The sequence below is a fragment of the Topomyia yanbarensis genome, chromosome 1 (assembly GCF_030247195.1).
Source record: "Topomyia yanbarensis strain Yona2022 chromosome 1, ASM3024719v1, whole genome shotgun sequence".
Lineage (NCBI taxonomy): Eukaryota > Metazoa > Arthropoda > Insecta > Diptera > Culicidae > Topomyia > Topomyia yanbarensis.
Genome location: NC_080670.1, coordinates 57,997,731 through 58,574,446, shown reverse-complemented (window position 1 = coordinate 58,574,446; position 576,716 = coordinate 57,997,731). Strand labels below are relative to the sequence as shown.

Here is a 576,716-nt window from a genome sequence, read left to right as displayed (position 1 = left end):
CACTTTGACGCGAAGGTGTTAGACCACTTGAATCCTGGATATCCATTCGAACCGTAATAACCCCGAATGTCTGCGATGCTTCCTGATAAGCGATCCTTCGAGGCGATTCACCCAGAGGTACTGTACGAATGTGTAGTTTCTGAATTTCGTCAATCGTTCCCAGAATCACCGAGTTCTTCGTTGCAAGGGCCAAACTGTCCTGGTAAGCTTCGGCGTTCAGCGAACACATGTGGTTCACTTCCTTTAAGTTAACATTGGAGAACACCAGCTTATGGTTCGAGCTGTAGATAACGGTTGGGCGATCCGAACAGGCAAACACGTTCGTTGTGGACAGTGACCGGAACGTTTTCAGAATCGTAGGCTGTGTACCGAGTGTGACTTTCTTCTGGTCGGTCAAGCGGTTGGTGTGTTTGTCCAGCACGAAGTAAAACATGGAACCATCACCTAGAGCGCAGAGTAAGTAGACAATACCTTCGAAGCATGCCATCAAAATCGAACGAGGGATGATTTCTACAGAAAAGGCACTGTTTAGTAATTTGATTGTTTTGAATTGTTTTTGCAACTTACCCCCTCCCAGTTTCTCCGTGTGCACGAATTCTAGCTTGGGTAATCGAAGAATGCAGGCGGAAATGTCTGTCCACAAACCGACCGCGACCAGCTCTGATCGGGACGCATTTTCATCCAACGGAGAGATGTCCAGACAAGCTACTTCGTAATCTAAGGTGACGGTGCTGAAATTGAGGGTCATTGCTAAATTAGTGCCGCTACAATGATTGACGTTTCTCTTCTAGTTGTACCTTTTATGAATCAATTTTCCTGCCTCAATTTCAATGTAATAAATGTTGCGAGCAGTTGCACACACCAGTTGGCAGGAGTTGCACGCAACCACTCCGATACGCTTATCATCCGGTGGTTTCCACTCGCAGATCATCGATTTGTTGTCACACTGAATCAATCGAGCCGTTAACGGAGTGACTTGAATAATCTGCCCAAAGTCCACATTGGCGCAGTAGAACGTCTGTTGATCGCTCATGAATCCAGGGATCTCCGTCTCCTCCACTTCTTCCCCGGACAAGGTTAGAATGCGCGTATGTCCAACGAACGACAGGACGAGCGTATTATCATAGGGACTGTCGTCGATGCCCACCCTAAGAGCCCACATTCCTTTAATGCCTGGCAAATCTATACAGGCATGCTCCTGGATGCCAATGCCATTACGAATGATACGTAGCGAACCTTCCTTGTAGCTTCCTGAGCATGTAATCATTTGACCCTGTCCCTGCCTCTCGAGATCGACAATACACATGTCAATGATCGGAGCCAGATTAGTGAAAGTCTCCATCACGGTTACGTATGCTCCGTTGTCACCAGCCGTTGTGTTCAATTTTACCAACTGAGAATCCCCGTGTCGTGATCCAATGAATAGCACACCATTATCCAAGTAGGTGATACATTCTGGGATCGTAATCTCACCCAGTAATTCTACTTTGATGTCCTTCACACTTAGCTGACCTTTGCTATTTTCTTCCGTTTCCAAAAACATCATGAAAAGATTTCCAATCATGTTACCTGCCAGAACAAATGGAAAATTAGTTAAAATCGTTTGATATCACATTTAGCTCTAACGTACCCAAGAGGTACCGAAAACCCTTGCTGTCCACTCTAGCGTAGCAGTTGATTGTACTCTGTTTGATAATTGCTGGAGCCACGGCTACATAACTGTCACCATCGTGATAAACAACTGATTCCTGTCCGATTACTATTGCTCCCCCTAGTGGAGTCGGTACCGGAATCAACATAGTCGCCTCCGTTTCAACATTGTCCTGCTTCCAAGCAATCTTCGTAAAGTCCTTATCCTTAAGATTGATTTCGTGCGTTTTAATGTGTCGCCCGTTCAAATCCTGATGGATAACAATCAGTGTCGGATGTTGCGTACCGTAGAGGAATTCCACATCTTGCACGTGCATTTCCTCCATCCGCAAGCTGGTAGCTTTCAACTCGTGGGTGTCCCTATCCAGTGGAATAATCTTAAACAGACCTTCGTACAACCGCATACCAATGACGCGTGCTTTCGGATCGATAACGGCGAGGATTCCTGTCTCTGCCGGTTTGCCAACACGATCAGCTACATTTCCGTGGGCTTTCGTTATAATATCGATATCGTCGCCTTGGACTGAGCACTCCAGGATCATCGCGTTGTAGCGATGAGTAAGGATGAAGATAAGATCTTTCTGGGCTTCCTATAATGAACAAGCAGAATGAAGTGTTGTTATGCGATAAAAGCATCATTGAATAGAATGAGAATCTGAGGTTAACAAATCTTCTAAATTAATCTTTCCAGTAAACAAGCTTATAACAGTACAGTTGCATTGGGATACCCGATACGCTTAGTAAGTCACGCCGGTTTCAGCAAAAAATATTACAGATTATAGTTTATAATTTATTAATAGTACGGTAACCTGCATCATGCTTAAGCTTTGTTTACGAAGGCCCCTTGAGAGTGGTGGCGAGAAACTGAGCTGGAGCTGCTACTGACGTTGGGATGCAAGATACCTGCTTATAGCAAACTGATGGGATGATGTCAGAGTGAAAGCCTCAGCTTCCCACCGCCACTCTATGAACGACCTAACGGTACTGACTGTCGATAACTTACCGCTGGGCGGAACAATTTCATAACCGCTATCTTTCCATTGATGCCAATTTCCTTGATCGGTCGCAATCCTTCCGGCGTTACGAGATAAATTTCCAGCCTAGAACTTTTGGCCACAATCAAATTGAGATCCGATGAAGTCGTGAAATTTCCTGCAATAAAACCGCGAAAGGCAACATTAATATTAATAGTAAACAATGGGGTAAGTACTTTATTTTCGTCGTAGCTCGGACAAAAATATCGCTCTAACCTCGAAAAAACATCAGGCGAAAAATAATAGAATGACAAAAACACAGCGGAAAACGCCACAGCAGAGGCACCATCTTTTTCCCAGTCAGTCGCACCTGATAACTTGGAAGAAAAATATCAAAACTGCCGATCGGCACTTACCGGTTACGCAAGCCGTCACCGCCGTGGGCTTCTGAGCGGTCACAATATAGTTGTGAGCCATCGCGAGACCGCGTTCCGGGCCGATTGACAACAATATCCCAAATTTTCTTCTGCAGAATCGTTCACGTTTTTAACGCACTCGAGAACACGAAGGCCGCACAAAAAACTCGCGATGTAAAGTTAAAATCTCTCTGCGCGGCCAGCAACTCATCGAATTGACGAAATTTTCTGACAGATGTGCTGCGGGCAAAACGAAATAAATCGATGGCGGGAAAGCGTTTGCACCAAGATATATAGTAAGGTGAAAACATTTGACGTTTTCGAATGTGTTGATTTCTTGTTAGCGAAATTATTGTGCTTTTCGCCGAAGATTAGCATCCCGAACATCAGAAAGTAATATCGAAATTGATCGTAGAAACGTTGAATTTACAACAGTTTTATTTGTTAACAACAACTTTTGTTGTAACATCAATATACTTATGATGCAGTCCTTCATGCCTCCAAAATCTACAACGAAAAAACAATGTAAATCGATGTTTTTGATTTCAGAATGTATGGGAAAGATCAATTTTTTCATTGTTACATCCCTTAACGACCGCCCTTTTTCCATGTAAAAATCGAGTTTACAATGAAATTGGATGTAGAAACAACAAATGTGATTATATTTCCATTGTAAATTTTCCAGAATAACATTGTTTTGACGTAGGACTACGTCTTTGTTTTCGATATAGGGGTGCACGTTGCAAATTCTACAAAAATGGTATGTAACGAAAAGTGGTCCAATTTTAAACGCATATAATTCAGCCATCTCACGATAAATTTTCAAATTTTTTGCACAAATCGCCCCGAAATACTTCTAAGAATAGATTCCAATAGATAAACCCAAAGATTTTTGATATCATAGCATTAAAAAATTAAATAATATACAACCTTGTCAAAATATCGCGCATTTACACACAGAAGATAGCGCTTCCCAAGCCCTGTACGACAGATTGGTGTACCTAGCGCGCTACGCTTCTATGAATGACGTCATCATCGACTATTTAAAGAACGGACTTGGCCAGACACGCTCAGTTCCCTGTTGAACGGCTGGCGAAGCAGATCACTGCGCTGTGTTTTTTGCAGCCAGTGTAGCTGAGCTAGAAGTCCGTTACACTGGCTGTGGAGGGACGCTACCCTATGTCGTCCAACAGGCGACCGCTCCAACTGCTTCCTAAATGCCGCTGTAATGTTGCCAGTAAATTTTTGGTTTAACTAGCACATGTATTTGCTATTTGCGCTTGAAATTAAGTAATGTAGTGGTAGTAATAAGCTTCCCATTTTGGTTTAAACGCAAGGATAGTTTTTAAAACAGGATTTGATTAATTAGTTTAGCTCATCTAAGCAATTTTATCAATTCTGTAATTTAAAAGGAATTTTACGGAACTTGGTGAATTTGGCCCCACTTGCAACTGGTTTAATCAACCTGCACAAAGTGTTGCATAACGCAGGGCTGTTTTTGGAACAAAATGTGTTATCATTCAGCCCTTCGCTATGCAAAATCACGATATTATGGCAGATGGGCTAAGCGCGGCCGTTCCTTTCAATCGGGAAAGGCCGCGTGGAATTTTGGTGAAATGCGCTAATAGTGTCGTGGTGGTACTAGTTGTCTCATTCGCTCTACCCATCATCATCAGCGTTGACTCATTTTGCATTGTACGCTTGGGATCAATGTTTGGGGCGAATGTGTTGGTAGGTAGGGGAACTGGCGGTAAAATGAACACGTTAAGCAAAGTTATTATTTTCTAACTAATAAGTGAATGAGATATTACAATCACCTTATGTTTCTTGTTAGACATGTTTTGTACATATCTGGTAAAAATACTTCGTCATAAACACATTTTTTCAAACATGATTCTTGATTTCTAAACATGTCCAAAAATGAGACACGCTATAAACATGGGTAAAATGAACATGTGGCGGTGGTAAAATGAACAGCTCCTGGTGACCTGCAAAATGTCCTGTATGTATGCAATGCGCAGCGTTGGAAAGCATTTTCCGATCAATGCTAATATCCCAACAAATCATGAGCTTTGCATACACACAGGGCATTTTGCAGGCAAAAAATTGTCACGGAAGAATTGAATTTTCATGACATAATATTAACCATTTTACAATCCTGTGGCATCGAAACACATCTACAAACTTGGGGTTATCCATGGGTGTTTTAACTTTTAGTATCTGTCTGAGAGCAACTAGAAAGCTTGTTCTATACATGAGATGTGATTATATTGTCTAAAATTTGATTTTTCTTCACCGGTCCGGGTGTTTTTTTTCCCACACACTAAATACTAAGAAAATAAATATTTTACATTACGTAGTATAGTCCTACGTCTACAGTTCGTGCAACCCCATAGGGCTGCCCCTTGTAGTTTTTCGTTGTAATGTAACAATAAAAGTGGCTATAATACTGTTGTGCATTTCTATTCGGGATGCGACGGAATCAATTCTAAATAGCGAAAGAATTGAAAATATACCCTGTTAGCTCCATCCGCCTAGTTTAGAACAAACATCTAGCAATATATAGGCCCTGTTGGTCAGGTATCGGAGGTCATGAATTGACAGTTCATGGATTTATTCACCGCTTCACTACCTGTTCAGCGAAAATCGGAAAGCATTTGTTACTATTTTTTGGCACCCATTTAATGAATTGTTTAGTGTGCCTTTTTGATTCCTAACTCGATTCCTTTGCATCCTCCTAAGTTTTTGCTTGGTTCATGACCAATAGTCGCTCGAACACTTCATATAAAAATCAATTCAAATTACATTTTTGTAGCCTTGCGGAATTGAAAAGGTTAAATCACAGACTAACAAACATAACACTATGAGGGAATTCCCACAAAAAAACATCGATCCGGCAATTTTCCCAAAACACTAGCTCCACCTTTTATTCACAGACCCAAACACTCATTTGCTGATGGGTTACCCCTCAGGTTTGGGAACAATTTTTCACTAGTTGTCTATCCCCCATATGCTTGTTCATATGTCAGTGGCGCCATAATTTTAAATGTGGCCACAGTCCCAACTACAAACATATTTAAAATGACCGTTAAAGCGGGCGAAGTATCGTTTTCGAATGTTATGTCTGTTAGTCTGTGGTTAAATCTTAAAAATCGCAATCTTGTCGCAATCTTGTTTTTTTCGCTATTTTTGCTAGTTTCCAATGATAACCACAATAACCATGAACCCGCGAAGTATCGTGTATCCCTAGATAAACTAGTGTTTCGTCGATTTGTTGCTATATGTGGACACATATGAGTGTAACCGAAAAAAAATCATCGTCAAATCGTTTTTTCGTTTGCACTACACTGAGCCAAAAAATCATATAAATTTCAAGTGAAAAAGCACGTAAATATGATAAATAATCAATCACATTAGATTCATGTGCAGCATTTATTATTCATACCAATATTAATGAATTTCAAATACGCTACTAATGATTTTCAAGTTTACCAAACATATATTCTATGTGATTGTCACATACTTAAGTGTTATGTGTAAAGAACATGAATATTACGTGAATATACGATGTGAAAAATGTTTAGTTTCAATATGGTTTCACGTACTAGGCAAATGATTTACGACCGGCGATACTCGAACTCTTTTCTGTAGGTATGTAAAAGTAAATTTAATCGATTATGTACATAAGGAGCAATACCAATAAAATGAATTTATATTTCAGAATGCGGAAATGAAAACAAACTGTAAGCGTTATAGGAACCAACGGAAACAGCGACGAAGTTTGCTGATTTTCTCAGCACAAAGGATTATCATGCATCCGGCTCTAATTGGAGATAGTTATGCTATAAATTATAAGCAAATAACGTAAATATAAGATGCCTTACAATAAAATTCAATGCCTATGTCTTTATTCGCCGTTTTCCACTCTTTTTAAATACACAAGAAAAGCATTGGAATGCTATTTCAAATGCAGCTACTAATCACATGAAAATCGCATAACACATATATGGATTTATTCTGGAAAGTATGTGAAATTCCCATGGAAGGGAAATAAGCTTCACTTGAAATATACATGCAGTCGACACTGATTTTAATTAGATTGACAACAAAGTTTTCTATGTGTGAAACATGTAATATTTACGTGAAAAGTATTATGGAAAATATTTATATGTTTTTGCATGTGATTAATAAGTGATAATTTTTTTGAGTGTAATACAAAGTGAACATGCGCGTAATTCGGCGCAACGAGAATAACGAGACGAATGAATATTGTTTATTGTCACGCTAATAAAAACAAACAAACCACAGAGAACAGACGTCCATCTTCAGCATTCAACTTGTGTAAAATCTCTAACGGTTTCAAAGGTAGTTGGGATATTCAAACCAGGTGCGCTACTGTCGTCATGTTTTTTCGTGGCTGAGCTCGACAGAATTGACAGCGGTTATTCCTCTACCCAGTCAAACTAGTCCGGAACCGGTTCGGACTTCCAGCATAAATTCCAGCTCAAATGCATCAACCGATAGACTCGGAATCGGTTTTTTCTTTGAGCAAGATTCCATACTGAATCCATTCAGGACCGGTTCCGGAATGGATTTGACAGACAGTTGGGATAGGTTGGTGTGGCGGCGCTAGTGTTTATCGTATATTAATTCAAATATTTACACACGTTTTTTAGAAATTTTTGTTCGATCATGGATGTCCGTTCTCTGTGAACAAACTGTGATAGAATCAAAAAATTTCCAAGTTCTTGTAAACATTCAATCCTTTCTTGACGGGATATTTTATATAGACTCTCCCCAACTTCAAAGAAAAGCTGACAGTTCCCTTGACAGATCCGAAACTTTAGTGACCTACGAAATCGACCGTTTAATTAGTCGGTTAATTGGGTCATTAAGCCATATGTAAGGACCGCTTAATAACGAATCAGATCCACATTTTCCTTACAGAACGCAGAAAAATGAAGCCTATTTGAAACAATAAAACGTTTATTTGAATTTCAAACTTGAAGAATGTTTATTTCAAAGTGAAATATAATTGCTTTGAAAACATTTAATCAGTAGATCTAAATAAATTGTTCTGTTTGTTGTTAATTGGTTGTCTATGTTTACATAAGATTTATTTAAAAAAAAATCGTTTTTACTTATTACAACGATTTTTTTCGAAATAATGTTATTTTATATATACTTGACCTAAAATTTATCAATGAAGCGAAAGCTATATATATATATATATATATATATATATATATATATATATATATATATATATATATATATATATATATATATATATATATATATATATATATATATATATATATATATATATATATATATATATATATATATATATATATATATATATATATATATATATATATATATATATATATATATATATATATATATATATATATATATATATATATATATATATATATATATATATATATATATATATATATATATATATATATATATATATATATATATATATATATATAGCTTAATGACCCAATTTCGAACGAACGGTTTGGTTGATTCTATTCCTTTGTTTATTGAAACAACTGACTTTTTCGTTTGAAATAATTGCAAAATTCTATTTCAAACACAAAATTGGACTGCTTTTAAGAATTTTAATTTAACGGTTCAATATTGCTTATTTCAAACTAAAATTGTCTTGTTAAAAAAAGATTGGTTGGCATTAACACATATTTCAGTTTGTTTTTACATAGAATCATGGTTGGAACAAAGCATAATGTGTTCAAATCAATCTGATCTCTTAATATAAAAATTATAGAATCTTCATTTGATTTAACAAACAGAAATGCCATTGTGATTTCTATTGATTTTTTTTCTTTTTCTTTAAACTTAGCCACCGGATTTGTTGAATAAATAAGTAGAGAAAATGGCGTACGGTTTACTCCACAGGATTCAAAATTTAATACGATGAAGCGAAGATTTTCACCGATAGTGTGTATAAGGTGACTTAATTTTAATAAGCCGCTATTGCATACTAACATAAATTTGTTCAACTTAAGTTGTTTTGTTTGGTTAACTTTACCTTGATTTTGGTCAACGAGAATGACAGCAACGAACAACCACTATTTTAGTTCTTTCAAACAAAATATTTGTCGAAAATGCCGTATTATGAAGAAACAAACAAATCAACGCTTTTTTTGTGAAAAGGGCGATACTCACAAATGTAAACATAGGGAATTTTTAATAATGCGAATTAGAGGTTTGCAACGCAACCAATTAATGTAATAATTATTTTGATTCTACGATATTGCTTTCTTAAACTACAGCAAAAATACAACGGGCGAAACTATATTTTTGTTTATTTATTTAAAGTTTCGCCCTCCACCCTCCGTGCAAACCACCAGGGCGATACTTTTTTGTTACCAGTTTAGAGGCGATGCTGATTTTTTCACATTTTTACGATTATCAAGCTGATACCAGTCGTAAATAGTAACAATGATCGCTATTGAAAAAATTCGGACGAAATCGGTGGTGTAAAACGGTAGTTATTGTAAAACAAACGCGTAAGGACGATACCACTGAGAACTGACATACAAGTAAAGTTTTCAACTTGTGTAAGAAATTAAACTGTCGCTTTGAAATGACAACAGCAAGTAGCAACTTGCCACTGGTCGGCGCTTCGATCGACCAGCAATCGCTATACGGGACTTGTATGCAAACTTGGATACAACGGTGACTCACACATGCGAACCTGTATGCGATGGTAATTTGCAATTTATTTATCAGCAGAACGAAAACTTGTCAGTTACATAAACTTTGTACCAAGTGAAAAGGAAAAATGGACATTTTAGTTATTATTTTTCAAAAAAGAGGGTGGTGGTGATTTTCAACGTATTTTTATTTAAATGTTCACACAAGTTTTTCGGGAAAGTTTGTTCTAGCTTATATGGCTGTTCTCTGTGACGATACTACAATGGTGATAGGTGGGACCGAAAAAGTAAACAATCGCCAAAGGGGGGATACTTTCATTTTGTCGATTTAAATAGCAAAAACAAATTTTATTTTAATAATTTCGAATACTTTATGAAGTTTTGAGTTTCGATCACTGAATCATGCAAACACGCAGAAAAAATTAGCATATTTAAACCAAAAATATGTGTTATTGAATCCAATCATTTATTGTTTATCACTTTAACAAACAAACTTATTGGTTTGAAAATATTTTTTTATTAGAACAACAACAAATTTTTGCTTTCAATAAATACATTTTTAGTATCAATAATTTTCTTTTAATTTCAATAAAATAATTATTGAAAAACGGAACGATAATTTTGTTTTATTGAAACAACAAATAAATTTTATTGAATTCAATAAATAATTTTATTGTCTCCCGACCAATAATTTAATTTATTGGATTTAATGCATAATTTTATTGAACCTACAAATCTTCTTTCTGCGTGAAGGATGTAATAGACACTACAGTTTTTAAACAGAAATTAAAACCAAGTCTGGAAATATTCACCGTTGATTTTCTTTGAATGGTGTCACTGCTAATATCGCCCTTTTCAAGAAAATGCGTTGAAATAGTTTTATTAGTAATTTTAAACAACTGTATTGATTGAATTAAATCTAAATCTCATTTGTCACCATATCAAACAGAAAAATTGTTGAATAAAACTAAATTTTGTTTATTTTAACTGATATTTTTTCTGCGTGTGGGATGTTTCGAATGAAGCAAAACAAAATGTTACATGAAGCAGTCAAAGAGAATAGGGAAAGAGACGAAGAGTGAAAATCAGTCAAAACGGCAACACTCCCTTTATGATGATTTCAACACTAGAATTTTGGCAACCGCTTCCACAGGCAGCACTTTAAATGACTCCTATTATATTTTGAAAACAAACCGTATGTCGATCGTTGGATTTGTTTATCAAACGATGCGCATTTCGAAACAAAGAGATGAAATAATTCTAAAGCTTGTTTTTACTCATACATATACTCTAGAATGCACCTTACAATCACGATTGAACCAAATTCTGACGAAAATTGAAATTTCTTTTTTAATTGACTAATCTATGTGGAGTTGTGTTAGTGCGAGATTGAGGTTAAATCGGGTAGTTTTTTGCCAAATGAGGTTAAATCAGATGACGAATTGAAAACATAGCGTTATATGTATGTTGTCTATACACATTGCAACTGTGTTGGTGTCCTAGACGTCAAATAAGTCAATAGATGTACAATACTTATCTCCTCCAACTCAGGCATGAGTAATGTTTATTTACATTGCACGATTGGTCTGCTTAATAAGGTATTTTTGGCTTCACACTATTCGTCTCTTTCCCTATTCTCTTTGGAAGCAGTACACGCAGCATTACGTAGCGGTACTTTCCGAGCCCCTGCACGACCAGGAATGACATTTGCTGTAGGCTTTGTTTACTTCACTGATCAGCTGTTCATCAGGTTTTCTAAAAAACAGCTGATCAGTAACAGTGAACAAAGCAGCAAATATGTCATTTCGGTCGAGTTTTGGCTCGGAAAGTATGTAACACAGCGTATTTTGCTTCATGCTCCGCAGAATCCGAATCTGGTTTGGTCAGGGTCGGAACAGTTTGAAATAGGTATACACGTTGTGTTTACAGATACTGTAAGTGTCTGTAGTTGTGTTCATTGCTTAATTTGTTTCGTGAAAATTCTGTAGCGCCGTAATTTGCAATTTTATTAAACACGATAACTCGCTAGTACAAACGTTGAATCAGGTCAAGGAAGCACAATGGAGGACAATCCTTATAATGACGGAAAACGTTTTCTTGAGGGACTGATTCATCGTGCAGAGACCCTTCTTATGAAGATGGTTTTAAAGGTAACTTAGCGACTAGTAAATACCTTTATTATGTATTAAAAGTAACGCTCTTTTCAAGTTGGAGCAATCCTGTATACCCTTAAAGGAAGTAATAACAATGATTAATTCGGTACACGAGTTTGTTAATACGTGGGAAGATGCTTTCGAGGCAGTTCCAGATTTATTGGAGTTTGAGCAGCAATCGTTCGGTAGTCCTACTCAGAATCGTCGGACGCTCGATGTAATTACTGACCAGATACCATTTACAAACCAAGGAAGCACAGATATGTCAATTCAATCATCTCCGGTTTCTTTTCGTCAAGAGGCATATCCGGATAAGCTGATATTTGATTTCCCTGATGCTTCAATGGATCATTGTAAGTACAACCTGCTCGTTTGTAATAGACAAATTTGACCCAAAAAGTTTCTTAAGTGTGATCATTGTAATGTATTCAATATTCAACAACTTGAATGAATTTACGATGTGTTTGTCTGTTTCTAAGGTTAGCTTTGACCTTCACTGCCTATAATCGCAAGTCAGTCCCGTGTAAATAGGAAATCGCATAGAACAAAGACTAGCGATTATGGGCATCGCAGAAATCACATATGTATATAATATTGCGTTCTTTTTTACACTTTAGTATTGCATTTTTTTTATTCCAGACAAACCAGGACAAACCGGCTTGTGCAGCATAACTATGCTCTGTAGCCATTCAGATGAATTCTATATGATTGATTTAACTCCTCATGAAATCAGTGTGATCTACATATTGAAAACGTTGCAAAATCTTACATCCACACTGCACGCTCTTCCCCAATCGTCGGCCCAAGCTTTTGGGGTACTGTTGGATGGAGCAATTTTGAGAGCTGTCCGGAACAAATGCACAAAACAATGCTTTATCAAACTCATTGATATTGGTGAGGTGCTACCTTTCAATCAATCTATGACTTTATATGAGTTACCACCATTTTACGCAAACCTGCCAGCATTTGCACTGAAATGCAAATTGTTGAACATTGAAGACGAAACTTATTCCGGTTCGCGACTGGACTATCTGGAGGAAAGTCTTGGAATTATACGATCATTCAAGATTGTGTCAGTTGAACAATCATGTTTGACAGTGACACTCAGTGGTAAACCATCAGTGGAGATTCAACCACAAACGGAAAAGCCGATACAAGATTGTACGTATGGAATTTCTGTAGACACACTAACAAAAGATCAACTGGAGGATCTGTACGAAGAACCGATGAACACGACAAACGTAATGAAGGCGGTTCTAGGTTACGATCCGCAAGATGACAGGAGGATATGTCCGTTTTACGACCCTGCCCTAGAGGGCTGTTTCAAAGGATCTCGCTGCCGTCTGGAACATGCAGCGAAATTAACCGATGGCTGGACTCGGGATAAGGCGCTACACAAAACAAAGATTCGAGCAGAGCTCGAACTTCCCAAGGTAGGAAGTGACCTTATGCTGATTCCAACATATATTGCAAACGTGGACGAGTTTTACGCCCATATTCCACTCCTGGAACTGAGCGAAGCTTTGATTGGTATGCAAAACAATCTTAACGATCCTAAGTATGTACGGGAGTTCAAAGAGCTGAACCACGAACCACGTAATGATTGTTATATAGAAAATGTTGCGAATTTTCGTGTAGCTTATGTCGCTTCTCTTTTGTAGATTTTCATGAATTAGTTTTTGCCCGATATTCAGCAGACGGTCTTTGGTATCGAGCAGAAGTGTTGGAGTTTTACCACAGCGATCAGATTTCGGTGTTCTATGTAGACTATGGCAATATTGATGTAGTAGATATATCCCAGTTACGCTACTGGGACGACCGTTTTGATTATTTACCTTTCCAAGCAGTGCACTGTCGTGTCGCTAATATCAGACCGATTCGATCAAATCACATAGAAGCGATCGAACAGCTGCGCAACGCCATACTGGACAAGGGTGTTAGAGTTCGTATACTGTATGAGATGTGATTTATAGACTAACTTATATTGGAAAACACTAACCGGGTTTTTGATTTATTCTGCTTTCAGGGACAACATGTCACCATGGGAGGTTCTGCTTTATGACAGTGATGGTAATGACATCGGAGAATTTCTAGTTATCACCAAATTGGCAAAACCGCGCGAACCCCTGGTGATGGCGCAAACTCATCGCAATGTTGTTCCGGTGTGAACCTACATGCTTACTTTATTCCGTTATAATTATCATTCGAAAGTTAATAAAATAAGTTAATAAAATATGTCGATACTTTGAACCAGGATATGCTCCTTAAACATACACGGCAAAAAATTGTCACGTGAAATCCAAGAAGTATTGCACTTGAATCAGTCTGTCATGCCTTACTATCAATTGAAGTGGTTTAGCATTGATATTGAATACTTTACGCTGACGTCACAAATGAACTCAGTGTTCATTTTTGACAGTTCGCTTGTACTGTTTACATGGACTTAGAAAAAATCTTTACGATTTTCTTCGAGCGAATCTAGTCGTCCACAAATTTTTCTAAGTCCATGTAAACAGTACAAGCGAACTGTCAAGAAAAGTGAGGTTAACTGTGCCAGTAAAGAACCTAATTCTAACGATTTACAAATGGCACCAAAGAGATCCGACACTCTGTAGTGTCAACGTAGTATAACTCAGTTTCGGACCTAACTGCTGTTAAACCGTTTGCTTGAAGCCAGTTTTGAACCTAGATGCTCCACTGAACTGAAAACCGAGTTTGATTCCAACCCCAGTTCCATTAAAAATTTTTGCTTGCAGCAACTAACCTGGGTTAGTGTCAAAAGATTCTCAACCGAAAACGACAAGAAAAATCTCGAAAGTGCTCGAGAAATAGAACTGCATCTCAGCAATGCGATCGATCTGTTTTAGACGGTGATGTAAAATAGAACAGCCCATATAGAATACATCCGCGTTGCGAACAGCCTATAGGCACATTTTGGATCAGATTTTGTTACGCAACCTGCGAACGCACCTCCGTCACTAATTTCTGCTCAACGCGACCAGCCGCCCAGGACGCAAGCGGGACAGCAGGAAGGTGTCATACAAGCAGTGAATAGGAAAATAAACACAGAAGGAAGAGGTCAATTGGGTCATTTAACTATATATAGTTTTCCGTTCCATTCGATAAATTTTAGGTCCAATATACATAATATAACATAATTCCAAAAAAAAAATTCGTTGTGATGCGTAAAAACGATTTTTTTTGTTTTTTTTTAAATAAATCTTATGTAAACTTGGCAACCATACATAGGAAAACTGCGGTTGTTTACATCTGGCCTGTCAAGACAACACCCAAAACGAAAAAAAACTATATGCATTGAAATGTCAAATAAAAATAACCCTGCGGGAAAACCGGGAAACCATGCGTTAATTTTTTCTAACAGGGCATCACTTGTCGTGAAATTCGATATATCAAATCTCGATAAACATATGTACCCTTATTCTTGTTTACGACGAATGCGATATTCGTTCGAAAGCGATTCGAACGAATAGTAAACCCATTTGATTTTGCTGTCGTAAACGGGAATACAAACCACTTTCGAACGAATCTCGTATTCGTCGTAAACAAGAATAAGGGTGATGATTACGGCTTAAAAGCCAACTGTCAAAATTCTCTTTGAAAGAAAATTCCAGACAAACCGTTACTCGCCAAACACAGATACTGGTAGTAAAAAAAGAGAAAAGTTTTCTCTTTCATTAACTGCTATGAACTGTGTTTAGCCAGCAACGGTTTGTCTGGAATTTTCTTTCAAAGAGAATTTTGACAGTTGGTTTTTAAGCCGTAATCATATCACAGACTAACAGACATAACACTCAAAAACGAAGCTTCGCCCGCTTTAACGGTCATTTTACATATATTTGTAGTTGGGACTGTGGCCACATTTCAAATTATGGCGCCACTGACATATGAACAAGCATATGGGGGATAGACCAGTAGTGAAAAATTGTTCCCAAACCTGAGGGGTAAACCACCAGTAAATGAGTGTTTGGGACTGTGAATAAAAGGTGGTGCTAGTGTTCTGGGAAAATTGTCGGATCGATGTTTTTTAGGGAATTCCCTCATAGTGTTATGTCTGTTTGTCTGTGATCATATGTTTGGCGAGAAATGCTTCTGATAGTGTCATATCCAGGCTATCAACATATTTCTTTATTTTAAATTTTAATATTATTTTCACGTTTCCTGAGTTGGAAAAAAAACATTGTTGTAATCACGAAAATCAGCTTTATCGATGTATGTAATAAAAAAGATTTTTTTCTCATTTAATGACCCAATTGAAAATAGATTAGTTCGCAGTAGGTTTGAGCAGTTTAACAGTAATTTAATTAATAGCTTACAGTGAAAAACACGGTATTGTAAATCCTTATAATTAGAAGTACGGTTGTAAAATTATAACTAGTAGTACGGCGGAGTGAAATTAAAGCTAAAGGTAAAATGTGCGATAAAAACTAGAAAAACTCTAAGAACTGCGGAGACTCCATTTTGGATCGATTGGATTCGCGTTTAGCTGTCAAAAAACGAATCCAATCGAACATTGCCTATCCTTATAACATTGGACGTGTTGCCATACAATGCCGGGGCATACGTTTCCAAAAATGCTGTTTTTCTCTCCGCAGTTCTCTTACTAGTTTTTCTAATAAAAACAACAGGAATGAATTTAACCTAAAATTTATCACGGGGTTATCACAGCTAGTTCATGTTATCGTAGCAGCGCCAGTAATTGAGTTAAAAACGACGAGGTAAAGAATACTTTTATAAAACTTAAACCTAAATAAAATCTTCAAATATGTATATACAAAAGCTAGCCCTATATTCAACACAACGTCGAACAAAGTGGATCAGCGTAGGACGATTGTTAAACAAACTTTTGTGCGAGGGAGTGCAAAGTTGATGAAAAAATGGAAATTAAATGCATTTCTATACCGTTTATTCAAAACGTAATATCTAACAAATGTAAACAAACTGATTTTATTATGCCAAATAAAAGCTAAGCATTGACTCTTTATCGTCCACAAATAATAGAGAAAAATGATAACTCTATATGTTAATTTAATCTTAAGTCAAAATGTCACATATAGTATACCAAAGCTTTGCTAATATTTTGTAGATGTGATGTTTTGCGTTGTGATGCTTCTCCAAGTCGACTGTAGTTAGTATGTTTTTCCAATGCCAACCCTTATATCTACACTCTCGGTTGCAATACAGCACATGAAATATATCACAACTACAAGCCCGTCTCTCTAAATGTCACAGTAAAATGTATCATCTACAAACGGAGTTTCCAAGATTACATATGTAAAAGAACATAATAGCAAAAGTGATCGGCAAAGTGTAATAAAATAATAGTTATCAATTATCTCTCTATTATCTTCGCGAAAAAACATGTAATATGCTTATGCGATCCTGCAATGAGTAAATGCAGAGGTGATAGTAGATTTAATAACCTTCTGTGTGCTTTAATTGTTAAATAAATTTGAAAGTTACAAGTAAATTTTTGCACGCGATTTTCTCCGTTTGACGTTTCTGTTAGATATGATGTAATGAAAAAACGCTCTAGATTTTTTCTAATTTGATGCAAATTTGTTATACATTCCTAGAGTGATCTGCTCCTAGGAACACACCAATTGTTCAAAAAACCATTTTAAGCTTAGCCAAACATGAACCGCCATGTTTGAAAAACGCAAAAAAACAACCAAGTCCATAGACTTTTCTACGGCTCATGTACGTACACGTCACATGACACAAACACTACATCACCAGCTGGTGGAAAATATTAAACAAAGACGGCAAAATCAAATGGGATTGTTTTCAACCAGGAAGCTGCAGAAGTGTTCGTGAGACCGAGCGACAAGAACTTAATTTCAGCCGCCAGAAAATTTGTCTAAGTATTGAAATTGCCTTTAAATCGCATTCGCAAATTGCATTTGTTCCTAGGGGCAATTAACACAGGCGAGTTGAGTCAAACGTCAAACTTTTTAAATCGCCTGACCATGTTCGTCCGCATTTTTTGACAGGGAAAAGTATCAAACCCTGTTCACTTTGACAAAATTCAGCCTTCACTTCAGTAACGCCATCGAACGAGTTCACATAGAACTAATCATATGCCCATTTCACACACACACTACTACAGAGTATCGTAATGCGCGCGCATATGCGACTGCTGACATTTTTTCTGTTCTTCGCTTCAATGCACACGGCGCGTTTGGGAATATCGTTCTGCTCGCACCAACATGAGAGCGAAGAGAAGTGCAGATATAAAGAAATCATCAAAGAGAAAGGAGCACATCCTTCTGAAGCGGCAAAGAATGGCGGGTAGCAACTGGAAAAAGTATACTGAAAGTGTCTGTTTGAAAAGTACTTTTCGGTTCTCGTTTTCATCCTGCGGCTGCCAATACCGATTGGAGAGGTTGATAGAAAAAAGTCAGTCGGCCGGTGTGCGCATTATTTTTTTTACATAATTAAGTGACCGGTCAGTTCCTTAAAGATCCACACGCCGATATCTTTCCATTATTATATTCTACCTCCAAAATTTGTAGCACTTTAATAGCCTTGGCCTATTTTGGATTTAATTTACTTTATTAAAGATATGCTCAAAAATTTTATGAATTATAGAAACAGTTCTCCAAACAAAAATCATAGTTTGCGTCTAGGTTTGCTTCATTAGTACTATATATTTCCTAAAAAAAGTAGTAGTCTTTGGAAATCATAATTTCTGCACTCAACATTACATGAATATAATATTCGAGATATCGTTTATTGGAATACGATTCTCACAAACGCAAGCCTCATATGTACTACCCGAATTTAGCCGCGATCAAGTGTAAATGTATCGATCGTTTCATTCCATTTGCCATTCTTCTCACTTTCATCACGGTGAGAAAAGAACCACACTTCCGAATGCATCTAACATGCTCGCGCAATTGCACGCTGAAAGAAACTAGTGCGTTCTGCTGGTTGAATGAGTACTCGAAACTAGGGGCAGATCACCCTAAGAATGTATAACAAATTTGCATCAAATTAGAAAAAAATGCATTTAATTTCCATTTTTGCATCAGCTTTGCACTCCCTCGCAGAAAAGTTTGTTTAACAAACGTCTTATGCTGATCCACTTTGTTCGACGTTTTTTTAAATGTAGGGCTAGTTTTTCTGTAGGGTTTTGACGTCTTACACGCAACGCAAACAACATTGCACGCAACGCAAAAACATTGCACGCAACGCAAAATACATTATGAATTTCTATTTTGATGGAAATAAATGCATTTAATTTCGCTGATTTTTAAAAATGCATCACAGGTGATCTGCCCCTAGACTCGAAGGAAGGTGTTGGAATCACCAAAATGATGTCGAAGGTTTGTTCTTGGAATTTGACAGTGGGATATCTTGTTCTTTATCATCTTTGAAAGTATGCTAACTATGCATATTTTTGTTTCTCAGTGTATATCATCTTGGTGCGACAGTTATAAACTGAGAACGGACTCCACGAATGAGTTTCACCTTATGCAAACAGTAACACCTTGGTACTGATCGTTTGTCCATCAGAACTCACATTTTTTCGCAACCGCCATTATCGATCAGCGCAGCGCTCAGATTCACTGTCGGGATTTTTCACTTACTTCAGGATGGGTAAACTTTTCGTCTGCATTTTGTGCGAGATTTTTCCTTTGAAAAATAGTGTCGCGGTGCTTAAAATTAGTGCATAAGGATTGTTCCCGTGTTGTAGAACCGGAAAGTGATTTAGTTTAATGCGATAAAGTATTAGCAGCCGTAAAAATCCTCTCGGAAGTGTGCGCCGTGGATGGATGGGTTTGTTCATTCGTTCGGGTACCAGTGCTGCGCTCATGTGCCAATCGATCCAATGCGTTTTTTTCTCGCTATACTCCCCTCGTCTGCTCATGGATGAGGTGCACACCAAGTAGTAGCGAAAATCTAGCTCGCTCACCTTTATTGCCAGCCGTGGTCGCTTTGTCGCGAACCCTCCGCTCCAACCCAAAAGTTCACTGCCGTCCCTTGCGTTTTTCGCATGCTAAAAATCTCGGCTTTATGTCCGCAGTGGAGCCAGTTTCTTTAAGAAGCAGTTTTAGCCGGAAGTGTGATTTTCCTGCTACTTTTGCACCTTATTTTTTGTTGAGACTGTTACGTAAGATGCTGTTAGCAACATCCATCAAGTACCTCTAAATTTGTAATTTTTAGTTTTATTGCGTACGAAAAACAGTTAGTTTACACTGTATATCAGGTCAAGGAAAATAAATAAAAATGTGATTTAATAAATGAATGGGAGCCTAATTGAATACGGTTTTGTAAAATATTACATAAAATAATTGTAAAATTATGAACATTCTCAGACTACTAATTCGACACTTAACATGTTTCGCAATTGGATAGATCTGTGACGATTGCATGTAAATTGACCAGCACCAAAACTTGCGTTAGAGTTCTTTAAGATTAGAAACCTTGACCTGAATAAGTGTATACTATACTCTAATAAGTATAGGAAAGACTTCATTATTCGGTCAGAATTATACTGAAGGTGTTACGTACCTTGTAAATTGGGTAATTCCATATCATTAGCCTAAATAGAGAACAATTAGATATTGATTAATTTTTTGGGGAACTCAAATCATTCATTCATTACCCGTGCTTTGGTAGAGGTACGAGATGCAGTATGGGCCAAATAGCTATTTTAGAAATATATTTCAATGAACTGCAAATCATCGGATGAAGTATCTAGTACTTTTGATTTCAAATATGAAAATCGCTTTTGGGTGGTTTTTGAGTAAAATACCTCCTAACACAGTATCAGTCAGGGTTACATACCTAGTTGGGGTATTGGAAACAATAATGCCGAAGGCATAAACTATGTGTCCAGTAATACCTAATACATCTGCAGTAACAAATAGTAGGGTTCCAAACTGATACGGTAATAGTATCGGACTTACTATAGATATAAACAAAATATAGATAAACCTGGATTCATAAATCTAATCTTTACTTCATTGCCTCATAAATTAGGAAAATCTTTGCAAACACTTGCATTTGGTACCTAGTATTTGGAAGCCACGACTAAATTGATGTTACAGTGCCGCTTTAAACTAACCATCATAAGCAGGATGCGTTTCTTTTCCAATGTTCGCGAATATCACGCCACCGAAACCGCAGTGTCCTGCACTGCCCTGCTGCTATGGTTTAGATGGAGTGCTAACCCTTCGCACGATGTTGCTACTGCGTGGTTCTCGGTTTGCCAAAAAAAAAAATCCGATACCAAACGTGGAAAAGAGACGTAAAACAACCAGTAACCCCTCATTTTGGCACCAACACAGATCTAATGTTGGCACTAGCTACGACGGTATGATGCGGATTCCGCGTTCTATGAGCGTTATTTATTTTTGCAAGTAAAGGGTAATTTTCTCGCTGCTGTGCGCTTTCTTGATTTACATGTATGTGTTTTCTGTGTGCACATGGCAAGCATCATCTCGTTGAGAACAGTGAATACCTTGCAGCGTAGAAGTGCTGCTCATGTAGATTTCCGATGCGAGTTTTATGCACTTTTTATCTCGCGAAAGGTGTAGAAAGATTCTAGAGTCCATCCGGCGTACAATACAGTCTACAGTACAAAAGGTGTCTAGTGCAGTAAAACGTGTAGAAAAAGTGCCGAGAGCCTCTTGCTAGTCAAGAATTATTCTCGTAATGATTACGCAAATACAGGGCGTGTGGGATATGTAAGTAGCAGAGAGAAATGGTGCAAATTTTTCCTCTATTTTTTTCGCTATTCACTTTTCAAGGACAATTGTCTGCATTGCACAACCAGTCTGTTTTTTATCGTTTTAAATCTCGTTCGTACGTTCGATGTGATATATGCAACTTTTCGCACTCCTGTCGTAATGGTGACCAGTGTAGTAACTAGTAAGACGTCGATTGTGTTCTATTCGTGTCACACCTCATTCAAGTTTTTCACGGTGAGGTGAAATGTACAAGGTGTTGTCCGTGTTTGACTTGAGCGTAAGATCGTGTTATTTCTCGTTTTTTTTTAAAGAATGAACACCGACAGCTGGCGTTCAGAGATTTTTTTGGTTTTGTGGTTATACCGAGCACAGCATTCTCAGATAACAGTTCGTGCGTGAATTGCGTGTGTTCGTTTCATACGTCGTTATGTGGGCAGCAGGAAGGACAAAAGTTATGTAATTACAAACGTGCTATCTTTGGTTTGCATCAAGGTCTTAATAGACCTGGAACCGTTTTGCAGAACGAGAAGAAATTTAAAGTGATTATAGAAGAAAAATTCTGTGGTGTTCTGACAATATGCACTAAATACTTCCAATAACTACACGAATAGTACCTGTTTATGCTTAGGCGACCATTGCTAGTGGAGATTATAGAAACTGTTTATCATTGCACAATTGAATCGATTTTAAAATTTACTCATCCTTTTGTATCACGGATTGCTTTGAAATCACCCTGAGTTATACAATCCATTTTTTTTTTTGAAATTTTCAGCAGTATAACAGATCAGAATACAAACAAATTAAGGTTGGACAGAGAATGCGCAAAAATCGAAAACGAAAAAAGCAGTTTTTTTTCCACACCGTGTGTTAGATCTTCATAAAAATCAATCAGCAGTACTGTATCAACATCCTACATAAGCTGATTGATTTTTATGAAGATCTAACATACGGTGTTGAAAAAACTGCTTTTTCGTTTTCGATTTTTGAACATTCTCTGTCCAACCTTAAACTGGAAACTTTTTGCGAAAAAAATCGAGCCAGGGGTAGAATTTCATTATCGTAATAGTATGTATTTTGTTAATTCACAAAACCCTGTTGGGTACATTTGTATGCCTTATGTGAGGCCATGGGAACATTCGAACTAGTGTATATCACGTGCCTGGCCTAGCGGTTCATAGGATAAAACGCAGGTTTCATAAGCCACTCATCGCGTGTTCAAGTCTCAGCCAGGAAAGAGCATTCTTGTTTTTGCATGGTGCTTATTACACCCAAGTGCACCGTTTAGCAACGAATGCACCGGTGCAGCGCTATTAAAAGAACGAAAATGACATCAGTGGTTGCTAGAATTGTTGCATCCGACAACACAATCGTTGTTTTATAAACGTTTTATTCCTATGATATAGCTTATAAATTGCCGAAAACACGCGAGGATTAGTAAGTGGGTTATGTGCGTATGTATGAATTAATGATCGTCAGCAATGAGGTTAGTAAACGCACGACCCTGTTTGATTTTATAATAAACCGATTGTGAACGAAACGATCTGGCAACTCTGCTCGTGATGCAGCCGCTATTTCCTGCCCTCGCGAAAATTTTTGATAGTAATATATATTTCGACATAGATCTTTCATTAGGGCTTAAATCGCAAATGTAAACAAGCTGCGTTTTCGCTTTTACGACATTATGCGACAAAAATACTACAAGATTGAGGTGAAAATTAGTTAAAATGGTTTTCAGTTCATTTATAATTAAAGAAAACAAAACGGCGAAACATGCATTTTCTTCGGGATTTCGACTTAGGCCCTTCTTCTAATATGGAATATAAAAGCTGAACTTACATTTTTTGACAGAACCGGGCATACGGTTATTATTCACAAAATTATTCTTTAAACGGTGGTTCTATTATATAAATGATATTATATAAATAGATAAGCATAGTAGATCATGTCTACTCGATAGTTGTTGCACATAAAGATTCGAATATTTCGATATTTTCATGTAATTCGAAGAAAAGATGCACGCGCCCTTCCATTTACATTGGGTTTCTATGCGCCCATTTGTTGAGCCCTATTAAAAAGTATACTGTCAAGCTCGCCCTACCCAGCAAGACAGAGCCAGTTTAGCCCTTTTACCGCGCCCTTCTGAAAATTATGTACACAGTTTAGCCCTTCCACAAATGGTGGTTGCTGAAGGGCGAAATCACGACTGGGATGCAAATTGGGCGTAAGCATTTTTTTAGTTTCTACCCACTAAAAGCACATAGGAATTAAATTCTTTGTTATATTGTCATAAGGTTTAACCAAAGATGCTTCCGGAAAAACATGGTCATAAAGTAATTTATACCTACAATAAAAACTACATTTAGAAAAGCATCGCTGAATATTGAAACTGATTTTTCTCCATTTGAGTACATTGCGACTTAGGCCCTAATGAAAGATCTGTGTCGATTTCTCGTTTTTTGTATGCTGGATCGTCAATTACACGGTATCAATTGTCTGTAACGGTATGAACCAAAGTTTAAAACAAAACGAATTCCGTCGGAAATCGTTTTCCCAACTCCCGACTTCCAAAAAGACCTATACTGCATGTGGGAGTATCACTGTATGGCGAAGGATATTTGTGCGACCTGTGGACAGGAAGAACCAGCAAATAGAGCAAAATCTCTTGGCATAGAACTGCCAAGAGATTATCGAATAATCTTAAAAGGGAAAGAATCCACAACAAATCAAAGTAGACCTCCGACGATGCTCACATCGACACCGACCGCCTGAATCAGCTTTTTGCTAAGGGTCATGCGCAGCCGATAATTTTGTTGCCAGCCGCATCCGCGGAGCGCAACAATCAACACCTGCACAGGCCTGATGTCGCACTTTTTTGATTTGGAGACATGCAGCAATATCACAGACTAACAGACATAACACTATGAGGGAATTCCCTCAAAAAACATCGATCCGACAATTTTCCCAGAACACTAGCTCCACCTTTTATTCACAGTCCCAAACACTCATTTACTGGTGGGTTACCCCTCAGGTTTGCGAACAATTTTTCACTATTGGTCTATCCCCCATATGCTAGTTCATATGTCAGTGGCGCCATAATTTCAAATGTGGCCACAGTCCCAACTACAAATATATTTAAAATGACCGTTAAAGCGGGCGAAGCATTGTTTTCGAGTGTTATGTCTGTTAGTCTTTGGCAATATTGCAATGAAAATCTCTGATATCAGTACAAACGCAGCTGGATCGAATAACATTCCCATCATAACAGTTTTTGCAACCGACCGAGACGGTTGTGCCTCCAGGTGGAAGGTTTTGTTCTCGAGAGAGTGACGGAGTGCGAGACGCTGTATGCGTTATTGTGGGAGAGAGAGTGAGAGACGAGTTTGTTAAGTGTGAGTCGACAGTTGATACGTCGGAGGCGTGGTCAACGGCATCCTCGACAAGTGGTATTTTGACAGCAAACCGCGGGTAGACGAATTTGCCTACCGCGGTGGCAGAAATCGACAGTGATCGTGCCTGTACACACAGAAAAAAATATAGTGTATTGGTGTCGTCGGGCAATTCTAATCGACGAGAGGGAAGCGTCACAGGTAGACCCATTTTCTCTATTTGTCTACCGCAGAAGTGGTACGACGAATAAGGAAAACAAGTGGCACCGAAAAGTGCCGCATCGACAGTGGGATTTTCGCAGCAAGCCACAGGTAGACACATTTGTCTGCCGAGGTGGTGGAAACGGAGAAAGCGCGCTTGTGGTGGTGATACCGACGAGCAGCTTAATCGGAGAGAGTTTTGAAGTGTTGCAGGTAGGACTATTTCTCTACTGAAGAAGCAACGCGACGAAGAAGGACAGCAAGTGTCACATTGTCAAACAACGGGCACCGAGTTTACAACGTAACACATGAGGTGTGTTCTACCGGTGTCTTCGTCACCTAATAGATAGCAGATAACAGGTATATTTTTCATTCCTTTTTGTGATAGTTTTTCTTACTAGGTAAAATGGATGAAGAGATGGGAGAACGAGTAACAGACCCTCCCCCTAAGCCTTATGCTGAAAATGTAAATCCGACTAGAATTAAAATTTACCCAGAGTCGTCAACGGGACCATGGATTGTATTTATTAGGCGTAAAGCAAAGGCGCTAAATATCATTCAAATTTCTAAAGATTTGACTTCGCGATTCTCGGATGTAAAAGAGATCGTCAAAGTTAATAAAGATAAAATACGCATTGTCGTTGGTTGTCTCAAACAAGCCAATGCAATTGCTTCTTGCGAGCTTTTTACGCGTGAATATAGAGCGTATATTCCTTCAAAGGAAATTGAAATTGATGGGGTCATCACAGAATCGAGTTTGACTGTTGATGACTTAGTTAAGCATGGGGTTGGTCGTTTCAAAGACACCATACTTAAAGACGTAAAAATACTTGAATGCAAGCAATTGCATTCAGTATCACACGAAGGAGATAAAAAAGTTTATCGACTGTCTGACTCATTTCGAGTGACTTTCGCTGGGTCTGCGCTGCCCAACTATGTCATTATCGATAAGATTCGTCTCCCTGTTCGCCTTTTTATCCCTCGTGTAATGAATTGCCTTAATTGCAAACAGCTTGGCCACACAGCCACTTACTGTTCCAATAAGGCACGGTGTGGCAAATGTGGGGGTTCTCATCAAGAGGATACATGTAATGAAAATTCAGAAAAATGTTTAATGTGCGGAGAAAACTCACATGAGGTCCCTGCATGCCCCATTTATAAATTGCGTGAGGATAAAATTAAACGATCCTTGAAGGAGAGGTCTAAGCGCTCCTATGCAGAAATGTTGAAAAATGCTACCCCTAAACCCATCTTCTTAGAAAACACTTACACATCTCTATTTTCGGAACAGTCTGACTCTGACGGAGCGTGCGAAGGTACATCATTTGTTTTACCCGGAAATTCCAGAAAAAGAAAACAGTCTTCTTTTCCCAAGCTGCCAAGCAAGGGCCTTAAAATTTCTCCACCAATAGATAAACTGCGCCCAAACCCGAAAAATTCCGATTCAAAACCGAAATCAATTCCGCCCGGTTTTGGGAACGCACAATCCAAACAGAACACCATTACTGGAAATAATAAAATTTCGACTTCCTCTGAGCCTCAGCCGGGGGTAGGATTATTGAAATTTTCTGAAATTGTTGATTGGATTTTTAAAGCATTCAATATTTCTGAACCACTAAAGAGTATACTTTCAGCTTTCCTCCCAACAATTAGAACATTTTTAGAGCAGCTGATTGCTCAATGGCCCATCCTTGCAGCGATTGTATCTTTCAATGGGTAATTCACCTCCTCCAATGAAAGATTCCATCACTGTTTTACAGTGGAATTGCAGAAGTATCATACCTAAAATTGATTCCTTAAAAATTTTACTGCATAATTTAAAATGCGATGCTTTTGCTCTATGCGAAACATGGCTTACCTCAAACATTAATTTCAACTTAAATGATTTCAACATTATTCGCCTAGACCGAGACACCCCGTATGGAGGAGTGCTTCTAGGAATTAAAAAGTGCTATTCTTTCTATAGAATTACCATCCCCATGATTGCTGGCATTGAGGCTGTAGCAGTCCAAACGAATATTAAAGGCAAAGACATGTCTATCGCTTCTATATATATACCTCCCAAAGTTCAAATTGGACAACGTCAAATTTTTGAGGTAGTGGAATCGATGGCTGCTCCGCGTCTGATACTGGGAGACTTCAACTCGCACGGAGTATTGTGGGGTTCCCTCTACAATGATAATCGATCCTCTTTGATATACAATGTTTGTGACGAATTTAATATGACAGTTTTAAATACTGGCGAAACAACACGCATCCCCAGACCTCCTGCACGTCCAAGTGCATTAGATCTATCTCTGTGCTCGACATCACTTCGGTTAGATTGCACGTGGAAGGTTGTACCTGATCCTCACGGTAGCGATCATTTGCCAATCGTTGTTTCAATTAACAGTGAATTAGGCCTTACGAATTCAATCAATGTTCCTTATGACTTAACACGAAATATTGATTGGAAAACATACGAAACATTAATTTCCACTTCTCTTGCTTCGACAGAAGAGCTACCCCCTACCGAAGAATATGAATTCTTGGCGGGTTTAATTATTGAAGCAGCAGAACAAGCCCAAACGAAATGCAATCCTGGAATGACAATAAATAGACGGCCCCCTAATCCTTGGTGGGACAAAGAGTGCTCTGATGCATATGAAGCTAAACAAGTTGCCTACAAAGAAATTATGAAACAGAAAGGGGGTATACGTGAGAACTTTGAAAATTATTTCATTTTGCAAAACAAATTTGACAGTATACGTCGTGCCAAAAAATCTAGTTATTGGAGACACTTCGTTAATGGCTTGTCAAGAGAAACATCAATGAGTACTCTTTGGAACACAGCCAGAAGAATGAGGAATCGAAACGTGACTAATGAAAGCGAAGATTTTTCGAATCGTTGGATATTTAATTTTGCCAAGAAAATTTGTCCCGATTCTGCTCCTGCGCAGAAAATCACTCGCGATGCTCCCACAATAACATTCCCATTGCTTTTGCTAGGATGCTATCTCCGTTCATCCTGCCGCTCTTAGTTAATCCGTTTCACGCAATAATCGATGCTTCTCCCGCCCTTTGGAATACGGATATCGTCACACCGCTGTTACTGGAAAAAATTCTGCTTGCCCAAATTACCGGCTTCTTGCAAGCAAATCCGCGTTTTCTAGCCAAACACCAGTCTGGCTGCTGGGCACATCACAGTACCACCACAGCAATGGCGAAGGTTGTACATCATGTCTACAACATCTTTGACAACCGATTCTGCACAGTTACGTTGTTGGTGGATTTTAGTTTGGCTTTTAACTGTGTAAGACATGCCAAGCTACAACAAAAACTGCGTTGAGAATGCTGTTTTGACAACACCGCCGTTCAGTTAATCGAATCCTTTTTGGGTAATCGAAGACAAGTGATGGGACACGAAATGAGTTTTACTCGGAAAATGCCTCTCTGACGCCACCCCCAGGAATCGTGCCTCAGTTCATCGTTGTTTAGCATGTACATTAAAACGCTATCAATGACGATCTGGCTTCAATCGCAACCTGGGCAACGGCAAACGGACTGGTTGCTAACCCAAAGAAAGCCCAAGCGATAATATTCTGCAAGCAGGGCAAGGTTCCGGTCTGGCCACTCCCATTCTGTGGAGAGAAAAATATTCTTTCACTGCCTTGTGTAGATAGTCTCAAGTTTCGCGATCGCAGGCGCAAATGTCGAGCATATGATGATTAACACTGTTCTCAGGTTTTCCGCTAGTTGCCGAAGTGGGTGGACCAGAAGTTGTCGCTTCCGATTCGATCATTTTGGTACCGTGCTTGAGCTGGCTTTCGTGTTGCTACATTGCACAGATAAGATATTATCGGCTTGCCCAAGTTTCCGGATCGTTTGATGCAGTTTATCCGTTACTTGCATCAAAGAGCCTACTTTACCGAGCGGAAGAGAATTAGTACTGTGGCCAACTCCACAGAATGGGCAACTCCAGCTTGTTTCTGCTGCTGCTTCGGTCACCTTCGCGCAGGAAAAATGGTACCAGATGTCACAGGTGTCGCACTGGACCATTTTGTTTTTGTCCGGTTCGTCACATAGCGAGCAGTGATAGACGTTCCATTTCGATATTCTGCCGGCGTCTGTTAGACTTACTGACAGTGCGATATCATGGACCAGAAAAGTTGCTCGAAGTTTTTCTGCGACGATAGTTTGTAGAGGTCAGTTCTCCTTCGTTAGATGCTGGAATGACGTCAAAACCGCCTTCTGTATGTGGCTCGGTATCTCGTTCCCATTTAGTAGGACTGGCGGCCACGTTATCCAACGACCCTGAATTAACATTGTTCTGTGAATTAGGAATGGTGTCAATAATCTCAGTGGGACAAATAATCTCATGATGCTCCTGAGGACCATCCGTCGGCGATTTCCGTCAATGTACGGAATCAAGAGGAAATGAAAGCTGGTAGAAAACGTAAACACATCACCTACTAGGTTCCATATTATCCCTAGAGTTCGTTCCCAATCTTTGTAGTTGGTTAGCGGAAGTAGTTTTGCTTTATCAACTTCTCCAAGTCTCAAGTGTTGTATGGTCCGTTGGTGCTTGGATAGCTCTTCCGCTGCTTCTGTTGCGGTGTCGGTGCATTATTGTAATAATCATCTACGAAAGGTTTAGATTTTATAACATCTGTGGCTTCAGGAAACATGTGTACACATTCATCAGAATTCTTATTGGACAACCAGTGTTCGGCACCATTCGAATCACCATTGGTTACATTCGCCGCCTTCTCAGAGCATAGTTGATTATTAATGTTTAGACAAACACCTATCACTATTCAATGCACGTTTCGATGTTACCGCTATATCTCCGACGGTAATCTGAGCTCACTAAAGCGATTTGCAGTTGCTGATTAGCACCACTTTCGTTTTGTGGTGAATCAACTGGGACATGACACCACTCATCCAGTTTTCGTGATATCGTGAAGTCGATGATGGACTCCCGTTCGTCTTGGCAAAGTGTGTTGTGTTACACAGCGTTTCATCCAGCCTTGCTAGAACTTTCAGTCGGCCTTGCGTTAGTTAGTGTGCTCCCCCAATGCACTGCTCAGACATTGGAAGTCTCCTCCGATGACAACTGGCTTTCGTTCAATCTTCTTATCGATTAGCATGTTATAGCATCACGTTATACTGCTCCACTGTCCATCTTGGTGGCCTTCGAGTGAGCACTCGATAACTTCTTAGATGGGTAATCTTTCCATAACATGTATCGCAGCCATATCTGCTCTATCGGCAGACAATGGTGAGCACCATTTTACGTTACTTTGAGCTTCCAAAAACCCATTGGTTGAACAAAGTATGGTACCGCACAAAGTTAATTATAAATAAATTAGTTGATTAATTCGGTTGTCCTCTACGGCTGGGTTATGCTGGCAGAGGACCAACGCTCTCTTCGCGTTTTCGAGCGGAAAATGTTGCAAACGATCTACGGTAACGTGCAAATTGACGACACAATATGGAGACGTCGTATGAGCCACGAAATCCAACAGTAGCTTGGATAAAAACTCATCGTTCGTCCAACGGCTGCGGTAGGTTGGGCATCTCGACAACCGGGTGAAAATGGTTCTCGAAACTAATTCGACAGTTACAAGAAGGACCGCTGAACTGCGAGTGAAGAGGATGGACCAACAATGATTTAGATTCTCTTATGTTATTTTCATTGAAATCCTCTTCTTATATACCTCGCAATTGAAGTATCCTGTCATATGGCTGTTTCGATAGTCTGCACTACAGAGCAGACATCTCGGTTGATTCGTGTAATCCGGGCGTTTCTTCAACAGCGGGAAAACATGTTGGCTGAACTCATGCAATCCGGCCGTAACCTGAACCATATCGTAGTGGGCAGAGCACCTGATGAAGAGCATTGGCACAATCTACAATCTTTGCAACGTCTACAGCAGTTCTGATTCAGTGGGAATCAAATCAAGTATCTATAGAGTATGACCGAGCCCAGGTTTGAGTTTGAGGTAATTCAGCTCATGCCGGCAATGATTGACGTATCCAAAGTGGGATTCTTTAAATTATAAGAAGTTTGTGTAGAATATGCGAATATCCATTGGATGAACCGCTAAAGACGAATCCCAAGTTCGATTAGTCGTCCGCGTTGAGCCGTGCTTTTAATTGGCTCAAGGCTCCTCTGATCTACTCCTGGACGCAATGCAATCCTTTTCTGGAGATCATCGTCGCCACCTATTGGTCTCGAGGCGATCATCAGACATCGCGTCCCAAACGGATTAGTGAAGGTCGTGTAACCAGCAACTGCTACTACCTCCAGATCGCCCGAAAAGAACTTGCTATCATATTTCTTCGTTGTTGTGCTATCTTATGACAAACGCCATTTTGGGGTAAACTGAGTTAGATATGCCACATACCCTGTCTAAAAAATATCTACAAAGTGGCGTTTTCAGAATTTTGATATTCTGCTTGGTTACTGAGATATAGCGAGAAACGCGCTGAGAAATTTTTAATTTTTTGCTTAAGATGACTGTGTCTGAGGATTGGCTCAAGTTATCTTGATGCATAAGATGTTTTTATGTGTAAAACTATCTGAGAAACACAATGGCATAATCATTTTCAAAACAAAAATACACGAATTGTGAGAAAAAAATCAGTTTTAGTTTTAAACTGGAAATATAGCATATTTGGCAACACTGTAACCAAAAATAACTTTTTTTTTAGATTCCCTGACTCATTTCCTTCAAAATGCATCTCACCGATTGTTTATAGACCAAATGAAGCCAAAGATATGAATAAAAGTTAATAATTGATGATTTTTTTTCTATGGAAAATTTTCCATGCACGATTATGACATGCCATCAAGCATGCCATACAAATTTTGTCAACAATGCACACCTATGACACGTGTGAGTGCGAATTTTATTTACATTTATAGTAAAAACTCGCAACATGGTAAACCGTTCTACGTAATATTTGAGAGATTAATACAGAATAGATAGACGCATCAATTGTCTTCTTTGTATTGTTTATACCATTTATAAATTTCAAGATATTCAATCTTAAACTTTAAAAATCGTTTTTCTCGAAATGCGCCAAATGGTGCTTATCATAAGAGAGCACAACAGCGACGATTTGTAATAATCAAGGTCCACCGAATGATATGCGGTTGAAAATTTCAATTGCCAACGAACTATGCACCGGACCTCCTTGGAACTTCCATGTTCTACGCCGAATAATGCACCAGCAACTTTTCAGCAGCAACGTTTAACTATCCAAATGATTTTGAATTAGTGAAAGAACAGTTTTCAATAATATGTCAAAAAATGTTTTTTTACGCATCCAGCATCTAATCTATCAACAAGAGTGTGCACATCGCCAGCCGCTGGTTTGCCAGCAGCTGGCTCCAGCATCCAATTTACCACCCATAATGTAAACGCTACATAATGCTTTGGCAGCAACCTGCGAAAACTTTGCTTGACCAAACGGTCATTTTTGATTCAAAATTCCAAAATTGGGAAACGTTCATGCGTACACTTTTGCATGATGAATTTGCAAAGAAAACTGCGGTAATTAAAAATTAATTAGGATAGTACGTCAACTCAGTTGTCAGTAGCTTCCACTTGACAAAAAATGTTAAAAACACCCTTTATATCAGGATCAATTGGTCGGTGTTAAGTCAGACCGGACTATGTCGCAAAACATCAAAAAATGAGATAATGATAGCACTGGATAAAGAAAATAGCTACTGTTGCCAGCCAGGTTTGAAATATGTAACAATAAAAAAGAATTATGGCAAAAATTAATTTCCAATCATAATGTAAAGGATGCTGCGATTCAAACATTAAACTCGTTTTTCTCGAAATCAATATTTTGTCACTTAGTCCGGTCTGACTTAACACCGACCAATTGTGATCCATTGCCGGGTCCCTGTGTATCATCAACGCAAACTGTTGGACCCGCTGGCACATGAGCACCACACTCAATTCCCATGAGTGAATAAATCGAACTAATCACAGCAAGCCTTGCTATCTGAAAAATATGTTCATTTTCCGTTTCTACCACGTGGTCACCTAATACGTTTCCTTTCTAAATTCTAGACAAATATAATCACTAACGTATTTTTTTCGTTCTACGTTTTACTCTCTCCCACTTTTCTACGCACCCGTAGACATTAGGCAGGATTGTTTAAAGTAAGAACAAAAACAGTGGCCTAATAGAAACTTACTTTTACACCAAAAATCAACAATTACAATTGGAGTCACTTACCCCAGCCGAATCGGAGAACCAAGCGATCAATCAACCCAGGAAGAATCGAACGCAAATTCGGGTTTCGGATCCGGAGCAAGTGTGATTACGTGCAGAAGCGAGTACTGTTCATCACTCGAAGAACGCGGAAAACGTTCCACTTTCACCAAAGAAGCAAACGAGACAGCTCGAGGAAGACAAAGTTCCAGTTGTACTGGTGTCAAAATATTCCCTACCTGTTCGTAAGCGCCGTGTGCAAACGTTTGGAGCTGGTCTCTAGTATCGTCCCACGTGGTGCCAAGTGTTAGAAGCAGTCTAGCAAATCTCGTCAGTATTCCGTATAAGGTACAGAAGGTATCAAAAGTCGCCCCTACTCATCGTCGATTCTTTTGTTCATGTCTATGGCATCGGTTGGCGTGTTTACTTTTCCGAGTGCTATCACCGGTGGTAGCGGTAATAGCACCAACAATCCCATCCCGCCGGCTGGCATCGTAAAACCTATGGCAACTCCTGTTCCAAATTGTGCCCCACCACCTTCGGTTTGCGGTTCAGGATCAGATACTCCACCAGCGCTTGCGGTGAACACGGTGCCTATCGTACCAACCCCAACAAGTGCACCGTCGGGAGCAGTGGTTAGCAACGGCATGGTTGGCATCGATGCCCCCTTGATTTCAATGTCGCCAACTCCGGAAAACGTCCCTACGGGAAAACCGGCGCCAACAAGCATTCCGTCATCGACGGCTGGTGGACCATTATTTCCTGATGTGTTCACGCTAGTCGATAGTGTTCCTTTTGACGATTTAGAATCCGAAGGTAACGGTGTACGCAGCACTGGAAGCGTTGGTGCACCGGAATCCGTCAATGGCTACCCGTTGGAAAATGGATCGCTCTCTGAGTGTATGGATCAGGACTGTGAGCTTTGTCAGTGAGTTGACCAATCAAATACTTACTGCTTCGCTTTTATCGGTGACTACTAATATTTCTTTTATTTGCAGGAACAAGTACGCTTCTCCAAGGGTATTGTCTTGTCTGCACGTTTTTTGCGAAACATGTCTGGACAAGCTTCTGGACGATGACGAAGCCAAGAAATTAGAAGGTTTGATTGAGTGTCCTACGTGCAAGCAGTCGACTAAGGTTGGACCGAAAGGAGTTGGAACCCTGCACCAGGATTACATTTTAACAAACGTGTTGGATTTATCCACCATAGAGCCGTCAATGTTGGCTTGTACCTCGTGCAAGAGCAAGGAAATGGCCATCTCGCGCTGCAATGATTGCGCAAACTTTCTGTGTGCCAGTTGCGACAACGCTCATCGTTATATGCGCTGCTTCGAAGATCATAAGGTTGTGCAATTGGAAGATTTACGCAAATCTTCCGAAAAAGTTGCCATTCATAAGCCGCTATATTGTTCCGTTCATCCACCAGAGAATCTGAAATATTTCTGTTTTAATTGTCAAATCCCGGTGTGCAATGAGTGTTTGATTGGCGAGCACAAGGGTAAAGAACATAACTACCAGATTATCAGCGAAGCAGAGAAACCGATGCGGTTGGAATTGGAAAACCTGATGAAGGATGCTAAGGCAAAAATTGATTGCTGCAACCAAGCCACAACCAATCTAGATGCTGCCTTGCACGATCTGCAGAACCAATTCGAAACAGCTCGTGATCTGATCAACGAGTCATTCCAAAGCTTCAAGGCGGTTTTGGAAAAGTGTCGCGATAACGCGCTAAAGAATCTCGAAAAGTTGCATTCTGAACGCGAATTGAAGATAATGGATTTGTTCCACAATGTGGAAAAATCAACGGAGAAAATTGAAAATACTGCCAAGTTCACGAAAAAAGTGCTAGAACAGGCAAACGGTCCGGAACTATTGAGCTTGAAGAAAATGATTTCCACTCAGTTTAGTAGCTTGATCGGATCAACTCCCAAGGTGGATGTGAACTTTTCGTTCGAATTTCAAACAAGCTTCGAAAAGTTTGACCAAATCGCTCCCGAATTGTTCGGATCGTTCCATACGGAAACCACCCCACCAAGTCCAAAGGAAACTACACCGCCACCGTCGTTACCAGGAATGGCCATATTGATCAATAAACCTCCTGCCAACAACAGTGGCAGTTGTGGATTGTCTCAAGGTCCGTTGACGGGATCGGTCACTGCTAGCAGCCCTATATCGCTACCAACATCGATGCAGTCGTCATTCGATGGAGACATCTCCAATCTAGGAGCTAGCTATATGATGCCACACGTTCTAACTCCTGAACCTACAGCTTCGACTCCCATTGCTAACAATCATATGGCAGCTGCACCGGCAACCGTTGGGGGATCCGCTACGCTACCGGGTTTGACTAGCATTGCCGAGTACAACTTGCATCGATTGGCCAATCTGGCTGAAACGTCGAACGACATGACTGATGCTATTGTACCAGTCAATAGCAATCCTACTACCAACTTCACGCTAGCTGATTTGATTTCAGGCGATCAAAACGCTTTTCAAGCCCTCGCAAAATATGGGCTGAACAATCCAGATCTTCAGGCAGGACCAATGATGCCACCCCATCCGAACATCGACAACCTTTCGCTGTTGAATGACTTCTCTGGTCTTCCGGGACCAGCATCAGCAATGCTTCCCACATCGCCGATGTCAATGGATTCATCTCTGGGAAACGATATGGCTGCCATGAGTCGGTTCCAGGTTAATGGACGCACTAAAGCAACACCAATGCAGATTCGTTGCAAGTTTGGCTCGCTCGGGCAAACTAAGGGCCAATTCAACTCGCCTCATGGATTCTGTCTCGGAGTGGATGAAGAAATTGTGGTGGCCGATACCAACAATCATCGTATCGAGATATTCGAAAAAACCGGAACGTTCAAGTTTTCCTTCGGTGTTCCTGGGAAAGAGGAAGGACAGCTGTTCTACCCACGCAAGGTGGCTGTGATGCGTTCGAGCGCTAAGTTTGTTGTGTGTGATCGAGGCAACGAGCGCTCCCGAATGCAAATTTTCTCCAAAAATGGCCATTTCATCAAAAAGATAGCGATTCGGTATGTATCCGCTGTTCTCGGCAACTATTGTGATTGATGAGCGGAGGTTGGTGTTAACAGTTCTCTTGTTTCTTCCAGCTATATTGATATAGTCGCCGGTTTGGCTGTGACAAATAAGGGTTTAATCGTGGCGGTTGACAGCGTTTCGCCTACAGTTTTTATTATTTCGGAAGATGGAAACCTCATCCATTGGTTCGACTGTAGCGATTTCATGAGGGAACCTTCTGATATCGCAATAAATGGTGAGTGAACGAAATTATATTTCTAAAAGATATGATCTTTTGATTTTTGTGTAGTATTAGTAAGGACCTATGGCAGGGATCGCATTATATTGACTCAAATGGCACGTTCCCCGTATGATGTCGGGGATTTGTTGCCTATGTGAATAAAGCTTGAGGAACAACTTCTGGCAATATTTTCTGAATTTGCAGCTTGCAAGACCGTTAAAAGTGCATACGTTTTCTGGGGCTCTCTCGGGATTCTAGGTTGGCCATAGTACGGGAGTTCTCGCTCTATAGACGGTGTCTGTCGTCACAATGGTTTGTGTCATGTAAAAGTATGAGGAATGACGGATGCTGAAACAAGCACCATACATTGCCTAATAACGACCAAAAGCAGCACCCATCAGTTACAGGAATGGCATCCAAAACCACGACCTCAACATCTCCATCCAGAAAACATCATTCCCAGAATCGAATTCAACGATGGCGCACGGTTGCAACGCACACTACAAAATCCAGCGACACCCTGTTCCGCTACCTATCCGTATTAGTACATGAAGAGCATAGATCTGTGCGAACTTATGCGTTTCTCAATGATCGATCCGCTCTTACACTGATGAAGAACTTGGCGACGCGATCTCGAGCTGAAAGGAGAGATTAGGCCGCTGTGTCTGCACTGGACCGGTGGGATACAGCGATAAGAAACGAATTCACGTATCGTTGGACTAGAAATAGCTGGTATTCACGGTGGAACTAAGAGCTATACCATCAACGACGCCCGAACAGTGAACGAACTAATGCTCCCGTTACATACGATGGACATTAAAGAACTCTCGCAGGTCAACCGTTATCTGCAAGGACTACCGATTTCATCATACCAGGGCGTACGACCACAATTTTAATCGTAAAGGATTATTTCTCACTAGATAGTCTGAGTATCACGAAGACGCGTAGGGCACTCCTCTCCGTCGAGGACCAAGAAGCCCTATCTCTTACACAATCCGACCAGATTCACGTAACAACACTACGAAACAGTCCTACTATGGCACTCATTTAATCCGCGTCAGCCGGACAATGCCCGGGTAAACGGATGCTCAAGGACAAAGCGCTCGCCGAAACTCTGGCTCAAAAAATAGCTGATCACCTGAGCAATTCGTAAGCTGACGGAGGATGAGCTGCAGCAATCGTTCCAGCATACGTGGTATCTTCCAATGTTTCCGGTCACGAACCCGAACAAACCTGGGAAGGTAAGAATGGTATGGGACGCAGCAGCCAAGCCCCTCAATTCGGCACTGTTCAAAGGCCCCTACATACTGCCCTCCCTCTGTACACCGTGCTGATTCGCCTTCGTGAGAGCCCCATTGCTTTGACTGGTGACATCAGGGAGTTGTTTCACAAGGTGATGATTCGGGGACCGAACCAGCAGTGCCAACGATATTATTGGACAAATGAGAACGGATAACTTCTGTCTACGCGATAATAGTTATGACCTTTGGCGATTGAGGTTCCTCGAGCTGTGCTCAGTATGTGTTGAACATGAATGCCGATCGCTTCGCACAGATATATCCACCCGTCACAGAAGTTATCAAGAAACAGCGCTACGTAGACGACATGTTAGTGAGTGTCGACACTGAAGAAAAAGCGATCAGGTTTGCACAGGACGTAGCATTCGTGCACTCGCAAGACGCATTCGAAATTCGCAATTGAACTAGAAATTCTGAAGGCTTCTTGAAGTCTTTGCAGGAGACCATTACCACCGACAAGAACTTGGACCTTTCACCAGAAATTGCCACGGAAAAGGTAATTGGCATGTGGTGGTGTACCGAAGCAAATGTTTTAACCTTCAAAATTGGCTGGGATCGTTATGACCGTGACCTATTAAAAGGCCATCACCGACCAACGAAGCGAGAAGTACTACGAGTTCTGATGGGCACTTTTGGGCTCATTGCGTTTCTCGCTCATTTAAAGACTGTGTTGCAAAAAGCCCGGCATTCAGCAGGATGATAAGATTGACGACAACATCTGGCTTAGAGTCGAAAAAGTCCATATTCCAAGACGCTTCCGCTCAAATTTCACTCGTGGTTACGAGCATGTTTAGTTACACACATTCGTGGATGCGAGTGAGAACGCCATGGCCGCTGCCTGCAACTTACGCTTCGTCTAAAACGGAGTCATCCGATGCTCCTTCATCGTCGCCAACACTAGAGTCGCGCCACCGAGATACCAAATAATCCCGGGACTAGAGTGTGAATCTGCAGTAATCAGCGTAAGACTCGCGCGGTCAGTCGTCAATTCATTGTCCTTTTCGGTAGACAAACTCTTCTATCGCACGGATTCCAGGTACAAGATTTGTTGGTTGAACTTCGATCATAGTCGATATTCACCCTCCATCGTATCTCTGGTCAGCGAGATTTTGGAAGCCACATAGCTGCACCAATGGCGTTGGGTGGCGACAAAACTTAATGTTGTAGATGATGCTACAAAGTAGTAGAAGTTTCCAGATATGAGTTCGAGCTGGTACATTGGCCCGTACTTCTTCTAGTAGGTGGAAAAAAACATGACCACACCAATTAGAGAAGGGAAGCAAAACCGATATTGAATTCCGTCCGCGCCTGCTCGTGCACTTCATCAATCCGGATGCTGCAATTAATGTCTCTCTGTTGAAAGCGAATGATCAACGTCGCTATTGCTATTAATCGTTTCCCCGCAAACTGTCGTCTGATGAACCAGAATAAGCCCATCATGAGTGGACCTCCTACTTTGGAGGAATCTCTGATGACCGAACGTTACGTGATACGTCAAGCTCAACAAGAAGTCTATTTTGATGAAGTAGTAATCCTCCTGAAATCGAAGCCGCCTGTTCTAAGTGTACTGTGAGCTGGATCTGTCCCACTGGTTGGACGTCCATGGTCTTATATGATTGCGAGGAAGAATAAGTCCCCGTGTGTTAGCTACTGAAGATGCCAAGAATCCAATCATCCTACCCGGTAACCATCACACTACTAAACTCATAAGTGCACATTACCATAACAAATATCATTACCGAAACCACGAGACCGTTCCGAAGCATTGCAAAAAAGATCTATCCAACGGCCACCTATAGTAGCAGACCTCCCGTCAGAAAGACTCGATGTTTTAGCTCGCCCGTTCACGCATGCAGGCGTTGATCACTTCGGACCATTGGAGGAAGTTGGCCGTATGTCGTCGAGTGGAGAAACGTTGGAGAATATTAACCACAAGCCTGACCACACGGGAGATCCATATCGATGTGATACAAATCCTCAACATCGATTCGTGCATCATGGATGCTAGAAATTTTCTAGCACGCCGAAGAACTCCAAGTACGATCTACAGCGACCGGAGCACCTGTTTCATAGGAACGAATCGAGAATTAAAGGAAGCAACAGCGGAAGTGAACCTAGAGAAAGTAATAAAAGAGTTCAGCAGGGACCAGATGGAAGTAACCCTGTACATGAGCGGCAGTTGGGAGCCACTAATCACAATAGTGAAGCGGAACCTGATGGTGATTCTGAGGAAGCCCAGCGATGAAGTCCTCTGTAACTTACTAACCAAGATTGTGAACTCGCGATCCTTGACTCATGTTTCGATAGACGATGAAACCGCATCTGCCCTACTTCAAATCGCTTTCTTCTAGGATCATTCGATGGCTCACAACCACTCTGTATACCCTCAACGATAGTGGTGTTGTGCGGTGAATATTACAATCAGCGTATTTTCAACAATGTGGCGACGGTGTTTGACTTCCATGTGACGAAGAATTTGATGAAATCAGGGTGTCGATTCCTGGAAAAAAACCTGGAAAATCAGGGATTTTCAGGGAATTCTATTTGACCTGGAAAAACCTGGAATTTTCAGGGAATTTGCATTAAAATCAGGGAAAAAATTCGGCCCATTATTTTAAAATGCGACAGGAGAATAATTACTCAACTTTTCAGTTGAACACGCGTGCTCCTCTCAACATATTTTATACTAGGGAGAATAACAACATTCGATCTATCTGATAATTACAACTTCCCACAACAATGTTAATTTATATTTTATAATATGGATGCCAAATTGAATTATCGGCGGCCTTGTAGTGGTTCACCTGACTCTGTAAGGCAAATATGATTACGCTTGGTATGACCAGGCCGTTTACTTTTACACGGGTCAATGTATTAGCTTGGCCGAGCCGTGGGCATGTTTATATTTACAAAATGTTGAAGATGGGTCCATAATGTTATACACGGAGTGGTGGAGCCAATCAAACATATTGTTGATAATCTAGTTGCATTGCCAAAATCTTAAACCTGGGCTATGCATTGAAAAATAAGAAGCATATTACTTTAAAAGCCAAAAAAATACAATAAATGTTTTGAAAAATTTGTTGATTCTAGAAATAAATCCTTATGACCGTATAACAGTATATTGCATTGTAGCTTATCTCTTGCTTCGCGGCAGCTTATATAACCAACTTTGGGGATTGTAATCAATTACTTCTCAACGGGGCAAACTTGTTTTATTCAAATTTTCTCATGTACCAGCTATCGAGTTAACTTTAAGCTCAACTCAGTGCCACACGTGTTCAGTGCTCGTTCATAGCGACATTAGGTAACGCATACTACTTATCACGAATTTGCTTCGGCGAATTTTCGAAACTTTGCCTGCATCTGATCTTCGTCTGCAGATGAAGTCATTTGTCTGTTCTGCTCACTGGCTAAGTATAAAACAGACAAAATCATTAAGAAACCTAATAAAGTTGTGGATCTCTTACGCAAACCTGTTCCGCGAAGACCGTTCCGGAGTCAAATTATCAGATAGTCTAATACGACTATGAGGCAATCCCAAGAATTTTGACATCCATATTGCTAGGATTATTTGAAATTTACAAATAGTATTCTACTGATGGGACACACCTCCGGGAATGCGGTTTTCCGGAAATAAGACAATCTCATACGATTCCCTATAGCAGGTTTAAAAAAATAGATAACTTCCTTATTCCAAAACATCTACAAATATTTGGCTCAATTACAAAATACCATAGTAATGTCAGTCTGTTATGGGGTAGAAACAACCAAGATGTTTCCCTCAGGCCCATTACCCAATTTTATCTCCCTAAAATTTAAGCCTGATGATGTTCTGAGATGTCACCAAATTTCAGGTTCTAGCTAACGAAAATACATTGTAATTTTTTTAATTGAAATCTGGAAAGATACTCGCGTACCATGTAGTTACCTAACATTTAAGCACTCAAATCCGCTTAACAATTGAACGTTATCAATATTGGATTTGAAATTGTATGAATATGACTTCCATAAGCTCCAGTTTCAATTCACCTTCCACTACAGATGGACGAATACGACAGTACTTAAAATCAACAGATAGTGTATTTAATCGAAGTTTGCTTCCCTTTTGCAGCGAAGCTTCACTCATCTCACAACAAACAGACAATCATCGCAAAAATAAAATCAATAGTGTATTAACACTCACGTCAGATCGTGGCGACTATTATTTGTCGAATGCTATTTGCAGATTGCATTTATATTCACTTTATTTGTAGGAAAGGCCGAGGATAGTTGGTGGTGTTTTTAGTTTTCAATTTTAACCGATTTGATTTAGGTAGTTCTTGCAAAATAGAACACGTTACATGAAAGGGCAGACTGTTGGCAACGTCCCTGAATTTTATTAAAATTTTTCTGCATTGACTCTATTTTTAGAGACAAAAATATGTGACCCGGAAAAGCCGTCAACTTACCCAAGTCCCGGGGTAAGTTGGCGGTATGTATGGGGTAAAATTGCGGAATGCCAGAAAATAAGCAATCAAATAAAAATTGCTTCAGATGTCCTTATGAAATGTGCTGGAAGGTTTGACGTGTACTCCATATTGAAAAGAAAATTTTCGAAATTCTTCGACGATTGACTGAAGTAAATGTTCCCTACATCGACAAGATGCACAATCAGATCCAAAGTAAGACTTTGGAGTGAATTCCAGAAATAAAAATATTTTATGACCATTTTTGCACTGTAAATAGTAACGCCAACTTGACCCGTGTGCGTCACTGCCAACTTACCTCAAACGAATACTTTATAAGAAAAGATTCCAAAACATTGTTTGTGGGTATGTGTAATCTCTGTACGGATTCTGAAATCTCTCTTTACGCACTATCGTAAAATATATCGATTCCTTGAATCGATTGAAAATCATCTTAAATTACGCAAAATGTTTAAAATTATGAAAATTTACTTGGTATTCTCGAAAACAATATCGCCCACAACTTCTACAAAACAAAATGTTTTACAACAAAAACACATTGGATAATGTGTTGCACATTACTGAGAGGCTGCGCGATATGTCTAATAAAAACGGAGAAAAGAGTATTTCGCAACTTACCCCAACCGCCAACTAATCCCGGGTTCCCCTATTTATTATATTCCAAGTGACCTTTTTAGAGGGTACATAATCTCTGATAAGACGAATTAGTGGGAGATTAGCAGGCAAATGGGAAGCTAAAAAACTGTTTCAAATCATAAGCAATTTTATCAAAAACCGATTTCTATAATTTGTTAGCAGGCTAATCTATTTTTTCTCATGGTTATCCGACTTTTATTCATTTTTTCGAATTATGACCCTATTTCAGAGTTGTGAAAAAATCGATGGATGATTTTGTATTAACAAAATAACTTTGCAGTAATTTTTCCAGAATGAGAATATTTATTTAATTAGAAGGACGTAGCTCTGGACAGTTCGGTGAAGTTGGCTCTTACAAATCTGTGGACAGTCCCGTTTCAAAATACCGGTCTGAAAGGTGGCTTTAAATTATATTAATTATCTTCTAGATAAATCGTTGAGCTTACACCTTTGTGAAGAAATGAAGTGGGGCCTTCATCATAATTATTCTAGAAGTTAAACATTTCCATCTCCCATTGTACTGAACGGAATGTTTAAATTCCTGCACTATTTGGTCGAAATAAAATTTTACCGATATTGTACTAAATCTCAAATATTCACATCTAGCGTAAGAGACGTATACGTTAGTTTTGATTTTTTTTAGTAGCGACATTCTGACTTGTTTCCATTATTTCCTGGGTGGTGCATAATAAGACGTTGGCCTTTTTGGGTCGATTGGATTCGCGTTTAGCTGTCAAAAAACGAATCCAATCGAACATTTCATATCCTTTTAACATTGGACGTGTTGCCATACAATGCCGGGGCAGTTTACCCTTAAATCTTTATCTATAAAATAACGAACATTGATTTAGTAGCTAACAATTTTAAAATTGGTGGACTGCGAATGGAGCGATTTGATATTTTTAGTGATCGGAAAAGTCAGAAAAACTCCATAGTTTACAGAAAAGTAAGCAACCTGGCTATGCATAAGAGAATATCAGGCAAACCGCATAAAGGTCGAAATAAATTTACAGCAAAGCGATAATGCCGAAAGAAAATGCGAGCAACCTGCTTGGATTCACTGCCATTCTCGCTTTGATTTACTGTTGATAATAAATTTTCTTACATTTACTATCTGTTGATGTCGACGAAAGTCCCACCGCTTAACAGTTACTGATTTCAAGGTGACGTAGATCTCGAAATAAAATAAAGTGCCGTATACATAAAATAACTTGTGCTGAAATGAGACATTCCATTTCGAAGCATGTTAAAACAATAAACACGTTTTTTTAATCAGAACAAATCAAGTATTCAATTTATCTCTGAAGTGCTTCTCGAATGGTTTGAAAAAAATATTCGGGTACCAGTACTACCGGTACTGAGGACTTCAGACCCATAAACAGAAGACAAAAGTTACGGTATTAAGCCTGTTCTGATGACCATGCCACTTCTAGTTTTCCGATCTGTATACTGCATATCCTTGCTTTCACTTGAGTACTATGGCTCTAAAATTTCAAAACTTTCCCTTCCTAGTAATCTCTAGCTAATTGAATGTCGTTAAAATGTAAAAAAAGAAAAATTTTTAACATATAGTCGAAATAAAAAAGGAAAAAAATCAAACAATAAATATTGAAAAATGTGAATTTAATTGGTTTGTTTGAGCACTCTGGAAAATATATGAAAAGGTCTGGAAAAACCTGGAAAATCAGGGAATTTCATTTTCAGAAATGAGTCGACACCCTGTGAAAACAAAAATATTGTTCATCCTTAAATGTAATTAGTTTAAGCAGCACCATTAGGGCCAAGGGCTTTGTTGGTGACGATATAACAAATAAATAACCAAATGGTTTTCTGGAATAAATGAATTTTGAGCGCGGTAATTTTTTTCTATTAATGATACTTCGTACAACTGCTAACCCTACCAGCCCGTTGTAACAATTCGTCACAAAATGTACATACTTTCCCCATCCCAAAAATGCTACGTCATCTGTGCATGGCCCATATGATCACTAACATCGTTTGCAAGGAGGAACTATGCTTCCGCCTGTGCAAACCACATCACCGGATCTTTTTGCTCTTATTTACGCCTTAAAAAACATTTTCTCTAGGACTGTTGTTAAATAAAACGAATCGCGTTCTAACGACGAATTGTTTTCTGTTGTTTATAATCGAACATGTATTATTCGAATCATCATACAGCTGATTGTGGCTTTTCTCCCACATCCCTCAGGTTCTGACTTCTACGTGTGCGATTTTAAAGGACACTGTGTGGCAGTTTTCTCCGAGGAGGGTACGTTCAAGTATCGTATCGGTAGCGAGAAAGTTACCTGCTTCCCGAATGGTATCGATATATCCGACGCTGGTGATGTCCTGATTGGCGATTCTCACGGCAACCGCTTCCACGTGGCTTGCTACTCCAAGGACGGACAGTTGCAGTCGGAATATGAGTGTCCCTATGTTAAGGTTCGTACAATTGCATATCAATTTAACTGTCAGAAATTGAATACTTTCCATTCCGCCCCACAACATTCAGGTTTCACGTTGCTGTGGTCTCAAAATAACATCCGAAGGGTACGTCGTGACATTGGCCAAAAACAACCATCACGTTCTAGTACTCAACACACTGTACATTCAGTGATTGACCGCCGGAGCAAGAATTCTGAAGCCGAATCGTTAGGTAGCAACAAGGTAAGTGCGTTGCTCGGATTCGGCCCTGAAATACGTGAGTACCAAACAAAACCCTCCTTCACATCATTGCTGTGTAACGGGAAAAAACCAATGCATAGCTTAAAGCTATGGCAGTAAATATTCGTACGCTTTACAAAAACACAAAAAAAAACAAATTGGTCAAGTCATCGTGGCACACCGGCTCGAGTCATCGTAAACGTCTACCGGTTTGATAGAATAGCGCATACACTCAGATCGTAGCGAACGTATGATGGAAGCTAAGCTGTGGTTGGTGTGCTTAGCTGGATTCGTGTGAAAAAACATCCCTTCGAAAACTTCTTTTTAAAAGAAAGGAAAAACGAAAGATATTATGTTGTTTTACCAATATTATTACTATTTTAATTTTTCCTTTTATTAACACTATTTACAATTTTATTCGTAATATTATACTATTTTAAACAATATTTATTATCCAAAACTGAGAAAAATGAATGATCTCCAATTTTATTTTACAACAATAATCGCGAGATAATGTTTTATTTTATTGTACACGCGAAGCGGCGAAAAAAGTCCAGGAACTAAAAAAAAAAGGAAAAGCGAGATTGGTCAAGCAAATAACGATGCACTTTTATTGCATAAGATTTTTTTCATATAGGAAGCAAACGAGTGTGAGTGTGGTAGGGCAACCCCGTAGGGCGAGTTTTATTTTACTCTGTTAGAAAGGCGCGAATATTTATAGCAAATAAGCTGAAATGAAGTAAATGGGAAGAGCGAACACAAAGAGAAGTCTACAACAACAACAAAACGAAAATCAAACCTTTCGAATATGTAAATATTTTTATTGATTATTATACACAAACAAAAAAAAGGGTTAATCTTTAATCGTAGGCGTAATTTCTTCAAAGAAAAGCAGATATAAACGAAGTAGAGACAAAAACAAACAAATTTACACAAGAAAAAAACATATTTTACATAGAAGTTGTATACATTCATACACTTGTAGAATCGCCATATTTTTGCAATCTAACTTCCACGTTTATATTTTTTATTGCATTCTGAAAAAAAACAAACAAAAAGAAAACGTTATGTTATAGTTCTGTAAGTATATTTTAGGTTCGCCCAAGCTTGTGTTTTTCATATTTTACGATGTAATCATTTTGTTAACCCTCGGGAACTGCTCCGCTAGGTTTATTTTAGCTAGTTATTTAGGAAGAGAAAACAGAAGCCACGTTTCGACCTGTTGATGTTCAGCTATGTTATTTTTTGTTTTACTTCGAGGCATAAAACCTGTTATTTTAGTTACTACAATATTATACCCAAAACATCAAAACTGCTAAAGTCTTATTGATCGATCCACAGTATTTGTGATTCCCAGAATGTTTTTTTTTTGTCTTCTAGGAAACAATAATTACCGTTGTTTTTGATCCGTTATTGGGTTTTATTCCCTCGATTTACAAAACGTTTTCAATGGTCCCTGATTTATAAATATTGAATCAAATATAGCATCTCTACAAAAATGCTCAACTCAGCTCTGTTTCTTTACGCCTTATTCAGTACAATGTTTATTTCTACAATTATAATATTATTTAGATTGAACTGCTTATTGAAGTTCACCGAGGATCCAATTTGACTAAGTATAGATATCCGGGACCTCTGTTGGCTACTCGTAACGTGTGGTAAAGATATTTAGCTTTGGCATTATATGTCACTTGCTACCCTTTCCATTCCTACCTGCATTGTTTGATTGGGAAAATTTGTAATCAAACGTTCGTTCTAAATGTAGAGCTTATGTTGGGTTACAGCTAGAGAGGCACATGTTGGGGTAGATGCGAATTAGTAGAGCTTGGGAAATGGAGCAACGAATACGATCGTGGGAGCTTCACACTCTTTGGTTGTAACGCTCGCATGCATGCCTCGTGCATAAACCGAAGCGAATTACCTCTTCATTTATTTAATGTAATGAATGTATATAATATAGATATAGATATAGATCCAGAATAAATAATGTTGTGTATGTCAATCAAACGTTCCATGATAATGTATATCTTTTTTAAAAATCTCACTTATTTGACGGGGTTCTAACATAGCAATTTTCTAAATGTTGTCAAAGCTGTCATATGTGACAAAAAACATTTCGCTGCATGTCTAGCATAGTGTTACGGGTTTTCTAAATTTTTCACGATATTAAACCTCGTAAACTGACGTTATGTCATTGCTTCACAACTCGTAGTATGGCATGAACTAAAACCTGACATTATCATGCAGATAGACTCGTGCATTGTATCGTTCACAGCAGGGTGAGATCGTATTGCCTGTTCATAAGATGTTTCACAAACCAAGCCCTGCAGAGGAGTCTTGAATACTACACACGTATAGTTTTTCGTGACAAGAAACGTGCGTTCTTGTGATCATATTGACGGCGTCAAGGCTTTCTAACTAACCGCTGCAGTCCGATTTTGTCAAAAGGTTGCTTTGAAAAAAGGCATGGGCCAACGCTAACTTCGACCCATTTAGAGTCACTGAAATATAAACGAAAAAATCTTCCAGAGGACAAATCTTACACTACAGTTTATAAAAATGAAGCGCTTCGTTTATTCTGCCAAGACCTTACAATTCCCGATCAACGTTACGAGTAGTTGTAATGCAACAGAGTTACCCAGTTATACTGCAACAGCATCCGAAAAACTAGGGAATTATGTCGTATCTTGGGGAAACGATTTGCAGCGATGCAGTCCGTCTATTATCAATCATAATACACAGAACTACCACTATGGATTTGAGCCACATTCTATTCGGTCCATTTTTTACAGTCTAAAATATTACAGGCTTTTAAAATAGTCATTTACTACATGGTAATAATATTTTCCTACATACATTCAATGGACATGCATTACTGCAAAATCAATTTCCGCGAAACGACTTTTCAGGGATTTTCCGAGACTATTGCTTACAATTAGAGTTAACATAGCTTGTGTGATGAATTTTGTTATTTTAGTAGAAGCAAAAAAATGAGATAATTTTTCTACAATCTTTATTTGTTTACTAGTAAACACTAAAAAAGTGTACTCTAGAAGAGACGACTCTAGTTATTAAAAATTCCGGTTATCTAATCATTAGTTTAGTTCAATATTTCTTTCTACGTTAAGTCGCCCTAAGTGATACATTAGAATAAGTCATCTTTTTCCAGTAGACACACCCAGGCAGAACAGGTATAGTGGGATAGAGAAACTTACGAACACGATTTGTGAGGCAAAATTTGAATCTCTGCCGATGTGTAAACGTTTAGCCAACAGAAACAACTAATATTCTGTCGTGTGAAACAGTATGTTGTTTACAGTGCAAGTTACTAATGCAATATAAAGATGCCATATTTAAACGATAGTCCTACTAGATTTAAATTCATGTTGTACTTTTCTCTATCCCGATCGTAAGCAGCATCAATGTTCGAAAACGAACATTTTCTTTATTTCATTTTCATTCCTTTTTATATATGTTTTTTTGCCAAAACTGACTCGGTCGGTTCTGACATCAGTCACTTATAGTGATTAATTGTTCATTTTTGCTTGTTCATATAATGTAAATATTTTCCTTCGGAGAAACGAACGGCGAAATTTTTTATCCCGTTTAACAAACTAGTTTAAGAATTGGTACTTCTTCCGCCATTGTTTACTTGTCACACATCCTAGAATAACATTGTTCACAGAACACGCTCAATTTTATTTTGTTTTGGTTTGTTATATTTATACAAGCCCTAAGTTCCAAACGAGACAGGAATCTGTTGTTCGCTGTGTTTCTTGTACTAGCCACACATCCTATAGATATCCGCTTTGTTGTTCGGTGAAGTGAAACATGTAAATATTACCAACGAGCAGCAGGTTCCTTTCTTGAATATGTCGGCTTCCACTGACCATATCGACCATATTGCGAATTGTGGAAAAATACGTTTGTTTTCTGCTATTAGGTTGCACGCTTATAAAACTTTTACTGCATTTAGAGTTCTAATAAAGGTAAACAAAATGAACGAATCTAACACACAACATCCGCAAGAAAAGACAAACACACTAAACAAGTGACAAAACTAATCGAGAATGAATAGTTGAAAACAACCCAAAGTTAATATTGCGTATTTAGGAAGATATTTTTTGCCTTATATTTTACATTTTACATCATTAGCAGTAATACTTTATACATTGTAAATAGTAGCAAGAACGAACAATGGTAGTCGTTTAATGTCTTTCTTTTATATTAATGGAATTTGCAGATGATCAGAAAATCTAGGTATTGTTGGTCGGGCGATTTTACCAAAAAGAAAGAAAAAATTGAATCATTGGTCAATATATATTTTTGTACAAATAATGATAATCGCAACAGAAGTAAAAATCACAAGACCAATACACAAAAACAGTCGCAAAACGTGTTCAAACAATACTATGTCCACCACTTTGAATACAAACAGCCAAAGTCGCGTTACGCAGCGGAAGCAGTTATTTCAGCCAAATCGACACAAGTAGTAACGACTTGTTACCCAGCTAAGCGTAGTTTTTTTTCCTGACATTGACTCTTCAAAACGTACAGAACGATAACAACATTGAAAACGATTTCTCTCGATATACAACATCCTTCATTCATACTTATTTCGCATTAAACACCCAACTCTAGGTGAAAAATCTGCTAAAATAATCGGATTCTTTCGATCATTTTCACTTTAGTTTTTAATATAATATCTTGCTTCAAAACATATCGAATCCTGAATTGTCAATTCTACGCAACTTGACAGACACAATGACGAGACCTATTACGCAAGGAAGTAATTTTCTTTGTATGGGGGAAGCCCATCACACAAGGTCGTTTAGCATACTAATTCCTTCAATTCCCTTTAATGTCCAGTAATGGTTGTGGTATTCGCACGCCAATCTCCGCGTTCATCCGACTTACTCGACGCTAGGACCTATTTCTTAAAACACTCCTAGCCCCAAGCCTCAAAATTTGTCGTAACGCTACTTTAAGTTTCTATATCTCCACTGTTCTCCAACAGATCCAAAATTTTCGACGCATATGAATAGCCCTAAGGGTGTACATTTGTTTAGATGCCATAAAAGTAAATTCAATCGATTGATATTACGACATGAAAAAAACAATTTTCCTGTGACAAATTGTCTTAACACACAAAATGTACTGTATGTATGCAATGCTCATTAGGGTGGCACAAATTTTAGAATTCAGTAGAACAGATCTAAAACTACTCGTGATATGACCTCATTTAACCATGCAAAATGTTGATTTGATAGGTTGCACTACATTTTAGCACAAATGGTTTAAAGTTTGTATGTGATTTAACATGGATAAATGATCCACATTATTTAATATTTCGTAGACACGTCCCTATGTATTCTAAATATATGCTATGCGTATTTCGATAGATATGAATACCGTGTACAACTTCCCCGAAGAGTGTAATAGGCTGCGACATCTGGTTCAAAAGCTATTCTTAATACAATGCTTAAGTGTCTACATCGTTCGTGAAAATTGAATTTATCTGGCTCAAGGTGTTTAGAGTTCTAAGGTGGTTCGTCTTTGGCAGTAACTAGGTGAGGAGTGAGGTAAGCGTGCAGCAGACTGCGGGGAAGAAAAATGACAGCCAACAACTTTGTTTACCCACTGAAATCCAAGCAAGCAAATGGAGAGATCTAGTAAACAATGTTGTTAGCTGTCGTTTCTAAAACCAACATGGCTGATCGGCGTTTTTGAGGATCGTATCACTTGAGAATAAAAACTCCTTGCTCTGGCTAATACTTCAATCAAGTTAACCGTGATATGGTAGCCATAAACCGAATTGGGCAGCTCGTCGCTGTTGTGCTATCTTATGACAAGCGCCATTTAGCACATTTCGAGAAAAACGATTTTTAAAGTTTGAGATTGAATATCTTGAAACTTATAAATGGTAAAAACAATTCAAAGAAGACAATTAATGCTTCAATCTATTCTGTATTAAACTCTCAAATATCATGAAGTTCGCTTGACTATGTTGCGAGTTTTCACTATAAATGTAAACAAAAGTCGCACTCACACGTGTCGTAGGTGTGTATTGATGGCAAAATTTTTATGGCGTGTCATAATTGTGCATGGAAAATTTTCCATAGAAAAAAAGCATCAATTATTAACTATTATTAATATCTTCGGCTTTATTCGGCCTAGAAACAATCGATGAGATGCATTTTGAAGGAATTTGAGCAAGCAATCTAGAAAAAATAGTAATTTTTAATTACAGTGTTGCCAAACATGAAATATTGCCAATTTAAAAGTAAAACTGCATATTTCTCGCAATACACGTATTTTTATTTTAAAAATTATTATGCCATTGTGTTCCTCAGACATTTTTACATATAAAAACATCTAAAACTTCTACATTACTTAAGCGAATCCCAAGATACAGGGATTTAAAGCAAAAAACTGACAATTTCTCATCACTTTTTTCGCTATAACTCAGTAACCAAGAAAAATTTCAAAATTCTGAAAACGCCATTTTGTAGAGAATTTTCAGATTAGTAATGTTGCATATCTAACTCAGTTTACCCCAAAATGGCGTTTGTCATAAGATAGCACAACAGCGACGAGCTATCAATATAGGCGGTTTTATAGTTCAGATGCGAGCGTCATAAATAGACAATCTGAAGGACATGAGTTCGGTTCTTAATTTTCTAATATTTAATTTTTTTGGCTTGCTTGTACAGCGGGAACGTTATTATGTACAATTGTTAGTTTCAAATAAAGTAATAAGGGAGATCATAACCGTTATTTCTGACGTGTTATTTTATTTTAGCAAAGTTATGTTCTAACGTTATATTCACGATGTTACTCCAATCTTAATTCCTGGATGATTCGATCAAAAGTGTTGGTTAAAATCAAATCGCTCTTCATGGCCAGAGACACTTGCTGGCGTATAGTGACAGATATTGCCCGGCTTACTCAACTTACCTACCTTCAGTTTACGGGGCACTCTATGGCAGTTCTAGTTCCAGTTCCACAGGGATGTGGTGAACGTCACTTGAGCTTCAAAATAACGGGAATCTTTCCCGTTTCTGCCTCATTTCAATTTTAATTTGCTCAACGTATATTATTGTACACAAAAAAATGCATAAAAAAATTCTGTTACATTTCGATCCTAAGTCCTTTAGATCACATGTATCGGATGATACTATCTGGACTATATTTCTGCTTTACACCAACGGTATAACTGGTGACCACAGCAAATACGTCAAGGTTCACTTGATTGAAGGTTCAGCTCGCCGGGTAGCCAGAGACAACACCATTTTCATAACTTTCAGGGCAACGGAAGTTTAATTTTGCAATAACTCATGAACCAGTTGTCATAGCTATGAATTGTCTGTAGAAGAAGTTGTTTTACTTGACTGAATCTATAGAATGTAGCATAAAATATATTTTTCAGTGGCACCAGGCGGCATATTTATGAATTTAATGTAAATGTATTATTTCCTCATAGTAAACTCCATACAAACTTGGAATCATTTGTGCTAAAACATGCTCCAACAGATTTGATCCAGGTTTAGTGTAAGAGTTCGTTGAAGAATTACGAATTTTTCTAACTTGGTTCTGTGGTATTCAATTTTTTATACATACTCGCGCCACCCTAATGCTCATACTTCGCTGTGACTTCAGCAATGCTGGAAAAATGCGTTGTGCATTGCATACATGCAGTACATTTAAATGGTAAACAAAAAAAAATTTATTTCCCTTCGAAATATGTATAGATTTTGAACCTTGTGGCATCTAAACACATTTACAAACTTGACGTTATCCGTGAATGTTACAATTTTTAGGATTTGTTCGAGAGAAGTGAAGTTATAGCAGTTCAAATATTGTTACTACTAATTTTTAGGCTTGGTGCTCCACGTACTTTTTCGGCTTGGGGTTAGGATTGTTAAAGCCAACACAGAACGATGTATCCCTGAAGCAGCGTTAGAGTTCAATTGAAAAGTTAGAAAAATGATTAATCTAATAGGCGTCAATGATTTTCTAGCCAAGATCTAAAACGTCGTGTTAAGGTCGACCCACAATCGACAGAATCATACGACACGATTTTGCGATGTTCGAATTTGTTTTATTATTTATGGTTCATGGTGTAAAGTGTACGTCATTCATCAACATGTCGAAGATAACACCTTTCTTCAATTCATTGTCCAATATATTAGCTTGATGTTAAACATCTGAAAATCAGTCATGCCGTACCGTTTCCATCTAGTGCGGATCGAGCTTGCAGCAAAACGAGTAGCACAATCTAAACTGTCAGTGGGGCCTATAATTCACTTGCCGGCAGAGATGATAGCCCATGTCAGTTCAATACAAAACGAATAGGGGTGCCATATACGTGGACTAGACACTATCCTTGAAACGGGAGATCATTTGGCATAATGTTCATTTGGCATAACAGCAGGTGACGCATGCTTTCGTTTTGCATAATGTTCATTTGGCATAATGGTCATTTGACATAATGGTCGTTTGGCATAATTTGAACTATACATTGAAATCTCTGTTATATTAGGCGTTGACGCAAAATGTGGCTACACCCCATCGCTCAAAGAATGGCGCTATCAACATCGCTCTGCTCCGTCGGACTTAAACTAGTTGATAGTCCCTATGTTTGAGTAATTCGTGCAAGCGAGCAGATCATAGGTTTGCTTGTGACGGCGGGTCGGCGGCCACCTCACCCGGCGGATCCTCCGCGACTTTGCACTGCTTCGGATTTTTGGTCTCGGTTAAACGATAAAAAAGGCATATTTGGTATAAAGATCCAAAAGAACTACTCATATTTGAAAGGAGGAATCAACCCCTAAGCTTGTGTAAACCGGGCAAACTAGTGGAGCACTAGTTTACTTGCGAGGGTTATTTGGTATACAAATTCATAGGATTGCTCATGTCTGAAAAAAGGAATCAACTCTTATGTATTTGAAAAAATATTTGAATATATTTGCCAGAATCATAAGGGTTGATTCCTTCTTTCAGACATGAGCTATTAATTAAATTTGTATACCAAATGGCCCTCGCAAGTAGACTGGTGATCCACTCGTTTGTCCGGTTCACCAAAACTTAGGGGAAGAAGGATTCAATCCCTATGTTCGAGTAAATCGGGGTGTTGATGATCCACAGAGATAATCCTATCGCATCAAAACGCTCGATCAGAGGGTTCCTCTACTTCCCCCGGCTCTCAGTATAAAGATTGGACAAAAAGTAATAGATGTGTACGCAATTTTTTTCGGAATCTTCCAACACTTCATTATTCTCGTTCTGATTGCTGATAATAGTGGTTCTCTTTCGCCAAGATGAAATGTAGAAAGCGGCTCCCCTGTTCTCTCAAAGCTTCGGAACACAAATCATTACTGCGTTAGATTTATGAACCGGTACTCCGTCTTGTTTAAAGATGGAATGACGACCAGCAGCAACCTGCATACACGGTACCCTGTAGAGCCTTCAAGTATACATTGACCGATACCCTTAGTCCTCGATCGAAGAAATGCAGGGGTATTATATTCTCTCAGAAAAATCTCATGAGTCGTAAGTAAACCATCTGTAATGCCTTCGATTCACCTTTCGATCCGAGCTAAAATTTTATTGAAGGACGTGGATGCTTCAACCGACTCAAGGCGAGGATTTTTTTTAGCTTTCTCTGCGTAGCGCATGCGACCTATATCCAATTTTCGGATTAAGAAGACCTAATATTCGTTTTCTCAAACCGTTGACCTCATTGACATTAATGTACTCTTTTGAATCATTTTTTCTACTTTTTTGACCCGGTTTCGTTCTGTCGTACTATAACGGCACGTATATTTCTTCCGGATAGTTGTGTACGATAGTTTATCGCTTTCCCAAACCATTTTATATAAACACTGTCCTTTCCGACACATTCACTGACCGAAATATATCCAAAACAAAAACGCAAAAACGTGACCAAGATTGCTTTGAACACTAACAAACGATTTTTGAGCTATAGTTCTTCAGCCGAGTTTGTTTATAAAATACTAGCTAATACCTGCCGCGCGTTGCAAAATAGAAGTAAAACACAATTTGCTCCAACGCGCCATCTGGCGGGCAGAAAATCCCCAACCAATAGCACACGTACACGATCCACAAAAAAAAATGTCTACTACTTATAAATTTTTACGGCAATCAGTTAAGCCGTTAAATATAGATAGATTAATTTGGTGATTAATCCCTCTAAAGCTGAGAAGCAAATTTTTGTTTGAACATTTATGTATTTAAAAAACTATTGTAGCAACATTGGAAGAGCGTTGCACACTTTGCCGGCAACCATCGTCATGAGCATTTTGTATTTCACTAACAAGGAGTAACCAATGTACTGCATTTTTGCAAGTTGTAGCTCTGATATTTCTTTTTTTCCAATTTAGCTTTTTCTGCAATAATAAGAGGAGTGGTCTCTTTAAAACAAATTGCAAGTTCAATAGCCTGCAAAATTTCGTTGAGGAGAGTAGTAGATTTTCAAAAAAAAATCCGTCTACCACAATCTTAATTGGGACAAAAGATGTCGCAAAAATTCGACTATCAGATGCTGTACCGTCATCATTTGCAAATGTTCGCTTATATACAGCGTGATCTCCATTGTGGCATCACACCAATGTCGTAATTTACTGATTCTCTTTGGGAAACTAAATTGAGGTAAAACCCCGAACTTTTACAATAGGTTCACATAAAAATCAAGCCGGATGTTTTGTGTTTTGGACTCTCCCATAGCCACAAAAGTCTTTTGATCGTTGACCTTTTGATTTTCTCTTCTTCGGATCTACTATTTCGTAGTAAATCGTTGTGAAAAAACTGCCTTTCATCTCTGACTGTATCTACACGATCGCTCAATTAGGCGAACGGTTCAACATATGACGACTACCTACCACAGACAGCTTTCCCCATACCAATGCGACTTTTTACATTGTGGACAGCCAAAAGATCTATTGTTGTACAACAGCGGAATGAAACGGAACTACAGTGCCATGATTTGAACAGATAAATGTAACACATATACTTTTATTTCTACAAATATTCTTGACCATATATTTTATCGAACAATTTTTTACAAACGAAAACATATATGAGTAAACTAGAAATTCACGAAAGGACGCGACTGTAATTTACTGCGGAATCAAGTCAGAACTATAGATTCGCAATAGTATTGTTACTTCATTTATTGAGTTGAAGTTTTTTTATATATACAAAATACAAATTTTTATCATCTCTCGATAAGCAATCATGTTTGGCTGTAGTGTTCCTTAATTGATATAGTCTCATTATTTAAGAGTTTTTTCGAAGAAACGTAGAGTAGTAAGTTCCAAAACTAGTATTTACATTTACAAAATGTGCGCGGATGTGTAGAGTGGTGTGTTAGTATGTACGTAGCATATAGATGGTTAGCAATGGGCAAGTGTTGTTTGTCTTAGATAGGTTTCATTGTTCGCATTTTAGTTTCCAAAAAAAAAAGAAAGGAAATGATGTGTATGTATAATATTCATTACATAAGCAGAGTGGGAAACGTGGATTGTATAAAATCGACAACTATGTGTCCGAATGGTTTTAAGAGTGTCTTCTCGGAATGTTGGATGAATTTTCATGCTGATTTAGGCATGAAACCTACTAAAAAATAATAAAAAGCTTGTACATGTGAAACACTATCAAAAATCTTACCGCGAAAGTAAGTATTTGATGTGCTGTGAAAAATGAAAAAAGTATCATATATTTATTTGTGTCCTTATTTTAGCTATTTCATAAGTCAATTATCGATAGAGCATGTTTGTTTGGATACACATCGAGATGGTAAAATGTTCATTTGTTAAAAATCACAATATCAAGGTTGACTCAGTGACATTAGCTCGATTCTCATCTATGTTCCAATTCCTTAGAGCCATTCCTGCGAATAAATAAAATGAAAACGAAAAATAAAATCCAGTTGATACAAATCAATCGTTCTGAACTATTGTCAAAACCAGTGACCTTCTACGGCCAATAGTCGCACTTTTCTTGATAATAGCTGATAATGAGAATTGAGGTAATGTCACCGGGAACAAAACACCGTATACTGACATTACCGAGTACGCGTTGGAAAAATGATTAGTTCCGAAGTTAAACCCCAATATTTTCTGTAGAAATATCGATGTAAGAAAAACATAAGGAAAATGAATGCTCACCTATACACCTTTTTATACAAAGCAACTGAAAGTTGATGATAAAAATGCAAACATATACCTAAAACTCACAGTACTGTTTATAAAATTGACCTCATCGGGATAATTGTTCAGTTCAATCAATCGAATTAAAAGTGTGAAGAATTTCCTTCTGTTATTGTTTACGGATATCCTTGTTTAAGATTGGTTTGAAATGCATTTATCAAGATCACTTTTTTGAAACAGTCGAATCCAAGGAATTTAAACACAGTTTTCAATAATGTAATGTGATACAATTGTTTCGCTGGTTTTCCTTTCCGAGTAATTTACACAAAACAGTCATGCTTGATTACTGTTCCTCTACATGCAACACACTGTAGAACAGACATGTACAAAGTTATATTTATATAACAAAGGTAGACAAAATATTTAAACAGAAATAATAAAAAAACAGTTTATATCCCAGTCGTCACTTATATTTTACTACAACATGAATTGAATCATACAGATTGCAATAAAAATACCTTTTTCTCATACGACGAATAAACTATTGATAAACACAAGACACAACTATTTACATATGATTATGACTTGCTCTTAGATATCTACCGGTGACAATTATGCAAAATAATTCGTGAAAGATATTTTTCGCGGCACCAACATCAATAGTTGGCGCGTCAAACAACAAACGTCATAAAAATAACTTATATATTTACAAATGGGCTAAACAAAACAATAGGAAGTATTGAAAACACACTCCATTTTAGATCTGGAGGCCAACCAATATCAACACAACTTGTTCTCGAAACACATTTGCACGTTTTGTCTACCTATTGCGAACGTCATACCCGCGAGTCTGTCAGTTTTACGGGATGATCAAAATTTTCAATAAGTCGTTTATTCAAATTCGCCAGCCGATACGAACAGCAAATATATGCGCCTTGTAGCGAATTATGGAAACATACTTTTTTTAGCTAACAACATTAGTTTTGGAACACAAACACACATAAAACAGAATCATTTGGCGCATACCAAAAAGTCACGGTTGGAGATCACTGTACTCTGAAAGCAATGATATTTACTACTACCTACCTTTACCTATAATGTTTGTTATTTCTCATTCCATCCATAAATTAAAGTGAATCCGCGAAAAACAGGAATTAGAGAAACCGCAGAAGCAAACCAAACCATAGAGAGGAAAAAATAAAGGGAGTAAAATGTAGACCACAAAGAGCAGTACATAGTATGGAAGGAACGATGCAAGTAGATCAGCAGAAGAAATATTTTAGCTTGACCATACATAGGATGAGAAAGATATCTGTAGAAAAAATGTTCCCGCCTTATTTTTTATAAACAACAGTGATGATATATTTACTACTTTTACACTTTTGTCAACGAGTAACATTTTATAGTGGTTTAATGCGTTTTTATTAGAAGTTTAACTTTTTTCATAGTACTGGAGTGCCTATTGCACAATTTTAAATAATTGTTTTTTTGCTTTTTTTACTTTTTAAATTATACACACGTATATACATAGTGAACGAAAATAGAAGTATACAATCATTTCGAGCAAATAAAGTTTACATTTTATTTACTTTCATCGTTTTCTTTTGGTTTTATTGACTTTTCTTTTCCTTGTAGCCCTTTTCGTTGAAACTTTATTAAAGCCAGTATGCCTAAAATGTTTCCCATTCGCACCTGATTCTAGTTTCAAGTTACATGCATCCCCTACATCTACACCTTATACATCGAAAAAGAATAATATCACAGTAAGACGAATTTGTTAATTTCTGACTTATTTTCAATTTCCCTCGAACCAATTTGGCTGTTCAATCAAATCATCGTGCACTGATCAATCCTGGTCTGGATAAATAATGCATTACGATATTTTCTCTAGTTTGGGGGTAGAACCTTTTAAGCAATAGTGGGAGCCGATTCAACTCGGACCCTTTTAGTAGAAACCATTCTCACCAGCACTATAGAAATAGGGCAGGAGATCTCTTAACCCTTAAAGGCGCAAATCAATTTTTTTCAAATTCTGTGAAAATTATTTCTTAGCTTCCATTTGTTACTGTGATAACTTTGAGATGATTTTCGCAATGTTGTTTTAAAACTACATTGCGCATTTAAGGGTTAACTATCTCACTGACAAATTCAAAATGGCCGACATAGTTATGCCTCTAGTTGGGATGGACTGGTATGGCAGCGCGAGTGTTTTTTTCGAGGGTCTGCCCCAAAGGGAAAAAGAGCGTGTCCGGATAAGAATAAGAAGAGTGGCAGATTTGACAAACGCAAAACAGATTCAAGATAATCTGCATAAGGTTTATGCATTTGTGTACAATAATATTTTTGGTGGCAAACGCTTTGAGAGGCTGAAAGCACTAGTTTCTATATTCAAAACATTGTTTTAATTAATTTCGTTTTTATTAACCTCTTTTTGGGAAGTGAATCAGTATTTACCCACTGTCGATCTTGCCAATCGTAAAACCAAAACTCGCTTTATATATGCCTATACCTTATCTGGTACCATCTTGGGCTTTCATGTCATTTGCAGTTTGACAAGACCAAAATTTGACAAGACCATAGTTTGATGTTGGAACGGTCTATTCCTTAGAATGATCATAGGAAGGGCAATCCCTCGTTTTTTTTACGATTATTCGTTCAAATGTTTGCACAAGTATTACAGTAATGTTTCGACTATATCACGCCTAGTTATATATAGGGATGGATGTATACATGTGTTACGACGAGCAGTAGTTAAATCAGATTGGGAGCGGCTAAACTTCTTTCAGCAGCTATTTTCACACGGTATTGTGTAGGTCAGCTAAAGCTGGAAACATTTATTTATTTCATATCGTTTCTGTTGATTTTACATGTATTTACTTACAACTTTTTAGTGCTCGATATAATTCTGATTCCTAACTCCGTAACTTCATTTGTCATCGGCAAAACCGGATCGTATATAGGATTGTAGCAATTATAATAATTTTCAAAATAAACTTTAGGAATAGTCTGTAGCGGTTGATTTCAACATGTGTTCCGTACCTAGTCTTCTATCCTTCTCCCGTTTATTGTTCTTGAATCAGTCAAATAGCAATCTATACCCATTATAGCCCCTACCAAGCATAGACGGGCTAATTCTGTCGCAACATTCTCCCCCCCCCCCCCCCCCCCCCCCCCCGTAACACGAGCTATTCGGCTGAAGTGTTTCCCTTATATACTTGCGATAGAACTAGCTAAGTTTGGTTTTTATTTGGTCAATTATTGCAAACCATCTGGCCGAAGATGCTCCAACCAAGCTTACATTTCGAGGCGATCGGTGCATCAAAGTTTCCCATTCGTATTTCACTAGGTGTTATTAAATGCGAATGGCGCAGTCCAATTAGTATACGAGGTTTAGCATGATCATAACTTTCGACATCAATATCTTGCAAGTGGATATGCTTCAAACGTAGTTTGGCAACATTAACGCTTTGTGCTGGGATTTCCAATTGTCTAATTGTTCGAAATTCAGATAATGAAAACCTCTTCCTTTTGTCTGCTCCAGATATTTGCAGGTTTATAATCTTTGAACCAATTTCCTTCGATCTTGTACCAATGATCCAACGAAGTTCGCAGCTCTTGTTTGCTCCTGCGATATCCAATTCTTTAGCTAAATTACTTTCTATTAACGTACAGTCCGATCCTTCGTCGATGAATGCCAGAGTTTTCAAGCTTTTAGATGCTCCGTATAATGTGACAGGAACATACTTGAGGGTGGCGGAAGCATTGGAAAAACATCCTCCAGACATTGAAGGGTAGTTTGTTTGTATTGAATGCAACATTGGATGGTGCTTGAGGCGACATCCATTAACGTTGCAATATTGTGCTGTCTTACACGGCCACGGAAGGTGCCGGTTCAAACAAGATGAGCAAAGTTGGAGACCGTTTACTATTTCCCAGCGTTGAGCCACTGTTGCGGAATTGAACTCCGCACAGTTGTGGGCACGATGGTTTTGTCCCTCGCATATGTTACAAATGTTGCGTTTCTCCTTGCGACTCATGGTGGATGGAGCCTGACACTCGTCCGTTTTGTACCTTCTACAATTATCATCATTGCTTTGCTCCGAATCGGACTTTCCAATTACCACAATCGAACTCACTTCACATGCAGCTTCTACTATCTCTGACATGAAATCGCTAAATGTGGATAAAGTGATGTATCGAATTCGTCGTTTGTGGACGGCCCATTGCAGCTTGAAGTGAGCTGGTAATTTATCCACGATTTCTTGCAGTAGGCACGGGTTATTTAAATGATCCTGCTGTTCCGCTGCGATCATATGGTCAGTGAGATTTTTCACAGCAAGTCCAAAAACAATTAATGAGTTCAGGTCTTCTTCTTTTGGCGGGCATAACTGTCGTACTTTAGTTAGAAGTGTAGCTATCAACAGTTCTGGCCTGCCATATAGCATGCGCAATGTGTCAATCACCTGCGGGACACACTCTGGAAGCAAAAGTCTGCTGCTCACAGCTTCTCGTGCAGCGCCTCGCAGACATCGCTGCAATCTAATTAGGTTTTCAACATTATTGTATCCACATGCCTCGGACGAATTATTGAAGCTACTTATAAATATTGGCCAGTCTTCTGGCTTTCCAGTAAACACAGGGAGATCTGCTGGGATCGACTGACGAGCAAACATTTTCCGAATGTCCATATCAGCCAATTGCTCACGGCTGCTATCTGGCAGCAGAGATTGTCCAGTCGGAACTTTAGCAACGGGAATCTTTTTACCTAGACTTTGTTTTGATCTGCCTTCCAAACTGTTCATATCTTCTTTCAACGCATTTAAATGTTCTTGCAAGACACGATACTTTTTGTTTATTATTTTCCTCTCCATTTCAAATTCTTCCTCAAGCCGCTGTAGATCCAAAATGATCTGTGCAGTTCGTTGTTGTAGTTGGTCCATCTGCTTGTCTTCGTCAATGGAAGTTGATTGTGCGAAACAAGTATCACACTGCCAAGCTTGATTAGGTATCGAACTCGTTGCACCTATACATGATATATGGTATCGTATTTTGCATTTTGCACAAACCAATCTATCATCATTTCCCACTGGGAATAAGCACTTTCCACAGTTTTCTTCCATTATTTGATTATTGATCACACACAATCCTTAGAGATAGTGATCGAGATTTAGTTAAAAAGTTCTTTAGAATGTTACGACGAGCAGTAGTTGAATCAGATTGGGAGCGGCTAAACTTCTTTCAGCAGCTATTTTCACACGGTATTGTGTAGGTCAGCTAAAGCTGGAAACATTTATTTATTTCATATCGTTTCTGTTGATTTTACATGTATTTACTTACAACTTTTTAGTGCTCGATATAATTCTGATTCCTAACTCGGTAACTTCATTTGTCATCGGCAAAACCGGATCGTATATAGGATTGTAGCAATTATAATAATTTTCAAAATAAACTTTAGGAATAGTCTGTAGCGGTTGATTTCAACATGTGTTCCGTACCTAGTCTTCTATCCTTCTCCCGTTTATTGTTCTTGAATCAGTCAAATAGCAATCTATACCCATTATAGCCCCTACCAAGCATAGACGGGCTAATTCTGTCGCAACAACATGTATTAAACAACATGTAAGTACATGCATATATATTCATTTAAATATATACATACTGACTTACATATGCATACTAAGAAACGTACATACACATATGTATATACACAGATACATGCATACATGCATGGATATATAAGCGTGATATAATCGAAACATTACTGTATAAACTTATTTATTCGAACATGAATGTCTGTGTGGTAAGACACAGTTTAATGTTTTGAAATAAGCTCTGTCAAATGTACACTGCGACTATGTTTTCAAAATCCCATTCCATCGATTCAACTTTAGCCATTTTTCGAGAACAAGATGAGAAATGTTGTGAATAACGCATTCAATGTTGGTCTCTAGTTCATCAATTGATTGCGGTATGTTGTTGTAGGCGAGAGACTCAAATCGCAAGAACGAGACAGCCAACCAACATTGTCCATTGCCCTTACGATAGAATGGAATACTATTAATTACTAAATTTCACGAGAAAATCGGAACAAAATGTTTTTGCTGATTTTTATATGGAAAAAGCGAAAGTGCAAAAGGGAGCTTTCTATATTCATAGGTTTCTAGAGTGCCCCGGGTCATCATACCCTTATTAAGCTTAATCCACATTGAAAAAGAGCCTGCACGTGCATTTTGGTGTGCAACTTTCTTTCTTGTGTGTAGTTGAAATTGGCGTAAAAAGTAAAAATGATCAATAACTTTGAAATTAATGAGCATATTCACATACAGTATTCAACAATTGTGGTTTGACTACCTCCGTATTTGTCTTGAACATTGTTTGCACGAAAAGTTAGAATGAAAAAAGTTTAAAAAAAAACTAAATTTAAGGACATTATACATGCGAGCCAAAACATAGCTCCTACGCCGCACACACCTCTCTCCCCTGCCTAACCATGAATCTGACATGAGCAAATATAAAAATACGTTTTTCAATACACTAACCTTGCCGGTGTACCACGAAACTGCTACTTGAGCAAGCTAGAACATTTCCCTATATAATCAACCCGAGTTTTTGACGGAATTCCATCTGTAGCTCTTATTTTGTGCGAAAATATCACCCTCTTCACTTGGGGTTTCTTTTTGAAACACTCTTATTTTTCTTATTCTCATTATTAGTGCACTTTTTCAAATGCACTTTAATCACACACCACTGCAAAAACACCCGCGAAACTTTAATCGTTTACTAACAAAACTTCAAATTTTCTGCCAATGTGCAGATGACCGAAGGAAAATTTTCGAAAACTTTCATTTGTGCGTTTGAATTTTCACTTCGAATTCCATTTTTTTCTCAATGTAAACAAGCGCGTCGGTGCCTAGCAACAAGCGTGCGTTGCTGGCTTCCACATATCTTCACCTTAAGAGAGCTGCCTTCCAATAAAATCAAGATCTTCAGAACAACTCTTTATATCGAGTATTCCTAAAACTTCGCCGTAGATACCAGCTTTCTATCTCTTCAATATGAAAAGCTACTTTTTTTAGTTCGATCATGGTAAGCCATGCCTACTTTTAATTTATATCAGATTATGGGGAATTACCATACGAACATTTCCTCAAAACACACCCTGCGAATATATTTGATGGTTTGGCCTCTAGTGAATTAGGTGCAGATTCTTGGCGTTTACGACTACTTACCCCAGTAAGGTTAGCTGGAATTCTAGTTGGCTCGAATTAGTATTTCGACTCCAGTAACACAACGGAATCTTAATTAGAATCGATTGTTACAGTGGAGCCGGAATATTAGCTACACACCAAAAAATAATGAAATTTAAACGACATGTAAATCAATACGAATGTAAACATACAACGATTGAAGATATTTTTCGCGGCACCAACATCAATAGTTGGCGCGTCAAACAACAAACGTCATAAAAATAACTTATATATTTACAAATGGGCTAAACAAAACAATAGGAAGTATTGAAAACACACTCCATTTTAGATCTGGAGGCCAACCAATATCAACACAACTTGTTCTCGAAACACATTTGCACGTTTTGTCTACCTATTGCGAACGTCATACCCGCGAGTCTGTCAGTTTTACGGGATGATCAAAATTTTCAATAAGTCGTTTATTCAAATTCGCCAGCCGATACGAACAGCAAATATATGCGCCTTGTAGCGAATTATGGAAACATACTTTTTTTAGCTAACAACATTAGTTTTGGAACACAAACACACATAAAACAGAATCATTTGGCGCATACCAAAAAGTCACGGTTGGAGATCACTGTACTCTGAAAGCAATGATATTTACTACTACCTACCTTTACCTATAATGTTTGTTATTTCTCATTCCATCCATAAATTAAAGTGAATCCGCGAAAAACAGGAATTAGAGAAACCGCAGAAGCAAACCAAACCATAGAGAGGAAAAAATAAAGGGAGTAAAATGTAGACCACAAAGAGCAGTACATAGTATGGAAGGAACGATGCAAGTAGATCAGCAGAAGAAATATTTTAGCTTGACCATACATAGGATGAGAAAGATATCTGTAGAAAAAATGTTCCCGCCTTATTTTTTATAAACAACAGTGATGACAGTGATACCTGAAAATGCAATGCATCTACTTTTGAATTAATTGGCATTGAATAAATTCTCCTTATATAAATCATAAATTGTTGTCATAGCCAAATTATTTTTAATGAACACATTCTGTATTGTTGATATGTAAGCAAAACAGAAAAGGAAATACAAAGGCTTTAGGCAATTTCTTTTATGTCGCTATGCGATAAAATTTAAAACTTTGGTTAGTAAATTTAAAATTACATGCTTAAAAAAAATAATATTTTCCAATTTTTGCTCAAATATACTTAAAAGTATGTTCTTTTCTATGGTTCAATCCGAACTTACTTTTATTTGCCCCAATCAGAGATAATGACATTTGAAAAAGGGCTATTTATGAGCGAAAAGTTTCCATAACTTTTGAAAGTATAAAGTTAGACTTTCAGAGTTATGAAAAAACGTGGTTTGAAGTTTTCTAAAAGCTGTTCAAAGGTTGTTTTAACAAAATATAAAATTTCTTTCGAACATTAACAAGTCTCAATTTTACATTTGGATTACTACTTGTAATGAACTTAAGCAGTTCATCTGTCTTTTTACCAGCAATAAGCAAATTCGCCAACTCTCTTCGACTAATATCCATATTTACTAGTTTTATTTAAAACGAATAAAATCAGAAACCTTTTTTGACAGTCGTTTCACTTATGCAAAGCTTGCTGCGATGAGAGAATGATATTTGAAAGTGGCTTTTTTTCATAATACAACGATATGTGTGTAAATGCTTTAATGCGTTGAACCTGCAAAACTACAAACTTTAAATCTAAATTGCAAATTTTAAAAAAATATCGTATTCGCCAATTTTTGCTCAAATATACTAATAAGTATGGTCTTTCATGTGGTGGAAACAGAATTCAATTTTAGGTGCCCGCATCAGCGATATTGAGCCTTGAAATAGGCTATTTTTTTAACGAAAAGTGTCCATAACTTTTTAAAGAAAAAAGTTAGACCTTCGGTGTCTTGGAGAAAAATACTCGGCTTGAAGTTTTCAATAAGCTGTTCAAAGGTTGTGTTAACAAAAAGTAAAAGATACGAAAGTTATACTAAAAAAACGTTTTTTTCAGGAACACCCTAATCTTTTTTTTTAAATTTCTTGTATAACAAAAACTAAAAGAGATAGAGCTTTAATATGTTCAACAAATTTATTCAAAATAAGTTACTTTACAACTTTGTGGAAGACTGTGGAGCTCTATCTTTCATCAGTAAAAAGTTTATTTTCGTATTTTAGATAAATTAGAACCACCCTAATAACTATTCCAATAAAAAGAAGCATCTTCTAAAGTACACAAATTCATCCTAAGACATGGTACGGCTAAATTATACAGGTTTGTCAGAAAGTAAAAATTCCTCCTAAATTAGCGATCTGGACCACTGTGCAATGGTAGTACGGATTCCAAACAGCCGAACAATATTCTAACGCACAGTAAAGCGATTTAAGACAATATACGTCCCTGAAGTTTTTAGCTATTCGGAAGATGAACCCAAGCTGTCGTGATGCCTTATCCACGATGTATGAAGTATGTGGTTTGAATGTTAGTGCCGAATCCATGATGACTCCGAGATCTTTGATGTGAGAGTGTCTTGGAATACTCGAGCCGAAGAAATGGTAGTTAAACTGAGTCGGATGGCGTTTCCGCGTCAACGTAACGATTCAGCATTTGCTGGGGTTTAAAACTATTCTGTTTAGATCACACCACGTACTAAAACTGACCAGTTCCCTCTGAAGAAGCTCGGCATCGGTTTTATCCCGTATTTGTTGAAAATTTTTCATGTCGTCGGCGAAAGAAAGGTGGGGTCCTTGTAATGTGAAATTGACGTCATTAAAGTAGAGGAGGAATATTACTGGACCGAGATGGCTTCCTTGTGGTATGCCGGATGTAGCGAAGAATGGTGCAGATAGACAGTCCTTAATGCTGATTTGGAGTTGCCTTCCATCGAGGTAGGAACGAAACCAGCGCAGAAGTTGTCCATGAATGCCGAGTTTGTCCAGCTTCGCTATTGCGATATCGTGGTTGATTTTGTCGAAGGCCGCAGATAGATCCATGTAAATAGCATCGGTTTGCAATCCGTCGGCGAATCCATCCATTACATATGTTGTGAACGAGAGCAGGTTTGTTGTTGTCGATCGTTTAGGCATGAAACCGTGTTAGTCATCTGCAATGTAGTGATTGCAGTGAAAGAATATAGGATCTAACACAACCAGCTCGAACAGTTTTGATACGGCACTCAAACACGAGATTCCCCGATAATTGTCAATGTTCGATTTGTTTCCTTTTTTATGAACTGGAAACATGTGCGCTGCTTTCCAGCAGGAAGGGAATGTACCAGTAGTGAGTGATAGCTCGAAGACTCGCCGAAGTGGTTCAAGAAGCCCGCTATTACATGTCATTCATTTTACAGCAGTTTTCGAGTAAAAATACATTGAAGTGCATTGGTTTTCCGTTTAAAGAAACTGTAATTTTGAATCCACGTGTAACTAATAAAATTCGTTGAAGAAAGCACGACAAGTCGTGTGTATTTGTGGTGGAACTTAATTTTAAATTTATATTCATGCTCCAAATATGTGCATGAAAATAAACTTAAAATTATAAAATATTTTTTTCTGTGTAGGACCAGACAAAATTCCGTGTCATTTTCCGGCTGGTGAGCGACATGTAGGAGCCCTTAATGCGTTGAGCGCAGCCTGACTATCTGAGAAAATGTAGATATTTGCATACCAGTCTTTTCCTTTCAGACATACTTAAGTGCATTCTAGAAAGCCAAATATTTCAGCTTGAAACACTGTCGGCCAGTGCTATTTATTCCTGAAAAGTTCTATTTTGCGTTGGGCAAAAAAATGCGCTTTCACTACAGCTTTGCTGCCAAAGTTCAGAAAAACAAGATACAAGGTTGTTTTTCACAACAAATGCATTATATATTGTGTTATTCTACCACAACAAGGTTAATATCACACAAAATTCTTTAAAGGCTACAAATATTTACATTGCTTAGAGTTCAAGAGATATCAAGTACTGGCATTTTTTACAGCTATTAAAAAACTATTACTTCTCGAGCAAAATTGTTACAAGGAATATTTATGACAAACGGAAAAATCCACCACGCATGCGGGAGATCACGTTCCACTGTACGGAAGGCTCTGCGATCGTGTGATGCTTATCAAAGCTGCACTCTCAAATCAAAGCAATGAAAACCAGCGACAAATTCGATTCGTTTTTGTGAGAACTTTCGTGATTTTTTTTTTGCTTGAAGTGGTACTTTTCTTCTCTGATGTGCGTTTCACAAACTTGGTAACGTTGATCAATTGTTGACCTATCCATGATATGTTGCCAAAGGATATTAAACGAAACTGTTAAAGTGACTTTGACAGTTCGATGCTTGTGACGCAAGTTATCCCTGTGGGAAAGTAACACCCAAATACACTCTGTCAGGACCGTCTTAAGATCACTCGAGCCTCCGGGCACTATTGAACAAAGGGGCTACTTTGACTTTTCCAAATTTGAGCCAAGAATCTTGCTATCCTTTAAATCAATCAATATAATGTTCATCGCGAGACCTAAAAAAGTAGGGTTGGGAGGAGTTTGTTTTTGTGGATGAGAGCCTGTATCCATTGACCACAACCACAGAACGCTTGCCAAACACAGATTTGTTGGCCATCGTGTTTTGTTTATCGCTACGGTTCGATCCCTTCCAACCTTATATACTTGTAGTCCAAACCCTATCATTGTTTTTGCTCAAATTAAAGTGAAATTTGGATTGAAATGCTTGAATTGGTTCAATGCCCCCGCGAGCTTGCTGTGTCGCGTTTCCTGCCGCTAGAATCATTTCACGCTTTATGAACATTTGATCACAACAGATACGAAACAATATACGATTCAGAGCTGCTCTGCTACCAATTCATCGATAGGAGGCATTGGAATATTGATGGAACAATATCTATATAACCTTTTAACTGTATTCGACATTCAATTCAACTTTCTGTCATTTTTAGCAACACACTACAGAGTTACAAACAAGCGACTGCACCTGTTTCGAATCCAGGCGTTAGTGTGGATTTACATGAGGGAAGCCAAAATCCCGGGGCCCCTGGATCAGTGTGCCCATGCGTAAAAACGATCTACTGCATCCTGTATTATCTTCAAATATCCTAATTTTCTATTTTTTAGATTTTAATATTTCACCTTTTTGGTTGACAATCAGACTGATGTAGATTTTTCTAGTAGCTCCGAGGGACCTTCGTGTGACCAGATTTGAGGAGTTTGACAAAGCATGTTCTAACAATACAATACTGAAACGTCAGCCATAAGACATTCTTCAGTTATTGGCCGGTTCATTACAATTTTCTCGGATTTGTTTTATTCATCAATGTTATCAATAAGGACTACAAATACGAAATAAACAAATTAACAAAGATTTACTATAACATGTAATCAAGAAAGCATTGTGTACAATCGCTTTGCTGTTGGAACACATTCTGGTTGAATAGGGGGCCTGTGTCTCTCCCTGGAGCCACCAGTTCTTTTCTATCTAGGGGCAGATCACACTAGGAATGTATAATAAATGTGCTCCAAATTTTTAAAAAATGCATTTCATTTCCATTATTGCATCAACTCTGCACTAGAGGTGTGCGCCGATGAAAAATAACATTATCGGCGGTGTTGGTGCGATTTTGACCGGCGGTGGCGTATCAGTGTGACGCCGTTCGCCAAAATTGGTGGCGGCGTAATACGGTGAGGGATATTTTTTGATTATGACGGGAAGTAGAGACGACTTCTTGTTCAAACCTTGCCATGTTGGCTGTTGTACCCGCGTGTTTCTAAACTAAACCAAGGACTGATGACGTAGCGTTATCATCAGCTTTCAAGGTAACACAGTGATTTTCGACAGGGGATTAATTATATTGGAGTAAATTTAAATGAATCTTGTTTAATATGACGAAGTTTTCGTGACTAACGGAAGTCGCTTTTCTGCAGTACCATCAATGCGCAATGTAGTACTGATATAATTTAACACTTTAAGCCAAGCAGAAAGATTCGTTTGCAGAACAATCTAAAACACGTGGTGTTGAAAGTGACAGCGTGGGAGTTTAGGTTCCTGTGTACACGAGAAATGACAATATATGTGTAGAAGTAAGGTTACGTGACCTATCACCGCGTACCCCTCCTAAGCTAATTGCAAAATGCATGTAGCAATAAAAAGAAGTAGAATCCGTTACACCTGATACTTGAAGAAGACTCTTTGCTTCCTACTTGACTAAACAACTCAGAACTCACGGAATTATTATTAAAGAAACCACGCTATGCACCAATGAATTGGAACTGACATACGCCGTTATTAAAGCAACAACAGCACTGTGGGCGTGCAGTAAATACTTCGGGAAAACCTGGGGTCTCAAACCGAGATTGGTTTACTGGTCCTACACGACCATCGCCAGACCACGATTATTCCTCCATTGCGTGGTGGTCCAAAGTTAAACAAAAGACTGCCTAAACTAAACTAACTAACGTTCAGAGGCTAGCCTGCCTTTCTGTCATAGGCGCTATGAAATCAACACCCACTACAGCTATGGCAGCCATGCTTCATTTACCTTCATTGCACAAACATGTTATAGGAGAGGCGAGACTTAGTTCTCTGAGAGTGCTAAAGGGTAAACCACTATTTGATGGAGATTTAAATGGTCACCTGAGTATAATAAAGAAACTCAAACTATACCCTGTATTGACTACAGTTCAAGATAAAATGGGGGCTAAACCGGATCTCGATATCTCATATGAGGTCCACATGTATCAATATCATTCTATATGGATGGTTCTAAAATGGGTGAGCTGACTGACTCGGGACTCTACGGACTAAGAATTGAAGAAGCGATATCAATGGGAAAGTGGCCTACAATTTTCCAGACAGAGGTATATGTAATATACACCTACTTGGAAGTCTGTAGGAAACGAAACTACAGGCATGTAAAAATAACTACTTTCTCGGACCACTAAGCAGCACTGTTGACCTTAGGGTCGTCGAAATGTGAGTCCAAACTGGTTTGGGAGTGAATCACATCTTAACAACAACTGACAGCTCGTAATAAAGTATCGATATGCTGGGTATAAGACAACCAAGGAATAGGTGGTAACGAAGTGGCCGACGAATTAGCTAGGTGTGGTTCATCAAACATGTTTGTTGGACCAGAAGCATTTCTAGACATATCTACCTGTGCCATCAAACTAGAACTTTCGATTTAAGTAAGAGACCAACTACTAAACGATTGGTGTAACGTATTAGGCGCTTGACAAGCTAAGAAATTCATACATCCAGTTCCAGATACAATGAAAACCCAAAAAGTTATGTATCTAGAACGAAAAGATTTACGTATACTCACAGGTTTATTTCCGGGGCATTGTCCTGCTAAGTATCATCTGAAAAAAAATACAAAAATCAAGATGACATTTGTAGATTCTGTAACTACGAGCCTAAGAGCTCGGAACATATTCTCTGCCATTGTGCAGTACTATTTTTTCGAAGGAAGCGATACTTCGGAAGACATCTTGTGACACCTCGCAGGTTATGGCATACCTGTCCCAAATGGATCCTCAGCTGGGTAATACATTGATAATGTATTACCCATTTGGGACGACACATGTGGACAAACAAACTACTGCTTCCAACTACATTGTAATTGTAGAGTAAACAGAGCAGCCACAAAAAATAACCTGAATGGTGATCGCAGTGGCAAAGTTTCCTCTAACAAAAAATGCACCCATGAGAATCAAACTTCTACGTGCAAGTACTGTATTCAGAGACCACACCATGGACAACCTATGGCCTTGTTATGTTACCGCTTTGAACGGTAATATGACGGGGTAAAACGAAGGTAGAAAAACGATCTGGATTTGAGTCTGTACGTTTTCAGGGCTACTCTGATCGTATGATACAGAGAACTCAATATTTGGCCACGTATTCCGTAAGCAAAAGATTTTAGTATGAAAAAATTACGAAATGGCGCGATTTTCTAATATGGTTCTTGAAAATATTAGGTCAATATATTACTATATTTTAACTGCGGCAAAGTTCTACTGTATCGATTTTGTTGGCTTTTTCGTCAAATTGAGGGCAAAGATGGAAATGGCAATGGAAATGAATATTGAAAGGTAGATAGGTATTCTAGAGTGAATCAGTTATAAACTTAGAATAGCAAATTTTCCATAACTTAGTTTTCAGTTTCGTTTCGGCGTCAGACTTCACAGCCGAGTCTTAACAATGAAAAGGACAATGTCATGACTAGTGCAAGGATCCTACTGACTACTAGTATCCTCCTGAATTGTCAGATCAAGGTTAATAGTTAAATACCATGAGCCTCGTTTGGTGACGTCAAGATAGTGGCTCGACCAAATGAAAGTGTCCGTTACAAACATGAATCGATCATTGTATGCATGTGCATGAGATTCTGTTTTGGGTGTTCAACAACAGTCTAAATCGGCATGATGTAACGTGAGTTGACTTCTAAGTACTAGCTCATAATCACACTACGAGTTGTCTTGTGTTGTCTTAGCATAGAACTACTAAAATCGGATTTCTTGTGAAACACGAGAAACGATCCGAAAAACTAAGATATTCTACGAACATATTGCTCTGCCTCTTAACACATACTGTTTGCCAACCTATTCAGCTGAGTTTCGCTTGTTCGGACTCGGAACGGAAATGCTTTGTTTCCACATCTTCCGAAGACTGGGAATGAAAAGTATCACACAAAATTGTTATATTCAATAAGCTGATCGTTTCACAAAGAACATACCTAAGTTCTTACATTCAGTACACATTTAGGTCGAATATAGAATGAGCGCTCGTTTAAATATGATCGACGGCGCAGCTCAAAAAGGAGCGCGCTGACCATTTTTTTTTAAATCGGCAGCGTGTATAAATCATCGGCGGCAGCGGCGCACACCTCTACTCTGCACTACAGTGCAGAACAGTCTGTTCAACAAACATCATGCTGCACTTCGTTTGATGTTTAGTTGGATGTAGAGCTAGTTCTTTTAGAGGTTTGACGTCTTACACGCAAAATACAATACACAAAATTTGGTTGATTTTACATATGCATCACAACACACTGAGAAGCCCAAAAAATTGTTTCAAGATCGCTCAATATAGGTTCAACGATGGACGCCTATTGAACGGTTATTTGGACGTCGTCCTACGTTGGTCCCACGAATGACCTTCATTGGACGACTTTGAAACCAACCGTTCTTAGGGGGAAGTGATCTTCCCCTAGCTCTCTATACTTCTACAAGTTCCAGATGCTATTTTTCCATGGGCGGTTTAGTGCACATTGATAATGAATTGTTTTTTAGCCAAGTGGTACAGCTTAGTTTATGTTTTATTTGCATTATCGGTTGATGTACTGTATTGGGTTGAATAACCACTACTATCTGCTATTTAGAATGGTGTTTAGCAAAAAATAAGCACTCACGGATACACTAAATGTCTTCCCGAACCCATAATTTAAATCGTATAGTATACAAACTAAACAGCATATGCTTTACTAAAATCGCGAGATAATTACATAGGTATTGCGAACACACCAACCAAGGAAAAGCTGATTTGTGAACCGCAAAAAAAATACAATTCGACGTGCAAGGAGTCACTTCGATTTCGACACACGTTTCGTATAAATATTCTTTGAAATTTTCTGGAAAATAAATGGTTCCGTTCTAACACTTTTTATTGTTAAATTTAGTCGCACTGTAAAAGAATATTTAGAAAGAACTGATTTTTCGGAAAGTGACACATTTGAAATTAAATAAAACTTTAGATAAGACAATATATTATGATAAACCAAGGAAGAACAAATTGAGCAAATTTCATTCGTTTTGCTGGCATTATACAAAGTAACAATGAACGATATTTATATTTATATATATGAAAATATTACAGTCATTAGGCGTTTACTAACCCTGTTCCCGCATGTTGCAAGACTTTTACGAGCCTAGGGATTATACAACTTAAATTTTAGGTCACACTTGTGATCGTCCCAAGAGCCATATTGAATGCCATTCTCAAAAGGTTTTATTTAAATTTCTATTTATTTTTACTTGATTTCGATCTAGAACATAAACTACTCAGTATTGTATAATCAATAATAGCGAGCAAGCCCTTTTCTATTTGTTACTTTTTTACAAATGAAGAGGCAAATTTATCGTTTTAATGGAAACTTACACTTACACGAAGCTTCGAACCGAACCGGACATACAACTAATGAAAGGACAAACGTTTGTTTTAGGTGAAAGTCGCTTCTTTTCCCTCAAATAACATAATCCAAACCAACGCTGTAATTGTAGCTGGTTCAAAGAAACGTGAAACAAATGAAGAAAAAAAATCTAGTGTAGCGACGTCATATGGCAACTTTTATAGGAAGCACTTTATATATATTATAGTCATATACACACCAAGGATATGTACATTTTACAATTACAGTTGAAGTGATGAAGCAGCCGCTTTATAATGTAATTGTATCTTGTTTTATAATTCCATTTTATAGAACAATCTTTCAATTATGTTTCAGATATTATTATGCCTTGTCTTTTATATACACGTATTTATTATACACAAAAAAACAAGAAAATGTACGAAAAAAAGGATAAAAATATTTTGACAAAAATGAAGCAAAAAAATAATTTTGTAGTATGTTTTTAGGTGATAGATTTTCCCAAAATAAAAATCAATTATTAAAAGCAAGCACGACAGATAGTGCACTGAAAAACAAGTACTGTAGGAGTCTCTCCCCTATTAAACATTGGCTATAAACCTTGTATACAGTGGATTTTTGCCCGAAACGAAAACGAAAGTTTAAACCGTGAACTAAACATATACACTTAACAATATTGATGCAACCCTAAGTGGTAAATAGAACAACGTGGTGAAATTCAAAGCATACAAAAACACCCAAACTACACAAACACGACAAAGATCAGCTACTATGCTTCACCACTTAAAACACATACAAACACACAAAACAAGAACGTAAGCCAAATAGAAGTATATATATTTTTCATGCTTTAGAGATTACGATTGTAGATCTTGGACATTGAATTAACCTGTGTTATCAAATGCCGGATTGCAGGGCTATGGCCAACGGAAAATTATTCAATGTTTTGAAACTAGAAACGCAGATCGATCAATCATCCATCACATGTCGCCTAGTTTTGGAATAAGTTTCCATCAAGTTGGATAGTTTTCCGAAAGAGCAACTACTATCCCGCGTGCCACTGAAATGGGAAACAAGTCCAGTAATAAGCGTATTTTCGAAAAAAAAAAAAAAGGTTATAATCAAAGTTTTACAACATATTATATACAGTTACGTAGCAGTTTTAAAGTGGTCGAACTGAGAAAATTAACCAAACTCCAAGGCAAGTAGATCCTGTTTGACAAAAATGTAGTTGGTGAAATTGTATGAAACACACACATACACATTGTCCGGCGGATGATTTTAACAATTAGACGGAAAGTAAACAAAACAAACTTATCAAACGAGTATAAATTTAAAGTAATGTTCGAACGTGTTGATGTAGTATAAAAATCACAAATATTGAGCCACTTTAAAAGTACATTTATAGAATCTACAAATTCAACCTTGATGCAAATAATATGATCAGACTACCTAAATTGGAATAAAAACCAGGAAAGCAATATTTTATTGATAAAATTTACTACAAATTATTTTATCTCGAAAGAAACAGTTGACTAACATTTACTTACTCGACATTCACAGCCATAGTAATAGCGTTGCTTTAATCCAACGACGGTAGGTCGAGAAGTAATAACACACTCAATAAAAAGCACCAGCAAAAACCAGTGTTGGCAGCATGCGATTATTTTTTACTGCTCCTATATTTACATACAGCGCAGACCGTCTCCATTCGAACAATTGCGCGGAAAATTGAACACATTTTTCACGAATGGTTTCCTCAAAGATTTGTAACCTAAAACAAAAATGATATACCCTGTATAATTCTTCTAAATGTTTACCAATTTGGAGTTTGATAGGAAGAAAGTAAATTAAATTATATATTTAAAAGAAAACAACAATCCTAAACATTGAATACAACGTTTGTGGCAACTGCTATCGATATATAGAACGAACTGATTATTCCTGCTGTAAGTAAATGTTCTAAACCGTACAATAATTCTGCGCATAGATTTGGACAACTCAATGAGAATCAAGCTGACGGGTTAGAGTGACCAACCAACATTCCCCCTATACTCAAACCAACAAAAAAAATAAAAGAAAAATCAACACATTAAGACCATACACGGTTGTGAAATATTTTATATCATTATTATTCCTCTTGATTTCATATAATTTCTGGCATCACTTCAAAAGCCAGTTTGGTCAAATTATACACACGTTAATCATTTACATTACGTGACGGTCAAAACGTTTCGCAATTTTGAAAGAATAACTACTTATATAGTGAAAATCAAAGAGAGCTTACAAGAAAAAACTAAATTTAGACACAAAAAAATCATGTTATGTATAATATATTTCGCGCATTTTTGCTGCTAGCCTAAGTTGAAGCGTTCAAAACGTCCACTAATTCTATTTTTCGCTTCAGTAAACGAAATTTTAGCCGCAATAGGCGAAATTGCTTGATGCAATCAAACCGAAATTCCCACATAAAACATACATAATATTGCAATGTTCCGCAACCGTTCGTTTCGGAGTCCATTTCTGGTAGTTTAGTACAAAGTATCATATTTAATCTCGCTACCGATTCAAATCACCATTATATAAGCGACCAGTCGAATCCAGTGGAAAACTTAAAAATAGCCAGTGGGAGAAAATGTCAGACAATATTTATACTATATTTTGAATTTTGGCCAAAACAGATTTCGTTTCATATTAATATAATTTTAGAACATTTTTATATAACAACAAAAAACAAGAAAAATAAAATAAAATACCAAAATTCAAGCCTTATGAGAATCGTTTTTCGAGTAAATATTACCTACTTCCAATCTGTACTAATACATGTTATTGAATGTATTTTCTAGCACATGTTCAAATGTGTGTGTGGAACGACTTCACTACCGTTTATTGATCTCTCTAAGTAAGAAAAATACGCATATACATACAACACACACACATAGACACGTACATACTGACAACATGAACCAGCACTTTTCTCTGTCATCTCCGTTCGAATAATATAATAGAGTTGAAGCGATGTACAGTTAATCAAATCGTATTTGTCAAACTAGCAGAATGAGATGAAATCGGTGGCTACCCAGTACCCTCATCGATCGATAAAAAAAGTATTAATGAGGCAAAATATTAAAGTAAAGTTACATATCACAGAAAGAGCAAAGTTACGGTAAACATCCGAAAGAATTCCTATACATAGTACTTTTATCCACTCTAACACATTGGTGAAGGCAACAGAACAAAAAAAAACAAAATCACCGGAGAATGGCAAACCAACATGATAATAATTTTTGGCGTTGTACACATATATAATAAACACAAAACACAAAAAAAAGATATTTAATATTTATCCAGCAACAAAAATCCTATCCATTCAAAATCATCTCAATATTGAGAATAAATACAAAAAAAACTACTACTAGTGTTAATTTTTTGCACAATATTTACAAACCAAAATGTAAACATTACAATTTTTAGAAGGAATTACGACAAATATTAAAACAAGAACTATTTTTTGAAACAATTATAAACAAAAGAAGAAAAAAAGTAACGAGCAAGAGTTTTAAATTTACAGTATGATACATAGATCAATTATTATTATGATTACAATTTATTACATTGCGTTGAAGGGGTTCCAGTTTCCAACACTGACAATGAGCAAACGGAAAGACGAATATATGCAGAATAGTTTACTACAACTACTAATATGTATTTTAAACAGTTTACCACGAACATACAATTAAACAAACAATAACAAATCGATAGAAAGAAAAAAACAATTTCCGAACTGTAGTTTACCTAGCAGACTGTAGTGTACTTTAGAGTAACTTAGAGAGTGAGTGTGGGAAAAATTCAAATGAACCTACTTTGTGTTACCAAGTTTACTAGATATTTTTTTAGCAATTGACAGTTGGTCGGTTGGGAATTGTACCAATTGTGTGGACAAATAGAATAGACAACAATGTTGATAGTCGATATGTGAAACTATTGCCGTTCTTGATTGCTTCCGAAACTTGTACTGTTTGGTATGGTACTGAAACTAAATTAGGTTCTAACCCTCAGCTGCTGTCAGATCATATATTTTGACAGCAGTTGGGGTTAGAACCTGACTCAGTTTCGTTTCTGACAAATTTATTAAATCTAGCTGTTTCTAGGAAAAGCCACATATATAATGACTTTTATCTGGTCTGAAAATTGTGTTTCGCACAACTTTCTTAATCAAATTGTTCGGTCATTATTCTTGAACTTGATCATTATTAAGGCAATGCAAAGGTATAAACAATAAATTCAGAAACAAATCATAATTAAATGTATATTTGCTAAAGGTATAGTAATAACAACTGAATGGATGGCGTCCAAAAGGGGGTAACCCATATTTTTTTCGGAATCGATATTTTTGCTTATTTTAATAGTTCAAAGTAATCCACGTGGACTGCCATTTAAGATATCTGAAAATAATTTTGGGATTTTTTGGTATTAGCAGTCAAATTTGACCATGGAGGTAACCCCAGTACTAGCTGGTGCCCAAAAGGGAGTATTTCCACGTTGTTTTATGGATATTCGAGTTTTCTCGTTCGTTTTCCGAGGTTTTAAGAAAAGAGGTAGTCTATCGATTCGCCATCAGTGAATGTTATGTTGTAGCTTGCATATCGGTGAACTCGATATAATACTGTTTTTAGTTGGATTGCACTGTACTTTGACGTTTCGGCCCTAACAGTCGTTCCTGAAGATGGGTGCCGCTCACATACTTGCTATGTATGGCTATTTTCTATCTAATATTTATTTCTTGCACAAATGTATATTGTTGAGCGCATTTTTTTTGAAAATTCCAATGAAAGCGTCATGTCTCTATATTGAAAGTTGACCGAGCAATTAGGGATCAAGAGAAAAATGGTACATTGTGGTCGGAAAATTAAACAAACGTGGAATTAATTATTATTTTTCGTTATAGCGTTTTGGTGTATTCGGAAAAATCGCTGTATGGAACCTAGCGCTTTATTTGGTTCAATAATACTATTTCGTAATTCAGCCGCCAGGGCGGCGCTTTGATCCACTTTTAAATAAATCTAGAAATGTTGTGTACTCGAGAAAGTTGTAGGTCCTTCATTTTAAATGTATCTCCTGAAGATAAAACTTTCTAGGTCCTGTATATTTCAAGATAGGGCATTTTTAGTTAAAAATTTAACATACAGATTATGTTTTCAAAAATGCATCATATTTCAAAACTTGCAGGACCTACAAAGTTAGTATCTTTACAAGATACAGTCGTGATTCGTTGGTTGGGCCACAGCTTATGTCCAACTAACGAATTTAATTTGCTAGTTGGACCGACTGACAAATGTCAAAAACTCTCCAAAGAAGACATTAAAAGTGTAAAAGATTGTCAAAGTCAATTTGAGATGAGTTACAGTCGTGATTCGTTGGTTGGGCCACAGCTAACCAATTTAATTCGCTAGTTGGACCGACTGACAAATGTCAGAAACTCTCTGAAGAAGACATTAGTAGTACAAAAGATTGTTTGAAAGATTGAAGATTGTCAAAGTCAATTTGACATGAGATTTTGACATTTAGATGCTTTTTAGTTGGACAATGGTCGAACTAGCGGAGGTCCAACGCCGCCCAGTTGAAAAGTGTCCAATTCAGAGTTAAAAATATTCAAATTCATTGAATGAAAATTGATCATATTCAGCCGCATTCATTTTCAATATTCAGTGACGCAGCTGAAAACGTCAAACGAAAAAACCACCCATTCATCCATGCAGGTTTTCATTCGGCTCCGATTATTACACGAAGCGACCGTGCAGCAACGAATCAAACGCATCAAAGTAGGCCCTGGTACAATGTTAGCGATGATGATTGTTGTTTCATTTGCTTTATCGGCATTTGAAAACATTTTCCTAGATAATTAGTGTAATGAATATATTGTACGATATGAATAAGATGGATAGTTGAATGAATTTTTTTTTTTCTATTCACCGCGAGTCGCAACAGGTTCATTTTCAGCCGTCAAAAAAGAGCTTCGATTATTTTTAATTCTGATCCAACCAGCGAATCAACTGTATATATAAAATAACCTCATACAACTTTGTCGTATACATTATCTTTCTATCTCGTTCCATTAAAAACACAACAACAGAACTGATAACAACGCCGCCCCAGCGACTACATTTCGAACTAATATGAAATGATCAAATAAAGCGCAAAATGAGTTTTACAATAAAAGCCACGTTAATTTGAAAATTCGGAAGTTTTTTCCATTACCTGTAAAAAATGGAAAATATTGGGATAGCCATCCATTCAACTAGGATTGGGCGATATCGATGCGATTTTTTCTTCTCGAAAATCGATATTTTGTATGCGATCTTTTCGGTTCGATGGTTGGCAACATCGATTTTATTGATTCAATAAAATCGATTTTTCTTCCAACATTCCCGTTGGAAAAGACGCGATTTTTGTCAGTTCTTTTTTAGCATCCCTCTCAGATTTCTAGATGATTTCTGTCGGGTCAGCTAAACTAAGGCAAAATGGCTTTCCCTCGCACTTCCTTGCAATATTCGGATAGGAATTGAGCAAAACGCTGAATTTTGAAAGAAACCGTACAAAGACCGTTCGTGGCAGAATCATAGCATAAATCGAGCATGAAATCTGCCAAAGTTCTGGCAGAAATCGCAGTACCCGTTAATATTACCGCTTCTGTCAGAATGTTTTTGTAGATGAGCTAATTTTCTGCTAGACTTCTGGTTAACGCGTACAGAATGCCAGTCGGACGTTACCAGATCCAATTGCGCTTTACTCAAAGGCGAAGTCGCACCAATCTAGAACTGTCCAAATTAAAACTTGTTATCGGCAGTAATCATGCTTTTAGACAGCTTTAATTAGCTGTCATTTCCAGCAATGATTTTGCAAAGTTTTTTAATTCTTATTCCTTTTCAGTTTGACGAACAAAAATGAAGGAAAACTGAAACACCGTGTAGAAAAAATGGCACTCTACTAATGATATAAGATGAATATTTCAATTTTAATGGAATTCGGTTTTCGCATATCAATAATTTTTTCATGAAAATTACCTCCCTGTCTTGAACACCGTTACTTTACCTTGCTAGTAACGTGCACAACTTTTGTTGTTTAGGATATATTGTACAGACTCAAAGGCAATGAAATATGTCGAATATAATAATCAAGAGGACACGCAAAACGAATAAAATTAGCAGTATACTAGCTTTATATTTGCTCTATGATAGTGCCAAATGCATATGTAATGTTTTCATTCTTTTAAAATCCTTAGGGCTTATATGCGCTATATCAGCTTTATATACGGATACAGAGCTGACATTAATGCTACATTTTGCCTGTGCTTTTAGGCATTTATAATGCGAGGGTAGCACTCCATTGCATTGCAAATGCCGATAGAGGATTTTCATGCAATATTAGTGCTAATTTATAACCAATATGGCGCAATGGATTGGATTCTTACCTGGGTAGACTTAACGACATAAAAATTTCTTAGTTCTTAGCATATTTTTTTTTCTTAAGAGGGTTTTCCAGTGAAAAAACTTAAAATAAATCGTTTATTTAATTTTTGCATAAATCGTTTATTTAATTTTTGCATATTTTGCACTAAATGCTCAAGAAAGGTTGGCTTGATTCGTCGACTAGAGGCCATCAAACTTTCTGCCTCTGTATAATTTCTAGTAAGTTGCAAGTAGTATCGGTTATACAACCTTAAAAGCATATCTAAATGATAAGTCCTATTGTCATGTGAGTTATGTAGATTTCCTTAATCATGTGATCTGTAGTTTCTTTTTTGTTTTACCACGAACTTTGATAAAAATCCTTAATAATTCTTCTTTTTTAAACTTTTGTAGTTTATAGATGATAATCTAAAAGAACCACCGGAATCCAAGTAACAGGATTTAATCTCATCAATTTTAACAAATCTATAGCATTTACTGCTCCATAAACATTAATTAGTTAAACTGACCGAATACGAGGATGAAAACAATCGAGTTCATCGGGTTTTATCAACCGGCTGAACAACATTCGAGTTCTTCAATTGTTATCGTTGGCTGCTTCTGGTAGTGAGGGGTGTGAACTTTGCGCCTTTGTCGGACCCCTCCCTGAAATTCCGGAAGACACAGCAGAATGTTCCATGCGATACCGTTGTTGTGCTCACTTCACTCTCCTGGACTGTTAACTAAGAAGAGCAATGTCCCTTCTGATTATCCTCCACAACGCATCGAGAGTGGCATAGTGCATACTTTGCAGCTATCTGGGAAAGCAAAATTCTACATCTAAATAAACTGACAAAAACATTCATAAGCAATATTTACTGCTAAATGTGAACGGCTGTGTGTAATTTTCCACCCAATGCTAAATTGTTAGACGTGTTACAAAAGGAATGAAATAGGTCATAATTGTCTCTTCTTAACGCTTTAGGTAATACAAAACGATGGAAGTTTTTTAAAAAATAATCGAACAATTACTTTGATTCAAAATTCTCGCCCATATGCTGCGCGGCATGTGTCGTGAGACGGCAAATCTCATCTCACTTCCCACGACTTTTCGCACTCCATTCTGAAGAGTCACTTCGGGTGACGTTAGACGCCCGTCCATTCAATGACATTCGGCAATCTTATCCCAAATCGACTCTCAGAATGGGGTGAGAAAAGTCATGTCGAGTGAAGTGAAACTTGTCATCTCACGTCACACGGTGCGTAGAATAAGAGCGTCTGTCTAGTTTCAACACATACTCATGTCTGCCTTGAAATGTACCCTCAGGTCAGTAAAAATCTCCAGGTCAAAGTTTTACGAGTGGTGGTTACTCTAGTTGAACTCGAAATAGGGAAACGACGCTTATGATTATCATCCCAAATTTCAGCAGTATATCATTCGCTTTTCATCAGTTTACAAGTGTTTGAACAGAATCAATAGTTAATTATTGATGCGTTGCCACACACTATTCATAAAAGTCTACTAGTAGGCTGACTGTGTATTAATTAACCCATTCATGCCCATGTTGTTTGTGGACAACAACGTTTTTAAACAGCTATAACTTTTGATTGATCCAAGATTTTCTCATAAAAACAAGTAAGGCTAATAAATGTGACTATTGCCTTTCATTTGAGTATTTACAGTTACAAGGATCAGCTGTAGAAGTGAAGTTATTGCAATTATTCGGATTGGATTGCGGTGGAGTAGTGCTGCCAGGGACAGTACGTTTACGACGGAAAATAAATTTTTCATATATCTTCGTTGTGTTGCAATATTATTGAAAACTGATAAAACTTATCAATTTAGGCTGTCTTTGGCTACATTTTCCATGCAATTGGACTATTGCAAATATTCTAGGAGAATTGTATTGAGCATTGAAAGGTAAAAATTGAGCAGCTTCTACAACTGCGGAGGAAGCACCTATCTTTATGAAAAAGGGCTTTTCATGTTTCTTGACTCCACCGTTTTCAAGGAAAAATTGTTTTGAAACCCTACATGCTCTAGAAAAAAGTTGGGCATGAAAGGGTTAAAGCGACAGAAAGCTGTGCACATTTTGCTTTCGTCAAGACAACCCATGTTTCTATCCATACACATACTTTACCAAAGTGTCATTCACCTTAAACCCAACGAAGTACTTCCATCATTTATTGTTTCATGGTTACAACAGAACATTCTTGCAAATGTATTTTAACAATGTTCATAACAATCCGTCTATGATACGCAAAAGCCACACAATAGTGGGATTATCCAGTACTATCTGTGGCATTTTTGACTTTTCAAAAATACTCGCAACATATATTTCTAACTAACAACATTTCGTCTCAACCAGTTCGTACACAACCCTTGCCCAACCAACCAACGCAAATTTTATGGTTTGTCAATTGCTAGAAGAAAAGGAAAAACCCGAACAAAGGCCTCGTCTACGCAAATGTCTGTTAGAGTGTTCGAAAATCCCCTGTGTAGTGCGCAAGCCAATTATATATTAATTGAAATATTGAGGAAACAATTTCAGCTATAATAGGTAAATAAAAAAATAACACAACAATATATTGAAACCAATATGAGCGGTAGTCCTTTACTTATATCATCAGGGTATTTCTTAGTTGACACTATTCGAAAGCGAGTAAAATTTCTGCAGGATTTTGTATTAGAGACATACTCAAATATATTGAAATGCATTAAACAAAGATATGCTATTATATACAACACATATTATATATACAACGTACATATATACATTTTTGCCGCTTAATAGTCATATTTTCCAAGTCGACAGAAGAAAAAAAAATTAAACGACAAAATACCGTGAAACAAAAATTTTAAACGAACAACAAAATACTTCGACCGATAATCCCGAATCAGATCCGACTAAGATTGCAGAAAGATAAAAAATGAAACAAAAAAATAACACTATTCGTGATATACATGAATGCATATATATTTCACTGTTTTTATTTATTTGTAAAGGATTTGTGGTTCTTTTTCCTTCAACATAAATAAAGTATTCGACTTTAGACAATTTACAAGCTTTGTTATTTCTGACCGAAATCGCCCTGTGTTTATTTTGTTTCATCAAATTCAATAAACCGTTGAGATCGAGTACATGTCCACATGGATCTATCTAATGCGTTTCTCCAACTTATGAAAGTAGCATAACCAGTTAGTCCTCTTATCAGATGTCCACCTTTTTTCATGATCCTAACCGTAGCTGGAACCGCAGAAACCGTAACATTTGATGAACCGTGTGTATTTTTTGGTGTTGTCATCGTTTCTCGTTTTCTGAATGTTTTGCCTTTCTCCTATAGAAAGGCTATGCAATCACTCTGACGATCGACTTTTTAACCGAGGCCAGGAGGGCAGAGTCTCTTATACCATTCATCTTAGTTCGTCGAGCTCGGTAAATGTCTGTGTGCGTGTTTTTTTGTTTTATCAAGGAGGAATCTTCAAAAGAGACCACAACCGACTGTACTGGTACTGTTGGATTCTTACTGAAGCTCTTTCTCCAGCAAGCCCACCGATTAAAACTCAACCTCCTGTATCTCCGTATCCTCTTCCTTTCGGGACCACCGTTGGGTATTATTTCGGGGAGGGATTATGCTCTTGCACCACTTCTTTCCTATAGCTCCTTGACTCCTCAACTGGGCCTGTTCGCCGTCTGGGTGCTTTATTTATTTATTTCTTTTTTAATCTTTTTTTTTATTTTTTCTACCCACTTACAGCTTGCAACGTTACCGGTCCACCTCTGATAAAGCGACAACGTCGGGACCCGTCGAGACGTGAACCGATACCGAAAATCTAACTCGCATCCTTTCACAACCACTATTGCTCGTTTCTCCGCTGCACTTGAGAACCGACATAATTAGTGTTGATGTCTTTAGCTCCCAGCTGTTCTTGGGCCCGCAGGCCCCTCAGCATACGCGGAGTTCTGTTGATCCCCTGTGTATGTGGAGTCAACACGCTATCCAACCCTCGCTGCGTAACCGGCCGACGCCAGGGCAGTAACCAATGTCGGAATTCGTCGAGATGTGAACCGCTCTGGAGCTTCTGAAACTTCACTCGCATCTCTTCATAGGAACTCTCATACGATTTTTAACCAACGTGAAACTACTTGTTGATGTTACTAACTTAGAGCTCGTTTCTCGCTGCGCATGCCGGTCCACATAGGACTGTCACCGCGCTGGAAACCATCGGGACGTGAACCAATCTGTAGGAGCCATAACACATGGCTCGCGTCCCTTCACGGCCACACTTGCGAGGTTTATAGCCTTGAACCACTTGAACTTGAACCACTCGCCCATATCTTACTAATTGGTGTTGCCAGCTTGCTGTTCTATTCGCCACTTTCTCTGAAGTTCCGACAGTATTACTGTCACAACTCTGGGAGTCCACCTTTCTTTTTCCTACGAGTCCCAATCATGCCGCCATTTAATCATCGAGTCAGCTCTAATAGTTTTCGGTATTCCACTTGTTCGTTTCCGCTTGTAGCATTTCTTATCTTCCAATAGGATGACACCGATCGCCTCAGCACGCCGTTATACCGTAAACCGGGGTGACATTGATCACTTTTCGAAGTAATCATTACATATTTTTAGACGCAACACATTTTTTTCGAGTTTAATATTTTTAAACCATGTACTGATGTATGGAGAACAAGATTGGATGGTTTTACCTAAAATTGTCCGTTTACAGCTATTTATTCAAAAATGATTTCAAGTTGAAGTCCGTTTTCGTGTTCAGGGGTAACTTTGATAACCTGCATGTTCACCCACATTAAGTTGTTGATGTCAATGATTTTCATTGAAATGCTTGTTTAAACTGATTCTGGAAAGATATTCATTGTTAAATAGATGTTAATTGGTATTATACAAAGTATTTCAATGTACTGTAAAATTCGAGTAACCAAAATTCCTATAATTCGTGTCCAACTAGAATAAAAGATTCTGAAAACCTTTAAAACTGCTAAAATTGTTTTATTTTAGTGCTTTATCAATGCACACAAAGTTTCATACATTTTACCACGTTGGGCTATTGAACAATAAAAAATATTGCGAATTTTAGCTTGAAATAATTGCCAACTAGTTTCACAAAAAATTGAATTCAAAATAAGCAAACTCTTAAAAATAAATTTGGCACATCCCACTTTAAAGGAAAATAAAAACTTGCTTGTAATTTATTACTCTTGCTCAAATCTGAGATTTATTTGTTTTATAAAAAATAGACACTTTACGAAGCTTCGTAAAAATCAGGTAAAGTCAAATTTCGGTTTTTTGTAGTTTTTGTACCCAAAAACCAAACAATATACTCAAAAAGTATAACAAATCAGTATTTTATAAGTTTAGAGTAAAAATCAATTCAAACTAAAATGATTCGGTAGACTATTCTGGTTTAATAAGCGATCTATGAAAAAACTTTCGAGTGATCAGTCACCCCGATGATCAAAGTCACCCCGGTTTACGGTACATCCCGTTCCAAAGCGTTGGACCCAGGATAGAGGCTTGCGAAACACCTGCCGTAATTCTAATCGATTTTTGTTCTCCGTTTTGCGAATAGATCAGGACCAGGTTCTGGAAATAACTCCTTAGAATCCTACACATGCAGCTAGGGACCCACATTTTGTGCAGTGATTCCGCAATGGCTTTCCAGCTTACTCTGTTGAACGCGTTTTTGACGTCTATCGTTATCACGGCACAGTATCGATTTCCTCTTCTTTCTTGTTTGCGCACCAAATCGGCTCTCTTGATCACGGTCTGAATAGCATCCACCGTAGACTTGCTCTTTCGAAATTCGAACTTGTTTTTCGACAACACGTTATGGCTTTCCATAAATATTGCCAGCCTGTTAAGGACAATCTTCTCCAAGAGTTTCCCGAGCGTATTCAGCAGGCATATTGATCTAAACGACGATGGATCCTTGGGGGACTTACCTGGTTTAGGCAGTAGCACTAATTACTGTATCGTCCATTTGTCAGGGAAGTGGCCCTCGTCTAGAAGCTTTTGAAACACTTTTCTGAAAATATCCAGGAGTGTCTGGATTACCGCTCTCAATGCGATGTCGGGGATCTGGTCCGGGCGATATCTTTACTTTGAAGCGCTTTGCCAATACGATAAGTTCCTCATTGGAGACTTGTATCACCTTGGTATTGCCCGCTCTACCTGACCATATGGTATAATCGGTCATTTCATTGGATCGTGCTCCGGAAAGAGCCCTTCTTCTTTCTCTTCATGGGCTCTCTAATCTTCGCCATCGTCACACGGTATGCGTCGCCCCAGTGGTTGGCACCCTGGCACAACTCTTTAAAGCTAATCGGTTTTCTTCGCTTTATCTCATGCTTCAATGCTGCCGTTGCGGCGCGGAACACTATATTACGCTCCGCTCTGTCCTTCGGTGCTAGCTCTCTGGACGTGTCTTCTGGCTCTAAGGCAGCTTGTACGGAGGGCTCCGAGCTGCTCGTTCTACCAGTACGCTGGGCACCGTCTGTTTCTTGGTTTGGCTTTCTTGGCATTGTGGTGACGTCTGCTTTTGCTAGCTACCGCGTTCATTTCAGAGTCGCTCTCTGACTGAAGTGCTTTCACAAAGAGATAGTTGGTAAATGACTTTCGTTTCCGCTCGTGAGCTCTCGCCGTCTGTATTGATGATTGGTACCCTTAACCAAAACTGTGCCTGATTGCCAGGTGGTCACTATTCGTGTAGTCTTCGCAACCTCTCCAGTTCATGTTTGCCACTCATGCCGGACTAGTAACGTAACGTCGATGATGGATTCCCGTCCATTTCTGTAGAAAGTTGTACTGGTGCCCTCATTACATGGCATAACATCCAGTTTCGCTGAGCTTCCAACAGGCTATACCCTCTTGTGTTGGTATGTCTGCTTCCCTACTCCACTGCTCAAACATTGAAATCTCCTCCGATGACTACCGGTCTTCGTCCGGCCAGCTCTCCAGTAAGCTCATCCAGCATCCGATGGAACTGTTCTACCGTCCATCTAAGAGGTGCGTAGCAGCTACATATAAAGATCCCTATAATTTTGGCAATCAGGAAGCCTTCGTTTGATTTTAAGACCACTTTCTGTATAGGGTATTTGCCTATCACATAAATTGCAGCCATTCCTGTTCTATTCGCCTCCCAGTTACCGTTGCCTATAGGGATTCGATACGGCTCTGCAATAATTGCAGCATTGCATTTCGTTTCTCTTGTAGACTGCCATAACAGTTGCTGTGTAGTGTCGCAATGATTGAGGTTTAACTGGGTCGACTCCATCGCCTTTTTATACGCTGGGCATATTAAGCCTCCCGTCATGAGGCCTTTCCTACCATGCTTTGTGTAGAGCTTCCACATCTCGCAAAGTGTTCCTTCTTCCCACATTTCCTGCACATATCAGATCTGTCCGGGCCTTTGCACTTTCTAGCCTGGTGACTAGAGCCCATGCATTTGAAGCATCCCTTCATTTATTTGGAGACTCTAGGGACACACCAAGTTCCTACAATCAATCACTGTCTCGGGGGTAGGGCCCTTGCTGTTGTCTCCTCGCCTAACGATCTTTCAATGAGTGTCTTGAAGGCGAAAGTGTCGTTGAAGAACACCGCACGGCTAGCTCACGGGAGGACTCACTGTACTTACCACTCATAATCTCTAGTCAAATCGAAGCAATGCACAGTGGCTCAAAACAGTGTTTAGAGGTACTTAATTCATTGGAGTCAAAACTGTTCATATTAGCGATTTTACATATTCTACAATGTTTGTGTGTGTAAAAAGCGCCATCTTTTGGCAACATTGTTGTTTTAAACAATTGATCATAGTAGGCTATAAAAAATTTAACTTTTGAACCAGAAGAGATAGCGCTTAGTCGTCTTCAACAAAGTTGTAGAGGAGAGTATTTTCATAAATTTTGCAGAAGACATGTTGTCTCTGTCACTCACCGTTATTGAGTTATAAGACATTTTCTATGATGACGTCCTACAATTCTTATTTTTATTTATAACTTTTTTATTTCTGATTTTTCGCGTTAACAATGTTCGAAGGTATTTTTTATCATTACAAACAACTTTTTTGAAGAAACAAAATAGCTGTGAATGCTGTGTAAAGACTTATGGCTGATTTTGATTTTATTTTAACCTGTTTTCGAACCCGTGTAGCTTTCCTATCGGCAAAAACTGTATTTATACTATCAATTATTCTAATAGGACCTACAAAACGAAGGCAAAACCGTTTGTCCATAATCACTCGTTCAAAAGTTATACCCTGTTGAAAGCTGTATGTCTGGACCTCTTGAAGTCGCGCGTATGGCTCACTGAACGAGTAGGCGCTGGTATTCAAAGACGCTTTCGCTTGTTTTTCTGAGTGGCGCGCACTCTGTGTACTAGCGCGTCTGCTGGAAGGTTAACATCGATATTGCTTGATATTCTAACGTACAATTCCATTTCCGTCCGGGTTACCGTATGAATGTTAGCTTTAGGGTAAAGAAGATGCACAAAATTGCTGCATTCACCACGGTATGAAATATTTGAAAATATTTAGCCGGTTAATGCAGCGATTATATGGAAAAAGTGTATCTTTTACCTCTTCTTCAATATCCAGAAACTAAAATTCATTCGATTAACTGGAAAAGTACATCAACCGTTAGAAAATCATTCAATATCGGTGTTAAGCTTCCGGCACACATTCACATTCTTAGTCTTAGTCTTAATCATATCTTAAATCACAGGTGAATTTCCCATACAAACCTGTTTGCCTTTCTCCTATAGAAAGGTTATGCATTTACTCTGAAAATCGACTTTTTAACGGAGGACCGAGACTCTTATACCATTCGACTCGCTTCGTTAAGTTAAGTAAATGTGTGTGTATGTATATGTGTATGTGACCAACAGTTACACTCGGAGACGACCGAACCGGTTTTTTTTTCAAACATAGTCTCAAATGAAAGGTATATGTTTCTATTGAATTCTGATCCGACATCCAATTCCGGAGTTACAGGTTGAGAAGTGCGGTCATAAAGTAAATCCCTATATGAACTGGCATTACTATGATCTGCTTCGTAGAAATGCAAAACTTATTAAAATGGGTGTTAAATTACTTAGATTTACAGGCCCGTAGTCGCTTTAATCACATATAAACTGGCCACCACCAATGTTCAGAGCTAATTTCATATATCTCAGAAGATCCTTGATTAATTTCTTCTCAGATTTCTGATCAATTCAAACCATCTTCCGAATTTGAAATGATTGATGCAATGCTTTAATTGGCTGCTATTGAAATTCATCCCGATCTGACATTCGGTTCCGAGTTACAGGTGGGCTAGTCCGATCACAAAGAAATTTCTCTAACACCTGTACTATCATAATATCTACTTTTTGCCTCTCATATAGAAATGTTTTGCCATTGTTCTGTAAATCATCAACCTAATCCAAGCCATTTTTTTACTTAAATAAGTATACTGGATTTTAACAAGGGTATGTGGCTCGCTCAACTCTCCACTCAACCCATCAAATCACTCTCCACCACACACCCCCTCAGACTATCACTTCATTTCATCTCATACAGACCCACAACTCTCTCATTCCCATCGCCTTGACCCACCTCGCATACACAATAAGTTAACAAGAAGACATCATCGACCTAGTGCTGATTAAGTCCCGAAAAATCAAGATTTTGAGAGTATATAAAACATTTTTCATACATTATTATGTGTTGCGTTTTTTAACGAGATCTACAACCTATACTAGGTCACTTGAAAAGTACAAAATCACTGTAGCACCGTGTATTTTAAACTCATTAATGTAAAAAAAAAGATTCTTGGGTAATGTCTAGGACATAACCGGAGTGTCGTGACTACTCGTTTGACTTGTAATTCAAATCGAATGATACTAAATGAAATATGTGGGAATGTTTCAAGTTATTCTTTATAATAATTATGGTATTCTTAAAATTCTGCTTGTATCTTTTTCAAATGGCTAAATTTTACGCATTAAGTTCGATTCACCGGGCTCAGCGAAATTTTCCTGGGGATCCCGTTCGTTAATCTATTCAGTAAAACAATTTTATTACCGAGTTCTCCGCATTGAATACAGGTCAATAATTTCATATGATTTCAACAAGCAGACAATGTACTTGAATGACAGGTGGGAGTGTTTTGAAGTGGTTTTAGTGGAGGTAACAACATAAAATCGTGTATTGGACATTTTACAATGATTCTCCTTAACCCCGCAAAACCACGGGGTTGGTAGCAGTGGGTTAAGTTGTTTGTAAGAGATGACAGTTATTATATGATAACTAAAAATATAAAATTGTTCTATAAATTGCAAAGTTATTGCCGTGTTAACCTGAAAATTTGTCATTTCATTCATATAGGAACAATCATTGAAATTATGTCAATTTATGCTTTGCAAGATTTGAAATAACTTCGAAGTGTGTTCACGACGCCCCTGTTATGTCATATACATTACCAACCCATCTTTTCCATTATGCATTCGTCCTAATAAGGACGGTTTGTAGACGAGAATCTTTTGAAATGATTCAAACCTTGTCGACGATTTGTTTCTACTGCGTACATACATATGAACATTCCCCTTTCGCAGCTCACACCGAATGAGTACGCTTTGCATCAAGGCGTTCCTATTTATTAACTTTTCGGTGCAGATGGAAGGCCATCCTTTTGTGTGATAAATGAAAATATTTTCATCATTCGTTTTGGTGTAGCTATCGCTTAGTGGCAGAGTTGCCACATTCACTGATTTCCTTGGAAGGATTTGCAAAAACCTTCGGGTTTGTAGATTAATTTAATTTAGTAGAAGGACAGTTATTAAGGTTCAAAGTGTACGTAACGCTTTCGCTAATATGCACTACTATCGCTTTTTCGCTCGTTCTCGTGAGCCTTTCCTTTCCGTCCGCCTCTAATGCCATAACCAAAACTAATATGCCGGCTTTCCACCACCAACTGCTCTCGTCAAGCAACCCAATACGAATAATCATAGGAACAAACATGTAGTGGATCTATATTTAAAACTTTTCATTATTTTATTGTTCGGTTGGTGCACCATATTGAGGACTCTGTGTGGGATGGGCTGAAAATTTTCACTTTTCCGAGTCGTTTTCGAAAGATTTTTCAAAACACTATTTTTCCGTTGATAATGAATGTCCTACATATTCCAAAATTTAATACAACATTGGTACAAATATTTTCGACAAAATGCCGAAGAAATTGATTAAATCCATTCAGTACAACAAAATATATAAGCGTTCAAAATCTTACATCACTTTTCTTCCGAAATTTTGAAAAGAGGCCCCTATATCGAAAGCTAAGTCGTTAGTCACGACAAAAGCGTGCCAAATTAACTTAAAATCATGTAATTTGAACCATTATGACAATGTTTTGCCTACAGTCGGCCTATTGTTTCCAGAGTTAAAAATATTCAAGTTCATTGAATGAAAATTGATCATATTCAGCCGCATTCATTTTCAATATTCAATGACGCAGCTGAAAACGTCGAACGAACAAACCGCCCATTCATCCATGCAGGTTTTCATTCGGCTCCGATTATTACACGAAGCGACCGTGCAGCAACGACTCAAACGCATCAAAGTAGACCCTGGCACAATGTAAGCGATGATGATTGTTGTTTCATATGCTTTATCGGCATTTGAAAACATTTTCCTAGATAATTAGTGTAATGAATATATTGTACGATAATCAACTGAATGAATAAGATGGATAGTTGAATGAATATTTTTTTCTATTCACCGCGAGTCGCAACAGGTTCATTTTCAGCCATCAAAAAAGAGCTTCGATTATTTTTAACTCTGATTGTTTCAAACCGCAGCTGTCTCGTGCCACCAGTGTTTACAACTATATTAACGTTTTAACTGGACGCCCTGAGGGTAATGCTGATTTCGTTTTAAGATCAGAGTCGATCTAGGTTTGCTCTCAACTGTCATATTTATATGGATTTTAAACACATTAGAGCAAACCTAGAACGACTCGAAGGTAAAACCGAAATTAAAATAAGACTAACCTGTCCTTACATATTTTATTATATATATATATATATATATATATATATATATATATATATATATATATATATATATATATATATATATATATATATATATATATATATATATATATATATATATATATATATATATATATATATATATATATATATATATATATATATATGTATGTATGTGTGTGTGTGTTTTCCTCCTACTTCGTTGAAAGTCGCAGCAACGCGCGATGGGTATTAGCAAGTTTTCGATATTATTGACAATTTTTTTGAAAAATGTCACACCCTAATGTACATTACATTCACCACCTAACTACTTAGATCTGCTTATCGGTATCATTCCGATTTTTATCAGCACATGAAGCAGTTCTGCTCGGTACTCGCGCACAACCAAGCGTCAGCTTGTTCACACCAGTTTACAAATTTTATTTCATTAATTATTATACTTTATTCTAATTATCATGAAACGGTTCTCAGCTCAACATTCGACCTGTCCATAAACAGATTGTTACTGTACAGTGATTCGAGGAATGAGGAAGAAATTGATCAGTGATTCTCGAATATCGTAAGTATCAGCCGGTCTGATTGCTCTACATTTCATCAGTAATTATGAATGTGAAACAGATGTATTAGCTATCTTATCACCCACGATGCTCCGATCGCGCAACAATCGCCTACTAACACAATGCAGCTTGGCTCAGACGAACGAACGCCTGTAACGTGTAAACCTGTGCCAATATAGGGAACGGTAGCAGTGCAAATGGGACCCGAACGGACATTCCGATTGGTTAATGATTACCATAGCTCAACTGTTATCAGTTCTCCGCTGCCGCCACCGCATTGGTTCGATTCAGTTTGAAATTGGTATTGATTTGAATTCCGCAGTCTGTATTAGACCCACCAAACGTTCGGATCGTGATTCATGGTTGTGAAGCCCTATGATTCAAGTGCGATAAATGATGTCATAGGTGATAGTGGCAAACGAGTGCGATAACTATGGATGTGATGAATAGGAGTGAAGCCTATATGTTTCAAAGGTGCAGTGAATGTTGGATGATTCTAGAATTGATTACTTATATATGATTGTTTTGTATTGTATAAAAACCACGGGGTTGAGCGTTAACTAATGTTGATAAAGCGTGCAAAAAAAAATCTACGCCTATTAATGAATCATGTCACTATAAAATAGAGCTTGAGTAGCGCATTGGGACATTCGTATTGATAAAATATCTTCATCTCGTATCATAAATTATTATTGGCGATGGGAAATTATATTGACAAGTTGGCAAGGACGTAGTCGTGCCGAGAAAATAATACTATTCTAACGTTGCAGCCTCACGTCGACTGACAATGAATCGGGCAGCGGAAGGATGAAAACAGAGTCAGTCTGTAGCGAATCAGAAGCCGAAACGACGATTAATGATCCCAAGAAAGTGAGTGAGTATCTAGTTCTTTTTCTTTATTTTGAAAAGTTCTATTTCGTCTAAATTTAATGTTTCAATTGTTATCGCAGCACATTTTTATTTGAGCTGATCGTTTAACGTGGTTCTGAGCTACAATGAAGTGTCATCTTCAACTTTATCAAAGTACAAAAGTCATCTGCCTCGTCCTTGGAGATTTGTAGTATTTGTTTTTGTAATGCATAGGAGTTATCTGATGGCAGTGTTTTGTACTTGATTGTCTGGCAGTTCAGAGTGGAGGCTCTGGTATAGGTCACTGGTGCATTATTCGAACCCTAGCCAGCAATGATCCTTAGTGGTCAATAGGATCTATGTACCGCTAGTCCTGCAGTTGTCCTGCACACCAAGTAGATGCAAAGTCTGTCAAAACAGAAGGTCAAGTTCCGCAACGGAATATTGTATCAACACATTGATGTTGCTTTTGTTTTGTAATGACACTTACTGACTTACGCAGAGATCTAGGAATACTTTACCCAGTGGTGTAGCAGCGTAAATATTTTATTGAAATATGAAAAGTATGGATATGTTCAACAAAAATGTGCCTAAAACATCAAATGGAATTCCCGTAAGTTTCATTTGTTAAAGATATATTTGAGAATATTTACTTGTAGTGAAAATTGGCGGCAGTCCTCAGCACCTACCGGTCAGCACGGTATGGAGGCTAGGTCTACCGCAGAGGACTCACCATGACCTATTCGACATCGAGTAGATCATGGTGAAGCGGGGAGCTAAATGGCTCCTGGTATCGTGACAAAACTGGGATCTAATTGGTTCACGAAACGGACATCGGTACCGAGAGAAAAACCGCCACATTCTGTAGTCCTTCACTGACGGCGAACATGGACTGTAGAGTATGCGAGAAGCATCCCCATAGCGACCACTAGGCGATTCGCTACCGCATCGGCCAACGGAACCCTGCGCACGGAGAAGGGCGACCGGCAAGCTAAAGTGGAAGACGAAATCCTTCAACAAAGACCTCTTTCTTGAGGCATTTCGGTCAGACTTCAGAATCGAGAACGTTGATGCTAACAAGAAGGATTCTGACGTTACAATGCCGCGAAAACTAGAGCCACGCAGTAGACGGCGTTCAGCTTACTGGTTAAATGACTTGCTCAGTACGCTAAATGCTGCATGTCTCAGAGCCAGAAGGCGGGCTCAGAAAACAAGATGGGAGAGTGAGAGAAAAGCGCAAAACGACGTTTCGGGAAACTAAGGCCGCTTTAAAACGGGAGATCAAGCATAGCAGGCCAGTTTGCCGTAAGGAGCTGTGCTGCGAAGTATACGCCAATCCCTAGGGGACGCGTACCGAGTCGTGATGCTGAAAATGAGGGCCCGTCGATCCCAGCTGAAATGTACTCTGGTAAGCTAAGGATAATCGATGAGGGTCTCTTCCCGAACCACGATCCAACTACCTGGTCACCGATTGCGTACGGCAAGGAAGGAGCAAATACAGACAAATAGCAAGTGACTAACGACGAGCTCAAAGAAACGTCGATGTGATTAAAATCTTAAAAAAAACCCGGTCCGGATGGAATACCAAACGTGGTGCTGAAAGCTGCGATCCTGACATATCCGGACATATTCAGGGTGGTGTTGCAGAAGTGTCTAAATGAAGGCAATTTCCCCGAAATGTGGAATGTACAGAAACTGGTGTTGCTGCCAAAGCCTCCCTGTTCACTGGGTGATCTAGTCTCATATAGGCCTATATGTCTGCTGGACACACTCGGAGAATTCCGGTAAAGAATTCTCCTTAACAGGCTGACGAAACGCAGGGAAGGTAAGCGCGGACTATCCTAGATGAAACTCGGATTCTACAAAGAAATATCGACATTGGAGGTAATTCTGGCAATGCTCGGGAGTGCTGAGAAGGCATCTAAACAGAAGCTAAGAAGAGATCGATACTGCACAGTAGTTACGATAGATGTCAAGAATCCGTTCAACAGCCATCGCCGCAACGCTGAACAGAATGACCATGCCAGATTCTGAAGAATCACTTGCAGAGTAGAATGCTGCTGTACGATATGAACGAAGGGCAGAAGTCAATGCGAGTCAGCGTGCTCCATTATCGGTCTAACCCTTTGGAACGGGATGTAGAATGGGGTCTTGTCACTTAGGCTGCCCAGAAAGTTGAAAATCGTGGATTTCGTGGACGAAGTGTTACTAATGGTGACAGGTAAGACACTAGATGAAGTGAAGGCGTCGGTGACGGAGACAATAAACGCGATCGAGAACTGTATGAACGGGATAAAGCTGCAGATAGCTCAACACAAGACGGAGGTGTTGTTGGTCAGCAATTGCAAAGTAGTTCAGTGGTTGCACATCGACGTCGGAGGGCACGATTGCATTGAAGCGTGCACTGAAGCAATTGGGAGTGATAATCGAAACCGGTTGAGTTTCAACAACCAGGTCGACTACGCCTGCGAAAAGTCGGCGAAGGCAACGAACGCAATAGCGAGGATCATGCCAGACAACGGCGGCCCAAAAAGCGGCACGAGACGTCTGCTATCCAGCGTTTCGTCATCGATACTGCGGTGTGGGGTTCCTGCCTGAGATGCCACACTCGCGAAAAGCTGAATAGGACGTTCCGGCTGATGGCCGTACGAGTTGCGAGCGCCTACAGAACAATATCGTCGGAGGCAGTATGCGTTATCGGCTGGATGATTGCCATCTGCATCACCCTGACGGAGGACATCGAGTGTTACAATCGTAGGAACACCTGAAACATGAGAAAGATGGTGAGAATTGATTCGATGGCGACGTGACAGCAGGAATGGGACAATACGGAGAAAGGAAGGTGGACCTACCAGCTAATCCCAAACCTGTCGACGTGGGTCAATAGAAAGCACGGACTCCACTTGACGCCGCTCCTGTCGGGCCGCGGCTGGAAGAATCTTCATTGGATCGGACACGCAACTTCACCATTGTTCCCGGAGTGTGAGAACATCTAGGAGACACCGGCACATGTGGTCTTCGAATGTCCGAGGTTCAAAGCGACGTTCAGGGAGCTACATGAAACGGGAGGACCGGACATCAACCCGGATAATGTCGCCTACAGAATGACAAGCGACGTAAACACGTGGATCGCGATTAACAGCGTCGTTATGCAGATCATGATAGCCTTACAGCGGAAATGGCGAAATGAACGGCGAGCAACGTTCACCGCCGAGAAACTCTCCGCAGGAGTAGGTTACATTCACTGCCGAAGATTAGTCGAGTAGACTGCATCAGACCACCGAGTATGGGTCGTCGAGACGCCAGGGGCTATACCGAGTAGTTCGCGTCATAATCAGGAGCTCAACAAGGATGTGGTACTAAAACGACGGCTTGCAGAAATCAAATTGTGTCTCTAGCGATTCGGCAGTTGCTCACGGCGTCAACATAGGCCACCCGTGGCGGATCTTCAGTGTTGCTTTGATTGATCATTATGCAATTGTGCGCTCAGTCCAATGCTTCCAAAATTGTTGCCTGTCTTAAGCGTATCCGATGTCACTGTCCAGATTGTTCTATGGCCGGAAAATATGCCATCGGAACGCAATTGTTATCCGTATTCGTCACTTTAACGATTTGCTGGCCTAAAATCGTCAAACAAATTATTCGCGTATTCCCCTCTGAAGCAGCGTAAACAGCGCTTGACGTGTCGTTTGTCTGCCGACACAAGCCGGCTCGTTTCTCTTGTTTAAGGTAGCGCTGGAACTCTACATTGTGGTATTCTTCACTAGTAACCGCAACTTTTTATAAGAATCGGACATGATCGCTTTGGATGACAGCAAACTCCAAGTCATATCTTTACACATACATTTTGATACCTACCTTACCTTACCATTTTGATACCACGTGATAGAAATTGCATAGTGTTGGTAGTACCTTGGCGTTGGCGTCAAAGACTTCGCTTACTTCTTCGACGACCTTGTCAATATAGTTTTGAATCAGATCCACAAAATGACTTTAAATTGCGACTAGTTGGGTGGAAACGGAGTGTTCGCTGTTCTTTTTCTATTATTTTCCTTGGCTGAGCTTAGTCAAGGTGCTTCTTGTAACTCATATAAAACAGTGACGTCCTACAAAAAATCAAATATATCCAAGCAATTGTACCTCATACATCTCTCACCTATTATGTTCTTTCAGAACGGAGAGTGCGTAACAATGTTCGCAGTACACGCGTCAACTCTGCGTACACACCTCATAATCGTCTGTCCAGGTACAAAACCGCATTGAGCAGCATAATTCCGTTCCGTGCGAGCAATACCGGGTAAGTAGGTCCAGTAGTGTCACCTTCAAAATCACTTAAATGTACCCAACACTTCTCCGCTCCTAGGGAAACCGACCTACCGGTGGACAATGTGGGCTGTTTGTCCAACAGTTCGTTCACCTGGATACGTAAATTCATCATCTCTCCAGCGCAACAGCGAGCCTACCAGAGTATACCGACGAACGCTCGCAACACCAAACAGGATGATGTTTTCCTCCTGCCGAAGCGCCCTTACAGCGATAGTTGCGAAGTGAACTGTCGACGACTGCTCGGCATCTACAAATACGAGGAAGCGATGAATGGCCGTAAGAAGGTCTCGATGTTTAAAGTTATCTGGAGATTCACGAGAACTCGCGTACTGATAGCTTCACTGTTTCACTGTTTGGCAATCTTCCTGTTATTTCTGGGTGTAGTTCTGTTCTCTAACATGACCATCGAATCGATGCAATCGATCGTGTCCAGCAGCTGCCAAAATTGTACTGCCATATCGAACTGCTCCAACGTACCTCCGATGATTCTTGGAATTCAGTTTGAAAGTAATCAACAAGTATGTACCAGTCCAGCTAAACTAGTACCGAAGGAAGGGATAAGCTATCGAATATTACTATCTCTGGGAGTGTTTCTCTGCTTTTTTGGGGCAATGATCTTTAACAGCGTGAAGAACTGGCTTAATCTACGAACGGCAGTACGCTTGCGAACCGCTGTCCTGTCATCCATCTACAAACGTGCCATGAAAAGCAACATCGTCAATCACGTTTCCGCCCACCAAATTATGACAATGGCCAACGAAGAAAGTGATATTCTCTTTCAAATCGTCGAATCCGGTGTTCAATTGATCGGCATTTTTGTAGGCTTAATTCTCACATTCATAGCCGGATTTATACTGCTGCCTTTATCCGGTATACTGCCTTTGCTTGGAGTGTTGCCACTACTACTGCTGCTGATAATCACAGGGAGCATATCGAAGACCTATTATAGGAAGTTTCTTGCTTTCGGAGCTCGGAAATGTTCCGTCGTTGAGGAGATCTGTTTGAATTTCAAAAACATCAAATCCCTTCAGCTGGATCATATTTTTGAGGACCGCTTCGTCGAGTGCCTAAACAGTCAGTATCGAGCGTTGCAGTGGTGTAGTGTATACTCGACGAAATTTTCCGGGGGCGTAACTTCCGCCATTCTCGTTGGTGGACTTTATCTAATATGGTGCGATACCAATATTAAAACGGAGAGTACCGAGGTCTTGATTCTATTGTTGATATTCGCCTTCCACGTGCAAAATCTTATGCTGGATTTGTGCAATTGCATTTACTACGTTTTGCAAGGGAAGGCAGCACTCGACAAATTGAAGCAGTCTTATCAGCTGTCCAGCCCTGATAATGTGCGACTCAAACCAAACCGGGAGAATCTTGTCATCCAGGTGAACGACGTCGAAGTTGAGTGGCCGTCGGGGAAGAGCGACGGCATCCAACGATTCAAGCTGAGCCTGGATAGTTTCGAAATTGTGTCCGGTCAGATCATCGGAGTGACGGGAGATTCTGGAGGTGGAAAATCGACTCTACTGCACACGATTCTGCGAAACACAGAAGTTCGGAGGGGAAAAGTGCTCCAAAGAGGCAAGCTGGCATATTTTCCTTCCGAGCCTGTTCTCATGAACACCAGTTTAAAGGAAAATGTGCTGTTCGGCGAGCCAATGGATCCTCAGCGGTAAGTGATAAGGAGTTTTTTTGTAGATAAGTAACCGCCGACAAACCGAGGTGGTAGGTAGAGGAAAATTTAAAAATTGAATTTGTATTTTCGGTGCCAAATGTCTTTAAATTGCATGAAACGTCGACTTGACTTTTAAGATTTAGTTGATTTATTATATTTTTGACTTTTTTGTAGGAAACGAACAACTGCGACCACTATTTAGATCTATTGTTGTATTTTTGCCTTTCTCGTATAGAAAGGCCAACATTTTGAAAATTGTCAAACTATTATTTAGGCTAGAAAAGGTTTTCTGGATTTTAACAGTCGCGTAGCTAGGGGTGTGCAGCGAGGTGCTACCTCATTTCCCCACATATCGAATCAACCAACCTCAATTGGTAAACAAAGTCTTATAGAAAAGCAAATACAGCTTGATATCTGAATCGATTCCACTTTAACCCTCCGCATTCGCGCGAATGGCTCTCCGAATGAGCAGCCGCTGGTGCTGGAAGAAGATTTCGCTAGAGTTTCGGAAGGTGTTGCACAAAATACAGCGGCACGAGTGCCGGGTGTTAAACACCACAATCGATAACAGTCGTTACATTCGAAATGTATTTCGATAAGAAATCAGTCTGAATTCAAATCGAACTGCTGGTGACCTATGCGGGGTTCGTTGCATAAGGTTGGCTTAAAATTTCATATGGGACCGTAGTATTCAGATCGAATTGTCACAACCATAGGTCTGATTCATACGAACTTTACCAGCAGTCTTTGAAGATATTAAATCTTCCATTTGAAACTACCGTCAGCACTTATCGCATGGGAGGGGCGGGAATCCCTCATCGATGGCACTTTCTGAAACCCTGGACCGATAGGAAAAATGAACTGGAGAATGTGTGAGTACATAACCACTGCGACCAATAATCGCTCCGGAACAGTATTGGGAACTGGGCACAGTTTGAATCACATGGAAAACAGATAAACGAGCGGAGTGTGTGCGAGTTGACAGCATCACTAACAAGGGCGTGCTATGCAACCATGTCGAGGAATGGAAAACCGAGAAATGGTCACCGTCCAGCAAATTGGTAGGAGACGACGATTTTAGATCTACATGTAAGTTGCCTCCGAGCCTGGATAAGAAGCCAGAGGGCTCGCCTTGACACAGAAAAAGAGGAGCGAAAGTTGATTGGCAGAGCTACAAGAGCTGTTCTCATCAAACCAATCAAGTTAAGCAAGAAAGTGTGGAGCTTTGCCACAAATCCAACATGGATCCTTGGGGAGACGCATACAGAGTTGCCATGGCGAAGATAAAAGACCCAGCTGAAGCACAAAGCCTGGTACTGAAATCAGCGATACAGGAGAACCCATATATGGACTACGCTGCAGAAATGCATCGATGAAGTTAGCGTCCCCGATAACTGGAAGCGACAGAAGCTGGTGTCGCTTCCAGCGGTAAGATCTATAGATTTTATAGGCCATATAGGCCAATATGTGTGTTGGATTTGGTCGAAAAACTGTTAGAGGGAATAACCCTGGATAGGTTTCCCAGATACACCGAAAGTGTGGACTGCCTGTCCAATATGAAGTTCGGCTGCCGGAAAGGCAACTCTACAGTGAATACCATCACAATGGTTATGAAAATTGCAGAGTAAGCACAGAAAAAACAGAGAAAGTGATATCGCAATTGTGCAGTGGCCATATTAGACGAGCTTGAAAGCAAACGCCCATTCGCTGCACAGCATGAGGGTACTTGAGTACCTCTGCAGGATTTTGCAGAGCTACATTCAGAACCGAACACTGATCAATGAGGCAGATAAGGGAGAGAGAAGAATGACAATTACGGTGGGCGTTCCACAGTGTTCTTTCCTCGGCCCGACCCTATTGAAGCTGTACACTCTCAGGGTCGTGAAGATTGTCGGTTTCGCGGATGATGTGATGATCGAAGCAATCGGGGAATCACTAGAAGAGGTGGAGGTATTTGCCACGGAGGCAATAGATTCAGTGGAAGACTGGATGAGGAAGAAAATCTAGCGATAGCCCATCATAAAACAGAAGTGATGTTGATTAGCAACTGAATCGAAGTGTGACGTGAAGCTATTGGGCGCAATAATCGAGTTCCGACTGAATGTTAATAATAACGTTGATTATGCTTGTGAAAGAGGACAAGAGTGACCACAGCTTTGGTCAGAATCATGCCGACCAATTCAGCAATAAGCAGTAGCAAGCAGAGACTCCTGGCGAGCGTATCAAAGTCAATTCTCCGGTACGGTAGGTTGGGCTGGTTTCCAGCAATAAAGACGAGATGAAACATGTCGTGGTGGAACAGCACGTTCCGGGTGTTAAGCATAGGCGTGCAAGCCCCTACCTGACCATGTAGTTGGAAGGTGTCTATGTGATTATCAGAATGATTCCCATTGTATTGCTGAGGATCAGGAGTGCTATAGGAACCGAGGCACCAGAGGAGCACAACCAAGAACAATTAATTGACAATATGAGGAAGTGGCGAAAGGAATGGAAGAGGGACGCACCTATAATTGATCTCAAACGTGTCCACGTGGAAGAACAGGACGCACGGAGAAGGTAACTTCCATCTTACGCAATTCCTACCAGGCCATTACCAATGCAGATTCGAATGTGCGGAGTCCTCTATCCAGAGTGCACAGGCACCGGAGCAGTCGGTTTTTGACTGACCACAGTTCGGCTCAATGCAAAGTGCATTGTTTGTAATAACCGGGGCAGACACCAACCCAGATAACATTTTCCTACATTCGCGATGAAAATACGCGGAACGCAATTAGCGAAACTATTGTATTCCTAATGAATTTGGCAAAAATCATTTGTGCATACGGGCACAAAACCTACTTTTAAGTTGTTTTGACGGTTCGCGTTCCGCTCTTCTGCACATTACAGCCGTCGTGACCATGTAAACGTTAAGTCTAAAAAAGCAAACAATACTTATGATCGTATAAAACGACTGCAAACGGTTGTCGTCCCGTCAGAGCAGAAATTCTGATTCTGAGAGCTTATAATGGAATCGAAACTTCGATTGAACTTAGCAAGCCAATGCAAGTGTAGTTTTCCCTAATGAATTTGGTAACTATTGTTCAAATTATGTCGGCTCCGCAGCGAAAATGGTAGGAAGTTCAAGCTAGCGGATGAATGGAACAATGCGTTATCATCCAATGGAGTAAGTTAAATCCACCGTCAGCGACTAGCTCGAGTAATCGCGTCGATGCACCGGAAGCGGGTCGTCAAGGCGCCAGTATACCGAACGCCACAATCTACTCAGAATCGCAGGATCTACATCGTCAACTTACCGAGAAGAACGTGAACAAGATAATTTACCCCCCGAGGACTAGAACGAGTAGATCGCATGAAGTACCCGGGGCCTCATATACACCCTCAGCTTATTTTGGTATGCCTAGTGTGTGAAGGCGATGGAAATGAGAGAGTTATGGGTTTGTAGGAGGTGGGATAGGCTGGTAGTCTGAAAGGGGTGTGATGAAGAAGGATCTGAAGGGGGTTTGGTGTTATCCAACCGGGAAAGCCGATCGTGCATTGGGCCGGAGTCTCGAAGGTTGCTGGTTCGAATCTCGCCTCTGGGGGTATTTTTTCATATAATTGCTTCGCTTTACTCACCATTTCGATTGATTTTCTCCGTTCGAAACCACCCAAAAAGTCTTAAATATGGTATTGGCACTTACGTCAAAAATAAATGAAACATTAGTCGAAAAGATTACTTGAGAAGATCCATACCATAATATAAACCAGGCATTACATTATTTATTCATAACACCCCCAATTTCAATACTTTCTCTTGCTACGTGATGAAACTCCAGAAAGCATGCATTTGCATCACACATACTCATACACATAATTACACTTTATCACATATACACAGTACATTTTTAAAGAAAAAAAATTGGACAAAAAAAGTTACAAAGGGTGTCGCTCTTACCGCTTTGGGGTGTCGGTTTTACCCGCAGCTTTTTTAAAATGTCATTTTTCTCCATTTTATGGCAATCACTAATTTTTAATGAATCCAACTTTTTAAAACGCTGAAAAAATTATATCTTGTTTAGAACCATCTAAACAAGATTTATACATAGAATATACAATTTTAGAAGCTTAAGGTGTCGGACTTGCCCCCGGTTCCCTAACTCGAACAAATGATTTTAGATCATTCTGAAATTTCCACAGTATATTTAAAATTACCTTCTGCAGCGATGTACGTAGTATTCTATTTAAGGATTGCATAATTTTTAAAAAGCAATTTTTATGACACGTTCAGCGTTTTTCTATCAAAAAAATGCTACGTTCGTCACTTGCTGTCATTCTAAGGAATCGAGAAAATTTTAGTTTTTGGCTCTATGTAAAAAATGACGGGAGATAGATTTCCGGTTGTAGACCCCTCCAAAAAAGCTCGCCGGTGGGAAATGCTGCACAGCCGTCATTTTATGATAAAATTACTTGAAAACATTATTTTTTTACATCACTATTAGTATTATAAATATCAATTTACAGAATTACTTCACTGCGTCAAGGATCCGACCATTGGTAGCACCATTATAACCAAAATTAAGTGCCCCATTTCTATCCTGTTTTGCCAATTTGTAAATTCTAAGTTTTTATAACTGCAAGCATTCCAACACCTGGATTTGTGCTTATTATATCTACTAGCTACGGTCGTGTCATTTGTATTTGGCCACAATAGAGGTCATAAACCCGTTTTCTATGAAAACTCAAATTTACTATATTCCAGCTATTACTTGGCCACCCACGCCATGAAGCTGAACGAAGACATCCTGCAGGCTGCTGGGGCAGATGATATTCCCATTAGCTATCTCGAGCTGACCGTTCAACAGTTGGAACGAATCGTACTGGCTCGTGCCGTGTACTGCCATCGCCATATAATGCTACTGGATGAGCCGTTCAATCGCTTCACAAACCGCCAAGAAGCGAAAGAACTTTTCGGTAACATGTTGAATATATTTCGACAGGAAAACAAGACTGCTATCATTGTGACGCAGTTTAACGAGGTTAATTACCGTTTATAATTTAATAAAAATGTATTATAACTATTCCATTCCTAATCTACAACAGCTTCTGCAAAACTGTGATCGTGTGTTCCGCATCGAGGATGGTGCTATCTATCGCGAGGGAAGCTATGCTGAAATCCTGAACATGCCATCGCACGTTGAAATGACCCGAAGAAATAACATTACCGTATTATGCCAAGGCGAGGGACGGCGATTGGGTTCTGGAAGTGACCCAGCGGCACTGCACATTGCTAAAAATACTTTTCGTAAGAGTAACCGTCTATCCGCGGTGCCCAGCGGTGGATCGCTGGAAACTGATTCCATTCAGTTCGATCAATCCAGACACAAATCCGTGATCGTACACGTTCGCAACTACACTGTTTGTGATTACATTTCACTAACCATACTGCACCTGATCAACAATCTGCTCTACTTCGGTCCGATCTTCACCCTCATAGTGATTGTTGAGCAAGGTGATATCAACCCATGGCTTAGCACGATCTGTCTGGGAGTGATCGTGTGCACTTTTGTCATCGACAACATATCGAAGATTTATGTAGCACAGGTCACAGCAAACCGGAACAAGTCCTATCAACAATCGCTGATCAAAGAGTTACTGGGATGCTCCTTGGCTTATTTGCAATCCATAAGCATTTCGGATGTAATCGATTTATTCGCCGATACTATATCGAACGGGTTCATGCATATCGATAGTAGCATTCATCAGGTGCTCGTGGTCGCACTCTCCGCCACGTTACTGCTAATCGCCAATTTTTGGACTGTCTTCATCGCTTCAGTTTTGGTACCAATCACCATTGCTTTAATCTACTATCTGAAATACAGTCTACAGCATCTCTACAACCACGAGCATTTATCCAGGCGAAGAATGTTCTCGATTCTGACCAACCACTTGGTAGGGCGAGCTGTCACGCAGTCGTTCGATTACGTGTCGAATTTTGTACAGGAGTAAGTATACACTGTCACCGAGACATACCCACATTTCAGTCATTCAGTTCCGTTTTAACCGAAATTCCATTCGTTACAGATTCTACGATAACGTAGAAGAAAACAGCACGGCAATCTTCATGTACAAATCCATACAATTTTTCGTCGAATTTTGGGTGAACTTCAGTGCCTTCTTCGTAGGGATGCTGACCTTGTTGCTAATTCTACTGCTCACGCCCCAGTCGGAAATGTCGATTCACCGCTACACACTGGCCATGTTTGCCTACCTCTCTCTGGTACATGGTCTACAGAAATTCGTAGAAAGTATCCTTTCGTCTATAATCGCCGGAAAGAAGATCGACGTTCTCAGAAACAACATCATGGTAAGTAGGCGGTAGTTCCCTCACGTTAAATCTATAAACCATTTCGTTTGTTCGTAGGACCTAAAAAGTGTGGAAGAAGCACAGTACCCATCGGCACTTACTAACTCTGATATCGGAGTATCCGTAGTCTTCCGGGATGTCATTTATCGGGTGGCCAACCGGAAGCTGCTGAAAATTCCCAAACTACGCGTGCAAGCTGCCGAAACGGTCGCCTTGACCGGTAACGGGAGCCAACTGATAGTTCCCCTATTGTGCCGGATTATTTCACCCAACCAAGGCACGGTTAGCTTAAATCAAATCGATATAGCACGACTGAATATCGACCAGTTGCGACAGCAGATCGGCATAATTCCCGCTGATCCAATAGCGAGTGATGTCTCGGTTGGAACGTTTCTGAGCCCAGATGGTAAGCTGCGATCGGAACTGGTGAACGATGTCCTGAAGGAAGTTAAACTGTTCGAAGCCGTTTCGAAGTTGCCGAATAAGATGGACGATAGTTTCTGCAAACTTTCCCTAAAAGATCGACAGCTGCTCTGTCTAGCACGATGCTACTTAAAAAGACCATCGGTAAGGTTCTGGAATTTACGCTTGATGATGGTTACTCTGTTTTTAATGTAATAATGATGTATAATTTATTGTAGCTTTTGGTGGTGGAGCAAATTCATCCGGAAATAAGTGAAATAGTCAACATGGCCATTCGGACAAAGTTTGCCGAACAAACGGTTATCATCATTTGCACCCACGAGATTCAGTACGAGAGCGTGTGCGAACGATTGATTAATTTGGATAGCTTATAAAACTTGGATGTTCCTATTACACTAGTTCACAAAAATAAATAAAAAATATTAACTTCAATGTTTGACCTCGTGTGCTGAATCCGAAAATGAAGTCTAAAAATTATATGACAACAATTTACGAGTTATAGTAATAAAATAAATTGAACATTTAAACCAAAACAATAAAAAACACATTTAGTAAAATACAAAAATATTCGATTATAGCGCTAACTAAGCTAGCGCCGAGACATTACGCTTGACTAGGTGTTTGCTCCGGACCGCAAATGGTGACTACGCTTTTGGAGCTAGCGTTAACTTAGTCCCGACACAAAGTTTGTGTCGGATTCTGATGAGACAAGGTCGAAACGCAAATTCCATCGCTAATTTAAAATCCCACTCGTTTACACTACATTCAAATCTCATGCGAAAATGGTCGACGGCAAGTTTGCAAAATGACGAGGAAACACCAATAAAAACCTAACCGTTTGTTCCATAACAATGTACTTCGGAGCAAACAAGTAAAAGAGTGTTCCTGTATTCGTTACTTCTCTTTTTCATCCGCTCGCAATTCCCCGGCAGCCGTTTCATTAAGCCTTTTACTGCCTATAATCACAAGCCAGTCCCATGTAGATAGGGAATCCCATAGAACATGGGACTGATTTGCGATTATGGGCATTTTAGCTCCCAGACGGTGAGTTCACCGGCGACGGAATTCCTCTCGGTACCGATGTCCGTTACGTGAACCAATTAGCTCCCAGCTTTGTCACGATACAAATGAACCTTTTAACTCTCTGTTTTGTCGCGATCTACTTGGTGCGGTCCTCGGCGGTAGACCTAGCCTCCACAACGGGCAAACCGGTAGGTGCCGAGGTCTGTCGCAAAGTTTCACTACAAGGAAATATTCTCAAAAGATAACTTTTGCCAAAGAATTTATTTTTCATTAACAGATTTCTCCGCTTGTTTTGCCTAACCATTTCTCGAAACCATGTAGACTGTGTAAAAATGGTAAAAACTATTTTTTCTCCATTAACGAGAAAATAGTTTGAAACCTTTTTTGCGCACCAAACCTATAACTAAAAAAGATACGGAATTTGCGTTTCGACTTCGTCTCATCAGAATCCGACACTAACGTAGTGACAAGACTAAGCTAGCGCCGGATTAACCCTAGCTCAAAAAAAACGAAAGCACTATTTGTGTTTTTTGAGCAAACCACTAGTCATGCATCACGCATGGGTTTGCTCAGAAACACAAATAGTGTTTTCGTTTTTTGGAGCTAGCGTCAATCGGACGCTAGTTTAGTCCTGTCACTAAGTTAGTGTCGGATTCTGATGAGACGAAGTCGAAACGCAAATTTTATAACTAATTTGTTTTCGTCAGTAGCTTTGATTGGTCAAAAACTAAAACGTTAACTAGTATCGTGACTCCTGTCAGCACTTGAAAATTAACAGCGATTTTGTTTGTCTGTGCGTTAGTGTGTCATCAAGCACACCTATTTCGCAAAGTGAGCATGCTTTATAGGCTCAGACCGCAGTATGATTCATCTTGTCTCAATGTATTATGGTCTTTCGATGACAAAAACATAACATAACATAACAAATAACAAAGAATTGCTAGTCTTAAACAGATCAATAGACAAATCGTCTGTCGCCCCTTTGGTTGTCATCCTGTTTCGATTTCCACAAATAAAATTTTAAGAGTAGATTTTCAACTGTCTCTTTTATTGTTACGGTATTTCTGAAATAGTTATTCATAGAGTTATAATCACATATGAAGCTACTAAATTTATTTGTTTATCGTTTTTAGCCTTTAATTCAATTCTTAGTTTTTTTGTTTATTTCAAATTGTTTTGCTTTTGCTTAACTTCAGGTTTGAATGTTTTGCTCACAGTGTTAAATAAACTCAGTAATGCCAGTTTGCCTCTGCTCCTGTTACTGTTGGTTTTGTCTGCTGAATTGTTTTTTTGTTTAAACATTGTTTGTTTGTTGATCTGTTGTTTGCCTTTTTTACCTACCAAGTTTTTGTTTATTAAAAAGTAGCGACTAAAACGAATAACTACATTCAACGATAGCCCAGTTGCTTTTTTGTTTGTTGTATGCTTTCCACGTTGATTTACTTGCAATTGAACACCTATTTTGGAGGGGAACTAAAAATAACCTATAGCGTAAGTTGTAAAATGAAGAACTTGACAAGGACGAACCCAACTCTTATGGTTTTAGAGGTGCTCTTACGATTTTTGTTTGTTTGTTGCAACTAAACGAAATTTTTGTTTTTAAAACTAACTTTTTACAAAAAGTGTTGTAAAGAAACAGAGAAAAGAGTAAAAACCTCACAAGAAAATATACCAACGTGAACAATTTCTTAATCGAATTTTCATCTGTGCTAAAACAGTTAATTTTTTTTCCAGATAGTTTTTTTTTGCATTTGCTCAGTAGGATAGTAGATATTTTTTGCCATAGCATAGGAAAAAGGAAAGGGATGGACTCACTTTGATGCTTCCTCCGTCGGATGTCCTCGTGTTTGCGTTTTGTTCTCCCACATTTGTTTCTTCTCGTTCATTTTTTTTGCTTCATTATTTATATTACATTAGCTAACATATATAGACAAAAAATATCACATTGTATAAATTAATTTAATTTATTTGAATTAAAATGTTTTCACTTCCCTCATTGAGCTAAGTGCCCTGCTCCTATAGTGTGCCCTGCGGGAATGAAAGAGGCTCTTTGTGTCTATCTTGTCCCTTTCTGACTTGCTCAAGTGAGAAAAGTGTTTCGATTTGAGAAGAAAACTTGGGAGAAAACCTGCTACTTTTTCGTCGGCTGTTTGTTCTTTTTTTTCCTCTGCCAACGGGGGTGGGTGACAAACGCTATTCTCCCATGCTCGAAAAAATAAACGAAACAAAACAATTTGAACTCCAACATCGTGTCCCAGCTGCAGATATGTCCTGCGGCTTGACCGGTTATTCATTTTTCCTTCTTTTGCAGTTTACTCACGTGTTTTTTGTTTGTTTTATTACCGATACATATGCACTACTACTAAGAGAATCCTACTAACGAGAGACTATCTTGAAACTAGATTTTCTAAGCAAAGAACTGCTTTTTCTGTTTTCTTCTGTGGTTCCAGAGTTTATGTGTGTGTTTGTTTTTTTTCCTCTTTGTTGCTGCTTACAACCCACCCAAAGCCTACTGGAGACAAATATCGCTTCGGATCGAAACGGATGCCGCCGACCTCGACGAAGACGCCAATGTTGGTAAACAGTTTCGAATGCTGCTGTCGATTCCATGTGCAGAAGCAGCCCCACTGCCAGCAGAACTGACTACCCGGCGCTGTTGATACTGTTGGGAATGATGATTGTTGCTGACGCTGTTTGTGCCGCCGCCGTTGAGAAACTGCTTTAACTGACTACCAACCGACTCGGATGACGGAGGTTCCGATGCATTGCTACTGCTGCTCTGTGCACTGTTACGACTGCTGGCTGAACCGGTTGCTTGTTGCATCTCGAGCTGCTGGCGCAGCTGGGAATAGTTGTTTAGATTTAGGTTTAAATTTCGGCCGATGGTTGCAACGGTTACGGCGTCCGCCACTGCTGCAGCAACGGCACTAGCCAACCCGGCCGCGATGTCATTCACATTAACGATGGATGATGCGTGAGAGAGGGACGTGTTGACTTTTTTGCCGCCGGTACCCTTGGTCAACGCAGATGGCATTTTGGAGTCGTAGCAAACGAGCTGTTGCTTAAGCAAACCATCGCCGGAGTTGCTAGTGAGATGATTGATCAGCAAGGACGACGATGACGACGGCGATGAGGAAGCAGTCGTCGTGATGGTTTTGGGATTCAGTGCTTGATCAAGCTGCTTCCGAGGGGTGATTGATGCCGCTCCTCCTGTTGAACCGGTCAGCGAGGATGGGGTCAGTTGGTACAGTGCAGCCGTGGATGAGTTGTGTTGGCTGACAGCGGCGTTGGCGGTTGTGGTCGATAAGGATGACAACAAACAAGATGAGGATGCTGATGAGGTCGATGATGATGATAATGACGACGACGGTGAAGTTGTGGTATTGGTTGTAGTAGTAGTGATGATAGCTGTTGGTGACGGCGACGTTGACATCACGGACTGCACGGATGTCAACATCTTATTTCAGCTCATCTTGACCCGCTTCCGGGGTGGTCCGATGGGTGGTATCTGCTGCGTCGCTAGGGCGCGAAATGCTTCGTTTATCAGATGCGGGTGCGTCGTGACCATGTTCTTCCAGCCGACGGTGTCCATCACGTCGGTCGCATGGCTGCTGGGTTGGGATTGCGCGACAAGACCGCGGCGATTGGTGGGGATGGTGGAATGAGAGAAAAGAAAAAAAGTGCACAAATTAAAACGATTGCGGTATTTTGAACGAAGACCCAAACACTCGAAGATGTTGCTATCGAAAAGATGTACTTAATTGCTTGTTTTGAAATTGAATCAAGCAGATTCATGAAAGCCATAAATAGTAACACAAGGGAAACCCAAACTAAATCCAAATGCAACTTACGTGTTGATGAAGTCTATCGTTTGCGCCTTCAGCTGATCGGCGCTGTGCAGGTCGGCGAGGATCAGCGTTTCGGCGGCCGTCTCCACCGACAGATTAACACAGAGCGCTTCTTCACACATCACTTTCAGCTTCTCGAGGGCGTACTTGTCGGCCGCTGCCAGCAGATCGTCCGCCATTTTGTCCAAATTGGGTGCCTTGCCGGTGTAGATAAACCGGAGCATCTCCTTTAATACTTCGTGGTCGACGTCGGTGATTGCCACGCGGTTCTGCTTACGTTCCTCCATTTCGTGCTCGAACATTGCCGCAAATACGGGACTACGTGCTATGGGTTGGAAGAGAATGGGATAAAATTCATAAGCCTGTGACGATCGAGTTAACAGCAACAATCTTTCTTGCCTGCTAGGATTGCTTTGTGTGCTTGGAATTCCCGTCCGCCGACCGCCAGCGTTACGTCGCTGAACTTTTCATTGTCGAATAGGATCCCTAGATCCTCTGATAGTTTACATTCTGGCACTTTGAATTGTATTATATTACTCTGACCGGAAATGTTGACGCTGTCCGCGACTACACTGACCTACAATTAAAGAAAAAAAAACATATCAGATCGCAATCTCACCCAATCCTTGCCACTGATAACTAACCTCGCAGAATATGGTGAGTTTATCTTCGGGCAGCAAACCGTTCGCTTCGTCCAGCAGAAAGTCCCGCCGGATGAACTTCTTGAAGCCCCAGTCCTTGCCCTGGACGAATCGGTACGCCCGCTGGGATTCCATCGCTTTCGTTTCCTCCCGTTTCGCGTTCAGTATCGAGAATTTGAACTTTGCGCGAACTTCGGATTTGTTGCAGGATACGAGCAGCAGGTAGAGGGACAGGTAGTCTTTACTCTCCTCGTCCAGGCCCTTTGGATTGACGCGCAAACACCTGGAAAGATGGAGGCACGAATAGAAGGAAAAATTAACCTTGGGCAATCTTGGTCGGAGGTTGTTTGTCAAGACTCAGTGATATTGGTTGATGAACCACATTTTTTTTAATTTGGCTAATAAGGCCATTACAAATATTTTTTAAAAATTATGTCACCCCCCCCCCTTCAAAATCACTGAAAAAAATCAGGGGGCAAATAATTTTTTTTAAAATAACCAAAATTCAAAAAAATGTCACGTTTTATAGAACAACAATAGCTTCCATAGAGTTTTGCTTTTCGTAACTGAAAACTATTATGGTAGTTTTAGAAATTACCATCCCATGATAATTTTTATTTTGACCATTCTCGGGTAAATGTGAAGTTTAAATGAGATCATCGATCCAGTCCAACATCAAATGAAACGTTTGCTGGTCGCGGAAGGAAGGACCCATCTGTGTATTATCAAACAAACATCTCATGGAAAGGGTAATACAGACCGACTTCTGAATCGATTCCATTTTAAACGCAACAGTCGATAGAGACATAATCGATCGTTGCATTCGAAAATAATTTCGATAAGGAAACAATCTGAATTCAAATCTGACTCCTGGAGATTTATATGTGATTCAATATTTAATATACATGAGCTTTACCGAAAGGTTTTTGACATTTAAAGATTTCATATGGGATCGTAGTATTCATACCGTATTTCCGCAGCCATATGTGCGATTCTTATGAACTTGATCAGATCAAAATCTGCTACCAAACCTTCCATTTAAGGCTAAGCTTGTGAAAATTGAATAAGCCGTTTTCCAAGAAGCCGAAGAGACATTAATTCTGAAATATTCCAAGAACCAGAAACATGCGAAATTTTCGAGATAGACGCTGGAATCAAAAGAACTTTGTCTGGCCATCAGCGATCAAGAATGTTCTAGCAAAGCTAAATATAGATCTTACAAATAATGGTATCATCGGCACTTACCGCAGGTAGAACCGGGAATCCATTATCGATGTCAATTTTTGTAGCCTTGGAGTAACCGGAAAGATGGACTGAAAAGTGTGCGAGGATATATCCACAGCGACCACCAAGCGATTTGGTACAGCATTGATAACAGGACTATGAACTACACATGAATATGAATATGTAGGAGATATATAAACGAGTGAAGATGGAAAACAGCGATTTTTCACAGGAACGTGTCCGTCGAAGGACTTGAATTTGAGGGTATCCTCTTCAACCTAAATGCGAACGAGTTCACGGCACTACTAACAAAGGCGTGTAATGCGACCATACCAAGGGATGGGAAACTGAGAAACGGTCGCCGGGTGCAATACGACGATTATCGATCTACGTATAAGTTGCCTCCGAGCTTGGAGAAGAAGTCGGAGATCACTTCGGTTTCTCATCTCGCTCAGTTCAGAAGCTAGAAATCGCTCCGCTGCAATAGCAGGGCAAGTAATCAAATTTACCAGCGCGACGCTTGGCAAAAATTGATTCCTTCTGCCTAGTGTGTGATACGTGAACAAACAATGCGTGACAATGCCAAGCAAAAGTATATCACGATGCGGGCAAACTATGTTGCTGTTGACTACACGAAATATCCGGTAATACCATCAATTCATGAAGGGGAGCAAATGTTGAAGGTGAACTTGAAGTTCAACGTAGCTTGCGGTACTTTATGCGGTGCAATTCTACCATTTACGTCATGCGGTACTGAATATGTTAAAAAATATTAGTCAAGCAGAATCATTCGCTTCCCAGAACAACATGAAACACGTCATCGAATGTAATGACATTTTATACAGTATCCCAACGTATATAAATGTTGACATGACCTGGCACCACGTACTAGTTCCTTCGCTATCAAACAAATCCTGTCAAAATACGGAGAGGTGAATAGTGTTAAGGAAGATAGTTGGAGGAACTTCTTCCCAAGACTCCGCAACGGAGTTCGTGTGGTGAGAATGCGTCCGACAAAACCTATTCCCTCTTACTTGACTTTCACATGCAAATCACCTCATGGTGTTGAATATTCTCAACGAACACTAGTCACGCACCCAGGACAGATTCCTACCTGTCAATATCGTGATCATCCGCTACACCACGGGAAACCTTGCGCAGAGAATGCTAAAGAAATTCCACCTAATACGACCAAAGCCGGTATACAATCATCGTATGTTAAACCAACGACTGCAGACCGGGCATTCACAAGCACCAGCTCAACAACGATCGGCCCCAGTACCACTAAACCTGCCATTACCAACATCGAAGTAACAACGATTACAGCAAATGTTTCCAAACCAACAACCAACACCACCAATAAGGAATCTAATACCAATGAAGAAGGATTTACAATAGCGACCCGTAAGCACAAACAACAAATAAGAACATCCGACTATGAGCAAGATGAATGCAGTACCGGTGATGACATGGACGTTAACGAAAACGCGAGAGAAGACGGACCAAATGACCCCCAAGGTGCGCTCCACGGCTCAGTTGTGCTAACGCATTGAGCCGTGTCAAATATATTTAAAATTAAAAAGAAGTCAGAAAGCTCGAGGGAAGCGAGCTGCAAGAACCGCTCTTAACAAAGCAGTCAAGCTGCACAAGAAAGCCTTGCCACAAAGCCAACGCGAATTTCCTTAGGAGAGACCTACAAAGTTGGCATAACAAAGATAAAAGGCTCAGCTGCACCACCTGAAAGGTGCCCGGAAAAGATGGAGGTCACCATTGAAAGGTTTACCCACAACATGAATCTATTTTCGTCGTACAGTGAGGAGGATGATCACAAAGATGAAGATCGATTTACCAACAGACAGCTTATCGAGATGGCGAAAGCCATAAAAGTGAAGCGATACATGAGAGCCCGGATATGTTCAAAACGATCCGATAATTGGAAGCGACAAAAGCTGATGTTGCTTCCGATGCCGGGACAACATGGAAATCTTCCAGCGTAGTCAATATATCCCTTGGTAATGTTAGAGAGAAGGAGTAATCCTGAACAAGCTAACGAAGTACGCGGACCGTGAGAACGGCATCTCGTGTAATTCGGCTTCCTTATAGGCAGGTCTACAGTGAAATTCATCCAAACGGTTGTGGGAGCTGTGGAGACAGCAGAGATAAGGATATCGTTTTTGCGTGGTGGTTCCCTTGAGCGTGAAGAATGCATCAATAGTACTAGCTGGGAAGCAATCGCCCATTCGCTGTACAGCATGAGTAACTCTGCAGGATATTATAGAGCTACTTTCAATACCGAACACTACGAGACAGACAAGGGGGAATCACAACTACAACTGACGTTCCTCGACTCGACGCTGTGGAACGCAGTGTACGATGGAGTATTGAAGCTGAACCTTCCCAGAGATATAACGATTTTCGGCTTCACGGATGATGTGGTGTTCCAAGTAATCGGACAATCGCTAGAAGAGGAGACACTCGACACGGAGACGATTGCCCATCATAAAACAGAGTTGGTGATGACTAGCAGCCGAAAGACAGCGCGGTCGGAAAATATATCATTGACTTGAACTTTTAAAGTCACGACGATTATGTTAAGGGGAAGGCTGTGAAAGCAACCACAGCTTTGCTTGAGGCGCCAGTGTACTGGGCACCACGAACCAGCGGAAATCGCTGGACCGAGCATGTGAGCAGACTAGTTTCACCGTCAGGGACAAGATCGAGTAGGTCGAGTGAAGCACCAGCGGTGGGTCGTCGAGTTTTCAACAAACCGGAAGCAGCGAACCATCCGGTATCGCTGAACCGTCCTCGCCAAGTACTGGTTGGCCCTTTGAGTAGGATTTATTGACTATGCGAGTAGATTGCGACAAAACTGGAAGCTAAATGACTCGCGCAACAGGCATCGGTATCGGGAGAACTTCCGACGAGGAATTGAGATGGCTCGCGAAAACAGGAACTAAATGGTTTACAGAAACGGGAGCCAAATGGCTAACGGAAGTTCATCACTGCGATTAGCCGGATATGTGTTCGGAGCTAAACCGCTCTAATGTATCATTTTGTCTTGAGACTGAATCAGCCTCCCCACGATATAACGCTTCGATGCAGTCTCGTGGAACAAAAGGAAGGATGAAAAGTGAGGACTGTTAGTAGTGGTTAGGCACAAAAGTGAGTCCCTTCTAGGGCCAATGCAGTTTTGAAGCTATTTAACCATACTATAAAACATACAGACATTTTCAGATATCGACGAACTGAACCTAGTGGTATATGACACTCGACACTCCGGGTGTAGCTTAAAAAGTCGAATTTCAGAGTGATTGCGCAGTCTTCCTTATATGAAAAAGGCAAAAAATGAACTGATGATTACTATACATTTCATAAATCCGTACGACTATTACATGAATTTATCTGATGTGGCGACCTACTGCGCAACAAGATGGAGAAAAATGCAAAGATTTCGAAGATGTACACGGAACCGAGCCGAATTACTATCATGTACCAAACAAACAAATCTACAAGTCTTCAAGCACAAGCGATAAACCAAAGCTGATGTTTCCACTAGAGTTCGAAAAAATATAGTATGCACAGGATGTACGTTCGCCAGGCTACTGTATACGAAATACCCAATAGAAAAAAATATCAGAGAAAACCATATCTGATATGAATAATTCCATTGACGCACTTTTTACCTTTGGATTCATTCCAGAATGTTTTCCAAAAGTCCATAAGTGAAATGTTGCAATCCTGTTTCTGTACATTGTTATCAAGCAGGTTCACCTTTGACCGATTTTCATGCCTTGTGTGTACAGTTGGTCCATGTGCCGCCACAACGGAATGAAAACTATTCAAGCAACCAAAAGTTAATACCTTAATGTACTCTTAAATGTTTACATTAAGTTCTAGAGAACTTTCAAGCTTTTATTGGGAATTTAGAAATTGCACTGTTCGGAAAATTATTTAAAACGAAAACTTTAGCATCTCTTTCCTATGTGAACTTTTGATTGATTCAGTAATGTTTGCTTGAATTTTTATAGTAAAACAAATAGCTCAACCCTGCTATACGAAATCACCCTGCGGAAACGTCCACGATTGTTCAATCGAAAGAAAATGTAAAAAGAAAAAAAATCGTCTTTATTAAAATAAATATTTATTTTTTGTTTGCCCCCCCCCCCCCCCCCTTCAGAAAAAATTTGTACTTGGACATAATTTTTAAAAAAGATTTGTAATGGCCTAATGTATATTCTCGGCATAGTTGCGGTCTACGAGATGCAAATATATTTGTCTTTAAACCATTGACTATAAAGACCATCACATGATCCTGATTCATTCATGAAAGCACTCTAATTTACACGATTTTCAAGAATTTCATTTTGCAGCGTTTGGTGGGGCAATGAGAGCGCAAGTCAGTCCAAGGACGATGATCGGAGGGGTAATGGCAGAATAGTCTATGCGGACCACCAAAACGCCATGGGAGAGGGTGTGGGTTGGGGTAGGGTTAATGGATTGATGTATACTTGACGAATAATTGCGCTGCAGAATGTGGTGAAAAGGTGCATTGAACAGTACTACTGTTGGCTGTTCAGAAATAAATACATAGCTGGTCAGAAATAAATTTGATAGCTAATGTATGTATTTTGTGATTATGTGATGCCAATTTATAAGTGTTAAAAAGTTCATTTTATCCCGCGGTTTTATCAAGTTTGTGAGACCGCAACCGTAGATGTGCGTGGAAGATCGCGAAAAGCTCAAGCGCTTGTATGTTCACGTGTTTGTCGCGTATGCCAGAACGTATGTGATTTCGCGTGCATACATTCGATTTTGTAACTGTGTGGCCATATGCATATTCACGTGTGTTCTTGAATGATCGCGCGGACCGTGAGTTTGTTGCTTAGTTTTTAGTGTACGGTTCAGGTACTAGAAGATAATTCCCCCATAACACTAGAGTTCCCTGTCACGTTTTAACGGAATGTGTTGTCTAATGAATATGAGCCTCATTTTTATTGATCCAACTGAAGACATGAATCTAGGCTGTTAAGAACAAGAGCAGGGACATCCTAACGTGACCGACTCAGGATCGCGCTAGCGGTGGGTTGTTGGCGAGATCGCGAGTATGTGTGGATGATTACAATTGCATGATCGCGTTTGTGACCCGGTTTGTGTTATCGCGAAGGCTAGCGGCGTTTGTATATTTTGAATGAGATATTATGAGTGTATATGAGAGAATATGCAATTGATTGTGTTAGTGAGTGTTATAATGAATTTAAATTAAGAAAAAGAACATGCCGAATTAAAAGAAAAAAAATGAAGACATTAAGCAGAAGCGTATAAATTGACTGATTTTTTTGGTTTACATGAGTAGTGGAAAAGCAAACTAATAGAAGAAAAATAAAAACAGACAAATGAAGTAGAAGAAAAGAACGGGAGGGACGTATTCTAAGTATATTTGGGAACATAGCCACTTTATTTGACGGTTTGGTTCGCGTGGATGATGGTTCTTCAAAATTACTAGGCACATTTTGAACATTTGACATGATATGATCCCAATAATTTGGATAGTTCACTTAAATTTTAAATTCAATACATTGTGCAATTGAATGATGTTTACTTTAGATTTGGGTTTAAATTGGTATGATCCGAGTACTTTGGCTAATTGCCTTAAGTTTTAATGCATTGTGCAAATTGAATGATATTTAATCAACCATCAACTCTAGGATACTGCATCGGTCTGGATCTAGTTGAATAGTTAGCAAAAATAATTCAACGTTCCAGTCGTCAGGGTATCCATTTGCTTCTATCCACCAACTGAATCACGCACCGTGTTGCTATTAGATTTTAGGGACCAACAGAATCCAAAGTCACCAAGCTACGAATCCCTAAGCATAAAAATTTGCAGTCTGGAGTCCACCGCCAAGCCCACGGAGAAGAGTTAGTATTGTTATTGAGTATTAACCCTCCGGAAGTCGCGCTTATGGCACACTGAACGAGCAGCCGCTGGTGCCCTAAGACGATTTCGCTAGATTTTCACAGCAGCGTGCACTCAGTGCAATACCGCGACTGCCGGAAGGTTAATTGAACAACACACATGTAACATGCAATAAAACTACTTGGAATCGTTCAAATGCCAGAAAATGATATATATTTACCATTAACAACAATTGCATTCCGTTAGAAGTTTCTCATGCTATGCTGACCGGGAATGGATGATTGACGTGCGTCGGTAAATTAATCGTACCTTCATATATCCAATCCGAATGAATCGAATCGAATGCACGAATGGAACACCGGTAAAAAGTGATCCCAAGAAGGATTACCCACTATTCTATCATATAAGTCAGTTCTGCATCCATTCCCTGACCCATATGTCACAAGTACTCAGACGAACACATACACAGATAGACATACGACTAGCACATAACAATTTTACACTAGTAAACTACAATTATTACAACACAACACAACTAATAGGGTTCAACTGTTATTTTTTCAATGCGCCTGTGCACGTTGACGAGGTCGACCGATAAATCGACACACAATGACTCCCACTGCGAGCCGTGCTCAATGACAATGACTCCCACTGCAGCCGTTAAGCTGTTGAACAATGTCTGCAAACAGAGCCCACAGAAAAATTCAATCCACGGCGACCCACCAATAGGCCACGCCAGTGTGCACAGGCTCTTAGCTGACTGTTAATTTGGGCTGGCGCGGAGTATAAAATAACACAAAACATAAAAAAGGCCCATAAGCCCTCTCGGTCTCCTCGATGCACCACTATCGAGGCGTAATGCAATAACCATCTTAAAGCAGTTGTCTGCTCAAATATGCCTGAAGATGTTTGCAGTACCGTCAAACCCGTCAACCTAGGAGAGGGAATTTACACGATTTACAAGAATTGATCAAAAATATTGCGTGTCCTGTCCATCCACTTTCGGATTTGAGGAGACTTTCGAGTCGTTCCGAGAACATCACTGAAGATGTCAAAGTAGTTCTTATGCCACTTATACAGACTAACATTTGAACGCTAATGATGTGATATCAAGAACACGTCAGTAAACCTTGGTTGACAGTTTTCGACATCTGTTTGGCCGTACCTAACCATAACGCTGGTGGTGTAATGAAAACTGTCGAATAGATGACAACAGCTTAAAACTTCAAATAAGGATGTCATTAATTTACATGCTTGAAAACATATTTTTGGAAAAAAAATATAAAGAGTGCAAATCTGCCCTTGCAGTACTGATTTTCGATAATAACGAGAGTTCAATAAAAAATGAGAACGATTTCAATTCGTTTCTGCAATTAAAGAGCGCATTTTTTTTTTCTCTCCAAGAGAATTGCTTTCTGGACTCCCTAGAAATGGGTGGCATGTTTCTTTTCGCCCGGGTACTGTTAATTCAATCGAAGATGGCGTCGAAACAGCAAGCACTCCGCGAGCGGGTTGTACGGTTTTACGAAACGCATGGTCATCGTGGAAAATAGTTTACGGTAGATCACTTTCGAGACTAAAATGTGCCCGTGAGTTCAGTTTACCGGATCCATGCATTCTTGAGCGTGGAGCGGAAGGCCGGTAGCGGCTGTCCGACGAAGATAATGACGGAAGAAGAAAGCGTTGAGAAAGCTGTTCGACAACAAGGACGGAACGAGTTTGCGTGACGCCGGCTCCCCATACCTTGATTCACCGAACCCTGAAGATGGAGGACATCATATGTCGGAAGAAGACTCAGTCGCCCGAGTACACGGACGAGCAGATAGCGATCGTGATCTTATCCATTTTGTCGTCGAGCGAGCAAGTCCTGATTGGCAGAAGTAGTCGCCAAAGAAGTTGCGAAGTTGTGCGCGGTGTTACGGTGTAAAAGTCGGTACACTAGAAGCGGCGGAAAGGGCAGAAAGGCTTACGGAACAGCCATTTGTCCAAACCGCGGAGAAGATTGATTGTGCGTCGTTTGCGAGACGGAGGACAGTGCATTTGGTAAGTCTTTTTACTTCTGCTGTTTTTTTTGAGATCATCTCTGAGCTGTGCCTATTGGAAACGGTATTGCGAATTCCGGCGAGTATTTCCACTGCGGATCCGCCGCGTTTCTTTTAAAGTTGCTGCACCGACACCATTTTGTGCGAGTCTCCATTGAACCTCCCCTGGGAAGCGAGTCCGGGCATAAAACGCTATCGGCACATCCACTGCAATACAGTGGATGGCGCAAAAGTGTCGATAGTTTAAAGTCTGCATTTTGCAGCATAATTGATCAGCTTCCGGAGGCTCAAATGTTGATTGATTGCGGCAATAACTATTTTCCGTTCTAGCATTCATAACGCTGGGTATCCGTGAGAGACGCAAAAACGGTACATTTGGGTACATATACATCCGTACAGGGTGTCTACGGATGTTCACAAGGTTCCATAGAGGTGTGACAACACACCACCTTGTGAACATCAAGGTTCCATAGAGGTGTGACAACACACCACCTTGTGAACATCCGTAGACACCCTGTTTCCTTATCACTACTTGTCTTAACGATGAGCACATATGTCGGTTGCTAAGCATTGCGTGTATCAAGTTCGTGATACATGACCTCGTGCTGCTTCCAAATTGTATTCCAAAGACGTTTGTCAAAAGTAGCTTCAATATCAAGAAAAACTCCCAAGCTTTATTGCTTTTGCGAAAAAACTTTTCCAATGTTGTAGACAACATTGTGGAACAGAATGGCAGTAGACTTTCCCCGCTGATATGCATGTTGCATAGCATGCAGCGGGTGCTCGCCCAAGCTAACATCCCGAATGTAGTGATCGATTGAACTTTCCACTGATTTGAAAAGGAAGGAGGCAAGACTGGTCGGTCTAAAGCTCTAGCTTAGTTAACGCGACCCGGGGGGAATGAATTTTATAATTATTGCCCGCCACGCTAATGGAATGTATCTTGTTGAAAGACTACAAGTAAGAGTTTTTTTCTAAATAGGATTCAAGTGTTCAAATCCTTTTTGTAGCAAAACTGGAATGAATCCATCGTTTCCCGGAGACTTATATAGAGCAAAATTTTTAATCGCCCACTTGATCGATTCGGTTGTCACAATTCTACAGGCAAATGCCCAAGAATCAGAACTTCCTGAAAATATCTCAGAAGCAGTCGTCGATCATGGCTCCGTACAGCTTGATAAGTGTGTATCAAAAAGACAGTTGAGTACTACATCTTCGTCAGACGAGTATTCACCATTAGCAGTTCTAATTCAACTGACATAAAAGTCTTTCGAGTTCGAAAGTAACTTATTTAATCTACTAGTTTCGTTGAGACTGGAGACATTTGTGCAGAGGCTTTTTCAACCACTTCACAAAGAGGATCGAAGGTAATTTCTGTATGCTTTGCGAGTCAACTTAAGGGCCTCGTACCTGCGTCTTCGATTCCAAGCTCTTCTACATAACTTTTTGAGTCGAACAAGTTCGGTATTCCACCAGCACACATAACTAGAAGCGGGCAAGCCTCTTGGTATGCTACTAGTATGAGTGAGTTTGTTTTATCCCTCCCTGACCTCAACCAAATCATTTGGAGATTCAATCGAAACCTAGTCGCCAAGCCCTTTTCGGAGAGGTCCCAGTTCGTAGATTTTCGATTACGATATGTGGCGATATCTAGCGAGACGGTTAAATGATCAAAGACGATGTACTTATGATCAGAATACGACGGTTTGAGCTCGTTTGGTACGAGCCAGTTTGCCAACTCATGCATTATCCAGTCAGAGCAGAGAAATGCATCTAACACCTCTTCTCTGCCAGTGTGTGTAAATGTTGGGCGATTTCCTACATTAAGTATTTGCAGATTTGTGCTACTACAGAGTTTTATGAATTCGGTGCCTCTCAAATTAGTATCGGAACTGCCCGAAATTATATGGTGGGCATTTATATCCTCGCCGATTATGAGTGGAAACCCATTTCTATCCCAGTATGAAACCTCTTGATATTATAAGAAGCTGATGGTTCATTCTGCGGAAAATATGCCGAACAATAGACCTGTTATATTACATATTATCAACATATTGACAGCGACAGCATAAATATCGCAAGTTGTGAGATCGGATATAAGACATACGTTAACAGCACTATTTGCAAGTATACACGCACGAGGCATTTCACGTGGATTTTCAATGTAATTTTGGTTGAAAGCCGGAGTTAAGTAGTTTTTTAACATAACCGTTTCCTTCGTGGAAATACGGTTCTTGAATCAAAGCTATGGAAGCTTTTCCTCCCCGCACAAGATGGGATGGGTCCATAGTTGCTATACGTTTATGCTGAACGAATCTAAGCATACTCAATTACAGCACTACACACTTCATCATCAGCATTTATTGTACAGCAACTAGAAGGTACCAAACACGTTGGTTTATAATCGCCTACACACTTAGTTGTGCTCGGCGATTTTCCGCACAGCCGACCCAAGTAACAATTAAAGTTTTATAGCACGGTACAAGTGCAATCTAAGTTTTATGAGTGGTTATAAAACTATTATAAAACCAAAATTGTTAACAAGGGAATAATCAGTAAAGGTTTATCTCGGAAAAATGTTATTTGTTTGCTGATTTTCAGCGAAATATTTCCCGAGTCTCAGCAAACAATTGTAGTTTTACTGATATCTCAGCGAAACTTTCCGAGTGCTCGGTGGTTCAAATCTCGGAAAAGTTGCTGAAAATGCTGTGATTCGGAAGAAGAAATTAAGTGTGTATAACGAAGAAACAAACGTCTACTGTGTCAGAGATTCGTCTAACGCAGAAATGGTAAGACCCACGACACTCAGTGCGCGACTGGCATATGTTAATCCTGCCAGCCATTAGGTGCTCGGCACGGAGAAACACCTTGACTTGAAGACTGCTGTTTTCAGTCGCCTTTTACGACATAGGCGCAGGACCCAGTTCTTGACTGAGATACTTCAATGGGTCTGACGCCACAACGGACGGCCTTTAGGCTGGTTTTGTCCGGAGAAAAATAATAGACTGTTATCAACCTTCTACAGGATCACAACCACATCTGTTGTTAGTCGCCTCTTATGACATGAAAGTTGAAACTCAGTCGGCCATTTCTTTGCTGAAATACTTCGAGAGATTTTGGCCCGCCGGATACCACACGGCAACTCATTCGATGTTTATCCGAATGTGAAGCTCCACGCAAATGTTCACGCATTGTGCGTAATGCCAACGTTTCAACGTTTTTTCCGAACGTGAAAGGCTCTTTCAGATTGGTCGTACAGGAGAATGCCTAGTTACAGTGAATGGATTAAACTGCCGTTCTAGGCATTATTGTCCCATGTATATAGGGAATCCCATAGAACATGGGACAAATAAGCTTATAACGGCAGTAAACACCTTCTTCAATATCTTACGGAGAAATAGACAAATCCAAGACTATTAAGGGTTTTTTTGTCATTTGAAATAAAAATTATTTTTCACAAAAAAATTCCGCCATTTTACGAGGAACAAATCCCCTTATTTGAAATATTATCTAAGACTCGACGTAGGGGTTAGATATTTTTTACATAGAATGTGTATGCAAAGTTTGAAGTAAATCGGTTAAGTAGTATTTGCATGGCAGATAACACCGAAAATCGTGTTTTTTTTTCAGATATTTTCTACAAAAAGTTTCGCTGAAACCCTAACCCCACCCTCTAAAAAAAGTTTCCTCAAGGTCAAAGTTCGGACGAATTGATAGATTTACTTGGCTTAACTCCCTCGCAAGTTATTCTTATGGAGAGAAAGGCTAACGCACCACTACCCTGATTAATTCGAAAGTGTTAGAAAAGGCACGTTTTATGTGCATAAGTCAGAACATAAACGACATGGGGGCTGTACTCCAAATCTGACCCAGTGCTATGGATGTACACGAAACTAATAATCGATAGACTTCAAATGTATATAATTTGTGGTGATAAGCCGCACTCAAAGCACGTTTGACCCTTGAAAGAAACCACAGAATGTTTTAAATGCGCTAAATGTCGCGGAAACTATAAAACAAACTCCTGGGCATGTTGGGCTATTCGAGAAAAAAAAATAAATTCTTGTTCTCCGTAGCAAAACAGCAAAGATAAAATATACCTCTTTCTTCAGGTACCTTCCAATAAAACATGTTTAAGTATGTTCAATCGATTAAAATAGAGATACAACTTCTCTACCTATACAAGAATCTGCTATCTCTGTCACACCATCAGAGTTAAAAATAATCGAAGCTCTTTTTTGACGGCTGAAAATAAACCTGTTACGACTCGCGGTGCATAGAAAAAATATTCATTCAACTATCCATCTGATTCATTCAGTTGAATATCGTACAATATATTCATTACACCACTTATCTAGGAAAATGTTTTTAAATGCCGATAAAGCAAATGAAACAACAATCATCATCGCTTACATTGTGCCAAGGCCTACTTTGATGCGTTTGATTCGTTGCTGCACGGTCGCTTCGTGTAATAATCGGAGCCGAATGAAAATCTGCATGGATGAATGGGCGGTTTGTTCGTTTGACGTTTTCAGCTGCGTCACTGAATATTGAAAATGAATGCGGCTGAATATGATCAATTTTCATTCAATGAATTTGAATATTTTTAACTCTCCACACCATCCTACATTGGTGCATTATCATACGCTTCAGTGCCAGGTAGCTTGGCAAAACAACCTATTACTACCATGACTTCAATTTCATATCCAAACAATACTTCCTTGGCTCTCATCGATCTGGATAGCATTACAAAAGAGGAGCTAACATTTTTGCAGCAATCAATGTATCAATTTACGACTGCAATGCTAAATTCTACCTCCTTATTTAAGGGGTTACACCACTGTAGAATTTTTAAGAATCGATTTTTTTATTCATCTAAAATGTACTTTAGACTTGAAAACGATATACTATAACGCCGAAGGCGACATTAATTGTTAAATTTTCAAATTTTCCATTCTGCCGCAACGCCTCTTATGTATACTGCAGGTGTGCTGAAAACTTTAACCGCGTTTTTCGCGAAACCACATTTTTTTTTGGCTGGTCGTAAACATATCTCTAACTAATGATTTTTGATCGTTTTGAAATTTTCACAGCATAAACTGATCTGATTTCTCCAACGACGTACGTAAGATTTTATTTTTAATTGATTCTTTTTAATCAACAATTTTGTGTCGATTTGTATGACATTTCAGAAATTTTTCACTAAAACGAGCGAAAAATCAAAATAATGCAACAATCCTACGTACGTACCATAATTCCCCTAAGCTTAAAACTTTAGTTTTAAGCTTAGGGGAATTATGGTTAAAACCGACACCTTAAGCTTAACACTTTTTCTAAGTTGCCACAAAACCAATAAAATTATAATTTTTATGCAAAATTCTTCTTCAGAAAATTCTTAACAAGACTTAATTTTTTCAGCGCTTCAAAAAATTAATTTCATTAAAAAATATTGGTTGTAAAACTTGGAAAGTGACAAAGTGACTTTTTGTAAGCACTGCGGGTAAAACCGACACCCCATAGGGGTAAGATCGACACCCCCTTTAATTTATTTTCTCTCCACTTTATTAAAATCTTTATCGTTATGCGTGATTAATAAAGTGTGAGTATGTATGATGCAAATATGTGCTTTTTATTGCTTCATCATGTAGTGAGAAGATGAAAGTTCGAAAGCGTAGTACTATAAATAAGAGTATTTTATGCTATAGGATTATTTATTGATATGAGTATTTCCAAATAATCCTTGCGCACATCATTGCAACCTCCAGTGTCATTTTATTTCATAAGAGAAGATTTTCAAGCGTTCTACGTTCTGCTAATTGGATTCATTCACTTATAAGTGACACACACACTTCTTAGTAAAACTATCTTCAGATTTGCTTTTTCGGACTCTGATCATCAACGATCTATTGGGGTATACATAATATCATTGTCTCATTGTGATAAAATTCGTCTATGACATACCAAGAGAACACTAGAAATTCGGTTTGATGACCTTTTTGCAGAAATAGCAAAAGCTTCGTTAGAATCAGATAAGCAAAAATTCCAATTTTGATTTTTAAAGAGACTTACAATAAATAAACACAATAAAAGTATTTCTGTGTATTTCTGCTAATACTATAGTGTTCTAATAGGCAAATTGAAGTGTCCCAAAGATCCCCAGTATTTTGAAATGAATCGCAACTATACACAACCATCTTAACAGGGTGTCGGTTTTACCCTAACCATAGGGTGTCGGTTTTACCCCAACAGCGCACATTTTTTTATAAAAGCAATTAAAATATTGAATTTTTCAAACTCGTCTTCAATGCACCTAGTTGATCATAGGACAGGCCGATAATAATAGGTACTGAAAAATGGGGTGATTTGAAAAGCTTTCGTTCGGTTAAAACCTTAAAATCTACCAACGAAATTTTTCATCCAGACGAGTATGAACGCTGCTGTCGAATGTTTTGTTAATTTTTATGACATTCGGCGCACTAACGTAATTCCAATTTTTCTTCAAATGCTCTAAATAAACGTACTAATATTAATATTGTATCATTATGAAATGTATAAAAATTTGATTTCTAGGAAAAGTTGTGGGGTGTCGGTTTTACCCACAGTGTCGGTTTTTCCCACAATTCCCCTAAATATTGCGGGAGATAGATTTCCAGTCATGGACCCTTTCCAAAAAACGTCTGCGGGAACACGCAGCACAACCGCCGTTTTGTGACAAAATTGCTATTTTTTTGTGCTTCACAACTAGTATTATAAATCCCATTTTACTAGACCTCGAATCACCTATTCATTGCGGCAAGAATAAATCCCGAAATATGCCTATCTTTTCGAGCTCTACAGTGGTGTAACTCCTTAAAACATTTTAAACTGGGTGAGGATTTGTAAACAAAGTTGTAATGAGCTCAAAGTTCAATAATGACTTTGAATATTAATTTAAATTTATTGAACTGGAATGCTCGTTCATTAGAAACGTGTGAAGGCGAATTTTTTAACATTTCGAGGGGATGTAATGCGTATATTGCCGTTTAAACCGGAACTTGAATGATTACTAAATATTAAATTTAAGAGTAACCTTAATTTTGTTATTGGAAATTGAAGTCAAAACCGATCTTGGTATCAAAGGCAGCAACCTTTTCAATCCACTGGTGAGCAAACTAATTTCTTGAAAGGAGGTCCTGGATAAGGAAAGGGTGGGGATTAGACCGGCAACAATTTTGACTTTTTTTTGGAACACTGCTAATTCAAATGGTAATTGGATGCACAAATCATATGCAAAATATGAACTCTTAACGATAGTTCTAGTTCACTCACAAGAGGTGGGGATACTTGAACCACTCCATGGGGATAGTTGAACCATTATCCAGACCATCATAAAACACGTAGAACCATACGAAAAAAGTTCGTCCATTCTGTATATTGCGCAAAAAAATAATTTCATGTGCATGTTTATAGTATAAAAACCATATAATAAATTATTTGTTTTTGTTTTTGATATTTTTGTGTTCTTTCCTTTCTCCCATCGTGTTTTTCGTTGATCAATTTCATTTATGGTGAGTCGGTAGTGATGCTACTTCTTCCTCGTCCATTCCTAATTTCTAGACTTACGTTGTTGAGCTTTTGGGAATCTGCGCGTTTCTGGAAATTAACCTGGTAGAAACCTATACTTTCTGCCAGGCGATGGAACATTCTAGGTATATTCAGTGAGATCTCAGACTGATTTGATTCGTAGCCGCTAAAAGAAGTTTCTACACTGCTCAATCCGAATCATTGTGTATTTTACCTGCTCGACGTACTCTATGCCCCTTCTTAAGATTGTAAATTAGCGCAGACTTCATAGTTACACTCATAGTCAAGCCTGTTTGCGTTTAGCGTTTATAGTTGCACATTATTTTGACAACCCTTAACAAAAAAATATAAAAATCCGAACATAAAAGTGGTTCATGCCATGAGCAAATTTGAATTAATATTAACCCATTCATGCCCATGTTGTTTGTGGACAACAACGTTTTTAAACAGCAATAACTTTTGCTTGAGGCAAGATTTGTTCATAAAAACAAGTAAGGCTAGTAAATGTGACTATTGCCTTTTATTTGAGTACTAACAGCTACAAGGATCGGCTATAGAACCGTAGCTATTGCAGTTAGTCTGATTGGATTCCAATGGAGCAGTGCTGCCATAGATAGTTTACGTTGACGACGAAAAATGAATTTTTCATATATCTTCGTTATGTTGCAATATTATTGAAAACTGATAAAACTTATCAATTTTGAGTGTCTTTGGCTGCGTTTTCCACGCAATTGGACTATTGTAAATATTCTAGGAGAATTGTATTGAGCGTTGAAAGGTAAAAATTGAGCAGCTTCTAGCACTGCGAGGGAAGCACCTATCTTTATGAAAAATGGCTTTTCGTGTTTCTTGACCCCACCGTTTTCAAGGAAAAATAGTTTTGAAATCCTACATGCACTAGAAAAAAGTTGGGCATGAAAGGGTTAAGCTGGCAGGAAATATTTACCTTTGCAAATTTCTATTTTCTATCTATTTCATATTTTGCACCTACTTACAATAACGAAAACCTTTATGATGTTTAATCTCACAGAAGGGACACCACAAATTTTTTTCAAAAAAATCGTGAGGTCTGAATTGAGGCAACTTTTAATCTACAATAACTTTGATTATCTATAAAAGTGACAACAAACACTTCACGCTATCGCAAATGCGTGTGAGGGTAGCTTACCGCCAGAGCCACCAAAACGCATAAGGTTTGCACTAAAATTCGTAGAATGTGACGTAATATCCTTAGTGGTTCACCTATCCCCGTGGTTCAAATATCCTCACTCTCCCCTAATGCTCAAAGTAATTCCAAAGGAAAACTATATTTTAACTATTTTAGGCCCAACTTTTTCTAAGGCATACAGGGCTTCAAAACTATTTTTCCTTAGAACACTTTGAGGTCAAGAAACACGAAAAACTAATTTCGATCAATATAAGTGTTGTTCTCGCAGTGCTAGAAGCAGCTCAATTTTTAACTTCAATGCTCAATACAATTCTTCTAGAATTCTTACAATAGTCCAATTGCATGGAAAAGGTAATCAAAAATACGGATTGACAGATTTTATCAGTTCTCAATAATATTTAAAGATAACGAAAATATATTAAAATTTATTTTTTCACCGTTTACTTAAACTGTCCCTGGCAGCACTGTTTCAAGGGAATCCAATTATACTAATTGCAATAACTTCAGTTCTACGGATAATACTTACAACTGTTGAAACTCAAATGAAAGGTAGTGATCACAGATATTAGTCTTACTTATTATTGTGAGAAAATCTTACCTAAATCAAAAGTTATAGATGTTTAAAAACGTTGTTGTTTATAGCAAACATGGGCATGAAATGTTAAATGATTGCTCTGCGGGTTATTATTCAGTTTTAATTCTAAATGAATCTACATGCTGTTCGTCTGTAAGGAATCCATCAACAATTGATGTGGTTTTGAAAGATTAAACTCACATTTTTCTCCACTAAGGAGAAAATAGCTTTAAACCACTTTGCGCGTTAAGGACACGAAACCTACAACTAAACTAGTTATTGGAGGTGCTTCAAGTTCCTCTCATCAGAATCCGACACTAACTTAGTAAACGGTAGTTTAAACTGATAAGAATTAATGAATCCAAACATGCAAAGCCAAACCAAGTTTCGGTTCATTATTTCTCATTAGCTTAAACAGAATTTCTTTTCTCACGGGACATCACGTAGGACTAGACTGCCCATGATCGCATATTCGTCCCATTTTCTATGGGATTGTCTATCGTTATGGGACTGATTTGCGTTCATAGGCAGTAGAGGTTTGCTCAGAAACACAAATCGTGTTTTCGTTTTTTTTTGGACCTAGCGTCAATCCGGCAATTTTTCTGAAGAAAAAGGCGTAATCCTAATTAGAACATACCTATTTCTAGGTAGTTCAAATTTCATATGACATTCAACATACTTATTACTCGTTAGAGCTACTAACATGATAAAGCAAAATACCTCAGAAAGCCATTACGCTGGATTTGCTTTTCCAGGCATTGAAAATGCATTCGACAGTGTTTGGCACATTAATTGCCGAATGTGGGATTTCAATTTTACAATTTACGTAATAAAAATAATTCAAAATTATCTAATTGGACGTAACTTACAGGTAAATTATCAAAATTGTAAATCTGATATGCTACCCATTAGAACAAGCATTACATAATCATACTTTGTCCTCTGATCTTCCAAAGCGATCCGTAGGCTGCAAAAAGTCCTTTTCTGTGATAATACTAGCGCCTCTGCTACGGGTAGAAGTCTAAGATTGCAATAGTTTGAATATTTTCAATCACTACCTAAAAAACATGGAAAATTTTCACTGACGCAGAAAAACACCATTGATAGTTTTCCCGCATAAGCCAAGAGTTTCTTCTCCTAAATGAAACAATAATCATATTGTTAAATTCAATTGTTTAAAGTTACCATGGTCAAATAAATCTAACTTTTCAAGACTACATTGAAGGAATCCAAGCAAAATGCAGCAAATATTAAATATATCTTATAAACAAGAATTCTAAATTCTACCTATAGAATAAACTAGTATTTTAAACAAATATTGACACCGGCAATGCTATAAATGCAGAGCCAATTTGGGCAAGTTGCTACCAGAAAAAACGTTTAAACAAAGTTCTGAAAATGATTTTAAGGTGTCCTTCCTGGTTTAGCACAAACGGGTTATAGAGACTTGCAAACATACAGGATGCGTCATCTGGATGTATCCTATTTCAACGTTGAACAACTCCGCCATTTTCCAGCCGATTTTGACAGATAAATTGAAACGTCATTTAGTGCCATTTTAGCTATGAATCGATTTACACCAAAGAACGCGCTGAAATCGTAGCGCTTTACATTGAAAACGATCGTTCAATAGTGAAAACAGTGCGTGCATATCGTAAACAATATGGCAGGCATTCGGCACCTACACACAATACAATCCGTAATTTGGTGAAAAGTTTCTTTGAGTACGAGTCTGTAGCAACTCCCCAGATTCCTATTCGACACATTTGCACACCTATTTGCCACACCGCAGCCGCTACAATCAAGTTCATGCAGAGCAAATTCCCAGGACGCGGTGGTGATTTGGAATGGCGTCGTCGTTCTCCGGATTTAACGGTACCAGACTTTTTTCTGTGGTGTTACTTGAAAAGTAAAGTTTATTCTAGCAAACCTGAGAACCTTGACGAACTCAAAGCTAATATACGAGCTGAAATTGCTGCGATTAAGCCCGAAATGCTGTCCAATGTCATGCAAAATGCTCGCAAAAGAGCTGCTTTTTGTTTATCAAATTGGGGTGGTCATTAAATCGACGTTGTATTCTAAACCTGGTTTATAGTAAATGGCATAAAATATCCTAAAAAACGGGTTAACTTGTGAAAATAAGCTGAAAATGGCGAAGTTGTTCAATGTTGAAAAAGGATACATTTAGCTGGCGCACCCTGTGCAAACATTAGAAATTACGACGAATAATAGGAGAAAAATATCTTCAGAAAATAGGGGAACATGGGGAGACTTGACCAAGCGCAGAATTCTATTATAGGCTATAACGTGTTCTATTAGGTTCTTAATTTTTTTTCAAAAATATTTTTATACTAGTTTCGGTTCGTTTAATTTTAAAAGTTTGAAATGAAAAATACTTTCCTTACAGAAAAGATTCCATATTTAAAAAAAATTGCGTTAAATGATGTAATTTTGTGTGGACATATCTACTCGTCTAATAATTACTTCTAAAGTACTCATACATTATTTTATACTTTATGAACTAGTGAAATGATTTTACATAAATCGGAACATTGAAAAAGCTATTACTAAAATTTGCACGGGATTGAACGCAATAACTAATGTTGGGGAGACTTGGCCAAGATTTTATGGGGAGACATGACCAATAAGCCGAAGAAAAATAAAAGTTTTCTGATATCTACTATGCTGTCGTACCTACTGTTAGTGTTAATCACGTCACAAAAAAATCCCACATCAAGCACCAGGCTATATCTTTTTGTACTAGTAAACAAAGTTAGTAGTAATATGGCTGATTTCGTGACGTGTTAATATGCAATGTAAGCAGTACAGTTAATTCTTAAAAGGAAATGCATTAAAAACAGGCGAAATTTATGAAATGTAACCCTTTTATATTTTTTACTGCTACCTGATGACCTCGAGAATAGAGCTTCCATTTCCCGACGGTTTTCAGCTTCCCAGGATTCGGGAAATTAATATTAACTTTCCCGGGAAATCCCGGGATCCCGGGAATACAGAAGAAAAATAAAAAGGTGAATTATATTCTTGAAAATAAAAGAATAAATTAAAAAGTTTTCAAACCCGTTTGATTGCATGTACATATGTCAAATTTGAAAACATCGATTTACCACAATTCCATTTGCATAAACGAACGTGATTTAATGTGAATGTAATGCAAGCGTGTGCATTGCGAAAAGGGAAAAATCCTTACTAATGGACACCTCACCCTATGCTTTCTACCCACTCGGGCGTAAAGTGTTTCGCCGCCCCTGAAGCCTACCATCGATTTCCTGTTACGGGCAAGTATCTGGATTAGACCATCTAGAAACATTCGTTATTTTAAATAGCGTTTGCATTGAGCATGATATCACTACAAACCATATTTCCTACAGAATTTCATTTGCAGAACCTAAGTCTTTTGGAATAAATTAAAAAAAAAATTTCCCGGGATTCCCGAATCCCGGGAATAAGAAAACACAATTTCCCGGGAATCTGGAATCCCGGGAAATCCAAAAATCCCTGGATTCCCGGGAAATAAATTTCCGGGATGGAAGCTCTACTCGAGAATATGGAACAAAAAGATTACAGTATTATTTGTCATTATTTTTAAAAATTCCAAAAAACGATCTCAGACAAACTTTTATAACTTTTGAAAAAGTAAATTAAAAATTCCGCGAAAAATTATGAACACGAACAATACCCTTTTACATTATATCTCAATGACTTTGGAAGGATTGAAAACTGTTTTTTGAGATTTATGCAAGTTTAACTGAAAACCTGATCAAGTCTCGCCATGTTCCCCTACCTATTAATATTGGACACAGTTTATTCGTCCCATGCCGTCACGAGAACCCGCCACAGACTCATTTCATTTCGGCTTGTAATATAGACACATTCTTTCGTGACGTTACAACGATTTGACGAATCTTCATTAGACAAATGTGTTATAACTTTATCATATGAACGCCTACATCAAAACTTATTACAGATTCAGAAAGTAGACAAGATTTCACGAAAAATTAACTGAATATACTGGAAAAAGATTGTTTCATAACCGATAATGTAACGTGACGTTACAACGCGTCACAAATTAGGATTTTCAACGTATTTCAATAAAAGTCAAATCATCAAATACTAGTATATTCAGTTTATGTTGATTGAATATTTCGTGAAATTTTGTCTACTTTCCAAATCTGTAATAAGTTTTAATGTAGGCATTCATTTGATAAAGTTATAACATATTTGTCGCATGAAGATTCGTCAAATCGTTGTAAACGTCACGAAAGAATGTGTCTATAGCGTTTATAATTAAGTCAACAATTAATTAAATTCTTGAATGAAGGAAACTATTGTCTTCCCACGCTAAATTCCTAAATCCCTCGCTCGTATTTCATCCAATCAATGTTTATTTTGATGTCATACAAAACATTGATCGGATTAGCCCGGTTCGTATCGTACATCGCTTGAAACAAAGATTTGCAAACGCAACTGTCACATGAAAATTCTGCTGTCAGGAAAAAAATAAACACACTTACCATTTGAGTTTGTCGTTAGCACCTGCGGAGAATGTGGAGGATTTCAGCACTTCGCCCATCTCTTCCCGACAGAAGCTGAAATTGTTGATAGTCCACATGTAACTGAATTTAACGACTTTGACCTGTAGAAAAAAAAAACAAGAGAGAAAAAAGTCAGCGTTGAAGGGACAAAAAACACCGTTAATCTATTCAGTAGAACATTAATCGATGCCAGTTCATATTTCCACTCGGGAGGAAGGTGCCGCACTCGTGTTAAAGTTAAATATTAAGTATCGTGAAACGAAATGAAACGGTGGAAGTGAAATACAGAAAGAAAACCAAAAAAAACAGTTGAAGGCACGTTTTCTTTTCTTTCACCTTCGCCTGGCTTTGGTTTTCTCCCAGGCTCTTAAGTAACAATAAAGCTTGATCGATGGCTGGGAACGCGGGGGACTGGGGGGTGGACGTGCGACGATTCATCCACGAGGCGCAACGCGAAGTCGCAGACACAACAGACAGAAAGCGCGCGCGCCATGGAGCAACCGTAGCGCGCACATGGGTTATGTAAAAGAAGCGAAAAAAAAGAGAAAATCGCCTTTCCTTTCGATAGCTGGTCGTAACCAGATAGATATTATAGTAATTCAGTTTCATTTTGAAGATATATTTTCTCTCCTCGAGGTCATCGTCGGTAGCGGTTGGGGTCGTTGATGTGGCCAGTTCCGAATCACTTCCGCCCGAGCAACTGCAGAAACATCCGCCAGGATCGTTCTCGGAGGTCTCGGAGGCAGTAGCCACCAGGACAGGATCGCTCGGCGTTGTAGGGATGGTTGTCGTCGACCGTATGGTGGCGGGTGTTATTGGGCACCTGGACGGAACTGCGGCCACCGGAGTGGTCGTCGATGCTGTCTGTAGGCACTTTTCATCCATCGTCGTGCAACACTCGGTAGGTAGGTGGTTTCACTTTGGCAAAACAGCTTGCCACACTTATGTAATCGCACTGTTTCACACTACGGTTGCCGTGGTTTGGTAACTTGCACTCGGGAATGGGACTTCTTTTTACGGGCTGATATCACATATGATTAGCTTATTGGCTTACAGCCTAGAACAAACAAACAAACGACACTCGCGTTGATATAATGGTTCGCATCGGTGAAACTATGGACTCGACGGACAAAGTAAAACTCGGATGCACGCGTACGCGCGGTACAACACTGACTTCTCCAAAAAGCGCAACGCAACACACAAGCCCGAAAGATCGACGCGCGGATACAACACGCCTGTTCGAGCCTCTGTGCGCGGAGAAAGAAAATTGGAGAGTGAGAGGCTTCGGCAGCCCAGTCGTCCGGGCAGCCCCATACACCGTTGTCAGCGGCAGCGGAAGGTAAAGTGGGTGCGAGCAGCAAGTGATAGGCTGAGCGGGTGGGTGAAAGAGTAAGAGAAAGAGAGCGAGGGAGAGACAGTAAAAGTACAGCGAAAAAGAAAGGCGTTCACCACGAAAGAAACTGTGTGTATGAAGAAAGACCCATAGGCGCTGCAATCTCCGCGATATGCCAACGTCTCCTCGGCCTGAAAGTGGTATTATGTAAGCGGAGAAATGGAGAAGGTTACCACCGCCGCCGGACGGACGTGCCGTTTGTTGTTGTTTTTATTAATGCCAGCCAAGGTGGGGAAGGGGACACTGGTAGTAAGTGGTAAGCGAGAGTGTGCCGAAGAGAAAGGTATTTTCGGTATAATTGGCTCGCATGGCGGAGGACACCTTGCCAGGTCCGGGAGTTTTTCGGGAAGGTGGAACTTTTGACAGTTTTCGGCAAAGCATAAGCGTGTAACCCTTTAGTATCCGTTTGAACATAGGAAGCGATAGGAATTGTACCCAAAGCAGTTATCCTTCAATCGGTTCCGCTACTCTTGATGCCCTCGTTCGGTACCAGAGACAATCTCTTCTGCGAGCAGAAGGTTAAGACGACAACCGTATACTGCTACTCGGAGGGCAGAAGCGGCAAGCTGGAACTGATTCATAATGCGCTCACTTCACTTTCGATTTCGAAAACCAACAAACAAAGCAACGAAAAAATGGAACGTACCGACCGCATAAATATGTGCATCGAATGCCCAATGGTCATACCGTGCGGTGGTAGGCCAGCAGCTGATTTGAAAGGATCGAGTTTTGACTGGGCCTCGCGACATCGTCATCGCTGTGGTTCCATTTTTCGGTTCAGGTCGGGTTCACTGGCAGAGGAATGGGCCGTTGAAAAAGTAAAAGAATAATTTGAACTACTTTCTAAAACCTTGAGATGTATATTGCGCTCAATGGATGAGGGGCTTTCTGTGTGTAATGTTCAGAAAAACCAGAGGCCATCCTATCACGAAAAATCGCTCGAAACTAATATATCTTAGTACATCAACGAATAATTTCCCGGTAATTCAAAATTATTCTTTAACAAAAATTTCGAAATGTTAGTAAGGGCAGGCTAATAAAATATATGAGTAAAAATTATTGATTTTTCAAAACGGGCATACTTCAAAAGCTATGACAAAATTGAGCTCCAATAGACAAGATTTTTTTTTTTAAATTTCGATTATAGAGGTTTTAATCCTCTGTGGGGAAAAATTTCTAACCCTATATGCGGGGTCGGGACTCGAACCCAGGTGCGCTGAGTACAAGGCAATCGATTTACCAACTCCGCTACGCCCACCCCCCACACAAGATAAAGGGAATATCTGATTCGCACGTTTGGTAATAATCTGATGTAGACAATGCCATATAGCGGTAGAAATGCGAGAAAGTTTGTTCGCCCCTGGTAAGACTAGGAAACGATTCAGAGTTGAACTGGCGGTGGCCATTATTTTCTGGAAATTTGTTACAAAGAAATTTAGAAATTACTAATCTGCCAAAAACCAATAAAACGATAATTGTTTTTGGAGAGAACGACTTTCAGAAAACGTCAGTGATGTACGAATCTCAGATTTAAGAGTCTACAAAACTGAGTGATCCACATACAATAGCTGTGCACCAACATCTTTACTACTAAAGATGTTGGATAGAAATTAATTATGGACCTTACTCATAAATCAAATTTTAGCTATTTATGTTAGATTGGGTAATTTTACTACTTTTTGGGAATGCTGAATAAGCACATGCTAGATGGAATGCGAGAGCTGAACACGGTAAGGAATTCTGGCCGAATTTATTAAAGTCGGGAGTGACCGACTGCACTAAGCAATCCACTGTGTGATCAATATGAACTGTGTGGAAGAGGAAATTTCTTCGGATTTGTCCTAATATGCCCTACGTACAAGAAGGGCCATAAACTCGCCTAATGATCGAAACATAACATCTCCTATCCGTTGTATAAATTCCGAGAATTCATCTTGGCGTGTCATCAACTGTTTGTGGATTTCAAGGAAGTGTACGATACAGTTTGAGGTACCGAATTGTGGCAAATAATGCTTGAACAAGTTGCTCCGGCAAAATTAGTTAAGTGTAAAAATACACATCCGACTCGTTTTTGACGTTAGATGAAATGAAACAGGACGATGTACTCTCTAATTTGAGTATGAACATGGGCATAATAACCTACAATTCGTAGTTGCTGCTCCGTGATTGACCAGAACAAACGAAATAGCACAGAAAATCAACGAATGGGGCCTGTGAGTAGCGATCTATCCTCAATGTGCACGTTTCGAGAATTCCATACTTTGAAATGCCAATAACAGCGCTGGCAACGCACTTGCAGTCATCGGGGAAACAATGTTGGTGTAACCAACGTTGTCATGGACTTCTGCATCTCCTCGTTTGCCACGGGAAGGGTTTTTTGTTAATAGGATGGGGTAAAGAGTTACACAAATCTGGATTCACCTTGATAACTGGTGCGATCTATGCAACTCTCAGAAGAGTTATCGTGTGTTTATAGCTCTGGGCAACCGGCTGCCGAGAATTTGATTGATTTATCGTTTGTTGAATTAATGTTGACATGCTCGGTTCCTAAAAAGCTACTTCAGCAGCGGGCAGTCGACAGTCATATATATAGTGCATATACTACTCCAAAGCATATGAAAGTACTCAATACAATGAGAACAATTTATATAATTGATTGATTATTTAACGGCTAAAAGTAAGCCAATAAATATGACAGATTTGTGCTAATATGACTGTCGCAAATTGGTAACTGGATTTCGAATCTTCTTGAGAACTCTCATGCATAATTCAAAAGTCATCATTCATACAGACTAGACCATGTGTATTCCCCACGCACATTAAATGTCCAGTGGATTAGTTTCCTAATTGCTTAAATAAACAAACAAAGAAATTAGTTGGCTCAATGCAGAAGAAGTGTCAGCTCGATTCAAAGAACATTTAAAATTACCTACGAAAATAGATGTGCAATTCTGAATATAACGAAATGAAGACTGCTTAATTATTTGCATTAAAATAAGATTGGAGAAAATTGTTGTTGTTTTTTTATTTTTACAAAAATGTATTTGCGTTTTGCGATTCAAAATACTTACTATATTGACAATTTGATTACTGCTTTGTTTTTTGACATGTGTTGTGGCTAATTTTGGTTGATTGTGAAAAATTTCTAACCCCATGTGCAAGGGTTGGGAATCGAACCCATGTGAGCTGCATATAAGGCAATCAACTTACTAACTAAGCTATGACCATTCCCTGACATTTTTTCTATTTCTTCATTATTTGCCATATTCACCAAAATTTGTCCTATTTTTGCTACTGTTTGGTAATTTTGCTATTTCTGCAGTTAAACTGTTTTCCGTATCTTCTATATTTTCATGGCTGCTTTTCTGCTATTTCAATTATATTTACTACTTTTGCTATTTTAACTATTTCTGTTTGCTATACTGCCGTAATACGCATATTTATCCCATGTTCTATGGGATTCCCTATATACATGGGACAATTATGCGTATAACGGCAGTATAGTTTCCAGTCTTTCATGCACTATATTTTCACTACTGCCTTTAGTTATTTTGCTTTTTCGATACCGTAAACCGGGGTGACTTTGAACATCGGGGTGACTTTGATCACTCACTTTTTTCGTAGATCGCTCATTAAACCAGAATAGTCTACCGAATCATTTTAATTTGAAATGATTTTTTCTCTAAACTTATAAAATACTGATTTGTTATACATTTTGAGTATATTGTTCGGTTTTTGAGAACAAAAACCACAAAAAACCGAAATTTGACTTTACCTTATTTTTACGAAGCTTCGTAGAGTGTCTATTTTTTAAAACAAATAAATCTCAGATTTGAGAAAGAGTAAGAAATTACAAGCGAGTTTTTATTTGATGTGCCAAATTTGGATTTAAGAGTTTGTTTATTTTAAATGCATTTTTTGTGAAACTAGTTGGCAATTATTTCAAATTATTTTAAGTTAAAATTCGCAACATTTTTTATTGTTCAATATTCCAACGTGATAAAATAGATGAAACTTTTTGTACATTGATAATGCAATGAAATAAACTAATTTTAGCAATTTTAAAGGTTTTCAGAATCTTTTATTCTAGTTGGACACAAATTATACGAATTTTGGTTACTCGAATTTTACAGTACATTGCAATACTTTGTATAATACCAATTAACATCTATTTAACAATGAGTATCTTTCCAGAATTAGTTTAAACAAACATTTGAATGAATAACATTGACATCAAAAACTTATCAACATGCAGGTTATCAAAGTCACCCCGGAATACGAAAACGGACTTCAACTTGAAAACATGTTTGGAAAAAAGCAATTTTAGGTAAAATCATCCAATCTTGTTCTCCAGACATCAGTACATAGTTTAAAAATATTAAACTTGAAAAAAATGTGTTGCAACTAAAAATATGTAATGATTACTTTGAAAAGTGATCAATGTCACGGTATACGGTATTTGTGTTATTTTGGCTACTTTTTATATTTTTATTATTTTTTGCTATACTTTCAATTTTGTCATTATTGCTATTTTTTGACATTTTGTCCATTTTTTAATTTTCGCCATGTCGCTATTCTTGTTGTTTTAGCCTTTTGTTTTTTATTTTTCATTTTGATATTTCTGCTATTTTTGCTATTTATACTGTTATTGTTATTATTGCTATTTTTGCTACTGTAGCTTAATTTATTATGATTGCTTAACTTTCTATTTACTCATTATTGCTATTTTTACGATTTGCTTCCATTTTTCTTTACTGATATTTTTGTTATTTCATAATGTTTGCTATCGTTGCCAATTTTGCTATTTTACTGTGATTCTTGCTATTTCTGTATTTTTTTCTATATTTCATATTAAGTACTATTTTTGCTATTTTACAGTTCTTGCTATTTTGCCATTTTTCTATTTGTTTCATTTTGTATTTCTGTTATTTTTGATATATATTATATTTTTGCTATTTTCGTTATTTTTTTTGCTGTTTTTGCTATTTGGGCTATTGTTGCACATTTTGCTATTCTGAATGTTCCCTCTATTTATGCTATTTTTTCATTACCTCTTCTTTTGCCAAATTTCTTATTTTAAGCTATGTTTGCTGAACTTTCTACTTTTTCATTATTGTTATCTTTTCATAATATTCTTCTATTTTGTAATATTGCTGATATATCTATTTCGCAATAATAAAAAATGAAAGAATACTTCCTTTTTACTTTTTTTGGTGTTCATGCAATTTTTATAATTTTTTCATTTTAATATTTATGATATTTTTACTATTTATATTATTTTGATATTGTTACTAATTTTACTATTGTTACTAATTTCGCCATTTTGTTCTATTTCTTACAAATCTTACCTTTGTTATTTTAGCTTTTGTTGTTTTAGCTTTTTTGAAAGAATTGATATTTTTACCATTTTTTATATATCTCTTATCCTTTGATGTTCATTTGTATTTTTGCCTTTCTCATATAAAGAAAGGTTATGCAATTGAATCTCAGTCCAGTGTGCCATATGCCATTCGACTCAGTTCGTCGAGATCGTAAAGTGTTCGTGAGCGTATATATTTGTGTGTGTGTGTCAAATAATGTCACTCAACTCAGGGATGACTGAAGCTCTCCCATGAGCTGCAGTTGAATTTTTAGTTGATCAGACTTCCGGTTCTGGAGTTACGGGTTCAAAAGTACGGCCACACGGAAAATTCTCATATAAACTGGTACATTCATGATACCAAGACAATGGAAAACTTATTAAAATGGGTGCAAAATTACTTGAATTGGAAGTTGTGGATCACTAATGACTAACAAAAGTCGCCGAAGCAAAAACTGCAAAAATGTTCAGAGGGAAGAGAAAAGGAAATATCAGTTATCGTATTTTTGATGTCAATTGTCCTTAGAATGCATGACACGTCGAGATTTGATGTCACCTAAAATTTGTTTTGACCGATTTCGCCTATTTGGAAGCTATCCCACCCATGGATACCAACTTAGCTTGAAGACAACATTGAACTAATGCTGATTAAGCTAATTAAATATTATATTTTTAGGTATCAATAGTATCATTGTCGACACGTAGCTCAACAGGTTCGTGGCAGTCTAACGCTTTTATATATGTGCCAAGTGTATTAGACTCTTTCACAATAATATTGAATATATCCAGCAATAGAATAAAATTTTGGATAAATGAGAAAGGCGCAATTGCACCACTAGGTTGATTAAAACAGGTTTTCTATTGTCATATTCCTTATCTATCAAAGGTATTATTTTTGCTGTTTGCTATTCCTTCTATGCTGAAAATTTTCATCATTATTAGATATTTTTCTTCTTTTTTGGCATTCTGAAATGTTTTTAATTGGTTCAATGTGTTAGCTTCACTGCGCTGTGAGTCTTTTATGTTTCTAGAAAGGGTTTAAGAAAAACCAATAAAGCGATTAAATGAAATCCATGTCTGTTAGATCCTAATCAACACGCAGTTTGGTGCTACGAGTTGAGCATCTTTTTTCTTGGCGGCACACATTGGTCCTAAGCCTAAAAACCTATTTTAACCAACCTGACGGGAACTTAATTATCCAAACTGTAACTTACAAAGCTGGCGAAATACGTGTCGATGCAGAAACTTTTAAAATAAAAAAAAATATAATAATGAATTGTAATTGTTTATTACAAGCCGTCTCTAAAGATTCACTGTCACTCGCTCAATTTTAAGTATTTTGCAATGAAAATTTGAGAAATTATTGATCAATTGAGGCATTATTATAAGGAAGTTGTATGAATGCAGAGTTTACATCCAAAACAATTTTTTTAAAGGTGTCTTTTACTGAATAACGTTTATCTTATCCTTATAGCCAAAAATTAGATCCTCGCTAAAAAAAATCGGTTAAGGATGAAAAAATAATAAATAATCTTATCCTTATAGCCAAAAATTAGATCCTCGCTAAAAAAATCGGTTTAGTATGAAAAAATAATAATAAACAAATAAAAAGTACCAGAGCTTTTGAGTTATGAAATACACCGCATTTTTAGAAGAGGTGCATCGAGAGAATCATTATCATTTACCCAATTTACAATATTATGCAACGAAAAGTAAAGAAAATATGGTTCAAATGTTGCATTAGTATATGGAAATAGACTGAATAGACTAACATTCTCTGTACCGCCAAAAATATTCTATGAATCAATGGAAATAAAAAAAATTATAGAACAATATTCCTGAAAACGTCAAAATACATGGAATGTTCAAATGCCTCTTCAAATCAGTGAACTGACCCCATCAGCCATTTTGGTGGCGCTGATATGATTCTTAAAACCGATCAAGATCAACTTCCGCACGCAAAGTGTGCAGCGTTTGTCAGACCAGAACCAATCGCTTCCGCAACCGTCAGCAGCCGACCGAGGACAACGCAGTTTGTGACGGCAGCGGCGGCGCCTTGTGGAGGCCATGGCGCTCGCGCAGAAGCAGCAGCTGAACCTCCGATACAGCCTCGAGCAACATTTACTAAGGTCGGTTTTCTCTTCCGTGATTGTTGTTGCTGGCTCTTGTTGATGTTGTTGTGGTGTCTGCTTTCAAACCCCCGAACCGAAGGCGCACTCAATGGATGACCACCAATTTCGAAGGTTGTTCCGTCGCGCCGTCATCGTTCCGATCACGCGCGGGTGCCCCCACTCGCTCGCGTCAGAGAGCAGGAAAGAGATCACCGCCGCTCACTTTGATGGATCGGTTACGGCTGCATCAGCAGCAGCAGCAGCAGCTTGGCTGGTTGAAAGTTTAGGTGTTATACCCGGACGACAACGGCGATGTTTTTCAGAGTTCCCCCTCACCGTCACGTCGCGGCAAGCGCACAAAACTGAGAGTGAAAGTGAAAGTTGATGCAGCAGCAATCGTTTCCTCATTTTCCCAAATGGCGTGTGCGTTCGGTTACATTCATTTCTCGCGCCCAACGTTGACGTCCTGCACTACGTAGTCAACGCGGTGCAATCCCCCGCGCATCAAGCCCCCCGGAACCACCAAGCGTTTGTTGTGGATTTTTTTCCATTCACTCTGAAATTCACGGTGGCTGAAGGCCTTGATGGACCCAGACGGTAGCGCCCTCACACAACATCGATTCGACCGTGTAGTGGGAGACGTAAAGCGAAGAGAGCGTGTGCATACATTTTTTCATTGTTATTGTATTTATTTAAATGTGAAATAATCAAAAAAGCTAAATTAAAGACCCTGCGATTTTTTTTCCCGAAGAGTTTGGAAAACGAAGCAACTCTTACTTTCATTTCACTTTCATCTGAAGCAAACGTGCGCGCGATATCACCCTTCCCCTGGTACACCTCCCGCGTGTAACAAACCGTCCCTTGCTTGCATATATGGTGCGGAACGATCAGCGATGGGAGTGAGATTACCTCCTTCTCCCCTACGCGCCGATCACCGTCGTTCGAATAGAAAGATGAATTATGCAAGGCGCCATTTTTGGAGGATCGTTTCACACGTGTTGCACCACCGCCATCGACAGAATCGCCTTGCGCGAAAGTTTTCGGCCAAATGGAATACCAGACGTAATTCAATCTCTGTTTGGTGGTGGGTGAGGTGAATCTTCTATCCGGGATCGTGGAAATAGCTTAAACAGTGCAAGGGGATTTATCTGTTTGACGTCACTGATTATTTCAGTGAAGAGAGCTGACTGGTTGAAGACTACTATTAAATTAGTTATAGATTTTAAAAATGAACTTTTTATGCGGGACATCACACTTGACTAGGGGTTTGCTCAGGAACACAATATAATCTCTCACTACGAGAGCTTTTTACAAAAAATATTATTATTATTTTTACAATAACAGTTTAGTATATTAAGACAAACTATTCTGCTTCAAAATATCTGAAAGTATTTCTAGTCATCTTAAAAAAATTAAAACTGCAAAAGTTATATAAATAAAACCATTTTAAAAAAATATGAAATTAATGCAAATTTATTTTTTTAGTATTTTTTTTTGTAAAATGAAAAGTACAAAATATAGAACTCCAGTGTCTTCGACAAAGTTTTTTAAAATTGGATTTTCTTTATTTTCAATTTTCTGAACGACTGCGAAACTCTATCTCGAACCATTAAAAAGATAATATTCTGATATTAATAAATTTACAATAACCCTACCCAGCATTATAAATAATAGAAAAGTCTTGTAAGGTGCAAAATTTTATGACGAAAATAAAGCAATATCTTTTATATTGTCCACCGTGAATGTAATTTAGACATACTACCAAGGACAATTCATGAAAAACTATTTTTTTATTAAAACTTTTGCAGTTTTCAATTTTTTTCTAACGTACCCTTTAGGTGTTTTTAGAGTTTTTGAGGACGAACATGCTTATAATACATCAACACTCTAGCTTCAATTGTTCAAAAGATATAGGTTTCCATTGCAATTTTTTGGAATCAATTTTGCGAAATTAAAAAAAAATATCGTGCTCGCCATTTTTGCTTGTACCTTATATGTAATGAAAAAAAATTCTTTTGGTGGCCCCATCTTTGGCGAAAAAGCGCTCATAACTTTTCAATAGTAATAGTTAGATATGTGGTCTCATGGAACAAATTATTCGCCTCAAACCAATCTTTAAGTTGTCTGAAGTACAGTTCACTTTTTAATAAATACCACAAGTTATTTGAATAAAACAGTTTTTCTAAGAAACACCCTTTCCCTTGATTTCAATTTTTTTGTAAAATGAAAAGTGTGGCAGATAGAGCTTACACGTCTGCAGCAAGCTTTTCTAAAACTTGTCGTTTCTACAACTTCACTGAAGGTTGTATGGCTCTATCTAGAATTATTGAAAAGTTGAACTTTTGATCTTGGTAAAATTAAAACCACCCCAACTGTTGTTTTAACAGAAAAAAGGGGCTCACAAACTACGAAAACTTCCAAAGGCCTAATAAGGCTAAATGGTTTAGTTTTAGTAAGATCTCAAAATTCCTGCTAAATTTACATTCTGAACCACTGTACACTAGCTAAGACCAATTACAGCGGGTCGTGATTCTGATTGTGATAGTGTTTGTACGGCTCAGACGTGGGGACGTGGAGATTTCATGATCGCGTGGAAACGAGAGTTTATATATTCACGCTTAAAACCACGATTGTAAATTTACAAGTGCTAGAACGTTCACTCCATTAACGGGGCCTTTTAATGTTGGCGATATTTCGATCGCAAATGTACGTGGATGATCGCGAAAGGTTCGAGCGTATGTATATTAACGTATTTGATCGTGTGGGCGTTTGTATATCAGCTGTGCTAGTGTGTTAATTCGGTTCTATAACCGTGTTATCATTTGCAGATTTGCGTGGGTTCTTGAGTGTTTACGAGGACCACGAGTCTGATGCTAAATTTTGAGTATACAGTTCAAATGCTAGAAGCAAGGTGTACATTCTCTTGTATAACGGTGAAACCGCTTGTATATTCTTGTGAGCTTTTGAATGTTCGCGCGAACCGCGGCTTTGAATGTTTGGCACAGATATGAAAGGGAGTGAGCATATCACTAAAATACCCCGCCTATTTTCACCGTACTAAGCAGGGTGCCTCACAAATTTATAAATTTCTTGGCCTACAATCAATGGAATGCGTGAAAATTGTTATTAACATCTCTGCTTAGTTATTAAGAACCAATATAATAACACAAATGCGCAGAAAACAGTGTAATTCTCGTGTTTGAGCGCAACGAAAACTCGAATCGAGTGCCCCTATTGTTGCGCTACCATTTGACTCAATGCGTTGAACAAAGATGGCAGACACTGCTCTAACCAACGGCTTCAAATGGGTAGGGTCATAATCGAAACATAGCGAAAATGGGCTCATCACCCTATATGAGTTTGTTTTTAGGCGGAGATTGAAGGCTGCTAGGATTAAAGGTAGGAGCTTTCGCATGTGACCGATTCATATCAGTAAGGGAGCGGGCACAAGTGCTCACATATTGACTTGATCACCGGAGTGCTTGAATGCATGTGCGATCGCAGACGCGCGCATTCGTCACCAGATTTTTATTATGGGCAAGGGCAAAAGAGTTTCTATGTCAACGTGTTTGATCGTGTGGCCGTATTTATGTCGCGTATGCCACTTCGCATGTTTGCATTCGTTTATATAACCGAGAAGCCGTTTGTATATTTGCATGGATTTTTAATTATTCGCACGGGTTGTCCTTCTGATGTTTAAATTTGAGTGTACGGTTCAGATGACGAAAGAATATCAGATCCTATGTTTCACTGGAGTCTTCAACTATGGCGCCCTGAGACTTGTTGTCTCGTGTATATAAATTCCGGATTTTAGAGTGGGAGCTTCCGAGCGAGTATGATTCATCATTGCGCGAGAGCGGGCGTTTGTAAGTGGGCTCATGAGACCGCGTTTATAAATTCGTAAGGCAGCTATCACGTGACTGAATCGCCGGGACGTTTATATGACTGCGAGATCGTGGTATGTGTGAAAAACCGAAAAAATGTCTAACAAAGCTCTTGCTATACTTAATTGTACGAATACTGAACTAGTTAGTAATCTCTAATTACGCAGTTGGTTGCAAACTAAATGTCGTACAAGCTAATTTTAGGTAAATATGTCGCCAACCTGTTTGGATGACTCATTACAAAAGAAATTCTGCTCATAGACATGCAAATTTCGTAACTATTTTCAATATTTTGAAGGATTGTCGTGATGGCAAGCAAACAGCCGGGAAATAAAAAATGCGATCGCCCACCAAATGTAAGTGCTAAAACAAAAGAATGCTGTCAAGTGCCGACAACAAAGCTGGACAATCGACACACAAATTGGCGCAAAAATAATAATTCTAGTTCAACTATCCACAGTATTTTGTTATGTGTTATAACAACTATGGTAGACTGTTGTGCTTTGCAAATGGACGTCGATAGGATCATCGATTGGCGTGCCAGACACGAAATGAGTGTGAATATTCAAAATTGCAGCACAATCAGCTTTACACGAGTACATTCTCCAGTTGTGTTCGAATACGCTATATGTTCAACTCCCGTGTCCCGTAGAACGAGTCGTATCCGTCAAGGATCTTGGTGTCATTATCGACCGGAAACTACGCTTTACCGCCCATTACTCTTTCGTTATAGCTAACACCTACGCTGTACTTGGACTCATCAAACGCAACACTCGTGATTTCAATGATGTGTATTGTCCGAAAACACTATACATTACACTAGTACGCAGCGTTCTAGAATATGGAGTTACTATTTGGGCTCTGTATCACACAATACACATTAATCGTACCAAACGGGTACAGAAGAACTTTATTAGGTTTGTACTTTGTCTGTTACCCTGGCAAAATCGTTTCCAACTTCCTTCATATGAAGATTACTGTGTCCTCATCAATCTCCATACGCGGCGAAACAGACGAATCTTTCTGCAATGACTTTTTATGTTCGACCTGCTGACAGACAAACGTAGACTCTCCTGCGCTTCTAGCAAAACTTGACCTCAACGTTCCAGGAAGATCTTTCAATACATTGTACGCAGTACGGCCAGAATAATCCTTTGGTTGTTTCCTGTCAACTCCTCAACAGTATCTATCATATATTTGATTGAGTTTTTAATTCGAAGATAATACAATACAATATAAAAATATACAGTGAAACAAATTCGAAAAAAATACTAATTTGCTGCCGTACACTTCACCGTAAACACTTTGTGAATGAAAAATCCATCATGTTGGATGATGAACCGCACTTTATAATGGCTTTTACACTGACATCGTTGAAACTATGCCAGACGATATAGAGTATGCCGGCAAACCGAAATTCGAGCCGAAGGTGTTAGTGTGGGTAGCCTTTTCTAAGGTGCTTTCTGATCCGTCCAAACAGAGCAAAAACGTTCGATTCAGTTTTTTTATATTAGTTAATGCTTGCCAAATTAAGGAAATTAATCGAATAATAGCACGCTCGTAAAGAAAACATGCACTGGTTAGATCTTTCAAGCTTTAAGCGGTAATATGAGAAAAATTAATGGATTATACAGACAAAAATACCATTTATACCGAAAAAGAACAACCCCCAAACCACGGTGTTTTAAAACGTTGTTTTCGTGCTCAAAATTAATAGCGTCTAAACCGTTAACATTAAGAGCATAGTCTGTTCGGAGAAGTTCTTGTTTTTATAATTGCGAATCTACAGGAACATATTGTTCAGTTATTAATTCACCTATAAGAGATATACCAATTTTTTTCGTGAACTTATTAAGAGAAACTTTATGTCTTCGGCAAACTTGTAGAAAATATTACTGCAAAGGAAATTGCTGAAGATACCATATACCTAGCTTTAACAGTTTTCGAGTTATAGAGCATGTTATATGGAAGAGCCCTTAAAATTAGGTTTTTCATCATAACTTCTTTAGTCATTCTCCTACACACAGAAAAAAATATTGGTAAAAGTAAGAGTGTTCCGCTCTTAGCAAAAAACAACCAACGCCAACTATTAAGTTGAAAGTAAAACTTTTAAATTAATCAAGAATAATAATCAAAATAAAAGTTTTCCTTTTAAGCTAATGAAGAATAATAATCAAAATATAAGTTTTATTTTTCACCTAAGAGTATGCGTTGGTTGTTTTTTGCTAAGAGTGAAAAACTTTTATTTTTACCAACATTTTTTTCTGTGTGTATGTTCTTGGAATCTTTAACAAAGTTGTTCGCGGTGTCGATTTACATATTTTAGCTGAACAAAGTAATTTCCTATGTATTGTATTTAAAAAGATATTCCAAATTTTGCGATATTTTAGTGTAACTTCCACCTTAAATAACCCGTTAAGGAGCAAAAAGTAGCAAACAACATCATAAAATGCTGAAAGTACTAGCTTTTTACTTTCATATAGTGACTAACTTGTTTGTCGACTCGATTCTCGCCGAGTATTATTTTGAATACGAAATGCCATCGTAGGGGTATGAAATGAAACATTCGAGAGCCCTGCGACAAGTAAATCCATCTTTTCATCCAACATATAGAAAGTTACATTGGTAAGCAAAAATATGTGATTCGACACCGCAAACAACTTTTTCTAAGAACGTAGAAGAATTACTAAAAAAGTTTTCATGAAAAAACTAATTTTAAGGGGTCTTCCATATAACAAGTTCCATAACTCGAAAACTTAGATATATTGTATCTTTAGCAATTTCTTTTGTGGTAATATTTTTTGCCGAAGACATAAAGCTTCTATCTTACTTAGTTCTGGAAATAAATTTTGTATATCACATATAGGCGAATTAATCACTGAACAATATTTTCCTGTAAATGCGCAATCATAAAGGCAAGAGCTGCTTCGAACAAACTGTACTCCTGAAGTAAACGGTTTAGATGCTATTAATTTTGAGCACGAAACCGACGTGTGCAAACATGCATACAAGCACGAAAATTTATGGGTTGGCACAGTGCGGTTAAATTGAAGAATGAAGTGAAGTGAATAAAATGTGATACCGTTAAGAGGAATTTTCAAATCGATCATTTGTTTTCAAATGGCATAGACTGGAATTTAATCTAAAACTGTCCGAATACATGGTATGAGGAGCAAAAGCCATTGAAATACAAGGAAAAAAGTGAAGGCCCGTGATTACTTCCACGAGAGACATCCGAGTAATTGGGTTCAGAAGAAAGGTGTTCCCTAAGTCAAGAAAAAAGCTCATCTTTTCTTGCGGGACATCACGCTTGACTAGAGGTTTGCTCAAGAAAACAAATAGTGTCTCCGTAGTCCATTTTTTTGGAGTCAATTTGGCGCTAGCTTAGTTCCTTCACTAAGTTAGTGTTGGATTCTGATGAGACGAAGTCGAAACGCAAATTCCATAACTAATTTAATCAAAAATCACAGCTTGGGTAAACTTTTCGCGAAATTTTAACCTTATGTTTTGAAAGACTTCGTAACCGATTGCAATAGGACAAAAAAATTCACTGATACTCGTCAGAGAGACACCTTCCTGACCGGGGTTAGAACATACGATGACTGGTTTATAGGTGACGCCTTACTTCCTTAACCGTCAGATTGAAGTATCCATTATTGATTATTAAATGATTAGAATAAATAAGTCCGGAATAATAGTCCAAAATATGGTCAGGATGAAATGCTGCAATTTTGTGATTTTTCAAAACCATTCAAATGCTGCTCGCGTTGTACATTGAACTCAAATCCATCAGGGCTGAGTTTTACCTCTCATAAAATTCCCACGTTACCAGATTTATGATTTAACCGTTCACTCATAATACAACCCCTGAACCCAGCATTCGTTTGGACAAATTTTGACTTTCTTCTACAGGGCGAAACAGCTATGAAGACCCACAGAGCGTAGAATCCTTAAAAGTGTCCACCACAGCAAGCAACCTTTGTTGGTGATGGTGACGGTAGCGGTGTTGTTGATGATTGGGTTGTAGTGAAACCCCTCGAGAGGTCACACCGAAGCGCTACTCGATTTTGTAATCGGCATGTAAAAGTTTTGAAATTACTTCATTTCGCTTTTTTTGTTGTCTTTCTCTCCAGTCGCCGATTTCTCCTTTGCCGCTTCCGTTTTCACTAGCCTGCTCGCGCACCTTTTATTATGGTCATATATAAATTAGCTGCCAGACAGCAACGGACACCACACGCTACAGACGACAGGCAGCAAACCGAGGGGCAATGAAAGTCACCGAAAATTCAGCGCGCCGACATAGATTTCGCCAAGGTCTTTCGTAATAGCGTGGACTTTTTTGGGGTCGCATGCAAAGCAGCTTTCAAACTATAGGTATAATACAGAGTGGTCCGTAAATGGTATATGTACAATAGAGAGAGGGAGGGAGAGCGACGAGAAAGAGAGAGAGTTCAATCGCGCAAACTATGAGACTAAGTTACCTACTGCCATCACTTACATCCTCACAAGTCAAGTTCCCGAGGGGCTGTGCACTTAGAGGCAGAGTTCGCGCAGGGTGCCAATCTAAATTATCCAAGTCGCCTTGGATTTGTACCGACTTGACCTCTGAATGCGGCTGTTATTTTTGCTTTTCACGTGCATCGTCTACATTCGCAGTAGTGGCCAAGAATAGCATACCGGAACGACCAGTATGCTCTGTTCTCTCTCTCTATCTCTATATATGCACAACGATCACTAATCTCATCGCAAGTGCATTTTAAGGTTGATTCGGACTGTTTGCCACCGGGATAATCCGACACACTTGAGCATCTTTTCACTACCGTAATACAACTTCGATAAGAAGTGCACTAAAAAAAACTATTCCCATGTCACACACGACCGAGAAAATGACAGTTCACGGAACTAATCTCAATGACACGCTCGAATCGAAGCAACCCACCGATAGAGGAATGACTTGGAATGACCTAAGCAACGCACACACACGCGACACAATGGCTTGCATAATCTTCTGGTTTGAATTCATTCTAGTCGTTCGCCTACGTTAATTAGAAGGGTAGGAGCTTCGGCGCTTTCGTACCCGTACCCCGGGATAGGTTAGGTTATTGGCTTCCATGAAGGATGATGCATAACTGTTTGCTCAGTTTGCTAGTTGGTGGAGTCTTCCGGGTCGTATTGTCCCCGTCAAAGTCGATCGGCACTTCGCGTGGCAACATGCTGTAAACCAGTCCATCCCCGCGAACCAGACCGGGAATGTTTATTTAAATCTGTAACGTTGTAATCTACTTCTATTGATCGATGACGACCGGGGCAGGGGTCATCGTGTAAGGGAACACATTTTCTCCGAAAACATCCACGAACTCATCAATCTCGCTGCCGTGAAGGTACCATAGAGGTGTGAGACGTCGACGAACAGAGCGCGCCACAGCACCGCTAGCTGATCGCGCTTGCGCGTCACTTTCTAAGTTCCGGCGCTGAGGAGATATTCGGAAATTTCACTTCGATTCGATTGTTTTTTGTTTTGGTTTTGTGTGCGCCGCGTGCGGTTGTGCGGGGCCAAGCGAGGGAGTTTGATGTGAACTTCGCCTTTGTTTCTGCTGCTGATTTCGTTTTATTGTAGGGGCCTAAGTTCATACCAGCACCCGGTATCAAAAGAGAGAACGGGTGAAAGCTCCGTGATCGAAAAGGGCTCCACAGCCACAGTCCAAGTACCTTGCAATACCGCTGGGAAGAAGGAAGGGGACATGAGTGGGGTGGGGGGGGGGGGGTGGGTTAGTTATGTGGAGAGTGATGATCGTGACTCAGATCGGAATCTGAATAGGAAAAGCAGATGATTAGCTTTTGAGATGTCTTGAACGGGCGAGAAAGATCCACGATCCGAAGTTGAAGAAATTTGAACTCGATACAATGGGGCGACACGATTGATTTACGTCTGCCAGCCACTTGCCGGGAAATTATGGCTGCTGCTTTTAGGACTTTCTCTTAGCCGGCCGTCAGCTTCATTAGAATACTGTTAATCGGTGGCCTGTACATTTCAGCTAGGAAAGCCAGGTTACCGACTTGGAACGTTAAGATTTTACTATCATTCTAGGTCCGAAACTGTGGATGTGTTTACTGCGTTGGTTGCTTCGGCTTGTTTTTTTTTTCTTTCGGATTTATCTTCCAACGGTATCCGGCATATCCAGTCTATAAGAGCGAGCAATGACTTTTCTTGGTTCGGTTTTGAACACGTTTTCGCTCTGATGGGCTGTCGGATTAATAACCTCGCTACGGGCAGATTCCAAACTTGAGAATTGTCTGTTAGAAGCTGGTGATGTGGCCTAGCAGTACTTCTCACGTAAAAATGAATCTCATTTTCTGATATATTTTTTTGGAAATTATTCAAAAATAATTTTAAATATAAAGCCTCGTTTTCACAGGTTATTCGTACCTCAGAGTACTATGTACATTTTAATCTAGCAATGACCAGGGAAATAATCTCCGACTTTTACCCGATACAAGCATAGTGAATGAACCGAGATATATCCGCCCAATAATGACACAATGTATCAATGAATGTTTTATATGGATTAAGAACTATCTGAATGACACTTGTAAATATTTGCTAACCCAAATTTGCTACGATTTGAAATTCGTTATAATTCCAGATCACATACTTTACATCCTCTTTTGAACGAAAGATTTGTTGCAAATTAGGAATAACTAGTAAAAAATGTTCTTTAAAAAAATTGAATGGCAAGCAATTTGTAGCTACGGATTGGAAGACAATGGTTTCGATAGTGAAAGAACCCTCATTAAATCTATTTATTATAGTAGTCCATGCGTTTCGGACGATAGTGAACATTCTGCTGTTAATATTTTGAAAATTTAGAGATTTTTCATTAAATTTCGAAATCTATATTCTACTTCGTGGTCCTCAATCAGAAATCAAGCATTCCGTAGCTCTTTTAGCCGACTTTTAATGTTGAACTTAACATTTCCCTGCATTACGAATAATTTGTTTTCAATTAGCCCGCAGCAAGGATTTTATTTCGGGAGGGGCTAAATAAATTATGTTTAATTTTGTATTAATTCTGATGACTTGAGATAGTCACTAGAAACTCAAAAAAATTTTAAACAATGGATTCGATAGTGAAGGAACCCTCATTAAATCTATTTATTATAGTAGTCCATGCGTTTCGGACGATAGTGAACATTCTGCTGTTAATATTTTGAAAATTTAGAGATTTTTCATTAAATTTCGGAATCTATATTCTACTTCGTGGTCCTCAATCAGAAATCAAGCATTCCGTAGCTCTTTTACCCGACTTTTAATGTTGAACTTAACATTTCCCTGCATTACGAATAATTTGTTTTCAATTAGCCCGCAGCAAGGATTTTATTTCGGGAGGGGCTAAATAAATTATGTTTAATTTTGTATTAATTCTGATGACTTGAGATAGTCACTAGAAACTCAAAAAAAATTTAAACAATGGATTCGATAGTGAAGGAACCCTCATTAAATCTATTTATTATAGTAGTCCATGCGTTTCGGACGATAGTGAACATTCTGCTGTTAATATTTTGAAAATTTAGAGATTTTTCATTAAATTTCGGAATCTATATTCTACTTCGTGGTCCTCAATCAGAAATCAAGCATTCCGTAGCTCTTTTACCCGACTTTTAATGTCGAACTTAACATTTCCCTGCATTACGAATAATTTGTTTTCAATTAGCCCGCAGCAAGGATTTTATTTCGGGTGGGGCTAAATAAATTATGTTTAATTTTGTATTAATTCTGATGACTTGAGATAGTCACTAGAAACTAAAAAAAATTAAACAAAATTAAGTCAATTTAACTCGTTCATGCCAAACGTATTTCTAGTGCAAGTAGGGAGGGGTCAAGACACACGAAAAACCTTTTTTCATAAAGATAGATGCTTCCCTCGCAGTGCTAGAAGTTGCTCAATTTTTATCTTCCAATGCTCGATATAATTCTCCTAGAATATTTAGAATAGTCCAAATGCGTGTAAAATGTAGTCGAAGACAGTCTAAATTGATAGGTTTTATTATTTTCAATAATATTGCGAAATACCGAAAATATATGACAATTTCATTTATCGTCATTAACATAAACTGTCCCTGGCAGCACTGTTTCATCAGAATCCAATCAGACTAATTCTAATAACTTCAGTTCCAAAGCTCCTACTTGCAACTGTTAGTGCTCAAATTAAAGGTAATGGTCATGTTTAGTAGCTTTACTTGTTTTTGTGAGCAAATCCCGCCTAAATTGAAAGTTATAAATCTTTAAAAAACTTTATTGTTTATAAACAACATGGGCATAATAGGGGTTAAGAATAGAAAAAATCCCAAAAATATGCTCTTAATTACAAGAAAAGCTACTACAGTATCACTGAATTAATAATTTTCATTATAATATTCATTTACAAGTTACTATTTGCTCTAGTTACATTCAATATTCTAGAGTTTTAATTATTTAACGAATAACCGAGAATTGCAATCTTAAAAGGCAATGCAGTGTGTTCTAGACTATATAAGGTGTAGAAGACCCCAAGTAGGAATGAGACCCCCTATGACAGCGCAAAATTTAAAAAAATGAAATTTCTATTTTTGCATATTTCGGATCTCTAAGATAAAAAAATATGTTCACGAAAGGATTTACTCGAATTCAACTTAATTCGTCTGCTAGAGCCCATAAAACTACCAACTATCAATTTTCATACAATGCTGATCAAATCGGAGGTAGACAAAATTGGGGCTGATAAAATTGGGTCTTCACTGTATTATCAGACAAGTGAGAGTAAATGAAGCTTCTAATGAATTAGTCCCTGCATGTGTCCTTCGTAAAAGATTGTATTTCTCTCAAACATGACATGATTTTTTTTAATGGCAACTGTGCGAGAAATTCGACCAGATCTTGTAGTCGAATCTCGATTTTTTCATCGTTCATACATATGGGGATCTTGGTTATAGAGTTGTCACACACAACTACGTGTTTTAAATGAATCTTTTCGCCTGGATCAACATGTTGAACTTTATCAGCACTGAAGGCCTGACATGGTACAACACGAAAAGGCGGCTTTCGTTAGCCTCTTATGCGACAAGACCAGAAGTCGACTACCACCGTATTTGGCCGGAGCACAACTTTTGAATGGTGAATCGAGATCCTGTAAAACGGGATTTATAGCCCAAGTTGCGATGGTCAAAAAACCATGTTTTAAAGTAATTTCAACACAAGATGTGACTGTGCAACATTTTCCAGCCGGCGAGTTTTGCCACGGCCGGACATCTATCTTCCGCTTTTTATTTTGACCTAGAGCCAAAAACGAGAGTCTGTTCGACTCCTTGGACCGATAGTAAGCGACGTTCGCAGGAATTTGTTGATTTTTCATTTCGTTTATAGCGGTTATAGTTATAGCGGTTATCAGTACACTCAAAAACTCTGAGCATTTATGAATTATTATCGCCATCCACATTTTAACATATCATTTTTAAAATTGTAAAACACAATTTATGCCAATAAAAGAAATTTTATTTTTTGAAAAGTCCACAGTGGTGTAACCTCTTAAGTAAGTTCAATACGATGTCCATAAAGAAATCAAAACTGTGCTGTGCGCGAAAAATATGTTACGAAGTAACTGTTTTTGTCATTCGCTTCGCGCTGGCTTGTGCATAAGCAGAAAGCACACTGAGTATCCGGGTAAAATTTGATATAAAATGAAAACTAATCTTGATGTTGTGATGCTACAGGTAATGATCTCTCAGGTTATCGTTTTGATCGTTTTAACGGTTAAAAGACTAAACTGGAAATAGCAATCTTCTTCCACATTTGCTCAAACCAAACAAGATTCAGGTTTTTTCTTTATTTTATTTTTCAAAACTTTCGGGGGTTGCGGTTTGAGTCCTTTATTCCCCTCCCCCTCTCCTCTAGCAAATTGCCGGCTTAACGGAGAATATTTCAAACTATTCTTAAGCCGAAAAACGTCAAAGTTTCTAATCCTCTTTTACATTTTAATGAAATTGTGGGTGTTCTCTACTCTCGAGGCTCGAAATTGAGCTATTTTTTGAGGAACAAATCTACTGAACAAATTTTGAATTTTTTGTTAATTTGTTTACATATTTTGTCTTTTAAATGTTAATTTTAAAGACCAGAAAAATATTATCGACCTCGAATTGTCATTGATGATAAAGCTGCTAGCGAGTAACGCTTTTCATACAAATATTGGTCCGATTTCAACAATTTTATAAATTGTTCAGTAAACATATTGCGTTTTCTTCCCGTGAGTTTTTTGTATTTAGCAAATTGTAACGATTTGCCACATTTTTAAATTTTTATTAGACATATTAGAGGCTATATAAATGGAACAAAAGTTTACTGAATAATAAAATAATAAAAAATAATAATAATAAATAATAATAAAAAAAAACTATTGAAATCGGACCAATACTTTTACAAAAAGTTTTCCTCGGTAGCAGTTTCAGCATCAATGTAACCAGTGACGTTTCGAGGTTGCCACCAATGTTTTTTTCTGATTTTCAAAATTTAAATTTAAAAGTCAAAACATGTAGCTTCAAAATAAAAAAAATGAAAATTCAAGATCTATTCAGTAGATTTTTGGCAATTTATTCCCCAATAAACAGCTCAAGTTCGGGTTTCCAAATTAGCGGATCTATTCTTGATGTTTCACGAGGTATATCTAATTTGACCTTCCTTTAAAATTTCTCCCACTAATCACAAAAATCATTTAAAAAACTATTTTGATTGAAGCATTTTTCAACTCTGGGTTTTCAAAAATATGTTTTGATTGGTCTTCTAAGAAAAAAAAGCTCTCTCTGAAAATGAATTTCAATCAAATCCTAAACTTTACCAGTTTATGTAAATTCCTGTCTTCTTAACGACTAGTTTAATCTACGAAGAATGTATCTTCAACTAGAAAATTCTACAATCTCCAATTCGGAGCGACGGTGGAAAATAATTTACACAAAGGTATTTTTTGTCCACTAAGGAGAAAATTACTTACAATCGCGCGTGAGGAGCACAACACCTATAACTAAATTACGCGGTTTTGCTTAAATTTTCCTCCCCTAAGGAGAAATATTTCATTTATTCTCATCAGTTTAATCAGAACTCCTTTCCTTTTGTCACCAAGTTAGTGTCGGATTCTGATCAGACGAAGTCAAACGCATATTTATTGGAAAAAACGATAGTTCTTTTCGTAAACAAATGTAATTTGTAATCAAATAGTCACAACATAATATCCGTCGGATTTTTGGTGCACATCTACTGTATACTGAACTTAACCGTTGTGTGCCCGACGCGGTACCCGGGTACCTTTTTAAGTTTCAATTAATTAAATTCCTATGTTTTGTCCATAGCTGGAAATTGAAATTTTGTGACATCTCAGAACTTCACTAAGTCAAGCTTTTGGGTTAATAATATTGTTGATATAGTAAGGGTGGGAGTGAGGAGGGGCTCCTGAATTTTTTACAACGTAACAGGCCGACGTGGGTACCCGGGTACCCACAAAACTAAAATGCCCATAACTAAAGTAATATCCAACCGATTTCGATACTTTTGGCTGTTTTGGATTCAGGAACTCATCCACTTTTGGACTTTGTGAAAATGAATCGGGTTACTTCATTCGGTTCTCGGGAATCCGGGTTTCCGGAAGCAGGTTCCAGTGCTGGGGTACTATTTGCGAACTTCAATGGAATACTAGCAATATGAGTATCAAAATTCTTGGAATTGCATCAGTAGGCTGTATCACGTGGTTTTGGAACCATTTGGTGATTTGACCCCGGAACGGACATTCCGGAGCAGGTTCCCGTGGAGCCGTGAGTGGCCATTCCATTCCAAATCCATTTTCCAACTTGCCATAGGGTCCCGTAACAATAAAAAACAGACTTCCGAGACAATTTGAAGAGTTTTTATACTCATATTGCTAGGACATTATTAAAATTTACAAATCATATCCTAGTACTAGATCATTACTCCGGAAAATCCGGATTACCAAAAACCAGATCCATTATTTCGGTTCTAATGTACAGAATCAAAAAGTAGACGAGTTCCTGAATCCAAAACATCTAAAAGTGTCCAAATCAGTTAAAGGAAGCCATAGTTATGAGCATTTCAATTTGTGGGTACCCGGGTACCCTCGTTGGCCTGTTAAAGGTGTTTTTTTTTGTTGGACACATAACTGTTAAAACAAGATGGCTGGAAATATTAGCGTAATAACGCGGTACGCGTTATTAAGCGTGTTTTTAAATATTACCAAAGCCGATCTTGTCAAAAAACTGTCGTTTGATCAGTGACCGGCGGGAGATTAAATCAAGCTGGCTAACAATCCCAGCATTGCGTCCGCGCGTACCCTTTCTTCTCCGAGCATCGCCGATCCAATCCGAATGCGAACTTCCTGTTGCTCAATTACCACACTTTCCTCGGCAGCGTTTAATATCGCGCTCAATTAAATTACCCTTGTGTCGTAATAAACGTTAATGGCAAACAAAATCGAACATGTGAAGCGAGAAAACGTAATAAAGGGAGTGGAGTCGAGAACATAAGCAAAACCATAGAGTTCATGGCCACTTGGAGCGCTGTGCACACATACGCTGTGCCCCTCACATACACACCCACTGCTTGACTCGCAATAAAATGAGCAAGTATTTACCGAATGTTGTTCCTTTCCTCGCCGTTCCGTTCTGTTTCTCCGCCAGGTTTCGCGAAATTCCCTCCACCCAACCTACCGGATTATTTCTGTTCCTCTCTCTGTCTTGCGTGTCCATTTGGACTTTTTCCTCCAGTTTACTCACCCAATCTCGACCGTAATCAAAACGAAACACTTTGGAATAAATTACAACGCAATAATAAAGAAACCTGCAGCCGATACTGGTTCTTCCAAAGGGGATTATACCGACCCCAAAACCGTATCTTCTATCGCGGGCCGAGGGGTTATTGACTCCAGCTTATATGTCGCTCGTTTTTGTCTTGTATTTGTTTACTACTAGTACTGTTCGATCAATGATCTGAATTACAACGTTATTTTAAGAATCTAAATGAGTATAATTGATGCAATTTCATCGCATAAAATAGCTTCAATTTTGATCGATTACACATCACACCTTTTTAAAAGACTACCCAGGTTTTTCAATTAACGAGAATATAACTCAAAACCAAACTGATTCTAAGCAAAATTCCAATTGTGTTCCGCCATATTGTTGACACTGTCAATGATGATGATACCGGACAGTTCATCTTCTACCCAATTTTGACAGCGTTTCGAACAAATTAGCACTGTCACCGACACCGCGACAAAAGAACTTTGACGCCGCCGTTAAACATGCGAATTACGAAGACTCGATAGCACGTTAATCCACACCGCCGGTCGTAAAGTTAAACACTTTAAGGTGACACTTTTCGACTGTCTCGAGGATTTTGCATTTTTTTTTCGGGGGGACTGGGAGGATTTTTTTGTCACACATGGCGGAAGCAGGGGAGAGAGGGGTCGAGAACGGTGCGAACCAATCGACCGATGACCGGTTTTATTTGGCCGGAAATTTATGAAGGTTGAACACGTTGCTTAAACTTTTGCGCTCAAGACCACCCCGGACTGAATAGAGGGTGTTGAAGATAGCGGTCGAAAATTATTATTTATTTTCGTGGAACGATCGGCCATGTGGAACGATTATTATGGGGCTGGACGGGTCAAATTGGGACCGTGCCGGCGATGGCCGTTGGAGGCTGTTATTTATATGAGGTCGAGTAGGTAAATGTGGTAAAAACTAACGACAATACTGAGTTGAGTATATGTCCAAATAAGTTACCGAAATACATTAATATGCTTAAAGATGTCTCGCAGAATCTACAATCCACAACCACATAAACAGTTGGATTAAAAGGGTCTAATGAACAATATAGCAATTGCTTGACGGTCTACAGTCAAGGTCTACTAATATGAAAATCAACAAAACGTTTATCTTCTTTTGATTATATCTCCGCTATTAATAAGTCAAGAAACAAGCCACGAGAAACTTTTGAAGGAATCTAGAAACAAAACTAATTTCAAGCGACAGTGCTGCCAAATATAATTTATTTTCCAGTTTGAAGTTAAAAGTGTGCTTTTCTCGTAATTCATTTAGTTACTTTAGCTTAGTTTACATCGTCTTCGTAAGCCATTTTAACATTAAAAATCCTTAAAATCGCAATATAATTTGATCTGATTCCGAGATAGTGTTTTGAAGCAAACAACTCCCAACTCATGAGCTGATGGGTGGATCAATATTTTTTGATTATTACTTATTGGCCCAAGAAGAATAAGTCAATTGAAATTGGTTCACGATAGTGAAGGTCGATTGCAGGTGCCTCGGTACAAATTTCTATTACGATATTATATTTCGATATAGCTTGCAATCGATTCTTAGCGTAAAAGACAAATACGGAAATCTAGACTCTGCTGACACCAAGAATACTTCCAGTTTGAAGCACAGATAGCTATATGATGATAGGCTTTTGGAACACGGGTATACATTTGATTCAAACTTTTCTACTGTACAGGTCTAAGGTTTAGCAAAGTCTTTTCTAAAAATCTTTTATTTGGCAAGCGATTTGTTGTTGCGAATTGAAGAGCGTAATTCTTCTCTAATCTGGTCCCACGAATAGAATATTTCACATTTCTGATATTTGATGGCGAGAAAGAAACTGTAAGCCGTTAAATTACTCCAATAGGACGAAATCGGGCTTCATTTATATACAATAATCATCGTTTTAATCATGATATGTTATGACGAACTGAAATGAAAATAGAGCATAAACTAATGTCTCTATTTTATTATCTATTTTTCGTATTTAGGATCTTTGGATCTCCAAAGCCTTCAAAAATCACAATTTTCAATCGTTGAATCTTGGATTTTAAAAATTACTATTTGAACGCCAGAATACTTTCTTTATTTTTTATACTGGTCGAAAGATTCAACTCAAGAATTTAAACCCCGCAATGCTCTAACGAAATGTCAAGAATGCTTCCTTATAACGAGTGTATACAAAAAATGAGAATAATTCCAATACCTTTCTATAATTAAAGTTTTTTTTTCTCTCCAAGAGAATTGCTCTCTGGACTCCCTAGAAATGGGTGGCATGTTTTTTTCAGCTGTCAGTTCAATCGAAGATGGCGTCAATACAGTAAGCACTCCGCGAGCGTGTTGTACGGTTTTAAGAAACGCATGGTAATCGTGAAAAAGTTTACGGTAGACCACTTTTCAGACGAAAACGTGCCCGTGAGTTAACCGGATCCTGACATCACAGAGCGTGGAGCAGAAGGCCAGTAGCGGCCGTCCAGTGAAGATAATGACGAAGAAGAAGGAAGCGTTGAAAAAACTGTTCGACAACAAGGTCGGAACGAGTTTGCGTGACGCCAGCCGAAAATATCACAGCTCCCTTGATTCACCGAAACATCAAGATGGAGGACATCATCTGTCGGAAGAAGACTCGGTCCCCCAAGTACACGGACGAGCAGATAGCGATTGTGAAATCACAGTTCCGGTGGATGACGAAGAACTACTGCGGGACGTCGTTCGTGCTGGACGACAAAAGTTACTTTCTACTGTCGAAGACCCACATTCCAAGAAATGACAGCTAAATAGTAGCGACAAGTCGGTCACATCCCCTGAAGTAAAATATAAGCTCAAGCATAAATTTGGAAAGAAGTTAGTCTATACATCGCCATACTGCACAAAGGGATCTCAAAGCCGTGGTTGAAGCCGAGCGGTCTGGCCATCAATCAACAAGTGTACCAGTGTATTGGGAACATTCTTCTGTCGTTCTTAAAGGAGCATCATGCGGATGGGAAGTACATCTTCTGGCCGGGTAAGGCGTTTTCCCATTACACAAAGAAGACGCTGGAATCTCTTGGGCAGAAAAAGGTACGTGCCGAGAGAAAGAAACCCGACCAACTCGCCTCAGTGCCGTCCCATTGACGATTTTTCCGGCTCCTTCAATGCCCTAGTGTACAAAAATAATTGGCGTGCCAAGGATACGAAGCAGTTGGCCACCAGGATCCGGAATTGTATCCGGAAGATGGACGTCAGTGCCGTCCAGCGCTCTTGTGAGAGCATCGCGACTAAGTTGCGTCATACGGCTGACCAGGGCTCCTTCTCCAATATTCATTGACGTTATTTTAAGAATAAACGTTTTCAATAAAAAATACTGAATTCGATGAATTTTGTTTTTTAACTACATGACTGAAAAAATTCTCATTTTTTATTGAACACCCGTTAGACGACGAATCAGGGCTCATAAAGATACTCCCCCAAAAAGTTAAAAAGTACGCTGATAAATTAACAAGAAAGCTTCTGATCTGGTAAGGAATTTGCACCTTCAAACGAACAATCTTTCTTGCAAGGTTGCAAAAAACTATGAGTTCGAATACATCGAAACAAGTTTATCTGAGAACACTTTCTTTAATTTATTAGATCACACAAGGGCCTGTACAGAAGTGACCATATTTGCTACTACATCCGGAATGTTTATACGTGCACTAAGTTACTCTGAAGTCCGCCCACTTGAGAACAATTTAGCAATTGTTAACGGAAAAACTAGAAGAGTAGTAAGAAAACTCTGACTAAATGAAGAAATTGTCAAAACTATGACGAGGAATTCAAACCAGAAGTTCGCGATGCTAAAAAAGCCGCATTGAAATAACTTGTCCCCATCTTTTTATTTCTGAAAAAGTACAACAAATAATTTTAATTTCGTTTTTTCAGCACTCTACGTCAAATGATTCGTTGCCTACGGGCTCTAATTCAATTGAATTAGCATTTAATAAATTGAGCCAAAGCATAATCCGAACAAATTATTTTTTCATCTTAAGGGGAGAAAAAAAATCTTTCATAACCTGTACTAAATGGTATATCTTTATACATACTATATTTGACTTATATGCCTAAAAACCGACAGAACTGAAATATGTACATTCTGACATGTTTTCAATTCATGTAACTCAAACAACTTCGAGCTATTCATCAAATAAAAAATTTTCGATACCAGCGAATTACGAACGTGCTAATTTGCATCCTAATTCATGCTCGTTTCCAATGCAAATCTTCTTTGGTATTGGCATTGACGGTAATTTTTTCTGAACATATCGCAATCGTGATATGTTTATACTTCATGTAGTTCGAGTTATAGTCTAATGTGCGCAAGAAAAAAACCACCATACCTACACCAATTCCGGTACCCTATCACGCAGTTTCTTCTACGAAAAATCTACTTTTTCCTACCTTCCCATTTCTTCCGCGGGCGGCAATGACTGCTCTACGCATCATTTCAAGCACACCAAGCACTCTTTCTAATGCCTATACCTGTTTCATTTACATATATCCACAATTTCGCTCCACACCCTCTTTTTCACTATCTCTACACACATTTTCAAGGCCCAGCCAATGAACTTAGGCTGCCGCCGTCTGTGCGGCCAGCCAACCAGACCAAGAAAGCCAAGCGGTTCTTGCCATTTCCCCCCGGGTCTGTTTTGTTCACCCTGTTGGTTCGCGTTTCGCATATTTTGTTTTCGGTTGTTCCTTCTTTCTATTAATTCTTACTATCCTGCGCGCATTGGATATGAGCCGATTCCGTTCTACGAACGCGCACGGACGGGCTCGGCTCCGGGTTCTTTCACCTTACACTGACTGTTGCTGCTGCTTCTGCCACGCTGCCGCAGTCCGAGGAAAAAAACTGTGTGTGCCCACTGCTAGCCTTCGGACTTATCTACGACCCCCATCCAGTTCCAGCTCAATCCAGTGAGAAACAGTAAAACCAACAACAAGGTCACCGGGTGTTTGAACCTGCCCTGAAAGAACCCACCTCGCGTGGTTGTTTAGTGTAATATTTGGTCAGATTTTTGGACTACGCGGTGGCATAGCCTCATGGTCAAACATTGCTGACGGAAATGGAAATTACCTTTCATGCGATTATTGGATCATCCTGAAAAAGGATTACCGACTTTTATTGAACGTATGTTTAGACATCTTTTAATTCGAAATTAGATAACTTATACTCAGTGAACATGCTAACTTAAAAAACCTGGCGTCAAATCAAAACCGAAAAAAAGCAAATGTCGCTCGTCACCCAACCGACTAATTCTGAAAAATTGAATTATATACTAGGAATTACGAAACGGCACTCCTTTTCCGCCGAAAAATAAACACAAAAACCAACACGCCACGGCGGGTCGATGTCGCAATGTGATGTAAAAATAACTTTCCCGTTCCGATCCCGGTTGCGCTGTTGCTGACATGCCATGAGATGGTGGTGTGCCACTGCATCGAGAGTGTGGTGTTGGTGGTACATATGGTCTCGTAACATTTCAAGGTCGACGCTATCTTATCGCACAATAGCTGTTGCGATGGAGGGTGGGTTCATATTGCTCACATGTCGCTCCCGAAAATGTGATCGTGTACCCCATAGGAGAACAGGTACGCCACTGCTGTCTCGCTCGCACTCACAAGATAAATGAGTAATAGAAGAAGGAGGGGGTTTTCGGGGGATTTATTGCAGAACATATTGTACGACGATGATGGGAAATGGTTTGTCCTAAAATTTAGTACCCATCAACTCACATGTGGCACATAAAAACAAAGTGTAGACGTAAAATTCTTATTTTGAATACAGGTGCCATTCCGTAGTTCACACCCACAATCATTTATGGGGAGACTGTTACATCAACCAAAGCGATGGGCGATGTAAAAAATTTAAAAATTTAAAATTTATTCGTTGCTTTTTTCCCTATAGATACACAATAATCTACTGGAAACTAGGTTTACTTCATGAAATAATACAGAAATCCTTTAAAATTTACTATCTATTTGGGTAAGATGTTGGTGAACAGAAATAGTGGAATAATGTGTTTCAGTGACAAAAGCTTGATTTTCCTAGCATTGTGAAACTCGAAAGGATGTTCTAAATGACATTTGCATAAAAGGGTAATGGTGGTAAACAATACATTGTAAGGCTAACTTTTCGTTATCAGGACGATAATTATACACGGCATTGTGAAATAAAAGAGTTCTGAACAACTAAGTTTGTTAGCAAAAAAATCTTGTTTGGTAAACTATTTGTGTTGTGGATTGAAATGCAAAGTTTTTGTCATATTTGAAACCATAGATCAAGCTATTTACCAAAATGAGCGGTTTATGAAAAAACTAACCGATTCATAATGGATTCAGATTTCTCAGATCTGACCTGGAAGTCACTGCTAAACATCAACAAATTCTAGCTGTCTGTTACAAGACTTTAGGAGTAGATATATCTCCGTGTAAATTGTGGTAAACTAGAAAGGAAACTCGTTTCATGGACACTGAGCCAATCTTTATTGCTAAAATTTGGATTCTCTTCAATAATCAAACTTATTCAATGATAGTTGCGCCATGTTTATTCCAAAAAAAAGGAAAAATGGATCAAACCAGTTTATGCTAAAGGGTACAACAACTAACTTAGATAAAAATATATTTTTGTGCTTCGAATTCATCTCATCTATAACTAGCATTAACTTGAGTTAGAGGATAAATCCAAACTAACACCAAACTGGTACCAGTTATACACTAAATCCAAATACAACTGGTGTGAATCAGGGGTGTAGCCCAGTAGGCAGAAATACGTTAGGCATACAGGCGTTTGGCATACGTATGTTACGCATAATGGACGTTAGGCATACAGACGTTAGGTATAATGGACGTTAGGCATAACATACGTTAGGCATAACAGACGTTAGGCATAATGGATGTTGGACATAAGGTATCACGTTTAAGTATCACTAAATGGAACTTAGGCGGTGATGACCTCGGGTGGTAAGAACAAGGTGAATGTTTGAACTGAGCAAATTCGATCAACATTTTATTCTCCTGTATATACTTGAGGAAATTCTTGTTCAAATAAAAGAAGCAAATTGGATGCTTGGCATGCGGAATCTCAGCTTGCGTTAATTTCTCGGCGCACAATCGATCACCTGCATATGACCTAAATAGGTTCAACGCTCTTGTTTAAAATTAATTCAATATGTATTAATGTATTAATAATGCACATTTACTTTGATTAGTTCTTACCTACATGCAAGGTGCAGTTATACAAGAAGGAAATGTATGCCTTGAAGAACAGCTCATGAAAGAAAGAATGTTGCACTTGATACTTATATATTGATTATCTTCCATATTATTCAGCTTAATGATTGTAGTCTTCAAAGATAGAATCACGGGAATTGTTTGATAAGAATTAGAGTTTTTTCGTGTATTGTGACAAGTCGCCACGGTAAAAGTAGAAAAGCAGACGATCCTGGCTTGCACAGCTTCTATCCTGTTAATCTAGACATCAGTGTATGGGTACCATATGATATAATTGATTTCCAACACGGAACGGACAAGCGAAAAATACAATGCTCGCAAGCAATACGGATCAGTACACTCCTTGGCGAGTATAATGAAATCGAGATTTCTGTTTGCCGTGTAATATGACGTGCGAATAGTGATCTCTGAAAGACAATTGAAAATCCAGTTGAACACCAAGGTCTCTGACAACCAACACTCTTTCGAGCGATTCTCCATTTATCGTGTAATCCCATAAAATTGAGTTTTTCTTACGTGTGAAAGAAATCACAGAGCATTTCGAAACACGGACAGTTAACTAGTTACGACTGCACCAATTACAGAAGGCATCTAGTTGTTCCTTTAGCTATATACAGTCGGCCATGGATCGTATAATCAGAAACAGCTTCAGGTCGTCAACATAGCGAAGTTTACAACCCGCCGGGATAACAAAGCAGACTTCATTAAAAAAATAGAATGAACGTATGACGTATGACTTGGCTTCGCTAGGAAGGACATATCCTACCAGGATATCAATTAATTTGGAACCTGTGCAGAGCGACGTTATGCCTCTGTAGTTTGCTACATTTTGATTATCGCATTTCTTAAAAACTGGGAACATAACTGATAATTTGAAGGGGGAGCACAATGTACTTGCACATCTTTTTATAATAATAGCAGGAACTCCGTCTGGACCCGCTGATGCCGAGGACTTCAACTTTCGTATGCCTGCAAGAGCGTCGTTCTCAGAAAAACTGATGTTTCGCAGGTTCATGACATCACAGGGAACATTACGAAAGCCGCATTCCACCTGGTTGGAGTTGGCTGAAACAGTTTTGAATACACTTGAGAAGTGATTCGCGAATAAGTTGCAGATGCCGCTTGGTGTGTTTGATGATTCCTTCGAAAAGAACATGGTAGAAGGAATCCCATTTTCCTTACGCTTCCCATTCACGAAAGACCAGAAACGTTTTGGGTTCCGCTTAAGATCAATTTGTGTCCGTAGCACATGCCTGGAGTAGAGGTAGCAGATATACGACGTGTATTCTTTGCTAACGATTTTGAATTTCCGCTTCAGCATGAGATCCCGTCGATTGGTATAATGTCGGAGTGAAGCAGCTCTTAAACGCTTCAGTTCACGTAATCGTCGATTGGATGGTGGATTTGATCGAGGCGGGGGAACATACACACCAAAAAACTCCTTTGAAACAGAAGAAAATCTTTCTACAACGTCAAAATCAGCTGCATGATTCAGAAGATACACCCAATCGATTGTCTGTAATGCTGTGAAAAGTCCAGTACAGTCGGCTTTCGAAAAATCGAACTCTCAGTCGTCGGTATACTCGTCAAATGCTCTTCGTTGTGGGCAGGAATAAGCAACTAGAGGAGGGTGGTGGGAATCAATTTAATCTATTTCAACTAACGGTTCGTATGCTTCCGAGACATTGCAGTTCATTTAAGCTTCTTCATTCACGAACACAAGATCTAGAGTACGATTTTGATGGTTTGTTACCGCAGACATCTGCAGCATATTCAGCAAAGACATCTTGTCAAGTAAGGCAAAAAACAAGATCTCGAGAAGACTGATTCGCAAGGGTCGGGAATAGTAATTGAATAACATTTCATGGTAAACTACCAAAAATTGAAAGAATCACTGGAAGGCGCCTCACCAAAAACTTGTTTTGCAGTGTACATCATAACTCAAAATCTATTGGACCAATCGTTTTCAAACTTTGCACCCAAACTTTACCCATTACTTTCTAGGTATTGATGAGAGCTTTTTTTCTAATAATATTTGAAAAATGCACCCGTAGTTACCTGGGCAATGACGTTAAGAAAAATGTGCGAAAATTCAAAACGATTGGTCAAGTAGATTTTGAGTTTGGTGCACGCCGAATTTTTTCACGTGATTTTCAATATTTGAGGTGAAAATTTAGGAAAATATTGAAAAAATATTACATTAATGAATGGAAATTTGCTGAATAGGCTAATACTCTTTGCATTGGAATGTGGAACACCCGTGTACCTTATTCGAAAAGTTTTCGAATCACCATGAGAGAAGTTCATGTGTTTTTTTTTAAAACAAATTGCAAAATCGGTTGTTGAAAAATGGCGAAAGATAATGTTCATAAAGTTTATCCGAGAGAACATCAATTGATACAGAATCGAGAGTCCTCTAATCTCCAAGAATACAAGTGCCATCTGCGAGTGTATGCCAGTTGAGCTCGTCTCAATCCAATTATCGAGGTATCATAAGATTATTTACTCCGTCCATTTCCGGAAACAGGAAAGCAATGAAATCGGCCAATACGAATTTTGGCCGAAGGTTTGCTTTTCCTGTGTAGGAATAAAAATCACTCTTATTTGTCTCTGGACACACGGAACAATGCTCTGTACAAGAAACCTATTGAACAAATCCAACAAACGGCAGATTTGTTAATAAGTAGTCATATGCATTATATTATTCATTACCATGCAAACCATATTTCATCATGAGTTTCTGAAAAAAGGTGACAAAACCAGAAGTCTCCTCACTATTTCTTGCATCTTCTGCATTTTGTGGTTTTAGCATATAGTTGTTTTAAATTAGTAAATTAGTTTCGAGTAATTAGCATAAAAACACACGAACGTGTCATCAGTGGCTGATATCCACTAGGAAGGAAATTGTGTCCTCTAGGAGGTTGACATCACTATTATCTTGCTCCGAACATACCCAGCCAACAGGCGAGTGGTCATGAGTCACATAAAAATGAAATAGCGTGTTGAACATACTAGAACTAATTTGAATATTGGCAATGACTATAATTTTGGCCCTATTAGGAAGGGTGTCACACTATTTTGTAAATTACTCGGTCTTTATTCTATGGAATAACTATAAATTCGTATCAGTATCTTTGCTTCGGTCCGAAGAACCAAGGTAATCACATAAATAGCATGAAAGTTGTGAAATACTCGTAATTGAGCGCAATGAAAACTCATATCGAGTGCCCCAATTTTTCCTCTACCATTAGAGATAATGCATTGAACAAAGATGGCAGACACTGTTCTACTAAAAAAGGCTTCAAATGAGTAGGGTTATAATAAGCTGGAAATAGGCTCATTATCCAATATAACTAAAAATATGCTTGAAACGTACTTCAAACAGATATTTCTTGGATCTTCTCGATGGTGTCACTGAATCGATCAAAAGAGTCGATTCTTTATCGTGACTGAATACGATTCGCTCTCAAAACTGAGTCAGATCACCAGTCAATTTAATCGTCAATGTTTGGATTACTGGCCTTGTGGTTCAGAGAAAAAACGCTAGGCCACTTGTCGTATGTTCGGACTCCAGCCACGAAGAACTCTTAGTTAGGCCTGAAATTTTCCTGTACACCAGGAATCGGTTGATATCTGTCAAATTAGAACGTCAAGATCCGTAACGGAATGTAATAGTACTAAAGCTTTGTTTTGATCAGATGCACACGTCATTCAACTCTGCTCTTCATATTACTATTTCCATATTATTCATTCAAAAATGCACAAATCTGCGAATATTTTCATAATCCAAAAAGGACAATTATCAAGTTTGAATTATAGCTAGTTTTATGATCCAAACATAGAAAACAGTCCATATTATTTGAGTAAATTTATACAATTAAAGTTAATAAATGCTTCTTGAACTCTAGCTAGCCGAGACAACAACCAAACATTTGATTGCTACACGTGCGCTGCCATTTGTCCTTGAATCGATTTTTCGTTGATGAAAACGTGATTTTCGGTAGACTGGCAATACTAGCAGAACAGTGGCCAAACTAGAGGTCTTATACGTCAATGTTAAAAAGGAAAATAAAAACAGGTTTCGATGAATACAATCTAGAAATACCATATTCTAGATTTCAAGGCATGGCGAACTTAATAGTCAGTTATCAAACATAAAATGCAATCCAATTAACCCTATTTGTTCGGCGAATGTTTGTTGAGGCGAAGTTTTTAACCTCATTGCCGTCTAGCTCATCTCTTCGAAACACTTCGCACTTATTTATCCGACTAACATCAGTCATAAACGCAAGTTTATGTCAACCCCGTGCCGAAGCTCGACCCCTCGTCACGCTCAAAACCATCCATTCCCTTTGCTGTGAAACGTATTCCTCATTATCTCCCACTTTTCGCTGCTGTCGGACCATCATCGTTGCTAGATACAAATACATTGTGCACTGCCTGCTCCGACACTCCGACTCACTCCCGCATTCCGTGTAGTCCCGTAGCGATCGGAGAACATAAATAAATAATAATAATAATATTACCTCGAACTACAAAACGGACGGGGAGATAGGGTTGGCGAGAGGAGTAACAGCGGGACCTAACCGAGTCGTTGTACACTAAACGTCACCATCATACGCGTGAGAGTCACGCGAAGCGCACAGAGTACAGATCATAAAGAGTCGAAACATAATGGCAGAAGGGTCGAATCGAATCGGGGTAGATGGAAGGGACCGACACGGCTCCTCTTTGGTTTTGGGGGAGACTGACTAACCCTCCGTGAATACAAATGTGTCGTGATGTACGCAGGAAAATATGCAAAGGGTACAGTGCCGCACAGTTGACAGTGTCGTTTCAACTGCTTGCTTGCTTGAAAGCGGAGTGCCCCCTATACGGCTCTCACTGCCGGTATCGGTACAGTGCGATGACTTGTGTTCCTTCGTATAGTCCGACGGACGGGCAGGACTGGGCTCCCAGAAGCAGAAGGAATCGGTGGGTCGGTTGCAAAACTGGAAGCGCTGAATGCGGGAGGGGAGTAGGGTAACAGAACCACGAGTCCGCGTGTGGAAATTGTGTGAGCAGAAGAGGAGAATCAACGAAGCAACCAGTCAGCCGTTCCAACGAACCGAGGTCAACGTACGTAATGATGTGTGCGAGAGTGCGGAACTTGCCACTAGTTCTTTCATTTTTTGTGAGTTGTATTCCATTATTATTTGTACGGCGTTGAAGTCTCCCGTGCCTGACTACTTAAGGGGCGACCAACAGACTTATGACTTTCGGTTTGAACATGTATTGGAATCCATACATGATGCTGGCTGGCACGTCCCAGTGTTGTGCAGTTCTTCCTTGATGATATTATGAATGGCGCGGTAGAGGCAATCGACGGTGTGGTAGTGCAACTCGTCGAAGCAAACGAGGGAGATCAACGACTGCGGGTGCGTAAGCGACCTTTTTATTTTTATTCACCCGAGGAATCAGCGGAAGGCTCCATTCGGTGAATGGTTAACTGAACACCAGCTAGACACACAAGGCTGCGGCGACTAGTGGAATAGAACGTTGACACCTTCCTTCCGTTGTTTTTTTTTGCGTGTGACAAACTTACCTGAGTGTAACACCAGTTTTCCGCAACCGGTGTGTTGACCTCTGGCAGCGGGGGTGACGGCACTCTACTAACTGCCATTGTGCTACTGGAAGAGTGCAGGTTGGAGGTGACTCTAGCCGTCTGTCCTGCCGGACAGTCACTCACTACCGGCAATCTGTGGATGAAAAGAAGAAAAAACGGGAGTCAAATTTATGCTTGCGATAGATGGCAGCACTGGCAGTGCTGATGATTTTTTCGTTAGGAGAAAAAGAAATTTGAACAGAACGGTCCCATCCTCCCTCGTTTCGAGACACCGACAGAGCATTCCGTTTTCTTTCCCAACCCCGTGTTAAATCGCTTATAGGTGAATGTTTTAAAATATTTGAGCGTAAGAAAGGGGACAGCTGCTATGTGTGCAAGGGCAAGCAAAGGAAGGTTGAAAACAGGAAGGGACACTATTCAAAAATGTTAGTCCGAATAGGTTTTCTCGTTTGCTTTATGCTTCACACCCAAAAGCTGCCCGGAACAAATCATAAACCTGATCGATTTCAACAGTTGAAGGTCTGTTGCATTGGAAACGAGCCTGAACCCACCCGGTATCAAGGTCAACCAAAAATAACTGCCGTGGCAATGTTCCAAAGCGCCAGCTCCGAACAAATCAGTTATATGATGAAGCTTTGGAAAGGTTGCTTTCGAATTGGATTAATAACCTCATTTCAGACACCCCCTTCCGCTAGTAAACCCTACCTCACCTCACAGTGTAATAGCTGAGCCAACTAGAATCGTCAGCGGACGTCATCTAGACTGTTGCGGCGACACGTGTGATCCACTGTGACACTGGGACGACATGTGAAAAGTCGTGAATACCAGAGTGAGTAACCGGTCTTTCTGCCCTCCTGTTTGACACACTCGATAAGTACTAACACGATACACGATCCCACTGTTTCCAATTAACGACCGTCACTCGCGGTGCCTAGTGGTGCAACCCTATCAAGTGACACACAGGCTCTAGTTAGGAAAGGGTATACGATTTCCTCTTCGGTCGAGCAAACACGGAACACACTGCACTATCAAGCAAGAAAGCACTTCTACCGCTGATGAACTTTTTCCCGAACGACTCTCGCCTCGGCCTGCGATCCGGTTCACACACTTTTGATCTCGCGAAACCGATACTTTCGAACCGCAAGTTTTTGATAAAGAAAATAATCTCCAAAAGTTAACGAGGAAGTCAACTCCCAGAAAACGAAAAAAAAGCGACCGACCGACAGGACCGCAACTAGTAGCGTTGTATGTCGAAGCGCGCACACCAACACCTCAAGACTGCCTCTACCCAGTCTCGGGCAGGTTTGCGTTGCCTGACTGTGCGAGGTTTCCCGAGTTCTCTTGCGCTCTGTTCTTACTCTCGCACTCTCACACAAAATCGTACCGTTCTCGCTCTTCGGTTGTTTTTCTCTCTTCTAATCTGCTGTGGCTCTCCCACCGTCGCGGGTAGGTACTTCATCATCAGCGTTTCTCTTCTAGTGCCGGCGCGAAAAATACGCCTCTTATCACGGTGAATTTATTTGCTCTTCTCCACATCGGGGAAAATTATCGGTTCTTGCTAGCACTAATGTCTACACCTCATCCCACTTTGGAAAGTTTATCTCACCGCATTCTATGACCCTCCATTACACAGCACATGGGGCGATGATTGATCTGTTAGGTGATTTGATCAGACTGTGCGAGCAAAAAAAAAATCAATCTCGTTTCGCACTTCTGCACTTTTTCGCCAACCGCCACTTTGCGTGTTGCTTGTTTATCTTCAAATTATTGCCTTTTTGCGCGTCCCACTACTTCTCTCGCTCTTTATCACATTTCTTCCTTAGTATTTATCGCTCGCCATATATGCATGCGCAGTTACTTCGCATTCCTCTATTAGTTCAATCTATTTTCAATCATTTATCGTTGAGTTTCCTTACAGAGCAACGTGTTGCCAGCAAAACGTCAAAGGGTCACCGGATGGGACCTTTACCCTTTATCGATTTGTATCGCTGCGGAAAATTAGCAAGGTCGAAGTTTTGCTGAGGGCACTAATATCTAACGACATGCCGCTGGCCGGTTGTTTGTTATACGCTTGCTGGCGCGATACGAATTCCAAGCCCCGTTTGTTGGCTGTTCCCGGTTGGGTTATACACGGTATTGTAGTGCAGCTTTCGGACATAATTCAAAGAGCCGTGTGAAAACCACACGTGGAACTCACCAGGAGCAGTAATCGAGCAATGGCCGATGTTACCGCGATAAACGACGTTTGGCGATGAGTCGTCTCTCTATCCCCGCAGAACGGTGGTGTGCACCCAGGAAAAGTCACTGAACGGAAGACCTTGAAGCCTCGCGCTCGATGCTCGCACTGGGTCTGGTTTGACATTGATGACGGCGGCTAGAGTGTGGTTGCTTTGCTACTGTTTACAGCACTCGGCGATTCGTGATAAGCTCTCGGGACAGCGACTACGGCGGCGGCTGTGGCAATTCGCTCTCTTGCGGACGAACGATGATTGTTCAACTGGCATTCTGCTGGTGTGCGAGAGAATTCGAGCACGGTACACGCTTGTCAAATTATTATGTTATTTTTTATTACACAGCCCACAGTAATGATTTGTTTAATTTGGAACGTATGGCGAAGGTCATCGCGCGAAAATAGATTCGTCATTCAGGCGAGATTGTGCCTGGTCAACGTGACACAATAAAGCGATACAGGTGCTGGCTGCTGCCGACTCTTCTCCGGTCGAACGGGAGCTTGTTTGTGCGGCTTAGTGCAAAAAGTAACGCATCTCACGATTATGATTAGCTCACCCATTAGGTTGAAGGTTACCGAAGCACCGATAGAAACGACACTCAAAATATCAAATTGGGTTGACCTCGCTCGAGCAATTAGGGTCGACTCAGTTCATGGTCTTACCATTGATGATCTCTATTCGAATAATGGTAATGTCAAACCCATGAAATATTGTTGTTTGTTGTTGTTCAACATATTCTTTGACTACATTCCGGGAACTTGTTCTCCTGTGCCGAATTTTGGCTTCTCTTCGAGTCGCAAAAAATTTAAACTCAAGGACTTCACAAACTCGTTGTATTGCGAATAGCTCTTAATAAACCAATTAAAAAACTCACATCAAGAAAAAATCATGTAAATTTGGGTCTTCTGAACCAGATATATTACAAAATGACGGAGTTTTACGGCATTCAATTCTTCTACTTCAATTTCACAATTGCGATTTTTTGAGAATTGATAGGGGGACCAATAATGCTTCATGAGCGATAGACCTGAAAAGTGTTTACGAATTTGCAGCTAACTATTTTTTCTTAAAGCTTGAACAACTTTTTTCTGATACGGCTTTTTCGACCTAAGATATTGTACATATATGCATTTGAATTTTCCGTCAGCCTTTGTTCGTACTCGTACTGACTGCCTACCATCGACGTCAGAGAGGTTGACTCAACACATGGATCGAGACCAACGGCTTTACTTTCCTTCCAAAGGAGGACGTGGCGACAGATTTTTCACCCCAGAAAATCTCCACGACCTTGACTGCTATTAAACCCAGACTAGAAATTATAATTATCAAAATTATTAATATTAAAAAAACAAATTCAAAAAATACCGAAATTGTAAAAATTACATCAAAGAAAAATTATAAAATTTATGAACAATACAAAATATCAAACAACAATTATACAAATTATAGAAATTATTAAAATTTTACAAATCGTGAAAATCACAAAAAATATTCAAAATTATGAAAGGTATAAAAACTACATTTTAAAAAAATACTTAAATTCATGTTTATAAAACATTTAAAATTAACTCTTCATAAGAATCACAAAATTATTAAAATTAGAAAAACATTCAAAAAATTAAGGCAGAAATATTAAAAATCAAATGAATACAAATAGTAATAATGACAAAATTGTAAAGAAAATTTATAAAATTGGGATAGAAATAAAATGCTAAAAAAATAAACATTGTAAAATTCATAAAATTTAATACAAAATATATCCAAATTTTAAAAATTATTAGCACAAATAATAAAAATTAAAAAAATAAAAATTAAAAAAACTGACGAAATTTAAAAAAAATGGAATAAATTATAAATTAATTAACTGGTAAATATGGGAGATGATAAACATGATAAAAATTACAATCATAAAAATTATAAAATGTATAAAATACATAAACAAAAAAAATTAACAGAAATTACAGGCGAATGGTTAAAACCTCTATAATTGTAAAAAAAAATAAAAAGATTAAAACATTAATAAAATCTATGACATTTGTATTCGAAAAAATTAGAACATTGCGGAAATAATAAAAACTATATAAAGCTCATAAAAATTATTAAAATGACGAAAATTTTGAAAATGTGCTCCACACGGTAATAAAAAAAATAATAAAAATATAAAGAATTAAAAATATTATAAAAGGATTATGAAAATGTGTAACGAATACAAATTATATAAACTATGATAATAACAAAAATTACATGAGTTAAAAAAATAAAAAAAAATAAAAATAATATGAAAAAATTAAAAAAAAATAGAAAAAATATTGCAATATTAACTTTCATTAAAAAATCAGGAATTACAAAACTTACAAAAAAATACAGAAATGACAAAAATTTCAAAAATAGCAAAAATAACAAAAATCACGAATTTTGTAAAATTCAAATAAAATTAAGAAAATTACAAAAAATATAAAATTGCAAAAAACAAGTACAAGTAAAGTGATAAAAATAACAAAATCTACCAAAATTCCAAAGACTACACTACAAGAAATACTAAAATACCAAAAAATAACAAAATGAATAAAAATTTCAAATTTTACAGGAAATACAAAATGCAAAATTTACAAAACAAACTAAATTTAATGATTAAAAATCTTGCAAAATTACAAAAATTGCAAAGACTACGAAAACTAATAAAAAATTATAACAAGAAAATAAAAAATCGCAAATAAAACAAAAACCATAAAAATTAAAAAATGGCAAAAATTGTGAAAATTACAAAAATTAGCAATAATTACAAACATTATGAAAATAACTAAATTTTCAAATTTTGCTAAATATATAAAATTTCCAAAGGACCCGAATGACGAAGTAGTTAAAAAGTCCTTAATAAAAAAATCCAGTATGTACAAAGTTTAAATACAATAGTTACAAAATTTACAATAGGGGAACATGGGGAGACTTGACCAAGCGCAAATTTCTATTTTCGGCTATGGCGTCTTCTATTCGATTCTTAATTTTTTTTCAAAAATATTTTTATACTTGTTCGATCCCTTAAGGTAATTTTGAAAGTTTGGAGTAAAAAATCCTTTCCTTGCAGAAAATATTACGTGATTAATAAATTTGCATTAAATGATGTAATTTTTTATCAAACTTTGTATGGACATATCTACTCGACTACTAATTACTATTAAAGGACTAATATACCATCTTAATCCTTGTGAAGCAGTGAAATGAGTTTACATAAACTGAAACATTGGAATAGTTATTACTAGAATTCGCATGAAATTGAACGCAATAACTAATGTTGGGGAGACTTGACCAAGATTTTATGGGGAGACATGACCAAGTGGCGATCAGCTGAAGAAAGATACAAAATTCCTTATATTTATTATGCTTTGGTATCTACTGTTAATGTTAATCACGCCATAAAAAAAATCCCACCCCAACCACAAGTCTTCACATTTTAAAATTTGTAAGCAAAGTTAGCAATAGTAGGACTGATTACGTGACGTGTGAACATGCAATGCAAGCAGTACAGTTAATCCTTAAAAAGAAATGCATTTAAAAAAATCAAAATTTATCAAATGCAACTCTTTTATATTTTTTACTGCTACCTAAGGATCTCGACAATAGGGAAAAAATAATTACAGTATGTTTTATGTCATTATTTTTTGTTATGATTTTTCAAAATTCTCTTGGTCAAGTCTCCCCGCAATGGGGAGACTTGACCAGAAAAAAACGATCACAGAAAAACTTTTGTAACTTTTCAAAAATTAAATCAAAAATTTTGCAAAAAATCATGAAGACACGCAATAACTTTGCGCATTATATCTGAATGATTTTTGGGGAATTGAAGGCTTTTTTAGAGATTTATGCAGTTTTAGCTGAAAACCTGGTCAAGTCTCCCCATGTTCCTATTTTCAAAATTCGCAAAATTCACAAGAGTTACAAAATTTACAAAAATTACAAATTTGACAAAATTTGCAAAAAATATGATGTTTACAAGAATTAATGATTACTTATTTACGAAAATTACAAAAATGACAATAATAGTCGAAATGCAAATATCACAGAAAATCTTCGAAATACGAAGTTTACATATATTGCAACTACAAAAATTACAAAAATTGCAAACATAAAAATAAAAAAACACAAATAACAAAAATGGCGAGAATTTATTAAACCTACAAATTACAAAAAATAAGTACACTTCACTTGTAAAAATAACAAAAAATTCAGAATATACAAAACTTACGGAAATTGTACAAAATACAAAAATTGAAAGAATTACAAAAATTACAAAAAATACTAAAATTCACTAAAATATAAAATTTACAACATTTTTGAAGATTACAAAAATTGCCAGAACTTTTACGCAGGTTTACAACATTTACAATATTTACAAAGTTTGCTTAATTCACAAAAGTAACATAATTCACAAAAATTGCAAATTTGACAAAATTAAAAAAAAAAGATTTATAAAAAGTACGAAAATCCTAAAAATTACGATAATGGCAAAAATGCCATTATTACAAAAAAAATATCTGAAATACGAAAATTACAAAAAATGTAAAACCTATAGAAATTACAAAGAATATTCAAAAATTTCAGGCGTCACAAAAAAAGGAACAGAAATTACAAAAAAATACAAAAATCTTAACAAATTTATTAAACAACGAAAATTACAAAAAAGTAATATAAAAATTATGCAAATCACAAAAACTACAAAACTTACGGAAGTAACGAACATTATAGAAATATAAGCAAATTACAAAATTATGCAAAATATACAAAAATACAACAAATATAAATTTTTTGAAAATTGTGGAAATCCACAGTGATTTCAACTTACAGAAATGATAAAAATTGCTAAAAATTTTATGTAAATTAGAAATTTTTGCAAATTTTCTACTAAATTTGCGAAATTGACAAATTTGATAAAATTTATAACAATCATTAAAATTACTAATATTGGCAAAAATTGTAAAAAAAATAACGTCAGATGCAAAAATTACATAAATAACAAATATCACGAAGGTTCCAATGGCAAAAAAGCAAAATTAAAAAAAAAAACAAATAAACATCAATTTGAATGTTCTATTAACAAAATAATTAAAGATGATTAAAGAATGTTTCAAAAATACAAACCTTGCGAAAATTTTATATCAACCAAAATTGGTCGGTGTTAAGTCAGACTGGACTAAGTCGCAAAACATCGAAAAATAAGATAACGATAGCACTGGATAAAGAATTTCGTCAGCTACATTCGACGTTTGTCAGATTTGAAATATGTAACAATAAACAAGAATTATGGCAAAAATTAATTTCCAATAATAATGTAAAGGATGCTGCGATTCAAACTTTAAACTCGTTTTTCTCGAAATCAATATTTTGTCACTCAGTCCGGTCTGACTTAACACCGACCAATTGCAAGAATTGTTAAATTAACACATTTGACAATTTTTGTGATAGGGGGGCTGTTTTCCCCACAATAAAGGGAATAATGGTAAAAAAAATTAAAATAATTCATCAAAATCACATAAATAGTGAACACCCGTTAACAAATTTAGAAGTCTTGCTAAATTTGCATATTTTTGCAAATTTTACAAATATTACAGTTTCTACAAATTTTATATTGCTAGTAATATTTAGAAAATATAATGTAAACAGACTTTTGTATATTTCAGGGAATAGTTAAATTTGTAGCAATTTGAAAACTGAAAAATTTTACAATTTAAAAACAAAAAGGTAAATTGACGCAATTTTGTAATTTTTTTTTGTTAAAATAGGTAATGATGGCAAAACTTTAAATCCAAGAAGAGTTGCAAAAATTTGCCACTTTTACATGTTTTTGAAACCTATGTCGCTTTTCATAACAGTCCCCAAGTTGGCCAACTAAGTTTTTAATAAATATTTATCGAGTACTTTTTCAAATAGACCTCTCTAACAATCGTTTACTCTCGTTTCTGTTAACTTTCCAGTCCTTTTTGTGGCTTTAGCATGATGTGCTAGCCAAACAATCGTCCTTCGATCATTACTAGAACACAAGTGGAAATTTTTTTGGTGCCGTAATAATTAAAGGAAAAAAAATGACAAAGCCTTTCATGATAAAGCCTATTTCAAAATTTACTCGGGACTTCTGACCCAACCTAGGTCTCATTTTAGTGCCGCCGGACAGTCCGAACTGTTGTCTACCACAATAGATCTAAATATTGATCGCAGTGGTCCGTCTCCAACAAAAAAAAATCCAACAAATTACTTCTCCTATCCTGTCAATAGGTGCATTACTCCTTTCCCCCCCCCCCCCCCCCCCCCCCCCGCAAACATCCCGCCGGGAACCAACCATCAGGCACTCAGTTAATGATGGTATCCCGAGTGATTGCTTCATCCTCCCGCAGTCTGTTAGTGTGATAGCCGATGGAATTTTAAATATAGCTCCTCACACAACAACCGTTCACACATCCTATACATAAACACTTCAATCCGTTTAGTTGCTTGTTGGTCAGCACACATGACGTTCAACGTTCTGCTGGAAGGCGCATCTGAGAGCAGCTGCTTTTAGGGTGGTTGGTCGATTAGTTGTTTTCATTATTTGATAGATAGTGCTGATCAGTTGTATGTATGTCGTTGGAACTGCGCATTTGTAAACAAGTTGTGAGTTTCGATTATGGTTAATGTTTGCGGAAATCGTAGTAGCAATTGATAGCACTATGTGTGCGTGCGTTCCCTGTACAACTGAAGGTCATTGAATGTTTACAGCTACCTGATACATTAACTGATGAGGTGTTGATCGTAGATAGTAGAGATTGTTGATCGCTCTCCGATTTTTATTTATATAAGTACCATGTGGTCTATTGATATTTTCTTGGAAGAGATCCGTAATCCATGGATACACTTTCATATTGTCTTCAAACAATGCATTCGGATGAAGATTAACAATTACATTTCTATGTCCTTCAAACTCATTTCCCATCCAATTCCCTTGGTGACAAAAATGCTAGTCAAAACTACGCTAGCTCTTATCTTCGAATCTTAAAATAAAAATTTAGGTCCTAATAGAGCTCATCGTGGAGGGTGCCACACAATTTCAATAATTATGCAGCCTACAATCGATGGAATGCGTAGAGGAATTCCACGAAGATCCGTCCGAAAATCTTTAAAATCGTGACCGACCATCTTAGATTCCAATGAAACTTTACACGTTTCACGGTCATGCAAGACTAAATATTTTCCACAGGTAATAAGATTATTTTAACTCAAGAGCAACTTTTCAAAAGGGCGTAAACCTTTCTACGTGTATGAATTTCAAAATTTTTTCGTGCAACTTTCTCTTTGACATCAAGGCGATATTGTAAACCATTTGAAAGTTACATGAAAGCAACCAAAATATATTTCAACCATAGGGTCTGTTGATTAAACTATATAGCTGAATCATATGTTGGTTGTTTTCATGTAACTTTAAAATGTTTCACAATATCGCCTTGATGTCAAAGAGAAAGTTGCAGGAAAGTTTACGGGCCTTTTGAAAAACCTATTATTGTTGATGGAGAAACGCGACTAACTTATGAAAAGGTCGTAATAAAACAAAATAATTGTGTCGTTAAAACAAAAGTTAAAATATCTCGAGAACTACTACATTTTAGAAATTTTTTGTTAAGAGCATTTCGATTTAAAATGGCGTTTAGAATCATATTCAAAAAGAAAATTGTATTTTTGACTGCAAATAGTAAGAATTATAAAAAAATGTCAAAAGTTGTTGTTAGGAAAACTTTTTTATTGAAAGCTTCTCCAGGATCCAAATACACTAAAAAAGTTGCTTTTACGTATTTAAAACGATAAACATTAAATTTTTGACATTTTTTGATGGGGTAACGCGAATAACTTTTAAAAAGAGCATAATTACACGAATTAATTAAACAAAATATAAAAAATTTAAAAAAATGGGTTTTTCGCAATTTAAATTTTTATCATAAATTTTTGTTTTTTTGAAAAATGACACATTTTTTTCAGTGTATATTTTTTTCGGACAGAAGTATTCATTCCCTGTAACTTGTTCTCAGATAGTTTTGCTGTATAAAATACAGTAATCGAACAAAAAAAATTTAAAATTCATACACGTAGACACGTTTACGCCCTTTTGAAAAATTACTCTTGTATCAAAATATTCCAATTGCCAGAGAATATCATGGAGATTCATACAGCGAACACACCTGCAAAGTTTCGTTCGAATCGACGATGGTCATATTTTGCGGTCGGCCGGTTTCTCATGGAATCCCTTCGTACAAACGAAAACTCCAATCGAAGATCCTAACTATCACAACACTATTTCAGTCAATGCATCGAACAAATATAGCAGACACTGCTTTAACCAACGGCTTCAAAAGGGTAGGATGATAATAGAAACAGGGCGAGGACAGGCTTATTGACCCATCAATACATTTCATGTTTTTTTTCATTTTGTAATCTATATACACCACACGAGATCTTCAACAGGGGTCGAAATAGGTGACGATAATGTGTGGAGAATCGTTTAGGTGTTTGAATTTCACATTTGCTAAAAAAATCAACAAATTGATCCAACCTACAAAAATGGGCAAACAGCCAATTATTTATTTTAAAGTAGTATACTTCTAACGTTTCCATACAGAGGAGAACTGTTTCGAAAATTTCTGCTTTCGTTGTACTGAACCAAATCACTGAATTTTTACACTATCTGATCGGAAATATGTGCAACCATTTTGCATTTTTTATTACGATTATAGAGGTTTTAACCTTAGGGTAATTCGCTTCTTTCTTTGGGTTAGATGAATCTCTTTGGAAAAATCTCTAACCCTATCTGCAGAGGCTGAGAATGGAACCCAGCTGAGCTGCGTACAAGACAATCGAGTTACCAACTAGGCTATGCCCGCCCCTTCCTTTTTTATACAATTTCAGTATGTATAACTCCTATAAATAAAACTAAAAAAACTAATTTACAGAAAATCTGACTTTGACATTACCCATAAAATATTCGAAGCAAAAATGCGTCGATATGATAAATTTGCATGACAGTTTCAATTACTAATTTCAAAAATAGTTTTCAGCTTTTGATTGTCCCAGCTGACACATAAAATAATAATACAAAAAATACTGCATGGGTTCAAAGCCCCTTCCACTGGTACTGAACTAACATATTTTCTTAAAATAACAACCGCAGTTTCTTGCAACAGGTGCCAGCGGAGGTCGCGTGGAGTCAGGCAGGAGGTTGCTCTGGTACGCGCAAACAATCGTTCTGTTTGTTTCTCTCGATCCATATGGAATCTTTGTGCATGATAATGCCGGCCTCAGTTAGTTCACACCAGCGGCACGTGTGTTCCTCCAAACGACCCGCTCATCTATCTGTACGAGATGCATCTTGCATAGTGACCTTGTTGTTCGAATGAGCATAACGTTCGACCTTGGCGTGATTGACGGGCATCCATGCTCGCTGCTGGTCTTCCAGTGAATTCATATGTGTTCAATTTGCGGAGCATTACCAGTGACATGTATTTCTCGGGTTGTATTCTGCTCTTCCAAACGTGGTAAATGATTAGCATAAGGGGTTCTTACATGAGCTATTTCTAATGTCATTACTGAGCAGTAGTGTCACTTATAATGATGCTGTGATGCCAGTGATGTCGGGATTTAAATAGATCGGTAGGATGTACACCTGGGCTCTTCGTTTGGCGTTCGTACTATCGGAGAGAATTAATTGGGATACCCCTGTATTTTATATATCTCCCTCGAACTTCGTAGAATCCCTCTGAAGTACACAAAAAAAGATTACAAACGCTCGCATAAATTTCTTCAAATTTGTAGGACACCCCACGAGCGTAGAAATTTTTTTTAAGGTTGTTAGATTTCGACGAAATTTCAAAAACTTCCCTAAGGGTATAAATTTTTTTCGAAGTTCAGACAACTTCTCTGAAGTTCTGAAAAATTCACTGAAGTTCCCAAACATTTGTATAGCTTTCTTGTACGGGGTGCTTGGCTGAAGTACACTAAACTACACTATCGTTTATAGAACAACTCAGTGGCGTAGTAGCGGAGGGGGGGGGGGGGAGAGGGTTGGGGACGAAACCCCCCCCCCCCCCCGAAATATTTTGGAGAAATCAGAAAAAATTGAATATGTTAAACAAAAATATGCCTAATGTTTTAATGGGATTTCTCAAAGTTTCATTTGCAAAAATTATCTTGTGAGAATATTTCCTTGTAGTGAAAGTTGGCAGCAGACCTCGACACCTACGTGTCGGCTCGTTGTGGAGGCTAGCTCAACCGCCGAGGACTATAACGCGTAGATCGCGGCGAAGCGAGGAGCTGGGAGCTTATTAGTTCACGAAACGGATATCGGTACCGAGAGACATTTCGCCACATTATGTAGTCCTTGACTGAGGGCGAACATGGACTGGAGAGTGTGCGAGAAGTATCCCCATAGCGCCCACCAGGCGATTCGCTACCGCATCGGCCAATGGAATCCTGCTGCAGCATGGAGAAGGACGGGCGGCAAGCTAAAGTGGAAGACGAAAGCCTTTAACGAAAACCTCTTTGTTGAGTTACTTCGGAGAACAACGGAATCAAGTACGTTGATGCGGCTGATCTAACAAGAAGGATTGTGGCTGCTTGTGACGTTATAATGTCACGAAAACTAGGGCCAAGCAGTAGACGGCGTGCAGCTTACTGGTTAAATGAGTAACTCAGTACGCTACACGCTGTTTGTCTTAGAGCCAGAAGGCGGGCTCAGAGCGCAAGATCGGAGAGTGAGAGAGGAGCGCAAGCGACGTTTCGAGAAGGTAGAGACTCTTTAAAACGGGAGATCAAGCTTAGCAAGACAATTGCCATGAGTAGCTGTGCTGAGAAATAAACGCCAATCTCTGGGGGACGCGTACTGAGTCGTCATGACGAAGACGAGGGTCCGTCGACACCAGCTGAAATATGCCCGAGTAGTCTAAAGATAATCGTTGAGGGTCTCTTCCCGAATCACGATTCAACTACCTGGACACCGACACCTACGGCGTAGAAGAAGGAGGTAACACAGCCGAGTGGCAAGCGACTAACGACGAGCTCAAAGAAGCGTCGATGTAACTAAAATCAAAGAAAACCCCCGGTCCGGATGGAATACCAACCGTGGTGCTGAAAGCTGCGATCCTGACATATCCGGACATGTTCAGGATGCTACTGCTGAAGTCTTTAGACGATGGTAATCCCCGAAGTAACTCTTCAGGATCTGGCTCATTCTTTTATGCCACGCTGCGGCATTGGTCTATACGAGGCTGGATGGCCCGGTGATTTCCCTGACTTTGGCAGCAACATCAGTTTATGCACCTTCCTTATGTGCATAAACTGATGTTGCTGCCAAAGTCAGGGAAATCACCGGGCCATCCAGCCTCGTATAGACCAATACCGCAGCGTGGCATAAAAGAATGAGCCAGATCCTGAAGAGCTACTTCCAGAGTAGTGCACAGCTGTACCAGACGAACAAAAGGGCAGAAGGCAATGCGAGTCGCAGCGGGCGTTCCTCAGGGCTCCATTCTTTGTCCAACTCTTTGGAATGGGATGCACGATGGGGTCTTAACACTGCGGTTGCCCAGGAAAGTGAAAATCGTTGGTTTTGTGGACGACGTGTCACTAACCGTGAGACAAGAATTAGAAGTGTATGTGACGGAGACAATAGATGCGAGCGAGAGCTGGATCAACGGGTCAATCTACAAATAGCTCACCACAAAACGGATTTGTTGTTGGACAGCAGCTGCAAAGCAGTTCAGCGGATACAGATCACCGTCGAAGGGCACGTGATTGCGTCGAAGTGTGCACTGAAGCAATTGGGAGTGATAATCGACGACTGATTGAGCTTTAACAACCACGTTGATTACACATGCGAAATATCGGTCCATTATCTAGTGTTTCGTGATCGATACTGCGATATGGGGCTCCTGCTTGGGGCGCGGTGCTGAAAACCGCGAAAAGCTGAACAGGACGCTTCGACTGCTGGTCGTACGAGTTGCGATTGCGTACCGGAGGCAGTATGCCTTATCTGCCGAGATGATCCACATCTGCACCACCCTCACGGAGGATATCAAGTGCTACAATCAATGAAACGTCCGGAACGGTAGAAAGATGATGAGAATTGATTCGATGGTGACGTGGCAGCAGGAATGGGACAATACGAAGAAAGGTAAGTGGACCTACCGGCTCATCCAAAGTTGTCGACGTGGGTCAATAGAAAGCACGGAGAGATGACCTTCCACCTGAAACAGCTCCTACCGAGCCACGGCTGCTTAAGGAGTATCTTTATCGGTGTGGGTACGCAAAGTCAACACTGTGCCCGGAGTGTGAGAATGTCGAGGAGACGCCGGAGCGTCTTTGAATGTCCGAGGTTTGAAGTCTGAATGTCCGAGGAGAGTCTTTGAATGTCCGAGGTTTGAAGCGACGTGCAGGGAGCTACTTAAAACGGGAGGACCGGACATTAACGGATAATATAGCCTACAGAATAACAAGCGACGTAAAGACGTGGAACGCAATAAACAGAGGTATGATGTAGATCATGACCATCTTACAGCGGAATGAACATCGAACAACGGTTTCGGGAGAACAATTACCGGCAGGGAATTCTCCGCAGGAATAAGCTAGATCCACTTTTGAGGACTAGTCGAGTAGACTGCAACAGAGCAGCGAGTATGAGTCGTCGAAACGCCAGCGAACCGGATGTCATGGATTCGCCAGACCGACCATGGCAGCCCACCGGTTGTTCCGATAGAAAAATAGTGAAAACCAAAGAAGAATCGATATTGAGAGAACTTTTTTCGCCAGGGAACTCTTCGTCAGCGTAAGCTAGGTTCACCACTGGGTGAATCTAGACTAGACTGAGTAGACAGTGACGAGACACCACTAGTCGCGGGTCATCGGCGCACCAGTACTTTACCAGAATGGCGAAACTGACCTCGGCACCTAGCTGATTAGCTCGATCTCGGAAGAACTTCTCTCGCCGGTGAATTATCTGTCGGAGTAGGTCAGGTCCATAGTCGGGGACTAGACCGAGTTGTTCGCGAACAAGTCGAGGAGCTGAATGGATCATCAAGGAAGTAGTGCTAATGGCCAAAGAAGAGAACTAAAGGGCTTAAAGGAGTTGAGGTGCTAAACGGCACCGGTCACGGAGCCAAAGGGCTCAAAAAGTTGAGGTACTGAAACCAAAAAAGAATCGGAATCGGGAGAACTTCTTTCGTCTGGGACCTCTTCGTCAGCGTACAGTCAGATTCTCCGCCGGGAACTAGACTGCGTAGACCACGACGACACACCACCAGTCGCGCCGGGGCTCCAGCAAATCGGATGTCTTACTCTACCGGAATCGCCGAACTGACCTCAGCACCTGGCTGGTTTGCTCGCTTTCGAACTTCTCACGCCGGGGAACTTTTCGTCGGAGTAGGCTAGATCTATCGTCGGGGACTATACCAAGTAGTTCGCGAACCAGTCGTAAGCTCGACGAGGAAGTAGTACTGAATGGCACAGGGGAACTGAAGGGCTCAGTAAATTAGACAGTCTGAAGTTTGCCGCCCAGATTGTCCTCGTAGGGAAAGAGCATTAATTCTAGACCCACAGCTAGCTTTCCTACCTTGACTACTCAAACCCGTTCCCTGAGTTGTAGGTTTTTGAACATTTTTTCCTGCTCAAAATATTTTTGAACATTTTTTCATATATATACCAGAAATCTTCATATCGGTATGTTTGAAAGAAGCATTCTGCTTTCAATACTCAACGGTAAAATGGAGAATGACGCAGTCGCATGAACCAGGAGCTGCACTAAGTGTACAAGTATGTTAAAGCTATACGCACACGAGGTGACAGAACACACGCCACAAAAATAACAAATAAATCTTCTTGAGACGTATGTCCTGTCGCCTCGTGTGCAAAGGATGATAAAGCGGGATAAACTACAGTGGGTCATATACGTCTCCCAACCTTTGAACGGAACGGATCGTTATATTTCACAGTGGTGCTCGGTGTGTAAATTTTAGTGAGTCAAGGTCATCCTTTGTTCGTTCGTTAGCAGCCGTTCTGCTGGTGCCGACAGTAAATCCAGTACATTGTTTTCGCTGGTGCGGAACAATCGACGTTGTTTGCAGATAAGTTTTGCTTTATTTTTTTTCCTCGTTTGCTTTCTTTCCTTTTCCCTACTTTTACTCTACCTTGTAATCAAATAATAAGACACATTCCCGTTTATATAACGCTCTGCCCTCGTGCTTAAATGGCCGAGGGCGAAATACCATCTGATGCAATCATGGAAGTCCCTGATCCCCCTAATACTCGCATTGCTCCCCGTATAAAGCAGTACCCAGAAGGTTCCTCTGGGCCATGGGTGGTATATTTTCGGACCGGAGAGAAACCGGTTAATATATTAAAACTTTCTCGAGATCTGACTGCTAATTACCCGGCCGTAACTCAGATAACACGTGTTCGGGCAAACAAGATACGTGTTCTAGTGAGTGATCTCGGCCAGGCAAACGCGATTGCTTGCTGTGAGCGCTTTACGCGGGAATTTAAAGCGTACGTGCCTTGTGTGGCCTGTGAAATCGATGGGGTAGTGTCCGAACCGGGCCTGAAATGCGAAGAACTGTTGGAGCACGGGGTTGGCTGCTTTAAGGACCCCTCTCTTGAACAGATTAAGATCTTAGAATGCAAACAATTGTATACCGCAAACACCGAGGGAGGTAAGACTACCTACTCTCTATCAGGCTCGCTTCGGGTGACATTCGCCGGGTCCTCTCTTCCCAACTACATCCTCCTTGACAGGGTTCGCCTACCAGTTCGCCTGTTTGTACCGCGGGTCATGAGCTGCAGCAATTGCAAGCAGTTGGGCCACACAGCCACATATTGTGGAAATAAGAAACGATGCGGCAAATGCGAAGGAGAGCATGAGGATGACTCTTGCGACAAAGAAACTGAAAAGTGTATTTGCTGCGGGGGCCCTTCACATGCTCTTAAATCATGCCCTGCGTACAAGCAGCGCGGGGATAAAATTAAGCGCTCCCTTAAGGAACGCTCAAGGCGTTCTTATGCAGAAATGCTAAAGAATGCTTCGCCATCTGTCCTGTCCGAAAATCCCTATGCTGGTTTGGCTAACGTTGAGCAAGAATCTGACGACCCACGAGAGGGAACATCTTTGGTTAACCCAGGGGAATCCAGGAAGAGGAGAAATCCAGCCTCCCCTACATTGCCTCGTAAAGGTGCCAAGGTGTCGTCCACTCAGAGTGCGCCATCTACAACCAATAAATCCAACGGAAGTGATGCACAAAAGCCGAAGCAATTTGCTCCAGGACTTGGAAATATTAATTCTAACAAGGAGTACCCACCACTTCCAGGGACATCCAAAACCCCAAGTGTCCCCTTTTTTCAAACAGATACTCAGTCCAGTAGCGGACTAATGAAATTTTCTGACATAGTGGACTTAATTTTCACAGCTTTCAATGTTACTGATCCTCTTAAAAGCCTTCTGATACGTTTTCTCCCTATAGTGCAAACATTTTTGAAGCAGTTGACTACTAAATGGCCCCTCCTTGCAGCGATCGTATCCTTCGATGGCTAAGTCATCGAACGAGGTCACCGATTCGATCACTGTTCTACAGTGGAACAGCAGAAGTATCCTCCCGAAAATCGATTCCTTTAAATTTTTACTAAATAGTTTAAAATGTGATGCTTTCGCATTATGTGAAACTTGGTTAACTTCCGATATTAATCTCAACTTCCACGACTTTAATATAATTCGTCTGGATCGAGAAAACCCCTATGGAGGAGTACTTTTGGGGATCAAAAAGTGCTATTCTTTCAACCGAATTAACCTCCCTTCGACACCAGGCATTGAAATTGTCGCTTGTCAAGTTTTAATCAAAGGTAAAGACCTTTGCATTGCTTCCATCTACATTCCTCCTAGAGCCTCGGTAGGGGACCGAACGCTTTGTAATATCACGGAATCCTTACCGGCACCGCGGCTAGTTCTGGGAGACTTTAACTCGCACGGTACGGTATGGGGCTGTCTTCATGATGATAATAGATCAACATTAATCCAAGATCTTTGCGATAATTTCAACATGACCATCTTAAACACGGGAGAAATGACGCGGATTCCTACACCACCAGCACGCGCAAGCGCGTTGGATTTATCGCTTTGCTCGACATCGCTACAGTTAGATTGCATGTGGAAGGTGATCCCTGATCCCCACGGTAGCGATCATTTGCCTATCGTGATTTCAATTGCTAACGGTTCAAGACCATCGGAAACAATCAATGTATCGTATGACCTCACACGGAACATTGATTGGAAGAGTTACGCGACCGCGATATCCGTTAAAATCGAATCCACTCAAGAACTTCCTCCGGAGGAAGAGTACAGGTTTTTGGCTGGCTTGATTCTCGACAGTGCGAATCAAGCTCAGACTAAACCAGTACCCAGCGCGAATACCCATAGACGGTCTCCCACCCTGTGGTGGGATAAAGAGTGCTCAGAGCTGTACGCGGAAAAGTCCACTGCATATAAGGCCTTCCGGGAAGACGGGTTACCCGCTAGCTATCAACAGTACGCGTCGTTAGAAAGGCGAATGAAGAGTCTAATGAAAGCCAAAAAACGCAGTTATTGGCGCCGGTTCGTCGACGGGTTAACGAGAGAAACAGCGATGAGCACTCTTTGGGGTACGGCTCGACGTATGCGTAATCATAATAGTACCAACGAGAACGTGGAATATTCAAACCGTTGGATATTCGCTTTCGCCAAGAAGATCTGTCCGGACTCTGTCCCGGTACAGAAAACGTACCGCGCCGCGTCTCCTCACGATACCGCGAACGAAACACCGTTTTCGATGGTGGAGTTCTCACTTGCTCTCTTATCGTGCAACAATAACGCCCCAGGGTTAGACAGAATCAAATTCAACTTGCTGAAGAATCTGCCTGACACTGCAAAAAGGCGCCTGTTGAATTTATTTAACAAGTTTCTTGAGGGTAACATTGTCCCTTATGAATGGAGGCAAGTGAAGGTCATCGCCATCCAAAAACCAGGAAAACCAGCCTCCGACCACAACTCGTATCGGCCGATTGCAATGCTGTCCTGTATTCGGAAGTTGTTCGAGAAAATGATCATGTTTCGCCTCGACAATTGGGTTGAAGCAAATGGCTTACTGTCAGATACACAATTTGGCTTCCGCAAAGGCAAAGGGACGAACGATTGCCTTGCGTTGCTTTCTACAGAAATCCAAATGGCCTATGCTAACAAAGAGCAGATGGCATCAGTCTTCTTGGATATTAAGGGGGCTTTTGACTCAGTTTCTATCAACACTCTGTCAGAGAAGCTGCACCAGCATGGTCTTTCGCCAATTTTAAATAACTTTTTGCTAAACCTGTTGTCTGAAAAGCACATGCACTTTTCGCATGGCGATTTAACAACATCGCGATTTAGCTACATGGGTCTTCCCCAGGGCTCATGTCTAAGTCCCCTGCTCTACAATTTCTACGTGAATGACATTGACGATTGTCTTGCCAATTCATGCACGCTAAGGCAACTTGCAGACGACGGGGTGGTCTCTGTTACAGGGCCCAAAGCTGCCGACTTGCAAGGACCATTACAAAATACCTTGGACAATTTGTCTGCTTGGGCTCTTCAGCTGGGTATTGAGTTCTCCACGGAGAAAACTGAGTTGGTTGTTTTTTCTAGGAAACGTGAGCCGGCGCAACTCCAGCTTTTAATAATGGGTGCAACGATCAACCAGGTTTTCACATTTAAATATCTCGGGGTCTGGTTCGACTCTAAAGGTACCTGGGGATGTCACATTAGGTATCTGAAACAGAAATGCCAACAAAGGATCAATTTTCTCCGAACAATAACTGGAACATGGTGGGGTGCTCACCCAGGAGACCTGATCAGGTTGTACCAAACAACGATATTGTCGGTGATGGAGTACGGGTGTTTCTGTTTCCGCTCCGCTGCGAACATACACTTCATCAAACTAGAGAGAATCCAGTATCGTTGCTTGCGCATTGCCTTGGGTTGCATGCACTCGACCCATACGATGAGTCTCGAAGTGCTGGCGGGCGTTCTTCCGCTAAAAAATCGATTTTGGGAACTCTCATATCGATTGCTCATCCGATGCGACATTCTGAACCCGTTGGTAATTGAAAACTTCGAGAGGCTCGTCGAGCTTAATTCTCAAACCCGATTTATGGCCTTGTACTTCGACTACATGGCACAGAGCATTAATCCTTCTGCATATACTCCCAACCGTGTTCGTTTGCTAGATACTTCTGATTCTACTGTATTCTTCGACACATCCATGAAGGAAGAGATTCGTGGAATCCCGGACCATATACGCCCGCAGGTGATCCCCAATATATTTTATAATAAATTCCGAGAAGTCGACTGCGACAAAATGTTTTACACTGACGGATCAAATCTCGATGGGTCCACTGGCTTCGGTATCTTCAACAATACTATCACCGCTTCATTCAAGCTCAATGATCCCGCTTCAGTTTACGTCGCAGAGTTAGCTGCAATTCAGTACACCCTTGGGATCATCGACACTCTGCCCACAGATCACTACTTCATCGTTTCGGACAGCCTCAGCTCTATCGAGGCTCTTCGTGCGGTGAAGCCTAAAAAGCAATTACCGTATTTTCTGGGGAAGATACAGGAGTCCTTGTGTACGTTATCTGAAAAATCTTATAAGATTACCTTTGTTTGGGTCCCCTCTCATTGTTCTATCCCGGGCAATGAAAAGGCCGACTCATTAGCAAAGGTGGGCGCATTAAATGGTGACATATACGAAAGACCAATCTGCTTCAATGAATTTTTTAGTATTTGTCGTCAGAGGACGCTCAACAGTTGGCAAACCTCGTGGAGCAATGGGGAACTTGGACGATGGCTACATTCGATTATCCCAAAGGTATCAACGAAGCCTTGGTTCGGGGGGATGGATGTGGGTCGGGATTTTATTCGTGTAATGTCCCGACTTATGTCCAATCACTACACCATGGATGCGCATTTGCGGCGTATTGGGCTTGCGGAGAGTAGTCTGTGCGCTTGTGACGAGGGCTATCACGACATCGAACACGTTGTCTGGGTGTGCGCCGGGTATTGTGACGCCAGGTCTCAGTTAAAGGAATCCCTTCGGGCCCGAGGTAGACCACCCAATGTACCAGTCCGAGATATGCTGGCAACTCGTGATTTCCCCTATATGTCCCTTATTTATACCTTCATAAAAACGATAAATATCCCAATTTAGCCCCTCTCTTTTATTTCTCGTTTTTAGAGTTTCCTCCTGCCTTGTGGAACCGATCAGCTCCAGAGTGCCACTATGTAACCGCCGTCGCCCTTACCACTACGCCTGCATAGAAGGAAACTGAAGCGAGAGCGACTCGAGGTCCGATGACTTTTGAAGGATTCCCCGCGGGTCCGAAGAATACCATCCGCCAATCCGGTACTCGACGACTTACTAGACTGAGGCGCAAATTTGATACGCTGATCTCCCTCCCCCCCCCCCCGCCGTTCGAGCGAAAGTTGCAAGTTTTGCTCTTCTTTCCCTGTCTCTCCCCTGTCTTTGATACAACTGCTGCTACACTGATGCGGAAATAAGCCACCCTTTGAATATCTTGACCAAGCATAAGTTTTAGTTAAAAAATTCAAATTAGTATTCTGTATTCCTAGTTTTAAGATAGCTATAATTTTTACTCTTTATTGAAACTCTTGTCCTCCATCTTGTAAATAGAATTGAATCCCTAGTTTTAAGATTTCTGTGAAATTTCTCATAAATATTTGTTCCCCCTTTTGTGTACTAAACTATATTGTTAGTTTTAAGATAACCGTAAAATATTTCGTAAAATACTATTACTCCCCCTCTTGTATATCAAAGTGAATCCCTTGTTTTAAATTTTTTTCATAAAAAAATCTTTTGGCCCTCTTTTGTATATTGAATCTTATTTCTAGTCTTAAGATAGCTGTAAACTTTCTTTTCCTTTGTAAAAAAAAATATTTCAACATTGTAATTGTAGTTTTAAGATATCCAAAATGTAAAAACAAAAGCATTTGGCACCGCCAAGCTAACGCATTTGTGCCTATCAAATAAACGAAATGAATAAAAAAAAAAAAAAAAAAAAAAAAAAACTACAGTGGGTGAGTAGGCTAGTTTCACCGCCGGGGACTAGATCAAGTAGATCGGGACGAAGCAGGGAACTAAATGACTCACGGAAACGAACATCGGTATCGCGAGAAATCTACTATCAGGGAATTCACAGTAGGGTAGATTCACCGCCGTGGACTATCCGACTATACTGTGACAAAAATGGAAGCTAATTGGTTCACGAAACCAATATCGGTACCGAAAGAAATTCCGCTGCCAGAAAACTCTCAGTCGGAGTAGCTCACCAGTTAGAATTAATGTAGAAACCTATTTATCCATCGGATAGTTTCGAAAAAGACCCAAAAATGATAATACCGCTTGGGGTGTTCTGAACGCACACGCGTTTTTTTTTTTTTCAAAACACACTTTTTTTAACTGACCACCTTGATTCCGTAAAATTAAAAGATAAATGATTTTATAAAATCCGTGTAAAAATGCCTAAAAAAATCTAAAAACCACAGGTTGAGATTGTTAACCATCAAAATTTTTTCTTCGGACGAAACCAGCATAGAGGTCGTGTAATATCCGACGGATTGACGTATCTCAGCAAAGAATTACTCCCTTGAAGTTCTGCTCCAATGTCATAGAAGGCGACAAAAACAGGAGTTCCAAAGGCTGGATGTAGTTCCTTTCCGTCAATTAAACTGATGACTGTAGAGACTAAAACATGTCAATCGCAAACGGAATATTACGAGCCTTACCGTTGGTTTATTAAGCCAACTTCTGACACAGTGGACATTTGTTTTCTCCCAAATCGTGGAACTTAGACCATGAACGTGTATCTAATAACCAATCCCAATCTCATGATTTGCTATAGGCTATTATAAATCAACGGATAGGCAGTAGTTGTTCAATAAATGCTGGTGATGAAATGTTCAGTGCTTCTATCAAAAATTGTTAGAAAGCCGCATATTAAGCTTCAGCATAAACGTCCAGCGACTATGAATTTATACCGCTTTCTTTGAGAAAGAAACGTTACCGTTTCTTTAGTCCGTATTCGAATTTGCGTAAAGCAAACATCTATGTTGATAAGTTACTTAACTCAGTTTTCGATACTTGCAACACAACCGGCATGTCAAATTCACGTGAAATGCTTTGTGAGTGCATATGTGTGAATATTGCCGCTTGCTTCAAATGGCTATCACTTCTTTTAGGGAAACTCAGATATTAATTGGAGAAACTCTGAACTAACTGAATACTTAAGCAGCACGAATCGTCGTGCTGCTTAAGTATTCAGTTAGTTCAGAGTTTCTCCAATTAATATCTGAGTTTCCCTAAAAGTTTTCAGTTTTACATGTGGTCATAACAGTTTTACCTCTGATTTTGGTGAACAGCGACGTACTCCATGCGAGGGACAATCGGAAGCCCAAGCGTTATCCTTCCGTGACGATTGTTGTAAACGGCCGAAGAAGTTGATATATCCATACTTTAATGCGGTCACGATTACGATGACGACAACGACGACGACGATGTTATCATGCCTATCAATTGAACTTATCGAACCAACACACTATTGCAAATAAATAAACGAAAAACGTTTTGATTTGCACACGTAGAACTTGAGCCCGAAATAAATCACTAAACTAAGTACGATCACACCGAACCGAGCCAGTAAACTGTCCCACATTTTACGACCGACGACATCCTTAGCATGGGGTCAAAAGTACCTAGGCCTGACGAATACTGACTGACGATTCGAGAGGACAACGACAAAACCGAGGCTGAACTGAACTCTAGAGAGGAAATATCATATTGCTGTACAGTATGTGTATGCATCAGCACATAGCATCCTGGAAGAAGATAAAGATGGTTCAACTATCACACGGCAGTTCAGCAGCATTGTTTTTCAAGCGTAATGTGAAACACAATTTGTTACCTTCTCGGGAATCCATTCAGTTGCTCACCTTTTTTTCTGTGTCTACCACCTCATCCTTCCTTGGAGGAACCCGGTATCGACACTGGATGTAGGTAGACGAGGAGGTAGTTGTGTTGGGCCCTATGTGGGAGGCCGAAAAAGAAAACGAAACAGTGTTGGAAGATACGTTCACTGAAGGATGATTTAGACGTAGCTGATGGCGTTAATACAATTCAGGATAAATGTTTTTTTGCAAACAGATATGCTTTTTTATCGCCTTCTTTAATTTCTAATAACAATATCGCAACAGTGGAATGCTCTAGATCTTTCCATGATTTTTAGAGATTTTGCTATAATACTATTTGACTATGACGTAGCTAATTGCTGACGAGCAGAAAGCAGTTTGCCTTTTGATTCCAAATACTTTTCAAATGACAAATGATTTAAAAACTGGTAAATACAATCTTCCGGAAATTTTCAAATAACTTGGAGAGCATAAGACAAAATAGGTGAGAGATCTGGCATCTGACGGACAATATTTTCGCTAGCTGTATACGAATTGAATCGTTCTGGTTGCACTGTTTGCAGCATTTGAGTGTCCTCCGAAGGAGAAAACAGAAATCGAAAAACCACAATCCGGCGAACGCAGGAGAACAGAAAAACGCACTTAAAACCGGATAAATCATTATCCGTTTGGTAATCCTTGTTTCCTTCTCCTCCACCGTATCCATGTAGTGCCTCTGCGCGATGACGAAAACCTGTCACAATACGCCTTCAACGCTCTGAAATAGTTAATTTATCGGATCGTTTTGTGGCTCACAAATATTGTTGGGAATCATTCTTGTCTTGAAATGATTTGTATTTTTTGAGCCGCTTCAAATCGACACGAAGTTTCCTATTGAAACTAATTCTGAAACAATTGGAAGAGTGCACTTTTCATGGACGAAATGAGCTGGAAGTTATAGACGACCCTGAAGAAGACCAAGACACGAATGCTATAGTATTCCAAGACTTCGAATTTTATTTGGATGAACCTACTATTGTGATCGTTTTTCATATCCATCAATGAAACTATTTTATTCATTGTAAAAAACTACCCTTTCAATCCCATCTATCGTTGAACTACACTTCGTGTTTGGGTTTAACAAAATATTTACTCCAACCAACAACGAGGAAAAAGCTGTTTGCTCGTTACACCCACAATAAGTTACGATTACATGGCACGTGAAATGTAAGTATGTACAGAGCATTCAATATACGGTGAGATATTGGCGAAAACGCCATCTACCACCACCACCAATCAACCCTCGTTAGGGCAGAGCAAGTAGAAAAAAAGAAAGTGCTCTCCACATCGTATCGCCCACACTTTGAAAGTCAACCGGCGGCTGCCAGCAGAAAGTCCCATTTTCAATCACGAGCTTCGTCTTCGGCGGAGGGTCGTGACTGAACTTTAACTCAGTCTTGGCGAGCGCTTTCGCGGGACGATTTTCCGCAGGGGAACGCTACGAAAGAGGGGGGAAATTGCATTTCGAATTGGTTGTACGTTCACTAATCACGATATCGTTTTGACGTTGTTGGGGAAAATTCAAGCTTTTGTCAGAGTTTTCTCGGATGTTTTGCTCATTTTATTATGAAACAGGTTGCAGTAGTAATTGCATGTCAAAGCAGTTGGTGTTACGAAGTGTTAACAGTACAATACTACTAAAATTTGTCAGTTTCTGACAAAGTCGATTGGGGCAAATCAAGGCAGTATTATAAGGCAAATATCGTGAGATAATTTTTATGGATACGCGTCGAAGTCGATCGAAATTATCAAAAACCGAACTACAATCAGCTTAGTATCGAATAATACAACATTCCAGCCATCGAATTAGCGTCATTGGGTTCGTTATGTTATTCCACACCTCTGGGTGAATTTTGAAGAAAATTGTTGGATGCATTTTTGATACAGGCCCTTTTTAAAATCTTATTATTTAGGCGAACAAAATATCCTATCAAAGTCAACCCAGCATTAACAATATATTCCAACAGAATTATTGTTCAAGGTTTTACACCGCCAAGTTAAACAATAGCGTTAGACATAATTCCTGAGTTGCGCCCGTTTTCTCTGTAAAAAAAGAAACGTATTAAAATCATCCAAACATCATATTTTAATATCTTAACTCTTTCGCAATGTGCTTTTTGCAATGCGTTCGGAGGTCATGAGGGGGTCTTCCGAACTCCCTTCTCAGGCGAGTATGCTGCTTTAAATGATAATCCGCTCCCTGAAAACCGCTTAGTTCATAGCCCACCGTCGCATACAGCACTTGATTTCTTGTCCGTCTACTGCTAGAACGTTCGCTGAATGAGAACTAAAATGCAGGCATTCTTGCTTGCCCCCGCTTCCTGCGACTACGATATTATCGTTCTCATCGAAACCTGGCTACCTGATGATATATTAAACGCTGAGCTACCGACGAACTACGCAATCTACTGATGCGATCGCAACTCTTCTACCAGTCATCTAAGCCGCGGAAGTGGTGTTCTTATAGCGATAAAAAAATTAACTGGCCGATCTTTATATGTTTGCTGCATTTATCTGAGACCGAACAGCGATTTTGACATAATATTCTTGAGATGTCCAACCGACAAGATAATGTGCTTGTTGTAGGCTATTATAATCTCCCTCATCTTCGGTGGATTTTCGATGACGATCTCAAGTGCTACATTCCTGAAAATGCAACATCGGAACAAGAGATGGCCATCGCAGAAACGCTGGTCGCTGGTAGTTTGTATCACATCTGCTCTCGTGAATGAATGGACTGACCCTTGATTTAGTCTTCGTTGACGTCACAGACGTGTTTGAACTGGTTGATCCTCTGACATCTATACTGAAAACATAAACCCTTCGTTTTAAGATTGGATGCGCGTTCTGATGGTAGTTGACGCTTTTGACACAATCAACGAGGATCTCAACGTTGGCTTTACTCGATGCAACCTCGATGAAGTCGATGAGTGGCCGTTGGTGCAGTCAATTGGCGTGATATGCTGGATGGAAACGATTTAGATCAGGCAGTTGGGGCGTTCAATGAGGCAATATATGAAGCTCTCACCGCAATCTGCAGAAAAGCAGATTATAATATTCCGTGCTTGGTCGCCTACGCAACGTGCTCCGGAACCAACGAAAGCGATACTTACATCGTAGGACCGACGACAACAAAACTATTCTTCATCAAATGGAACTGAATTATGAAACAGCCGGTAACAGTGCATTCGGTGCTATTCTGAACCAAGTCCAACACAGCCTTCGAAATAATTCCTCGATATTATGGACATTCATAAATACCAGAAAACGTTCCGGGGGTATATCAGAAAATGTCTATCTTGGAGACAAAAAATCGCAGTCGACGGATCTTTTTGCAGAATAGTTCCGCGATATATTTACCAGTCGTCCTCTCTATCCATCGCAACAGTATCTTGAAACATTGCCAACATTATCAACTTTCCTCGTCCTAACGTTAATGATGCCGATGTATTTAGCGCTCTGTCCAGCGTTGATCCATTGAAAGGGCCTGGTCCGGATTGCTTTCCTCCTGCGTTTATAAAACATTGTGCCCGAGCTCTCTCTCTCTCTCTCTCTCTTTCTCTCTCTCTCTCTCTGTACCAGTAAGCATAATTTTTCAACTCTCAATCTCGGATACAAGTGTATGGAAAGAAGCTTCTATAGTTCCCAACCATAAGGCTGGAAACATTCACAATATAAAAAATTACAGAGGCTCCTCGTTATTAAACTGTCTATCTAAAGTTTTGGAAAAGTTTATCTAAAATGCGATGTGCGCTTCATCTTTCAACATAATTGACGAATGTTAGCACGGTTTTGTAAAAAAAAATTCCGCAAATTCAAACTTGCCCTATAAAAGCAATGTTGTGGGCACCTTGCGAAAGCTTTTCACAAGGTGCCCACAACATTGCTGTTTTGAAACAGGAGCGATTAGGTTTTCCTCAGGCAGGTTCGGCGCAGCGACTGGCAACCGCGTAAGGGGTAAACCCAGCCACCCCGAAGCAAGGCAGAAGAGCGAGTGTATAGGCGTATATGTGGATTGCCTCATGCCAAGATGGGAGGGTCGTAGCGAAGTATGTTGGGACTTAGCTATCGATGCCTCGTGGCGTGGCAGAAGAGCGAAAGGGTGAGCATCCAAGTCAGTCTCACACGGTATGTTAAGGGTGAGCACAAAAGTCAGCCTCACATAGTATGTTAGACGTGAGCACAAAAGTCAGCCTCACAAAGTATGAAAACGGTGAGCACCCAAGTAAGCCTCACATGGTATATCAGAAGTGTCGCCTTAGAAAAATGTCCCACATGGGATGCCAGAGGGAGCGACACGGGTGTAATAGAGTGGTACGATTGAGAGTGAACCAGGTGATTGGGTGAGCATCCAAGTCAGCCTCACATGGTATGTTAGAGGCTAGCACAAAAGTAAGCTTAGCAAGGAATGAAAAAGGTGAGCATACAAGTCAGCCTCGCAAGGAACGAAAAAGGTGAGCACAAAAGTAAGCCTCATGTGGAGTGTTAGAGAGTGAATCAAGGTGTGACAGAGAGAGCACCCAAGTAAGCCTCATACAGGACGTATGAACGCGTGAGCGAGAGTGAATGAGTACATCAAGTACAGCCATCCCCCCCAGAAGTAATACCGAGAGGTAGTCCCTGGGGGGAACAATGGCGGAGCCCAATGGAGTTTAGTCGGCATTAATGGCTGCGTCACCATTAGTGCCCGACACACCCTCAGTACATGGATGGAAAAGGCAGAAATTGGTGCTGTTGCCGAAGCCCGGGAAGCCGCCAGGCGACCCATCGGTGTACAGACCAATCTGTCTGATCGACACGACTGGCAAACTGCTTGAGAGGATTATCCTCAACAGGCTAACCCCGTACGCAGAAGGTACGGACGGCCTGTCAAGCAACCAGTTTGGCTTTCGGAAGGGTAAATCCACAGTAGACGCTCTCAACTCAGTGATAAAGACTGCCGAGATAGCGATCCAACAAAAAAGGCGAGGCATTCGATACTGTGCGTTAGTGACACGTGAAGAACGCATTTAACAGCGCAAGCTGGGATGCCATCGCGCTCTCGTTACACCGGCTTAGCCTACCGGTGGGTCTGTACCGGATCCTGGAAAGTTACTTCCAGAACCGCGTACTGCTATACGAGACCGATGCCGGTCAGAAAAGGGTTCCGATTACCGACGGAGTCCCGCAGGGCTCGATCCTAGGCCCGGTGCTATGGAACCTCATGTATGACGGGGTTCTGAGACTGAAGTTCCCTCCTGGGGTCAAGATCATCGGCTTTGCCGACGACGTAACCTTGGAGGTCTATGGGGAGTCAATTCCTGAGGTAGAACTAACCGCAGAACACGCGATCAACACGGTGGAGGAATGGATGAGCGCGAGAGGCCTGGAGCTCGCTCATCATAAGACGGAGGTAGTTATCGTCAACAACCACAAGTCGGAACAACATGCAGTTATCCATGAGGGAGAAGTCGCGATCACTTTACAGCGGAGTCTGAAGTCTCTCGGAGTCATTATAGACGACAAGCTGACCTTCGGCAGCCACGTCGACTATACATGCAAGAGAGCGTCGACTGCTGTTGCGGCTCTATCTAGGATGATGTCCAACAGCTCAAAGATGTGCGCCAGTAGACGTAGGTTATTGGCAGGCGTTGCCGTATCTATCCTCAGGTACGGCGGCCCGTCATGGTCAAGAGCACTGAGGGTAACCAGCTACCTACAGAAACTGGAGAGCACCTACCGCGTGATGTGCCTCAGAGTGATATCTGCCTACCGCACGGTATCACACGATGCATCCTGCGTGATAGCGAGCATGATGCCACTCGGGATGGTCATTCGGGAAGATGAGGAGTGTTTCGAGCTACGTGGAAATAGAGGAGCCCGCGAGCGCACCAGGGTGACCTCGGTCGCCAAATGGCAGCGTGAGAGGGATAACTCCTCCAAAGGTAGGTGGACCCACCGGCTGATACCTAACATATCGAGCTGGATGGGAAGACCCCATGGGGAAGTTCACTTCCACCTGACACAATTCCTATCAGGCCATGGCTGTTTCCGACAGTACCTCCACAGGTTCGGGCACGCGGAGGTCCCAGCCTGCCCGGACTGCCCAGGTGTAGACGAAACTGCCGAACACATACTGTTCGTATGTCATCAACCGAAAATTCCTCTTCAACATCACGAATTGTCCTACCGCAGTGCAAATATAGATTTGGACCACTGCCTGGTAGCGGTCTGAGTGCGCTCAAAACTGCGTACAACACTCGTCAAGCACGGACGTGCAGCACTCGCCGAGCACGGACGCAAAAGCTTAACATCAAGACCGAGGAATACGTGCAGCATCTAGAGATAGCACGGCCAACGCAAGAACAGCTATGCGCGGCTACTCTTGAGGATGACTGGAGGAACATACGAATCGCCATAGGTAGCACTGCCACGGTCGTATTAGGTACGAGAGACCCGAACCGAGGAAATGATTAGTTTGACGGCGAGTTCCAGCTGTGGAGAAACTTGCAGCAAGAGCGAAGGCACTGCAGTACCCTACGAGAGCGAACGAGTAACGGCACAATAAAATGCGGAATAAACAAAACGCGGCATTATTCCTGCTTCGGGACTTTTTGGTAGTATCAAAATCGAAATGGTGAGTGAAGCGAAAACAGTTATGTGAAAAAAATCCCCTAGAGGTAGGATTCGAACCCGCAACCTTTGAGACTCCAACCCAATGCACTAATCCTTATGCTATCTCTGGGATATGATGACGTCCCAGAAAGAACATATAATCATCGCACTGGCGACAGTGATCGTACCCTACCTGCAAAGCGAGATCAAATACAATCGCTGCTGCCACCCAACACATTTTATCCTTTTCATTTGCCCGCTAGATATCAAGGCCCAGGTTTTTATTATCGTCTGGTGTCTAATTTTTAGTTCATTACCCTTCATACTTCGGCGGGTGACAGAGCTAATGAAGACTGTCGATTTCTGGTCCCTTTCACGGTTAACAGAGGTATGACGGGAGAAAACTCGCCGTTTGAGGTAAACAAATAATTCATTTATTTGTTTTATTGACATAAGTGCCAATACCTTATTTAAGATTTTTCTGTGGTATCCAACGTAAAAACAGATCGAACGGTGAGTGAAGCGAAAGCAATTTTGAGAAAAAAAAATCCTTGAGAGGAAGGATTCGAACCCGCAACCTTTGAGACTCCAGCCCAATGTACTAACCCTTATGCTATCCCTGGAATATGATGACGTCCCAGAAAGAACATATGATCATCGCACTGGCGACATTGAACGTGCCCTGTCTGAGATGATTCCAACGATGACACACAACGCGGCTGCCACTCAACACATTTGATCCATTTAATTTCCCCGCTAGATACCATGGCCCGGGTTTCCTGTTCCGGCAACTGCTTGAAATCCGTTTTGATGTTGGTTTCATCATCAATGACGCTACCCCGATATTCCGTTAGTCGCGTCATACAGTTTCCTGATGTGCGATTGGTTTTGGCGTCTCCATTTGAAAAGTTCGTCGTGTACTTTTTCAAACCGGATCGTTTCTTGGTCCTCTGGAGGAAAACTTTGTGAAACGGTTTTGGCCAAATCCCGCGAAAGTTTTTGGCCAAATACCGCGTCGAAATGTTCGGAATCCATTGGAAACGAGCAATCAACACTCTCGGGGTTTGCGCCTTGTTTCCCGTTTTCAGCTCCAGGCTTGTGGCTCGCTGTCATGTGTTCCAGGAACCTTGGGAGGATCTTTGAGACGGTCGTATGATGTACATTCATCAGTTTTCCCAAGACGCAATGCGACAACCCAGGATTTTATAGGCGTTAAAGTTCCTTCGCGAACGGATATCTGATTTTCTTCCATCTCGACCGGAATCTTACTGACAACTGCACAACTGTGCGGAAGTAAACAATACACTCTAAACAGAAACTGCACATAATTTGGTTAGTCACCATCACCCAGGATGATTATCGTTCAAAGTTTGTCGAGGAAATCCCAAGAGGAATTCGCAACCTCTCATGGCTTCAAGTTGGGAGGATACAAATACGATGCAAGGACGGATCCAATTGAAATTTTAATAATTTCTTAAATATTATAGCTATAATATTAATAAGATCTGGGAAGTTGTTTGTTTTGCCAAGATACAAAACATCGATCTGTCTCCCGTGGTTTCAAAGCTATCGGATCATTTTTGACAAAAGATCATCGATCTATATTATGTTGTTTACAATGCTATTAGGTTAAACGCAAGTTTCAATTGTCAGTTAGATCGATTTTATCTTGATTAAATTTGAAATTTCGCCTTTAATTCTCAAAAAGGTAAGGGGTCTCAGAGACCCAGGTATTTATTGTTCTCTAGATTCAATGAACTTGTAATAAAAAATACAAATGATCGGGCGTTTTCGGGCTTTCGATTATCTCACTGATAAAACGACAAAAAATAGGCTTTTGATTTCATTGGGTCTTAGGAGCGATGCTTCTTGAAGTCACAATTTTAGCTTGCCTTTTTGAGGGTTAAAAGACTGTAACTAAAAAAACTGATGATTTGGCAGAGCAAACTGCATCTGTAACTCAAAAATTTACCCCGTATTTTTTTTTAATCTAATCGAGAGGCATACAATAGCAGGATGAACCAAATTGACGCGCTTAGTTTTAATACTATATTTTTGTTAGTAATTGAAAGTATAGTCGCGTCTTTCAGTTTTTACCGTCTCCCATAAAGATACAAATTAAAATTTGAAGAGGGTTGGCGTCTGCTCAAACTATCCACTAGTTCAACGACAGTAACGCAATATAATCTAATCTTATCCCGCAACCACTGGAACAAGCCTCTCAACAATTGCGTGTAACATTTCCGCATCCCTCTGCACCCTTCGAATCGTCTCTGAACCTAACGCTCCGTGAGAACGTGTGTGCGTCATCAATCCATAACACTATACACTGGCGATATGTGTTGCAAGTGCGCACGAACGCGGATTTGTTTTGCAGCTAATGATAGTTTATCTTCCGGTTTCGTCTGACGGACGTTTTGAGGTTACACAAATATCAAAATGAAGTTCGGTCGATTCGAATGGTCGAGCTGTGACGAGGTAAACGAAAACAAAAAAAAACAACCTATTCGGCAAGGTAATGTTACCTCCATAATTGATTGATATGAGCGCGTATCCATGGTCGGTGGTTATGATGATGGATCGATCGCAAAGTGAATGGAAGGTTCAGCAGTGGAATTAGATTAAAGAATTGATATAACAGGTGTCAAGAGTCCCCGTAATGGGCTATGGAACGGGAAGGTCAATTTATAGGTTCAGCTTCCACATAGCCAACCGTACCGTACCATACCGGCCGTAGCCTCGTGACGAACTGACCTTGCGTTGGTGCAACAACTATTTGTAGCTAGTCGCTATGGCAAATGGGAAGTCACAGTGCACGCGGCTTTTACATTATTGTTTACATATAGTTATATAGTTACAGCCGTTACAGCGCAAAGCGGTTTGTTTCTAGCAGCTCTATCGCGCCATAAATTGCATTCTCGCCCCCAACGTAGACCTGTTCACTAGAGGGCACTAACCACCGCTGTTGAGCTGCTCTGTTCTGTATTGTTTGTTTCATTCTCGATTCCCGTGGTGAGTACGATTGAACGAACTAATTAAACATACGTGAAGGAATTAACCACACTAGATTTAAGGGTGATGAATGTGCCTTTGAACCGGTCTATGGCCGTCGTGAACTTGAGCAATTTGTTGCTGCCTGTTTCTACCGCTACACGAAACGAAACGGTACCGAACAGATGATGGCGATGACGATGACGATGGTGTGCTTGTATATACATGAGTGTGTGTGCGTGTCTCGTGGTACACTGCTAAAAAGCGAATTCCACGGCAGACCACCTCTGCCGGGTAGTGCTGACTGACTGCTTGCTGGTAGGTACATAAGAACACGCGAATAAATATTTGAACTTGAATTCTGCCACAAGGTTAGCTGCAACCCTTGCTAGGCCTTGGCTGTGACTCGTCAGTAGCCGGTTGCGTGTGAGGTATCCATAAGCTACCCCTATCTGAGCCGGCTAATCAATATTTGACAGATTGTGTTGACCATTTAACCAGCGAAAGCTGCTGCTGGCTGGACTGGATTAACCAAATCTAGCACATGGGAAGGAATCATCACGACGAAATTGTTTCTAATCTTCATCCTCATTACCGTAGTCCGTCACGCTCTGTCAGCTTTTGGCTTAATTTAATAAGTTGGGCTCCGCTTTTCTCGCGTGTATCTAGCACAACCGTTTCTGAGTTTATATTTGCACCTTCTCTAGCCGGAATTTATCTGGTTTACTTCGTAGTCATGGTTGGTGGTTGCTGACTTATAAATATTCGACGCTTGACCGAAGCGAAAAAGACATCGACTGCACCAAGGTGGAGTTGTCTTGAGTCAAGATACGAACATCGAAGACGTTTACGATCTGATTTTTTTACTTAACTGAAAAAAGATATAACTAGGACTAGAAACAGCGTCTTCCAGTCTCTAGTCGGGTTCTTTAAACCCGACCTTCACTGTTGAGAGAATGTTATGATGTCATCACATTTCCAACGTTGCGACAACTTGTACTGATTCGCAACCGACTTGAAGAGGTAACAGATTTTTTTTTGCCAAAACTGACACGGCGAGGAAACAAATATGTGGGTCTTCCATAAGATACAGAAAGATGTAAACAATAAATAGTTCTTGCACAACACCCGGTCAATGACGACCTCTGGCAAATATATGCCATAATCTGCGCATCAATTGCGCTCGTTTGTTTCTCGACCCGCTTGGTAATGATCGGTAAATCGATAATATCGATCCATCTGGAGTAATCCTATGTGTTCGCATACATGCATACTTTTATACTGTTTGCAGTAACGACGCACAAGGGGTTGGACTTATAGTTCACAATTTCTTTTGCTGCTTAATGAGGCACTGTCATCAACTTAACCGGCGATGATTGGCGACTCGGGAAGGATTGTTTTAGTTTTGTATGCAGTCCATGATGCTTACCTGCAATTAAAAGAAAGAAGAATATTGTATTAGAAAACAATTACAACGTTGGTAAATTGATTTCAGTTTTTTTTTGTAATTTATCTCATCTTTCAGAACATTCAATCATTACTTTCATTATTGTACTTTTCTATTCCAAAAAGTGGTGTTCTTCATTAAAGAGTGATTCATTTATTCAATCGTAAATTTCTGTTTTGATTTTGGCTGTTTGTGTGGCTTCTTGAGTTTTGACTATTTGCGACTCCTCCCGATTAATTCCTTCCCGTTCTCGCTCTATCTATTTGATAACACCACGTTATCGCGCCACTTACTCATTCATGGAAAGAGAGAGAGAGAGAGAGAGAGAGAGAGAAAGAGAGAGATTACATGCTCAGTTACCTACTACGCGACAGGAAGATCGAACGAACCGAGCCTGACCTTGTAAGTTGGCGATCTGAGTTAGTATAAATCGGAAAATACTGATTCGTCAGAATTCGTATGGGGTGGGGATGATGGGTTAAGATGGGTGTTGTGGAAGGATGGAAAAGAGTATTTACAGTTATGTTAATTTATATATGTATGTTATATTATGAATTTTTACATTTACTTATGTGAATACAAATATTTACATTCAACACAAATTTGTAAATGTGTTATCGACCCATGATTCTTGCCGCAGGCCTGTGAATAACGGTTCTTTGTTATTGGTACTGTACGTTCTGTTTATTCAATGCATCTTCCGCAGAGGTTGAAAGCGAACTATTTCAAACTTATAATTAATGTAATTGTTAAACTTAATTACATTAACTAACAATGAAACACACAGAATATTTTTTCCAGGATATACTAAAGAGATTTTTTGATTATTCTTATTTTTACGGTACTTGGAGCACTCCATTAAACCAACCGTCTTATCGAACATTTCCATTGCATTTAGATAAAATTTAATCATAAGAATTCTCACATTGCAAACACTGTTATAACCGTCAGTATTTAGCTTGACATAAAAAAGGTTACGTGTTACTGACGTGAAAAAGGTTACGCCTGATTGGCATCTCACAGCACTGTGACGCTTCCGCATAAAAACTCCGTACCGTATGTTTACTCAACTAACGATTCTGGGAAATCTCATCACTTGGCAGCTGCTCTAGCAACCGCAAGCCCACTCTATCTACGCGCCGGTTCCACTTGCAGCCAATATCGATCAACAGTTCATAACGTGCGGTTTTCGCCCCGCTCCTCGAGAATCATACGGTGAAATGCGTCACCACCAATACCGTTTTCGCACGTATATGTACGTACACACGTAAAGGCAGCATGCTAATAGACGTCAACCAAAAGTCCTTGACAATAGTCATGAAAATTCCCGGCACCGCACCACACCCCCCACCTTCTTCGCCAACTCTTCGACGATCCAGCGTCGGAAAGGCGCTGTCGCAGCAAACCCGAAAAACGAAACTATTTATTTGGCTGACTGTCTGACTGCGCTAAAACGGGAAAAACATACGGGCTTGTACTCTGTTTGCTCAAATTGTGCTGGGCAAAATGGGTTTGTGTACATTAGCAGACCGGGTCAAGCTGGGTCCGTTCCAAGCTAGAACACCCCTCTCCTATGCCTTCAAACGGCACTGTAATATTTAGCTAGCGTCGAACTACTGTACACATCCCTGAATATAGCAAGTACATAGATGCAGGAATTTTTAAATAACTGTTAAATATGAACATAGTGGGTGGTGCATAGTTTAAAAGGTAATACAAATAAATTACTCGGTTTCAAAATTTGAAATTTGAAATAAATATGGTCTTTCCGTTTTTTTATAATTTCTAGCTCTGGTCGGGCGTGTCAGAAGGTAAGATGCTGATCTTATAAGCCAATCGTCGTTTGTTCGAATCCTAGCCTGGAAGGAATGGTCAGTAGAGCTGTAGCACTAGCCCTGTGCAGTGTACACTATGAAATGGACTGCAGAGTTGGTCGAAAAGAAGGTGCTATTTTACTCAAGAGTTGACTATCGAATTTTTCTGTCAGACTGGCTTGCTGTTCATGATATTAGGATATTGGTCGCGAATTTCGTAATTCATATTCACGTTCTCGTCATATTTTAGTTATGAGTAGAGTGATTCATGCTAATAATCTCAGTATCATTGTCGCGATTTTTGGCAAAATAATCACGAGTAGTGTTTATATTTATATTTATGATTTCAAGAACTTTGTCATTATTTTCCTAATTTCTATTCACGTCGTCGTGATATTTTAGTCACGTTTATCTATGTTCTTGATTTCAGGATCTTAGTCACGATTTTTGACATTTTTGTCACAAGTTGTGCGACTTATGTTCTTGACTTCAGGATTTTAGTTACGATTTTCGTAATTCCTGTTCACGTTATCGTGATATTTTATTCTAGAGCTTTCTTTTGAATTTGACACAGGTTCATGATATCAGCAGTTTTATTTTGTTAACTATATCACGAAAACGATTTGTGGAGCTCAACGCAGTTTTTGTTTTCTGTCGAGACATCACATTGAACCTTATATCTACTGCTCGTACCTATTACTGATTGCTAGCAGCTGAACATTCCACGAAAAATATTCTAAATTTTGTGAAAGAGTTTACTTGAAAATGTCATTACCATGTTGTATCAAATTGAAAATTATTAGGAATATGTTCTAAATATCACAAGTACAAAAAATGGATCGTAAATCATGGACTAGGAATCATGAACTAGTTTACGATTTTGTGAAGTATTTGACGAGCACGAATGGTCAGACGTGACTATAGTACTAGGAATCATGAACCAGTTCACGAATATATGAATATTTTATGATTTCGAGCTTGAGCCTGTGCGACCACCCCTGGCTGCTACTCCGTTATCGAGCTGGACAAGCTGAAGTTGCACAGGGAATAATTATGCTTGGGAATAGCGAAACATCTTTCAATTTGCAACTTCTGGTAATGCTAAACTGTTTTATTTGATCAGCGCTGGCCAGGCCTGAATGTAGATCACGGAAAGAAAGGGAAGGAATGTTAGTCCGATACTTGCTTTTGCTAGAGGCCATATATACTACTGCGCACTCCACAAGTATCTTGGGAGGATGAGATATTTGTTAGTAAGTACAGAGGCTGGATTTTACATCTTCTTTACCGACGCCAGAGAGGTGACTCCACTATCTGGACTAGATATCGATCCATCAACCCCAACGACCTCGGTGGGGATTAAGCCCAGACCAACTGGAATGAGTGGCGGTTGCGCTTAGCACTCAATTACCGGTGCCATCCCAGCTCACGAATACATGAATATTTTATGATTTCGGGAACTATTTCGCGATCACGAATGGTAAGTCGTGACTATTATACTAGGTATCATGAACCAGTTCACGAATACATGAAAAATATTTCATGATTTTGTGAACTATTTCGCGAACACGGATCGTGAATAATATAGTAGGAATCATGAACCAGTTCATCCCAAGTAACAATTAAGGTTTCATGGCAGTTTTATAGCCGCTCATAAAACTTAGATTGCACTTGTAGCGTGCTATAAAACTTCAATACATGAATAATATCCGATGATTTTGTGACTTATTTCACGGGCATGCATAGTCAGTAAATGAATATTTTATGACTTTGTGAACTATTTCACAAGCACGGATATTGTATCGTGACTATTGAGAGTCATGAAATAGTTCACGAGTCTAGAATGGATTGAGGAATAAAATTCCGAGCTTCATTAAATAGGTCACGAAAAAATATCCAGAATGTTTTGATTTTGTGAAATAATGTTCCCAAATCTATGATAACATCATGAGGTTTTATGAATAATGTTTATAAAGTTGTGAACTGGTTAACGTGCTGAAAATCGTGTTAGTAAAGACATGGCGAAAACCGTGACTGAAGTTTGCAAAACAATAACAAATATTTCCACTTACCAAAGCGTTATGCGGATGTTAATGAAGAAAAATTGAACATAATTAAAAAACATATGACTTTTGTTCATAGTCCTGTTTTCGTTACGTAAAAACGTAATTGTTCCAGAAATCATGGTACTTTATCCACGAAAAGTTGGAGCAAATGCTGCAAAAAATGGAAACTGCAAATATGTGTGGAGAACTTCAAATCTAGCGCGATAACCCATGCATATTATTATATTAAATTCTTTGTATTGATGTGTACAACCAATTTCTAGCAGAGTGTTGATAATTTCGTATGAAAGGAACCACAATATTTTCACAAAATTTAATACAATATAAAAAAAATTCTATTTTCGCATATATTTCGAATTTCATAGCAATACATACGCATACATTATTCTATCAAAATGCTCGTATGTATGTGAAAAAAAGGTTTCTTTTATTCGAGAGTTGTCCCACTGTACAGCTAGGTTGTCGGAAGGCCTCCCCATCAGAACCACTCAGCACAATTGCAGGCGAGACGGGAAATGTCACCCACTAAAACACTGCTTAAGGCTAATCGCAGCGGGCCGTGATTCTAAATGTGATATTTATTGTATGGTTCAGATATGTACGGGCGTAGGGACTCCGCGTTCGCATGTACATATCATCGCGAAAGGTTCGAGCGTTTGTACGTTAACGTATTCGATCGCGTGTGCATTTGTATGTCGCGTGTGCTAACGTGAATATAGCTTCTCGTGTGGAAATTCTTTCTTATAACCGTGTGTCCATTCGCATGTTTGCGTGTGTTCTTGGATGATCGCGTGCGGACCGTACATCTGCTAATTAATTTTCGGTGTACGGCTCAGGAGAGAGTGAGTTCATCCATATCACTACAGCTCTCGGTCATGTCGTCATGACCTGTTGTCTAGTTGATATGAGCGTCATTTTTATGGGTCCAACTGAAAGCATGGACCTAGGCTGTCAGGACCGGGTAGAGACTCCGACACGTAACCAATTCATGATCGCGCGAACACTGGCATTTGTACTCACTCTTGACACCTTGTTTGTAAATTTATAAGTGGTTTAAGATCGCGGGCGTAGGTATGCGTGGATGATCGCGAAGGGTTCGAGCATTTGTATGTTAATGTGCTTGTTGCTCGCGGGAGCATGTATGCAACTTCGCGCGCATAGATTCCATTTCAAAACCGTGTGACCATTCGCATTTTCGCGTGTTTTCTTGAATGATTGCGCACGGACCGTGAATCTGATGCTTGATTTTCACAGATGGTACAGATGGTAGTATGGTACAGATGCTAAAAGAAAGTCAGTTTCCCCATAAAACTGGAGTTCCCGGTGATGTCACCATGCAGGGCCGGCGAATTACGTGGGTAGTATGGGTAGTAGTACCCACTGAAAAATAACTGAGGCTTTTTATAAGGAAGGCAAAAGACATATACAATAGAGCCTGATTCCATCATCAGAGTAGCAGAGACCGTAACACGAAAAATGAAGAGAAGGACGGGCAACAACGCCAGGGAAAAGAAGATATTAAACTTGCAGCTATTTGCAAACGGAAGATCACTGTCAGGACATCACGACTGGTCTCCTTGGCTCCGCTGGTAACTCTTTAGGGATCAGATTTCTAGATAGCTGTTAGAATATCAAGCAAAATAGAAGAAATAACTAAATTTGGATATATCCAAATATATTTATCGTGTTTAAAAATATGTATATGAGGGACATATAAGGAAGATCGAGGATAGCCAGCATATCTCGGACTGAGACGAGGTCGAGAATATTCGTTTATCGGATATCTGGTGCTAGAACGCAAAGTGCACGACCAGACAACATGTTTAATGTCGCGATAACCGTTACCGCAAGCACAGAGACCGCTCTCCACGACCCCAATACGCCGGAGATAACCATTCAAAGTATAATGATTGAACATGACCCGAGATAGCCTCCTCATCCATCCCCGTTTCAGGAAATTTGCCAGGAATTCGAGCGTCCTCTGATAGGATATACTGAAAAACTCGTGGAACCTACGCGATCTTTCATGAATATCACCTTCTAATGCTCAAGGTTTCCAACTTCCATTTTAATCTAAGTGTCCATCTTCTCATTACCCGGAATGAAGCAATGCGAAAAAACTCAAATTGAAGAAATCTGGTATGGTTTTTCAGATAAAGCACACACTGCAATGTTTAGCGCGGGCATCTTTGCTGTCAGATAAATTTGTGTGTTTAAAGAACAATCATTACGTTTATATACAACATTATCATTTCATAGGGAAACGTCTATTGTAAGAATTTGAATTTACTTACAAACCTATTGTCGCCGAGATAGGATGCTTGTTTCCGTGTATTTCGATCAAAGGAATCAAATACACAAAGCAGGCCTTAGCCACCAGAACCAGAAGCCACCAGTTTTGAACTTTGTTTCTCTCGTTAATCCGTCGACGAACCGGCGCCAATAACCGCGTTTTTCAGTTTTCGTCAAGTTTTTCATTTGCGTTTCGCCGCGTATGTTCGGAAAAAATCGGGCGAACTGACGTTCAAAAAGTCCTTATAGAACCTTTTCGCCTACAATACTGAGCAATCTCTGCCTACCATGGAGTGCCGGGTACTAGTTTCGTCTGACGTTTAATCGTAGTGTCAAGAATCAAGCCAGCTAAAACCTTGTGCGCCTCCACCGGACCAATTCCTTGATTTGATTCGAATGTTTTGGATATTGTGGACGTGTAGCTCTTTCGACCAATAGGCACGCTAACTGTAGCGAGGTGGAGTACGATGATAAATCTAACGCGCTTGGTCGTACTGATGGAGTAGGATTTCGTGTCGTTTCTACCGTATTCAAGATGGTCACGTTGAAATTGTCGCAAATTGTGAGAAGAGTTATCGACTGTGATGTAGATGTTCCGGGTTTATATTTCGGCTTTTTTCTTTGTCTAGTTTAGAACCGCCATCACCAAATAGGACCAAATCACAATACCAATGTACCAACTACCGTCCCTTTGCAAAACGACGATTAGCTTTAGAAAGCCACTAAACGTGGAACGAAACAAATCCCCTGAAGATGATACTAACCCGCATCGAAACGTCGGACAAAAAAAAGTTTTTCGTTCTAAAAACCCTCCGTGAACTGCTAAGCCGAAATATAAATTCGTAACATTGTCGCAAATATCACGCAGTAAGATAGATCGGTTATCATGTCATACCGTCTTGTAGAACCAGCTGTGGTGCGATGTATATGGAAACAATGCCAATAAGTCTTTGCCATTGATTCGGACTAGACAAACGACAACTTCAGTGTCTGGTACCGAACAAAGGTTAATCTGATTGAAAGAACAGCACATTTTGATCCCAAAAACAAAAACGCTCCTCCATAGTGTTTAATGTGTGGAAGTTCTACGTCGGAAGTTAACCAGGTTTTACACAATGCGAATGTATAGTGTTTAAACTGTGGAACATGTAGGGACTGAAATGTGGGGACACTTGGGTTTTTTAATGTCCCATGTGGGATTTTCTGCTAGTTTCTAAGATTTCCGAAACCAGGAACCATTTACTTCGGTTTTGTAAGAGCACCCTTCAAGTGACACTCTTAGGCCTTTACGAGGAAGGAAATGATTTTCCTCTTTCGAAAACTTATAGGCACATTAGAAGATGTGTTCACAATGGGATGGTTAGACTCTTGCTCTTTAGTGAAGCGTAGAACTTAGTCTTGGCTTGTGACGTAGCCCTCTTTCGCATTTCTTCTAGGAACGTTTCTTGAAAGAGTGATTCAAGTTTTCCTCACTTTATTCATATTCGTGGATATGTCGAGAGATCATGCAAAGTCTGTTTACAGTAAGAAGATTTTTCATGATTCTCTACGCATTTTCACACCGTGCTTTTTTTCTACAACACGTAGCAGTAGGTCTAATTGATTGCAACAACGGCAGCTCATGCTCTGCGGCACAAAAAGGCGATCAGACAAGCCCTGTTCAAAAGAACAAAGTTTGGAAGAGCAAGAGACTCGGAATTAGACTGATGGAAAATAAGTTCTTATACTCCTCGATTTTTTCTGAAGGCAATTGCTTGCAAGCCAGAATTTTCACTGAAGCAAAGGGCTCTTGAAGGACGTACTTCGCTACTATGGCCCCTGTAGAAGACTACACCATCAATCTCTACTTCCCGGGCCGGTACGTAGACAAGATACTTCTCCATATACGGCCGGGTGTTGTTTAGTTAGATCACGCATATATCGCTTATGTTAAACAGCTTATCTTTGATCAGAAAGTAGACCATTCAGGGGTATAGAATTATTGGTTGTATTAGAAGCATATAATTTGTATCGAAAAGGAGACTTTTCGGCATCATTTTTGCCATCAACACTGTCACTGTCGGACTGTAGTACCCACGAAAAGGAGGTTTTATCGGAGGGATGCGACGAAATTCAAAATAATGGAGTAGTTGGTACTTAGCTGTGGAACATTTGTAGAATCAGTAATCAACAAACACATTTTCGCAACCCGTTAACAAAAAGGGTGTTTCCAAATAGCCACCAGATATCCTGGAATTTTCACTTTCACTTACACACGTCATGTCTAAACTTTTGTCACTATGGGTGCAAATCTCTCCGAATCTTACTACTCACTCGGGCAAAAAGTGTTCCGCCGACCCTGTCGCCATGGAACGTTGTCTAGTGAATAAGAGCGTCAACTGATGGCATGGACCTAGGCTGGTAAGACCAAAGGAAGAGATTTCTCGACGTGACTGATGCATTATCGCGTGAACATGGGCGTTTGTAGGTCCCCGCTTGATACAGCGTTTATAAGTTAATTAGTGTTAAAACATTCATTCAATCACCGGGCTGTTTTCATGTTTGCGAGACCGCGGGTTTTGGTTTGCGTGGGTGATCGCGAATGTCTTTAGCGTTTGTATGTTAACGTGCTGGATACTAGAAGAGAGTGAAATTTCCCATATCATTAAAGTTCTCGGTCATGTCGCCGTGGAACGTGTTGTTTAGTGGATATGAGCGTCATTTTTTTGATTGGGTCAACTGAAGGCATGGGCCTATGTCACTAGAGCCAAGGGTAAGGAACATTCGGATGAGACTGATTTATGATCGCGCAAACACGTGTGTTTTATAGGTCAGCGCTTGAGACCGCGTTTATAGGCTTTGAAGGCTATAAGTGTTAAAATGATCATTCAATCACCAGGGTGTATTCTTGTAGCTGAGCTCGCGGGCGTAGTGGTGCGTGGACGAAGCTCAAGCGTTTGAATGTTAACCCTCTGGCAGTCGCGTTAGTGCACTGAGTGCACGCTGCTCTGAAAATCTAGCTAAATTGTCTTTGGACACCAACGGGTGTTCGTTCAGTAAGCCATTTGCGCGACTTCCGGAGGGTTAACGTGTTTGTAATATAGGTGAAAGATGAACGCCAAAATTAGACTAATATTCTGCAAAACTTCCTGGAAAATCAAGTGAAAATTGTTTTGTCGCACAATTTTTTGAGTGACGATATGACTGAATTCACTGATAATCTTTGCTACTTTTATATAAAGTACTCCTCCCTAGCAATAAAATGAAGGTTGATTTTCATTCGCCGAGAAGAAATAACTTTAATTCCATTCACCAGGAGAGTTTATAAGAAAGTAGCTTAATTTTGACATTCGAGCACTTTGAATAAAATAGTAGTGGTTATATTATGAGGAGTTTTTCGGCTAATCAGTCATAAAATAGACGGCGAAAACAACAATATTGCTTTTACAACGTTTCAATGGATTTATTCCACCTTTATCAAGGATTAAAAACTTTGTGTTTTCTTGTAAAGTGTAATGTTGTGGTAAAACATGAACTGTCCTAATGTATACGCGTCATCTAATAGTGCTATTGTTCGCATATTCATGCACCTACTGTATTTTTTGAAACGATTCTGTTTCGCGGGTAGAGAACAACCGTCAAGTTCAGTACAGTTACCAGATCGAATATAGCGCTTTTTCCCTCGTTTATGACTGATTACCGAAAAACTCCGCATAATAGAAGCTCGACAGTCAAGAAGACATTCATAATAGTAGTGGTTATTTAAAAAAAAATAAGCAATGTGGGATATAATCCGTCAAATCTCCGTTCACAGAGGCGTGCAGGGAATTTCATGCGATTCGCCTGGGAAGTTAATTTTGGCGTTCGTCTTCCGCACGAAGTAAATTTATCAGTTATTTATTTCATAAAAACAGGAGAAATGATGAATAAAATCATCGCTCATAGATGCGTCCGGTCGATGAAACAGCTTCTAATCGATTCTCCAGAGCACGAAACACGAAAGACGAGAAAATAAAGAGTAAAATCGTTCGTGATATATTCTGAATTATACTTTCGGAAATGTACTTAGAAACCTTTGCAAAATTTTATTCGAATATCAATGTTGTTTTTCTTCCGGACGAACTTTCGCCAAAAAAACCCTAAAAAGTAAAGCACAACATAAACCAATACTTCTCGCTATTGCAACCAGAATTTTACGAAACTTCATTTCCAATTCATATCAGTTCCTGGTCGTCATCACGCACGATTTCTAAGCACAACTGTTTATCGCAATCAATAGACGCTTGGATTTTGCCAACATTTTATTACCCATCCCGGTTCTGATCCATCAGCAAGGATCCGATGTTACTTACTTTCGCCACACAGCAGAAGAAGAAGGCGAAGCCTTTTCACTCCCAGCCAGAGAGTATGGTAGACGAGAATTTTTTTTCTTCTCGTGCTGCAATCCAGTCCTAGCGAGATGTATTTGGTTTCCAATTTTTTTTCGTCTTCCGCCAGCCAGCCAGCCACTCTACGGCTGTCGTATTTCCAAGCTCCGTCACAGTTCCTCATACCAACCAACACACCCGAGCTCGAGTTTTCCCTGCGCACGTGTATCCTGACCAAGCGAGGGTTTCTCTGCCGGAACGAACGTCGTCTGTGCGATGGTAGGTAGGTACTCGGTTACGAAGTTCAGTTCGAGCAGCCAGCAGGAGCGCAGTGGAGTCGTGCCCCAAGGGTCCTTCGAAAAGTTCGAATGACGACGGATGGCGTAGGATTGCCGTTTTGCGGAGGTTGGTGGTTTCGGATGGAACATCACCGTAGTCTGTTCAACGTTGCTGTTGTTGTTGTTGGTGGTGGTGGTGCGTCCTAGCACCAGAAGCAAAGCAGTCGTTTTTATCTTCAAACAAACGTGCTGTGGAATCAGACTGGGGAAAGCTTATGTATTTTGAGGGTAGGAAAAAAGTGGGTTACATGCTATCACAGAGCTACAGAAGCGCGGGTGCTCTTTACCCAAGGCAGCAGCAGCAGTAAACGAACTACGGGTTCTTTCGGTGATACACGAGAGTCCTTTGCGCCCGTCAAGGAGTGTGAGGTCGGGCTGGAAATACTTTGTAACATGAACATCTGACGTCTAATTTATCCTTGAACTAGCGTTGTTGCCTTTGTTGGATGAACCTAGCTCGGTGTGTGTGTATGTACGTATTACAGAGAACGAGGCGGGCATTCGTACGGATGGGTACTGACTGAATAATGGAAATAACACGGTAGAGCTGAAACGCTTGGAGAATGATAACCGAAACACGGGGAAAAGTTGCGGAAGAGGTGGTGAAAGCTTATGGTAGGAAAAATCTTTGGAAATGACAGTGGCAGCTAGACGTCGTACCAACTTCGAGGAGGGAATGTTTTTTTACACGGTGTGGGAGCTACGAAAAACGAACAAAACGGATAAAAGGTAATACCTGCGTTGCTCGGGTCGTTCGAAGCATCCGATCGTACTGAAAATTTTCTATTGCACCAATAGTGACGAGGGGAAAAAGTTTTTCGTTCCTGCTTTGATTTACTCGAATGGTAATGTGCCCCGTACTAGGATAGGAAGTGCTAGACAGTTAAAGGTTTACGAAATTCACATTCTCGCTTGGTCTTGAAACTCGGTACCCCAGCACAAATGTCTCTGTTTGCCATAGCCAATATCTATTGACTTCCAGCGTTACAGATTACTCGCTGTCAGGGAGCGTTGAACGTGCCCGATAAGGACGCCCCGTTTTGCATAACCCAAAAACACTTATCGCAACGCGTCCGAAAAAAATAACACCTTTCGCAACTGCCCCGAACTCTTATCGTCGTGTGGGTATTTGCACATGAATTATGGAGTTCTCGCGATTTCCACGACCAGTAGTCAGCAATTATTTATAGTTCCATCAGACACAGTCACATACGTACATACGTGTAGCAGATCGATTGAAACGTGCAAAATTGCAATTCGGTTCGATCTTGAGAAGGACCCGGCTGGGGGGACAGCGGGACGGACGGAGCATGCTAGATTGTGTTCCGTTTTCAGTAGATAGATTCGAAGTGTGTACTTTGGAAGACTTGAGGAAAGTTTGATCGTGATTGTTTGGTATAAATAAATTAGAAACGAATCAAGGATATTGATACCAATTTTAAGGGTGAGTCAATACTTATTGCTACCCTTTATATTGATTGGCACATCGATTATCGTTACCGAAATGAACTAACGTTTTACAGTAGTTCAGTATATGTATTTATTTTAGCTTTCATCCTCCGGTGAAACTTTAGCATGAGTTTGAGTAAATTCGAAATTCAATTGAAGCCCTCCATAAGAGCCTCTATAGTCGTTTACGGAAGGTTTTCTCAGTTTCCTGGTCATCGGAAGTATTTACATTTCATGATGGCCTAATAGGTTTCAATCGGAGGTCAGGACAGTTTGGTGGGTTCATGTCTTTCGGTGCAAAATTCCACAGAGTTAACCACATACCACTCCTCCTTCGGAGTAGTGGCATGAATCCAAATCGGGCCATAACACCGGTGTTTTGTAAATCTCACCGTTTGCCACAGGTGCCTATTTAGCTTGCCAAATCAGGTACTTCGAAACGAATAACGATAGCTTCTTTCATTTGAAACGGTCATCCACAACAAACTTGTCCTTATCCGTGAAATATTTATGTCCCAATAACTGCTTTGATGAAGATCTTATCATCAATGACGCAGAACCGGTTTTTCGTTAGCGGCGTTGTGTAGAGTTTCCAGGCGGTTTTTCAAAATACGATTGGGCAGTTCTGTACAATGTACTTTTTCAATCCGCATTGATACTTGTCCTTCTGGGCGAAACTCCGCGAAAGACTAAGTTTTTCTTTGGAAAATACCGCGTCGACATATTCGGATTCCGTTTGAAATGAGCTATCAGCACTTTTTGCGCATTGTTTCCGTTGATGTAAACAATACATGCTAAAAAGTAGCTGGGCAAAATTCGGTTAATTTTGGTTGAGTTCGAAAATGTCGCAAATATTATCGACTCACCCTTTATACGCATTCCTACGAGTGCAGAGCTAAAATAGGCATATAACCCTATCTAAATCATCTAAATTTTTAAAAAATTTCGCGCAGTAAATTTGTCGAAATCAACAACATTTTTACAATATCTCAAATTTTAAGTGTTTTAATGTGCCAAATGTTCAAATTGCTCAATATAAAAAATTGTTAAAATAAAATATTTTCCAATTTATTTAAAAAAATATTTAGGAGTTCAGAAAACTTGAAAAATTTGCATAATTTGAATATTCGAATTTATGCAATTTACAATTTTGACCATTGGAAAATTCAAAAACCTGTTTTAATCCACCTAGCGGTGCGATTGTGCCTTTCTCAAACAAGAACACGAGAATTTTTGTGTTGTTTATATTCATTATAAGCTTCCAAATGTATATATTACATTTTTATTACACACGACATGACAACTATATACAAGAATAGAAATCATTATTCGAGTTCTAAAACTTTGTAAAAGAAAAAACAGCCACATTAATATTAAATTGAAAAAAAAGGTGCGATATCGGCAAAGTCCCAAAAAATCGATTTTTATGAAAAATTTTCGTGATAACATAAAATCTCGACGTTTCATGCATTCTAAAGATCTTTGGCATCAAAAATACGAATTCGATTTCTGAAATTTCATGGGGTCCCCCCCTTGAAAAAATTTTTGAGCTTATATGGGAATTTCATATGTGACCAGACGGTTTAGTCTATATTTCCAGAACCATATAAGCGATCCGTACGAAATTTTATAGACATCCGTCGGGATATTATAGCTATCATTTGGGACTAAGTTTGTGAAAATCGGCCCAACCATTTTCGGGAAACTGATGTGAGTTCGTAAATTTTGAAAGATGGCCGCTTTTCCCGGGCACTTCCGGAACCGTCTATGGTGGTCAATGTAGTCAACGAAAGTTTGGTTGGTCGTCGGTGACCTAGAACAGCAAATTTAAGTTGTTTGAGAGACATTTTAGCGAAATTTTTACCTTTTTTGCTTTCATCGGAGTATCGGTTTGAATCACAATTTGCTATGTGATCGCACGCCACAACCTGTAACTCCGGAACCGGAAGTCGGATCGGGATGAAATTAAATAGCCATTTACGGGGACGCAATACCTTTCGTTTGAGGTCAAGTTTAGTCGAATCGGTCTAGCCATCTCCGAGAAACCGATGTGACTGTTATTCTGAATTTAGATACTTCCGCCGGGGCTTCCGGAACCGATGATGGTGGCCAATGGGGCCAAATAGACTTTGAATGGATGTTAGTGACCTAATACTACAAATCGAAGCAGTTGTGGTCATATTTTGGAAAAATTTTCACCTTTATACATTCATTGCAGAATTTATTAAAATCGACATTTTCTGCGTGTTCGTACTCATCACCCTGTAATTCCGGAACCGGAAGTCGGATCCATTAGAAATTCAATAGCAGCCTATGGGAACGTTGCACGTTCATTTGAGACTAAGGTTGTCAAAATCGGTTCAGCCATCTCTGAGAAAAATGAGTGACATTTTTGGTCACATACACACACATACGCAGATACACACACATACATACATACACACATACATACATACACACAGACATTTGCCCGGTGCTATGGAACCTCATGTATGACGGGGTTCTGAGACTGAAGTTCCCTCCTGGGGTCAAGATCGTCGGCTTTGCCGCAGAACACGCGATTAGCACGGTGGAGGAATGGATGAGCGCGAGAGGCCTGGAGCTCGCTCATCATAAGACGGAGGTAGTTATCGTCAACAACCGCAAGTCGGCACAACATGCAGTTATCCATGTGGGAGAAGTCGCGATCACTTCACAGCGAAGTCTGAAGTCTCTCGGAGTCATTATAGACGACAAGCTGACCTTCGGCAGCCACGTCGACTATACATGCAAGAGAGCGTCGACTGCTGTTGCGGCACTATCGAGAATGATGTCCAACAGTTCAAAGGTGTGCGCCAGTAGACGTAGGTTACTGGCAGGCGTTGCCGTATCTATCCTCAGGTACGGCGGCCCGTCATGGTCAAGAGCACTGAGGGTAACCAGTTACCTACAGAAACTGGAGAGCACCTACCGCGTGATGTGCCTCAGAGTGATATCTGCCTACCGCACGGTATCACACGATGCATCCTGCGTGATAGCGAGCATGATGCCAGTCGGGCTGGTCATTCGGGAAGATGAGGAGTGCTTTGAGCTACGTGGAAATAGGGGAGCCCGCGAGCGCACCAGGGCGACCTCGGTCGCCAGATGGCAGCGTGAGTGGGACAACTCCTCGAAAGGTAGGTGGACTCACCGGCTGATACCTAGCATATCGAGCTGGGTGGGAAGACCCCATGGGGAAGTTCACTTCCACCTGACACAATTCCTGTCAGGCCATGGCTGTTTCCGTCAGTACCTCCACAGGTTCGGGCACGCGGAGGTCCCAGTCTGCCCGGACTGCCCAGGTGTAGATGAAACTGCCGAACACATACTGTTCGTATGTCATCGGTTCGACGTCGAAAGAAGAGCAATGCTTGACGTCTGTGGCTGGGACACAACCCCTGATACCCTTATTCAGAGGATGTGTCAATCGGTGGAGAAGTGGAACGCAGTCTCGGCTGCTACCATCCAGATTGCCAGTAGGCTACAGGTAATCTGGCGAACCGAGCAACAGACGACGGGCACAGCTAACTAGTGATTGGTTAGCTGGAGCGAAAAGGCCAAGCGCAAAATAAGAGAGTGAATGGTCTGTTTATGCCGAGGCAGGTTGGCGCAGCGAATGGCAACCGCGTAAGGGGTAAACCCAGCCACCCCGAAGCAAGACAGAAGAGTGAGTGTATAGGCGTATAAGTGGACTGCCTCATGCCAAGACGGGACGGTCGTAGCGTAGTATGTTGGAACTAAGCTATCGATGCCTCATGGCGTGGCAGAGGAGTGAAAGGGTGAGCATCCAAGTCAGTCTCACACTGCATGTTAAGGGTGAGCATAAAAGTCAGCCTCACAGGTTGGTAGAGGCTAGCACAAAGGTCAGCCTAGCAAGGAATGAAAAAGGTGAGCACAAAAGTCAGCCTCGCATGGTATGTCAGAAGTGGGGCCTAAGAAAAATGTCCCGCATGGGATGCCAGAGGGAGTGACAAAGGTACAATAGAGTGGCACGATTGAGAGTGAATCAGGTGATAGGGTGAGCACCCAAGTCAGCCTCACATGGTATGGGTAGGGCGAGCACAAAAGTAAGCCTAGCAAGGAATGAGTAAGGTGAGCACACAAGTCAGCCTCGCATGGAACGTAAAAGGTGAGCACAAAAGTCAGCCTCATGTGGGAGTGTTTGAGAGTGAATCAAAGTGCGATTTAGAGAGCACCCAAGTAAGCCTCATACAGGATGTATGAACGCGTGAGTGAGAGTGAATGAGTACATTTAGTACAGCCATCCCCCCAGAAGTAATACCGAGAGGTAGTTCCTGGGAGGAATGATGGCGGAGCCCAATGGAGTTTAGTCGGTATTAATGGCTGGTCACCATTTGAGTCCGACACGCCCCCAGTGCACCCCGTGCGGTAGATTGGACCCTACCAATAGCACGTGTACTGGGCTAGGACATAAAGGTCTTCTCCATTGTAAAAAAAAAAGACATTTGCCGAACTCGACGAACTGAATCGAATGGTATATGTTACTCGGCCCTCCGGGCCTCCGTTAAAAAGTCGGTTTTCAGAGCAATTGCAATACCTTTCTATTATTGAGAAAGGCAAAAAGGTGCGAAATCGGCAAAGTCCCAAAAAATCGATTTTTATAAAAAAAAATTTTCGAGATAACATAAAATCTCGACGTTTCATGCATTTTAAAGATCTTTGGCATCAAAAATACGAAATCGATTTCTGAAATTTCATGAGGTCCCCCCCCTTGAAAAAAAAAATTGAGTTTCGGCTTATATGGGAATTTCATATGTGACCGGACGATTTAGTCTATATTTCCGGACCCATATAAGCGATCCGTACGAAATTTTATTGACATCTATGAGGATATTACAGCTATCGTTTGGGACTAAGTTTGTGAAAATCGGCCCAACCATTTTCGGGAAACTGATGTGAGTTCGTAAATTTTGAAAGATGGCCGCTTTTCCCGGGCAATTCCGGAACCGTCTATGGTGGTCTATGTAGTCAACGAAAGTTTGGTTGGCCGTCGGTGACCTAGAACAGCAAATTTAAGTTGTTTGAGAGACATTTTAGCGAAATTTACCTTTTTTGCTTTCATCGGAGTAACGGTTTGAATCACAATTTGCTATGTGATCGCACGCCACAACCTGTAACTCCGGAACCGAAAGTCGGATCGGGATGAAATTAAATAGCCATTTACGGGGACGTAATACCTTTCATTTGAGGCTAAGTTTAGTCGAATCGGTCTAGCCATCTCCGAGAAACCGATGTGACTGTTATTCTGAATTTAGATACTTCCGCCGGGGCTTCCGGAACCGATGATAGTGGCCAATGTGGCCAAATAGACTTTGAATGGATGTTAGTGACCTAATACTACAAATCGAAGCAGTTGTGGTCATATTTTGGAAAAATTTTCACCTTTATACATTCATTGCAGAATTTATTAAATTCGACATTTTCTGCGTGTTCGTACTCATCACCCTGTAATTCCGGAACCGGAAGTCGGATCCATTAGAAATTCAATAGCAGCCTATGGGAACGTTGCACCTTTCATTTGAAACTAAGTTTGTCAAAATCAGTTCAGCCATCTCTGAGAAAAATGAGTGACATTTTTGGTCACATACACACACACGTGCGCACATACACACACATACATACATACACACATACACAGACATTTGCCGAACTCGACGAACTGAATCGAATGGTATATGTCACTCGGCCCTCCGGGCCTCCGTTAAAAAGTCGGTTTTCAGAGCCATTGCAATACCTTTCTATTGAGAAAGGCAAAAAAGTAGGAATCAACCCACACAAGATCGGTTGTGGATTAGCAGTTTCTGTTACATAATTCGTTGCAAATAGGTGTATCGGAATGAACTATAAACCAAAAAAGCACACGTATAAAATGTTATGCTTACGCAACTAATTGTAGTCGTGGCTTGTTGCAAGTGCTACTTCGGAAGAAATTTAAAAAAATGAACTTCCTTCGAAAAATTTTAAATTTTTAGTAGTTTAGATGAGCCTATTCTTGTCCTAAACAAGTCGGAATACATAAAAATTGGTATCAATATCTTTGATTCGTTTAAAACATACTTTCAAGTTGTATAAAAACAAAGAATTGCCTCAACATGGTTAAATACTTGTTGTTCAGCACTATGAAGACACGAATCGAGTGCCCCAATTTCCATTCTATTACTCGTGTGATAATTTTTTTTTAATTTTATTTTTTTTTATTTTTAGAATGTTTGAAATATTTGAAATTTTCCAAATTATCAAATATTTCTAAACATTCTAAATTTATATATTTTCTATACTTCCAAAATTTTTGAAATTCCCAAAACTAAGTTTTTAAATTTCCTGAGTTTCATAAAAATTTAGAAATTATATATACAAAGCATACTTTCAAAAATTTTCTAGACCTTCAAAAAATTTCAAACCTTTTAATTTATTAAAACATTTCAAATTTACTAGTTTTGTAAATTTTAAAAAAATTTAAATTTTCGAAATCTTTCAAATTTCATTTTTTTAAATATTTTATCCAAATTCCTTAACATTTCCAAGTGCTCAAAATTTTTAAATTATTTAATTCTTGTAAATTTTCTGAAATTTCCAAATTAGACAAGATAGTGAATTTATAAAATTTTTCAACGTTTTCAAAATTTTCAGTTATCTTTTTTTTAAATTGCTTAGAATTTTTTCAACAATTTATATTTTTTTATTTTCTAATCTTTTTAACTGGTTTGTTTGAAAAAAATTCAACATTCCATTCTCAAAATTTCAGACATTCTTGAAAACCTTTAAAATTTTCAACATTTTCCAAATATTTTATGTTTTCTGATTATAGCATAGTGCATTTCATCTATTGTATGAACTTTCCTTAGATTTTTTTTATTATCCAATTTTTTTTAAATTTTAATATTTCCTAAATTTTCTGATTTTTTAAAATTTTGTCACTTAACTAAATATTCTAAATTTTTTAAGAAGTGAACATTTTTTTGGAATTTCAAAATACAAAAAAAAATCACAAATCCTTGCTAAATTAATAAAATATTTTTAACATTCCATTCTATAAAATTTCCACTTCTTTAAACACCTTCAAAATTTTCAACATTATCTAAATCATGTATTTTTTTAAATTTATTTTCTTAAGATTTTTTAAAATTGTGTAATTTTTTAGATTCGCAAAATGGCCTAATTTCTTCAAGCATGCTATTTTTTATAAATTAAAATCTTTTTTGAAATCCTCAAAATTATCAAAATATTCCCAACATTCCCTTCTCTAAATTTTTCACATTTTTAAAAACCTATAAAAATGTTTTTTTCTAAATTTTTGAAATTCTTGAAACTTTCCAAATCTTTTAAATTTTCTACGCATTTTTTATGTTCAGAATTTATTTTTTCAAATTACTAATCATCATTTTTATAAAATGTCTAACATTCAAAAATTTTAATTTTCTAGGCATTTCAAATGTTCTAGCATTTAAAATTTTCTTTTTTAACTTTTTCATATTTTCTGAATTTTTAATATTTTTAAATAATGTAACTTTAAATTATCCAATTTTCTAAAATTACATAAAACTATCTAAATTCTCCAATTTTGTAACATTTTGATTAATTTCTAAATTGTTACAATTTCCCTTTTAACATTTTTATCGACTATGAGTGTGTTAACCCTTTCATGCCCAACTTTTTTCTAGTGCATGTTCAACTTTTTTCTAGCGCATTTCAAAACTATTTTTCCTTGAAAACGGTGAGATCAAGATACACGAAAGGGCTTTTTTCATAAAGATAGGTGCTTCCCTTGCAGTGCTAGAAGCTACTTAATTTTTACCTTCCTATGCATAATACAATTCTCCAAGAATATTTACAATAGTTCAATTGCATGGAAAACGTAGCCAAAGACAGTCTAAATTGACAAATTAGATCAATTTTCAAAAATATTGCACCATAACGAAGATATATGAAAAATTCATTTTCCGTTGTCAACGTAAACTGTTCCTGGCAGCACTGCTCGATCGGAATCCAATCAGACTAATTGCAATAACTTCAGTTTTAAGGCTGATCCTTGTAACTGTTACTGCTCAAATGAAAGGCAATAGTCACATTTATTAGCCTTGCTTGTTTTTGCGAGCAAATCTTGCCTCAATCAAAAGTTATAGCTGTTTAAAAACGTTGTTGTCCACAAGCAATATGGGCATTAGGGTAACAATAAAACGACCATTTTTGAAATCACTAACCTACACCCCCTAGCGTCGTTCCAAATCATGAAAAAATGACACTGTCCAAATTTGAGCGAAATCGGTTAACCTTAACCCCTCCCCCAAAGAGCTTAAAGTTTGTATGGGATTTTTGGCCAAAATGCATGGGGAAACACTCGCAGTTCACAAAATCGCCGCTAGCGGTCGCTGTAAACTTCCGATCACTGACCTAGGAAGGAGTTAAGCTTTTGAAGATATGCTGAACAAGTTTGTCGAAGACTGCAAGACAATTCAACCAACCGTTAAAGAGTTATTAACGTTTAAAGTTGGATACTGTTGCCTAATATTCGCAAAGGGCGTACTCCGCTTATCTAATGTATGTGAACCACGAGTGAAGGTGGGACAAAGTTAGGAAAAACTCATATATCTCTGAAATGATAAGAGATAGAAAGCTATGATGTTCCACAAAGTTGTAGAGGATTAAATGTACTTTTTGTTTTCACTAGAAAGTTTCAGGATTTCTACGCAAAGTGGCGGTAGTGAGCCAAACAATTTAAAGGGAATACTCCTATCTGTACAACGGTGAGAGATGGAGCATTTGGATGTTCTACAAAGTTGTAGAGCAGCAAAAAATATTTTTTCTTATTTGAAAAATGCAGAATTCTACCACATGGTGGCGCCAGTGATCAAAATAATTCAAGGTAATACTCCTATCCATACAATGGTAAGAGCTAGTGCAATCTGATGTTCTGCGAAGTTATACAGTATTTCAAAGGCTTTCAAAGGGGAGCAAAGGAGTGTCTCGTTATTAAAATTGGAATAAGGACGCATATATACTGTGTGTATGAAGCTTAAGAGGTTACATACCTTTTTTTTTATTTTTCAAAAAATCGAATTTTTTATTACTTTATCTGAAAGTACAACTCCTTGAGAATATTTTTCCAAATTTTATAGAGATCCGAGAAATAGATCGAAAGTTACAGCGCTTCCAAGCGTGCTTCGTCTACCAAGCGCAGTGGTAATTTTAAACTCGATTATCTCGAAATACCGATTTTAAAGAAAATGGTTTTCCCGTGATCACGATTCCTGAAATACCACTCAACCGATTGTCTTTATTTTATTTTAAATTGATCGTAATTAATTTTTCTCATACCTTAACAATTCATTTTTTATGTTTGTTTTGTAGATGAGGAATTTTTAATACAATTTTAAAAGCCTAAAACAGCGATTTATTAGGAAAAACGTTCACGAATGCAGGAAAAATGTTGAAATGTAGTCTCCGGTTATTCAACTAGGTCGACTAATAGAAACCGACTAAAATTACAATTATTTTGTTCAAAATGCGTGGTTTGGCGCACGAAATTAGCGGTAATTAATCACGAGTTGTGTGTTGTAAAATCCGTTTTTTTCGGCTCAGTGCATGAAGTTAGCAGTAAAGAATCACGAACTGGTTACGGGCGGGTGTTTAAAATACGGTTTTTCGTCGTGCATGCTACTCTCTAACTATCAGAAATGAAAATAATTTCCTCTGCTAGTAGTAGGTAACGACACAAATTGATTCATCCACCAGCCGTGTACAGTTCACAAATATTTTTTTCTCGGTATTGTACAGCACTTGGAGAACCCTGTATGCTCTAAACAGCTCTACACAAAAAATTGAAATAAAACGGTAGCGGACCTACATTTAAAATTTCTCATCATTTCAGTGTCCGGTTGGTGCATCATATTGAAGGCTCTGACCGAGATGAGCTGAAACTTTTCCCCATTTCCAAGTAGTTTTTTTCGAAAGATTTTTCAAAACAGGTTTTCGTTATTAATGCATATCATACATACCTCAAAATTTTATACAACATTGTTCAACTTATTTTAGAAAAATTCCGAAAATTGATTAATTCCATGTAGTATGATATGAAAAGATATGAGCGTTCCTAACCTTACACGACTTTTATCCCAAAATTTTGAAAAGGTCCCGTATATTGAATGATAAGTCGTTAGCCACGACAAAAACGGAATAGCACTTCATAGTATAATGGGTTCCGCCGCGGCACAATTTTCGAAAAAGTGCACTTTTATTGGCTTACTTTGGGGTCCTAAAAATAATGTCACTGTTGAGTTACTTAGTACTTTGGAATCGACAGGGCTCCAGAATGTAAATTTAGCAGGAATTATCTTTTTGCTAAAATTAAATGATTTAGCCTTACAGTATGTTTGGCGAAGTTGTTGTACTTTAAAAGCCCTTTATTTTGCTTTAAACAGAAGCTAGGGTGGTTCTAACTTTAGCAATATTTAAAATGAAACTTTTGAACGGTTCGAGATAGAGCTTGACTATTATCGATGAAGTTGTAGAACAACACATTTTAGCCAAATTTGCTGAAGACACGCAAGCTCTAGCTTTTATACTTTCCATTGCCCGACAAATCCAAATGTAAGCTGTAAGGTGTTCCTTAAAAACGGTTTTATTTCTATAAAAAGTTTTCATTTTACACTAAAGTACCCTATGGACAGGGGTACAAGATTATTTTAAGGTGCATAATTTTCTTTAAAACTCCAACTGCCAAACATTTTTCGTTTGAAAGGTATGAGAACTTTTTTATAAAAAAAATAACTTTTTCATATAGCATTATCTTCGATTAGGACACTTAACATTAAATACCGTTGTTGTCATATGATATAGCATGCTTTGTAGTATAGATCGCAAAAAATGGCAAATACAATATTTTTTACGTCTTGCAATATTTACTCATAAAAGAGTTTATTTTTAGTAAAAAGTATATATAACTTTCTAACGAGAGATGCTAGAGGTACGGTACATTGAGACAAAATGCTCTCCTTCAAAATATCTGAAAGTTTTTCTTACGTGATCCTTATGAAAAATTAAAACTGCAAAAGATATATAAAGAAAACCATTTGTTAAGAAACATCCTATTTTTTGGTAAATTTCTTGTAAAATGGAAAATACACGACATAGAGTTCCAGTGTCTTCGACCAAGTGTTTTAAAATTTTATTTTCTACGAAGCTCTATCTCGAACCATTTAAAAGTTAATTTTAAGATTTTAAAAAATTAGAACCACCCACATTAAAACGCTAGGTTCTATTATTCAAAAGATATAAGAACTTATAATATCAAAAATAGAATTTTTGTAATCAACTTTATGAACTTTTAGAAAATAACGTATTCGTTATTTGTTGCTCAATTATAACTCTAGTAATGACCTTAGTTATACTTGAAAAAGAATTATTATTTGTATGCCCCAATGAGTGATATTGTTATTGTTGGCGAAAAAGTGCTCATAACTCATCAGCAAAAATAGTTAGATATAATAGTTACCATGAAACAGATATAAATAGTTACCATGAAACAAGTTATTTTCCTTAAAACAATCTTAAATTTGTCTGTAGACTACTTCACTTTTAAATCAATACCGCAAAAGTTATTTGACTAAAACAGTTTTTCTGATAAACACTAAGAAACACCCTAACCTTCAATTTTAAAATAAAAGTATAAGTTGTAAAATGAAAAGTATGATAGGTAGAGTTCACATGTCTTCAGCAAACTTTTCCAAGATTTGACGTTCTACAACTTCGTTGAAGGTTATTTGGCTCTAGCTGGAATAATTAAAGTTATTTTTTTGATCTTTTGTACAATTACCGTATCTGTTTTTTTAACAAAAAGAAGAAACCCACAAACTACGAAAACTTCTCCAAAGACTTATTAAGGCCAAGTTGTTTAGATTTAGAAAAATCTCCTGCTAAATTTACATTCTGGACCACTGTGGAATGGTAATCCTTATTTCTATGACCTCACATGGACTACAATTCCAAAGTATTGATTTGAATTGTTCAGTTTGGAAGTTTTGTGTGGTATCAGATACGACGAAAAATTGATCATCGGGTCTTCAAATACTACCAAAATATCAGTCCTGTACTCGTATAACCAATATCATTTGAATTGTGTTCGCAACACATGACACGCCTTGAGGCGACCAACGAGCACCGACGACAACAACATACACTATATTCCTCCGGCGATAGCGAGCAACATGCGCGATGAACCGCATGAAATACCCAGCTGTCGAGACGATCCACCCACTCTAGAAGATCTACAAAAGCAAAATTCAAATATCTGGTGATGTGGTGATCTGGTGGGCAGGTAGCGCAATTGGCATGCACGCTTTGCTTATTTGCAAAAAAGGGGGATGCTGAATATAATAGAAGCACAGCGCGAATTGGATTGTAGCCTACTTAGGTATTTATCCCAGGCTGGAAATATTCTAGCACAATATAGTACTAAAACCCTGTAGTCCGCGTAAGAAAACAGTATATATTTCGAGCAGCCTATTTCTAAGTTATAAGTGAGGCTAGATTTGACGAAAAAGTCACTAATTGGCATTCGAATGACCCTAGTAGTTCTCACCTATCACCAAATTATCAGCCCTGTAATCGTACAACCAATGCCAGTCTAACTGGATTCACAGCGCATTGTGTACGCTTCTTCTGCGAGAGGTAATAAACGAGCACTGACGCGCGGCACTATACACGACATCTCTGAGACAAGAGCGCTCTTAAAGTTAGTCAACAGTTAGTTAAAAAAATTAAAAATGCTAGATAAATGAATGCAACCGGAGAAATAAAAATGGGGTTACGAAGAAATTTAAGAATATAGGTTTTATCATAGCATGATAGTCTTAAGAAAACTTTGTAACATGTTATGTATAATAAAAGAATCTCTGCTCAAGAAATAGGAGTAAAAATTAGAAAAAAATTAGAAAACATTCAAAGGGCGGCCTAAATTCTATTTTTACAACGAGACACGAAAGCCTTTGAAATACTATATAGCTTCGCATAACATCAGATTTCACTATCTCTCGCCATTGTATGGATAGGAGTATTACCTTGAATTAATTTTGATCACTGGCGCCACCATGTGATAGAATTCTGTATTATTCAAATGAGAAATGAAAATATTTTTTGCTGCTCTACAACTTTGTAGAACATCCAAATGCTCCATCTCTTACCGTTGTACAGTTAGGAGTATTCCCTTTAAATTGCTTGGCTCACTACCGCCACCTTGCGTAGAAATCCTGAAACTTTCTAGTGAAACCAAAAAGTCCTTTTATTCCTCAACAACTTTGTGGAACATCATAACTTTCTATCTCTTATCATTTCAGAGATATATGAGTTTTTCTTAACTTTGTCCCACCTTCACTCGTGGTTCACATACATGAGATAAGCGGAGTACGCCCTTTGCGAATATTAGGCAGCAGTATCCAACTTTAAAAGTTAATAACTCTTTAACGGTTGGTTGGATTGTCTTGCAGTCTTCGACAAACTTGTTCAGCATATCTTCAAAAGCTTAACTCCTTCCTAGGTCAGTGATCGGAAGTTTACAGCGACCTCTAGCGGCGATTTTGTGAACTGCGAGTGTTTCCCCATACATTTTGGCCAAAAATCCCATACAAACTTTAAGCTCTTTAGGGGAGGGGTTAGGGTTAACCGATTTCGCTCAAATTTGGACAGTGTCATTTTTTCATGATTTGGAACGACGCTAGGGGGTGTAGATTGCGAAAAAAATTCATATAAATCATTGTCACCCTAATGGGCATGCAAGGGTTAATTAAAGATCTCAATATTCCATTCTCTACATTTTCCGAATTTTTAAAATCCATCAAAATTTTCAACATAATCTAAATATTCTATTTTTTAATTGTTTTTACTTTCTTATGAACTTTTTTCTATCTCATTTTCAAATTTTTAAATTTTTTAGGCATTTCAAATTGTATTTAAAGTTTTCTTTTCTTTTTAAATTATCTAAATTTTTTTTGCATCGAGCTATTCAAATTATTTCAATTTCTAATATTACTTAAAACTATCTGGATTTTCTATTTTTCCAATTTGGAACATTTTGATTAACTAATTTTCTATATGCTTTAACGAAGTTCAGTTTTCGTAATTATATTTATAAATGCTTCAAATTTTACAATGTTCTAAATCTTCTATTTTCTTAAATCATCTAGAATCTCAAAATATATTTTTTTCCGAATTATTACATTTTCCACTGTTTTCTAGTTTTACCTAATATTCAAATTCTTTGAAATTTTGAAAAAATGCTTTCTAAATATTTAAAATTTCAATGTTCAATTTTTTTTTCTTTCTTTTATTAGTCTTAAATTCTTTACCTTTCCTAATTTTCAATATTCCAATATTTTCAAAAATTTTCATAAATTTTAGTAAATCCACATTGTCAAAATTCTCTAAAATTTCTAAATTAGCCAACTTTGTGAATTTTTTAATTATCCCATTTTACTAATTTTCTAAATTTTCTTAATCGTATTAGCGGTTACATTTCTTAAATTTTCTCATTTTCCAAATTTATCATAACTTCTAGTTTTTCTAAATTTTTAAAATAGGCCCAACATTCTACTCTCGACATTCTCCATATTTTCAAAACCCACGAATGTTGCAACATTTTCAAGATGTTCTATTTTTTTATCTTCCCATTTTTTAAAATTTTCTGAGTGTTTTAAATTTTGAATTTTAATAAATTTAAAACATTTCTTCAGTTTTTGACATTTCAGAATATCAAAATTTTGCAAATTTTTAAGTTCTTATTTCTTTTAAATTTTTAATTCTTTAAGAATTTTTGGAATTTCGAAACTTTTCAACATACATATTTAAAAGTCTTAATTTTCCTTTAAAACTATCTAAATTTTTCATCATCAAAATTTTTGGATTTTCCTGATTTTTTTAAAAACAAAATTGAATTTGATTTAGTATTTTGTTAAAGTTTATAAATAATCTAATTTTCATAGTTTCAAATTTAGAAGATTTTCGAAGCGTTCAAAATTTTCTAAGCATTTCAGTTTTCTAAACATTTAAGTTTAACAATTTTCTAAATCTTCTATTTTTTTAATCTTCCAAACCTTAAAAAAATTTCTAATCTATTTAAAAATTTGCAACATGATCTAAGTTATCTTATTTTTTAAATTTTTCTACTTTCTTTAGTTGTATTAAATTTCAAAATTTTCTACCTTTCTAAATTTTGGAACGTTACCAATTTTTTTACATTTCTTAGGTATCCTATATTTCATTAATTTTTGAGATTTTAAATTTTAACATATTTAATTTTTTGACGAATTTCTGGAATTTTTGAACTTTTTATTATATTTATATAAGTTTTATTTTCCTTTTTTTAAATTTTCAAAATTTTTCAAATCTTTTGGAATATTTAATATTAGAGTTTTTTGAAATTCCAAAATATATTTTTCAAAAAAAAATAATTTACTGATTTACAAAAGTTTATAAATATTCTGATGTTCCAAATATCAAATTTTCAAAATTTTCGAAGAACTTGAACTTTTTTAAATATTGCAGTTTTCAAAATGTCTCAAATTTAACAATTTTAAAAATCTTCTATTTTTTAAACCTTCTAGATTCTCAAAATATAAAAAAATTATCTAATATTACCAGATTTTTGAATTTCAATCTTTAAAATTTTTAATTTTTCAAGAATATTTTAAATTTTTCCTAAAGTTTCCAATTTTTTAATTTTGAATTCATTATAAATTTTAAAATCACTTAAATTATTAATTTAAGTAATTTTAAAATCGTGTCCGAACAATCCGGGTGTTCCGAACCATGATCAAATATATTTTAGACTTTCAGTCTTCATTTTCTCCTATCACCCGTACATATTACTCGATTACAAACAGCCAGCAAGTGCGGTTTTCGCTCCAAAGTCGACGACCTCTTTCAGCTGAACAGAACTTTAGCACATGTCACTAGTGTTCCAAGATGTATGAACTCGTCTATTTTCATTTCCACCTTGGATACAATACAGTTCGGACTGCTTTGTTATCTGCCCGCTTATAGTCAGTCCGATGCTGACAGCCTCCCTTTCAAAGACACAAACGCCTCTTCCACTGCTCTGCGATCGACTGCAACGATATGTCGATGTTTTCCGTTTTTCGGCACATCAGATCCTCTAATCGCACCTTCGGGCGCTATGTTGAACGACAAGTTAGATAGTGCATCGTCCTGCTTCAATCCAACTAATGCCATAAAGGTCTTTTCGGCTATTCTGACGCATGATTTTGACCTTTCCAAGGAAATATGAATCAATTTTCATAAAGCAGTATTTAAGCACAATCTGCCACAGTTCCCATTGTTCCACTGAATCGTACACTGCCTTCAAATCCACTAATTTATGGTAAGTGCGCAAGTTGTATTCCTGGAATTAATCCTAAATTTAACGCAGGGTTAACATCTGGTCCGTCGTCGATCGACCTTAAAGACGGCATTGAGGATCGTTATACCTCGAGTTATTACACTGAAATTTACGGCCCTTCTTTTGGATAGAACATATGAGCAGTGCTGCGCAATCTCACGATGGTCTTTCAATTGTGACGGTAAATATGAAGTAACCGTATCACCACAAAAATGACCGTTATTTCATTTCCATTTTCCTCGAATAGTGTTTCAGTGAATTAGAAGCCGTGCGAGAGAGAGAGAGCGCATTGAAATGATAGACAGATTGAGTACCATTTAGTTTGTATTGGTATGGTTAACGAAATATTATCAGTGTATTGTATTTAGGAAGCATGCAGTGCTTTGTTCATTTTTTTTCACCACCATTCTGTTTCTTTTATGCAAAGCTATTTGCGTGAAACCGCCCGTTTGTTAATACTTGCTCATTATTTATAATAAGATGACCGTCACAACCGTGTTAATATTGCAAATAAAATGATTGTTAGTTTCAATTCCTTTCCATAATGATTCCAATGAGTGAGAGATTCAGAAAAGAACCGTTTTACTGTTGTCAATTCATTGGAGTGAGAACCGTAACTCAATAAGCACCGCTTACTGTTTTGACTGCTAAACGTTTCATTCTCTTTTGTCTAACAGGTTTACCATCAGAACTGCAATACGGCGCAGCACTGCATATGACGACACTTTTTAGGAATCAGTGATCCAGAGAAACATTGAAATTTCCTACAAACCATGTTCACAGTATTCTTGTAAAATAATTCAGAGAAGACTACGGCTACGAAGTTGCCTTATCCAATCCTTCGGCCTTCTCTATGCAATTATAAACTCACCAAAAGGGCTTCGAATATGCAGTGTAAGTGCGTATTGTTATGTCTGAGTAGGTTACTGACTTTTTACCAATTCTATAGTAATACTTAAATTCCGATTCAGCACTGATCTTAAACAATTTGTTGCTAAAAACTCTCCAGTTTAATTATAGATGCATAATATATAATCTAACCCATAGTATCTATCCCTACCAGAAAAATTAACACATATATATTGTTGCAATATTGATACTGTACTGTAGTGAATTCTGATTGTAAGGTTGTAAGTTTTGAAGCTAGCAGCTTGATGAGAAATCCAATGTAGCAAATGTAAAATCTTATGCCATAACTTCGACTTCGTTGCAGGTACAAATCCAATATCGATCTTCACAATGTTTCAACCACGCTGGGATCAAACAAGCTATAACAACATAGAAGCAACTGAACGACTTCTATAATGGACCATTCAGTTTCGTACAGCGAAAACACCGAAGCCGATGCCGAGCGACCTCTTATTGTAAAGAAAACTCGGTGTGGGAAACAGCACGAAAGGCAGAAGCTGTAGAGAAATTACATTTTCCTTTTACGGAGCGTGCACTGCATATGCCAGTCGAAGCCCCGGGGCAACGAAAGGCAACTTTAGCCACTCTTGCAACCGGCACACCCCTTAATATAAAATGTCATTTCGAACGAACGATGAGGACTCTCTCTACCGACGGTGGAAGCGGCAACTTAGAAGGGCAAGATATCGTCTGCTTGCAGCCAACGGGTAGAGTAAAAATATCCACACACAAGCAGGGGAGGTCCTTTAGACCGGTAGCAGGAGCAGTAGACATAATCGAAGCTGCTCCAAGCGGGAGGAACTCACATCGATTGTCATTGGTTTCGACACGAAATTATGGCAGGGGATCTGCTGGCTGGTTGTGACAGTGAACCCGTACGTACGTACGTAACAAGTTAGGAGCCGGGACATGTTTGTGCATATCTGGAAAGACGTTGCACACTGGAATGTAACGATTTGTAAAACATAATAGGTTAGGCGTAGGGACGGGATTGCCACAGATGCAGTGGTTTCAGAAATTTTAAAATAATCATTCCCGTTGGCGCAGTTTGCAACAATCTAGGCCTATCGTTATTATTATATTATTCTTTTTGTTAGTTTGAAAAGTTGTAGCCATTGTATCTGATTTAATAATGAATTGGTTACCGTATACCTAGTCTTGTCAAATCAGATGCAAAAACGCAAATGTCGAAATATGGTTTTAGAAACTCTATCACTGGTGCAGCGAACTTCAACTAACTATTGTTCCAACGAGCCTCATTACCGAAAACAATCTACCCATCAACATCGTGAATAGTTAGCATATGAAAGCAAGGAACGCAACGAAGAAATCCACTCATTCGCTAGTTACCACAGCCTTTAGCCTACAAACCACTCAACTACTATTCCAACTAACAGTTGGAAAACACCATTCACTCGCGAAAGTAAACCCCTTCTCCGCTGTAGATTCGTTTCTTATTCTTTCTTATTTTCAACTAGGCCTCAACCCTTTTCCAACTTCCCCGCTCTGCCTGGCACAGAGGGAAAACTAGATTACATAAAAAAACACGCGCGAAAGCGGATTAGTTTCGATTAAATAACCTGCCTTTAAACGATGTCATTTTCACCAGTCCCAGTTTCATCTTCGTTGGCCGCTTTTCTCTCCCTCCTGAAGCTGTTTGCTCTAACCACCCAAAGTAACCACCAGTTAGTAGTGCCAGAAGCAGGCTCGTTCCGACATCGTATTGCAATGCATTCACAGTGACGGCGGCACGAGCGGTTGTGAAAATAGAAAATAATAAAAAGGCGTCTAACCTCAATTCAAATCATCGCACCAACGAACGCAACGCAATGGCAACCGGCGATACAAACAGTTGCTCCTATCGGCTCGGAGGCTAGTAGATCTAACCAATTTTCTACTTTAGAGTTTTCCCATTCACCCACCCCACCCGCGGTTCCTCCATCACTACCACCGGACTAGTTCAAGCCACTTTGACAGTGGTTTCCTCCGCCGAGCTGCGATGTCCGCCGCTGCGCGCACACTTTCGAAGGGAAATCGCCGTACACGTCAAAAAGCAAACCGATGACGTTTTTTTCGAAACGGTGTCGATGAGGTGGAGAAAACAAAGCGATACGCACACGGTCGCGACTTTTTGCTTTGCGGTCCTCCGGTCACAAATGTAGTGACGAGATAAAGTGGAATGATTTCACCTTCAATCACCCGGTGGTCGTCACTAACCAAACACAGCACCACCAACACCGCCCGCTGCCAATTGAACGGACCGCCCAACGGCTTCGGACCGGACGCGACCAGAAGAGTTCCATTTTTTTGTTTCTGTCCTGCTTAACACAGTTACCAGTTCAGGCTGTTCACCACAGCACGGTCCTTGTTGATGCTTACCTGTTGGAAAAAATCGGAGAGAAAGAGGAAATATCGTTAGTGAAATTGTGTTTGGAATGGTCAGATAAATCCCGGGTAACAATTTAAGCTTTGAGGAGCATTGCTAGGTTTAGAGAGTAGTAGTTCAAAAATTTTAATTGTTACTAGGGTTTGAATAATAATAATTGAACAGTTCAATTTGAAAGTTCCCGAAAGGTCGCTTCCATTTGCAGCAGAATGAAAATAAAATTTGTTAAAACAAGTAATTAACTCTCTATGTTATATTTCTCCTTAGTGGAGAACAATTTCGGTAAAAACTATTTTTTCTCCATTAAGGAGAAAATTGTTTAAAACCACCTTTGCGCGTGAAGAGCACAAAACTTATATTTGTTATGAAATTTGCGTATCGACTTTGTCTTCTCAGAATCCGACACTAACTTAGTGGCAGAACTAAGTTAGCGCTTACCCCGGCTTACCTCTGCTTTATCGAAAAAACTAGGGGTATATAAGGTCCAGAACATAACCGGGGTGTTGACGTAGGACAATTATTTTGTGTGAAGGTTTTCTGTGTAACATTAAAAAATCCTGACTAAAACATACTACTTTTACTAGTAATCCGGCAAATTCAAATGTCGAATAACCGAACTAGTCAGCATTCGTTAACTTATATCGGCAGAAATTTATCGGAAACAATAAACTCTTATTGACAGATTCTATATACCTGTATCTTATGCGGAGAGCTCGACAATAAAATTGTTTTTCTGAACTGATCACCGAACGGGATACTATTCAAATCCTCAGGAAAATTTCACTGAGCCCTGTGAATCAAACTTAATGTGTAAATTTAGCCATTGGAAAGAGATACACGCAGAATTTTAATAATATGATACGTCAACGAATAGTTCTACGTCAACACCGCGGTTATGTTATGGATCTTATATACCCCTAGTTTTTTCGTTCAATTGATCAGAAGTAGGAATCTTCCTATAAGAATTTGTATGTATGTATGTAAGTATGTAGGTAGCCACCATCCCAGCTGGAGTCTCGCTCTGCATGCGGTTCCACTTAACAGTACGCTCAAATTTCATTACCATTCTGCGTTCAGCATACCGCTGTATAAAGGGTCAAAAGGGGGGTGACGGACCCGTAGACAAATGCACCTACTCAGTATCCTCGGGCATAAAAGAGTCTCCTTCCAACAATAAGATCCAGTAGATTGAATAACGAATTTTGTAATACTTGTTAAGCTTTCCGTGAGATGGTTTGTTGTAGAAAAGCGCGTCAAATTGTTTCCAACTGTTGGAGAAAAATTTAATTTTTCCTCCTTGACTCCGATTGGCCTTCCACTTCATTGTCCAGTTGTAACTTCAATGATGCCCTGATGCACCCTCCTCACCCCGTACTTCATATGCATATAATGTCAATATATAATGTAATATAACATAATATAATATAATATAATATAATATAATATAATATAATATAATATAATATAATATAATATAATATAATATAATATAATATAATATAATATAATATAATATAATATAATATAATATAATATAATATAATATAATATAATATAATATAATATAATATAATATAATATAATATAATATAATATAATATAATATAATATAATATAATATAATATAATATAATATAATATAATATAATATAATATAATATAATATAATATAATATAATATAATATAATATAATATAATATAATATAATATAATATAATATAATATAATATAATATAAGAATCTTCCTATAAGAATTTGGATCAGAAAAGTGACCCGTGTGGAAAAATGCTTCTAACGTTCCTAAATGTTTGACAGTTGCTTTTCAACGTCAATTTTTCCGCTGTACCGAATGGAATATATTTTTGCATAATCTGTTAGGAAATATTCTCACAATTGCGTAACGAATTCCGCAGAGGATATGACAACCATTTTTTTGTTTTTTTCGAGAATTGTACTACAGGGTTAGGATAGAGCTAGGTTCTCGGAAAGGCTCCCCGTCAGAATCACACACTACAATTACAGACGCGACGGGAAATGTCACCCTCTAAAACACTGCTTAAGGCCAATTGCGGTCGTGATTCTGAATTGTACGGTTTAGATATGTGTGGGCGTATGGACTTCTCGACCATGTGTATCATCGCGAAAGACTCGAGCGTTTGTACTTTAACATGTTCAATCGCGTGTGTGTTAGTATGTCGCGTGTTGAACACTTTTACCGTTGTCTTTTGTTTTAATTCCACTATGATGTGGAATAATAGTCATATCATCATCATCATAGTGGAATTAAAACGGAAGACAACGGTAAAGTGTTTAATATAACATTCCACTAAGTCGCTCAAAAACAGTGCTTTCGTTAAAATGTCGCGTGTGCTATGTAACTTCTTCTTTCGCATATTCGCGTGTATTCTTGGATGATCGCGCGCGGACCCTGAATCTGATACTTAATTTTCGGTGTACGTTTCAGATGCTAAAAGAAAGTGAGTTCTTCCATATCATCCGAGTTCCCAGTCATGTAACCATGTAACGTGTTGTTTAGTGCATATGAGCGCTATTTTTTGATCGGTACAACTAAATGCATGAGTCTAGGCTGATAGTACCGAGGGTAGAGACTTCCGGACGTGACCGATTCATGATCGTGCGAACGCACGGTGGCGTAACTAATACCAATACCTGGCCAAAATAGCAAAAAAAGATTTTTTGTGTTTTTGCCCATTTCTGTCAACAAAGTTGTTTTTCAAACCATACTCTAATAAATGGCATCAGAAAAAAAAGCTTTTTGAATTGATAATTTTTGTATGTAGGTTTGAAAATGGTGAATTTTCGCGGATTTTTTAACTTTGAATAACATTATTCCATAATTTTTCATATTGCCCGAAAATTATATATATATATATATATATATATATATATATATATATATATATATATATATATATATATATATATATATATATATATATATATATATATATATATATATATATATATATATATATATATATATATATATATATATATATATATATATATATATATATATATATATATATATATATATATATATATATATATATATATATATATATATATATATATATATATATATATATATATATATAAAGTCAATATCTGGTACAAAATCGTGATTTCCATTTAATTTCCATTTCCATTTAACAATTACAGCTTAGATCAAAGGAAACCTTTATTTGTTAAGTTTTTTTCCTTTTTTGAGTTGGGGCCAAAAAGCGTCACTTTTTTCAATATTTTTAAAAAATCGGTAGTGAAAAAAGTTCCATTTCTTTTTTTTTAATTTTTATTTCGATTATATAGGTTTTAACTTTTAAGGTCACTTGCCTTTTCAGGGTTAGAAAAATCTCTTATCAAAAATTTCTAACCCTATGTGCGGGGTCGGGACACGCACCCAGGTGCGCTCGTACAAGGCAATCGATTTACCAACTACGCTACACCCACCCCATCAGTTCCATTTAAAGTACACGGTTATAAATTTTTTTTTTTTGATGCTCAAAGGCACCTCTCTCATATTATGGCAAATGTCAAAGTAAGCTCTGATGCTGAATTTCACATCATTTGGACAATTCTAGACCAACGCCCACTTCGATTGAAATTTTTGAATTTGGTACTATGGGAAAATATGGAGGAAAAATATATTAAATGCTATAACTTTTGAAGTAGCACTCATAAATTTACGATTCATACCTCTTTTTAAAGGAAATAACCTTAGTATTTGAATAAAGATATTTTTGTTTTTCGAAAAATACGGGAATGTGGGGCACTGGGTCATTTTGTCTCCAAAATCTGCTATTTTTAAAAAAATGTCTGCTCCGTGATACAAATCATACATATTTTGCGGTTTTTTTTGATGTGAAAAAATCTCATAAAACGAACGAAACCTTTGTCCGAATACGAGAAGTTGGGGTTATTAGACTTTAGATATTTCTCTTCTCTCCTAATCGACAACGAGGTTATTTTCTAGATACCGATAGAAGCATCAAAAGGCAGACAAGAGGATATCGTTTTCAAAATCTGGAACAATTTCCTTCTGTTTATTTAAGATAAGTTTGGCAATTCAGAAAATGAGCTAGCGAAAGAACTTGCACTAAACAAAAACTAGCATAATTCCATCGAAAATTAAGCAATTTTAAAACGAAACAAAGCTTTAAGTGCGAAGTCTTCTAACTGACACCCGTCATCCCCAATAACATAGTTAGTTTTGAGGAAATCAAAATTAAAGTGGGTTTTTTTTGGCTATGAGGATTAATACGATAATTATTTATTCATATATTGTACAAAACTGCATGGAATAACTTTTTACTACTCTTTGACATATAAAATAATTTTGGTAAGGAAGTTGGTCTAGTTGCGGCACGGTGGAACGGTGGGTTAGTGCTTGAGACCGCGTTTGTAAATTTATAAGTGCTAAAACGTTCACTTAATTGCGAGGTGTTTTGATGTTGGCGAAATCGCGGGTGTAAGTATATGTGGATGATTGCAATTGCATGTTCACGATTGTGATGAAGTGTTGTGTTATCGCGAGGGCCACGCATTTGGAATGAGAGAAATTGTGAGTGTATATGAGAGAATATGCAATTGATTGTGTTAGTGAGTGTTCGTAAGAATCTAATTAAAGATATAGTAATAAAAGAAAAAAATAACATGAAGAATAAAGAAAAACGATGTAGAAAGAAGAAGCTATACGCTTCTTAACCGATATTATTTTTGGTATACATGAGTAAAAACAAACTAATAGAAGCTGTACATAAACAGACTAATGGAATAGAAGAAAACACATGTAACATGCAATCAAACTAGTTTAACTCGTCTAAAATTAGACCAAAATTAATCGTGCCTTAATTTATTCAATCCGGTATTCCCGAATGAATGGAAGCGAATGCACGAATTGGACACTGGAAGAAGTGAACAACGAATCATAGAAAGGATTACCTACTATTCTATCGTATACGCCAGTTCTGCATTTATTCCCTGACCCAGCTGTCACAAATACTGATACACGACTAGCACATAACACTTCTACATTCGTACTAAAACTATAATTATTACACACTAGCACTAATAGGATTCTACTTTTACATTTCCTTAATTAGCCTGTGCACGATGACGAATTCATCGACACACACAATGACCCCCACAGCGAGCCGTGTCCACCAACACTATCATCAAGCTGTGGAACAATGTCGGCAAACACGGCCCACAGCAAAAGTAATTCCATATCGACTCATCAGTTGGCCACGCCAGCGTGCACACGCTAATGGTTGCTCGTTAATTTGGGCTGGTGCAGAGTATGAAAAAACACAAAACTTAACAAAGGCCCACAAGCCCTCTCGGTCTCCTCGATGCACCACTATCGATGCGTAAAGCAATTTTCTGACAGAGGTGCTCTAAAACTGAACCACAAATATGCTGGATGATGTTTGCAATACCGTCAAGCCCCTCAAGCTAGGGAAGGGCTATGAGAATTCTGCAATTACTGTAGTTTTTAACTACAGTGAAGACTCGATTTGGTCAGCTTTCTGGTCCGATGCGAATCAAGACAAATTCGAATAATTCCTTTCATGCACCTATTTCGCTTATCCTAGAGATAGAAAACATGCAAAAATAAAAATATCATCTTTGTATAAATTTTGCGCTAGAGGACCCCTTATGGACAATTTATACTAAATAATCAGAAAGCGCTATGAGGTATGTAATGTCTAAAAACTGAAAAAGAATATTTTAACAGCTTCGGTTTATTAAAAAGTTATTTTGTCAGCCAAAAAAGGGTTGAGAGCAATAGTTCTCTGCTGCAAAACAGATGGCAGAAAGTGTCACATATGATAAATTGACCGTGACCCATCATTGACGACACTATCAAACATAATTCCGTACAATCATCAATCAATACCACCACCAATGTAAATTGAACTCAAAAAATAGTATTAAGAACATATTGTAACAAAGCTGAAAAGTGCAAACCATGTCACATATAAATTTAAATACCATATACAACAACTAAAAGAGAAAAATAAAAGCAATTTTTATTACTACATTGAAGACACTCCTCTAATTAGCGTATTTTAACGACATTCACAAGTTTCGAAATTCTTGATTAACGGGGCATTTTTTGAAAATTTCGCTCGTTCTTGTATAACGAAAGCATCCTTTTTGCAAACAATTTATGGTTCGTTTGGTGTAGAAAATTGATAACCTCAAACCACACCAACAAATTGCCTGCCACACAAGAACTTTTTGTCCAAATTTCTCCACCTTAATCGACTTCTCGAGGTTAGTAACATCCTCCTCAATGACCGTCGTATAAAATTGTGGTGCTGGAAGCGTCATGGAAACCTCTATCACAAATGTTTTATCATCCATCAAAATACACGCAGACGGTAGTTGTTGCAACATAACAAACACATATGAAGAATTCATTTTCCGCCTTCAACGTAAACTGTCCCTGGCAGCACTGCTCCATCGGAATCAAATCAGATTAATTACAATTACTTCAGTTCTAGAGCTGATCCTTGTTATTGTAAATATTCCAATGAAAGGCAACGCTCACATTTATTTGCCTTACTTGTTTTTGTGAGCATATCTTGCCTTAATCAAAAGTTATAGCTGTTCAAAAACGTCGTTGTCCACAAACAACATGGACATGAAGAGGTTAAAGATCGTTTTATTATGTTTATTGTTTACATAACGGAAATATACAAAAAACTTACGGCTCCGTTTGTTATTTTAATAAGTTATTCAATAGTACACAAGTTGAATTTCTATATTAAGTGCACACTGTTCAATCTGTACTCTTAGTATAAACAGGCATCATATTCAAGCGTACTACGCAAAAAATATTTCACACTCGTGTATTACTAAATTTGTTAATATGAAGTAACGTACACAGTAGCAAATTTGCGTTTAAGTTTCGCTTTTAGGCTAAGTAGGTTGCAATCAGTTGCAGCATTTTAGTCGTTTTCTATGGTTTCCAATTAATTCCATGTAATTTTGAAAACGACGTGTTAATACAGCGGACAGACATCAATAGCCAATCATAAAGAGTAATAAAAATGTTGTGACAGATTGAATCTATAAGTCAATAAGTTGTGATCAACGTTTCAATTTCATATCTTCAGTATGTGACAGTGCTTTCGGAATTGCGCTCTTGTCTTCTCATTTCGATTTGAATAAAACGGCATATTCGAAAAACACCTTTCGTCTTCGTTATTCGTACAACTTTGATGCGTTAGGCGCAACAGCTTTAATAGAAACTGTTTCAGAAATCTTATCGGTTCAATTTGGCGAACAATCGGCTCTTCAATATAGTACTTTTGTTCTGACATTCAGGTTGACCGAAAAGCGCTTAGTTCGACAGATTCGAGAACGTAATTAGAAAATCATCGTATGTTGAATTCAAATCGAAGAATTTGAAAGCATTTGAAATTCTATCTACCGTATATCTGTGCCCTGTTATTCTCGTTCTTCTTGAAATGAATTGGCTAGAGCAGGCACAAACTGGGTTCATCGGTATAAAATCCGTTTTAACACTGTCGAATAGTTACATAAAGCACAAGATTCGCTCATAAACTGCATCAGAACATGCCAACCACTGGCGCAACTTGCAAAGTTGCGTTCAAATAAAAAGCTGAATGTGAGCCCGAAAATGTCAAAGAATTGAAATGTTGAAAACGTCCCAGAACAAAATAGTTACTTTGAAGAACTGCTCATGAAATAAATAAGGAAAATTGTTATTTTCATTCAGCGAATATATCAATCATCCTGCTTCTCCATATTATTTGGTACAGTTATTGTAGTTTTGTTTCGCTTTGACATAATGTTGATTATTAGCGTTTTGTCTATCTGTTAATAGAATTCGACATGTTTTGGCATGTAAAATATTGTGTCTCTTTTAATGTAAAACTCGTTTGAACAAGCTGGGAAATTATTATCGATACATATTTTTACATGTTCTTGTATGCGAATTAGTGCGTGTTGTATCGCTCCTTTTATGTGCAGGCGTAAGTTTTTTTACGAATATGTTATCGGGTTTAGGGTGGGTGCTTCTATAGTTGAGGTGTGCCAAGAGTTGCAGTAGTGGGTTATACGCCTAAGGTACCAACCATCAACAAATATATTTATATAGATTCATCGCACTAAAATTATGCGACAATAAAACTGTTATCCTTGAAATTTGATCAAATAACTATTGAAAAAATGATTTTCTTTGAATTTTGAGCTCCCTTGCACCTATAGTTGATCTAATGTATCTATAGTTGCAAGTCCCATAAGAAATCAATGTATTAACATTGCCCATAGGTCTTAGAGGATTTTTTAGCAAAAGTTGTCCTTAAGTATGCGACTATTGGTACATCAACCCTGAATGTGTTTAAATCAATTAAATCAAGAAAGCATACAGTTCTTCCATTGTAATAAAATGGCATAAATTGAAAAAAGCAAATCCTACGCATTAAAATGTTATTGTTATCATTCTTATCGTGGGCGAAAAAATCGGGCATTTTGAATCATAACCAAATGTATTTTATATTTCCAGATTACTCGATTTTGGGCCGCCATCGCACGCCTCGAAGTCGACGACCTCTTCCAACATTAACTGGTCTCTCGTATAGCATTCGCGCTACATGCTCAGCCCGCTGTAGTCTGATGTGTTTTAAGAGCCTTCCGCAGTAGGCATGTTTGTGTATTTGGTGCCTGTTTTCTAATATGCCGCCGAGTATTAAACGCAGAAATCTTTTCTCAAACAAACCGAGCACTCGATAGTTCGCTTTTTTCAACGTCACATGGCCTTTGGAAGTTAAAATGTCTACAATACAATCTTAACCCAACCGATCGTTATCAAATCATACACCGTTATTTAAGAGCCTTAAATAAAATAAGCAAAGGAGAAACTGGGATCGAACTTGAAATAAGTTCCGTAATGTAAATTTTAATCAGTGTAATAGTCATCTAATTACGTATATTTAAAAATTCACTGAAAGCATAATAATTGTTTTAATCCATCACATAATGTCTGGTTTCCGGATGATAATATCTATATGACCGCAGCAACGCAAAACCGCAAACATCGCAAACCTGTGTACATTGAAAACATTAGCCTATCTAAACAGAAACACTCTATAGAAAACCCCTGACAAAGCCCATGTTTGTTGCCAACCTTTCTCTCACGAGTCACTTTCCGTCTAACTAATTGCCCTTGAATCTCAATGCCGTTCTACCTACTCTACCTGTTGTTTGTTATTTATTACTTATTCCACGTGCGCGCTTAGTTACAAGCCTCCCCCGAGAAGTTGCCCGCCCGCCCAAGAGTGTTGACTGGGCTCACGTACCGAGCTAATTACCCTACCGACCTTCAGCTAGCACTTTCCCATATTTTCATTGGTATGCACCTGCATTAACACAAATGGGGATGGAGAGTAGTTCCCGTCTCTTAAAACGGTGACTGACTGACTTACGATTATGAGCTGTGATTATGAAAAGCTTGGTTAGAGTGCTGCGTTAAACTTGCTCGAATGATCCCGGTTTTATGACGATTTCATTTCAACGAACTATAAATGCATTGTTCTAACATCGTTTCCAACTGTACTTCTGGGAGTAGTATTTTATTGGTGTACTGTGGATTGAGAGAATTCAAAGCAGGCATAGCCTGTTCCAAACGAGTTATATCTTCAATATAACGTACGCTTGATATAGCATAACACTTTCAATTAATCATAACATTTTTATCACAAGCATATCAATTTATTCCAGGTGAGAGATTCTATAACAATATTTCATGTTGCCACTGATAATGAGGTCATTTTGACTCAACAGCAGTTTTTCGAGTGCCGTCATTAGTATAGCAAAACTATCCAATAATGAGTTAATCCAATCTTTGCGGGTAAAAACACAAAAAAATCAAACTTAAAAAACCCCAAATTTCAGGTAAAAATTAAGTTATGAAAATGATTCTAAATGTAATTTAAAATCAAAATACTTTTAACAAAAAATTTCAAAATGTGGTCGTTTTCGAGATATTTTTAGTTTTTTTTAAGGGAGCTATTGATTCGTGAAATTACGACCTTATTGTGTTATTCGCGATAACAAGAACGATAGAATTTTTGAAATGACCATGAAATTTTCTGTAAGGTGCCTTTTGATACCAAGGCGAAAATGTAAACTGCTCAAAAACTACAAGAAAATAATTATTATTTGGGAACGGACATAGCATAGTTGGTAAATCGTTTGCCTTGTACGCAGTTCACCCAGGTTCAATTCCAAACGTCGCACACAAGGTTAGAATTTTTTCTAACCGGAAAAAGAGATGAATGCCCCAAGGCTAAAACTTCCACCATCAAAGAGCTGAAGGGAACGTTTCAGTTTCACTTGGTACTGTTTGTACGCGGAACGTGTCGAGTGTCACGTCGATGTTTCGCACAATAGAGACACTTTTCAGCATTCCTTCTACAAGAACCATGCCAAGGATTCCCTTCGCACTTACCGTATCGGTCTTTATTGTTGTAATAGGGTACTGTTTGGGCCTATTGCTTGCAATTAGTGCCGTTTATGACCCGCGGTATAAAAAGACAAACCTAGTCGAAGAGGATGCAGTCTAGCAAATTAGACCTCGCTGAAGTCATCAGATACAACTTTGAATGGACATAGGATTTAGTCCCATCCTCTGCGATTGACACCAAATCCAGCATCTTCACTGTTTGAAGCAAGGGACCCTTAATACAAACCTCCTGCTATAGCAGGTTTCGTGAAATTTAAACTTCCATCGGTAACCGCACCGTAGATGTTGATTTTGCGAGACGACACATAGATGCGGCTATTCTGTCTAAAAATCAAAATAAAGTGTGATTTGTCTCAATGTACAAAAATGAGTCAACGTTAGTGCGAAATAAATCAACGCTAGTCATGAGTGAGAGATACGGAAAACGGGTATCACGAACCTGTCTGTTTAAAAACCGAGTTCGTTTGTGCAAGCGAATGTGAACGGGTGTCTTATAATGAGGATTTAATATTAGCACAGAGCTAGAGAGAACATGGTGTACAATGTTCATTTCGAAAGATTGCTCATGATATTCACAGCGAAACAACTTTTCAGACGTCCAATTCATTTATTTTAACCTTTAATATTAGCTTAACGGATCTGTGTGTCTGAGATATTTACAACAAATAAATAGTAAAAATCCGTTTAAAGTGTGTCCTATCGAAATCTTTGAACGCAATTTACCAGTGCGTGCCTGAGACTTTTTTGAGGTAGAGGAGTATTTTTAGAGTCGCCAGATAATGCCTGAGGGTCACTCGATTCATTTCCTTAGATATCGCTTTCGACCATAAATTCGGTAAAAAATTTACAAAATATAATGGCGATACAGCGAGTGTTAGTATATTCATTCAATTTCCATGCAATAATGCCACATTAGAACAATATTTTCCTTAAAATTCATGGCGAAATACTGAAAATTGAGCGAATGACAGTAAATCTCCGGAGGCCCCTTTTCGAAAACTTGTTTTGTGGTGTACATCATACCTCAAAATTTACTAGACCAAACCTTTTGAAATTTTGCACAGTTCTTCTTCACATTAATAACAAAAATTACTTTCTCAAAAGCACTGTGTTGTTCAAAAACTTCATAGAAAATACTGGAACTCCAAAGCTGACGGTTTCGAAATTGTGTGATCTTGACCTCAAAAAACTATTTTTGAACATTTAATTCAGTATATTCTTGATTTTAAAAGTGCATAACTTGAGAACGCGACCTTTTCACTTTTATTTTTTTTTTGAGAGTGGTTTAACTGAAACTGTAAAACTTGGTTCTCGGAAGGGCTCCTTGTCCGAATCACTCACGACAATTACAGACACAATGGGAAATGTCACCAGGTGAATTGAAGCGGGTCGTGAGTTTAATTGTGACATTGCGTGTAGGGTTCAGATGTGGTGCTAGAAAATTTTATGATCGCGTGAAAACGAGCGCTTGTATGTTCGCGTTTGAGACCGCGTTTACAAATTTATAAGTTCTAGAATGTTAACTTTATCACCCTTTCGTTTTCATGTTTACGAGATCGCGGGCGAAGGTGTGTTTATCAAATTTAAAATATAAATTTAAATAACAAGCAAATATTTAAATAAATATTTTTTGACATTAAAAATGTCTTACCCCTTTATCTAGGGCCAGGTGTCAAAATCTAAAATATCTCCTATGTAACGAAACTATGTAGGATTTGCACGTTTATTGCTTCGTTATTATTAGATGGATTTTAATCATTTATCCGTCAGCTAACACCTAACTTAAATATTGGTAATAATTTAATATATGTGCATTAAAAGTAGTCTATTGAAAATCGATAAAATAGAAACGATCATAAAAAGGGAAAATTACAACAACTTTTTCAGGCAGAGCCGTCAATAGGAAGCACCTACGTGGCTCAATCAAATACAAGACATTATAAATAGAGGTGTCGCGTATCTGTTTGTATCAGTTGTTGCTCGCATGCCAAACGAGCAACATCATGACGATAAAGTCCGAACGGTACGGCAGTCCTACCACCGGCACCCGTTTCCTCGCTGCATGTAAAATTTATCGTGCGCTCTTTTGCCCTGCTGTACGACTTGAAACTTTGCATACCTATACGAGTATAGGAATGCGTTAGGTGCGAATCGGGTACACATGATATTCTGGAAAGTGAGATTAGCAGGATATAACGACTATGCACTGTTTGTGGGTTTGCATTAGGGAAAATTGTTTTATTTTTACGACCTTTTCATAAGTCATAAGAGTTTCGTCATCATAAACAATAGATTTTTCAAAATGCTCATAAAATTTCATATAGGGCGGTATTGGGAATCATTTGAAGGCTACAAGAAAACAATCAACATTTGATTAAACCATACGGCCAGCTTCTTAGGACTAAGAAATCGTGCTGTAAAATTTTTGCTTTCCAATAATAAATAGTACAATGTTGTAAAACATATCTCCCTGGTAGCCATGTCGGTCTGCTGGATACTGACGAGACGAAACCGAAACGCAAATAATTAAGGTACAGGTATCGTGCACTGCACGCAAAAAAGGTTTTTATCCAATTTGTTCCAAGGGGAGCAATTTGGTAAAGAGCAAAGCATTCGTTGATTTGTTGGCCAAACCATGTTTCCATATAGTTAAGTTCTCATCAGCAGTCAGAACTTCTGGTCTTGCGGGTCATCAGCCGTGACCGTTGATTTCCTTGTGGACACAAGTTGTGTTCCGTTGTGGGCTCAACATTTATCTGGTAGCCAAATCGGACTGCCAGATACTGATGAGATGAATGCATAATTTCTAAAAATATTTCTTTTTATTTCCATTATTCTAGTAGTTGTATACTATTTTGCAAACTCTGATTTTTTTTAAATTTGGCGAATTAAATTTTCATAAGACTCATCATTGTGAAGTAACATTTGAGTTTTCTTTTATTTTCAAATGCGAAAAAAATAGAGAAATGTTTTGTAAGGAATTTAAATTTTGTAACAATGACATATTTATTACCTATTTGAAAGCAAAAAATAACAGAATCTCACAGGAACGACACCCTTTTTATATTTAAGCTTGCCGTTTATTTGCTAAAAAAGTGATTAACCGTTTATAGCCTCATCATTTGTTTTAAAATGATAAAATGACAGCAACGTGACATGTTTTTCATATATTTTTTAAATAAATCGAGACTGTTAAAATGTTCTTCTTTAGGCCCTAGATATAGTTTCATAACCTTTTGTTACTATTCAGTACAAATTTCACTTATATTAAAGGGGTCTTTCAGTGCAACATTTAACACAATTGATTTATTTGTTTTTGCATACATAAGATAATAAAAATATGCTTAAGAAAGGATTTACTCAAAATTTGACTTGGTTCGTCTGCTAAATATAAACAGACGGATTTTCATGCTAGGCTGACAAACTCTAGTTAAAAAAATGACCAATTAGTTGACAAAATCGAAGGCTAATAAAATCGGGTTTTCACTGTATTTCATTTCAAATGTTTCTTTAGTATTGAAGTACCAAACTTCAATACTAAAGAAACATTTGAAATGAATTCTAGCTCACAAATTGTACCACCAATAATAGTCCGGTCACAACTGCAATTCCAGTCCCATGTGAATGGGAAATACCATAGAAGAATATAAAACTCCCTGCTCTGCGGTTAGTCTCTCGGCGAAAACACCACATGAAACCCAGAAACATGCACGTTCAACCGGAAAAGACTACCTTCCGTCACAGAAGAAGCTACCCAGTCGAATCGAAACACACCCTTCTATAGGTGGGTGGTCTCCATTCCTCCATCACGTGCTGGTAGGTAGGAACGGTTCATTCCATTCGACACTCGAAACCAAAAGCATACTTTTTCCCAATTCCCAGATGCGACCGGGTAGGTTAGGTAGGTAGATAGATACATACTAGAATCCAGTGAAGCGTTTTACTATTTTCTATCTCTACACCACACGTGTTTCGAGAAACTTTGCCTGACTCGCTGAACCAGCCCGAGGCTATGCTGCTCTGGAAAGTATCCTCGACCGGCGAATGCAAGGAGCTTGTCGTCGGAGGGTGTCTTAATATATTTATTTTATTTATATCCTGTTCCCTGTTTCAATATTTGTCCCTCGCCTGATTTTCTGCTTCCTTTCATCGAACGATAGCAGCACAGGTTGCGGTGGTCCTCTCTCTCTCTCTCCCCGGAGTTAGTTCTTTGTTTAGCCGTACCGTCTCTACGGACTGCGCTATAGCGTGTTTGTGAAGGACTCATTTTGTCGAACCCAAGAGACGGTTCGATGTTCGCTTCGGTATCAGTCAGTACGACTTCAGCAACAACCTAGCGAACCGGAGGAGATGGAACCACAAAACTCCGGATCGGAAAATTGTCCCATCAAAGATTAATTTCTAATTCGGCCGGAAATCGTTTCTCAGCATCCCAGCATCTCGAATAGTCATTGTTCTTTTCATCCCGGAGGGAGTGCCAAGCTCTCGAATCATGTCCGTTGCCATAACGATGGAAAACTTTTACGCCCAAACGTTTCTTTCTTTCTTTCTCCCCCTTCGAACCGAGTGCCGAATGTTTGCAAACGAGGTACCGAGAACAGACTAACTTGGTATCCAGCAGCACCAACAGGAAAGATTCACCCGTCCTCCCCAGTTCGTGTATCAAAGAACGAATATCGATTTTCCGTCACACTGCGACCGGTGGTGATGGGAGACGACCTCCCTTTGAAAAAGTGCCACTTTTTCCGTCTCGCTATGGGGCGCAGTGGGAGCAGTTGTGGCACAAAACACACTTACTCTTACAGTATGTCATGCCAAATTTTGGCAGGGTAGAATTTGGGGATCCGAATGATTGGTGTGTTTACGAGATGAAATAGTGATTATCCAGCGGTTGAATATTAAAGATATCCGTTGATTCTGGAGTTTCATTGATTCGAATTATGGAGTAATGAAAAGACTTACATAACCCCATTTGGAAACACAACCCTGGTGCCTAACCTCAGGGTGAAGGATACCAAAGAAAGAATACCACCTCGCATCACACTCCGGTTCGGTCAGTGGCCGCAGCCGAAATATAATGGTGGAATAAAATATCACCTGTTTCTTTTGGCTCCTTCTCGTTAAGTTGGTGGTGCAAGGAGAGACGGTAAAAATTGCCTTCAGTCAGTCAGCACTTTCACAGATCGGAATCTCAGAATGGTGGGACACGGCAGAGGGAGCTTCCTGTTCCAGCCCGTTTTGTAGATACAGATACAGATCCCTAACGCTATGGAGGGGGCAGACGCCCTTTTACGGCAGTTTTTCTTTCGGTTTCCTTCCGAAGCTTGCGTAAGCCCAGACGGGATCTCATTTTGATTAAACGGTATTTTTCTCCGTCCGGATGCCTCTTCCATATACCTATCACGGAAGAAAAAAAAAGTTACACGGCGTAAACTTTCGTCCGTTGTTTGGAATGGGCATTCCCTGGTGTATTTGGTTTGAGTTTTTTCTTCTGTTGCGATTTTTGACTCATGGTATCCTAAATTTATTGTCAAAATGATCCATAATGATGATTACCACCTCTTACCTTATTCTGCTCAAGCGTGATTTCGACGTTCGGCGAAAATGGTGGATTAGATCGTTTATTGGCGAACAAAGAAAACGGTCTAGTCCTCTGAGGTAAGGTGATGGATTGCTCGGTTTATGAGTTAGGGGAAACATCGGACTGAGAGACATTTGTGATAACCGTTGAAGTTAGTTAATTAAATTTTGACAAATTTTAGGTTCAAATTTAAATTCCTTAGTGCTTGTATTAAACCATTACCGTAGAACTTCTATCTGGTGGGGAACAGTCTAGTGAAGAAATGATTAGCCTCTCGAATTGAAATAAACAAGAGTGGAAACTAGCTGGCTTCTTTTACTATATTTCTTAGGGAAAACAACGAGCTGGGCCACAACCGTTTTCACGACAGGAATTTGAAAAAAAATTCTTACTGATTTGACTGACGAAAATCGATCCATCCCTCTCGCTAATGGTCAATTCACAACCCTCATGCATGACTGAAGTCATCACTCCACTCGGACAAGACCATGCGTCCTCCGCACGCACACCTAATGCCCCGTAGATCAATTTCCTAGTTGGTCAAACAAGCCCCAAACAAACATAGAATTAAGTCTGCTCTGTCCAAAGCAATATCCGCTCGCCGTTGCCATCAAAGCAACGAACATTTGAAATTGCATACGACAAAATAAAAGGTGTCCCACAACAAATACATTACGAAGATTGAATCAAAAATTTGATTGAAAATTACGTTAAAAGCAATTGGAGCCTCAAACAGCATACAATTTTACACTTTCATTCGTGTAATATTACATGTCATTCATTTTATAGCAGTATTCGAGTAAAAATACATTGAAGTGCACTGGTTTTCCGTTTAAATAAACTGTAATTTTTAACCCACGTGTAAAATTATAATAAAATTCATTGAAGAAAGCACAAGTCGTGTGTATTTGTGGTGGAACTTAATTTTACATGTATATTCATGCTCCAAATATGTGCATGAAAATAAACATAAAATTACACAATATTTTTTTCTGTGTAGTTGAGAGTATATTGTTTACATTGTATTTTTATCGCTGTTAGATTTTCGAAAATTGAAAATTTGGCGTCACCCGCAAAGCAAAGTCGCGAAATTAATTTTGCACAAGCACTCGGAAAATCCTTAACTCTTTCATTGGGACATCGGAAAACAACTGGGAATAGGGCAGCCAACGGTGAGTCGTGTGATTAAACGTTACTACCAAACTCTGACCATCGAACGGAAGGAGAAATGCGGTTAGAATGGATGTTCTAGTAGTAATTAGGACCACAAGCCACAGTGGTCGGAAACGCCAAAAACGTGAACTTAATTCACTAGAGGCCAAACCATCGAATATATTCACAGGGTGTCTTTGGAAGAATTGTTCGTATGAATATTCCCCACAATCTGATAACAATTGAAATTAGACATGGCTTACTATGATCGAACTAAAAAAATAACTTTTTATACTGACGAGATAGAAAGTTGGTGTCTTCGACAAAGCTTTAGAAATACTCATAGTGAAGAATTTTGTTGAAGAACCTTAGCTTGTAGGACTAAAGGTTATCGATTTATAGGGCATTTTCTATGGCAATCCCCTTAAATCTAGTTTTTTCAATATAACTTTTTTATTGTGACTTTTCGTGTAAACTGTGTTCCAGACGAATGTGTATGTATCAAAACTACATCATATTGTCGAAGACTGTATGTAAAACTACTCATTCGTTTCAAAGTCATTGAAGATTTTTACATTTTTTTACACCAACTTCAACTACGTATTAAAAAGAAAGGTGCAAACCAAAATGCACGAACAGGCCCTTTTTTAACTGTCTAAGCTATGCACAATAAAGCAAAGAAGGTTTGGTGCGTGGCACTCTAGAACCCTATGAATAGGGTAAGCTTACATTATCATGTTTTTTTACTTTTTCCATACAAAAATCAGCAATAAAAGCTAGATTTAAAAGGGTTGCCATAGAAAACGCCCTATAAATCGATAACCTTTAGTCCTACAAGCTCAAGTTCTTCAACAAAATTCTTCACTATGAGTATTTCTAAAACTTTGTCGAAGACACCAACTTTCTATCTCGTCAGTATAAAAAAGTTAATTTTTTAGTTCGATCATAGTAAGCCATGTCTAATTTGAATTGTTATCAGATTGTTTTTTTTTTCATACGTTTATTTGACACGGCATTTGCAATAGCTTTTTACGCCAGTTTCTTTTTTTACATAGCACGTTACAAAAATCCTTAAGACTAATTTTAACTATACTAGTACTTTGTCTAAAACTAACACTGAAATCACTTTATTGTTTGCTTTTTTCCTTACATTGTTGTATTTCATACTGATCTAGTATTTTCGGGTGTATTTATTTACTTTTTTCTGTTATTGTCTAAATTTAAAAACTAAATATTCTAGGACCCTTTAATTGGTGAATGATTAGCCTTGGATGAGAGTATGAGGAGATGAATTTAATTAAATTTTGACAGACGCTGTTTTTAGAAAATGATAGATAAGTTCCATGTATAGAAGATCGCGATACGCCAGGATGTCTCTAACAGGAACATGGATTGGTCTTCCTCGGACTTGTAAAGAATCTACTAATTGTGATCTGGCTTCACGATATTCAGTGCAGGACCAAACAACATGCTCAATGTCATGGTAACCTTCTCCACAAGCACAATGATTACCCTCAGCGAGCCCAATACGACGGAGATGCGCATCTAAAGTATAATGATTGGACATGAGCCTAGACATCACACGGGTGAAGTCCCGACTTACATCCAATCCTTTGAACCATGCCTTCGTTGATACTTTAGGGGTAATTGAGTGTAGCCATCGTCCCATATCTCCATTGTCCCAAGATGTTTGCCAACTAGCAAGTGTCCTCTGTCGAGAAGCGCTATAAAATTCATTGTAAGCGATGGGTCTTTCATATATTTCGCCATCTAGTGCACCAATCTTGGCTAAATTATCAGCTTTCTCATTTCCCGCAATAGAGCAATGGGCGGGGAGCCACACTAGGGTAAATTTATAACATTTTCTTGTTAGGTTACTCAGAGATTCTCGTATCTTCCCCAAAAAGAATGGATCTTGATTATCAATCCTCTTTGAGCGTAGAGCTGCAATTGTGCTGAGACTATCAGTGAGGATAAAGTAATGGTTCGGGGGTAAAGTATTAATTATTTGCAAACTATAGTGAACTGCTGCTAGTTCCGCTATATAAACAGAGGCGGGTTCTGCAAGTTTGGGAAAAATTGAAAAATTATTGTTGAAAATACCGAAACCAGTGGCCTCACTGATTCGTGACCCATCAGTGTAAAACATTTTAAGGCAGTCTATGTGTTGATATTTACTTGTGAATATTTTAGGGATCTCCCGCGAGCGTAGATGATCCGGAATTCCACGAATCTCTGCTTGCATGGACGTGTCGAAGAATAAAGTGGATTCAGGAGTATCTAGTATATTGACGTATGTGGGAACATACCTAGCAGGCGTTATTTCTTGTGACATGTGATTGAAATACACTGTCATGAATCTGGTTTGGGGTTGGAGCTCAACAAGTCTTTCAAAATTTTCAATTACCAATGGGTTCATAACCTCACATCGAATAAGTAAACGAGAGGAGAGATCCCAGAATCGGTCTTTTAAAGGAAGAACTCCCGCTAGTACTTCAAGACTCATCGTATGGGTCGACTGCATGCAACCTAAGGCAATTCGTAAACAACGATACTGTATCCGTTCCAGTTTAATAATGTGAGTGTTCGCAGCTGAACGGAAACAGATGCACCCATATTCCATTACTGAAAGTATTGTTGTTTGATACAATCTTATCATGTCACTTGGATGAGAACCCCACCATGATCCAGTTATTGTTCGCAGAAAATTTATCCTTTGTTGGCATTTCGTTATTAGATACCTAATGTGGCCTCCCCATGTGCCTTTAGAATCGAACCAAATTCCAAGGTATTTAAAAGTCAGGACTTGGGCTATCGTTCTACCAACCAACTGAAGCTGAAGCTGAGCTGGATCACGCTTCCTTGAAAAAACAACCAACTCTGTTTTCTCCGTAGAGAAATCGATGCCTAACTTCAAAGCCCAACTTGATAAATTATCCAAACTATCTTGCAGTGGTTGTTGTAAATTTAAGGCTTTTGGTCCTGTAACAGAAACCACGCCATCATCTGCAAGTTGCCTTAGAGTGCATGGGCTGACAATACAATTATCAATATCATTCACGTAAAAATTGTAGAGAAGGGGGCTTAAACAAGAACCTTGTGGGAGGCCCATGTAACTTATTCTGAATGTTGCCAAATCGCCATATGAAAAATGCATGTGCTTTTCTGACAATAAGTTGTATAAATAATTATTTAATATTGGTGAAAGACCACATTGATGTAGTTTCTCTGAGAGAACATCAATGGAAACAGAGTCGAATGCTCCTTTTATGTCTAAGAACACAGACGCCATTTGTTCTTTTTTTGCGTAAGCTAGTTGGATTTCTGACGAAAGTAGCGCCAGACAATCATTCGTTCCCTTTCCCCTCCGAAAACCAAACTGGGTATCTGATAGCAAGCCGTTCGCCTCAACCCAATTGTCGAGACGTCGTAGGATAATTTTTTCCAACAATTTCCTGATGCAGGATAACATTGCAATCGGTCGATACGAGTTATGATCGGAGGCTGGTTTTCCCGGTTTTGGAATAGCGATAACTCTCACTTGTCTCCAGTCGTGCGGGACAATGTTCTGCTCAAGAAGCTTATTGAATAAATTCAACAAGCGTCTTTTTGCTAGGTCAGGCAGATTCTTCACCAAGTTGAATTTAATTCTGTCTAGTCCCGGAGCATTATTGTTGCATGAGAGGAGTGCAATTGAGAATTCCATCATTGTCAAAGGCGAATCTATGAAATCGTTACTTGTGGGAGCATCGCGAGTGATTTTCTGCGCAGGAGCAGAATCGGGACAAATTTTCTTGGCAAAATTAAATATCCAACGATTCGAAAAATCTTCGCTTTCATTAGTCACGTTTCAATTCCTCATTCTTCTGGCTGTGTTCCAAAGAGTACTCATTGATGTTTCTCTTGACAAGCCATTAACGAAGTGTCTCCAATAACTAGACTTTTTGGCACGACGTATACTGTCAAATTTGTTTTGCAAAATGAAATAATTTTCAAAGTTCTCACGTATACCCCCTTTCTGTTTCATAATTTCTTTGTAGGCAACTTGTTTAGCTTCATATGCATCAGAGCACTCTTTGTCCCACCAAGGATTAGGGGGGCGTCTATTTACTATCATTCCAGGATTGCATTTCGTTTGGGCTTGTTCTGCTGCTTCAATAATTAAGCCTGCTAGGAATTCATATTCTTCGGTAGGGGGTAGCTCTTCTGTCGAAGCAAGAGAAGTGGAAATTAATGTTTCGTATGTTTTCCAATCAATATTTCGTGTTAAGTCATAAGGAACATTGATTGAATTCGTAAGGCCTAATTCACTGTTAATTGAAACAACGATTGGCAAATGATCGCTACCGTGAGGATCAGGTACAACCTTCCACGTGCAATCTAACCGAAGTGATGTCGAGCACAGAGATAGATCTAATGCACTTGGACGTGCAGGAGGTCTGGGGATGCGTGTTGTTTCGCCAGTATTTAAAACTGTCATATTAAATTCGTCACAAACATTGTATATCAAAGAGGATCGATTATCATTGTAGAGGGAACCCCACAATACTCCGTGCGAGTTGAAGTCTCCCAGTATCAGACGCGGAGCAGCCATGGATTCCACTACCTCAAAAATTTGACGTTGTCCAATTTGAACTTTGGGAGGTATATATATATAGAAGCGATAGACATGTCTTTGCCTTTAATGTTCGTCTGGACAGCAACAGCCTCAATGCCCGCAAACAAGGGGATGTTAATTCTATAGAAAGAATAGCACTTTTTAATTCCTAGAAGCACTCCTCCATACGGGGTGTCTCGGTCTAGGCGAATAATGTTGAAATCATTTAAGTTGAAATTAATGTTTGAGGTAAGCCATGTTTCACATAGAGCAAAAGCATCGCATTTTAAATTATGCAGTAAAATTTTTAAGGAATCAATTTTAGGTATGATACTTCTGCAATTCCACTGTAAAACAGTGATGGAATCTTTCATTGGAGGAGGTGAATTACCCATTGAAAGATACAATCGCTGCAAGGATGGGCCATTGAGCAATCAGCTGCTCTAAAAATGTTCTAATTGTTGGGAGGAAAGCTGAAAGTATACTCTTTAGTGGTTCAGAAATATTGAATGCTTTAAAAATCCAATCAACAATTTCAGAAAATTTCAATAATCCTACCCCCGGCTGAGGCTCAGAGGTAGTCGAAATTTTATTATTTCCAGTAATGGTGTTCTGTTTGGATTGTACGTTCCCAAAACCGGGCGGAATTGATTTCGGTTTTGAATCGGAATTTTTCGGTTTTGGGCGCAGTTTATCTATTGGTGGAGAAATTTTAAGGCCCTTTCTTGGCAACTTGGGAAAAGAAGACTGTTTTCTTTTTCTGGAATTTCCGGGTAAAACAAATGATGTACCTTCGCACGCTCCGTCAGAGTCAGACTGTTCCGAAAATAGAGATGCGTAAGTGTTTTCTAAGAAGATGGGTTTAGGGGTAGCATTTTTCAACATTTCTGCATAGGAGCGCTTAGACCTCTCCTTCAAGGATCGTTTAATTTTATCCTCACGCAATTTATAAATGGGGCATGCAGGGAGCTCAAGTGAGTTTTCTCCGCACATTAAACATTTTTCTGAATTTTCATTGCATGTATCCTCTTGATGAGAACCCCCACATTTGCCACACCGTGCCTTATTGGAACAGTAAGTGGCTGTGTGGCCAAGCTGTTTGCAATTAAGGCAATTCATTACACGAGGGATAAAAAGGCGAACAGGGAGACGAATCTTATCGATAATGACATAGTTGGGCAGCGCAGACCCAGCGAAAGTCACTCGAAATGAGTCAGACAGTCGATAAACTTTTTTATCTCCTTCGTGTGATACTGAATGCAATTGCTTGCATTCAAGTATTTTTACGTCTTTAAGTATGGTGTCTTTGAAACGACCAACCCCATGCTTAACTAAGTCATCAACAGTCAAACTCGATTCTGTGATGACCCCATCAATTTCAATTTCCTTTGAAGGAATATACGCTCTATGCTCACGCGTAAAAAGCTCGCAAGAAGCAATTGCATTGGCTTGTTTGAGACTACCAACGACAATGCGTATTTTATCTTTATTGACTTTGACGATCTCTTTTACATCCGAGAATCGCAAGTCAAATCTTTAGAAATTTGAATAATATTTAGCGCCTTTACTTTACGCCTAATAAATACAATCCATGGTCCCGTTGACGACTCTGGGTAAATTTTAATTCTAGTCGGATTTACATTTTCAGCATAAGGCTTAGGGGGAGGGTCTGGTATTCGTTCTCCCATCTCGTCATCCATTTTACCTAGCAAGAAAAACTATCACAAAAAGGAATGAAAAATATACCTGTTATACCTGTAGAACACACCTCATGTGTTACGTTGTAAACTCGGTGCCCGTTGTTTGACAATGTGACACTTGCTGTCCTTCTTCGTCGCGTTGCTTCTTCAGTAAAGAAATAGTCCTACCTGCAACACTTCAAAACTCTCTCCGATTAAGCTGCTCGTCGGTATCACCACCACAAGCGCGCTCTCTCCGTTTCCACCACCTCGGTAGACAAATGTGGCTACCTGTGGCTTGCTGCGAAAATCCCACTGTCGATGCGGCACTTTTCGGTGCCACTTGTTTTCCTTATTCGTCGTACCACTTCTGCGGTAGACAAATAGAGCAAATGGGTCTACCTGTGACGCTTCCCTCTCGTCGATTAGAATTGCCCGACGACACCAATACACTATATTTTTTTCTGTGTGTACAGGCACGATCACTGTCGATTTCTGCCACCGCGGTAGGCAAATTCGTCTACCCGCGGTTTGCTGTCAAAACACCACTTGTCGAGGATGCCGTTGACCACGCCTCCGACGTATCAACTGTCGACTCACACTTAACAAACTGGTCTCTCTCTCTCCCACAATAACGCATACAGCGTCTCGCACTCCGTCACTCTCTCGAGAACAAAACCTTCCACCTGGAGGCACAACCGTCTCGGTCGGTTGCAAAAACTGTTATCTGAGTTATCAGATTGTGGGGAATATTCATACGAACAATTCTTCCAAAGACACTCTGTGAATATATTCGATGGTTTGGCCTCTAGTGAATTAAGTTTTGCGTTTTTGGCGTTTCCGACCATTGTGCAAGCGTGTAGTGAAAGCGTTTAAGCGGAATCCCAATGCTTCGGCCAGGGACGTGGCCAAAAAGTTGAATCTGTCCAAGTCCTTCGTTCAGAAAGCCAAGGGTCGAGAGGGACTGCATATGTACAAAGTGTATGAAATTGAAAGACGGATGGGTATTCTAGAGCGAATCAGTTATAAACTTAGAACGGAAAACTAGAACTAGGCAGGCTCATATGGGCATGATCGAAAGGAAAACGTGAAGAATTCTTTGCCTTCTGCAGAGTAGGAGTTGGGCGTTTCACCCAAGTCTACCGCATGGTCTATGGTAGAACATAACTCATCATCATGTTTTACCTGCCCATATGAGCCTGCCTAGTTCTAGTTTTCCGTTCTAAGTTTATAACTGATTCGCTCTAGAATACCTATCCGTCTTTCAATTTCATTGCCTTCGTTTCTCTTAGTCTCAAATTTGCCGAAAATAGCCAACAAAATCGATACAGTAGAACCTTGCGGCAATTAAAACATAGTAACATATGTACAAAGTGCAGAAGGCTCCAAATCGTGACGAACCAATAAATACATGATTTGGCAAACGATCTGCTCATGTGGCAATCAGAGTACGCCGTTCGTGACTACAGAGACTGTAAACGGGGAGATCTACCTCAAGGATTGTCTACAGAAGTGTCTGCTTCCTCTGTCGAAGCAACGCGCGGGCCCTGTGATCTTCTGGCCGGATCTAACTTCGTGTCACTATTTAAATGTTGTCCTGGAATGGTACGAAATCAACGAGGTCACTTTCGTACCATTCCAGGACATCAACCCCCCCCCCCCCCCCCAACGCAACGGAATTAACGCCCATCTAAAAATACTGGGAAATTATGAAACAGGCACGCGTACAGCGTGATCTGTGTCTACGGTGTGCCATGTTCTATGGCCACGACGGAGGAAATAGAGATGATTGACTACATTCTTTTTACCCGATGACCGTGGCCAATCCTAGAACACAAATTCCTTGGAGAATCGTGTTCAATGGAGTCCACTTCATCGTTTTGCGGAATGAATCTGCGGATTGTGTAATCAAGCGTTCCGCTCTAGCTATTAGTAAAGGAAGCAATCATTCTTAGCTACCGCTTTGTTACTTAACCCCAGGACAAACAGTACAGTACTCTAGTAACAATTGAGGTTTTATGGTAGTTTTATATCCACTCATAAAGCTTAGATTGAACTTGTAGCATGCTATAAAACTTCAATTGTTACTTGGGTATCGTGTCCCTGGAAGCACTGACATACGATTTACGGGAAAACACTTCGATCCACTTTAAACAAACTCGTTTTAGACCTATGCACGAAGTGAAACATTTACAAAAGGATCCCAACAAATGCCTTTAACTCCTGGTATAAACAAGATATGTTTGAACAAAGTAGTAATTCTGATAACTGGGGCTATGACCTTTAATTTGAACAATAACAGTTATAAGAATTATAATTAGAATTGAAGTTATTGCAATTAGCCTGATCGGATTCCGTTGGAGCAGTGTTGTGAGTGACAATTTCAGTTGGCGGTGAAAAATAAAGTTTTCATACACCTTTGTCGTCTTGCAATATTTTTGAAAGCTGATAAAATCTGTCAATTTAGAGTGTCTCCAGCCATCTTTTCCCTGCAATTGCACTATTGCAAATATCGGAAGGTAACAATTGAGCAACTTCTAGTACTGTGAGAGAAGCACAAAGCAAAACAGTCTGATGGAAAAATAGTTTTTGAACCATATATACGCTAGAATAAGGTTGCGCATCAAAAGGTAAATCTCAAGGAAGTGAGCAAGCTACAGCTACATCATGTCCGCAATTGTGTGCGCTTAGAACATTTAACAGATTAGACGAGGTAGAAAGCTTCATTACAAAGAGAAACATGCCACATGGTGGCGATTATGACGACGTTTAATCCAAAAGAAAACACAATCAAACGGCCAATACCACGAATCAAGAAGCTAATGCTGACGAAGACGGATATACAATAGTGATTCGTAAGAACATGAAACAAATAAGAATATCCAACCAAAAGCAGCAAGTGCTGATAACGATTTTTCTACGCGGATCCGGATATATGTAAGCCAACCAAGACCAATGGATTGATCAGAAAGAATGATAAAAATATCATTTCAGGCTGACGGAATTCTTTACCGTAAATAACCCAAACTGTCACGAAAATCCGACATGACCAACTGGACGAGCTTCAACAGTACAAATCCGTCGACCAATGAACCTGTGTGACTACCGGGGCTGGTTCTTGGTATGATGTGGGCCCGACGTTCCTAACCGACTGTTAGCGGACATGTACGTTCAGATCAGGGATGCCGCATGCTTTTCTCAAATTCTTGTATACGAATATTCAAAAAGTATATAGAAGTCTGTAGATGGTTGTGTAATTCTTGTTTACCTTACAATTAAAACAAAATACGATTTTGAATTATTAAATTATTATTCTAGTACAATTTTGCTAAACAGTCTATTGCTGTTTCAAAAGTTTGTAGATGTTAGGATTCTGCAGCATGTCTGTCAAAAAAGACATGTCCGTAAATCTGGCAACGCTGTCTCAGACAGACAGACAGACAGAGAGCGCGTGAATGAGTAAATGTTGAACCAGATAGCGAACAAGTAAGACGAGAGTAAACACAACAGCCAGAACGCAATGAATATATGTGCATACACAATTTTTTTTCATTGACACACTTTGAGCATTAAAAACTATGTTGAATTTTATTACACATCAATATTTATTTTTTCAATGTGATTGGTGGTAGTTGGTATGAAAATGAAAACACCACCATCGCAGACATGAACCGCGTCCGCCTTGGTTGTAGCCGAAGGATTGTTCAACTTTGGAATTCTTTGTGGGTCGAGTGCGGTTGCGATAAATCATTTCGAGGTATATGCATAATTCACCCTTCCAACGATAGCCGGAGTGGGAGAGGAGGCGAAGACGACGAAAATTATTTGTCAGCGGGTGGGCTAATTGATTAATTAATGGGCCATCAATTAGAGAGGGTAACAGCATGGAATATCCATGCCGGAATTGGACTACGGGCAATGCGTCAAATTATGTACATATTATCTCGACACCAAAAACCGTGAATTACCACCAAGCAGAGAACAGGCCTTCTTGTTCGTCTAAAGTGCACACCGTGATGCAATAAATTTGAACCGACTAAACGTGGTGCTGTGCGACGCATCGAAATCGGAATTGGAATCACAGTCGCGGAAAATGAGGTCAAGAGGTCTTCGTTACTGTCTACTAGCTAGCTAGCTGACTGGATGGTTGGCACAACCGTACTCATGTGCGACGATGCGTACACTGCGTATATGCGTACCCCCTTTTTCGACAGTAGCTTTCACCGCACACGATTGTGTCCGAAAGCGATCTCGTAATTTATGTTACGACGATCGACAATGGGGAGCTGAAAGGGGGCGATTATCTTGCGACACACTAAACATCTGTCGATAGTCGTCGAACAAATGGTTCTCTCGCAATACAAGGCAGGCCAAATTAATGAGGTTGCGCGTTCAGGTAACCGGGGGTAACGAGGGGTACCACAACAAAAGGCAACGCGGTCCTCAGTTAAAAGTGGGCAGGGTGCTCGCAAGAGAGGGTGCAAGGTCGGATAGGTGGGTGATTGTTAGTTTGGTTGGAAGAGGAGATTGCTAGCGACATACCTCGATATTCCAATCAATATACTTTTTGTTGGGGTTATATATTTTGTAGGGAGTTAAAAAGCTGATAATAAATTATTATAAGGGTAGTTGATCTAGTCACAAAAGATAACCTGAATAGTGGTCGCAGTGGCAAAGTTTCCCCTAACAAAAAATGGTACCTAGTAAGGGATTAGAAGTGGTAGATCTTTTCTCTTGAAAACCCACTCAATAGCGCACATTTTCACTCAGCTGGTTCTTCACGTTTCTCTACCAAATTAAATCTATAACAAAAGGACCAAATCGATAATTGACGGCGAAAAAATAATTGGGATATATCTTCGTTACTTTGTAATATAATAAAACACTGATAAAACCCATCAATTCAAACTGCCTTTGACTACGTTCGTTGATTTTTTCTCCATTATTCTGTTTCTTTTATGCAAAGCTATTTGTGTGAATTCACCTGTTTGTTAATACTAGCTCGTTGTTTGTAATAAGATGACCGTCATAACCGTATTTATATTGTAAATGAAATGATGGTCAGTTTCAATTCCTCTCAATAATGATTCCAATAAGTGAGAGATTCAGAAGAAAACCTTCTTACTGTTGTCGATTCATTGAAGTGAGAACCGCAACTCAATAAGCATCGCTTACTGTTTTCTCCGCTAATCGTTTCATTCTCTTTTGCCTAGCAGGTTTGCCAGCAGTATCGTGATGGAGCTCAGACCTTACTGAATCAATTAGCTAATCTCTAATAGTCATATAACGAATGAAGAAGAAAACCTACAGCCGCTATCGGACTACGTTGATTGTGCACCCTGTGTTTAAATGAAAATAAATGGGCTTAACATACACCAAAATTAAGAAGTTATGAATTCCAAACAATATTTTGTTTGCATTGCCTGAAGAAAAAAGAAAATGGAAGCCAGCTATATTCAATTTCACCATATCGACAACACTAGTACTGATAATTTTCGGCAAATTGGCCCACGTTAAAAGATTCATTTACAATAATAACATAAAATACGTGGTTGAGTGTGAATCGAGATACGGCTATATGATCTGGCACCGGTTACTTGCAATGTTGCCAGGGAAAAATAATGCCGTAATTCGGAGATTTGGAAACCGTTAGGCATGATACATGCAGAAACTACTTCCCGGGCATTACAATGTATCACCAAATCGTATCAAATACATCTTAAATTGTAAAAAAACAATAAATAAGCTTCGAGATCCTTCAAAGTTAGTGCTTACTTGATGCTTTACACGTTTTGATAACCCATTTTTTGATTTGTGATAACACAATGTTTATAATGGATTTGAACGACCCAAATTTACCCAATATGCCATGTTTTAACTAAAACTTTAGTTGTATTGTCTGTCAAGTAGCCAACGTTGACTGTAGTTAAAATTATTTCAGCTTACGGTGTCGGGTCATTAGGCAGCATACTGTTAAGTCGTACGCCATAAAACCGAATGGGTCATAAAGCTGAATGTTTATTAGACCTAATGCCAGGAGATTTAAAAGTTCCAAGAACAAAAGTAACATTTTGCTTTCGTTAGCCCTAGCTTAAAGCCTTTGATATCCCTAGCCATGGGGTTTGACATGGGTGTTTGAAATGGGTTCGACCCATGAAAACCCCATCACCATGGTCCGGTAGCTCCCATATAAAATACCATATGTTGGTGTATTTATGGGTTAACGAGACCATTTTATGATGTCTTAATGGTTGTGAATTTTGGCACGGACCATGTTTAAGGTCTTTTCAAGGGGCTATGTGGTGTTTGAGCCCATGAGTATTTGCTCAGGATAGCAGCCCGTAGCAATTAGCATAGCAGGGGTAACGAGGTCATAAAGGTGTCTAGTCGAAGGTGACTAGGCCAAATGGACATTGGGGCCAAGGTAAGGAACTCGAGCAAATGAAAAGTCCATAATACCCCCATGGGCATGGTCCAATTTCACCCCCACTGTCTGGTGTTTTGATAGTGTTTTGAATGGGATGAACCCATAAAAAGTTCATCATTATGGTCCGGTAGATCCCATATAAATACCATATTTTGGTGCGTTTATGGGTGATTGAGACCATTTTATGGTGCTTTGCTGGGTGCAAAATTTGGCACGCACTCTGCATGATTATGGACTTTTTGAGGGGTTGTATGCTGTCTTAACCCATGAGAATTTGCTCGGGAAGTAAAATATTTAACAAAGAAGCTAAAGTTTATCCTGTGAAGCTTTCAAAACTTCTCGCCTTGAGATAAATTTGCGTAGCTGGATTAGACGAATCTCTTACTGTTTTATTGCCTGGAGAATCAAGCGACTTAAACGGATGTCTTCCGTTTAATTCCATAATAATAAACGGCGCTGGTCTCATAAGTGTCATGCTTTGCATGATGCAAGATTTACAACAAATGCGTATGGGTTTGTTGAGTTATTGAGCTTTAACTGTTTTAATGCATTTCGAAAACTTAATGGTTATGAAATGATCATTCGACAATGCAATCGAGTCGAGTAGATGAAAAACTTGTCCCAGTAAATAGGACTGCCTAAATGGATGGATTGAAATAATCAAGCCACCAATAAATTTTAAAACAAATATTCATGTGCGATTTTGCCTAATCTAGATGTTTTGAATCATGACTGAATGTATTTCAGATTTCTTGATCTTGGCCCGTCAGTCGCAATGCAGCGTCTCTTTTACGCTAGACGCCTGCGGGTTTTACGCGATTGCGTATAGTCAACGAATGCGAGCACTGCCCCAAAGTTGATGAGCTCTTCCTTGCTCTCTGCTGAATAGAATTTTATCTATGTCAATGACCCATTCGGTCCAATGACCCATTCGGTCTAATGACCCATTCGGTCTAATGACCCATTCGGTCTAATGACCCATTCGGTCTAATGACCCATTCGGTCTAATGACCCATTCGGTCTAATGACCCATTCGGTCTAATGACCCATTCGGTCTAATGACCCATTCGGTCTAATGACCCATTCGGTCTAATGACCCATTCGGTCTAATGACCCATTCGGTCTAATGACCCATTCGGTCTAATGACCCATTCGGTCTAATGATCCATTCGGTCTAATGATCCATTCGGTCTAATGATCCATTCGGTCTAATGACCCATTCGGTCTAATGACCCATTCGGTCTAATGACCCATTCGGTCTAATGACCCATTCGGTCTAATGACCCATTCGGTCTAATGACCCATTCGGTCTAATGACCCATTCGGTCTAATGACCCATTCGGTCTAATGACCCATTCGGTCTAATGACCCATTCGGTCTAATGACCCATTCGGTCTAATGACCCATTCGGTCTAATGACCCATTCGGTCTAATGACCCATTCGGTCTAATGACCCATTCGGTCTAATGACCCATTCGGTCTAATGACCCATTCGGTCTAATGACCCATTCGGTCTAATGACCCATTCGGTCTAATGACCCATTCGGTCTAATGACCCATTCGGTCTAATGACCCATTCGGTCTAATGACCCATTCGGTCTAATGACCCATTCGGTCTAATGACCCATTCGGTCTAATGACCCATTCGGTCTAATGACCCATTCGGTCTAATGACCCATTCGGTCTAATGACCCATTCGGTCTAATGACCCATTCGGTCTAATGACCCATTCGGTCTAATGACCCATTCGGTCTAATGACCCATTCGGTCTAATGACCCATCCGGTCTAATGACCCATTCGGTCTAATGACCCATTCGGTCTAACGACCCATTCGGTCTAACGACCCATTCGGTCTAATGACCCATTCGGTCTAATGACCCATTCGGTCTAATGACCCATTCGGTCGAATGACCCATTCGGTCGAATGACCCATTCGGTCTAATGACCCATTCGGTCTAATGACGACGAAACGGCAGAGCATGGAGTGCCAAACTCACAATCGATTACGCTGATGTGCAGGTCGGAAGGGAAGAATTTTTTCGTCCAGTTATTGGAAAGGAATGCCTTCACTCAACGACTTAAGGTTGTTCTACCACTGTTCTACTTTTCAAGGACCGAATATCGACTCTGACCATTATCTGGTAGTGACTAAGATTCATGCAAGAATCAATAATTGATTACAGGCGGTAGATAACTAATTAATTAATCATTTGGAGTATTGACGTAAGCGCAAATATCCTATTTAAGACTTTTTTGGTGTTACACGATGAGAAAAACAAATCGAAATGGTGAGTTAAATGAAAGCAATTATCTAGTCTAGTCTAGTCTACACATACACAGCCAATACATGTAGGGATCCTGGAAAATTGCAAACGTTCGTCCACAATTTTTCTTGTCATTATTAATGTTTGTGGCAAATATTGAATATGACACAAGCATTAAAGCGGCCAGGCCAACTGTGCAGCGTACAAAATAAAGATGATACAAAATTATACGGCAATCAAATTATTCATTCAATGAATAATTTAATCAACGGATTATTTTGAACCTTGAATAAGGAAGAAACGTGGACAACCGTACACAACCGTTTCAATTTGATGGGGGTTTGATAAATCGTTGGGAGTGACTTTGCTAAGAAGGTTAATGTCACTCCTTTGGTCCTTGGTTCCTGGGATGGGACAGAAGTATTTAGACCTGCCCTGGCTAATGAGCCAGGGTTATAGCGCCCTTACTCGCTCTCTGAAACAATAGAGAAAATTGGCGAAATCAGTTAATTAGCAGTAATATAAACAAAAACGCATAAAAATGCAAACTAACAGACAACTCACCTTCGACAAAAATCCATACAGGACTTCTATATCCTAATAGGCAGTACAGGATCATGAAAGAATTACTTTGGATTTATACCATTCAACTAAAATGCAATAGTTATGAAAGAAGCAGTAACCTATTGTTATTAATGTCAGGACATATGCATTGAAACGTTTTTATTATTTCAAGTTGCAAAATTACTTTTTAATTTGTCTCTTTTTAGTCAGCAACACTTCTCTGTTACACGTAACTACGAAACTAGTTGCTGGGCAACAGAGCAACAGCGCAAATTTTCTGTTATTTCCCAGATTGCTGAGATCTTTCTATTGGAAACGATATTTTCGCTTCATTATTTAATGGGGTTGACTGGCACACGAGCACTCTAGAACAAATGCAATCCTGGAATGATCTCACGAATCGAAACCCTTTCTTGATCCTTGAGCGCCTCACTGCCAACTCATGAAACAGAAAAACAGCAACTTCGCGCGGCGTTCGCTGCGCTTTAATGAAAAAAAACCGAATAACCCCTCCCCTCCTGCTGCAAGGCTTCATGCCTTCACTCCCGCATATGGTTTCTTATGTCTGACCTTCGAAATACACACCTATCACAATCGATATATAATTCATAATACGCCAAAACGGCATTGGAAAACTGTCGAGAAGTCACTGCTATTTTAATTTGATTCAAAACAACAATGAGGACTCCTCAAATAAACTTATAAAATGAGAAAACCAACAAGAAATCACAACCAGCTATATTAGGAAAATCCTCCGGAACTTTCCAAAATCGCGGCGAACAATGCACCACATTGAATACAGTCATAGCAATACTTACCAGACATCTCGGTGGCACGGCATCCCACCCACAAACAACTTACAGTTTGTTGCAGAACGTCTCTACATGAACTCTAGCTCATAGCAAACGATCCGTTTCGACGTCGCGCCTCTCCCGTTTTTAGCAGGAGCACCACGTATAGGTCCTCATTCGCTTGTCAGACGTCTGGGAAAGCACGACAGTCTTCGGATTAGGAGAAAGATCCAACCAATTCATCCTCTTTCACACCTCCAGCAATCAACTCCCGGTCAACCGCACTGGTCCCAACAGCTGGTAATGAAACTGGCATCCATCCTTCAACCGGAACATGAACATGTCCCCCGCAGGCACTGCCACTCATGCACGCTTTCACCCTCCAGCAACTCACGAGTACAGATAAAACTTCAAAATTCTACTTTTTCCTCTTTGAATTGAAGAAATGCCAGGAGCGAAAAAAATCCACATCCGATGCGTATGCTTACTATGATCGGAATCGAGTTAAATGAAAGCAATTATGTGAAAAAATCACCCCAGAGACAGGATTCGAACCTGCAACACTTGGCACTCCGGCCCAAACCTTTATGCTGACTTCGCAGCAAGAACACATGATTATCGCACCGCACCCACCTCTGTTAACTGGGTAAGGTACAGAATATCGACCATCAGCTCTGTCATCAACCGAAGTACGATGGTTAATGAACTAAAACACCAGACGAAAATACAAACCTTGGCCTTGGTATCTAACAGGGAAATTAAATAGATCAAATGTGTTGGATGGCGACGATTGTGTGTAATCTCACGTGTGCTTCCTAGGACGTCATCATAGGCCGAGAATAGCGTAAAAGTTTGTGCATTCGGTCGGAGTCCCAAAGGTTGCAGGTTCGAATTCTGCCTCTGGAATGATTTTTCACAGAATTGCTTTCGTTTAACTCTCCGTTTCGATCTGTTTCCCCGTTGGATACCACCAAAAAGTGTTAAATAACCATTAAACTGGCTCATGGAAGGAAGAAAAATCCTGATTTAGCGAGCAGAGCACTTTTGTAGTCCCAAATGACTGCTTATTTTGAGAGTGATTGATTTCTCCCAGAATTGCGCATTACGTTTAAAGTTTGAATGGAATATAGTATGGTAAAATGTACTTATTTGAGTCCAGAATGCGGTTTATAACTTTACTGAAAACTGTACTGCCCATGATCGCAAATTAGTCCCATAAAGATAGGAAATCCGATGGAAAATAGAACAAATATGCGATGATAGGCAGTATAACTTGCCGAGATTTTTTATAAAAATGTTATTACAATATCAGAATGAAAGGTTGAGTAACATAAACGTAGTTGGGAGCTCAAAAAACCAATTTAACGGCGAGATCGATCTAGTCTAATATTATTCATCATGTGTTGTGTTGTGTTATTTGCATTTGCTCTATCAAATGTCAAGGTCCCGTGATACATGTCTCATAAATAAGCCATATATTGTTCAAATTCTGATCATTCTGCGTAGTGAAAATGATATGCGATTAAAACCCTATGGGTTTAAACACCACACAACTACTTCGCTTCAATTTATTCCGACCGGAAAATTCAATTTGTCCTGTGCATGAAAACGTACTGGATTAAGAGTGACAAACGAAAAAAACAGGCAAGAAGCCGAACGCTTGCAGCGACTACCCGTCAGAACCGAAAACGATGTGGAGTGCTGAAACCGAAAGAAACCGCGGAAACAAAAAAATAACATTGGCTAGGAACGACGCGCAAAAGTGCTACAAAACAACATGTGGCCCCCCGTCATGATCAACGACCGAGACGAAAGTCTGTTGACAGATCGTACAGAAGTGGCTGTCACACATAGAACATTGAGAATGATGGATAATCTGTGGGTCGCTGGAAAAAGTGCAAAACGGATATTTGGAGAGCTTGGATATCGAAAATGCTATTAAGAAGGACGGAATTCTGGCTGAACTTACAAAAGTCTGAAGAAACCGAACGTACGAAGCATTCCACTATGAGATCGAGATGACCTAGGATGAAGAAGAAATGCATTCGGATTGGTTGGATGGCCTAATATACTGTATCTACATACGATCACCGACGGACCAGATGCATACCCTGTGACGAATTCTGAATTAATTTCGGGAATATACTATGTGAACTCAACATCTGTTTGTGGATTTGAAAGCAGCGTACGAAGAAGCTTTGTCATATAGTACTCCATTCCATTCCGACAAAACTGAATAGGCTGATTCGTAAGACGCTGAATAGGCTAAAATCAAGCGTCAGCATATCCGGTTGGACATCCGGCTCGCTTGTGACGTTAGACGAATGACGTTGACGCTGAGAGTCACAGTTTAATTTGCTGTTGAACATAGCGCTCGAAGGTAAGATTCAAAAATCCGGTGTGCAAAGGAACGGAACTATCATTACAAAATTTCACATACTTCTTGGCTTCGCAGACGACATCGATAACATTGGAATCGATTACAGAGCTTCGGAAAAGGCGCCTGTGACTGCGAGAATCGAACTGTGATGCGATATGTGATGTGATATACACTGAAGTTTTTTTATGCGGGGGATACGTACCGCATAAAAAAAACCGCATAACTTTGAAAATCCGCATAAAATAAAACCGCATAACTTTGTAAATCCGCATAAAAAAAAACCGCATAGCTTTGAAAATCCGCATAAAATAAAATCGCATAACTTTGAAAATCCGCATAAAAAACCGCATAGCTTTGAAAATCCGCATAAAATAAAACCGCATAACTTTGAAAATCCGCATAAAAAAACTGCATAATTGTGAAAATCCGCAGAGAAAAAAAAACATAAGGTGTGAAATATTTTTCAATATTAAGCGCCATAGTACTCAAGGAATCGCAAGACTGACCTCGGCACCTAACCGACCAGCATCGAGATAACGATTTTGAGAGAAATTTCAACGTCGGGAAATTTCTCCGTCGGAGTAGACTAGGCCCACCGTAGGGGACTAATTAGAATATATCGGGAAGTAGCTCCGGCAGATGTTCGTCGGGGCGCCTGTCAACTGGAAGTCACACTTCACCCCGAATCGCAGGATCGACCTCAGCATCTGCCCGGGTAGTATCTGTTTCGGAAGATCTTCAACTGCCGGGGAACTCTTAGTTGGAGTAGGAAAGATCCACCGTCGGGGACTATTCCGAGTAGTCCGTAGAGAATCGCCGGCTTGAATCATCGGGGCGCCAGTGAACCGGACGCAATCTTCCACCGGAAATCGCTGGACTGACCTCGGCATTCTGCCGGACTGCATCTAAAGAAGAATAACGTGTCCGTCAACGGTTGCAGGAGACGTTCTTTCGTCGGGGAACTCTTTGCCGAGGTAGGCTAGCTCCACCGTCGGGAACTACGCCGTGTAGCACCGAACGCGACAGACCCTGGTCGTTGGGGCACCAGTGAACCGGAAGCCACCCTCCAACCGGAATCGCCAGATCGACCACGGCATTCAACTGGTCAACGTAGAGAGGAAGGCATGTAGAATATCATGCCGTGCAGAACTGATATGGCGGTTACGAGACAAGCGAAATCTAGCACGACCAGCTAGACCTGGAATCAAGTGAAGTGCATAAGCACGCCTCCCCCCCTAAAGTAGTCATTTTAAATGGAATCCCGGGGATCAGGCAAATGTCGGACTTCTTTGTGGAGTTTAGAGGAATAGGGTTCAGAGTTATCTTCTCTGTTCAGAGTCCCTCACTCTGGCACACGATGGACGAAATCGGTAGTATGGTCTAACTACTGAACGTGTGCCGGGTCGGTGTAAAAGTTTTAAAAAAATACACGCTCAGAGACTTTTTTTCCGATCTCGCCGAACTGAGTCGAATGGTATAAGAGATTCGGCTCTGCGGGCCTCGGTTAAAAAGTCGAAATTCCGACCGATTGCATAAGTTTTATTAAGCGAAAGGTAAAAAGGTATTCAGTCATTTTCTGTTTTTATTTTCACTGCATCAAGAATGCTTCTTATATCCTTAACCCAAAGACTAGTAATTTATAACCTAAAATGAAAATATGAACATTTTATGTCTTTTGTTTAAGCATGTGCATTCACGAGGATCTATCTTTCGATAAAAGTCGCTTCAGGTGATGCCCTAGAAATTAAAAGGATGCTGCATAAAAAGAATCGCATAACTTTGAAAATTCGCATTAAAAAACCGCATAACTTTGAAAATCAGCATAAAAAAAACCGAATAAATTTGAAAATCCGCATAAAAAAGTCGCATAAAAAAATTCGCATATAAAAAACCGCATAAAAAAAGACTTCAGTATAAAACCATCAGTTCAAGGTGTTTCCAATGTATGCCGGTAGACTTTTGGTAGCCCTGATATAGTTTATCGCTCAACCTTGCAATTTATTCCTTTTTTATTTTCGAAGGAATGTAAGAGGGTTTGGGAAGACCCGCAAGCAGAGACACTTACGCACATTCCGCAAGTTAAAAAGAATCCCTTCCGAAATTCGCGAGAGTCGAATTAGTCGATCTGGATTAGCTGAAGTTGCACAGGGAATCAGTAGATAATTATGCTTGGGAGTAGCGAAACATCTTTCAATGTGCAGCTCCTAGTAATCCTAAAGTGTTGATCAATACCATAGATCGCGGAAGGAAAGGGTAAGAATGTTAGTCCGATACTTGCTTTAGAGGCCGTATATACTATTGCGCATACCACAAGTATCACGGGAGGAGGATATTTGTTGGTAAGTATAGAAGTTGGATTCTACTTCTTCCTGGCCAACGCCAGAGAGGTGACTCTACTATCTGGACTAGATATCGACCCATTAACTCATGGGCCGGGTATCAACGGCTTTACTTCCCTTCCGAAGGAAGTCGTGACCACAAATTTTTCACCTCAGAAAAATTTCAACGACCTCGTCTGGGATTGAACCCAGACCAACAGGATGGGTGGTGGTCACGCTTACCACTCAACCACCGGCTCCGTCAGAAGTTCGCGAGAATCGAATTGACTATAAACTCTGACAAGACAAAGTACATAGTAGCTGGTAGAAAATGAGGCAGTTCGAACGGTTTTGATTCCGAGGTGGAAGAAGATGGAGGACTGTACGAGGTTATTGACTATTTCAGCCATGAGACGAGGCTGATCCACTTAGAATCCCAACTCATAAAACCAGATGTTTCTTGGATTTGATTTGATGTGAGAAAAATGAAATTCAATCAAAACTGATGTGCTATTGTACTTTTATAAAAAGATTGCAAAATTACGCTGACGAGAATCAGATGAACTCGCGGATTTTCATTGAAATTCTCGCCTGCCACACCTTCGACTGCGTAATCTAAACGGCCATTTTTTCCAACGTCGAGTCATCAGGGCATCACCCGTCTTGAATCATACTTTTACTTTTTTGTCTCGAAAAATAATTAAAAAATTCTTCAATTTTTTAGGAGTTTATTTCTTAATTTTTTTATCGGAAAATCGTCCGACATTCTGGTGACATGTCCAGTCAACCACAACCGACTAATTTTCGCCGTGCGTACGAAGACTGGACAAGTCTGAGTAAGGAGCATTCGGATTTATCATAAACTTGTGCGACAGGAACTAATTTTTTCAAGTACTAAAAGTAACACTTTGTGTATGTAAAACTTACGTTGCAAAATGGTTTTATAATGGCTTTAACATTTCTAAGTGCATTTGAAGACCTATTTAATAACAATTTATAGCATTTATTGGAGTGTTACAATATCTTGAAGTTATCTTATACTTTAATTATACACAGAAGCGTTGAAATTCGGTTGAAATAAACAGTTAATAATTATTTTGCGTGATGTTTCAAAAGCCGCTCAAACCCTTCTAAAGCCTTGTAAGCGACGTTATATCAATACTTCCACGATAGAACCCTTATAAAACTTGAGCAGGAGAAAATACCATTAAAATGTTTGCTTGTAATACCTGTTCAGGGTTCTAAATTGAATTAGAACGTTATTTTTCAGGAATTCACCATTTATTCTCGGAACTCTAACCACGTCCAATGTAAGTGGTGCAAGACGCTGCAAGCATTTATGCAACCCCCCTATACCCCTCTTCTTTCTGCTCGCAAGAGTTTGGCTCGTCGCGGGCCACATCGTTTCGGCAACGAAGCCGGCAGCCAGCGACAACATCGGCGACGGCGGTGAACCCAATTTCGGTTAACGCCAGTGCCACTCTTGCTTGCCAATTTACGATTCGACTTGGCCGGCCAGCCAGTCGGGCAACCGCAGCCGCAGTCGGTTATTCATCAGACCAAACAGACAGGCAGGCGGGTGCGGCAGAAGAGGGACAGTGCGCTGGTGCTTTCGAAATCGTTGCTCGCTTGCCGCTTAATTCACACACATGTGTTTCTGTTTTGTTTCGCATTTCTTGGCTTTTATTGACCATCATCGGGGACCGGTGCTCCGGAGGTGCTACCACCACCATCATCATCGTCACGTAGTCGACGTAGACGGTTGCTCCGGATTGAGAGGTGACTCGCAATCTTCTATCTCGAGAAGAACGGCAGCGCGGCCTGGTGGCCGCGATCTTTTCTGTCAAGTGTTGCAGTAATACGTTGGGGTATTGAGGTTAATATTTATAAAGCAATGTAGGGACGTATAGCGAAAGGCGAGCGATAGATTAAGTTCAATCGTACATAGATGACGGTTCGGATTTTGTTCGCCAACTCGACACGGCTCAACTCGTATGCTCCGACGCGTGTATGCATTTTTGGACGCGGCTTGGTTGAGGAATGAATGAAGGGGGGCGTTTTCGGGTTGCACGGTTCGTTAGAAAACATTTCGTCACTCGAGAAAACAAAACAAAAACTGTGCCGTAGCCAAGTGTGGAAACGGTGTGTGACGTAAAGAGCGACGCTGGCGCACTGTTTAAGCAATGCGCGCTAACGATGATTGGGCCGACCAATTGAACGATTCGAACGAAAGCTGACCTGATATGAATGGATTTTTCCGACACGAAATTGCGATTTTTTTCTATAGAAGACAATTCAAATATTGTTCAATAGACTTTGCGACCAGTTGTAATTTCGAAACCAAATTGAAGATTTGAACATCGTAGGAACATAAATCACCAGACCAACTTATCGATTAGACTGTTGTGAACAAAGTTCAAAGCTTCCTAACTCAAGTGGGCGCAACAGCGATAGAACAGAACCAACCGTTCTTCGTATCATACGTAGCTTATGCCACCGTGCGCTTTCATCAACATCATCAAAATCGTCACATCATAAGAACTCGCGTACAGCACAATGTTACGCTGTGCGTAGGCCCACACAAAGAAACATGAATCATAACTTCCCAACTCTAAACGAGGGTAAAGCCGTTCTAAAATTGCCACCCTTTCGTCGGTCGTCATCGTCGATGTCGACGTCCCGGTGCCGAGTTTATACCAAATAACTTCCTCATGTGAAATGACTGAGTTGAAATGGGATCAATTGCGTCCCCGATGCTGTTGCTGCTGCTGCTGCTGGTGCTGTTCTACTTTACAACACAGCTCTCGTTCCACCCAGCAATCAACCGACCAACCACGTGGATCTAGGTGAACGCTTTTAGTAACGAAATTCTCGATTTCATTTAGGCTAAGCTGCTGCTACTGGCACGGGGCTTATGATGCCGCTACAGTACCACCGCACGTTGCTGGGGGACCTCGTTTCATGAGCGACCCCCGGAGTCGAGCAAACGGACGAACGAACGTATTTGCATCAACCGAGCTCTAGAAAAGTGTACGATTGCGGCAGCATACTACTTGCCTCCGTATAGTGTGGCGGCGCGAAAAGCGAACGAGCCCTCACTCTCACTCTCTACCCCTCGCGCTAGGCGTCTGCGTGAGGGAGGGAGGGGGTGGCGCGTTGTTGAGAGACACGGGGCGGGCGGTGATAGTCTATTCGATGCGAGGAGCTTACTCATTCGAGGCCAGATTCATGTCCGCGTTTTTCCTTGTGACTGCTGAAACACCCGCTTCGAGTGGACCAGTGGTGCCAGATGAGTATCGAGATTGGGAAGACAAGTTTTAATTAAAAACAAAAATAATTTCATTTCATTTATGATTAAGTATAAGAAACAGATCGAAACTATAAAACGTCGTAAAATTGCCAACTGCGATAAAGGGGGTGACCCACATCAAATTTCACCACGAAAAAAAAAACGCTGTAAAAATGACCCATCGGGTATTTTCACTTGAAAATTTGGGTAGAAGTAGTTCAGAGTGTATTGTTTACACTGTATTTTTATCGCTACCAGTTTTTCGAAAATCGAAAAAAATGGCGTCACCCGAAAAGCAACGTCGCGAATTAGTTTTGCGCAAGCATCTTGAAAATCCTCAACTCTCTTATCGGGATATCGGAAAACAACTCGGAATCGTGCAGTTAACGGTGAGGCGTGTAATTAAACGTTATCTAGCGGAAGGAGAAATTCAGTCAGAATGGATATTCTATGAGTGATCAGGACTACAAGCGCGCAGTGAAAGCGTTTAAACGGAATCCCAATACTTCGGTCAGGGATGTGGCCAAAAAGTTGAATCATCATGGATGAGCTTGAGCTTGAGCCGTTATAGATCTGGACTAGCTGAAGTTGCATAGGGAATAAGTAGATAATTATGCTTGGGAGTAGCGAAACATCTTTCAATGTGTAACTCCTGGTAATTCTAAAGTGTTGCTCAATCAATACCGGTGCCGGCCAGACCCGAACGTAGACCGCGGAAGGAAATGAATGTTAGTCCGATACTTGCTTTTGCTAGAGGCCGTATATACTACTGCGCACTCCACAAATATCACGGGAGGAGGATATTTGTTAGTAAGTATAGAAGTTGGATACTACTTCTTCTTTACCAACGCCAGAGAGGTGACTCCACTATCTGGACTAGATATCGATCCATCAACTCGTGAACCGGGGACCAACGGGTTTACTTCCCTTCCGAAGGAAGACGTGACCACAGATTTTCTCACCTTGGAAAAATCTCAACGACCTCGTCTGGAATTGAACCCAGGATAACTAGAATGAGTGGCGGTCACACTTACTACTCAACCACCGGCGCCGTTAAAGCCTTATTATCTCATCGTGGATGATGAGACTTACGTCAAGGCGGATTTCCGGCAGCTTCCGGCTACTGTTCTTACACCGACCAGGACAAGTTTGATGTTCCGGAGGAAGTAAAGGAAGTAGAAACTTTCAAAATTTGCCAATAAATATATGATTTGGCAAGCGATCTGATCATGTGGCAAACGGAGGGCGTCATTCGTGACTACCGGGACTATAAACGGGGAGATCTACCTCAAAGAGCGTCTACAGAAGCGTCTGGTTCCTCTTCTATTGAAACAATACGAGGGCTCTACGATCTTCTGGGCAATTATGAAGCAGGGACTGTGTAAGCATCCCAATAAGGCCAAATCTGAGGAAGACATGAAGAAAAAGTGGGTTTCCGTACAGAAAGAATCTGCAGCCAGATGTAGTTGTACAGAACCTAATGAGTGGAGTTAAGTGTAAGGTGTGAGCGTATGGTTATTGTATTGAAGTTGAATGAAATAAATATGCCAAAAGCTTACTAATGGGATATATTTTATTATCTGAAAGTTTGAAAAGGATCGGTTAACTAGATAATTTTCTACAGTATTTTTTCCGTGATGCAATTTGATGTGGGACACTCTTAATATTAGCTTTTCTAATCAGTCCAAGAGCTATGTGATTTTTTTCTTTAGTGGAGAAAATTTGGGTAAAAACTATTGTATCTCCACTAAGTAGAGCACGTAGAAATTAAGAAATTTCATTAATTTAAAGCGATGACCTACAATTTTCATGCAACAATCACTGGCAATTGATTCCGGTTATAATTAGTAGAAAAACCGAAATTTATATTTCCTCAATACAATTTTAAAAAATACGTACATTTCACTTCAAAGCGATGATCTACACCAGTGGTTTTCAACATTTTACGTTCCATGTACCCCTTTCCAAACATTGATCCCCATGATGTACCTCTTTCGGAAAATTTCATACCATGTACCATGTCAGAAAAAAAAGACTTTCAGTTGGACAAAAACCTTAGTTTTCCAATTAGAAACCTGCTCCTGAGCATTCTCAGTAAGCATCTCAATTCTGACAAATAAACATCCAACGGGAATTTTAGGATAACAAGTTAAAAATTGTACCGTATAATTCACCCCCTACGATACCCCAATTTACCCTTGTGGGTGAATTCACCCACGTTTGAAAACCACTGATCTACACATTGGCATACAAAGATCGGTCACAATTTACGCCGACTACAATTAAATTACGTAAATGTACAAACATTTCAGTTGTTTGGCAAAAAACTTAGGATTTAAACCGATTAATTTTAAACACCAATCGTTTGAAATTGATGCCGGTTATAATATGTTGAAGAACGAAGTTTTATAACTTTGATGCCGGTTACAATTTGTGGAAGAATTTTGAAAATCCTCAAATGACCTTCGTTTTTTCCATACACCAATCGATTGTAATTAATTTTGACTAAAATTTCTGGAATAACGAAATTTATTTCGTCAAAAAAATGTAGAAGTACAGAAATTTCACTTATTTAGCAGATAACTTCGATTTCAAAGCAATGACCTCCTTCTTTATATATTTTTAACGTTGGCAATTGATACCGATTACGGCAATCATGGAATTTAATATTTTTTAACGACATCCAATTAGCTAACTAAAAATAAAAATTTTAGAACCATAGTACTCAAGTGAGAGCAAGAATATGAAATATACAAATCTGAAAACTAGAAGTGGAAGGGTCATTAGAAACAGGCTTAAAATCTTACGGACTAATCTTTTGTCTTCCTCTGGCAGGAGTCGAGCTTAGGCAGTGTTACTACGAATCGTTGAAGTCTATTAATATGTTTATTGACAAATAACTTTTTATGCATCAATTAATTGCTATTGATACCGGCTATGTTTTGTGGAAGAACGAAATTTTCGACTACCTCAAAAATTTAATAAAACTACGAAGAAGTACAGGAATTTAATTTGTTTAGCAGATGAGTTCAAATTTATAGCGATGACCTACAATTTTTATGCAACAATCGGCAGTATAAAAATTCGTTTTTCTAGAAATGGTAACCGGAATCAATTGCAATAGATTAGTGTATACAAATATGTAGTTCATCACTATAAGTTCGAAATTATGTGCTAAATAGAAGTAATTTATGTACTTCTTCAAAGCCTTCAAGACGTTTTTTGACGACTTACAATGTATCGTTCTTCTAAAATTTTGTCGTCGGAATCATTTGCAATCGATCGTAGTATAAAAATGTGTAGGTCATCGCTTTGAGTTAGAAGATTCATTCATTTATTTAGTTCAACATCAGTTTCATGATAACACTGAATCAATGAACTCTAACTGCCCTCTCCATTGAATAGCAAATTTTGAAAAAGGAAGTTGGTGCTTTCAATAATGCTTATTTTATTTTCAAATTTGCTAACAATTTCTGTTTGTGACATAAAATATTTGATTTGCATCATCTTGTATCTTTTGTTCCATCTACATTCTTATTTCGTTTCACAGTGTTGAGTATTAAGTTTTACATTTTTAATTGTTTTAACTTTCACATGAATCTGACAGCACTGCCGCAACGGTTGCCACTAGCTGCGTCCATAATCATAGTTGCTCGGTCCGTGCAACACCACCGTTCATCGTTGGTTGGTGCCGTTGCTGTTTGGGTGGAACGCGCAGCACAGGGGAGAGTGTTCCAACTTCTTACTCCAACAGGCGGCCGTCGTTGAGACAGGGGGCCTGGTTTCTAATACCACCATTATTGAAAGCAGTCGCGTTTTATTTCTCGTACACTCTGCAGTAGTAGGACGCACCAGCGAAGCATGTGTGTGTGGGTCTACTATGATAGTTGCCAACTGATCCAGACGAGGGAAGACACGGTTGGTTGTGTGCGGCACAGAAAAGCATAATTCCACGCTCAGCTGTCCATAAGGGCATACATAGCTGTGTGGAAGGAGATACAGATAGATGGAAAGACAGAGGGAGAGAGAGATGTGCATAACATATTCATGCATTGTGCCAGCAAGGAAGGGTCGGTGATAGTTTTTGGGCATTGGCAGCGCGATGTGGGGAGACGGCGGGCACTTTCCCCTCGGTGAACTCAATTTCAGGCAGCATTTTTTTCTTCTCTCTCTCTCTCACATGACTACACTTTACTACACTGACTACTGTCGAGCCAAGCTACCTCTAGTTAAGCTGGGTCCGCGTGTTTTTGTTGGGGATAACGAAACGATTTCAAAATCGCCTTACATTGGGTATCTCTTCTCTTTGGCAGCAGCAGGCAGGCGTTTAGAAAACGGTCCTCTCGACTTCGCATATGTCAGCATTGATAGTGAGAGGGAGATTTTTCAGGTCGTTGAATTGAGGTGGCGACGTTCCGGAAAATGTTTTCATTGATGCTTATTTTGGTTGCTGGAAGGGACTTGAGTGTGCTGTACACAAAACGATCGAATTACATATTTGTGCAATTCGGAATTATGATAAGTTGATAGAACATTTCAACTCAGTGTAAGCTTCGAAATCTTCAAAGCTTCTGACGCGGGGTTGCATAAGGACTCCTGTACGTAAACCTCGGATGTAATAGTTTCACAGCTAATGATGTCGCATTAACTTATACCACTCATCACGGCGAACACTTTGTTGAGTTTAGGAAATTAAATTTGTCAACTAATTGTGTTTATTGACACGTAGCAATTGCAACTTGTGGTAAATTAAGATGTTGAATAATGGTTATGCAATAATTTGTTTGGTTACTTGCTCCATTCGAAAAGAAATTGCACTTCAAATGATTTGTACGACATCTTAATGTGGAGTTATACAATGGTATGTAAAACGCTATTAGTAACTAGTTTTGAAACACCTCTAACAGTTAATATATAACTGATTTAAAACTTTGACATGTAACTAAACAAAAACTTTGCTATTTAAATATATATATGTATCAACTCGACTAGAATTAAATTAGCTGAATAAAAATTCCATCTAAAAATCATATAAACAAACACATATGGTTTTCTTTAAGTAGATGTTTCTGCTTGTGCAACATATCAAACGTCTCACGATGTTCAATAAGGTACGCAGGTTATACTCTACATATGTATTTTACAATGTGACGCGTAAATTGGGCGGATTATCATTTAGTCTAACATATTATTTGGCCGTAGTTTCGTTTTTTTTTCGATCATGCAGTTATTATCTGGCATGGAACAATAAAAGTATTTTGCAAATGCAAATAAAATTTATATCTGTGAACTTACTCTAATTCTAATAGTTTGTTGATTAGTTGTCATTGGATTCTTACCTGAAAAGAAGAAAAAAATTATTAGTTTTGAGGCATATTTTACTTTTCTTATATTTATTACTATTATTATTATTTATTATTATTTATTTTAGATTCATCGGACAACTAGGTATACATGAAGAACTGAAGACTATACACTATCACAAATAAACTTTGGTCAACTTATATATCGTTTCAGTCGGTTTTTAAAAACATCAATTGTTTCTGAAAAGTCAAAATGGACATAGTAACTATTAAAAATATCACATATTACCCTAATTGGCTCGTTTTGACCGTATTCCGTACGCTGAAAATCAAGCCGCAGAAACTCTCTCGATCTGAGCGTTCTACGTGGCAGGTTGATGTTGATATGCGCCAGAATGTAGCTTCAATCAATAGACCCGGTTAGAACCTTTCCAATAAATACAGCTCGACTAATGATCCTTCTTTTGACCAATGTACCCATGTTGAGCAAACGACAACGATCTTCATAGGACGGTAATTCTGTTGGATTCTACCGTATAAATTTTCTTTGTACTGCTTCTATTCTGCTGCTCCAGATTTCGGTGTAGGGACTCCAAACTACAACCGTTGCTTCAGGAATAGACCGTACGAGTGAAAAATAAAGTGCTCTCAAGCAATACAGATCACGAAATTCGTTGGCAGCTCTAAAAATGAACCCGAGATTCCTGTTAGCTTTTGTCACGATACTGGAGTAATGGTCTCTGAAAGTCATTTTTGTATTCAACAGCATTCCCAGGTCCTTCACTACTGTCGTTCTTCTTCCGAGTGAAAGTGATCACGGTACATTTTGACACACTGAGTATCAGCAAATTTCTTGCATACCATTCTTCGAAAACATCTATGTATCTCTGTACCCCCAAACAGTCTTGAACTGATCCGACTATAAGAAAAAATTTCAGAGTATCGGCGTTAATTAACCTGCAGCCTGTAGGACTCACGTAGCAGACATCATTGGAAAATATGAAAAAAGCAGCGGGCCGAGGATGCTGCCTTGTGGTACGCCGAACGTATTTACGAAGCAGTATGATTCATTGATTCCCAATTTCACAGATAGGAAGCGAGATGTGAGATACGACTTCAGCCAATCCACATAATGGAAGCCATACCAAGCGTGGTAACGTGTGGTCGATGCAATCGAAAGCTGCTTTGAGGTCTGCATATACGGTGTCAATTTGTGAGCCTTCCTTCATATTTCTTATGCAGAATGAAGTAAACTGAACCAAGTTTGTGTTTGTTGATCTTCCTGGAAAGAAACCATGCTGATCTACGGAAATGTACTGTTTAGCAGAATTCAAAAGTCGATCGCCGACTAGGATCTCCAACAGTTTTGAACCAGCACACAATGACGTGCGACAAAGCGATTGGTTGAAAAATAATCCCAGTGGGCTACATAGAGCATGAGCACATTGCTTCAATACTATGGATGGAATGCCATCAGGTCCCGTTGATTTAGAAGATTTCAGTTTTCTGATTGCAGCAATGATGTCTTCATTAGAAAAATCAACGGTGCTAAAATCTATAACATCCCTGGGAACATTCCGGAGAGAGCTTTTCACTTGCTGTTAGGTAACATTAACTTTCTGGAACACGCTAGAGAAGTGGTCGGAAAACAGGATGCAGATATCATTCGATGAAGTACATGTTTCATCCACCAGGAACATAATGGATTGCAGTCCGTTTTCCTCACGTTCTCCGTTCACAAACGACCAAAAACGTTTAGGATTCTGTTTGGGATCAAAGTGGGATTGCGTCACATGTTGGGAGTATAGGAAGCGATTATAGTTCTTGTACCTAGTGCTTGTATACGAAAACTGACGCTTCGAAATAGAGTTTCGATGGTTACTAAAGTTTCTTAAGGCCGCTGCTCTCAATCGTTTCAGTTCCCGTAAACGACTATTGGACCACAGCGACTTAGGGTGTGGCAGCGAAGCCGGAATGTGTAGGTTGAACAAATTCTTCAGGATTCTTGTGAATGTATCTACTGCAGCGTTAATGTCGATTGCATCGTTCGATTGCCGTCGACCAATCGATGTTTCGAAGAGAATTGCTAAATGCGTCAAAATCACCTTTGCAAAAGTTGAATTCTCTATCGTCAGACACTTCGATAAATTGCACCTGCTGCGGACAATCTACAACTGCAAACAGCGGGGGATGGTGTGAATCGATCTCAAGTAAGGGCTCATGAGCTTCGCAGACACAGCAGTTAGGTAATGTCTCTTCATTCACGAACAGTTGGTCCAATGCTCGATTCCTCATGTTGGTTACAGTGCTCATCTGCCTCATATTCAGCAACGACATCCCATCCCAAAGAGTGGAGCAAGATCTTGAGAATGTTGAATCAACCGGATCAGGGTAAACGTATCCCGCGGGAGCTTTCTTCCAGACAAGTCCAGGTTGGTTATAATCACCGAACATTAAGAAAAAGTCATGTGATTTGAGCTTACTAGACGTAGTCAGCATTGTCTCGATATGTAGCTCAATAACATTGAGATCATGAGCAAGTTCGGGGGGGATGTAGATAACTCCTATACAGATCATGCGATTTTCACTGATAACGGTCACCAAGAATTGTTCAAGATAACTATCACCCCATTTATTATTTTAGATGCCAACCGATTAGTCACAACTATAAGCACACCACCACCTCGCGTTTTACCTGTTTTAGCTGAATCTCTATCGTTGCGGTGAACGGTGTAGTTCGGGCCAAATAATTGCAGAGAATTTATTTCATCGTTCAACCATGTGTCAGTCAAAACGATGACGTCATAACATTCGTCGTAGACCGCGACAAAAAGTTCTTAAATTTTGGTACGCAGATCTCGTACGTTCTGGTAGTAGGTTCCTAACTGATTCCGCTGTTGAAGTACTGGTAGCTTGGTGTTGCTGGGCGTTCTTGATCCAACGAAGAAATGCAATATCTTGCTTAGATTCGAATGAACATATGCGTTCTATTATGTTACCTGACAAAACAGGGCGTGCATTTCCATATGTTTGCATGTTTAGAGGTAGATTGGTATCAGGCTCACTACTGTCGTTGAGTTCGGAGGAGTCGCTATAATCCACAGGTATGGTTTCTCGTGCACTCGTATGTTAACTCCCAGGCAGGCCGATGTGGACAATAGGTTTGGACTGCAATGGTAGTTCACTATCAAAGAGAGCAGCATCTCGCCCAGCTTCGGGTGAAAGTTCTAAAAATTTACCTGTCAGTTTAATAATGACTGCAAATCGAGATAGCTTTGACGATGACTTTTCTCACGGGGGTAAGACAAAATAATCGGCACAGGCGAAATGTAAACCAAATTCATAACTACGATAATTCCGTAATAATTTATTCTACACGATAAAAGTGTTTGTTTTTCTTTGCGCTTGATAAATTTCAGAAGACATTTTTTAAGTAATGAAAGAAACATTATCGTATTTAGTTTTCACAAGCGCTCAGTTTCTAAATGTGGAAATGTATCCACTTCCCGGAGGAGATTAAGTTGCCACAAGGTAATCAAGACAATTGGTGTACTTTAAAACGTTTTCACTGTTATTGATATGAATTTTGTGTTTTGACGTCTATGAAACGAACATAGTTGTAATTAGTATGGATATTTATGTGTTCGAAATAGGAGTGTTTACGTGAGATTATTCAACCATATTTAACCTCACTTTCCACAAATTCCACACGAATTAAGCTCAATCTAGCACTAATACGTCCACGGAAGAGCACCCTTTCTCTAAGTTAGGAGCGGCTCGAAATAGCGTATGTACTGGAGGTGACGATTGAATGAAAAACGCAATGTCACTTCAGTTCTGGTAAGTCGGTATAATTATTAATCACGTTCTACCAAATTATCAACCTAACTACATCGAAAAATGATAGAAGAGTTACACTGGATTAATCATTTTGATCATCATACTAAATAATCATTTAATAATATTACAACTAACTAAATTCAACATTCGTAATATTTTTGAAGATTGCGTGGGTTTCCAGGATCTTCTTAAGTAGGAGTTTAACTACAAATACCTTCCTTTGGCGACATGGAGTGTGAACTAAAACGTATGTTGGAAAAAGAGGCTGTTTTATAGTTTCCATCGATTGTGATCCCGGAGTGTAAAATCATAAAATGTTCGCAACATGTTTGCTGTTTACATATCGATTTTGAAGCCGACTCGTACTGTTTCTATGTTGTTATAGCAAGATCTGTGAAAACTATCCACGCGTCTAGTGCTTTGCTCAATGGGTTATAATCGATCAAACATTTTCAAAATATTATTCATTTTCTAGATGAGGGAAAAACAATTGAAAAGAGTTTATTCCCGATTGCTTCGCAAAATTTCATGGACTCAATGTGCGAAATTATGGTGACGAGAATAAGAAGTAATGTTGTGCGGTATAAAATACGAATCAATTCCATCTGTGTGTATCAATACTACCTGTATGACTGATATACAATTTCACGCGCGTGTTGTTCATTACTATCCTTTAGAATAATAATAAATGACGCTGGCGTGAAATTGCTACAAAGAGAAAAAAGCATGTTTAGGAAAGAAGAATAAGAATTAATTTACTAATATAACACAAATAATTGGTAAGTCGAAAAGATACAGGAAATAAACAAAAGAATCATGTTTTTGTCGCTTCTTACGATTTGGGAGCAGCAACCCAATGGATCAATTATTGCCTTTTACCACCGGATGCCACACTGTCTCTAGGATGAGTTTATCCGGAGCAACACAATAGTGTTATCGGCCTCCTAGTAAACCAGGAAGAGAAATATGTATTGGTAGAATGCCGAAAAACTTAAATAAAAACAGCCTGTTTCCAACAATCAAAGGCCAAGAACGATACTGAAAGTGCTTTCTGGTTGTAGCCGAGTCAGCGCGAAGCGAACGACAAACTTCGATTACTTTTGTTTTGCATGTATTGTTTGATGAACAAAGGAAACTGATACTTGTATGATTGCCGTGGTGATCTATCAAAATGAGTGAGTCACATAAACAAGAAATGCTTCTTCGGCCAAACAGTCGTAACAAGTACTGAAGGTGAAGGCTGAGTTTAGACTTCGGTGGAATTCAGTACTGATCACGTTCAACAAATTGGCCCAAGTGAAACAACCCAAAATATGTGGTTGTACTTGTGTGTGCCAATGCTAAAATCAAGATTCCCATATCAGGAACCGGTACCGACTGGCTCAAATGGCACGTTCTCAATGTTGAACAAAGATTTGTTCCTTGCCGTAATTTAAAAAAAAATGCCTGGTGGAAAGGAATGGGAAGTGGTAAGGTAAGGGATAAGGAAAATAACGACAGAGAAAACAAATACAATACGAAAGTATTCTTCACTCCCAAGGGAATAAAAGACACCGAAGATATTGAGATAACAGAACAACAACACCCCCGAACAGATATTGCCATTCAAATTCGGTTTAAACCGATGTGGATATATAAACGTTCGCCGTGACTTTTTGGAAGCCTTATTTCAGTTTATAAGCCTTTATCGCCAGAAATTCCAGAGGTATTTCGCCGATACTACAAAAATACTGCTGTATTTTCGCTATAACCGACTTGGTTCTCAGAACATCCCAACAAACTGCCCGTGAACAAGGATTATGGAAATATAGCCTCATCAACACATCAGGAATGTTCTACCATTCCTTAGGATTCCACGAAATGTAAAGGAATACCGACAGTAAAACAGACAGTAAACGGAAGTCCAGAGGGCAGGGGGCCCTCTCACTTTTCTCCTTAAATTTCTGTTTCAACCAGGTACAGATTTGCTCGTTATCCGAAGAGAACAATGCCAACAACAGTAAGCCAAACCTACTGAAACTGGGGATGAAAGTTAGGAGCGAATGAATAGACACCCGCGAAAATCTTTCAACAGATCATCCTTCAGTGCAATCGAAAAGTGGACTTTCTCCAACACTGCTTGCACTCGATCAGTATTGAGACTCCAAGAGTCTATACAATGAGCCGAAGCATTGTTCAAGAGAACTTCTCTGCAATTCTTCTTTTTTCTTTGATAAAAACGTTTTGCTCATTGTTAAGCGATTAGCAGGAGGACGCTTATTGCAACTGTCGCTATTCACGCTTGATGTTGTGGTAAGTGACTCTATTTTCGATTCTCCGAAAAGCTGTAATGTAGAGGAAATTAAATAATGCAAATGCACGCATCAACGGTTTGATCAAATTTACATTCTAGCAAAGTTCAAACAATTAAAACCAATTTTAAACTACCACTTATTCACAATTGAACTATTACACCGCAGAACCGCAAAAGTGGGCGACTTATAGACGTTTAAATGATCATAGACAATGTAGTTATGATCAGAAAACGACGGTTTGAGCTTCTTGTATACGAGCCAGTTTGCCAACTCATGCGTAATACCGTCGGAGCAGAGGGTTACCTCTAACACCTCTTCTCTGTCAGATCGTGCAAATGTTGGGCGATTTTCTACATTAGGTATTTGCAGATTTGTGCTATTTAAGTAATCAATCAGTTCGGTGCCTCTCAAAATGATATCTGAGCTGCCTCAAATTATCTGGTGGGCATGTGTATCACTGCCGATTACGAGTGGAGACCCATTTATGCCACAGTATGAGTACAAATCCTTTGAAATCATCAGAAGGTGATGATTGATTATGCGGCAAATATTGCGAACAATAGACGCATTTCCTATTTATGTTATCAACAGTCAACATTGACAGTGACAGCACAAATATCGCGAGTTTACATGGATAATGAAAAAATTGAGGTTCGGCTTCAAGATCTGGGACAACTTAATTGAAAAGTAGCCATCAACAGGTCAGAGAAGTAGAACCTATTTCGAAGGACACATGGGGAAACTACTTCCCAGCTATTTCAAATGGTGATTTTGTGATGAAAATGCAGATGGACCGACCCTCATACTTGATCCAGCAGTACAAAACCCAATACGATAGTAACATTACACAGAGAACTATTTGAACATATCAAAGAAAAAACAATAATTGACAGTGCTGTAAACAGCGAGCACATTACGGACTACCCTGCTCAGAAACCGCCGAAGAAAGCTTATCTACACAAATAAATTTAAACACACATGCCTGATCCACAAACGGTTGCCAAATTTGTGGCTGCTGTTCATTCGATACAGATAGCTTCAAAAACTGCATCAAGTATTTCAAAATCAACGACCACTATCATCAGTTAGAATATTTATTTCAAAATTTGGCATTCCGCCTTACCAGGGCTGCGTTACCTAGTTCCGTGATGGGGATGCCATATTGGTAATAGATATAGAGGTTCCATATTTCTTTTATCCATAAATTTTTGTCCGTTCTGGGACAGATGCTATTTTGAGCCGCTCTTAATACGGAGAACAGAAGCTCATCAAAGGTAAAGCATGAAGTAGGATTTGTACTACTTGATAAGCCGCAACGACGGGTTATCAGGTAGAGTTGGGTGAGTGACCGTATCTGTGGTTTTAGGGTAATGGGCAAGTACTTCAAATATAGCGTAATCAACGCCTACGCACCGACAAATGACAATGTGACAGATGAGTTTTATGAGCGTCTGGACAAGATTTGCGAAGATGACATAAAACTAATCTTCGGAGACACAAATAGTCAGGTCAGAAGGGGAAAGTTCTTTTAACCTCTTATTGGTCTCCACTCAACGATCAACGACAATGACCTGAGATTAGTCAATCTCATCACAATTAGAAGACTCTGACCTTTATCTGGCAGTGTGTGAGATTATTGTAAGACTGTCCAGCATAACTGATTCCAAGCGTGAGAGAATAATGGGACTGATCATACAGCTACCATCAGATGTGGGCGTTACCGAGGAATATACCCAGATAATCGACGAATGAATCGAAAAACTGCCTACAAGGGAGAACGCAGTATGGCAGCTGAGCCATGAGGTGGGTAGTAAAACTGCTACGGAAGTGTTGAGTACAACATATGGATATCAGTGTTATAACCAGGCTGTAAACCGAATGCTTGCCGCGGTTACATGTCCGAACTGGAAATAATATGTTAAGCTAAAGAATACTGAGAAAAAACTTCATTGGTCTAAGAAACATGAGCATGACGAAAAGGTACTCGCAGAGGGTAGTTTTACCAGGAACGATGAGCGAAAGATTCAAAAAATGAACCGAAACGTTGGATAAGTAACAAACTCTTGTTTTACTGCAACAGATGACTGCATGCCGAACAAAGTATATGAATTTTAAAAAACGATCAACAACGCGATGAATAAAAGAGGTCCGACACCGAAACGTTATCATTTAACGTAGTAGTAGATAAAGCCTAAAAATAATAAAAATTGAGGATGATGAACATGTTTTGGATCCACCCACGATGGACAAACAACTACTAGAGAGATGAAAACGGCAAAGTCATTGAAAAAGACGAAATTGCGGGCAAATTTATAAAAGTCAGAAGTGGGCGATTGCACGAAGCAATCCACTGTGTGAATAGAATGATCTGGATGGACGACGACGAATCTCATATGGCTTATCTACAAGAGGGGTCATAAATTCACGTTAAATAACTATCGGGACATATGAATCCTTAACAACGCATATAAAGAACTCTTTCGTATTCTGTTCAACTGACTGCGTCGGGTGGCAAAATTTTCTGCCGGCGAATACTAAATCGGGTTTCTAGAAAAACGATCAATGACAGATGAGGTGTTTGTCCAGCGTCAAATACCCGATATATTTTGGGAATATAACTTGCGCACTGTTTGTGGATTTCAAGACAGCGTACGATTCAGTGAACAATATCAACTGTGGCTGATAATTTTAAAACAAATAGATTGTTAAGCCGGTTTCTTTGTACGCTTCGTTCTCTAACCCCGTACATAGGGTTAGGCATTTTTTAACCCAAAATAAGAGCTGAATAATTACAAGGATAAAATGTCTACAATTGAAATAAAGAAAAAACAATGGTTATTAGACAGGACTCATTAAACTGATTTGTATGACGTTGGTTGACTCAAAATTTATTTCTTTTTTGTTGCTTAACTTAGCGTTCGAACGTGTGATGCGAAGATCTGGTATGCAAAGCATCAGACATATTATTAACCGATCTCAAATGAACGATACCGATATCAATACAATCGATCGCAGAGTAGTGAATATAGACTCTGATAAAACAAAGTGTATATTAGCTGGTAGAGTACGAGGCAGCCCGAATGGCGTTGATTTCGATGTGGAAATGCATGTGGAACGGTACGAGCTTGTCTACGAGTACATTTATCTAGGAACTGTAGTGATGTGCAATAAGCATGTTATTCGCGAGGTATGTACAAAGGGGTGTTGCGAATGCGAATTTGACTTTTTGCGGCTTGCGTAACTAGCTGTAGTTTCGTAATTCACGGACACCCATAAAATTGGCTCTATACAAATCGGTAATATTTTCAGTTGCTATATACGGCCAAAAGATGTGGTCGCTGAAGAAGACAGACTGTCTAACACCTGGTGTGATTTAGAGCAGATCATCCAATACTCGGCAGCACGATGGAATTGTGGGCGACAACTGTACAGAGACAGACACAAGATTGATCAGCCTGCAAGTATGCACTACATTCGGTCATGTTTCGGAACATCCGAGATGATGATGATGATGAAGAGTACCGTGTTACACTGCTGAACTGTTATTAGACCATTTTATAGCAACAATAGCTAATTAGTGTCACAATCCTTTTTGGAACAGTACTTTCTCAATACGTACAGGGAGATTTTTTATACTGAGATATCGAACGTGAAATAATTGTTAAACAAAAGCATCGACTAATTCTAGATCCTGTATTCTAGGGAGCATCTATTAATAAGTATCTCAATAAACTGTCTCCGTTGCGGTGCCAATAACTGCATATTTTGGACAAAGCATTCAACTTTCTTTCCAACGCCTTCCGATCGATTTTGTTCGGTAAATGCAACACTTATACGTAAATGACTACTGGCAATCTCACCGCAGTTAGATCGAGCAAGATATAATTCAAAAAAATAAATTTTTCGATGAAAGTTACGTATTTGTTTTTTTTTACGTCACGCGCTTCGGCTATGAATCATCAGTATTTGGCAGGCTGACTTTATCAGATAGACGCTAATTTCAAACCGGAAAGCTTTCTGTTAATGCAAGCAAGTAACTGGCCATGGTGATTTCCCTATTCCCTAAAAAGTAAATAAATAGGTTTTATCAAACTTCGTTTTCAGATTCAACGTCTACCTGGTGGCTATGTCGTTCAGGCAGATACTGAGGAGATGCAGCCGAAATGCAAATTCATGACTTCCAAACTTCTAGTGCCGTTTGTTAACATTTTAATCCGATTATTCATTATTAATTGTAAATATTTCGATTAAACTTTAAAAATGGGAGACAAATGATTTATCACGGTATCTAAAGAGGCCGAGACTGTTTAGCCTGACAGCCATCAATTCCGATTCGCAATAACTTCGCCCAGCATTTCGAATATTCATTCTCCTTTCTTTCTAAAACTAAATTATAGTTAAAGTCGCCATCGATTAATAGAGAGCAGAATTTCTTATCGTCGACCGGCGAGACCGTATCTGGGGCGCATGAAACTGCAGTTGGCAAAAATTGTAAATATTTTGAAAACTAATCTATTACTGAGCGGCGGTGGCAGTGTTCAAAGCTGCGCGTTCCTGGTAATTTCCGCTGACTTGGTCGTCGCCGTCGTCGTCATCGTAGCCGTCCTCGTTCCCGGCAAGTAGCACAAAGAATGGGCTCTGCGGTTATTATTCTGAAAGGTGAGCGAAACACACTCCGCGAGTTTGTATAAACAAGCTAGACTTGATCGGATTAGATTTCCATGTTCTCAAAACTGGTGGACGAAATGAGGCCATTGTAGCTGCGGCGTAGTGGTTGTTTGTAAATTCTGTTGAATATCTAGGGCTGAGCTGAGCGAGTCAGTGTCGGACTGTGTGATTCAGGCACTCTGGAACAAGATCTGGTGGCTTAAAGTTCAACCATCGATCGTTTTAATTACTGAAAACTGAGGATTCTTTTTTCTGTTTGACAGTTTAATACCGATTAGGTCATGATTCTCGATCGAAAATTTAGAGCTTTTTGATAGCAATTCTGGCCAATATTTGCCAGAATTTCCACTAAAAACAATGATACATGTTTCCCCATAAAACAATAAAACCGATCTGCTACCTAGCATTGAATCATTTATCATCTTAACAACCGCAGTCGAAGCGTAAAATGAAACAAAAACAACGCTCAATTTCTCAAGCTATTCAACCCTTCCCGGTAAAGTGACGCACGGCGCGTCCAACGGCATCACACAGCAGAAAAGGAAAATAAACGTTCCGGATTTTCGCCAGCCTCTCCCTCCTTAATTGGAAAAGAAAAAAAGACACCGCAGCAGCAGCAGCAACTGCTGTACGCTGGCGCTGATTCGCGGGACCACGACAACGACGCCGAGGAAAGCACTCGGAAAAAAAAGAAATCTAATTTCGCTCGATTTCGAAACCCGTCACCGGCGGCTACAGCAGAGCTCTGGTCATCCGATTTCCGAACCAAGTCACCCGCCCACCCGGGCAGAGCCCAATAGCAGCGAGCAGAGACAACCAAACAGCACCGCAGCAACAACAACAAACTGACTGGGGGCGACGGCTGCCAAGGCACGTGAAAGTAGCCTCACCACCAACCGCCTTCGTCGTCGTCGCCGTCATCATCGTCGTTATCGTCATGGTCGTCGTTGTTGAGGTGAAATCTGCCGGAGTCGTTGCCTCATTTAACGATGATTTCTTTAAACTCTTTCATTTATGCGTATGAAAAATCGAGTTCGAGAGCTGCTGCGTGGAAAGTAATCGGTGTCGACTGGTGAGCACTTTTCCACACTTTCGGTGTGGCTGAAGCCATGCGCTGAAGCCAAGCGAAAACGACCTGGTGAAACGAACTGCAAGCACCGGGAGTCCTTCAAAGGGTCAACTGGGACCGTTCACACCGAACAGGCAGAACCAGAATCAGAATCAGACACATTCAGCAGCAAGTGGAAGTTGAAGAAGAAGTGCCCGTAGACTGAAGCTTCATTTTTAAGGTGGAACTCATTTTTATTCTGCTGATGTTGCTTCTTTGCTGCTGCTGCTGGCAATCTTCAAAGTCGTTCCACACACAGTCCGAAGTCGATGGCGGTTGCAGACGAAGACTCCCATATACAGGCACATACTGAGGCGACGTCCTGCTTCTACCAGCCGCAGGAGATTAATAAGTAACCAATCTGGTTCTGAGGAGTGCTGATGAGGTCTTTGAAGAGGGGGGATTTGATAAAACGAGACCGGGAATCGTTGGAATATTTTTGTCGTTCTGTGTTCTGATTCTTCGTTCTTCCCCGCGACGGAACATATGACCATGGAAGGTGCCGCGGACTCTGAGGTAGATGGTTGATTTCAAGGATTTAAATACATGACTGGAATGTTGAAAGCCCCAGTCCAAGCATAATAACAAAACTGCGACTGCTGACCGCACAAAGGCGAGACTGGAGATGGCTGAAAAATCTTCGTTTGGGATAGAGAAAAATGTTGAAGTTTGTCGACATTTTATTCGATATTGAAGTTCAATAGAGAAAACAGTGAGCTGTATCAGTATTGGTACCTCTGTGGAGGCTTACTTGGAAAACAATCAATCTCAGTTATTCATCTTACAGTGTTTATGAAATATGTCCGAGCAGCGTTACGCGAGAGTATTCCATCTCATCATTTATTTAAAAATTACTAACTGCAGTCTACAGCCATCTCTACTGGTTTTCCGCAGAACTTCAGAAAAACTTACAGTATTCCAAGAATCTGATTCAAAGAAGCTCTAGAAAATTTTAATTTTGTTGTCTGATTATGTAATCAAATTGTAAATTTTCAAGACTGTAGGGGTCTGTGTTGTTACTTTCTGCGCTTTTCCGGGACGTGCTTTTTACCCAAAAGCACAATAATTGGCATATTGTGATCTGATTTTCATAAGTAATTAACGTTATTTGGGTGTAAAAATAATTATGGAATGAAGAGAATTATAAATTGAGCAAGACTTGGCTGACACGGTTGAGAATTCGCCGGTACCTTTTATTTCACGCAAATCAGTCAAATTTGTACTTGCTTGCTTACATATAAATAAAATGTGAAACGCCATTTATTGAAAATTTGAATTACTATGTTTTTTCACAATGTTTTAAAAACGCGCAGTAGAAAATGATCAAAAATGGGAAAATGAGCAAAACTAGGAATTAAACCAAAAATAGCATTAAAGATCTCTTACAAAATATGGTAGAGCTGATAAAAATACAGTAAAAGCGTGATTTTGTCTGTCCCTAACTTCGGCTGTCCCCGATTTTATCAATCTATTTAATTCTACTAAATTGGATGTTTATTAAGTATTAAAACTGGTGTGATTTTTTACTTTACTTTGGTTGTATGGAATTTGGGATTTTGTATAGAGAATTATACAGAATTTTGTTCGAAGTTTGTGGTAAAAATCATGGCACAAAAATAAGAAGATCAAGTCAAATCACTTTAAATTTTACATACACGTTTAAGGTTGTAAAATTGATAAAACTTGCCACTCGATGCAGATAGCATCGCGATGGCAAGTTTGATGGTCTCTAGCAAACGAATCGAGCCTAATCCTTATGTGAGCACATTTCCCATGGTTGGTATCCGCTCATTTGACCGAAAGCCAGTAGACCGAATGCGGTTTGACCGAGCGCGATTAGGCAAACTGCGGCTAAGACGAAAGGGCCATTTGGCCGAATGGGTCATTATGCCAAATGTAAATTGACCGATAAGGTGGTCATTTGGCCGTATGTCAATTGTATGAATGAGTCATATTGCCAATGTCTTAAATTGAAGAGTGTTTATTCATGCTTGTATTTTCAAATTTTGTAGTTCAGATTAATTTGAATATTCTGTGGATAATTTCCATCTTTTTAACATGAGCTGTTCTTCTTCATACATGGCTTTTATTCGTGTCTACAAAAAAAATTGTACAAAATTCACCTTATCCTGCCTAGAGCTTGATAAGGTTTACTTTAAGTTTTGGAATAGAGAGAGAGACTTAAGTACATAGCAATGATTTTATTTCATCAAAGCTATAATTTTTTGATAGCGCATTTTCCAGTGAAAAAACAAGCATTGGTATATAAAAAATATTGATAATTGACGGAGTTGAAGTCTTTTCCCGAAAACTCAATTTTTAAAAGATGTTTGTGGTGATCGCGATAGAAGTCCATCAGATCAACTAAAATCCAAAAACTCGAAAAAAAATCCGTAGTATAGGAGTATTCCTCGTACCTTAACGATTCGATGAATAAGCATTTTGTTTTTTTTTTGCATACGGAAACGTTTTGCCCAAAAAATTGATAGCTTGAGCTCTAAAATTTTTATTAAAAATCCTTATCCAAAAAATTAAAAATTATGCATAAGAAAAGAAGCGTTAATATACGAGAAAAATTAATTATAAACAATGGAGAAAGAAACGAAGAAGATCGGTTCAATAGTTTTTCGGCTATAGTGATGACGGAAAAGCCATTCTTGAAAAAAAATATTTCGAGAAAATCAATAGATCTCGATTTTCTCGCTATGAAAATTCTTTTTTTTCGAGAGTTGTCCTACTGGAGTGGAAGGACCGGATTCTCTGAAGGGCACTACTTCAGAATCACTCACTACGATTGCAGACGAGACGGGAAATGTCACCCACTAAAACACTACTTAAGACCAATTGCAGTGGTCCTTGATTCTGATTGTGATATTGAGTTTCAGATGTGTGGGCTTAGGGACTTTACGATCGCGTGAGAATGAGTGTTTATTTGTGCGTGTTTGAGATTGCGTTAATCAGATTAATGATTATAAGTACTATAGCTTTCGCCAAACCATCGGGGGAGTTTTTGTATTTGCGAAATCTTGGGTGTAGTTGTGCGTGGATGATCGCGATTGTATGTTCGGCTTTATGTATCATCGCGAAGCGCTCGAGCGTTTGTGAGTTAACGTGTTCGATCGCGTGGTTTCTATTTCATAACCGTGTGTCCCTTCTCATATTCACATGTATTCTCGGATGATCGCACTGACCGTGAATCTGATACTTAATTTTCAGTGAACGGTTCAGATGCTAGAAAAGAGTGAGTTCTCCCGTATCACTAGAGTCCCCGGCCATATCATCATGGAATGAACTGAAGGCATGGCCTGCTAGGCTGCTAAGACTGAAGGCAGAGATTTCCGGACGAGAGCGATTCATTATCGCGCGAACACGGGCGTTTGTAAGTTCCCGTTTATAAGAAGCTAGAAGAAAGTGAGATTCCCCATATCACTAGAGTTTCCGGTCATATCGCCATGGAACGTATTGTCTAGAGAATATGAGCATCATTTTTTTATTGATCCAACTGAAGGTATGAGTTTAGGCTGCTAGGATCGAGGGTAGAGACTTCCGGTCGTGACCAATTCATGATCGCACGAACGGTGGGTTAATGCTTGAGACCACGTTTGTAAGATTATAAATGCTAAAAAGTTCGTAATTTAACCGTGGTGTTTTAACGTTGGCGAAATCGCGGGCGTAGATATTTTCGGTTGATTGTAATTGCTTGTTCGCTTTTGTGACCAGATTTGTGTTATCGCGAAGGCCACGAGCGTTTGCTCGTTTGGAATGAGATTGTGAGTGTATATGAGAGAATATGCAATTGATTGTTTTAGTAAGTGTTAATATGAAACTAATTTAAGGAAAAATAACTTGTCGAATAAAAATCAAAAAGATGCAAGGAGATTAAGTAGAAGCGTATAAATTGACCGATATTATGTGCGTTAAATTTTTAAGAAATGCAAAAATAACGAAAACATTAAAATACATTCTACTGAATTTTGGTCAAAATAGCAATGATATCATGAACAATCAAACCCTCAGGAACAGCAAAAATTGCATCAACAATTTCAAGAATTTCGTAAGTGTTTATCATCGTTATCATCGTGACCGACCGATCCGGGTGATCCGAATCACGAATGTATTTCAGACTTCCAGGTTATACGATCTGGGGCTGCCAGTCATCACTCTCTTTCAACACCTTCCACCTGCTTATCTTCCTCGATTGCACACAGCCAATGAGTGCGAGATCTGTCCAGGTTTGGTTGGAACATCAAACTGGCTAGTCCGGCTTCCGGAATTCGTACTACATACCCAACCCACAGCCGTGCTCTATCAATCTTCCGAGTTCACTAGGTTTGTTGGGGCACAGCAAAAACTTCCCATTGACATTTTTTTTTGCAATGCCCTAATGTTTGTGTATGTGATACAGCTACACTTACACTTCTTGTAATCGCTTCGAGATAGTCTGTCTTCTTCGACGACTACACCACATGGCCGTACAGAGAAACAGGGAGTATCACCAATTTGTATAGAGCATGTTTTGTGGCCGTCCGTTGGCTATAGGCTGCAGCTGACTATGCAAACCATATAAAGTCCTATTCGCAGCTGCCACAGGGTTTACATGCCTTGTGGCACCGGTAATCCAAGTGAACAAAGTCGCACATAACATCGTACCATACCCATCCATTAACACTTCGGAATCAACACCATACGGACTTCCTCGTTCTCTACCAAAGCCATGGCTACTTCAGTCCCTTTGTATAATCTTCGCCTTCTGTTTACACAGGCATCACAGCCGTTTCTTAGCACATCGAAGCATAGTTCCGATCCTTTGCATAGCAGATTTTCGCATCGCATCTTTGACCGCTATCATGTTGCACAACAAATTAAAAAAATAACCGAAACAATTTTGTCGAAATACCATGTTCAAGCATTATCGGCTACAGTTTGTTTCGTTTGACTGAATCGTACGCCGCCTTGAAATCCTCGAACAGATGTTAATTTCGCAAAATGTATTCCCGCATTTATCCAGTAGTTGTCGTCTGGTCAAACATTGATAGTCCGTCTCTTAACTCGCTTAGGTATTCGCTGACAAAGGATTCGCCCAACGGGCGCAATCTGCTAAACAGAGCACGAAAGAGTGCGTTGTAGGCAGTACTGGGAATCGTTATGTCTCGATAGTTTTTTTTGTTTCGAGGTTGTTACCTTATTATGAAGGTTTTAACCTTATGATGATTTGCGTCTCCTTCGGGCTAGAAAAATCGTTTTAGGAAAATCTCTAAAGCTATGTGCGGAATTGGGAATCGAACCCAGTTGAACCGTGTACAAGGCAATCGGTTTACCAACTACGTATACCCTATAACTATACCCGCTGTTACACTCGAGGTTATGGTTTTCCTTGTAGATGGTGCGTATGACAGCATCCCACCAATCCGCTGACATTTCGTCGTCCACCCAGATTTTCCCGATCACCTAATTTGTGAAAAATGGTAACAACTGTGTACAATCGATGCAGACCCAGAGCTTAAAAAAATTGACATCGCTGCATGAACTTGAAAGAAAACGAAATTCAATTCATGCCCGCTGCGATGAATGAAATTTTTGTTTCGTTTCCATCGTCATTCGTTCTCCCGACGAAGCGCTTTCAGGTACGGACATGTTCGGTTTCAGAAGCAAAGTGAATTTTATTTCTATTCTGGCTCTGAGAGGGATTATCGATCAAACGTGCACCAGATATAGATTACGCAGTTCACTTATGCTCGAAAGTGTAGAAGATGCTAACTTCTGCCTTCAAACTGTCGACACAATAACAAATGAATGCTTTGGTTGATGAATGAATTTATATTTCCTCTGCACTCAAGCATTCGATTCTGCATGAAATTTCAGTCAGTTGGAAAGTGAATGAATGAGAGAGGTGTTGAATCTGAATGTCGGTTTCGATAAATGCAAACTGAAATAGGTAACAGATTTTGAAATTTCGTAACACTGTGCAGACCTGTGCGCAAAAAACTCTCAAGGGGAGGGTTTTGATTTTTTTCTAAGTTTCGTATAAAAGAAAGGTATAGAACTTTGAAGATTTTTGCCGACGATTGGAGGGTCAAGTTTTGTATACCAATTTAGTTAGCTTAACAAATTGATTAAAAGTTAGTTATCGAGAAGAAATCTTCAACAAACACCGCTACCACGAGCCAGCATCTTGGTAGTGTCAGATTGGTTTGTAGTAGTTAAGTCTACCCACTACACGTAAATCTTTTGTATTTCGAAATACTCATCTACTCGGGGTAATTGTTAGGTATTTGATCAGTAGGGATTGTGCTCTTGTTATTGTGTTAATAGTTCAACCATTACTGCTTTTTCTTGCTTGCTGTCCAACCTTCGCGGTACGTCTGACCTGCTCTGGTCTGCTGAAAATATCGTAAACCTGTTGAGACACAAACCGACCCGGAGCTGTCGACCATAATGATTTACATCTCTTTACAACCACATAGAGTAGGGTTTCTTACCCTTCTTGGCGCTACTCGTTCCAATGTATCAGCTAGCTGGTGCTGAGAGTTCCTCGGCGGCGGTATTTCTCCCGATACCGATGCTCATTTTCTCGAGCCAATCAGCTGTTAGCCACTCCAACGGAGAGATCATCGGCAGTGAAATTTCTACAGGCTATGATATTCCAATTTTTCCTGCTTACCTCCTGCTGACCGACTTTGCTGTGTAACTAGTCTCACAACTGTTTCTAACATCGAAAATTGCTCACAACATAATTTTTTCGTTGGATTTCCCAAGATACCACTGGCACAAAATTAAAGCACTAGATTGACTAGAGGTTAGTATTTCCATTGCGAACTAGCTGCTAATGAACATAAACTGCGCAAAGCATTTAATCTAGCGATGTATCCACATACAGAGCCTAGAAACCGTCCTTTTAAGTTTTTGAAAATAAAACTCTAAGTTCAGATGTTGCACGTACAGTCACCAAAATAATTTGTCTTTGTGTAATAAGTGATGATGTAATAAACGTAAAATCAAAATACAAATTCTGTTCGACTTTTCGAGGAAAAATTGGATTTGTAAATATAATCAATAACGAGCGTTTGGGTCGTTGCGGAGTTACGTTAACATTTTGTTATGTATCGGTATAGAAGGGAAAAAAAGATTTTTAAACACATTACTCAAAATTAACATTACCGACAGCCAATAATTTGCTTATAAACTAGCTCTAATTTGGCACACTTTTTCGCCGTTTTCGGTATTTCGAACTGATGTTAATCTTAAAAGAAACCAAGAATGTTTGTCTTACGTAAATGATACTGAAATGAATCTGCGTTGCGTCTATTTGTAGATTTGAGTAATATTGAGAAAACAATTTTTGAACAGTCATGAGCATTGGACACTTTTCATTTGGTTGGTGAGTAATTTTAACAATTACATATTAGCTCAGAATGTTATTTAAATACAAGTGTCCGTAGACTTCGTAACACTCTCGGTTAGTGGAAATTTAAAAAGACACCCAAGTAGAGAAAAGGGAAGATATTTTTGGTAATGTCCAACTGGAATTTAAATACTGATAAAAAATGGACCAAGACGAAACTCAAACCTGAAAAGATCTATTTTCCGTCGAACATGACTGAAAATAGTCCGTATAAAGGTACTGGCAAAGAAACAAAAATAAACTATATCATATGCAAGAAAAACGTCAACGCATTTCGACAGTAGTAGAAGAATAGTTGGCAGATACTAATTAGAGAAATGCTATCCCACCGGTCCCAATAAATACTTTGGCAATAACCCAAATGTTTCGTGCGGAATCGATTTCCGATGGTTGTGAAACTACGCCGGAGTATGGTCTGCCAAGTATGTTAGTCACACGTGAAAGCAATAAACCCTCAGAGAAGCTCCATGTTGCCGCAATTGTAGGGCGCAACGATCGCGATGCTACGATTTCAAGCATTGCTTCATGGTACGACGTTCTGTTTACATTGGCATAACATTGATCCGCCAATAACGTAGATCACAGTACAAGTAAAAATGTAAGTTGTATACGCAACGGACGTTTGAACACGGTCTTGTCACCAAACATATCGACCACATCGGTTGAGACTGAAAGTATAGCAAGACTATGTGAAAAATCGCGGGTTCGTCCGAAGCGTCATCGACGGCAACGACCTTGACCCTGAGACTGATTCAAGATAACTAATTTATCGGATATTAAATAGGACGTTTGAAGCCGCTATTGAACTGAATAACTGGGACTATCGTAGGTTTAAAACAAAAACATTCAAAACCAGATTCAAACAAACGGTTTGACAGTAGCTACCTTTCAACTTCCAAGATTTGAGAGCGGTAGATTGTTTTGCTTGAAATTGAAACAAAGTCCAACCATGAAGCAAGAAATGACGTAAAAATAAGCAATCATAAATATTTTGCGAGAACCCAACTCGATTCAAACAAAAACGTTTGTTTGAGAAAATCAACCCGGATTCTTAAACACAAAAAAACTTTACTGACGAACCGAACGGCTCTTTTGCCGTTTATAAATTCGTTATAACCTCAGACCATTGATCCGTTCGTTTTACGTCGAGGTTAAATCACTAATTACACCTTTTTAGCCCGACACCCACTAATTCAAACTTACAGCAACTAGTCGTCGACGCCACCCGGTACGATTGTTAAACGCGTCACACTCTCTAGCTGAAATGTCAACAAGCTGTCAAGGACGATTCTAACGTAAGCGAAATCAATCCGCTAAACTGCTCCGGTGCGACAGTGCTGCCCGTTTCGGGAAACTCGCACACTTTGGCAGTGAGCCGGTTGTCGACAGAAAAAAAAAGTTAAAAAAGAAAAAAAAAACTACTTATTAGTACCCATGGAGACGCAGTAGTAGGTATAGAATTGCGGAAGTAACTCGAACCAAGTGATCACCTTGAGCTTTGGAGAGCTTTGCTTCGCTGTTTGCTCTACCGGTTTGCAGTAGCTACCGCTGGTCGCTCTGTCACTCGTGATACGCGATGTTTATTTATTGTTTTATAGGATGAACGGTAATCACTCTCGGTTTGAAACTGTGCACCGGCCGTTCTGGGACTGGTCGGGTGGCTGTACGAATGGCTGGCAAAAAGCGACCGATAACTGTCAGCAGTGGGATGGAGCTCATTTTTAATGTGATACAGTTAGTAATTAGTTTTGCAATAGAGATGGTCAGGGTTTGGTTTTTTTCAAACCAGATTATATCGGAATTCAGTATGTACAGGTTCTTCACATTCAAAATTCTCGGTTTCTTGGAGATCAACGAGTTTGCGGGTTCGGGTCGGATTGATATCCAAAATCTGACGCCGATCCGAGGTCGAGAATTTATTCATTTAATTATGAGTTTGGGTTGGATTTGGTGTCATATTTGACATCCATAAACTGATATCAAAGATATGATTTAGATACTTTTTAAGAGTAGTACAGCTATAAAGCTGGGTTCTCGGAAGGGCTCACTTTCAGAGTTACACACAAACAATTGCAGACGAAACGGGAAATGTCACCCCCTAAAACACTGCTTAAAACCAATTTCAGCGGGCCGTACTCCTGATTGTGATGCTGAGTGTACGGTTTAGCTGTGGGGACGTAGCGACTTCATGATCGCGTGGAAACGAGCGTTCATATGTTCGCGCTAGGGTTCCTAGTATTGACATATTATGACGAGAACCGATTCTGTGGTACCGAAACCTTCTGCAAAAAAGGTAAAATAGCGGTACTCGAAGATTTTTGCTCAAAATAGTGAAGAGCGGAAAAAAACTTTTTTAGATTATGCTTAAAATCTATTCTGACCAACAAACCACGTTGAACCTCATATTCATTTTTTTCTGACACTGCTCCTTTTTGCCATCGAGTCTAGGGCTCTTTTGGAATCAATTATTCTGCGGTGTGACTTTCTTCGATTTTGGTAGTGAGCAAATTGTTTACGGTGACAAATAATATCGAATTGCTTAGTTGTGAATTTTTGTCTCGCATATACATTATATACCTCAACTGAATATAATACAGCACAATTTATTCCAAAGCGGCTTTATGTAGTTTTACGGCTCACCAGCTCCTCTCTTTCATAAAGCCATTCTACGCTGTTCATGCATCTGCCAATTCCAGAATGGAGAGCTACTAAATCGCTGATCGTTCTTTCATAGATAAACATATAACAAAAAATAAAATAAAGACGCAATTTGCCCCACACAGTGAATAACGGAAATTATTCAAGGCGTATTCTTTGGAAAGTTCTGTTTTCCGTAATTTATTTTCCACTCAACAGTGCAACAAATAATAATATTCCGTTCCGTTATTTGTGGAACAATGATCCGTTGTTATACAGAAAAAGGCTTATATCCCTCATCAAAACTTTTACATAGTACCGAAAATACCGGTACTTATCTTTATTTAGTACCGGTATTTCAGTACCAAAAATGGATCGGTATTCCCGGGATTTCCGGTACCGGTATTACCGCTACCATAACCCTAGTTTGCGCTTGCCATTGCGTTTATAAATTTATAAGTGATAATAAAACGTTCAAGTAATCACCGAAGCGTTTTCATGTTTGCGAGGTAGCGAGCGTATGTTTGCCTGAGTGGTCGCGAAGGTTTCGAGCGTTTGTATGTTAACAGGTTTCATCGCGTGCTAGTGTGTATAGAATTTCGTGTGTAAATTCGATTGTATATTTGCACACAAATTTGATGTTTAATTTTGAGTTTACGATTCAGATGCTGGAAAAGAGTGAGTTAACCCATATCACTAGACTTGCCGGAAGTGTCGGCAGTGAGCCATACATACGTTTTATATGAAAATTCAGAACACATCAAAAAAAATTTTGGCTTCAAAAGTTCGAATTTTTTTCGTCATCTTTTGGGAATAGTTCAATTGGAAGCATGGATCAAAGCAGCTAGGACCGAAGATAGGAGCATCCAGACGTGATCGATCCATGATCGCGTAAGAACGCGCGTTTGTATCATCGCACTTGAGACCGCTTTTACAAATTCGTAGATGTTAAAACGTTCACTTGGTCACAGACGCGTTTATATGTTAGCGAGATATCGAGCGTAGGTTTGTGTGAATGATCATAATTGCATATTCGCGTTTCTGACCAGGGTTGCCTTATCACTCCGGGTTCGAGCGTTTGTATGTTAACGGATTGGATTGCATTGGCGTGCGTTCGTGTGTTTTGTGTTTGTAAATCCACGTATATAAATAATAATATATTGTATAAACGTGTAACCTCTACACACCAAAAAATATGAATTTTATCGTTGACGTAATTGCAAACATGTATCACTTAACAAACTGTATTTCACGAAATGGCGAAAGATAACCGTCTTTCGTTGAATTTTAAATGAGTAAGTGTAATTTCATGTCATTTCGCATGTAAAATATGTTGTTTGCCTATCTCAATACAAAGGTATTGCAATTGCTCTGAAAACCGACTTTTTAACGGAGGCCCGGAGGGCCGAGTGACATATACCATTCGATTCAGTTCGACGAGTTCGGCAAATGTCTGTGTATGTATGTATGTGTGTGTATGTGCGTATGTGTGTGTATGTGACCAAAAATGTCACTCATTTTTCTCAGAGATGGCTGAACCGATTTTGACAAACATAGTCTCAAATAAAAGGTGCAACGTTCCCATAGGCTGCTATTGAATTTCTAATGGATCCGACTTCCGGTTCCGGAATTACAGGGTGATGAGTACGAACACGCAGAATATGTCGATTTTAATAAATTCTACAATGAATGTATAAAGGTGAAAATTTTTCTAAAATATGACCACAACTGCTTCGATTTGTAGTATTAGGTCACTAACATCCATTCAAAGTCTATTTGGCCACATTGGCCACCATCATCGGTTCCGGAAGCCCCGGCGGAAGTATCTAAATTCAGAATAACAGTCAGATCGGTTTCTCGGAGATGGCTGGACCGATTCGACTAAACTCGCCCTCAAATGAAAGGTATTGCGTCCCGGTAAATGGCTATTTAATTTCATCCCGATCCGATTTCCGGTTCCGGAGTTATAGGTTGTGGCGTGCGATCACATAGCAAATTGTGATTCAAACCGATACTCCAATGAAAGCAAAAAAGGTTAAAATTTCGCTAAAATGTCTCTCAAACAACTTGAATTTGCTGTTCTAGGTCACCGACGGGCAACCAAACTTTCGTTGACTACATTGACCACCATAGACGGTTCCGGAAGTGCCCGGGAAAAGCGGCCATCTTTCAAAATTTACGAAGTCACATCAGTTTCCCGGAAATGGTTGGGTCGATTTTCACAAGCTTAGCCCCAAATGATAGCTATAATATCCCCACAGATATCTATAGAATTTCGTACGGATCGCTTATATGGGTCCGGAAATATAGACTAAACCGTCCGGTCACATATGAAATTCCCATACAAGCCGGAACTCAAAATTTTTTTTTAAAGTGGGGACCCCATGAAATTTCAGAAATCGAATTCGTATTTTTGATGCCAAACATCTTTAAAATGCATGAAACGACGTGTTATCTCGAAAAAATTTTTTTTTATAAAAGTCGACTTTTTGGGACTGCCGATTTCGCACCCTTTTGCCTTTCTCATATAGAAAGGTTATGCAATCACTCTGAAAAACGTCAACCTAATTCCGGGCCCGGAGGGCCGAGTGTCATATCCCATTCGACTCAGTCCGTCGAGATCGGAAAAAGTCTGTATGTGTGTATGTATGTGTGTGTATGTGTGTGTGTATGTATGTGCGTATGTGTCAAATAATGTCACTCATTTTTCTCAGAGATGGCTGGATCGATTTGTCCAAACTTAGTCTCAAATGAAAGGTGCAATCTTCCCATCGGCTGCTATTGAATTTTGGATCGATCGGAATGCTGGTTACGGAATTACGGGTTTCAGAGTGCGGCCACACAGAAATTTCTCATATAAACTATAGGAAAAATTAAAAATAGAATTTTTATTTTTGATGCTAAATGTGTTCAAGGTGCATGAAACGTCGAGATTTGATGCAAACTCGATAATAAATTTGACGACAATTCACTTTTTTGGATTTTGGCACATTTTTGCCTTTCTCATATAGAAAGGTTATGCAATCACTCTGAAAAACGTCAACCTAATCCCGGCCAAATTTTTTTTTTCGACTCTCATAAGGTTTCTGGATTTTAACAGGGGCGTAGTTGATGGTTTACGGAGAGGGGTTACACCCCCCCCCCTCTATTGTTCACTCCCCTCCTTTAAAAATCTCCTTAAATCACCCCTCAGACCACCACCCCATCCAGCCCTCATACCCCTCCCTTTCAACCCCATCATCTTTAAACCACCACAAAGCATACCAATTTAAGCTGGGGAGTCGTTCGTTCATGGGACTTTCGCCCTCCTCACATACCCATCCCCGCATGACAAAATGAGTTAGCAAGCAGATAACATTGATCTAATGCTGATTAGGCTAATGGAGTATGATATTTTTTTGTTTCAAGTGTTTCACCGTCGACACGTAGCTCATCAAGTTCGTGGCTGGCATGCCATTGTGTATAAGTGCAAAGGGTACTAAGAATGTAATGGACATTTCCACAATTATGTTGAACATAAAAAGCCTCCGTGCCATAGAGAAATGAGAAAGGCACAATTGCACCGCTAGGTGGATTAAAACAGGTTTTCAAGTTAATATTAATGTGGCTGTTTTTTTCTTTTACATAGTTTTAAAATTCGAATAATGATTTCTATTCTTGTATATAGTTGTCATGTCGTGTATAATATAAATGTAATATATACATTTGGAAGCTTATAATGAATATAAACAACGCAAAAATTCTCGTGTTCATGTTTCAGAAAGGCACAATTGCACCGCTAGGTGGATTCAACCAGGTTTTTTACATGCGCAATGGCATAAAATTACACTTACTACCATCCAGAACAAACGCTGTACGTGAAGTAAAATTACGCAATTTACGAAATCCAATATCATGTATAATTAAAATCAAAAACAAAAGTCATTTTTGATGCACCATGGGACGTTAATTTACATGATTTTTTCTGGGTTTGTAGAGTTGGTCGGGTTTCAGTTTCTTCGAACCAGAACCGGACCCGAATCCGAAAAAAATTAAAACTGAAAAACCCGGATCCGACCCAAACCCGAGAATTGCAAACTTTTACATGTGCTTCAGATGCATTTATATACACAGACACAAATATGCAAAGGAGAACACGTGATTTTTTCAGTCTCTACGCATCGCTCGATCGAGATAGAAGTGTTTTGTTTTCGGTCTGTTGGAAAAAAAACAGTGCAGTAATCCGCGTTCAAGGCTATTTTGCCATTCTCTGCCTCTTCGAGGTTTGGACTTTTATTTTCTTTTGTGCGTGTGTTAACCGTTAGGCCACATTCCTCAACCTTTTGTTCGTAAAGCGAGGATTGAACAATAACCAGCTATTTAAGCTGGACTAGTGCGTCGTGGGAAACGAGTATACAGATAAGTGAAATCCACCTTTTTGATACATTTACGGCTTTTTCCCGTCTGCGCGGGTGCTGACCCCGTGCGTTGACGGTGTCGATGGCTTCCTCCCCGGATGGCCAAATGGAGATCGAGTCGACTCCTAAGGCTCTCCCCCGACCCAAACAATATCCAGAGCTCTCGACCGGTCCCTTTGTGGTCTTCTTTCGGCCCAAAATAAAATCGCTGAATCTATTACAGATTTCAAAAGACCTAACGGAACGGTTCTCGGCTGTGATCGAAATAAAAAAGGTCCGCTCAGACAGGCTGAGGGTCGTGCTGACTAACTCAAAGCAGGCAAACGATATTGCTTGCTGCGAGCACTTTACGAAGGACTATCACGTGTATATTCCAGCTGTGAAAGTACAGTCTGAAGGCGTTGTCACCGATGACAGTTTGACATGCGAGGATCTGCTGCAGTACGGGGTTGGCCGTTTTAGAGACCGCGTACTTCAGCCAGTGAAAATACTCGAGTGCAAGCGTTTGCACTCAGTAGTAGTTGCGGGGGATGGTTCAAAAACGTACCCCCAATCAAACTCTTATCGGTTGACCTTCGCTGGTACCGCTTTGCCAAATTACGTCCTCTTGCACAGGGTTCGTCTGCCTGTGCGTCTGTTTGTGCCGCGGGTCATGAATTGCACAAAGTGTAAACAATTGGGTCACACAGCCACCCATTGTAGCAATAAGGCCCGCTGTGGAAAATGCGGGGAGAATCATTTGGATGATTCGTGCAGTAAGAATGCTGAGAAGTGTCCTTACTGTGCAGAGAATCTGCATGATATCTCGGCATGTCCCGCGTACAAACTACGCGGGGATAAACTAAAACGTTCCCTTGCGGGACGATCCGAACGTTCTTTCGCAGAAATGCTAAAGAAAGCTACACCACCAACCTCAACAAACATCTATGCTCACTTGCCTCCTAACGAGGGCGAGGCTGATGACCCACAAGAGGGAACATCTACTAGGGCGCCTAGAAGTTATAGGAAGAGGAGGAACATTTCCTCTCCTAAAGTTCGTTGTAAAGGCCAGAAGGTATCCCTTGACGGGACTCCGAAAGTCACATCTATTGGAAGTGTTGCAACCAAACCGAAGCAATTAGCTCCTGGTCTCGGAGGATTAAACTCAGAGAAGGAGTTCCCAGCACTTCCCGGAACATCAAAAATCCCAAGTGTTCCTCTGTTTCAGTTCGAGAATAATCGCGGCACTGGAATTATCAAACTCTCGGACATCGTGGACTGGATAATAAAAACTTTCAATATAACTGATCCTATTAAAGGTCTTATGTTAGCTTTTCTCCCTACAGTAAGAACATTTTTGAAGCAGTTGACTGCTAAATGGCCCCTCCTTTCAGCGATTGTATCCTTCGATGGCTAACTCTTCGAACGAGGTCACGGATTTGATCACTGTTCTACAGTGGAATTGCAGAAGTATCATCCCGAAAATCGATTCCTTCAAAATTTTAATAAATAATTTGAGTTGCGATGCATTTGCATTATGTGAAACTTGGTTAACTTCCGACATAGATCTCAACTTCCACGACTTTAATATTATTCGCCTGGATCGAGACACCCCCTATGGAGGAGTGCTTTTAGGGATCAAAAAGCGCTATTCCTTCTACAGAATTAACCTTCCCTCGATAACAGGTATTGAAGTTGTCGCTTGTCAAGTAACAACCAAAGGCAAAGATCTTTGCATAGCTTCCATATATATTCCCCCCAACACCGCGATTGGGCATCGCCGGATACATGACATCATAGAATCCCTGCCTGCACCGCGACTAGTTTTAGGCGACTTTAACTCTCACGGTGCGGAATGGGGTTGCCTTTATGATGATAACCGTTCCTCTTTAATTCACAATATTTGCGACAACTTCAACATGACAATTCTAAACACGGGTGAAATGACACGGATTCCTCCCCCACCAGCGCGCCCAAGCGCATTAGATTTATCCCTTTGCTCGACCTCGCTAAAGTTAGAATGCGCGTGGAAGGTAATCCCTGATCCCCACGGTAGCGACCATCTGCCGATCGTAGTCTCAATCAATAACGGCTCAAGGCCATTGGAAACAATCAATATTTCGTATGACCTCACACGAAATATCGATTGGAAGAGCTATGCTGCCGCGATATCCGACAACATCGAATCTACTCAAGAACTTCCTCCGGAGGAAGAGTACAGCTTTTTGGCTGGCTTGATTCTCGACAGCGCGAATGAAGCTCAGACTAAGCCAGTACCCGGCGCGAACATACAAAAACGTTCCCCCAATCCCTGGTGGGATAAAGAGTGCTCAGACGTGTACGCAGAGAAGGCCGCCGCGTTTAAGACCTTCCGGAACGACGGGTTACCCGCTAGTTTTCGACAGTACGCGACGTTAGACAAGCGAATGAAGAGTTTGATGAAAGCCAAAAAACGCGGTTATTGGCGCCGGTTCGTCGACGGATTAACGAGAGAAACATCGATGAGCACTCTTTGGGGAACAGCCCGACGTATGCGAAATCGAAACAGTACTAATGAGAGCGTGGAATATTCAAACCGTTGGATATTCGATTTCGCCAAGAAGGTTTGCCCGGATTCCGCCCCGGAACAGAAGATCTACCGCGCCGCGTCCCGTCACGATAACGCGAACGAAACACCTTTTTCGATGGTGGAGTTCTCACTTGCTCTCTTGTCGTGTAACAATAAAGCTCCAGGGCCAGACAGAATCAAATTCAACTTGTTGAAGAATCTGCCAGACTCTGCCAAGAGACGCTTGTTGAACTTATTTAATAAGTTTCTTGAGGCTAACATTGTCCCACAGGATTGGAGGCAAGTGAAGGTCATCGCCATCCAAAAACCAGGAAAACCAGCCTCCGACCACAATTCGTATCGACCGATCGCAATGCTATCTTGTATCCGGAAGTTGTTCGAGAAAATGATCCTATCCCGCCTCGACAATTGGGTCGAAGCAAATGGCTTACTGTCAGATACACAGTTTGGCTTTCGCAAAGGCAAAGGGACGAACGATTGTCTTGCGTTGCTCTCAACCGAAATTCAAATGGCCTATGCTAGTAAAGAGCAGATGGCATCAGTGTTCCTAGATATAAAGGGGGCTTTTGATTCAGTTTCTATCAACATTCTTTCAGAGAAGCTGCACCAGCATGGTCTTTCAGCGACTTTAAACAACTTTTTACTAAACTTGTTGTCGGAAAAGCACATGCATTTTTCGCATGGTGACTTATCGACATCACGATTTAGCTACATGGGCCTTCCCCAGGGCTCATGTCTAAGCCCCCTGTTATACAATTTCTACGTCAACGACATTGATGAATGTCTTGACAATTCCTGCACGTTAAGACAACTTGCAGACGATGGCGTGGTGTCTGTTACGGGACCCAAAGCTGTCGATCTACAAGGACCATTACAGAATACCTTGGACAATTTGTCTGCATGGGCTGTTAAGCTGGGTATCGAATTCTCCACGGAGAAAACTGAGCTAGTTGTATTTTCTAGGAAGCGTGAACCAGCACAACTACAGCTTCTATTAATGGGTCAAACTATAGCTCAGGTCTTCACAGTAAAATATCTAGGGGTCTGGTTCGACTCGAAAGGTACTTGGGGATGCCATATTCGGTATCTGAAACAGAAATGCCAACAAAGGATCAACTTTCTTCGTACAATAACCGGAACGTGGTGGGGTGCCCACCCAGGAGACCTAATTAGGTTGTATCAAACGACGATACTGTCGGTACTGGAATACGGATGCTTCTGCTTTCGATCCGCCGCGAACATACATTTCATCAAACTCGAAAGAATTCAGTATCGTTGTTTGCGTATCGCCTTAGGGTGCATGCAGTCGACCCATACGATGAGTCTCGAAGTCCTGTCGGGCGTTCTCCCGCTGAAAAATCGATTTTGGGAACTCTCATATCGATTGCTCATTCGATGCGATATCTTGAACCCGTTGGTGATTGAAAATTTCGAAAGGCTTGTTGAGCTCAATTCTCAGACCCGTTTTATGTCCCTGTACTTTGACTACATGGCGCAAAATATTAATCCTTCTTCTTACAATCCCAACCGTGTGCATTTCATAAATACTTCTGAATCTACTGTTTTCTTCGACACATCCATGAAAGATGAGATTATTGGAATTCCGGACCACATACGCCCACAAGTGGTTCCAAATATTTTTTATAATAAATTCCGAGAAGTCGACTGTTCTAAGATGTTTTATACTGACGGATCAAACCTCGAAGGGTCCACTGGCTTCGGTATTTTCAATCAAAAGTTCACCGCCTCCTACAAACTCAATGACCCTGCTTCAGTTTACGCCGCAGAACTAGCTGCTATTCAGTATACCCTTGGAGTCATTGACACATTACCCGCAGACCATTACTTCATCGTCTCGGATAGTCTGAGTTCTATTGACGCTATTCGCTCGATGAAACATGGAAAGCATTCCTCGTATTTTTTGGGGAAAATACGGGAGCTACTGAGTGCTTTATCTGACAAATCTTTCCAGATTACCTTGGTGTGGGTCCCTTCTCATTGCTCCATTCCGGGCAATGAGAAGGCGGACTCCTTAGCTAAGGTGGGTGCCATTGAAGGTGACGTTTTTGAAAGACCAATTTGCTTCCACGAATTTTTCAGTATTACTCATCAGAGAACCCTCGAAAGTTGGCAAACCTCGTGGAGCAATGGGGAGCTAGGAAGGTGGCTACATTCGATAGTCCCTAAGGTATCGACGAAACCTTGGTTCAAGGGGATGGATGTGGGTCGTGACTTCATTCGTGTGATGTCCCGACTCATGGCGAACCATTACACGCTGGATGCACATCTCCGACGTATTGGGCTCGTGGAGAGTGGTATCTGCGCTTGTGGCGACGGTTATCACGATATTGAGCACATAGTCTGGGCGTGCACCGAGTACAGTTCCGCCAGGTCTCGGCTTATGGACACCCTCCGGGCCCGAGGAAGACCACCCAACGTCCCGGTTCGAGATGTGTTGGCAAGCCGCGATGTCCTCTATATGTCCGTTATATACACCTTCATAAAAACCATCAATATCCAACTTTAACTGCCCCTTTTCCTTATCATTCTCAGAAACGCTCTCTTCCACCTGTACCATACACCCACGATGGTTTGATGCGACTCCAAGGCGACACAAAACATCCCTGTCGAATGAGCCAATAAACACGGGACCTAAAGCACGAACATCACATGCACAACTCGAAATGTAGCCGATCAACATCTGAGCCGCACTACGAAATCGTCTGGAGAAACCCCTGCCATCTTGAGAACGACCACCCGGCGTCCCAGTACATGATTCCCCTGATGAAGGCCACCCTGATTCTGTAATCCATCCGTTGATCTCCCGAAGTCTGAAACTGAAATAATGTTCTCCCCCTGCCACGTTTGTCCACCCTACTTCCCCTGACTCTGCACCCTTCCCCCCCCCGAATATCTTCATGAAGCATTTAGCTCTTCTTGCCTTTTCTAGTTTTAACTATTATATTATATGATCTCGTTGAAAATGCCTCTACTACCACATAAAATAACTGTAGTTAATGTCTCCGATTCTTTATAAAATTTAATCACGCCCTCTAATTATTTCTACTTTTAAGATAGTCGTAAAAATTTTCTCCCTTAGTTAAACATTATTTGCTCTAATAATCTCATTGCTAAAAAAGTCAAACCATATTGCCATAAAAACTAAATGACCCCCTAATCTTACGAATTTCAAAAATCAATATGTAATCCCCTAGTTTTAAGTAATTTAAAATGTAAAACAAAACAAAATTGGCACCTTTAAGCTAACGCAAACCTGCCTTATCAAATAAACGAATTGAAAAAAAAAAAAACACGTGATTTTTTTTATTCTGCTCAACACTGCTTCACACAGCTCATATAAACGATAACATGGTTCATGTTTGAGCTTTATGATTTTCGGCACAAATCTGTACCTAATCAGTAGTAATCTGTACCGCATCGGCCCAAAGCTATCATCGCCAGTTGCTTGAAATTATTTCGCAAGCCTATTTTGCCCTGTAAAATAATAACAAAAGCTGGAGCGAAAAACAAAACCGTCCTCATATATCCCGTCACAGGTCAACTCCAATTTGACAGTTTTCACGACGCCACCCGCGTTACGGTTTGATACGGTCAAACAAGCTGTCAGAGGTTCGTCTGACGTGTTCTTGATGTCACATCATCAGTGTTAGAATATAATCTCTTTCTCGTTTCAGATAGTATGGTGGTATACGCGCCTGTATGAATTGAAATGTACAACTTTAATTCAGTACACCAGAAAATATGACGAATCCAAGAGATTCAAGGAAGCGAAAAATTTGTACGGTTTTATGTAGCATCAATTCATATTACGAGGAAACGATTTCACTACAAGAAAACCACTAGCTGTATAGTTGTAAACACTGCCAGTAATGGTTGGAATTAATTTGTTCGAAACTCGTACCCGACCCGAACCTGAGTTTCAAATTTGAAAAAACCCGGGCCTGAAAGTTTAAAATTTTATAAACCGAGCATGTCAAATTCGAAAACCCAAAAATGGTTCCGAACCCAAATTTTTGAATTTATAGAACCTGAACCCGACCTGAAACCCGTCGAGTTATGATCGGGTCCGGTGTTCGGATTAAAAAACTCAAACTTAACCATCTTCAATATACGCTTGCATATTGGTGTGGCTTTTGAATTATAACGGAACCACGATTTTGTGAATACGGTTAGGATTAAGGAGGGAGTGAGCTCCCCCATATCACCAGATTATCCGACCATGGTACTCTGAAACTGCTAGTGTATATAAACTTATTTTTTGAAAGGTAGACTGAAGGCATAGGCCTAGCCTGCTAGGGCCAAAGATAAGGGCCTCCAGGCGTGACCGACTCATGATCACTTGGGAACGTGTGTTGGTATAATCCCACTAGAGACCTCCCACTTTTATAAATTATGCTATCATATTGACTTGTTCGCTGGAGCAGTTATATGTATGCGAGTTCGCGGCTGTAGGTGTGCAGTGTGCACGGATGATCGCGATTGCTTGTTCGCATGCATGGTCAGATTTGTATTATCGCAAAAGGCAAAAGCGTTTTCATGTTAACGTATTTAATTGCGTGTTGCGTATTTAATGTTCTTACGTTGCGTATGCTGGCGTGTGTATAACTTCGCGTATTTGATTTCATTTATGTGTATCCATTTGTATAGGGGAACCCAGGGCTCTTAAGAACGTGGGTTTCTCAGAAAACCGTAAGACTTTTCGACTGTCGTACATATTCGCGGAACCGCTATTCAAAAACAGTAACGTTGGCAGCTGAATTTCATTTTTTAGCTTTTTTAGAAAGGTCATTTTTTGCTATCCTCAAAACAAAAATTATTATAACGATAAAACCGAGATGAAAGCAACAAATAAAAGTGAAAAAATAACAGGTAAGTGTTTTGGAAAGCTTGAGGCTTCTATTTTATGGAAAAATTTTGTTTGGGGGAAAATGAGCGTAAGGGACTATTAAAACTCCCTATTCCATCGACCACCGTTCAGCAGGCTTGCGGCTGCGGACCCTATTGCACACTCCACAACAAAGAAAATACACGATGCGCCAATTACTCCTAGTTTGTAAAAGGATGAAAATCGTAGTTTTGCAAATTATCTGCTAGTGCGGTGGTGCAAATGAATTTTCATGGCTCAAAAATTTAGATGAGGTTTTAAACTAACAATTAGGAACTTGATCGATAAATTCTTTCACGTTTACCTACAGAAAAAGACGATATGCTTAGGTAGGTCCATATAGCCCCGGGTCCCCCTATTATATTCAATAGACTTTTGATTGTTCGAACGGGCCGTCATTCAGAAGTTTAATTTTCAGTATACGGTTCAAATGAAGGAAGAAAGTGGCTCTCCAGCTGTGGCGCTCTCAGACCTGTTGTCTTGTGTACATAAGTTCCGTATTTTAAAGTGGAGCTCCAGGACGAGTACGATTCATGACCGTGCGACACAACGTGTTAGCACTTAAGAATCTATAAACGCGATCTTAAGCACATACAAATGTCTGCCTGAGATCGCGGTTATAAATTTTTAAGTGCTAACATATTGACTTATCCGCCGGGACGTTTTTATGATTACTAGATCGTGGGTGTAGGTATGCGTAAACGATCGCATTTGCGATCAGGTTTGTATCATCGCACAAGAATCGAGCGTTTGAATGTTATTGTGCGCATTCTTTTTATCACATGGGCGTTTGTATGTCGCGTATGCTAGCGTATTTGTAATTTTGCGTGTACTGATGCGTTCCTATAACTGTGTCGTTGTTTGCCTATTGTCGTGTACTTCTGAGTGTCGCCGAAAATGAAACAACAAAAGAAGAAACAACACATGTCGAATTATTCATTCCGTAAGAATTAGATTGACGTACGACTCGTATACAACCACTATAGATTTTGTGACAATCATGCGCAGAACGACAAAAATACTTGAAATTAAAGGAAAAAATATACAGAACATGTCAAATCTACATTAGTATTCCGAACGCCACTAGGTAGGGACTGAAACTTGGTTTTGACTGATGAGCGTTTTAAAAGCAACAAGCATTCAACAAACCCTCTGAACCTCCTTGGTTTGCCTCTATCAAGGCTTACTGTATTCAGCATTTTGCTACAATTTTGTTACAGATCAATATGAAGAGCTTCAATGGAATTCAATGGAATATGAATGGCTATTTACCTAGTTCACAGTTCTCCATTAATTGAGATTGGCGATTTAACTAGTATTAATTGTTGATAATTGATGGCCTAAGTTTATTCAAATTGGACATGTAATTTTGTCTGAAGATAATTGCAACACTGCCAATCAATTTAGCCTATGGGAGGGTAAAAAATGGTTTCTTTTGCATTCAAATTTTTTAACAATAAATTTTGCTTTTGTAAAAAAATGTCGCGCACAACTATGAATTCCCTTTAACTCATTCTGGGATTGTTACAAAATACGGTTATCGAACAATCTTTTTTGAGTAATGCATGCAAAACCTTCACCGTTTAGAAAAGTTTCTCTTGTATCTAAATAATCTAATTTCCAGTAGAAAACATGAAAATTAATAAACGGAATACAAATGCAAAATTTCCGATAATAGTCATGTTTAATGGTTGACCGCATTCTCATGGAATTTCTCACGTGAGGATTATTTCTACCTTTTTTTTTCTGTGGAGCTTGCAAGATTTTGAGCAGACAATCGTCGAACAATCAAACGGTTCCGCTAGCTTTCGCATAATTTTCATTCTTTCTTTCATGAGCTGTTCTGTAACGCAAATGTATTTTTTTTAAATCGATTACTTGCATGAATGTGATTTCCTTAATATCTAAACATAATTGACATCGATAGGGAACCAGAATATTATACTATCGTTCATTATGCTTAAGGTATGTGTGCCTGTAATCGACCATCATGGATTTGAAACAAAATAACCCCTAATAATTGAAACCACGAAAAAATCCTGAAGGAAAACCTATCACGGTAAACGATATCACAACCGTTCACCAAAAAACGAATCTACCTCTTCTCAGTGCCTCCGAGAGCTGATAGTTGACCAAAAACCCGTGCTTACTAATACCCTATGTGTTCCCGTGAGCCATTCGGTAGCGTACGTGTGCTACACTCAACACGTGAGTTCTGTAAATAGCCGTACAGTCTCAAGTTCATTTAAACACGTGTCCCGCGTTCCAAGGCAATGCACTTTGGCTGAGCTGTGGTACGGTTGTAACCAGCTAGATCACGTCGTAGAAACCCTTTCGAGGTCTCTGAAGTCTGAAGTCGTCTTATCGCACGTATACACATTACTTTGTCCTTTTTAGCCGAAAAAACAACAAAAAGAAGATTTGTCACAATATCCCCACAGACACCCGTATCATATGTACGTAAACCAACCGAAAACAGTTGCGCAGATAAAAACAAACAACTTCATGAATATAGCTCGCAAAAAAAAATAAAACATTCGCTCAACCGAACCGCTGCCGGGGCGGCTGCACCTGCTACCAACTAGCAGGCCGTCAGGCCGCCGAACCCTACTTTATCTTATCGTCAGTCAGTGGTCGTATTAATTAATGCCATATGTAGCCGGGAATCGTTTTACAAAAAACCGAACGACCGAAAAAAGCTTTCCGTTCGTTCCAGGGTGGAATACATATGTACAGGTCCTATCTAGCAAAAACAAGATTATCCAATCAACCAGCGCCTATTGGAGAGTCACCTTCAAAGCCAATTCGATTAGACCCAGATTCGGATGATGTCGAATTCGAACCAGCAGTCCTATCGCCGACAGACAGTACATATTTAATTCGTGACCACCCTGTCCAGTTCCCCGTTATGTCTCTTAGCGCTTCACGCCACGCCATCGGTCGGCCGGTGCGCAACCTCCTAAATTCCGCGTATTTATTATGAATTTGTCCTCGAAACGACCGTCTGGGTGCGTTTTTTGCACTGTTATTTTTTCGTCGCTCTCCAAGTTCGCAATCTGTTTCGTGCCGAAACGTTTTTATTATAATCGTACAAACACACACACACATTTCGGCTGGTAAGCCAACACTGACATCATCATCATCACCGTCAGTTGGCAGTACATCTGTGTGGTGGTCATCAACCAAATAGGTGCGAATAAAACGGCTAGGATCGACCTAAAATGCGATGATTGCTACAGGAGACTACATGGCCGACGCCGACGATAGACGGAGTTTGCTCTCAACGGGCGTTTAGTTGTTATCGCATTTTTCCACGTCTGTTCGAGGCCAGTCGGTTGGTCAGTTTTTTAGGATATTTTCAGCGTTTTTGGTTCGAGTTTATTAGAATCGACGGGTAGCAGTACCGTTCGAATTCGACTAATCGCCGGCAATTAGTGAACCGATTTTATTACTTTGTTCAATGGCTGCATAACAAATAGGAAGCGGTTTTCTAAAATAATTCAAGACAAGGAGCGTCGATTTTTTCGATTTTACAAATTATTTGAACTGAATATATCTCTCAACCTTCCACATTTTGTAAATGAGCAACTTTCTTCTAGTCAGAGGAAGCTTGCTAGTTGGCAAACATCTTAGGACAATGGAGATCTGGGACGGTGGTTGCACTTAATAATCTCTAAAGTATCAACGAAGGCATGGTTCATAAGGTTGGATGTAAGTCGGGACTTTATCCGTGTGATGTCTAGACTCATGTCCAATCATGCGCATCTCCGCCGTATTAGGCTCGCAGATTGTGCTTGTGCAGAGGGTTATCACGACATTGATCATGTTGTTGGGTCGTGTACAGAGTATCGTGAAGCCAAGTCCCAAGTAGTAGATTCTTTACAAGTCCGAGGAAGACCAATCCACCACAGACATGCTGGCTAGCCTCTGAACATGGAACTTATCTATCATTTGTTTTTAAAAACACTGTCAAAATATAACTAGATTCATCTCCTCATACTCTCATCCTAGGCTAATCATTCACCAATTAAAGGGTCCTAGAATATTCAGTTTAGTTTTAAATTTAAACAATAGCAGAAAAAATGTAAGTAAATGTAGGGGAGACCGGGACTAGTTGGCTGTGTTTTCAGTTTTCATTTTTTGCCGTTTTGATTTTGGTAGATCTTGCAAAATAGAATACGTTGCATGAAAGGGTAGACTGTTGGCAACATCTCTGAATTTTATTAAAATGTTTGATTCGTTGTCTTCATTTCTAGAGACAAAAATATGTGACACGGAAAAGCCGCCAACTTACCCCAGCCTCGGGGTAAGTTGGCGGACTACCAAAAAATAAGAAATCTAATGGAAATACAATTACATAAGTGGTCCATATCAAATGTGCCGATTGTCTTTTCAATAAAACTGTATAGTATTCGTCACTTTTCATTATATTTCAGTCTCAATCCACCCGACATTTTGACTTCGACGCGTACTCCATATTCAAAAGCAAATTTTCGAAATTCTTCACGCGATTGGCTGAAATAATTGTTCCCTGCATTGACGAGAGACACAAGAAAAAGTTTCTCTTACTTTGGAGTGAATTCCAGAAATAAAAATATATGATGACTATTTTTGCACTATAAATAGTACCGCCAACTTGTCCCGTGTGCGTTACCGCCAACTTACCCCGACCGCATATTTTATAAAAAGGATCTAAAAAATTACTTTTGGGTATGAATACGCATAATATCTATACGGATGCTGAAAACTCTTTTCACGCACTATCAAAAAATATAATCGTTCGGGGAATAGATTGAAAAACACCTTAAATAACACAAAATGTTTGAAATTAAGAAAATTTACAAAGCATGCTCAAAAACACAATATCGCCCACAGCTTCTACAAAACACAATGTTTCGCAACAAAAACACATTGGATAATGCGTTTCACATTACTTGAGGTACACAACGAGAGACAGCGCTTTAGGTCTGATACAAACGTAGAAAAGGGGGTTCCGCCAACTTACCCCAACCGCCAACTAGCCCCGGGCTCCCCTACTCAAAAATATTAGATCACTATGAAATACACGAATCTAACGCAGAAAGTGAAAGTTAAAGGGTTTTTATAAAATATTAAATATTACACAGAATAAAAAAGATAGCTGGGTAATATTTGTTGCATAAGTGTTGTCGTGACAACACTTCAGGCTGGTAGATATTCGTCGGAGTCATGTTTTGAGTGAGAAACTTTCTAACTGTTCTTTTATATAATTATGGTGATACTGAAAAGTACCTTTGATGTACTGGACTCGAAGATCGTTGAATGCGGCTGACTTCTATCCTCTATGTTCTATGTTCATCTATTGTTTATGAATGCGACATGACATGATTGGTGTAAATTTCAAATTTCAATTCTTCTGAATGGTTATATAGCGCTATTTTGATTACTAAATAAAATATTCTCCGGTTGGGTTATGCTCCAACTACGAACATGGCGCTGTCCGAACTAAGTAATGCAGACAGTCCACGAAAGAGGCAGCATCATGTTAATCGCCTTCTCGCCCTGTATTGATATGTCTGATTTTATACAATTGGTATCACTAATGGAACTGAACAAACTAAAGAAAAACAGTCAATTCCTTCATATTATAAGTCTTCTTCTTATTTCTTGTTGACATGCACTCTAAATGACCAATCCGATGGGTTTAAATAGCAGCATGCGACTAAAATCATAATTCTTTCAGTTCAAGATTTGTGGATCGATGCATGAAATTAGCGGTATTCGATCACGACCGAGCTTCGCTTTTTCGGTGTGTATGTTACTTCCCAACTATCGGAACTGAAAATAATAGCCGCTGCTAGTAGAACGTAATGACACAAGCTAATCCGGTCCGTTGGCTCTAAACAGCTCAATGCGAATGATAATAGAAACAAATCTGTAGCGGACCAATATTTGAATCGCTCCATGATTTTAATTTACGGTTGGTGCACCATATTGACGGCTTTGACCGAGATGAGCTAGAAATTTTCACTTTTTCCCAGTGGTTTTCGACAGATTTTACAAAATAGTTTTTTCGTTATCATCAATGCTTGTCATACGAACTCCAAAATTTAATAGAACGTTTCTGAATATATTTTCGACAACATGGCAAAGAAATTGATAATTTCCATGCAGTACACCAAAAGATACAAACATTCTAAAGCTCACAGGCCTTTTCTTCGAAATTTTGATGAGATTCCTATATTGAAAGGTAGGTCAATAGTTATGACAAAAAAGAAGTTTTACATCTAAGTTAGATGGAGTACCCTTATGCACAAATTGGTTTAACTCGATTTTGCCCTTTTGGGGAAAAAATGCAACAAATAAATAATAAAAATACATTTAATGTGTCCATTAGTCGTATTACGGGGCTCAGATCCTTCAGTTGTATATCCAGTGAAGTGCCGTTTGCAACATCCAACCGTACACCGAGTAAAGATAAGCGCTTAAATTTTTACTTCACTATCCATCAATTCTCTAATTTGTTTTTTCGTCTCACGTATATCATGTCAATTTTTTCGAATTCTCTACATGCTTGCTTTTAGTCGAGCTCTGGGACCCACCTGTTGGTGAAATGGATGTCAAACCAAATTCTTCGTCATCAAAGACTCGGATTCCCTGTTTGAAGTCCTATCTATTGAACTTGGCCAATCCATTTCGGCGCAGAGATAAAACGTGAACTATTCCGAAAATTTCTAAAGACTGACGGAAGGATATGAACAAAATTTCAAATCCTGCGCTAAATTGTTCCGGCTTTAAGTTAGTGTCGCATTTTGATAAGATGAATTTGGAACGCAACCGAAACAAACGATATTGTTAGAGACACAATCCTTACCGAGTACCGCGTCTACGTACCCGCCCACAATGTTGATATAGATGGCGTAGTCACCGATGAATGGTATAAAATACTATGTCCATTCAGATTCCTATCCGGTGATAACCGCGCGCGCTGCGGTGGCTTCAAAGCAACAGTATGATGAAGGCTCGTACTGCAGAACAGGACAAATACGGCGAAACGTGTGAAATTTCGCAGGTGTGATTTAATGGGTTACATATGTTGAGATCAACCAAAAAATCGATTTTTTTACTCTTCTATCTGAAAGTTCAGGTTCTTAAGAATGATATCTTAATTTTTTATAATGATCGGAGCAGTAGACGCAAAGTTACTTTTACGGAGGCCTGGTTTATACTTGCAACTTTAAACGTGATTATTTCGAATTCATGATTTCTCAAAAACGTCTTTGCGGTGACTAAGATAGCCGCAAAAATTTTTCAACCGATCTCTTTTAGCTTCTGTTTAGCCTGTTCATAATTTAACTGAATTGAACGGTTGGTAGTCTGCGTAGGAAAAATTGTGTTCAGCGTTGCCACCGGATTCTTCATTCAAACCTTTTCTAAACTCTAAAAGAAGAATATCAGTCGATTTATTAGATCATCACGATTCAAGTAATGCAAAATAGCTGCTGTAAAAACCATCGGCTTACCGCTGAATTCATTTTTGATATTAAACAATACTGAAACGAACTTCAATACACTTTAGGGTAATTCAAAAATAATTAAAGTGAGAACCCGTTTTCAGCAACCCTTTGATGTATTTTAGGCTGACAAAATGGCTACATTGACAAAATCAGGACTTATTGTTTCTTTATTTTTAATATAAATATATTCCTCTTTTGCCTCATAACCCTTTCTGATTTACCTTAAAGGGGTCGTCTAGTGTAAAATTTATAAAAATGATATTTTTATTTTTGTATATTTTGCATCTATAGGATAAAAAAAAGATGCTCAATAAAAGATTTACTCCAATTTAACTTGGTTCGTCTGCTAGAGACCATCAAATAGATTGCCATGTGAGGCAAGATCGAGTGCTTTTAAAATCGGATCTTCACTGTACTTTTACATTAGGGTTGAAACGAGATGGTTTGGAGAAGTCGAATTTTCTTTTGACATTATGTATGATGTTTGAGATGCTAAATTACTTTTTGACTTTGATAAGATTTTGTCGAAAATCTGTATTGGGCCAATACAAAAATCTGATTTTGTTTGTGTGTTGTGAAGAGGGCGATAATTTAAGCGATTTGAAGAGGTTTTAATAAAATAATGCGATTATACTTAAAATAGCCGCTAAAACTGTCTAAAAACTAAAAAAATGGTCCAAATAGGCAAAGTCGCGTTTTAGTCACCCATATTAGAATAGCCTTTTATATTTTGATACATAATAACTCAAATTCGTGTTTATAAATCACAAAACATTTTTTTTCTTGATTTTGGCTGAAATACCACTTGTTTGTAGTGGGGGTCCGCCATACTGGATTGGCCATTTTGATTTTCGAAACACTGACTTCAGATTTTGTAATCAGTGATGCCCAGAACCCATAACTCCATATAATAGTTACAAAATACCGACATTTTTTCACGAATAATTTATCGAAAGTTTTGTCAAAGCTTTAAACGCGTTTATCTCACAACATGATTTATCAAAACTGCGTACAATTTCATTTTGAAACGGTTCAATTAAAAGATGAAGAACTCTCCGGTTCAATTAAAATAAGGCGAAATCCATAAATTCTTTGAATTCACTATTTTTAGTTAACTCAAAACGCAGAAAAAGGGTTAAAAATCGATCTCAAAGTTTGAGATCTCATCATTACGTCGAATTTTACCCGTTCTTAGGTCATTTCTTCAATAAATTTTAGAGCCTGTTTTCTTCTGTTTTATAGGCCCTTATTTACAAATAATTATTTCATCGTAATGGTGCAAGTATACTTGTTCAAGGTAATTTTGCCGGTTAAACTCATTTTTCACTTTTCCGAAGTTTAAAATTAACTTTAACTATACATTAAGGTGGCTCGAAAAGACTTATTCAACTATAACGATAACAACAAGATGTTTTTACGAAATTTTGGTACAATGAAATTATTTTTAACCATACAAATATCCAACTGTATATTACGGTGATTCAAAAAAATTATTTCGTCGTAAGTATTCATTTTTGTCATTAATAACGTTTAAAATGTACTGAGCCCACTTCTTAAAGTGATGCAAACACAATTATTTTACTACTACCGTCCAAACAAGATGTTTTCCTGAGTAAGTCAGATATGTTGAATTAAACTTCAACGATTCACAAAAAGACGACGCGAGATAGAACACAATATTTATTGCCCTTACAAACTATGAACAAGATTAAAAATTACTTTTTTGTCGGCCACTTTCGGGCTCGATGTTGCACATCTACTGGACGATGTCCGACCAACACAGCTCAAAAAACAAGAGGTAAATTTCGATATTTAAGAAAATACTAAAAATGAATTTGACTATTCATTAGGGTAATTCAAAATAATTATGTTTACGTAACGGTTCAAATATAGTGTATTTGGGTAGTTCAACAGGATTTTATTTTTGACATTGAAACAGTTATATCGTTAGAGTGATTCAAAAGTAATAATTTTGTTGTTCGGCCCAAATCAGATGCTCGAAGCATTTATTTTTCATATTTAAGCTATACATTAGGGTGACTCAAAACTATTCAATTGTAATGGTTCCAACAGTATGATTTTATGTAACTTTGGCACAGTTTTTTTTTATTTCTGTTGATAAACACGAAAAAATGTACCTTTTATTAGAGTGCATCAAAAACAATTATTTGGACGTAACGTTTCAAATATTATCATTTTTGAGAATAAACAAATTAGAAATTAATTACACACACTCATTAGAGCGGCTCAAAATTAATCATTTTGTTGCAACAAGACGTTTGTTATGGAGTAAAGATGATATGCTGAATTAAAATTCTGCACTAAAAATGAATTTTATTACTCATTAGGGTGATCCAAGACCAAATTTAAAATATTTTCGTCTACATTTTGGAAAATTTTGGTTATGGGCATTTTGATTTGAAATGGGCTTTAGAATAATATTTTATCTAAAAATATATTTTCGACTGCAAATAGTATGAATTATAAAAATATGTTAACAGTTATTACTAGTTGTGCCTCCTGTTCCGATGTTTAGAGATGAGATCCCTATACTGAAAGGTTAGTCGATAGTTACGACAATGCTTTCGTCATAATTATTCAAATCAGACAGTAATCTTAGGACACTTCAATGCGATACAAAAAATGTTAACTATTCTCTCTATTGGATGGTCGTAACATATAAAAACCTGGTTTCATTTAATCGTGTGGAGCAATATCAACACAAAGGAAAGAATTTCAAAATCATGATTCTTTGCATTCTAGTACTTCTTGAATTACCGCATTAAATAGTGAAACTTAGTTCTTAAACCAATTCTAAAATTACTATGATTGCTTAAGATGTATACCCAAATAGCATTTATATTTTTATAGCACACTACAAGTACATTATAAGCTTTAAGAAGTGCTTCAAAAGTGTCATAAAATCGCACATATTACTAGAGTAGTATAGTTGAATAAGCTTCAATAAAATAGGACTAACTGAAAGATACGAAATCGTAGATCATCCTCTGAAGGTAGCGTAAAAACAGATGGGCCATGTCACTGGTTCAGATATACACTTTGGTTTATTAATTCCAATGCATAACAAATGACTCAAAAAGTCATCGAATGGATTAAAATAACTCGATATTACTTTGAATCAGCTTATTATTTGCCGAAATAAAAATAGGCTCAAAAATCCACATCACTCAGAAGAAGTTTTCCGCTCCTTATCTCGTTTCCAGAATCTCTTTGAGTCATCCTAAACAAACTCAAATTGTCTTTCAAAAATATTGAACAAAAGCTGATTGGAAGTCAGCCATTGTCCAAACAACAGCTTGTCGAAAAGCATCTGTCATCAGCAGAACTGTACCTCTATATTCTCTCCAAAACAACGACAGCAACAACAACCCAAGGGAACTCCAATCCCACACACTCACACACGAGAATATGACAGAATCCGAACGTATAATCCTTGACAGCATAACCTCCTTCTGGTGGCCCTTATTAAAGTGGAACCAGAAGAAACGATGAATGCGACATACGACCGTAGCGTGGAGAAGAGCTTCCCATTCCCGCCTATACCATACCTCTCACTCGCTACTTTCCCAGATTATCCATCCCAAACCCATCTCAGTTGGGTTCAATTTCACAAAGAAGATTCCAGCGAATTGCTGCGCGATGCTGATGCTGTTGCCTGCATGGATGGGCTGAATTGGATCAGACCGATCATCGCGGCTCATGGACGACGGTAGCCATCATCATTCCAGTGAAGGTATATATGTAGTGTAGGAGCGGGTGTAGGGAAAACCTCTCGACCTCTACTCAATGAGGCACCACACGAGCGAGGATTTTTCTGTACACGGGGTAGGGATTTTTACATTTCGAACCGCAAAACATATCCTTGCCGATAAATGTGGCTTTCGTGCTGTGAAAGGGCAACGGTGGATGCGGATAATGAAGGTTGCTGCGAAAGATTGAGTGGATTGAACTGGGTAAAATAATTAAATAGTTTAAATCCGACAGAAAAAGCTCCAGTTTCTCTCTGTAATTCATGGTGTACGACTTGTTGCATCACTTCACAGCTTAGGAGTGTGTTTCTCGCCGTGTATAATCAATTGTATTCCATCAAAAACATCTTGTTTTATCTCTTGTCATCATAATGGACGTACGTTTTCATCTTTGGGACCATCCATAAATGACGTAGCATTTTTGAGTGATTTTTAACATGGGGGACGGGGACCCATCGTATCATTTCGTCACAAATATCTAAATACCCCTCCCCCTGGTAATTACGTAGCTTGACGGTATCTCTCCCCCTGCTTGTCCCCGTAACTTTTTTAAAAAAATATAAAACTATGCTAGGTATTCCCCATTAAAAAAAGCTACGTAGCATGACATGACCTCCTACCCCCCTGTCGTCACAATCATCACAAAATACAAAATTCCCTCCTCCCCCATATAATGCTACGTCATTTATGGATGGTCCCTTTCCGAGTAGCTAAATGTAAAATTAGGTTTTCGTAGATAAATTTGATAATTGATTAAATTTCATTTGCATCTCGCTTCAATTTTCTTAAATAACCATTAAAGTATTCCGACTGATTTCAAAACAATACACATAACATGGGTCGTAATTATTGAAGCCCTTATGGCTAAGCAATAAATGTCAGCTATCGTATCATTCTACATAAATCGAACAAAACGAAAGATAATTTTTTAATCTCAATATGATTTATGGACCGGCCATCACTGCATACTGTTAATAACATTCGAATAGAAAATAGTTTGACAGAACTGAAACAACTTTGCCAATATACTGTTTTATGTTAATTCCTAAAATGAATAATCTCTAAAACATGAAGACTGGAAGCACTGGCAAACAACTACCGGTATTCAGATAACATTTTAAATCGTTAATGTAAAACATAAATAGTGTCGGCACTAGTACGTTTCCTTGAGCTTTACTCAAATCATTCATTCGTAGTTGTTTAGAAAGTACTTCCAGCCTTGCTTCATCATATTCTATCGGTTTCATATTGAAAGGTCTTATTGCAGAAAGTCGAATAACAAAGTTTCGAATAACACAGAAGGTCGAATGAAACAAAAAAAGAATGGAAAGTCCAAATAATCCAAGAGGCCTACAATAAATGATGAAACATAATATGTTCTTTACCATTAGTAAACTTTTAAGGGGTTAGACCAATTGGCCAAGAAAAAATACTACAGTTGGACTTGGTTCATGAACTACAGGGAACGGGTCACCCCGCTGGTAAAGAGTTAAAAATTTGTTCCACATCTGTGACGCGAAACCATCGAATATTGAAAATAAAAAGTATGCTAAAATTGAAAGCTGGCACGATAATGGTAGAAAATACAAGTAAACAAAATTGAATTGTGTTAACAATAAAATTGGGAAAATCGATAAAGAGAAAACAAAAACTGAAAAAAGAAGACAAAGCAAAAATACAGTACCTAAGCGATTTATCTGTCAAAATTTGCAAAACAAAAAGCGCAAAGATTAAAAAAATATAAGCATAGAAAAAAATGAAAGTATCACAATGATTTAAAAAATAGAGCAAAATGACGAAACTATGAAATTTTTTCGCATAAATCTCCATACGGGTAAATTTTCGGGCAACACCAATTTTTTGTGTATAAGGACAACATACCTACATAGAAGTTTGGTTTCTTGATGTTTCAGCTTCTTCTCGTCAGCAAGCAACACCAACTTAATGCCAACACCAAATTGACGCCAGTTAGACGCTAAAATTTGGGGAAGGTTTGGACATCTCTAACTAGCACCAAGTTGGTGCTAGTTACTGATGAAACAATGAAAAATCAAAATTTTATGTTAGACATGTTCGAAAAAATTGGTCTTGTTAAAAATTTCCCCATTTGGGAATTTTTGCATGGTACCAGACATTGGGTCTCATCCCAAAAAACGGTTTGGGTTCAATAGTCGTCATCAGCAAACATGAACTTCTGCGCTTACTACCAAGACATCACTCAGTACCAGCCCGTTGTTTAAGTTTAAGTCACGTATGATGTGTAACTTTTTGAACTTTAGTGTCTAATTGGCGCCAATTTGGCGCTGGTATAGACTTATCTAACTAGCATTAAGTTTGTGTTAGCTACTGACGAGGAAGAATTGTTGCAGTTTCAAAAATGACAAAAAATTGTAAAAAATGCAAAATTGGATAAGCAAAAATTAAATCTGCTAGAATTTAACAAAAACTTTGAAACATTTCTTGTATTTATTGGAAATGATTTTTCCAAAACACATGGACTGAGGTAAATGGAATTACACATATCTTCCGACAATTCAAACGGACTCGGCTGGGATTGAACACAGCACCAGTAGAGTGAGAAGCGGTTATGCTTACCACCAATCCACATGTAACGGTATAAAATTTATAATTCTAGATTTGCTTATGGATGCATAAATTGCAAGCAATATAAAAATAACAAAAACGAAAGAATTTGCAAGGATTTACCAATGGAAAAATAAAAATTTACAAATACTATACAAACAAAAAGTAATAAAGTATTGTAAAACTTATAAAAAATCAAAAATGTTCAAGTTGTAAAGTAGTTTGAAAAATGAGAAAAATAAATGATAGGGAAAAATATGTAAAAAAAACTATAATTATCAAAATTACTAGCGTTGTGCAAAATTCTCAATATTTACTATCAAAATTTGCAAAACACTTTGAAATTTCAACAAAATGGAAGAGAAAGGAAAACAATTGTTAATCCGGTTTTTTTTTCAATATTATGGTTTAAAATATAAAAAAGATGTTAAAATTTTAGAATTTTGTAAAATTTGTGAGCATTGAAAATATTATAAAAATTACAAAATTTCTTAAATTTGAAAAAAAATTATTGAAAAAATACCGCATTTGTAAAAAATGTTAAATTGCAAGAAAAAGTAAAACATACAAAAGTTTCAAATATTGCTTTGGAAAATTTTCAAAATATGCAGAAATGACAACAAATCAAAACAATGCCTAAATTACAAAAAGTGGTTAATACTGTTATATGCACTATAATTTCAGGATATAAAAATACTCAATTAGAAACTAGAAAAGACACAATAATTGTACAATTTGAAACAATCGCAGAAATGCCGTTGTGAATTCTAAAATCAGCAGAAGTGCTAAAAATTTTAATAAATAAAAAATACTCGACAAACATATGATTACGGCTAAAAAGTCCACTGTCAAGTTTTCTATTTAAAAGGAAATTCCGGACAAACTGTTACTGGTCAAACACAGTTAACAGCAGTTAACGAAACAGAAAACTTACAACCAACATCTGTGATTGGCGAGTAACGGTTTGTCCGGTATTTCCACTCAAAATGAATTTTGACAGTTGGTTTTTACACCCCAATCATATGTTTGTCGATACTGATGTTCGAAAGCTTTATTTACTTTTGATCATGTCTCCGGTAATTTTTGCTCTAGAATCAAGCCGCAAGATGCTTTTATTAAATTATCTAAAGAATCTAGAAAAAAATATTACTTTCTAGTGACAGTGCTGTCAGAAATGTAATTATCTTTAAAATAAAAGGTGCATTTTTCTCGCAATGCATATATTTTGTTTGTGTGAGTTAGACTTCCAAATTCTTGGCTGGCAGTAGTATTACGAAGCAAAAAAGTTTTGTGCATATGGTTTGGTCACCCCATGCAAACAACTTAATCTCGGGACGTGGTAGGTGTTAGCTGTAACGATTTTCCAATGGCCCATATCAGAGTGACAGAGACCAGAGCGTTGCATTTCGAAGACATCTTCCCGGTGGCAAGACTCGCTCAATTATAGTATCAAATTTATACCAGTACTATTATCAAACGATCAAATGAAATCCGTGAAGATCGATTAAAAAAAGAAAGTTTATGCACAATTTGCATGCATTTAAAAATAATTTAAAAAACCTTAAAATTAATCATTTCAAAAATAACTAAAATTTGTCAAATTTGTAAATTAAAAATCAAAAATAAATTAAAATTTGTAAAACATTGTAGGATTTGTATTTTGTATAATTATACCCGAGAGTCCGTACGCTCGTTATTACGTACCCTCGAGTAAACAATTTTTGCTTTATTTAATTTTTTGTGGAAAAGTTCTACTAATTCCATCAATTCTACATCAGAACTGCAAAAGAGCCCAACAACCTCAAAAAAAAGCTTAATAATTCCAAGGAAATCCTAGAAGTTTCAATAATTTCTTACAGAGTGCTGGAATGTTTCACAAGCTTCAGGAAATTCTATTAAATTTAGAAAACCCATTGAAATTTCATGTTAATTACCACAAATATTGGGAAAATCTATTGAATATTTAGGGTGTTTTTACGAAGCCGAGTGCTGCTACGAACTTTATACACTCATTTTTCAGGGTAATACGAGGATCTTAAAGATAGTACTGAGAACTTCAATAAAGAGCTCTGAACTTCCGGAACGCACTATGTATTTCAAGGATGTCTATAGAACATCAGAAAAGACGCGCGCAAAAAAAAATCGGAAAGTCGATACAAAAAACAAATTTTAGCATAAACAAAAAATCAAGGAAGCCTGAAAAATTCTGAGTAGTTCTACGAGCTTTGGAAAAGGTTTTTGACATTCACGGATGGCCTTAGAATTTCATGGAAATCCAGCAAGAAAGTCGATCAAGTTTTCGCGATAAACGAACTTCATGGACTCTCCGTTAATGTCATGGAATTCCAATGAACTGCAGCAAAGTTCTGCTAAAGTCGCCGAAGTTCAGCAAACCTTCGAAAGATTCTATGAAGTCTTAGAGCTTGAGTTTGTGCGACCAACCCTGGCTGCTACCCCGTTATCGATCTGGACTAGCTGAAGTTGCACAGGGAATCGGTAGATAATTATGCTTGGGAGTAGCGAAACATCTTTCAGTGTGCAACTCCTGGTAATCCTAAAGTGTTCATTGATCAATACTGGCGCCGGCCAGACCCGAACGTAGATCGCGGAAGGAAAGGGAAGGAATGTTAGTCCAATACTTGCTTTTGCTAGAGGCCGTATATACTACTGCACACTCCACAAGTACCACGGGAGGATATTTGAGGGGTCAGCCTATTTCCACTACGAAGCCAAAGACCGACACCAGAAAGGTGACTACACTATCTGGACTAGATATCAATTCATAAACTCATGGACCAGGGACCAGCGGCTTTCCCAAGGAACCATTGAAGTTTTATAGCACGCTACAAGTGCAATCTAAGTTTTATCAGGGGCTATAAAATTACCATTAAACCTCAATTGTTACTAGGGTTACTTTCCTTCTGAAGGAAGACGTAACCAGAGATTTTTTTCACCTCAGAAAAATCTCAAAAACCTCAGCGGGATTGAACCCAGACCAACTAGGATGGGTGGCGGTCAAGTTTACCACTCAACCACCGACGCCGTCCCGAAAGATTCTTTGAAGTCTTAGCACAGACTAACAGACACAACACTCGAAAACAATGCTTCGCTCGTTTTAACGGTCATTTTAAATATATATTTTAATTGGGACTGTGGCCACATTTGCAATTATAGCGCCACTGACATATATACAAGCATATGGGGGATAGACCACTAGTGAAAAATTACTCCCAAACTTGAGGGGTAACCCACCACCAAATGAGTGCTTGGGACCGCGAATAAAAGGTGGAGCTAGTGTTCTGAGAAAATTGCCAGATCGATGTTTTTTGAGGGAACTCCCTCATAGTGTTATGTATGTTAGTCTGTCGTCTTAGAAGGTGTTAAGTAATTCAGGAAAATCGTATTATATTCTGAGGCAATATACTTATTGTTGGGGAGCCTACCAAACTCAGATAAGTCTTACAGATTCCACAGATTTTGTTTTGAGTTCAAACGAAAGACCAGCTTTCGCCAAATCATACAAATGTCAAAAAACTAACTAAGGTAACGAAGCGTCTCATCATTCCCGATTAGTTTGGGCGGGTAACTAAATTCTTGGACATGATATCAATATACCAATGTGCGTGAAAACATGGACTACATAGATCTAGTGACATTTTGTGTCACGTAATTTATGAATGGACCCTTAACTTTTAGACACAATTTCGAAGTCTCAGGTAATTTCGGAACACTCACCTCGCTAGAGCCATCCTAACATGAGATAATCCACCGAGGGGCAACGCTATGGTATCCACGGTGGCTAATTTGGTGGAACCACGGCGCCAAGAAGAAAATCCTACGAGGACTAGGGTTACCACAAACTATTGTCGCTTCTGGACAGGGATTGTTCGCGTAGATCGTCGCTGCTATGGGGAACGTGCACGCGTGTTGAACAATCAAATGTAGCTTGTTCTCGTTGATAGCGTTGTTTAGTATTTACAGAAAGCTGTTTTCCCTCGTTGGATTACCGAAACCAAAGCCAAGATCAGCAGACGTGACTTTCAATCATCAGCTTGATTTCAGTTGTTTGCTACTTCCCAACACACGCGGTCTGTGCCACTAAAAAACTTCAGAGCGAGTGTTTCTCTTTGTTGTTTCTTCGTTTTCCGACGTATTTGTACAGACGTTTTTTTCTGTTTTCCCGTGCGCTAACCTTTCAATCTTTTACCGAGTCGAGCTGCTTGGTAAATTAAATTTCACTTCTATTTTGAATAAACTTTTTATTTTTTTCTTGCTTCGCTACCTTCTTCTTTGCCAGCACTTTCACAAAAACAATTTCCAAATCATCTCTCCTTTCTCTTTAGTGTGCTGCTCTCGGCTGGCATAGACCCGGGACAGAGATGACAGCTATTTCACCTTCGGAAAAGTATCACTCGAAACACCAATCAAATATTGCAATCACCGTGGAAGAAAAACCGGACCAAACCCAATCGCAATTTCTTATCAATAGTATCGCTTCTTCGTCTTCTTCTCCCAACTCTTCTGTCAGTAGTTGCTCCACTCTGATACTACACAATTAACAGCAACTATGTAGACGACTACTGGTCATCGCTACAGGGGGAATCATACACAAACGAGCATACACACATCAGCGCTTATTCGAAGGGCCTATCATTGACGCTGACGTTTCTGGCACGATACAGCATAATAATTCATGGTTGAGCTCAGTTTTTCAGAGAGTATCATAATATTTTCGTAAGCATTTCAAGTACATCTGCCTTTATCTTGTGTTGTTGTACGCGATACAAACTCAAAGCAACAGCACTGAACAATACCACCAACAACCTTAATGCTCGAGTCGAACGCACACACACAAGCTGTAAACCACTGTACGAGTATGGGTGGTACACCTCAACGTAAACCCACAAACACTCACACAACGCCACAGTCAACCCCAACTGACTACACGATTCCAAGGTTCTTCCGTAATTGATGCTTCTATCTCTTTCCGTCACACACCGGGCTTCACTGCTGCAGATGAACTGATTAACTCGATCGCTTGACATTCACGGTTTATCATCGATCGGCGGCTATCGCGACTATCACTAAAAAGTGTTCACTTTTGGCATTCAATCGAGAAAATGTCGCGATTTTTTTTCGCATCAACCCACACAACAACGCACACACCGAACAAATTGGTCACGCGAACCGTCGATGATTGTTGTAAGATCGTTAGCATGGACCAACACTGCTTCAAACTAGGAGCGACACCGATACAAGGTTATAAGAAGCGAGACTCGGTTGAAGTCAAGGTTAGAACACTGCGCTGCCAAGAATATCTTCTCAGAACAGAAACCTTCGGGCTAATTTCTTTTGCTTGCCTCTTAAATAGATGAAGGCGCCTTGACCATTCATTGACACAGAATCAAATTAACTCGCATGTGAAGGAAGGGGGAAACATTTATGCGCAACGATTCGAAGTGTGCCCGCAACAAAGCAAACAATTTCGCTGTTGTGCACTATGAATAGCAAAACAAAAAAAACTATTGTTTGGAACTGACGTTCTAACAAGCAATCGACGTGAAAAAACAGCACACTTCTTCACCGTACACGCATCTGACAGCGACTGAAACGGTTGCCCCTCTGCTGGTACGGTTTAGCTCTCTCACTCTTGAGCGTACGCGGGACGTGTAGAGAGAAATTTCGATTGAAAACATTCGCGTTCGAGTTCTTTCGTCTGTGATGATATGCTCTCGCTCTCATTTTTTTCTGTTCGCTTTGCTATTTTCTCAACGACCGTCAGTGATGTTTGCAGCTGAGCAAACTCGCATTGGTAGTGTTGCTAGTGTGGCCAGCCGACAGGAAACCGTCGAGGTTTCATCAAGGTTTTTGGGCTAACGAAATGATAAATTGGATGCTACTAGATGCGCACATATAACCTGATTTGATCAGTTCGACTGGGCAAGCAACAAAGGATGATATTAGTTTATTTTTATCTCAAAGGTTAATATCCCATAAAACATTTTCTTTTAAATGTTTAACGACACGGCGCAACAAGAGCTTTTGAACGCTAAAGTGACTTTTCATATACAGGTAAACTTCGATATAACGTACATCTCGGTTTAAAAATTGTACGTTATATCGAATTGTACGTTATATCGAAGCATGCAAAATGTTCAAAGAATTGTTGTTCGTGGTACTTTATTTTGTAGAATTTTGATAACGCGTAACTAATTTTGAAAATCTTACCTACCTAGCAGTGCGAAACAACTTTTCTAATAAGAAAAATATAGTAGATCCATAAAAAAGATGCCATAATCATTTTTATTGCTTATATGAATTAAATTTATTGAAAATATTCTTTTTTTTATTTTGATTTTAGAGGTTTTAACCTTAGGGTCATTCGCCTCTTTGTTGGGTTAGAGAAATCTCTTTAGAAAAATCTCTAACACTATGTGCGGGGTTGGGAATTGAACCTAGGTGAGCTGCGTACAAGGCAATCGTGTTACCAACTACGCTATCTCTACCTCCGAAAATATTCTCTATTCTGACTCCTTTCCATCATTAATTATTATTTTGTCTGGGCTTGTAAAGTGATTTTAATATTCCCACCGTCTGCGCCTCATACAATAAAAGCAATTTATGAACTTTAATCATTAGAATCGAGCATAAAGATCCACTTGTATCCACGATTCAAAAATTTCTGAAGATATATTTCAGTCCGCTAACCGATTTCCTAAATACCCCAAACCGGTCGTGAAGCGTGAACAGTTGTCCGTGTAACTACAAATATGACCTCCCATTCTTTTTGTGGCATAGCATGCCGTGGAACTTAAACGTTGTCATTCGGCCCAGAAAATCAGATGCCGCAGTCCCGAAACCAACCAACAATGGTCACACAAATATTATCAATTTTAGTTTTCAGTTAGAACTTAGAGGAGACCGGGGCTAGTTGGCTGTGTTTTCAGTTTTCGTTTTTACCGCTTTGATGTACCTAGATTTTGCAAAATAGAACACGTTGCATGGAAGGGCAGACTGTTGGCAACATCTCTGAATTTTATTAAAATGTTTGATGCATTGTCTCCATTTTTAGAGACAAAAATATGTTACGCGGAAAAAACCGCCAACTTACCCCGGCCCCGGGGTAAGTTGGCGATATGTATAGATACACCATAAAATAAGCAATCAAATGGAGAATCAATATCAAATACTTCATGGGTCCTTTTGGAACATGCTGAATGTCTTTTCAAGAAAACTGTATATTAATCGACATTTGCTATTATATTTCAGTCTCATTATCCCGGAATATTGACATTGACGCGTACTCCATAGCAAATTTTCATAGCAAGCAACAGCAAATTTTCGAAATTTTTCAGGTGACTAGCCGAAGTAAATGTTTCCTGCATTGACAAGATACACAAGAAAAAGATTTTCTTACTTTGGAGTGAATTCCAGAAATAAAATTTTTTGCATCGTAAATAGTACCGCAAACTTGCCCCGCGAGCAGCACCGCCATCACCCTAAATAATACAGTGTTTAAAATTTAGGAAATTTACTAGGTATGCTCGATATCGCCCAGAACTTCCACAATACAAAATATTTTGCAACCAAAACAAATTGGATAATGGGTTTCGCATAACTTGAGGTACATAACGAGAGGCAGTGCTATATGTCTAATAGAAGAAATAGAATTATTTATTGAGATAAATGGTTGGTTTTAATAAATCACGATCATACGCAAATGAAATTGAAAAAAAAATCGGTCTCGTAACTTTCAATGAAGTAGCCAATTCCTAACATGCTCATTAGAAGCCCAATTAGTACGTTTTAAGATTTTGTATAACATACTGAATTCTTAAAATATGGAATACATGCGTAATTCAAGATAAATTTGGACCTGAAAAATAAATTAAAAAATATGTACGTTATATCGAGGAAAAATGTACGTTATATCGAATGACGCTATATCGAGGGTACGTTATATCGAGGGTACGTTGTATCGAAGATTACCTGTAATGAAGTTAGAAATATTTATAAAGACTATCGCTTTTGAATAGTACGAAACATTCATTATGTTTAATTATTCCTTAAATTCTATTAAGTTCGAGAATTTCGCGTTTCTACTTCGTCTCATCAGAATCTGCCACTAACTTAGCGCCAGAATGACGTAAACATTAAATTGTGTTTACAACTTTTCAGCTAGCAAACCATTTGCGTCAATCTGACGCCAATTATTGTGAAATAGCGATGAGAAAAAGTCGAAACGTAAATACCTCGACTTCAAGCTAGGTTAGCACCCTTCGGCAGAAAATTATTTGAATCCAATTTGCTACTCAAAAAGAAATTTTGCGCATTGAAGTGCATTATAAACCTATTGTTTTATAAGTATAAGGGTCATTCCACTTCAGATTCACAATCAAAATAATTATTAAAATATGATTTTTCTTAGATTCTTTAGCGAAAAATAAATGACGTATTTTTTGTTTTGGCAAAATGTGATATTTTAGAAAGTTCTGAGTTTTTAAACTTCGCCAACTCGGAAACTGTTCGGTGTATGGAAAAATATTAAATAAAGAAGTTTGTGTTTTCGTACGAGCTTACCGAAAAAATTTACCTAACTTTTTTTGTTATATATCTTACGCATTCTGCAATTACCATTATAAACAAATTAAATTTTCTAAAAGTTAGACCGATTTTTTGCTTAATATTTTATAAATTATTAAGAATCATATTAAAAATTGTGTCAAAATTTTGGAGTAAATGCTTTGCTAGATATTACAATTACAACATAAAAACAATTTTATACTGAACGCCCTGCAATAGGCCAGTTATGATTGAAATACTTATAAAGTAGGGGAAACCGAGGAGATTTGAAACAGAGAAGAGTTGAAACAGTGCCCATTACTAGCGAAACAGTTAGGGATAAAATAATAATGCATTTGTTTTATTTATATCGTGCCCATAAATATCCCAATACCCGCCAACTACGTTAAAAAAGTGGTTGAGTATTTACGGTAACCACACTACAAAAAATGAGCAAAAGTAAGTTTTCGTTATTTTCTTGAAAATGGTATAAATAGGATATTAAGTGATGTTCGATCATGAAAATATCACTATTATATAGTCTAAGAGTTACCATTTATGAATTGTATACGTTTCTTTCTATCTTTGCGATGGATAAATTGTAAATTGTGAATCAAGACTTACTTCTCGACCTATGAGAGTTGAAACACCTTGTTTCAACTCTCCTCGATGATGAACTTCTAGTCTAATGGTAATGTTATAATCACATTAACGTTCCTGAACAAATAATAATAATCAAAATTCTGCTTTCCTGAATTGACAACAAAGATCAACGTTCTCAATTTATTAGACCTAGGTCATTTATAACCACGGAATATGCACTTGTTCTAATTGTTCACTCCTATCATTTTCTGATGCTTGGAGCGAAGTGACCACAATTCAAAATGAACCAAATACTACCGACATGGAGGTCAAATTACCTGTTTCCATAAACCCGTATCATTTGTAGTCATAAATAGTATCCCCGGTCATATCAACCATTTTAATGAATGCAGAATGTTCTAGGCGAAGTTTGTTGGAAAATAATACATAACTAAATATATGAAAAATGGGTGACAAATTTATTGATTTTACAGTTAAAAGTTAATTAGTGGTTAGGCAAAATATCTTACTGTTATTACAGTTGGGATAAGTGCATAAATTCCTGCATGTGTAATCAAAATCTAACATTAAATTTCAAAACAAGTGTCAGTTTATACGTAGAGATACACTGTGAAAAATAATTATAAGAATGCATGTCATTTTGAGGAATTATCTTAATGTGAACGAAAAAAATTACACAACTGTAACATTTGATGCTTTAGAAAACATTTTGATAACATTTAAAATAATTTGTTACTTGTTTCACCTCACATTCATTGCTGTTTCAACTTACCTCGGTATGAGGAGTGTTGAAACAAAGAGAACACTGTTACAAAAATCAATGTATTGATGCTCTATTATTGATTTGTACCAGTTATTCTGATGTAATTGGATAAAGTATAAACAAAAGTAAGAAATTTCAAAATAAGCAATCATCAGATGACAGTTTTTGTCGATTTATCTAACAAAAACAAAAAATTGTTTCAACACTCCCTGGCCTCCCCTACTTTAAGATTCATTATAAAATTTTTACGCAATCATCTTATTATAATTATGTATGCCTTTAAAAAATATGTTTGCCTTCTCATTAAAAATAAACAATTTGTTTCTAACATTGATACGAGCGATACGGTTATACGAATTTTGCGAAATGGAAGACACACACATGATACGATGTCCTTATCGAAACTGATACCAAAACGTTCGAAAAACTGATGCAACTACAACTTAGGTTGGATGAGATGCAAGATCTCTGAATCAGTCTATCTTCTGACCTCGCACAAAGCAGAAGCCAAAAATCGCTTTGTTCTAAATTCAGTGCACAAACAGTATTGTACCGTTACCCCTGGCTGCGCAGTGAAATGGGTTTGCCAAAAGAAACAAAAGTGCCCGTGCTACGGGATAACACAACTTCCATCGACTTTAAAAAAAACTCGTGTTGGACGCGCCGTTCAGGAGGTGGAACAACTAGTTAAAATGGAACCTAATCTCGCGGAAGTTACATACATTTAGCTACACCACGTCAAAAACTGTGTTTTGATAACATTTACAAATATAAATACAAATAAAAGTTTAGCACAGCCAGAAAACTTCATTGCGAAGAACAACATGCAACACGCGGTCGAATTTACTAACACCAGAATCAAGATTCCCGTATATATTTCGAAAACGACATGGTGGACGTTCGTATCCATGATTTGGCACCGCGCACTTAGGAAGATTACATCAAACGAATTGTGTCGCAATACAGAGGAGTGGAATCGATTACGAATGACACACACGAATTAATTGTTTTTGTTAGAGCAAAATTCCAAATATCTCGAAAACTATCGCATTTTGGAAGATTTTTGTTAAATACATTTTATTTTAAAATGATAGTTACAATTATATTGTATGTCAATTAGTATGAAGTTTAAAAACATGTATAAAGTTATTGATAGAAACAAAATATTACCGATAAGTTCTCCATCATGCAATAACATTCAAAATGTTTCTTTTCACTTTAGGTTTTTGTTGACAAAATATTAAAAAAAAGATAGGTTTTTTGCAATTGAATTTTTTAACATAAATTTTTGTTTTTGTAAAATAACGGCGCCGATGGTTGAGTGGTAAACCTGACCGCCACTCATTCCAGTTGGTCTGGGTTCAATCCCAATCGAGGTCGTTGAGATTTTTCTGAGGTGAATACTTGATCGCGTGGGCTTTTGTATGTCGCGTGTATGTAGTTTCGTGTGTATAAATTCGATTGCAGAAATGTGGCTATTCGCATTCTCGCGTGGGTCCTTCGCTGATGGTGCGGACCGTGAATCTGATGCTATAAGTGATCAAATGCTATAAGTGATAGAGTTTCCTCATTTAACTAGAGTCCCCGGTCATGTCCCCCTGGAACTTTTTGTTTAGTGTACATGAGCATTTTTTTTTCTTTGAAAATGTTCCTACTGAAGACATGGACTTAAGCGGCTAGAACCGACACTATCCAAGTAACATTTTAGATTTTATAGCAACCTGTAAGAGCAATCTAATTTTAAGAGCTGCTTCAAGGGAGTCATAAAACTTCAGTTGGGTATAGACGTGAAAGATCTACGATCGCGCGTTCGTATAATCGCACTTGAGATCGCGTTTATAAATTCGTATGGGTTCTAAAGTTCACCTAATAACAAGGGCGTTGTTAGGTTTGCGAGATTACTGGAGTTGGTTTACGTAGTTCATCGCAATTGAAAATTTGTGACCAATGTTGTATTATCGCGCAGGACTCGAGCGTTTGTATGTTAGCGGGTATGGTCACGTTGGCACCTGAGTGCCGCGTGCATATAACTTCGCATGTATAAATTCTTTTGTATAACCGTGTAACCGCTTGCATATTTATGTGGGCTTTGGAATGTTCGCGCGATCTGATTTTTAGTATATGTCTCAGATCTGAAAGGGAGCGAGTTTCCCCATATCACTGGAGCGCTTTGAGAGTCCTAGTGTATATGGGTTTGTTTTTTGAGACGCATACTGAATCTATAGATCTACACTGCTAGGACGTGCTGACGTGATTGATTCATGATCACGGCGCTAAGGGGTTACACCACTGTAGAGTTCGACAAAATTGGCATATTTCGGGAATTTTTCTTGACGCAATAATGGTGTGAATCGAAACCCTGTTCAATGGGATTTATAATATAAGTAATGAATCACAAAAAAAAATCGAGTAGTTTCAACACAAGATGGCGGCTGTGCTTCATTTTACCCCATGCGTGTTTTTTGGAAGGGGTCCACGGCCAGAAAACTATCTCCCATAATTTTTGACCTAGAGCCAAAAACTTATGTTGTTTTCTGATTCCTTATGAAAATTGAAAGCGACGTACGTAGAATTTTATCAATATTTTGATTTTTTTGACATGGCGCATTTTTGAGCGAAAAAACGCCGAAAATTCCATTAAATTAAAATCGAGACAGAATTGGTGATTTAATAAAAATTAAGCAATAAAAAATTAAAATTCCATGCCGGAAAAAATCAATTTAGAATATACTAATTTGTTCGAGTTACAGTTCCGGCCAGCTCAAAAAAAGGGGTATCGAGGAGAACGCGGTTAAAGTTTTCAGTACACTCTAGGTTTACATAAGAGGCGTTGCGGCGGAATTGATTTTTTGGGATATCATTTATAGCATCCTAAAGCAAATTTTAGACTAATAAATAAACTTTCGACTTTTTTTAAATTTTACTGTGGTGTAACCCCTTAAAACCGTGTTTACGAATTCGTAAGTGCTAACATATTCGCATGATTTGTATTATCGCGAAGGGCTCAAGCGGTTTTAGGTTAACGTGTTTATGCCGCGGATGCTAGCGTGTGAATAGCTTCGCGTATTTGATTTTGTTTATATAACCGTTTAGTCGTTTGCATATTCGCGTAGGCTTTTGAATGTTCACACGGGCCGTTATTGTGATATTTAATACGGGTCAGATAAAAGAAGAAAGTAAGCTTCCCGTTGTCGCAGGATTCCCAAACTGGGGTCCCCTAGGGGCTCTGAAGTCATTGTTCCGTGTCCGCTTCGAAAACTATATTTTCCGAGTGCATATTGAAATTTCAAGTCCTGATTCCTAATTCCGTATTTCAAAGTGGGGTACGAGTACGATTTATGATTTCGTGAGAGCGGGCGTTTTTATGTTGGCGCTTAAAACCGCGATTATAAATTCGTAAGTGCTAACACGTTGACTTGATCATCGGGAAGATTTCGTGTTTGCTAGCTCATGGGCGTAGGTATGCGTGAATGATCGCTTTTACGGCAGGGTTTTTATTGTCGCGAAAGCCTAGAGCGTTTTTATGTAATTGTGCGCGTTTTTTATTGCATGAGCGTTTGTATGTCACGTATACTAGGACGTTTGGAATTTCGCGTGTGCTAATGCGTTTCCATTCCATTTCCAACGCATTAATCCGACATTTATTCAGTAAGGTATACTTGTAGTTCAATAGAATATGATTTCACTAGTTTATAATTACGCTTAAGATTTTATTTATTTATTTATTTGGGGGCTGAATTTTTCAGCTTTTTTAAAGTTTTAACTCTCTCTAGCAGGCATAAAACCTCCTCATCTTTTATATCAACAGGTAATAAATATCCAAATGGATTCGTAACCCAACTTTGTACCGGGAAACAAGTGCTTTTTGTTCTCTCCGGTGTGGTTTAGTTTTTTCGGTGGTACGAAGGTGCTTGCTGTGGCAAAGGCTGCAGTAAAGCATTACTAATAAACAGTCCCGCGAGTGATAATTGTTACCTGCGATATCAGTTAAAGTAGTGCAGTGAAGTGCGTAACTAAACATTTTTCTTGCCTGAAAGACGGCTTTGTTTAGACGAGCTATATCAGCTCTACTGTGTGAAGGTCACGCGGGTGACGGATAAAACAAACGAAGGATCAATTCACCTACCAGCTCGTCAGGAACCAACTGGTGAAGTGTTTCGTTTTTTACCTTTCTTATCGATTTTTTTCTTTTTATTGCTTTTGAATTTTTATTTTGATTTAAGTTAAACAGTGCGGTCGAGCGTGTTGCTCCCGCAACAAAATGGAACAAACAGAAGGATCACCCTCCGAAGAGGAATATTATGAAGAAGAAGAACGTATATCTGATACTGAGACAGATAATGTTATGGTCGATCCACTTCCCCCACTTTCCCCCAATGTCTCACAGCCCCCCCGAGTCAAGGTTTACCAGGATGGATCCGCTGGTCCTTGGGTGGTATACTTTCGGCCCAAAAATAAACCGTTAAACAGCATAACTGTTGCACGGGAGCTGACAAAACGTTACTCGGCCGTAACCGAGATTAAAAAGGTTCAGTCAGATAAACTGCGCGTAGTCGTTACTGACTTGAAACAGGCCAATGATATCGTTAGCAATAGCCTCTTTACGCTGGAGTATCGCGTCTACATCCCTTCTCGTGATGTGGAGATCGACGGTGTGGTAAGTGATGCGGGTCTAACTGTCGATGATCTGATGAATGATGGGGCTGGCCGTTTTAAGGACTCTAACCTTCAATCAGTTAAGATTTTGGAGTGCAAGCAATTGCACTCAAAGTCCATCGAAGATGGTAATTACTATCCATCAGACTCGTTTCGCGTAACCTTCGCCGGATCTACACTTCCGAGCTACGTTGAAGTGGGAGGAGCTCGTCTACCTGTACGCCTGTTTGTACCGCGGGTCATGAATTGTTCCAATTGCAAGCAGCTAGGTCACACGGCCACCTACTGTAGCAACAAGCAACGGTGCGGTAAATGTGGGGAACGCCATGCGGATGATACTTGCAGTAGCCCCGCTGAGAAGTGTGTTTACTGTGGGGAGAATCCGCATGCACTTTTGACATGCCCAACGTACAAACTTCGCGCGGATAAACTGAAGCGATCCGCCAAAGATCGCTCCAGACGCTCTTACGCAGAAATTCTTAAAAGAGCTGTTCCACTTATCTCCGAAAACCCATTCGCTCTCTTGCCAACTGACGATAACGCCTCTAACGACCCTTGCGAGGGGCATTCTTTGGCTCCGCTTGGAAATTCTAGGAAAAGACCTAATCAAAACTCACCTGAACTTCCTCGTAAGGGTCCTAGGTTGTCCCAAACAAGGGTACAAAATAAAAATAATTCATCAACTGGAAGTGCTGGTACAAATCCGAAGATAATACCTCCTGGTTTTGGGAAATTGAGATACAACCAGGAGTTCCCAGCACTCCCCGGGGCACCAAAAATCCCAAGTGCTCCAATTTTACAGTCAGAAACTCAACCTAAAACGGGATTCCTTAAATTTTCTGACATTGTGGACTGGATATTCACAGCTTTCAACATTACCGATCCTATGAAAAGCTTGCTGGTTGCTATTCTACCAACAGTAAGAACATTTTTAAAACAGTTGACTGAACAATGGCCCCTCCTTACAGCGATCGTATCCTTCGATGGCTAACTTATTAGACGGAATCAGGGATCTGATCACTGTTTTACAGTGGAACTGCAGAAGTATTATCCCCAAAATTGATTCATTAAAACACTTGCTAAATTACAATCATTGTGATGCATTTTCCCTATGTGAAACATGGCTAACTTCTAATATAAACCTCAACTTCCACGATTTTAACATTATCCGCTTGGATCGAGAAGACTCATATGGGGGGGGGGGTACTTTTAGGGATCAAAAAGTGCTACTCCTTCATTCGAATCAACCTCCCTTCGACGCCAGGCATTGAAGTTGTCGCTTGTCAAACAACAATCAAAGGCAAAGATCTTTGCATTGCTTCTATTTACATTCCTCCTAGGGCCATGATGGGATATCGAAGATTCTCCAACGTGATTGAACACCTTCCCTCGCCCCGCCTGCTTCTTGGAGACTTTAACTCTCACGGTACGGGGTGGGGCTGTCTATACGACGATAATCGATCTTCGACAATTCAAGACCTTTGTGACAACTTCAATATGACAATTCTGAACACAGGGGAAATGACACGAATTCCTAGACCACCTGCGCAAGCAAGTGCACTGGACATATCTTTATGCTCGACATCACTACGGTTAGATTGCAAGTGGAAGGTAATATCTGATCCCCACGGTAGTGACCACTTACCAATTGTAATTACAATCACCACTGGTTCAAGACCATCGACACCAATCAATGTTCCCTATGACCTCACACGAAACATTGATTGGAAGAGCTACGCTGCTGAGATATCCAAAACTATCGATTCAACACAGATACTTCCCCCGGAGGAAGAATATAAGTTTTTGTCCAACTCGATTCTCGATAGCGCGATTCAAACTCAGACCAAACGATTACCCGACGTGAACACCCAAAAACGTTCTCCCAACCCGTGGTGGGACAAAGAGTGCTCAGACGTGTATGGGCCTTCCCCAGGGCTCATGTCTAAGTCCTCTCCTCTACAATTTTTACGTGAATGACATTGACGAATGTCTTGTCAATTCCTGCACGCTAAGGCAGCTTGCAGATGACGGTGTGGTCTCTATTACAGGTCCTAAAGCCGTCGACTTGCAAGGACCACTGCAAGATACCTTGGACAATTTGTCTGCATGGGCTCTCCAACTGGGTATCGAGTTCTCCACGGAGAAAACTGAGCTAGTCGTATTTTCTAGAAAGCGTGAACCAGCGCAACTACAGCTTCAATTAATGGATCAAACTATTGCTCAGGCTTCAACATTCAAATATCTCGGGGTATGGTTCGACTCTAAAGGTACCTGGGGATGTCACATTAGGTATCTGAAACAGAAGTGCCAACAGAGGATCAACTTTTTCCGTACAATAACTGGAACATGGTGGGGTGCCCATCCAGGAGACCTAATCAGGTTGTACCAAACAACGATATTATCAGTGTTGGAGTACGGATGTTTCTGCTTTCGCTCCGCTGCGAACATACACTTCATTAAACTGGAGCGAATCCAGTATCGTTGCTTGCGTATTGCCTTGGGTTGCATGCACTCGACCCATACGATGAGTCTCGAAGTGCTGGCGGGCGTTCTTCCGCTGAAAAATCGATTCTGGGACCTCTCATATCGATTGCTCATTCGATGCGATATTCTGAACCCATTGGTGATTGCAAATTGCGAAAGGCTTGTCGAGCTTAATTCTCAGACCCGATTCATGTCCTTGTACTTCGATTACATGGCACAGAACATCAATTCATCTACATATAACGTCAACCGTGCTCATCTCTTAGATACTTCTGATCCAACTGTATTTTTCGATACATCCATGAAGGAAGAGATTTGTGGAATTCCGGATCATATTCGCCCACAAGTGGTCCCAAATATTTTCTATAACAAATACCATCAAGTCGACTGCGCCAAAATGTTCTACACTGACGGATCAATTCTCGACGGGTCCACAGGCTTCGGTATCTTCAACGAAAATCTTGCTGCCTCATTCAAACTCAATGATCCTGCTTCAATTTACGTCGCAGAATTAGCTGCCATTCAGTATACTCTCGGGATCATTGACACCCTGCCCTCAGACCATTACTTCATCGTTTCGGATAGTCTCAGCTCCATTGAGGCCATCCGTGCGGCGAAGCCTGGAAAGCACTCACCGTATTTCCTGGGGAAAATACGGGAATATCTGAGTGCTTTATCTGAAAAATCTTACCAGATTACCTTGGTTTGGGTCCCGTCACATTGTTCTATTGCGGGCAATGAGAAGGCGGACTCTTTAGCCAAGGTGGGCGCATTAGAAGGCGACACTTACGAAATACCAATTTGCTTCAACGAATTTTTCAGTATCTCTCGTCAGAGGACGCTCGATAGTTGGCAAACCTCATGGAGCAATGGGCATCTGGGACGGTGGCTACATTCCATTATCCCGAAGGTATCAACGAATGCTTGGTTTAAGGGGTTGGATGTGAACCGGGACTTTATTCGGACGATGTCAAGGATCATGTCCAACCATTACTCGTTTGACGCGCATCTCCGTCGTATAGGGCTTGCTGAAAATAATCATTGTGTTTGTGAGAACGGCTATCACGACATCGAGCATGTTGTTTGGCTGTGCGCAGAGTACTGTGTTGCCAGGTCCCAACTAATAGATTCCCTTCGGGCCCGAGGTAGATCACCCTATGTGCCAGTCCGGGACGTCCTGGCAAGCCGTGACCACCCCTATATTTTTCTTATCTATATCTTTTTGAAAACCATTGATGTCCAAGTTTAATACATTTTACCCTCTCTCATTCACAGTAGAATCTCACCAACCTATCCCTGTATCTACAATATGGCATTGCTTCACGAGTCTTCGGTGCACACTCTTCTTGATAACCGTCTATCCAGAACATCATGACATACCGCACATGCAGATGATATAGAGTGCCAATAATTATCCGAAATATCGACCCTCCCCTCGCCCCTGCGATTACAGGCTGGAAACTACAACACTACAACAAAGTGTGCATATCCGCCACAATGATCAATCAGCAAACGACGATGTCAATTACACAATATGTATCCCACTTCCTACCTTTTTCCTTTACTTACATAAGAGGGGAGCAAGCCGCCCCTAAATACGGCTTTCCCTTCCCCCACTAACATGTGACATGTAATATAAAAAAAATGAATTATCGGCCTCGTTAAGCTACAGCATTTGGGCCTAAATAAACGTATTTTAAGATAAAAAAAAATATCCAAATAATACATTTCGACACTTACAACTACAGTGAAAACTAACAGCACAATCTTAATAGCTATGAACTAACACTAGACTACAGCTAACAAGATAATGAGCTCAAAAACGATTTCTCGACGGCATTACGGGACAAATGAAAGTTGAAGTCATTGGAACAGCGATCTTTTCAAACGGCACATACTGACAAATGGTCTGTTATAACCATAATTTGTTCTGGCTACCGGAATGCGAAAGAAAGGATGGGTTCGAAGACTACGACGATCAATGTCGATGTCCATGAGTTGCAGAAGTTCAGAGTCGATTCGAGATTGTAGTAAACCGTGATTGATTCATGATCACTTTGGAACGAGTGCTAAGAGGTTACACCACTGTAGAGTTCGACAAAATTGGCATATTTCGGGAATTTTTCTTGACGAAATAATGAGGTGAATCGAAATCCTGTTCAATGGGATTTATAATATAATGAATAACAAAAAAAATCGAGTAATTACAACACAAGATGGCGGCTGTGCTCCATTTTACCCCATGCGTGTTTTTTTTGGAAGGGGTCCACGGCCGGAAAACTATCTCCCATAATTTTTTACCTAGAGCCAAAAACTTATGTTTTTCTGATTCCTTATTAAAATAGAAAGCGACATACCTAGGATTTTATCAATATTTTGATTTTTCGCGAAATGGCGCACTTTTGAGCGAAAAAACGCCGAAAATGCCATTAAAATCGAGACAAAATTGGTGATTTAATAAAAGTTAAGCAATAGAAAATTAAAATTCCATGCTGGAAAAAAGCAATTTAGAATATACTAATTTGTTCGAGTTACATTTCCGGCCAGCTCAAAAAAGTGGTTAATACGATTCGAGATTGTAGTAAACCGGCAATGAAAACTGCTTTCGACACATCTCAGCGTACATACAAGAAATCGAGATCAATAAGCTTACAGCGATCTAGTTAGCTCGGTAGGTTCAGTGGGTCCCTCCATGGGAGTCTACGAAGTGCGAATCGAACAAATTTGCGCTGAATGGCTTCGATGCGTTGAATATCATTTTGGTAATAAGGTGATCAGACTACATTACCGTATTCGAGGGTAGAACGGACTAAAGCACAACAGAGTGCTTTTAAACCATGTATGTTGGTAAAGTTCTTGGTGACTCTAAAAATGAATCCTAGCAGCTTAGAGGCCTTAGAAATATTGTACTCAATGTGGTGTTTGAAGTTTAGTTTGGGATCTAAGTATACTCCCAAATCTTTAACATATGATTTCCGTTTTAGAACGATTTCGGAAATATTGTAGTCGAAATTAACTATCTCATTCTATTGGCATAGCACCAATTGGTGAGCACATCCAACTGGGATTGCAAGAATTCTGCGTCTTTGGAATTCCTAATAAGGTGAAATAGTATGAAGTCGTCAGCAAATGAAAGTTTGTTACATTTAAGTAAATGGTTAAAGTCGTTTAAATAGAGCAAAAATAGGAATGGTCCGAGATGACTACCCTGAGGAACTCCCGAGCTGGTAGTAAATGGTGGAGTCGCGCAGTCACCAATCTTCACTGCTATTTCACGTTCGATTTACGAATAAACTAGCATCAATTGTTGATAATTGATACACTTGATCAAACTGATAAATGTAATTTTGTTTGAAGATGTTGACAATATCATCAATCCAATCAGCTTAGGAAAGAGAAATTGTGAAGTGCAGGTAGCGTGAACAAACTGGACTGGAACCCCATAAGTAGAGACTTTTCTGATATGGTTCAATTTTGGAGTAGACACTCGTGGAATCTACTCGTTGGCGGAGCGATGAGGGACACTTATTTCTTGTCGCTCTGATGTACAGCATATTGGAAATCAGATATCAACAATTTGTCCGATTCATTTTCATAAGATGCAAAATAAGCAATGTAAATTTTATCGCCAAGAATCTGGCAACACGGCAGCGACCATTCTCTTAGCTTCACCGGAGAGAGTAATAAACGTAAAACCAGCAACGTAATCGCACGCTGGCAAGTGGGTAAAAAACCACACAGCTATAGATACATACTGGGCATGCTCTTGAATCCGATTTAGAGTAGTTCTTCGCCGTTCGCCCTTTACTACTATTATTGCTTTACCCACTCGTTCGCCCCACGATGCTCTATCGTGGTAGATGGGTGGGGTGATGATGGTGGTGGATTAATGCTGTGCCAGCGCTGTTGGTTGGTTTCGCGAGCGGCAGACATACAACATGGGGTCGTTTAAACTGATTACATGTATGCTAGGTACCGCCACTTTGTTGTTTGTGTGTTTTAACCAATGTATTCGATCTCGGAGCGCGCACAGAGACATGAAAAACGAGATTTCAAGAGTGCTCTCCTTGACTGTTCTCTGTTCGCATACATGTTTGTGGATCGTGTAATGGGGTTGCGCCATTGGGGCTCGGGTGTTGGGGGTTTTTTGAGAGCAATGGCTCTTTTTCTTCTTCTGATGCTGTTTCGATGCGAGGGATTTGGTCCATCGATCTCTATTCTCTGTCATTGTGATTGCGCTATCTGTGTTGGTGCACGTAAAACCAAACCGAGCGGGTGTGAAACCTCTTCCACAATTTGGGGAGTGAGTACTCGGGGGCATTGTGTTCGTTGGTGTCTCGTTCAGAAATCGAGCACACATTGAGGGGGATTTAAATGTTTAGTGTTGAACGTAGGAAAAGGAAGAAGTAAAACAACCATACTGTATGTACGCATTTATGGTAGTTGACAGCGCAGTAAAGTTTATTAACCACTCGGTCGGTGGAATGCATTTTATTTAACCCGCCACTTACGGAGAAGGGATGATTAAAATTTCCACGGAATGCTTCACCGCGGTAAATTTGGAAAATAACTCGTCGGAAGTAGAACGACTAATTCATTTTCAAGTTTATTATGAAAATTTACCTGAAAACCTATTCATGCTGGTTTAATGACTTGCATATTATATCTAGAAGCTAAATTTTAATTTTTTTTATCCATATCCTTAATTCCAAAAGAAAGCTCGAAAGCGATCATCAATTAGCGTTCATTAGCCACCGTCCACCGATCATGCCATGATCGCGTAAATCTGTGTAATCGTTTACCAACCAGTGTAACGCCCACGCGCACACACACTGACTAATCACTCGAGCTCTCTCAATGTTACAAGGAAATGAGATCATGCATTATTCAAACTATGCCACCCAACGACACCCCCAGATATAGCTGACCCAGTACCGGTTGAATTAACTATGAAACGCTGATGACCGTTTAACGCTTCAATCTAGGCCATGAACTGAATTGACCTTATTCTTACAGTTGATTGGTCTCCCGCTTTACAGTCGCTCGATTTGCTCTCGCTCGACTTCTCTTCGTCGTACCTACACGACGGCCGCCGACGCGACGGGGCCGGTAAGAGTGTGTCACGCAAATGGCCTATTGTGTCGCGGGGGTTCTCACTTGTCTCTTGTATCGTTTTCGTCATCAATCCGAACATAATTTAACATGCGAAGCATCATTTTTAAAGTACCGCGTACTTCGCGCTGAGTCTTTTTCAAATGTAATACACTGTCAAAACCTTTTCATTTGTCGTTTACTGCCTGCCATTCTACGTATAATTTTTCCATGCATATAATAAATCCCGTAGAACAGAGGACAATTATGCGTGTAGCGGCAGTTCATCTTCATATCGAAATTACATCTGTCATACAAAGCCTTTTTAATATACTAGTTTTAACCTTAGGGCCACTTGCCTCTTTTTTTGGTTAGAAAAAAATTCTATCCTATCTCTCATCGAGTATTGGGAACCGAACCCAGATGAGTTACGTACAAAGCGATCGAAATACCAAATATGCTATACCCGCTCTCCATGAAAATTTCCTTCATTAGTTTCAACCTGAAAATGAAAGCCTCTCTTTGTTTACTTTCTCTTCCACGAATTACTCGATCGCTTCCATGTATGCCCTTCAACTCTTTACATGGAGAGCCAGTTTAAACTATCGTTTTGCGATACCTACTGAAAACGACATGCGAAGTTTTATAGTGGCGCCGTAATAATTGAAAGAGAAAGTAAACAAAGAAAATCTCTCAGTTGCAGATAGAATATAACAAAAATAAAAAGCCTTTCTGCGTGTTAATGAGACCATTTTTTTTATTTACCTTTCCTTCCGTTAATAACATGGTCGCTTTTACATTTGCTTATCAGCAAATTGTATCATATTCAAAACAACATTTTTTCAAAGTGAATTGGAAAATTATTTGGTAAATTTGATAATGGGGTCATAATATTCAATAGAGAAAGTAAACAAAGAGACACTTTCGTAAGCACACAGAGCCATTTAAACATTTTAGACAAACATAGGGTAGGTAAACAAGTATTTATTTCAATTTTGGACGATTTTGAGGATAAGAAATCAAAACGTAAGTTCCTGGTCATTGTAATTTATCAGCCCCTACCCTGCAGATACGCAGCCACTCATTTCCATTTTTTATTATATCATTCATTCGAAAGCACTCACTGCGTGAGCTCAAAGGATAAGTGGATCAACTATTCAATTATAATACGTAAAAATATTCTTTTTTTTGAGAGTTGTCCTACTGGAGCTGAAGAGCTAGGTTCTCGGAAGGGCTCCCCGTCACAATCACATACTACAATTTGCAGACGAGACAGGCGAATGGCGCTCACTAAAATACTGCTTTAGGCCAATTGTAGCGGGCAGTGGTTCTGAATGTGATATTCATTGCACGGTTCAGGTATGTGCAGGCGTAGGGACTCGCGATCGCGTGTATCATCGCGAAGGTCTCGAGCATTTGTACGTTAACGTGTTCGATCGCGTGTGCGTTTGTATATCGCGTGTGCTAACGTGTAACTTCGCGTGTATAAATTCTATTTCGCGTGTGTTCTAGAATGATTCGCATATTCGCGTGTGTTCTAGAATGATCGCGCGCGGACCGTTAATCTGACACTTTTTTTTTCGTGAGCGATTCAGATTCTAGCAGAAAGTGTGTTCTTCCATATCACTAGAATTCCCAGTCATGTCACAGCAGAACGTATGGTCTAGTGGATATGAGCTTTATTTTTTGATTGGTCCAACTGTATGTATGGACCTATGTTGCTAAATTAAAGAGTAAAGATTTCCGGACGAGACCATGCGGCCATTCACATATTCGCGAACCGGCATTCATTTAGTTTTCGGTATACGGATCACATTCTGACAGGGAGTGAGTTACCCCATATCACTAGATTTCCCGGTCATGTCGCCATGGAACGTTTTGTCTAGTGGATATGGGAGTTATTTTTTCTTAATTTTTCAATATTTTTTTTTAATTAATATGGACTTCGACTGTTGGTACCGAGGATAGAGACTTCCGGACGATCCCGACTCATGTTGGCGCGAGCGCGGGAGTTTGTAGGTTGACGCTTGAGATCGCGTTGCTAAGTTTGAGTGCTGAGATTTTCACCTTATCACCAGGGTGTAATCATGTTTGCGAGTTCGTGGGCGTAGGCTGCTTGGAAAATCGCGAGGGGCTAACGTTTGTACGCTGACGTGATTGTGTAACATATTTGCGTGTACTCCTGAATGGTCGCGCGAACCGTGAGTCTGATATCAAATTTTCGGTGTGCGTTTAAAACTCTGGCAAAGATTGGGATCCCTTATATCAATAGGGTTCCTGGTCATGTCGCCATGAGACGTGTTGTCTAATAGGTATGAGCGTATTTTCTTAATTGGTCCAGCTGAAAACATGGACCCAGGCTTCTAGAATCAAGGACAGACTTCCAGACGAGACCGATTCGTAATCGCGTGTGCGAGGGCATTTTTGTAGGTTCCCGCTTGAGACCGCGTTTGAGAATGTGTGAGTGTTAAGACGATCACTATCACCATCTTTGCTGACCCAGCTGAAGGCGGGTGTAGAATGGCAGTATAGGACTCGAAAAGAAGAAATAAAAGACAATATGTGAGAGACATAATAGATTAGACGAGTACAGCTGAAGTTATGATCATCACATGAAAGACATACATTAGTTCAAACACTACTAATTCTTGACTAGCCAACCACTACACATAGTACAACATTTCCCAATTATCTATTTGTTACTGGTTGATTGTTGGTTATGAGCGGATAAATAGAGGAAAGGTATAGAACAGAAAAAGGCTCATATCAGCCCTCCCGGCCTCCTCGATACACCACTATCGAGGCGTATTGTAACCAACATCTTGAAGCGGGCTTCTTATATAAATCAAATCCTGAGTAGCTATAATGATTGGTGGATTATTAACATGAGAACTAATTAACCTCTAATAGTAGAACTTGGTGCAAATAGAAACTAAAAAGAGCGAAGGGTCTTATATTTAGATAACTCTATTGAATCTATTGTGGCTTGATGATGTTTACAATACGGTCAATCCTATCAACCTGCGAGAGGGTATAATCGTAAAAAAAATAAACAAAAAGTTGTTGGCGGATGTCCGGTAGTTCATGCACACGAAACTTCGCATTTCTTCGTTTACTGTATCTTGGTTATTATTTCATTCTCGTTGTCACTATTGTCATCGTTACCATCCATGGTGTCTACGATCAGATGTTCTTCGTTGTTTTTTTGTTCTTACGCATCACAAGTGAGAACCCGTAGTCTTTCGCATAATCTTACTCGCTGATGCTATTGATTTGGAGGTACTGGACGTAGCTTTTGCATTTGTCATTATTACTTGAACCGCAGCCACAAATTTGGCAACCGTTTGTGTTTGCATTGTTCCCGCAAAGAGCAGTTAAATCACAGAACTAGTATCTATGATTTGTTCTTGCACAAAGCGTATATTGTGTAAGGATCGTTCGTTGTGCTTTGTATTGCAGGTAAGGTAAGAAGAAATAAGTCAGTCCACACGTATTCTCACGACAAAAACACTATTAGGAATATGCGCACTTTATTTATAAAGGGATTAAACCAATTTGTGCATAAAAGGCCATCTAATTCAAATTAAGTTGAATTTTCACGTTTCGAATTCATATCGTCAGTAATTAGAACCAACTTTTGGCCACATTAGAGGATGTATCTACATCCAAACTAGCACTAGTTAGACACTATATCCAAAAAGTCACACGACATATCGTCGCTGTTGTGCTATCTTATGACAAGTGCCATTTAGCACATTTAGAGAAAAACGATTTTTAAAGTTTGAGATTGAATATCTTGAAACTTATAAATGGTATAAACAATCCAAAGAAGACAATTGATGCTTCTATCTATTCTGCGTTAATCTCTCAAATATTACGAAGATCGGTTGACTATGTTGCGAGTTTTTACTATAAATGACAATATTGGTATGACGTGTCATAATCGTGCATGAAAAAATTTCCATAGAAAAGAATCATCAATTTTTAACTTTTATTCATGACTTTGCGTTCATATGGTCTATAAACAATCGGTGAAATGCATTTTGAAGGAAATGAATCAAGGAATCTAGAAAATATTGTTATTTTTGGTTACAGTGTTGCCAAACATCCTTTATTTCCAGTTTAAACCTAAAACTGTGTTTTTCACACAACTCGTATAATTTTCTTTTGAAAATGTTTATGCCATTGTGTTCTTCAGACATTTTCACACAAAAAAACATCTAAAACTTCAATATAACTGAGCAAATCCCTAGATACAGTACTTTGAAGCAAAAAATTCACAATTTCTCATCATGTTTCTTGCTATATCTAAGTAACCAAGTAGAATTTCAAAATTCTGAAAACGCCACTTTGTAGAGATTTTTCAATCAAGTAATGTGGCATATCTAACTCAGTTTACCCCAAAATGGCGTTTGTCATAAGATAGCACAACAGCGACGATATATGACGCCTAAAATAACTGACCTCAAGTGACGTCTCGGAAAGCAAACATGGCCTTAAGTTAGTGCTTGTTACGGACGAAACACAAAAATTCATTTTATTTCATGCTACGTGTTAGGCAAAAAATTATTTTTCGCTTCTTGGAAAAAAATATTGCATAGTGCCAGGCGTTCGATAGTTATTTAAATAGTTACAATTATTTAGTGCATATTTTCCATCTGTGGTATGATAATTGTCCAATATATACCAATGTTGGTTACTGGTTGCTCTGAAGAGAAAAGATGTATTTACCTGCAACAAAATGAAACAGAATGTTGTGTTAGTGTACAGTTGGTAGGTCGAAAAATATACATTGTATGTGTGTAACAAAGTATTTTATTTCGATTTTTTTGTTAATACGATTTGAAAAGAACCGTGATCTAGAAATTTATTAACCTATATTTCTAAAATTCTTAAAAATCCGCCTTAAAAAAATATTAAAATCTTTTATTTTTTTAAAAAATCCGCCTAAAGGTGCAAAACCAACAAGTTGGCTTTTATCAGTCTGCTTCCATCCGCCGAAGGCATCAGTCACAAAAAGCTCGCAAAACAAACGGAGAAAAAATGTACAGCTATCCAGCCGCGTTAACCTTCCGTATGTCGCGCTAGTGCACTGAGTGCATGCTGCTCTGAAAATCTAGCGAAATCGTTTTAGCGCACCAGCGGCTGCTCGTTCAGTGGGCCATTTGCGTGACTTCCGAAGGGTTAAGTATATTGGCACGGTGCTATAGAAATCCGCAACAAAGCACAGTTGTTTTGATTCGGGCAGCATATACAGGGTGTTTGGTTCATGAGTAAGAATCTCTCGAGGGGTGATTTACTGTCATATTTGGAGCAAAAAATCGTTCTACACATACCATCAAATCTCAACCGTTACAGAGTTATTGAACTTTTTGTGTAAAAAAACTTGTTTATCTTAAAACACCTCTAACTCAAAAAGCGTACCTCGTATTTTAAATGTTTTAGTGCCATTGGAAAGGTGAGAAAATTTTCTATTGAATAATGTTCTCATATCTTTCAGATAATTAGTTTTAATTACCTTTCAGTTGTAAAGTAGTTAAAAGTTAGTGTTTTTGATGAGGTTTTTGTTAATCTTGAATTATGATGATAGCAATATCTATTATCCAAAAGTTGAGTTTGAGGACGATTCATAATTTATTCTTCAACATAATATTCCTATCTCTTCTCGTTTCCCTGTAATTTCACTTCTAAACTTTTCCTGTAATTGACTTGCAAGTTCTTAAAAGACTCTAATCTAAAAAATATGCTTTCTATCGCTATTATCAGGACTTCATTGGAAAGCTGAGAAAATTTCCTTTCGATGTATGTATAGATATCTTTTGGTTAAGTGTACTACATGACTTTTTACTAGTAAAATAACTCAAAATTTGCATTTTTTTTGTGATTTTTGTAATTATTCTAATTATTCATCAACTAAATTAATCGTCACTATTGTTCATTTGGTGCCCCTTAATATTCTCTACAACTTGTTATTTGACTTGTTTGGTTTTAATACATTTTTCTCTGCAAAATTTTCCTGGCTTTCGAATAAAAATAAGAAAAGGTACAATAATTGCCATACTTTTTCAATAAGAGCTAGTATTAGTTAATATGAGATAAAAATATCCAAGTTCAATAACCCTAACACATGAAAACAAGACAAGATAAGTGTATTATGCCAAAGAACAAATTATACAACTTTTCAAGACTAACAATTTGAATTATTAAAATAGTGATGTTAACTATAAAGATGTTCGCAAAGTGAACGAAAAATCGATCATAATTGTTAAATTTTAAATAAATTACTGTGAAAAGATTACTTAACCTCATTAGCTGAAACATTTGAGGACATTTTTCAGTGGAAAATTTTCTCATCTATCCAATGAATCTAAAAGATTTGAAATACAAAGTATATTTTTTGAGTTAGAGCTATTTTAAGACAACTAAGTTTTTAACACAAAAAGTTCAATAACTCTGTAACGATTGAGATTTGGTGGTATGTGTAGAACGATTTTTTGCTCCAAATATGACAGTAAATCACCTCTCGAGAGATTCTTACTCATGAACCAAACACCCTGTATAGATTGAATCGGTCGTGATGACCTTGAGTGATTATCATGAATTTACTTGTTCGCGTATCTGCACAGCCGTTGTAGACTTCACGGGCGTCAAAATTAGACCTCCAATTCTAGAAGTGGACCGTTTACTGGAGGATAAAACGTCTATCGGCGAACAGTTTGTTGAGTACACGTACTATGAAAACAACGCAGTTGAAGTAAAACACCACGATCTGTTTCCGGGAACACCCGATGTTGTTATTGAAACCCAAGAAAGATAAATGAAGGACTTATTCCCAGGTATTCTCAACGGTGTTCATGTGGTGAGAATGCGATTGAATACTTCAGCACAAACTTCAGCACAAACTTTTGTCCAACAAGTAACACCTACCAAACAATCGGCAAAAAGTTAATCCGCAACGCCATTTTCTTACGCATTAGAAAAAGCTACTACTACCGCCAATAAGATGTCAGGAAACAAGGAAGATGGTTTCACGACCGTTTTTCTCAAACTGAAGAAACAAATTAAGTGGGGGTTCTCATTCAAATGACCAAAAAGTAAGGGAAATTTGGAATATTTTTGTTGAGCCAATGAAAAAACATAGAAGGAAATAGTTTTAGGATTTAAAAGGCTTATATTTTCGACTTCATTAACAAATTTGGGCAAGACGAAAAAAAAAAAACAAAATGATGCCCGTAGTGACGTTCTGTCTATGGTTAGGTGCGTGTGGAATTCCAAAACTGTTACCTCAGGGGCAGTTTGAAACACAAAAGCAATAAGGCTCTAAAGTAAACTAAATTTATTGGAGGATGACTTAAAATGGAGAAAAAACTTCAAATTTGACGTAATGGTGCGATCTCAAACATTGAGATCGATTTTTAGCCCTCTTTTTCCACTTTAAGGCTTCACTAAAAAGTGAATACAAAAAATTGTAGATTTTAAAGGAATCAGAATATATTAACTGAAATTGCATGTTTACCGTATGTAGTAGGGGATTTACGCCTTTTCTCATCATTTCCTTAACGTAAGAACGCTATTACTGGGCAGTTGCATATCAGATGATATGTGGTGCCGTAGTCGGATTCACAAAGATCACGTGAAAAAGACTCCGCGCGCTGAATAGTTGCCATGTGATAATTTAGTTTGCATTGGCCGGTTAAAGCCCTGGGTAAACTAATGCCGCAGTAGAGTAGGAGATTTTTCGAAATCACTGGCACGGTTGTTCTGGAAACGCCTTGGTTTGGCGATACGTTTGTAGATTTCTCCTTGTCGAAATTGGTAGGGCGGACCAACCAACGAAATTGATCCCTGTACCTGCCCTGGCCAATTCGTCAGCCCATTCATTTCCAATAATACCGGAAAGTCCGGGCACCCGGACAATGATTAGTTCTTCGATTTGGGTTCGGTACGCGATCACTAGCTTGGACCGTGGAGCCTCGATTGCAGCCTGACTGTCGGAGCAGAAGTTTACAACTTTGTCGAACAAACTCTTGTACCCCGCACATATACGCAAAGATTTCTGCTTGGAATACAGTACAGTACCCACCTAGTGAGTGAGATTGTTCCAATCTCATTTCACGACAGTAGACACCAGCACTAGCACGTCCCTCCATCAACGGACCGTCAGTGTAACCAACCACTTGCATTTGTTGTTGTCTCTCCATATAGCCAGAACGTATTTGACTTAATCCGCACACAGTAGCTCAGGATCAAAGAACTGCAAGGAACGAGCCCAGATTGTTTTTCGTTTCTTTGTGAAAGGAACTATTGAAGTTTTGTTTGGATTAACTGATAATTTATTTTGTCGGCACCAGTGTACGACAGTTCTTAATGCTTGTTGCATTAAGTCAAAGATTGTTCCGGTGCAAAGTCCAGTAATTAGTATTCGGTAATCGTCAACAAACCCGTAGGTTGGAAATCCAAGCTCATTGAGTTTCTTCAACAAGCCATCGGCAACTAGGTTCCATAAAAAGGTGATAGAACGCCACCCTGAGAACAACCGCAAATACTCAACTTCCGTATCTCTGTCTGTCTTAGTGATGCGGTTACTAAGCATTGCGTTTATCCTTCCCGCAATGTAGATTGTGCGTCGCATCTAGAATAGACTGGAAGGACACATTGTCAAAAGCACATTCTATATCTAGGAACACATCCAAGCTAGATTGCTTGAGCCAGAAGGCCTCCTCAATGTTGTAAACAACATCGTGAAGCAGAGGACAGTCCTCCAATGAAAAAGGTTCTCTTAAGAGAGGTCAGAAGATGAAGTCTTTAAATTGAACAGTTTTCAAATAAGATTGTACACAGTTTTGAAAAGATATGTTTTGAGATAAACGCGTTTAAAGTTTTGAGAACACATTCGAGGAATTTTTCGTGGTAGAATGTCAATGTTTTGTAACAATTACCTTGAATTAGGTTTGGGCATCGCTGATCACGAATCTGAAGTTAGTTTTTCGAAATTCAATATGGTCGATCCAATGTGGCGGACCCCCACTAAAAATAGGTAGTATTTCAGTCAAAATCGAGAAAAAAGGTTTTGTGATTTGAGGTTATATGTATCAAAATAAAAATTAAAAAAAAAGATGTTTCCAGTGCAAGGCGAAGCATTCTGGGAACGTGCATAAAGCTATGAAAAGGTTTCTACCTTAGGTTCGCGTCTCGAGCCGCGACCGTCTCATGGCGACCAGGACGCTGCACTGCTGCGAATAATGGTGTGTTGAAACTTTTTTGATGCGCGGATCGAAAAACCCGTTTAACGCTTATATACTGCCGCTATACGCATAAATGTCCCATGTGCTATGGGATTCCCTATACACATGGGACAATTATGCGAAGAGTGGCAGTGTAGTAGACAGATTTTTCAAATATTTCATCAATTATTCTCAAATTTGTTTGAAATTAGCCATACATATGTGCTGAACTATCTAAAATAGGTCAAATATTTATAGAAGATTATTTAAATTTTTTCATATTATATTGCAAATCCATCTTGAATTTCTTCAAAATATCTTTCCATTTTAGGGTTGCGGCTTTCACAGTATAATACCGATTTGAAACATTTTAGTACTTGTTTGCGGTAGGAAGTCACTGGATTCAGAGTCGAAGAATGTTTAATTTATCTGTTCTAGTGAAATAAAGAGTTTTGAAAGGTCTCTAGTTGACTGTTTTTAGTACTAAGGGAATAAAAGATGCAAAAAGCCACGGATTTCTGACAAAAATATTATTTTACATCAAATCACCTTTTAAAGGGAAAAAGTGACTACGAATATTTACTTTATTGATTTTGCCCTGAAAATGCCGGAAGAGTCCTTCGAAACGTTGGGCATTTTTACGCAAAATAAATATTTTTACCAAAAACAAGTGATCAGACAGCCATAAAAGATTTAAAAAAAATTGGTTTACAGTTTACTGTTATTGATGAGGGTAAAGATAAATAGCAAGTAGAGATTTTGGTAACATTTGGCACATTTGACAACGTGAAGTAGAGTAGAATGGGGTCAAATATGTATGGGGGTACAATAGGTATATGGCATTATCTTTGATATGTTATTGCAGTGATTTAGATATATGAGAACATTATTGAACACTGTCATTTCTGCTGTTATCGTTGATCAGCTGAATTAGTTACGGCGTCATTTATTTTTCGAGAGTTGTTCACCGAAAACGCATTATGTTTCGTCCTCAGTGTAGTACATTTTTGCAATATAAAAAATTGTCAAGTGAGTTTTTCATGCATACAAATTAATACAGAATACGATTTTTGCATTGGCTTTTGTCACTTTTGTTGTAGAGGTCATTACTATAACGTAAATTTGAAATATTTTGACAGAAAAATGGTACGAATTTTGCGTAAAATATGCCAAAACGAATTAAAGATGACACGATGAACGCAATATCAGCTGTTCAAGATGGTACCAGGCTGATCGAATAGCCTCTAAACGACTCGAAGTTCCATTCGAAACATTACGTGCTCGAGTGCAAGAAATGTGCCCGTCAGCAATGAATGTGCATCGGATATTTCGCGTGAGTTAACAATATAATAATTTAAGGTGTTGTTGAATTAGATAATCGAAGAAAGCATGTTTGATAAAAGAAGAAAAAGGAATTCAAAACAGAAATGCTCAGAAGCGCAAACGTGATCGTCTCACAGCTAAGCAACCACTTGAGCCGGAATGCACAACTTCCATTCTACACTCTGGCGATGATGAGGACACTGAAAAAGTCATTCACAAGTACAAAACCAGACGCAGCTACTAAAAAACAGTTTAATGTTCATATTCATACACTTTAAATAAAAGTTGAGCCGCTGATTTTCTAGGCGTGTAAATTGTTTTATTTAACCGTGAATATAGTGACCCATCGTACCCTCAGATTTGAAAAACATCGAAAAAAGAATCTTCGCCTTATTGGATTTAGCTTAAAAAATATTTAGACAGGCATTAAATCATTTCTGCCAAAATGTTGCCAGATGTATAACCTTTCCAACGAGTGCTTATTTGTCAAAATCAGTGCAAAACACCATCGCATGAGCTCGCTCAAAAAAAAACTGAACTACTTGACTCCACTCTACTCTAATACATTTCTACTGCGATTTGGTGTTTATATGACAACTACCCGTCGCCGTTTATTCGGTCTAAATTTAACGAGCTCATATAGGTTTTAGCAATGCTCCATTTGAGTACGAAAAAACAATCTTGACTGACAAACGTAGGGGCGTTTGGGTAAAATCGGAATAACAGATACTTCAGCAACCTATGTTTATGTCATCGACCTCTGATAGCACTTCATCCACAAATTTATAGAATTATTAGGCAAGTAATTAATGAAATAGAACGACCAAACCAGAAAGCGATCAGCCCAATAATAAGAAATAGAACGAGTACTTTACGCCGGATGATAAGATGGAGCTTGGACTCTTATAACCCATTTTTTAAACTGGATCACCGATCAAGCTTTATTCTGAACCAAATCCGAGACCGTTTCCTACTATTAAACGACCATTCATTAATCCTCCAATGGCCCCGGATGACAGACAAACCACTATTTTCTACACGCTAACCTATTTGTCCTCTCCACAGATTGGATCAACTTAAAATAGTCGACCGTTGACAGTTTGAAGAGTTGCGCAGCCCTCCCGTTGAGCATGATTGATGAAGCGTTTCAAAGCACGTTCTTCCGCGTATGAGATGCTGAGTGTACCGAAACAACAGGAAGACATGGAACCCCCCTCCACACGCTCTTCACACATCGACAAATGATGCCAGTATAAGAAGGCGACCCTGGCGGCTGCAACCCAATTACCAATTGTGGCATGGTCGCCTGGTTTGTTAGTGCGCTGGAGTACTTGTTCGAGAGAATGTAATTTAAATACCCAACTGTGGCGGAGCCTCGCTGACCGGAAGGGGTCTGACGGCGCATCTAGGTCAGACACTATTCGAAGACGTGATGAAAGGGGCCAAATTTTGCCCCGTGCTTTCAGTTAAAAAGATTAAGTTCGTTACAAATTGCTGGCGATTTAGATGACGAAAATGAAGCAAATAAATTGGTTATGGCCCAATGAATGACAGTAATAGAATAATCAGCTTAGTTGACTTATGGGCAGGAAATTTTAAATACCAAGTAGGACAGTTTCCAAAATTTCAAACGTGGTGAATAGTTTCGAGAACATACGCCATCCATTGTGTATCTTCAAGTTCAGTCTACATTCTTCAAAGATTAGTGTCTACGGCACATTCACGACAATGGGTGATAGTTTTTTCCTAGTCTGCTTTCCTTTCATATAATTTAATGTCACTTCAAACTTCACCATCCAGCGTGCTCTGGGCCAACGCAACACAAGCGGATAGAAATGAGCACAGACAAAGCATAAAAGGGAGTTCTCATGTACCAAAACCCCGGCGCATCTCAGCCGTTTCCCCTGTCTCAAAGAAGCCGGGAATTGTTGGAACCGGAGCTCGGGCTGCATTCGTCGCGACTGACGCTACGTGATCCAAAATCTCCGATCAACAAACAAGCGTATCATTCTTCGCAGGAAAAGAAGATGAAACAGCAGAAATGTGTTCTTCCCACCCTTGTTTCAAACGACACTTCGCTGCCGGTACGGCCATGTGCGGCAACCGAAGATCGATGCCCGTACAACACGCGGAGGGACCTGCCAACAGTCTTTCTCGACTCAGCCAGCACATAAATATGGACAGCATTAAACAACCATGACACCCGAGTCGCCCCCCACCCCCTCCCTCTCCACTGGTCGACCCTAATGTGTTGGTCGAGGATGACTCGGGACCTCCACTTCAATCCAGGAATGTGTGGCGTGCGTGGTTTTCACATTTCAACGACCAAGTCTGAGAGCAGCAGGCGCAGTGTGGCGGATTCTGTTTCTCCGATCGTTGGGAATCGTCGTAGTCGGGGGAGCGAGATTCGTCTTTTCGCAGCCTGTTACGACGTTGCTAGCTGTGGCGGTCTAAATCGATGAATTATATGAACTAATTCATCGTACTAAGAATAAAAATATGGTTGAGATATTGCATATATTTCCTATATGAGTTGTGGAGCGTTATTCTTTTATCTTTCATTCCGCGTATTGCATTTTTTTGCTCTGCTTCGCGGGTGCAAGCTGGTTGTTTGGTCGTTAAAGCAAGAATAGGTCGCTTGGGCGGAGGGGTCATTTGGCAGAACACCGTCTGGCCGAAAGTCATTAAGCTAAATGAGTTTTTATGGCGACTGAGCTATTTATCGATAAGTTATTCGCCCTAATGAGTCATTAGGCCGACTACTTTTGGTCCGAGAGTTATTTGGCTGAAAGTAATGCTTAGATGAAATACCCATTCTATTTCCCAAAATACCCTATTAGAGAATACATTGATACGACCTAATTAGTACGAATGTGATTTGTTTGGCATTAATTGTATTCATACTGTTATTTATTTTTATATTTACAATAATCGTAGTTATTGGCCTAAACATTCTGTGGATATTTACCTTCTTTTTAACATGAGCTGTTCTTTCTATACATTTATTTTAAATATATCTATGGGAAAATGAACAAAATTTTGCTCATCTTGCGTAGAGCACAATAAGGTCTTTAGTTTTGAGAGACAAAGAAGTACTTTTAGATGGCATGTATTCATTCGCATGTTTTAAAGAAATGCGTATTCACTTTTTTTACAAAGTTCACAAATAGTTTATAGTCCGCGAATAATATTTAAATAGGTCTTGGCGTGTCGACGTAAGGTGTTAGTCGCATAAGCCTAGAATGAACTCTTATATGCGATGAATGAACTTCAACAATACCTACGCAAAAGGCGGGAAAAGATTTGAACGAGATGCGGTACGATGACAGTTAGATTTTTGTGCATATTAAAATTAAAACATCTTTAGATTGTGACGAATTCAACCCATTCGGACAAATAACATTCCACCAAACGGCTTTCGACAAAATATCTTTCAGCCAATTGATCTAGAACCATCTTTCACATATTATCTATAGTGTCCAGTTTGTATTACTAACGTATGCGGAATGAAATGTGGACAACCCTTCCAGCATTAAAACAAAAATGCAACCCTGCGCAAGGTACCATACTAAACGTCATACTTCAGGCACACATAATTTAAACATCCAGTACAGATTTCGACCCGTTAGGAGATACCATGTAAACGGATTGCCTTTCATATGGCGTCCTGTAAAAGTTAGCGACATCAGTGGACCAACATGGAATCCACTTCGTGATGCATGCATACGTTTAATGAGAGTCTGGAACAATGTGTATTTTTCCCGAGAGTTGTTCTACTGGAGCTGTAGAGTTGAGTTCTCGGAAGGGCTTCCTGTCAGTATCACTCATTGCGGATGTTTTTGTGGCGTGAAATGTCACCCACTAAAACACTGCAGCAGGCCCTGATTCTGATTGCGATATTGAGTGTCGGTTCAGATGCCGTAGGGACTTCACGACCGCGTGGGAATGAGCGTTTAATTGTGCGCGCTTGAAACCGCGTTAATCAGATTATAAGTGTTATAGCGTTCATAAAATCATCGGAGCGTTCCTGTGTTTGCGAAATTTTGAGCGTAGTTGTGCATGATCGCGATTACATGTTCGTCTTTGTGTATCATCGCGAAGGACTCGGACGTTTGTATGTTAACATGTTCGATCGCGTGGGCATTTGTATGTCGCGTGTGCTATCGTGCATGTAACTTTGCGAGCATAATTCGATTTTGAAATTTGAATCTGATACTTTATTTTCTAAGTGTACAGATGCTAAAAGAGAGTGAGCTCTCCCATATCACTAGAGTTCCCGGTAATGACGCCATGGAACGTGCTATTTAGTAGACATGAGCGTCATTTTTTCTGGTGAGTCTAACTGAAGGCATGGACTTACGTTGCTAAGACCGATGGTAGTGGCTTTCGGACGTAACCGATTCATGATCGCGCGAGCACGGGGGTTTGTAGGTTCACTCTTAAGAGATTATATATATTGAGATGAGCGAAAAAAGGGAACAGTTTGAAATTTTGTAAATTTATGTAGCTATATTTTTATGAAATATTTGTTATACGTCTAGCGTAGTACAATGAACATGAAAAAATATTAAAAATTGCCGAGGTTATAACAATTTCCGCAAAACGAGTTTTTTTCAAAGAGGTTTGCCGTGACTACGATTCCAGTCCAACAGCTCAAGTGAAAGCCTTACGCCTTCGTAAGGGAGCAAAATGAAAAACGCTATAACTTTGCGTCTAGTGCTCCGATGTCTATAAAAATTTGGGATAACATTATTAAGAACCTAAACTTTAAGATAGTGGAATAAATTTTAATGTTTGCGAGACCGCGGAGTTTGGTGTACTTAGACGATCGCGAAGATTTTAAGCGTTTGTATGTTAACGTGCTGAATGCTAGAACAGAGTGAGATTTCCAATATTACTAGTTTCTAGTCATGTCACCACGGAATAAATTGTTTAATAGATATGAACGTAATTTTTATTGGTCCAACTGAAAGTATGGACCTATGCTACTAGGGCTGACGGTAGGGGATTTCGTGCGTGGCCGATTCATGATCGCGCAAACACATGTGACCGCGATTATGAGTTTATAAGTGCTGAAATGTTCACTTAATCATCGGAGTGTTTTAACGTTTGCGAGATCGCGGGCGTAGTTGTGCGTGGACTAAGCTGAAGCGTTTGTATGTTAACGTATTTGTCACGTGTGCTACGTGCATGTAATTTCGCGAATTTAATTCGATTTTATAACCATGTAAGCAACATTTTCTTTGATTAGTCCAACTGTTAATAGTCAGTTAATGTTGAGTTAATGCTTGAGGTCGCGTTTGTAAATTTATCAGTATTAAAACGTTCACTTAATAATTACCATGGTGTCTTAAAATTGGCGAGATCGCGGGCGTAAGTATGTGTGGATGATTGCCATTGCATGTTAGTGTTTGTGACCAGGTTTGTGTTATCGCGAAGACCACTAGCGTTTGTACGTTCGGAATGAGAGATTTTGAGTGTATATGATAAAATATGCAATTTATTGTGTTAGTGAGTGTTAGTATGAATCTAATTTAAAATATAGTAAAAAAGGAAAAATAACATGCCGAACAAAAATAAAAAAAAGACGCAACGAGTTTAGGTAGATGTGTACAAATGGACCGATATTATTTTTGGTAAACATCGGTAGTGGAAAAGCAAACTAATAGAAGCACAACATAAGCAGACTAATGCAGTAGAAGAAAAGAACACATGTAATATGCAATCAAACTACTCGAACTCGTGTAAATGCAATTAAATATTATCTTATTTATTACTAACGACAATTGCATTCAATTATAACTTTGTCATACTATGCTGACCGGGAATGGACGACTCACGTGCGTCGGTAAATTAATAATACCTTAATCTATACAATCCAATTTTCCCGAATGTATCAAATCGAATGATCGAATTGAAAACCGTAAAAAATAATTAACGAATCCTAGGAAGGACACGCGAGATAATATGTTACCCACTATTCCATCATATACGCCAGTTCTGCATCCATCCCCTGACCCAGCTGTCACAAATACTCACACAAACATACGACTAACACATAACAATTGTACACTAGTACTAAAAATTACAATTATTACTACACTAACACTATTAGGTTTCTACTTTTACATTTTTTTAATGGTTAATCGTTTGCTGGTGCAAAGTATGAAAACCACAAAACAAAAATGCCCATAAGCCTTCTCGGTCTCCTCGATGCACCACTATCGAGACGTAATGTAATAATCATCTTAAAGCAATTGTATGTCAGAGATTTCTAAAAACTGATGCACTAAATATGATGATGTTTGCAATTCCGTCAAACACATCAACTTATGGGTGGGGACAATCAAATGTGTATTTTTCCTTCCCTAAAAAATGAACTGTTCTTTTCATTTTTTTACAAAACTTTACTCCATTTGCTCAGGTTATTAAAAGCCAACGTCCGAAGAAACTGTCAGAGAGTCATCCGGTCAATACGACGAAGGTCATTTGGCCGGATAGACGATACATCGAATGGACACTAGGCCGCAAGTCGTAAAGCCGAATAGACTTTAAATTGCATTTTTCATAGAAGGAAAGAGAAGCTCAAACTTATTCTGCGGAGTTTCCACGGTTTCTTGACTGAGACATGAGATGAATTTCCGTTGCTCAATTAGACGACTCTTACTGTTTTATTGCCTAGTGAATTGAAAGAGTTTTTAATAATTTTCCGAATGTAAACTACATGTGGCATTTTCATAGTAATATATGCATGCATACGTTATCCAAATTTCTTCTACATACAGCTGTGCCAATTACCAAACTTATGAGGATTTGTCGTTTGGTTTCCCGTTCGATCGTGACCGCTGGCGATTTAGCATACAAAGATCAAGGTACACAAACGTATCACTCGACCAAATCGTGAAAACAAATTACTCCTGCCTTTTTCTTATGAAATTTTTTCTCTCGTCTTGACCTTTCGCCAATCAATTGTCGCTTGTCAAAACAGCGTGATGTAAGCACCTTTCTTACGTCGAAATGCCGCTTACAATAATTACTACGCAGAACACGAACGGAAGCGTCGGCCCCTTGCAAACAAACCTGTGATCCATTCGTATGCCCGGATTATTCAATTAAGGAGGGCGTCTGGTGTAAAGTGCTCAAACTGAAGGTTATTTTGTTTTACGATTTTGAAGGTAAGGTAGCAATGGATCATTTGTGTAATGTTAAGATTTATTTATACATTCATTGTGTACGAAAAAAGATATTTTCAATCACGCAGAGCCACACATACGAGCGTTCGAAGAGTAGACGTTCAACCAGTTCCACGTCGAGGAGTGTCGTGGTGAATACGATAACTCTCGATAAATTTGTCTAATACGGGAAATTCAATAGCTTAGACTTGTAGTTAGTCGATGAACCTAAAAAAATAGAAAAAAGTTTGAGTTTCGGAAAATGGCTTCATGAAAACCGAAAAATCTCATATTTTACTGTAAAATTCGCTGACTTTTCTGCAAAATAATAGGGAGAAAAAATATTCTATTCAGTTCTCTGTGCTTCATCGACAGGCAACACATATTGTGCATTCTCATAAAAAAATCAAGTCAATTCGTCGATTAGTTTGAGGTATCGTGTTCGCCAAGTTGAAAAAAACGGTTTAGAAAAAAAACGCTGTTAAAAGGTGTCTCTCATTAAATTGCATTACGGTAAAAACGCTGTATAAAATAATCTTGCGAATTTGATGTCGTGTTATTTTGAGCTGATGAGGTGGTTCTTTTGAAATGAGCTGTAGTACTTCAACACTCTTCAACGAATCGATTCAATGGAACAGTTCAGGAGCGGCATCTCTGATACACATTGTCTCAAGAACAAAGGAACCATTGTTGTCATTTCATGTCCATTCAAAAGTGAATAGGGTGAAAAGCACTGCTCCGTTCCAATATTGCGTCGTTAATTTCAAATGGTGTGCTACACTAATTTTGAGTCTTTGCGAGATAGAATATTTTCCGAAGATGAAAATTGGAGGCTAGACTTACGGAAATTGCCTTTATCCAGTTGCACCACCGCCTATTTTTTTTTTTATTCATTTCGTTTATTTGATAGGCACAAATGCGTTAGCTTGGCGGTGCCAAATTCTTTTGTTTTTACATTTTGGATATTTTAAAACTAGGAGGTTACAATGGCGAAATATTTTTTTTTAAAAAAGAAAAATTTTACAGCTATCTTAAGACTAGAAATAAGATTCTATATACAAGAGAGGGAGCAAAAGATTTTTTTTTTTTGAAAAATTTTAAAACAAGGAATTCAATAGTAATAGTTTTTTAGGAAATATTTACAGTTATCTTAAAACTAACAATATAGTTTGGTACACAAAAGGGGGAACAAATGTTTATGAGAAAATTCACCGGTGTTTTAAAACTAGGGATACAATTCTATTTACAAGATGGGGGACAATAGTTTTAACAAAGAGGTAAAATTACAACTATCTTAAAACTAGGAATACAGAATACAAATTTGAACTTTTTTAGCGGAGACTTATGCTTGGTCAAGATATTCAGAGGGGGCTGTAGAAGCAGTTGTATCAAGGACAGGGGAGAGAAAGCGTAGATGGTGACCGGGAGAGAAGAGCAAAACTTGCAACTTTCGGGCAAACGGGAGATCAGCGAAACAAATTAGCGCCTCAGTCTAGTAGGTCGGATTGGCGGATGGTATTCTTCGGACCCGCGGGGAATCCTTCAAAAGTCATCGGACCTCGAGTCGCTCTCGCTTCAGTTTCCGTAGTGGTAAGTGCGACGGCGGTTACATAGTTGCAATCTGGAGCTGATCGGTCCCAAAAGGCAGGAGAAAACTTCTAAAACGAGAAATAAAAAGAGAGGGGCTAAATTGGGATATTTATCGTTTTTATGAAAGTATAAATAAGGGACATATAGGGGAAATCACGATTTGCCAGCATATCTCGGACTGGGACATTGGGTGGTCTACCTCGGGCCCGAAGGGAATCCTTTAACTGAGACCTGGCGTCCAAATACCCGGCGCATACCCAGACAACGTGCTCGATGTCGTGATAGCCCTCGTCACAAGCGCACAGACTACTCTCCGCAAGCCCAATACGCCGCAAATGCGCATCCATGGTGTAGTGGTTGGACATAAGTCGGGACATTACACGAATAAAATCCCGACCCACATCCATCCCCCTGAACCAAGGCTTCGTTGATACCTTTGGGATAATGGAATGTAGCCATCGTCCAAGTTCACCATTGCTCCACGAGGTTTGCCAACTGCTGAGTGTCCTCTGACGACAAATACTAAAAAATTCGTTGAAACAGATTGGTCTTTCATATATGTCACCATTTAATGCGCCCACCTTTGCTAATGAGTCGGCCTTTTCATTGCCCGGAATAGAGCAATGAGAGGGGACCCAAACAAAGGTAATTTGATAAGATTTTGCAGATAACGTACACAAGGACTCCCGTATCTTCCCCAGGAAATATGGGAATTGCTTTTTGGGCTTCATCGCACGAAGAGCCTCGATGGAGCTGAGGCTGTCCGAAATGATGAAGTAGTGATCTGTGGGCAGAGTGTCGATGATCCCAAGGGTGTACTGAATTGCAGCTAACTCTGCGACGTAAACTGAAGCGGGATCATTGAGCTTGAATGAAGCGGTGATAGTATTGTTGAAGATACCGAAGCCAGTGGACCCATCGAGATTTGATCCGTCAGTGTAGAACATTTTGTCACAGTCGACTTCTCGGAATTTATTATAAAATATATTGGGGATCACTTGCGGGCGTATATGGTCCGGGATTCCACGAATCTCTTCCTTCATGGATGTGTCGAAGAATACAGTAGAATCAGAAGTATCTAGGAAACGAACACGGTTGGGAGTATATGAAGAAGGGTTAATGCTCTGTGCCATGTAGTCGAAGTACAAGGCCATAAATCGGGTTTGAGAATTAAGCTCGACGAGCCTCTCGAAGTTTTCAATCACCAACGGGTTCAGAATGTCGCATCGGATGAGCAATCGATATGAGAGTTCCCAAAATCGATTTTTTAGCGGAAGAACGCCCGCCAGCACTTCGAGACTCATCGTATGGGTCAAGTGCATGCAACCCAAGGCAATGCGCAAGCAACGATACTGGATTCTCTCCAGTTTGATGAAGTGTATGTTCGCAGCGGAGCGGAAACAGAAACACCCGTACTCCATCACCGACAATATCGTTGTTTGGTATAACCTGATCAGGTCTCCTGGGTGGGCACCCCACCATGTTCCAGTTATTGTTCGGAGAAAATTGATCCTTTGTTGGCATTTCTGTTTCAGATACCTAATGTGACATCCCCAGGTACCTTTAGAGTCGAACCATACCCCGAGATATTTAAATGTGAAAACCTGATTGATCGTTACACCCATTAATAGAAGCTGGAGTTGCGCCGGCTCACGCTTCCTAGAAAAAACAACCAACTCAGTTTTCTCCGTGGAGAACTCAATACCCAGCTGAAGAGCCCAAGCAGACAAATTGTCCAAGGTATTTTGTAATGGTCCTTGCAAGTCGGCAGCTTTGGGCCCTCTGACAGAGACCACGCCGTCGTCTGCAAGTTGCCTTAGCGTGCATGAATTGGCAAGACAATCGTCAATGTCATTCACGTAGAAATTGTAGAGCAGGGGACTTAGACATGAGCCCTGGGGAAGACCCATGTAGCTAAATCGCAATGTTGTTAAATCGCCATGCGAAAAGTGCATGTGCTTTTCAGACAACAGGTTTAGCAAAAAGTTATTTAAAATTGGCGAAAGACCATGCTGGTGCAGCTTCTCTGACAGAATGTTGATAGAAACTGAGTCAAAAGCCCCCTTAATATCCAAGAAGACTGATGCCATCTGCTCTTTGTTAGCATAGGCCATTTGGATTTCTGTAGAAAGTAACGCAAGGCAATCGTTCGTCCCTTTGCCTTTGCGGAAGCCAAATTGTGTATCTGACAGTAAGCCATTTGCTTCAACCCAATTGTCGAGGCGAAACAAGATCATTTTCTCGAATAACTTCCGAATACAGGACAGCATTGCAATCGGCCGATACGAGTTGTGGTCGGAGGCTGGTTTTCCTGGTTTTTGGATGGCGATGACCTTCACTTGCCTCCATTCATAAGGGACAATGTTACCCTCAAGAAACTTGTTAAATAAATTCAACAAGCGCCTTTTTGCAGTGTCAGGCAGATTCTTCAGCAAGTTGAATTTGATTCTGTCTAACCCTGGGGCGTTATTGTTGCACGATAAGAGAGCAAGTGAGAACTCCACCATCGAAAACGGTGTTTCGTTCGCGGTATCGGGAGGAGACGCGGCGCGGCACGTTTTCTGTACCGGGACAGAGTCCGGACAGATCTTCTTGGCGAAAGCGAATATCCAACGGTTTGAATATTCCACGTTCTCGTTGGTACTATTACGGTTACGCATACGTCGAGCCGTACCCCAAAGAGTGCTCATCGCTGTTTCTCTCGTTAACCCGTCGACGAACCGGCGCCAATAACTGCGATTTTTGGCTTTCATTAGACTCTTCATTCGCCTTTCTAACGACGCGTACTGTAGATAGCTAGCGGGTAACCCGTCTTCCCGGAAGGCCTTATATGCAGTGGACTTTTCCGCGTACAGCTCTGAGCACTCTTTATCCCACCACAGGGTGGGAGACCGTCCATGGGTATTCGCGCTGGGTACTGGTTTAGTCTGAGCTTGATTCGCACTGTCGAGAATCAAGCCAGCCAAAAACCTGTACTCTTCCTCCGGAGGAAGTTCTTGAGTGGATTCGATTTTAACGGATATCGCGGTCGCGTAACTCTTCCAATCAATGTTCCGTGTGAGGTCATATGAGACATTGATTGTTTCCGATGGTCTTGAACCTTTAGCAATTGAAATCACGATAGGCAAATGATCGCTACCGTGGGGATCAGGGATCACCTTCCACATGCAATCTAACTGTAGCGATGTCGAGCAAAGCGACAAATCCAACGCACTTGCGCGTGCTGGTGGTGTAGGAATCCGCGTCATTTCTCCCGTGTTTAAGATGGTCATGTTGAAATTATCGCAAAGATCTTGGATTAATGTTGATCTATTATCATCATGAAGACAGCCCCATACCGTACCGTGCGAGTTAAAGTCTCCCAGAACTAGCCGCGGTGCCGGTAAGGATTCCGTGATATTACAAAGCGTTCGGTGCCCTACCGAGGCTCTACGAGGAATGTAGATGGAAGCAATGCAAAGGTCTTTACCTTTGATTAGAACTTGACAAGCGACAATTTCAATGCCTGGTGTCGAAGGGAGGTTAATTCGGTTGAAAGAATAGCACTTTTTGATCCCCAAAAGTACTCCTCCATAAGGGTTTTCTCGATCCAGACGTATTATATTAAAGTCGTGGAAGTTGAGATTTATATCGGAAGTTAACCAAGTTTCACATAATGCGAAAACATCACATTTTAAACTGTTTAGTAAGAATTTGAAGGAATCGATTTTCGGGAGGATACTTCTGCAATTCCACTGTAGGACAGTGATCGAATCAGTGACCTCGTTTGATGACCTAGCCATCGAAGGATACGATCGCTGCAAGGAGGGGCCATTTAGCAGTCAACTGTTTCAAAAATGTTTGCACCATAGGGAGAAAATGTATCAGAATGCTTTTAAGAGGATCAGTAACATTGAAAGCTGTGAAAATTAAGTCCACTATGTCAGAAAATTTCATTAGTCCGCTACTGGACTGAGTATTTGTTTGAAAAAAGGGAACACTTGGGGTTTTTGGTGTCCCTGGAAGTGGTGGATACTCCTTGTTAGAATTAAAATTTCCAAGTCCTGGAGCAAATTGCTTCGGCTTTAGTGCATCACTTCCGTTGGATTTATTGATTGTAGTTGGCGCACTCTGAGTGGACGACACCTTGGCACCCTTACGAGGCAATCTAGGGGAAGCTTGATTTTTCCTCTTCCTGGACTCCCCTGGGTTAACCAAAGATGTTCCCTCTTGTGGGTCGTCAGATTCTTGATCAACGCCAGCCAAAAGAGCAAAGGAATTTTCGGAAGGGACAGATGGCGAAGCATTCTTAAGAATTTCTGCATAAGAGCGCTTCGAGCGTTCCTTAAGGGAGCGCTTAATTTTATCCCCGCGCTGTTTGTACGCGGGGCATGATTTAAGATCATGCGGAAGGCCCCCGCAGTAAATACACTTCTCAGTTTCTCCACTGCAAGAGTCATCCTCATGTTCTCCCTCGCATTTGCCGCACCTTTTCTTATTGCCACAATAGGTGGCTGTGTGGCCCAGCTGCTTGCAATTGCTGCAGTTCATTACCCGCGGTACAAACAGGCGAACCGGTAGACGAACCTTATCCAGGAGGACATAGTTGGGGAGGGAAGACCCGGAGAAAGTCACCCGAATCGAGTCTGACAATGAATAAGTTGTCTTATTATTCTCAGTTTTTGCTGAATACAATTGCTTGCATTCCAGAATCTTTACATGTTCAAGTGAGGGGTCCTTAAAGCAACCAACTCCATACTTCAACACGTCTTCGCACTTCAAACCCGGTTCGGCAACGACCCCGTCGATCTCCACTGCCAAACAAGGTATATACACCTTAAATTGCTTTGTAAAGCGCTCGCTGCGAGCAATCTGGTTTGCCTGGTCGAGGTCATTCACTAATATGCGTATCTTATTAGCTCTAACACGTGTTATCTGAGCTACGGCCGGGTAGTTAGCAGTCAGCTCCCGTGAGATCTCTAAAATATTAAGCGATTTCGTAATGGGCCGGAAATAGACCACCCAGGGCCCAGTTGAACTGGGTGGGTATGTTTTAATACGAGGAGGACTGGGGGAATCAGGGGAGGGAGTAATTTCGTGTTTATCCGGTATATCCATGGGAATATCATTCCCATCCAATGTTACTTCGCCCTCGGCCATTTAGGCACGAGGATAGCACGTGGTGTAAACGAGAGATGAAACTTATATTCAGGGGAAAGGGATCTAAGAAGTAGCGACAGATCGGGGGAAAGGGAAATGAGAAAAAAAAAAAGATACTTAGCTTATATAGCGGCTTGTCCGGTTATTGAACTATTCACTTCACCAACCTAGGCACCGGCGAACAAAGCCTGCCGCAAACAATGACTGGCCTTCACAATGTATATATTTATATTGATCTACTCTATGCACAGCACAAGAAAACGATCTGCTTCGATCGAGAGTTCAGACGATTGTGACCCACCACCGCCTATTGATATCGTTCAAAGCGTGGCGTTCGAAAGTCGCTCGCGATCCATTTCCGAGAATTTTAAACGAGCAACTTGAACTCCGGACAGACGGCTATCGTGAGTGTTGCTTTATCTTTACACTTCAATGATTATTTCCAGAAATTTTAGTTCGCTTGAGGAGTAGGAATATGTTAATCAATATTTTTTTCAAATATTTTTTCTGAGGAAAAACTAGCAAAGGAAAAGAATGCAATAGTCTCGAAAAAAATCGATGGTAGTAAATAAACCGAAGCTCCAACAGTAAAATCAATTTTATTGCTGAAGAGAATATGGGAATCTGGGCGTGGAAATACAACCGTAAATATGAGTAGTTGATACGATAGATCAGTCCCAATACGATTTTAATCTGACTAGTTTCGATGATCACGTGTCAATAGATACTGAAAACATACCTTTATGGATCTAATTTCAAGTTCTATTATTAGTAATAAGCCCATGCAACACCTTGCAATTCCCTTTGATGGTCGTTTTTATCGCTCGTATATGCGTATTCTACAAACAATCCGCTATGAAGAACAGGAAATACTTTCCTTGACATTTCGCACTATCAAAACTTATTGTCTAAATTATGTGTTATCAGTGGTTGGCTTCCAACCCAATAAATATATTTCTAGGCGATACTCCCACGGCCACGTGCTTGGAGCCGGCTGCCCAGAGTTAAAAAAACACTAACACGAAAAAGATCTTCTCTTTTTTTCAGTGACCGTAAACTCGAAGATTACCTAAACAATAGATAACAAACTATGTATGACTGCATGCTAGACTCCGCGACAACTATGGAAGAGTCCGATGAGTCGTGGTTCTTGTATCAACACTTTCCGTCTACCCTATTCTTTATCTTTCTCCGTAAACGATGGAGATGGGGTGGCCAGCAGTGGTGGCTATCATGCTGTAGATATATTAATATGGGTTGGTTTGGTATGAACTAGCCATTTCCTAAGCATCTCCAACTTATTAGATAATCAGCAGAGAATCATGATGAAATCAGTCAGCAAGCCGCGAAAATCATCAGTACAACGCAACGCACCACAAAGCAACGCAGCGCGTGGGAAAATAATTTCTTGAAGATGTGACATCTCATCTGCGTGGCGTTCATACGCAACGTAACATACGGAATACCATGTGCTTAACAAAATTCTAAATATACGTAGACTTACAATTTTTAGGATGTATCATAACTCTCCGAGCTCTCGATCGAAGCAGTTCGTTTTCTGGTGCTGTGCATAAAGTGAACAAGAATATATATTGTCAGTGAAGGTCAACCATTGTTTGAGGCAGTCTTTGTTCGCCGGTGCCCAGGCTGGTGAAGTGAATACCAGAATAGCCGGACACGCCGCTATATAAGCTAAGTATTATTTTTCTTTCTTTCATTTCCCTTTCCCCGATCGGTCTCTACTTTTCCCTTTCCCCTGAATACAAGTTTCATCTCTCGTTTACACCACGTGCTATCCTCGTGCCTTAATGGCCGAGGGCGAAGGAACATTGGATGGGAATGATATTCCCACGGATTTACCGGATAAACCCAAAATTACTCCCTCACCTGATTCCCCCAGTCCTCCCCGTATTAAAACATACCCAGCCAGTTCAAATGGACCCTGGGTGGTGTATTTCCGGCCCAACACGAAATCGCCCAATATTCTAGAAATATCACGGGAGCTGACTGCTAACTACCCGGCCGTAGCTCAGATAACACGTGTTCGAGCTAATAAGATACGCGTTTTAGTGAATGACCTCGACCAGGCAAACCAGATTGCTCGCAGCGAGCGTTTTACGAAGCAATTCAAAGTGTATGTGCCTTGTAGGGCAGTGGAGATCGATGGAATCGTCGCCGAACCGGGTCTAAAGTGCGAAGACCTGTTGAAGTACGGGGTTGGCTGCTTTAAGGACCCTTCACTTCAAAAGGTGAAGATTCTGGAATGCAAGCAATTGTATTCCGCAAAAACTGAAAATGATAAGACAACTTATTCTCCGTCAGACTCGATTCGGGTGACTTTCTCCGGGTCTGCTCTTCCCTTGTCCTCCTGGATAAGGTTCGCCTACCTGTTCGCCTGTTTGTACCGCGGGTAATGAACTGCAGCAATTGCAAGCAACTGGGCCACACAGCCACTTATTGTGGCAATAAAAAACGGTGCGGCAAATGCGAGGGAGAGCATGAGGATGACACTTGCGGTGGAGAAACTGAGAAGTGTATTTACTGCGGGGGCCCTCCGCATGCTCTTAAGTCATGCCCGGCGTACAAGCAGCGCGGGGATAAAATGAAGCGCTCCCTTAAGGATCGCTCGAGGCACTCTTATGCAGAAATGCTAAAGAATGCTTCGCCATCTGTCCCTTCCGAAAATTCCTTTGCTCTTTTGGCTGGCATTGAGCAAGAATCTGACGACCCACAAGAGGGAACATCATTGGTTAACCCAGGGGAATCCAGGAAGAGGAGAAATCTAGCCTCCCCTAAATTGCCTCGTAAGGGTGCCAAGGTGTCGTCCCCTCAGAGTGCGCCAACTACAATCAATAAATCCAACGGAAGTGATGCACAAAAGCCGAAGCAATTTGCTCCAGGACTTGGAAATATTAATTCTAACAAGGAGCACCCACCATTTCCAGGGACACCAAAAACCCCAAGTGTCCCCTTTTTTCAAACAGATACTCAGTCCAGTAGCGGACTAATGAAATTTTCTGGCATAGTGGACTTAATTTTCACAGCTTTCAATATTACTGATCCTCTTAAAAGCCTTCTGATACGTTTTCTCCCTATAGTGCAAACATTTTTGAAGCAGTTGACTACTAAATGGCCCCTCCTTGCAGCGATCGTATCCTTCGATGGCTAAGTCATCGAACGAGGTCACCGAATCGATCACTGTTCTACAGTGGAACAGCAGAAGTATCCTCCCGAAAATCGATTCCTTTAAATTTTTACTAAATAGTTTAAAATGTGATGCTTTCGCATTATGTGAAACTTGGTTATCTTCCGATATAAATCTCAACTTCCACGACTTTAATATAATTCGTCTGGATCGAGAAAACCCCTATGGAGGAGTACTTTTGGGGATCAAAAAGTGCTATTCTTTCAACCGAATTAACCTCCCTTCGACACCAGGCATTGAAATTGTCGCTTGTCAAGTTTTAATCAAAGGTGCATTGCTTCCATCTACATTCCTCCTAGAGCCTCGGTAGGGCACCGAACGCTTTGTAATATCACAGAATCCTTACCGGCACCGCGGCTAGTTCTGGGAGACTTTAACTCGCACGGTACGGTATGGGGTTGTCTTCATGATGATAATAGATCAACATTAATCCAAGATCTTTGCGATAATTTCAACATGACCATCTTAAACACACTATTCCTACACCACCAGCACGCGCAAGCGCGTTGGATTTATCGCTTTGCTCGACATCGCTACAGTTAGATTGCATGTGGAAGGTGATCCCTGATCTCCACGGTAGCGATCATTTGCCTATCGTGATTTTAATTGCTAAAGGTTCAAGACCATCGAAAACAATCAATGCCTCGTATGACCTCACACGGAACATTGATTGGAAGAGCTACGCGACCGCGATATCCGTTAAAATCGAATCCACTCAAGAACTTCCTCCGGAGGAAGAGTACAGGTTTTTGGCTGGCTTGATTCTCGACATCAAGCTCAGACTAAACCAGTACCCAGCGCGAGTACCCATGGACGGTCTCCCACACTGTGGTGGGATAAAGAGTGCTCAGAGCTGTACGCGGAGAAGTCCACTGCATATAAGGCCTTCCGGGAAGACGGGTTACCCGCTAGCTATCAACAGTATGCGTCGTTAGAAAAGCGAATGAAGAGTCTAATGAAAGCCAAAAAAACGCAGTTATTGGCGCCGGTTCGTCGACGGGTTAACGAGAGAAACAACGATGAGCACTCTTTGGGGTACGGCTCGACGTATGCGTAACCGAAACAGTACCAACGAGAACGTGGAATATTCAAACCGTTGGATATTCGCTTTCGCCAAGAAGATCTGTCCGGACTCTGTCCCGGTACAGAAAACGTGCCGCGCCGCGTCTCCTCCCGATACCGCGAACGAAACACCGTTTTCGATGGTGGAGTTTTCACTTGCTCTCTTTTCATGCAACAATAACGCCCCAGGGTTAGACAGAATCAAATTCAACTTGCTGAAGAATCTGCCTGACACTGCAAAAGGCGCTTGCTGAATTTATTTAACAAGTTTCTTGAGGGTAACATTGTCCCTCATGACTGGAGGCAAGTGAAGGTCATCGCCATTCAAAAACCAGGAAAACCAGCCTCCGACCACAACTCGTATCGGCCGATTGCAATGCTGTCCTGTATTTGGAAGTTGTTCGAGAAAATGATCTTGTTTCGCCTCGACAATTGGGTTGAAGCAAATGGCTTACTGTCAGATACACAATTTGGCTTCCGCAAAGGCAAAGGGACGAACGATTGCCTTGCGTTACTTTCTACAGAAATCCAAATGGCCTATGCTAACAAAGAGCAGATGGCATCAGTCTTCTTGGATATTAAGGGGGCTTTTGACTCAGTTTCTATCAACATTCTGTCAGAGAAGCTGCACCACCATGGTCTTTCACCAATTTTAAATAACTTTTTGCTAAACCTGTTGTCTGAAAAGCACATGCACTTTTCGCATGGCGATTTAACAACATCGCGATTTAGCTACATGGGTCTTCCCCAGGGCTCATGTCTAAGTCCCCTGCTCTACAATTTTTACGTGAATGACATTGACGATTGTCTTGCCAATTCATGCACGCTAAGGCAACTTGCAGACGACGGGGTGGTCTCTGTTACAGGGCCCAAAGCTGCCGACTTGCAAGGACCATTACAAAATACCTTGGACAATTTGTCTGCTTGGGCTCTTCAGCTGGGTATTGAGTTCTCCACGGAGAAAACTGAGTTGGTTGTTTTTTCTAGGAAGCGTGAGCCGGCGCAACTCCAGCTTCTATTAATGGGTGCAACGATCAACCAGGTTTTCACATTTAAATATCTCGGAGTCTGGTTCGACTCTAAAGGTACCTGGGGATGTCACATTAGGTATCTGAAACAGAAATGCCAGCAAAGGATCGATTTTCTCCGTACAATAACTGGAACATGGTGGGGTGCCTACCCAGGAGACCTAATCAGGCTGCACCAAACAACGATATTGTCGGTGATGGAGTACGGGTGTTTCTGTTTCCGCTCCGCTGCGAACATACACTTCATCAAACTGGAGAGAATCCAGTATCGTTGCTTGCGCATTGCCTTGGGTTGCATGCACTCGACCCATACGATGAGTCTCGAAGTGCTGGCGGGCGTTCTTCCGCTAAAAAATCGATTTTGGGAACTCTCATATCGATTGCTCATCCGATGCGACATTCTGAACCCGTTGGTGATTGAAAACTTCGAGAGGCTCGTCGAGCTTAATTCTCAAACCCGATTTATGGCCTTGTACTTCGACTACATGGCGCAGAGCATTAATCCTTCTTCGTATACTCCCAACCGTGTTCGTTTCCTAGATACTTCTGATTCTACTGTATTCTTCGACACATCCATGAAGGAAGAGATTTGTGGAATCCCGGACCATATACGCCCTCAAGTGATCCCCAATATATTTTATAATAAATTTCGAGAAGTCGACTGTGACAAAATGTTCTACACTGACGGATCAAATCTCGATGGGTCCACTGGCTTCGGTATCTTCAACAATACTATCACCACTTCATTCAAGCTCAATGATCCCGCTTCAGTTTACGTCGCAGAGTTAGCTGCAATTCAGTACACCCTTGGGATCATCGACACTCTGCCCACAGATCACTACTTCATCATTTCGGACAGCCTCAGCTCTATCGAGGCTCTTCGTGCGGTGAAGCCTAAAAAGCAATTCCCGTATTTTCTGGGGAAGATACAGGAGTCCTTGTGTACGTTATCTGAAAAATCTTATCAGATTACCTTTGTTTGGGTCCCCTCTCATTGTTCTATCCCGGGCAATGAAAAGGCCGACTCATTAGCAAAGGTGGGCGCATTAAATGGTGACATATACGAAAGACCAATCTGCTTCAACGAATTTTTTAGTATTTGTCGTCAGAGGACACTCAACAGTTGGCAAACCTCGTGGAGCAATGGTGAACTTGGACGATGGCTACATTCGATTATCCCAAAGGTATCAACGAAGCCTTGGTTCAGGGGGATGGATGTGGGTCGGGATTTTATTCGTGTAATGTCCCGACTTATGTCCAACCACTACACCTTAGATGCACATTTGCGGCGTATTGGGCTTGCGGAGAGTAGTCTGTACGCTTGTGACGAGGGCTATCACGACATCGAGCACGTTGTCTGGGTATGCGCCGGGTATTTGGACGCCAGGTCTCAGTTAAAGGATTCCCTTCGGGCCCGAGGTAGACCACCCAATGTCCCAGTCCGAGATATGCTGGCAAATCGTGATTTCCCCTATATGTCCCTTATTTATACTTTCATAAAAGCGATAAATATCCCAATTTAGCCCCTCTCTTTTTATTTCTCGTTTTTAGAAGTTTCCTCTTGCCGTGTGGAACAGATAAGCTCCAGACTGCCACTATGTAACCGCCGTCGCCCTTATCGCTACGGAATCTGAAGCGAGAGCGACTCGAGGTCCGAAGGATTCCCTTTGAAGGATTCCCCGCGGGTCCGAAGAATACCATCCGCCAATCCGACCTACTAGACTGAGGCGCAAATTTGTTTCGCTGATCTCCCGTTGCAAGTTTTGCTCTTCTCTACCGGTCACCATCTACGCCTTCTCTCCCCTGTCCTTGATACAACTACTTCTACACCGATTTTGGAAATGACCAAGCATAAGTATCCGATAAAAAATCAAATTTGTATTCCGTATTCCTAGTCTTAAGATAGTTGTAATTTCTACTCTTTGTTAAAACTATTGTCCTATCCCTAGTTTTAAAACATCTGTGAAATTTTTCATAAATATTTGTTCCCCCTTTTGTGTACCAAACTATATTGTTAGTTTTAAGATAACTGTAAATATTTCCTAAAAAACTATTACTATTGAATTCCTTGTTTTAAAATTTTTCATAAAAAAAAAATCTTTTGCCCCCCTCTCTTATATATAGAACTTTTTTTTTCTAGTCTTAAGATAGCTGTAAATTTTTTCTCGTTTATAAACAAAATATTTCAACATTGTAACCTCCTAGTTTTAAGATATTCAAAATGTAAAAACAAAAGAATTCGGCACCGCCAAGCTAACGCATTTGTGCCTATCAAATAAACGAAATGAATAAAAAAAATAAAATTTTAGGATGTATTAGATAAGAACGTTTATTTCATACTGTCCGACGTTTCGGCCACTGGTTTTGGCCTTTCTCAAGGCAAGTGAGGTTCTTCGTTAACACATTGAAAAAACAATACATTCCACTTTAAAAGGGATAATACCATTTACCAAATTGTCAATCAATAACCGCAAATTCGTAAAAAATATTCTGGTGGTTTCCAATAGAATAAGAGTACAATAATAAAACAATTACAATTACACTTAAGAACATTATTTACAACTTGAACGAAATTTTCAGATATATACCATAATGAGAACGCTGATGGCTTCTAAAAGATAATATTTTACTTCGCCAACTATGTCCCATGAATTAGGTTAACGAACCAACTGATGTGGAAGCTCCGATTTCCGAATATTCTCGGAATTAATTAGTAAACGGGAACATCCATTATCTAACCCTTACCATCGATGTTCCGGCAAATGGAAGACAACATCTCAATCTAAACTGGGACACGAAGGGACACACACACATACTTACAAAGTCACCATGCCTTCTAAATGTGAACGGATCAAGCTTGACCCGGAAATGATTCACCAAGCCGCGGTGCTAGGAATCCATCCACTAACGCGAAATATGATGCAAAGCGAACAGATTTCGACACATTTGCTCAGTGAGTAAATAATTTCAACTCAAATCCCAACCATTATAGCTTGTATGATGGCTTTCTAGTCCGACGATGAACCCCACATCTCTACCGTCTCTCTCCATCTGTTTATCTCCCGCTCACTCTCTACAGTTGTTGATGTTGGCAGTTGTTGCACAGAAAAAAAAAGATACGAACCGGCAGACCTCATTGACTCGATAGCGCGGCAAGGGCATCCAGCGCGAGCGATAGGGTCTCAAGGTGTGATGCTTCTTGACCTACTTTAGAAAAATAAAAAAGTTCGTTTGGTGGACGGTTATTCGTTTTTTTTTCGAAGCCTCCACCAGCTTGTCCTCCTCTTTTCCACACTTAGCCGTTTTGTCGTAATAACTACTATACACACTAAAAAGCCGCCCTGGCGAAGGAGGACACGAAAGCGAACCGCCACATTTAAAGGGCATCGCATCAGCGGTAATACAACGAATATAGGCATCTACCAGGGAGCAGATATTAGCGAGATGCGGGCGAAAAAGAATACAACTGATGGCCGGGAGAAAGGACTGCCCTTTCGATTCGCAGTAGGCAAATGACGGCTTCGTCCTTCTTTTGATGCAGTGAACTGCGAAAGCGAGTAAGTGTGGAGGTAGCCTATGAAGTTACACAAGCAAAACATGCTGTATTTTGAGGTGATTTTACTACGTACCATAAGTCAATTAGAGGTCTTTTTAACATATTTTAAGACATGGAACTTGGTTTTGTTTCGAATTCTATAAATAGCCACGAACCAACCACATTCTACGGAACATCACTGTACCAGAAAACTCCCAATAATAATTGACCGTTTAACCCAGAAAGCCCGACCGGTCCCGTGCCCGCTGAATGGCGGAAGCCGCACGAAACTTGGTCATCGCTTATCGGTACTGTCAAATCAGCTTTCATTAAATTTAATGAACACCGCCCATTGAAGTAAGGGGAGCATAGCGACAGGCTGCTGGGCCCGCGGTAAATTGCCTTCACGCTAGTCGTTTGCATACACAGCCGAGACAGACGGACGGGCTGAACGGCGCGCGGCTGGTCAGGCACGGAAAATGGAGTACTGCCAGATCAGCGTAAATGTACTGGAGCGAGAATGGGAACACGATAGATGGCCGGAACGGAATGGAACGGAGCGAAGTGCCATTGCTTTCACATTTACCACCCACTACCAGCCGGACCCAGCTAGAGGATGGTGGCTTCTCTCTGGGTAAATATTTCGCTTGATTTGTTGCCTGTCAGTTTCAGTGGAGTGTTTTGTAATTCGCTGGAAAAATGCCAATTAGGCTCTTTAAATTAATTCTTCCCGCAATCGGAAAGTGCTACGTAGTTGAACATTATTCAACATCTTGTTGCTTTTATCCATCATTCATAATGTATTGATGCTGCCAGTGCAGTAGACATATCCAACATTATCTAGGTTCTATACATAGGGTCATTCGCCTCTTTTTCAGCCCAGAACAATTCTAACCCTATATGAGGGGTTGAGAATCGACCACGGGTGAACTGCGTACAAGGCATCGGATTAACAAAATCAACTAAACCCACCCTAAGTTCAACATAATCGATTCCAACATTCCCATTGTTTTTTTTTTTTTCGTAAAATTCGAATTCTATTCGGTCGTTCCGCATCCAATCAAATGCTGTCAAATCCTATCCAATCGTTTGCAATCAAACCCGATCCTTTTCAATCGATTGCAGTAATGCCCAATCTAATATTAACCAACCCTATACTATGAAATTCTAGCTAACCATAACTAATTCTATTAAGCTGTGTCCTAATTCATACAATCCGATCCAATCCAATAAAATCCCATTCAATCCTATCCAGTTTTATCCCATCTAATTATTTCATTTGAAATCCCAATCAACCCTACTCAATTCAATCTAATACTATATTCAAGTAAGTAAAAAAAGTAGAAAGTAAAAAGTGAAAAGCAAAAAATAAAGAGTAAAAGCAAAACGTAAACAGTAAAAGATCAAAATTAAAACGTCAAAAGAAAAAAACAAAACTAAAGTCAAAATAAATAGAAAAAAGTAAAATGTAAAAGGGAGAAAGTAAAAAGTAAAAAATAAAAAGTTAAAAGCGATTAATTAAAAATAAAAACTAAAAGGAGTAAACTAAAAAGTAAAAAGTTATGCGAAAAGCGAAAAGTACAAAGAAAAGTAAAAACGTGTTTAATCCACCTAACAGCGTGATGAGACATTTCTTATAACTCTTATCACTCTCTTCGGATATTATATCGTTTGAGAACATTTAGAACTTGATGCTTCGCGATGTTTTGATAACAGATACTACATGGGATAGTGGCAGAGAATCGCTCAAATCAGCATAGGACAACATCAGTGCTAGAAATCTCAAACCAAATCAATGGGAAAGCGAAAAAATGGCCCATAAAGTAGACATACCAACGAATTATTGTTAATGCTCTGTTAATAAAATATCTATATTGTGGTGGAAAAACTGAATTTTCCTAAAGGGGTTATATATTGTACTGAGCCAAAAAAAATCGAAATTTTTTTTGAATCGATTTGAAGTTTATACTTTACTCAAATTTCCAACGCGACTGAGAACTAAGAAATCAACATTTTTTCTTGAAAAGGGCGACACCATTCAAAGAAAATCAACAGTGAATATTTCCAGAACTATTGTGTTTTTTTACATCCTAGATTGCATAATTTAGTGATCGAAACCCAAAACTTCATAAAGTATTTGAAATTATTAAATTAAAATTTGTTTTTGCTATTGAAATTGACAAAATGATAGTATCGCCCCTTTGGCGATTGTTTACTTTTTCGGTCCCACCTATCAGCATTGAAGTATCGCCCTTACGTTTTTTACAATAACTACCGTTTTACACCACCGATTTCGTCCGGGTTTTTTCAATAGCGATCATTGTTACTATTTATAGCTGGTATCAGCTTGATAATCCTAAAAAAATACGAAAAACAGTTTCGCCTCTAAACTGCTAGCAAAAAAAGTATCGCTCTGTTTGTTTGCATTGAACGTGGAGGGAGAAACTTTAAGTAAACAAACAAAAATTCAGTTTCGCCCGTTGTATTTTTTGCTGTAGTTTAAGAAAGCAATATCGTAGAATCCAAATTTTTGTTGCGTTTCAAAGCCCTCATTCGCATGTATGAAAAAAGCCTTATGTTTACATTTGTAAGTATCGCCCTTTTCACAAAAAAGCGTTGAAATGAAATCGCACTTCCTGATATCACGCTATCTCTGAAGTTCCAAATTTTACTTCGACATCGACTTTTTCTAAAGGAAACTTCCTAGTAGTATCCTTGATTTGAATTATTATCGCTAATCCTAATGTCACAGAACAAATAAAAACCTCTCGAAAACGAACCGTTTGGGAAAATCATCATCATTACTTTTTCATTTTCACGAAACTTTTCGATAACCTTCCGTCACTTGCGTTAATGCACTGGGTGCACAGTGCTCTGAAAATCTAGCGAAATCGTCTTAGGGCACCAGCGGGTCTAATTCAGAGCTATCTGCGCGGCGAGCTAAATCTGTAAAGAATACTTAAAATTAATTTCTATTCCATAATTTTCAGTTCAGCAATTCGAGAAATCGTGCTCACCGCAAGCCATGAAAAATAGACTACGTTGTGAAGCGATGGTCACTATTTATTATAGAATCACGGTTAAATAAAAAATAAACCTATTAAAAAAATTCAAATAGTTTATAATTTTCACAAACTTGTTAGGAAAAATTATTTAATAAGCTTTCGTAATATTGTGTAGGAAAAAGCTGAAAATTTCAGTATTTTTTCTATCTGCAACATATAAACCCTTGAGTATACCAATTAATTGGTATACGAATTGGAATAGGTTCGCCAAATTTTGGAAGAAGTCTATAAAATGACCCCTTGAAAACTCCCTAAAAATTGTTGTAGTTCGATGCGATAAAAAAAATCTCCAAAAAAGAAATGTACCTATTAATGTGAAACACAGCGAATAATACATACAATAAAGACCCATTTTATCAGTCTCATGGTGTATTTTAGGCTGACAAAATGGGGACATTGACTAAATCGGGCAATTTTTTTTCTTTATAATAAACTGAAGCTGTCAAAATATTCTTCTCGTCCCTTTGTTGTAGTCTGATAACTATTTCTGATTATGATGATCTTTTTATTTTCCATTATTTCGCATATCTTCGTGATAAGGAAAACATGCTCCAGAAAGGATTTACTCGAATTCAGTCTTGTTCGTCTGCTAGAGCCCATCAAACATATGTTCATATTTGGCTGATAAAATCGGGGTTTCAATGTGTTATAATAGATATTCAGCATTCGAAGAAGTTTCTTTTGAACGAGTGTAGAACGACTTTGTTTCTACTTATTTGAAATCAGCGGCGTAGCCAGAAATTCGGTTTGATGAAAATCGATCATACTGTCCAAACGGCATAATTCCGAAACCGTGATTTTTGAAGTTTTAAAATTATGCAGAATTAATTTTTCAGAAAATAGTAACAGAGTTCATGAATAAAATTCACCATACATACTTCTTGGACGATATACCGCCAAAATTATTATATAAAATGATGCGCTGTTTAACGTTTGTAAAACTCATCGAAGATACTAAACCTCCGAAATTGGCGGTTTCAAAATGATGTTATCTTGACCTTAAATTACTGTTTTTGAACATTTGACCTATACATATAATTGGTCATACAACAAAAATCAAATGCTCATCAAAATCGATCAGAACCTGCTAGAGTCGAATGGAAATCGTCATTTTTCATAAATTTCTCTACATTCGGAAAGTGTTATCCTCGTTATTAATCATATTACGTTTTCGTCTCAACTCGACGCATTCCAAAAATATAAACCTGTTTTAATCCACCTAGTGGTGCAATTGTGCTTGTCTCATTTGTCCAGACTACGATTCCATGGCTGGTTATGTTCAATACAAAGGTGGAAATGAATATTACATGTTCAGTACGATATGCAGATACATACAATGGATCGACAGCCACGATCTTGAGATACTATGTGATACTGAAACATCGCTTGAAACCAGCGGCGGATCATGGAAAAAGATCCGGGAGGTCCGGGTTCTGCCGGACTTGTTAAATTTTTTTGAACTAGTTTTAATTTTAAAGTAGCAACCCCTCACTGCATACTCCCTCCGGGCCGGTATGATTGACGATTTTTAGAGTGATAGCATAACCTTTCTATATGAGAAAGGCAAAAATGTACCAAAGTCCAAAAAAGTCAATTTTTGTCAAACATCTCAATGTTTCATGCATTTTAAATTCATTTGGCATCAAAAATACAAATTTGATCTGGAAAATTTTTCCTTTCAGTTTATATGGGAATTTGCTGTGTAATTGCACTCTTCAACTCGTAACTCCGGAACCGGAAGTCCAGTCAATAAAAAATTCAATTGCAGCCGATGGGAAGGTTGTACCTTTCATTTGAGACCAACTTTGTGCAAATCGATCCAGCCTTCTCTGATTAACAGAGGTCATATTTTTTCCACATACACACATACATACACACACAGACATTTTCCGATCTCGACGAACTGAGTCGATTGGCATATGACACTTGGCCCTCCGGGTCGGGATTAGATTGACGAATTTTAGAGTGTTTGAAAAAGGCAAAAACATTTTTAGCAAATGTTGAAAGTTATACATTTTTTTGGTGAGCAGTTCTATGTTTCATAGACATTAAATCATTTTTAACTTCACTTACTATTAAATAAAGACCCTTATTACAGTACATCGCTACAAAAACGAGCTCAATTTGAAAATAAATCTGAGGATTATGATTGATTACAGAACTCTGGAATTTTCTATTGGAATGTTTTCAGGCAGGAATTTGATATTGATGCTATTAGACAACTGTGAAATCAAGACTACTAGATCAATTACATATCAAGACCCCATTCCGACAATTTATCAAAAGTCCTCATGATGTTTACAACAACAGGTAATCAATCTACGGATCAGATAATTGTTATTGTAATATTGAATTAAATCAGTCTGCATCAATAAATTTTCAACTTCAATCCAATTCTTTTTTGTGTGGTGGGGGGGGGGGGAGTTGTATGGTGTTAAACCCCAAAACCTTCTCTTGGCTACGCCGTTGCTTGGAGTTATTTACTTCGCTTTTCATTTTCCGATATGTTTCAGATCGATCCGATGGTCATAAGTTAGAAAAATTGCAGTCAGAAGGTTCGCACAAATGAACATTTTTGTACTGATAAGTTATCAAGTTCCTTCCAGACAACTTGGAAGTGTTCGGTGATTATTTCTAGCGGTTGTAGATAGTAAAATGAAATACAAAATTCGTTTTATCGAAATAATGTTTGGCTTATTTCAATGGATTATTACTATATTGAACAATAAATAGGCGACAAAGAGTAATCAACAAACAACAAGCCATAACTTTTAAAGTATTCAAAATAGATATTTAAAGTCTTTAGCAAAGTTATTCGCAAAAGTAAGAGCTACAAATTTGCTGAAGGCATCATTTCGATATAATCACTTCCAAGAAAATTTGTGAAAATATCTCACTCATAGGGGGATTAATCAGCAAAAGCACAATACCAAAAGAAAGGGCATATTGCCTCCATTATATTCTCCGAAGATACTATTGACCTAAAATAAGCCGTTTTGGCGTTAATAATAGATTACATGTTTTTGGTCATATTTCTGGCAATAGGAAATGATAAAAATCTTTCGTCCGCATTTAATGTTAAATATCTCTTTTGATAATAGTCCGATTTCAACAATCTATAGCTTGTTCGAAAGGTATTCGTTGAAGCTGTCGAAATACATATAAATTGTTAATCTATATTGTCAATTTCGACAGATAATTAAAAAAAACTGCAAAAAATGCCATTTTTACGCATTCAAACATTCATATCTTGGAAACTAAACATCAGAATCAAAAACAAATTAATAGCGTTCATACTGTTTTTTAGTTCTTTCATTTAAATATGGTTTGGATAAGATCGGTTCAGCCATTGCTGAGAAACACGAATGAGAATTAGTCCGTTACATACACACACACAGACACACACACACACAGACATTGTCCCAAATCGTCGAGCTGAGTCGATTGGTATATAAGACTCGGCCCTCCGGGCCTCGGAAAAAATCTTGAAAGTTTGAGCGAATTCTATACATTTCTTTTATAAGAAATGTAAAAAAGGTTAAATGTAAAAAGAACCAAATTAAAAGTAGAATAAAAAGCACAAGGGAAAGTAAGAAAGCAAAAATTAAAACGTGATAAGTGAAAAGTAAAAAGTAAACAATAAAAAGTGAAAAGTAAAAAGAATGAAGTAAAAAGCGAAAAGTAAATACTCGAAAGTGAAAACTGAAAAGAACAGAAGAAAAAGTAAAAAGCGAAAAGTAAGAGTAAAAAGTAAAAATTAGAGTAAGAAGTAAAAAGTAGAAAGAGATAGGCGAAAATTAATCAGTAAAAAAAATAAAAAGTGAAAGCAAAAAGTGATAAGTTACAAGTAAAAAGTAAAATAAAAAGAAAAAAGAAAAGAACGCAAAAAATAAAAAGTTAAAAGCAAATAAAAAGTAAAAAGTTAAATGAGAAGGAGAAAACGAAAAGTAAGTAGAATAAAAAAGTAAAAAGTAAAAAAAGTAAAAAGTAGAGTAAATAATACAATGTAAAAAGAGTAAAAAACTAAAAGTGATAAGTGAAAAATAGAACGCACGAAGTAAAAGGTAAAAAGTAAAGAATAAGAAGTGAAAATCAAAAAATAAAAGGTAGAATGTAAAAAGTTAAGCAAATAGTAAAATGTAGAAAATAAAAAGTAAAGTAAAACATAAAAAATAACAAAATAAAAAAACAATAAAAAATATAAAATAAAAAGTAAAAGAAAAGAAATAAAAAGTAAAAAGAAGAGCGAATAATAAAAACCAAAATTAAAAGTAAAAAATAAAAAGTAAGAAATAAAAAGAAGTAAAAGGCAAAAGGTAAAAAGAAATAAGCGAAAAGTAAAAAAATAAAAGTACGAAGAAAGAGGAAGTAAAATATACAAAGTAAAAGTGAAAAGTAAGAAGTAAAAGGAGATAAGCGAGGAGTAAACTGTAAAAAATAAAGTGTAAAAGTAAAAAGTGAAAAGTAACAAGTAGAGTCAATATTAAAAGTAAAGAGACAAATGAAAAGTAAACAGTAAAAAATAAAAAGTAAAAGTGAAAAGTAAAAGGTAATAAGTAAAAAGTTATGTGAAAATTAAAAATTACAAATAGAACGCAAAAATAAAAAGTAAAGTTAAATGTTAAAAAGAGCAAAAGTAAAAAATAAAAAGTAGAATGGAAAAGTGAAAAGTAGAGAGCAAATAGTGAAAAATAAAAGAGTAAAATCGACAAGTGATAAGTGAAAATCGAAAAATGAAAAGTAAAAAGTGAGAAGTAAAAGGTAGAAGGTAAAGAGCAAAAAGTAAAAAGCAGACGATGAAAAGTAAGAAGTAAAAAAAAGAAAGTTAAAAGTTGAGTGAAAAGTACAATGTACAAAATACAATGTAAAGAGTAAAACAAGAACATACAAATGAAAATGAAAGACAATAAATAAGAAATTCAAAATATAAAATAAAAGTAAAACGAAAGAAATTAAAAGAAAAAAGTAAAAAGTGAATAATAGTGAAAAATGAAAAGTAAAAAGAAGCAAAAAATTAAAAGTAAGAAATCTTTAAAAGTCTACAGTAAAAAATAAATAGCAGAAGTAAAAAGTTAAAAGTAACAAGTGAAAAGTAAAAGGTAAAAAGTAAAATGTAAAATATGAAAAGTAAAGAGTAAAAAAAGATAAAAAAATGCGAAGTAAAAAATGAAAAAATAAAAAAAAAATTTAAAAAATAGAACGCGAAAAAAATAATAAAAGGAAAGCTGAAAACAAAAAAGGAAATAAAAAATAAACCAAAAAATATATGTGTAATAAATAAAAGAAAAGAAATATAAAATTAAGAATATAAAATTATATATAAAAAAATAAAAAATGAGGAATACAAAATTAGAAATATATAAAGAAATAGAAAGTTTAAAGTAAAAAGTTAAATGTAAACGTAAACAGTAAAAAATAAAGAACAAAGTAAGCATGTAAAAGTAAACAGTAAAGAGAAGTAAAAAATAAAAAGAAATGAGCAAAAAAAAATAAATTAAACAAGCAGCACAGTGTAAAACATGAAAAGTAAAAATAAAATATAAAAAGGTAAAAGTAAACAGTAAATAGTAAAAAAATATTAAGTGAAAAGTAAAATGCAAAAAGTAAAAAATAGGAAGTAAAAAGAAAAAGACGAAAGTAAAAAGTTAAGTAAAGTGTAGCATGTAAAAAGTAAGATGTAGAAAACAAAGAGTGAAGAATTAGGAATAAAAAGTAAAAAAACAAAAAAGAAAACTGAAAAGGAAAAAATGAAAATAAAAAAATAAAAAGAATAAAATAAATTGAAGCACAAGGTAGAAAGTAGTGGAAGTGAAACACAGAAAACGATAAGAAGACGTGAAATGAAAAAAGGAAAAGCTAGCAAAACAGTACATTGAGAGACAAACGTGTTGGCCAGAAGTGGGTTACTAGAAAGGTCGCTAGCATCGAACCAGGTGTCCACTTCGATCTCGACTAGCGATAAGCGTCAAGAAGAGCGGCGAGAGTTCAGCTGCCGGGAACTCCTTTTCTTGCGAAACATCTCGCAGGACTAAGGGTTTGCTCATAAACAAAAATAGTGTTTTCGTTTTTTGGAGCTAGCGTTAATCTGGCTTCAGCTTATTCCTGTCACTAAGTTAGTGTCGAAACGCAAATTCCATAACAAATTTAATTCTAGGAGTTTTGTCCTTAACGCGCAGTTTTTTTCCATGGTGGAGAAAAAATAATTTTTATCTAAATCACATAGTGTTGTTCGGTGTGTTAGTTTGATTGAGCTGTGGGTCTTTGCTACACTTTAATATTTAAATATATTAAAAAAACAAGCTTGTTGTCATAAGGTACAACATAGTATATACGCAAAATGAAGCGCACGTGTACGTATTATTGAGTTTCACCTCTAGCAAGTAGTGAGAAGCAGCAGAGAATAAAAAATGACACACAAGGGCACTGCAAATGACCCGGGTGGACAACTTCAACCGTCACGTTAATAACATTTCAATCACGCATCCTGCATCAGCACTCTTATCTAACGGCAAGCTGCCATAGTAGTTACCGACATAACTGTCCAACATTGTATGAAAAATAGATTATTTTCACAGTTGGCCTTTCCCTGCATCTTCCTCGTTTACTCGCCGATCAGGTCCTTCGCGACCGAAGTAGGATGCAGTTACAATTGCATTTACTCGACAGCCCGGATCCATCCGGCCTTGGTCGGTACATACGAGTTACGTCGCTAGTCTTCCAATGCCACAATCATCGAGCTCGTAAAAGTTGCACAAATTTCGTTACGTGGCACCATGGTTACTGGAACGGTCGATTCGCACCACCTGCTACTTGTGCTGGAAACGTCAACATTTGGGTTTGCAACAATGTCTACGGTTACAAGTGACGTTGCGTTCACCAGTGTCGACGCATCGTGTGTGTAGTTGGGTACCGTAGCAACATCCAACCAAGCTCCAACCAGGATGGAAAGGACCTTCGCTTGCATTGCAGAAGCAATTTTTCTGCCATCAAACATAGTGACTGCCAGAGAGTAGGTTATGATTGGACCGGACGGGCCGATGCAGCAACACTAGGTTGCCTTCGTCAGTCGCATCGTTTTTTTTTTGTTCCATTATAGGACACCAGTCATCTCTATAACATCAGCACCGATTACGGATCCAACCGCGGTTGGAGGTTGGTGCGCCACTGTGATTCGCCACTGATGGGAATCCATTGTTTGGTACGGCTGCTAGTTTGTAACGCAGGGAAAATAGAGCAACTGGTGTACGTGGTAAGGCGAGTTATTTGAAATGAAAATGGCAGAAACTATGAAGTAATTCATTCTTATTTGTCTATCCTTCGGGAATACAGTTCCCACAGTTTCAATTGTTTATAAAAACTAATGATTATTGGTAGGGAAATCTAGAGCTGGAAACAAAGAATCTTACACTTTTACTCCGTTGGTTAATGTTTTTCACTGAATAACGAATCCGTTATTTAGATGTTTTCAAATCACACGAAACGGGTTCTCTGATACGTAACTTCAATAAAATAAACAGAACTGTATACATTGTAAAAAGTTTGCAGGAATGAACTTTCATCAACGCTCGGAAACATCCTCCCATTCCGTTCTGTTGCACATTCGAGGCCTCAACGAAGGCTAACGAACTGCGGATTGATTGCCGATAGATTATAGCTTAATGAGCTTTTCATTTATAGCAGAGGTTGACGCATGGTAGCCATCACACCATCTGATTTTTCAAATGTTCACTGTGCTAACGAATAAACCGGGGAGTACATTTTGACGGTAAACAGCTCTGTGGTTCAACCCCCATGTCAGTGGCATGTACTGACTGTGCAGAAGTACAACAATGACAAAATGTGGTGCTGGATGCTAAAAATGAATACCAAACGGGGAAAGTACGTGGTCTAATTCGAAGTCCAGCAAAAAATTCGGGAAGATGTGTGAGCATGTTATTTATTTATTGTTTGCTAACCACTTTTGCCCCTTCCAAGGAAAATTGAAAACGAACAACTCTGATTTTCGCTCCGTTACCGCTTAGCTAACACTACCCAAACTCAACCGAGAAACTTGCGAAATTTACACAAGGGAGGACAAAGACAGTAACACAAAACGGATCGCGAAAAACGAAACTTTCGAGAGTTCCAATTTGTGCATTTTCAGCTGTCTGAAGGCAGCCAGTCAGCCGGCTTTTGCTACCCGTAGTAGTAGTAGTAGTAATAGTCGTCGTGGGATTATAACCACCATCGCCAGCGCATTCGACATCATCACTTCTGTGCTATGCCCCGTAGGCTCGTCCCTAACTCTGTGCCCGGCAGAGAGCGGGGGACCATCCTTCACCGTACCCGATACCCGCCTTGATGCGCCATACACGCTGGAAAGTGTGTGGTAATAACAATTATAATCTGTCTGCCGACCATGATCCGAATCGGAGCTTTTGTTTTTTTTCGGCACAAAACTTGCCGCCACCATTGGTCGCTTTGGTGACTTGGCTTATTGGCGCGCTTTCCACTTTCCGACGACGCGTTCATTCGTTCGTGGGGTCGATTGTGCGTTTGTACGGCTGTGTGAGAGAACACCCCCGGAGAAGGAGGAGGAGACCATGAGCCAGACAAAACCCTTTCCCTCGCGCGTGGCGCTCGGTTGAGAGCCTTGTTGTTGTGGGTCAGTTCGCCGAAAAATAGCTACGTTGCATGCAACTAAATAGAGTCGGCCCAGTCACGAAATGGACACGGTTGAAACGACGTAAGCAACAATTCAGCAACAGTAGTAGGCCTTGCTTGGTGGAAGTAAGCCTGATGTGAGTGTATGTGGGGACCCTTGAGCAACTACGTAACGCACAGATCAGTAGTATAAGGTAGTGCTGTTTTGACGGTATAGGACAGGCGTCTTCAGTTAATTCAATAGATGTTTTCTTTTTTTTTCGCGACACAAACACTTATTTTACCTGAACCTGTCGGATTTTTGCTCGATATTTTGACGACACGTTCAGTTTATCACACTTCACGAATAAATGCAATAAGTACGAATAAATGTGTTACGTATGCTCGAAGATACTCGGATATTGTGACTCCAATTATTATTTTCGTTGCATTCTTGTCTACTATGGCCAAAGGTGGGAGTTTCCTGGTTAAATAGGATCCATATTTAGGATGGCCATATCAGGCAAGTAAAAACCCAGGACAGTTAAAAGCGGACACTCATTCTCCTGCCTTAACACTCAGTCAAACGTGAGTGAAATTCACTTTGGGTTTTCGGCAGTCATAAAACAATTATGCGCTCTGCCACAATGTCTTTTGTGAGAATTCGATCATCGAGAAATTCTTCGGAGTCACAGTTTTCAAGCTGTTGGAGAAATCTGCAATCCTCAGTTGAGCAGATGAGACGAAATATTTTGATGTGTGATGGTGAGCACTAAATACACATTGAAGTAAATCAGAAACATCAACGGTCCCAAATAGAATTTGCAAATTTGTGTAAGTGACGAATTTCGCGCCAACTCGAACAAATGTTGGCAACACCCTCTCAGATTTTAATGAAACTTTCTGTAAACTTTGTCACAAAAAGCCACTTTGTATACTTTGTTTTACCAAAAATAATCTAGATTATCTTTTGAAAAGGGTCAAACATTTTTTACCAATTTTTTTTCAAATGACTATAATCTAAAAATGACATATTCTATAAAAAAAATTGTAGGAGTTCTTTTCACAAAATTAGTCAAATTTTTGAATAATAAAAATATTGAAAAACTTCTTCATCAACTCCTACACCGGAAAAAATCGATTTTTAAAATTTAAAATCGATTTACAAAAAGAAACATCTTTGATTTGGATGAAATTTTGTTCCAAGATAGGCAATTATGTTCCCTACCTACCGTCAAAAATTCAAGTTGGGCACTTTCAAGGAAAAAAAGTTATGTGAAAAAAACTTTTCCTTGTCCAAACTGAATTTTTTTCGGTGCATTTTTATCGAAAACTAAACCAAAGAAAGTCATAATCATCTCAGAATCCAATTTCCCAACTGCTAGTTGCCTGATACATGCAAAAAGTATCAGTAACGAATTTGGTATAGTATCTCGGACTGGACTGGAACGAGGCCGAAGAGATTCGTTTAACGGATATCTGGTACTAGAACACTTAGCGCACGACCAGAAAACATGATTAATATCGCGATAACCGCCACCATAAGCGCGAAGACCGCTCTTCACGACCCCAATACGCCCGAGATGGATATTCTACGTATGATTATTGTACATCACCCGAGGTATCACCCGAATGAAGTCATGACCCCCATTCATTCTATTGGACCAAGGTTTGTTGATACGTTTGGGGTTCCCGAGCTTCCATCGCTCCACGAAATTTGCCAATTTTTGAGCGTCCTCTGAGGAGAAATAATTAAAAACTCCTTGAAGCTACGCGATCTTTCAAAAATATCACCGTCTAATGCCTAAATGTGCACCTTCTCATTATTATTCTAATTAAAGTGTCCGCCTTCTCATTACCCGGAATGGAGCACTGAGAAAGAACTCAAACTAAGGTTATCTGCTGATTTTTCAGATAAAGTACTCAAAAACTCATATGTTTTCTCCAAGAAATACAAAGAGTGCTTTCCATGCTTCATTAAACGGAGACCCTCCTGTAAGTATAACGATGTGGGCATGGTCGTTGATAGGTAAATATAAAATCATCAGTTTTGTGCGGAGAAGGTTGCCAGCACAGCCTCTTTTATGATTGCACTCACAATTACTGTCATAATAATTAGCATTAAAGTGATGCATAGCTGTCATCATATGACGAACGTTCCATGTATTCCAATCACTGAATGAATCGAATACACAATGTAGGCCCTAGCCACCAGACGTTACATTGTTTCTCTGATGATCCGTCCGTTAATCCGTCGAAGGCCCGGTGCCAATAATTGCGTTTTTCAGCTTTCATCAAGTTTTTCATTTGCATTTGTAGCGTCGCGTATATTGGGAAAAAATACGGGCGATCCGGCGTTCAAATGTACCTTTCGCGTACGGTTCTAAGCAATCTCTGCCCACCACGAAGACTGTACACGGTTATTCGGCTCAGGTACTCGTTTCGTCAGACCTTTAATCGTAGTGCAAATACATTGTGTAAAAACTGGGGAAAAACGCAGGGACTAAAATATAAGGACACTTGGGGTGTTCGATGTCCCATGTGGAGATTTTTGCTAGTTTCCAAAATTACCGAGACCAGGAACCACTTACTTTGGTTTTGTAACAGCACCCTTCAAAGGACACTCTCAGGCTTTTACGAGGAAGCTTAGGAGAGAAAACTGATTTTCTTCTTTCGGAAATTTATAGACACATTAGAAGATGTTCCTACAATGGGATGGTCAGACTCTCACTCTTTAGTGTACAAGGAAACATCAGAAATTAGTCGTTGTCAGTGGCGTAGTGCTCTTTTGCATTTCTTATCGGAGCGTTCCTTAAAAGAATGTTTCATTTTGTCCCCACATATTTTATATGCGAGATATGTCGAGATCATGCGGAATCTCTCCACAGTGGGAAAACTTTTCATGATTCTCTCCGCATTTTCAACAGCGTGCCTTATTTCTACAATAAGTCGCTGTAAGACCAATTGTTTGCCACGCCGGCAGTTCATGCCTCGCGGCACAAAAAGACATACAGGTAAACTAGCCCTGTTCAGAAGATCAAAGTTTAGAAGAGCAGATTCGGCGAAAGGTTTGCAATGAGGCTAATGGAAAATAAGTTGTTTTCATATACGCCTTGATTTTTCCTGAACGAACCAGAATTTTTTTTCACTGGATGAAGCAAAGGGTTCTTGAAGGAGCGAACCCCATACTTCACAAATAAGGTCCTTGTTGGAGACTACACCATCAATCTCTACTTCCCGGGCGGGTACATAGACAAGATACTCTTCGTACACGGTCAAGTGGTATTTAGTAAAATCTCGGCTTATCTTTGCCCTCATTCAAGTTTGTTATGAATATATCCCAAATTCGTTACTGATACTTATTGCATGTGTCAAGTAACTAGCAGTTAGGAAATTGGATTCTGAGATGAATATGACTTTTATTGGTTTAGTTTTCGATAAAAATACACTGAAAAAAATCAGTTTGGACAAGGAAGTTTTTTTTTCAAATAACTTTTTTCTTGAAAGCTCTCAATTTGTATTTTTGACGGTAGGTAGGGAACATAATTAGATTTGTCATTATTAGACTATAGCCTTTAAAAAAAATGGTAAAAAAATTGACCCTTTTCAAAAGACAGTCTAGATCATTTTTGGAAAAACAAAGTATGCAAAGTGGCTTTTTGTGACAAAGTTCTCATGTACAGAAAGTTTCATTAAAATCTGAGAGGGTGCCTCTAACTCTGAACACGGTTTAGCGCGGAATTCGTCAAGTAAGCATAGAAACAATTCCAAAAACTGCCGTTGATTACAAATTTCTCTGTATTAGCCATTGATACATTGTGGTTCATTCTATTAAATGCAGCAGATGGGTCAGTGTAAATACAGGATGACTGAGGATCATCCTCAACAGGCCCACCCCGTACGCGGAAGGTACGGACGGTCTGTCAAGCAACCAGTTTGGCTTTCGGAAGGGTAAGTCCACAGTGGACGCTCTCAACTCAGTGATAAATACTGCCGAGATAGCGATCCAACGAAAAAGGCGAGGTATTCGATACTGTGCGTTAGTGACACTTGACGTGAAGAATGCATTCAACAGCGCAAGCTGGGATGCCATCGCGCTCTCGTTACACCGGCTTAGCCTACCGGTGGGTCTGTACCGGATCCTGGAAAGTTACTTCCAAAACCGCGTACTGCTATACGAGACCGATGCCGGTCAGAAAAGGGTTCCGATTACCGCCGGAGTCCCGCAGGGCTCGATCCTAGGCCCGGTGCTATGGAACCTCATGTATGACGGGGTTCTGAGACTGAAGTTCCCTCCTGGGGTCAAGATCGTCGGCTTTGCCGACGACGTAACCTTGGAGGTCTACGGGGAGTCAATTCCTGAGGTAGAACTAACCGCAGAACACGCGATTAGCACGGTGGAGGAATGGATGAGCGCGAGAGGCCTGGAGCTCGCTCATCATAAGACGGAGGTAGTTATCGTCAACAACCGCAAGTCGGCACAACATGCAGTTATCCATGTGGGAGAAGTCGCGATCACTTCACAGCGAAGTCTGAAGTCTCTCGGAGTCATTATAGACGACAAGCTGACCTTCGGCAGCCATGTCGACTATACGTGCAAGAGAGCGTCGACTGCTGTTGCGGCACTATCGAGAATGATGTCCAACAGCTCAAAGGTGTGCGCCAGTAGACGTAGGTTACTGGCAGGCGTTGCCGTATCTATCCTCAGGTACGGCGGCCCGTCATGGTCAAGAGCACTGAGGGTAACCAGTTACCTACAGAAACTGGAGAGCACCTACCGCGTGATGTGCCTCAGAGTGATATCTGCCTACCGCACGGTATCACACGATGCATCCTGCGTGATAGCGAGCATGATGCCAGTCGGGCTGGTCATTCGGGAAGATGAGGAGTGCTTTGAGCTACGTGGAAATAGGGGAGCCCGCGAGCGCACCAGGGTGACCTCGGTCGCCAGATGGCAGCGTGAGTGGGACAACTCCTCGAAAGGTAGGTGGACCCACCGGCTGATACCTAGCATATCGAGCTGGGTGGGAAGACCCCATGGGGAAGTTCACTACCACCTGACACAATTCCTGTCAGGCCATGGCTGTTTCCGTCAGTACCTCCACAGGTTCGGGCACGCGGAGGTCCCAGTCTGCCCGGACTGCCCAGGTGTAGATGAAACTGCCGAACACATACTGTTCGTATGTCATCGGTTCGACGTCGAAAGAAGAGCAATGCTTGACGTCTGTGGCTGGGACACAACCCCGGATACCCTTATCCAGCGGATGTGTCAAACGGTGGAGAAGTGGAACGCAGTCTCGGCTGCTACCATCCAGATTGCCAGTAGGCTACAGGTAATCTGGCGAACCGAGCAACAGACGGCGGGCACGGCTAACTAGTGATTGGTTAGCTGGAGCGAAAAAGGCCAAGCGCAAAATAAGAGAGTGAATGGTCTGTTCATGCCGAGGTAGGTTGGCGCAGCGAATGGCAACCGCGTAAGGGGTAAACCCAGCCACCCCGAAGCAAGACAGAAGAGTGAGTGTATAGGCGTATAAGTGGACTGCCTCATGCCAAGACGGGAGGGTCGTAGCGTAGTATGTTGGAACTAAGCTATCGATGCCTCATGGCGTGGCAGAGGAGTGAAAGGGTGAGCATCCAAGTCAGTCTCACACTGCATGTTAAGGGTGAGCATAAAAGTCAGCCTCACAGGTTGGTAGCAAGCAAGGAATGAAAAAGGTGAGCACAAAAGTCAGCCTCGCATGGTATGTCAGAAGTGGGGCCTAAGAAAAATGTCCCACATGGGATGCCAGAGGGAGTGACAAAGGTACAACAGAGTGGCACGATTGAGAGTGAATCAGGTGATAGGGTGAGCACCCAAGTCAGCCTCACATGTATGGGTAGGGCGAGCACAAAAGTAAGCCTAGCAAGGAATGAGTAAGGTGAGCACACAAGTCAGCCTCGCATGGAACGTAAAAGGTGAGCACAAAAGTCAGCCTCATGTGGGAGTGTTTGAGAGTGAATCAAAGTGTGATTTAGAGAGCACCCAAGTAAGCCTCATACAGGATGTATGATCGCGTGAGTGAGAGTGAATGAGTACATTCAGTACAGCCATCCCCCCAGAAGTAATACCGAGAGGTAGTTCCTGGGAGGAATGATGGCGGAGCCCAATGGAGTTTAGTCGGTATTAATGGCTGGTCACCATTCGAGTCCGACACGCCCCCAGTGCACCCCGTGTGGTAGATTGGACCCTACCGTTAGCACGTGTACTGGGCTAGGACATAAAGGTCTTCTCCATTGTAAAAAAAAAAAAAAAAAATACAGGATGACTGATATGAAGTTTTATTTATTCAAATCTTTTACCGATCACCATCGTGAATATTTGAGCGGCGAGTGGTGCTACCTACACAACTGGTTCACAGGAGTTTTACGACTTCCAAATCTAAATTTCTCTGTGTTCATGCTCCAAAATCATGAATAAATATAATTTCATAAACATTGAATCAGTGTTATAAAAATTAGTTTAGTTAAATAAGAAAGAGGAACGTCATCTGACATTTTATTGAGCTTATTTTCCATCCAAAGAGTCGGGAATTTGAGATACAGTCGAAAAAATGACATGTTCAGGATCACTAGCAACTGCTAGTGGAAGAATCCCGTACCATTCGATATACCGATATACCAGCTCTAAAATTTTGATCTCGTGAGCAACTTTGCCGAAAGCACTGACACGCTAAAAAAATCAGCAAAACGAGATACATTAGATCAAACAACTGACCTGCACACTAGCGCCCCCAAATGATAGTATTTTTAAATATTCCTTATACCACCTCATAGGTTTTGATTTGATAAGCAACATCGTCGAAGACATTGGCATTCTAAAAAATCTGGATCTTGAGATACAGTAATCTGAAAAAGTAATATGCTCACTGGCGCTACCTACCGGCGAAATTATTTTTCAACCTATTTGATATAGACTGGCACTTGATCTCCTGAGCGTCCTGATTTTATGTCATCTTTTGGCTAGAAATTTCTAGTTTCGCATTTCGCCTAACAGAGGGCGCCCAAATTTAACTTGTGAACGGAGAGAAATAGGACGTGGGTATGATTAGAACTACTGAAGATTATCTGTGCTAAAACTTTTTGAAAGGCATTTAAATCCCATCTCTCTCGTTGTCCATGTGGCGAAAGGGACCATCATTAAATGACGTAGCATTATATGGGGGAGGGGGAGTTTTGTATTTTGTGATGATGTGTGACGACAGGGGGGTAGGGGGTCATGTCATGCTACGTAGCTTTTTTAAAGGGAACAGGAGTTAAACTGATCTCACGACAACCTTACCCGTTTCATCTAACATAGTTTTTTTAAATCTTTTTTTAAATTTTTAGGTGGAAAAGGGGGGGGGGGAGGTGGTAGGATTACCCTCAAGCTACGTAATTACCAGGGGGGTATTTAGAGGTTTGTGATGAAATGCTACGATGGAGGAGGGGGGTGTTAAAAATCACTCAAAAAAATGCTATGTCATTAATGGATGATCCCAAATGTGGATGTAAAATTGTTGACCGAAGAGATGATGAATCGGTATGTTCGCCACTGTGTGTGAGTTTGTATGATCGCGTGGCCATGAACGTTCGTACGTTTGCGTCAATTGACACTATTGTATAATCGTATTTGTGAAATCGCATGTACGTAAGCGTTATTTTCATTCATATATCAAATCTGCGGTGCTTATCATAGACACGTAATTTGAAACCTTTGGTTCCAGAACTGTTTCGTAGGTTGTTTACCAGCTTTTGTACTCCGTCTAATATTAAAGTTGTTAAAAATACTGCAAATCGCATAAATCGCCGCTGCAGTCATCCGTCAACATGGTAGTGCTTCAATTCAACCGCTACAAAATTCACTAATTACAGGCGAGTAGTGAAAGGAGTTTCTCACCTTTCAACACGGCGGGTGCAAAGTAGTGATTCCATTAATGTGATCGAAAAAAAGCATGTCGTAGCAATTCCGGATCGGTTTTTTTCACCGTACTTGCCATTCTGGTGTGCAGCGATACGTACCAGATCTGTTGGTGCTTTTGATGGCGTGTTTTTCCTATCCATTTTTGAAATAGCACGACATCATGAAGTACATTTACATATTACGAACTGGATACCCGCAATACTTAGAAAGCGACATTTTTTCATCATCATTGAAATAATAAGAGATTAGGAAGCCGAGCGTTTGAGGATGTCCTCAAGGTAGTGTACTGTCACCACTTTTATGAAATCAAGTTTTCAGATTTTGGATCTCTGTTTCAAAATTCCAGGGTACAATATGCTGTGTCAGAATAAATTTCGTATACAAACATATTAAAATATGTCATAACATATTAATTCATCAGCCAACTACGCTAAGCTAAACTCCTGTAAAAAAAATTTTTCAGCAATGTTATTTGTTTACAAATATATTGTGTAGAAAATTTGTCTGCAAACTTATTTATCAGAAAATTATTTTGTCAGCAATTTTTGTCTGCGCGTTAATTTATTAGCAAATTTTATTGTCAGTAAATTAATTTATCAACAAATATATTTGTTTGTAAACTAATTTCTCAGCAAATTTATGTGTCTGTACAATTATTTGTCAGCCAATATAGTTTTCTGCAAACTACAATTATGTCAGCAAATTTATTTCTCAGCAATTTTTATTGTTAACTAAATTTTTCAGCCGCAAATTTATTTGCCAGCAAATTTATTTGTCTGCAAAATCATTTATCTGAAAATTTAAATGTTAGTAAATATGTCTGTCAGCAGAAATATTTGTCGGCAATTTATTTGTAAGCAAATTTATTTGACGGCAAATTTATTTGTAATCAAATTTATTTCTCAGCAAATATATTTGTCAATAAACTTATTTGTGTGCAAATTTATTTGTCAACTAATTTGTTTGGCCCCAAACTTATTTATCAGTAAATTTATTTGTCCACAAATATATATGTCTGCACATATGTTTGTCTGCTAATAAATTTGGCAGTGATAATTTTTTCGGCAAATTTATTTGTCAGTGAATTGATTTGTCTTCAATTTCTATTTGTCAGCAAATATAGTAAACTTATTTGTGTGCAAATTCATTTGTCAGCAGTTTGTTTCTCAGCAAGTTTATTTGTCAACTAATTCGTTTAACCGCAAACTAATTTGTTAGCAAATTAATTTGTCCACAAATATATTTGTCTGCAAATAGATTTAATTTTGAATTTTGTTTGTAAACTTATTTCTCTGCAAATTTATATGTCAGTAATTTTTTGTCAGCAAATTTATAAATCAGCAAATATATTTGTTAGGCAAACTTATTTGTCAGTATTTTTGTCGGCAAATGTATTTGCTAGCAAATATATTCGTCAGCTAACTTACTTGTCGACAAATTATCAATCAAATTATTGGTCTGCAAATTTATTTATAAATTTATTCGTCTGCAAACTTATTTGACAGTGATTTTTTGCCAGCAAAATGTACAAGAACGTTTTTTGGAGCTAGCATCAGCCCGGAGTCCTGTTACTAAGTCAGTGTCAGATTCTGATGAAACGAAGTCGAATTCCACAATTAATTTAGTTATAGGTTTTGCGCCCTATCGCGCAAATGTGGTTTTGCCCAATCTTCTCTTTAATGGTTTACCCAATTTTTTCTCCTTAGGGAGAAATATAGCATGGTATAGCTCGCACTGGCTTGCTAAGCCGAACCAAATGTTTCGAGTTCACTGGTTCTTATCATTTTTAAATGAACTCCTTTTCTAGCAGGACATTTAGCTTGACAGGGGTTTGCTCAGGACCAAAACTAGTATCCGTTTTTTTTTGAGCTAGCTATGATAGATTTGTCTCTAAGTTACTGTCAGATTCTGATGAAACGAAGTCGAAACGCAAATTACATAATTGATTTGTCTGCAAAGGTATTCATCGGTAATTTTTAATCGGCAAATACGGTTGAAAGCAAATTAATTTTTTTGTCCGCAAGAAAGTAGGCCTCCAATTTTCATTTTCAAGCAACTTCATTTGTCCGCAAACTTATTAGTCAACAAATTTATTTGTTAATAAATTCATTAGTCAGTAAATTTATTTTTTAGCAAATTTGTTTGTCAGCTAATCTATTTGGGCAAAAACTTATATATCAGCAAATATAATATGCGATATTTAAATAATCGATAACAGTTTACCCGACCCGATTTTGTTAGCCTCACATGAAATTTTTAAGGAAAATATAGAATAGTACACTTCGCATTGGCTTGTTCAGTACATCTTTACTCGCGGGACCTCACTCTTGACCACTTATTTGCTTTGGAACACAAAATATCTTTCAGTTTTGAATCTAGCGTCGATCTGGTTATTACCAATAGTCAATGTCGATTTTTTTAGGGATTCTCTTGATTTACTTCTTAATTTCTCGATTACTTGTTGGTATATTTAATAGCACGATAATTTAAGAGACGACAAGAACTGATAGACTGATCTCAAACTCGCAATTGTCCACATTGAGAGGTGAAAATGTCATACAGGCTCAATTTGTTCTCACTAGCGATAATCCACGTAAAACAAATATGGAAGTCATGAAAAGGACAATTTATAAATCCTTATCCTGATTTTGTCGTTATTCACTTACTAGACATACTCAGAAACTGGAACAATGATTTCCCGGGAAGCGTGGCATTGGTTTCCCTATACTGTCAGCTTAATTGTTTGGGGTAAATGATGGACAGTTTACCACACATTTTCCTCGATGAGCTCAAGTTACTGACAAGTCGAATCAATCAGGAATCCATTGGACACCTACACTAACGTGAAACAAATGTTAAGAAGTAGCATGAACATAGCACTAAAATTGTGCACACAGGGTACAGGATAGGAAAATGGTGGGGACTTAATATAATAAAAAATCCGTAGATATAGAGAGCTCAACCTTTGCTCCGTAGAATAGAGAGAATCCGCAAATCCACAGAAAAATCTGTAGGGATAGCATGATAGCAATCTATTTATCCCCAAACCTATCCACAATCTATGTATTACACGTGCCGACCCGAAGCTAGTCAAGCAAGCCATCACATCGCCCCAAGATTGACGAATGCCTCAGACTATTCACTGACACCGGCGAGGGTCTAGTTATTTGACACGCGGGTGCGAATAAGCGCCGGCCGCGGGCAGGTCGCAACGGCAAACCACTACGCTGCTACACCTCGGGTATTTAGAAAGCAAACTAGCACTCCGATCCGATATGCTCTAATTTTTAATGCGGCCATAATCGAGAAATTTATCTGTGATGAAATACCGGCGAGAAGAGGAGCGTGTGAGCGTGCAGGCGTGCGCGTCGTTAAGCTCCGCACCAACTCGTCCGCCGAATCAACTGAAACCGGACGACCGACCGATTTACTACATTAGGAGGTGCGTGCGTGTGTCGCAATTTTACAAAAAATCCATCGGTACGCACCGGCACATGTGGGGCAGTATGTTGACGCGTTTGACGTGATCAGGTACAAATTCTCGGTTTACTTTGAAATACACGGTTTGTGATTGTAGTGAGACAGTGTAACCTGCCTTTCGGTCGCTAACGGATAGTGAGAGATCACCTTAAAACTGCTTGTCCAGTATGTTAGAGATAGTTTCAATAGGTTTCTGTGTAACTGTGTTTCTAGGTGACGAATAAGACGATTAATTTATTTAAAATGTCTCTCTCAATCCTCCCCAGGTTTTTATGCATCGAATCGAGGCGATTCAGACCCGAGCCCAATCATTCCGTATTTTTAGAAAAAGCGATTATAAGTGGACGACAACAATGTGTATGCTTTTTTGTTTTATTTTTTGTCGTGACTAACGACTAACCTTTCCCCTTGGTCTCCTTTCAAAATGTCGAAAAAATAAAGTGTAGGTTTTCGAACGTTTATACTGAATTGAATAAACCAATTTTGTCAACAAATTTCTTTTTGTGTTAAAATAAGAAGCATATTGTATGCACGGATATCAGATTTAAAGTCTTGAATAGTGTCACAGACCAAACACTGAAAGGGATTTCTACTAGCGGCGAATTTAATGCAGAATGACCGTTTCTGGTCGATAAGGATGTGAAGCCTCTTTACTAAATCCAATGGTCACCCTTCATGCAAAATTCGGATTAAACCAAAATGTATCGAAATTTACACATCAAGCAGTTTGGTTGTCATAGCTGCACAGTGTGGTCTGTGCGGAGGGGTGCCCGTTTATTCACATTCTTACCATCTAAATACCGTCTGTGATGCCGGGAAAGAACTTCCTCAAAGAGTTTCTTTCAACGGATACTCCTTCACCGTATTACGATGTGAATCTGTGGATTGAGACATATCGTCTAATCGTACAAAGTTCTATATTTTCGGATACTTTGACTTTAACATTATCATGCTGAACTAGAAGTATTTTGTAATTCGCAATACGCATTTTCTCGTTCAACAAGCTTTCCCGCTTTTTGTACGAGTGCGCAGGTTTGGAATCAATGACCGTTCTAAAACAACCCGTAAAGGTTAACTCATTAGACTCAGGCCGAAGCATGTCGATCCTCACGATGCTCACAATAATAATATCACTATTTGAAGAACTTCTATAGCTCAGTGCATACTGTGTAGCATTTTATTGTTCAATTTTTGTTCTCCTGATAGTTTGATCACATTTCGTGCCAACATTCAAAAATTAGTTAGCACATTTAAGGGTTTCTTTAAACGAATGAGTTATTTTTTATCCATTCTTTATCCATTCTTGTTTGTTCCATTTGAATAATAGAATCCGCCTTATTATTTTTGATCGTTTATTTCGTTTGTTTATTTTTATTTATTTCACCACCAATTCCATTATTTTCGTTTATTTCATCCATTTCATTTATTATGTTCATTTTACAATTTTAATTATTTTTTATGATTTTACTGTTTTTCCTCTTATTGAATTTGTTCATCCTGATAATTTTTTCATTTATTGCTTAATTTATTTTATTGTTTATGTTTCTTTTATTCGTTTTATGATTTTGTTTACGTTTTATTCTATTTATGTATTCGATTCCTATTCCTGTTATTTTTTGTTATTTATTGCGCTTGTTATTCTATTACTTGACCTTTGTTGTTTATTTATTCATTCATTCATCGCTTTATTCGTTAGCTTAATTTGGTCATCTGATTCATATAATATATTCATTTCATTCGTTTACTTATTACTTTACAGATTGTATTAAGGCCCTGTCTGATGTAGTGGATAAAAAATCGATATTTTTATTAGCTTTATTGTTAGTATTGAACATTCAGAATAGTCCGGCACAATCTCGGTGGCCAAGATGACCTTCGTTTGCTTTAAACAGCCATGTGTTCTTCGCACGTAATTGCACCCACTCCCGAAAATCGGGATTTTGAATAAAATGTGAATAAAATTTACTTAAAAATATGAGATTTTTCGGTTTTTATGGCGCCATTTTCCGAAATTCAAGCCTTTTTCTATTTTTTTTTTGTTTCTTCGAGTATCTACAAGTCGAAGTTGTAAAAATCCTATTGAATTTTCTGTTTCGGACAATATAATCAAGGGTTATTATGTCCGCCGTGACGCTCCTCGACGTGGAACTGATTGGACGTCTACACAAGAGGCCCATCGTTGCCGTGTCTTCAAAGTCGTTAAACAAAACTGCTTTTGGGTTGAGCACTTTACTCCAGATGCCCTCCTTAAAGTTTTTATGAAATTTACGTTGTTTTATAACTTCCATTAATCCTGCGAGTAGTATTAATTTTATTTATTTTATTTAGTGTATTCCTTTTTTTTTGCTTTTTGGTTATTTAATTTATCAACTTTGTCTTATTTATTTCGTTTTATTTCATTATTTAATTAATGTTATCGATTTGGTTTATTTATTTTACGTTTGATTTTTTACTTATTACATTGTGTGTTATTTATTTGATTAATTTCCATTCATCCTATCCATTCAAATATCTATTACTAATATTAATTTAATACATAATATGGTTTTTTATAATTTCATTCGTCTGGTTTGGTTATTTCTATTTTCACACGATTTACATAATCAACATGTTTTATTTCTTGTTTTAAATTTTATTTTTGATTTTCCACACTATCCATTTTGTGAAACCTTAATTTTGTTTAAATACTTTTGATCTTCATAGTTTTTTTAATTTTTGATTTTTTTTTAACTATTTCAATGCTTCTCAATTTGATTTTAATTATATTGTTCAATTTTATTATTTCAAACTAAATTTTATTGTTGCATGTTGCTTCGACGGCGCCGGTGGTTGAGTGGTAAGCGTGACTGGCACTCATTTCAGTTGGCCTGGGTTCAATTCCAGCCGAGGTCGTTGAGATTTTTTCTGATGTGAAAAAATCTGTGGTCACGTCTTCCTTCGGAAGGGAAGTAAAGCCGTTGGTCCCCGGTCCATGAAATTGGTGGATCGATATCTAGTCCAGGTAGTTGGAATCACCTCTCTGACGTCGGTAAAGAAGAAGTAGATCCAACTTCTATACTCTTACTAACAAAAATATCCTCCTCCTGTGATACTTGTGGAGTGTGCAGTAGTATATACGACCTCTAGCAAAAGCAAGTATCAAACGTTTTAGGATAACCAGGAGTTGCACATTGAAAGATGTTTCGCTACTCCCGAGCATAATTATCTACTGATTTCCAGTGCAACTTCAGCTAGTCCCGATCGATAATGGAGTAGCAGCCAGGGGTGGTCGCACAAGCTCAAGCTAAATTTTATTATTGCATGTTGCTTAATTTATTTCTAATATTTTTTATATTTAGTCAAGAATTTTACAATTTTATTTATTTTAATTTTTTTTTCTAATTTTACTAACTTTATTAAATTTACTCTTATTTATATTATTCCTAGTTTTTATTAATTGAATTATACATATTAAAACTCGGTATTATTTTAAGAACCTTTATTAAGTACACAATTAATTTTCATACTTCTGCAATTATTAATATTTTTAATTTCTATTTTCATATTCATTAATTTTATTCATTTAAAAGTTTTTTATATTAATTATATCACTAAACTATAATTAAAACAATATTTCATTTATGTTATTGTTTTATTCGCTTTAATCATATTATTTATTCCATTAATCTAGTGATTAATTTAATTTATTTAGTAAATTTAGTTCATTGAATTCATTAAATTAATAAAATACACGGCATTCCTAAAATATCTAAAATTTATGAAATCCATGAAATTCAATAAATTCATTAAATTAAGTAATTTAAATAAATTCGTTAAATTCACTAAATTTAATAAATCGCTAAATTCATTAAAGTAATTAAAATCATTAAAATTAATTAACTTAATTGAATTTATTAAATTTATTAAATTCATAAAATTTATTAAATTCATCAAATTCATCAAGTTTATTAAATTCGTCAAATTCATCAAATTCATTCAATCCATTAAATTAATTAAATTTATTAAATTAATTAGAGGTGTGCGCGGATCAAGGATACAAAATGTCTACCTTTTGTACGGCTGTAATATTTCTGAGAAAGGAGAATACTCATACGACACTACTCTCGTTCGCTAATGCAAGACGCCTAGCGCTGGTCGGCTGCCTGTGTGCAAAGCAGTAACATGACAAAAAAATATTGCTCCCAGTACAGCTACCAGACGCAAACGGTACTGCTTCTCCCAAGAAACAATTAAGGTTTTATGGTAGTTTTGTAGCCACTGATAAAACTAGGTTGCACTTATAGCATGCTATAAAGCTTCAATTGTTACTTGGGCTCTTTCCTTATCTTATATTTTTAATATTTTTAATATTTTCAATCTTTTTAATATTTTTAATCAAAAATGACGACAATGAATGCGGTTCATTTACGCCATGGCCGGCATCAACGCTTTCGTGTGCGGGTTTCTCCCTTTGACTATGCAGAGAAAAGTGTACAAAGCGTGAGGACAAACTTTACTATACCAAACTAGGACAAACTTTTAGTAGTTTATCGGTACCGTTCGAGTCCCTGGCGCGGAAACTCCGTCGCAACGCCCCACGCCGGCGCGCCACCGTTTTCAGGTAAATTTTTTCGATGCTCCAACGCGTACCGCTAAAATTCATTAAATTCAATAAATTCATTAAATTCATCAAACTCATTAAAAGAAATATATTAATTAAATTCGTTAAAACCCACAAATTAATTAGATTCTTTGTATTCAAGTAATTTAATGAATTCAATGAATTTATATTAAATTTAATCAATTGATTAAGTTAAATTAATTATTTGAATTAATTAAATTAATTACATTAATAACATTAACTTCCATAATTGAATTCATTCAATTAAATTAAGAAAATTCGTTAAATTCATTAAAATAATAGTAGAATATTTATTTCAAATATTTTTTATACCTCATCAAATATTCTACAATTTTATAATGTTAGACAATTTTAATAATTTTATTAACCTTGTTAAGTTTATTATTACTTATGTTTTTTTATTTTTCAATAAATTATATTATCCTAAAACTCGTGTTAATTGTATTATTTTATTTTCATTTTGTGAATTAAATTCAGTAAATTAATAAAATTTAATGAATTCAAAAAATCATTCCAAAAATTCATAAATTCCATCAAATTAATTGGATTCAATAAATTAATTAATTTAATTAAGTGCATTGTTTTTTTGAAACAAAAATTTTCATTAAATTTATCAACTTAAATAAATTCATTGAATTAATTATCCTCATTAAAGTTATTAAATTAGGTATATTAATCAAATTCGATAAATTTATTAAATTCATTCAATTAATTAAATTAATTGAATTCATTATATTCATTAAATTAATTGATTAAATTAAATTCATTCGCAAATTAATCAAATTAATAAAATTCGTTAAATTCATTGAATTCACTAAATTAATTAATTTTCAATTAAGGGGGTTTATACTCATAAAAAGTCGGAATTTTTCGCGAAAAATATTTTTTTTAATTTAAAATGAGTGAAAACCCTCTTAATTGAAAATTTATCCCAAAAACTCAACGTAGGGGTAGGTATCTTTTACATAGTATGTGTACGCAAAGTTTGAAAGAAATCGGTTAAGTAGTTTTTGAACACCGCAATCCCTATTTTTCCAGAGACGTTCTACAAAAAGCTTCGTATTTTTGCATAGAAAAATTACAGAATGTTATTGAAATGATAAATTATAAGGTATAAAAGTTTTGATAAATTCGTTTCACCCAAAATTCTAAAAAATCGCAAAAAGTGTTTTTTTCACGCTGAAACTCTTATACCGCCCCCCTTAATTAATTTAATTAATTGAATTCAATAAATTTATTAAACCGATTAAATAAAATAAAAAATAAAATTAATAAATTGATTAAAGCAAATAAATTAATTTGCGTTAATTAAAATCATTAAATTCATTGAATTGCTTAAATTTAATAAATTTCATTAAATTAATTGAATTATTTAAATCAATTAAATAAAATAAATTTATTAAAGTAATGAAATTTATTAAAATAAATAAATTCATTAAATTAATTAAATCCATTAAATTAAATAATTTCATCAAATTTAATTGATTCATTAACTTCATGTCATTCATTTCTTCTTCTTGATTAATTGTTATTTCTTTTATACATTCAATAAACTAAATTAATTTAATTCAATTTATGTACCTATTTAATGTATTATATCAACATTATATTTGTTTAATTCATATTATTTTATTCTTTTTAATAATTTTATTCATTACGTTTATTTGATTATTTTAATCAATTGATTAATATTTTATTTCAATTTTTAACATTTTAACTTTAGAAAAATATTCAACCCTATACGGAGATTGGGAATCGAACCCAGGTGAACTGCATACAAGTCAATTCATTTACCAACTAGACTATACCCGCCCCAAATTATTCATTTATTTCTTTTTATTCACTTGATGCTTATTTTGCTATTTTATCCATAATTGCTATCTCCCTGTTTCTAATTTGGTGCGAACATCGCTTAAGTTCTGCAAAGTAAAAAATGACCAAGTTCACATTTCATTTCATTCGTTTTTTTCATTTTCATCGTTAATTTATTAATTTTATTGATTTTATTATATAATGTCTACTCGTATGATTCATTTTTTATTATATTCACGCTCTCCCTGTTTCTAGTTTCGAACGCACATCACTTAAATTCTGAAAAACAATAAATGAGCAGATTGTATTATATAAAATGTCTCATATCATCGCGAGATAGATTAATTCGAATTTTTTTCTACAAATACATAGAAATAAGTTGTATTTGATACCCTGTAGCTGGTGTGTAGGAGACTGTAACTACATGTATTTTAAAATCTCAGAAAAACAATGGAGTATACCGAGGTCAAAAGTATACAACCCCTTAAGCGAAAACATAATTGCTAATTATAATAAATGAAACTAGTCCACTGAAGCAACGATTTAAGTTTGCACTTCACCAATGCAAAAAACCATCGCACAGTGACCGCAGTCGTACCAAAACGTTTTGTTTTTTTTTTATTTCATTTTGCTCAAGGAGCTGATTTTAGTGATTTGGTGTGTTAGGAATAGTTTTTATGGAATGGAGGTTTGCTTTTTTCATGTATTCTAAATTGTGATTAATTCTCCTAAAAGTGAGATAGAATAATTTACAAGGTTTTAGTCTTAATATCAAGTTGTAGAAAATTATAGTACAAGAAAACTTGCTAAATATTCAAACTCCCCAGAATGTAATGGTGTTGAGATGTGCGCGTTAGAAAAATCGCAGAAAAATGTAATATTGAAAAAAAAAACGATTTTTGGGTGCCTCTCATAAACAACGTGTTCCATCACAACATATGTAATTTTACTTCGGAGAGTTTACATATTTAGATTTATTGTAGCAAAATTATCTATGGCATGTCATTGGAATATTCCTAACACAGCAGATTACTAAATCAACTCCCAAAGCACAATTAAAAAAAAACGCACGTTCTGGTACCATTGCAACCACTGTGCATCGTTGTGAATGAAAATGCATACTAAGCGATTCTTAACTAAACCGTTTGTAGGCCCCACGCTCGTAAAGTGTGACGTTTTTAAGTCACTTTACTACACCAATGCAACGTGCGATTGAGTTCGAGCAGCCTTCACGCCCATTAGTGGTAGTACGCACGTCCAAAGTGGTTTGTTTACATTAGCAAGCTTTACGCGCTCAGATTACTTCCTCGTTTGAATCGAGCACACGCACGACCCCTCCCCCCCCCCCCCCCTTGGCGGCTATTTCTGCTCTTGGAGACTGATGGTGGGGACGAGGCAGCATCAGCGGCTAATTACACGTGGCGGCTCGTCGATATATCATGTGTGTGTGAGAGTGTTTGTTAGTGCATAGACCGATTATGTTATGATATTGAGGCAAATTGATCATGAGGTCAGTAGTAGCACAATAAACTGTACACAAACAGGGCCGCAAAACGTTCGTGTAGGCTGCTTCAGCGCGTACCCCTGTTCGTTTTTCTAGGGCAATCCGAGCGCAGCCGCGCCGACCATTCCGATACCATAGTAAGTATCGAATGCTCGACGAATGCCGCAAATTGCTGAATTGCCATGACAGCCTTTTGCGAAAAGGTTAATCTATACAATACAATGAATGGTTGGTAGGTTGAAGAGCGCCGTCATTTGTGCGGTGTTTATGTTGCTGGTTTACACTACCAACAGTGCATTCAGATTATTCACTCGCATTGACAGAACGGGCGCTCGATGCAGTGAGCGAGGAGACAGCGAGGCTGCCGCCGGCGTGATCGTCGTCGCCGCCACCGCTGCAGCCACATCTGATTGAACTGAGCTGACTGACTTGCATATCGCCTTTTCAGATCAAGGAAGCGAATAAAACAAGCGCAAGGCTTGCGAGCTTTTACTATTGCTTGGCTTGGCGTTTGCATGGTAAGCCGTAATGTGATGAATAATATGACACGGTCTGGTCACTCAAACACCCAGCCGCCCTGCCACCGTAGAATGGAGATTGTAATCTTTTCTGTATCTCACGTGTCACACAGCCCTAACGGTACGGTTGTTCGGTACACTTTCATCGACGGGGGTGGACAAGACCGTGCCGTCACGTGTCCCTTTGGCCCTGAACTATTGACACCTTTTGCAAGAGGAAACTATTGCATACAATCAGGCGATAAAACACAGCAATTTAGTGCTACATTCCCTTTCTGGAATGTCGACTTTCAGTTTCAACAGACTTGCCAGTTGATTCTCTAACAGTACGAACGCAACGATTTTAGTAGACTGAAGAAAACGTCTGTCACAATCCACATCCACAAATCTTTCGACGTTCGAATTTCGAGCTCATTTTACCGATATCGTTTCAAAAGAATTTCATCACTCGACGTTTCCAGCAGGAGGGCTTATTGATTTCTCCGAAATGGCCATGACAGCTGGAATGAAACTGTAAAGAATAGTTTTGATTGATGGGAGAATCGTTTAACCGCACCGTTTCCGTCCACCCAGCCACACAGCTCAATCAGGAACGGTAAAAGCAAATGCCATCATTGAATGCCGGCAGGCAGTTCTAATGTGGGCCCTAATAAACCCGTTTTGAATGAAGATCAATTGAATCATCCGTGCAGTTTAAAGGGGGTGCTACAGACGGAGAAATCGTTTTCTATTTCTTTTGAAAATAAATTAACCGTGATATTTTTTGACTAAATTATATGACCTTACAGGAAATAGCTTTTTTCACTATGCTTTATTTCTCCTTGGTGGAGAACAAATTTGGTAAAAACTTAGAATTAAATTAGTTATGGAATTTCCGTTTCGACTTCGTATCATCACAATCTGACACTAACTTACTGACAGGACTAAACTAGCACCGGATTGAGCTCCATAAACGAAAACACTTAATGTGTTTTTTCCACCAAGGAGAAATATAGCATACTCCATATTGCATTGGCTTGCAATTAATTCTCATCAATTTAATTAGAACTCCTTTTCTTGCAGGACATCAGATCAAATCATCGGATCACATCAGATCAGATGATCATATTGGGGATGGGCATAGCGTAATTCGTGAATCGATTACCTTGTACGCAGCTCACCTGGATACGATTCCCAACCCCGCACATAGGGTTTTTCCAAAAGAAATTTCTCCAACCCGAAAGGAGGCGAATGACCCTAAGGTTAAAACCTCTTTAATCAAAATAAAAAAAATATGATCGGATCGGATCAGATGATCAGAAACACAAATAGTGTTATCGTTTTTTGAAGCTAGCGTCAATCCGGCGCTAGTTTAGTCCTATAACTAAGTTAGTGTTGGATTCTGATGAGACGAAGTCGAAACGCAAATTTCATAACTAATTCCGTTTTTTCTCATTTTTTCAAATGTTCAACTTTTAACGTCGAATTTGTTATTCAAAATGATTTCAACCAGTATTTGTATGATTGATGAGAATGTTGCGAAAAGATTTTCTTAGTAGTGACAATGTACAGTTGTACTTTGAATATTCTACAACCAATTTCTTGTAGCCCATTAAAAGATGGGGTTGAGTAGCAGAAAATGTTTAGTATTTATATTGTTGAGCATTTTTTTGACATTCTAAAGGATGTATCACGTCTCTACATGGAAGATTTGCTGCGACATATGGTTTCAAAAGAAAAATCGTAGTATGAAATGTATTTCGTTTTATAGTTATCGTGTAAGTTGCATAGCAACCAGCGCTATTTTCGTCTTTATCAAATTAGTTCGCAATTCAATCGATAGAGCGGCGCTGTTATGAATTTTTCAAAAATCTTGATATAGAGATTGAGTGTTGTACAAAGTTATAGGTTGTCTAATTATAAATCTATTTTCTGAATATGTGAACTTTATAACTTCTATACATTTAAAGATACAACGTATCTTTTTAAAAATCTTTAAGGTTTTTTATCTAAAACTTGCCTATTCACATCTAACCCTGTATCATTGTTCAGCATATTTCTTCACTAAATTTTTAATAACAAATTACCGTGATATAAAAACAGCGGGCGGGCACAGCTTAGTTAGTAATCGATTACCTTGTACGCAACCGGTCTGGGATTCCCAACCCTGCACATAGGGTAAATTTTTTTGAACAGAGATTTTTCTAACCCGCATAAAATATTGCATATTTGTTTACAAAAACTTGGTCTACTCCGATTTGGACTTTAGCCATTCAACTGTGAATGTGTAATCAAATGACCGTCTTCTTATGTTTTTCGAGGGTGAATTTTTAAGGGGTTCCTATCATACTCATTGCAGTCAGATGAGACGGATAATGTTACCCACTAAAACTGTATTGAAGGCCAATTGCAGCGGGCCGTGATTCAAATCGTAATACTGAGTGTACGAGTCAGATGTGGAAACGTTGAGATTATATGATCGCATGGTAACGAGCGTTTATATGTTCGCGCTTGAGACCGCGTTTATTATTGATATTATTATTATTTATCACTTGATGTTTTTTTTATGCTTTGAAGTGAAATTTGCTTTCGTAATCTCATCTCAAAAAGATATAAAAGCCTACTTTTCTTCAAATTCTTAAATTAGTTTAGCTTACTCGGTTCAGTGAAACCATAACAGAGTTAACTTTCATCCTCCTTCTGTATATAAAATGTAAAACTTTATTGTATTATTCTCGTGATGAGTCTTATTCAAATATCTGAACATTTATAAAAAAAATGAAGTATCAAAGTTTAAGATTGGAGCTTGTAAGAATTTTAAAGGTGATTTTAAGGAAAATAAACCCTTTATTACCTAATGCATCTCTAACAGAATGAAAAATAGGTTTTCCATCAGAAGAGAGGACAGAAAGAAAATGTTGTCTTGTTTCTGAAAATCGTGAACAATGTTAAATGATATAATAAATATCTTCATATAACTCCAAACATTCACATAAATTAGAATCGATTATTTTACGTTACTTTGCTATAGTATTGAAAACTGATAAAACCCATCAATTTTGACTGTTCTCGAACATGTTTTCGCGCAATTGGAGTATAGTGAGGATGTTTTTATGAATTGAACCCATTTGAAACATCATTAGCATATTAGGGTATTATAGGCTCTTCGTTTGCTCAGATCTGGAAAGGAATGAGTTGCTCCAGTTACTAGAGTATTCGGTTTGTATCACCAAAATGTGTATATTTTCAAAGGAGTTAGATAATATTTGGGAAAAATAGCGCATCTTATGGTGATCAATTATTCACACTGTCACGATTGAGTTTATGACAATGTTGCCTGTGGTACAGTTGTCCAACATCTCAAGCCTTTTGACATTAAAAATGTCTTACTCCACTATTTGGGGCTAGGTGTCATTCTAAAATCTAAAATATCTCCTATGTATCGGAATTATGTAAATTTTGCACGCTTATAACTCCGCTATTACTGGGTGGATTGTAATCATTTATACACCAGCCGATTCAGAAGTCCAATGTCTAACTTGAATATTGGCGATAATTGAATATTTATGCAATAAAGTAGTCTATAAAAATCGGTAAAATTGAAAAGTTCACGAAAAAAGCGAAAATTTCCACCAACGAGGTAGCTATTTCAGACAGAGCCGTCAATAGCACTTAAGTAGCTCAATCAAAAACGAAAATCTATGAATAGAGGTGCCGCGTGTCTGTTTCAATCAGCTGTTGCTCTTATGCCAAACAAGGAACATCATGGTTGCGACGTGTGTGCTGCTCGAGAGCTTGCGTTTGAAAAAAAAATTATGCTTGTGTGTGCGTTGGATTGCCGATGTTTCGGTGGTTTGTAGGTATGTAAGGCAATGACACACACGTTTCATATTTCGTATATATGTGATACGTTTTTTTAACTCTAAGACATCTGACAACATGCTTCTGTAATTATTTCGAAAGCACGGGCGGACTCAACTGAATTTGCGCCTACAGAAAGGCAAAGGTTAGTTGGAGATTTTGCTTGGCGAGAAGACTGAGTTAAGTGATAGCAGTTTTGCTTTTGATTTGATTTTAAAAAGCTGCGAGATAATCTATAGCGATTCTTGGTAGTCAACCCAAACGTAACACCATCTGACCAAGAGAAAGCACCGATTGCTTTTTATCATAGGTTCGCATTATTTTATACCAACCGAAGTCTTTAGGGTATGTTTAGCAGAACAATATTTTATAAGGGAGCTTGTAAAATTGGATCAGAAATCATTCACTTTCCCAGCAAAGCCTTTTGATTTATTATTTAGAACAGTTTTGTTTCGAGCTGTAAAACTGGAATACGCAGCCATTCTCTTTGTGGTTTCATTTGAAATACGCTTGGTAAAATTTCAAGAAAGTTTGAATTTACGTAAAGGCATAAAGCAATGATCTTATTACATCAAAGTAATAGTATTTTGGTTGCAAATTTTTCATTGAAAAAATAACAAGTTTAGCATTAGCATTAGTTTATAAAAAAGATGTTTTGCCTTTCTCATATAGAAAGGTTATGCAATCACTCTGAAAAACGTCAACCTAATCCCGGCCCGGAGGGCCGAGTGTCATATCCCATTCGACTCAGTTCGTCGAGATCGGAAAAAGTCTGTATGTGTGTTTGTATGTATGTATGTGTGTGTATGTGTGTGTGTATGTGTGTGTGTGTATGTATGTGCGTATGTGTCAAATAATGTCACTCATTTTTCTCAGAGATGGCTGGACCGATTTGCCCAAATGAAAGGTGCAACCTTCCCATCGGCTGCTATTGAATTTTGGATCGATCGGAATTCTGGTTCCGGAATTACGGGTTTCAGAGTGCGGCCACACAGAAATTTCTCATATAAACTATAGGAAAAATTAAAAACTGAATTTTTATTTTTGATGCTAAATGTGTTCAAGGTGCATGAAACGTCGAGATTTGATGCAAAATCGAAAAAAAATTTGACTACGATTCACTTTTTTGGATTTTGGCACATTTTTGCCTTTCTCATATAGAAAGGTTATGCAATCACTCTGAAAAACGTCAACCTAATCCCGGCCAAATTTTTTTTTCGACTCGTTTAGGGTTTCTGGATTTTAACAGGGGCGTAGTTGATGGTTTACGGAGAGGGGTTACACCCCCCCTCTACTGTTCGCGCCCCTCCTTTAAAAATCTCCTTAAATCACCCCTCAGACCACCACCCCATCCAGCCCTCATACCCCTCCCTTTCAACCCCATCATCTTTAAACCACCACTATATCACAAAGCATACCAATTTAAGCTGGGGAGTCGTTCGTTCATGGGACTTTCGCCCTCCTCACATACCCACCCCCGCATGACAAAATGAGTTAGCAAGCAGATAACATTGATCTAATGCTGATTAGGCTAATGAAGTATGATATTTTTTTGTTTCAAGTGTTTCACCGTCGACACGTAGCTCATCAAGTTCGTGGCTGGCATGCCATTGTGTATAAGTGCAAAGTGTACTAAGAATGTAATGGACATTTCCACGATTATGTTGAACATAAAAAGTCTCCGTGCCATAGTTTAGAGAAATGAGAAAGGCACAATTGCACCGCTAGGTGGATTAAAACAGGTTTTTTTTATTTCGATTATAGAGATTTTAACCTTAAGGTCATTCGCCTCTTCGGGTTAGAAAAGTCTCTTATGAAAAATTTCTAATTCTAATGTGCGGGGTCGGGACGCGAACCCAGGTGCGCTGCGTACAAGGCAATCGATTTACCAACTACGCTACGCCCACCCCCTAAAAATATGTTGATAATTGGCGTAGTTATGGCTTTTCCCCCGAAACTGTTTTTTATTTAAGTGGCTTACGGTGATCCCGATTGAAGACCAAAATCCCAAAACTCATAAAATTTCATTAGTATATGAGTAATCCTCGCACTTTAAGGGTTAGTTGAATAAATAATAATTTTTTCCTGCATTCGGGAACGTTTTCCCTAAAAAATCGATGTTTTAAGCTTTACAAATTGCATTAAAAATTCTTATCTATAAAACAAAAAATTATGCATAAAAAGGAATCGATAAGGTGCGGGATAAGATAATTAGTTGAGTGGTTACTCGGCAATCATGATCACGGAAAAGCCATTTTTGGAAAAAACATTTCGAGATAATCGAGGTTAAAATTTGAAGTTAACATTGCTCTTGGTAGACGAAGCGCGCTTCGAAGCACTGTAACTTTTGATCTATTTGTCGGATCTCTATGAAAATATGGAAATATATTTTCAAGGATTAATTGGCTATTAATCGATTAAGAAATACTTAACCTAAAAATTGTTCACCTGAGTTCAGTAGTAGGGGAAAGTGGTCGGTTGCCGGCACCTCTACGTAACTTTTGACAGAAAGCAGACATGGACATTCGGATAAATATTATTTGTGTGTTATATTAGCACGATCTTTTTGTGCTGATTGCTGAAGCAAACAGACTCGAATGTTCTGTTCTACAACCAACATATTTTGTGAACAAGTGAAACTCTACTTCAAAGTTTTTTTTTATGATTTGCTTAGTGTTATAGAAAGAAGTAAATTGATCGAAAAAGTATGCGCATTGAATATTTACGATTTGAATTTATTCTATTTTGTGATTCAACATTAGCACCGAAATGTTCGTCACCATTTTTTGCCTTTCTCATATAGAAAGGTTATGCAATCACTCTGAAAAACATCAACCTAATCCCGGCCCGGAGGGCCGAGTGTCATATCCCATTCGACTCAGTTCGTCGAGATCGGAAAAAGTCTGTATGTGTGTGTATGTATGTGCGTATGTGTCAAATAATGTCACTCATTTTTCTCAGAGATGGCTGGATCGATTTGCCCAAACTTAGTCTCAAATGAAAGGTGCAACCTTCCCATCGGCTGCTATTGAATTTTGGATCGATCGGAATTCTGGTTCCGGAATTACGGGTTTCAGAGTGCGGCCACACAGAAATTTCTCATATAAACTATAGGAAAAATTAAAAATAGAATTTTTATTTTTGATACTAAATGTGTTCAAGGTGCATGAAACGTCGAGATTTGATGCAAACTCGAAAAAAAATTGACGACGATTCACTTTTTTGGATTTTGGCATATTTTTGCCCTTCTCATATAGAAAGGTTATGCAATCACTCGGAATAACGACAACCTAATCCCAGCCCGGAGGGCCGAGTGTCATGTCCCATTCGCCTCAGTTCGTCGAGATCGGAAAAAGTCTGTATGTGCGTATGTGTCAAATAATGTCACTCATTTTTCTCAGAGATGGCTGGACCGATTTGCCCAGACTTAGTCTCAAATAAATGGTGCAACCTTCCCATCGGCTGCTATTGAATTTTGGATCGATCGGAATTCTGGTTCCGGAATTATGGGTTTCCGAGTGCGGCCACACAGAAATTTCTCATATAAACTATAGGAAAAATTAAATATAGAATTTTTATTTTTGATGCTAAATGTGCTCAAGGTGCATGAAACGTCGAGATTTGATGCAAACTCGAAAAAAATATTTGACGACGATTCACTTTTTTTGGATTTTGGCATATTTTTGCCTTTCTCATATAGAAAGGTTATGCAATCACTCTGAAAAACGTTAACCTAATCCCGGCTCGGAGGGCCGAGTGTCATATCCCATTCGACTCAGTTCGTCGAGATCGGAAAGTCTGTATGTGTGTGTGTATGTGTGTGTGTATATGTGTGTGTATGTGTGTGTATGTATGTGCGTATGTGTCAAATAATGTCACTCATTTTTCTCAGAGATGGCTGGATCGATTTACCCAAACTTAGTCTCAAATGAAAGGTGCAACCTTCCCATCGGCTGCTATTGAATATTGGATCGATCGGAATTCTGTTGATGGTTTACGGAGAGGGGTTACACCCCCCTCTACTGTTCACTCTCCTCCCTTAAAAATCTCCTTAAATCACCCCTCAGACCACCACCCCGTCCAGCCCTCATACCCCTCCCTTTCAACCCCATCATCTTTAAACCACCACTATATCACAAAGCATACCAATTTAAGCTGGGTCGTTCGTTCATGGGACTTTCGCCCTCCTCACATACCCACCCCCGCATGACAAAATGAGTTAGCAAGCAGATAACATTGATCTAATACTGATTAGGTTAATGAAGTATGATATTTTTTGTTTCAAGTGTTTCACCGTCGACACGTAGCTCATCAAGTTCGTGGCTGGCATGCCATTGTGTATAAGTGCAAAGTGTCCTAAGAATGTAATGGACATTTCCACAATTATGTTGAACATAAAAAGCCTCCGTGCCATAGTTTAGAGAGATGAGAAAGGCACAATTGCACCGCTAGGTGGATTAAAACAGGTTTTTTGATCAGTTGTTGGCACCTAAGCATGGTTGGTTGCCGGCACCTCATTTTTTGTGGCAAATGCTGAGTTCTCAATAACCAAATCAATATAGGTATATTTGCAACGGGCTTTGCAAATAGATACCAGAGGTCGATCTTTGGCACCATTCTGAAAACCAAAAAGGCGACTTCCGGATTAGCTTTTTACACTTACATGAAGAAAGCTCACCTGGTCGTGTTTTCACCGCTAGGTAGCGCTGTATAACCAGATTGTCACGACCAGAAAATTTGGTGGAATAGCGGAGTTACTCTGTAGCACCCCTCCCCTTTTGGCCACGTGCCAGCGTAGACTTCTGATTTGTGTAAAGCTTTGGTAAAAAATGGACTGCCTGAAACGAACTCAATTGCAGTGAATGCGATCCGTCAGTGCATTAGCAGTGCGTCTTATTCGCACCAGTTTTTCACATACACATATTGTGGTTCTGATGAAGAATGATGTTCATAATGCCTTTGATGGTTTGAAATTAATAAATTTTATTTTTTCTTCGAATGATGATTTTCATTCATATTTTTCCATTTTTAGTAAATTTTCATAGGGTGCCGACAACCGACCACATTTTTCAAAATAGTAAAAAATTATCATTTTACTGAATTGTTAATAAATTTTTCATGTTGACAGAATAAATTAAATTATTTCATAAGTTATTAGTTAGGGCCTCTAGCTTTCCATTGGTATGCTTATCCCCATATATTATTCAATTGGAGTAATGTTGTGAGCCAAAAACATAAGTGTGCCGACAACAGAACACATTCCACTAATGATGGAATGATTGGAAAATGAAATTTCATATATCGTGGCAGAACTGAAAATTTCCTTTGGCAAGCGTGGGCTTCCTCATTATTGTCCTCAATATAGAGCTACTCGTTTTGAATATATTTTCTGGACAGACCAGCCTAGTTTTACTAAATAATGCCAATCAGCTAATTAGATAATTGATTAATTGAAACAATAGGTTAGTGTAGCAGAGAGTATGGTGTACTTGGTTTTATTTTGTTACTGTTATGACCTTCAATAAATTATGGTTAAATGGGGAGGATGTATAGTAAATTGTAACATATGGGAGCATGAATTATATTGCGTGCTCTTGAAAAAAGCTATACAGTAATGTTTCGATTATATCACTATGCGTTTATATCAATACTCGTTTATATCACCCTCGATTATACCACGGGTTTGTCTCGATTATATCACACTTTTTGAAAACAGGCAAGGCACACTACGTGGTGACCCAATTAAGCCACATATTATGTTCTGATACGTTTAAGATATTTTTACAATTGCTTAAGGGTAATGAGCCTATTATTGGGTTTCGGACTATTTCGTTAAGGGTTTATATATGATGGTCAAAAAGTCGAACTTTATTCTTTTATCTTAAAGAATTGATTCTAGTAATGAATCTGAAATCTTTTTAGAGGTCTAAGTAGTAGAAACAGTAGTTCAGTAGTAGTTTTTGTTTTAAATTATTCGTAACTTAATTGCCGTTTCCTTAAGAAGGCGTCTGGTGTAGCGGGTAAAAAACGACTTCATTTTTATTCGCTTAATTGTTAGTTATCCGCAGGAAAATCTAACACAATGATGAGAAAAGCAAAATAGGAAAGATGTGGTAGATATGCCGAGATATGGCATTTTCTCTTGAATGGACCTTTTCTTTTGGAAGGACAACATCAATGATTGGATATGGGACTATTTATATGGATGTTGAAACAACGAGAACTGAATCGTAGTCCCTTCGAATACATCTTAACATGCCAAATTCCATCAAGTTTAGATTTTGGTGGTTCAACAATTTTAAGAAACGGTGCGAGATACGTAAAGTGAAGCTATGTGGAGAAAAATTATCCGCTGATGCCATACCATTTGACCCAATGCGTTAAACAAAGACGGCGAACGTTGCTCTAACCAACGGCTTGAAATGGGTAGTATGAAAATAGATACATGGCAAAAATAATTTACTATAATTTATTCTTTTTGATTAACTTTAACTTTTTATTACTTTTTGTTTATAGAATTATAGATTAATACTTGAATGTAATTTTTTGTTTTGTTTTGAATATATCACGCTTCAAATATATCACGCTAAAATACAGACCGACCATGATATAATCGAAACATTACTGTATTTTTAATGTCACGATGGTCGTGTCCAGTACACAACCCTATATTTTTTCTGGTACTGGGTATTTAGTTATTAACCCCACTAAAAGGGATTTTTCTCATTTGATTTTTTTTCTTGGAACGACCATATAAAATCACTTGAAAAAAGGTTGCTTCATTATGTGGGGCTATGCGTAAGGTTTGCTCTTTATCCCACAGCAAGTGCTATTGAAGTTCTACTATGCGCATATCCATTAGGGTGGCACGAGGATGTATGAAAAAATTGAATACCGCAGAACCAAGTTAGAAAAATTCGTAATCCTTCAACGAACTCCTATGCTAAATCTGAATCAAATCTGTTGGAGCATGTTTTAGCACAAACGATTCTAAGTATGTATGGAGTTTGCTATGAGAAAATAATACATTTTCATTAAATTCATAAATATGCCGGCTGGCACACCTGAAAATATATTGTATGCTACATTCTATAGATTCAGTCAAGTAGAACAACTTCTTCTAAAGATAACTGGTTCATGAGTTATTGCAAAATTAAACTTTCGTTGCCCTGAAAGTTATGAAGATAGTGCTGTCTCTGGCTACACGGCGAGCTGAGCCTTCAATCAAGTGAACCTTGACGTATTTGTTGTGATCACCAATTATACTGTTGGTGTAAAGCGGAAATATAGTCCAGATGGTATCATCCGAAACATGTGATCTAAAGGTCTTGGGATCGAGTTGTGTAACAGAATTATTTTTATGTATTTTTTTGGTGTGCAATAATATACGTTGATCAAATTAAAATTGAAGCGAGACTGAAGCGGGAAAGATTCCCGTTCATTTGAAGCTCAACTGATGTTCACCACATCCCTTTGGACCTGGAACTGAAATTGCTATAGACTGCCCCGTAAACTACAGGTAGGTTAATTGAGTAAGCCGGGCAATATATGTCACTATACGACAACAAAAGTGTCTCCGACCATGAAGCACGATTTGATTGTAACCAAAACTTTTGAACGAATCATCCACGGATTAAGATTGGAGTAGCATCGTAAATATAACGCTAGAACATAATATTGCTAAAATAAAATAACACGTGAGAAATAACGGTTATTATCTCCCTTATTACTTCATTTGAAACTAACAATTCTACATAATAACGTTCCCGTTTTACATGCAGCAAAAAATTAAAAAATTTAGAACCGAACTCATGTCCTTCAGATTGTCTATTTATGACGCTTGCATCTGAACTATAAAACCGCCTATGTTGATAGCTGCCTAATTCGGTTTATTACTAGCATATCACGGTTAACTTGATTGAGGTATCAGCCAGAGTATCCAGAAAAATTCAATTTTCACCAACGATGTAGACACTTACGTATTGTATAAAGAATAACTTTTTAACCAGAAGTCGCAACTTGTTACACTTTTCGGGGAAGTTGTACACGGTACTCGTATCTACCGAAATTGGCATAGCAAATATTTTTAGAATACATAGGAGCGTGTCTACGAAATAATTAATAATGTGGATCGTTTATCCATGTTAAATCACATACAAACTTTAAACCATTTGTGCTAAAATATAGTGCAACCTATTAAATCAACATTTTGCATGGTTGATTGAGATCGTATATCGAGTAGTTTTAGATCGGTTCTACTGAATTCTAAAATTTGTGCCACCCTAATATCCCTTCTCTTATAAATTACCTTGTATCATTGTGGGGCATACCAGCATATCCAATTTGAAAAAGCTTCAAACATTTCCGAATAGATGCCTTAAAATTATATTCAAGAAATCAATTATGTATCCAACTATCCTGCTTTATACCAATAATTCTCATAACATATTACCCTTGTTTGGATTGACTGAATTGCAAACAATATTGTATGTTTTCAATGCTCTATATAACCCAATAGCCCATAATAACCTAAATTGTAAGCCCGACAAAGGAAATGTGAAGAGTCTTTTGCCTTCTGCAAAACCCAACTCCTAGTTAGCAACGCCCAACTCCTACTTAGCAGAAGGCACAGGACTCTTCACATTTCTTTCGATCATGTCCATATGAGCCTGCCTAGTCCTAGTTTTTCGTTTTAAGTTTATAACTGATGCGCTCTAGAATATCTTTTCGTCTTTCAATTTCATTGCTTTCGTTTCTCTTAGTCTCTAATTTGCCGAAAATAACCAACAAAATAGAAACTTTATTTAAAACCTACGTTTTTGTCAAAAAAAAAAACAACTGTTGCGATGGCAAGATTGGCAGCATAGCGTGGCGATGGAAGTAACCACGGATGCGTCAATAATAGAACTGCAAACCAACAGGTTACATAACCAATTCCAGCTTGTTGTGAAAGTGAACGGAGCACGGGACAATGCAACATTTTGTTAGGCACACGACAGACCAAGGAAAAAAGGTTCGACGTTTATCTAACTTGCAGGTTGGAAAGTGCACTAAATCATTAAAACGGCATAAACGTACGTAACTACGGCCTATGTTGATTTCGAACAAAGATGTGATAAACAATCAACTGGAAGCGAACGTATAGTCCGAGATCTGAAAAAAATGCATCATACTGCGTCGAACAACTTTCAAATCTTACGAAATATGTGGGCAAATTGTACGTACAAGTGCCGTTTCGTCACACAATGGTCATTATTTTAGCTGGTTTATTGCTGTTTGCGCCTATTTCGGCACGAGGTGCTTCTTTTCGGACAATGAGTCTACTCCATTGGCACTAACCGAGAGCCCCGGCGACGTTGTGTACGGCACTCGGCCGTATTACTAAGCGTATTAAGACGTTAATAGGTCACGAAAATTGGTCACGCAATTGCGTTTCTATGTTAGTCCAACATTTTTTTGGCATTAGGTATTTTTTTCCTTTCTCCCCTTAGAGGCATAATAGCAACCTTTGGCCACGACTGAGAAATGCCGAAATGGGTGACACAGCAGTGTGTTGCGTATAAATGATTCGGAGATCAGAGATATGCGGACTGGACTCGATCGTGTTGTCAGGAAAGTAGCCATGTTTGAAACAGTGCCACCATCAAACATGAGTAAAATGAACGAAACCTACGGAATATCTACGTATCTGTTACATGATTCTAAGTTCTCGATATCCCATAAAAACACCAAAACATGGTTTTTATTTGGGATCTACCAGACCATAGTGATGGTGTTTTTATGAGCTGAACCTATTTCAAACACCATTAACATGGAGGTGTTACGAGCTCTTCATTTGCTCGGAATGTTGAGTGAACGGTTCAGATATAGAAGGGAGTGAGTTGCCCCAGTTACTAGAGTATCCGGTTTGTATCGCCAAAATAAACTTACCTTGAATATTTTCAAATTCTAAGTTCTCAAATCTTGTTCAATTTGATTCTTCTCCAACACTTTTTTTTTCTATTGATAGGTAATGCTTTGACAAAACAATCCGTTTATTGGATTTTGATTTTCTGTGTCAACAAACTTTTAGCCGAGTATCTGAAACATACTAAAACCATTGTTATTTGCTGGCCCGGATTGTTGGAGGCAAAAAAAGTCTTTCTCTTTTGCCACATTTTTAATTACATTAATTTAGATGTTTGTTTTCAAATTAGAGATATCCAATCCTGTCATAAAATCGATGTGCGCATTAATGAGAAGAATACATTTATACTATTAGGGAGATTAAAACAGATTAAACATGATCTGTCTATTGTATTAAGTTAAATTACAACAAATAATGCTACCTTTATTCAAGTGGACAACTCATGCTCACTTTTACTCGGGTAGACAAATTCGATCGATTTTCAATTAATGTTTTTGACATTTTGAAATCACACAAATCCCGCAGGTAACCGATAAAAATGATAGTGAAAACTGTCCAAACGATCCACTGCCAATACGTGCATATTTATTTTGGCGCATCCATTGTACACTAACAACCATTTCGACGAACTCGAGCCGCCTGCATCGGTGAGCCTTGGAACTGGACAATTGTAAGGTTGAATCTGGCGGCGCAGGTGGAACTTGAAAAACAAAACGTAACATATAAACAGATTACGGTGCGAGAGGGGTGTCGAAAGCTAGCCTTCTTTCCGGCATTGTGTTGTGCTTTGCGTACGTGCCGTTCCGAAGGCTCTCCCCCCTTGCCAAGGTGTCAAAGCACAACCGTGAACTGTGAGGGTTTTTTCCCTTGACTGCTAACTGGATAGGCCGAGATTAGTGGAAGGTGCTTTGAAGTCAACTTGTGTCGGCAACGGTTCAGTTGATTGTTAGTGGCTACTAGTGTGTTTTGTCATGGGGCTTTGAAACTGCTCGACTGCCGCCAGAACGCTGAATAATTAAAAAGTCCTTAATTATCAACTCTGAAGCTTAATTTCATGGTGACATAACCAAAAAAAAAAAAAACAGATGAGGAGTCTCGGAATCCACCTTACCTAAAAAGCAACGTAATATATTTCATCACGGAACTTGATCTACTATTTCGACAGACTTTGCAACCGATTTTTATTGTACAGGACAACTGCAGGCAGGGCTACCGCTATGATCGTACTGATTACTAAAAATCCTTCCTAGTTCAGGTTCGAACATACGATGAGTGGCTTGTGATGATCAACGCCTAGATCTCTGATTCGCCCGACCAGGGAAATTTTACTTAATGGTGCTCTAGATTTGTGAAATGCCACGTTGATGAGGTTCGGCTCACATAATTTTCGACACATTCACTGGGACATCTAGAACAATTTAAAGTAGCTGTTGAACATTTTCTGTTTTTCGAGAGTTCTCCTACTGGAGCTATTCTCGGAAGGGCTCCTCGTCAGAATTACACACTACAATTGCAGACGAGACGGGAAATGTCACCAACTAATGCTTAAGGGCAATTACAGCTAGTCGTGATTCAGAATGTGATATTCATTGTGCGGTTCAGATATGCGCGGACGTAGGGACTTCGCGATCGCGTGTATCATCGCAAAGGGCTCGAGCATTTGTGCGTGTTCGATCGCGTATGCCAGTCTGTGCGCAACTTCGCGCATATAAATTCTATTTTATAACCGTGATGATCGTGCGCGGATCGTGAATCTGATACTTGATTTGCGGTTCAGATGCCAAAAGAAAGTGAGATCTTCCATAGTGTTGCCGGTCATATCGCCATGACAGGTGTTGTCTAGTGAGTATGAGCTTTAATTTTTGATTGGTCTAACTGAATGTATGGACCTAAGTTGCTAGGACGAAGGGAAATGATTTCCGGACGTGACCGATTCACGATCGCGCGAACACGAACCTTTGTAGGTTCGCGTTTGAAACTTCGTAAGTACCTTACTACCGGGGTGTTATCAAGTTTGCGCGATCGCAGGCGCAGGTGTACGTTGTTGATCGCGAAGGGATTAAGCGTTCCTATGTTAACGTGTTTGTCGCGCTCGCGTGCTTGTGACTTCGCGTGTATAAATTCGATTATGTAGCCGTTTGGCACATATACGCGTGCGTTCTTGACTCACGCGAACCGTCATTCTGATATTTAGTTTTCGATGTACGGTTCACATTCTGACAGGAAGTGAGTAACCCCATATCATCTCACGGTCATGTCGCCATGGAACGTGTTGTCCAGTAAATATGGAGCTTTCTTTTTTTAATTGGTCTAATTGAAGGCAGGGATGTAGACTGCTGATACCAAGGATAGAAACTTCTGGAAGTGACCGATTTATGATCGTGCGAGCGCGGGTTTTCAGGTTGCGTGGATGGTTGCGAAGGGCTCAAGCAATTGTATGTTAACATGTTTGTTGCGTGTATGTTACTTCGTGTGCATAAATTCGTTTTTATAATCATGTGGCCATTCGCATATTCGCGTGTATTCTTGAATGATGGCGCGCGGACCGTGAATCTGCTTAATTTTTAGTTTAGGGTACAGATGCTGGACAAGAGTCAGATTCTCCATATCACTAGAGTTCCCGGTTATGTCGCTATAGCGAAGTGAACGTGTTGTCTAGTGCATATGAGACATTTTTTTTTTGATTGGTCTAACTGGAAGCATGAATCTAGGCTGCTAGGACCGAAGGTAGAGACATCCGGACATGACCGATTCATGATCGCGCTAGTGGTGGGTTAATGTTTGAGATTACGTTTCTATGGTTTATAGGTCCTACAACGTTCACTTAATTACCGTAGTGTTTTAATGTTGGCGAAATCGCGGGCGAAGTATGTGTGGATGATTGCAATTGCATGTTCGCGTTCGTGTTATTGTGAAGGGTACGAGCGTTTGTACGTTTCTACGTAAATGAGCGAATATGCAATTAATTGTGTTTGTGACTATTAGCATATTTTTAATTAATTGTACCTTAAGTTATCCAATCCGTTAAGTTATTTAATTAATTGTGCCATAAGTTATCCAATCCGACCTTCCCGAATAAATAGAATCGAATACACAAATTGAACACCGGAACTATTCTATCATATACGCCAGTTCTGCATCCATTTCCTGACCCAGCTGTAACAAATACTCAGACGAACACATACACAGATACGACTAGCACATAACAATTGTATACTAGTTCTAAAGACTACAGTTATTACAAAACAACCACTAATAGGCTTCGGTTTTTCTTTTTTATTAGCTTGTGAACGCTGACGTTGTCGACCGATAAAAGGACACACAATAACCCCCACTGTGAGTCCCGACCAACAACACTGCCATTAAATTGTGAAACAATGTTTGCAAACACGGCCCACAGCTAAAGTCAATCCATGTCGACCCGCCAGCGCTAATGGTTGAGCGTTAGTTGGGGCTGGTGCAGAGTATGAAAAAACATAAAGCATAAAAAGGCCCATAAACCCTCTTGGTCTCCTAGATGCACCACTATCGAGGTGTAATGCAATACCGGCAAACCCCTCAACCTAGGGGAGGGATAATGTAAACTTGAATTTATTTTGACAAAAAATGGTGCTGAATTTTGCGCGAACAACGCCAAAATGAAGTAAAGAAAATATAAACTACGCAATTGTATCTGATACAGGTATTCGATCAGCCTCTAAACAATTCAAGGTTCCATTCGAAATATTACGTGCTCGTGTGAAAGAAAAGTGCTCATCATCAATGAAAGCGCGTCAGATATTTCGCGTGAGTTAACAATATAATAATTTAAGGTGTTGTTGAAGTAGATAATCGAAAAAACATGATCGAAGGAAAAGAAGGAAAAGCAATCCAAAAAATGCTCCGAAGCGCAAACGTGGTCGTCCCCCAGCTAAGCAACCAGGTGAACCGGAATGCACAACTTCCATTCGACTTTCTGGCGACGACCACAGAACACCGACGAAGTTATTCGCAAGTACAAAACCAGCCGCAGCTGCTGAAAAATACGTTTTTTCAACATTTTCTTAAGCGGTTTCATGTTTTCTTCCATCATTTGCCATTTCCTCATTCTATTACCTGAATGACGTCAATGGGTTATTAGCCCGTATTAGTTTTTAAATAATCTGCAGTATTCCTACCCTTGATATAAAAGTTGAACCGCGAATTTTCTAGGCGTGTACATTGTTTTATTTAGCTTCGTACCCCCAACATCGAAACAAGAGCCTTCGCCTTATTTGATTTAGCTTGAAAGATATTTAGCCAGGCCTAAAATCATTATTTGCTTTTTTTTTAAATTGCGAAACTTTCATATTTTGTTTTAACCGAACTCTGGCAACAGACTGACACTATTCTATTGTCATTTTAGAGCAGCACCATGAAAAATCGCTTTTTTCCGGATTTAGCTTTTTGTCACTATTCTAACAGCGTAAAGTAGTAAAACGATAGATTCACAATAGTAATTAAAATGCATAAGGGTAAATATGAAGCAACATAACAAAATTATAACTCTTCCTAGTGTATGGCAAACCAGACATAACAATGCATATTTCACCCGCATCTACATGCTAAAAATATTGATATTTTTAAATTCAACAATCTCAAATGTTAATGAATATAGATATTTACTTTTGTCTGCATTGGCATTTAATGTCTAAAGACTCGGTAATAGTTTTGCGGTCCTGTGACTCGCATCGCAAACAATCTCGAACCTCTCAATGCCCAAGTATATAGTCCATTTAAAAACCGTTTATTAATAAGAGAAAGCCACGCACAACGATCCCAGTTTCAAATTTAAGGCAACACGGGTTGTTACGAAACAAAAGCCCGCAATGTTGACGAGTATCTCAGTACCTGCATAGAAGTGAGCGGGTATGAAAACTAGAGCTACAGTCTGTGTCCGTAGCACCCCTCTAGCATGCCCATCCATCCACCATCGCAGTAGCTCTTGATGTGGGGGCTACAAAAATCTGGTTAATTCGTAAACGCCACAAGGTGTCTTACTTACTACCTCGAAACTATGCCAGCTAGTATGCAATGCGCTGCAAATATGCACATACAGCATAGTGGCAGGTACCAAAAGCAACCGAGCGCTGAAAGAAGGCGTGAAGTGTGGACACGCCAAGCGTTATTGTTTTTTTTTTTTTTTTGGTTTAAGGCCAATCATAATAATTTTGAAGTGCGAGTTAATAGCAATAACATGGACATTTGCGCTCGTGCATTTCAGCACAGCAAACATTTCCTCTGGCTTGGTGCACAATGACAGTACTTTAGGAACTCCGAATAGTCGTAGTGGTGCGGAGCTATACAAAGTTACACAGCCAAGACATTAAAATGTATGCTATTAGACCAAGGCAACAGTAATAAACTTAATAATGTTTTTTTTTGGCTTGAGTAGTACACCATCGTTTAATTAGAATTTGACGTGAATAGCCCCTGCATGACTGTTTCCTGCGCATACCTACGCTGCACATAACAAGGGTTTAATCAAACAATCACGATGGTAAAGTACCAAGGGGATTCGATGAGTTGTCCATTAAACCGATTGCTCTAGGCCAGCGGTTCTCAATCTTTTTCGTACCTCGGACCCCTTAGAAATCATCCTGGGTTGCTGCGGACCCCCGCGGATAAGCATCGATTTTGTATGCTATCAATATGTTATTTACAGTTTATTAGGAAACTAGCAATTTCAATATGCACTGGGAAAATATACCCCCAGCAAAGGCTTTACGGCCCCCTAGGGGTCCGCGAGCCCCAGGTTAAGAATCACTGCTCTAAGCGCTTTGAACTAAAGATGATATTTACTCACAACAAATATATTGACTTTTTTTTTCTCGAAATTGAAACAGTCGATCCACTGAGTTTCCCAACAATGCTGTAGAGTATAAGCAGCCCATACCAACACCAGCATTCAATATATGTCAATGCTGATCATCAATGAATGGTTCGATCGAAGAAAAATGCACATTTCTACATCTACCTGTAACCGGGGGTGCAACCACCAGTAGCTCTATCAGCATCAGACAACATAATGAAGTAGGCTGCGGAGAATGTCAGGAGACGTCGCTTGACGGTCGCTTGGTGGTAGTTGGCCACATTTTGCAGTAATGATTCGTCGTGAATGTGCTAGAGTACTAGAGTCGCTCCGCTTGTTGGCATACATATTTCGAAAGGTAAATACGAACGTGAGCACTGTCAGCTTACCTGTAACGAGATATAGAAAGAAAGGAGAATTATGACAACATTCTTGGATGTAAATATAAATTGGTTTTGCAACTCAAAAAATGGTTATTGATCAGCAAAACTTTGATGACCTTTTTTATTAGTTTGATCTAGTCTTTTATTTAAATTAAACTCAATAGGGGATCGACCACACTATTCTCTTGCTCCGGACACAATCAGATGAGTGCTTCGAGATTTTTCTTCTTCATCGTGGTTTAACTCGAGTTAATAAAATTGTGCGACACTCCCAAAAGTGGGTATTTTTACAAACATACAACTTTTTAATATTTTCACTGAAATTCTCGGCAGTTGGCTGTCCCGAGCAATTAATTATTATATATTGACACACTTACTATCAGATTTCCCTTTACAGTATGTATCGGACTAACATTTCCCCTTATACACATCCGCATTTAGACCTGATTGGCTTTACCCAAGCAGAAGGAAATAACTGCGGAATACTAAATTTAGGTATCAATACCAACGACAGTTTACCACAATATGGTATTAATGGGCTCTACATAAGAGGTAAAATACCAAAAAAATAACACAGACATGTTCTAGAAATAACTATTTGATAATGAAACGAGTTATTATAACACCTGAATAATAATAAAACATTTTTCAACCTTCCAATAATAAAATTCACTCTATGGAGGTATTCAATAAGGTGTTGGTTTGGTATTTGTAAAAATAACTGGAATACATAAATAATACTAAAATAAAGTATTATACCTCATTGAGGTATTAAGCAGGTATTGAAAAATGTTTCTTCAATACCTGCTTAATACCTCAATGAGGTATAATAATCAATTAATACTAAGTTTTGGTATGAATACCAAAAAATAGTATGCTCTGGTTATTGCCCAGTTATTTTCTCCTGGTCGGATAGTGTACGTTATCATGAAGAGGTTAATATAGATGGTGCAGAGAAAATAAATGTTATCAACAGGCGTGTTTCAGTATAGACGTGATTATTTTACAATCTTTCTGATCTACAACAGAGTAACAGTACACGGGCGATTTTTTATGTTTATGTTTAATGTTTGACCTGATAGTTTTTCACCGTACCAGACTCAGAAGCTGTTCTGAACTCATACAAAGCAATAAGATAAGACCTTTTATTTCCTTACTATTCATGAATGATTAGATTAATCAGAATCATGGCCACTAAAAACAAAACGAAAATCTGAGGAACATTTCCGACATTCGGCCCTAAATATGTCCCACTCAATCCTTGAGCGAAAGCAATCTTATTCCACTGTCACTAGATCCGTCGTCTTACTAACGTAGGATATGGTTAAAAAGCGCAAACTAGCACGACTATAAATCACGACCCGTTTTGATTAATTGTTCAATTGTTTTCAATACTGGTTTGATCGTCAGCTAAACCACACCAGTTATACATAACACTAGCCTTTGCAACTATTAACCGACGCGGCACCAGATTCTGTGTACATACGTGGCGAGAAGTATGCAGCAGCAATTAATTCCAAACGGCTGATTGGCAGTGTCTGTGGCAGTGGTTATGCACGAAGTTGTAGTTTAATTCGCATTGCTTAAGGCGCGCGGCATAACTTGTGGGTGGACATCTCTTGGTTTGGTTGGCCCAGTTCTAGCTGCGGGTTTGCATAAAACCGCAAATGCAAATGTACGCCTCAAGCCGCGGCGTCAGGTCTTTTATAGCATGAACTCAATAATTTGATCCGTAAGTGGAGATTGGATCTTCGGTTCAGTTCCACTGAATGCCATTTTTTATACCGAATTGCATTGCACTGAAATAAATGAGAAATGTAAGCAATAATCTGTCAGTATTCATCAATCGGTCTAACCTACGTAGTATTGTACGGATTTAAGTTCTTGGGAACCATAGTGATGTATCAATTTTGTACAACTGCTTCATTGAATTTAAGCGAAGGTATTACTCTTACGAGACTTCAGACAACAGTCATTCCAAGATACAATGTTTGAATAATTGATCGACATTGATTCTAAGCAAAATTGTATCAATTGTTTATAACTTTCAATTAGAAGTCTTAAAAAGGAATGTTCGGTTAGGTTTCGCAGGGCTAACGATTTTCGTTTGGATCACTTTAGAACATCGATCGCCTTAGGTTCTCCTCATTTTAGATTCACACGTTATTCGCTGCAGTGATAGAAATAACGGCTCTCTGTTATATTGTTTCGAATTGTTATTGCGGTGAAAATAACGATTCTGCAATGAAGATTTCGAGACACATTTCGTTCAACTGAAGACATATTCTGGATTCCAGCACACACATTTTGATGTATTTAGAACACATCAACAGGACGTTTTAAAATTTGATAAGAAGCGTGAGATTTTTAATAGCAATAACTCTCGATTTACTGAACGGAATTAGTTATATTTTGCAACTTGCTACAACAAACTTGCATTTCTACGCTCATGAAAACTTGGTTTGCAAACAAATTGTTTGTAATTTTCTAGAGTGGTTGTTAAACAACTGTAATTTTGAGAGATAAAGTACGAGCAAAGACTCTGGACCTTCAATTTTAAAATCCAAACTCCTCTCAAAGATGGGATCACAGATTCAGTATTTCCTACGGGATCAGGACGGCAAAGATTCAATTTATTTATTTTTATTTATTTATTTATTTATCACGCACATCAACAGGCCCCAATGATGGAAACTTAAACTAATTACATCTAAAAAACTGCAGGAATCGATTTCTCAATGATATTCGAGACAAATGAAAGTCGAACAAGTGCGACACACGATTGAAGAGGCGTTGTAGTCCCGTGATAGCGGCATTAGCTGTTTGAATAGTTCGTCGATACGGCACTCTCAGAAGAACGTTTCCGCGTAACGTTCTGGACCTTGCTTGGATGTTAACTCGCTCTAGTAAATCTGGAGAATCGATGCGTCCTGACAGAAGATCAGAGATGAATAAGGCTCTTGCAGTTTCTCTACGACGCTGGAGAGTATCGAGCTGGATGAGTTGACACCGACTTTCGTAGCTTGGTAGAAGAACAGGATCGCGCCAAGGCAGGCGTCGAAGAGCATACCGTATAAATTTTCGTTGAACGCCTTCAATTCGATCGCTGCTGTTCATGTAATTCGGGTTCCAGACCGCCGAACAATACTCCAGCGTAGAGCGCACTAAAGAGCAGTATAGGCTTTTGAGACAGTAAATGTCTGTAAAGGATTTAGCCGTACGGAAAATGAAGCCCAGGCTTCGCGATGCTTTACCAACAACATACGAAATGTGATTCTTAAATGTAAGTTTCGAATCTAACAGCACTCCAAGATCCTTAACGCAGCTCACCCGGGAAACAAGAGCTCCAGACAAGTTATATTCAAACTCAATGGGATCTTTTTTTCTGGTGAACGATATCACAGAACATTTCGCCGGATTCAGAATCATTCGGTTGTTTTCACACCATCTGCTGAAAGTGTCGAATTGCTGCTGCAAATATTGTGCGTCCGATCGGCTCCTAATTCTGTTGAAATTTTTTAGATCATCTGCATAATTTGTTTTAAGTACCATAAGAAGAAGGGTAGTTAATATCTTTCAAATAACCGGTGCGTCGTGCTTGCACTCAGGTTTGCCATTTGAAGCCTTCTAGTCGCCTTACGCGATCAATAATATCGTCAATACTTTAGATTATTGATAGCGTATTGCAAAAAAAAATTGATAATACATTCGACCGAAGCAAAGTACTGGGTTTGTTGAGGCTATGAACAGCAAACTAGTCGGTAATATACCCAGTAAAACAATTTTGAGCATGAGCATGTTAACCGTACAATTCGTAGTTGCTACTCCGTGATTGACTAGAACAAGCGAAATTGCATAGAGAATCAACGAATTGGGCCTGGGAGTAACTATCCATCCTCAATGTGCGCGTCTCGAGAGTTCTATGCTTTGAAATGGCAATAACGGCGCTGGCCACGTTCTTATGGTCATCGGGGAGGGGAAGGAATGTTAGTGTAACAAACGTTGTTATGGAGACCGTGTATACCTCTGCATCTCCACGTTCGCCACAGGAAGTAGATTTTGTTGTATGATGGTATAAAGAGTTACACAAATCTGGGTTCATCTTGATCAGTGATACGATGTATGCAACTCTCAGTAATGTTATCATGTGTTTATTGCTCTGGGCAGCCGGCTGCCGAGAATTTATAATAGATTTATCATTTAATTAATTTTGAAAGGCTCGGTTTGTAAAAAAAGCAACTTCATCTCCGTACAGTCGACAGTCGTGAATGCTTATGTTTAATTGAATCAAACGGCGGGTGAACGATTTTATTATTCCTTGCTCCTACATTCCGGAGAACCACGGCATTCCAAAAACCATACAATTTCACGGAAAGCGAATGCTTTCAGTGTCTCACGACATTTGTCGACAAATCTACGTAATTAAAAGTTTAGTAACACACGCATTATTTATCATGTATAAATTATGTATTGGCTTCTTTCTCCGCGGACGATTGATTCTTATGTTATAATTTTTGGTTATGATTATCTAAGGCACATTTCAAATGGTATGTAATAAGCCCTACCGAAATACCTGAAGCGACTAACTTTGTGTGTCGGATATACAACATGTGCGTGATTTTTTACGCCAATTACTAGAACAAGATTGAAAACAATAAGAACGAAAAGAAACTAACTTGTCATCTATTGCGTCAATAACTAAGCTACATGTTTATACTCATGAAGAAATATGTTTAACGTGACAGTAAAGTAGTTCATGTACTACTCCAAAGCAATTTCTTGATGATTTCTTGATGATTTTATGGACTAAAAGTATAGCAATGAATATGACACTATGACAGTTGGTAACAGGTTTTGAATTCTTCTGGCAAATTGTCAATTCTCAAGCCTCATACATAATTCAAAAGTCATCATTCACTCAGACAAGACCATGCGTATTTCCCAAGCGCATTGAATACCAGGTGGATAAGTTTCCTAGCTGGTCAAATAAACACTAAACAAAAAGAGAAATTAGTTTGCTCAGTCTAAAGAAATGTCGGCTCAATTGGCATCAACCTGCGGATGCGTGTTCGCTTACAATGCCATCAAATCAAAGAACATTTAATATCATATACGAAAAAGTATGTGCAATTCAGAAAATAACGAAATAAAGACTGCGAAACATCAAAGATTAGGATTTGCGTGCTTCTTAATTGACTAGTAAAAATCGATTGAATAAAATACAAAAATACATGCACTGATTTATATGGCCAATGAACAATTAGTTTGCCTTACGCTACCGTCTAACCACAAGCATACATTTGGTCTCTTAGGTGCCTCATATTGACGGATCAGTTTATAATAGACTGGGAAATTTTGGTTAAAGTCGTTACTCCCGAAAAATATTCTAAAAATCAGTTTTTTACGAAAGTTACTAACATTCAAAAAGTCTTTCTTCTGTTTCTTTCAAAATTTTGTAATGGGTCCCCTACATTGAAAGGTATGTCGTATGGACGACACAGCTTCTGATATAGAATACAAAAAAAAATTATATAGAACGATTCCAAATTCAGTAGTAAGATAGAATGCGAAGTTTAAAATTCTTAAGTAATGTTGAACTAAACGGAATTATTATTTTTTTTCACTATTTTCCCTAAATTGACACTAGAATCTTGAACAATTGATTTTTTCAAAACTATTATGCACAACACTCGGATTTTCAAAAGTGATGCTGTGCGCCGACATAATTAGTTGGCCATATAAGCTTATTCAATTTGATATTTGATGTTTGATTATAAAATTTAATAAAAACCTGTTTTAATCCACCTAGTAGTGCAATTGTGCCTGTCTCATTTGTACAAACTACGATTCCGTGGCTGGTTATGTTCAATACAATGATGGAATTGTATATTACATATTCAATACGATTTGCACATGCATACAATGGATCGACAGCCAGGATCTTGAGATACTAAGTGTCCACACTGAAACATCGCTTGAAACCAGCGGCGGATCAAGGAGGAAGATCCGGGGGGTCCGGACCCTGCCGAAAATTTTCGAACTTGTTAAGAAATTTTAAACTAGTTTTAATTTCAAAGTAGAAACCCCTTTTTGCATACTCCTATCTAAGCCTTTATAGGTCAAAGGCCGGGATTAGGTTGACGATTTTGTAATCACCTTCCTATATGAGAAAGGCAAAAATGTGCCAAAGTCAAAAAAGTAAATTTGCGTCAAATTTTTTTTTTTCGTTATTACACCAAATCTCAAAGTTTCATGTATTTTAAAGTCGTTTGGCTTCTAAAATACAAATTCGATTTTTAAATTTTCCCTTAGTCTCCCCTTTGAGAATTTTTCATTTCAGTTTATATTGGAGTTTGCTGTGTGGTCGCACTCTTCAACCCGTAACTCCGGAACCAGATGTCCAATCAACAAAAAATTCAATAGCAGCCGATGGGAAGGTTGTACCTTTCATTTGTGACTATTTGTGCAAATCGGTCCAGTCCTCTCTGAGAAAACGAGGTGACATTTTTTCCACATACACACAGACATTTTCCGATCTCGACGAACTCAGTCGAATGGCATATGACATTCGGCCCTCCGGGCCAGGATTAGATTGACAATTTTTAGAGTGAGTAAATAACCTTTCTATATGAAAAACGCAAAACGAGGATTGTTTCCGTAGCTATCCGCTTTGGATTTGGCAACCCCTGAGATCGCTTCAAATTGCTCGATAGTGTTATTGACCTATGAACGAAAGAGATAAGAAACTCCCACGACGATCGAAAGAGAGAGGTAGCAAGAGAAAGAGAGAGAGAGAGAGAGAGAGAGAGAGAGAGAGAAAATACATGGTGCACGAATGAGAGGAGCAAGTTAACCACGCTGCTACAGTGGATTAAGCTGATTTGAAATCGATAGCTAGCTAGTGAAATTTCAACTGACATCCTCGCTTCAACTTGCTGTAAACGAAAGAGAAAATAAAAGCGTAACTAAATCCAATAATGCCACAGACTCTGAAGTTAAACAAAGTTGTGCATTAACAAAAAAGTAACGCTTAAATGTGAGAGGTTGTGTTGAAAACCAAGCGACACATTGAACTTTTTGAAAGCATACTTTGTTAATCAGTATAAGTTTATGCACCGAAAATTCACTCAATAAAATGATTATTCTGAATGTCCCATGTTCTCTGAAGTATTTCTCCCTTTTTTGAAAAAAGACCTTTATATGGCCGTTTGAGTTTGACCTACTAGTGTTTGGCAGCAAGCCTCGATTGGCATGTCTAACTAGGTAAACAGCAGACGGGGGAACAGGCAATTACGATCGACAGTGGCTTTTTGAATGGTTGCTTGTCATGAAACGTGGATTCCAAGATACCATAAAGTTCAGTCAAACGAATCGAACTTTTTTAAATTCATTCGCCTCTTTTAGGGGTTATAAAAATCAGTTTTCGAAAAAACTCTAGCCCTCTAACCGAACCCAGATGAGCTCGCTAAGCTATACCCCGAACCGAATTGATAATTCAGATAATTCTTGAACATAGTTTACAGACAAGACTAATGGAACTGATTTTAATAGGTCAAAACCGAACCTTCTAAATAGCCGAAGAGACATTCGACTTGTTTGTGAGGGAAGATGGATTGAAGCAGGGCGAAAAACTTACTAATTCCAATCGTTCAACATGACGCTCGAATGTGCGATACGAAGATCTGTTGTATACAAAAACGATACTATCACCACGAGATCTCACCTTGTCATCGTGGGACTCGAAGGCAGAGCGGTGAGGCTACGAGACTTCGACAAACTATAAACTTTGACAAGACTAAGTATATGGTAGCTGGCAGTGAATTATGCAGACTGACCGGTATTAGTTGCGAGGTGGAAATGGATGAGGTGCGGTACGAAATTGTCAGCGAGTTTATATAACGTGGAACACTTGTGACATGTGGTGACATGTGAAATACAACGGCGTTTTGCGATTGCGAGTTTGACTTTCTATGGTTTCTGCGTAGTCAGTCCGAGTTCTGTTGCCTACGGCCGACTACATAACTTGATTTATAGCAATCGCTGATACTCCCTGTCGTACTTTACGGTTTGAAGCTTTTTCACTGAAGGATACAGACTATCGAGTGCTCGGCGTATCGGCACATACACTACCGCCTGTAAAAGTAAGGCCTTGGTACTAAATTCCATTGCAGAGCTTGATCTTTTATTCCGACAGACTTCATAGCCGATTCTACAGGACAATTTTAGGGCTGGTTTTATTACGATCGAACTGATCACTAAGATTCCTTCCTGGTTGGCGCTCGAACATACGACGAGTGGCTTTTGAGGTCAGCATTTTACCCATTGAACCGGAAGGCTAAGACCAACCAGCTGTAATAAGCGTGTAAACACGGTGGTCTACACTGAGCTGGGTATGTAGCACGAATGCTGGCAGAAACGATAGCTAATGTTAGGTTCAGAGGAGAACCTGGAAAAAGTCTTCGACTTCAGGGTAAACCTCGCACTTGCTGGTTTTGTGCAGAATGGGATGATGCGCGGGCGGCGGGCAGGAGTTGGTCCAGGGTTGGTCCAAGATCGCGCAAGGCTGAAATATGTTCGCTGGTGGTGATATAGATATTAGATATAGTATTATCTATTTCAACCACAAATTTAATGTTGACTTTCTTATTTTACGTTTTAGGTATTAGATGTTAGATCATAAATTTTAGATCTTAGGCCGTAAATTTCCGATTTTAAATTTTGGTTCAGATATTTTAGATTATGTATTCCGATTTTAGAAGCAAAATTTTGGATTTCAAATATTAGATTTAGATTTCAGATACTAGATTTTATAATCATGATCGCAAATTAAAGATCATTTGGCTGGAACTATCCAACTCGTTTCTTTTATTCGTCTTTCCATATATGGCTCCAAAATTTGAGGTTCATGTATTTTGATTTTATTGCCATCGAGCTTCTGAGTTCATTTTCATATTCTGCATTATCCTGTTTTAATTTTATGTTTTGATTTCTAAACTGTTAGTTTTCCTCCAAATTTTAAAATTATTTCTGAACTTTTGGATCTTTTCATGACTATAAGTTTATCAGGGCTTTAAAACTTATGCTTATGCTTTTGGATCTAGTGCTATTACTACTAGTCGTGGAATGATAACATGTATTACTATTTACTATTTTACCGTTTTACTGTTGTACTGTTGTACTGTTGTACTGTTGTACTGTTTTACAGTTTTACAGTTTTACTGTTTTACTGTTTTACTGTTTTACTGTTTTACTGTTTTACTGTTTTACTGTTTCACTGTTTCACTGTTTCACTGTTTTACTGTTTTACTGTTTTACTGTTTTACTGTTTTACTGTTTTACTTCAATGCAAAAATTAATACAAAATTAGTTATGAAATTTGCGTTTCCACTTCGTCTCATTAGTATCGGAAATTAACTTAGTAACAGGACTAATCTAGCGTCAGATTGACACTAGCTTCAAAAAACGCAGACACAATTTGTGTTTCTGGGTAAACCCATAGTCAAGGATGATGTTCCGCAAGAAAATGAGCTCATTATAAGCTGGTGAGAACTAGTGAAATCAAAAGATTTGATTTGGCTTAGCAAACCAATGCAAGAAGCACTATGCTATATTTCCTCCTAAGGAGAAAAAATTGGGGGAACCTATTTTTCGCAACAAAGGACCACTTCTGCGCTTAAAGGAACACCTTTTCTTGCGGACATGACGCTTGGCTAGGGGTTTGCTCAGAAACACAAGTCGTACGTCAATCCGGTGCTAGTTTAGTCCTATTACTAAGTTATTCTGATGAGATGAAATCGAAACTCAAATCTAAGAAACTAAGATCAAACATACAAACCATAACGAAACTAACACGATCCGTTTGCCTCGGTTTTTCTCGTCACTCGCACTGGCGCGAGCCTAGCGTAGTAACACCTTAATAATGCTAAGTAAGCAGTACGAGAGCAAAATTGAAAAGAAAAAAAACAGTAAACACGGCATTGTATTTTCAAAGGTTTGACCTACTTCGATGATCCAATGTGGATCATGGCCGGATATGCAAGGCAACAATGTTGCAAATTGACTGGTTCGATCGTGTAGCACTCATTCGCTCGGTGAGTTTTGATTGATAAGTGAATCGATCAGATCACATATATGCTCCCTTCGTTGGTGTACTGTTTCCTGCGAGATGGTTATCGAAAAACTATATTGTAGGACGGTTTCGGTAAGTCAATCGATTAGGGTAGATAAACATATTCCTAGCATATCTCAGTGGGGTTCCGGGACATCTAGGATTTGGGAAATTGTGATCTCTTGATGCTGCATTCGAGTAAAATTTAAAATACAAGTAAAATCAATGCAACAGTCGCTAGGGATTGGGAGCTGTCTACAAGTTCTCCCAATTAGTTTTTTTTTAATATTTCAGTAAAATATGAGCGAGGGTTAGTGCTACTTTATGCAAATCAAATATTTTCATCTAAAACCATTTTTTCTTAGCGGCGTAACCAAATCTTGGTTCCGCTAAAACAAACATCCATTTGCTAATACGGAACTGTCGTAGACCACTGTTGCAAAATTTATTGTAATAATGTCCATAGCTGGTCTAGTGGAGTCATCTATCTGACAAACCATCGAATGTTCGATACCCAACCAGAAAAGGTTTTTTTTAATGACTGGATAGTTGTACTAACTGATGCAACATCCATACACACTGAATGTCGGCGACGAAGTGCTTCAAATGAGAGGGCCAAGTTCCGTAGCGAAATGTATTAATGAGGCTTCACTACAATTACTCTTCCTATGACCGCATATCATCGCGGCGCAGTGAATCGTATTCTACAACTATTTGGTATCTATCTATCTCTCTGTGTCTGATTGTTCCGAATCAACAATCCTTACGCCGAACGCATGGAACATCCGCTAGTTAGAGCTAATATAATATTGATATAGTGCCGCCCAGGCACAAAGTAGAGCAAAATTATTGCACCATTCGCCATGGTAATGACCTTGCACTCTCACGATGCACCCGGCCACATGGGGCAAACGCACACATCCACCCACAGTTCTTCTCATTCCATGTCTGCTCTATAGCGTGAATCAATGCATGTGACTGTGTGATTTGGCACTACGATTATAGATTGGGAAAAGGCAGTGCCGGAACATTAGCGACGCGAGAAAGCAATGACCGGAATTCCATATATATTTTCGCTCGACCAACACGCTCCGAAAAGTGATAAAACAACGATATTGGCAAAGGGTTAATTTGATGCAGCAGTATTTACATGAGTATACAGCGGGCAACTGCAAATTGTTGTTTCGAAACAAGAAGGATTTTACTTCCGAACAATGAGGTCAGATGCAAGGCGGCGGGAGTAGCCTGTGTGAATTGGATCGTAAAGGAGAATATGTGCATTCGAGCAGAACTTCGACGAATCGAGTAAGACACTTATTGGCAATAAATTATTTCCACAACTTTTCGACACAAATGCGAAATGCGATTAAACTTACAATGTAGTATTAGTGCACATTCAACAATACATACTTTGTTTACTAGTAATGATATTTGGTAAGGAACACGGGTTTATCATCTAAATACGGGTAAGGGGATATCCTTAGAAACGCGACGATCTAGTACGGAGAGGAGAGAGGGGTTTAAAAGCATGTGACGTTACTCAGAAACTATTTCAGAACCAAATAAAGGGTGAGTCGATAATTATTACGGCTCTCTCATACTTGATCGAAATGAACCAAATTTTACCCAATGCCTCTTTAGAGTGTATTTCTTACACCCAGCTTTGCAGTTATCAGCAGATTTCGCTTGAAATGGAAAAATTTGAGCAAACCGTTCGCGAAAGGATTTCGTTCAACCACATGCAAAATCCCGAGTTGTCGCATCGCACCTTAATCTGTCTTCCAAAGGTTCCGAAAACACATAACAGAGGACTACAAGTGGATATTTTTTCACAATTTTGCGTCGCGATTTGACACAATTTTGAAACCCTTTGGTAAAAGACAAATACGCCCCCTCCCTCCATATTACGGCAAAAAAACTAAGTTTATAAATTTTAACACATTTTAATGAAGGGGAATCCTTTTTGTAAATTATATACTATTGGTAGTAGCGTAAATGGTTAAACTATTGGTGTTAACTATTGGTCAGGACCAGGAGAAATTACACAGAGAATCAACAATTCCCAGGAGCACATTAAACGTCAATGTACAACTACTCATACCGTAATGTTCGTTGATTCGCTGGAGTCAGACCAGAATGTAGATCACGAATGTGAGTTCGACACTTTCCATGAAGCAGTCCGACATTTCACTTGCTAGAATCTATATATAGACTTAGTGCTCCAAGAATATCACGAACTGGTTGTTGAAAGGGATTCGTTTAAGGGATTATACAACTGCAGAATTTAAAAAAAATCGAATTTTTATTTATCGGTCTAAAACGTATTTTAGGATGTTAAAAACCGCGTTTTTCTCGAATCCACATTTTTTGAGCTGGCCGGAAACATAACTCGAACAAATGATTTTTGATCGGTTTGAAACTTTTACAGTATGTTAGAAATTGATTTCTCCAGCAACGTACGTATGATTTTGTTTTTTATGGTGCTTCATTTTCTTTCAATTGATAATTTTGTGTCGATTTTTATGACTCACGAAAAATCAAAATATTGAAAATATTCTACGTACGTCGCTTACTATTGTCATAAGGAATAAGACAAACTTGAGTTTTAGGCTCTATGTCAAAAATTACGGGAGATAGATTTCCGACCCCTTCCAACATGCTGCACATCCGCCATCTTGTGAAGAAATAACCCGAAAAAATTAATTTTTTATGATTCTTTACCTATGCTATAAATTCCATTTAATATGATCTGGAATCATCTCTTTATTACGTCAAGAAAAATTTCCGAAGTATGCCTATTTTTCGTGCTCTATAGTGGTGTAGCCCTTTAAACTGTAACGGTTTGCGTACGCAATTAAAGATTTTCGGTGCATCTACACCCGACTACCAAGAGATTCATCAAGTGCCAGGTTAACTGTGTAAGTAATATCAAAGTGTCGGGTAACGAAATCGTCTGACAAGGGTCTTAGAAGGACTCTCCGTCAGAATCGCTCAATACAATTGCAGATAAGAAGGAAAATGTTACCAACTAAAACACTGCACCGTACGGTTCAGATATGTACGGGCTTAACGATCGCGTGTATCATCGCGAAGGGCTCGAGCGTTTGTACGTTGACGTGTTCGATCTCGCCGGCGTTTGTATGTCGCGTGTGTCAGCGTGTATGTAACTTCGCGTGGATGAATTCGATTTTATAACCATGTGTCCATTCGCATATTCGCTTGTTTTTGGATGATTGAATCGTGAATCTAACACTTAATCGGTATACGGTTCAGATGCTAGAAGAGACAGAGTTCTTCCACATCATTAGGGTTTCCCGTCATGTTACTATGGAACGTGTTGTCTAGCTAGTGTATATGAGCGTCATTTTTTTACTGGTCCAACTAAAGCCATGGACCTAGGCTGCAGGGGCGAGACTTTCGGACGTGGCTGATGCATGATCGCGCGAACACCGACGTTTATAGGTTCATGCATGAGACAGCGTTTGTAATTTTATAAGCGATGAAATGTTCACTTAGCCACTGGAGTCTTATCATGTTTGCGAGATCGCGGGCGTAGGTGTGCGTGGATGATCGCGACGGGCTCAAGCGTTTATATGTTAATGTGTTGAAAGCTAGAAAACACAAAAGTAACAATTGAGGTTTTGTAGCATGCTATAAGTACAATCTAAAGTGTATGTTTGGCTACAAAACTAGCATACAACCGAAATTGCTACTAGAAGGGTGAGTTTTCTCATATAACTAAAATTACCGGTCATATCGTCATGGAACGTGCTCCCAATCGGATACGGTCAAGAGCCACAACAAAGCGATCAGTCAGAAAACTCCCACCCACGAGAAATCACCAGATATCTAATACGCAAACATGGATCAAAAATGCATGAAACGTCGATATGCGATGCCATCTCAAAGAGAACTCTCTGAGAAAAGTTCAGAAATGCGATCTCCAACCTTTCCCCAGTATCACAGCTCCCGTAATTGCACACCTGGCTAGGCAAAATAAATGATTAACTGCACCACCAAATCCAAGTCCCATTCTGACCCAAATAGTCGTCTAAACCACGACCCAAAAAAGGGATATCCCCTTTGCAACGACACCGGATCCCGATGTTCCATGCACACTAAGGACACCGGCATCAAAAATACGAAGTCGACCCCGAAACCCCAATTGGTTCTAGCGCTCTGAACGCACTCCATAACGAGCTGACGACAGTGATCAATGTAAACTGATAGCTCTGCTCGATTATGCCACGGCAAAGTTCTAAGAGTAAATCGTAGGAATCTTTTAGCTTTTTTTCGGGTTAGGAAAATTTCCTAAGAAAAATTTCTAACCCTATGTACTGCCCATAAAAGTATAAGAGTCCCATATTGAAAAACAGCAAGCCGAGAAAAACACTATTAAAGATTTACAATCTCATTGAGCCTTATGGATGGGACAACCGTGTTTTGGAATTTTTTTCGGTATTTTCATAACAAACCTGGTAATCTCATTTGTTCATTGTGATTCAGGCGTGATACAGAATACAATTCAACAGATCACCTTTGAACGGAACGGATCGTTATATTTCACAGTGGTGTTCGGTGTGTAAATTTCAGTGATTCAAGGTCATCCTTTGTTCGTTCGTTAGCTACCATTCTGCTGGTGCCGGCAGTAAATCCAGTACATTGTTTTCGCTGGTGCGGAACAATCGACGTTGTTTGCAGATAAGTTTTGCTTTATTTTTTTTTCCTCGTTTGCTTTCTTTCCTTTTCCCTACTTTTACTCTACCTTATAATCAAATAATAAGACACATTCCCGTTTATATAACGCTCTGCCCTCGTGCTTAAATGGCCGAGGGCGAAATACCATCTGATGTAATCATGGAAGTCCCTGATCCCCCTAATACTCGCATTGCTCCCCGTATAAAGCAGTACCCAGAATGTTCCTCTGGGCCATGGGTGGTATATTTTCGGACCGGAGAGAAACCGGTTAATATATTAAAACTTTCTCGAGATCTGACTGCTAATTACCCGGCCGTAACTCAGATAACACGTGTTCGGGCAAACAAGATACGTGTTCTAGTGAGTGATCTCGGCCAGGCAAACGCGATTGCTTGCTGTGAGCGCTTTACGCGGGAATTTAAAGCGTACGTGCCTTGTGTGGCCTGTGAAATCGATGGGGTAGTGTCCGAACCGGGCCTGAAATGCGAAGAACTGTTGGAGCACGGGGTTGGCTGCTTTAAGGACCCCTCACTTGAACAGATTAAGATCTTGGAATGCAAACAATTGTATACCGCAAACACCGAGGGAGGTAAGACTACCTACTCTCTATCAGGCTCGATTCGGGTGACATTCGCCGGGTCCTCTCTTCCCAACTACATCCTCCTTGACAAGGTTCGCCTACCAGTTCGCCTGTTCGTACCGCGGGTCATGAACTGCAGCAATTGCAAGCAGTTGGGCCACACAGCCACATATTGTGGAAATAAGAAACGATGCGGCAAATGCGAAGGAGAGCATGAGGATGACTCTTGCGACAAAGAAACTGAAAAGTGTATTTGCTGCGGGGGCCCTTCACATGCTCTTAAATCATGTCCTGCGTACAAGCAGCGCGGGGATAAAATTAAGCGCTCCCTTAAGGAACGCTCAAGGCGTTCTTATGCAGAAATGCTAAAGAATGCTTCGCCATCTGTCCTGTCCGAAAATCCCTATGCTGGTTTGGCTAACGTTGAGCAAGAATCTGACGACCCACGAGAGGGAACATCTTTGGTTAACCCAGGGGAATCCAGGAAGAGGAGAAATCCAGCCTCCCCTACATTGCCTCGTAAGGGTGCCAAGGTGTCGTCCACTCAGAGTGCGCCATCTACAACCAATAAATCCAACGGAAGTGATGCACAAAAGCCGAAGCAATTTGCTCCAGGACTTGGAAATATTAATTCTAACAAGGAGTACCCACCACTTCCAGGGACATCCAAAACCCCAAGTGTCCCCTTTTTTCAAACAGATACTCAGTCCAGTAGCGGACTAATGAAATTTTCTGACATAGTGGACTTAATTTTCACAGCTTTCAATGTTACTGATCCTCTTAAAAGCCTTCTGATACGTTTTCTCCCTATAGTGCAAACATTTTTGAAGCAGTTGACTACTAAATGGCCCCTCCTTGCAGCGATCGTATCCTTCGATGGCTAAGTCATCGAACGAGGTCACCGATTCGATCACTGTTCTACAGTGGAATTGCAGAAGTATCCTCCCGAAAATCGATTCCTTCAAATTTTTACTAAATAGTTTAAAATGTGATGCTTTCGCATTATGTGAAACTTGGTTAACTTCCGATATAAATCTCAACTTCCACGACTTTAATATAATTCGTCTGGATCGAGAAAACCCCTATGGAGGAGTACTTTTGGGGATCAAAAAGTGCTATTCTTTCAACCGAATTAACCTCCCTTCGACACCAGGTATTGAAATTGTCGCTTGTCAAGTTTTAATCAAAGGTAAAGACCTTTGCATTGCTTCCATCTACATTCCTCCTAGAGCCTCGGTAGGGCACCGAACGCTTTGTAATATCACGGAATCCTTACCGGCACCGCGGCTAGTTCTGGGAGACTTTAACTCGCACGGTACGGTATGGGGCTGTCTTCATGATGATAATAGATCAACATTAATCCAAGATCTTTGCGATAATTTCAACATGACCATCTTAAACACGGGAGAAATGACGCGGATTCCTACACCACCAGCACGTGCAAGCGCGTTGGATTTGTCGCTTTGCTCGACATCGCTACAGTTAGATTGCATGTGGAAGGTGATCCCTGATCCCCACGGTAGCGATCATTTGCCTATCGTGATTTCAATTGCTAACGGTTCAAGACCATCGGAAACAGTCAATGTCTCATATGACCTCACACGGAACATTGATTGGAAGAGCTACGCGACCGCGATATCCGTTAAAATCGAATCCACTCAAGAACTTCCTCCGGAGGAAGAGTACAGGTTTTTGGCTGGCTTGATTCTCGACAGTGCGAATCAAGCTCAGACTAAACCAGTACCCGGCGCGAATACCCATGGACGGTCTCCCACCCTGTGGTGGGATAAAGAGTGCTCAGAGCTGTACGCGGAAAAGTCCACTGCATATAAGGCCTTCCGGGAAGACGGGTTACCCGCTAGCTATCAACAGTACGCGTCGTTAGAAAGGCGAATGAAGAGTCTAATGAAAGCCAAAAAACGCAGTTATTGGCGCCGGTTCGTCGACGGGTTAACGAGAGAAACAGCGATGAGCACTCTTTGGGGTACGGCTCGACGTATGCGTAACCGTAATAGTACCAACGAGAACGTGTAATATTCAAACCGTTGGATATTCGCTTTCGCCAAGAAGATCTGTCCGGACTCTGTCCCGGTACAGAAAACGTGCCGCGCCGCGTCTCCTCACGATACCGCGAACGAAACACCGTTTTCGATGGTGGAGTTCTCACTTGCTCTCTTATCGTGCAACAACAACGCCCCAGGGTTAGACAGAATCAAATTCAACTTGCTGAAGAATCTGCCTGACACAGCAAAAAGGCGCTTGTTGAATTTATTTAACAAGTTTCTTGAGGGTAACATTGTCCCTTATGAATGGAGGCAAGTGAAGGTCATCGCCATCCAAAAACCAGGAAAACCAGCCTCCGACCACAACTCGTATCGGCCGATTGCAATGCTGTCCTGTATTCGGAAGTTATTCGAGAAAATGATCTTGTTTCGCCTCGACAATTGGGTTGAAGCAAATGGCTTACTGTCAGATACACAATTTGGCTTCCGCAAAGGCAAAGGGACGAACGATTGCCTTGCGTTGCTTTCTACAGAAATCCAAATGGCCTATGCTAACAAAGAGCAGATGGCATCAGTCTTCTTGGATATTAAGGGGGCTTTTGACTCAGTTTCTATCAACATTCTGTCAGAGAAGCTGCACCACCATGGTCTTTCACCAATTTTAAATAACTTTTTGCTAAACCTGTTGTCTGAAAAGCACATGCACTTTTCGCATGGCGATTTAACAACATCGCGATTTAGCTACATGGGTCTTCCCCAGGGCTCATGTCTAAGTCCCCTGCTCTACAATTTCTACGTGAATGACATTGACGATTGTCTTGCCAATTCATGCACGCTAAGGCAACTTGCAGACGACGGGGTGGTCTCTGTTACAGGGCCCAAAGCTGCCGACTTGCAAGGACCATTACAAAATACCTTGGACAATTTGTCTGCTTGGGCTTTTGAGCTGGGTATTGAGTTCTCCACGGAGAAAACTGAGTTGGTTGTTTTTTCTAGGAAGCGTGAGCCGGCGCAACTCCAGCTTTTATTAATGGGTGCAACGATCAACCAGGTTTTCACATTTAAATATCTCGGGGTCTGGTTCGACTCTAAAGGTACCTGGGGATGTCACATTAGGTATCTGAAACAGAAATGCCAACAAAGGATCAATTTTCTCCGAACAATAACTGGAACATGGTGGGGTGCTCACCCAGGAGACCTGATCAGGTTGTACCAAACAACGATATTGTCGGTGATGGAGTACGGGTGTTTCTGTTTCCGCTCAGCTGCCAACATACACTTCATCAAACTGGAGAGAATCCAGTATCGTTGCTTGCGCATTGCCTTGGGTTGCATGCACTCGACCCATACGATGAGTCTCGAAGTGCTGGCGGGCGTTCTTCCGCTAAAAAATCGATTTTGGGAACTCTCATATCGATTGCTCATCCGATGCGACATTCTGAACCCGTTGGTAATTCAAAATTTCGAGAGGCTCGTCGAGCTTAATTCTCAAACCCGTTTTATGTCCTTGTATTTCGACTACATGGCACAGAGCATCAATCCTTCTTCGTACAATCCCAACCGTGTCCGTTTCCTAGATACTTCTGATTCTACTGTATTCTTCGACACATCCATGAAGGAAGAGATTCGTGGAATCCCGGACCATATACGCCCGCAGGTGATCCCCAATATATTTTATAATAAATTCCGAGAAGTCGACTGCGACAAAATGTTTTACACTGACGGATCAAATCTCGATGGGTCCACTGGCTTCGGTATCTTCAACAATACTATCACCGCTTCATTCAAGCTCAATGATCCCGCTTCAGTTTACGTCGCAGAGTTAGCTGCAATTCAGTACACCCTTGGGATCATCGACACTCTGCCCACAGATCACTACTTCATCGTTTCGGACAGCCTCAGCTCTATCGAGGCTCTTCGTGCGGTGAAGCCTAAAAAGCAACTCCCGTATTTTCTGGGGATGATACAGGAGTCCTTGTGTACGTTATCTGAAAAATCTTATCAGATTACCTTTGTTTGGGTCCCCTCTCATTGTTCTATCCCGGGCAATGAAAAGGCCGACTCATTAGCAAAGGCGGGCGCATTAAATGGTGACATATACGAAAGACCAATCTGCTTCAACGAATTTTTTAGTATTTGTCGTCAGAGGACGCTCAACAGTTGGCAAACCTCGTGGAGCAACGGGGAACTTGGACGATGGCTACATTCGATTATCCCAAAGGTATCAACGAAGCCTTGGTTCGGGGGGATGGATGTGGGTCGGGATTTTATTCGCGTAATGTCCCGACTTATGTCCAATCACTACACCATGGATGCGCATTTGCGGCGTATTGGGCTTGCGGAGAGTAGTCTGTGCGCTTGTGACGAGGGCTATCACGACATCGAACACGTTGTCTGGGTATGCGCCGGGTATTGTGACGCCAGGTCTCAGTTAAAGGAATCCCTTCGGGCCCGAGGTAGACCACCCAATGTCCCAGTCCGAGATATGCTGGCAACTCGTGATTTCCCCTATATGTCCCTTATTTATACTTTCATAAAAACGATAAATATCCCAATTTAGCCCCTCTCTTTTATTTCTCGTTTTTAGAGTTTCCTCCTGCCTTGTGGAACCGATCAGCTCCAGAGTGCCACTATGTAACCGCCGTCGCCCTTACCACTACGCCTGCATAGAAGGAAACTGAAGCGAGAGCGACTCGATGTCCGATGACTTTTGAAGGATTCCCCGCGGGTCCGAAGAATACCATCCGCCAATCCGGTACTCGACGACTTACTAGACTGAGGCGCAAATTTGTTTCGCTGATCCCCCTTCTCCCCCCCCCCCCCCGTTCGAGCGAAAGTTGCAAGTTTTGCTCTTCTTTCCCTGTCTCTCCCCTGTCCTTGATACAACTGCTGCTACACTGATGCGGAAATAAGCCACCCTCTGAATATCTTGACCAAGCATAAGTTTTAGTTAAAAAATTCAAATTAGTATTCTGTATTCCTAGTTTTAAGATAGCTATAATTTTTACTCTTTATTGAAACTCTTGTCCTCCATCTTGTAAATAGAATTGAATCCCTAGTTTTAAGATTTCTGTGAAGTTTCTCATAAATATTTGTTCCCCCTTTTGTGTACTAAACTAAATTGTTAGATTTAAGATAACCGTAAAATATTTCGTAAAATACTATTACTCCCCCTCTTGTATATCAAAGTGAATCCCTTGTTTTAAATTTTTTCATAAAAAAATCTTTTGGCCCTCTCTTGAATATTGAATCTTATTTCTAGTCTTAAGATAGCTGTAAATTTTTTTTTCCTTTGTAAAAAAAATATTTCAACATTGTAACCTCCTAGTTTTAAGATATCCAAAATGTAAAAACATAAGCATTTGGCACCGCCAAGCTAACGCATTTGTGCCTATCAAATAAACGAAATGAATAAAAAAAAAATTCAACAGATAACTCATTTTCGTCAAAAATCCATATGGGACTCTTATGCTTTTATGGGCAGTGTACGCGGTTGGGAATCAACCCCAGGTGAGCTGCGTACAAGACAATCGATTTACCAGCTACGTAATGCTCGCCCTTGTACTATAACGTTACGATTACGAATTACGATTTCTGAATGTCAGTTGCGAGTTCAGGAATCGACCAAGGTCTCTGATAACTGACACTCTTTCTAGCGATTCCGCGGCGACGTTGTAGCTCCTAAGTATTGAGTTTTTTTTCTGTTTGTAAAAGATATTATAGAGCTTTTGGACACGCTGAGGACCAGCAAGTTGCAGTTACAGCATCTAGATGTCGATACAGTTTAACCGTTTGACCGCACAATGAGAAATAGTTTGAGATCAACGGCGTATAATATAGCAAACGTCATCGAAGAATAAAGAAAAAAGAAACGGTCCGAGATTGCTCCCTTGAGGAACACCCGACAATTTGACTCGTTACTTCCTAATTTCACAGATAGAGAACGATCTACGAGATAGAATTGAAGACACCCTGTAATATTCGACAGAGCACCCTTGATCATTGCCAGCAGAAGAGAGTGGTGTACACGTTCGAACTTAAAAGATATTCGTGCCTTGAATTGACAGTCAAAAATACAATTTTCTTATAGAAAATGACTCTAAATGTCGCTTCAAATCAAAATTCTCATAATAAAATTTTTATGAAATTTAATCATTACGGTCTTTTTGTGAGTTTTTTGCGTTTCTATATCTAGAACAATAGGTTTTCCAAAATGCACATAAAATTTCATTTAACTGTCATTTTGACATCACAAAATATTAAATATCTTGAAAACGACTACACTTTGCAAATTTATTTGAGAATTTTAATTTGAAATGGCAAAATACATTATCTAAGAAAATTGTATTTTTGACAGCAAATACTATACATCATAAAAATATGTTATCGAGAAAACTTTTTTATTAGTAGTTTCTCTATGATATAAATGCACTTTAACAAATTGTTTTCTTTTTCATAACGATAACATTTAATGATTGACAGAATAACTTGCAAAAAGGCAAAATTTTACGAACTTATTGTTTTTGTTAAAAAAATAAATAAAAAGTTTTGAAAACTATCACATTTTGGAAGAGCATTTTGATTTGAAATGACATACAGAATCATTCCCTATTAAAATTACGGTTTTGTCAGTATGTTACCTTAAGACATGCTTAAAGTTATCGTTAGAAAACTTTTTTACTGATAGTTCCTTCATGATGCAGCTATAAGATATTTTTTAACAAAAAAAGGTTAAAAAAGGGCTTGTTCTATGATTTAATTTAACATAAATTGTTGTTTTTGTGAAAAATATCACAACTTTTTTCAGTGCAGATTCATTTCCTACAACACAAAATACGGAACTATTTTTTTTAAATGCTCTTTTAAATTATTTTTAAGTCTAACTATCGAATGGCTTCTAGAAAATGTTTAGTCTTCCATGCAGGTGAAACGAGTAAAGTTTCATTTGAGTCGAAGATGGTTACAATTATAAAGATTTTTGACGAATCTTGGTGGAATAGCTAAGAACGATTTTTTCCCACATTCGAGTTTACATATTCATAACATTTGCTACGCGTGAGCGGGATAGTTGACCAGTGAAAAATAGAATTTCCCACCAGCACCAGCAACATCCGCTCGCCGGAATGACGACGATGACGTTGATGATGCTGATATAAATAAAAGGTAAAATAACGATGACTACGAGTATTTCATAGTTCAGGGTTGTACCGAAGCTATTTTGCATTTCCTCCCCACCAGGGGCCGGGGTGCATTCGGTCGTTTACAATATGATTATGGTTCTGCTGCTGCTAGTGCTGTTGGAAACGGGGAAATAAAGAAAGAACCTTGCCGGATCGGAGCTCGTGTTTCGATTCAAGGGTTTTGACAAACACTGCCACACTACAATGTCAGAGCTCCATCGCGCCATCGTTGGTTCGTTGCAGGTCGAGGCTACGGAAAAGCTTGACACGAGCGGCATGCCCTCCTATTGAAGCTTACAGACGAACCACGGCAGGGCGGACGGCAAAACAAGGTGAGCTTGAACTGGGCGCGGACAATATCTGGCTGTCGGAAGGTTGGGGAATATCACGTTACATCATGACACACGTGCCGATGGTGCAACAGTATGCCTGTTCACGGACTGTGTTTATGTTTGTGTATGTGTGGGATTGTTGGAGCAAGGGCAACGCTGGCAAACAGGTAGAGGGCAAACACCGATGGAATGAAGAATAGAAATACTCAGAGGAATTCTACACAAGTGCAATGTAATATTCAAAACAAGCTCAAGTGTCACGGAAATAAGGGAAATTAACACGAGGAAAGTTTGCCTTTCAGAAGCGACTCGGGATTTCATTTATTTACCTGGAGTTTATAGTTTTGCTTAAATTACGCTTAAATGAACAAACAAATTATGCTTGGATTTAGAACTTTTTTAGCGTTACGAAGCTAATTCCACTGTAACCAACTTAAGTAATAGTTATATTCGCTTCAAAATTGATTCCTGTCAAAACTCTTGAGCGAGTCAGTCTATCTAATCGCCTAATACATTTTGCAAATTACATTTAACTTCAAGATCCCAACCTCTCAAAGAAATAATACTTGAATTTCATCTGATTTCCTATCGTTGTCTCTTTCTAATTTCCAGTGAAGCTCAACATGACCGCCATCACTCTTTTCGCCACACCAGCTCTCGAATCCAATCGTCAAAAGTCAAAGCAACTACAAACATTGATCGGCGGCATTCGATTCGAGGGGCATCAACTTCACGTTCGCTTTGATGGTATTACACTTCAATCTTACCCGATGAGACAAAAGCCAACGCTCAAGAGCGCACGACTTTCGGAGGACCTGGCGGTCCGAAATCAGACTACACTGTGATGGATGGCGGTCACTTCCGCCGATACAGACGGATTCGACTCGACTAATGGTGATGGAAGGTTGCAACCTGGTACCGGCCTTGGTTCGTAGTAAAATCTGTGATTTCATCTGTGAGAGTTATTTCATCAGCAGTTCAATGAAGGAAACGATCGTTGCAGTTTAGTCTTTCAAGACTACGCTAAATTACAAGTTGAACCAGATGCAATAAACGAAACAGGATTGTTCCTAGAGTGGCTTTCAATTCATTATTCAAAAAAAAACATCTAAAAATACATACACTGCAACCCCCAGCATCGCGCATTTATGACGTCGGCAGTTATATGTTTATGTCATCAGCGAATACCTTGATTTTACGAGTGTACCTTTACGGCGTAGCATCACGCGTTCCGATGAAGCGAAAGGGTGTCACGACCGAGATACGGGACTTCAAACAAGAAGAACAACTGAAAGTAAACACGAGATAATGGTGCACCGCGACCGACCTGTACTTTTGGACCGAATTCAGCAATGACCTGCTCGGGTGCCACCGTGACAACCGTCGCAGCATGATCATCATCATTGCCTTGGTTGGTGACCTCTCCCCGCGTGGAACGGCACATAAAGCGATGTCTACTTTTAGGTCTACATAAAAATGTGACGAACGCCGACTGGTACAATAGTATACCTCCTCAGCGCCATCTCGCCAGCGTCAATCTGTCCGTCCATTCTTTCAGGTCAGCTCGTGAGTCAACTGAATCGAGTAAGAGGGAAGGATGGAGTGGAAAAGAGAGTGAAAGATAGAGACAGAACGCGCCAGTCTCCGGACTAGGTCAATGATTTTTAATTCAGCAATTTTTGCTCTTTAAGGTTCAAGTTACCTTTTTTAAGCATGTGTTAGAATTGAACGCTTGGTAGTGTGCGTAGGAAAATTTGTGTTCAGCTTTGCCACCGGATTATCCATATAAACCATTTTAAAACTCTAAAAGAAGAATATCAGTCGATTTATTAGATCATCACGATTCAATTCATGCAAAATACCTGCTGGAAAAACCATCGGCTTAGCTGGATGGTGCTTTTGAAAAAGTGGCTGTGCTTTTTTCATTGCGCAGTTGTGTTGCGTACCCCCGCTCGGTGTGGTAGTGTGACAAAAAATCACAGCCACTTTTTCAAAAGCACCATCCAGCTAAGCCGATGGTTTTTCCAGCAGGTATTTTGCATGAATTGAATCCTGATGATCTAATAAATCGACTGATATTCTTCTTTTAGAGTTTTGAAAAGGTTTAAATGGATAATCTGGTGGCAAAGCTGAACACAATTTTTCTTACGCATACTACCAAGCCTCGAGGTAACTTGAGCCTTAACTGTCTACTGTTTCGGTTGTGTTTTTATCTTCTCGCGAACGTGACTAGGGTTGCCCATTTTATACTGCCAGGCTTATCACGGTACTTATGGCAAATGTACTAGAGAAATGAGAAATAAATTGGTAGCCGTAAGAGATACTTATTGAGTTACGGTTCTCACTGAAATGAATTGACAACAGTAAGATCAATCTTACTCATTGGAATAATCAATATAATTGACTGAAAATTTAATTACAATATAATACGACTATTTTTCACTAAAAACAAGCTAGTATTAGTGTAATCCTTGTCAAATCTGTTAACGAGTAGGCTCTATTCGATTTTATTAATTTTGCACATATCTACCAACCAGCCTGTCTACGATAAGATCATGTACTTTTTTGCTAATCTAGCAACCCATTGAACCATGACTAACCTTTGAAAAGGGCTTTTTGTCATGTTTCAATGAATTATAACTTGAAATCCATTAGTTACATTGAATACATGTCTGAGACAAATTTGTGGAGGAATAATAAATCATTATTTTAAAATGTGTACTGAAAAAATTGTAAAATTTTTTTAAAAATATCATTATTTTGCGAAATCCCAATCTCCTCATCGCACGATGCGCAAAAACCTTTTTTTTTGAGAATGTTAGAGTAATAGGAAAACAAATAAGAGCTCGACACATACAATAAGTAAAAATAAAAATACATGACTGTCGGGTTTTACTGATGCAGTTTGCTACTGCGCGCTGAGATCTTCTTTCTTGGCTACGAAGCATTAGTTGCGTTGTCTGGCGCAACTTGGGGCTCATTCGACCTGCCTTCTCTCGCGTTATCGGTCACATCCATGTCGTCGTCGGTACTGTTTGCTTGTTGTTCACGGTCAGATGTTTACTGCTACGTGTTGAGGTCTTCTTTTTTGGTGATGAAGCTACTTTGTGCGGTGCAGTTCACGGTGCATCAATTAATCTACCTTCGTCGTAGATATTGGGTTTGCTGCCGTTTGTGATTTAGCATAAATCGATTGCGTGCTGTTTTTGATTATAGTAGATGGACTTTCCTTGGCAACCAACCAAAAATGGGACGCAGTAGCACTGCGCAAGGTTTTCCGTGGTGTAGTGTCTCATTACAGAATTGGCACGTAGGAATATGCTCTGGATGCGTGACAAGTGTTCTATGGTTAAAAGTCCCATTTTTGGTTGATTTGTATATAATGGTCACGTATGAAGAGATTGGTTAGGTCGGACGCATTCTCACCACACGAACACCATTTAAAACACCCGGGAAGGAGTTCCTTGAAGTATCAGCTGTGACAGAATCCACCTCTCTTATCTTGACATGTATTTTTTATCACTATGTCAGAGGTGCGCGGAGATAAGTCATTTAAACGAACTTCTATAAAGTCATTGTCAATATGTACGGGATTGCTGATTTTAACATTGCCGGTGTAATGCATATTGTTTCACAGAACGAATGACTCTGTTTTGGGTAATGTCTACGAACATAATTTGCTTTTGATGTGAAATATGATGCAGTTGAAATTTGTGAACTTCTGCCAGATAGAGATCCAACTGCCTTTTTAATAATTGTTCCACTTCCCGAATAGCGGCTCTTACGAGACATTTTGAAAAGTCAATAGCTAGCAAGACAGTTAATTCGCAGTGGAGCTTCATTTTTCCAGTAATACCGGGATGACCGGGTACCCATAGAAGGTAGATAGCATTTGAAATGCTAAGTTCATCGATTTGAGTTCGACGTGCCATTACTAATTTAGATCTCGAATCTTCCGAACTAAGTGTGCCTGTCAGAGCAAAAATAGATTCTTTTACCGCAAATTCCCTGCTGAAGTTCCGATTGTACGCCATACAGAATTGCAAAGATTTCTGCTTAGTATCAATGTTAAGCAGTTACCTTAAGACGGTATGCACAACAAAGTGCTTCTTGTTTCAGAAACACATGTAGTGGTTTTATGTTCAAAAGTGCCTGTAGAGCAGCAGTAAGTGTTGTCGAGAACGCACCAGCCATCGCCGTCAAAACCATCCTCTGAAGATGGTTTAGCTTTGATTGGATTGTCAAAGCTTCTCCCTTCTGCCACTAAGCAAGGCACCCGTAAGCCAATATTGGTCTGAAAATTGTTGTGTAGATCCACTGAATGTACTTGGTTTTGAGACCCCAAGATTTGCCGTAAGCCCGTCTATATTGGTCGAAGGCCAAGCAAGTTTTCTTGATCCTGAAATCGATATGAGCTGCCCAATTAAGTTTTGAGTCAAGAATTACCCCAACGTACTTAACTTGATCTGCGACAGTAATTTCAGAGTCAAAAAACTGCAATGGAAGAGCTCCGGTTCTAATCCTTCGTTGCGTGAAAAGCACCATCGATGTTTTATTTGGATTAACTGAACATGCAGACACCATTGCTCAACAAGTGTGTTAATGCAAATACCGGTGTTCATTAAATGATAAACATCGGCAAAACCATACGTCGGAAACCCAAGCTCATTAAGTTTCCTCAACAAGCCATCGGCGACAAGGTTCCATAGAAGTGGTGACAGCACACCACCTTGAGGGCATCCGCAGACACTCAGTTTCCTTATCTCTACTTGTCTTAACGATGAGCACGCTAAGTATTGCGTGTATCCAGTTCGTGATATATGAAGATACTCCATGACCTCATGCTGTTTTCAAGATGGCTTCGAAAGACACGTTGCTAAAAGCACCTTCAATATCGAGAAAAACTCTAAACTTGATTGCTTTTGTGAAAAGGCTTTTTCAATGTTGCATTGCATGTAGCGGGTGCTCGCCCTAGCTAACATCCCGAATGTAGTGGTCGATTAAACGTTCCACTGATTTGAGAAGGAAGGAGGTTAAACTGATCGGTCTAAAGCTCTTTGCATCCTCATAAGTGACGCGGCCACTTTTGGTAATGAATTTTACATTTATTTCCCGCCGCGCTAATGGAATGTATCCTGTTGCAAGACTACAAGTAAGAACTTTTTTCAAAATATGCTTGAAGTGTTCGTATCCTCTTTGTGGTAGACTGATGCGGAGCAAAATTTTCAATCGCCCATTTGATCGGTTCGGTTGTCACAATTCTACGAGCAAATGCCCAAGAATCAGAACTACCTGAAAAGAACTCGGGGGTAGTCGTCAGTGATGGTTTCCGTACAACCTGGAAAGTGTGTGTCAAAAAGACAGTTGAGTACTACATCTTCGTCAGACGAGTACTGACCATTAGCAGTTCTAATTGAACTGACATGAAAGTCTATCGAAAGTAACTTATTTAATCTACTAGTCTCGTTGAGACTTGAGACAGAGGCTTTTACGACCACTTCGCTCAGAGGATCGAAGGGCATTTATGCGTTTACGATTCCAAGCTCTTCTACAGAACTTTTCGAGTCGAACAAGTTCGGTATTCTACCAAGGTGTTCCTCTAGAAGCACGCACAACTTGAAGCGGACAAGTCTCTACTATGAGTGAGTTTGTTTTATCCACGACCTCATCCTTACTTGGATTCGTAGAGGTCCCAGTTCGTAGATTTGGGATTACGATATTTGACAATATCTAGTGAGACGTTTAAATGATCAAAGACGATGTACTTATGAGCAGATAAGGACGGTTCGAGCTCGTTTGGTAGGAGCCAGTTTGCCAACTCACGCGTAATACCATCAGAGCAGAGAATTACACCTCTAACACCTCTTCTATACCAACTCGTTCAAATGTTTCCCGCATTAGCAATGTGTAGATTTGTACTACTTAAGCATTCCATTAATTCGGTGCAACTCATATTGATATCTGAGCTGCTCCAAATTATGTAGTGGGTATTTGCATCACTGTCGATTATGAGGGGAAACCTACCTACCACAGTATGATACAACCCTTTTGAAATCATCAGAAGGCGATGGTTCATTATGCGGCAAATATGCCGGACAATAGAAGTATTTCTTGTTAATGTAACTGTCATATTTACCGTGCCAACAGAAATATCGTGAGTTATGAGGTCGGCTATAAGACATGCGTCAATAGCACTATTAGTAAGTACACATGCACGAGGCATTTCACGCGGATTTGTTATGCCATTTATGCTACGAGGAAGGAGTTAAGTAGCTTTCCAACATAGAAGTTAGTTTTCCAAATAGAAGTTTACGGAAGTACGGTTCTTGAATTCTAGATTCTAGATTCATAGTTGCTGTACGTTTATGCTGAAGATTAATTTGTGCTACAGTATTACACATTTCATCATCAGCATTTGATGTATAGCTATTAGAAGATACCAAACACTGGAAAAAAGTGTCCCTAACAAAATCAAAAGGCTTATAAAAACCTCCGAAACGTCGGATAGTTCAAGACCAAGTCGTTGATTTACTTATACAAAATGTAGAAAGCCAATTTTAAAGCAGATACCAAACGCGTTAGCTTATAATCGCCTATAGCGAACCCAGAAATGGGTATTAGGGACATGACCGTCATTTGCTAAGAAACAAACGTCCACTATGTCAGAGATTCGCGTAACACAGCATGGGCAATACACTCCGTGCAAGGCTAGCATATTTTAGTCCTGCCAGCTATTCACTCCTCGGCACGAAGAAACACCTTGACTTGAGGACTCCCGTTTTCAATCGCCGATCTGGGAGCAGGAACCCAGTGGATAAATTCTTCATTGAGATACTTTAACCCGCCGAATCCCACACGGCCTCTAGGCTGGTTTTGTCCGGAGAAAAGTAATAGACGGTTATCAACCTCCTAGTAGACCACAGTTCCCTGTTTGGTGGGTTTTTGGCACCGGAACAAGTGGTCTGTAGTGGAATTCTTAGCCGGTTGAAACAACCATTACCGACACTACACGGCTTATCTAGGCTGTTCAGAGAAAGAAGCTGACATTGAACGACAGCTTCCATATGTGGCCGAACAACCTGCAACATGTATCAAAAATACTATACGTCGTATAATATTTACGCATCTTTCATTTTCATGTCTCACGTATCTCTTCGTCGTCAATTTGTCGATAAAGAAGAACTACAGGAAGCAAAACATTAAAAAGGGAACCTCACGCCAATTGGCCGCAACCTCTCCGAAACCATTAGAAATTTTTTATTCGTAAAGACGAATTTTGACGAATTTAATTTAAAATGCATCTCGCCGATTGTTTTAGACCAAATTAAGCCGAAGATACGAATAAAAGTTCAAAATTGTTGCATTATTTGTATAGAAAATTTTCCATGCACAATTATGACACAAAATTTTGTCATCGATGCACACTTATAACGCATGTGAGTGTGACTTTTGTTTACATTTTTAGCAAAAACTTTTATTATACTTAACCTATCTTCGTACTATTTCAGAGATTAATACGAAATAGAGAGAAGCCTCAACCTCGAACTTTAAAAATCGTTTTTCTCGAAATGTACTAAATAGTGCTTGTCATAAGATAGCACAACAGTGACGATATGTAGAATGTAGATACTTCAACAGCCTTCAAATCGACTATACACTGAAAAATGACCATACTTGAAGAAACACAAATCTCTTAAGCATTTGTATGTGTTTTTTACAGTGTTAGACTTTTATAGTTCGTTGAATGAAAACAATTTGTTGAAAGTTTCTCCTAGGCCACTAACATTCACGAACCAGTAAAATTTTGACCATCTCTACGTTCCATTCGATTTCGTTCGAATCATCCTGGCAAACCGATTTCGCCGATGCCGCCACAATTATTCACGAGTGTTTTGACTGCTTTCGCGTACCGCCCGATACAGTGCGTGCGTCGCGTCGCAGTGAACCGCGTGCAATTTTCCGAAACAACCCGCCATGGCTACCAAGTCTTGCCTACCTCAAAATGCTACACTTCCACCATCATCAGTGTAATTTATTTGGATAGTTTTCGATATGCGTTCTGGTTCGACTGCTCTTGCCACTGTCTGGTTGACCCAGAAAGCGGATTATACTTATGCCTATACATACACCGATTCAAGATGAGTGTCGTTGCACGGAGGGACGAATGTTAAAAAAGTGGGTCGAAAGCTGGTTTATCAGAATAATGAGCATTTTTTGCGTCTTTTGCCGAATTCTATAGATGCCTGTCAAGGTATTATAAACTAGACTTCTTGAATCATACATTTGATATTGCAGTGTTCAACTGTTTGAAGCACGTTGGAACAATAATTGTTTTTCGAGCAATTTGGAAGATAAATCTGAACTAAACTAAACATCTTCAAATCTTTCTCCAACCCGTAAATTACGATTTTAAAATTGGAGGTGACGAGTATTTTTAATTTAGAGAACTTACTATCTCTAGTCCATTTATGCCTGGTTAAATATTTTCCATGCTAAATCCAATAAGGCGAAAGTACTTTTTTCTATTTTTTTTTAATCCAGGGGTACGATAGGTCACTATATTCGAGGTTAAATAAAACAATGTACACGCCTATAAAATCAGTGGCCCAACATTTATTTGAAGAGTATGAATACTAGATTATTTAAAAACTAATAACACAAATAATAAACGCAACATTGACATCATTCAAGTAAGAAAATGAGGAAGTGGCAAATTATCGCGGAAGGAAATGTTGAAAAAACATGTTTTTTTCAGTAGCTGCGTCTGGCTTTGTACTAGCGAATGACTTCTTCGGTGTCCTCGTCGTTTCCACAGTGTGGAATTGAAGTTGTGCGTTCCGGCTCACTTGGTTGCCTAGCTGTGCAATGATCATGTTTGCGCTTCGGAGCATTTTTTGGGATTCCTTTTCCTTCGCTTTCTTAATCATTTTTTTCGATCATTAACCTTAAATTATTACGTTGTTAACTCACGCGAAATATCTGACGCGATTTTCATTGATCGAACACTTTCATTTCACAGGAGCACGTAATGTTTCGAACGGAACCTTGAATTGTTTAGAGGCTGATCATATACTGGCACCACCTTGAACAGATGCAATTGCGTTTTTTTATATCCTCTTCACTTCGTTTTGGCGTTTTTCGCGCGAAATTACGCACAACTTTTCTGTCAAAATAATTCAAATTTACATTATAGTAGTGAACTAATGCGTCCCCAAATGACTGACCTATCGCGCCCTCGAGCATATGTTTCACATTGATGTCTGTATTTTTTCAAAAACAAAATATCGAAACACCAACACACAACTCGTGTTCAGCATTAATTTTCACGCAAGAAGAAACTCACTTGACATTTTTTTACATTGATTAAATGTACTTTACTGAGGACGAAAGACAATGCATTTTCTCAGAACAACACAGGAAAACATAAACGACGTCTTAACTAATACAGCTGATCCACGGCAACAGCCGAAATGACAGTTGTCAACGATGTTCTCTACCGTGCATCTAATTCACGCACCACGAGCGACCTCTGCAATAACATAGCAAAGATAATGCCCTATACCTGTTGCATCCCCATACCTAATTGACCTCATTCTACACTACCTTAAGGAATTCGTAAAATTTGCTTGAAAAGTTCATTAACATCAACACAAAAATATTCGTTTAGCCGTATCTTTTAAACACTCCTGAATTACAAGCATAGATGTAATCCGGGCTTGTTGAAAAGAGCCACCCAAAATAGATTGCGTACTTCGTATTTTAAGTATATTTGGATACATATTTGAAAACCTCAATATATTTTTTCGTTGGGCAATATTACAAAATGACCAATTTATAAGTAAATCGGTGAAGCGCTTCGTCATTGTAGTGCCTACTTAACGGGAAAAGTGCAGTTCAAAACAACAAATCGAAAAGATTTCTAATTTGAATAATTTTGTTTTCTACTTCAACCTTGTAAAAATGTAACTTTTATCAAGGTTTGTAGATTATTTTTTTTGGAAAAATAATTTCGAAAATATTTTAAAGTGCATTTAAATTATTATGTTGGTATGAAAGTTTAATTTCCAAAAGGGAAAACCAATTCGTGCATCTAACTGAAAATAAAGTATGATTTTTGTGTTTCGCGTTCATCTCGTCAGTAACTATCACCAACTTGGGACCAATATATCTAAAACGTGTACCAAAATTAGCACTAATTAGACCCTACATCCAAACAGTCATTCAAAATTTTATTTTCGCTTTTTCATTTCTTTTTTTTTTTGTATTTGTAAATAGGTTGATTAAAGCTCTCTTAACATAATAAATCTTGAGGAAGCGAATTCAATTTTTGCAGCACTTCAAAGGTGAACTTGATTAAAATCACTGTTATTCAAATGACAAAACAAGTACATGATACTTGAAAAATATGGTAATTTTTGGAGATGAATGTCTTGTTTTGCCACTTTCTGTCTCAATGTTTGAAAAAATGTGAATTTAATGATAAGTCTAAAGGAGACGCATGGTAGTTTTTTTACCACGTCATGTAAATTTTGGATGTCTTTCAAAATTATCAATAATTTAAAAAAACGGATATTCTGTTGAAACATCACTTCACTTCATTTTTTGAAAATGAAATAAATTCAGATATAGTAATGAGTTTGAATAATAAAAAAAACATGAAAGTATGAATTTGCGTGATAAAACTACCGTAAACCGGGGTGACTTTGATCATCGGGGTGACTTTGATCACTCGAAACTTTTTCGTAGATCGCTTATTAAACCAGAATAGTCTACCGAATCATTTTAATTTGAAATGATTTTTACTCTAAACTTAAAAAATACTGATTTGTTATGCTTTTTGAGTATATTGTTCGGTTTTTGGGTACAAAAACTACAAAAAACCGAAATTTGACTTTACCTAATTTTTACGAAGCTTCATAAAGTATCTATTTTTATAAAATAAATAAATCTCAGATTTGAGCAAGAGTAATAAATTACAAGCGAGTTTTTATTTTCCTTTAGACACTGAAACAAAATAATTTTAGCAGTTTTAAAGATTTTCAGAATCTTTTATTCTAGTTGGACACAAATTATATGAATTTTAGTTACGGATTTCACAGTACATTGAAATACTTTGTATAATACCAATTAACATCTATTTAACAACGAGTACGTTTCCAGAGTTAGTTTAAACAAACATTTGAATGAAAAACATTGACATCAATAACTTAACCCATTCATGCCCATGTTGTTTGTGGACAACAACGTTTTTAAACAGCTATAACTTTTGATTGAGGCGAGATTTGCTCACAAGAACAAGTAAGGCTCATTAATGTGATTGTTGTCTTTAATTTGAGTATTAACAGTTACTAGGATCAGCTCTAGAGCTGAAGTTATTGCAATTAGTCTGATTGGATTCCGAAGAAGCAGTGCTGCCAGGGACAGTTTACGTTGACGACCGAAAATGATTTTTTCATATATCTTCGTTATGGTGCAATATTATTGAAAACTGATAAAACTTATCAATTTAGACCGTCGTTGGCTATGTTTTCCACGTAATTGTACTATTGTAATTATTCTAAGAGAATTGTATTGAGCATTACAAGGTAAAAATTGACCAGCTTCTAGCACTGCCATAGAAGTGCCTATCTTTATGAAAATATGCTTTTCGTCTTTCTTGACCCCACCGTTTTCAAAGAAAAATAGTACATGCACTAGAAAAAAGTTGGGCATGAAAGGGTTAATGTGGGTGAACATGCAGGTTATCAAAGTCACCCCGGAACACGAAAACGGACTTCAACTTGAAATCATTTTTGAAAAAATAGCTGTAAGCGGACAATTTTAGGTAAAACCATCCAATCTTGTTCTCCATACAACAGTACATGGTTTAAAAATATTAAACTTGAAAAAAATGTGTTGCGTCTAAAAATATGTAATGATTACTTCGAAAAGTGATCAATGTCACCCCGGTTTACCGTACTCAAAGATGAAGTTTTCGTCTAATTCGTGCAACTTTTGAGGTATTGTCCGACTTTTGAATGGAGAGTGATCACTGTGCGACTACGTTCGTTATCGCGCTTACCACGCATTTAAACGTTTCTGAAACTTCTTTAGAATATTATTGGATTAATTAGTTAAAAATTTAGCAAACCACCTATTTAAGCGCAAGATTTTTTTTCTATTTATTGTACATTGTTCCAGCTTGGATGAATTTATTGATTCCAGTCCAAGGTCCAAGATATAGAAGATGGATTATGTAAGTAAGTGCAACTAATGCAGAAACGTTATGTTGCGGTCGGCCAAAAGCAATCAAAGCGCATCATGGGAGGAGGTACACGCAGAAAATAAAGCGCAGCACCATTTCGATCGTGGCCAAACTCACAATGGTCGCAATGGTCTAAGTAGCAGGTTTGGAAAATTTTCAATACGAGTTCCGCGAAATCAACTTAAAAATTAAAATAAACTCATTTCAAAAAATTACAATAAACTCATTTCAAGGACAACGAGTCCCATAGATAACAAGGGTCTCCAGAATATGTCCTACCATTTAAACTTGATAGTTTTTTCGATATATGCTTATAATTGTGTTCAAGATCTGCTTAAAGCTATAACAAATTTCCCGTAAGTTTTAATGGTTTAGTATAAATACATCTTGTCTACATATTTATCGTATTTTTGAAAACTAATTTGAATTTTTCGAGACATGAATAGATAAATTTAGTACTTTAGTATCACAACATTGAAAATGTTCGCGATGAAATGAAAAGTGTCTAACCATTTAACAGTCCAGTTGTTGATACTCTCTGTAGGTACTGTGAAGCGATAAGTCTTTTGAGACATTCCGTTTCGTAAACTATTTCAAGACTCAACCTTTCCAAACAAACTGCGCCTCAGGAGAGGATAGCGCACAATCTCTGTTATCATACCATGTTACAATAATGTTCGTCTCAATATCATCATCAATTAACAAGCTCGTACTACATAAAAAACAACAGAACGTCTCAGTGTTCCTCAATGGCAACAAAGCACCTTTCGATGTACAACGAGGAGAATTAGTTCACGGTCGCGTCCGTGGACAACAACAGTATTTCGGATGTACACAAATTTCAACACGCCATTCGAAACACCCAGGCAAACTTAGCGCCTATAATTACATCTTTACGGCGAAGATACTAAAATTCTGTCACTTCTCTACTCGTGCTTTCCCGCTCTATCCCTCTCCCTGCGGAACTACCCCTTTAGAGTTGTTGTAGCAAACATAATTGAAAGTTAGCTTTTCGACAACGGTCGGCAGCTGTTTAAACTTTGGCTGGGGCGCAGCCGCTTTGTAGGTCATTGAAACCCAAAAGGCGCGGACCACGCCGCACGGCGACTACCAGTTCTTATTGCGTACAAAAAAGCCAGCAGTAGCGATATCTTGGCGGTTGTGAGTAGCGTTTATTCAATCATTCATGCTCTATATTCTTATGTTTATACTATCTAGTGAATAATAAATGCTACTGCAGTGTTGCATCACATTTTCCAAGAAACGGAGATGTAACGTCTTTTTAATGATAAGAAATAATAATCACTTAAAAACATGATTCAAACTCGGTTAATTCTTTATACAAAGGATCTCGAGAACAGTTTTCTTCAGTTAGAGGAAACCTTGCCACTGCGACCACCATTCAGGTTATCTTTTGTTGCTACTCCGGCATACTATACCTATGATAAATTGCAAGTATTCATTGTGATTGAAAGTCAGTTGTTTGTTTGTCCACATATGCCGTCTCAATCGGGAATTCAATTGGTAGTGTACTTGAAGATCCATTTGGGGTAACATTTCAAGACATTGCTAGTCGTCATAAGATACATCCGTAGCATTTTATTGGCTTTGAAGAAATATGCTGCACAATGGCAGAGAATATGTTCCAAACTATCGGGTTCGTAGATAACAAAGCGAGAAATGGTATGTTCAGCTAGACCAATACTATGTTGCTTAACAGGACATTTACAGAATGTTATTGAAATGATACAGTATAATGTACAAAAGTTTTGTTCAATTCGCTTCACCCAAATTTCTAAAAAAATTCACAAAAAAGGTTTCACGCTTAAACCCTAACCCCCCCCCCCCCTCGCTAGGAACCGCGTAAATCAGATTATAAGTGCAATAGCGTTCACCAAATCATCAGGGCGTTTTTGTGCTTGCGAATACTTGGGCGTAGATATGCGTGGATGATCGCAATTACTTGTTCGCCTTTGAGTATCATCGAGAAGGCTCGAGCGATTGTATATTAACGTATTCGATCGCGTGGGCGTTTGTGTGTCACTTGTGAGGGATTCCATGAGAAACCGGCAGACCACAAAATATGACCATCGTCGATTTGAACGAAACTTTGAAGTTGAGTTCGGTTTATAAATCTCCTTGATTTTCTCTGACCTTTGCAATGTTTTCATACAAGAGCAATCTTTTAAAAGGGCGTAGACATTTCTACATGCATTAATCTAAAAAAAATTTTGTTCGGTTGCTATATTTTATACAGCAAAACTTTCTGAGAACGAGTTACAGGGAATGAATAGTTCTGTGCGAAAAAAATATTGTGCCGTTTTTTATAAAAACAAAAATTTGTGTTAAAAATTTAAATTGCGAAAAAACCCAGTTTTTCTAATTTTTTATATTTTCTCTACCAAAAAACTAAAGAGAAAAGGAGCGCTTTGAATATATTTGTACGATGGAGAACTTATCAATAAAAAAGCTTTTCCAACAATAACTTTATACATCTTTTTAAAGTCCATACTGATTGACATACAAAACTGTAATTTTATTGCAGAATATAATTCTAAGTATCGTTCTAAATCAAAATGCATTTAACAAAAATCGTCCAAAATGCGATAGTTTTCGAGATATTTGGAGTTGTGTTCTTACACAAACAGTTTATTCGTGTGATTATGCTCTTTTTAAAAGTTACTCGTGTTACCCAAAATCAAAAATCTAATGTTTATCGTTCTAAAGACGCTATTAGTGTCAACAAACACGCGAAAATGTAGCTAGATGGTCATGGAATAAAATGTTAGGCAAAATGTTTGCACGTTGTAATAAATGAACTCTACTTATTCAATTTTGAGTTCTGACCACAACAAACTGCCCACAGTGCATGCAAATTTCATAGTATTGCCGATATAAAGGTTAACAACGAATATTTTCATGATTTTGTCGGATAGGAAAATTTGACTCTAGTGCCTTTTTTGTGGTTTCTGTGAATTAGGAAAGCTTTCTTTTGATGTAATGAAGGGATCAAAGTGAGTTGAGTGCTATCTTTTGGATATTAGTGCAAATAACCTGTCTAGAAAATTGCAGCGCATGACAACGTCATACTATGTGAACTCATTTTGGGTCTCTAGTTTTCTGGACAGGATATGTTTCGCGCGAATGTTTATTTTATATTCATTTTAAAATATTCGTTATGCTTTGTTTTAGGGTATAAAGCGAGCTGAAGGTTGCATCTATCATATATAAGGTGAAAAAAATCGTTATCTAAGCTACGGTAATTTTCACAGTTGATTCTGAAGTGGTCCGTTAAGGCCAACGGGCCGTGATTCTGATAGTGATATTTAGTGTATGGTTGAGATGTACGGGCGTAGAGACGTGGGAATGAGCGATTTATTTGTTTGTGCTTGAGACCTCGTTAATCAAATTATCAGTACTATAGAGTTCATTAAATTATCGGGGCGTTTTTTTTTGTTTGCGAATACTTTGACGTAGATGTGCGTGGATGATCGCAATTACATGTTCGTCTTTGTGTATCATCGCGAAAAGACCGAGCGTTTGTACGTTAACGTGTTCGCTCGCGTGGGCGTATGTCACCAGCTCTTTAATGGTCGGGAGGACCGTAAATCTAATATTTAATATTCAGTATACAGGTCAGATGCTAGAAGAATTTCTCACATCACTATAGTTCCCGGTCATGTTGCCATGTGTTATCTAGTAGATATTAGCGTCATTTATTTTTAATTGGTCCAACTGCAGGTATGGACATAAGCTATCAGCACCGAGGGTAGACGGACGTAATCGATTCATGGGCGCGCGAGCATGGAGGTAGGTGTAGGTGTGCCAGGATGATCGCATTTGAATGTTAACATGTTTGTCGCGTGTGCTAGCGTATATGTAACTTCGTGTGTATAAATTCGATTTTAACCGTGTGTCCTGCATGTTTTTGGGTGATCGCGCGGATTCTGATTCTACTAGGAAAGGGTGAGTGTCCTCATAATACTTGAGTTTCCGGTCAGGTAGCCCTGAAACTTGACGTCTGGTATATAGGTGCGATTTTTTTAGAATGGTCCTACTGAAAGCATGACCCTATGCTACTAGTACCGACGTTAGGAACTTCCGAACGTGATGGATTCATGATTGCATGGTAGCACTCATTAGTATAATCTTACATAAGACCGCGTTTATAAATGCGTAGGTTGCTCAAAAATTCACCTAATCACAAGGGCGTTTTTACGTTTTTGACATCACGGGTGTTGGTTTGCGTGGATGATAGCAATTGCATGTTCGCGTTTATGCTCAAAGTTGTATTATCGCACAGAGCTCGAGCATTTGTATGGTAAAGAGTTTGATCGCGTGGGTGTGTGTAGCGTATATGTGACTTCGTTTGTATAACTGTGTGCTTCCATATTCTTGCGGGTTATTGAATGTTCGCGCGATCCACGATGTTGAATGTATGGTTCAGTTCTAAAACGGAGTAAGTTTCGTCAAATCACAAGAATATCCGGTCATGGCGTCCTGGGACTTCTAGTGTATATTAGTATGTTTTTTAGACGAGACTGAAGACATGGACGATTCATGATCACATGGGAACGGGCGTTACTAGAGACCGCGTTGATGAATTCGTAAATGCTAACATATCGACTTGATCACCGGAGCGTTTCGGGTATGTGAGCTTGCTCGCGTATGTGTGCTGATGATCGCGATTGCATGTTCATATGCTTGACCCGATTTGTAATATCGCGAAAGGCACAAGCGGTTTTAGCTTAACATGTTTAATCGGGTGAATTTTTTTATGCCGCGGATGCTAGCGTGTACAGAACTTCGCGCTTTTAATTTGGTTATTAAACCGTGTAGTTGTTTGCATATTTACGTGTGTTTTTGAATGATCGCCCGGGCCATCGTTCTGAGCACGTGAGTTCCCCGCTCTCACTGAAGTCCCTACTAATTACGCATTGAAACTTGCTATCTAGTGTATATATGTTCCGTATTTTTATTACTTTTCAACGACATTCAATTAGCTAGAAATTACTGGACAGGGAAAGTTTTGAAAATTTAAAGCCGTAGTACTCAAGTAATACCAAGGATTTGAAATATACAGATCGGAAAACTAGCAGTAGCAGAATCATTAGAAATAGGCTTAAAATCCTACAGGGTAATCTTTTGTCTTCTGTTGGCAGGAGTCGAGCTTAGACAGCATAACTACGAATCACTCAAGTTGGTAAAGACAGACTTGTCCCTCTGCATCGTGAGAACCAACAAAAGAGAAGCCACGTAAGGTCACCACTGAAAACCTGTCGACGATTAGCATCAATGGAATGCTGCTGTTCATCTCTGTTTGCCATTCGAATGTCAGGATGCCGTAAAATGTGACTATATATTAGTCGAAATAGAAAAGAAAAAAAAACAAATATGTTCCGTATCTTAGAGTGTGAGCTCCCGGACGAGCTCGATTCATGATTTAGTGTGAGCGGGCGTTTGTTTGTTGGCACTTGAAACCGTGGTTATAAATTCGTAAATGCTCACATGTTGACTTAAACGCCTCAAAAAGCGACAATTTTGGAAAATTAAAAAAGCAGTATTTTCTCACACCGTTGATCTTCATGAAAATAATACAATGTATTCGGGGCTTTGGTAGCGTATTACTGATTCATTTTCATGAAGATTTTTCCAGTGATGTGAGAAAAAACTTTTTTTTCGTTGTCCAAGAAGGTCGCTTTTTCCAAGCTTTCTCAGTTGAACCTTAATCATATGGAAGATTTCATGATTACTATATCATAGGCGTAGGATTGCGTGATTGATCGCGTTTACAACCGGATTTGTATTATCACAACAAGCTCGAGCGTTTGTACGTTATTAAGTGCGTTCTTTTTATCGCATTAGCATTTGTATGTAGCGTATGATAGCACGTTTGTAATTTCGCGTGTACTAATCGGATTCTATGACCGTGTGCTCCTTTGCATATTACCATGTGCTTTTGAGTTTCATCGAGAAAGAAATAGCAAAGGAAGAAACAACATAATAATTACACATACATTCAGTAAAGGTTAGCAACACGTACGACTCGTGTACTACAATATACTAGAGAAAGACATTAGATTGTTACAATCAAGAGCAGAACGGTCAAACAATAATTGAAATGATGAGTAAGGCGAAAACATACAGAAAAGAAGAACATTAGTGTTCCGAACACCATAGAAATAGTACAAACCCTGACTAATGGATGAACTTGGGTTTGGGCTGCTGAGAGTAGGAAAAGCATGCAACGTTAAAAAGGCGTAATAAGCCCGCCCAGCCTCCTCGACTCACCACTCACGAGACGTATTGCAATCAACTTCTGAAAGCTACAATTATGTACAATAGAATATGAATGGCTATTTCGGTAGTTGGCACATAAAATGGAGATTTACGCATCTGCTTGTTTAAATTGTAGATAACATTTAGTGCATGTGTAATTGAACTGATACATGTAATATTGCTTGAAGATTATTGTAATACAGTCAATCCAATCAGCCTAGGGGAGATGTTATAAAAATAAAAGTTTTCTAACATCTTATATTTTTTAAGAAACGGACATGTTTCCATTCAAATACTAAGATTGTTTCCTTGAAAAACGCACAAACTGTAATTTTCCGAGTACTCCTTCAAAAGTGTGTGTGTAATGTGAAATTTGGCATTTGTTTTTTTAGCGTACATGTCTTAGCTTATCGAGAGCCTACTCAGCTACGTCAGTAACACCCAAAGGAAGCCACTTGAAACCGTTGATGTTTCTGCCACATCATCATGATGTACATCTACTGCGTAAGACTCCACGACTGTCCTTCGCTGGTGATTTTAAGTCATTTCGTTTAATTTGTTCTACTGAAGATTGTAGATTTCTCCAACATCAACATCAAAACTTCGCCGATTGGTGGAGCACTAACCGCATTCCGAGCGAATGAAAATCCTTTAGTACCTGCATAAGAATCTAGGGCGTTTACTGTTTTGTGCTGTGATTGTACTGTGTCGTCATTTTCCGTTTCCCTACCTTTTCTTTTAGCCCCCTTTCCTTTCCCCTTGATTCCTGATAGTACGTACGAACGTATCGAATCACAAGATTGAATTAAAAAGGATATATTTCATCATCTATGATTCGTTTTGGAAAAGTATAGCGTAATTCATTTGAATATTGCCAGAAAAAAACAGTACCTCAGTTTTGCATAATTTTATAAACTTAAGTGTGATAAGTTTATAGAGTTTATCCTTGAACCAGTGCAATTTCCCAGAAAACTGTAGGACTTCCCTGAATTGTGTAGGACTTGCCTGACTTTCATATGCAATACTTTCCCGAATTTCTTAGTCTACCTTGAATTTCGTTGGACATTATTAACTCTCTTAAGACTTTCTTGAGCTTCGATGAATATCACAGACATTCGAAGAACTATCCACGTGTCTGTCAGTAAAAAATATTCTCTCAACAACGATCGCACCCAGTATCTCCAAGCCAACAACCAGTACCACCAGTAAAGAAGCTAACGTCCAAGAGGACAGATCCACAATGGCGACCCTTAAGAACAAGAAACCAACAAAAACATTCAACCTTGAATAGCAAGAAAGCAGTGCCGATAACGAAATGGATGTCAACGATAACGTAAAAGAAGGCAGACTGATTGATCCTCAGTGCAGTTCAGAGAACAACTCAGCTTGACTGTCAAGAAAGAAGATCTCAACACGCAGCAGCAAAATGCGTCAATAAAACCATACGTCGGGGGATTTCTCAACCATTTCTGCATATTGTAAAAACGTATAAGATTCACAGCTCAGTTATGCTAAGGCATAACTAAGTTGTTCACGGTTCACGTGTCAAATAAACAAAAAAAGGATATCTGCCACATTTTGGTTTGATCATCTGAATCGTGTACCGCCACAGATGGTGATTCGCAAGTTTTATTCCTGGAATTTATTCAGAATTTGTCGCCGGATCTAGTCCATCGTTGGCTTCGTTTTGGTATTCGCCGACAAAGTATTCAGCTAACGGACGTAGTCTGCTAAACAGCATACGGGAAAGCGCCTTATATGCGGAATTGAGGATCTTTATGGTTCGATAGATTCTCCCATTGCTCAGATCGTACCGATCACGCAGTGGATTGCTTCGTACAGCAGGACACTCCCAAATTTTATAAGTCCGGTAGAGATTTCATCCTCTCCACTGGTCTTATCGTTGTTCTGCTTTCGAATGGCCTTTCTCTTTTTTCAAGCGTATTGCTGGATCCACAGCGTATCCAACATCCCTAACCCTAAGTTTGTGTTTATCTTCTATATTCGTTTCTTTGATCAATAGCAACTCAGAATATGGAAGATGCTATAAGAACAAGGAGGCGATGCAAAGTTGAAAGAAAAAATCCAAACGTCGAAAAAATGCGTTTAACCATAACGAATATAATTTGAATGTTATTTCTAATGTAATTTTACTTGAATTTTTCTTGAACAATTTGTTCTAAGAGATTTTTTAAAATTAGTTATGGAATTTGCGTTTCGACTTGGTTTCATCAGAATCCGATACTAAGTTAGTGACAGGACTAAGCTAGCACCGGATTGACACTAGCTACAAAAACGAAAACACTATTTTTGTTTCTGAGCATATCCCCAGTCCTACGTGATGTCTCGCGATAAAAGAAGTTCTGACTAATCTGATGAGAATTAATGAAGTTGAAATTTGCTTTGGCTTAGCAAGCCCTATGCTATATTTTTCCTTGGTGGAGAAAAATTTAGGTAAAAACTATTTTTTCCTTCCTTTGAACATGAGCTGTTCTCGAAAATTCAGATATATATCGTTTGTTTCTTATATACAGAAGAGAGTGATCGTGAATACTAATTAAGATGTACTGGTTGAGGTAGAAAAACTCTCAACCCTATTTATAGGCAAACTCAGGTGAATGCACACAAGATAATCGGCTTTTTAGTTATGGAACATGTATTTCGACTTCGTCTCATCAGAATCCGACACTAACTTAGTGCAAATTGCATAACTAATTTAGTTGTAGCTTATGTCCTCTTCATGCGCAAAAGTAGTGTTGCCTGAATTTATCTCCTTAGAGAGAAATAATTTTTCTTTGCTCATCATCACTCGAAAATCATCTATATACTTTGTTTTATAAAATTTATTAGTTATCATTGACCTCTATACAGTAAAAAAGATTTACTGCTTACGTGAGGTCAATACAGTGCCGCAATGTTTGGTTCCCCTTTCAAGCACGCCCGGTGAACGAATAGAGCAAGCACGCCAACAATACAATTGATTTATGTGCGCTTCGTAAGATGACTCTGTAGTATCAGTCACTACTTTATTCATAATCCTGCCTACTTCTATTTTTTTTTCAAATACAAAAAATCCTTCTCCTAACCATTCAACCATTCTCGGTCGCCTCGATGCTATTTTCATTCCAAATTTTTCCAACCGTCCGGCAGTGCTAGTCAGTTATCATACACCCATTAAAATCATAATGTCGCATCGCCAGCTCCAACCGACCAAGTTTATGCTTGGTCATGCACTTTTTTAATTCATGAATGAGGTCGCCCCGACTGTCCAAGGTTCTTTCGTTCCCTTGCACAGTACCTACTACTACTGAGCTTGGCATACATACATCTCTGATGCCTCTCCATCGGAAGGCCACCGAAAGCATAAAAGCATAGTGCCTACGACGTACCTACCTAGCTATCTACTGATAGGTGTACAAACTATGGACCACCTCGTCGCCGTCGCAATTGGGGACGGAAGGGAAGCAAGAATTTTGATTTGACTTTTGTTGCGCTAAGCCCTACATATACTACTTACACACAGCCTTTCCCCCGCTGCCGACGTACGGTGAGTGTTGATGTTTAAATGCGGTGGTTTTCAAGATCCGTTGACCTTGTACCAGTTGCGGCAGCATAATGAATTCCACCCGCTCGTTCTCTCAGCCGCTGGGTTGAAATGGGTTTAGTATATGTAGGTAGATCGGTAGAGCTAGGTAGGTGTAGGTTTTTACGCATACGGACTCTACTTTGGCAACGAGCGAGCATGTTGTTGTTACTGCTTCAAATGGGGAATGGAGGTCAAGACAAGTCGGCGAATTCGGCGGCGGGAGGGTGCCTAATTTCAGGCTGATTGGTCCAAAATTTGGATAATTTTTCAGACAACGTCAGTTTGATGGTTGACCTATTACGCTACTTACAGCGAGAGTAGGTGTGGGAAGGACGTTTTGGGTAACGGCTGATAAGGCTATTTTGGGCTGTAGGCGAATGTCGTTGAAGTACACAATTTGTAATCGGTGTTTGGAAATTTATTGCCAGATTTTGTTCTACAGATTGAAACTGGTAAAGAATCAATTATTAGTTAAAACTGATATTTTTTCACATGTATATTCATGAAAACGGAACCTTTTATCCCCGGACAAATCAGCAGTTAGTAAGGGTTTCTGGTTCTGATTGACTAATGCACAAACGTTTCTCCATCACAGGGACCTGCGTACAGTAGTAGATTTCATTTAGAGATTGTCTATATTTCATTCACCTATGTAGGTGGCTTAGTAGCATTTGCAGTTCCGTCTTAAAGTCGCAATAGGTAGGGTAAAGTGCCTATTTTCACAATACTAAGCAGGGTGCCTCACTAATTCATTAATTTCTCGGCCTATAATCAATGGAATGCGTAAAAATTGACATCAACACCTTGCTTCGTTGTTAAGAACCAATATAATAACACAAATATGCTGAAAACAGTGACATTCTCGTTTTTGAGCGCAACAAAAACTCGAATCGAGTGCCCCTATTGTTGCGCTACCATTTGACTCAATGCGTTGAACAAAGATGGCAGAGACTGCTCTAACCAACGACTTCAAATGGGTAGGGTGATAATAGAAACATGGCGAAAATGGGCTCATCACCCTATACGCTTGCACAAAAGCTGCTGCAGAAATCTGAGTTATCTTCTGTGGATCTAACGTCAAACGGGCGGACAGACAGTATTATTGCGGCTACTGCATCGGTTGAAAATGAATGGCTATTATGTATTTCCTAATACCTTTGCCCCGAGGCGTAGATAAATGCAAGCAGGTTGGTGTCAATGGATTAATTTGTTTCAATCCAATCGATGTGGAAGCACAGCACCACAGACAAATGCATCAAGATTGACCAGAAATAATGAATTACCTAAGGCGGTTAGAGGGGAAGTCACATGATAAACATTATAGTTTTTTGGCCTTCCTATGCACTATTTACAAGTATCCGATCCGTTTCCGTGACGGTTCAGTACCGTGCACGGACATCAAGACTCTTACATACACTTTATACGCAAACAAACGATTGTTCGACTCAGATTCGGGGCACGGAAATGAAGCGTCATTAAATCTTATAGGAAAGGTCTGAATCTGCCATCATTTTAAGAACCTTTCCAAAGACTGGAGAGATAGTCTCGTTGTATAGTATAGGTTGTTTAGTACAACGAATTAACTCTAAAATGTGCTACGATATCTGAACGTACCCAACGGGTGGGGAACATGGGGAGACTTGACCAAGCGCGAAATTCAACATTTATCAATACTTCGTTCTATTTGGTTCTTTAAATTTAAAAAAAAATTATCGTTGTTTCGATCCCATCAGATAATTTTCAAAGTTTGGAGTGAAAAATCCTTTCCTCAGAGAAAATATTCCGCAATTCATGAATTTGCGTTAAATTATGTTATTTTTTCTTAAACTTTGTATGGGCATATCTACCAGAGTAATTAATTTTTTTATAGAACTTATATACCATGTTAATCCTTATAAATGATTTTACATTAATCGGAATATTGCAATAGTTATTTATGAAATTAGCACGACATTGAACGTAAGAACTAATATTGGGGAAACTTGACCAAGATTTTGTGGGGAGACTTGACCAAGTGACAAAAAGCTGCAAAATTTTTGGTATTTACTATTCTGTGGTACCCACTGTTAATGTTGATCACGTCACAAGACATCCCACCTTATACACCAGTCTATATCTATATAGTATTAATCCAAAAATTCGGCACTTATATGGCTGATTTCGTGACGTGTGAACATGCAATGTAAACAGTACAGTTTATCCCAAAAAGGAAATTCATAAAAAGAAACAAAATTCATGAAACACAATCCTTTTATATTTTTTACTGTACTAAGGACCTCGAAAATATGAAAAATAAAATGATTACAGCACGTTTCATACCATTATTTTTCGTTCTGGTATTTCAAAATTCCCTTGGTCAAGTCTCCTCACGCCTTGGTCAAGTCTCCCTGCGGTGGGGAAAAACGATTACTGAAAAACTTTTATAACTTTTGAAAAAGTAAATTAACAATACTGCAAAAAATCATGACCAAGCACAATACTTTCGCATATTACATTTCAACGAGTTCTGAAGCATTGAAAACATTTTCAGAGATTTACATAGTTTTAATTGAAAACCTGGCCAAGTCTCCCCATGTTCCCCTACTGACAGCTATCAGGAATCAGGAATCAGAATATATTGGCTCAAATGGCACGTTCCCCGTACATAGTCGGGGATTTGTGCCTTGCCGTGTGTTTTCATCATTTCCTGAGCGGAAGGAAAGGACAAGGAGGTGTGGGGAAGTAGAATTGGAAGGGTGGGAAAAACAACAGCACAAAACAAAAATAAACAACAGGTAAGTTAAACTCACAAGTAGTTCAACTTGCCTGCGAATAAGCCTAAAGCTCTTTACCACATTGGATAAGAAACTTTAGTATGTCTCTGAGTTTCAGTCGACCAAACATGGTTTCGTCTATATAAGGACGGCTGAAGACTCGAAATCGCAATTGCGCTACCGCTGGACAGTTGCATATCAGATGATATGAGGTTCCGTAGTCGGATTCACAAAGATCACATGAAAAAGACTCAGCGCGCTGAATAGTTGCCATGTGATAATTGAGTTTGCAGTGGCCGGTTAAAGCCCTGGTCAGCATGCCGCAGTGGAGCTTCGAAAAATGTAAGGGATTTTTCGAAACCACTGGGCATGGTTGTTCTAGAAACGCCTTTGTTTGGCGACACATTTGTAGATTTCTCCAATAATTGCGGTGCTCGGACGAAGCCCAGGACCGTATTTTTTCCCTTATCCAACTTGTCGAAATTGGCAGCGTGGGCTCAGGACCAACGAAGTCAATCGCTGAACCTGCCCTGGCCAATTCCTCAGCCCATTCATTTCCAGTAATACCGCAATGTCCGGGCACCCAGACAAGGTAGATAGTGTTGACAATGCTTGGTTCTTCGATTTGAGTTCGGCACGCGATCACTAGCTTGGACCGGGATTTGTCTGAGCTAAGGGCCTTGATTGCAGCCTGACTATCAGAGCAGAAGTTTATAACTCTGCCGGACAAACTCAGTTGAAGGGCCGATTGCACCCCGCACATAATCGCAAAGATTTCTGCTTGGAATACAGTACAGTATCTACCTAGTGAGTGAGATTGTTCCAATCTCATTTCACGACAGTAGACACCAGCACGTCCCTCCATCAGAGTACCGTCAGTGTAACAAACCACTTGCGTTTGTTGTTGTCTTTCCATAAAGCCAGACAACCACTCCTCTCGAGAGGGAATCTTCACATGGAATGTCCTGTAAGGAAAACTACAAGTGAGTGTAATATCGCTGGGAGCAAGAATATCTTCACCCCATGTAACCATTTGTGACCACAATCGTGTATGACTGGTAGCAAGATCAACATGATTATTGCTCCAAAGCCCAGTAACCTGCAGTCTGTATGCACATGATAGTGCTTCTTGTTTTAAGTGTATGTGTAATGGTTTGATAGTTAGAAGTGACTCAAGAGTAGCAGTCGGAGTCGTGGTGAAAGCACCAGTCAACGCCATGAGCGCCATTCTTTGCAGATGGTTTAGCTTTGACTGGACTGTCACCACCTCTCCCCTCTGCCACCACACAAGGCATCCGTATGACAGTATTGGACGTACAATTGTCGTGTAAATCCAATAGATGTATTTAGGTTTGAGACCCCAGGTCTTTCCAAAAGTTCGTCTGCACTGCCCGAAGGCCATGCACGCTTTCTTGACTCTGAACTCAATGTGAGCAGACCAATTCAGTTTGGAATCCAATATGACTCCAACGTATTTGACCTGATCTGCACACAGCAGCTCAGAATCAAAGAACTGCAAGGAATGAACCCCGGTTGTTATTCGCTTCTTCGTGAAAAGAACCATTGAAGTTTTGCTTGGGTTAACTGATAGTTTAACTTGTCGACACCACTGTTCGACAGCTCTTAATGCCTGTTGCATTAAGTCAAAGATTGTTCCGATGCAAAATCCAGTAATTAGTATTTGGTAATCGTCAGCAAACCCGTAGGTTCGAAATCCAAGCTCATTGAGTATCTTCAACAAGCCGTCAGCTACTAAGTTCCATAACAAAGGTGACAGAACGCCGCCCTGAGGACAACCGCAAATACTCAACTTCCGTATCTCAGCCTGTCGCAGTGACGAGCAAAGTATGCGGTTACTAAGCATTGCGTTTATCCAACCTGAGATACATGCAGGTATCCCATGACCGCGCGTCGCTTCCAGAATAGACTGGAAGGACACATTGTCAAAAGCACCCTCAATATCTAGGAATACACCCAAGCTAGATTGCTTGAGCGAGAAGGCTTTCTCAATGTTGTAAACAACATCGTGAAGCAAAGTGATCGTGGATTTCCCACACTGATATGCATGTTGCATTTTGTGCAGTGGATATTCAACTAAACTAACGTTCCTGATGTGATGATCGATTATCCGTTCCAAAGCTTTCAGAAGAAAAGAACTTAAGCTGATAGGCCTAAAACTCTTGGCTTCTTCATAGCTTGAGCGCCCCCCTTTGGGAATAAATCTAACAGTTATTTCTCGCCATGCTTTCGGGATATACCCGGTAGCAAGACTGGAAAGCAAAATCTTTTTCAGGACATGTTTAAGAATATCAAATACCTTTTGCAGTAGCACGGGAAGTATTCCATCTTTTCCGGGTGATTTGTATGGAGCAAAGCTGTCAACTGCCCACTTGACCGATTCAGTGGAAACCAATGTGCGTGCTAACGCCCACGAGTCCGAATCACCAGAATGAGATCTGTGAACATTCAACTACGGATCGATACAACCTGGAAAGTGTGTGTCGAAGAGACAATTAAGAACATCTTTTTCGTCCGTCACATAAGCACCATCTCTGGTTTTTAAGGAGTTCATCTGAAAATCATTCGATTTGGAGAGAATTTTATTTAATCTGCTAGCCTCGTTCAGACTAGAGACATTAGTGCATAGGCTTTGCCAGCCAGCCCGTTCTGCAGATCTAAGACATTTCTTATAAGCACTGCGAGCTGACCTGAAAGCCCTGGAGTCATCACGCTGACGCCGGTTCCAAGCTCTTCTCATAACTTTCTTCATTCTTTCAAGCTCAGCCCTCCACCAAGGGGTTCCCCTAGTCGATTTAACAGTACGAAGTGGACAAGCTTCTTCGTAGGATGCTAATATGAATGAGTTTATCGTATCCACGACGTCATCTAAGTCGTCTAGTTGACTAATTGTTGGAAAATATCCATGAAATTTAGTCGCCAAGTTTTCCAAAAAGAGGTCCCAGTTTGTAGATTTAGGATTACGATATGTCACCACATTGAAGGTGACATCAAAGTGATCGAAAAATATATATTTATGATCGGATAGAGACGGTTCAGTTTCATTTGGAACCTGCCAATTTCCCAGTTCATGCAAAATTCTATCAGAGCAAAGTGTTATGTCTAACACCTCCTCCCTCCCAGACCTCGCAAAAGTTGGTCGGTTTCCCACATTCAGAATATGGAGATTTGTACTACTTATGTACTCCATCAGTTCAGAGCGTCTCAGATTGATGTCTGAGCTGCCCCAAATGATGTGATGAGCATTCGCATCACTGCCGATAATGGGCGGAAGCCCATTTCTGCTACAATATGATACAACGCTTTTGAAATCATCAGAAGGAGATGATTCGTTATGCGGTAGGTATGCTGAACAATATATATGGAGCATTCCACGCAAAATTTGCCACAAAATTTTTTTTTTGCCCAGATCAATTTTTTATCGGTTTAGTAAATATTCGACACGTATTTTTTTTTATTTCAACATAGTAGGCGAGAGTTTCGAGATTTTTTGTGTTGAATTTCACCATTTGAAAAAAACCTACTTTTTTCAATGGCTCGTACTGTCAAAAGAAAAGAAGATACCAAAAAGTGCCCAAGACATGAAATGTGCGCCTTTTTCACAGCTCGTCGCTGTTGTGCTATCTTATGACAAACGCCATTTTGGGGTAAACTGAGTTAGATATGCAACATTACTAATCTGAAAATTCTCTACAAAATGGCGTTTTTAGAATTTTGAAATTTTGCTTGGTTACTGAGGTGTAGCGAAAAAAGTGATGAGAAATTGTCAGTTTTTTGCTTTAAATCACTGTATCTTGGCATTCGCTTTAGTAATATAGTAGTTTTAGATTTTTTTATATGTAAAAATGTCTTAGGAACACAATGGCATAATAATTTTTAAAATAAAAATACATGTATTGCGAGAAATATGCAGTTTTACTTTTAAATTGGCAATATTTCATGTTTGGCAACACTGTAATTAAAAATTACTATTTTTTTCTAGATTGCTTGCTCAATTTCCTTCAAAATGCATCTCATCGATTGTTTCTAGGCCGAATATAGCCGAAGATATTAATAAAAGTTAATAATTGATGCTTTTTTTCTATGGAAAATTTTCCATGCGCAATTATGACAAGCCATACAAATTTTGCCATCAATACACGCCTACGACACGTGTGAGTGCGACTTTTGTTTACATTTATAGTGAAAACTCGCAACGTAGTCAACCGAACTTCGTGATATTTGAGGGTTTAATACAGAATAGATTGAAGCATCAATTGTCTTCTTTGAATTGTTTTTACCATTTATAAGTTTCAAGATATTCAATCTCAAACTTTAAAAATCGTTTTTCTCGAAATGTGCTGAATGGCGCTTGTCATAAGATAGCACAACAGCGACGAGCTTTCAGATGAAGTATATTAATACTTACTCAACGTATTGGTTTCATGGAAAATATTGAAAAGTTTAAAACAAATCGATTTTTTTCAAACTTGGACATGATTTTTTTTTCTTTTTTTATTGTATGAAATAGGAAAATCATTTTTCTTGTTGCCATAAAAATTTGGGAGTGTGCAATTAAATACTTACGGAGATATGAATTTTTCAATCGCGCCTTGCGCGCGAAAAACATACCGCCACGCGCTTCGCTCGTACTGAGACTTGGGTGTATGAAGTTTTACATACCAGCGCGTTGTGTAAAACACACTTGCAATTAACTTTACTATTTATTGCATTTAGATGTATGTTTAATTTTAGATTTATATTGTCTTAATCGTTCAAAAGTGTCGCCGGAGGAAAAGATCTTCAGTTTTAATTTGAAGTTCACGTTCATCTCAACATAGTGAAATGATTGTGGTCCAGGTATGGTTTGGCATTTTTTGAAACAATTCTGTGGATTTTCTCTGCTCTTGCATTAGAATAAATTGGTTCGATTGGCACGTTTCCTATGTTATTCTGGGATTTGAACTTGAAACATTGCGTGACAAAGAAGCGTTCCTTGTCACATCGTACGACTCAGTTGCGGTCGACATTTGATCATCATTGATCATTTGTAAACTGACTCGACAAATAATGGCTTCATCGCAAGCACCTTTTCCATGGGCTGTTGTGCGAAAATGTCACTGTGTGGGGTGAATGCAGTCAGATTTGTGGTGAAAATGAAATTAGTACAACGTTTGACATTTTTAAAATGTTGACGAACACCATCAGAAAAATAAATGCAAACATTCAAGGTTTTCAAAAAGAATGGAATTAAGAGTACGACGTAGAAACGATAGGTAACTAAACTGAAAAGATTTAAAAAGCACCAGAAACTTAAAAAGCATTCGTTCAACATTTTTGCAGAACTGCAAGAATCTCTCTTCAGTAATCATTTATCGCCAGAATACAAATATCATATTTTAATCATTTTAAAAATTATCTCATGCAACGATATTCCCAATCGTTTTATATTATAAAATCAGCTACAAAATTGAGTATAAAACAATAATAATCTAAAACAAACATAACGCATTAGCTGTGTATGTTTTACTTTAGGGGGACGTCTGATGTAAAGTGTTTAAACCGAAAGTGATTTTGGTTTACGATTTTGAAGGTAAGGCAACAATGGACCTCTTTTGTAATGTTAAGGTTTATTTATACATTCATTATGTACGAGAAAAAATTGCAGTCACACAGAACCACACAAGCGTTCCAAGAGTAGACGTCCAACCATTTCCACGTCGAGGAGCGCCACGGCGAATATAATAACTGATAAAATTGACTGAAACAGGAAGTTCAATAAGATTTTTAAAGTTTGGACTATTATTTACTCGATGAACAAAACAATTTTTAAAATGATTTGAATTTTGAAATATGGAATAGCCTTATTACATCCGAAAAATCTGATATTTTTATGTAAAATTCACTCACTTTTCTTAAAAATAATGAGAGAATTTTTTTATTCAGTTTTCCGTGGTTCATCGACTGGCTACACATATTATGCATCCTCATAAAAAATGAAGTCAGTCCGTTGAATAATTATTATTGTTTATTTTTATTTATTTCTAATAAATAATGAAGTTAATTGAAAGTGTGTTTTACACAACGCGGTAGTGTGTAAAATCTCATACAGTCAAACCTGAGCACGAGCGAAGCGCGTGGCGGTATGTTTTTCGCGCGCAAGGCTCGATTGAAAAATTCATATCTCCGTAAGTATTTAATTGCCCACTCCCAAATTTTTATGGCAACAAGAAAATGATTTTCCTATTCCATACAATAAAAAAAAAGAAAAAAAATCATGTCCAAGTTTGAAAAAAATCGATTTGTTTGAAACTTTTCAATATTTTCCATGAGACCAATACGTTGAGTAAGTATTAGTATACTTCATCCGAAAGCTATGAAAAAGGCGCACATTTCATGTTTTGGGCACTTGTGGGTACCTTCTTTACTTTTGACAGTACGAGCGATTGAAAAAAGTAGGCTTTGTTCAAATGGTGAAATTCAACACAAAAAATCTCGAAAGTCTCACCTACTATGTTGAAATAAAAAAATACGTGTCGAATATTTTTGACTACTAAACCGAGAAAAAAATTGATCTGGGCAAAAAAAAAATTGTGGCAAATTTTGCGTGGAATGCCCCATATATATTTTGTCTACGTTTCCGACAGTCAGTGTAACTGTGACAACACAGATATCGCGAGTAGAGAGCTCCGATGTGAGACACGCGTCAATAGCCTTATTTGCAAGAATGCAAGCACGAGGCATTTCACGTGGGTTAGTCATGCCTGTCTTGTTGTAAGCAATGAAGGCAGTGTTAAGTAACTTTCCAAAATAGAAGTTTCCTTTATGGAAATACGGTTCTTGAACCAATGCTATGGAAGCTTTACCTTCCTGCATGAGTCGAGATAAATTCATAGTTGCTGTACGTTTATGTTGGAGATTGATTTGTGCTATTCTAACCATTGTTGATTAGAGAACTGTACATTTCATCTCCAACACAAATTGCACAACAACTAGAGGACACCAAGCGAGTTGAGATGTTAACGCATTTAGCGAGCCATATCAGGTTTAAATGGGACATGATCATTTGATTCCCACGATTTGCGATGAAAATAATGGTCCACTGTGTCAGAGATTCGCATAACACAGTAAGGGCAAAACCCAAAATGATCCGTGCGCGACTGGCATATTTTAGACCCTCCAGTCATTAAGTCCTCGGCACGGAACTACACCTTGACTTAGGGTCTCCTACTTTCAGTCGCCTCCTACGACATGGGAGCAGGACTCCAGCGGCTCAATTCTAGGCCGGATACCACACGGCCTCTGGGCAGGTTCATCTGTACACATAGAAATTTGATAATCGAAACTCAACAAAACTTCACCGAACTACCATCAGCCGAGAGTCTCAGCAAACCCCCAGCCAACAAAAATTCGGTAAAATTAAGTGGATCATCGGTGAAAAAAATCGGTGTGTAGAGTGAACGTTCCGCTGCGTAATGCAGCATACTGGGGAGTTCGCCCAACTCTTCCCAGGCTCCGTTCGCCATTGAGAATATTTTAAACCCCCTCAACAATTTTACCCATAGCACGGGTCGCATGACACTATGGAATTGGGGTTCCCTGTTTGGTAGATTTTTACCACTGAAACAGGTAGTCCGTAGTGTAATTCTTAGCCGGTTGAAACAACCACTACCGACACTACACGGCTTATCTAGGCTGTTCGGTGAAAGAAGCTGACATTGAAGAACAGCTTCCATATTTAGATGGGCGAACAGCCGCAGAAGGAAGGAAGGATAACGGGAGGAGAGGGATTTGGTCTAAGCGCTTATTTAAAGGCGGCGCTGGCTCGCCTTGTCAGGACTGCTTTAGGGCATGTGGTATTTAGGCCTAGAACGTATAGGGCCCACTACCTCGTCCTACCACACCCGCAGTCAGCCCCCGCTGCTGGTTCGGGTCGCGAATCACAACTAGTTGCTATCGCGATTAAGCATTATCCACCACCTATGACCCGCCCGGTTGCTTGCAGCTCAGCTTCCCACGTAGCGTTCCTCCACCACCACGGGGTCCAAGCATTGAAAACATTTTCAGAGATTTACATAGTTTTAACTGAAAACCTGGCCAAGTTTCCCCATGTTCCCCTAATGACAGCTAAGATAGGTATCTGTATTTCACAGTCTGTAGTACCGTAAAACTGGGTATCTTTGATCAGTGGGGTAAGTTTGATCAAATGAGACTTTTTTCAGTGACATACTATAAGATGATTCCCTCTAACACAATACAAACCATATTCAAAACATGTTCACCACCTATCAGCAACGATTATTTCGTCATGAACTTTTATGAACACAAATTTAAATTGAAAATTATATAACTCTTATGCATCGTTTTAATCTGTTCAAACAATTCCTTGTATGTTAATGAAATCCATCAACTTTAACTGGACTGATCACTTTTTTAGAAACTGTAAATATTTTTGTCCCATAAACCACCTTAAAATCCAAGATTTTTGTTGTAAACTATTTAATTTCGACTATTTTCCCGAAAAAGTTCGATAAAGGTCGGCTTTTTCTTCTACGCAATTTTGTTTTCTTACGAGACGACACAATATCGGGCCATGAAATTGTCTACGGATATGCAATTTACACAACAATTCGAGCGTTATCTCTCATTTCGATATACGCATTTTGCTGATCAAAGTTACCTCGAAAACAACGAATGAAAATTTACAACAAGGTAATTTTATTTTTATAGTAAAACGAAGTGAAATACCCAGGAATTTGAACATTTTCAATCTATGGGTACGAGTACTTAAAAATGCAAACAGTTACATCTACTTGAATTGAAGATAGTTATTCGAAAAGCTTTTTTTCCCATTTTACGGTAATCTTCAAAGCGAAAACATCTGTTTTTAAATTTCTATTCGCTGTACTAGTTCCGGTCGTTTTCTTTTCCTACGAATCCAATAGTGGCGACGAGGGTAAGCGGTAACGTGAACAGCAGAGCCAGACGAATTCCCGTAGAACGTACCCGGAGGGATTCCACGAACTGCGAGGCTCTGAAATGGAGCGACTTTTTTTTTTTAAATTGTAAGTAATCCGCTGAAAAGGCCTAAAAGAAAAGTGAATTTCGTCTGCTTTTTTTGCAAAAACCGACGCTTACAATTTTAATTGTTCCAAAAAGCCATTTTATTTTTGATACCGGTCGCGTCGTGTTTCCCCGTGGCACAAACGAGTAAATTAAATCAAAACCTGATCAAAAGCAAAACAAAACTCAAATTATCTTCATCATGTGCAGTTTCATTTTAGAGTGTGATGACTACTGCATCGTTCGACAGATTACTGTCTTTCAAATCTTGTGTTTAGCCTCGTTACATAAAGATAAAACATACCAATTTTAGTTTGTTTTGGCGCTGCGTTTTTCGCTCAAATGTGTTTCCAGGTGAAACACATTTCATTTTTAAACATCAGCCTTTTGAGAAGCTATTTTCATTCAAAACAGTCATGAAAATTGTAAAGAAAGGTTTGTAGAATCGTACTGTGCATTTGTAATTCAAATAAATGACCCTAGTACACGATCAGAAAGAAATAACACAATTATAACTCATGTCGGTACTTTGTTACGACAAATTTCCCATCAAATATTGTTATAAAGTAGAAACCGTCAGGTGTAACAAAACAAAAATTCCAATAATAAATTCTCTACGAATATTACATTTATAACAAACCTTGTTAGCAATATGACACGATCGTGACAACTTGAAAGAGCATAATTAACCCTAGAAAAAATTTGTTTATGTTTATCCCATGGTCAACATAGCTTGTATTACTTATTGCATAATTTCAACGATTTTAGCGTGTACGTCTAAAACTAGAAAATCAAAAAATATAGCATACGTTAAGGCGCTTTTTGTTTGGGAACAAAAAGCTTCATGCAGCAAAAGCTTTTTCATAGGATTGCCAAATGATTACTTAGAGACTTTCTCGTCAGGAACATCCGGCGAAACTCCTGACAGGTACAATCAAAACTATTAATCTTTACGATTCATAGCGAAGGATGAAGTCGACATCAGTACCTCGCAGCAGCTTAGAAGGATTGGAGGCTGTATCGTTAATTTTCGGTGTACGGTTCAGATGCTACAAGAAAGTGAGTTCTTCCATATCACTAGAGTTCCCGATCATGTCGCCATGGCACGTGTTGTCTAGGAGATATGAGCGTTATTTTTGTATTGGTCCAACTAATCTAAGTTGCTAGTACAGAGGGTAAAGATTTTCGGACGTGACCGATTCATTATCGTGCGAACACGGGCGTTTGTGGGTTAGCGTTTGAGACCACGTTTGTAACTTCACCTTATTACCAGGGTGTTATCAAGTTTGCACGATTCGTAGGTCGTAGGTGTGCGTGGATGATCGCGAAGGGCTTAGACGTACGTATGCTGACGTATTTGTCGTGTGTGCTCGCGTGCATGTGACTTCGCGTGTATAAATTCGATTTTTTAACTGTGGCCATTCAAATATTCTCATGTGTTCTTGGAAGGTCCCACGGACCATCATTCTGATATTTAGTTTTCGGTGCACGGTTCAGATTCTGGCAAGGAATTAGTTACCCCATATCACCAGAGTTCCCGGTCATGTCGCCATGGAACGTGTTGTCCAGTGCATATGAGCTTTTTTTATTTGTACAGTTGAAGGCATGGACCAAGTCTCCTGGTATCGACGATAGACTTCCGGAAGTAACAGATTCATGATCGTGCGAGCGCTGGAGTTTGTAGGTTCACGCTTGAGACCGCATTTGAAATTTATAAGTGCTGAAACGTTCACCTTATCACCGGAATGTTAAAATGTTTGCTGGTGTAGGTTGCGTGGATGATCGCTAAGGGCTCAACCATTTGTATGTTACTGTGCTTGTCGCGTGCATGTGGCTTCGCGTGTATAAATTCGATTTTATTACCGTGTGTCAATTCGATGATTGCGCGAACCGTGAATCTAATACCTGATTTTCAATGCACGGTACACATGCTAGAAGAGAATGAGGTCTTCCATATCACTAGAGCTCCCGGTTATGTCGCCAAGGAACGTGTTGTTTAGTAGCTATGGGTGTCATTTTTTTGTTTGGTCCACCTATGCTACTAGGCCCAAGGATAGGGACTTTCGGACCTAATTAGTTTATGATCGCGCGAACACGAGCGTTTGTAGGTTCATTCTTGAGATCGCGATTGTGAAGTGCTAAAGTGATAAAACTTTCACTTAGTTTGTATGTTAACGTTTTTGTCACGTGTGCTAGTTTTCATGTAACTTCGCGTGTATAAATTATATGTGAATGCGGGGGTGGAGCAGCTCCTCTCTGGACACCCCTAGCTACTACGGGATTAGGTAAACGATTTGCAGAGTGATTGCATAACCTTTCTATATGAGAAAAAAAGGTTCAAAGTCGATGTTTGTCAATATTTTTTTTATATTACACCAAAACTCGACATTTCATGCATGTCCCCCTTTTGAAAAAAATTATTCCAGAATATATGGGAATTTCATATGTGACAGAACGATTCAGTCTATATTTGTGGAAGGAACCATATACCCAAACCGTACGAAATTTATTGGGACACCTATTCGGATTTTATTATATTCTTTCATTTAAGTCTAATTTTGTAAAAATTGGCTCAACCATCTCCGTGACAATTGGTTGTAATTTTGAAAGATGGCCACTTTTTCCTGGGACCTTTAATGAAGAATCCCTCCATCAAGAGCTTGACCTACGAGCTCGTTGCTAAATCCTCGGGCAGCGAAGCGAACGTAAGAGTCCTGCAACAGGAAGCCATAATCGAGTACAAGGGTGTAGACGAGATAACGACCGTAGAAGAACGGAGAGGTGCACTAATCGAGCAGTGCAACCGACGACGATCCGGATAAGGAAATCGTAATCGTACAACGGCGGCGATTCGACTACCGGTGGTCATTTCCAACAAGTTGGTGGAAACTGGAAAGATAAAAGTCGGCTGGTAGATGGGACCTCGGACATCAGGCAGGGAACTACAATGGCCCGGACAGGTATGCACTGTGTAGAAAATTCGGAGGGAAGACGTAGTCGCGCGACAATCAGAGATTGTCGAGATTTGTTATAAAAATCAAAATCTGAGTCTGGTTCATCTGACCAGTCTTGCGGATTAGTGAAATGTTATGGTGATTCGCACTGGTCCCCCGAGTATCCCACAAATGTATGATAGCGCGACAAGAACTGTCAGATGCAACTATACATGCGAAAGATGCAATGAGAGGTTATAGCCGTCATGAAATTGAAATAGAAGTAAAAATGTGCAAAAGTTGAAAAACTCAATTGATATTATTGAAATGCTAACTCAGTTATTTTTACATTTTGAAGTTTGAATCGCAGCATCCTTTACGTTATGACTGAAAAGTAATTTTTGTCAAAATTCTTATTGTTACATATTACAAATCTAGCAAAAGTCGAATATAGCTGAATAAATTCATTATCCAGTGCTATCACTATCTCATTTTTTGACGTTTTGCGACTTAATCCGGTTTGACTAAACGCCGATCAACTGTTGTAGATAGCATAAGACAGCGGTTCTGAACCTGGTGTCCACAGACCCCGAGTAATTGTCAAACACAAAAATGCCATGAGTTTGAATGAGCTTAATGACATTTTCGTTTTTGACACTGCACTAGAACAGTGTAGTCGGTGCTATTCTTATTCAAACTGGGGTCAAAATAAAAAAAATGTCATTCGTGATGACTCTCACAACACCAAGCATGTTGTTTGGTCCATGATAATGTTAGGGTTTATTCGTTTATGGCATTTTCCTTTTTGACAGCGCACTACGCTGCCTATAATCGCAAGTCAGTCCCATGTGGATAGGGAATGTCATAGAACATTGGACTAACTTGCGATTATGGGCAGTACACCGGTGTAGTCGGTGCTACACTCCTTCAAATTAGGGTGTAATCAGGCTATCTCATTTTTTGCACTACACCAGTGTTGCACCAAGAAAAAACGAAAACGCTATTATAGATAAAGAATCGTTACTTACATCAGATGTCTAGTAGTACGCTGACGTCTTTCGATATAATTTTGAACCAAGAGTAACACGAACGCTTACCTGAAAGAAAACAAAACAAATTATTAAATAACTCATAAAATAAATCAATAACCAAAAATTAAAAGCAGTCATGTACTCAACTGTGGACAAAGAAACTTCAAAAAAGCATTTCTTTGCCATTTTAGTTATAATATAAATTCTCACTCCTGCGAAGGACGACCGATACCAATGTTCGCTTCGCAGCAGGCGACTTCAAAATCAATACCCCACAGGTAACTACAGTAACCTCACCTGATAGATCCTCGCCGCTAGTACACGGTGGAAAGTCCTTGCGCAATCCGATTCTCCGCTCCGACACCAACCACTTTTCGTTCGCAGTCAATCGAGGACAACGAAACTCAACCCCAATTCACGCATTCGCAAAATCGCCAGACAGCGAATCCTTGCCTACCTCTCTCCCCCCTCGGGCACAGTGAACGAAGCACAAAACACCAGAATTTTCACCGAACCGCACCGACCGACCAATAATTCACGACACTTTGTTTTGCGGTGATTCTTTCACTCGAAATCGTTTGCGTGCGGATTCGGGTAGCAACTTTTCGTGAAAATATCGAAATTTTTGCTCGAGAACTTAAAAGGCGAAAAAAGGACCCTCACGAAAAGTCTAGGCTGCCAGATCCGAATGCAGAATACAAATTTTCCACCGCGATCACTGCTGCGACCCGCTGTCATCGGGCACAAGAGCTGTCAAAAGGGAGCTTTTTCACCGCTTTTCGGAGTGCGATGCACAAACCAGTGTTGCCGGGACTGGACGGAACTATCAGAGAACCTGTCGTTTCGTAGATTTTCATAATCGATTCGACAAAATTATTCAAGAATCGACGACTATAGGTTTCATTGGAAACGCGCTTCACACGGAGAAAACTCAACCCAGCAAACTAAGGCTGTGAACCATTTGGCGAAATTTTTAACTTTTGGTTAAAATCTGACACTTCGATAGTTAATTGCAAAATAATCCTGCTCTGGAGCATGGTTAAAATTGACAGAGCAATAGTTAAATTTGACAGATCGACAGCTAAAATGTTGCCCATGGTGCAGAATAAAAAGGGGGAAAGTTTTTCTATACCAAAATGTGGTCAAAATTTTTCAAAACAAAATGAAGGGATAAAGATGGCAGCGATAACGTGTTGTGTCAAGATTTGTTTGGCTTATTTTATGATGTGGATGTTTACGTTTTGAGACTTTGACTGGCATACTTAATGTAATACACACAGAAAAAAAATATTGGTAAAAATAAGAGTTTTTCACTCTTAGCAAAAAACAACCAACGCATACTCTTAGTTTGAAAATAAAATTTTTATTTGTAATTTGTAGCTACACACGAATACGCCGTTTATCCTGTCTATCACGAAATCTTCGTGTGTGCTATCCACCACTTCTTGAACAGGGAAACCGCCCATCACTTGGATTGCCGCCATCCCTGCACTATCCACCACCCAGTTACCGTTATCGGGAGGGACACGATACGGCTCTGCAATAATTGCAACGTCGCACTTCATTTCTGTTGTTGACTGCCACAGCAGTTGCTGTGCAATGTCACAATGATTGAGATTGAGCTGGGTAACCTCCATCACTATTGGCCTGCCTTCGCCTTTTTGTACTCTGGGCATAAGAAGCCTCCCGTCATGTGGTCTTTTCCGACCTCATTTGTGCAGAGCAACCACTTCGGTTGCTTTGTGCAGTCTCTAGCAATGTGTCCCTTCTCCCCACATTTTCTGCACAGATAAGATCTGTTCGGGCCTCTACAGTTTCTTGCCTGATGGCCAAAACCCAGGCATCTGAAACACCTCTCCATTTGTTTAGTGGCTCTAGGGATCAATCGCAACGAGCACACCGACCACCCGATTTTGATCTTACCGGTCGACATAAGCTTGTTGGGTGCGGTTGGCGATAAGCGTATCACTGCTGTCTGTGTGCCACTGTACGTCTTCCTCAATTTTATTGATATCTGCTCCCTCTCCAGGTTTCCTTGCTCTATTAGCGCGCTTCTCACTTCGTCTTCCGTTGTGATCTCGTCCAGATTCCTGCACTCGACCACTGCTTCCTGAACTAAAGCTCTCACATTCGCTTCTCCTCCCACCGCTTCTGCCACGAGTTCCCGGTAGGCCGAGCTCTTGATCAATGGATCTTTCTTCAGCTCGAACAGCATTTCGTCTTTCAGAGTACGCCTGGTTCTTATAACATTCTCCCCCAGCTCCTTCAACTTGGGATCCTCTCTCACCTCTCTGTTGAGGATCGCAGCGTACGTCACGCCTTCGTTTACTTTGACGACTAGAGCGCCTCCCCTCTGCTCCTGCTGGCGTGGCCGAAGGTCTTCTTTCTTCTTTTCCTCCTTTTCTTTCTGTTTTTTCCTCCTCTCTTCTGCGGTTTCTACGGTACGCCATTCACTCTGCGATTGTCGGCTTTTTCGCTGTCCTTCACCGACCTTCCTGGGCTTCTTCGGTTCCTCCTCATCTCTTGGCGTTTCCCTTATTCTTTTCACAGAACGAGAATCCCGACCGCCCTTCGGTGTCTCATAGGCTTCTGCTTCTTCTATCGCTGTGGACTTCAGCGCATTTTCGGCGTTTTCAGCTCGCTCTAGTAACGCCATATGCTCGCATTCGGCTGCTGCTACGGCGGATTTGATGGTAATCACTAGATCCTTGATGCACGTTGCCCTTAGTTTTCACGAATTCGTAGAGTTCTTCATTTTTTTGCCTCAACTTCGTCACTTTAGGTAACCCAGACTGCTGGTCTTCTTGGGTAACGTTTGGTTTCGGTGTGCGCACCTGAAATCCTAGCTTTCCTTGGCGTCCAGTTGGTTTGTTGCTCTGTATGGACTCGCTAGGCTGCTCTCGCTGCTGCTGCTGTTGTGGTTGCACTTGCTGTTGCACTTGTTCGTTATGCTGGGTCGGCGACCTCGCTAGCCCACCTTTGGCGAACGGGTTCACCACAGTTGCTCCGTTCGAATTTTTCTTGTTTTTGTTGTTTGTATGTATGTATGTGCGTCTGTGTGTGTATGTGACCAAAAATGACACTCATTTTTCTCAGAGATGGCTGAACCGATTTTGACAAATTTAGTCTCAACTGAAAGGTGCAACGTTCTCATGCTATTGAATTTCTAATGGATCCGACATCCGGTTCTGGAATTACAGGGTGGTGAGCACGATCACGCAGAAAATGTCGATTTCAATAAATTCTGCAATGAATGTATAAAGGTGAAATTTTTTCCAAAATATGGTCACGGTGCGATTCAAACCGATGCTCCGATGAAAGCAAAAAAGGTAAAAATTTAGCTAAAATTTCTCTCAAACAACTAAAATTTGCAGTTCTAGGTCACCGACGGCCAACCAAACTTTCGTTGACTACATTGACCGCCATAGACGATTCCGGAAGTGCCCGGGAAAAACCGCCATCTTTCAAAATTAACGAACTCACGTCAGTTTCCCGGAAATGGTTGGGCTGATTTTCACAAACTTAGTCCCAAATGATAGCTATAATATCCCACAGATGTCTATAAAGTTTTGTACGGATCGCTTATATGGTTCCGGAAATATAGACTAAACCGTCCGGTCACATATGAAATTCCCATGTAAGCCGGAACTCAAATTTTTTTTCATGAAATTTCAGAAATCGAATTCGTATTTTTGATGCCAAACATCTTTAAAATGCATGAAACGTCGAGATTTTATGTTATCTCGAATTTTTTTTTTATAAAAATCGGCTTTTTGGGACTTAACCGACTTCGCTCCTTTTTTCAATTCAATATTACCGTGGATGGTTTTTCTTTTGCAAAATTTTAGAACTCGAATAATGATTTTTTTCTTGTATATAGTTGTCAAGTTCTGTATAATAAAATTGTAATGTATACATTTGAAAGCTTTTAATAAATATAGGCAACTAAAAAATTCTCGTGTTCATGATTGAGAAAGGCACAATTGCACTGCTAGATGGATTAAAACAGGTTTTTTCATCGTGCATTTAAAAACCTGCACACCTTTCATTTTAAAGATGTATGTGTGTAGCAACATGCCTACTGTTTGATTTTGACATTCGTTCTTCGGTTGTGAAAATGGATTCGAAGCAAGAGAAGTAACGGAACAAAGTTTTCCACATACTCTTAGTTTGAAAATAAAATTTTTATTTGTAATTTGTAATTTTATTGGTGTTAACGAGAACCTGGTAGCGAGAACTGTTTTTCAGGTCAAGGAAAAATAACATTACACTTTTAACAAATAAAAGGACTAATATACACGTCAATAAGTTGGTTTCTGATAGCCCCTTCAGATCTCGTTTGGTGATTTCTTGAAGCTAGTGATTGTCGGCTTATTCTTATTATTTATTTTGATTACTATTCTTCATTAGCCTAAAAGGAAAACTTTGATTATTATTCTTGATTAATTTAAAAGTTTACCTCTTAACCTAGTAGTAGGCGTTGGTTCTTTTTTGCGGATCACTCTTACTTTTACCAATATTTTTTTTCTGCGTGTAGGAAGAAAACAATTTTAAAATATCGACAAATGTTCGCACTCTTACCAATTTGTGGTTATCGCAGCTTTAAATTCTTCATAACTATCCAAATGTCAACTTTTGAAGTGGTTCGCTCTCTCGGTTAAATTTTACCATTCGAGAGAAAATAACTTTCGAACTGTCAAATTTTAACTAAAAGTTAAAAAATCGCCGTATGGTAGGCTGGTTAAACTACACGCATAGAAAAACTACCCAAAATTGAGTTCTTTTGAGTCAATCTTGGGGTATCGTGGAGTCAGGTAAAATTAGGTAAACCGTGTTGAAGATATTTTCCTTTAACCACAGTAAAAATCACAACTCGTTGATAGGCTTTCGCACTTATTAGTGTTGTCAAAAACAAAGAGAGAGATTCGACTCAGTCGAGGCCTTCCATGGAATAAGGTGCTTTTGAGTTGTTTGAGGTTCACTCAAAATTAGGTAGATTCAACATAAATTTAGGCATATTTAACTCAAGGTTGAGTATAAAAAACCTGTCAATGACTTGTGGTTTTTGCCGTGGTTAAAGGGAAACTACCTTCAACACGGTTTACCTAATTTTACCTTATTCCACGATACCCCGAGATTGAGTCAAAAGAGCTCAACTTTTGGTAGTTTTTCGTATCCGCGTAGGGTATTGAAACTTTATTCTACACGCCACCGAAAAACTACCTAAAATTCAGTACTTTTGACTCAATCTCGTGGTATCGTGCAAGAAGGTGCAATTAGGTAAACCGTGTTGAAAGTAGTTTCCATTTAACTACGGCAAAAATAATAACTGAACCTTGAGTTTAATTTACATAAATTTAAGTTGAATTTACCTAATTTTGAGTATACCCCAAACAACTTAAAAGTACCTTACTGCACGGAAGACCTCGACTGAGTCGAATCTCTCGTTTTGTTTTTCACAACACTAATAAATGCGAAAGCGACGCACAGCTCAAAAGTACCTAAATTTAAGTTAAAAGAACTTATTCTGTAGGTTATTTTATGGTTGCGTGTAGGCTATCCGCCGTTTACTATAAAAGTAGTGTGGGAGTCTCACATAACCTGTCTGGGTCAAAACCCACGTAGTTTAAATGGACTGGCTGCCTTTGGCAGTACCCCCTGGCTGCCTTTGACGTTCGATTTCTTGCTATTTGCATGTCTCGCCTCAGGTTGCGTGTATTGTAGACATACACGGCAAAATAAATCAACCAAAGAATAAGTTCTTTTAACTTTAATTTAGGCACCTTTGAGTTTTGCGTCGCTTTCTCACTTAATAGTTTTGTCAAAAACAAAACGAGAGATTCGACTCAGTCGAAGTCTTCAGTGTAATAATGTGGCTTGTTTGTAACAACCAACTGTTTAGTTTAACTTCAAATTGGTAAAATGCAGAGTTTGCATATTGTTCAGTTCCGTCTCTTTTATTCCGCTGTGATGTTTATGCACTCAACACTGAAAATGTTCAACGCGTAAAATTTACAGCAAAAGAAACGAGAGGCAGATAGAAAAATGATTTGAAATTTACCATGAAACAAATTTATTTTTACTGCACGCCATATGAATTTCAATAGTTTTCACATGATATTTATGTGTGACATATAATTTTCATGTGCTGCTACAAATCGTAAAAAATCATATGTGAAATAAATAGATTCAATATAGGTAGCAAATTCTCGTTATAAATTTTCAACTGTTATTGTTATGAAGTGAAAGAGTTTGTATATACCGCACAAGGAAATGAAAATTTATCAGGATTGAACAATTTGTGCATTCTAATTAGTGAAAATATACCAGCCAAGATTGGGCATTCTTCTACTGGCTAAAAGAATCAAAAAGATTAGTCCTTATGAAACAACGATAAAGGATTATTTTTTACTTTTTTTCATCTGACCCATTTGAGAGGTATACCAGAATGGTATACAACAATGGTGTTCCTACCACTGATGCCAGCGACAATCCAAATCTAGTGTTCTGTATCTACTATATGGATTAATAAATTATAAAAATATTTCTTTCGTACACACAGAAAAAAATGATGGTAAAAATAAGAGTTTTTCACTCTTAGCAAAAAACAACAGACTATTCTTAGATTAAAAATAAAACTTTTATTTTGAGTACTATTCTTCATTTGCTTAAAAGGAAAACTTTTACTTTGATTATTATTCTTGATTAATTTAAAAGTTTTACTTTCAACCTAATAGTTGGCGTTGGTTGTTTTTTGCTAAGAGCGGAACACTCTTACTTTTACCAATATTTTTTTTCTGTGTGTAAAGATCACGTATAACTAAGCTGACCAACTCTGATTAAAAAATTAAAGGGTTGTGTACAGGACACGACCACGGTGACATTAAAAATATAGCTTTTTTATCTATCACACATATCCACACACGTTCTTGTTCACTCGCCTGTTTTCATATGTTACAATTTGCTATATACCCTCCCCATTAAAACATACTTTATTAAAGGTCTTTTAACGGTAATCTATTAATTAATCAAGTATCTCACTAGGTGATTGGCATTATTTGGCTGATCCATCTAGTAAAAATAGGCTGGTCTGTCCAGAAAATATATTCAAAAGAAAAGTTCCATATTGAGAGCTGTGATGAGGAAACCCACGCCCACCAACGGAAATATACAGATTCTCCATAAAATATGAAATTTAATTTTCCATTTAAATTTTCAATAATGTACTAATGAACTTAAGTAAACAATCTTAAGTGTAAGTATTTCTTGATCGATTAGTGGTGGAAAAATGAAATTATTTGATAAATTACATTGTTATGCAACGTTCGCACTACCAGTTAAAACGGGTTTTTATGCTATCTTGGTGACATTTTTCTTGTTGCTAATTATTAAAACGTGTTATAACTCTGTAGTGTAAACATTGTATTATTAAACCAATTCTGCAGCGTTTTATGTTATATAGGTGTTTTATGTGGTAATAGGACTGACATAATTATATCTTCAGTACAGCGGTTTGTTTCATAATTTAAAACAGATTTATTTTAAAATTTAAATTAGTATACCCAACCGTATTTGTTGTATACCTTAAAACGCAATTAGAACTGTGTTTTAAATACATAGGGTAGGACAGATATTCTGACTGGTTAAACTGAGAAAACAATTTTAAGTCCAGTAACGCTTAAGACATGGCTTGAATTTGAATCGAAAAAGAACACCCGCTTCAACTGCTGCTGGGACGGTAAGTTCTGTTTTAAAATTTTCCGTTGTGTGCAGTACGAAACAAAAGTGTTTGAAATTAGAAAACAAAAAGTTCTGCTGGGAATGTGATTGTTTCCGATGCAATTACACTCAGATTTTTCACGCAGGGGATACAGGCCGTGTAAATGAAAACCGCGTAAATTTAAAAAAACGCGTTAATGAAAACCGCGTAAATTTCAAAATCCGCGTAAAAAACCTGAGTGTACTCTCCTATATAAAATACTACGCTGCAGAACAGTGCAATAACTACAGAAGCACGTTGTCACATGCCTTACTGATAAAAAACATATAACCGAAACATGAAAACCAATTGGCTCTTTACCCTACGCAGCTACAAAGCGCCGTAAACATGGATTAACAAGTTACAACGCACACGCATGCATAAAAATAAATATATTTTTTTCAAACGCAACACTCTTAAGCAGCACACACCGTATTGAATTAAATCCAAACCACCCCGCCCACCCACTTTGCAAATCATTCTGTGACACCATGCTGGTACCCGACAAATCCGCACACGGCCACCGCTGCCGAAAATGCATAGCGTCTACCGCTTATTGTAGTGCCCAGACGCTGCAGCCATGATCTTACCCGTTCGACATAAGAACAAAAACTGATTCAAACGGGTACGCGTCACCTCTATTTATAAACTAACCGTATATGGTTTAGTCACTTAGGTGCGAGTGTGTGCAAATGCCAACGTTACCGAAAATCGATAGCGCTTATTGCATCGCCCGGAGACGACGTTGCTCGTGTGGGATAAGAGCAACAACTGATTTAAACGGACATGCGTTGCTTCTATTTATGACTTTTCGTGTTTCATTGAGCAACTAAGCTGCCCTCTTTTGACGGCTGTGTCTGAGAAATCTGCCTCACGAATGGTATTTTTCCCGTTTTTTGTGAACTTTTTAATTTTACCAATTTCCAAAAGTCTACTTTTATTGGGGAGATATTAAATTATTACCAATATTTAAGTTAGGTGTTTCTGAATCGGTTGGTGTATGAATGATTAAAATCCATCTAGTAATATCGGAGTTATAAGCGTGCAAACCTTACATAGTTTCGTTACATGGGAGATAGTTTAGATTTTAGAATGACACCTAGCCCCAGATAGTGGAGTAAGACATTTTTAATGTCAAAAATCCGTACACCATACCGCAACGCAGCGTAATCGTTCACCACGCTCAGGCACTTGATTCGCATAGGGTACGGATTTTTTGCAATAAAAATTGGACTAAACCGTTTTGCGCGTTAAGGGCACAAGACCTAATTTTAATTAAATTTTGTTTTTTTGTGTTTCGAATTCATCTCGTCAGTAACTAGCACCATCTGGGTGTCTAGTTAGACGATGTATCTAAACTAGTACCCAAATTAGCACTAGTTAGACACAAAAATTCCAAACAGTTCACACGACATATGCGAACGCCTAAGCCACATGTCCCGAATGATATCCCGGGAAGCAAATATAGCTCTGGTTTGCTGACGAGAAAGCGAAGACGAACTCTTGTCTTTTGGTTCAAGAAACCAAACGCCTGGTATTATGCAATAAAAATTGGACTAAACCGTTTTGCGCGTTAAGGGCACAAGACCTAATTTTAATTAAGTTTTGTTTTTTTGTGTTTCGAATTCATCTCGTCAGTAACTAGCACCATCTGGGTGTCTAGTTAGACGATGTATCTAAACTAGTACCAGAATTAGCACTAGTTAGACACAAAAAATTCCAAACAGTTCACACGACATATGCGAACGCCTAAGCCACATGTCCCGAATGATGTCCCGGGAAGCAAATATAGCTCTGGTTTGCTGACGAGAAAGCGAAGACGAACTCTTGTCTTTTGGTTCAAGAAACCAAACGCCTGGTATTATGCAATAAAAATTGGACTAAACCGTTTTGCGCGTTAAGGGCACAAGACCTAATTTTAATTAAGTTTTGTTTTTTTTGTGTTTCGAATTCATCTCGTCAGTAACTAGCACCATCTGGGTGTCTAGTTAGACGATGTATCTAAACTAGTACCCAAATTAGCACTAGTTAGACACAAAAAATTCCAAACAGGTCTTGTGCCCTTAACGCGCAAAACGGTTTAGTCCAATTTTTATTGCATAATACCAGGCGTTTGGTTTCTTGAACCAAAAGACAAGAGTTCGTCTTCGCTTTCTCGTCAGCAAACCAGAGCTATATTTGCTTCCAGGGACATCATTCGGGACATGTGGCTTAGGCGTTCGCATATGTCGTGTGAACTGTTTGGAATTTTTTGTGTCTAACTAGTGCTAATTTGGGTACTAGTTTAGATACATCAACGACACGACTAGACACTGGTATTCCAAAACTGTATCGCAAATATGACTACCCCTCAGTGACTCAGGTAACTGGTACTGTCAAATATGACATATCGCTACAAAATGCATGAATCTAGCAGCACTGAATAATCTGTTACTTTTTTCAAACAACTTGTAGCAACCCCTAGTTACGCAGGAAAAAAATTGCCAACAAAACAAACGATAAGTTTTTCAAATCTTTTCGAAAATTCTCTGTGATTGGCGCATTAAATTTTCTATCAGGGATGCCAGATTTGCAGACAAGTCTGCAAATTCGCAGACTTTTAATTTAAGCAGCAGATTTTTTCGATGACGCAGATATTTGCAGATTTTCTAGTTTGGTTGCAGATATTTGCAGATTTTTTAGTTTTGTTGCAGATATTTGCAGATTTTTGAATATAAAGGCTTTTGGTTACACTAGCTTTCCTGACATTTTTTGTTCTTCCCAGACTTTTAAAATTATTATTGCAGACATTTGAAAAAAGTACCTGGCATCTCTGTTTTCTATTGAGTAGTATGAATACAACATTTCATTCATGGACAATCCCGTGCGGCAGACTGCCGTCTTCATCATCGCAAACTGGTTATCTGCTCCCAAAATCATATAAACTCTCGGTCGTACATAGGCGTAAGTAACTCACATCCTGGATACCACTAAAACCCAACCATTTACGTTAATGTCACTTCAGTTGAAGCATTCTCCGCCAGTACGACATCGATTTGTTTGTTTTCCGAGAAAACGATCGACGGTCTCGGTAGAAGTTGAATTGCACCCTAGTTCAGCCGAAGGAAGACACAGTTGCATCCGAACCACTCAACTCGTCGCTGTGTTTATCAATGAGTGCAGTAGTGCGATAGAACCTGCTGCGGGTTTAGTACGTTTGAAAAAGATTCCTGGCAGTGTGATCGTTGCTGGATCGGATGACAGAAAATATATTACTGCAGCTTACTAAAAACACAATGTGATCCCCATTATTATTGTTATAAAATGCGAGTGATAAATTTGGTTTTATATCACTATAAACTGCAAGCACAACCGCTACGTCAAATGAGTACATGAACTAGCCCTCGGTCGAGATCAGGCCCGTTGACCGTGCGGAAAAATGTAATGATAAGCTCAGTCGCTCCAAAAGGTGTACCTGTTACAGCAGTTCGACATGAGGTCCTGCGTTATCCTGGAGAAGAATGCGGTCTAGGTGATGTTGTATTGCTTAAGAATCATACAACTTGCCAATTGATTGTAGGACTACAGAGGGCTCTCAGTGACAACAATGCTAATTCTAGTTTCTTCGTAAGCGTTTCCCACAAGACTAACAAGCAGCGATTAATTGCATTTTGGGCAGGAATTTGTAATGCTTTATAATTTTTCAATATAAATATTCTCTGACGACAAAAAAACTAAGTAACAGAACAGATTGGTATCTTGCCAACGCGGTGCATACTATTTTCCAGAGGTGGGTAAGAAAACCAACCGGTACGTACATATACTGCCCTCTAAGAACGGTTGGTTTCAAAATTGTCCAATGACGGACGTTCGTTGGACCAATCTGGACAACGTCCAAATAACCGTTCAACAAACGTCTATCGTTGGACCCGTGTTGAACGATTTTGAAACAATTTTTTGGACGTCTCAGTGGGTGGTATTATTCTCAAAATCTCAACACGTGTAAACGAGTGATGCACATCGTATTCGGTTTGGATTTCGTTCACACGGTAAGGGATCATCCATAAATGACGTAGCATTATATGGGGGAGGGGGGAGTTTTGTATTTTGTGATGATGTGTTCGACCACGTATATGGCACCCCTATCCCATTTGTATTGAACTGACATAAGTCAACATCTCAGCGGGCACACAAATTATGGGCCCCACTGACAGTTCAAATTGTTCTGCTCGTTTTGCTCGAAGCTCGACCTTCACTATTCAGACACGGCACGGCATGCCTCAATCATTAGATGTTTGTTAAAAAGTTTAACTATTGCACCGCCAATCGATGAAAAATGTTATTTTGGACATGTCGGTGAATAACAAAAACTCTTCACCATGATTCACCAACAAATTAAACAAACTCGAGTATCACAAAATTGTGTCGAATGAAATTGATTCTGTTTATTGTGGATCGACCGTAACGCGACGTTTTAGATGTTGGCATAGAAATCATGGCGGCGTAGCAGATACCTGGTGACGACAGGGGGTAGGGGGCCATGTCATGCTACATAGCTTTTTTAAAGAGGAATAACTAACGTAGTTTTTTATTTTTTTTTATTTTATGGGGACAAGGGGGGGGGGGAGAATTACTGTCAAGCTACGTAATTACCAGGGGGTATTTAGAGGTTTGTGACGAAATGCTACGATGGGGGGGGGGGGGTGTTAAAATCACTCAACAAATACTACGTCATTTATGGATCATCCCTAAATGAAAGAAAAACCTCCACCGACTCTCAGTTTATAAAACCAAACCGAGCCACTCAGCACCGTTTACATGTGTGTGCGAATTTCAACTTGTGTTGATGTATTCTCAGCAGCGGTTTCGGTTTGGCTTTAGAAAACCGAGCCTGGTTTTTTCTGTACACGGTGCTTCGGTTGAAAGAAGAAGCAGTAAATTCGTCTGCAGTGCTGCCGAATAGAAAACTGAATTGAGTTCAATTAGTTTTTGAGAGTCAATGGGGTAATATCGAAATGGCTGGTTCAACAATTGTTTAAATTGAAATTAAAGAAGAATGAAATCAGCGATGTCAATAAAATAACAAAAACAGTAAAATCAATTAAATTAATGAAATCAATAAATTCAATTAAATCAATTGAACATGACTTGAATCACTTGAAACTTCACATTAACACTCAATGCATTCAAAGTGGCCTGTATTTATATCGCCAATAGTCGTATCAATGAGATCTAATCCACGTCTGGTTGCGCTGGTTAGGCGATGCTCGAATAATCTTGAGCACACACTCGCATTTTGTATAAATATATCCTTATTATTACTGCTACGGCGCATCGTATTGATAATAATAATCACGAAGGACTGCAACCAGAAAAAAGAATTGAGCTTACTGCTATAATTAAAAAATATGCATATACTTACATTTTTATCCATATTCGTTCTAGTGTTGAAATGTTCCAGAAACAATAGGATTGCATCTGTACTCAGCAGCGCTGACTTGTATATGAATGACATATTGTTATCGTCTAAAACCTAGTGATAATGCGTCGAGTAACCAAAAAGGACATCTGTTCATTTTGGCAATGACGATCTGTCAAAAAATGAAGACAAGATATATTTTTGCTTCAATACCAATATTGTTTCATTTACTTTCACCGATTACATTAACAACTTATTTGGTCAGTTTGTTTTTTCCGGGTTCCAACGCGCGCGGGACTGGTGCTTCTTCACATTGGGATCTCTTATTTTTCCTGTCATCAGATGCTCCTGCAGAAGGAATGTTATGTTTCAAATCACGAGTACAGATTGATCCACTGAGAAAATGTATCTAAAATTCTGACCAATCGATGTTTGCTTTTCCAGCACCTCGTGCGACTCCAATGTCATCTTTTAACCAACATGAGCCAGGTTTGATCTCAGTACAGGTGTTACTAACATGACAAACAAACCAATATTTAACAGATCACAGCTTTCCGATAGTAACTTACTTTATGATACAAATCCGAGAGCATTGGTTCGTTGAAATTCACTCATGCCCAGGGATGCCAACGGTACCGATAAACTACATTTTTTTCGGTATATTTACATTTGCACAAGCCGTACAGCCTGCTACAGCGACGCATCACTACAGCTCTTGCCAGAACGGTAGCCAAACCTAGTACATTTTCCCGTACAGCAGTAGAATACATTTTTGTTTTGCTGCTGTACTCCGACTACTCGGTGAGAGTGTGGCGTAGTAAAGTTTGTTCTCTCGCTTTGTACATTTTTCTCTGCATAGTCAAAGGGAGAGGCCCGCACACGAAAGCGTTGATGCCGGCCGTGAGCCGCATTAATTGTCGTCATTTTTGAATAAAAATATTAAAAAGATTAAAAATATTAAAAAATGTAAAATAAGGAAAGATAAGCTGTACCGCTCGCGTCTGGTGGCTGTACTGGGGACAGTAGTTTTTTGTCATGTTACTGCTTTGCACACAGGCAGCCGTACAGCGCTGGGCGTCCTGCACTAGCGAATGACAGCAGCATCGAGAGAGAAATGAGAATGTAGGCAGAAAAATTACAGCCGCAGAAAAGGTAGGCATTTTGCATCCTTGCTCATGCCAATGCCTTAGAGTTCCCAGATGTAAAACAGAGGCAACCAACACTGAAAATCTCGGTTAAAGATTTCAGTAGGAATAATTATTGTTCGCCAAGGAGGCCAAAATTCTTTATTATAGGCACTAGATGATAGCGGAGCCAACAGAAAATTTGAAAAACACCAATCAAATTCTATTATTGCCCCAAAAAATCTGTTTCATAAAAATTTCGAAATTGGGATTAGGCAATAAAGCATATTGTGTTATGAGTTTACCTTGAATTTCGAAGTTGTTGATCTGCTGAATATGGCCAAAATGCCACAACAGTGGCCAATCATTTTTTCCATCACCGGTAAATCCGACTATAAGTTACTGTGAAAAACAAAACATCGTTGCTACATAGCAACTGAAAATCAAAACAAGAAAGTGTTGCTGGAGAACATGTTTTTATATCTTCTTCGAGGGGTCACTAAATGTATTGGTAACTGGCAAGAAATAACACGCACACCTTTTCTTCGGAAGATTTCACTAAGTTTCAGGTCGTGTCGTTGGATACATCGTCTAACTAGACACCCAGATGGTGCTAGTTACTGACGAGATGAATTCGAAACACAAAAAAACAAAACTTAATTAAAATTAGGTCTTGTGCCCTTAACGCGCAAAACGGTTTAGTCCAATTTTTATTGCATAATACCAGGCGTTTGGTTTCTTGAACCAAAAGACAAGAGTTCGTCTTCGCTTTCTCGTCAGCAAACCAGAGCTATATTTGCTTCCCGGGACATCATTCGGGACATGTGGCTTAGGCGTTCGCATATGTCGTGTGAACTGTTTGGAATTTTTTGTGTCTAACTAGTGCTAATTTGGGTACTAGTTTAGATACATCGTCTAACTAGACACCCAGATGGTGCTAGTTACTGACGAGATGAATTCGAAACACAAAAAAAAAACAAAACGGATTTTTTGTTAGAGTTAGTCAGCTTACGTATAACCAATCAACATCAAATGTTACATATTGAATCAAACCTTCATGCTTATCATTCATTTTATTTGTAGGTTAACCAATCCTATTAAACTTATATGAGAAAATCGAAAGAAAGATGACAGAAAACTGCGATCGAATGTAACAAAATGTGTGGTAGGGTGATGAGCCTATTTGCGCCATATTTCTATTTTCATCATACCCACTTGAAGCCGTTGGTTATAGAGCAGCGTCTGCTATCTTTGTTCAACTTAAATGGTAGCGCAATGAAGTAAAGCTGTTGATGCCATTGTACGTATTCTATTGATTGTAGGTCCAATAATTAATGAATTAGTCAGGCACCCTTCTTAGTATGGGGAATATGGATTTCTGATAAGAATTGAGGTCATGATCACATACATCAATTTCGATATCAGCGGCGAGGTGATTTACAATATCGACCAGAACATTAATAATATTTTCAATTTCACATATTAATTGTAATATTAATTGGTAGTACGGATTCCCGGACAAACTGACGCGATTAGTGAAGGCGACGATGGATCGGGTGATGTGCGTAGTACGTGTCTCAGGGACGCTCTCGAGTCCCTTCGAATCACGCAGAGGGTTACGGCAAGGTGATGGTCTCTCGTGTCTGTTATTCAACATCGCGCTGGAAGGTGTAATAAGAAGAGCAGGGATCGACACGAGTGGTACGATTTTCACAAAGTCCGTTCAGCTACTTGGCTTCGCCGATGACGTTGATATTATTGCACGAAACTTTGAGAAGATGGAGGAAGCCTACATCAGACTGAAAAGAGAAGCCAAGCGCGTCGGACTTGCCATCAACACGTCGAAGACAAAGTATATGATAGGAAGAGGTTCACGAGAAGAGAATGAGAACCGCCCGCTTCGAGTTTGCATCGGTGGCGACGAAATCGAGGTGGTTGAAGAGTTCGTGTACTTGGGCTCACTGGTGACCGCCGACAATGATACCAGCAGAGAGATTCGTAGACGCATCGTGGCAGGAAATCGTGCTTACTTTGGCCTCCGCAAGACACTTCGGTCGAACAGAGTTCGCCGTCGTACGAAGTTGACCATCTACAAGACGCTGATCAGACCGGTAGTTCTCTACGGGCACGAGACCTGGACCATGCTCGTGGAGGACCAACGCGCACTTGGTGTCTTCGAACGGAAAGTGCTGCGTACCATCTACGGTGGAGTGCAGATGGAAGACGGCACATGGAGACGGCGAATGAACCATGAGTTGCATCAGCTGTTGGGGGAGCCGCCCATCTGTCATACCGCGAAAATCGGACGACTACGGTGGGCCGGGCACGTAGCCAGAATGTCGGACAATAGCCCGGTGAAAACGGTTCTCAATTGCAATCCGACCGGTACAAGAAGACGTGGCGCGCAGCGAGCACGATGGATCGACCAGGTGGAAGACGATTTGCGGACCCTTCGCAGATTGCGTGGCTGGCGACGCGCGGCCATGGACCGAGTGGAATGGAGGAATCTTTTGTATACGGCACAGGCCACTTCGGCCTTAAACTGTTAATAAATAAATAAAAATTAATTGGTAGTAAATGTTTTTTTCGTCCTCGAATATACCATTATAGCGTACTATCTTCATTTTCCCAAAATAAAATGTCAAAAAAGGACACTTTCCGGCCGAAAGAGAGCACAGATAACAGACGTTACAAATTGATAAACGATGGAAATCCGTGTTTCACTATTGCCATCTGCGCAACTTTTTGCTACACATGTTTGACAGCTGCACTCTAACTGCATTGTATCGATCACTGCGACATCTACAAACGTTTGCCAAACGTGTTTCAGGCGTCTTATTTATTCGGAATTACAGTAGCGGGGAACACACGATTCAAATCGAGCCTAAACGTCTGTTATCTGTGGAGAGAGTGTCGGTATTTATCGACACCAAAAATCCACATATTTTTAGGTTCCAATTTCAAAACCGATATATCTGGCAACGATGCTGTTGATGCAGCGGTGGCACGATGGTGTGCGTGCGTCAGAGTAATCATATGCGGAAAGCTTTCGGAATTCCAGCCGTGAGCTTGCAGTGAGGTGGTATGTGAACTGCGAAAACAATCAAAATCGAAATCGAGGAAGAACATCAAAAGGGCAGCAGCTAGTTTCTGTCACACCCTTGCATTTTTAGTGAAAAAATTCTGTGAATCCGGCTCGAAAGTGACCCAAATTGTCCTCCAAGTGTGGTTCAGGTGCAGTGAAACAACGTACGGGTGAAATTCGTACGAATTTTGCGTGCTCGAAGTGGAAATTTGTCGATTGAAAATTGTGTTCCTGTTTCACAATTTGCTTCGTTTCTTTTTCTTTGCTGCCTGGCCTGCTGGCAACCCAGGTGGCAAAGTTGCGGGGTGTTGAACGAAGCAAATAAAGCAGCAGCGCGTTTGTAGGTGTGAGCTTTGCGTTTATTGCTGGAAGGTAATATTGTAGGAGGGTGACGGTCGTGCAGTTGGGTTTAGTGACTCATCCAAGGAAGGGGGACAGCTTAATCAACAATGGGAACATTGTCGGATTTTGGGCAAGTGGCTCTCAAATGGGACCCGAAAAATCTGGAGATACGTACGATGTCGGTGGAGAAAACACTGGAACCGTTGGTTCTGCAGGTGACTACTCTGGTCAATACCAAGGGACCAAGCAAGAAGAAGAAAGGTAAAGGTTTTTGTTTGCTTTGTAAGGATTTGATTTCATTATTTATTTAATAGGTAAATCCAAGCGCGCTAGCGCATTGGTTGCGGCCGTCGAGAAAGCCACAGATATTTTCATCGAAAGAGGGGAACAGATTGCGTATGAAAATCCGGATATCACCCAAGAGATGCTATCGGCAGTGGATGAAGTGCGCAAGACTGGCTCGCAGATGAGTATTGCTGCTCGTGAGTTTTCCGAAGATCCGTGTAGTTCGTTGAAACGTGGAAATATGGTTCGTGCGGCCAGGAATTTGCTGTCGGCCGTCACACGCTTGCTGATCCTGGCCGACATGGTCGATGTGCATCTGTTGTTGAAGTCGTTGCACGTTGTTGAGGATGATCTGGATAAACTGCGCAATGCATCCTCGCAGGACGAGCTGATGAATAACATGCGCCAGTTTGGTCGGAATGCTAATGAACTAATCAAACAGGCAGCCAAACGGCAACAGGAGCTGAAGGATCCTCAGCTGCGGGATGATTTGGCCGCAGCTCGGGCTGTGTTGAAGAAACATTCAACGATGCTGTTGACTGCTTCCAAAGTTTATGTGCGCCACCCGGAACTGGATCTGGCCAAGGTTAACCGGGATCACATTTTGAAGCAGGTTTGCGAGGCCGTCAACACAATCAGCGATGTTGCGCAGGGCAAGGCAACATCTCCTCAGGATATTTACGTGGGAGCCGGGGAGCTAGCCGCAGCTTTGGATGATTTTGACGAGGGAATCATAATGGATCCACTCGCGTACAATGAGGTGCGTTCTAGACCTTCATTGGAGGAGCGCTTGGAGAGTATAATCAGTGCGGCTGCTTTGATGGCTGATGCGGACTGTACCCGGGATGAGCGCCGCGAGAGAATCGTTGCCGAGTGTAATGCCGTGCGACAGGCGTTGCAAGATTTGCTGTCGGAGTACATGTCTAATGTAAGTTTGGTTGAGCAGAAAAATTGGGATTGTCGGGACTCGTTAATTGTGTCTTTTTTCAGATGGGAACCAAGGAGCGTACTCCGGAGCTAGAGCGAGCTATCGGGCAGATGTACCGTAAGACTAAGGATCTTCGTCGACAGCTGCGCAAAGCGGTCGTGGATCATGTTTCGGATTCGTTTCTGGAAACAAATATGCCACTGCTGGATCTGATCGATTCTGCCCGTTCTGGCAACGAGAAGAAAGTTCACGAGAGAGCGGAAACGTTCACGAAACACGCGGAGAAATTGGTCGAAGTGGCCAATTTAGTTTGCAGCATGTCGAACAATGAGGACGGCGTTAAGATGGTTCGTTATGCGGCTGCCCAGATCGAAACACTGTGCCCTCAGGTCATCAATGCCGCGTTGATACTTTGCGCACGACCCAACTCGAAGGTCGCACAGGAAAATATGGAAGCTTACCGGCAGGCCTGGGAGAACCAGGTGCGTATACTAACTGAGGCAGTCGATGACATTACAACGATCGATGACTTCCTGGCCGTTTCCGAGAATCACATTCTGGAAGATGTGAACAAATGCGTACTGGCACTACAGGAAGGCGATGCGTTGGATTTACGAAACACTGCGGGCGCTATCCAGGGACGATCGGCTCGCGTCTGCAATGTGGTCGAAGCTGAAATGGATAATTACGAGCCGTGTATCTACACTAAGCGGGTGCTGGAAGCGGTCAAGGTTTTGCGTGATCAGGTGATGTCCAAATTTGCCCAGCGGGTCGACGTTGCCGTCGATGCGCTTTCTTCGAACTCGGCCAAGGATGTGGATGAGAATGACTTTATCGATGCGAGCCGGCTTGTGTACGATGGTGTACGCGAGATACGGCGAGCTGTGCTGATGAATAGGGTAAGCTTAGTCGGGTGGCGACGGATTTGGCGGGTGTTTCATGTAATAGATTATATTGGCACAGTAGGTAATGTCGGTAATTTGAGAGTAGTCTATTATGTGAAATGTTCGCGATCCGAACGCTGCCTATACATGGTTGTAATAACTGATATGATGAACATCACAAAACACGAATTTCACCGCTCAACGTTTTTCCCCCGCCAAAGGACGAAGAAGATCTTGATCCGGAAGATATTGAAGATGAGCAGTACACGCTGGAGACAAGAAGCAAATGTAAGCGCCTGCTAGAGTTTGGGTATCGTTCCGGAGTTTGTGTTTTTGTGTCTATAGAGTAGATCTCCTTTTGGTAATAGAAGTGTGCGTCTCATCAGTCAGTAAATTCGTGTAACTTTGTGATGTCATTTCTTTCGTTCATTAGCCATTCGTATAGTAATTATTGTTATTTTCTTCTTGTGTTGTTTACTATCATCATTTCTTTTCTGTCACCATCGTCACCGTCTACACACTGTCTCCATCATCTCTGCTGTATCCTTGTGTGTATAAAATTGTACTCGTCCAACGCCGGTCGAAATCTGTCAACAACAAAAAATGCAGAGCTCCGATGAATTGGATACTGACACCGAATTCGAACCCGTTGAAGATATGACGGTTGAGACGAGAAGTAGATGTAAGGAAACTCTTTTACGTTGATTGTTTTTCCTTTTTTTAAGTTTTTGTGCATGCCTTGTTTGTGTGTTTCTTTCAAAAATTAGAAAAGTTTTTTGTCCAAACTATTTAATATATAATTTCCGCTCTCAGCAAGCGCACACACAGGCGATCAAACCATTGACGAGTATCCGGATATTAGTGGAATTACCACAGCTAGAGTAAGTAACCTTATCAACTTTATTTACTTCCGCCAACTAACCTTTCGTCAATCGGCACCCCGTAGGAAGCGATGCGCAAGATGAACGAGGAGGATAAGCAGAAGATCATGCAACAGGTCGAGTTGTTCCGTCGGGAGAAACTTACGTTCGATTCGGAAGTGGCCAAATGGGACGACACCGGCAACGATATCATCTATCTAGCCAAGCACATGTGTATGATCATGATGGAGATGACGGACTTCACACGGTTAGTTGCACCCTTTTATTTTCTAATGTGAACAATAATAGACCAAGCTTCGTTTCAGTGGTCGTGGTCCGCTCAAAACAACCATGGATGTGATCAACGCGGCCAAAAAGATCTCCGAGGCGGGCACCAAGCTGGACAAGCTGACTCGCGAGATCGCCGACCAGTGTCCGGAGAGTTCGACCAAGAAGGATCTGCTGGCTTACCTGCAGCGTATCGCACTGTACTGCCACCAGATTCAGATCACGTCCAAAGTGAAGGCCGACGTGCAAAACATCAGCGGCGAGCTGATCGTTTCCGGGGTAATTGTAAAATTTGTTCCATCCATCTTTAGTTCAACGATATAATCTACCGTTGACCGTTTACTTTGTTGCTTTCAGCTGGACAGTGCCACCTCGCTCATACAGGCGGCCAAGAATCTGATGAATGCCGTGGTTTACACGGTCAAATACTCCTACGTTGCCTCCACCAAATACACCCGACAGGGAACGGTTTCGGTAAGTGTCCCACACGTAGCCGGCGCGAATGGCGTCCGTGGCGAATTAATAGCAGCCCGACCCCCGTCGAATATTGCTCGGAGTAAAGTAACAAAACTAACCATTCATTTTCTATCCCCCTCTATTTTGTCATTTACTTTTAACTGTTTTCTTCGGGAACAGAACTACGTAAGTTGCTGCTCGGTGTTGTTAAAAATCATTGTATCTTTTACTATCTTTGCGTAGCACTCGTTCACTTTCTTCATGTTATTACTATTTCCTTCCTGTATCATTTTGTATGACATACTACCCTGGAAGGTGTTGTTGTGTATTTATTTGTTTTGTCATCATCAACAGACCCCTTGGCCACAGTGGTGGTTGCTTAAACTAATTAAATTTACGTTGAAGTTCGATAACAGCGCCCTGACGACCATAGTTGGTTATCCTGAGAGGTACGCACAGAAGAGAGTTATTGCGTAGAGCTCGAATGCGGGCTGGAAGATCCAGGCGTCCGAGGATTGTAGAGCAATCCACCCTGGCAGACAGTAAGTCCGAAACGAACAGGAGTCGAGAGCAGTTCCTCCAAGATATCGGAGAGCAAAGCTTATGAACCGGCGTTGGACAGCCTTGATTCTGTCAACGCCGTTCTGACAGTATGGATTTCGAAGAAACGGAACAGTCCTCCTCTAGTGTTGAGCGAAAAAATACGCAATAAGGCGATTTTAGGCAGTATGCGTCCTCAAAGTTGCTTCTGCAAGACTGGCAGTATTATCGACGCAAATTCGGTTGATGGTTCGTCCTAGAGAAAAAGTAAGATTGACGGCAGCGCCGACTTGTGGTGGAAAAAAACGTTTGAAAATTGGTTGAAGAACAGTGGGCAAATTACCTTAGTGTCAATGCCTAAAACCCCATTGAATGACATGCAAGGTGGAAAACCGGATTGTTTACGCTAGTCGTTCACATACTTCCAGAACAACTTGGACCTAGTGTTTTCATTGCATGTTGTGTCTCATGTTTCGAAACATTTTTAAATATAGTTCGTTTGGCAGTTTTTAATCGGTTGATTGCTAAGAAGGGTGTTGATTTGTAATAATTGTTTCTTTTTGGTCCATGACGGCCGATTAGGTAGTTGAAAATATTAGAAAACGTCATCGCTGTACCTTTCGTCACGATAGAGCTTGTGACGTCGTCAATGTGCACTCCTAGGTTACCAGCGAGTACAAGATGTAGTAGGGGATGATTGCGCACACGCTGGACTAAAGGGGTCGGAGCAATTCAGCCGTACGGAGCGTAGTTCCGGGCACTTACAAAGCAGAGGTGCAATGTACGCCCATTCTCGTTGATGGCACCGTTTATTTCCCAAAGAGTTGCGCTGCTGTAGCTGTCCAGAATATGACTGGCATTGTTGATAAGCGCAGATGTTTCGATATCCAATCGTAGAAAACGATTGATACTTGCCAGGCACCGTGCCAAAGCCAGGTAAGTCGAAGTTGCCCAGTAGTATCATCAGTCGGGGCGGCGATCGAGGTCACCACCTGATGGCTTATGGCTGTTGAGGGCGTTGCGGTTACGACGAAGGGCAGACACCGAATGTTGAACCAAACACCTGACGAGACAGAGTACGGTTGTCGAGGCACGTCTTGGTCAAGGCGATGCCGTCATAACAACAGCCCATGATCGAGAGGAAATAGTTGATGATTTTAAACCACGAACATTCCGGTAGTATACCTCGATGTTGAGTAAAAGGCAAATTACTGGAAGCAAAGAATACGTCAGTGCTTGACGTGTTCGGAGCAGAGGCGGGTTGGAAAATCCTTTTACCTATCTCTCACTTAGGACTGGTAGGACTGATAATCACTGGCTGCAATTGCTTGACTGGCGAGGGCTTCCATAATACCAACTACAGTGTGTCCTAGTATGCGTTGAGCCCCGATGGAGGAACGGTAGTAGCTTACGGCGAGAGTCAGACGATGAGCAAGAAGTGTGAAACGGTTCAGCTGTTTTATCGTTACGATTTGTATAATGTTTGCCGAGAATTGCGGTTATGAAGACCTCTTCTCCTCCCATGCACACAGGACCGAGATGACTGCTGAACGATAGCGACAAGGACTTCACTTTGACGGAGGAATCGAGCGCTTCCATAGTAGCAACACAATGGCGGTGTAGCTTGCTATAGTGGCATTGTCAATCGTTGCGGAGTTCTCGGTAGGGCCGGGTTGCAGTAGCGAGGTAAATGCTTCTTCTGAAGGCGAAGGAAAGTCATTCGGCAGGCAACAAATGATCTGGGTAAGGCTATCCTTACACTGCAATGAAAATTACACACCGTCGGACGTCAAGTATCCTGAACGATTGAGATGACAAAACTAATGGCAACGAACAATCTTACCTTTCAAGAAGATCGAGATGAATTTCGAGTAGGGGAACATGGGGAGACTTGACCAAGCGCAAAATTCTATTTTTGGCTATGACGTCTTCTATTCGATTCTTAATTTTTTTTCAAAAATATTTTTGTACTTGTTTCGATCCCTTAAGGTAATTTTGAAAGTTTGGTGTAAAAAATCCTTTCCTTGCAGAAAATATTACGTGATTAATAAACTTGCATTAAATGATGTAATTTGTTATCAAACTTTGTATGGACATATCTACTCGACTACTAATTACTATTAAAGGACTAATATACCATCTTAATCCTTGTGAAGCAGTGAAATGATTTTACATAAACTGGAACATTGGAATATTAATTACTAGAATTCGCATGAAATTGAACGCAATAAGTAATGTTGGGGAGACTTGACCACGATTTTATGGGGAGACTTGACCAAGTGGCGATCAGCTGAAGAAAGATACAAAATTCTTAATATTTATTATGTTTTGGCATCTACTGTTAATGTTAATCACGCCATAAAAATCCCACCTAAAACATAAGTCGTTATATTTTAGTATTAGTAAACACAGTTAGCAATAGTAGGACTGATTTCGTGACGTGTGAACATGCAATGCAAGCAGTACAGTTAATCCTTAAAAAGAAATGCATTTAAAAAAATCAAAATTTATCAAATGCAACCCTTTTATATTTTTTACTGCTACCTAAGGATCTCGACAATAGGGAAAAAAATAATTACAGTATGTTTTATGTCATTATTTTTTGTTATGATTTTTCAAAATTCTCTTGGTCAAGTCTCCCCACGCCTTGGTCAAGTCTCCCCGCAATGGGGAGACTTGCCCAGAAAAAACGATCACAGAAAAACTTTTGTAGCTTTTCAAAAATTAAATTAAAAATTCTGCAAAAAATCATGAAGACGCGCAATAACTTTGTGCATTATATCTGAATGATTTTTGGGGGATTGAAGGCTTTTTTAGAGATTTATGCAGTTTTAGCTGAAAACCTGGTCAAGTCTCCCCATGTTCCCCTAGTTGTGGGTGACGGATACAACATTCTGGAAAAAGTCAGGCGAGTTCCCAACAACCTACGAGAGCTTCTCGAACATGTTGAAGCAATATAAGAGATGTCAACAACTCTCAACGCTCAAGAATACACTGTATTCAAGCAAGATAGGATCCCAGATAACGATAGAAAAATATCTTGAGGACGGGGAAACAAAATGAAGGAAATTGCACAGCAAAATGACGAGCTGCAATCAACGGTTGGTCAAACATTCCAAACACTCGCAAGTCATTGAAGCGATAGACAAGGAATATTTTGTTGTTATGGAAGTAGTCAAGCAACTTAGCGTATGACGCACAGAACGAAGTACCTAATACCGATATCGAAAGAAGGCACATTCAAGATATTACAAAGTAATAAACGAAACCTCACAAAGAATAAAAACGAACTTGCACACGAATTACGTGCAAAAACTTAGATGTAGCACTACTATCATGACAGACAAAGGAAACACGGTAGCACCAGCAAACATATCAGTTTATTACAAACTGGCAGTAGTGTCACGATTAGTAGCAATCGGTGGAGGTGTCTGCCTATTCCTCCGCAACGTGTATAATTATTTCCCACCAATTCTGACCACAAGCGCTATTGTAGAGGTTATTGGCTTAGTTATGGGATTTCCGATTGATTGACACCGGTGTAGTGGAGTGCACTGGTTCTGCACCATTTTTGCACTTTCTAGCAGAAGTGCAGAAAACTGGATATGTTCCATTGACACTTCTGCTAGAAAGTGCACTCCACTACACCGGTGCACATCACTCGAAAATCCCATTAGTTTAATTTGTTGGTGTACATCAATTCGAGGATAACAGTAACGGAGCTGAGCGCAGGCTTGGAAGATGTTTAGTGAAACATAAATGTTGGAAAACTTATTGCGCACTTCCCACTAACCCGGGCTCCGCACTTTCAAAGTGCGAGTGATCAAACTACTACTTAAAACTGCGAGCTGTCAAAATTCATGTATTTTAAGTCATAGAGATGGTACTCACATAGACAAGCCAGTAGATTTAACCGGTCTATGAGATGATTTTTTTAGAAAAATGTTGAGTGCGCAGTGCGGTTAGAATCCAGTTTTTAGAGCGACAAGCAATAAATTGAAAATTTCAATGCCTCAACTCTAAAACATACCTCAGGTGAAATTGTTTCGTGAACTAATCTGGAATGAAAAGGATTGAACATTCGGAAGTTCAATTCATCTCATAATAGATATCCAACAAAAACACAATCAAGAAAGCAAAATAATTGACACGATTAGCAGAAATAAGGGTGCTAGCAACTAGGTCCCAAAATACTATTGGGGCGATGATGAACTGTCTTTGCTGTATAAAGAAAAATAAAAGTGCTGTAGAAGCTTCAGTCGAAGAAAATTTGGTAGTATGTGTATGTATGTGTATGTTGGTAGCCACCATCCTAGCTTGATTCGTTACCATTCTGCATTCAGCATATCGCTGTATGAAGAGTAAAAAGGGGGTGGTGGACCCGTAGGTAATTACACCTACTCAGTATCCTCGGGAACGAATCTTCTTCCAACAATATGATCTAACAGATTTAATAACGAATTTCGCGATACTTGTCAAGCATTTTACGAGATGGTTTGTTTGAAGAAGAGCGCGTCAAATTGTTTACAACTGTTGGAGAGAAATTTATCTGTCGTGAACGACGACCACTTTTCCTCCTCGACTCCGATTGGCCTTCCACTTCGTTGTCCAGTTGTAACTTCAATGATGCCCTGATGCAGCCACCTCATATAATTGATTGTGTACTGTCTTCGATTAAAAATATTACATCGTACAGACTAACAACTATATCTAACTATAATCTAACTATTTTTAATTTGAAAGACTCTACTTATACCAAAATCAAAAAGTGGATAAACAGTTATTGAAGAGCTGGCAGCAAACATCCAGTGGCTTATTCTGCCCGTATAGCGTTAAGCGCCGGAAAAAATCATTTCTCTGGAAAGATCTTCCTGGAACATCGAAGTCAAGCTTCTCTAAGAGCACAGGGGAATCTATGTTGTCAGTAAGCAAGTCGAAGATGAAGAGTTGTTGCAGAAAGATGCGCCTATTTCGCAGCGTAGGGAGATTGATGAAAGCGCAGCGATCTTCGTATGGAGGTAGTTGTAATCGATTTCGTCAGGGCAGCCGATGAAGGGCAAAGCTGATGAAGTTCTTCTGTACCCGTTCAAGACGATTTATGTGGAACATTTTGGGTATACTCATTTAAGATTGGTTAAACCTAAAATACCAAGTATCACCCCGGTAAGTAATTACTCCAACTGGAACAATGGAACCATATCATGAAAGCAAAAAAAAGGAAACCCGGTCAGCGCCAGGAACAGAGCACAGCTCACTGATGACATCCTGAGCAACCTGCATACGCAGACTACACTGCTGGAACTGCAGCCGTACTATTAGCACAGACTAACAGACACAACACTCAAAAAGCTTCGCCCGCTTTAACGGTCATTTTAAATATATTTGTAGTTGGGACTGTGGCCATATTTGAAATCACGGCGCCACTGACATATGAAGAAGCATATGGGGGATATACTACTACTGAAAAATTGTTCCCAAACCTGAGGGGTAACCCACCAGCAAATGAGTGTTTGGGACCGTAAATAAAAGGTGGAGCTAGAGTTCTGGGAAAATTGTTGGATCGATATTTTTTAGGGAATTTTCTCATAGTGTTATGTCTGTTAGTCTGTGCTATTAGTGACAGATTGTCAATTGCGTGAAAATTTCCCCGATAGAACTTAACTGATTATTTCCCTTCTCACCGGACAAGGTGATAATTTCCTATGTTCGGGGAAATAACAAGAGTCCAAATTTCGTTTGTTTTTTTGAAAAAGAACAATAAACATACTGTCAAAATTCATTTCCAGTGGAAATTCCGGACAAACCATTACTCGCCGATTATGGACCACAGCAGTAGACGAAAGATAAAACCTTTCTTTTTCATAAAATGTTCATGTTCTTGGTGAGTTACAGGCTGTTCGGAATTTTCTCTTAACATGATTTTTGACAGTATGCTTATTTGTCCTTTTCGAAATACACGCGAAAAATATACGCTTCATTACCTAGAAAATCGACAACGAAACCTTTTTTCATGTTTTTGTTGAGCATCAGCAAGACAGCGAACAAAAAAAGGATACCATGATAAACTCATTAGCTCAATCTTTGGCGATTTTATTTGTCCAAAGAAATAGTTGGGAGAAGTTGTTCGAGTTCTACCAAATTTTCAAGTGAAAATGTGAGCTTTTATTCAGACTCCTTTACTTGTATGAGTGATAAATGCAATATCTGATCGAAACTGCTGTTTATAGAAATATATGATTTTGCACTGGTGTCAGAAAGCTGGAGCAAATAAGCGCTGGAGCAGTCCGGTATGAAATATCCGAGCTTTTCTGAAATCAAGAAACGATCGATATGGAGTTGCATGAATAATAAATAAAAATAAGTTTAAAACGGACACGACGTACGTTTCATGACGATCATGGGTATCAATCGGGCTATCGTCCATGGGTACACCACACGTAAGGCAGTGCTCGAATCACAAGAAAAATCCCAATAGGTTTCGGGGGTCGATGTGCCGATGGGTGAAACTTTCATCGATAGATCTCACGAGGAATATAATACTGGTGAAAATTAGACGTAGAAACCGGGAACAGCACATCTTATTAATTTTAGAGAAACCAATAATAGTAAGAAGGGGAACAATAGGTTTCGAGGATCGACGGCTGGATACAGTTGGTCTTTCCCGTTTAGACAGCCGATAGAACAAGTTCAAAGAAAAAAAATGAAATTGAAGTTGTAATGACACGAAGAGCTAAGCTAAGCTCGAAATTTGCTTCAATTTTATTAAGAATAATTGATACAAAGTCATGAGTTGAGTTATTAATGTAAGACAGAGAAAGTTAGGAAAAATAGAAAAAGTGAAGTGAGTCGAAAAAGTTGTGTACAGAGACGAAGCTGCAAAGCCGCAGCGGAAACGTTGCGCTCGAAACCTAAAAATCAAGCATTTAGTCCGCATCGTCTCAGCTATAGATCGGTGGACCCATCTATCGCCTCGTGGTTGCGTACCACTATAGGTCCATTTGGAGTGTGTTGGTCATCGTGGTGGAATCTCGGTCTCGCGCGCGCCGCTCGCCAACAACGTGGTTGCCAGACAGCGAGATTTGTCTATGTGGGGAAAGTTCACCAACACCAGAGCGATCAACCCTGACTCACGCAGCGAAAACCGAATTCGGTAGGTCCCGATCCAGTGCTTGCCATCCAACAACAGTAGCTATCGACCAACTACCAATCGTGGACATTCTCTCCATCCCGCGTGGTGGAACGCACTACACCCAATACCTACACCGGTTCAGCAGCATTGTAGTGCAAGCGTTGCTCGGTTAAGAGACTGCTCGATGCTACCCACCTTCGGCCGATGATCGAGCCCGCCCGAGCGTTATCTGCTTTCCCATAATCATCTGACGCACGTGGTCGAAAGACACATCGACATCCGTAGCATCAAATTACCCACTGCCTGATATGGTGGGGTTTGCAGGCAACGAATAACTGTAAGTACGTGATCATTAAGAATCCAGCAAACACGGAGACAGTTAGTAGGGAGAAAATTGTTAAGTAGGGAGAGAGATTACAAAAGAAAGAGATAGGCACGATCAACTCACGAGAGAAACAAACATATACAGTGACTTCACAAGTAGGACATTGAGAAACCATCAGACAGTTCGTTCCCGTTGGCTAGCGATTACGCTCCGGGAGAGCCGTTTGTTCTACCTGAGATTCGGGAGATCAGATGGAATAAGAAAGCAGCCAGACATTCAGCCTTATTTTGCATTACGACGGACCGCCGTTTCGATCGAAAGAGATTTGCATTCTCAATAACGACAGCAAAATCGAACGGGAGTCCGATTCGATCGAACCAGATTGGTTCGAAACATCGAAGATTTGGTAGTACCATCTTGTACCGGAAGATTGAACCGATTGAGTAGTCTTCAAAAAGGGTAATACACCAGATTTATAAAATTGCCGAGCACTCACATTGATGAACGTAGTATATAAGGTGTTCTCCCAATAGCAGGAGCATTTGTAGAGCAATATCAAGCGAAAATTTTAATTTATCTAAAACCATACCGTATACGCTTTGCCACTCAACATCACACCTCATCTCATGTTCTTCCACTATATCTTAATCTCTAAGTTTTCTATCTAGTTTAATATGAGATCTCCAAACTAAGTAAATACTTCTAATAGTAAAAAACGAGCGAAACGATACTACCACGTTGTTACTAACTATAGGTGGGGATGGGCGTAGCGTAATTGGTAAATCGATTGCCTTATACGCAGCGCACCTGAGTTCGAGTCCCGACCCCGCACATAGGGTTAGATATCTTTCATAAGAGATTATTTTAACCCGAAGAGGCGAATGACCTTGTTTTAATCTTAAAAACTTCTATAATCGAAATAAAAAACTATAGGTACTCTTCTACATTTGTTCGTGGTAGTATCCTTTCGCGCCGTTAGAAAAAAATCTTCATCTCATAACATCTTTTGCTTCTCGATGTTTTTTAACTCCTCTTAATTATATTCCCAAAACCATTTCAAACAATGCGTTCTCGCTCTTGTTTACACTTTCTTCCCACCCGTAGTCGCCGATCGTAGTCTGGAAAATGAAAGCCCCCGAGAAGAAACCGCTGGTTCGCCCGGAAAAACCGGAGGAGGTCCGTGCCAAGGTTCGACGCGCCTCACAGAAGAAAGCACAAAATCCCGTACATGCACTCTCGGAGTTCCAGAGCCCGACGGATGCGGTCTAAGATGTATCGGTTAATGGTAGTAGTAGTACAGTGTAATAGAACATATAATATGATACGAAAATACGCGTACCACCCTAAAGTTTAACTTTTTTACTCTCGTCGGTTGAGTATTGGCAGAAATATGAAATAGAAGTCAGATGTAAGAATCTATTCCAAATATAAATTTTATTTATGCTTTTTACTATATTTTTACTGCCTGTTTTATCGAGTACAGCGGGATGGCCGGAAGGAAAGATTATGTACTTTAAGGTTATATCTGTATCGAAAAGAAAAACAACACTGCACTAGAGTTTAGCTCTCAGAATTATGCATCCCCGTTTTTAGCAAGTGCGTATTAGAATGTCAACGGGTTTAATCATTTTTATTTCTCATTGCATATTTATATTTATTTCTCTTACCCTGCAGTGAATCTTGTACCAGCATTGGTGTTGATCAGTATTCTAAGAAATCTAAACATAACATCGATAGTCCCTAAACGACGGCGGAGTGAATCTTTCCAGAATGATGCATTTTAATGTTGAAAAATTTGCCGAATTTATCTGCTAATGCAATGAACTATATTAATAAACGTGGAAAACTAGACGAAACAAAAAAGACAGCAGAAGCTCAACTATTAATCTATAACCAAGCAGCGTTTCAATGTTATAAAGTATGAACAAACAAAAAAGCTGAAGTAAACGGTTAATTTTAACTCTGAAATTGCACACAATTGAAGCATATTTAATAATGAAAGACATATGTAATATCTCAAAATGTTGGCTCTTTGATAGAGAACGAAAAAGAAATCTCCTCAAAGAGAAAATTCATTTAGATAGAAAAACTACAGAAAAATGCAGCTCTGCCAGAAGGGAGGACATTACAGGCGGGCTTGCAGAAAATTTGCGAACAAGAAACAAACTTTAAAACAGCGAAAGGTGAGAATCGTTCAGAACATCAGAGAACATTGCGGACATGGGATCCGACCTCACCATGGTCTATTGCGCAATCAGACCTGTATGTACTGTAAGTTACTACCGTTCCGTTTCTGCTGTCGGCATCGCGCCATCAGGGCCAACGCATACTGGTACGCACCGCAGTTGGCACTATGGAAACCCGCGATCCCCCGCGACAGTCGAGCAATTGTAGCCAGCGATCATCAGTCGTCCTGGTCCTCTGTGTGTGGGATGGGTGAAAGGGTCTTCCAACCCGCCACAAATGACTAGTATGCAGCTGCTCCGAACACTTGAAGCGTTAATGTATTCTTCGCTTCCAGTAATTTGCCTTTTGGTCTAATATCTGATGCTGGTACGCAATATACAGAAAGATCGCAGGCCCGCTTAGGCGTTTGACGTGATCAGGGTACTAAGATTGACAAACATGTACGGTAGTTCATCGGTTTAATACAACAAAAGAAGGAAAAAGAGGTAAACGCCCAAAAATATGCGGGAAAAGTGAGTTTCCGAAAGGAAACCGTCACTAATAGTCACGCTTGTGGCAACAGCAAAATCCGGCACACCACCGTACAGGTTTTAGTACTAAGGGAGGAGAATCTCATCGCAACGCGGTTGAGAGGAGACAGACAGATCCACATCTTCCTGAATCCCGAATAAAACCCGATCGCTGCGTGGGGCTCTATTCTCACAGTCACGTCACCGAGTGACTAGAAGAAAATTTTCTTCCAGTCACTAGGGGGCGTGACTGTGAGAATATGTCCGTGAAGTTGAAGTGATCCCCTAAAAGAGAACGATCGAGAGTTCTTGTTCGAACGCCATCAAAGGAAGAGGTGTCGCAGTGAGCTGTGAGTACGAATCACTATAAGTCGCTTGAAGTTGTTAGCGTTTTTCCGGCACCGGACAACCGGATTCCACTCGCACATTATAACGCGGGACGCGACGTTCGTTTAGCCGTTGTCCGCAACACCCGGATTATCAAGAAAAGGTAAAATCCGACGAGGAGAGTGAAGTGACGAGGGGCACGTGGCTGGAGTGCTAGTGTGAACCGAAGACGCCAATTCCGGTTTACGTGAAGTGGAGAGGAAACACGTTGTCCGAGTTTGGAGTAAACCGAGGACGTCAATGCCGGTTTATGTTAAGTGGTGAAGAAACACGTAGCCTGAGTTCTGGTGGAAGCAGAAGACGTCAATTCTGGTTAAGGTGAAATGGCGAGGAAGCACGTTGCCCGAGTTCTAGTGGAAACAGAGGACGTCAATTCGGGTTTAATTGAAGTGCAAGGAGCGTGTTTTGTGACTTCATGGCATGCTAGACCAAATATCGTATAACTGGTCAGAAATCTGGAAAAGGGAACACAATTAGACATCAATTCCGGTCGAAGAGAGGCGGGAGAAAAGTGTGTGTGGCCAGGGCAGCAATCGGACGACTTCAAGGAAGGCCAAAATGAGTCGTAAAGTGCTAGGGGTGGTCGACTGATGACCGGGGATTCAGGGTAGGCGCATCGAAGACCGACGGTACTATTTCCGATCGTAAGCAGCATGGATCGAAAAAACGAATAGTGTGGAGTGCAGGAGGAGAGCAGAAAAGGGATGGAGATCTGCAGTTGCAGGTGGCCCTAACGGAAGTGCACGTGCTAGCTAGACAATTAGGTGAGAGAACAATACAATCTTTTTAAAAACTAAATGGTTGTTATTTTGTGACGAGAGAGCTTCCGGTAAGTCAGCCAATTAATGTGAATTATATGTGGTAATGTAAAAAATAAGAGACTTATCTTTTTTATGTTTTAACGATATTCAATTAGCAAGGGACTGGAAAATAAAGTATATTTTTCAATATTAAAAGCCATAGTACTAAAGGGAGAGCCATGGGTTGAAGGAAGAAAGTTTTAGAAAAGTGAGGAAAGGGTCATATGAGCAAGCTTAGAGTTTACCGGCGACCTAACCCTTTGTCTGCTACCGCAGGAGTCAGGATCTTTTGGCATTAGAAATGCGAATCACTTGAGTCTACGGACGAGCGTAAAGTAACTTGTTACTTCATGCTGTCGGAACCGACAGGTCGATATTTCTATCCCATCACGGTAACAGTACCGACGAGCATGAAGAACGAAGAATGTATACGAAAGCGAACGGAAACGCAAATTATCTTAAAAGAAGAAAAAATTCTTACCTCCTCCCAGCGGGTCTATCCTATGGGATGTTGTACAACAATTTTGTAAATAATTCTGTAGAATATACAATTACGGAATATAACGGAAATAATGGATTTTGTGAAAGCAGTGATTATCTGCGCCATGATTGGTCCGTACAATTCGATTACAAGCGGCTAGTTTTTGTTCGAGATAAACTATCGATGGCCGGTTCTTTTGGTTTCGAGTGTAAACTGAATCAAGTACAAAGCCGGGGGTCATATGCGAGTGTGGTATCATTCATATTTTACAGCCGGATAGACAGGATCAGGATGGCCTGTAATGTATTTGCACTGTGTGGGACTCATGACTCACTTTCGTGCCGAACCACTAAAATACTCTTCCTTACTTTCGCCCTTCTTCCTCACGACACTACATCAAAGTATTACTTCGTTGTGTGTGGGGAGGGAAGGGGGGAGGGGTCGCTGAGTTTTCGTCGCACCTCTTTTGCTCACGAGTTTCCACAGCTGTCTCGGAGCTTCACTTGATCCATTAAATGGCTCGAACGTTGACCTCTTCTCTTGTTTTTCGGCTCAATCTATTACGTCCTCATTTAGCTATCTTCTTATGGTGCAGAAAACTGGGTATGTTCCATTGACACTTCTGCTAGATAGTGCAAAACTAGTGCACTCCACTGCACTGATGCACTGCCACTGCCACTGCTGTTTATTTCATGAGCCATTTAGCTCCTGTTTCCACGAGTCAATCAGCTCCCAGCCTTAACATGATCTGCTCGGATATTCCCCGATGGTGAATTCACTCTTCTCCGACTGAGAGTTCCCCAATGGAGGCGTTTTTCCCGCCACCGATGACCGCTTTTTTAGACTTTCAGCTCCAAACTTGATCGAGATCTACTCGGATATTCAGCCTTATTCTTATTGTATGCGCCCTTTGCGTATAACAGCGACTTTCACAAGATAATGCTATGTAACGTTTTCAAAAGAACATTGAATACAATATCGGCAGAGCCGTCACTTTCAATTGAACTCTCAACTCAGTTAGTTCGCCTTCTCTCTCCCTCTCTCTCTCTCCCCGAAACTTCTTATGTACAGGATTGCAACCGTGATTAAATAAGTAAGTATAAAGATATTAAAATTCTGCATTACGACGGATTAACTTGCTGTAATAGGGCGAAGTAAGTACAAGTCCCAAAAGAGTTGCGCTATTTTACGTTAACTTGTCTGGGGTAGACGAAATTAAAATTTCTTTTGTTGGGTGGTTTAAAAAATGTGGGATTTTGTCAGCTGCATCACAGTTGTACCAGGGGGATGCTGCCTAGCAAGTATCTCGTACCCAACATCAGCTGGACCGGACTTGATAATCACGGTTAAACAGCAATAAATAATACCTAATACAAATATGTCAATGACTAGTACACGAAACATGCGAAACCGCTTTCCCTATATTCTCTTTTTGGGGCGAATTAACCAAAAAACGGGGTCCAAAGTGCTGGAACGAGGTGAGATGCTGGGTACGCGCAAAATATATGTGATTTGACAACCACAGCCTACTCCTGAGTTGTACGTATTCGACGAAAAAGTAAATACAGCGCAAATTCGTTAGTTGGGTCACGACTGCGCCTCAACTAGCGAATCGTATCCGTTAATTGGGGCAACTGACAGCTGACGAAAATTACCCAAGGGAAACGCTGATTTTTTGTTTTCTTTCATAAAAACAAACAGAAATATTTTACAATTCACAAAAGTTGGCTGTTTCCTTCCAGTTTAAAGTTGTTTTTTTTGTGACAAAGTATGTCATTAGTGTTCTTTTTGCCATCAATTATTTTTTGATAAATTTCTTCATATAAAACAGGAAATGGATAAACCGTCGGGAAACGCAAACATACTACGTTGCCACTAGCTAAAAAAGATTGGATAATGTGATTGAATACATCAGAGATAACCTTCAAAAGTTACTAAACTAACGTCTCTGCGACACAAACTAATTGATGCTGAATGGAAGAAGCGAAATATTTAACACATTTATTTCACTAAAATCATTCCGAAATATGAATTCAAAAAATAAAATTCCATTGAATTTAAAAGTATGATTTTTTCTGTATCGCCACAGAAATCAACCAATGAACCCCTTGAAATCAATGACATTCAAACGTCAATCAGTTTTTGACTTTCAGTTTTGACATAAGAGTGTCTTTTAGTCGGGGGCATGCCCCAACTAGCGAACACCCAACTAACGAACAGCCCAACTACACTGAGAAACAAAAATATGCATAGTTAGCATACTTTCTATTCCCGTCTCTTTTCTTCTGCTGTGATTTTTATGCATTTTCATGCATATACTTTTAGTAAGCATTCAATGAGTGGATAGACCGAATATGTCCAATGCATAAAATTTACAGCAGAAGAAACGAGAGGCAGGTAGAAAAGTATGCTATCGATGTATAAATAAATTTCTGCGTGTAGCGATCACCCAACTAACGAATTTGCGCTGTACTATTTTGTTCAGTGTTACTCCGACACATGACAGTCCGTCCTGAGTACACCTCTGTTTGCCAGCATAAAAATCGATAAAATCGAAATTTATGCTGCCCTTCGCACTGTTTATAGGCGAGCGCGAGCGTTTCATGCGCGTCGTCTCGAATGGTTTATAAACTGCCCGATAAATTAATAGATTGAATGAAAGTTTGTGTTAATATATATTATATTGTGTTTCCCTTTTTTCCGCATCGCATGCTAATCATTGTGATTGATAGAGTTTATTTTATAACTAAGTTCCATAATATAGTGTCCGTCCAATATTTTGTACAAGATGGAAGAAGGGGATACAAAGTCGGGCAAAAGTTCACCTAAATCCGACGATAAATATGGCAGTTGCTATTGGTAAGTTATATTCCACATCATATTTTTAATTGCTAATTAAAAAAAAAATACTAAAGTTGAACATTTTTGAACATAACCTTTATCAAAATTTGTTTACAATCTTCTCAACATGTAACTCACTCTCTGACCGTCGCTTTTTCCCTTCTCTCTGTTTACCGTAACAGCGGGAAAGACAGAAATTTCAACATAGTTGAGTTACTGTGTGTAACATGCAACCGCTGGTTCCACGAATCGTGCATCGGCTTCCAGCTGGGCCGGCTAGTTCCATTTCTGATGAACTATGTATTCGTTTGCAAAAATTGCTCCGTAACGGGGTTGGAAAGTTTCCGCAAGACGCAGGCCACGATACCGCAAATGTGCATGACGGCGATTGCCAACCTGCAGCAGATTGCCACGAAGGAAGGTAAACCGCGGGCCATGTTCAGTAAGGATAAGGACATTATTCCCTACATGGACCACTACTGGGAATCGATGACAACGATGAGCCGACGTTCTACGCAGTCGTGGTACGCAACGGTGCAGCGGACACTGATCAAGGACATCAACTCGCTGTTCACGTACGAGGAAACCAACGAGAATGGGCAGATGTACGGCTTGGTCGTGTCGGATTTAGGCAGTATTAGACCGAACTATGACGAGGCGACCGCGCAAGGTGAGTATTGGAAGTTTTTGAGTTTCCCAGAATGTGCCCAGAAATTGCAGGGTGCTCGACCGAAAATTAAAATTCAGATCATGCAAAAAATATTGAATATATTATCGATCTGAAAACTGCTTCTGAAAAAAAAAAACTGAGTTTTTCAAAAGCAGTCTAGTTTTTCTCATTTTTTTGCATGATTATCACAAGGAAGGGAGTGAATGAATTCTTCTGCAGTTGCAGTTTTTTACGATTTAACCCTTTACCGCTTGTGGTGTCTGTAGAGCACCTTAACTTTAAACTAGAGCACTCTAGTTTGAGTGTGGTCATGAGACAATGATGGGTCCAAACGAACATGAAATTATTTGATATATTCACAATAGACTTTTCTACGACTCATGTACGTACACGTCACATGACACAAATACTACTTCACAAGCTGGTGGAAAATAGTAAACAAAGATGGCAAAAGTAAATTGGATTGTTTTCAACCAGTAAGCTGCCCTGGTGTGCGTGAGACTGGCCGACGAGAACTCAATAGAAATACGTCAGATTTCTGAACGTTTGGATACCGTCAAATTCGTCTTGGCCACACTCCTCCTTAGAATGCTCTATTTTAAACAGTCATATCTTTTAGTTTCTACAAGATTTGCAAAACTTAATATTCACAAAAACAAGTAAGTTTGATAACGGGTTATCGCCTTGCGTTTGAGCACTCAAAATTGTTAGTATTACCAGTATGTACTGAAGTTATTGCAATTGAATTTATTGGATTCCGTTGAAGCAGTGCTGCCAGTTTCAGTTAACGATGATAAATGAAGTTTTGATATCATTTTGTTGTCTTGCAATCAGGGTTGTCATAATCATAATCAATAAATTAAAAATCAATGATCACCGTCGAAAAAAATCATCGATGATAATCGTTTTCATTATTACCACCTGACATCACAAACCTTATAACTTGATATACAGAGAGCGATGTTGATCTAGTATTCTCGTTTTCAATTTTATGTGCCCGTTGTCACCCATTACTGTTCACGCAACGGTAACCAAAATAAAATCATCACGTGATTGCTACACATTTGAGTAGAAGAAATTTTATTAAAAAAATCGTGAACAACTTTTCTCAGCGTTGGATGATCTGTCTCTGGCTAAACGCTCTCATCATATTTTGTAGGCTCTATTAGTAGAAGACACAGCTAATGGCATTTTCGTTTTTGACAATGCACTACACTGGTGTAGTCGGTGTTACACTCACTCAAACTCCCTAAAGCAGAGAAACCGTGTGAAGTTTCCGGGTTTCTAGTGTTTTGGCGGCTTCGGTGATCACGATGTAAGCCCTGTTGGGCTGTTAATCAACTAAAATCCTAACACTCAAATATGTTTAATAGTATAGGGACATGTACTATTTGTACTATAACGTTAAATTAATATTTTGGTTCGCTGCATACGAGAACATTTTCCCCCTAAACAAATGTGTTGGGCCCTAATTAACTTCTTGCATCTCCCGTTATATTCAGCTCTAGTTGTTCAATCGCAGCTACTGCAAAATGGCAGTCGAAACTGATATAGCAGTTTATGCGCATAATAAAATAATCAATATCACACATCATTGATAATTGGTGAGATTGATTTTCTCTTTAGATGATTTTATGAGTACGTGTGAAAGAAAAACTTATCACGATGATGAGATCGAAGAAGGCGTATTGGATTTCACATTTTCATTGTATTGCTAAACTCATCCGTGATTTTGCTGATAATAAATATCGAGTAAGAGAATCAGTAGTAATTTTATGCGTTACCGATTTTTGATTTTTTGATGATTTCCCAACACTGCTTGCAATAGTACATTATTGAAAATTTTTATCAATTTAGACTGTCTTCGACTAGTTTTGCCATGCAATTGGAGTACCGTTAATGTTCTAGGAGTATTGAGCATTAGAATATAAAAAATGATATCTTGATCAGAACAGAATTATGGAATTTGCATTTTGACTTCGTCTCATCAGAATTCGACATTAACTTAGTGGCATGACTATGCTAGCGCCGAATTGACTAATTTAGTTTAGTTTTGTGCTCCAGGTTTTTTCATCAATAACGTTGCAGATGTCCAAATCTGAGTAGATAGAAAATTCTTATTTGAATTATCCGTTTACTTGACAGTCTTTTTTAAGAGACACTTTGCCTCGAGCAGAAATTCATGGAGCAACGTACCTTAACACGAACTGCCAATAAGTGAGATTTGAGCGAAGTTGGGACATCATCTCAGCAATATTTGACTTTGTAGCATCGCCGTCTTGCGTAGTTTTGAAAAGTGCACCACAACTGTTTGGAATGTAAAGATTGCTGCAATCTTCTCTCAGTTGTGAATTCCAGTTTTCAGCTTTCCAGCTCACTAAAAAAAAGAAATGGAAAATCGACAATTACTGGAACATTTAAGCTCTTCGTGTCGTTTCTAAACATTTCAAGTTCTGTAATAGAGTTAGCGCTCATTCACTGTCCACAGTAGATTTCTTATAAACCGGAGGCGTCGTTAAGTTTGTTATTTTTAACCAACATTTCAGACGGATATGTTCGGTGTGAATCCATCCAGAAATTGTCTTATCTGTAACACCAGCAGTCACGATCCCACCATCGTCGAACTGGCAAAATTAAGGCCCAGCGGATCACTCCAATTTGATCTTATTGAACGTCAACTCAGTCTGAACGATGGTTATCCTTTTGTCAGCTCTTTTCTACCGCATCGAGTATTCGACAAGGAAGCAATCTTGTTCCACTAATATTCAATCGGTACTTCAACCTGTTCGTTGAACAGGTTAACCAACCCATTTTAAAACAATTAACTCCAGTAGCACGTCAACTATCTATCTATCTATCTATCTATCTATCTATCTATCTATCTATCTATCTATCTATCTATCTATCTATCTATTCTTCTATATATATAAAAGTCAAAGTTTGTATGTATATGATTTATAGACTTCCAAACGGCTTAACCAATTTCCATAAAAATTGGTACACAGTAGGCTTTTGTTATGGAGCGTGTTTGTAAGCTATTAGTTGGGGATTATCTGCCCACCAGATGGCGCTACAGAACAGATTGTGTTTTCCTCATATTTCGTTGCAAATCGCAGCAACGCGCGATGGGTATTAGCTAGTTTTAAATAAAACAAATAATCTTTTAACTCTTTAGAAGATCCGCATGCTCTGGGTTGAACAGCAGCATGGGTGACAGATTTTTCTATTTCTCTTTTGCACCGGTTCAAATCAAATGTTGAACCAGTGTGCATTTTTGCAGTGTCCTTATGCGTGCTAGTGCAAAATTCACTTTAAAAATTTCCAGCACATTCGCAGTTTTACCGTACGTTCACAGTAATCGGCTGAACGCTTGTTTTGTATTGTGTTGTTTATTGGGGCTTTAATCTCGATAGGTCATTCCCCTTAATGCTTGTTTTCTTCGCTAGCTTAACCAGCTAGTTCCATCATTGGTATATACTAGTTTTATTTAGGCTCATATGTATTTGGATTGTTCAAGGATAATCATGAACCGCTAATGTTTGCTTCAAAGAATTTTTTTGTTCTTTGCATCTGCAGAATCAAAACTTGTCCATATAAAACGTAAAATTGTCACAAAATTGAAACAGGGCCTGTTTAAATATTTTCACGTTCTATTGTAATAATGAATGTGTTGATGTCTGGGGATGCTTCTTTAATCTTCCGACCATCACAGATGATTTCGTATTCTTCATATGTATAACAAAGATGCGACACAAGGTGCTAAACGCGCACTAATATCCTGTCAGTCTTATTTTTCATTTGACAGTCTGCTCTAAAGTTATCAACAAGGGGCCGTTCATAAATGATGTCGCGTATTGACACTGGGGAAGAGCTTGACATATCATGAATGATTTGAGACGTAATATGCTTGGAGGAGAAATGTATTTTAAACTATTTTTATTTTTCTGCGAGAGATTGTTTATGAATGACCCTCACACAAATAATATTCCATAACGAATATCACGTAACATTGATAACAGAGCAGTGGGATTAAGCCCAAGCTCCCTTCGGGTCGTGCAAAACAGAGAAGCAACATCAATTTAGGCATTGGGAATAGACGTCCATCACAAGCGTACAAGTTGCGTAAAAAATTACGGTACATCCAAAGGCAATTGTCATGTTACCACCAGAGATGGTTCTGTGGTTATTTCGTGCAGTGCATAAGTTTTACTGAATTAACAGTGGACCACACAATTGATGCCCGAGTGACCATCTTAATTATATTGGGATATTCCAGTATGGTGGCCGTAGTGTTCTAGCGTAAATTTGTTCAAATGACAAAACAAATATTTTGAACTTGTTGGTTCGAACCTGGATGTCTGTTCTCTGCGATTTAGTTGTAATATTTTAAAATTTTAAATCATCTTTGATTATCAAACAAAACAATCATTGATACACTACAACAGGAATAATATCTGGTAAAATAGTTGCAGGGAAATTAGTATTCGTGGACATTACGGTTACGAGCGCTCTCTGATTTACTTAATAGTCAATTGATCCGCTTCGGACCTAGGGGACCCAAGAGTAGATCAGGAAGAAAACAGAAGCGGAATCAATGCGAAATTTTAATTGCATCACTGATGATTTAGCACGCGTTGTTAGGAGCAGAATACATTGGACTAGACAAAATAAAGGACTTGATATTACACGTTTCGAGACAAACAAGCGCAAAATTTAGTCCTCCCGAGCACCGGTGTTTACTTGGCAGACAGTTGCGATTTTGCAAATTTTATCTCACGGGACGGACCGAGATCCCCCAAGCTGCAGTCCTATCAGCCCGCAAAAAATAATGAATGGGTTGATGTTAATAGTCGGATATGCATATTCATATGGAACATTAAATTTCTATCTTATTTGGAAAATTAATGCATGATCATAAACAATGTTTCACTCTATTATAAAGTAAGAAAAAGAAAATGATTTCATGATAGTCTCACAGCTTATGGATTAACGTGCTCGGATGGCCTTAAAACTTTCAATAGAATGAGTAGCAATTCAATATCTTAATCTACTTTTCTTTTTCGACGAACTAATCTCATCATCACTTTCACTTTCGTTTATGTGGTGCAAACATATGAGCAACTGAAAGTAAGAGTACGAAGGAGATAGCCCGTTCCGTGGATCCGCTTTAATTATAACAGTTTGAAAATCGTAAATTTCTATTAATCGACGTGACTGTGAAAATAGGGGATTTACCGCGGCACTTTTTAGCTGACTCGACAATGGAATCTCGTTTTATACTGATTTTTATAAGCAAGAATCATTTTATTTGGTTTTTACACTGATCGTTCACTACGATTGACTTTTTAGGACTCAATCCATTTCGAACGATATAAGGCAATCGACCTTTGTAGCTTTTGAATTACTTTATTTCGTTATCCACAATTTATTTCGATTGCGCCATGTTTTATCATAAATTAATAAATAATACATTGTAATAAATGTGATAGTGATCAATAATAGATTATTGTACTTTACAAGCTTGATATGCGTTTGATAGAATTGACCGATGTTTTCGGATTGCTAGAATAACAATAGCAATATTGCTCTTGTCGGAAGCGATGAACGACCCGTTTTTCATCCAAACTCATTTCATTTACAGACAAATATAACTTCATTTACAGCCAAATGATTATTTTTCATCTCACTAATTGTAGGCAAAATGATTTTTCCCTCCCTATCATTTTCCGGCAGCTGCATAAGGATGGTAAACTAGTACTTCTTAGTAGGTAATGAATTTTAAGTAATTTTTCCCATAAATTACGGAATTTAAAGTTTTTTAGGAATACAAAATCAAACTACCAAATTACAAATGATTTGCGTTACAATTTAAGGATAAATTCTTGTTAAATTGGGTTTTGCAAATTATTTCTAATCCCTTTCTTTAAAAAAAATTGTTCAGAGTTTGCACCAGTGTCAAAAGTTTGTCCTTGTTGGCAACACTGACCGCGAGAAACCCAAAGTGATTGCTCAGTTCTCACTCTCTGGGTTCTACCTTAGTTGCCCATGTGCGCGCTGTGCTCGCTTCGCTGTTGTTCGGAACGTTCGGAATCGAGCGATGGAACTCACTCGTCTGAGTGCTGTTATTGTGGTGATGGCTCTCAACGCAATAGTGCACTTTTTATTCGCTTTGATTCTCCATTTATTTTGCGTTTTATTATTCAGTGACGTTTTTATGCAACCTGATTAATTATAGCCTGCTGACTCGCCTTCTCTGCTCAATCCCGTTTACGGGTGGTTTCATTCGAGGCTGTATTGCGTGATAATACCAGCGTTTTCAGTGTGTGTGAGAGAAACGATAAAAACCGACACGTCGCGAGTGTGTTTGGACTTTCGCCCGTGGCAAAAACGCATAAGGGTTTGGAGAAAACTCATTAAAATTGCATAAAACTATTGTAATTATCGAGTTATAATTGTCACCGTAATTTTTTCGCTTCTCAAAAGTTTGGTTATCCAGCTAATAGTGGGTATAGAAGGAAAACAGCGGAAGACGAGAAGATTACGTGCACTCTAGAAGCGGAACTATGGAAGATAGTAGGTGGAATGTTATTTTTTTAGTAATCACCTGAATATTTTTATATTTTTGGAATAAATTTCATAAGCCTTTTGGCTAAGGGAAAGCAATTTTAGCATTCGAATAAAAAACGATATCCGAGGAAAGGCCCTCCACTCAATATTCATAGCTTAAATTTTGCTTCTACAATATGCGACCTAAAGACAACCGAAGGTCATGAACGTGAAAATGAGAACAACGTTGAATTCGATTTTAATTAAAGGATAAAATAAGCACAGTAATTATCGGTGCTCTTCTTGTATGATTGGACCCCTTTTCATTTTCCCTAATTTATCCATTCTGTGGTTTACATACAAGTCGAATCGATTACGAAAATTAACTTTTGCTTTCCCTTCAATCCACAGGTACTCAAAATCTGGCCAAAGCTGGTCGGCAGCCGAAACGCAAATTCCCTAACAGCGACCAGGGTGGAGCGTTGAGCAAAAAAAGCCGCATCGGTACGGAGCTTGGCGCACTGGTTAAGCTGCCCGCACACGGTTACCCATTGGAGCATCCGTTCAACAAAGACGGCTACCGGTATATTCTGGCCGAACCGGATCCCCATGCCCCGTTCCGGCAGGAGTTTGACGAAAGTGCCGACTGGGCCGGTAAGCCGATTCCCGGCTGGTTGTACAGGGTGCTATCACCGAACGCGGTACTTGTTGCGTTGCACGATCGGGCACCGCAGTTGAAGGTGTCCGAGGATCGGTTGGCTGTTTCCGGCGAGAAGGGTTATTGTATGGCAAGGGCAACACATTGTGAGTTGTTTTTTTTAATTCATTTCTTGTATATTGCTAATTAAAATGTGGCTTTCAGATGTAACCCGCGGATGTTGGTATTGGGAAGCGACGGTCGAAGAGATGCCAGAAGGGTCCGCCTGTCGATTGGGTTGGGGTCAAGAGTACGCCAATTTGCAAGCTCCGTTGGGTTACGACAAATTTGGCTATTCGTGGAGATCTCGAAAGGGGACTCGCTTCCACGAGTCTCACGGTAAGCATTATAGCGATGGGTACGGCGTGGGAGATACGTTAGGCTTCTTGATTGCCTTGCCGGAGACTAACCCCTCGGGTCATACGCCGAGTACGTTCAAGGATAGACCGTTGGTTAAGTTCAAAAGCCACTTGTACTATGAGGAGAAGGATAAGGTCACGGAGACGCTGAAGACTCTGAAGGTGCTGCCGGGCAGCAAGATTTTCTTTTTCAAAAACGGTATCTGTCAGGGGGAGGCATTCACCGATATTTACGGTGGAGCCTACTATCCGGCTTTTTCGATTCACAAGAACGCCACGGTCAGTCTTAATTTTGGACCAAACTTTAAGCATCCGGAGGTCGAGGAACAATTCAACGCCAAAGCGGTAAGCGATACTTGACTGGATTTATCGGTTGCGTATAAATCTGAGATTTGTTTTACAGATGCATGATCGTGCCGAAGAGATCATCTGCGAACAGACAATGGCGGATATGATGTATTTCACTGAAAACGACGGTAAGCTTCGACTGGACAACTACAACATCTAGATGATACGACTAACTACAACAGGTTTGTAAATAAAACTTTCCATCCGACTGTCGCAACAATTTATTCTATAACTAAAAACGAATTAGATACTCCGAACGTTCATTTTCCGAAGCCGCCGAGACATTTCGGGCTAGGATCCAGCTTGTATGACTCGTTCCATTGCGACGGAGTTTTCGCTTCAATTGAGAGAGCGTGCACAAAGTTGCCTTCTAGCTTTTCTTTGACGACCTCGTTAACCAGTCGATGACGCTGCGAGAGATCGAATCTTAGGTATACAATATCAGAGCAAGTATAGCCTTAATTACCTTTATCAGCGGTAAACCATCGAACTGTTCCGATACCACCAGCACTTTGAAGTGAGTTTCCGCACCTTTGGGGACATTATGCATGTAGGACTCGTTGACCACTTCCAGGTGAACCGGGAATAGTTTGTTGGTAAGACCTTCGCGAATGGCGGCTTCAATCGGTTTTGCCGCCGTACTCATTTTGCGGGCTGCGACAATGTGGGACACTTTGGAGGGCACTGAAAATAGCGAGCTGAGTTAAGGTTTTTTTAGCTTAAAAATCGCATTATTTTTTATCTGGTTCGCTTTTCTCTATAAATATTTGAGAAACTGCAAAAATTTTGATTCATTTTTGTTGACAGATGCTTCTTGTAATTTCAGCTCCCTTGCAAACAAATTGCCTTTATTTACGAACAGATTATGTATAGATTGCAAACTGATTACATTATTACCTCTGACAACTGCGAATATATTCATCATTTACTCTCCCTAAGGAGAATTGGTATGAATAAAACTGTAACACAACTTATGCAAACAAACGAACCACAGAACCTTTCAGAACTTATTATGATATTTTATGAATACAAACAAAAACAAAACCATCAAAAAAAAAATTAAGATACACTGAAAGAATTAGCTTTGAGCCTATCGAAATTTAAAATAAAAGCTTCGAGTTCGAGGCAATGTTCCCAAAACTGCGGCATTTTTTAGGCTTTCTGATGTTTTAAACTTCTTAATATTGCTGAATTTGAAACCAATTCGTCGGTTGTCCATAATTTCTTAGAAAATTTCCGCAGAAACGAGTGACCGCGAACTACATATTATTTTCAAAAATATAAATATTGCGAATATAAATTCAGGGGCATTGTAATCATTGTTGTCGTAAAATATCAGTTTGAAATCTTCTAGTTTATAACAATATGACATTGTCTTTTTTTATTACATTCGACGGTTTTATAAGAATAATTTTCTGAACGAGGGAAATATTTTTTTTGATTTCATACACTCAAAAAAAAGTAAACGTTATGCCTATTGATTTTACACAGAGATTTTTGCAATTAACGGAGCCATATAGACACTATTTGCTGGCACATAAACCTAATGTGTGAATTTACAAGAAATATTAATCTTACATTCACATTTCATAACTATTAGGCGCATAAAACCCCATTCTATAACAATATGCACATATAACTTATGTGTGTGCATACATAGTTTATACAGTTGACACATAGAAGGTATGTGTGCGCGAGATAACAATAGCATTTCTTCTTCATATGAATTTTAAGCGGTTCGAAGTAAATAGAATTAACGTTTGGATTTTTTTCAGTGTAGGTTGTTAAATGATGAGTTCTGTTCAAAAAATAAATAAATTATGGGAGTATGCTATTTGTTCCAGTACTCAATATTTGCTCTTAGTATTTCTAGAATATTTAAACCAAAAATAAAATCACTCACGTTTACTCTATTTTGCTATTGGAAAATAAAAAAAATAGAAGAATACAGGAACAATTAGCCTCGTTCCAGTGCCATGAAAAACTGGAAGTCATTTATCGTTTGATATAGCAACCTTAACTGAGGGCAACTTAACATCCATGCCCCACGTTCGGCTGTTTTCTGCATAACACGCCTAACATAAAATATCAATTATTGGGTACTATAAATACCCAGTTTCCTGTTTTATTGCCATTATGTTTTTAGGGAGTCAGCAAGACGTTTATTTGGCAATTCAGTGGTGAGTTTTGTCAAGTTTGTTTTCTTCTGCTTCGGCGAACAGAAAAACCTATCAGGCGAATCGCTTTCGTTGGCTCGATTCGTTTGATGTTGGTTCGAATCGATGAATTGTCGCTTACACCCTTGCAACGTTTGTAAAGATAAGCGGACCCTACACGAACAAAATTATTGACAATAAAACAATTACTGATCAATAATTTAATGGAGGAAGGTCATATTGAAAATATTGATTCTGTAGAATTCAAAGGGGATTGACGCAATGAAATTGTCTTGTCAATATGTTTATTGACAATATTCTTGTTTCGTGTGGGCTGGGTATTGATGCTATAGAATTCAAGTGGGATTTGGCGTAGTGAAGCAGTCGTCAATATTTTTACTGACAATATTCCTGTCTTCTGTATAGGGTCCGCTTAACACGTTCAATATATCGACGGATTGATGGAATTCTAATGGACACGTCAATCCCATTTGAATGCACATCGTTAACTTTTTCCCCTATTACACATCTCTAGTATTGACAAAAATATTGAACGTGTACGGGCCGGAATGGACATTTCATCAAGATAAATAAATATGTATTTGGAAAACACGACTGGTTTCTTCATTTCACCAGTTTTCAGTCAAAACTAGGTTGTGTGCGGTTTTTACGATAGTCGATTTTAAATGAAAATTATGTGTATTTCTTTCAAAAGCTTTCGATTGTAGTCGTATATTTCACTGCTTTTAAAACCAATTTTAATGGAAGCCAGATTTCATATTTTTCGAATATTTTATCAAACCTCAATGTAATAAACTTGACATTAATCAGCTATCTAAATCAGACTGAAAAAGAAAATTGACACGATTTCTTTACCGACGCCTAGCTTTTGCACTTAGTTTAACATCGAACTTGGTAAATTGTCGTTTGAAAGGCCCGTCCAAAATCTGTAACTCATACTTGCTAATTTCATTTTCGTCATCCATCATCTTTCCTCAAAATCCGTGTGTTTTGTATCATTACTTACTGTTCTGATCGCTCTAGTTCTGTGCTCATCTTAAACCCACATTTCGTGTGCAAACTCGAAAGCGCTAATACGTACCAAAACATGTACACATGTTCGTCTGCAAAACCGAACCCCATGTACGCGGTGTTCGTACACACAGGCTCTTGACACTAGTTTTCTCTTTCTATCACTCATCATCACTAGTGTTGACTCATTCTGTTTTGTGTGTACCTTTCTTGTGTACGCACATGGTGTACGTACACGGTGTTTAAACCTAAGTTTGCACATCGTTCGCTTGGGTTCGGCATTCGAGCTGGAATATGTTCCAGTAAAGTTCAGCCGGAAAATGAGCCGAAATTATGGCTGGATTCTAGTTAGTATTCTAGCTATAGTATCCAATTTTAATAAGAACCGGTTGTGTCACTGGAACCGGAATAGTAACTAGCCAAAGTTCCGGCTCCATTTCTGACTGAACCTACTGGAGTATTGCATGGATTTCAAATGTACAGATATTACTTATTGTTGGGCACGTGATATTTACCCAATAAATTAGTTTTCGCATTTTTGTCGGAGTTGAATTATCAATTGAATGCGCTTTATTTTAATAACCGTGTAGTTGTCAAACATCAACGCCGAAAAGAAAATTCTCGTAAAGCTTCTAACGCCAACTACCGAAGGTAAACAAATTTACATTTCCCATAAAAAATAACAGAAAATTCTATTGTCCGTCCCCGAATCGCAAACCGGCCAGCACCACACCACCATGGGACGCCGCAAATCGAAGAGAAAGCCCCCGCCGAAGCGTAAAAACATCGAACCGCTGGATCAACAGTTCAACTGCCCGTTCTGCAATCACGAAAAATCCTGCGAGGTTAAAATGGACAAAAGTCGAAACTCGGCCCGGATTACCTGCAGGGTTTGCATGGAGGATTACCAGACAACCATCAACTTCCTGTCGGAACCGGTCGACGTGTACAATGACTGGGTGGATGCGTGCGAAACTGCTAACTAAGGAAGGATTAGATTTTTAGCAAATAAGACGACGGTGTTTATAATAGCCCACCGGAGTGATAGGCCGAATTTAGGTTTATTGTTGATTTCACAGTGGGGAAGAGAAAATCGTCTTCATTTTAAATATAAGTAATATTCTGATATAAGAATATAAGTAATATTCTGAAATAAAGCTAACATCGAGCATCAATTTCAATGTTTTATTTTGGAAATATGAGATTGGAAGGCTTGATTAAATAAATCGATCGCGAATAAACAAGAGGGCCTAACGTGTGTTAATGGCGAATATATAAAAAGCAGAAAAAATGAACCACCTACATGCGCCAATGTAAACAATCGGATTTTTTATAAAGAAAAGAATCTTGGCAATAACGGCCAATTTCTTCACTTGGATGAAAACCGGTTTTCGGCTAATTGGTCAACAAGCAACCTGAAAACTGGTTTTCAGCGAGAACCGGTTTTCATCCGGTGTTTTCGTTTTCCAAAAATAGGGAAAGCTGGAGTTTTGGGGCATTTTGTTCAGAAAAATTCCTTATTCTTAATAACCATTCTGCTTTATGCTGCAAATCATGCCTTTTTTTGTTGGTTTTCTGATGTGAAAAAATCTCAAAAATCGAACGGGACTTTGCGACCTTTGTCAGAATACGAAAAGTTGTGGTTCCAGGGCATTTTGTCATTCATATCAAATTTAATCATTTTCTCGTGCATTATCTCTATTATTCTATCAACTTTTATTAAAAGTACGTTGTTGAACGTGAAAATTCACAGAAATAGGTAGAGTTTTAAACCACCTGAACCTTTTTGAGATTCGTATCCTCAGCGCTACCGTATATCGTTGCTCCATATTCTAGCCTGCTTCGTATTAGTGCGTTCCCTATTTTGATCGGTGTTGCCGGATTCGAGTAGCTTTGCCTTCCTGCTAGTACCTTCCGCAACGGAATCTTTCCGCTGGCTTTTTCACAAAAGTCCTCAATGTGTTTTCGATGTCTCATCTCCCTATCGATGGTGTAGCCCAAGTTTGCGACAGTGATTCTATGGCCTCGATCTTCTGCGGACTCACGTTGAGCCCCATCGCTTACAGCTTCAGCACCAAGTTTCCTAATCGTCTGCTTGCTACACTCTCCGCAAATCTCAAGTGATGGCAACATTTCCGTTTTGACGGAGTCGAACGCCTTTGAGACATCTAAGAACACTACCACATATTCAAGATTTTGTTTCTTCGCTTTTGTGACTTCGTTTACTACGAAATATATGCATGTGGTTGCCGAGCAGTTGCTTGTTGATTTCTGCAACTGAGTCTGTCCTTCGCTGCAGAGTTTATCAACTTCAGATTGACGTTCATAAGTGCAAATTGACCTTCTTTGAGCTCGGAAGGGAAGGGTCATCTCCGTGTTCTCTCCAGAATCCTCTCCGTCAAGAAAACCTGCGACTGCATTTCGACTACTTTCAACTGCAGGTTCATATTCAGGCTTTTGAATATGTAGTACATTTGGGGAGAGGGCGTAGCGTAGTTGGTAAATCGATTGCCTTGTACGCAGCGCACCTGGAATCCCGTCCCCGCTCATAGGGTTAGAAATTTTTCATAGGAGATTTTTCTAACCCGCAGAGGCCATTCATCGAATAGTTTCGTCTGCCCCGGCGCCAAGTGGTTTTTATTCCTTCTTAACCTCTTGAGAATCTCCATATCATTCAAGGTAGACTCGAAATCTTCAAACCACCTTTCCGTTTGAACTACTGGGCAGCTTAACGATACGAGTTTTTCATAAACTGAGAATCCGCTTCCTGACACGGTACTGTGGACTTTTTGCTTTCTCCTGTCAGTGACGTTTCTATTCTCTTTACTACGTTCCAGACTTGTTTCGCTGGCGTGATATAGTCAATTTTCTCTGAGAGTTCTTTTACGTATGCTTTCTTAATTTTCCTAAATTCCTTTTTGAAAACAGCTGATAATTCCCTTGCTTTTCTATCAGCGGTATTTCAACCTATTCCAATTCTTATCGATAGATGTGCGCTACCGAATTCTTCATCCAGAACATTCCATTTCGCTTTTCTGGCTACTCCTTCCGTTACCAACGTCAGGTCAATCGATGATTCTCTATTGTCTGGGGTCAGGCTCATTCTGGAATTTCCGTCGTTCAGAAGGATCATGATAGAGTTCATGATCAGCTGGTTAAGTAGCTTTTCTCTGGGACACTCCGGGAATTCTGGGTCCCAACCGTTATGGTGGGCATTCAAGTCTACCACCAATACAACCTCCCCTTCTAATTGCTTCGGCCATTTGGATAGTTTTCTCAGATCTTCGCCAGCTTGTACATTTACATGTACATTGACAACAGGCTGATTGGTTCTTTTCCGCTGATGATTCTTACTCCTACGGCTTCCAGGATGGAGAAATCTGGATTTTTATAGCTTTGATTTCAATGCCTTGCGTTACTAGAATTCCCCCGTAGTCGTTGGTCTTCTTTTGGAAACTAGTTAAATTTTTAAACCTGAACGGCTCATCTTCCTTCAGCCAATTTTCTTTAGCAGTGCCAGTGCGATTTTGTTCTTTATTGAAAACGTGTACAGTTCTTTTGTTTCGGCAGGTCTAAAGATGTACACGATGAGCTAATCTGCATCTATGGCATTCGTTTCCCCCTGTATTCGACTGGCTCGTTACTCAGCTCCATTAGTGGTTTAAGCCACGTTCTTAATTTAAGCTGTTTGATTAGATCCTCTCTTACTCTTGCTAGTACGGTTTCGACCACGATTGTGTTGTATCCCTTCTCTTCATTTTTTACCGGTAGGTGAGCCCGGTTTGCTTTTATTCCTTTCTGAGTTCTGTTACCGTATCTCTTCGCTGCCTGTCTTGCTTCCTGCGCTTCGGTATCTCCCATTCTAGGGAATTCCTCTTCTGACTCGATGTCTAATAGAGAGAACCCGTTGGTCAGTTTCGGGTAGTACGTTTCTGCTGCTTCGGCATAGGTCATCCTCTCCGCTCTCATAGTGCTGAGAAGGTTTTCCCTCCTTGCATTGTCTGTCGCTGGACTGGTGTTTTCCGCCACAGTTTATGCATTTGATGTTCTTCTTGTAAGGGTCCCTTGTGGATGATCCTCCGAGCATTTTTCACATTTGTTTATTCCTCTGCAGACCTTCTGTGAGTGCCCAAACCTTTAGCAGTTATTTTGACACTGTTTCACTTGAAACCCATACAGCTCCACTCTCAATAGACAGTCGTACAACCGAATGGAATCCGGAATTTTTCCACCTTTAACGATGACCTTCATGTTGTTTGTCGGTATCATCTGTTCTTCTGTTTCTGACGGGCCCGGCGTTTGATCCTCTCAACCGTGACGATCTGTGCACTTGCGGTTAAGTTGTTCTGAATTTCCTCTTCGTCGCACTCCTTGGGAACTCCTTTGACGAAGCAAATCGTTTGCAATATCGAAACTGGTGCCAATATTGTATGTATCGAATTGGATTTTTTCTAACAGTGGATACATTTCCTTCCGCTCTAGAACCGCAATCGCCCTAGTTGGACTATGTTCCCTTCTTACGCCAGTATTTTTCCGATCACGATCGGGTGGTAGGGTATCTGGGTCGAGAGGTTCAAGGAATGCCACTTCGGGTAGTGTCTGCTGCTGTCTTCGAGCGTTTCGTTACAGCGGTTTCCTTCCGAATTGAGGTGTTGCTTGGTATCCGTTTAGCCTAAAGACGCTGAGTTATAGAATAAAGACTCGCCATCTTATCCCAACTGAATAAAGCGGTTTGGCAACATTATTTTCTGTAAACTAGCACCACTGGTACAGCGTTAAGTGCAGTTGACTCGTATAGTACAGTTATACGAGAGTTGCAACGTCAATAGTTTTTTCATCATGAAGTGTGAAGCTTTGTACACAGACTAACAGACATAACACTATGAGGAAATTCCCTCAAAAAACATCGATGCGACAATTTTTCCAGAACACTAGCTCCACCTTTTATTCACGGTCCCAAACACCCATTTACTGGAGGGTCACCCCTCAGGTTTGAGAACAATTTTTCACTAGTGGTCTATCCCCCATATACTTGTTCACATGTCAGTGGCGCCATAATTTCAAATGTGGTTACAGTCCCAACTACAAATACATTTTAAAAAGACCGTTAAAGCGGACGAAGCTTTGTTTTTGAGTGTTATGTCTGTTAGTCTGTGCTTTGTATACCAATAAAACTTTAAAAATATTGCTTTTTTCGCTTCCCGGTAAACTAGGACTTTCGTGCAGAATGGGTCCGGTTCTATCCAGAGGGATTCAGCGTCGTTAGTTTACCCGTTACAGTACCGTTTGGGAGGCGCTGGCCGACCATGTTGCTCGTGTTTTTCGCATTTACTCGTATTGTTTTGCATTTATTCTTAAAACTAGATTTGGTTCTTTTATTTGATTTTCTTCTTTACTTTTTCCAAACGGGCTTTCCGCACATACCCTCCCTACTGGGTTTCGGTTTCGATTCACTTTTTTCCTAGATACTAGTTCTTTATTGAACCGCCTGATTAGCTTATCGGTTTTATGGATTTGAATTGTTTTTCTGTTATTTTTACTGGATTTCACTGGGTTTTTCTCCCCAAATTTAATATTTTCACTGGAGCTTCTACAAAGTGTTACTTGGCGTCACTGTTGTTTTCTTCTTTGTCCGGTTCAGAATAGAATTTCAGTCAAAATATTGTCCGTGCTTTGCCAAAGGAGACGCGACGATTATTTTTCATCGCAGCAAGATTCGTAGCGCTATTGGCGATTTGCGGCAAAACTAAAATTAGTCATGCGACACCTATGATTCAGCTCATGAACTGGCAAAGTGATACAGTTTGCTTTTTTTCACCCGAAAGTGAGTCGTAGCTTACAAAAAAAACTTCATTTTCTTCTCGAAAAAAGCTTACCATTGCCAAAATATGAATGAAACGAGTAAGAAATTTAGTTTTATTTGCAATTATTCTGAAATTACAGCCATTTGCAACTATTTGGCTCATACATTTCTTCGAAATGTTATCGGGGGTATTATTGTGGTTATAAAAAATCGTTCCATAAATGAAGTTCCAACTCGAAACCGAGACCAAATCAGTTCATACTTTGGACTACGTAGGAGATTCAGTGTAGACTATCAGAGAGAAGGATCGGCTGTGTATGATACAAAGCTGACACTTTCCTATTAGCCGGATATATTCTTTCCTCGCGTGATCTGGAGTGTTTCGTGAATTTATACCATCTCATGAAGGTTTAGCTTAACTTAGGAGGAACGGGAAATGATGTTGCGGCGGCTACGGTGCTCAACAAATTATATTTCGGAACAGCACACATATAGCTCTGCGAATAATATTAGAAACCACTATGTTTTACACCCTTTTCGCAAGATGTTTATTCATCATCTTATAAAATGATGGTTTTCCTTCATTTTCGTAAACAATTATTAACAAATTGATCGGTGATTTGGTGTTTAAAAGTTATTTTTTTACCAATGTTTACAGAAAATACAGAAACAATTGGTCTAACTTCAATTTGCTTATAAAAATTGCAGAATACATACGCTCTTTAACAAAAACAATAATTAACGTTTCCGGTAAGGTCATGCAAAAACCCAACTTTTTTATTTAATATTTTTTCCATTCATCGAATAGTTTCCGAGTTATCAGTTACTGAAAACTTTTCAATTTTATAAACTTCAAATATTCAAAAACTTGAAGAAATATGATTTTCAGCTAAAACAAAAAATACGTGTCAATTATTTTCAGCTGAAGAATTAAAATTTTGGTTGTAATTCTGACGTGGAATGACCCATATATTTAATATCAAAGCTTGTTGATATGTTTTACCTACGTTTTTCATAAAATGTGATAAAAGTTAATTATCTTGCATAGAAATGACCCAATTACAGAATAAGGAAAAAATACGTAGCTTTCATTTAATAGGGTGATCTTATGGTTTTGTTCGCTACTATTTGAGGCATGTCATCAATAAACTGCAGGGAAAACACTGAGGCTTACTGATTCGATTTTTTATTTCAATTTATAATTAACAATAATATTAACATTAACAACATTTCCTTGCGTCAATCTTACCTCAAGTGTTGTAAACAATACATACGAATATAAACAAAGATAAATCAAACACACACACATATCATTTCTCTATACTACAGTTAAGTACTGCACCGGACTTTCAACACATAATCTGTATGGTATCTGTGTGAAGTAATAGATCAATTTGATTTTAGAACAACTGTAAGCGCTTCGTCGCGACTTACGATATTTAGTGTAACATCTCTACGCGTAAGTACTAGTAAAAAAAGTCGAAAATAGTTTAACTAAAACCGGTTCGATTCGATTGTTGCAGTCACGTGTGTAAAAAAAGACACAATAAACGCTTTCTACCAGAGGCGCGCTGCATATGCGAGAAACGTTCGCAACAAAAACACTCACACGCACACATACACACTTACACACCTACCTACCGGTTCTACACGATCGGATGCCGCGGGTACTGTTCAATCAATATTCTTTCTCTTGCCGTCCGGATTTCGGACGTCAACGTTTTACTCAGTTCGCTATCAATCACGGATCTTCTAGTTTTTATCACAAGTTACATGGCGTAAAAATTTTACTACAGAGCACAGGCAAAAGCAAATTCATCAAATTGGGCAAATGGGGTTTCTGATTTTTTTGTTTGTTTGTTTGTTTGTTTGTTACTTCTAAGGTAAAATGTAGCAGCACGTTACAACCTATGGTTTTCTGTTGTTGTTCTTGTTGTGTTTGTTCTATCGCCATCAGCAGTTTCTATGTACGCATATAAGCTATGCCGGTTTCAGTTCAGGAACGGAGAAGAACTCTTTTACGTTATGTATCTTGTGATGTTTTTGCGCTGTATTTTTTGGTTTATCGTTTTGCCTAAAATAATAATAGTAATAATATTTACCACTACCTAAATCGTAAACTTAACGCAACATATTTTGAGGCATTTGTTCTGTTTTTTTTTCATTTACTTCATTGTTTACTGGTATTTATTCTGTATGTGAACTTGTTTGAAAATGGCTGAACAGATGGTTTTTGCTTATCGAGTTGTATTCCTTTTGTATTACCACGGTATTATCTAAAATTAAGTTCTGCTTTGCTGTTATTACGATACTTTGTTTAGTTTTAAACACTCGTATTTACATCTATGTTTAGCGTACTTATTTTTTGCGTTTTTGTATGATTTTTTACGAAAATCTCTTATAAAAAGCCTAGATTATGGTTTTCGCTTTATTTTTTTTTCTTGTTTTGATTTTCATATTTTAATTAAATGAAAATGGATTTCGAAAAATGCTTACTTTACAACTATCTTATCTTCACATTGTTATGGGATGTAATCAGTTCCCATTTGTCGCACGGTGTAGCTATTTAAGTGTCGTACTACATTATCGTAAAACAAAACGAATGAAACAAAGTCAAATTTGCACACGGAAAGACGGTTAATTCAGTTTTGACATTTTTCTCTATTCGTTTTTGTTAGCGTGCTTCTTCTAGCAGGGCGCAGTAGGCTGTTTTTAGTTCCCGTAGCCCAAGCGGCTATACTTTTAAACGTTCTTGATTCTACCGTAGATTGTGATTAATTTTTTTTTCTGGATTTTAATGAGAGGTTGATGTACTGAAATACGCTATACATTTACACTCTATACACTGCCAGAACACTTGCTAGCATGAACTGGTTGGAATGATGGTTTTTTCGCATTGTGGTGGATTTTGAACACACTTTCGTCTATCAGGCGAATGGTTTATGTGCATCTATGTTTTTGTTTTGGTTGGATTTGAAAATGGATTACACCAGTAGAAGGGTTTGTTATGTCGGCGATAGCATCCTGTAAAATAAATTCTATGTTTGTGCATATGCTGTGGGCTAAAAATACATGGAAAAAGGAATTGTCGTTTTCGTGGAATATTTTTTTTATAAGAAGCTCTCTATTTTCGGAGATCGTTCCTTCGTAAGAGTAAAACTATTAGTCCAATCAATGATTTTTGTTAGATGTTTTGCTAAAAATTTGTTTGCAAAAATGGTCACTAAAAGTCTGTTTTTGTTGAAGAACTGCTAAGCGCGCAGAGCTTTTCCATTCAACGTTTATACAAGTCAATTTTTGATGCAGAACACCCTTCAATATTGTTGCCTTGTTTGAAAATTTCGCCAAAGACCGTTGTATTGAACGAAAGGAAGATCCAAATATCTCACGCATCGATGAACAAGGTTCTCAGAAATGCCCTAAAATGCAAACCATACAAGAAGTAGTACACGGCTTGACGGAGAGTCAAAAGCAGGCTAAAGCTACGAAAAACAAACACTTTAAAGCCCGGCATGGTGAATGCGATATTTTGTTTCGGGATGAATTTTTTTTTCTTCTTCAGGATAGTCACAATCAACAAAATGATCGTATGTATTCCAGGAATCTATTTGATATTGCTATTATTTGCTATAGAACAATATTAAAATGTGTCGAAAGTAATAGTTTGGTAAGCAGACAGACGCATTTCGCAGGATCTTCAGAATGAAAATAAAATTGATTTGTTTTGGTTTTGACGACTTATTCTGAGACACCCTGTATTCCCTTGCAGGGCATCAAAGGAAGTGAAGTTCTGTCACAGTTCGCTGATGATACAGCCATTGATTGTTTTTTGCACGCTCTGAAGAATAAATTTCACGAAATTCACGAACATAACATAATTCAGCAACTCCGAATTGTATTGTATTATTTTGATGTTATGTTAATGACATGATCCCTAACTTGTTCTTAATAGGTTCCAATTCATGTGCGTTACATTTTTAATGCCCCCTTGATCTATCTACAATCAACTAAAGAATCTGCTCTTGTTAGAATGACTTTAGAAATTGAAGGGCTTTCGATGAAAAATAAGAAAACTGTGGCTTAGTGCCAGTGGAAAAGGTCTCAGCCGAAATTCTCTCTCTCAAATGGATGCCAACCTATTTTTAGTTCAAGACAGCGATGTCAGTCATTTCCAAGAATATTTTGTATTTTTCTCGTCGCAAATAAACAGTGCTACAGACTTTTCATACACAGACTAGCTAAGTGTCATAAAGTTTAGCCAAACGAGCATGAAAGTTTTGTGAGGGGAAGTAGAAATGGAAGCTTATGAGATCTTCCGTTATGTCAGTATATGCATTGCTCATGGATGCTAGTTTTACCGTTTTGTTCTTCGGCAAATCTGAGGCGGAGCGTCTGTTCTCCATGTTAGGAGCGGTCCGCAACACCGTCTTTTCCCCATGTTAGGGGCGGCTGATCATCGTCTAAGTGTCAGCGAGGGACTCTAAGCTAAACTATGCACCATGGTCCCCCGGAATGTTAGGGGGTTAGTGTCAGGCCTTGTAAGCCAGCCATAAACTAAACAATTTACAAGATTATACGGACCGGTACAATCGGCGATGATCATGGCAAACAATAAGGACTACCGGTTGGAAACTCGGGACGTAGAACTGTAGGTCTCTCAACATCATCGGATGCATTCGCATACTTTGCGATGCATTGAAGCAGTGTTACGGTCGACGGGGATGTATTCGAGATAGTGGAGTATGTCATATATATATATATAGTCATGAAATCCGAATATGCATCATCAATGGAAGTCGTGCCTGCTATGGGCTCAAAAAAACTACAATCGAAAAAATTACCCACGCACTAAGTGTACCATGTACTGAACGTCGATAAAACCGGTGGTCCTCTACGGGTACAAAACCTGGATCATGGTCGAGGAGGACCTGCAAGCACTCGGAGTCTTGGAGCGCCGTGTGCTTAGGACTATCTTTGGCGGCGTGCAGAAGAACGGTGTGTGGAGGCGAAGGATGAACCACGAGCTCTTCAGGCTCTACGGTGAACCAAGTATCCGGAAGCTGGCCAAAACCGGAAGGTTACGATGGGCAGGGCACGTTGCGAAAAAGCCGGACTACAACCCTGCTAAAATTGTGTTCGGCTCGAATCCGGCGAGTAAAAAACGACGAGGAGCGCAGTGGGCTAGGTGGGCTGACCAGGTGTAGCAAGATCTGGAAGGTATCGAACGCAACCGTGGGTGGAGAGAGGCAGCCGCGGACCGAGTGCTATGGAGAAGGATCGTTGATCAGATTTCATCCAATTATCGTATATCGTATAAATAAATAATAATAATAATTGAGATCTTTAAATTGACATTTCTGTGTGAGTCGATTTCACATTCACGTTCACTCAGAGTCTAAATAGCATTTTAGTTACAAAAAACTTAGATTTCGACGGATTAAGAAAACTTTGCTTGCAATAACAGATTATTTGTATTTTTGTTTGGAATGTTCTGGAATTTTATTCGATTTTTTTCATTTTTGTTCGACATGAGTTTTTTACATCCGGTTTCTTGGCTTGGCTCAAGCGGATACTTGTCTAAAAAGTAGCAACCTGGTTGAAAAAGAGCCCAACTACCGCAATATGTCTGTATTACACATCTACACCCAGATTAGCGAAACGTTAAAAAGTTGAAACCAAATGGAAAGTTAATGTATCCAAACGAACATGAAATTTGACATATTCGCTATACAAATACGTCAGATTTATGATCATTTGGATACGTCAAATTCCTCTTGGTCAATCTCTACCTAGCCTGCTCTAAACCAAAACTAGCCTGATAGTTCTGTGAGGTAGTGTAGAGGGAACGGCCAAGCAAAACTTTTCAGTTAAAGCTGCCGGAATACCATCTGGTTAGAGCCGGAATTCCAGCGGAAACCAGCCAGAATTTCATACCGCTTTCCGGATGGATTTTACTGGGTTATGTGAACTAAAGAGACTAGAATAACAAAGAGACGCCATGTTCCGTTTGGAATTCCAATTTTACTGTCAATGTCATTTCAAACGAACAAGAGAGTTATCAATCGTAAATGTTTAGCATTATGTGGTATTGTTGTTAAGGAAGTATTGTTATGCAATTCATTAAAATTACTAAAGATTTTCAAGATAAAAATTTTATCCTCAAACCAAATTTGTTACAATACCATCGTGTTTAGAAACGCTAAAGAGAAAAGGGCTTGGTTTGATGGGAGCACGAAATTCAGCATGAGGGTAACGAATACCAAATGATGCAAATAATAAATTTTGGCCTAATATGGTTTTGCTGCTGCAAAATACGATTCCTGCGGATATAACTATGTTTTAGCTAGTCGAGGAACTCAGCAGACCAGAAGTCGCATCGGATTTTTATATTGGTTAGCAGAAACAAACGGAATAACAACAAACAAGTTTAGTGAGGTTTGCACATTTGTGTTGCCTGTGACCTGTAGCCTGGTTGCTAGTTGCATTGTTTTCACTGAATTAAGATGGCGTCTCTTTGTTATTCTAGTCTCTTTAATGTGAACTTCCGTGCAGCGATGCCAGATGTGAAGACATAACTCCATTTTAAAGACATTTGAAAAGGGCAGTGAAGACTAGTGTTTCATTTTTATGACAATTTTTTTCGTATGTCTTGACCGATTTCTGGCTCAAAATCAAAAGCCGATTCAGAATCCTGGTCAGTGAAGACAAATGAAGACATTTTTTATGAAATGTGAAGACATTTGAAAAATTTACCTGGTATCCCTGCTTCCGTGATGTTAGTTTGTATCAATGTTGTATATACAGGTATGGCAAAGATGGCACTTTGATATTCGTAAAATGAATCTTGCGTGAGTGGTGTGAGTGATCACAGAATAAATCGACTTGCTTTCGTCATACCATTCGTTCTGCTCCCATTGAATTGTGTGAACGCTATAACATCGACCCGTTGTGCTTCTGGATTGTTTACATAGTTTTGGTGGCCAGCACTAGCAAACCGTGTGTTCTGCCACACCTATATATACCATGATCATTTTCAGGGTTGCTAGTTTTTATGTTTTTGTTTCCGAAAAATCTGTGTATAAAGAATGTAATCTGAATTACGATGGGGATATCAGTTGAAGCATTCGACGTTTCGTCGAGAAACTGCAGGGAAATAGCCCTGTATTGCATTTTTTTAGAGTATTAGTTTTGTTCCAATATTCGATTTTATCCCCGTTTTTCCAGAGTAACCGGAAGTAAAATAATATTCGCTCCTGTTTACTATCAAAAGAATAAAAAATAAGTAGCGAAAACAGAAACAATTTCCCTCTGTTTTCTGGATTATCGTCTAGTACTGGATCAAATCCATTGTTTTACGAGTTTGTATTTCTAGGGTGACAGTTGTGATTGGTGAAGTGGTAAGCTGGAAACGCAATAATACAACGCGGCGTTCCTAGAAATAAGGTAACTTCAACTTTTCCGCACATACTATGTGTTATCTACTCGTTTCTAACAAGGCGCCATCTAGCGTTTTTACTGTTTGTTTTATATGTGTGTATAAGTTTAGATGTTGCACATTGAGAACGTGATTAGAGAAAAATGGTTTTCTGTTATGTGGTTAGAGTAGAGTACGAGAATGCGATGGTTGACGGGTACCTACCACTACAACGAGGCTCCTGGGTTGGGTTGTGTTGGTTTTGCATGTAAGATACTGAAAAAACATCCAATTCTGAATGAGGGCAAACGAAAAAGTCGCACCCTGTGATAATGGGATAATCTACTTTTGATTTCTCTAAACAGAAACAGATTTGTTGAAAACAACCCATCGATAACAACAAACTACCATAGATGACGAACAGGATCTATAAAAGGTTCAACATGATTGTTCAAGTATGTGTGTGTGTGGTTTTAGTAGTTCGTAAGGACTGACCTCTAGCGCGCGTGTTTTTATAGCAATCATTTCGCGATTGTTGTTAAAGATTAATGTTACAACAGAAACAACAGGTTCCGTTTTATACATCTAGTAAGCCTTGTTTGCTCAAAATGTTACCTGCAAAGCGCGTTTCATTTGTTTGTTTTATGTTACTATGCAATATTATTATGCCTATAGCGTCACAGTGCCTGTTCAATGTATCGTAACGCTCAATGTATGTAATCTTTGTATGTCTATCTCTTACGGTTACTTTTTACATTAGCCTCTCTCATATGCTTAGTTCTTTCGAATGGTTAGAATGTTTTTTTTCTCTTTGCTCTAGAAACAATCGCATTTAGTTATAAAAGCTCGAGATTACCGTTTTAGTACGACTTAATTTGTTTGGGTGGTTTCATTATAACTACAGTTTGTATGATTGGCGGCGATGCGACATGCGGACTAACGTAGCAAAGATCAAATGTTATCGTGTTTTGTAGAAATTAGAATCGAAAACTAGAAAGTGTGCGACATGTATGTACTTTAAAAAATTGAAAACTGTTGCATTTCTTAGCACATTTTGCACGGGAAACTGGATTGATCTAGAAAATAAGTACTCGAGTAGTACCCAGAAGGTTGCTAGACATTATTGCCGAATAGGTGGTGGAAATCGCCAGAAATTATTGTTTTGTTGGTGAAATCCGACGCTTCAGAGCGTAAGGCGTTGGTCTCAAAAGCCACTCGTCGTATGTTCGAGTCCCAGCCATGAAGGATTCTTAGTGGTCAGTAGGACTGCTGGAGTACTAAGTTTGTAGATAGGTCAAATTTACCGTGCGGTTCTTAATAGATTGAAAGAAAAACATCCTCAAAATGGACATATGCAAACGAATATCTTTTTGGTATTTTTAGCTAATTCTAATCTATCTGGTAAAGTGGCAACATTTTTTTTTGGTTATTTATTTTTAGTATATTTTTCTATAAAATGCACGGCACTAAGTATTTTTTGCAATTATCTTATCTAAGATGTTTACACTTAAAATGGTAAACATTGAAGTAAGCAATATCTTCATTACAGGCTAGTTATCGGCTGTTTTGCAGTAAGTTTGGGTTTTTGTCGTCTTAGGTTTGTTTTTCTTTCTTTCGTTTGTTTATCTTTTTCTTAGTTTAAGTGTAGCGACCTTTCGATGGGCTCCCGCTTTTTGTGGTACCAGCTCTGTTGTTGTTGTTGTTGATCTTTGTCGTTGTTATCTGCCATAAACTGGCCAAAGTTTTGCACATGAGGATATCGTCCTCGCTGGTAGACGGGAGATTTTTCTTTTTATTTCCCATACCATTCAGTTTTCCAACGGTAGCGTCACTGTCGCGTTAGAATTGGAAACCCGTCTTGGTTTTGTGAACAAAAGAAAGTTTTTTGTTGTTGAAATGCTGAAACGATGTTACTATCCATGGGTACATAAGTCACCTGAGGTATGACGATGTTTTCAATTCCATTATACAGCGGATGCATAGCAGTAAAAAAGGATTGTCGATGGCTTTAAGTTTTGAGTAACGTAGGATTAGGACAACTGCAAGTTGTCAAAATTCATTTTGAAAGGATATTCGGAAATCGGAATTTGGAAACTAATCAGCATCTCGGAATAGTGGAACATTTTTAAGCGACGAAAACGCGTTGCTCTGCGATTTGTGTCGGAGAATGAATGGTTTTAGGGCTTACAATTTCAAACCTCCACGAAGCAACGAAGTTCGACGGCTCCCATCGATACAGAGATTCGGGCCGAGTCTAATTCTGATTGGTCGGTGAAAACCAGGTGGGAGCATATCACATAAACACCATTCATCGTGGAAACAATCAAAATCAAAGACAGACACACAATAACAACAATTCAGCATAGCCATGTCTCGCCAAGAACCTCGAACGGTCCCAGATAAAGAACGCAATGCTTATAGAAGAAGCGAACTGTGTTACTGACACTGAGGAAGACTTCTGCAAACGAGCCGCGCCGAAGTCAGCGAGCGGTTGACTTCAGAAAGGCCACAAACGAGGCCAGCAGAGCAATTGAAGGCAAAAAACACCGGCTAGACCAGATTCTTCGAAGGTATTTCCCCAGACTCCTCGACATCAGAGCTGTGGCGTAGAGTCAACGCCCTCAAAAAGGAAAGCGCCGACACAGTGGCTACGTCATTGCTGTTAACGGGTGCACAACGATCGATCCCCAAACTATCGGTAACGACCTAGACAGGTACTTCACTTCCCTGTCTGTAGATCCCGTCCTCCCACCTGCGTTCCTACGAATCAAACATAGGACTGAGGTTAATCCCGTTTGCTTCGAATCCGATTCAGGACAAGTGTGCAACCGGTCTTTCACCGGAAGTGAACTTTATGCGGCATTGGAATCGGTACACGGCAAGTCTGTCGGACTGGACGACGTTGGCTATCCCCTACTGGAACTTTCCCCGCCGGTAGCCAAGTGGGCGATATTGGACAGCATTAATCGCATTTGGAGTGGACAACCGATGCCCGCCTCACGGAAGGAAGCTCTAGTAATTCCTATCCCAAAGCGAAGCCAGTGGAACAGAACGCCGGATGATTTCCGGTCAATTAGCCTGCTCCCCTGCCTCGCCAAGTCGGTGGAGCGAATGGTCAACAGGCGGCTACTACAGGAGCGTAAACTCTTGAATCAACGACAGTTTGCATTCCGACGTGGAGCAGTAACGGGTGCCTCTCTCGCCAGCTATGGAGAGGTGATATGTCAATTCGTAATTGATGGCCTGCATGCCGATATCGCTATACTTGACATGGCGAAGGCTTATAATACCGTGTGGCGTTACTGTCTAACCGCACCTTTCGGCTAGGAGTCGGGGTGCCCAATCCAACGACTTTTTGGAGGACAACAAAGTCCCCCAGGGATCAGTCCTCGCCGTCACGACTGTTCCTGGTGTCCATGAACTCTTTATTCTCTATCCTGCCGACGGGCAGCTACGTCTTTGTGTACGCTGATGACATCGTGCTGGTCGCGATGGGAAAGACCACCGTACGAACCCGTCGTAAACGCAAGTGCGGTGAGCCGATGAGCGTCATCAGTCGGCTTTAACATGTCATCTACTAAAAGCGTGATTATGCACTTCTGCAGCACAAACCATATCGCAACAGGGAGGGGATCCTGCTGGACGGGGTGGTGGCACCCTACCGCAAAAGAATCAAAGATTCTGAGGATAACCATAGATCATCGTCTTACCTTCCTGCCACACTTTCAACGGATTAAAGCCGAGTGCCGGTTGCGGCTAATTAAAACTATTAGTTCTCAGCACAACCGCTGCAATTGTATCGCACTGCATATTAGCCAGGCGTTTATCCACAGCAAGATATTTTACGGGGTTGAGATGACGTCCTGTAATATGGAAGGCTTTATCGATATTTTGAGTCCCATATATCACTGGCCAATCCGCACTGCTTCTGGCCTGCTTCCCAGCACGCCTGCTGAAGCAGCCTGCGTTTTGTTGGGTCGCCAGAAAAGCTCTGGGATTTTTGGAGCGGACAATCGGAGAGGACTGCTGGTGTTGCGGACGGTCAGCGAGATACACCGCAAATATACAGACGTGGACCTACCACCAATCGCCCGTCTACACCGAGTTTGTGACCGGGCGTGGTACGATCGCGGGCCCAATCCGGATACAAGCTTGTCTACAGAGCTGAGGGTCAGCGCTGCCGGCAGTAAGGCCAGGTCCAAATATAAGCTGATGGCTACCAAGAGGCTCCAAGATCAATGATGAGGTCGGCATAGGAGTAAGCGGGATAGGGGATGGACTCTCTTTCCGTCTACCGGCGCCATGCTCGGTGTTCTCTGCCAAGGCGTCGGCTATCGTGCTAGCTTTGGTCCAGAAACCGGAAGATAGACCCGCGACGCTTTCATCGAGGCTATCGAGGCCGAGCCCATTCACCACAATTTGTTGGGTTTCCGGTCTCTGCACCATCGACGACAATGAAAAGGCTTACTGAAATTTGAAAGTCGAGTGAGCTTTTAAATAAATAAATAAATAACCCAAGTTCCCACATGGACTTACGGCTCTGGAATATTTCTGGCATAGTGTTTAAGTCGCGATTGACTTCACTCTTGAAATGATAGAGGTTTAAAAAAAACTCATCGACCTCTGGATGGAGGCAACTCATTCGAATGAACAGTGAAACTTTAGACATCCTCACATTGAAAGCGGACTCCAACTCTTGGGAGTGACTAGTGCGATAGAATGTTGAGATTGCTTTTGACTAAAATCAGAAGTTTTAGTCAGTCCATCACAGAGAAGGAGGAAGAAACTGCACCTAGGGTAATATTCCCTCTGCGGAGAAATTTATGGGTACAAGAATATGCTCCACCTGTGTCAAAGTGCCTCTATCGAGTTCTAGAACAAAAAAGGGGAAATATTGGTGATCACAAACACCTCGATATCCAGACGTACACTTGTACGTAATGAATCTACCTAAAATTCCCAAGCTGTAAGAAATTAGGTGGTTCCCAACCCTAAAAAGACGTGCCTTATCAAATGGGTAACCTTCAGTACACCAAAGAAGTCCTAAGCAGTTAAAATTAGCTTATCGCAACTGGTATAGAGCGGTCAACTATGGAATGGATTACTGAAATACTGTGTTGCCGGACAGAGGCACTGTCACTGGGAGGGGATACTGTAACCCTGAGAAACATTAAGAGGCTACCATCAAGGAGGAGTGCTGTCACCCCTTCTGGGGTCGCTGTTAGTGGACATGTTCTTCAACAAAGTGGAAGGTCTGGGATACGGTGATGACATTGTCGGTAGAATCCACGATGTCGGATCGTTTAAAATCTATACACCATGTCAACAGTTCGAACTACTCCCTTGTAATGATTCCGTTTCTAGATTATTCCCAAAACAATTACACTTGTCGAAGCATCCCCAACGTGTCCGCAGGAGTAACTTGGATGAGTGTTAGTAGCTTGGACTGTTAAAATAAAACTTCTACCGTCGGATTTTCAACTATTGTTTTTGGTATAGATATTTGCTGGAGTCCTATAGTAAAATTCCTAAATCTACACATAGTGCTGTTGTTGGTTTGGAAGAATTGAAATTCGACTTTTCACTCTTTCTCTCTATGTGTGTATGCATCCTATTTAAAATAATTTCTTCCAGGTGACTTACATACGCATACGCATAGGAACTAATTAATGGTAAATCTTAACTCAGTAAGGAAAAGTAATCTGTAACTCTGGGTTCCTGTTTCTTTGCACTCGGATACTAGCTCAATCAATTGTATCGCATTCTCTCGTAACTTTCTTTACCAAACGGAATGGTGTGGGAAGCAAAAGGTTTTTCTCATCTTACATATGAACTTTACTATAGTTTTAAGTTGGACTCGATCGCCACGTTCGAGATGTTAAATCTGGCGATTCGAGCACATTGTATAAAGCCTTTGGGGTTTGATTGCTGAAACACCCCTTTTGGCTTGTTCCCTTTTATACACTAGATTGCGCAACATATGCTGGATTGAAACTGATCCGTACTAAAGGTATGACTAGTTTACTCCTTTACTTTTTTTGAAAACTCATTAAAACTGGTAACGCAAACACGAACACAACACAATGAACTGTAACGAACACACACTCAGTCGGGTTTGACATCGGTTTGTTCCTATCGGTTTTTGGAAAACAATTTGACAAACTTATGAAACACATGCTTGATATATTGCGCGATCTGGTATATAAAATCGGTTTCTTTTGTTCATATGTAAGAGTAGGGACCATCAGTCAAGGCGCTACACAGCAACAGTCAGGAGTTGTCGTCTTTGTTGGATCCACCGCCTCCGACACCGGTCTGCTGGCTGTTTTGGTTGCGTCCCCCGGCCGGACCCCGGACAGTGGCTGGTTTGTACTCCAGACCCGGATCGAATTGCATTAGAACGAATACCTGAGAAAGGAGAAAATGAAACAATCCAACATTTCCGTGAGATTATTACTGTTACTAGTGATCAGGGATTCATAATCAACAATTACCTGATCTGTGGGCAGCAGCGAGAAATCATCCGGCGGGTTGGTGATTACGTATCGCTTGCTGCTTGCATCACAACTCGAACTAGTATCCCGGAATCGATACAAACCGATGCAAAGCATTCCGTAGGATTTGAGTGCTGCCACAAACAGATCACCGTACTTTCCGGCCTCTCCGAACTGGGCCAGTGGACCATCGTACAGCGAGATTTGACCGACGCGGCATCTGGCGGTTAAGTGAGGAATGAATGTAAGCTTTTGGTGGGATTGTCTTGCCCATGCACATACCTGTCGCGATTGCTGAGACTCTCCGGTGTGCTATAGCCACCTCTTAGACCAGCACCCTCGGCTAGGATCAGTTCCAGCTCTGGTGTCGCCCCTCCCGTGATTAGCGACCGTATCAGTGTTAAGGCGTTTTGATTGAAGTATGTCTGAAAAGGGAAAGAATATTAAATTTAATCGATTAGAAACAATTTAAACCGAAGACTCCACACGACTCTTACCGTTGACATGAGGGAATCCAGCACGCTTACGGCGAACGCCGTACCACAGGCGAATGGTTGTGTTAGATACAGCTCAGTGTCCGGATCATCGTCGTCGTCCTGATCCAGAAACTGTACGTTGCTATCGTTAACTAATTCTGTAATTTTGGACGAAATAAAGTTGTTAGAAAACATTGGCAGTTCGATGACGCAGTGATGCGGCAGCGTTACCTGTAATCATTGGCACGTTGGCACCGTAGACCGAACCTCGTCGTTGCAGCACAATTGGACTACCTACTGGCGTTAGATTATCCTGCTCGGAGCCTCGTTGGCTCAGCACCCCTATCGTGTCGTCGAACGTCATTGCTTTAATGTTGAGTGAGGCTAGGATGGCTTCCTTATCGGCTAACGTCGGATCGTCGTTGCTAGGAACTTTCGCCGATAGAATACAACACATATCACAAAGGTTAACGTTGACCGCCCGTAGATCAGCTCTACTTAGCGGAGATCCCTGCAAAAATTAAAAAAAAATCCCGCCATTAGCAGAACTAATCTTGCACTTGAATTGGACTATTGTTCATACATTCAGTACGGATATTTTTGGCAGATTCTGCAGCATCTTCCATTCGCGTCGAATGTACTCAACGGAACCCACGATCACGACGTGTTTCAGTTCATGATAGTGAAAGTTTGAAGCACGTAGTGGCATCACGAGGTTTCTTAATCCTATCAGCGGTGAGTCCGGATCGGCGAACAGACACACAACGACGTGTCCGTTCAGCACGGTCATGGCCGCCTGGTTTCGGTCCTGCATTGAAAAGATAAATTATATTTGCTCCAATGGACGTCCTACATCATCCAATTCGGCTTACCAGTATACACTCTTCTAAACTCTTGGCTGGACTCCAGTGGAACATACCGGTCGAGTCGTACTTCATCTCCGTCTTCTCGAAGTCAAAGTCCTTGCTCTGGTCATCAGCTATGCCCGCCTGCAACGTGACGCCATTTTGATTTTGTGCACCCGACCCGCTGCCTCGACTCGTGGGCCTGTGGAAGGAAGCATCGAAGGATTAGATTCAACCTTTCGGGTATCGCTCCGCGCCATCAATGAAACATGCTCAACTCAAATCAGTCTAAATGCAACAACGGGTTTCTAATGGAACAACTAAGGATTCTGAACATTACTCCTTCAACTCAAAAAGCAAAAAGGTGGACTGGTAACGTCACTTGCAACAAGGCAAAATTCAAATTCAGCGAGAAACCCGTCGCAACAGGTCCCAGTCTACTAATAATACTCTAGAACTGGCGGCAATCGTAACCTGAATTAAGGAACGATGAACGATGGGAAGTTTACTACAAATGTACGAACAAAACCAAAACAATAAGAGGGAAGTAAATGTGGGAAGCTGCGACGCGGTGAATGCAACGGTACTTTTAACTTAAAAAGTAAATATGAAAGGGTTGCAAAAGAATTTTTGTTTCAACAGAATCAACCGTTCGTACATGAGCTTTTTCACTTCGTATGCTAGCTGATAACCCGCGTAAGGACTCTGTTCAGTATCCGGAGGCCTGCAAAAACAATGATAATATTGAGTTTATTTGAACAAATGTTGTCATTTGCGAAATAAGGTTATACAGGGGTTGTATTTATGTAGGGTAAAGAGGTTTTTACGGCCCTTATAGGGAGGGTACGGCATTATTTGATTAATTACTCCGGCTACAATCATTGGAATGCGCATAAATTGGTCCTTGTTCTTGAGAACCAATATAATAACAAGAATGACCTGAAAACGGTATTGCTCCTGTTTAAAGGCAACTGGAATTTTCTTCCGTCGGCGTGGGCGCTGACCCGGTGCATTGACGTTCCCTATCCGGATGGTCAAATGGAGGTTGAATCGGGTTCAACCCATAAACCGTTTGCACTCAGTAGATGTAAATCTCAGTATGGAAATCTTAGTTGTATTTTCGTGTTGAATTAGTTATTATTCAGGACAAATTAGTTTATTTTGATACCCCTCCCAATTCCCTAGAATGATTACTGAAGTTCTGTTTATCGCTTGATTTGGTGAAATGACATTTACGGAAGACGAAAGAAATATTCGACAGAAATTGCGCCTGAAGTTCCAAAAGGCTTAATCCTAGATATCTGGAAGTTTCTACAACGGCTTATTGACATCTAGGCTGTCTAAGGGTGTTAAGATTGTTGGGTTTGCGGACGACATCGTAACGATACTTTAAGAGGTGCCAAAAGAAACGCAAATGTAGGCGATTCGAACTTGGATGAAAGAAGAGAACATGGAGACCAATACAAAATGGAAATACCACTGGCCAGCAACTGCAAAGTACTGCAGTGAGTATGAATCATTGCCTCCAATCGTGCGCTGACACAGCTAGGTATGACGATCGGTGACAGACAAACAATGTTCCTAAATATATGAATGAACTCACAAGTCAATATTCGTTTACACAATAATAAAACATGAAGTTTTGCAATTCGTTTGTTTGACACAAGTTGATGCGTTAGCTTATAGGAGTCGTGGATCTTCTATGTATTTACAAAA

At 39.2% G+C, this 576,716-nt stretch overlaps 11 protein-coding genes and 1 long non-coding RNA gene across 27 annotated transcripts in view; 7 read left to right on the top strand and 5 right to left on the bottom strand.

The window, feature by feature from the left end:
- LOC131677712 (DNA damage-binding protein 1) overlaps nt 1-3,250 on the bottom strand; it is a 13,499-nt gene extending 10,249 nt beyond the window's left edge. The window contains exons 1-6 of the mRNA XM_058957701.1: nt 3,041-3,250; nt 2,654-2,802; nt 1,631-2,240; nt 798-1,569; nt 568-731; nt 1-510 (exon numbers count right to left, since the gene is read on the bottom strand). The exon at nt 1-510 is cut by the window's left edge and continues 483 nt beyond it. Of these exons, the coding sequence (XP_058813684.1) occupies nt 1-510; nt 568-731; nt 798-1,569; nt 1,631-2,240; nt 2,654-2,802; nt 3,041-3,101 (2,266 nt within the window). The 5' untranslated portion in view covers nt 3,102-3,250. The remainder of the gene's footprint in view (nt 511-567; nt 732-797; nt 1,570-1,630; nt 2,241-2,653; nt 2,803-3,040) is intronic.
- An 8,365-nt stretch (nt 3,251-11,615) lies between these two features.
- On the top strand, nt 11,616-14,120 carry LOC131676312 (uncharacterized). The gene is made up of 5 exons (XM_058955426.1): nt 11,616-11,882; nt 11,941-12,238; nt 12,525-13,481; nt 13,547-13,838; nt 13,912-14,120. The coding sequence occupies exons 1-5, from the start codon at nt 11,793-11,795 to the stop codon at nt 14,051-14,053; spliced, it is 1,779 nt and encodes a 592-aa protein (XP_058811409.1). The 5' UTR covers nt 11,616-11,792; the 3' UTR covers nt 14,054-14,120.
- A 5,305-nt stretch (nt 14,121-19,425) lies between these two features.
- LOC131677711 (B-box type zinc finger protein ncl-1) lies at nt 19,426-47,052 on the top strand. 4 transcript variants are annotated; one of them, XM_058957697.1, is made up of 6 exons: nt 19,426-19,505; nt 33,332-34,333; nt 34,404-36,446; nt 36,525-36,688; nt 45,286-45,518; nt 45,589-47,052. In XM_058957697.1, the coding sequence occupies exons 2-6, from the start codon at nt 33,804-33,806 to the stop codon at nt 45,691-45,693; spliced, it is 3,075 nt and encodes a 1,024-aa protein (XP_058813680.1). In that variant the 5' UTR covers nt 19,426-19,505; nt 33,332-33,803; the 3' UTR covers nt 45,694-47,052. The 4 variants fall into 4 exon arrangements, with proteins under 4 accessions (XP_058813680.1, XP_058813681.1, XP_058813682.1 ...); XM_058957698.1 differs by having other exon boundaries at nt 19,483-19,561; XM_058957699.1 differs by lacking the exon at nt 19,426-19,505 and adding an exon at nt 20,808-21,598.
- A 19,165-nt stretch (nt 47,053-66,217) lies between these two features.
- On the top strand, nt 66,218-85,764 carry LOC131677709 (uncharacterized). Its single transcript, XR_009303416.1, has 2 exons — nt 66,218-70,167; nt 70,228-85,764. It is a non-coding gene; the product is annotated as an uncharacterized LOC131677709 (long non-coding RNA).
- Nucleotides 85,765-95,083: 9,319 nt separating this feature from the next.
- LOC131677708 (uncharacterized) lies at nt 95,084-109,325 on the top strand. Of its 2 annotated transcripts, none has more exons than XM_058957695.1 (9): nt 95,084-95,309; nt 96,078-96,181; nt 100,330-100,453; nt 100,520-102,154; nt 106,896-107,172; nt 107,237-108,138; nt 108,218-108,500; nt 108,558-109,067; nt 109,142-109,325. In XM_058957695.1, the coding sequence occupies exons 1-9, from the start codon at nt 95,275-95,277 to the stop codon at nt 109,295-109,297; spliced, it is 4,026 nt and encodes a 1,341-aa protein (XP_058813678.1). In that variant the 5' UTR covers nt 95,084-95,274; the 3' UTR covers nt 109,298-109,325. The 2 variants fall into 2 exon arrangements, with proteins under 2 accessions (XP_058813678.1, XP_058813677.1); XM_058957694.1 differs by lacking the exon at nt 95,084-95,309 and adding an exon at nt 95,424-95,781.
- A 1,648-nt stretch (nt 109,326-110,973) lies between these two features.
- LOC131677707 (protein roadkill) lies at nt 110,974-506,285 on the bottom strand. 5 transcript variants are annotated; one of them, XM_058957692.1, is made up of 7 exons: nt 505,850-506,285; nt 175,908-176,061; nt 137,456-137,577; nt 114,439-114,718; nt 114,194-114,371; nt 113,798-114,119; nt 110,974-113,557 (listed from the first exon to the last, which is right to left on the bottom strand). In XM_058957692.1, exons 2-7 carry the CDS (start codon nt 175,983-175,985, stop codon nt 113,410-113,412), a joined length of 1,128 nt encoding a protein of 375 aa, XP_058813675.1. In that variant the 5' UTR covers nt 175,986-176,061; nt 505,850-506,285; the 3' UTR covers nt 110,974-113,409. The 5 variants fall into 5 exon arrangements, with proteins under 5 accessions (XP_058813675.1, XP_058813674.1, XP_058813673.1 ...); XM_058957691.1 differs by lacking the exon at nt 505,850-506,285 and adding an exon at nt 341,543-343,413; XM_058957690.1 differs by lacking the exon at nt 505,850-506,285 and adding an exon at nt 176,639-177,222 and having other exon boundaries at nt 110,974-113,554.
- LOC131695594 (serine-rich adhesin for platelets-like) lies at nt 112,456-113,379 on the bottom strand. Its single transcript, XM_058984126.1, has one exon. The coding sequence runs from the start codon at nt 113,377-113,379 to the stop codon at nt 112,456-112,458; it is 924 nt and encodes a 307-aa protein (XP_058840109.1).
- A 16,646-nt stretch (nt 506,286-522,931) lies between the features above and the next one.
- Nucleotides 522,932-536,977, top strand: LOC131677706 (catenin alpha). 4 transcript variants are annotated; one of them, XM_058957685.1, is made up of 9 exons: nt 522,932-523,521; nt 523,575-524,473; nt 524,536-525,372; nt 525,967-526,039; nt 526,171-526,238; nt 526,304-526,485; nt 526,544-526,784; nt 526,863-526,979; nt 536,060-536,977. In XM_058957685.1, the coding sequence occupies exons 1-9, from the start codon at nt 523,368-523,370 to the stop codon at nt 536,222-536,224; spliced, it is 2,736 nt and encodes a 911-aa protein (XP_058813668.1). In that variant the 5' UTR covers nt 522,932-523,367; the 3' UTR covers nt 536,225-536,977. The 4 variants fall into 4 exon arrangements, with proteins under 4 accessions (XP_058813668.1, XP_058813667.1, XP_058813671.1 ...); XM_058957684.1 differs by having other exon boundaries at nt 526,544-526,790; XM_058957688.1 differs by lacking the exon at nt 525,967-526,039 and adding an exon at nt 525,579-525,645.
- Nucleotides 536,978-541,894: 4,917 nt separating this feature from the next.
- LOC131677703 (set1/Ash2 histone methyltransferase complex subunit ASH2) lies at nt 541,895-551,000 on the top strand. 2 transcript variants are annotated; one of them, XM_058957681.1, is made up of 5 exons: nt 541,895-542,178; nt 542,343-542,830; nt 549,788-550,180; nt 550,239-550,777; nt 550,836-551,000. In XM_058957681.1, the coding sequence occupies exons 1-5, from the start codon at nt 542,108-542,110 to the stop codon at nt 550,938-550,940; spliced, it is 1,596 nt and encodes a 531-aa protein (XP_058813664.1). In that variant the 5' UTR covers nt 541,895-542,107; the 3' UTR covers nt 550,941-551,000. The 2 variants fall into 2 exon arrangements, with proteins under 2 accessions (XP_058813664.1, XP_058813665.1); XM_058957682.1 differs by lacking the exons at nt 541,895-542,178; nt 542,343-542,830 and adding an exon at nt 548,946-549,403.
- LOC131677705 (bolA-like protein DDB_G0274169) lies at nt 550,888-551,833 on the bottom strand. Its single transcript, XM_058957683.1, has 3 exons — nt 551,678-551,833; nt 551,247-551,464; nt 550,888-551,190 (listed from the first exon to the last, which is right to left on the bottom strand). The coding sequence occupies exons 1-3, from the start codon at nt 551,703-551,705 to the stop codon at nt 551,041-551,043; spliced, it is 396 nt and encodes a 131-aa protein (XP_058813666.1). The 5' UTR covers nt 551,706-551,833; the 3' UTR covers nt 550,888-551,040.
- Nucleotides 551,834-554,521: 2,688 nt separating this feature from the next.
- On the top strand, nt 554,522-555,143 carry LOC131676311 (transcription elongation factor 1 homolog). The gene is made up of 2 exons (XM_058955425.1): nt 554,522-554,619; nt 554,694-555,143. The coding sequence occupies exon 2, from the start codon at nt 554,706-554,708 to the stop codon at nt 554,952-554,954; it is 249 nt and encodes an 82-aa protein (XP_058811408.1). The 5' UTR covers nt 554,522-554,619; nt 554,694-554,705; the 3' UTR covers nt 554,955-555,143.
- A 6,781-nt stretch (nt 555,144-561,924) lies between these two features.
- Nucleotides 561,925-576,716, bottom strand: part of LOC131677701 (calcium-activated potassium channel slowpoke) — a 226,900-nt gene continuing 212,108 nt past the window's right edge. For all 4 annotated transcript variants that reach the window (XM_058957670.1, XM_058957671.1, XM_058957668.1 and 1 more), the window contains exons 19-26: nt 575,659-575,724; nt 575,028-575,202; nt 574,739-574,963; nt 574,387-574,666; nt 574,177-574,313; nt 573,962-574,104; nt 573,680-573,899; nt 561,925-573,593 (exon numbers count right to left, since the gene is read on the bottom strand). In XM_058957670.1, the coding sequence (XP_058813653.1) occupies nt 573,456-573,593; nt 573,680-573,899; nt 573,962-574,104; nt 574,177-574,313; nt 574,387-574,666; nt 574,739-574,963; nt 575,028-575,202; nt 575,659-575,724 (1,384 nt within the window). In that variant the 3' untranslated portion in view covers nt 561,925-573,455. The remainder of the gene's footprint in view (nt 573,594-573,679; nt 573,900-573,961; nt 574,105-574,176; nt 574,314-574,386; nt 574,667-574,738; nt 574,964-575,027; nt 575,203-575,658; nt 575,725-576,716) is intronic.

Excerpts from the sequence above, each read along its gene's own strand:
- LOC131676312 (XM_058955426.1), top strand. The coding sequence starts at position 11,793 with ATGGAGGACAATCCTTATAATGACGGAAAACGTTTTCTTGAGGGACTG. Across the intron at positions 13,482-13,546 it reads AGAGCTGAACCACGAACCAC|ATTTTCATGAATTAGTTTTT; the intron begins GTAATGATTGTT and ends TCTCTTTTGTAG. Across the intron at positions 13,839-13,911 it reads GGTGTTAGAGTTCGTATACT|GGACAACATGTCACCATGGG; the intron begins GTATGAGATGTG and ends TTCTGCTTTCAG.
- LOC131677711 (XM_058957697.1), top strand. The coding sequence starts at position 33,804 with ATGTCTATGGCATCGGTTGGCGTGTTTACTTTTCCGAGTGCTATCACC. Across the intron at positions 36,689-45,285 it reads TTCTGATATCGCAATAAATG|GTTCTGACTTCTACGTGTGC; the intron begins GTGAGTGAACGA and ends CACATCCCTCAG. Across the intron at positions 45,519-45,588 it reads ATGAGTGTCCCTATGTTAAG|GTTTCACGTTGCTGTGGTCT; the intron begins GTTCGTACAATT and ends CACAACATTCAG.
- LOC131677708 (XM_058957694.1), top strand. The coding sequence starts at position 95,741 with ATGGATGTGATGAATAGGAGTGAAGCCTATATGTTTCAAAG. Across the intron at positions 102,155-106,895 it reads GAGCCAATGGATCCTCAGCG|CTATTACTTGGCCACCCACG; the intron begins GTAAGTGATAAG and ends ACTATATTCCAG. Across the intron at positions 108,501-108,557 it reads TTCTCAGAAACAACATCATG|GACCTAAAAAGTGTGGAAGA; the intron begins GTAAGTAGGCGG and ends GTTTGTTCGTAG.
- LOC131695594 (XM_058984126.1), bottom strand. The coding sequence starts at position 113,379 with ATGTCAACGTCGCCGTCACCAACAGCTATCATCACTACTACTACAACC.
- LOC131677707 (XM_058957689.1), bottom strand. The coding sequence starts at position 176,685 with ATGACGTCCGCTGACGATTCTAGTTGGCTCAGCTATTACACTGTGAG. Across the intron at positions 137,578-175,907 it reads AAAACTGGTGTTACACTCAG|GTCAAAGTCGTTAAATTCAG; the intron begins GTAAGTTTGTCA and ends TTTTTTCTACAG. Across the intron at positions 114,719-137,455 it reads GCTAACGACAAACTCAAATG|GTGTTTGCGCGTCAATCCAA; the intron begins GTAAGTGTGTTT and ends CCATCTTTCCAG.
- LOC131677706 (XM_058957684.1), top strand. The coding sequence starts at position 523,368 with ATGGGAACATTGTCGGATTTTGGGCAAGTGGCTCTCAAATGGGACCCG. Across the intron at positions 526,040-526,170 it reads GGTTGAGACGAGAAGTAGAT|CAAGCGCACACACAGGCGAT; the intron begins GTAAGGAAACTC and ends TTCCGCTCTCAG. Across the intron at positions 526,791-526,862 it reads TGATCGTTTCCGGGGTAATT|CTGGACAGTGCCACCTCGCT; the intron begins GTAAAATTTGTT and ends TGTTGCTTTCAG.
- LOC131677703 (XM_058957681.1), top strand. The coding sequence starts at position 542,108 with ATGGAAGAAGGGGATACAAAGTCGGGCAAAAGTTCACCTAAATCCGAC. Across the intron at positions 542,831-549,787 it reads TGACGAGGCGACCGCGCAAG|GTACTCAAAATCTGGCCAAA; the intron begins GTGAGTATTGGA and ends TTCAATCCACAG. Across the intron at positions 550,181-550,238 it reads TATGGCAAGGGCAACACATT|ATGTAACCCGCGGATGTTGG; the intron begins GTGAGTTGTTTT and ends TGTGGCTTTCAG.
- LOC131677705 (XM_058957683.1), bottom strand. The coding sequence starts at position 551,705 with ATGATGAATATATTCGCAGTTGTCAGAG. Across the intron at positions 551,465-551,677 it reads TATATTCGCAGTTGTCAGAG|TGCCCTCCAAAGTGTCCCAC; the intron begins GTAATAATGTAA and ends CGCTATTTTCAG. Across the intron at positions 551,191-551,246 it reads ATGGTTTACCGCTGATAAAG|CGTCATCGACTGGTTAACGA; the intron begins GTAATTAAGGCT and ends GATCTCTCGCAG.
- LOC131676311 (XM_058955425.1), top strand. The coding sequence starts at position 554,706 with ATGGGACGCCGCAAATCGAAGAGAAAGCCCCCGCCGAAGCGTAAAAAC.